This window comes from Haematobia irritans, chromosome 2 (assembly GCF_050003625.1).
Source record: "Haematobia irritans isolate KBUSLIRL chromosome 2, ASM5000362v1, whole genome shotgun sequence".
NCBI classification, from domain to species: Eukaryota; Metazoa; Arthropoda; class Insecta; order Diptera; family Muscidae; genus Haematobia; species Haematobia irritans.
Window position 1 is genome coordinate 203978036 of NC_134398.1, and position 576716 is coordinate 204554751.

The 576716-nt window shown below is 30.1% G+C and overlaps 23 protein-coding genes and 4 long non-coding RNA genes across 44 annotated transcripts in view; 16 read left to right on the top strand and 11 right to left on the bottom strand.

Annotated features, from left to right (window-relative positions):
• The first annotated feature begins 9102 nt into the window (after positions 1–9102).
• Positions 9103–16964, top strand: smo (smoothened, frizzled class receptor). Its single transcript, XM_075297270.1, has 5 exons — positions 9103–9577; positions 11836–12280; positions 12352–12833; positions 12906–13526; positions 13592–16964. Exons 1-5 carry the CDS (start codon positions 9561–9563, stop codon positions 15342–15344), a joined length of 3318 nt encoding a protein of 1105 aa, XP_075153385.1. The 5' UTR covers positions 9103–9560; the 3' UTR covers positions 15345–16964.
• A 654-nt stretch (positions 16965–17618) lies between these two features.
• On the top strand, positions 17619–389785 carry qtc (GRIP domain-containing protein quick-to-court). Of its 4 annotated transcripts, none has more exons than XM_075297274.1 (7): positions 17619–17752; positions 345832–346845; positions 374585–375054; positions 375122–376094; positions 378759–378857; positions 380478–380567; positions 389408–389785. In XM_075297274.1, exons 2-7 carry the CDS (start codon positions 345859–345861, stop codon positions 389609–389611), a joined length of 2823 nt encoding a protein of 940 aa, XP_075153389.1. In that variant the 5' UTR covers positions 17619–17752; positions 345832–345858; the 3' UTR covers positions 389612–389785. The 4 variants fall into 4 exon arrangements, with proteins under 4 accessions (XP_075153389.1, XP_075153387.1, XP_075153386.1 ...); XM_075297272.1 differs by lacking the exon at positions 17619–17752 and adding an exon at positions 319791–319937; XM_075297271.1 differs by lacking the exon at positions 17619–17752 and adding an exon at positions 335532–335721.
• On the bottom strand, positions 22796–111462 carry LOC142226966 (uncharacterized). The gene is made up of 3 exons (XR_012719777.1): positions 111326–111462; positions 23103–23329; positions 22796–23042 (listed from the first exon to the last, which is right to left on the bottom strand). It is a non-coding gene; the product is annotated as an uncharacterized LOC142226966 (long non-coding RNA).
• On the top strand, positions 31280–40902 carry LOC142226963 (uncharacterized). The gene is made up of 3 exons (XM_075297240.1): positions 31280–31554; positions 36002–36263; positions 40587–40902. The coding sequence occupies exons 1-3, from the start codon at positions 31448–31450 to the stop codon at positions 40821–40823; spliced, it is 606 nt and encodes a 201-aa protein (XP_075153355.1). The 5' UTR covers positions 31280–31447; the 3' UTR covers positions 40824–40902.
• On the top strand, positions 62999–106829 carry LOC142226965 (androgen-induced gene 1 protein-like). Of its 4 annotated transcripts, XM_075297244.1 has the most exons (5): positions 63045–63129; positions 76155–76239; positions 76878–77171; positions 106077–106297; positions 106360–106829. In XM_075297244.1, the coding sequence occupies exons 3-5, from the start codon at positions 76974–76976 to the stop codon at positions 106682–106684; spliced, it is 744 nt and encodes a 247-aa protein (XP_075153359.1). In that variant the 5' UTR covers positions 63045–63129; positions 76155–76239; positions 76878–76973; the 3' UTR covers positions 106685–106829. The 4 variants fall into 4 exon arrangements, with proteins under 4 accessions (XP_075153358.1, XP_075153359.1, XP_075153360.1 ...); XM_075297243.1 differs by lacking the exon at positions 76155–76239 and having other exon boundaries at positions 62999–63129; XM_075297245.1 differs by lacking the exons at positions 63045–63129; positions 76155–76239 and adding an exon at positions 63205–63222.
• Amnionless (amnion associated transmembrane protein) lies at positions 91755–93546 on the top strand. The gene has a single exon (XM_075297241.1). The coding sequence runs from the start codon at positions 91793–91795 to the stop codon at positions 93368–93370; it is 1578 nt and encodes a 525-aa protein (XP_075153356.1). The 5' UTR covers positions 91755–91792; the 3' UTR covers positions 93371–93546.
• On the top strand, positions 111841–112512 carry LOC142226969 (protein PET117 homolog, mitochondrial). Its single transcript, XM_075297247.1, has 2 exons — positions 111841–112055; positions 112289–112512. The coding sequence occupies exons 1-2, from the start codon at positions 111964–111966 to the stop codon at positions 112440–112442; spliced, it is 246 nt and encodes an 81-aa protein (XP_075153362.1). The 5' UTR covers positions 111841–111963; the 3' UTR covers positions 112443–112512.
• Positions 112708–113891, bottom strand: U2af38 (U2 small nuclear riboprotein auxiliary factor 38). The gene is made up of 3 exons (XM_075297246.1): positions 113651–113891; positions 113069–113578; positions 112708–113000 (listed from the first exon to the last, which is right to left on the bottom strand). The coding sequence occupies exons 1-3, from the start codon at positions 113692–113694 to the stop codon at positions 112883–112885; spliced, it is 672 nt and encodes a 223-aa protein (XP_075153361.1). The 5' UTR covers positions 113695–113891; the 3' UTR covers positions 112708–112882.
• Stip1 (Stress-induced phosphoprotein 1) lies at positions 114986–120630 on the top strand. Its single transcript, XM_075297248.1, has 5 exons — positions 114986–115141; positions 115255–115537; positions 117563–117643; positions 117722–118739; positions 120157–120630. Exons 1-5 carry the CDS (start codon positions 115133–115135, stop codon positions 120227–120229), a joined length of 1464 nt encoding a protein of 487 aa, XP_075153363.1. The 5' UTR covers positions 114986–115132; the 3' UTR covers positions 120230–120630.
• Positions 121576–129900, top strand: senju (UDP-galactose transporter senju). Its single transcript, XM_075297250.1, has 4 exons — positions 121576–122398; positions 122475–122592; positions 122659–122845; positions 126865–129900. The coding sequence occupies exons 1-4, from the start codon at positions 122314–122316 to the stop codon at positions 127636–127638; spliced, it is 1164 nt and encodes a 387-aa protein (XP_075153365.1). The 5' UTR covers positions 121576–122313; the 3' UTR covers positions 127639–129900.
• On the bottom strand, positions 132541–133009 carry LOC142226972 (uncharacterized). The gene has a single exon (XM_075297251.1). It carries the CDS (start codon positions 132923–132925, stop codon positions 132671–132673), a length of 255 nt encoding a protein of 84 aa, XP_075153366.1. The 5' UTR covers positions 132926–133009; the 3' UTR covers positions 132541–132670.
• Positions 133637–134134, bottom strand: LOC142224771 (uncharacterized). The gene is made up of 2 exons (XR_012719192.1): positions 133902–134134; positions 133637–133844 (listed from the first exon to the last, which is right to left on the bottom strand). It is a non-coding gene; the product is annotated as an uncharacterized LOC142224771 (long non-coding RNA).
• On the bottom strand, positions 136056–137877 carry eIF3h (eukaryotic translation initiation factor 3 subunit h). Its single transcript, XM_075297254.1, has 3 exons — positions 137748–137877; positions 136565–137242; positions 136056–136493 (listed from the first exon to the last, which is right to left on the bottom strand). The coding sequence occupies exons 1-3, from the start codon at positions 137826–137828 to the stop codon at positions 136233–136235; spliced, it is 1020 nt and encodes a 339-aa protein (XP_075153369.1). The 5' UTR covers positions 137829–137877; the 3' UTR covers positions 136056–136232.
• LOC142226973 (uncharacterized) lies at positions 137935–149657 on the top strand. Of its 2 annotated transcripts, XM_075297252.1 has the most exons (4): positions 143211–143552; positions 143614–143738; positions 144876–146171; positions 148898–149657. In XM_075297252.1, the coding sequence occupies exons 1-4, from the start codon at positions 143449–143451 to the stop codon at positions 149218–149220; spliced, it is 1848 nt and encodes a 615-aa protein (XP_075153367.1). In that variant the 5' UTR covers positions 143211–143448; the 3' UTR covers positions 149221–149657. The 2 variants fall into 2 exon arrangements, with proteins under 2 accessions (XP_075153368.1, XP_075153367.1); XM_075297253.1 differs by lacking the exons at positions 143211–143552; positions 143614–143738 and adding an exon at positions 137935–138064.
• On the bottom strand, positions 151077–154917 carry LOC142226976 (uncharacterized). The gene is made up of 3 exons (XM_075297258.1): positions 154784–154917; positions 154517–154723; positions 151077–151533 (listed from the first exon to the last, which is right to left on the bottom strand). Exons 1-3 carry the CDS (start codon positions 154884–154886, stop codon positions 151298–151300), a joined length of 546 nt encoding a protein of 181 aa, XP_075153373.1. The 5' UTR covers positions 154887–154917; the 3' UTR covers positions 151077–151297.
• LOC142226977 (uncharacterized) lies at positions 154979–155455 on the bottom strand. Its single transcript, XM_075297259.1, has one exon. It carries the CDS (start codon positions 155453–155455, stop codon positions 155054–155056), a length of 402 nt encoding a protein of 133 aa, XP_075153374.1. The 3' UTR covers positions 154979–155053.
• LOC142226978 (uncharacterized) lies at positions 155273–164501 on the bottom strand. Of its 2 annotated transcripts, XM_075297261.1 has the most exons (5): positions 164332–164501; positions 161380–162165; positions 155943–156046; positions 155645–155862; positions 155273–155412 (listed from the first exon to the last, which is right to left on the bottom strand). In XM_075297261.1, the coding sequence occupies exons 2-4, from the start codon at positions 161459–161461 to the stop codon at positions 155665–155667; spliced, it is 384 nt and encodes a 127-aa protein (XP_075153376.1). In that variant the 5' UTR covers positions 161462–162165; positions 164332–164501; the 3' UTR covers positions 155273–155412; positions 155645–155664. The 2 variants fall into 2 exon arrangements, with proteins under 2 accessions (XP_075153376.1, XP_075153375.1); XM_075297260.1 differs by lacking the exon at positions 155273–155412 and having other exon boundaries at positions 155583–155862; positions 164332–164498.
• On the top strand, positions 166515–172736 carry LOC142226975 (reticulocalbin-2). Of its 3 annotated transcripts, none has more exons than XM_075297255.1 (4): positions 166515–166646; positions 167141–167795; positions 167856–168003; positions 171779–172736. In XM_075297255.1, exons 2-4 carry the CDS (start codon positions 167591–167593, stop codon positions 172434–172436), a joined length of 1011 nt encoding a protein of 336 aa, XP_075153370.1. In that variant the 5' UTR covers positions 166515–166646; positions 167141–167590; the 3' UTR covers positions 172437–172736. The 3 variants fall into 3 exon arrangements, with proteins under 3 accessions (XP_075153370.1, XP_075153371.1, XP_075153372.1); XM_075297256.1 differs by having other exon boundaries at positions 166547–166646; positions 167121–167795; XM_075297257.1 differs by having other exon boundaries at positions 166557–166574.
• vkg (Collagen alpha-1(IV) chain viking) lies at positions 176929–244912 on the bottom strand. 2 transcript variants are annotated; one of them, XM_075297262.1, is made up of 10 exons: positions 244776–244912; positions 244269–244547; positions 184454–184648; positions 184322–184366; positions 182503–184262; positions 181589–182439; positions 179619–181527; positions 179440–179554; positions 177972–178195; positions 176929–177892 (listed from the first exon to the last, which is right to left on the bottom strand). In XM_075297262.1, exons 2-10 carry the CDS (start codon positions 244404–244406, stop codon positions 177541–177543), a joined length of 5589 nt encoding a protein of 1862 aa, XP_075153377.1. In that variant the 5' UTR covers positions 244407–244547; positions 244776–244912; the 3' UTR covers positions 176929–177540. The 2 variants fall into 2 exon arrangements, with proteins under 2 accessions (XP_075153377.1, XP_075153378.1); XM_075297263.1 differs by having other exon boundaries at positions 244746–244901.
• On the top strand, positions 268309–281128 carry Col4a1 (Collagen type IV alpha 1). Of its 2 annotated transcripts, none has more exons than XM_075297265.1 (9): positions 268309–268326; positions 269079–269193; positions 272502–272550; positions 274580–275524; positions 275591–276087; positions 276151–277601; positions 277658–278626; positions 278677–279824; positions 279901–281128. In XM_075297265.1, the coding sequence occupies exons 2-9, from the start codon at positions 269174–269176 to the stop codon at positions 280156–280158; spliced, it is 5337 nt and encodes a 1778-aa protein (XP_075153380.1). In that variant the 5' UTR covers positions 268309–268326; positions 269079–269173; the 3' UTR covers positions 280159–281128. The 2 variants fall into 2 exon arrangements, with proteins under 2 accessions (XP_075153380.1, XP_075153379.1); XM_075297264.1 differs by lacking the exon at positions 268309–268326 and adding an exon at positions 268513–268912.
• Positions 286187–296796, top strand: LOC142226982 (uncharacterized). The gene is made up of 2 exons (XM_075297266.1): positions 286187–287696; positions 296662–296796. The coding sequence occupies exon 1, from the start codon at positions 286742–286744 to the stop codon at positions 287675–287677; it is 936 nt and encodes a 311-aa protein (XP_075153381.1). The 5' UTR covers positions 286187–286741; the 3' UTR covers positions 287678–287696; positions 296662–296796.
• SP555 (SPRY domain-containing SOCS box protein SP555) lies at positions 297044–301797 on the top strand. Its single transcript, XM_075297267.1, has 2 exons — positions 297044–297667; positions 300299–301797. Exons 1-2 carry the CDS (start codon positions 297044–297046, stop codon positions 300548–300550), a joined length of 876 nt encoding a protein of 291 aa, XP_075153382.1. The 3' UTR covers positions 300551–301797.
• SelT (selenoprotein T) lies at positions 305553–306851 on the bottom strand. The gene is made up of 3 exons (XM_075297268.1): positions 306618–306851; positions 306226–306514; positions 305553–306151 (listed from the first exon to the last, which is right to left on the bottom strand). Exons 1-3 carry the CDS (start codon positions 306770–306772, stop codon positions 305990–305992), a joined length of 606 nt encoding a protein of 201 aa, XP_075153383.1. The 5' UTR covers positions 306773–306851; the 3' UTR covers positions 305553–305989.
• On the bottom strand, positions 309418–310714 carry Rpn11 (regulatory particle non-ATPase 11). The gene is made up of 2 exons (XM_075297269.1): positions 309806–310714; positions 309418–309739 (listed from the first exon to the last, which is right to left on the bottom strand). The coding sequence occupies exons 1-2, from the start codon at positions 310568–310570 to the stop codon at positions 309578–309580; spliced, it is 927 nt and encodes a 308-aa protein (XP_075153384.1). The 5' UTR covers positions 310571–310714; the 3' UTR covers positions 309418–309577.
• Positions 314343–314784, top strand: LOC142224781 (uncharacterized). Its single transcript, XR_012719193.1, has 2 exons — positions 314343–314513; positions 314571–314784. It is a non-coding gene; the product is annotated as an uncharacterized LOC142224781 (long non-coding RNA).
• Positions 389786–396285: 6500 nt separating the features above from the next.
• LOC142224786 (uncharacterized) lies at positions 396286–396756 on the top strand. Its single transcript, XR_012719194.1, has 2 exons — positions 396286–396485; positions 396543–396756. It is a non-coding gene; the product is annotated as an uncharacterized LOC142224786 (long non-coding RNA).
• Positions 396757–398255: 1499 nt separating this feature from the next.
• Pgant5 (polypeptide N-acetylgalactosaminyltransferase 5) overlaps positions 398256–576716 on the top strand; it is a 186222-nt gene continuing 7761 nt past the window's right edge. Inside the window, exons 1-11 of one of the 6 annotated variants that reach the window (XM_075297278.1) lie at positions 398256–398375; positions 399487–399676; positions 426171–426205; positions 462608–462631; positions 544713–546609; positions 556435–556820; positions 556895–557061; positions 561141–561262; positions 567436–567632; positions 569143–569320; positions 569577–569757. In XM_075297278.1, the coding sequence (XP_075153393.1) occupies positions 546430–546609; positions 556435–556820; positions 556895–557061; positions 561141–561262; positions 567436–567632; positions 569143–569320; positions 569577–569757 (1411 nt within the window). In that variant the 5' untranslated portion in view covers positions 398256–398375; positions 399487–399676; positions 426171–426205; positions 462608–462631; positions 544713–546429. Of the gene's footprint in view, positions 398483–399486; positions 399677–426170; positions 426206–462607; positions 462632–505656; positions 506111–511381; positions 511399–544712; positions 546610–556434; positions 556821–556894; positions 557062–561140; positions 561263–567435; positions 567633–569142; positions 569321–569576; positions 569758–574939; positions 575121–576716 lie in introns of those variants that run through there. The other 5 variants (XM_075297281.1, XM_075297276.1, XM_075297277.1 and 2 more) reach the window with 5 other exon arrangements.

Consider the following 576716-nt stretch of genomic DNA (forward strand, 5'->3'; position numbering starts at 1 on the left):
CGTATGAGACTATTTTTGTGAAATTTGTCGCATGCGATATATATTTCTTTTTGGTAAAATTTTGAAGAACTATTTTTATTAATTTTTTTGTGAAATTTGTAGCATGAGACAATTTTTTGTCAAATGTGTCGCGTGCGAAAGTTTTTGAAGAAATGTGTCACATGAGATAATTTTGTTGGTGAAATGTTGCACAATGCGAAAAATGTATGTAATTTGTCACATGGAACATTATTTAGGTGTAGAAATATTTTGGTGATGTTTGTCGGTTCCGATATAATAAATTTTGTGGCATGAAACTCCAGACCTTTTTCAAACCAAACTCATCAACTCTGTAGAAATTAAATTTTCAATCTCTAAAAAAAAAGCTTTAGCAAAAAGCTACCGGTGATGACATAATAATTCCAAAGGTTCTAATAAGAGTCTTTGTAGACTCTCTAATAAGAGTCTTTGTAGACTCCCCCATTAAGAATCTTTGTAGTCTCGCCAATAACGAGACTTTTTAGACTCCTAGGTTAGGTTAGGTTAGATTAGGTGGCAGCCCGATGTATCAGGCTCACTTAGACTATTCAGTCCATTGCGATACCACATTGTTGAACTTCTCTCTTATCACTGAGTGCTGCCCGATTCCATGTTAAGCTCAATGACAAGGGACCTCCTTTTTATAACCGAGTCCGAACGGCGTTCCACATTGCAGTGAAACCACTTCGAGAAGTTTTGAAACCCTTAGAAATGCCACCAGCATTACTGAAGTGGGTTAATCCACCGTTGAAAAACTTTTAGGTGTTCGGTCGAAGCAGAAATCGAACCCACGACCTTGTGTATGCAAGGCGGGCATGCTAACCATTGCACCACGGTGGAATGGTTAGCATATAATAAGAGACTTTCTAGACTCTTTAATATGAGTCGTTGTGGACTCTCTAATAAGAATCGTTGTTGACTCTCTAATAACGACTCTTATAGACTCTCCAATATGAATCTTTGTAGACTCTCTAATAAGATATAGACTAGCCTTGAAGTCTCGTTATGGGCCAGTCTACTAAGTCTTGTGTACTCAGCAATAATAGTCGTTGTAGACTCTCTAATAAGAGCCTTTGTAGACCGTCTAATAAGAGACTCTAATCTTTATAGGCTCTCCAATAAGGGTCTTTGTAGACTCGCCCATAACGATACTTTTTAGATTCTCCAATAAGAGTCTTTCTAGCCTCTCTAATAAGAGACTCTCTAATAAGAGTCTTTGGTAAAATTTGTCGCATGGAACTTTACGGTGAAGAAATGTTTTTGTGACAGTTTTGCTTTTGTGTCTGTTTCGGTATTAAAAATTATCGCCCAATTTCTTAACACAGATTTTTTTTGTGAAATTTATAGCATGAGATAATTCTTTGTGAAATGTGTCGCATGAGATTATTTATTGATTAAATTTTTTTCATGTGATAACTTTTTAATGAAATTTGTCGTATGGAAGGAACATTATTAAGGTGAAGAAATATTATGGTGACGTTTGTCGGTTCTGGTATAAGAAATTTTGTCACATGAGACAATTATTTTTGTGGGAAAAAATCATATGAAACTATATTATAGTATTGTTGTCAGCTCCATTATAAGAATGAGACATTCGTCGCATGCGATCATTTTTTTGGGGGAAATTTATGGCATGAGATAATCTTTTGATGAAATTTTTCGCATGGGAAATTATTTATGGCATAAGAAATTAACAATCGGTTTTCCGACACGGACTTAAGAGTTGTTTGTGAAATTTGTCGCATGCAATATATTTTTTATCGAAATTTGTCGCATGAGACATTATTTTAGTAAACACTATATTATGGTGACGTTTGTCGATTCCGATATAGAAAGACTTATTTTTTCAAGACATATTTTTCTTTATTGAGCCTTTTTGGATTACAATGTTTTGTTTTTTCGGTATAAAAAATTAAGAAAACCGGATGTTTTCCGACACATTTGTTTGTTATATTTTTCGCGTGAGATAATGTTTCCTAAAATATGTGAAATATATGAAACTTTTTGCAGGAAGCAATTATTTTGGTGAAATTTTTTCGTTAAATGTTAAATATTATAGTGTTGTGGTCGACTCCGACAATTTTTTCTCATGCGATAAATTTTCTTCTGGTGAAATTTGTCACATGCGATAATATGGTAACATTTGTTGCAAGCGATCATTTGTTGGTGACATTTGTCGCATGCGATAATTATTTGAATAACTTTAACGCATCAAAAAAAATTAGTGACATTTGTCGCATGAGACATATATGTTGTTGGAAAATTTTCTTATGTAAGAATTTAACAACCGGTTTCTCCACAAAGAGAAAAAGTCTGTTGTTAAATATTAGCATACATTAACTTTTATTGCAAAACATTTAAAATCTAAATGTAAACCGTTTTCAAAGTACTATGCTCCCCAAGGGATAGACGGAAGACCATCACCATCTCTCTGCCATTATGGTCAATTTTGCCAAAGCGCAAAGTGTCCACACAAAATGCCATTGTTGCCTTTAAAAACTTCTATATTCTAGACTGCTATTTCTGGTGTTTGGGACAAAGTTTTCCGCTCGCTTTTCATTTCATACAACTTTTTTTTTTATTTACAACTCGCTTCTATTAAATGGAACCGGCAAGTGTTGCCCCAACGCTACCCCACAACACAACCGTAGTCACACATTCCTGGACAACAACAATTATTTTGAATGGTGGACACAACTACGTGTTGGATGCTCCATTGCATATTCGTATCACTCGGTCCAAACTGTTTCAGTGGCCCAGTTTTATGGATGATGCAATTCATTTTGGACTATTTTTTGTTTGTTGGGAATAGAAGGGGGAGATGGGGTTATATAGTTTTGGCTATACTTTTAGTGACCATTAAATTTTTTGAAAAGTGTTGCAATCTGACCATACCGGATGAGAGAAAAGCGTCCATTGAATTGCGGGCGGGACGGAAGTAGTTATTAGAAAATGTTCAACAATTGCAGTTTTCAGTGGACAATCAGGGAAATGCTTCCGCGAAAAACTAACTAAAATTGTTGTACGTTCTTATGGAAAATGCTTCAAAAGCTTAGAAATTAAGTGTTGTGGACGTAGAATTTAGAGAGGCTTTTTTTGCAAAAGGTTTCACCTTTCACCATTGTTTTTAGAAAAAGGCTGGAAATTGCATTGCTAAATACTCCAATTTTTTTTATTTTCTATAGAAAATTTTGTCAAAAATTTTATTTCTATAGAAAATTTTGTCAAAATTTTATTTCTATAGAAAATTTTATCAAAATGTAACTTCTATAGAAAATTTTATCAAAATTTTATTTCTATAGAAAATTTTGTCAAAACTTTACTCCTATAGAAAATTTTGTCAAAATGTTATTTCTACAGAAAATTTTGTCAAAAATTAACTCCTATAGAAAATTTTGCCAAAATTTTATTTCTACAGAAAATTTAGTCAAACATTTTATATTTATAAGATTTTTCAAAATATTATTTCTATAGAAAATTTTATCAAAATATTATTTCTATAGAAAATTTTATCAAAATTTAACTTCTATAGAAAATTTTGTCAAAAATTTCCTCCTATAGAAAATTGTGTCAAAATTTTATTTCTATAGAAAATTTTGTCAAATTTTTATTTCAAAGAAAATTTTTTCAAAAATTTACTCCTATAGAAAATGTTGTCAAAATATTATTTCCATAGAAAAATTGTCAAAACTTTACTTCTATAGAAAATTTTGTCAAAAATTTATTTCTATAGAAGATTTTGTCAAAAATTTACTCTTATAGAAAATTTTTTCAATATTTTATTTCTATAGAAAATTTTGTCAAAATTTTTTTTATAGAAAATTTTGTCAACATTTTATTTCTATAGAAAATTTTGTCAAAATTTTATTTCTATAGAAAACTTTCTATAGAAATTTTATTTCTATAGAAAACTTTCTATAGAAATTTTATTTCTATAGAAAATTTTTTCAAAAATTTACTCCTATAGAAAATTTTATCAAAATTTAACTTCTATAGAAAATGTTATAAGATTTAACTTCTATATTGAAAATTGTCAAAACTTTACTTCTATAGAAAATTTTATCAAAACTTAACTTCTATAGAAAATTTGATCAAAATTTAACTTCTATAGAAAATTTTGTCAAAAATTTATTTCTATAGAAAATTTTGTCAAAAATTTACTCTTATAGAAAATTTTGTCAAAATTTTATTTCTATAGAAAATTTTGTCAAAATTTTATTTTTATAGAAAATTTTGTCAATATTTTATTTCTATAGAAAATTTTGTAAAAATTTTATTTCTATAGAAAATGTTGTCAAAAATTAACTCCTATAGAAAATTTTGTCAAAATTTTGTTTGTATAGAAAATCTTGTCAAAATTTTATTTCCAGAGAAAATCTTTGTCAAAATGTTACTTCTACAGAAAATGTTGTCAATATTTTATTTCTATAGAAAATTAATTAAAAAATATTATTTCTATAAAAATGCAGACTTTTGTCTATGACTGTATCATGTAATCGTCATTAGCAGAATTTAGACCATTTCCACACGTTTGTTCTAAAATGTTTATGTTTATGGTCATTGAACCATATGATAAACTATGAATGCCCCCATCGCGAAACAGATGACATGAAATACGCTCATATGCAACATCGGTTCGTTATACATTTCAACCATGAAAAGTGACCATAAAGTTGTAGCTCCAGCAAAACACAAAAAGCCCAAAGTGACCACTATACATATAATTAACCATTGTAAGTGCATGCATGTACATAATTTTTCCAATGACAATGCATTCTCCATTTATGGTCTAGTTACAAAATTTCTTTTGTTAAACTGAAAACGTGTCAATATAAAATGCAAACTACTCGCGCGGTGTGAGAAAATATGAAGATTTATAAAACCAGATGATAACCCCTATTAATCTAGGAACAAATCTGCAAACTAGGAATTGTAATCAAATCAATCAAATCGAAAATTATAGTTGTGGAACATTCGACTGTTTTAAAATTTCGAAAAAAAGCGAATTTTCGAGGTTTTTTAGTTTTGAAAAAATCGATTTTCCTTATTAAAAAATTACAGATATGTACTCTCAGAGTTGCTGTAGAAATATTTGAACCATATTCTACTTGTAATTCAATGTCGTATTTTAGCCAACATCAAATGTCGATTAGCCGATTTGAGTCGAATTTCAAAACTATTAAAACTCGTTTAGTCGAATATGAAGATTTAGGTTAGGTGGCAGCCCGATGTATCAGGCTCACTTAGACTATTCAGTCCATTGTGATACCACATTGGTGAACTTCTCTCTTATGAAGATTTTAAAAGGCCGACTTGGACAATTGACAAAAGTCAAATTTCAACTATTGTGTACCTATTACAAAAAGATTTTGACACCTACCCAATAGAAAAGCATTCCAAGCAGGGATGGAAAATGCAGTACTATAGTACTTTAGTACCTTTGTGTAGACATTTTTGAGCCGATATCAGATTTATGGTACAATAGTTTTGACAAAATATTTTAATATTTTGAGACAAACTTATTTGCTAATTATCTTTTACAAATTTAGCAAAACAGACATGTTCGCGCGAGAATAAAATTTCGATATTGTAAAAGCCATAGTCAAAAATTTCAAGAATGTTTTAGTCGAAAATGGCATGTGTTTCCATTTTACGCTTCCACACGAACACTTTCTAGATGAAAAGTTATAGCCCTGTCAGCATTTCAAAGTTCCATTTCACAGACCACAGACCCGTAAGTGACACTGCAACAATCGCCAACTGTGATAGTTTTAGTCATCATTATTCGCATGAAAGTATTTTGCCATCATTATTGTTACAAGAGCCATTTTATATTTTGTGAAACACCAAGCACAACTAGCTTCTTATAATTTATTTAAATAAAACGATAATGAAGTGCTGAAAACATGGTTATTTCGCTTAAAATTGTGAAAGGTATATTGGTGAACAATTTTTGACTTTCCAAATGCAATAAAGTGATAGTTTTTCAAATATTTTTCAAGACACGCTGCCTCCGTTGTAGAGGTGTGCGCGTGACACGAAATTCTCGTGACACGCGTGATTCACGCAAGAATCACGTGAGTCGTGAACAAAATCCAAAGCAAGTCTCGTGAATGTGCGTGAATGGGACTAAAATAATTATGTCGTGCGTGAGCGTGCGTGAAAAATAAAATCGGTTCGTGAATGTGCGTGAATAAAATTTCTGCAAAATCACGCTCACGAAAAAATCAAGATTTAATTCATATTCGTATTTTAACTGAAATTAATTTAGCTCTAGAACTATATTCTATTTTTGAAGTTTGTTACCTTTGCAGATTTCTGTTTGGAAAATGTCGTGAGGTTCGTGAATTTGTCGTGAATCACGAGAATTATCGTGAATCGTGCGTGAACGTGAGTCTTTAAAGTAGTTCGTGCGTGAGCGTGCGTGAGTACTGGTTTTCATTTCGTGAATGTGCGTGAGTGGGATTGGCTACAACGCGTATCGTGCGTGAGCGTGCGTGAATAAACATTTTGTTTCGTGAATGTGCGTGAGTGTGAGTGAAATTTCAGTCACGCGCACACCTCTACTCCGTTGGGAATAAAAGCACTAGCTGATAGACGCTACAACATGAAAATTGCAACTTGTAACTCAACATCAATCTTTTATAAATGCATAAAAATATGTTAAATGTGATATGATAGTGGTATAAAAGTTTTATTTTTGAGAATTTATAAATGTTTAATAAAATTAATAAACATCTAAACAATCGTGTTTTACTTGACCACAATGATTCTTTTACAACTATCTTAAAATGCACTTTCTCTGACTGCTTGAAGGGGCTCTTATTGGCGTCCTTCTAAATGTATCCAGAAGGGCACCTAATAATTGCACCCATGCGATACGTTTTTGTAGTAACTTGGCGTGGTACAACATCTCTAGTGACGGCGCTTTTCCGAGGAGTTTTGGATATCGTATACGACTGTTTTCGACGTAGTGGGGAATCTCAGAAGCGCCCCCAAATTCAAAAAATGTTGACAGGGAGATCGTGTATTAAAATAATGCGAACCATTAGTCACGGAGAAAATCTTACCAAAAACCACCAAAGAAAATTTTGTCAAAATATTTTTCTGTTGGAAAATTTTGTCAAAGATTTATTTTATTTTTTGTCAACATTTTATTTCTATAGAAAAATATGCCTAATTTTATTTCTATGGAATATTTTCTACAGAATATTGTTATAACAAATTTTGTCAAAATTTTATTTCTATAGAAAATTTTGTCAAAATTGTGTTTCTGTAGAAAATTTTGTCGACATTTTATTTCTATTGAAAATTTTGTCAAAATTTTATTTCTATAGAAAACTTTGTCAAAATTTTATTTCTATAAAAAATCTTGTCAAAATTTTAATTCTATAGAAAATTTTGTCAAAATTTTATTTCTTTAGAAAATTTTGTCAAAACTTTATTTCTTAAAAAAAAAATATTTTCTTTAAATTTCAGTCAAAAGAAGCTCTTGACAATAATCTTCCAATGGAATTTTTGTTGAAATTTAGTGAAAAGTACTTTACGCTCAAAAAATACTTTTTTTGTACTTTCTTAAAAATTGTTTTTTCCATCTCTGATTCCAAGGCGTCGCATAATCTTCTCTCTAAACACTCAAAGAAATTTGATGATAGGTACGGCTGAAATTTCCGCTGCAACATCAAAAGATATGCCTTTTTTAATCCCTCACGGCTTCGTTATGCAGTATTCAAAGAAAACAAGCCTATTGTAGTGAACATTTTTCTTAAGACAAAATTTAATGAACACATAAACACAAAATTCCTTTAAATTACTTGCTGACAATTTCCCTCCCTCCCATTATGACAAAGCTACTTTCCCTAGAAATGTATGGTTGGAAAATACAGACATTTTCTTACAAAGCAATAGATAGTAGCCATAATATTAAAATGTTCAATGACCTTTTACTTATATTGCCCATCTTAATAAAAGTAACCTGTGGCCTACCTGTGATTTCATATGAACATCTTACTACCTGCTTTATATATTCGAATCTTTATATTCGTATAAACGAGCGAATAAAGGAATTTCTACAGCAATGGAGGATTTATTTAAATCTCTCTCTCTCTCTGTCTCTTGTGCTCACTCCCTGTTTCAATGAAAGAGAAAACTATTTTCAGAGAGAATGATGCCACATTATTGCATATCAGGGATGGAAAATGCAGTGCTATAGTAATTTTTTCAATACTTTTTCACCCCGGTCAGTACCGTAGTACCCCCATAGACAATAGAAATACATAGATATCCCACTCTTCTCTTTAAAAAAAATGTGTCAGTTCCAAAAATTAATTTTCTGACATTTCGTTTTTTTTTTTCGTTAAGAGAGATTCTTTTGTATTCGTTGTCCATTCACAATAAATTTTTTATGAGGAGTTTTTTATTACAGAACACCCTGTTGTTTGACAAAATATTTAAATATTTTGAGAAAGTCTTTATCAACCTTATTTGCTAATATTCTTTTACAAATATGGCAAAACAGGCTGTTCATGTGGGAAGAAAATCTCGATTTTGTAAAAGACATAGTCAAAAACAGGATTTTATTGAACTTCAAGAATGTTTTAGTCGAAAAAAGATTGCGATTCTATATTATCGATTTTTTATTTCGGTAGAAAATGTTGTCAAAATTTTATTTCTATATAGAATTTTTGCAAAATTTTATTTTTATAGAAAATTTTGCAAAATTTTATTTCTATAGGAAATTTTTGCAAAATTTTATTTCTATAAAAAAAATTTTGCAACATTTTTTTTCTACAGATTTTGTTTGCAAAATTTTATTTCTATAAAAAATTTTTGCAAAATTTGATTTATATAGAAAATTTTGTCAAAATTTTATTTTCTTTAAAATTTAGTCTCTTGACAATAATTTTCCAGTGAAAATTAGTAAAAAGTACCTTTCCGCTCAAAAAATACCTTTTTTGTACTTTCTTAAAAATTGTATTTTCCATCCCTGTTCCATGCTCTTGTTATCGATAAATCTGGCAACCCTACATTCTCTCAACTCTGCCTGCTATTTGGGTGGTCTGCGGCATCTGGCTGTCATTATTTTTGTTTCATTTAAGTTGTGCACATCGTTTCTCCAGTGTTCTTTTTTTGTTTCGTTTAGTTTTTATTTAATTTAGAAAAGAAAACCCTAAAATAAATTGTTTAAATATTATTATAAAACATCTCTTAACAATATAAAAAGTGAATTTTTGGGTGTTGTCTTATAAACAAAGAGAAATTATTGTCTAGTGATTGTGCTGGTCAAGACCGTCCGTCTGTCTTCTTGGACTGTTAATCAACAATGCAAAGAATTTAAAAACATTAAAATTTTAATAATAACAACAACAGTGATAATATAAACAATTTAGCGTTGAAATTATAATAACAAAACAATTGTAAATATGCATTTAATTCAGTTTTAATTTGCCTTTTATTCGTGTGGTTTTTGTTGTTGTTCCTCGATGTGTTAGCCACTTGCAATTGAATATCACGAGCACACGAATAAAATCAAAAAAAAAAATATGAAGATTCCAAAAAAGTAAGTTCTTAAGTCTTAATTCATCCATTATAAGATAATGTGTTCAAGGAATTTGCACAATGAAAATTAGCCGCAATGGTATGGGAAATTAAGTTTTTATTATTTGTAATATGTCTAGAAATACTAAATAGTTTTGGCCAAAAGTAGTTCTATTCCTTTATAGCAGCTCATGTTTTAACTACAGTGGGTCATAGTTAGAGTCTGTAATTTTTCTGACTTCTGTGGGATTGACACATGTATTCTCCTGGCCAAGAGGCTGACGTTGCAGTTGTTCCTATATGCCGACAATATTATGACGGTTTGTGGGTCTAGAATGTCACGGAATACCATTCTGGAATACTTCTGGCCAAGATTTCCGTTTTACAATTTGTGGTACATGCAGCAATTCTTCATCGAAAATTGTCTTCATGGTGGAAGACTAAACTCTCGATGGAATTCTAATGATTATTTTGTGGTAAATTATATACAGGACCCAAGCATTATTAAGGGCAATATAAAGATTTTTTTACAGATCAGCTAGCATTAATTTAAATTAATTAATTATTATTTTTTTGAGCTCTCTCGGCAAACTGGCTGGTTAAATTATTTGAGGCTCACATGGATTTTCAGTCCATTGTGCCACCAGTTAGCTGGCAAAAACTGCACCGGGACAAACAAGGCGCTCTTAATCGTGTAACATTTTTCAACAACAACGTGACTAGGACTTCTCTATCCCCATCCGGATGACTGTTCCATAATCACGTCAGTTCGAAATTTTAAAGAGTTTATCCTAAGTTGGCTAACTATTTGGTTGCTAGAAATTCCTTTGTGGAGTTTCTAGGCACATCTTCCCACAAAAGGAACAATAAGTCGCTCTAGAAGGTGGAGTTACGTCCTCTCACTTTTCAATGTGACTAGGACTCCTTTACCTCCATCATGTATCAATCTGAACACCTTTGTCAAATGAAATTTATCTCATGTTGGCTATCTATAAGGCTGGCAGAAAATCATTTGTGGAATTTCGAGACACAACATATTCTCCTAAGAGTAACAAACAGGGTTTCGCCTATCCTCTTTTTCAACTTCAACGCGACTAGGACTGCTCTCCACCCACCATGTAACAATTTGCAGATGACTGTTCCATAATTACGTCAGATCGAAATATCAAAGACAGGAATCTGCAAATAAAGCACATTCGTAGTTGGACTCGAAGCCTAATATTATCATTCATCACCATAGCGTTTCCACATCGAAACACTCCAAAGTTTATATTGCATTCTTTAGTGAAAATATTTCGACTTCAGATGATGTCGAGATGGATCAGATCGATGATATCCCGGCTAAAATCTGCTACGACGTATTGTATGGGAAGTTATGTCTCATTTCTGAACCTAGCAATGCAAATATGATAGCTCGAAATTTGACGCATATCAAGCCTACCTACCCTACAGATCAAATCTAGAGTATTCATTATTTTTGTCGTGGCTTTCTCGGCAGACCGTTATAATTTAGTACCAGGCCATTATTTTAGCCTCACGTAGACTATTCACTTCATTGTTATACCACAAGGGGTGAACTTCGATATTATTAATGAGTGCTTTCTGATTATATGATTATCATAATGACCAACTTAGATCTGACCAGTACAGTTACCTCAAATCCTAATTGACTGGTATCATTTTCAGGTCAGGTCCATAAACCACAATATCATATTGAGGTCAGGTCGGGTCGGGTCGAAACGTAAAAGAGTTTATCTTAAGTTAACTAAATATTTGGCTGATAGAAAATCATTTGTAGAAGTTCAATGCACGATACCTTCCCCTAGGAGGAACAAAAATGCGCTCCATGATAGAGTTTCGTCCGCCCTCTTTATCAACCAACACCATCAATCTGATAATCTTCGTGTAGGGTTTCTTCTATAATTACGTCAGGTTTAAATATCAAAGAATTTGGGGCGAAAAGTATTCCCCTCAAGAAATTCTTCCTCCTCGAAGAAACATAATGTTCTGACATCATATTCGTCAACCTTTTCCCCTTTAGTCATATGTGCGGATGCCATGGTCTAGAAAGACCACAATATTACGACTGATCCTTAATACTCGTGATTTTGTATTTGGAGGCTTTTCCTTGCCAGTGCCAATACAAAAGGGCCCTCTGATAACTCCATAAGTTTTAATGTCAATAAATTTCCATGTTTGGAACTTAATTTGTAACCCTACTAACCCTAAACAAACCAACATCAAAAACTAATTTATTTTTTTTTTTGTTCGTATTTTCAGCAAACGAAAACCCCTATCATTTGCTGATATCAAGTTCGTTCTTATAACCATATACCTAATACCAGCCGATCAACATGTCAGTGCGAATATTACGATAGGCAATCATTTAATTCAGCCAGCCACCGGGGCCAATGGCTTATCCTCAAGTTTACAAACAACATTGGAACCCATAAATGGTACTAGCAATTTCCGGATCTATGGTAGTAAAAAAGGCAAAGAGGACAAACATTGGATGGATGGTCGAGGTTTGACTATGCAACATGTGAAATGTGTGCGCAAAGGAAGTTGTGAAAAATTAAATTTTTCCACATGTTTGGGAGCTAAACTTCCATACGAATACACAAGTTTAGATTTAACAATATCACACAGTCAAAAGGATATACAGGAAAGATTAAATAATAGTTTGGCCTTGAAGCATGTACCAAAATGTTGGGCGGTTATACAGGTAAGTGAGAGGAATTTAAGATTTCTTATATAAAGTTGCTAAAGAGTTTTCGTTTGTTTGTCTTTTTACAGCCATTTTTATGTGCCGTTTTGGTTCCGAAATGTGAAAAAATCAATGACGAAGATATGGTTTATTTACCTTCACTGGAAATGTGTCGTATTACCCTAGAACCATGTCGTATACTCTATAATACTTCATATTTTCCGGAATATTTGAAATGCAACGAAACCCATTTTCCTTCCAAATGTAATAACGATGTGCGTGAAATGAAATTCAATTTGACGGGTGAATGTTTGGATCCTTTGGTTCCAACCGAAACAAGTATTAGCTATCACACAGGCGTCGAAGGTTGTGGCGTAAGATGCAAAGATCCCTTATACACAGATGGCGAACACAGACAAATCCACAAATTAGTAGGATGGGGAGCTACATTATGTTTCGTATGTAATCTATTTGTGGTGGCCACTTTTATCATAGATTGGGAAAATGCTAGCAAATATCCGGCATTGATTGTTTTCTATATAAATATGTGCTTTATGATTGCTTGTTTGGGGTAAGGTTTATTTGGAGAAATGCAAGAGAATCAAAATTAAATTTACAATATTTTTTTTTCTATGGTTTACAGATGGCTGGCACAGTTTACTCCAGATTCACGCGAGGACATAGTATGCCGCAAGGATGGTACCCTTCGTCATTCCGAACCCACGGCTGGAGAAAATCTCTCTTGTGTGGTAGTCTTTGTTATTGTCTACTATTTTCTGATAGCCGCTATGGTATGGTTTGTGTTTCTCACTTATGCCTGGCATTTGAGAGCTGTAGGCAATGTCCAGGATCGCATAGATAAGAAAGGCTCCTATTTCCATTTAATAGCCTGGTCATTGCCTTTGGTTTTGACTATAACCACATTGGCTCTTAGTGAAGTTGATGGCAACAGTATTGTGGGCATTTGTTTTGTGGGTTATCGCAATCATGCCATTAGATCGGGTCTGTTATTGGGCCCCATCTTGGGTGTAATAATTGTCGGAGGCTATTTTATTATCCGAGGCATGATTATGTTATTTGGCTTGAAACATTTTGCCAATGACATAAAATCTACATCGGCCAGCAATAAAATTCATCTAATTATTGTGCGAATGGGAATATGTGCTCTATTTACGCTGTTGTTCATTTTAGTATCAATAGCCTGTCATGTTAATGAGTTTCGTCATTCACAATTGTGGGCCGAAAGTCTTAAGGATTATGTCAAGTAAGAGACCTCCCCCTCGATATTTAATATTTAGTTTAGAAAATTCTAATTCTTTCTCTTTCCAGTTGTACAATTTTCGGACGTTTCAATAATGAATATGTCCAGTGTAAAATTGCCCACAGGCCCAGTGTTTCGGTACTTCAATTACATTTACTATGTCTGTTTGGTGCCGGCATTGTCATGTCCACTTGGTGCTGGACCCCTTCTTCACTGGAGACCTGGAGACGTTATTTAAGAAAAAAGTGCGGGAAAGATGTTTCCGAGGAGGTGAAAATGCCTAAACACAAAGTAATTGCCCAGACCTGGGCAAAACGTAAAGAATTCGAAGATAAAGGGAGGCTATCCATAACCCTATGTAATACTCATACCGATCCGGTGGGTTTAAATTTTGATGTCAACGATTTGAATTCATCGGAAACAAATGATATAAGTTCGACTTGGGCCAATTATCTGCCGCAATTTGTGAAACGTAGAATGGCTTTGACAGGGGCTGCAACCGCGGTGAATAATGGAACTGGAGCCCATCGCAAAAACTCTTTAGATTCGGAAATTAGTTTTAGTGTTCGCCATGTATCTGTAGAATCTCGTCGCAATTCCGTAGATTCTCAGGTGTCGGTGAAAATCCAAGAAATGAAGACCAAAGTTGCTCGTTCAAGAGGAGGCAGGCATCATCATCACAGCAAGCATCATACATCGGGAGGAGGAAAACGTTATCAAAAGGCTAGGGACTTCTCCGGGAATATGCGTAGAAATAATGGCTCCGGTGGTGGACGGCGAGAAAGTAGTACCTCCATAGAATCCCAAATTATAGCCCTGCAAAAGACCACATATCCCAATGCAAAACATAAAGTGGGCCTTTTCGCCCAAAGCACTAAAAATCACAGCTCCAATTCAAAAAGGCGGCATGGTCATGGTACTTTGGATCCTGCTGATATTTCAGCATTTTTAGCCCAAAATGGCCAGTTGATATTGCCTTTCCTGCAAAATCAAGGTATGACTACATCTTCGGACGAAGATGAAAACTCAAAGGGTTCATTGAAAATACAAGGTTCTCGTCTTGATGTGGTTCTTAAGCAAGATTTAAGTGATGACGAGACCGAAGAAAGTGATGCTCACCATGACGGACCACAAATTGAGGAGATACATGATGACGGTGACGAAGTCCCTGGCAAACGTGATGATAGTAAAACGAAAAGACAATCAGCCTATGACGATTTACTATTTAAACAAACGCATAAATCACATGATTCCAATCATAATCACAAACAATCACGTAACTCTACACGATCCTCGAGGCAGTCACGAAAATCCCAAGCTCTGGCAACATCTCAAAATAAACGATCGTTGAAACGTAAAACGGATAGCAGCTCTCATTCGAATAGACGTAAATCTACAAATTCCAAAATATTTGAATTGGACTTTTTAAATACATCCGATTTGAATTTGCAATTAAAACGAGAATTGACCTTTGGGGGTCATGAGGACGAGGACAGTGTATCAGAGGACTCATTTTCTTCAGTCGATTTAGATTTACCTCTTAATGTGTTCCTACAAAATTCCCTCTCGGCCCAAAGTAAGACCAGTTGCGATGTTGGCATACAGGCAGATGCTTTTGATCTATCCAATCGGACCTCAGCCGATGAGGATGATTTAAAGAAATATGTACGTAAACTCAATGAAAATAATCAAAGAAGAAGTCGTTATGGTGATGATGCTGCTACCTTTGAAATGCAATCCTTGATGACCAAACATAAAGATAGTTCGTTAATAATGAGTGAATCGGAGAAATTGAAAATGCTGCTATTGCCCTCAAAGTGAGTGTAGAGTTTCTATTGTAGTTATTGTATTTAAAGAAAAATATTTTTAAAAATGGTATTAGTTAGGGTATGGTTACACTGGGCAAATATTTGACACAAACATTTTTAGCTCAATAATTGTATATATAACAACACTATAAGGTTGTTTTCGAAAGCGATATCCAGATGTTTGAAAAAATTTTAGACTTTCATTTTGGTCAAATATTTGCCTAGTATGACCATACCCTTATAGCAGTGAATGTAGCTTTTCAAAAGCTTCAAAAGTAGCTTTTCAATATGACGAGTCAAGTCGATTTATCTTGGATCAGAAAATAATTTAAATTGAAATTTTCTTTCTGATGATTGTCTTTGTATTCGGAATTGTTTGAAATTAAACTAGATGGTTTTTATATTTTTTTTAAATTAAAATTGTTAAAAAAAAAAAACAATTTAAGTCATAAATCAAAGAAAAAAACAATCGATGAGAAAAATAACGACTATTATTGGTAATTTATTATTATTTTTGTTTGACATTTTAACTTTATTTCATATTTCAAAGTTCTATTTCTTCGAAAAAAGCTACTAAAATCAATAACAAAATCGATTATGACTTGCCATTCACTACTTTGTAGCTAGAACAGCAACCATGATATAATCCAAATTTTTTTATAATCCCAGTATCGTAGGATAATTTTCGAAATACTAAAGAATTTCTGAAGAAATTCGAAATAATGTCCTTTTCCTCAATGAGGAATATTTCTATACTTAAAAAAGCCTTTAATATGCACAATTATTCTAGGTATTTTCAAAATACTTAATATAACTTACATTTTTTTTACACATAGAGTTAAGTTTTTCTTTTGTAAATAACCACCATAAAGTATATTTTTTATAACGTTTTTTACACAGTCTTCCTTATAGTCAACGAAGTTTTTATATTGACTTTTTCAATATTTATAAGAATAATTTTTATTGCATATAATTTCGAAACTGTTACCGATTTTTAGTCCCAGTTTTTTTTTCTCTCTATTAACTGACTGATTTTTATGTAATTTTAATTCTTTAATTAGTGATCCTACAGCCATGATGCTTTTGAAAATGTTTATACCTAAAAAGTATTATCTTCAATATAAGGGCCCAATTTCTGATATACGAAACGAAAGAATTTACGAAAATATTCAATTTCATTTATTTTAGATCAGTATACTGTATTGTAATGAGAATCAAAAATTCGAGTTTTTCAAAATTTAAAGTTGTTCAAATTATGATCTTATATTTGGACGTAACGTCTAAGGGGAAATGCCTTCTGTAAAAATTTGAGATTTCAAAAAGCTTAATGTCTTACAAATGAATCATTTGCTTGAATCGACTTCCCTGGGGTAAATGTATTATCTTGAACGACTCATTTTCAACAAAAATCCATTCAAATGAATGAAGAAAATTTGAATTGGATCCTATATTATAGATCATACACTGCGGACGTTGTAACGTCGGATTTATTTATTTATTTAAGCAATTCAAAGCCTTTAAAGGGCCAATTTAATAAATTACAATGTACTACTCTAACGGACATTACAATATTATATAAGCTCCGTTCAAGAACCCGATAATTTTTGATAATTATCACAAATTTTTGCTGGAAGTCGTTCGTTTACACCAAAAAGCCAGCAAACGAGAGCCGGAGAGAGACTACATTTGACCATAGACCTTATAATACATAGATGAGCCATGGGTGTCAAACTATGTTTGACAGTTCCGAAGATTAAAAATAAATCTCTTTCGTTTTCCTTTTTGTAGTTTGCCAATTTTACACAAAATTATAACGTTTATGATGCAACAGAGGATTTATAAATAAATTAACATATTAAAAGTTCATATTTGAACAAAGAATTGTAACCAAAACCGCGAAAATACGAAATTTAATTTTGAGCTACATTGCTCTTTACGAACAACACAAAAACAAATGCGCGAAAATTAATGTTTGGGTCTGACTCTTTACGAAAAAATCAAAACGAAATGTCAGAAAATTAATTTTTGGAACTGACACATTTTTTTTAAAGAGAATAGTGGATCATCTATGTATTATAAGGTCTATGCATTTGACAGCTATGAAATAGAGTAATTGCAAGTTTTTGCTAGAGATTTTCCCCCAGTAAAATCTTGCAAGCCATAGCATACGTTAGCAGCTGGTTTTTTGATAAAAAAAAAACAAATCACCAATACAATGTACATGTTCCGCAATTACAATTGGAAGTTAAAACAAGTATATACGGCCGTAAGTTCGGCCAGGCCGAATCTTATGTACCCTCCACCATGGATTGCGTAGGAACTTCTACTAAAGGCTGTCATCCACAATCGAATTACTTGGGTTGCGATAACACTTGCCGATGGCAAGGTATCGTAAAACTTTTTAACACTGTCTTCTAAATTGTAAGTTAGTCCATAAGGGGTATATATTAAACAAAAAAAAAGGCCGATTAAATACGTATATAATTCAGTTTGACAAAATTTTCTATAGAAATAAAATTTTGACAAAATTTTCTATAGAAATAAAAACTTGACAAAATTTTCTATAGAAATAAAATGTTGACAAAATTTTCTATGGAAGTAAAATGTTGACAAAATTTTCTATAGCAATAAAATTTTGACAAAATTTTCTATAAAAATAAAATGTTGACAAAATTTTCTATAGAAATAAAATGTTGACAAAATGTTCTATAGAAATAAAATGTTGACAAAATTGTCTATAGAAATAAAATGTTGACAAAATTTTCTACAGAAATAAATTTTTTACAAAATTTTCTATAGAAATAAAATTTTGACAAAATTTTCTATGGAAATAAAATGTTGACAAACATTGCTATAGAAATAAACTTTTTACAAAACTTTCTATAGAAATGAAATTTTGACAAAACTTTCTATAGTAATAAAATTTGACAATTTTTACATGGCTGTTAGAGGCCATATACTAACGAAATGTACCAAATTTCAACCGCATCGGATGACTTTTGCTCCTCCAAGTGGCTCCGGAGGTCAAATCTGGGGATCGGTTTATATGGGAGCTATATATAATTATGGACCGATATGGACCAATTTTTGCATGCTTGTTAGATACCGTATACTAACATCAGGTACCCAATTTCAAACGGATCGGATGAATTTTACCCCTCCAAGAGGCTCCGGAGGTCAAATCTGGGGATCGGTTTATATGGGAGCTATATATAATTATGGACCGATATGGACCAGTCTTTGCATGGTTGTTAGAGACCATATACTAACACCACGTACCAAATTTCAATCGGGTAGGATGAAGTTTGCTCCTCCAAGAGGCTCCGGAGGTCAAATCTGGGGATCGGTTTATATGGGAGCTATATATATTTATGGACCGATATGGACAAATTTTTGCATGGTTGTTAGAGACCGTATACTAACATCAGGTACCAAATTTCAACCGGATCGGATGAATTTTGTCCCTCCAAGAGGCTCCGGAGGTCAAATCTGGGGATCGGTTTATATGGGGGCTATATATAATTATGGACCGATATGGACCAATTTTGGCATGGTTGTTAGAGACCGTATACTTAGACCACGTACCAAATTTCAACCGGATCGGATGAATTTTGCTGCTCCGGAAGTCTCCGCAAGCCAAATTTGGGGATCGGTTTATATGGGGGCTATACGTAAACGTGGGCCGATATGGCCCATTTTCAATACCATCCGACCTACATCAATAACAACTACTTGTGCCAAGTTTCAAGTCGATAGCTAGTTTCGTTCGGAAGTTAGCGTGATTTCCACAGACGGACGGACAGCCGGACAGACGGACAGCCGGACAGACGGACGGACATGCTTAGATCGACTCAGAATTTCACCACGACCCAGAATATATATACTTTATGGGGTCTTAGAGCAATATTTCGATGTGTTACAAACGGAATGACAAAGTTAATATACCCCCATCCTATGGTGGAGGGTATAAAAAGCAGGATTTCGTTTTTTGGTTTTAATGTTTTAGAGACTAAAATTCTGAATGTGCAAATAGTTACTGAATGTCGTTCACGTACTTTTCAGCAATTTTAAGCAAAGAGAGTAAAATACACTCTTACTCTCTTGCTAGTTTTTACTGGAAAAGTACGCGAACAGACCTAATGTTATATATACATTTTTTTATTTTTTTTTTTTGCGTTTGTTAATCTTCTTGGATCCCATTGAAATTAAAATATATTTTATTTCGCGAGTCAGGAGACTACTCATTAAAATTTCCCCCCAAAGGCTACACACAAAAATTTTTTTTCTGATTCAATCACGAAATTAATTGATCCAATTATTTTTTAATTGAAATGTCCTCAATCACAGAAATAATAGTATCAATTAAAAAGTAAATAATACAATTAAAAAATTAATTGATCCAAATAAAAAATTAATTGATACTATTAAGTTTTGTGATTGATTTTTGTTTCAATTAAAAAAATTGTTAAATCCATTAATGCCCATATGCAAAACAATTTATTGACAGTTTATCGAATGAATTTGTATGGCAAAAGTAGGCTTGACGTTTTCTTTAACTTTTTTGCATATGGGGATAAATTTTGGAGTATTTTTTAAAACTCAATTAAGACTTGGAAAAAATTTTTTGATTTTTTTCTGTGTAGGGTATTGCTCACAAGGCCGGTTTTGTCACAGAAAATTTGTTTATTTCAGTGACAAAGAGAACTCAAGACGTTTTAATTTATATGGGAGTATTTATTGGAAACAAAGTGGGTTGCCTAGGCGATGTACAGTGTCTCACAAACTTAGCTAGCGATATGACTAAGCGGCGGATCATCTCCCAGTTCGGTTCGGTGACGTAGGGGTAGGCTATGTGAGGTGGTATACGAAACCGCGCCAGCTGGAGCTCGGGTCACGGCGATGCGGACGACTGGGCACACGGGGTAGTCGACCTGTCAGAAATCGAGTCGAGGTCAATTGGTCAAGCGATGTACCACAAGCGTATCAAAGTGGCAGTGCTGGCAATGTGAATCACTTGAGGCAACCCCTCTATGTCGTGTCAAGGTGGCGATTGATCACACGGAATCCCAGTCACGTCGGTGCGGAGGTTGCAGTGACTGTTAAGACGCACGGTTCCAATTCGTGTCGGGCTTGAATGTGCATGTGTCGTGTAGACACACTGTTTCCGATTTCTGTCGTATCTGAAAAAAACGGGGCTACAGTGCGTCCAATCAACGTCTTGTCCAATTGGTGGAAGTAACAGTGGTTGGCGAAGACTCACTGTATCCAGGCATTGTTGTGTCGTATCTAGCTTTTGTGTTACCAGTGGCTGGTGAAGACTCACCGTAACCAGTCACGGTCGTGTCAAGCTTTTGTGTTACCAGTGGCTGGTGGAGACTCACGGCAACTGGTCGCTCGTTCTCACAAAACTGGTTGTTTTTTTTTAGTTTTCAATAGCTATGTATTTATTTCCTCGACCTTACAATACAAAAGGTAGCTTACTTTAAAATTCCTAAAAATTCCTCTACTAGTTCCCGTATTTACAACATCTACTCAATACGACGTTCTTACCAAGCATGTCTTGGGGTTTGAAATGTTTTCCCTTTATATGCATTTGAAACCGAGCCGTTTTTCCCGTACAAAAAATCAAGTTCAAAACACAAATTTTCCTCCAAATTATGTCAATTTTATAATGTAAACGCGCGTAATTTGGAATATGCTTAGACTGAACATACTCTTTTCAAAATATATGTCACATTATTAAAATAAAATTTTAAAGAACATAGGGAAGTGAAAATAACTTAAATTTTTTTTTCCTTTGCGATTGCGGTATTTTTAAAAAATGGTGCGTATATTTGAATTTAGAGTAAATGGGAATTTCAAGTTTCCATAGCAACGGTCAAACTTAAACATCTCAACTCGGTGTGAACGGTAAAATGATTTGGAAAAACGAATAAGGAAAACGGGTCAGTGGGAACATAGCATAAATTCTAATTCAGCATTATGGGTATATTCTGCTTCTGACATTTTAAAATTTCAATAGAAAAGGGCTCCAAAAATTAGGAAAAAAAAGCAACTTCAAATTTTATGTTTGTTAAAAAACTAAATTAAAATAAATATATATAAATAATGAACTTAAAATTAAATTTATGTACAATATTTATAAGGGACTTCCTTGGTTGACCTACTTTCCCCTTTTTATAGCGTCCCTACGCATCGTCTCAGTTGCAGCAACGAAAATCCTTTTACATGCAAAAGCATTAAGTTAAATAATAAATATTATATAAAATTAAGTAAATGTTAAATTCATTAATAAATTAAAAGAAATAAATTCAAGCAAAATAAAAAGAAAATTCAAAAATTTACAATTGAACATACAAAACAAAGCAACATAGCAATATACAGCTTAGTGGGGAGCTGTATAGCGTCTTTCGTTGTCACAACGTAAACTAGCTTAAAAACTTATAGATAATTCGAATTATTAAAAATTTGAAAATAATTGCTTTCGATTATTGAAAATATGACTAAGCGTCGGGAATTTCGTTTTTTTTGATGTGTTTTAAGCATAAAATGAATTACCCGTGTACAAATTGGGCAGATCGGAAAAAATTTTATATCTGGTTTGATATTGTTAGATCTGAGCCAAGATGTTAATAGATCTGAGCCAAGATATTATCAGATCTGAGCAGATTCGAAAAATGGTTACATCTGGTCAGATCAAAGTACTATGGAATTGTATGTCTCAAAAGTGGGACATATATAATCAGATATAATTGTATATAATATACATCTAGAAAAAAATAATCTTTTAATGTACCTAGGGTACTAAAAAATGCTTAGGTTAAATTTTCCATCTTATTTTTGACGTTTTATTTCGCCCAAACGCTGCGATATAGCCCTCTCAATTTCCCCAATTGTTTGCGGGTCCCATCCTCGTAAGTTGGCAATTAGCATGGAAAAATCTGCTTAAGTATATTCACCTTTTATAGTTTCTCTTGCTTTATATCTGAGAGCTACCACAGGCTCCAACTGCCTCTGCAACCCTTGGGCTCTCGCTGGTTGCCCAGTTAAGGTTGCCTGTGTTAACACGCTTTTTTAAGCACTCCCTCATGTATTAATTTGTGCGACGATCCAAGGCCATGTCATTAATTACTTTCCAGCATAGACATCGTTGCCAAAGTAAATCACCTGCGGAAATTAAATAAATTAAAGTTTAATCTCATAAGTGAGGGTAATATTCGTACAAATTAAATCTTCTTCGTAATTAGGCCCGAACATTTGATTATCATCATTTTTGTAAGATGCCTCTCTGGCATCAATAATTAAGGTTGCCTGCGTTAACACACTTATTTTTAAGCACTCCCTCAAGCATTTAACTAGCCACATGTGTTGATTTATGCGACGATCCAAAGCCATGTCATTAATTACTTTGCGGCATAGACATCGTTGCCAATGCAAATCATCTGCGGCAATAAAATAAATTAAACTTTAATCTCACAAGTGAGGGAAATATTCGTACAAATTGGATCTTTCTCGTAATTAGGCCCGAACATTTGATTATCATCATTTTTGTAAGATGCCTCTATGGCATCAATAACATCTGAATTTTTTACTGGCTGCAATCGGCCATTCTGCATTCAATTTGGCAGCGATCGGTCAATCAGCGATTGCGATTTTTTAGATTATCCAATTCAGCCTCAGTTTCACGATTTTTTTTTATTTAATGCTGCTCCTAAAAATCGGAAATACATTTTATCCCAGAACGAATAATGATATATAAATGCATATTTACATCTTTACTGGATGAACTAAGTCTCCTTTTCAAAGAGCTTTATAGCCATTTGATAAGAGCTATATGTTTTTTTGCAATTCTTGCAAAATTTGTGATGATGCATAACATATTCTGATCCAAGATTTTGCGGCACTGAACCATCTACTACCACTAGCCTGGTCTCCATTTAGTTTTTCTTGCGACATTTCAGTTGGCGGGATCATAACATTGTTAAATAAGCTACCCATCTTGTAAAAACATAAATTTTATTGATTAACAATTATAAAAAAGATTTTAACAAAACAAAAATATTTTAGAGAAAACTATTGAAAAAAAAAAACATTTCAAACGCATTAAAATGCTATATTGTTAAGATTAAAAAACAAAGTATTTCAAGGACTAAAAATTTGTACCAGGTAGGAAAAGTCCCTAAATGAGTCATTCCAAGAGGTTGTTGAGAATCATCACTTTCGAAAACAGTTCATTTTTTCTGTAGATATCTCAACAGTTATTTTATAAAAGGTCCCAAAACTGGTATGACGTCTTTTATGAGGAAAGATAAAGCTAACTCTAGACGTATTAAATACAAAGTGGTGATAACATCATACCTTAATGGTATAAATAAGTTGAAGCATTTTATAGATCGAATTCGCTCTGGTAACGACATACTGTTGCGTATCATACAGTTTTTTTAAAGGCAGTTGTGCTTCTATGGAAGAACTCAACAATACTTTTTAAGACATAGTCAATCTGTATTAATGACATTTAAACGAATCACATTAGCGGATTTGTCTGTTGCAAAGGCAGCTATTTTGCATTTGACCCACGGCGTAACGATTCTCTGCTTCATTTTAGGGACACCACGAGTTAATCGTGATTAGCTCCGGAGTTTGTGTTTATGGCTTGAGACACGCTTATATTATCAGCAGATTTTTCCCAAATATGATTGCATTACCCTCTGCTATATGTTTTGAGAAAAAAATTTTGACAAATAGCCTTCGTTTCGTATATTAGAATTTCACCTTTATTAGCCAATGAAATATATCCCATAGCCTTTATACACAAATATCAACTTTCAATAAAAGCCTGAAGTTTCTAATAAGACTGTATTTTTCTTTATACCTATATAGAGTTTTAAAATTGTTTATATGAACCAAATTGAGATAAAACCGAATTAAATGTTCAACCCAATAATAAATTATTACTTTATATAAAATAGAATTTTACAAATAATATAATATTAAGATGATTATAATTAAATGTATTTTAAATTTAATGTATGATTTCAAATTTATAAATAAAAATACTGTCATCGTATCTCTTACAAACAATTACAGTTTGAAGATACTATAGCATGAATTATTTCTGTATTTCGAATATAAGAATTTGTATATTATATTGATGTATGTATTTACAATTAAAAATTGTATTTTTATATTGCGATGTGCCTTAAATATAAAAAAAAATATATAAAATAAACATTGCATAAAATTCATTACAATGTGGGTTTTAAGTTTAATTTTGTTTTGTTTAAGCCGGGTACAAGCTGAATTAAAAACAAGTATCTACAGTAGTAGGTTCGGCCGGGCCGAATCTTAAATACCCACCACCATGAATCAAATATAATAGTTTCCTTTGAAAATTACAGTATGCTTTCCACAGATAAATGTAAAGATCAGATTCTGATATTTAGACTAGATCAGATTCTGAATTTATAAGAACCATTTTTTGTTTGAGTTTTAGAGGAATCTTTAACATCTCTTCTAAGTGCAAGAAAATGATGAAATAACGCCTTGTTTTGAAATCTAAAATCTGTGAATTTTCATCCCAATTATTTAAATGACTACGAGAAGTAAAATCTGGAAATTTTGAATTCAGTTTCAAGCAATATCAAGTGCGCCTTCTATACCCTCAATAAGTGAAATCGGTCAATATGGAGGCCTTACCAAATGGACCGATAAAACTAAATCATATACATTTTATTATGGGTCTAAAATTCCAGTGTATTGTCAATTTGCGGCAAATCGGATAAAAACCACAAAACCTAGGTTTTTAACCTAGGAGTTAAATTCGGGAGTTCGGGGTAATGGGGGCTATACCAAAACATGGAAGGATACATACAGTATTCAGCACATTTAATTGTAGTTTAAGAATATAGACCCCAAATCGGAGGGCCGGTTATAAGGGTGCTATATCAAAAACTGTACCAATACTCGTAATATTCCGCACACCCTTTTCTGTTCCTAGAATACCTCTAGATTTCCAATTTCAGGCAAATTGGGTAAAAACTGCGGATTCTAGACGCCCCAGAAGTAAAATCGGGAGATCGGTCTATATGGGGGCTATATCAAAACACGGACACGGACAATCACCATTTTCGGCACATCTCTTTATTTTCCTACAATACCTCTAGATATCCAATTTCAGGCAAATTGGGTAAAAAGTACGGATTTCAGAAGCCCAAGAAGTAAAATCGGGAGATCGGTCTATACGGGGGCTATATCAAAAAATGGATCGGTACTCACCATTTTCGACACACGTATTTATAGTCCTAGAATACCTCTAGATTTCAAGTTTCAAGCAATTGGATAAAAACTACGGATTCTAGAAGCTTAAGACGTAAAATCAGGAGATCGGTTTATATGGGGGCTATATCAAAACATGGTCCGATAATCACCATTTTCGGCATATCTTTTTATTTTCACAGAATACCTCTAGATTTTAAATTGGATTAAAACTACGGATTCTAGAAGCCCAAGAAGTAAAATCGGGAGATCGGTCTATATGGGGGCTATATCAAAACATGGACCGATACACCTCTTTAAGGTCCTAGAATACCTCTAGATTTCCTATTTTAGGCAAATCGGGTAGAAAATACACTTTCTAGAAGCAAAATCGGAAAATCGGTCCATATGGGGGCTATACCAAAGCATGGACCGATAGGCACCATTTTCGGTATACCTTTTGATGGTCCTAAAGTACCTCTAGATTTCCAATTTCAGGTAAATTGGATGAAACCTACTGTTTTTATAAGCCCAAGACCCCAAATCGGCAGGTCGGTTTATATGGGGACTATATTTTTTTATTAATACATTTTATTTACATACAATAGATTTTCAATGCAGATTACAAATTTTTGTGAAAAAAAATCTATATCTAGCAAAGCATATCGCATGTATGTGTATGAAAATTAATACATTTTTCTTCTTCAAATGTTAGTCTCAACTATCTTCACTCAAAGTTTCTGTACTTCAAACATATATTAATGTACTTATATAATAAAGAAAAAGAATCCGTGCCATTTAGTATATTTATTACCTTTTCCTCACTGAGTGTGTGTTCACCTATGTGAAGTGGAGAGTATTCTCTGGGAGATCAAGGTTACATATAGTACATATCCCATCCGTATTATTCTTGAAACATCTAGCTTGCAAATTTAGAAGTCCTCCTCCAGCCTTGATGATTAAACTTGTCGTATGAGTCGGAGATTCATACCAAAAACGATGAGTACTCAAGTTTGCTGCACTGAAAAAACAGTGAACCTTTTTCCATTGCAAAATGAACTAAACTGTAGTAATATTGACCATAATTTAGCCCTTAAGATTTTTTTCAACTTGTCTAGTTTATAATTTTCTTAAATTTTAGTTCATCTATAACATTGTAGTTTAGTTCATTTTTACAACACTATAAGATTTATATACCCCTACCAAGTTAAAAAGTCAGTATTATTTTGGTTTACTTGCTTATTTTGTGGGATACCCGATAATAAAAATTGGTTAACAGTCTCTTTAAAATGTCGACGACTAAACTATTTTTAAATCAATCATTCCACAGTACAGAGAAATTAAATAATTAAAGGAACAACAAACCGTTTTACTATTATGAAAATTATCATATATTAAAATTAAACTTTCTTTAAGCAAAAGTACTTTATTATAAAAACTTATGATGAAAGTTCTTAATACAATGTGTTTTCTGAATAAAAATTATGACCACGTGCAACAGAGAGTAGTTCATTTGAACTCGCTATTTGGACATTTTGACTTATCTTTTTTTCATTCATATCTTGCTGGAAAAAATGGAAACAATAATGAAAATTGTTAAAAATTAACACCATGTAAAGAAATATAATTTTAATTCTTCATTTTAGCTTGTAACTTACCATATTTGGGACATTTTATCAAATGGTGTAAGGAATCCAACTTTTCTTTGGAAAATGTATCTCATAAAATTTGTACCTGAAACAATTAGAGCAATAATGAAGTATTCTAAATAAACTCATAAAATTGTGTTGTTATCGATGTGAAAGATATAATAAAATAAATATTCTAGTTGAAAGAAAGCCAAAGTTTTAATATAAAACTTACCAATTCTCTATTAAATTGTACGCTGAGGGGAAATATAAAAAGTTGTCCAAATTTATTTGGGTTACTCTGAAATTAAATATTTATTTTTTACATTAAATAAAATTATTAAATAGGTTTTCAAAAAATCTAATGAAAAAAATAATAAAATGCATAAAAAACCAAATATTCTTGATATCCCTAGACAGTCATCATTCCTGAAAATGACGACACGTAATTTCATTTTCTATTTAAAATGCATTTTAGCCCATTGGGAAATGGTAAATTTAAGTAATACTAATTCGACCATTTCATGAATTTTTGTTTTATACTACTTAAATAAGAAAATAAATTCAAGTTTGGTTCACTTTTTCGCTCACGATGAAAATTATAGCGTCTTAAAATCAGCCGTAGTCAAAATGACGAAGGATGACGTTTTTGTACAAAAAATAAGAATGACTGTCCAGGGTTAAAAGAAAGTTAAAGAATCCTTACCAATTCACTATTAAATTACAGGCAAAGGAGTACTAAAAATTTGTCCAAATTTTTAAGGGGTTATTCTGAAATTAAATATTTGTTTTTACATTAAAAATTTTACATTGGTTTCCAAAAAATTTGATTAAAGAAATACTAAAATAAGGTATCAAAAACCCTGTAATTTTGATGATAAAAAAGTCATAAAAACGTAAATATTTTAGTTGAAAGAAAGCCAATTTTGAAAAGAAAACTTACCAATTCTCCATTTTTTATATTTGTTCAAATCCATCTGGAGTTGCTCTGAAATTAAATATTGTTTTTACAACAAAGAAAAACATTAAACTGGTTTCAAAAAAATTAATTAACAAATAATAATATACATAAAAAATATTCTTTTTAAAAGAAAGTCATATTAAAAAAATACTTACCAATTTATGAATAAACTATACGCTGAGATGTAATAAAAATTTTCCAAATTCATCTGGAATTGAATATTAATTTTTTACATTGAATAACAAAAATTTCAATACACTTTCAGTTTCAACATTTTTTCCCAAATATTCTTAGTAACTTTTTTCTAAACTACCGATCATCATTTCGCCATCGTATATATCATCGCTAAAATATTAATAACTTTCATTTAAAAGGTTTAATAAGCAAACACCAATATATGTCTCAAAAATCCAAAATATTCCATGCCTTTATATTCCCTTGTTGCATACCTGCTTAAAAGATGCAACAACCCACGCCAACGCCAACTATACAACTGAAGCATGCCAAACAAAACCAAGCAAAGCCAAAGCATTCCTACAACAACAAAAACACATGTGCCTTTATTGAAAACAACACCTCATCCAGCCAAATAAACCATCCGCGAATATCAAACACACACACACACAAACCACTAAATGAACAAAAATAAAAACAACCCCACGCTCATGTATACACAACAAAACTCAAGTAACATCATCTTTACATTAATCACATTCCACTATGCCGATAAAGATCTCTGTACTATGCATTAGTTCATCGCATCTGCTGACAATTTACTCTAAGAATAATATTCGTAAAGGCACTCCAGTTTATGAACGATGAAACGTTTAACTTAAAATTTGCAAAATTTTCATGAAATGTTATCTATCATTTTTGACGAAAATGTCTATAAATTTAATTACATGTGAACTAAAAATATTTCATTGGGTAATTTTTTACCAACAATTATTAACTATAGGAATTGTCAGTAAGAAATTGCTATCCACTTTCAAGTTCATTTTTCGTAAAAAAATATTTTCTCATACAAAAAATCTTATAGTAAATTGCACTTATTATTTAGAAAATACTTTACATCTCACAAGTAGTTTTATAGCATGACAAACGAATTTTTAACTACCAGTTAAGAAGTTTTTTAAGGAAATTTCCATCGTATTTTGTAGGCCATGAACTAAACGATTGCTACTTAGAATTTGTAAAATTTCCTTTCGAGTAGTTAATTTTCGTTGAAGATACGAAAAATTAACTAAAATTCTGGAAAATTCTTGTAATAAATTATTGTAAAAATCTTCTTAAATTTACGATACACTTTTTTTCTGTGTGTATAAATCATGAAATTGGGAATTTAATGCGTGATTGGCAAAGTCAGTTATTTCCCATTTCGATAGATGATCGAGAATCTGACGTTCATACAAACATAAAGGTGTTCCTGTATCCGAAATAGAAAGTTGTATCGAGCTGCAAATTGCCCTCCATTCACTTGTCCAAAACACATCAAGTTCAATTATCCTCTCCGCTAGTATGCGTGGCAATCTATTGGGACCAAGTCGCAGTACCTTGTTTACGTACGTAAAATGAGATTTTAGTGTTGATATGAACATAGAGCTAATTCCAGTCTCCAAGTAATATTTTGTGGAAGATGTAGAATTCTTTTTATAAAGAACCGGAAGAGTTTCTCTACATCATCGTAACGCTCATACCCCCAGACCTGAGCATATAACATAATGGATCGACAACAAGCCTCAAAAATCTTCAATTTGTTCCTAGCTGAAATTCTAGGATGGTTCATATATTTAGACCAAGTTGAATTAATGGCAATCTTCGCGGCTGAAAGTTTACTATGTAGATGTATTTTAAATGATAGGTTGAACTCCAAGGTAAGTGTAACTATTTACAACCTCTATATTCTCATTTCCATAGACCCAATTCAAGCCAGATGGGATCCTTGACCCTAAAAATATTGTCGACGGTGGAATACTCCTTCATGAATCCTGCTTCATACTCATTTAAAATTTGGTTATGGTCGATCCATTCATTTATTCTGTTCAGCAGAATATTGCAGAATATTTTGCAAATCGTATCAATCAAGGAGAGACCTCTATAATTCGTAGGTACATTTGGATCTCCCTTCTTATATAAGGGAATTAAAATAGACTCCCTGAATGACAATGGGATTTCCTCATGGAGGAAGATGTAGTTGAACATATGGGGACTATATGAAAATTTGGACCGATATAGCCCATCTTCGAACTTGACCTGTCTGCAAACAAAAGACGAATCTGTGCCAAATTTCAGGACGATAGCGCCATTATTGAAGGCTGTAGCGGGATTACAACAGATAGACAGACGGACATGCTTATATCGTCTTAGAATTTCTCCCTGATCAAGAATATATATACTTTATATAGTCGGAAATCGATATTTCGATGTGCTACAAACGTCACCATTCTATGGTGGTGGGTATAAAAATAATAACACCCCCCCCCCCAAAAAAAATAAAATAATGCCAATTTTGAGAAAATTTTACAATACTGGCAACACTGATTTCCACATTGTCAGAGAGAATAAAAAGACAAGAGGACTAAACTGTGAAGAGAAACTGCGTTAGTAGGTGGCAGTAATGAGGAAAATTTCTCTAATATCATGCAGTTTTTGTCGGTGCTTCTTCTTTCAAATATCATACAGTTTGCGTCGGCGTCACCCAGTTCAGTTCTCTGCCTGCTTTACGAAACGTAAGGAAAATAGGATTTAGAACCTACTTTGTTCTTTTATATAAATCTTTTCATTCTATTAAATTTTTTGGCAGACAATTTGAAATTATAACTGCCGATGCCTTTATAAAGAATTTATCAAAACAGCGCTTCGACCGCAACGTCGGCAATACCAAAGCTGCAGGCATTGTGCGACATCTATACGGTTGACATTTGTTGTATTTGTAGAAGAGTGCTTTTCGTTCTCTTGTCTTTTTATTCTCTCTGACATTGTTACTAAAACATCCGTCCGAACGTTCCATAAAACACACAGCGTTATCGGTGAATCCCACATTTATAACAAAAGTATTTCGTTGTATTTAGTTTATGTACATGTGAATGCAATATATTCACTTTGTATTTTAATGTTGAATCAGTAGATATTGACAAGACCTGCAGTAAACGTGATCAGCGGATAACTTTACAACTGAAAAGTTGAATTGTGATTTTACTTTTTATAAATATAGAAGTTCTTTTTATTGATTTAATAAAATTAAAATTCAAATAAATACCGTAATCAGCAAATATGAAACCATTAATACGAATTATTTTGTGTCTAACCGTATGTCTAATAGCGACGGCCCATGAGAAAATTGAAGAAAACGAGCAGATAGAAGTTCACATTGTATATTGGTAAGTAAAGAACACACACATATATAACGTATATAATATGTAATTGATAACTACAATTTGTATATGAAATTCACAATCATGCCAATTTATTGTAATGATCGAACATACTTTAAATAAAAATATAAAGATATACATATCTGACTTAAGTCAGTACTTGAGCAATTTTCAGTAAGGGCCACTGCTCATTTGGCCTACATCCGTTTTTATATAAATCATAAAATTATATAAACTGTTCACTCTGCTTTGTTCACTATTGCATATAGACCGGTATGCACCTCTTGCGAAAAATCCTTCCTTCTCATAAGAAATGCATTGCCATTTATGCTAACGAAATTTTCGATACCGGCAATAATTTTTGTGGAATTTTGTGCACTTTATAATGGTAAAATTTTGTTGAGCCTCGAAATTAAAACACTATATAATTCAGTATACATTAAAATCTGAACTCATACGATAAATATGTATTAGAAGTATAGGCAAATTGGAGTAATTTTTGCAAGTTTTCGACATAGCAGTGGCGATTTTATAAGGAAAACGTGGTTAGTTTGACATTTTTGCCCAAATCGGAAAAACATATTTCAACCAAAAATTTGACATACATTTTAATTCCACTCTCTGTGCAAAATTTCATGTAAATTGGATTACAACCTCTGTGGTCATATGACGGAAAATTTCGCGAAAGATATACATGTGGGAGCTATATCGAAATCTGGACCCATTTCAAGCAAAATAGACATGCATATCCAGAACCTTAATTCTACTCCCTGTGCAATGTTTCAAGTAAATCGGAGTACAACTTTGGCCTCTGTGGTCATATTAATGAAAATCGGGCGAATGATATATATGGGAGCTATATCTAAATCTAAATCGATATCAATGAAATTTACCATACTTCACTACACTACTAATTATACTCCCAGTGCAAAATTTCAAGCAAATTAGGCTAAAACTCTGGCTTCTGGGGCCATATAAGTCCATATCGGACGAAAGATATATATGGGTGCTATATCAAAATCTGAACCGATTTCAACTAAATTTGGTACACTTGACTGTAGTACTAATTGTTCTTCTTGTGCAAAATTTCAAGCAAATTAGGGTCAAACTCTGGCTTCTGGGGTCATATAAGTGCATATCGGACGAAAGAATTATGGCTGCTATATCTAAATCTGAACCGATTTCAACCAAATTCGGCACACTTTACCACACTATCAATTGAACTCCTTGCTCAAAATTTAAATCAAATCTGGGCCATATTAGTTGATGTCGGCCGAAAGATATATATGGGAGCTATATCTAAATCTGAACCGATTTAAACTAAAATTGGAATGCGCATCCAGAACGTTAATTCTACTCCCTGTACAAAATTTAAAGCAAGTCAGGTTAAAACTCTGGCTTCTGGGGTCATAAAAGCGCATATCGGGCGAAAGATATATATGGGAGCTATATCTAAAACTGAACCGATTTTAACCAAATTCGGCACACTTTGCCACACTATAAATTGAACTCCTTGCGCAAATTTTTCAGCAAATCAGGTTGAAATTCTGGCCCATATTAGTAGTTATAGGCCGAAAGATATATATGGGAGCTATATCTAAATCTGAGCGGATTTCAAAATCAATAGGTTTCTATTCTGACCCAAACCAGAAACTTGTGCCAAATTTGAAGTCGATTGGAGTAAAATTGCGACCTAGACTTTGATCACAAAAATGAGTTCACAGCCAGACGGACATGGACAGATCGACTCAGTAACCCATCCTCAACATTATTGCCAAAGACACGATGTGCCTATCTCGTCTCCTTCTGGGTGTTGCAAACATATTCACTAACTTATAATACCCTGTTCCACAGTGTGGCGCATTCCTAAAGATTCAGTCTATTGCTATGGTTAATATACTGAATCTTTAGAATACGGGTACTGAGGACATACGAAACGGTTGAGACTAGACGGGAGGGGTGGGATATAGGACACGGGGATTTTCCTTCAATAGTCTGATTCCGGACTGCGAGGTAGGGCCACTGTTCGGGATGTTGGTATAGTGGTCTAGGAACACAGTTTGTGTTCCGATACTAAGCAGAAGAAAATGGACCATTAGGAGATGTAATAGGAGTTATTATTTTAGACTTCTATATTAGGCTTCCATTAATATCCGCATATAGATGTAGGGGACGAGGCTGGGGTTTAATTACTGTGACTGGTAGAGTAGGTATAGGACTTTAGGACGGGGATAGGGATGCCAGATTTTGAAGAGGCATAAAGAGCACATTCAGTTGATAAAACGAGCACACTTTTTCAAATAAAATAAAAACATTTAATTCCATAATAATTCATTTAAACATAAAAAGGTTCATAACATATACATACATAAAATAAACCACTTTCAACTCAAGCTAATTTTCTTACAATACTTTGTAAGTTCGGTGTTTTTGTGAAAAATGTTATTGAAAGAAGTTTGTTTACATTTAGAACAGAGTACAAAGTGAAGAAGCAACATCGGCTCTGATATATAAGGTAAAACACTATTTAATTAGAAAACAACGGTGTAGGAAAATCTAGTAGTGTGACATTTACGTATGTTCAGTTTACTTTTACCATTTATTGAATCGCGATGGAGTAATATTTGTTGTGATGCATAAAAAGAGTACTTAACTAAGTTGTTTTAAGAGCACGTTTTGTAAAAAAGAGCACATGTGCTCTTTAAAAGAGCACGTCTGGCATCCCTAGACGGAGAGGGTGTCTGAAGCGGATTAGATGGGTGGGCAAATATCTGACATTTATTACGGACGTGGGAATCGGGGGATTCCACAACTTAGTTTTGTTGTGTTTGAGTCCAATGTCTAGGTTATAGTTATATCGGTTGGAGGAGTCTAAGGATTCCCCAGAATGGTTGTGTTGAGTCTTTGGAGTCCAAAATCTGTATTATTTATTCACATTTTATTTGGTATTTGGTATTTGTATTATATTTTATACTTTTATTATATTATAATATTGGGTATTTATAGGTATTGTAATAGGTACGCATTAAATATTATTTTATTAGTTGGGGGTAGTAAGCCTACTTATGAGACCCGTTGGCGTGGGTCGAAAACGTTATAGGCAAGCCAAATATGGCCTAAACGGCAAAGTGAGGATAGATATAGGAGTTTTTCCTCCTCATATATGAGGACAATATACTTTTATTAGGGTAGGAGTGTTGGATAAGGTCATAGGGTATTATGTATATATTTACAAATTTATTTGTATCATATTTATTTATTTTTTATCTATTTATTATTTGATATTTCATACTGGACATGATACGGTGACTGGGATGTAGGGCCTCCCATTATAGAAAGGAACACCATTTATTCGTAGTTCATTAGCAATTGTAGAGTTTTCTTGTTGATCAATTTTTTTATTAAGTTCTTGTATAGCAATGGTCACTTCATCAGGTTTATTTATTTGAGTAATTTGTGATTTTAAATCCAAAACTTCATTCTCAAGATTTATAATTTTGTCAGCTAGTGTTTCTAGTTTAGTAACACGTTCATTAAGAGTCAATATTTGATTTTGAAAGTCATTGAATTTCTTATCAATTACACTTATAAGGTGGGTTTCACTCTCTTTAATTGAGTTGGTGATTTTAGAGTCTATCTCATTTAACATACGAGTTTCACTCGCCCTCATTGATACAGTAAGCAATTCGTGTTGTTTTTCAAAACGTTTATCGATGAGCATAACGATGCGTTGAGGAGATTCATAATCGGAGAGTCTAGGGGTCTTGCTTAGCCTCTCGGAGAATGATGTTTGTAGAATTTCCCTCATTCGTTTAGGCGCATTGGGAGGAACAACATTCACACTGTGAATGTCTACAAAACTATCATCATGCATTGTTGTTGTATTATGCTCTGTAGAGTTGGAGAGCGTATTTGTGCTTCTTAAGCTTTGTTTGTTTATTTGATTCGTGTGTTTTTGGCGCCAAAGAGAAGCCATCACTCTCACTGTGATTGTTGTGTGTGTGATTGAGATAATTTTCTTCCATTGTGGCTGTATTTAACTCCATCAAACTGTGAGCGAATTCGTATAGTGCTTGTTCTTGATATATTTAGTTTGTTTTGATTATATATTTATTTTGTTTATTGAATTCGATGGGATTTCAACAGTTTATCTATAGTTTGTTATGTTTATATAAACTTATATATTGTTTGACAAATGTAAACAAGTATGTAGTTCAAAGATAAAACAGTTGTTATAAATTTAAATATGAAAAAACGACTTGGAACACTTATTTTTGATTTTTCTCTGGAGCTGCACAAAAACACGTCTACTCTCTTTTGCTCTGTTAAGAAGATTTATGATATAAAGAAATCTAAATGAGGTATTTCTCAAACACAGAAAAATATTTAAGACAACAATAATACCCCTTAATAATACTAAATTCCCTATACCCAATTCTTTTACTATTTTCAGTGAACATAGTTACAAGGAGAAGTTTGACACATATGCTAATTTGTTATCGAAAACACATGACAATGTAAGAGTGAGTGGCAGCTTCTACAAACCATCTATAAAGCACATGATCAAAGCCATAACCTTTACGATCGGCGGCTTTGTTTTAAGCGGTCTAATAATGTTTCCCCCATCATGGTTTCCTAAAATAGGAGGAATAATTAAGAGATTCATAATAGGTTTATTTGGTTTCTTAATTGTTGTTCCGTCTTGTTTTCGTGAAGTAAGTATTACCAATGCGCTAAGAATACTCAATTTTAAGCCATTAACATGTCACGCAAAATCCGCATTTACTATACCATCCGACATATATTAATAACAACTACTCGTACCAAGTTTCAAGTCATTAGCTTGTTTCGTTCGAAAGTTAGCGTTACTTCAACAGACGGACAAAGCTAGATCGACTAAGAATTTAACCACGATCCAGAATGTACCAGGCATACCGGTATGAAGTGATCGTCAAGATACAAATGTCTCGATAGGGAACGACCCTATTTGTTTCCTATGCCATCTATGCCCACCAAAAAAATCTGGAAGTAGATCTAAAGGCACAACTCTAAAAACACTTCCAAAAATGTACTCCCACCCAAAGAAAAGTGGACTTCTAAAATCAAGTTTCCAATTCTTATTTTTAGCCTGAATTCGCACTTAAGTACGACTTGAATCAAGTAAACTTTTCTCTATTAATTTTTTGAGTGCCCAAAGATGTTCTTTATTTTAACTACCCAGGAAGTTCTTCTTAATTAAACTTCTTTTTAAATCGTTTTGTTTCAAATGGGTTAGAAACAGTGTAAGAATTAATAATATGGTATAAATTATTTAGATTTTTTTTTTCGAAAAAATACAATTGAGAATTTTTTAAAATATTTGGTCAAACGTTTCAGACAACCGATAGATGACATTAAAAATAATAAAAAAAATTATAAAAATTATTTATTTGGCAAAATTTTACAAATTTTTTTAATTCACACCCAAAACACTGAAATCAAATCACACCTTAAGAAGTGATGCAAATTCAGTGCAACGGCATGTTAATTTCATCGCTTCTGCCCCAATTTTATACCACTTCCGGATCCAAAATGAACATTTTTCACTACTTTATGGCGAGGCTTTTTTTAATGGGAAGTCATTGAACAGACAACATCATCTTTTTTCATCGTGTTAAAAATGTCGAATTTTGTAACAGAAAGTGATGATTTGAGGACAGCATTAATTTTTTTTGTTTTCATTTGAAGAAACTTGCTGTGGAGTCTCATCGAATGCTTGTCGAGACATATGGTGATACTCTATCAGAAGCAACTTGCAAAAGTTGGTTTCAACGGTTCAGAAATAACGAAAAAGTTTGAAGACGCCTAATTGGATGGAGAGATAACACTTTCAGTCAAAAGCAAATGATGCACAACAAACAATTTCTGACCGTTGAAAAGCTATGGGAAAGATCCAAAACGTATGGAAAATGGATACCACATTAAATAAAATGCTAATTTCATACCGGTATACCTCGTATCAATAGAACCGGTGTTACCAATAGAATGCCTCAAAACGTCTATTAAAATTTTTGTGATATAAACCAGAGAACTGCAACCGGTGACTTTTTTTCGCATTGCAATCTTACCCACAAAAATTCGGTGTCAGTGACTAAGACACCACTTACCGTGTGATCTCCTACATTCATACAAATGTAAGCAAAAACAAGTAAGGAAAGTCTAAAGTCGGGCGGGGCCGACTATATTATACCCTGCACCACTTTATAGATCTAAATTTTCGATACCATATCACATCCGTCAAATATGTTGGGGGCTATATATAAAGGTTTGTCCCAAATACATACATTTAAATATCACTCGATCTGGACAGAATTTGATAGACTTCTACAAAATCTAAAGACTCAAAATTTAAGTCGGCTAATGCACTAGGGTGGAACACAATGTTAGTGAAAAAATATGGGAAACATTTAAATCTGAAGCAATTTTATGGAAACTTCGCAAAAGTTTATTTATGATTTATCGCTCGATATATATGTATTACAAGTTTAGGAAAATTAGAATCATTTTTACAACTTTTCGACTAAGTAGTGGCGATTTTACAAAGAAAATGTTACCAACATTGACTATTTTTGTCGAAATCATAAAAACATATATATGGAAGCTATATCTAAATCTGAACCGATTTCAACCAAATTTGGCACGCATAGCTACAATGCTAATTCTACTCCCTGTGCAAAATTTCAACTAAATCGGATTCAAAAACTGGCCTCTGTGGTCATATGAGTGTAAATGGGGCGAAAGCTATATATGGGAGATATATCTAAATCGGAACCGATTTCAACCAAATTTGGCACACATAGCTACAATGCTAATTCTACTCCCTGTGCAAAATTTGAACTAAATCGGATTTAAAAACTGGCCTCTGTGGTCATATGAGTGTAAATCGGGCGAAAGCTATATATGGGAGATATATCTAAATCGGAACCGATTTCAACCAAATTTGGCACGCATAGCTACAATGCTAATTCTACTCCCTGTGCAAAATTTCAACTAAATCGGAGCAAAAAATTGGCCTCTGTGGTCATATGAGTGTAAATCGGGCGAAAGCTATATATGGGAGATACATCTAAATCCGAACCGATTTCAACCAAATTTGGCACGCATAGCTACAATGCTAATTCTACTCCCTGTGCAAAATTTCAACTAAATCTGAGCAAAAAATTGGCCTCTGTGGTCATATGAGTGTAAATCGGGCGAAAGCTATATATGGGAGATATATCTAAATCTGAACCGATTTCAACCAAATTTGGCACGCATAGCTACAATGCTAATTCTGCTCCCTGTGCAAAATTTCAACTAAATCGGAGTAAAAAATTGGCTTCTGTGGTCATATGAGTGTAAATCGGGCGAATGCTATATATGGGAGCTATATCTAAATCTGAACCGATTTCAACCAAATTTGACACGCATATCTACAATGCTAATTCTACTCTCTGTGCAAAATTTCAACCAAATTGGGGTAAAACTCTGGCTTCTGGGACCGTATTAGTCCATATCGGGCGAAAGATATATATGGGAGCTATATCTAAATCTGAATCGATTTCAATAAAATTTGGCACACTTGACTATAGTACTAATTGTTCTTCTTGTGCAAAATTTTAAGCAAATTAGGGTAAAACTCTGGCTTCTGGGGCCATATAAGTCCATATCGGGCGAAATATATATATGGGAGCTATATCTAAATCTGAACCGATTTCTTCCAAAATCAATAGGGATCTATTCTGAGCCAAAACACATACTTGTGCCAAATTTGAAGTCGATTGGACTAAAACTGCGACCTAGACTTTGATTACAAAAATGTGTTCACGGACAGACGGACATGGCTATATCGACTCAGGAGCCCACCCTGAGCATTTTTGCCAAAGACACCATGTGTCTATCTCGTCTCCTTCTGGGTGTTGCAAACATATTCACTAACTTATAATACCCTGTTCCACAGTGTGGAGCAGGGTATAAAAACACCAGTATATTATCATGTTCGTTTGCAGTGCTTTGCGATGTTAAACCAGTCGGCATAGTAGCAATGATCGGTAAACAAAAAACGAGTGTGGTGGAGAATACGTACACTGAAGTAGTTATGAGGTAACCAATTTGAGTAATTGTTTTATTACGTTGTTTGAGAGACCAACACTCATACTAACAACCACCGACAGTGGTCGGTTGCGTTGGATATTGGTGGTGGAAATTCATTTTACCAATTAGTGTTTTAAGATTGTAAATATTGGTGTTTACTAAATACACTGGTCGGTTGCGGTAGATCGCAGCCGTTTTCTGATATGAACCTAATATGACACCGCGGCATGACATTCTAACTACTTCCTGAGATGTTATTTTTTATTATGAATAAAAAAATAAAGAACGCTTGTTCAAATATCATCAGCGGCAAGTTTTTTATTAAATATTTTTCTAAAAAATTATTTTTTTTTATGTTATACATCGTTTTTATTATGTTTTTACTTTTTGCATATATTTTTCTATAAATATATTTTTTCCATTAAAATATACAAAAAAAATTATCGTAATTTCCAAAACCTTCCCAAAAAAACGACAAACGGCACAGGTTCGAATACCAGCGGGGATGAATTTTTTATATTTTTATTTTATTTTATTTTTACTTTTTATTGTTTTTCCATTCTTTTTTGCGAAATTCAAAAATTCATTTGTCAAAAACTTAAATTTTCACTTAAAATAGCCTAACTCTCCTAACTTTGTAAGACTTGTCCAAAAGGACTGCATCAGAAATAGAAAAAAAACTCAATAGGGGATCCCGGAATGCGCTTTAAAAGAAATGTTTGTGGAACAACTTCCAATTTTTTTTTAATGGGTCATTAAAAAGGTTTAGACGATCAATTTAAGATGTCCCCTAGAACAAAAAAAAAAAATAGCGAGGATTCCTAGTATAGATTAAATGTCACAAAAGCTCAATATGGCTCTGGCCTAAAATACATTTGTTTATTTCGACTATATTTATATTTTACATATATATTTATATATTACAGAACATTAAAATAAGTGCATTTGAAGTCTACGTAAATGATGTTTTGAAGTGGTCTACTCTTGAGAAGAAATATGTGCCGAATATTGATGACATTCACAAAATGGTTGATCCAAACTACATAAAAGAAATTACTACCGATGACCGAGGTCCTGCAGTTTTTATATTTGTAGTAATTATAATCATTACATTACTACTATCTACAGATTCCAAGCGTCCAAGGCGTCCAAGGCGTTATTGAATCGACTGGTTAATAATGTTGAAAATGTTATCCAGAATTTTTGTATTTTATTATTAATAAACAAAAATAACACTCATAACTTATATTGTAATTTTCAGACTATTTTCTATGACTCTATATTTAAATTAAGAAAATTTGTTTTATTTCATTTCTCATTCACACTTACAATTTAACAAAGTACACCCAAAAAAAGTGCCCTCAAAAATAAAAGAAAAACTTTCATCTGTTTAGTTTAGTCATTTTGTTTCCATTAAGTTTAATTTTTGTATAAAAAAATAAATTTACTTGATTCAGTAAGAATTTCCTAAATTGAAAGTAGTTAGAAATTGTTTTTTAACTAGAATAAAATATGAAATTTAATAAAAAAAAACTGATTTCTTCTCGGGTACTAAGAATTTACAACGAATAAGTAAGTTCTCATACACTGATGTAAAGTATCAATAAAAATAAACAAAAACCTAACTTTCCTCAAATTTAGTAAAATTGTTTTTATGAGACGAAATATCTATAGAAAGAAAAATAAATAGAGGACGACATCGTTAGTGAGGTCACTTTCACGGATGCCACATTGGTAGAATTCTACCAAAAATGATAGAAAAAAAATTTGGACAAAATCTTGTAAAGAAATAAAATTCTGACAAAATTTTCGATAGAAATAAAATTTTGACAAAAATTTCTGTAGAAATAAAGTTTTGACAAATTTTTTTATTGAAATAAAATGTTGACAAAATTTTCTATAGAAATAAAATATTGATTAAATTTTTTATAGAAATAAAATTTTGACACAATTTTTCTTAGAAGTAAAATTTTCACAAAGTTTTCTATAAACAAAGAAAATTTTGACAAAATTTTCTATAGAAGTAAAATTTTGACAAAATTTTCTATAGAAATAAAATTTTGACAACATTTTCTATTGAAATAAAATTCACGATGCCAAAATTGGTAGAATTCTCCATAATTCTTCCAGTTTTCCTCAAATTTAGTAAAATTGTTTTTATGAGACGAAATATCTATAGAAAGAAAAATAAGTAGACGACGACATCGTTAGTGCGGTCACTTTCAGAATGCCACAATTGGCAGAATTCTACCAAAAATGGTAGAAAAAATTTGGACAAAACCTTTTAAAGAAATAAAATTCTGACACAATTTTCTATAGAAATAAAATTTTTACAAAATTGTCTATAGAAATAAAATTTTGACAAAATTTTCTATAGAAATAAAATTTTTACAAAATTTTCCGTAGAAATAAAATTTTTACAAAATAATAAAAAAATAAATAAAATAAAAAATAAAAATTTCTATAGAAATAAAATTTTCTATAGAAATTAAATTTTGACAAAATTTTCTATAGAAATAAAATTTTGACAAAATTTTCTATAGAAATAAAATTTTGACAAAATTTTTTAACGAAATAAAATTTTGACAAAATTTTCTATAGAAATAAAATATTGATTAAATTTTTTATAGAAATAAAATTTTGACAAAATTTTCCTTAGAAATAATTTTGACGAAGTTTTCTATAGACAAAGAAAATTTTGACAAAATTTTCTGTAGAAATAAAATTTTAACAAAATTTTCTATAGAAATAAAATTTTTACAAAATTTTCTATAGAAATAAAATTTGAACAAAATTTTCCGTAGGTATAAAATTTGTACAAAATTTTCTATAGAAATAAAATTTTCTATAGAAGTTAAATTTTGAAAAAATTTTCTATAGAAATAAAATTTTGACAAAATTTTCTATAGAAATAAAATTTTGACAAAATTTTCTATAGAAATAAAATTTTGACAAAATTTTCTATAGAAATAAAATTTTGACAAAATTTTCTATAGAAATAAAATTTTAACAAAATTTTCTGTAGAAATAACATTTTTACAAAATAATAAAAAGTAAATAAAATAAAAAATAAAAATTTCTATAGAAATAAAATTTTCTATAGAAATTAAATTTTGACAAAATCTTTTAAAGAAATAAAATTTTGACAAAATTTTCTGTAGAAATAAAATTTTGACAAAGTTTTCTATAGAAATAAAATTTTTACAAAGTTTTCTATAGAAATAAAATTTTTACAAAATAATAAAAAAAATAAATAACATAAAAAATAAAAATTTCTATAGAAATAAAATTTTCTATAGAAATAAAATATTGATTAAATTTTTTATAGAAATAAAATTTTGACAAAATTTTCCTTAGAAGTAAAATTTTGACGAAGTTTTCTATAGACAAAGAAAATTTTGACAAAATTTTCTGTAGAAATAAAATTTTGACAAAATGTTCTATAGAAATAAAATTTTTACAAAATTTTCTATAGAAATAAAATTTTAACAAAATTTTCCGTAGATATAAAATTTGTACAAAATTTTCTATAGAAATGAAATTTTCTATAGAAGTTAAATTTTGAAAAAAATTTCTATGGAAATAAAATTTTGATAAAATTTTCTATAGAAATTAAATTTTGACAAAATTTTCTATAGAAATAAAATGTTGACAAAATCTTTTAAAGAAATAAAATTTTGACAAAATTTTCTATAGAAATAAAATATTGATTAAATTTTTTATAGAAATAAAATTTTGACAAAATTTTCCTTAGAAGTAAAATTTTGACAAAGTTTTCTATAGACAAAGAAAATTTTGACAAAATTTACTATAGAAATAAAATGTTAATAAAATTTTGACAAAATTTTCTATAGAAATAAAATTTTTACAAAAATTTCTATAGAAATAACATTTTGACAAAATTTTCTATAGAAATAGAAGTTTGACAAAAATTTCTATTGAAATAAAATTTACACAAAATTTTCTATTGAAATAAAATTTGGACAAAATTTTCTATAAAAATAAAATTTTTACAAAATTTTCTATAGAAGTAAAAATTTTTATAGAAATAAAATTTTCTATAGAAGTTAAATTTTGACAAAATTTTCTATAGGAATAAAATTTAAAAAAAATTTCTGTAGAAATAAAATTTTGACAAAATTTTCTATAGAAATAAAATTTTGACAAAATTTTCTATAGAAATAAAATTTTGCGTAGAAATAAAATTTTTACAAAATAATAAAAAATAAATAAAATAAAAAATAAAAATTTCTATAGAAATAAAGTTTTGACAAAATTTTCTATAGAAATAAAATTTTTACAAAGAAATAAAATTTTAACAACATTTTCTATAGAAATAAAATATTGATTAAATTTTTTATACAAATAAAATTTTGACAAAATTTTCCTTAGAAGTAAAATTTTGACAAAGTTTTCTATAGACAAAGAAAATTTTGACAAAATCTTCTGTACAAATAAAATTTTCACAAAATTTTCTATAGAAATAACATTTTAACAAAATTTTCTGTAGAAATAAAATTTTGACAAAATTTTCTATAGAAATAACATTTTACAAAATTTTCTATAGAAATAAAATTTTTACAAAATTTTCTATAGAAATAAAAATTTCTATAGAAATACAATTTTCTATAGAAATAAAATTTTGACAAAATTTTCTATAGGAATAAAATTTAAAAAAATTTTCTATAGAAATTAAATTTGGACTAAATTTTCTTTAGCAGTAAAATTTTAACAAAATTTTCTATAGAAATAAAATTTAAAAATTTTTTCTATAAAAATAAAAATTTGACTAAAATTTCTATAAAGTCAATATATAAATAAATTTTAATTTTTGGTATAGGCCATACTATCAAAGTCTACCTTTTTCTGCATTTTGTAGAAGTCAATATATTTAAAAATTTTAATGGTTTTTATGTCACACTATCAAAAGTCTCCTTTTTTCTGCCTTTTGTAAAAGTGGTAACTTCTTTAAACTAAAAATATTTAAAACTTCGACACATTTAAGGGATTATTTATAAACTCAAATAAATTGTCATTATTAGGAGTATTCAAAACATATTCAAAAAACTTCTAAACTAAAATAATAAAACATTTCTTTTGAAGAAACAAACACTGCAAAATAATATTTTTTTATTTGGTATATATTTTTTTGGTAATTGTGTTTTTTTTGCAAATTTTGGTAAATCATTTTTGGCTCGAGTGGTTACCGTGGTCAGTTTACGTTGAGTGTAAGCTATCTCGCTTTTTTTTAGTACTTTGAACAGCCTGAAAATATGCATTACATTTTTGTGTTGTTCTTGGCGAAGATTTTCTTCATGTTTGAAATAATACCATATTGCCGTTAACAATGTACATGTTGTAGAGGTGTGCGCGTGACACGAAATTCTCGTTACACGCGTGAGCAAAATCCAAAGCAACTCTCGTGAATATGCGTGAATGGGACAAAAATAAATATGTCGTGCGTGAGAAATAAAATCGGTTGGTGAATGTGAGTGAATAAAATTCCTGCAAAATCACGCTCACGAAAATAATCAAGATTTAATTCACACTCGTATAATAACTGAAATTAATTTAGCTCTCGAACTGTATTCTATTTTTGAATTTTGTTACCTTTGCTGATTTCCTTTGGAAAATATCGTGAGTCTCGTGAATTTGTCGTGAATCACGTCAATTGTCGTGAAACGTACGTGAACGTGAGTCTTTAAAAATAGTTCGTGCGTGAGTACTGGTTTTCATTTCGTGAATGTGCGTGAGTGGGATTGACTACCACACGTATCGTGCGTGAGTGTGCGTGAATAAAAAGTTTTCCTTCGTGAATGTGCGTGAGTGTGAGTGAAATTTCAGTCACGCGCACACCCCTAACATAACCTAAAAATTTTATAATTTGTTTTTCGTTAGACCCTAAAGTACAAAAATATAACAGCAGACATCTACTGCTGGTTTTAGAAGACTTTTTTCTATGAGTGTACACTTAAAAGAGTGAACAATTTCACTAAAGTCATTTTAATTTTATTTTAGTTTATGGAATTATTATGTTTGGAGAAAGTTTTCTTTACTCTGTCTATATTATGCGTACGTTAGTTAAATGAACTAAAAAACGGGGACCGTATGAAAACACGGACCTTTATAGCCCATATGACGGCAGACAAAAGTGTCTATGAAAAATTTCAGTACGATAGGTTCATTATTGAAGTGATTATAACAGATAGAGTGACCGACAAAGGGACACATCGTCGAAGACTTTCTCCCTGATCAAGAATTTATATACTTTCTATAGTCGGAAATCGATATTTCGATATATTACAAAGAGAATGACAAGCTTATACCCCCATCACCATTCTATGGTGGTGAGAGTAAAAACTAAAAAAAGTTTTATTTTATATTTTTAAACAATACTAGCACAATTTTATTGTCTATTGTAATCACGCTACAGCCAGGGCTGCCAATTTTGCCGATTTATTGGCATTTTGACAATTTTTTACTCAAAAAATAGCAAATGCCGATTTTTCGATTTTTGCCCCAAAAATGACGAGATTAGCTCGGTTAAAAAATTTGGACTAGAAGCGGTTCGTTTACACAATTAGAGCCAGCAAAAGAGAGAATTCATTTGACAATATTCAGATAGAGAAATTGATTATATAGAAATAGATTATTTATTAGATTTTTTGTTTAATTATACAATATTCGTTTCTATTCAAGTAGTTCTCCTATTACAGCACCACTCGTCATATTTTGATCCATTGTAATCGGCGATAGAAATCAATATTTTCGAGATTTGGTTGCCTGAGACAATAAGTGGATATTTTGCAAGCTTTGGTGTATCTACGAATAAGTCATTACATATTAGGTGATTATATGCTTTAAATGCACTACTTATTTTATGGCCGAAAGTATGCCTGGGGAGAAGAACTTTCCTCCTAGGACATGCGTATGTAAATGTAATCCGAAGCGATGCCAATTAATAAGTGGTTATTCATTTTTAAATAGGCTTACCTACAAGATTACCGGGTAATGAGATTTTTTCCTGGGCTATACCTCATTTTACATCTACAGTGTTAGTATGACGGTTGCCACTCTTGCCAAAAATAATCGAACAAAATTTGAAGAAATTTTTATCAAAAATCTACTAAATTACACAAATATCTTTAAGTTGTTGATCAAATGGTCAGTATATACCAAAATTTTGTTTCATTCGAAAGAAATGTTTTATATGGAATTTATAGAAAATTTTATTTCTACAGAAAAAGTTGTCAAAAGTTTATTTCTACAGAAAATTTTGTCAAAATTGTATTTGTATAGAAAATTTTGTCAAAATTTTATTTCTATAGAAAATTTTGTCAAAATTTTATTTTTATGGAAATTTTTGTCAAAATTTCATTTCTATAGAAAATTTTGTGACAATTTTATTTCTATAGAAAAATTTGTCAAATCTTTATTTCTATAGAAAATTTTGACAAATCTTTAGTTCTATAGAAAATTTTGTCAAAATTTTATTTCTATAGAAAATTTTGTCAAAATTGTATTTGTATAGAAAATTTTGTCAAAATTTTATTTCTATAGAAAATTTTGTCAAAATTTTATTTCTATAGAAAATTTTGTCAAAATTTTATTTCTACAGAAAATTTTGTCAAAATTTTATTTCTATAGAAAATCTTGTCAAAATTTTATTTCTGTAGAAAAAATTTGTCAAAATTTTATTTCTACAGAAAATTTTGTCAAAATTTTATTTCTATAGAAAATTTTGTCAAAATTTAGTCAAAGCTTTATTTCTATAGAAAATTTTGTCAAAATTTTATTTCTATAGAAAATTTTGTCAAAATTGTATTTGTATAGAAAATTTTGTCAAAATTTTACTTCTATAGAAAAGTTTATTTCTATAGAAAATTTTATTTCTATAGAAAATTTTGTCAACATTTTATTTCTATAGAAAAAGTTGTCAAAATTTTATTTCTATAGAAAATTTTGTCAAAATTGTATTTGTATAGAAAATTTTGTCAAAATTTTATTTCTATAAAAAAATTTGTCAAAATTTTATTTGTATAGAAAATTTTGTCAAAATTTTATTTGTATAGAAAATTTTGTCAAAATTTTATTTGTATAGAAAATTTTGTCAAAATTTTATTTGTATAGAACATTTTGTCAAAATTTTATTTGTATAGAAAATTTTGTCAAATCTTTATTTCTATAGAAAATTTTGACAAATCTGTATTTCTATAGAAAATTTTGTTAAAATTGTATTTCTAAAGAAAATTTTGTCAAAATTTTATTTCTATAGAAAATTTTGTCAAAATTTTATTTGTATAGAAAATTTTGTCAAAATTTTATTTCTATAGAAAATTTTGTCAAAATTTTATTTCTATAGAAAATTTTGTCAAAATTTTTTTTGTATAGAAAATTTTGTCAAATTTTTTTTTTGTATAGAAAATTTTGTCAAAATTTTATTTCTATAGAAAATTTTGTCAAAATTTTATTTCTATAGAAAATTTTGTCAAAATTTTATTTCTATAGAAAATTTTGTCAAAATTTTATTTGTATAGAGAATTTTGTCAAAATTTTATTTCTATTTTGTCAAAATTTTATTTCTATAAAAAGTTTTGTCAAAATTTTATTTCTATAGAAAATTTGGTCAAAATTTATTTCTATAGAAAATATTGTCAAAATTTTATTTCTATAGAAAATTTTGTCAAAATTTTATTTTTGACAAACTTTTGACAAATCTTTATTTCTATAGAAAATTTTGTCAAAATTGTATTTCTATAGAAAATTTTGTCAAAATTGTATTTCTATAGAAAATTTTGTCAAAATTTTATTTCTATAGAAAATTTTGTCAAAATTTTATTTCTATAGAAAATTTTGTCAAAATTTTATTTCTATGGAAAATTTTGTCAAAATTGTATTTGTATAGAAAATTTCGACAAAATTTTATTTCTATAGAAAATTTTATTTCTATAGAAAATTTTGTCAAATCTTTATTTCTATAGAAAATTTTGTCAAATCTTTATTTCTATAGAAAATTTTGACAAATCTTTATTTCTATAAAAAATTGTGTCAACATTTTATTTCTATAGAAAACTTTGTCAAGCCTTTTTTGTACATTTTTATTTCTATAGAATATTCTTGCAAACATTTATTTCTATAGAACATTTTTGGCAATTATTTTCTATAGTAAATTTTTGCAAAAATGTATTTCTAGGAACATTTTTGCAAAATTGTATTTCTAAGAAAATTTTGCAACATTTTATTTTTAATAAAATTTTTGCAAATTTTCAAATTTTGGAAAATCGGGCAACACATATGTAAATATTAAAGATCTTTATTTTAATTTTTAAATAAAAAACTTAATGAAGTAAAACTATATATTAAAAAAATATTTTTATATTATTTTTGGAATTGCATAGCATAGCATTGCATAAAAAGGTTTTTTTTTTTTTTTATTTTTATACAAGACTGAATTCATTATGATTTTGTTGTTGAAATGCATAGTTGTGTTAATTTTCTGTTCTTTATATGAAATAACTATTTTTGTTTTTAACCAAAAATTTAGTTTGGTTTTAATATTATTAACATTACAGATTTTTTGACGATTTTTAAAATGGAAGTGACGATTTTTTCGGAAAAAAGTCACGATTACTCTTGAAATTTTATTGGCAGCTACAGCTTTCAATAATGGAGATATCGTCCTGCAATTTGGCCCAGATTCGTTTTTTGTTTGTACACCCAGAAAAAAAGTGACCCCTCCTTTAAGTTAAAATGAACTCATTGTGAAGAAAGTTGAACTTCATATAGAGCCAAAGACATTTTTATTTTCCGGCTCCGTTCCGGCTGAAATTTGGTACATGGTGTAAGTATATGGTCTCTAATGACCATGCAAAAATTGGTCCACATCGGTGCATTATTATATATAGCCCCCATATAAACCGATCACCAAATTTGACCTCCGGAGCCTCTTGGAAGACCAAAATGCATCTGATTCAGTTGAAATTTGGTACGTGTTGTTAATATATGGCCTCAAACATCCATGCAAAAATTGGACGAAATCAGTCCATAATTATATATAGCCCCCATATAAACCGATCCCCAGATTTGACCTCCGGTGCCTTTTGGAGAAGCAAAATTCAACCGATTCGGTTGAAATTTGGTACGTGGTGGTAGTATATGATATTTAACAACCATGCCAAAAGTGGTCCATATAAGTCCATAATCATATATAGCCCCCATATAAACCGATGCCGAGATTTGGCTTTGGAGCCTCTTGGTACATTGTGCTAGTATATGGCCGTTAACAACCATGCCTAACTAGGTTCATATCGGTCTATAGTTATATATAGCCCACAGATAAATCGATCCCCATATTTCAATTCTGGCTCCCTACGTACCGTGCAAAAGTCCATATCGATTCGTAATTATTTGTAGACTTACCTACACATACCTTTTTTGTCTAATATATACAACGTATGGACTAACTCACAATTTAGAATACGATTTAAGATATCACAACCCAAGTAATTCGATTCTGGATGACAGTTTTTCGTAGAAGTTTCTACGCTATCCATGGTGGAGGGTACATAAGATTCGGCCTGGACGAACTTACGGCCATATATACTTGTTATTTGGTAAAGCCTCCATATATACCACATATTTCACTTCTTGAGTGTATAGAAGGCGCACTGATCATGAAAATAGCTTGAAACTGAAAGTAAAATTTCCAGATTTTCCTTCTCGTCAAAAAATTTTAGAATTCAAATCAAGGCGTTATTTCATAATTTTCTTTCACACTTACAAGATATGTTTATGATTCCTCTAAACCTCGACCAAAAATGGTTCTTATAAATCCAGTATCCAATCTAGTCTTCATAGTTAGAATCTTTAAATTTCTCTTCGGGAGAATATCTGTCATCAAACCCGCTAAAATTCCCAAAGGAAACTATTATATTTGATTAATGGTGGTGGGTATTAAATATTCGGCCGGGCCGAACTTACTGCTGTATATACTTCTTTTAATTTCCCATATATTTTGTATGTCCTCACTGTTTTTTATGCCCTTGAAAATTATGATAAAAATAAACAATCTTGGAAAAGCGCCGTAACCAAATGATGTCTATATATTATAAAACATAAAAACATTGTTGGATGTACATTATAAGTAATGATTTGAGAAGCACAGCTTTTGGTTACCCAAAATTTTGCTACCCATTTAGCTTAAAAAGATATTCCCCTTATAGTAACAAATCTTCCAATAACATTACCAAATAATATTAAAATAACAAGACAGTCTGTCACACAACCTATAAAATTTCCCTGCTCTCAATTATCATCATCATTATCAGGCACAAAGTGTGATTGGAGGGGGCATCACTATTAAATTCAATTAAAACAAAGTAGTTACTGTACGCACAGACACTCACTCTTACACACATAACATACAATACAAAAATCTCTTCAAAATAATTTAAGGACATGTGTTTATGTTATTAAAAAAAAGTAGTATGTATATCATAATTGCTTTCAAGTGGAAATAAAAAATCCATCAAAGTTATAAATCGGCCGGTCTGGGAAAATGGGGAATTTTTTTGTGTCACCTTTATAACAGGTCTTCTATTGTTATGACTGTCTAATTCTACCTTTCCAATAAGCAACACATGGAATACGCAATACACTCTCACGAAAAAAGAGAATTTTACAGCAGAGGCGGATAGAGAGAGAGAGTAGTTAAATAACCGTTATTCAAACACAGATCCACATACAGGTTGGGGAAAACCTCCCACTTCAACCCTCTCCAAAAAGTGAAATGATATGAGTTAAAATAAAATAATGCGAGTAAATCGTCAAGAGAATGCCATGCGCATTTGTTCGTCATCGTTAGTCTCATGGAACTCATATTTGGTTAAATTCCCAACGTCTGACATCCCCATTTGTTTACCTCTTAGTACAATGATGGTTGAGCTATATTTAAATACGCATATGTAACTATGCTTGTTTGCCTGTGGCTGTATATGGACTGTGATTAAATATATGACAAAAATTTCAAAATATTTTCGTATGCAGAATATGCTTGGTGGTTAATCGGAGATTGTGCATATAGAAAAATAATCGTAACGAATGAAATATTGATATGCAATTAATATAATATAAACACAAACCAGAGTTCTCCGTGTTTAAAGCCCAGTATGTAGCAGGAATGGAAACTACAATTTTTACAAAAACTATTTTTTTGGCGAAAAAGTACTTTTATTAAATTCAAAAAAAAATTCCAATGGAAGATTATTGTCAAGATCTCAGATTCAGTCTAACGAATTTCAAAAGAACATAAAATTTTGTTTGTCAACTCCTCACTGATCATGAAAATTGCTTGAAACTCAATGTAAAATTTCCAGATTTTACTTCTCGGGTGAAAATCATACAGATTTAAGATTTCAAATCAAGACGTTATTTTATAATTTTCTTGCACACTTACAAGATATGTTAATGATTCCTCTAAAACTCAAACAAATATGGTTCTTATAAATCCAGAATTTGATATAGTTTTCATAGGTAATATCTTTAAATTTTTCTTCGGGAAGTGTACTGGTTGCACTGCTCTGCTTGATCTGTCCTCAAACCCAGAGTCAATTTTGCTCGACTCCGGCTCCGACTCCGACTCCAGCATTTCTTATTAGCCTCGACTCCGACTGCGGAGTCGACTCCAGGTGGTGTACCTAAATCTCATTTTAACAGTATTCCAATTGTAACTTTAAGGTGTAGTGTTCCAAAAATAGACCGATATTAGTATTCTATTTTGCCATACGTGTTTATATGTCCAAAAACTCTAATTTTAGTTTTTGATACGACTCGACGACAAATCTCAGCATTTTAGGGTGTAAAGAACTCTACATTTTAATTTCAGGCCAATAAATTAAAATACGACACAAGACTATATAGAGACCACATCAAAATATGGGTAGATAACAACAATCTCCAGAATATGTATTTATAAAAACCAAAAATTTAAAAAAATAATTAGGCTTCCAGAAGTTTTAGAAGTAAAATCCTGCACGCTCACAAAAAATCGCTTCTGTAACATATACTCCCAAACATATTTTGCTTCAAGCATATATATTTTTGGGAATTGCCCAAACATTTATATGTTTGATCTCTTCCAATATATAATATGTTTGAAAGCATATTGGTCTAAACAATATATGTTTGGGTAGTCTAAGTTCCAAACATTTTGTATTTTTGCATCCAAATTCAATAATGTTGTCTTCCAAAAAACAATATGTTATTATGTGAACATATAATATGTTTGGAAGCATTTTGCACCCAAAAATATTATATGCTTAAAAAATTCTCCCAAACAATATTGTGCTCAAAATTTTATTTATTTATTTATATATTTACAATCATAATGAATTATGAAAATAAACAGGTAATATAGGTGCTAACAACATAGGTTTTCGACCTGAATGCTCAAAATTTTGTTTCTGCCTAATTGTATATTCCCCCACATCTTTCTCACTTCCACGACATTTTTTAGTTCTTAGCACCTTTTTATGTAATACAAACATTGTAGAAGAAATTATTCAATTTTTTTATTTTAATTTTACCTTTTGCCGGACGGGGATTCGAACAGCGGACCACACAGTTTGTAAGGATCAAAGAAGTAGCTGATCAATTGCCCAAGGAAAAATAAAATGTTAATTTTGTAATAACAAGCAACAACCACCAACTTAATTCAATATCGCTCCCTGTTAAATAGCGCTCCAAGCTACTAAACACATATATGTTTATAGGCTATTTCTAAATTAATATATGTTTGCATCCAAGCATATTATATTTACAAACATTTTATGTCCCAAACATAATATGTTCTAACATATTAACATATATGTCCCAAACATGTTATGTTAGTTTATGAACATTATATGCTTGCACTCAAAAATATTGTGTTTAAAAATTTGTGTTCCAAACATATAATGTTTATAGCCAAACATATGAAAAACAGTCTTTTTCATCCGTGTGGTATTAATCTGTATAGACATTTTATAAAAAATAAATCTATATAAAAAATAAAAATACAAAAATCAAAATGTCGAGCTAATCAGATAGAAAGTTTAGATGTTAAAAAATGTAATGTGTTGGATATATAAAACAAACATAAACTGCCATAAATTAGGACGGGCGGAATTTTAAAGAACCACTACCATACAACATATGACAGGAATAGCTGGACAGTTACGAATATTGTTTCTATAGAAGTAAAATGGTGAAACTTGGATTTATAAAGGTTATGGACATTATAGGACATTAATTTACTGTAAAGAATTTCGAGTGGCTTTGATGAAACAAATTTTCTCTCAAGAGACCGCCTCAGATGGTACGTTGGCAGAGATTTAATTAAAAATTACAGCTTCCAAGGACATCGGGTGTATATGGAGATTTCTCCATATACAAAATCTGGAAATTTCCGCATTTATTTATGGATCTCAAATAACTCAAAATTTCTGACAAATCTTATGAAAATTGTAGACTGGAAAAAATATCTTAAAACAAATCGGAGATGGGTTTATATGTAGGTGCTATATCATAAAATTGTCCGGTATGACAATCTTGTGATACTTTTGTTTCGCCGGAGTTGGAGTCGAGCGAAATTTGTACGACTCCGGCTCCGAATCCAGCAAAATCTTTAGACTCCGACTCCGACTCCACAGCCCTGCTCAAACCCCCCTGAAATTTCAAAGGAAACCCTAATATTTGATTCATGGTGATGGGTATTTAAGATTCGGCCCGGCCGAACTTACTGCTGTATATACTTGTTTACTTTATATCCGCTTACAAAGACTACCGTAGTATTGTAATCATGGTTGCCACAATTGTACTTAATATATTTTCTGTAGATAAATAAAAATAAAAATTTGACAAAATTTTCAATAGAAATAAAATTTTGACAAAATTTTCTATAGAAATAAAATTTTGACAAAATTTTCTACAGAAATAAAATTTTGACAAAATTTTCTATAGAAATAAAATTTTGACAAAATTTTACTAAAGAAATACAATTTTGACAAAATTTTCTATAGAAATAAAATTTTGACAAAATTTTCTATATAAATAAAATTTTGACAAAATTTTCTATAGAAATAAAATTGTGACAAAATTTTCTATAGAAATAAAATATTGACAAAATTTTCTATAGAAATAAAATTTTGACAAAATTTTCTATAAAAATAAAATTTTGACAAAATTTTCTATAGAAATAAAATTTTGACAAAATTTTCTATAGAAATAAAAAAATTTCTATTGAAGTACAATTTTGACAAAATCTTCTATATAAATAAACTTTTGACAAAATTTTCTATAGAAATAAATTTTTTGCATAGTTGTTAGAGACCATATACTAACACCATGTACCAAATTTCAGCCGGATCGGATGAAATTTGCTTCTCTTAGGGGGCTATATCGATGCCCTCATTCCAGAGTACGCCAAGTCGACCTAGCATGTTTTGTCAGAGTTCGCTGTTTTTTATTCGAATTGATGTGAATTGCATCCGGGGGAATCTCTCTTATAGGGGTTTTGAGAAATTTCAAAAAACAAAACTTTGAACTTGATTCATGCAAAAATCCCTATAGACATCGATATATAATTATGGTCCATATATGGACCAATTTTTGCATGGTTGTTATAGACCATATTCTAACACCATGTACCAAATTTCAGCCATATCGGAATAAAATATGCTTGTCTTAGAGGCTCCGCAAGCCAAATCTTGGGGTCCTTATATATGGGGCTATACATAAAAGTGGTCCAATATGGCCTATTTGCAATACCATCCGACCTACATCACCGTGCCGAGATCGACTCAGAATTTCACCACGATCCAGAATATATATACTTTATGGGGTCTTAGAGCAATATTTCGATGTGTTACAAACGGAATGACTAAGTTAATATACCCCCATCCTATGGTGGAGGGTATAATAAGTAAAGTTGATTTAAAAATTAAATGTTTTCTTCCGGCATTTTAATTGACTTTTATTGAAAAACTCAATTAATTTTTTAATTGAGGCAATTAATTTTTTATGGTATTATTGTTTATTTATTTATAATTATTTTTCTTTTAAATGAAATAATTTTCTTGTAATCAACAATTGTTGTTATTTGTAAATATTCTTAATAGACTCTAGTTTTTATTTTGATTAAAAACTTAATTGTATGAGTAAATGTTCTGAAGTTTTCAACTTCATTAAAATTTTAATTAGAAATATTTTGGAAATAGTTTTTTCTTTCTGTATATTAATCTGTTTGGACACTCGGTATCCCAAATGTTGATCTTTGTTTTTTGCATGTACTTTGCTATTTGCGCCTTCTTATCAACACATCTAAATGTTGATTTGAAATATGATATCTTATATGTCTTATCTCAACGTTTTGCCATATTTCTTTCATTTTAACATAGAACTTTGTGGTACATGTATATTTGGAAATAGCTGGAAAAAGAAAACAAAATAACGATAGATTTTAAAACTTTCCAATGAAGGCGTTTGGTCTTTAGAGGAGATCCGACTTTAAAATAGGTATCTTTACATAACAGAAAATTCTAGTGAACTGAGGTCAATTTGTCTTCACATATTGAGAACGAAATCTTCAATAGTGTTGAAGTCGTCCTTAAAACCGAAGACTTTTTCGAACTTGGCATTCAAAAATAGAGGGTGTCTTTCAAGACTTTATTTTAAAGAGGTGTCGTGTGTCAATATTTTGACCCATTAGTGATAATTTTTAATCGTATATCAGATTAAATGTTTTTGATTTGATTGCCACCATGGATTTAGATTTCGTTGAATTTCAACACTGTTACAAAAATATGTTTTTCATATGTTCCGATATAAACAAAATGTGTTTCGAGCACAATTTTTAAACACAATATATTTAAGTGCCAACATGTAATCTTCCTAAACTAACACTAAATGTTTGGACACATATGTTAATATGTTAAAATATATTATGTTTGGGGCATGAATGTTTCATAAAAATAATATGTGTGAATGTAAACATATATAAATTTACAAATTTCGAGTAAATATATATAAAGGGTGATTCTTTTGAGGTTAGGATTTTCATGCATTAGTATTTGACAGATCACGTGGGATTTCAGACATGGTGTCAAAGAGAAAGATGCTCAGTATGCTTTGACATTTCATCATGAATAGACTTACTAACGAGCAACGCTTGCAAATCATTGAATTTTATTACCAAAATCAGTGGCAGAAAATCCGCTTTTTTATCGACAAATTTTGTTCAGCGATGAGGCTCATTTCTGGTTGAATGGCTACGTAAATAAGCAAAATTGCCGCATTTGGAGTGAAGAGCAACCAGAAGCCGTTCAAGAACTGCCCATGCATCCCGAAAAATGCACTGTTTGGTGTGGTTTGTACGCTGGTGGAATCATTGGACCGTATTTTTTCAAAGATGCTGTTGGACGCAACGTTACGGTGAATGGCGATCGCTATCGTTCGATGCTAACAAACTTTTTGTTGCCAAAAATGGAAGAACTGAACTTGGTTGACATGTGGTTTCAACAAGATGGCGCTACATGCCACACAGCTCGCGATTCTATGGCCATTTTGAGGGAAAACTTCGGAGAACAATTCAACTTAGAAAATGGACCGGTAAGTTGGCCACCAAGATCATGCGATTTGACGCCTTTAGACTATTTTTTGTGGGGCTACGTCAAGTCTAAAGTCTACAGAAATAAGCCAGCAACTATTCCAGCTTTGGAAGACAACATTTACGAAGAAATTCGGGCTATTCCGGCCGAAATGCTCGAAAAAGTTGCCCAAAATTGGACTTTCCGAATGGACCACCTAAGACGCAGCCGCGGTCAACATTTAAATGAAATTATCTTCAAAAAGTAAATGTCATGGACCAATCTAACGTTTCAAATAAAGAACCGATGAGATTTTGCAAATTTTATGCGTTTTTTTTTAAAAAAAAGTTATCAAGCTCTTAACAAATCACCCTTTATGTTTACAATATCTGTGAAACGGTTGTATGTTGTTTCGGAAAACTGCTTTGATATGCCAAAATTTTGATATGGTTAAGTCTAAATATTATTTAATTTGAATATTAGAATTAGTATTCGGAGTAAAGAAAATAGACATTCGGAACCAAGAGCATAGAGATTTGAAAAAAACAGCATGTGTTTTCGCCTTGAGAGGAGAATTTTATGTATGTGTGGACAAGTGTTTTGTTTATCATTTTGGCATTATGGACACACATTTTTTAACGGCCTTAAAGGCAAAATTAAAATTAAGTACAAAACACGATAAGTTTTAAAGGCATTTAAAATGGTGTTAAATGCTAGTAAAAAGCGGTTCACGCTTAAATAAATTTATGTGTACATTATAAAATTATTTATGAATGTTTATACTCATCTTTTGTTAGAGTTTTTGATTTTCTTCCAAAATTTCAAACTTTTATACCAAAAACAGTTTTTTGTTATAAAATTGTTATTTTTGCAATAAAAAATGATATTTTATTCAAAAGCCATTTCGTTTATATCAAGCACTGTTTCTGACTGTAAATCTTTAATAACCCATATTTCGAAGTTTCATTATAAAAATTTAATATAGTATAAATGTCTAAATTACAAAAAAACAAATTGGTTCGGTCGGAGCAGGAATTGAACCCACGACCCTTTGCATGCAAGACAGACATGCTAACCACTGCTCCACGTGGCCAACAAATGTAGGTTTCTTTTAAATAATGTTATGTTTGCAAAATATGCTATATAAATGTAACATAACATATAATATGTTCACATAAAACAAACATATTAATGTTTTGGCAGTATCCAATAATATATGTGCTTCCTGCAAAATATGTTTGGAACATATGTTAGAGAAGCGATTTTTTTTTTTAGGGTGAAGTATTTGAGATATAACTCTGCTACAGCGTCACCGTTAAAAATTTCTAAAAAAGTGCCAATCGCAACAAAAAAAAAAAAAACAAAACAAAACAAGTGGCTTAGCTAAAAATTGCAAAATATTATTATTATAAAAATTCTAAAATTCTTCTCATGCTTTAGGATTAAAAAAAATACTTTGAAATCAAATGTTATAAGAATCCTGTTTATATTTTTTAAATTTATTGAGTTTTTTACTTCTTATATTTTTACTTCCTATATGACGTTTACAACTGTAGAAAACCCCGAAAAATTGCTATTCGGACCATCTATGCACCCTCAAAATAATCGCTTCTGTAACATATACCCCAAACACATTTTGCTTCAAGCATATATATTTTCAGGATTGGTTCGAACAAAATATTGTTAGTCGTGTTCAAACATATTATGTTTCACCTTAGGCATATATTGGTAGAAAAAAATATTTTAATGAAATTTTCTTTGTGTATATATATTTTTAAGGCGCCAATTCGTTACTTCAATACTCTCTAGGTCTCTCTTTCTAAATACATATATGTTTATAAGTTAATCCTAAATTAATATACGTTTGCATCCAAACATATTATATTTACAATCATTTTATGTCCCAAACATAATATGTTCTAACATATTAACATATATGTCCCAAACATGATATGCTAGTTTATGAACATAGTATGCTTGCACTTGTGATTAAGACACACATCATATCAGCAAACTTACGTCATTTGGGATAAATAGGTATCAAAAATCTTTCAGTATTCGTGAATGCAATTAAACGGTGGCACATTATGAAGAAAATGTATCACCGCTAGAAAAAATTGCAACAAAGGTGTCAAAACTGGAACATAACCTAACGGGTTTAAAAGCCCGGTATATATAACTCTAGCGAAAATTCCATTGCCCATAAAAAATGCATAGGCATTTTTGAAGGACGATGTTATCGATAGTTTATATTTTCTCCCATAAGAAGCATAAAAACAAAACTGCAACCTAAACTTTGATCACAAAAATGTGTTCACAGACAGACGGACATGGCAACATCGTCTCAGGGACCCACCCTGAGCATTTTTGTCAAAGACACCATGTGTCTATCTCGTCTCCTTCTGGGTGTTGCAGGGTACTCGCACAGAAAAAAACATGTTTGGACATGGTTGCCGCATCCATTTAATGCTTATCTATAGCATGTAATTGTCGCGAAAAACATGTATTTTGTCTTTGTAAAAATAATTTTCGAGCGGAGAAAAGTATATTTTGGCAATAAGCATTTAAATGGTTCTCAAATGCGGCAAACATGTTCTATTATTTAAATGATAGAATTTGAGACCATGTACCTGACCATTCAATTTTTTTAATTTTTTGCAGGGAAAAAATGTATTTTTATAGCTTACGTATAGACATGTCTAACAGGTTGGCTGTTAAGTCCCCGGTCTGACACATAGATGGCATCGCTAGTATTAAATGCATATTAGGTTAGGTTAGGTGGCAGCCCGATGTATCGGGCTCACTTAGACTATTCAATCCATTGTGATAACACATTTGTGAACTTCTCTCTTATCACTGAGTGCTGCCTGATTCCATGTTAAGCTCAATGACAAGAGACCTCCGCTAAGAGAAGTTTTGAAACCCTCAGAAATGTCACCAGCATTACTGAAGTGGGATAATCCACCGCTTTGGTGTTCGGTCGAAGCAGGAATCGAACCCACGACCTTGTGTATGCAAGGCGGGCATGCTAACCATTGCACCACGGTGGCTCCCATTAAATGCATATTATTTTTATATAGTACCAACCTTCAAATGATTCGTGTCAAAATTTAACGTCTGTAAGTCAATTAGTTTGTGAGATAGAGCGTTGCTTCACAACTTTTGTTATTGTGAAAAAAATGAAAAAAAAAGAAATTTCGTGTTTTGATAAAATACTGTTTTCTGAAGGGAAAAAAATACGGTGGAAGCAAAAACTTGGCTTGATAATGAGTTTCCGGAACGAATGAGTGCCCCCGGGGAAATCAACAATAATTGATTGCACGGAGGACGGTGAACGCAGTGGACGCCCGAAAGAGGTGGTTACCGACGAAAACATCAAGAAAATCCACAAAATGATTTTGAATGACCATAAAATGAAATTGATCGAGATAGCAGAGGCCTTAAAGATATCAAAGGAACGTGTTGGTCATATCATTCATCAATATTTAGATATGCGGAAGCTCTGTGCAAAATGGTTACCGCGCGAGCTCACATTTGACCAAAAACAACAACGTGTTGATGATTCTGAGCGGTGTTTGGAGCTGTTAACTCATAATACACCCGAGTTTTTCCGTCAATATGTGACAATGGATGAAACATGGCTCCATCACTACACTCCTGAGTCCAATCGACAGTCGGCTGAGTGGACAGCGACCGGTGAACCGTCTCCAAAGCGTGGAAAGACTCAAAAGTCCGCTGGCAAAGTAATGGCCTCTGTTTTTTGGGATGCGCATGGAATAATTTTTATCGATTATCTTAAGAAGGGAAAAACCATCAACAGTGACTATTATATGGCGTTATTGGAGCGTTTGAAGGTCGAAATCGCGGCAAAACGGCCCCATATGAAGAAGAAAAAAGTGTTGTTCCACTAAGAGGAGAAATTCATGAATTGAGCTTCGAATTGCTTCCCCACCCACCGTATTCTCCAGATCTGGCCCCCAGCGACTTTTTCTTGTTCTCAGACCTCAAAAGGATGCTCGCAGGGAAAAAAATTTGGCTGCAATGAAGAGGTGATCGCCGAAACTGCGGCCTATTTTGAGGCAAAACCGAAGGAGTACTACCAAAATGGTATCAAAAAATTGGAAGGTCGTTATAATCGTTGTATCGCGCTTGAAGGGAACTATGTTGAATAATAAAAACGAATTTTGACAAAAAAATGTGTTTTTTTTTGTTACACGGATGAAAAAGACTGTTTTTCATATGTTTGGCTATAAACATTATATGTTTGGAACACAAATTTTTAAACACAATATTTTTGAGTGCAAGCATATAATGTTCATAAACTAGCATAACATGTTTGGGACATATATGTTAATATGTTAGAACATATTATGTTTGGGACATAAAATGTTTGTAAATATAATATGCTTGGATGCAAACATATATTAATTTAGAAATAGCCTATAAACATATATGTGTTTAGTAGCTTGGAGCGCTATTTAACAGGGAGCGATATTGAATTAAGTTGGTGGTTGTTGCTTGTTATTACAAAATTAACATTTTATTTTTCCTTGGGCAATTGATCAGCTACTTCTTTGATCCTTACAAACTGTGTGGTCCGCTGTTCGAATCCCCGTCCGGCAAAAGGTAAAATTAAAATAAAAAAAATCATAAAATTGAATAATTTCTTCTACAATGTTTGTATTACAGAAAAAGGTGCTAAGAACTAAAAAATCTCGTGGAAGTGAGAAAGATGTGGGGGAATATACAATTAGGCAGAAACAAAATTTTGAGCATTCAGGTCGAAAACCTATGTTGTTATATATATAGCACCTGTTTATTTTCGTAATTCATTATGATTGTAAATATATAAATAAATAAATAAAATTTTGAGCACAATATTGTTTGGGAGAATTTTTTTTAAGCATATAATATTTTTGGGTGCAAAATGCTTCCAAACATATTATATGTTCACATAATAACATATTGTTTTTTGGAAGACAACATTATTGAATTTGGATGCAAAAATACAAAATGTTTGGAACTTAGACTACCCAAACATATATTGTTTAGACCAATATGCTTTCAAACATGTTATATATTGGAAGAGATCAAACATATAAATGTTTGGGCAATACCCAAAAATATATATGCTTGAAGCAAAATATGTTTGGGAGTATATGTTACAGAAGCGATTTTTTATGAGCGTGTAGACCGGGGACTTATCAGCCAAACTGTTACTACGTTTTACAACAGTAGAAACCCAAAAAAATTGCTCCTCGGACCATCTCTGCTTGTAATAAAAAGTTTAAAATTTTACTACCAGGTAATGGAGATTGTTTGGAGAATTTCATACTTATTCTGTCCAATTTCCCCACATGGGGACACCGTTTTTCTAAAAAGTGAATATTTTTATTAACTCGTTACAGAGTTAATAAAACCCCCATAAAATTAATATTATTTCTGGGAGTTTCATTTTGGGCATTAATGGGCATTAATTGTCTAAAATTTCGTTTCTCAAAAAAGAAAATTCTTCCTTCAGTATTCTTATGTATTTTCTGCCCATATTATTATAAAAATTCTTCAAACCACTGTCCACAACTACTGCATATATCATTGCGTGCTCATTGATGATTCGGCTTTGTCTCTGATTCTGTCGTTTTTTCGACATTGTGTACTCTATACTCAGTGAGCGCATGCAGTGAGTAAAAGAAGCAAAACAACTGTTGGGAGAAGCTTTCAAAATTCCAACATAGACGACAGAAGCCCCAGTAGTAGTAATTCAAAGTTAAGAACGTCCATACGTTCTCCAGCATTGTGGGAAACGGATAAAAATTCCCAAATATAAAAACCACCGTCAATTCAGAAAGTAACAAACAAAAGAACATGAAATCTTATCAAAATAAATCCAATCCGAATATATAATGAAAATCATCAAATATTAACAAGTGTGAAAGGAAAAGTAACAACAAAAGGAATAAATAATATAGGACAACAGAGCTTCCATAGAAAACGGGGATTTCGTATTATGTCTGCAATTAAAGTGAAATGAAAAACAAAGACACAAAACGCAAATTCGAAAACAAAAGAATATCCTTTAACAGTGTTGAATATCACCGACGAGAATGTTTTCTTATGCCATATGTTAGAGATGAATGAACAAAAAGACTGTGCCCTCAATAGTGTGTTGTTCGGGGTCGGGCTTTTATTCAAGGGTCATATCTTATAGTGACTCAATTCATTTCTTGTTCTCTCCTCTGCACCTTCTTAAACAGTGACAAATATTGATTTCTGTTTTCTCACAATCTTACCCATATTTGCGTGTTAAGCTTTAAATCGCAATTTGTATTTAAGCAAATCTTTATGTATTCAACTTTTTTTTTGGTGATGAGTATTTTTTTTTTTTTTTTTGTAAATACCGAAAAAAAGCTAAAAAGATGCAAATTAATTTGTGAATAGACAAACATTTTATGGTTGACTTGAATCAAAAACATTCCTTTCATGCGATAGATGTCAAACATTGGAGGCCTTGAAAGGGATATTCTCAAATGATATGAAGTATGGACAATATCCTGGACAAACATTAGTACTTTGTAACTTAAACTCTATGTTCGAAATTAATTTATTCTTTGAATATATAACTCTATATCTAGCATAGATTGTGTAATGTACTCGAAGAGAGACATAAATAAATCTTTACCCAATAAAATATCTAGTTCTTCACGCCGTAGATATCTTGCAGTTTAATGGAGCGTGCTAAGATTATAATTGTGAAACATATATACAGCCACGTAGAAAAAATAGCGGTTTTATTTTAATAATATTCGAATTTTAGGTTACGTTAATATTCGAATTCACTGATCTTGTTCAAAGATTTTGTACTAACAGAGTTCTGGTAATGTACAATCAAATCCCATTAATAAGCTGTAGTATGTACACGGACGAAAAAGACTGTCTTTCATATGTTTGGGTGTAAAAATTATATCTTTGGAACCCAAAATTTTTAACATAATATTTTTAAGTGCAAGCATATAATGTTCATAAACTAGCATAACATGTTTGGGACATATATGTTAATATGTTAGAACACATTATGTTTGGGACATAAAATGTTTGTAAATATAATATGCTTATATGCAAACATATATTAATTTGGAAATATCCTATAAACATATATGTGTTTAGAAAGAGTGACCTAGAGAGTATGCTGGAAGTAAAATAATGGAAGGAACCAATTAGGGCCTTAAAAATATATCCACACAACGAAAATTTCATTAACATTTATTGCTACCAGTGATATGTACCATAATATGTTTGAACAATACAAACAACATTTTGTTTGGACCAATCCTGAAAATATATATGCTTGAAGCAAAATGTGTTTGGGGAATATGTTACAGAAGCGATTTTTTTTTTTTTGAGGGTGTAGTATGTAGTGACCAAAATCGGTCTCGTAAAGCCTAAGCCTATACTTGAAGCTTTTTTATCTATAAGACCGGTATCAGGGTTTCCATTTTGGTCCGATCGGACCAAAACTGGTCCAAAAAAGTATTACTTTTTAAATTTTGGTCCATTTTCGTCACATCGGTAATTTTTTCAAAATTTTCTATAGAAATAAAATGTTGACAAAATTTTCTATAGAAATAAAATTTTAACAAAATTTTCTACAGAAATAAAATTTTAACAAAATTTTCCATAGAAATAAAATTTTGACAAAATTTTCCGTAGAAATAAAATTTTGACAAAATTCTCTATAGAAATAAAATTTTGACACAATTTTCCGTAGAAATAAAATTTTGACAAAATTTTCTATAGAAATAAATTGTTGACAAAATTTTGTATAGAATTAAAATTTTGACAAAATTTTCTATAGAAATAAAATTTTGATAAAATTTTCTATTAAAATAACATTTTGACAAAATTTTCTATATCATTTTTACAAAATTTTCTACAGAAATAAAATTAAAAAAAATTGTCTATAGAAATAAAATGTTTACAACATTTTCTGTAGAAATAAAATTTTCTATAGAAATAACATTTTCACAAAAGTTTCTATAGAAATAAAATTTTCACAAAATTTTCTATAGAAATAAAATTTTGACAAAATTTTCTATAGAAATAAAATTTTGACAAAACTTTCTATAGAAATAAAAATTTAAAAATTTAGAAATAAAAGTTTGACAAATTTTCTATAGAAATAAAATTTTGACAACAATTTCTATTCAAATATATATAAATAAAAACTTTGAATAGAAATAAAAATTTGACAAAAGTTTCCATCGACATAGAATTTTGGAAAAAAGTTACATTTTTTCATTGATATTATTTATTAATATCATTTAAAATTAATTTAATCTTGGAAAAATGTTGGTTCAAAATAAAAATTCATTGTGGCAAAGTATGCACCTCTAACGGAAATTTCGATACCTATAAGAAATGCATTGCTACATATTTGCTAACGAAAATTCCGTGAGATATTATCATCGATTGTTGAACATACATTTTGCTCCCATAAGAAAAACGTGGCAAAACTATGTTATTGGTGCATACTACGCTTTAATCCAAAGTTGCTATATTTCAGTTAATTTAAATATTATTTCTTAAAAAAAAAATATTTCAAGGAAAATTTGATTTACTTCAAAGACATACGACTTTGACAATGGGACGCAAACATCGAAGATTCGTGTCCTAAATTTAAAGAAAAACATTTTTCAAGAAAAAATTATGAGTATTTTTGATGCAATTTCTATAATAAATTATTTGAATTAATTAATTTTTTTCTGTGTATGCACTTTTTATGGGCGCCAGAAATTTCCCTAAAGCTCCATATCTGTTCCATGTCAATAACGTGGTTTTGCCAAGGATTTGTTATGGGAAAACAGGTCAGTGATCGATAACACCGTTTTAAAGGAATGACAATGCATTTCTTAAGAGTAACAGAAATTTAAGTTAAGGCCGGTACAGAAATTTCGTTTGCGTGCCAATAACACAGTTTTGTAATATATTTTGTAAAAAAATCGATAATAACGTCTCATGGAATTTTCGTTAGCAACTATATAGGAAAGCATTTCTTATGAGTAGTGGAAGTTTCGACTGGAGGTACATACCGGACTTAACAAAATGTCTGTTACTCATAATACATGTATTGTAATTTCGTTAGAGCGGTATTATCGATCACTTACATATTTTCGATAATTTCCGTTCAGGTTATAACAAATAATTACCAACAAAAGTTTTTATATTATTCTCTTTTTTTTATTTTTTCTATACCGGGTTTTAGTACTAAAAGTTCGTTGTACGAGGTTTTTGTCATTGGCATTGCTGGATTGCATTCAATTGCAGACTTATTACAATTGTTTCATTTTATAGAACTGAGATAAGAATCATTATCATCATCATCATCATTAAATTCATTAGGTATTTGTTTTTGCTATTTTTTTAAGATACTCATACTAGGTATCAACCAACGAGTACATTGGTATGTCCTATTGTCTTATTTTATTACGATGTTTAGCGATGAATATGATGACAAGAGTTAAGCAAAATATCAACAAATCCACCCACACAAACACACACAAGAGCACACATACTGAACCACATGAACCACTGATTAATGCCGGCTTGAAAATAACAAAATAAAATATAAATGTAGGCATGCCAAAAGACAAATATCGGAATATGGGAAATTCCATCAGAAGTTTGCTATCCGTAAAAAATAGATGACTATTTTTATTATAGATATTTTTGTGAGTATTTTTAAATACGTCTTTACACTGCATTATCGGCTTACAAAACTAATTTCATTCCATATACATATGAGAGATATAAAATCAAACCAAAAGGGATGAATTTATGTTTTTTTTGTAATGCGTTGTTTACACACTGCAAAAAACGGTTTCAAAAATTTTGCTTTTACATTAATTATTTTCGTATTGAATTCGAGCCATAGAAGAGAAATTTAATTAATGATACAATAAATATGCAACTCATTTTTTAATTCAGAGTTTGCATTCTTTATACTAATGGCCAGTTTCTCAATGTGGTGTTATTTATGGTGTCGATAAAACATCTATTCCCATACAAAAATTGTACTAACCGGTGGTCTATCCTCCGGTTAAGTATTAATCGGAAGAAGAGAAACTGGGCACAAACTAAAACTAACTAAAATCTTAATTTATTGGTTTATAAATTTTTAGTCAATTACAAATGTTATGTGGCAAATGTTACCTGTAACCTTTCGGCTTACGCCAATATTTTTTTCAGTGTAGCTTTTACTATATTAAAAATTGGCGCTTGCCACTGTTATCAATAGTTTAATTTGTATACCCTTCACCACTACTGTGGTACAGGGTATAATAAGTTTGTGCATTTGTATGTAACGCCAAGAAGGAAAAGTCTGAGACCCATCGTTTAGTATACCGATCACATTGGGAAAATATTTGACAGAATTCGAAAAAGAATCCGTCGCCACAGCCAAACCAGCAAACATTTTGAGCTCATATTGGATATGTACTATCATGGTACGGGTATTTTCAAAAAAGCGTATCCAGGCATTTGGAAAACGGTTCTGTAAAAATGTTTGACACTCATTTTGGTCAAATATTTGCCTAGTGTGACCATAGCCTTAGAATTAAATGCTGAGTCGATTTAGCGATGTCCGTCTGTCTGTCTGTCCGTCCGTGTGTCTGTATATGTAATTTTGTGTGCAAAGTACAACTCGCAGTTTATGTCCGATCGTCCTTAAATTTGGCACAGAGCTTTATATTGGTTCAAAGACCATCGCTATTGATCGGTTCAGATTTAGATATAGCTGCCATATATAGTTATCACCGATCTGGTCATAATTGACGTATTTATTAACGTATTTTCTCAAAAATTCGGGCAGCCAAATATTTTGGGGCTTTCGTAAGATATGCAAAATACCAGCCAAATCGGTTCAGATTTAGATATAGCTCCCATATATATCTTTCGTCCGATTTGAACTTATATGACCAAAAAAGCCAGAGTTTTGTCCTGATTTGCTTCAAATTTTGCATAAGAAGTTCGTTTAACAGTATTGTTAATTGTGCTAAATTTGGTTGAAATCGGTTCAGATTTAGATATAGCTCCCATATATATCTTTCGTCCGATTCCGACTAATATGGCCTCAAAAGCCAGAGTTTTATCCTGATTTGCTTCAAATTTTGCACAACGAGTACGTTTAATAGTATCGTTAAGCGTGCCAAATTTGGTTCAAATCGGTTCAGATTTTGATATAGCTCCCATATATATTTTCGTCCGATTTGCACTTATATATTATGGCTTCAAAAGCCAGAGTTTTGCCCTGAGTTGCTTCAAATTTTGCATAAGGAGTACGTTTAATAGTATCGTTAAGTGTGCCAAATTTGGTTGAAATCGGTTCAGATTTAGATATATATATATCTTTCGCCCGATTTACACCCATATGACCACGGAGGCCAAAAAGGTTTTTCCCATTTACGTTTTTTGCTGAGATAGCAGGATTATTATTCTAACTGCATGCATGTCAAATTTGGTCAAAATCGGTTCATATTTAGATATAGCTCCCATATATATGTACGCCAGAGTAGGGGAAGTATGGTAGAATGTTTCATATTTTAGACCCATTTTCAGTGGGAGTTTAATCCAATTGACTCGATAGTTTCCACAGAGAATACATTTAATATACACGCAAAGAAAAAAACGTTTGGGAAACGTGTACCGAAAACGTTTTTCTTTTGTTAGAGTTTTATGAATTGCTTCGAAAATTTTAAACTTTTATCACCAAAAAAATTCGTTTGTTACAAAATTTTTATTTTTCAATAAAAAATGTTATTTTTGAAACAACAACACAGTCCATTTCGTTTATATCAAACACTGTTCTTTTCTGAGTTTAGGTCTTTAATAAGACACATTTTACAGTTCAAAATTTAATATACTACAATGTAATATTGAACATTTTTTCGGAATATTCCGAACATATCTGGAATATATGTAAAAAAAAAACTTTGATCGGAGCAGGGATCGAACCCACGACCCTTGGCATACAAGTCGGACGTAGCAACCACTGCTCCACGGTGCCAAACTAAACGTTTGTTTCTGTTAAATAAACTTTGTTCATTCGGTTCGTGGGCGCCGCAAGCTATGCTATATAAATATAACTTAAATGGATATTTATCTATTGATGACCATAACAGGTACATAGCTCAGTGGTTAGTGTGTTGGCTTACAAAGTGCATGGTCCGCGGTTCAATTCTCCGTCCAGGCGAAAGGTAAAAAAATTTTAAAAATTTATAAAATCGTATAATTTCTTCTACATTGTTGGTATTACAGGAAAAGGTGTTAAGAACTAAAAACCTCGTGGATGTGAGAAAGATGTGAGGGAAAATGCAATTAGCAAGAAAACAATTTTTTTTTGAGTTTGTCTTTATGAAATTGTTTTTACATCCTGGAAAAGAATAAACGTTTATCACAAAAAGTATATACTTTTCTTCCAAATACACTTCCTTACAGCGAAAAGCAAATGAGAAACGAACTTTGTTTGTCTAAAATTTCGTTTGGGAGGAAAGAATTATTTTTTTGCGTGTACTATTTTAGTGTGTCATCTTGATCTAATATGGCCAAAATACCCACATTTTACACAAAATTCTGTGATAATTTCCCCATATTCTACACACTGTAATGCCAAACTTTCCACAGAATTTTAAATAAAGCTCCGACTTGTGGAAATATCGTCCGAATTGGCCAAATAATATATCACAACCCACATATCTTGGCGATATTTAACCAATATCCTTGTAAAATCGCCACTTTTGAGTAGCAAAAATTGCAAATATTACTCAAATTGTCCTATATCTTGAATACATATGTATCGCACGATAAATCATAAATGCTCTCTTGTACAATTGCATCAAAATTGCTCCAGCTTTATATTTCCCATATTTTTTTACTAACATTGTGTTTCATCCCAGGGTGTTGGCCGATTTAATTCTAGCGATTTTGTAGAAGTACAAACAATTTTCTCCAAATCGTTTCAGATATAAATATTTGTTTATGGGAATATAAACCTTGATATGGGAGTTATTATTTGAAGGATTTGGGATGGTAACACAAATTTTGGTCTACATAATGGTGAAGGGTATAATATTGTCGGTCCCGCCCGACTTTAGACTTTACTTACTTGTCTTTTCATAAAAAAAGTATGGTAAATCTATTTTATTGGTATACAAATACAATTTTACCACAGAGATGAAAAAAGTCATGATATTAACATTGATGTACGCAATTTTGTGTTTTAGGATTTTTCAAAAAGTTCCTACAATACGTTTATTAACATTAACTTCTCCACCTGTATTTTTTCCTGAAACGAAGGGTGATATATTATTTTACATTTACAATCATATGACTTCATATAAACATATTGCATGTATATTTAAACCAAAGCGAATCAGTGTTCCAATTAAAATCTTTGCATTTTTAAATAAACAAACAACTATTCTCATTTAATAATCATATACCGCGCGCTTCGCTAGAAATATTCCATATTTTCTACTGCAAACAAAAATTCTATGCAAAACTTTTGATTATGGGGATTCTAAATCAAAACAAAAAAAAGTTAAATAGATCCCATGACATGATGCACTACATCGATTTTATTGAAAAAAAAATGTAAACAATTTGGATTATATAAATGGGCCGATATTTACTTGGCAGAAGATAGAAACGATTCAACCAAAACTTCAATTTAAATTTGCACAATAATTTCATAACTGAAAATATGAGTAAATTATGTGTCATATGATCGTATAGATAAAATCATTTCTACTTAATATTGTAACTTCCAAATACCATGGTGGTACGGTATTTTCGACCGTGTTCCACATTGCAGTGAAACCACTTAGAGAAGCTTTGAAACACTCAGATATGTTACCAGCATTACTGAGGTGGGATAATCCACCGCTGAAAAACTTTTTGGTATTCGGTCGAAGCAGGAATCGAACCCAATCGATAACATCGTTTAATGCAAAATTTGCCTTCAAATTTGTTTATATATTTCATAAGAACTTCCTTTTTGGGTTTTATAGATAAATTCGACAGATATTTTTTTTCCAACAGAAAGGGAAAAATTAATTAAAGAACTGATAGAGCTCTTTATCACTGATTTTAGAGACCTTCACAATTTTTTATACCCTCCACCATAGGATGGGGGTATATTAACTTTGTCATTCCATTTGTAACACATCGAAATATTGCTCTAAGACCCCATAAAGTATATATATATTCTGGGTCGTGGTGAAATTCTGAGTCGATCTGAGCATGTCCGTCCGTCCGTCCGTCTGTTGAAATCACGCTAACTTCCGAACGAAACAAGCTATCGACTTGAAACTTGGCACAAGTAGTTGTTATTGATGTAGATCGGATGGCAAATGGGCCATATCGGTCCACTTTTACGTATAGCCCCCATATAAACGGACCCCAAATTTGGCAGCAGACCCTCTAAGAGAAGCAAATTTCATCCGATCCGGCTGAAATTTGGTACATGGTCTTTGTATATGGTCCTTAACAACCATCCAAAAATTGGTCCACATCGGTGCATAATTATATATAGCCCCCATATGAACCGATCACCAGATTTGACCTCCGGAGCCTCTTGGAAGATCAAAATCCATCTGATTCAGTTGATATTTGGTACGTGCTGTTAATACATGACCTCAAACACCCATGCAAAAATTGGTCGAAATCGGTCCATAATTATATATAGTAGCCCCCATATAAACCGATCCCCAGACTTGACCTCCGGAGCTCCTTGGAAGAGCAAAATTCATCCGATTCGGTTAAAATTTGGTACGTGATGTTAGTATATGGCATCCAACAACCATGCAGGAATTGGTTCATGTCAGTCCATAATTATATATAGCCCCCATATAAACCGATCCCCAGATTTGACCTCCGGTACCTTTTGGAGAAGCAAAACTCATCCGATCTGGGTGAAAATTGGTACGTGGTGGTAGTATATGATATTTAACAACCATGCCAAAAGAGGTCCATATCAGTCCATAATCATATATAGCCCCCATATAAACCCATCCCGAGATTTGGTTTTGGAGCCTCTTGGAGGAGCAAATTTCGTCCGAGTCAGTTGAAATTTGGTACATTGGGCTAGTATATGGCCGTTAACAACCATGCCTAACTAGTTCCATATCGGTCTATAGTTATATATAGCCCTCAGATAAATCGATCCCCAATTACACAAAAATTGGTCCATATTAGAGGTGTGCACGTGAGTAATAGTTTACTCACGCACACTAACGACTGAAAAATCATACTCACGCACGATATTTTTTGGTAGGACTCACATTCACGCACACTCACGAAAAGAAAATTTGTACTCACGCACACTCACGCACGAAAACGTCGTGACTCATGAAAAATACCGTGACTCACGAATGATATCGTGACTCACGAATAATTTTATGATTAATTTACCTTACCGAAGTGTCTGAAAACATGAGCATTATTATGTTATTAATGTTATTATTATGTTACCTACGAAAGCTCAAGCTTCGGAAGCAGCCGAAAGCATTCATAAAAAATTTAATTTCAATACTATTTTTGACCATCAAAAAAGTAACGGTCGTTACTTTATAAATGTGCTGTTTTCATATTTCGGAAACAAATATCATGTTTTGTAAAATTTTGCACAGGATATGTCAAGTAAAAAATCTGATTAAATTCTGTGTAATGTTTTCTTTCAGTAATAGGTTTGTTTTCAAATCAAAGAAAATTATTTATCAAAAAAAAAATCTTTTAAAAAGTAACGGTCGTTACAATATAAAAACTTAAACGATTTTTGTGTTTGAATTCATTTATTGTGGGTAAAAAAAAAAACATAAACGAAAAGCTATATTCTATTGCATAATTCTTGCATACTTTTATTCGATATGAGAACAGTAAACATCATTACAATCTAAGCGTTTTAGGGTGTTGATTTTTAAAGTTGATATGCCTTTTAAGGGGTCATAAACTTTGGAATTACCCATAAGCGACCCCCATATTTCAATTCTGGCTCCCTACGTACCGTGCAAAAATCCAAATCGATTCGTAATTATTTGTAGACTTACCTACACATACCTTTTTTGTCTAATATGTACCTCGTATGGACTAACTCACAATTTAGAAAACGATTTAAGATACCACAACCCAAGTAATTCGATTGTGGTTGACAGTCTTTAGTACAAGTTTCTATGCAATCCATGGTAGAGGGTACATAAGATTCGGCCGTATATACTTGTTAAAATATTGTTAAAGCCCGGTACACGCAGAGAAGAAACATGATTGTCACAATCATATTCGAAGAGCAAAATAATATGATAGGAGCTATTTTTGCGGCGACCATGTAACATTTTAACCTGCAACCATGTTGGCTCAGTTAACATGGTTCTAAGAAAAATATAATTGTCCTCATCTAAAATGTTATTATATTGATAAAAAGAATTTTGTTTGAATGAAAAGACAATGGTCACAATTTAAAATGTTATGGTATTCATTAAAAATGTTTTTCTCCTAGTTAAAAGAACATGGTCACAACCTAAAATGTTTTGATCTTTATGAAAAAACTTTTTTCATCGTCGAAAAAAGGACGCCACTTGAGAAAAGAAAACACAAAACTAATTTTTTTTGTTTGTTTTTATTTATTTATAAACTAATTCATTGTTTATTTGTATTTATAATGCCGTTCAAGCAAACATCATATATTTTTACACACTCTATTTTATTTCAATTTCAACAATTAGTAATTATTCCATATTTACATCGTGCCCATCAAATGTACAAACGCAAACATCATGTAACTGCAAATAAAAATAAATGATACCATATAGCAAAATGCAGAACAAAAAACAGGTACATTTTTTCAATTACACTTTCCTTTTTTTGTGGTCACATAAAACCACGTGCCACTTAAATAAATTAACACAAAACACAAAAAATCCGTATTCTTCGTCCATTCCAAGAAACAATCAACACACGACTGATGCGCAAAATGAAAATCGTGTGTACCTGGTTAATGTTTTTATAAAATTCTTTTCGCTGCAAAAAAGTTAAAAAATTAAATGGTCACGAAAAAATGTAAATGGTCTTTATGGCCATGTAATGGTTCTAGACATGTCTATACTCAACCTATAAAAATACTTTTTTCCCTGTAAAAAAGTAAAAAAATGGAATGGTCAGGAACATGATTTTCCCGACCATTTAATGGTTTCAAATTCTATCATTTAAATGATAAAACATGTTTGCGGTATTTGAGAACCATTCAAATGCTTATTGCCACCATACATTTTTCTCCGCTCGAAAACTATTTTTACAAAGACAAAATACATGGTTTTCGCGGCAATTACAGTACGGTAAGTAAGCATTAAATGGATGCGGCAACCATGTCCAAACACGGTTTTTCTGTGCGTGTATACAGATCTTTCGAAAATTCCTATTATATACCGATAATGCAGTTTTGAGGAGTATTTCTTACAGTACGGTCACACTAGGCAAATATTTGACAAAAATCGAAAAAGAATTCGTCGCCACAGTCAAACGCAAACGTTTTTAGCTCATATTGGATATATTACATCTCAATAGGAGTATTTTCCATAAACGGTATACAGATATTTCGAAAGTGCTCCTGGAAAAAAGTTTGCCACTCATTTTGGGCAAATATTTGCCTAGTGTGACCATACCCCTATGGGAACAAAATATAAACAATAGTTAACAAGTCCTCCCGGAGTTTTCCATAGCAAAAATACCAATGAATTTCTTATGGTAGAGAAAACTTCATTAGAGATGCATACCGACCTTAAGTAGAGACGAATAAAAATCAGATCAGATTCTAAATATATATATTTTTTTTGTTTTCAAAAAATATTACAACCCTCCTTAATATGAATATCACTACAATTTTTTGTCAAACTCCGCTGATTAAAACATCCAATTTTAATATCAGATACCGTCTAGAGAGAAATTCGTATACATGCCGATAAAAACATGTTTGTATGTAAGGACGATAAGAACGACCTCTACAGAAAATTTCATTTGTATGTTGCAGTTTTACCATGCATTAATTATAGGAATCGATAATGGCAATTTCCGATCAAAGGCAAATATAGCAATACGTTTCTTAATGTGACAATATAAACAGTCGATAACAACATTCCACTAAATACAAATGATTTCTTTATGGGTTAATTTCTGATTAAAATCATCAATATAGGACGGTACATACGAGTACCTCCAGCGGTACTTTTGTGTGGCGATAAAAGAGCTTAGTCTTTTATATTTTCCATAGGAACAAAATAATAAAAACCGATAATAACTACACGCGGAAGTTATTATCGAAGATGGTTAATAATCTGGACGAAATACTCCCAATATGCGTACTCATTTTGCAACCATCACCATAGTTCTCATATCGAAAAAAAATTTTAAAAATTTTAAAATTTTCCATAGGAACAAAATAATAAAAACCGATAATAACTACACGCGGAAGTTATTATCGAAGATGGTTAATAATCTGGGCGAAATACTCCCAATATGCGTACTCATTTTGCAACCATCACCATAGTTCTCATATCGAAAAACAATTTTAAAAATTGTATCTTAAGGTGATAGATGTAATAATAGTTTAAAAGTATTTGGTAGTATTTTACCAAATATGCATGTGATTTACGCAAGCATGTAAAGCATTACAGAAATATTCGGAGAAACTAGAAATTCGTTTAAATTTCATTACCAGTTATCTCATGCAAGGATAAAAGGAACAAAATCGTTAACAACGTATCGGAGAATTTATATTAGCAAAAATAGTCATACATTTTTGAATGTGAAAATTTCGTTTGGCATGAATAACAGGCTCTATAGGTGAAGTTTTTCCATGTGAATATAACAAGAAGTCGGTAACAACGTATCATGACTGTTTGTAATCGAAACAAACGTGGTGAGTAGTTTTTTCATACTAAGATTCCAAATGAATACTAATTACTTTATTGACTAAAACTTATATCTAGAATATTGAAAATCTTAACCTACTCTATAACAAGATAACAACAATCTGTTATCATTCTTCTAGCTCTCTTCATAAACACACATATGCCGCTGCGTTTCATTAGGATCATCTTATGAAAAAAGATCATAAAACACAACACACGCAAGGCACTGATAATAGACCACCCTAAGACAACTAGATGCACTTAACATACGTTATCCCATGTGGATAATGGCTAAAGTGCCCTTCATATCATTGTAGGGACATATTTTATTATCAGGAATATGGATAATGGCTAAAGTGCCCTTCATATCATTGTAGGGACATATTTTATTATCAGGAATATTAGCGATAGTGATATTCCATGTTCAAAGCATATTTGTTTTGAACATGACATTTATTTTAGCAAAAGTCATACATTTTTTATTGCAAAAAATTCGTTAGATACGAATAACAGGCTCTCAAGATAAAATTTTTCCATTTGGAGATAAAATGAAAACGTCGGTAACAACGTATCATGGCATTTACATACAATAAGATTTACTTTTAAGTAAAATCAAAAATTTGATAATTTTCAATATATCTTGCAGAACCAAAACTATTAATAACTCATTGACTTAAAAAAAAAAAACTCCAAAGTACAATATATAAACCAAGTAGAAGACATAAAAGAAAACAGCTGCAAAATGACAAAAGTTGAACTTTATAAATCACGGATATTTGTTACAATTATCCATTTGCTGGCATTGGGTCAATTTGTCTACGCTTTATATTTTCACAAATTCGAAACGCAACGTAGTTATAAAACAAAACCAACGGAAGTACGAAAAATGGTACCAGATACAATGGAAAAGAAGCTACAATACTTAACATACTGGAATTTGGTAAGTTAATTAATTGTAAATATATAGAAATTTTGTGTTATTATTATTAATTAATAGTGTTCATTAACTTTAATCGTAGCATTAAAAGAGAGAATAAATGTCAAAAATCCTTCCGGAGTACAAAATTTTGGAAAAAAAAGTACGGTAACGAAAAAATAATATTAAGATATAAAAGCATCAATCGATTTTTTTGCAAACATACACTGAAAAAAGCACTAATGATTTTGGTATCGATTCCGAGCCAAATTCATGGTCGACTTGAAGAGAACTTATGCTATGTTTCAAGTTAAAAATGGCTTTAAAATTAATTGCTGAAAAAATCTCCTATTAATGAACGCCTTTTCGCTTTGTTGACAAGATACAAAAAGTAAACTAATTTAAAGATGATTTCATTAATTTTGAAGAATTTTTCTGAATTATTAAAGCCTAGTAGACCTTGGTCACACAAAATTTTCTTTCGTGTTAAGATCACGGTTGCCCATTTGGTAGAATTCTACAAAAACTGGTAGATTTTTTACTGTTTGGTAGTTTGGTAGAATTTTTGATGTTTGGGTAAATTGTACAAACCATTTGCTTTCCAACTTAAATTTTCTAGAGAAATAAAATTTTGAGAAAATTTTCTATAAAAATAAAATTTTGAGAAATTTTTCTATAGAAATAAAATTTTGAGAAATATTTTTATAGAAATAAAATATTGACAAAATATTCTATAAAAATAAAATTTTAACAAAATTTTCTATAAAAATAAAATTTTGACAAAATTTTCTATAGAAATACAATTTTGACAAAATTTTCTATAAAAATAAAATTTAGAGAAAATTTTCTATAGAAACAAAAATTTTGTGAAAATTTTCTATAGAAATAAAATTTTCAGAAATATTCTATGGAAATAAAATATTGAGAAGTTTTCCATAGAAATAAAACTTGGAGAAATTTTTCTATAGAAATAAAACTTGGAGAAATTTTTCTATAGAAATAAAATTTTGAGAAACTTTTCTATAGAAATAAAACTTGGAGAAGTTTTTCCATAGAAATAAAATTTTGAGAAAATTTTCTATAGAAATAAAATTTTGAAAAAATTTTCTATAGAAAGAAAAATTTTAAATTTGACAATATATTCTATAGAAATAAAATTTTCTATAGAAATAAAATTTTGAGAAAATTTTCTGTAGAAATAAAAATTTGACAATATATTCTATAGAAATAAAATTTAGCCAAAATATTCCATTGAAATAAAATTTTCAATAGAAATAAAATTAAGTTGAAATCAAAAAAACAAAAACAATGATTAAAGGAAAAAAAACCAACAGTAACAAAACAAAACGAATGAAAAAAAGAGGAAGCACGCTTAAAATAAACCCAGCCAACTGCACTCAAATCGATGATTTGACGGTGGCAAAGAAAAAGAGATATGTTGGTACGAATTTATTTCGGCATAAGCCGGCTATCGTTTAAACTTTTTTCGGAAAGTTCAAGTGTGGTTTCCTTTTGGGTTTAATTAACTGCCTGAATTTCTGATAATTAGTTTGCTGCAAGTAGAGGATGCTGATGAGGAATGTGGTAATTCCGAAACGTGTGCCCATCCAACCATCTTGCAGTCTATAGGGATTTGCCCAAATAAATTTAACAAACATTCTTTTCCTCTTGTTGTTATGCTACACCTGTAGTTTAGTCAATGCATGGTTTTAAGCTGAAATCAAAAAAACAACAACAATGATTAACGGAAAAAAACCAACAACAACAAAACAAAACGAATGAAGAAATAAAATTTTGAAAAAATTTTCTATAGAAGTAAAATTTTGAGAAAATTTTCTATAGAAATAAAATTTTGAGAACATTTTCCATAAATATAAAATTTTGAGAAAAATCTCTATAGAAATAAAATTTCGTAAAAGCTTCATTTTCGACTGAAAGTTTTAATACAGTGCCCTATTTTTATTTGTCACCTTTCAGCTTCATTTTCGACAGAAAGTTTTAAAAATAACAGCCTCCTATTTTTTTTATTTTGTCACCTTTTATAATTTAGTATATATTTAAGAAATTTTATCATCATACAATTAACCTTCGCTTATGCTATGTGGGAAAATATTCTTCGAAAAAATCCATTAATAATGTTTCCTTAATTAAATCAACGAATTTAATAACAAATTTATGATACTATTTTCATATTTATTATTTATTTCGTATTTATTTCGTATTAATTTCGCCTTTTTCCTCGCTTATTTTTGGTTCTGACATATGCAGGTCATTGCTTCTCGTTTTTTTTTTTTCTTGGAGCATTTATGGTATTCTCTTCAATTAATTAACCAATATTTATTGGTTTATGTGTGCAGCTTTTTTATACCCACCACCATAAAATGGTGACGGGGGTATAATAAGTTTGTCATTCCGTTTGTAACACATCGAAATATCGATTTCCGACTATATAAAGTATATATATTCTTGATCAGGGAGAATTTCTAAGACGATATAAGCATGTCCGTCTGTCCGTCTGTCTGTCTGTCTGTCTGTCTGTCTGTCTGTCTGTCTGCCTGTCTGTCTGTTGTAATCACGCTACAGCGTTCAATAATGGCGCTATCGCCCCGAAATTTGGCACAGATTCGTTTTTTGTTTGCAGGCAGGTCAAGTTCAAAGATGGGCTATATCGGTGCAAGTTTTGATATAGTCCCCATATAAACCGACCTCCCTATTTGGGGTCTTGAGCCTATAAAAACCGTAGTTTTTATCAGATTTGCCTGAAATTGGAAATCTAAAGGTATTTTGGAATCATAAAGAGGTGTGTCGAAAATGGTCCGTGTCGGTCCATGTTTTGGTATAGCCCCCATATAGACCGATCTCCCGATGTTGCTTCTTGGGCGTCTAGAAACTATATTTACCATCCGATTTCCCTGAAATTGGAAATCTAGAGGTATTTTGAAACCATAAAGAGGTGTGTCGAAAATGGTTCGTATCGGTCCATGTTTTGGTATAGCCCCCATATAGACCGATCTCCCGATTTTGCTTCTTGGGCGTCTAGAAACTATATTTACCATCCGAGTTGCCTGAAATTGGAAATCTAGAGGTATTGTGGGACTATAAAGAGGTGTGTCGAAAATGGTTCGTATCGGTCCATGTTTTGGTATAGCCCCCATATAGACCGATCTCCCGATTTTGTTTCTTACGCGTCTAGAAACAGTATTTTCTATCCGATTTGTCTGAAATTGGAAATTTTTGGTATAGCCCCCATATAGACCGATCTCCCGATTTTGCTTCTTGGGCGTCTAGAAACTATATTTACCATCCGATTTCCCTGAAATTGGAAATCTAGAGGTATTTTGAAACCATAAAGAGGTGTGTCGAAAATGGTCCGTATCGGTTCATGTTTTGGTATAGCCCCCCTATAGACCGATCTCCCGATTTTGCTTCTAGGTCTTCTAGGAACTATATTTACCATCCGATTTGCCTGAAGTTGGAAATCTAGAGGTATTTGAGGACCATAAAAAGGTGTGTCGAAAATGGTGCCCATCGGTCCATGTTTTGGTATAGCCCCCATATAGACCGATCTCCCGATTTTGCTTCTTGGGCTTCTAGAAACTATATTTTCTATCCGATTTTCCTGAAATTGAAAATCTAGAGTTCTTTTGGGACCATAAAAAGGTGTGTCGAAAATGGTGCCCATCGGTCCATGTTTTGGTATAGCCCCCATATAGACCGATCTCCCGATTTTGCTTCTTGGGCTTCTAAAAACTATATTTACCATCCGATTTGCCTGAAATTCTAGAGCTTCTATAAACTTTATTTATTACCCGATTTGCCTGAAATTCGAAATCGAGATGTATTTTTAGACCACTAATAAGTGTGCCGAAATTGAGGTATATCGAGGTCCATTTTTTGGTATAACCCCCATATAGACTGATCTCTCGATTTTTACTTCTTGGGCGTCTAGAGACTATATTTTTTAGCCGATTTGTTTGAAATTGAAAATCTGTAGGTATTTTAAGATCACACATATGTGAGTAGCAAATGATGCCTATCGGTCCATGTTTTGGTATAGCCCCAATATAGATCGATCTCCCGGCTTTATTTCTTGGGCTTCTAGAATCTGTAGTTTTTATACGATTTGCTGGAAATTAGTAATCTATAATGAAATTTTAGACAAACGAAATGTCCTTTTCGTATAAAGTATTTTCGTTTATTAAACGATTGTCTCAAAAATTTGTGTCAAAAAAAAAAAAAAACTTTGCTTGTCTAAAATTACGTTTCTCAAAAAAGAAAACACTTCTTTCATGGTCATGAAAATTGCTTGAAACTAAAAGTAGAATTTTCCATATTTAACTCATCGTATTTGTTTAAATAATGGCGGAAAAAATACACGATATGTTTATAATTCTCTAAAACTCAAACAAAATTGGTTTTCATAAATCCAGAATCTGATCTGGTCTTCATAGGTAGAATCTTTAAAGTTTGTCTTCGGGAACTGACTTGCTTGGGAGAAGATTTCTCATCAAACCCCCTACAATTCTATATATTATCAAGTAACGTACTACGACGAAGAGTTTTCAAAGTAAACTATTATATTTGATTCATGGTGGTGGGTATTTAAGATTCGGCCCGGCCGAATTTACTGCTTTATATACTTGTTTTTTTGTCATAAAGAGTACACAGCCAGATTGAAGACATGTTGTTCGCAAGTAATGAACAATAAAATTGTATTGTATAAATATTTGTTTATAAACAAACACATTCGATTGGGAGATGGGTGTGTGTGTGTGAGTACTAGCGAATATGAATGTCACAAATGAATGCAAAATCGAAGAAAATCAATTTCCATTATTTTGAAAAACAGAAAATATAAAAATAAGCTATACTTTCAGATTTAGAAAGAGGAATTTAAAAAAAGCTAAACTCCCTATTTGACTTGTTCAGAAGTTACACTCAAAATACCTTGAACAAAATTTTGGTTAATTTTTAGAAAATTCAGATTCAGATTCAGACATTACAAACGAAGATGCCACGCCTATTTCATAAAAAATAAGTACATATTTTTCAACAAATTCAAGAAAATTTATTAGACCTAATTTTTTTCACTTGTTAATGAAAATTTCCAATTTTGAAGGAAGGAAATTTGAGTTCAAAATTTTCTAACATGTTTTTAGTACCATATGAAATTCATGATGGACGCATTACTATTACTATAACATTAACTATTTTATAGGAGACGCGAATTTAATAAATCTTTCTTCATTTGTGTATAATTTTCCCTATTTTTATACCCTCAACCGTAGGATGGGGGGTATATTAACTTTGTCATTCCGTTTGTAACACATCGGAATATTGCTCTAAGACCCCATAAAGTATATACAAATATCTGGGTCGTGGTGAAATTCTGAGTCGATCTAAGCATGTCCGTCCGTCCGTCTGTTGAAATCCCGCTAACTTCCGAAAGAAACAAGCTATCGACTTGAAACTTGGAACAAGTAGTTGTAATTGATGTAGGTCGGATAGTATTGCAAATGGGCCATATCGGACCACTTTTACGTATAGCCCCCATATAAGCCGACGCTCAGATTTGGCTTGCGGAGCCTCTTTGAGGAGCAAGATTCATCCGATCCGGTTTAAATTTGGTATATAGTGTTAGTATGTGGTCTCTCACAACCATGCAAAAATTGGTCCATATCGGTCCATAATTATATAGAGCCCCCATATAAACCGATCCCCCTATTTGGTTTGCGGAGCCTCGTGGAGGAGCAAAATTCATCCGATTCGGTTGAAATGTGGTACGTGGTGTTAGTATATGGTCTCTAACAACCATGCAAAAATTGGTCCATATCGGTCCATAATTGTATATAGCCCCCATATAAACCGATCTCCAGATTTGAACTCCGGAGCCTCTTGGGAGAGCAAAATTCATCCAATCCGATTAAAATTTGGTACGAGGTTTTATTATGTCGTATCTAACAACCATGCAAAAATTAGTCCATATCGGTCCATAATTATATATAGCCCCCATATAAACCGATCTCCAGATTTTAACTCCGGAGCCTCTTGGAAGAGCAAACTTCATCCGATCCGGTTGAATTTTAGTACGTCGTGTAGTATATGGTTTCTAATAACCATGCAAAAATTGGTCCATATCGGTCCATAATTATATATAGCCCCCATATAAACCAATTCCCAGATTTGACCTCCGGAGAATCATGGAGGAGCAAAATTCACCCGATCCGGTATATGGTCTCTAACAACCATGCAAAAATTGGTCCATATCGGTCCATAATTATATATAGCCGATCCCCAATCACACAAAAATTGATCCATATCGGTTCATAATCATGGTTGCCATTCGAGCCAAAAATAATCTACCAAAATTTTATGGCTCTATCTACCAAAATTGTATCTGTTGGTTAAGCTACTCCTGTAGTTTAGCCAACGCAATGGTTTTTAAGCTGAGATCAAATCAACAAATATGATTGAAGTACAAACCAACAATAACAAAAAACAACATTTTATTTATATAGAAAATTTTGTCAAAATTTTATTTCTATAGACAATTTTTTCAAGATTTTATTTCTATAGAAAATTTTGTCAAAATTTTATTCCTATAGAAAATTTTGTCAAAATTTTATTTCTATAGAAAAATTTGTCAAAATTTTATTTCTATCGAAAAATTTGTCAAAATTTCATTTAACTAACGTACATATATATATATATATATATATATATATATATATATATATATATATATATATATATATATATATATATATATATATATATATATATATATATATATATATATATATATATATATATATATATATATATATATATATATATATATATATATATATATATATATATATATATATATATATATATATATATATATATATATATATATATATATATATATATATATATATATATATATATATATATATATATATATATATATATATATATATATATATATATATATATATATTTTTTTTTTGATATTCCGACTTATTCCCTCACATAAGTGTGATTTCCGAGTTGATCGGTTTTTCTTTCTGGGACATGTGGAAAACCAATTTGTTTGAAATTCCATTTTTTAACAACGTATCTACAAATTATCCTTAATTTAATATAATTAAATCCAAGTACTCGTCCATAAAGTTTGTCATTCTAATAAATTAGAAAAATCTCTAGAAAATTTTGAGCTCCCCCAGAGAATCCTGTTAATAAGACATAATGAATAAGTACAACATAAATGTATGTCTATTGTTATAGAAAAAAAATTAATCATAAAGTGTCTACAATTTGTTTAGTCCCTATTTAACAACAATAGATAATTTTAACTACAATGAATAGCGTGTATTCGTGTCTATTTTAGACTGAAAAGGGGTGGGTATACGCATGACTGCTTGGAAAAAAAACACACCCACTAGTAAGTGATGAATTTGTAACACAAGCTACTTGTACTCAAGAGGTTATGGAATGGTTATATTAGGGTGTGTCGTAGTACATTCAAAAATATTTTATAAAATACTGGATTGTTTAAATAAATGTGTGTGTGTGTTTTTTTAATTATAAAATTAATTAATTCAATAAAATGTTTATCAATACTAAACAGCAGTTAGAGATTATTTTTTTTAATGAATCAATTTTTTTAATTTTTAATTAAAAAATTATTTCAAACAATCAATTTTTTAATTAAACTAAAAGCTCTATATTAAGAGAGTAATTGAAAATCGTTACGTTTTAAAACAAAAAACAAGTAAGGAAAGTCTAAAGTCGGGCGGGGCCGACTATATTATTCCCTGCATCACTTTGTAGATCTAAATTTTCGATACCATATCACATCCGTCAAATGTGTTGGGGGCTATTTAAATATCACTCGATCTGGACAGAATTTGATAGACTTCTACAAAATCTATAGACTCCAAATTTAAGTTGGCTAATGCACTAGGGTGGAACACAATTTTTGTAAAAAAAATATGGGAAACATTTAAATCTGAAGCAATTTTAAGGAAACTTCGAAAAAGTTTATTTATGATTTATCGCTCGATATATATGTATTAGAAGTTTAGGAAAATTAGAGTCATTTTTACAACTTTTCGACTAAGCGGTGGCGATTTTACAAGGAAACTGTTGGTATTTTTACCATTTTTGTCGAAATCAGAAAAACATATAAATGGGAGCTATATCTAAATCTGAACCGATTTCAACCAAATTTGACACGCATAGCTACAATGCTAATTCTACTCCCTGTGCAAAATTTCAACAAAATCGGAGTTAAAAATTGGCCCCTGAGTGTAAATCGGGCGAAAGCTATATATGGGAGGTATATCTAAATCTGAACCGATTTCAACCAAATTTGACACGCATAGCTACAATGCTAATTCTACTCCCTGTGCAAAATTTCAACAAAATCGGAGTTAAAAATTGGCCCCTGAGTGTAAATCGGGCGAAAGCTATATATGGGAGGTATATCTAAATCTGAACCGATTTCAACCAAATTTGGCACGCATAGCTACAATGCTAATTCTACTCCCTGTACAAAATTTCAACTAAATCGGAGAAAAAATTGGCCTCTGTGGTCATATGAGTGTAAATCGGTCCAAAGCTATATATGGGAGCTATATCTAAATCTGAACCGATTTCAACCAAATTTGGCACGCATAGCTACAATGCTAATTCTACTCCTTGTACAAAATTTCAACTAAATCGGAGCAAAAATTGGCCTCTGTGGTCATATGAGTGTAAATCGGGCCAAAGATATGTATGGGACCTATATCTAAATCTGAACCGATTTCAATAAAATTTGTCACGCATAGCTACAATGCTAATACTACTCCCTGTGCAAAATTTCAACTAAATCGGAGTAAAAGATTGGCCACTGTGGTCACATGAGTGTAAATCGGGCCAAAGATATATATGGCAGCTATATCTAAATCTGAACCGATTTCAATCAAATTTTGCACACTTGACTACACTACTAATTATACTCCTAGTGCAAAATTTCAACCAAATTCGGCCACAAATCTGGCTTCTGGGGCCATATAAGTCCATATCGGGCGAAATATATATATGGGAGCTATATCTAAATCTGAACCGATTTCAATAAAATTTGGCACACTTGACTACACTACTAATTGTACTCCTAGTGCAAAATTTCAACCAAATTGGGGTAAAACTCTGGCTTCTAGGACCATATTAGTCCATATCGGGCGAAAGATATATATGGAAGCTATATCTAAATCTGAATCGATTTCAACCAAATTTGGCACGCATAGCTACAATGCTAAATCTACTCCCTGTGCAAAATTTCAACCAAATTGGGCCAAAACTCTGGCTTTTAGGACCATATTAGTCCATATCGGGCGAAAGATATATATGGGAGCTATATCTAAATCTGAGCCGATTTCAATCAAATTTTGCACACTTGACTACACTACTAATTATACTCCTAGTGCAAAATTTCAACCAAATTGGGGTAAAACTCTGGCTTCTAGGACCATATTAGTCCATATCGGGCGAAAGATATATATGGAAGCTATATCTAAATCTGAATCGATTTCAACCAAATTTGGCACGCATAGCTACAATGCTAAATCTACTCCCTGTGCAAAATTTCAACTAAATTGGTCAAAAACTCTGGCTTTTAGGACCATATTAGTCCATATCGGGCGAAAGATATATATGGGAGCTATATCTAAATCTGAACCGATTTCAATCAAATTTTGCACACTTGACTATACTACTAATTGTACTCCTAGTGCAAAATTTCACCAAATTCGGCCAAAAATCTGCCTTCTGGGTTCATATTAGTGCATATCGGGCGAAAGATATATATGGGAGCTATATCTAAATCTGAACCGATTTCTTCCAAAATCAATAGGGTTCTATTCTGACCCAAATTAGGAACATGTGCCAAATTTGAAGGCGATTGGACTTAAATAGCGACCTAGACTTTGATCACAAAAATGTGTTCACAGACAGACGGACGGACAGACGTATATCGACTCGTATATCGACTCAGGGACCCACCCTGAGCATTATTGCCAAAGACACAATGTGTCTATCTCGTCTCCTTCTGGGTGTTACAAACATATGCACTAACTTATAATACCCTGTTCCACAGTGTGGCGCAGGGTACAATTAATTGAGTTTTGCAATCAACTTCTATTAAATTTTTAATTGAATCAATTAAAAAAATTAATTGAAATTTGCTAATGGAATCAATCAATTTTTTAATCAAGTATTTTTTTAATGCCTAGTTAAAATTGTGATTGATTGAATCAGATTTTTTTTTTTTGTGTAACCATACTTAAATGAATATGACCCAAAAGACACTCTATTACATTCTTTGTGATAGTTTAGTTCAATGTCAACCAATGACAATATTTTCTTTACCTTTACAGCACTTACAACATCGACACGCAAATAGGCCCTCTAACATATTGATTTTGGGTTATTGTAAACAGATGTCTGACAATTATTTTGTTGTCAATCAAATATAAGGTCTATTGTATTTATACAAATCACTTGTTCTTATTGAAATAGTGTTAATATTCGTAGAAAAGGAAATAAAATGTATACACCCATAGAAAAATGTCAGTATTGGCTGTTATATTTTTGTAATTTGAGAATTAATGAATAACAAACACTTCGTACATATTTTAGGTTCTAAAATGTTATGCCAAGTATTTAAAATAACTAAAAATAGTTTTTTTTCTAATATCCCTTAAAGTTCCTAAATGCCAACCATATATATTTTGTTTGCAGTTATGCCTTAATTGGGAAAGTATTCCAATTTTTAGCAAATTCGATACACAGTCTTAATAATTGCTTTCATTGATCCAGCAAACCTAGATTAACCTGTTTGTTTATTTCAACTCAACAATGTTTCCTATTTCAGCAAACAGTGACTGCTTTAATTCTTTAGCAGACTCTCTGCTGTTTTGGTAGATTTTTCTGGTGTGTCTACTAACAAATTTCTTTGGGTGTAAAATAAAACATTCGTACACTAGGACTTAATAAATCGACCATAATCGGAAAGTTGACATACCGGTTTTTGGATTTTTCTCATAAATCCCTATGAATCAATTTCGATACTGCCGAATAAAATGAAGCAAATGGCGATTTATTTTTCAACATAATATTCTTCTTTCAACCATCAGGGGATTATGGTAGACATGCCTTCAGCTGCTAGACTGAGGCGTTATCATGGTGAAAAAGCCCAATTATCTTTTTGAAAAAGAAATGTTCAACATTTTCAATAGCCGAATTCGTCAACAGTGAGCAAACATGGCACTCATTGCGAAGATTCTAACGTCATCTTTCAAAATATCTGCCGCCTCAGCTACTTCAGCCACCTTCAATGGGCGGGCTATTAATATGTAGGATTATTGTCACTTCATTGTCCGTAGTGTCCGTTTTGACGTTACCTTAACGAGATTCATCAAATAACGACAATGTTGAAACTCTTTAAACCAATTTTTTTCGTATCGTACAAGGTGTTATATTAACCGATATTTTTAGGCTCAATTGGATTATTAAGTCGACTGTAATATCACAAGTGGTGAATTTCTCTATTACCAATGAGTGCTACCAGATTCTATAGCTCATTGAAAAAGGGAGCTCCTTTTTATAGCCGAGTACGAATGGCGTTTCACGTTAAGCTAATACTACGTTCGAACTAGGCACGAAATTTAAGTAGATTTAGGCAAATATCAGCTCAATCGTAGAGGATTTTAACTAAATCTCTTACAAAATCCTATGCTGCCTTGTCCAACTGTGGTTTTAGTACTAAAAATGCGCTTTTTGCAACCCTACCAATTTTCATTGTACATGAACCAGGGTTGATAAAATTGACACTTTTGTCCTTTTTTGATACATTTCGACTGCCAAAAGCACCGTGGCACCACCGCGAGTCATTTGGTACTCTTTCATCACAATTACTCTATACAGAGCTATTCTGCCCTAAATATGGACGTTTCTCAGATATCAACTCAACTCTAAAAATTATAAAAAGTGGACATTGAAAAATAAATAAACATATTTCCAAGTGAGGATATTTTAGTTTTTATTGAAAGATCTCAACATTTATCACATTCGTTTTTTAGATTTTGCAAAGAGGTACTTCTTCATAAATTTTCTATTTAAATATACTTTTGAAAAAATTTTCTATAGAAATAAAATGTTGACCAAATTTCCTATAGAAATAAAATTTTGACAAAATTTTCTATAGAAAAAAAACTTCACAAAATTTCCTATAGAAATAAAATGTTGACAAAATTTTCTATAGAAATAAAATTTTGACAAAATTCTATAGAAATACAATTTTGACAATATTTTCTTAGAAATAAAATGTTGACAAAATTTTCTATAAAAATAAAATTTTGACAAAATTTTCTTAGAAATAACGCTTTGACAAAATTTTCTATAGAAATAAAATTTTGACAAAATTTTCTATAGAAATAAAATTTTGACAACATTTTCTATAGAAATAAAATTTTACCAAAATTTTCTATAGAAATAATATTTTGACAAATTTTCTATAGATATAAAATTTTGACAAAATTTCCTATAGAAGTAAACTTTTGAAAAAATTTTCTATAGAAATAAATTTTGACGAAATTTTCTATGAAAATAAAATGTTGACAAACTTTTCTATGAAAATACACTTTTGACAAAATTTTCTATAGATATAAAATTTGGACAAAGTTTTCAATAAAAATAGAATTTTGACGAAATTCTCTATGAAAATAAAATTTTGACAAAATTTTTTATAGAAATAAAATTTTGACAAAATTTTCTATAAAAATAAAATTTTTACAAAATTGTCTATAGAAATAAAATTTTTACAAAATTTTCTATAGAAATACAATTTCGACAACCAACTGGTTAAGCTACACTTGTAGATTAGTCAATGCATGGTTTTAAGCTTAGATTAGAAATAAAATTTTGACAAAATTTCCTATAGAAATGAAATTTTGACAAAATTTCCTATAGAAGTAAAATTTTGAAAAAAATTTCTATATAAATAAAATTTGACAAAATTTTCAATAAAAATAAAATTTTGGCAAAGTTTTCAATAAAAATACAATTTGACGAAATTTTCTATGAAAATAAAATTTTGACAAAATTTTCTTGGAAATAAAATTTTGACAACATTTTCTATGAAAATAAAATTTTGACAAAATTTTCTATGAAAATAAAATTTTGACAAAATTTTCTATGAAAATAAAATTTTGACAAAATTTTCTATAGAAATGAAATTTGGACAACATTTTCCATAGAAGTAAAATTTTTACAAAATTTTCTATAGATATAAAATTTTGACAAAATTTTCTATAGAAATAAAAGTTGACAAAATTTTCAATAAAAATAAAATGTTGACAAAGTTTTCAATAAAAATAGAATTTTGACGAAATTGTCTATGAAAATAAAATTTTGACAAAATTTTCTTAGAAATAAAATTTTGACAAAATTTGCTATAGAAATAAATTTTTGACATTTTCTATAGAAAAAATTTTGACAAAATTTCCTATAGAAATAAAATACGTTTTTTTTGAAAAACTAAAAACAAATTGTCCAAATAAAATTTGAAAAAAATTTCAATAAAAATAAAATTTGGACAAAGTTTTCAATAAAAATAGAATTTTGACGAAATTTGCTATGAAAATAAAATTTTGACAAAAATATTTATAGAAATAAAATTTTGACAAAATTTTCTATAAAAATAAAATTTTTACAAAATTTTCCATAGAAATAAAATTTTGACAAAATTTTCTATAGAAATAAAATTTTTACATTTTATATAGAAAAAATGTTGACAAAATTCCCTATAGAAATAAGATTTTTTTTTTTATGAAAAACTAAAAACAAATTGTCCAAATCGGTCTAGATTTAAATATACGTATACTGTAACAACACTGAGTTTTAGAATGAAACTTAGTACTAAGCACAGCTGATAAAGTTGATACTTTTGTACTATTTTTGGTACTTTTGGTTCCCATACGACACTCTTGGTACTTGTTTAACCTTTTTGTTTAATCTTTTAACTAAAGTATCAACACACGTCCGTACAAGTCAAATTCGGAGCTGAGGAGGAGGAGAAAAGAGGATTTTGGGCGAAATCCTCCTAGAATATTGGCATTGCTTTCACAAAGATGATAAAGTACTTTTTGGCTGAGAAAAGAAAAATTTTTTTAAGGCTGATTTAGTACCAATTCAACTACGCAATTTATCATCACTGTATGGAATACTCCGAAATGTGACCACCATACTGAGAGGAGATAAACCAAGTGAAAAAGCAAACAGATTTATTTATTTTTATTTTTTTTTTTTAATTTTTAATGACATTTAATTATATAGAAACTATTATAGTTTTAATTTAAACTGAATTTTCTAAGACTTGTGCAAACGAATTTCAATTATATGGTAAAAAATTGGACGGATTGCTATATTTTTGAGACGAATTCCAATTTTGTTCGCTGGGTTGTCATAACATTGCTACACCATTGATAATTTAATATACAAGATAGCCAATAGATACGCCCCTCAATTGAAAGAACATCCACTATGATTTTCCCATCCCAAAAGTGGTCATACGATTCAGTTTAGTTTTTGCAACTGTTGAGATTGAAACATGCAATATGCGTGGACAACATCTCGTAGGAATATTTTTCTGGCTTTATTTACACCAATACCATAAGGTCACCAATGCAACGAAATGGTTGATTGAAAATCCAGGATTTGATGATCCTGCCGCATGGATTGATGATTATCTTCCATGTGCAAGGGAAAAGGTTATATTCCCTGAAACCTATAATGGATTATTACCCCTACCTTCAACAGTTGATGTAGGAGGATTTATATTACCCAGGGATGGGGCTATATTTTTGCAACGCGAAACCACCATAACCCTGGAAGGGAATAGTAAGAAGCGGGATTGTGACAAAGGTAAAGCCTATTTGAAAAAGCCCACTATACACAAATGGTTTGATCCCAAGACCTGGAGGTCATCCAAAGAGTTTCAGGCTAATAAAGCCATACCTGATATGGAAAGAGTACCATGCAACAATGAATCAGTGGTGATACAAAGTAAAGGTCCTTTGGCCTTCGACTTGGAAAATGTGGCCTATTTGAGAATGGGACAAATAAGTATATCTGGATCCTTGTTAGCTCGAGATTATATGAAACAATTGCTGTACAGTGACTTGGGACAATTTATGTTTAAAAATCAATATGGTGTTAACATTGAATATTATCATCATGATGTTTGTGGATGTCACAAGGATTTCAGTGGTTTGAACGAGTCCATATGCCATAATATAGCTCCGACGTGTACGAAACCCCATTGTCTGCAACCAATTAGGCCATTGGGCAGTTGTTGTGATATCTGTGGAGCTGTTATACGATTCCAAGTGGATTATTGCGAAAATGCCAGGCTTCACACTTTGAAAAATATTCTAGAAAAGGCTATCAAAGATCAAGATCTGCGTGATGATGTGGACTTTTATGTGAACTATGAAAATTCTCAAAATTACGGTAATTTTTTGCAAGCAATAGTAGTGGATCGTGATGGCTATTCGGAAAAAAGTATTCAATTTTTAAAGAAATTAAATGAGAGCATCAATTGGAGCAGTAAATTGCGTCTGGATCGTGGTAAAATATTTGCCATTGACTATGCCGGCCGACCTTATAATCCCAATGTGACTTTTGGTTCCATGATTCTTATACTTCTGTGTCTGATGTTTGTCTCAGTGGTGGCTTTGGTTATTTTTGCCCATTATAATCCCGATAATCTTTATTTGCGTCATATACCTCGTTGGGTTTACGATCCACGTCTTTGGCGTTCGCTTTTCCAGCAAAGAGACGCAGTATTTGCTCGTTTTGATAATACGAGGGCAAGTATAATTACTACAACCGATATGGGTCGAACTTCTCAATTCACCATGGACCCTTCCGATGATGGGGAAGGACGTAAACGCGCATTTGATAATCCTTTGTTTGGTGAGAAACCTTCTACTTCCAAACACGTAGCACAAGAAGAAAAATTCGAAGAAAAACCTGAAGTTTTGAAAGAAATTCCACAATTAATTATGGAAAGTGTCGATATGGTTGACAATGATACCGCCCATAAAGAGGAAGAAGAACAAGAACTTACAGAAATTCGTTTGGAGTCTTCTTCGGATGAGGATGATGATAAGCAAGAGGAAACAAAGGAATAGAGAATTAATAGCCAATGAAATCATTTCATGCTGACTAATCTTAAAATAAGCAGAGACAAATCGTTGACTTTTTTTACTTTCTTTAGCATTTCCCAAGAAAATTTTGCCAAAAAAACAATAGAAATAAACATTAATTTACATTATTATAAATAAAAATTTGTTCAAACAACAAAAAATTCTAAATTGTTGGTTTCTGTAGAAAAATTTTTCTATCAAAAATTTGGACAATTTTGTTTTAATATATATAATCGAGATAAAAATATAAAATTAAATTTTCGAAGATATTCCCTAAATAAACATTTTATAGAATAAATTCTACATGAAATAAAAAAAACAAATTGCAAAAAATTTCAATAGAAATAAAATGTTGACAAAATTATCTATAAAAATAATTTTTTGGCAACATTTTCTATAGAAGTAAATTTTGACATTTTCTTTAAAATATTTTTTTTTATAAAATTAAAAATTTTTAAATTTAAGAAAATTGAGCGAAAATTTTTATAGAATTATAACTTTGAATACTAAAATTACTAAAATGTTTTACTATAAAATTTTCTATCAAAATAAAATTTGGACAATTTTGTTTTACTATATAAAATTATCACAAAATTAAATTTTCGACGAAAATACTGAGATAAATATATTTCTAGCAAAAATTCTACATGAAATAAAAAACAAATTGCATAAAATTTCAATAAAAATAAATTTTTGACAAAATTTTTTATAAAAATAAATTTTTGGCAAAATATTTTGACAAAATTTTGTTTAAAATAGATTTTTTATAAATATTAAACATTTATTTTATAAAATTTAAAATTTTTAAATTAAAAAAAATTAGGCGAAAGTTTTTATAGGAATATAATTCTGAAAAATTTTTTAGTGAAATAAAAAAAATTGCAAAAAGTATCTATAAAAATATATATTACCGCCCTAATGCCTTAAAATATAATAAATTATATGTATCGTAGAATTTTAATTTCCGACGAACATTTTTATAGAAATATTATTTTGGCAAAATTTTCTAAATACACAAAATGTGGACAAATTTTTCTATAAAACTAAAATATTGACAAGACTTTCTTTAAATATATATTTTTGCAAAATATATTTTTATAGAAATGTATTTTGGCCAAAATTTCCATAAAAATAAAAATTTTACAGCGTGATAGAATATTCTATAAAAATTTAAAATTTTCCAAGAAAATTAATTTTGACAAAATTTTCTACAAAAAAAATATATTATCGACTTATATACGAAATTATATAGTTATTATATAAATTACATATTCAACGACAACTTTTATAGAAATATAAATCTGATACAGTGTTCTTAGAAAAATTATATATGAAATAAAAAAAATTCAAAAATTTCCATAAAAAAATTACAAACATTTTCTATAGTTTTTTAGAAAACAAAATGACAAAACTTGACATAGAAATAAGCAAATGACAAAATTTATAAAAAATATATTTTTCTTTTAGAATTAAATGCTCGACGAAAATTTGTATATAAATATAATTATAGCCAAATTCTATAAAAATTAAGTAAAACATGAAGTAAAAAAAATTAAAACATTTTCCATTAAAAACAGTGTCTAGAGAAATTTAAAAAAATTTAATTAAAAAAATATTTTGTTTTTAAATTAAATGCTCAACGAAAATTTTATATTAATATAATTTTGGCCAAATGCTACACATAAAAAAAATTTTCTGGTTCAATCACGAAATTAATTGATCCAATTAATTTTTTAATTGAAATTTCTTCAATCACAGAAATGATACTATCAATTAAAAAATTAATGGAAGGCCAATTAAAAAATTTATTTAAATTAATTTATACTATTAATTTTTGTGATTGATTTTTGTTTCAATTAAAAAAGTTGTTGAATCAATTTAATTTTTAATTGAATATTTTTTAAAACTCAATTAAAATTTTAATTGGAAAAATTTTCGTGAAATTTTTTTCTGTGTATAATAATAAGAATTCTACATGAAGTAAAAAAATTTAAAACATTTTCCATAAAAAATTATGAAAAATTATGTCTATAGAAATGAAGTAAAAAAATTTAAAACATTTTCCATAAAAAAATATGGAAAATTATGTCTATAGAAATAAAATTTTGGCAAAACTTTATAGAAAAATAAAATTTGGCAAAATTTTCCATAGAAAAACATTTTGTGAATATTTTTTTTTAATTAAATGCTCGACGAAAACTTTTATATAAATATAATGTCAAATTCTATAGAAATAAACATTCTCCATGAAGTAAAAAAATTGGAAAAATGTTCTATAAAAATATTATAAACATTTTCTATAGAAATAAAAATTTGGCAAAAATTTATAGAAAAATAAAATTCGGCAAAATTTTCCATAAAAAATTCTATAGAACTAAAAATTGTCCATGAAGTAAAAAAAGAGGAAAATTTTTTTATAAAAAAATTACAAATATTTTCTATAGATATACAATTTTGGCAAAACTTTATAGAGAAATAAAATTATATTTATTTTTTTATATTTGTATATAATTTTTTTTATTTATAATTAAATGTTCGGTAAAAATTTTATACAAATATAATTTTGGCCAAATTCTATAAAAAAATAAAAGTACTACTTGAAGTAAACAAAAATTTAATAAATTTTTATAAAATAAATTTTGATTAAATATTCTAAAAAAAATAAAAGTTTGGCCAGATTTTGTATAAAAATAAAATTTTGACAAGATTTTGTTTAAATATATATTTTTATAGAACTATTTTTTTTAAATATACATTTGTGCGAATTTTCTATTGAAAGTAAAAATCTAGATGAAATAAAGAAATTTTAAAAATACTGTAAAAGAAATTAAACAAAAAAAATATTTTATCGATCTATAGGCGAAATTAGGAAGTATGTATAATATAAACTAAATGTTCTACGAAAATCTTTGTGGAACTAATACTTTGGTAAAATTTTCTATTGAAATACAAATTCTATATGAGAAAACATAAATTGTTAAAATTGTCTTTAGAAAAAATTACAAAGATTTTCAATAAAAATAAAATGTAGGCTAGATTATCCATGGAAATAAATTTTGACAAATTTTCTTCACAAATAAAATCAGTTCATGCAAAACTTTTCTGTACAAAATTTTCAATAAAATTAAAATTTCAACAAAATGTTCTAACAAAATTTACAACATTTTCTATAGTAACAAAATTTTGTTAAGACTTTCTTTAAAAATATATTTTTTATAGAATCAAATACTTGACGAAGTTTTTATAGAAATAAAATTTGGCCAAATTTTCTATAGAAAAATAAATATAATTTTAGTTTTCTATACAGTTTTGTCAAAATTTTATTTCCATAGAAAATATGGCATTAAAGTATGCAAAAATATTCTATAAAAATAAAATAAAATAATATTTTCGCAAAATTTTCTATGGAAATAAATGTTAACAAAATTTTCTTAAAAATATATTTTTATAGAATTAAATTTTCAATGAAAAATTTTGTTGGGGAAATTTTCTATGAAAAAAAGTACACTCTGAAGTATATTGGTATACCAAAAACAACATACAATATTTTTCTATGTAAATAAATATCACAAAAATTTCTTGAAAAATTTTAATTTTGTTGATAAATAAAATTCGGCTACGTCTTGCAAGATCTAAGGATCAACACAGATATTTTCGTAAGCATCCCACAATAGGTTCATAACAACTAATTCACAGCAAAATAGGCAAATAAATCAAATGGGAATTGATAAATTTTAAACATTTTTATGGTCAACATGGCAAAAACAAAAATAATGCAAAGCACATAGACAATCGATATCCCAAATCTCAGCAGACATCTGGTATTCAAGAAGAATATTTATTTGATATTGAGTCAGCAGAAGCAATTGTTCTAAATTTACAATGTACATTTTTAGAAAATTAATTTATCGAATTCGAATTGATGAACGTTTCATAAATTTCTAATTAGTCGTAAACAAAAGGATTCTAATAAATATAAACCACAAATCTATATATACATATGGAAATGACAAAGTAAACTATTTATATCTGCCTAACGTTTTATATCCGGTGACTACACTAAAGATGTAGAAAGGAAGCGGACATATAACATGAGGCTTTTGTTGAGAAGCTTCATGATAAAAAATATAAGGAAAGCTATTTACCTATGACGCACATAAAATACCATCATTTAAATTTAAAGGGCCATTTTATTTTTATAGTCAATTTTAAAGTTGTTATTGATTTTTTCATTAAATGTATGCATGAGTGGAATAGCTAAAGAACCATCATTATTATATCATCAATTTTTGGGAATGCTAACAAGTAAACCCCGATAAGCGGAAATTTTCTCACAGCCCAATAATACATTTCTGCCATATGATAAAGGGTGATACGGTCAAAATTTGGTCAAGGGAAAACGCGTGTAAATCAGTGAAATCGTTTATTTAAAAAATCAAATTAAATTTCTTTTTCAAGTTCAATTAGTATAAAATTCAGGAAAAATATTCAGTTAGGCTTTCGCTTTTCCAAATCCGAATTGCCGGGCCTCACGCTTGACACCTGCCATCAGATTTTGTACAACCACCTTGTCCACCTTCTTCGCCGCAGAAAGCCAGTTTGCCTTGAACTGCTGCTCGTCCTTAGCAGTTTTTTTGGTCTTCTTTAGGTTCCGCTTGACAATAGCCCAGTATTTCTCAATTGGGCGGAGCTCTGGCGTGTTGGGAGGGTTCTTGTCCTTGGGAACCACCTGCACTTTGTTGGCGGCGTACCACTCCATGGCCTTTTTACCGTAATGGTAAGATGCCAAATCCGGAAGCTATGAAAATGCTGCTTTTCAAGCCACAGGTACAGATGGCTTGCCAAACCAGATATTTCTTTTCGAACTTTGACAGTTTTATGTGCTTGAAAATATCTGCTACCTTTCCCCTTCCTTTTGCAGTATAAAACTCCTGTCCCGGAAGCTGCTTGTAGTCGGCTTTGAGGTAGGTTTCGTCGTCCATTACCACGCAGTTAAACTTCGCCAGCATCGTCGTGTACAGCCTCCGGGATCGCGCTTTGGCCGTCGTATTTTGTTTATCATCGCGATTTGGAGTCACTACCTTCTTGTAAGTCGATAGTCCGGCTCGTTTTTTGGCTCGATGTACGGTTGTAGACGATACACCCAGATTATTTGCGGCATCTCGGAGAGAGAGGTTAGGGTTTCGCTGGAAACTACCGGCAACTCTCTTTGTCGTCTCAGCGGCTTCCGGTTTTCGATTTCCCCCCGATCCAGACTTCCTGGCTGTCGGCAAACGTTCCCCAAACACTTTAATTACGTTTGTAACGGTTGATTTGGCAACTTTTAGCGATTTTGCTAGCTTTGCGTGCGAGTAGCTCGGATTTTCGCGATGCGCGAGCAAAATTTTGATACGCTGCTCTTCTTGCTTGGACGGCATTTTGACAACTGAAGAGTTAATTCCAAAATCAAAATAGGAGCAACATTCTACACAAACACACCTTCTAAATGAGGGGTGTTCAGGTTTTTTAAATGCAAAATTGAAAGAAATACGTCAAGTTTATATTGACCAAATTTTGACCGTATCACCCTTTAGTTATGAAAGCCAAATCCAAACAGCCGATAATAGCGCTCACGAAATTATCGTTAGCAAATATAGCAATGTGTTCCTTGTGTGTAGAGGAAATTTTCGCTAGAGGTGCATACCGAACTAAAACAAAACAAGTATATACAGCACTAAGTTCGGCCGGGCCGAATCTTAAATACCCACCACCATGAACCAAATATTAGGGTTTCCTTTGAAATTTCGGGAGGGCTTGAGGACACTTCCCGAAGATAAATATAGAGATTTCACCTATGACGACTATATCAGATTCTGGATTTATAAGAACCATTTTTGTTTGAGTTTTAGAGGAATCATTAACATCTCTTGTAAGTGTACAAGAAAATTATAAAATAACGTCTTGATTTGAAATCTTAAATCTGTAGAAGTAAAATCTGGAAATTTTACATTGAGTTTCAAGCAACTTTCATGATCAATGCGCCTTTTACACACTCAAGAAGTGAAGTCGGTCTATATGGAGGCATTACCAAATGGACCGATAAAAACTTAATCCGATACACGTTTTTGTGAGCCTAAAATACCAGAATATTTACAATTTCAGGCAAATCAGATAAAAACTACGGTTTCTAGAAACCCAATGAGTTAAATCGGGAGATCGTTCTTATGGGGGCTATACTAAAATATGGACCGATACTCACCGTTTTCGGCACACCTCTTTATGACACGAAAATACCTCCAGAATTCCAATTTCAGGCAAATTGGATAAAAACTTCGGATTCTAGAAGCCCAAGAAGTAAAACCGGGAAATCGGTCTATATGGGGGCTATACCAAAATATGGACCGATACTCACCATTTTCGGCACACCTCTTCATGGTCCTAAAATACCTCTAGATTTCCAATTTCAGGTAAATTGGATAAAAACTACGGTTTCTATAAGCCCAATAAGTAAAATCGGGAGATAGGTCTATATGGGGGCTATACCAAAATATGGACCGATACTTACAATTTTTGGCACACGTATTTGTGGCCCTACAATACCTCTAGATTTCCAATTTCAGATAAATTTAATAAAAACTGCGGTTTCTATAAGCCCAAGAAGTAAAATCGGGAGATCGGTCTATATGGAGGCTATACCAAAACATGGACCGATACTCACCATTTTTGGCACACCTCTTTATGGTCCTAAAAATTTCAGGCAAATTGGATAAAAACTACGATTTTTATAAGCCCAAGACCCCAAATCGGGAGGTCGGTTTATATGGGGACTATATCAAAACCTGGACCGATATAGCCCATCTTCGAACTTGACCTGCCTGCAGACAAAAGACGAGTTTGTGCAAAATTTCAGCACGATTGCTTCATTATTGAAGACTGTAGCGTGATTACAATAGACAGACAGACGGACAGACGGACATCGCTATATCGTCTTAGAATCTCTCCCTGATCAAGAATATATATACTTTATATAGTCGGAAATCGATATTTCGATGTGTTACAAACGGAATGACAAACTTATTATACCCCCGTCACCATTCTATGGTGGTGGGTATAAAAATTCAAGAGGAAGGTTCAAAATTTGTCGTATACGTTCCACAACTAATTAAACTAAAAGTAAGAAGAAATTAGTGGAAGAAAATGGTAAAGCACAACCGGTTCGTAAAAATTTGCAAATTAATGTGAACGAACATGTTTATATGACCCAAGTTGTAGTTTTTTCCAACATCCTCTTCTAGAGTTTTTGCCCGAGTCACTTTTAGAGAATTTCCGTTATCATACCGATAAAACGGTTCTGCACGTATCATAAGCCCGGAATGCAGATCTAGCGATTTTTCAAAAGAAAATTTATAGACACTGTCGCTAGCGAAATTTTCTTTGCGACGATTTTATTGACCACCGGACTTAAGGGGAGAAATTTATTAAGATCGATAACACAGTTTGTTGTTCTTTTCTAAAGCCCGGTATGCAGCTCCACAGGAAATTTCGTTTGCGTGCCAATAACACAGTGATGCACAGAAAAAAATATCACCAATTTATTTCCAATTAAAAAGTTAATAGAAGTTGAAATTTTTTTCAATTAAAAAATTAATTGATACAATTAACTTTTTAATCAAGATAGAAAGATTAAGTTAATTAAGTCAATGATTGAAAATTTTAAAATTTTTAATTAAAAAATTAATTGATACAATTAACTTTTTAATCGGACAAAAGTGATGAACATTTTTTTTTTGAATTTTTTATTAAAAATTTATTTCAAACAAACAATTGTAAATCAAAGTAAAAACACTAAGCCGATTCAGAAAGCATTTGAAAATAATTACCTTTTTTAATTAAAAAATTAATTGAATTTTGAAATCAACATCAATTAAATTTTTAATTGAATCAATTAAAAAATTAATTGAAATTTGCTAATGAAATCAATTAATTTTTTAATCAAGTATTTTTTTATGCCCAATTAAAACTGTGATTGATATTATCATTTTCGTTATTGAAGATATTTCAATTAAAAAATTAATTGGATCAATTAATTTCGTTATTGAATCAGGAAAAAAAATTTGTGTGTGCCATGAATTATGAATTATGGGAGCAAAATGTAAACAATATATAACAACACCTTACGGAATTTTCGTTAGCAAATATTTAGCAATGCGTTGTTTCCGTTAGAGGTGCACGGCCAATAACATGGCCGCAAAAAGGGAGCAAAATGTAAACAAACGATAACAACGCTACTCGGAATTTTCGCTAGCAAATATAGGACGTGGGAATTTCGTAGTTGGTGTATAAAGGCCTAATGCCCGGTATGTAGATCTAGCAAAATTGTTGGTACCCATAGACATATTTAGGAAAAAAATGTATGTATATGTCGATAAAGCTGTTTATGTATTTCTTAAGTGTGGTGTGCAGTTCTTGCGAAATTTCGACTGTTCGAGAAATTTCTGCTGACACTGTATTTAAAAATACAGCAGTATTATCGACAATTTACCTATTTCTAATATTTCAATTCACGCCATGTGTATCAACCAATTTCACAACCCAGCAAAAAAGCGTGAATATGTTCTTTTTGGATCCGGAAGTGGTGCAAAATTGGCGCAGAAGCGATGAATTTAACATGGGCTTGTCATAGGACGGATGTCCACCATTTTAACAGGCGTTGTACTGAATTTGCATCACTTCTTAAGGTGTGATGCGAATCCAGTGTTTTGGATTTGAATTAAGAAATTATGTGATATTTTTACAAATAAACAAATTTAATTTTTTTATGATTTTTAATGCACTCTAACGCTTGTTTAGATCGTTTGACATCAAACATTTTCAAAAACTAGCAAGTTTTCTAGAATTCGTCATAATTTAAATAATATGTATCATTTTATTAATTCGTAATTTGTTTTTAACATATTTGAAACAAAAAATTTTAAATATCCCATTAAAAATATGAAAAAGCGAGTTACAAAAAAATTGACTCAAATGAACTTTTCAGCAAACTTTCTGCTGTTTCAGCAAATTTTTCCTACTAACAAATTTAATTTGGGTGTAAGAAATCTTACTGCCATGAACAACGACATCTTGGAAAAAAATTTGTGAGAGTAAAATCGAAATCCAATCAATTAATATTTGAAACAACAAATTTTAAACACTAAAACTTTTATGTTTGCAATAATGAAGATTTGTCATTTTTCGTCTTGTATTTTCGAAACAAAATTGTTATCAATTAAAACGAAGTGTTTATTTTTAGTTGCAAAGAATAAAGTTCCCTTTAAGGTTAAAGAAGAATTATCTCTTAATATATGTACGTATGAATGTAAGTTCTTCACATAAATGTATGTTTATTCCAGCTCCACCCTGATAAGAAACATATTGGAAAAGGTCTAATATAGCCGAAATTGTGTGTATGCTACCATGGTACATTTTGATAAAAAAAATGCTAGGTCAAAAGCATAAGGTATGGCTAGCGAAATTTTGATTAGGATTTTGTTATCGATTATTTCCTACGCACGGTAAAGCGTGCATGCGTCATGCAAAAGCAAATTTTCTGAAATTATAATCAGGATGCTGCTGACGTTTCACACATCCTGCATTATCTTTAAAATAATATAATCGAATTCATATTCAAAGCCACCATACTCATATGAAATAGAAACTAATACACGATATTTAAAAAAGTTCCATTGTTCACGTTTTCTTTTCTTTAATAATTAATTTTAAAGAAAATAAATCCCTTCCCCTTTAAGTTATAATAAAACATTCCAAAAATATTGTAATTTTATCCTGCTTTTACAAATATATGTTTTATTCTAGCAGCTAAACTCTAACGTAATACCCATCTTTCGAAACAAAGTGCTCAACAAACTACATACGCTCATGTACCTAGTTACGTATTTGAAAGATTTTCTAGGAGTCTCATGATGATCCAAATGAGAATGTCATAAAAATCCTATTTTTTTGTAATTGGTTATATTTACCTTCAACGGAAATTTCATGTGCATGACGATAATACAGTCTCGCCATGTATTTCTTGTAGAAGTACATTGTAAACAGCCGATAGTAATGGCTCACGGAATATTCCAAAAAATATCCGTACATTTCTTATAATTAAAAAAGACAAAGGGGTGATTTGTTTCTTATGTTTATCAAAAAAAATTTTGCTAACACACATTTAAGATAATGCTCATATTTGCTACCACTAAGAGTAGGGAAAAAAAACGCTAAAACACAAAAAATGTCATCAATGCCACCATTTTTTCCGCATATATTGACAACCCTCTTCTTGTCAAACTGAAAGCGCTCACTCTCTTTTTATCCCTTGTTGTTATTCTGAGCCATCTGCCAAATTGATTAGTTCAAATCCAAACATTTCATTCATACGGACGTGGACATTGTGTTCTTTTAGTGCGGATAATTTACCGAACAGATAAAATAAAAGTAAAAAAATATGGCAAAAAATAAAGGCAATTCTGCAGCGGCTACCGCATACAATGGTATCTATGGAGCATTACGTATTTTAGTGCATTTAACGGCTGCAGTTCAATTTTGGTACGCTATTTACTACGATTACAAATTTGTTCATTTTCCGGATTCTAAGCACAAAATGCACAATCCCTTTGGTGGCAAATTCAAGTTTCTGACATTCTTGGATGCGGTAAGAGTTGGCCTATAAAACATATTCCAATTCCTTAATTTATATGCATTAAATTTCTTTTATAATCCATGAACCCAAAGGGGTGAAAGTTCAACGAAAAATTTTGTGAATGTATTATTAGTTAATAATCGTAATTATTCCACTACTTAGATTTGATGACAGTTGTTTTGTGTCTAGTTTGCTTTTGTTGTTATACGGTTGTCAACCATCCCTACAGAAAATGTGAGAGTGAATGTAAAAATTAAGAGAAAGCTAGAAAATGTATACCAGGGTTGCCAATATTAATTTATAATCTATTTTATGGGTGTTTTTACGAATTTAAATTAATGTTGGGTATTAAGTTCGAGTTTAAAGGTAGGTGCTATGTTTTTTTTTTTTGAGTTGAAAATCACTACTGTCGCGATTACTTTTCCTGAAATAAGGTGAGTACTATGTTCGGTTTTCGAGTTGAAAATCACTTTATTTTCGCGATTACTTTTCCTGAAATAAAGAAAAATTTAAATTTAAAACAAACATATTCTCATAATGTGTGGCCGAAATCTAGAGGAACAATATATTTAACTCGCATCAATTGAGTTAATTTATCCGCTTTATAGTGAACTGTTTTAATAAAGTAACCGCGAAAATTTCAACTCGAATAGCGAACAGTACTGACCTTTAGCCGAAATCTAGAGGAGCAGGAAACTTCGCATCAATTGAGTTAATTTATAATCTATTTTATGGGTGTTTTTACAAATTTACAATAATGTTGGGTATTAAGTTCGAGTTTAAAGGTAGGTGCTGTTTTTTTTTTTTTTTTGAGTTGAAAATCACTATATTGTCGCGATTACTTTTACTGAAATATTCGAACTTATAAATGAAAACAAATATATTCCTATTGAACTGTTTTAATAAAGTAACCGCGAAAATTTCAACTCGAAAAGCGAACAAAGTACTGACCTTTAGCCGCTAAAGGTAAGTACTATGTTCGCTTTTCGCGTTGAAATTTTGGTGGTTACTTTATTAAAACAGTCCAATATAAAGCAGATAAATTAACTCAATTGATACGATGTTTCTTGTTTCTCTAGATTTCGACAAGACTTTACATGAATAAGATTGTTTTCATTTATAATTTCGATTATTTAAGGAAAAGTAATCGCGAAAATAAAGTGGGTTTCAACTCGAAAACCGAACATAGTACCCACCTTAACCTAAAAAGTATTGTCGAAATCTAGAGGAGCAGGAAACTGCTCATCAATTGAGTTAATTTATCTACATTACATTGAACTGTTTTAATAAAGTAACCGCGAAAAGCAAACAAAGTTCTGACCTTAAAATCAAAAATAAATCTGTAAAGTCATAACTTTCATTGGCAAATTTTATTATAACTTGGTGGGGAATGATCGAAAGCAACAATTGAAAAAGTTTATTTTCTTTAAAATTATTTATTAAGGCCCATATGAAACGAATAACCAAAATTTGTAGTATAATGGGTGGTAGTACTCAAATGAAAGGTAATTAAGAGATAATCGCAAATATGGTCAAAATAATCATTCGGCAAAAATTGTCATGGGGGATCTTGATGTGGAACCCTACAAATATACGCAATGTTGTACTTTAAGCTGAGTACTATGTTCAGTTTTCAAGCTGAAAACCAGCTTGTTTTCACGGTTACTTTTTTTTATTAATTAATTTAGAAATATAAAATTATTTGCCATCAATTCCCTGGATCTTTTCCATCCATTATTTTGCAAGACTTGATCAAAATATAATCTTCTTCCTAAATATATTTGTACTTTTAATTTAGTGTTTTGGTGAAAACCCCGAACATAGTACTCACCTTTATATAAAAAAAATAAAATTTCTTTAAAATGATGACAGAAAATTGGTACTATAACCAATTTCTGCAATGTCTATACTTCACATTAATCGCTTTAGCGTTTTATTATAAAATAATTTTTGCCCTTTGTACTATTTAAATTGTTCTTATCTACATATTAGATCACTAAAAAATTTTAATTTTTTATTTTGTTTCAGATTATCCAAGCTTTATATTATACCATTTCACTGATAAATGATTTTGTTGGGAGCAATGAAGTCTCTCCCAAAAAAATGCCAATGATACGTAAAATTAAGGACTATATGATGACTACATTTGCCTTTCCAATTGCTCTTAATGTTGGCATAACATTTTGGGGGCTATATGCTGTAGATAGGGAACTAGTATTCCCAAAAGTATTGGATGCTGTTTTCCCAACGTGAGTGTAGATACACCTATACCGTAGTAATAGAATGATTCTTAAATGTTTATCTTTTGCAGATGGTTAAATCATATTATGCACACCAATATAGTCGTTTTCATTGTCTTGGAAATGTTCATATCTTTCCGCGCCTACCCATCGCGTTTCAAAGGCATTGCAGGACTCTCCGCATTCATGTTGGCCTATTTAGTTTGGTTGCATGTCATTAAGCACTATTCCGGCGTTTGGGTATACCCAGTTTTGGAAGTTCTACAATTACCACAACGTATTTTATTCTTTGTGGGATCATTGGTCTTTACTTTAGGTCTATATATCTTTGGCGAGATATTAAACAACCTAGTATGGTCGAAAGAGCTTAAAATGGCCCAACGTAAACATAAGTAAATTACTAATATCTAAATGTTTATTTAAATTTAAACAAAACAAAAAAAAATTTCGCCTAAATGTTTTTCCCTTTTTGGATAAGTATTTCTCTTAATGGATGATAAAAAAAGTAAAAGAATTAATAAAAGAAAGAATTAAAATCAGATATATTGTTCTTATGATAATTCTAAATCAGATTTTTAAAGCTGTTTTTGTGACATATATACATCAGTACTACTACTTTACATATAAATATAAATGAATACTAAAGAAACTTAATCTAGGTAACTCAATAACCAAAAAAACAAGTAGAAATCATACTAACGACAAAAAGTACACAATTAAACCAAATATTAAAGATGTCTTTGCAAATTTGCCTTTATTTCTAGAAGGCTCTTAGATTATTGTAGATCTTCGTTTGTTTGTTTTTTGTTAATTAATTTAGAAAGCAAATAGTGTTTATGGAGAAAAATTAAAATAGTAATTAACAATTCACATTTTAAACACATTTCTCTCATATCAAATGCACTTGTAAGAAGTTTTAAAATAAACCTAAACGACAAAACATCCTCGAGAATTGTTACCAAATTCTAATAAAAAAAAATAATGAAAATATTTTTTTGGTGTTTCAATCGAATACTTAATAAAGTATTTATGTAGACAATGGAAATCTATGTAATTGCGTATAGCTACCATTTGAGGCAAAATAAAACTAGTCCGTATTAAAAGTATTTTGGGAGCCACCGTAGTGCACTGGTTAGCATACCCGCCTTGCATACAAAAGGACGTGGGTTCGATTCCTGCTTCGACCGAACACCAAAAAGTTTTTCAGCGGTGGATTATCCTACCTCGGTAATGCTGGTGAAATTTCTAAGTGGTTTCACTGCAATGTGGAACGCCGTTCGGACTCGGCTATAAAAAAGAGGTCCCTTTTCATTGAGCTTAACCACCGTGGTGCAATGGTTAGCATGCCCGCCTTGCATACACAAGGTCGTGGGTTCGATTCCTGCTACGACCGAACACCAAGAAATTTTTCAGCGGTGGATTATCCCACCTCAGTAATGCTGGTGACATTTCTGAGGGTTTCAAAGCTTCTCTAAGTGGTTTCACTGGAATGTGGAACGCCGTTCGGACTCGGCTATAAAAAGGAGGTCCCTTGTCATTGAGCTTAACATGGAATCGGGCAGCACTCAGTGATAAGAGAGAAGTTCACCACTGTGGTATCACAATGGACTGAATAGTCTAAGTGAGCCTGATACATCGGGCTGCCACATAACCTAACCTAACCTAACCATTGAGCTTAACATGGAATCGGGCAGCACTCAGTGATAAGATAGAAGTTCACCAATGTGGTATGGTATCACAATGGACTGAATAGCCTTAGTGAGCCTGATAGATCGGGCTGCCACCTAACCATTAAAAGTATTTTCAACGACAAATTTGTCATCTTTCCCAAGAATTGAAACTAACATCTTGAGTTCCGACCAAAAATAACAACTAAAGTCCGGTGCAAAATTCGTTTTTCGTATTGAAATAGTTATTTTGAAAGTAGATAATTTTAATTTAATTTTTTGTCATTCTAAAAGAAGCAAATTTGCAGACCTTAAACCAGTACTGTGGAGTCGGAGTCTGAAGATTTTTTTTGGATTCGTTGCGTTATTCATTCGATCAATGTACGCTATGCCTATAAATGAAAAGCAACTTTCAATTAAGGAGATTATTTTATGTTTCCTAGAATGTTAGACTAGCAGATGGACTGAATCGATCCATTTTAATGTGCACCATCATACTAATCTATTTGAAAGAGAGAGACCTCCCACGGCAGACAAGGGTAGTTTTGGCCCAATTAAGATCAGGCAAGTGCAGCCGCCTCAATTCATACCTATCAGTGATTGATAGCAGCGTAGCTGACGTGTGTCCCATCTGTAATTAAGGGCCACTTGACACTCGTCACCTTTTTGCTTGCCCAGCTAAGCCTACCCGTCTCACTACCAGATCACTCTGGACATACCCCATCCTTGTCGCAGAGTTCCTTGATCTGGCTACCAGCTGAACTACACAAACATAGAACAAAATGGATGAAACTACATTAAAAACTGTTACAACAACAACAACATTTGAAATATTTCGAACAATCGATTTTATTTATTTTTTTTTTTTTTAATTTTAAGACCATATACAATGGAAATTTTTAATTCTGAAGAATTAAATATTAAATTAATTAAATATTATAATTACTAATATTAAATAAAATATTAGATATATTAAAATATTAAATATTGTAAATTTGTTTTCTATAGAAAATTTTGTAAAGATTTGATTTCTATAAAAAAAATTAGTCAAATTTTTATTTCTATAGAAAATTTTATTTACTGCATAATTTTTTCAAAATTTTGTTTCTATTGATAATTTTTTCAAACATTTATTTCTATTCAACATTTTATTTCTATTGAAAATTTTGTCAAAATTTTATTTCTATAGAAAGTTTTGTCAAAATTTTATTTCTATAGAAAGTTTTGTCAAAATTTTATTTCTATAGAAAATTTTTTCAACATTTTATTTCTATAGAAAATTTTGTCAAAATTTTATTTCTATAGAAAGTTTTGTCAAAATTTTATTTCTATAGAAAATTTTGTCAAAATTTTATTTCCATAGAATATTTTGTCAAAATTTTATTTCCATAGAATATTTTGTAAAAATTTGATTTCTATAGATATTTTTTGTCAAAATGTTATTTCTATAGAAAATTTTGCAAAATTGTATTTACTATATAAAATTTTTTTCAAAAATTTATTTCTATAGAAAATGTTGTCAAAATTGTATTTCTATAGAAAATTTTGTCAAAATATTATTTCTATAGAAAATTTTGTCAAAATTTTATTTCTATAGAAAATTTTGTCAAAATTTTATTTCTATAAATATTTTTTGTCAAAATTTTATTTCTATAGATATTTTTTGTCAAAATTTTATTTCTATAGCAAATTTTGACAAAATTTTATTTCTATATTTTGGTCAAAATTTTATTTCTATAGATATTTTGGTCAAAATTTTATTTCACGCAAAGCTGGCAAAATCGCTAAAAGTTGCCAAATCAACCGTTACAAATGTAATTAAAGTGTTTGGGGAACGTTTGTCGACAGCCAGGAAGTCTGGATCGGGGGGAAATCGAAAACCGGAAGCCACTGAGACGACAAAGAGAGTTGCCGGTAGTTTCAAGCGAAACCCTAACCTCTCTCTCCGAGATGCCGCAAATAAGCTGGGTGTATCGTCTACAACCGTGCATCTAGCCAAGACTTACAAGAAGGTAGTGACTCCAAATCGCGATGATAAACAAAATACGACGGCCAAAGCGCGATCCCGGAGGCTGTACACGACGATGCTGACGAAGTTTGACTGCGTGGTAATGGACGACGAAACCTACGTCAAAACCGACTACAAGCAGCTTCCTGGACAGGAGTTTTATACGGCAAAAGGAAGGGGAAAGCTAGCAGATATTTTCAAGCACATAAAACTGTCAAAGTTCGCAAAGAAATATCTGGTGTGGCAAGCCATCTGTACCTGTGGCTTGAAAAGCAGCATTTTCATAGCTTCCGGGACTGTCAACCAAGAAATTTACGTGAAAGAGTGTTTGAATAAACGTCTGCTGCCTTTCCTGAAGAAACACGGATGTTCCGTACTGTTTTGGCCGGATTTGGCATCTTGCCATTATGGTAAAAAGGCCATGGAGTGGTACGCCGCCAACAACGTGCAGGTGGTTCCCAAGGACAAGAACCCTCCCAACACGCCAGAGCTCCGCCCAATTGAGAAATACTGGGCAATTGTCAAGCGGAACCTAAAGAAGACCAAAAAAACTGCTAAGGACGAGCAGCAGTTCAAGGCAAACTGGCTTTCTGCGGCGAAGAAGGTGGACAAGGTGGCTGTACAAAATCTTATGGCAGGTGTCAAGCGTGAGGCCCGGCAATTCGGATTTGGAAAAGCGAAAGCCTAACTGAATATTTTTCCTGAATTTTATACTAATTGAAATTGAAAAATAAATTTAATTTGATTTTTTAAATAAACGATTTCACCGATTTACACGCGTTTTCCCTTGACCAAATTTTGACCGTATCACCCTTTATTGTGAATATCGTCCTTTGGAGTTCATGTTCATCCCCCTCCGTTTTGGGAGGTTAAGATGCAAGCCTTGCATACAAAAAGGTCGTGGGTTCGATCCCTGCTTCAACCGGACTCCAAAAACTTTTTTCAGCAATAGATTATCCTGTCTCAGTAATGCTGGTGCCACTTCTTAGTTTTTCAAAGCTTCTCTAAGTAGTTTTACCGAAATATGAAACGACGTTCTCGGCTGTACAAAAGTGTTGTCTTGTAATTGAACCAAACTTAGAATAGGGCAGCACTCAGTTATAAGACAAAAGTTCTCCAATAAAATAACGGTCTGCCACTGTATCTAACATAACCTCAGTTTCTTTATAAGTGGGAAGTAAGGTCGTCGTATAAAAACTGTGATACTGTAGAGACCCTGTCGCTACGTTTTAGTGGAGTTTCTCAATAAAAATTATGAGTAACTTCGGATTAATTAAAAGGAGGATATATAACGCAAAACAGAAAACAAAAATCTCCGTTGCATTGCAATGTTTCATAAAAAATTATAGTAGCCACTCTTACCTTCCATCATTTTGGGTAAATTATTATGCCAATATTCAACGAATTAAGACCACTAAACTGTTCAACATTCACCAAAAGAGAACTTTTATTCCACACCCAAAGCTTTATTTAAAAATTTCAAATTTATTAACCATGACTGACTGAAGATTCTGTAATACGAGCAGAGTTGCCAGTGAAATTGCAAAATAAATAAGCAACTCTGGCGTGCCAACAACACAGTATTTCTTATGGGTGCGAAATGTAAGCAATCGATAATAACACCGCACGATATTTTCGCTAGAGCTTACATTAAACCCAGAACTTACTTCCTATAAAAACTTCAAAAATTTCTGCCGGTATGTAAAATTAATATAGGACACCAATTGACATTCTTATCAATCGTATGCGTATCTTATGCGGATGAAAAATGTCTTTAAAAATGTAATCTAATTCCGGTTAAAAGCAGTACTTGAAATAAAACTATTGGCAATACTGACAAAAATGTTTTCTTCGTGGGGACAAGCTCGCTCAGCTGATTTTGTTTATTTTCTTCATTCATTTTGCATAATCTCCTAACGGTGCTCTTTGATTGCTCTTCAGGTGTATGTTTAAATACTTTTCGTTTTATCCGCAATAAACTATTGAAACACTAGTACAAAATGTCCTTGTCTTCGAAACTTACATTAGCCGCTTCTTTTGTTGTGTCCGGAGCTATCATTGGCTATGTCCATTTCAAACAAACAAGTGACAGGTAGTAGTTTCATTAGGATTTCCAAGGTCTGGTTTCGACATAATAAGCAGTGATCCACGTTCATGTTTCAGCATAGAAAACAATTTTGTTACACGTTTTTTCAACGAGATTTACCAGCAATGCGTATTATCATATACGAATCTGTTTACTATCTGAAACACGTATAGCTCCATGATCTAATTCAACTACAAAGCTGTTCACCACATAGCATTCTAAAACTGTTCTTATTTCAGAGAAAAACTTCATGAAGGAGTAGTACGGGATGTGGAAAGGCAACAGCGCCGTAAAATGGAAAATACTTACGTACTTCAAAAACAAATTGACTTGACGAAACAACTTAAACAATTACAACATAGCCAGGAGGGAGAAGCCAATACGGGCCAGTGATTAGATTCATTAATTGTAAATAAAACCAAATAAACTAAATGTATTAACACCGCATCGCTTTTTTAAGATATAGCTTGTATTTATCTCAATATCCATTATTAACCTTAAATATTTTATCGCCCGTTTCATAGGGAGCTACAAAATAAAACCGGCAAGTTTTAAACAAAAAAGTGAGTGAACTAACGACATCCATTTTGGATCTAAGTCAAATAAAATCCTGCTATTTGTGCTTATGCAAATGCCAGAACAATGAAGATACCTAGTATATGGAATCTATAGGGAGCTTTATTAAGTTAAAATATTTTAAACATATAAATTGAATTTGCTTCGTGGGAAGGTTAACTTAATCTGTAGTTTTGCTATTTGCAAGGGTCTGTTATATCCAAAGAAAAGGTATAAACTCATATGAAATTTTCCAACATATTGGAATAAATTGTCAATTAATAGCGTTTACGATTATCTCCTCCACGGTCACGGCGAGGCGAACGTTCACGGGAACGTCTGCGACGTGGAGAACGTGAGCGGGAACGAGAGCGACGACGCCGAGAATACAAATATCTGTAAAAAGAAATATTTATGATTTTAATACAAAAGAATACATTTTTCATTTCTCATTGAAGTTATACCTGCGTAGATCTCTAGAAATTGGTTTCAAGTGCATGAAGTTGCAGAATCCCGAACGGGTGCATTCTCCCATCTCATATTGGCGGCAACAGGCTTCACGAAAATCAGTTACAGGTGATAATTCAGAATATACTGGACGTCCTCCAAACCAGCGATTGTTTAAATCGTTAGCAGCTTTCTCTGCATCAGCTTCTTGACGGAATTTTATGTAAACATTGCCGACTAGGTGATCTCCCAAATTATCGCAAACGTTCATTTCCTCAATTTCACCATATTTGTCTTCACATTCGACAAAAACGTCTTCAAAGAAGTTGTCGTAGTGCTCTTGCATTTCCTCATCCGATACGTTTGCAACCAAATGCGAACCATCTGCAGATTTGGCCGAATTCTGGGGATTTACATACAGGTTTTGCAGTAAAACTGTCTGCGAAAATGTTGGTTTGTTGTGTATTCTCGAGCAACGATCACCATGACGGCATGCCCCGATTTTAAAATAAAAGGAACAGTTAACTCTGAAAAAAAAGCACAAAATATCGAAATGAAAACGATCCAAAAAATCATGCTTGTCTCTTTCATTGTCTTACTTGTCTTTTTCAGTGCCAAAAATGGACGCCAAATACTCAGCCATTTTGTCTTCGTCCTGCCAGTAAGCAAGGATTAGTTATATTTACAATTCACCGCTTAACAAAAAGTATGTGATATATTTGTAAATATAATATAAATGTTGAGATTTCTCAGTTTTTTTATTTATCTTAATTCTTCAGCCGACAATAAATGTATATAAAAACGCCGCGACTCCCGATGTTTCTATGATGGAGACGTAAATACCAGTGATGAGATTTAAAAATGTCAACTTGTACCGTAATCGAAATGAAAATGTACTAAAAATGCATTGCTAGTACGAAAATGGCGCACGTAATTTCATTATCATCCGGAATTTACTGTAAACAATTTGAAGATGTATTGAAGATGAGCTATTTCAAGTCAAGTTGAATTTATGTTGAAAATTATATATACCCTCAAACTGAAAAGTTGTTGCATTTGAAAAACGCTCATCCTGTGATTATTGGGAAATGTTTTACTTCTTTTCTATATTTCCCAAACATCGAATGGAGTTACCTTATTGCTTCATTTCTTATAAGACGACTCCACTTATAAGACGACGTACCTACTTTCAAAGAGCAAGAACTGCCCCAGGTTTGGGCACTTACGGCACAAAGTGGTAGCCACATTCTAAAGAAGTAGTAAAGTCAAACTCTAAAGAAGTATGTGGGAGCCACCGTAGTGTAATGGTTAGCATGCCCGCCTTGCATACACAGGGTCGTGGGTCCAACCCTGTTTCGACACCAAAAAGTTTTTCAGCGATGGATTATCCCACCTCAGTATTGCTGATGAAATCAAATGGTTTCACTGCAATGTGGAACACCGTTCGGACTCGGATATAAAAAGAGGTTCCTTGTCATTGAGCTTAGCATAAAATCGGGCAGCATTCAATGATAAGAGAGAAGTTCACCACTGTGGTATCACAATCGACCTAACCTAACCAGGGCTCAAATGTTGTTATTACGTCTCTCTAATAGAAAGGCCAAGACATCCAAATTTGTAATAGTCATTGCATGGTATCATTGATAACGATAGCAGAAATGGGTAGATATTCCTTTTATATTTCCATAACAACATAGGATGGGGAATCAACAATAATAGGAGTTAAATACACCCATAAACTATGTATTAAAAATTATCATTTGTATCGCTTCCTAATCGCACAAAAAAGTGTACTATCGAACCTCATTGCTCATCACTGTGCAACGCCGTTGCAGTATCGATTTTGATAAAACCGTAGATTTGACATTTACGCCATAATTTCAGCATGCGTAGACGCTTATTCTCCGATTTAGGCAGATCCCCTTAAGAAACATGTATTGTAATCGTTTTTGGAAATAATCGATTATTCATAGATGTTCATCTTCGTTCTAGAGTTTTCGAATTTCATTCAATTTCAATTTCAGGAAATAATAAAGCGCTAGTTATAAAATAAATTGCACACACAAAATATATACAAAAATATGGACAAGGTAAGATATATAAATCTCTTCTGCTTGTATGGTGGAATGCAACATAGTTGGGAAAAAATGCGGTATCCTATTGTTTTGCAAACTCATGCCTCCTCATCCTTTTTTTCATGTAGGTAAATGAACTTAAAGAAAAAGGCAATAAGGCCTTAAATGCTGAGAAATTTGATGAAGCTGTTGCTGCTTATACAGAAGCAATAGGATTAGATGAGAAAAACCACGTTTTATATAGTAATCGATCGGCTGCTTACGCAAAAGCCGGCAAATTTGAGGAAGCCTTAGAGGACGCAGAAAGAACTATAAAACTAAATCCAACATGGGCAAAGGGTTATTCGAGAAAGGGAGCAGCAGCAGCCGGCTTAGGAGATTATATGAAGGCTTTCGAAGCTTATAATGAAGGTAGGTGTATTTCTCATTGCTGTGAGTCACAAGGGTCAACAAATGTGAGGCGGTGCAATATCTCAACAAGCTGAGCAAAAAAAAAAAGTTAATGAACTTTGCTGCAAAGCAGCATTGTCGTAGATGTTCGAGAAGAAACATAAACACACATAACCTAACATTATTTTGAATTATTGCGTTTTGTTGATAGCTTAAAAATGCAATAATGCAGTGGTTTTATGAATGGAAGATTGAACATGTAATGATGTTTAAAGTAAAACGAATTACATTATTTGTGTTATTGGAATGCAAGTATTCTAGAAATATTAAGTGATAAACATTAAACCCAATACAAATTATTATATAGTACATGATGTATTATTCTAGATTTACTAAGTTATATGTTGCCAATCATACATACCTTTATGCTAAACGCTAAACCTCTCTTGTCACTGAAAATACTTGTTTTGGAAACACAACAAGTCTTATGTGGCAACAAGTCTTATGGCGTTTTCATTTCTCAAAAACTATGTTGCCTTGGTGTTACACTATTTATTTTCGCCCAAATTATAGAGCCATTCCAAAGTTGTTAACTCAAAATGTGACAGGATTCAAAATCTGTCATAGTGCCCTCCATATTTTGCAATCAATTTCGAGAAAGTTACATACTTTTTCCCTATCGAAATCGCCTTTAGTTTCCAACTTTTAGTGTAACAATTATTTAGTACATTCCAATTAATAATTCAAAAGATAATAGAAATGCTTGGCACTACATTTGTGTTAACAACGTTGCGAGATCTTTGTCCAATTGTATACTTAGGTTTTGGTCTGATGTGCTTGTTTTAATAAAGAAGATTTGAAGGTCTTAGGAATATAGTCAGTATTACCACGATTTTATAAATCGTCTGTTTTTTAACTGGTCCAGCTTGTTATACATACCATCACAGTGACTCCCTAGAAGCTACTCTTCTACGATCGACATATTGACTATTATTTATGTGCTATGTGAAAATGTGATTTATTGCAATCCAAACAATCAGGTGATGCTAAGTGATTACTATCATGCTACGGCATTGCTCTTGGTAAGCAGTTTTTAACCGCAATAGATTATCCAGTTTTTGGTAATGGACTTGAGGGAACGGCAAATTGGTAGCCCTCAATTTTTATATTTGAAACAAGTTGTTTGGTCCACGAGAGAGGGTATAAATGACTAGTTTCAATGGTAAAACTGGGATATTGTTCGCATGTATGGTAAAATGCAATGATTGTCTAATTGAGGTCGAATTCGAGGACTTTGCAATAAAACAACCTACAAAGCACAAGTCCACAAAGCAATACAAAAGCTATAAATATGAATTGAGTATCCTAAATACTCAAGTAAAATGGGGACTGAACATAAGGTGGAGGCCATTGAGAACTTTTGTTGCCTCTAATGTTATTGAATGTCCAAAAATGCATAAACTTCTTACACTCATAGAAAAAGTCTGCTAAAAACAGCAGTCGATGTCTGCTGTTATATTTTTGTACTTCATGGTCTAACGAACAACAAATAAAAAAAATATATATGTTACAAGTTATTCTCCAAAGCATATTTTAAACCAAAATTAGATTTTTGTATATTCTTGCACTGTAATATACCTACAAGCTCATAAATGCAATCAGCAAACATTTTGTTTGCTGTTATGCCTAAATTTGATAAATATTCAGATTTTTGGGCCAATACAGTAGATATTCATAAAATATTGTTTTAATTATGTTACGATTGCCCGCAAGTTGACATTTTTATTTTGTTTCGGCAAAACTAATCGAAATAAAAAATAATGGAAACAACTAACAGCCTGTTTCTTGTTTCTGTATGTCGAATGAGCTCTGTCGATCGACTAAAATGGAAACAAACAGCTGAATTTATAACCAAAAAACAGCTGTTTCTATGCATTTCAGTCGATCGATTGAACTCGTTCGACATACAGAAACAGGCTGTTAATCTTCTTTTTGATAATTTGAAATATCTAAACTCAATACAAATATTTTGTGTATTTCCCATAGGTCTTAAACATGATCCACAAAATGCTGTTTTATTACAAGGCCGCCAGGAAATTACTTCAGCTGTTCTTCAACACATGCAAGGTAATGCGTATTAATATTGATTTATTCATCACACCACAACCATTTCCTAATATTTTTATTCCTTAATGGCAATTAAAGGTATGAACACACCTATGGATGTAGATCCTCCAGCTTCCAACACCTCTAAGCCAGCAGAGAAACCGAAGACAGAAGAAAAACCTAAACCAGCTGAACCCAATTTAGATGAAATGACTGAAGAAGAACGTCAAAAGTATAGAGCGAAGAAAGAAAAGGAAGCAGGCAATTTGGCCTATAAAAAGAAAGAATTTGATGAAGCTTTGAAACATTACCATGCAGCTTTAGAATTGGATCCTACAGATATAACTTTCTACAATAACATAGCAGCTGTTCATTTTGAACGAAAAGAATTCGAAGAATGCATTAAACAATGTGAAAAGGGCATTGAAGTGGGTCGAGAAAATCGAGCAGATTTCAAGTTAATTGGTAAAGCTTTTGCTCGTATTGGAAATTCATATCGCAAACTCGAGGATTACCAAAAGGCTAAAATGTATTATGAAAAAGCAATGTCCGAACATCGAACACCCGAGGTGAAAACTTCGTTGAGCGAAGTTGAGAGTAAAATTAAAGAACTTGAACGCAAAGCCTATATTGATCCTGCCAAGGCTGAGGAAGAAAAAGAAAAGGGTAATGAATTATTCAAGAAGGGTGATTATAGCACTGCCATTAAACATTACTCGGAAGCTATTAGACGTAATCCCGATGATCCAAAATTATATAGCAATCGTGCTGCATGTTATACAAAATTAGCCGCTTTTGATTTGGGCTTGCAAGATTGCGAAACATGTATAAAATTGGATGAGAAGTTCATAAAGGGCTACATTCGCAAGGGAAAAATTCTACAGGGTATGCAGAAAACTTCTAAAGCTTCATCGGCTTATCAGAAAGCCTTGGAATTGGATCCAAATAATGCTGAAGCCCTTGAAGGTTATCGTGCATGTGCTTTGAATTTACAACGTAATCCACAAGAAGTGTTAAAGAATGCCATGAATGATCCTGAAGTTCAACAGATTTTGAAAGATCCTGCAATGCGTTTGATTTTGGAACAAATGCAAAATGATCCAAATGCTGTTAAAGAGTAAGTACAAAATTGATGTTCAGTTTTTGATATAAAGACTAGTCATTGAAAGCGTAGTTAGGATAAATAGGACCACTAAATTTCATGATATTCAAAATTCGATGTTGATTTAATCAATGTAATGCGCCATGCAGACTGTAAGTTTATCCGGACGACAGTACTCGTGTCGAACATATCCCATATATTGGTCACATTATAAAGTAAGTCCGAAGGCATAATCGATACTGCTGCATGTTTATGGGATCGATAACACATTTATCGATTATTTAGTCATCAATTCGTATCGATTGGACACACTGTAAGATTCTTTACAAAGGCAGACATTCCGTCCGTAAAACTTATACTCTATAGGACGCATATGATTCTGTACAAACAAAGACATTCCGTCCAGAGAACTGCAACCGGTGGTTTTTTTCCCGTATTGCAATCTTACCCACAAAATGTCGGTGGCAGTGAGTAGGACACCAATTACCATGCGATCTTTTACATTGATACAAATGCGAGAATAAAAAAACCAATAGTATATAACAATGTTCGTATGCAGTGTCTTGCAATCTTAAACCACTCGACATCGTAACAACGCTCGGTAAACAAAAAACGAGGTTGGCAATTAAGTGTGATCGCACTCAACAACAACAATTACTAGCATTCGGCATTAGCTCACGAGAATTGAGAGAGTACCAAATAAGACAATAACAAACTGCTTAGATATGGGTAACCAATTTATGTGATTGCTTTACTACGGTGTTTTCGAGAGACCAGCCCTCATACTAACAAACACCAACAGTCGTCGGTTGCATTGGATATTGTTGGTTGAAATTTTTTTTTACCAATTGGTGTTTACTAAATACACTGGTCGGCTGCGGTAGATCGCAGACGTTCTCTGATTCCGTCCGGAAAAACTTATAGTCTGTAGGACTCAACTCACTGTTAGTGATTGAAACTTATACTCGTTTTTTTTTTTTTTTTTTTTTTTAATTTATGAGTCGATTAGTTTATTTTAGTCGCTATTTAAAGCGGACTAGTTGACATCAAAAGTCGATTTGTCAATTTCACTCGATTTTCAAAAAGCGAATAACGATATAAACGAATTAAATAAAAGATTACAAAATTTCAATTTTTCTACTATTTTTACAAAAAGTAGATTACTTTAAACAAAGTTAATAGGCTCAAGGTGATTTAGCCGATATTAAAGATTATAAAAAGTTATCAAATCCGCGTGTGTTTGTGAGGAAAAGAATCATCTCATTTACAAAAAGATGACCAGCTGCAAAGATCGAACATTCGATTCTTTCCATCAAAATTCGTTTGTTCTTTACGTTAATCTTTTTTCCATTATACAAGAAATTACTACTCCCAATTTTTTATTAGTAATGCGTTTATTGACTATAACAAATTCTATTTGTTTTACTTTCAGGCATTTACAAAATCCAGCGATAGCCGATAAAATTATGAAACTCATGGAATCAGGAATTATTCAAATTCATTAGAATCATTAAGCATGAAGCAAAGCTACAAAGAACCATACTAATAATTGCTATAAAACAACAAAATAACATCTCCATTTTCAATCATCAAAGCCAATTTATTTTCCTATGATGCAGCGGTGAAATGCTCCTGTCTTAATAATTTCTTACATTTCAAATTTGCTCAGTTTAGTTTATAGAAACAAAACAAACATAAAAGTTACCTTATTATCTTAATTTCCCAAAAAATTTGCACATTTCCCTTAAGTATTTTTTTCCATATTGTTTGATATTTTTGTTTTCTTTTTTTCGTAAACTACGTAATTCTATAGTTATTTTATAGAATTTTATTCTATGTTAAACATGTTTAGGTTTTTTCAGTTATTTAATATTTTTATTTCCAATAAAATGTAATTTCCTCGAAATTTTTTTTTGGCATTTCTTACAACAAACATACCTTTAGCTTATAAAACAAAAATACACTGGAAGCAAGTTAACCAATATTGCTTTTTGAATAAAAGAAAAGTCTACTTAATAGTATACCTATACATATTTATAAAAGAAAATCTAACAAAAGTTATTTGTTTAACTACTCAAGAAAATATAAAATATTTCGCAAAAAAATAATATGAAATAAAATCGATATAAGCAAAAATAAAAAATCAATATCCCTGAGTGTTTTATGCGGATAAAGTTTAAAATGAAAAGATATTGCGAATATGAAACCTCTAGAAAATATTATGTTCTTTGGTTCATTCGTTTATGGATAATCAAGCTATGGCTTCGTAAATGTTACTACGTCCGATTATTATTCAAAACCAAGTAGAAAACAAAATGGAATTGAAAATTGGACTATTTGATCATTTTGAATTTCCAAGTACTTGAGGTGAAAATCGAACTTTTGATTTGGCTTCCTTATCATATGGTAAATGCAACTGAAGTCCTTATATATCATTTAAAATAAACTAAAAATATTCAAATGATTTCAATTTCTAGAAGCTATAGTCAATTGTAGGCCAGAGAGAATCCAATCTCTGCGTTAACAAAAATGAACCCCGAACTATTAAACAATGCAGCACCAGTGTGAACACCTCAAATAGGCCACTCGCAGTGTCATAACCTACAGACTGTGTAGATTTGGACCCTTACCACCTAGGGTTGATCTTCACCCTCTAGTGCGCAAGACCCAGCGTTACAAAAGTTCATTGTTTTTCGTTAGATTGTCTCAAATATTCCCATTATTATTGAAAAAATATTTTACTGTTAACACTCGTTTAACTGGAATATAATTGCGAGTGTGGTACATTCGTGTAAAGTTACCATAAATAATGCTACATTGCGTAGATCTGGCATCTTCGTATTGCAACAGCTGATAGTAATTATTGAGTATGCCGTAAACGAAAAACAATAAGCTGAGAAAAAAAAAACTAACTTATTTATTTACAATAAAAATTTTCCTTATATGGGTCAAATAGACCTAGCAGACCTTTAGGAAAGATTCTTATTTGAAAATAAATTGTACGAAAACAATGACTGAATAGATGAATTGGGGTAAGAAGCATACTGTTTATGAATAAATGAATGACATCATTAATGAAAATGAGAAAGAACATCTGGGTATCAATAAAAAAAAAACAAAATCTCATCAGAAGCAATAATTAACCTTCAGTGCAACAACCCCCAATGACAGGTTGAATGTGTAGTTTTTCAACAGAGTAATAAAAAATAAAAAAAGCAAAACTTCAGCGAATAGAAGAGAAGGCAACCTAACACCATTTAACAACTAATCAAGAACACAGCTGCACAACCTTCAACGCAATAATTGTGTATAAAAATCAAACATTGAGATATCAACCACCACCACCACCATAAACATTTTGCGATAAACAAAAACATAATAATTGATAAAAATTCAACCGAAATGGAAAAGCAGTATCAGACGAAAAAGCGGAATGAAATTGTTTATTTCCCTTTTTAAACGGAAAATAAACATTTACAGAAAACTTCGAAATTAGTCAATAGTTGCCAAATTAGATCAACGTTGTAAATTAATACTAAACAAATACAATTTAAGCTGAGCCCCATATATAGAGATTTACTGTGCCAACATGGCGATAAATTGGAGAGAATTGTTCCCAACCAAAGTCACATTTCTAATATTCATTTTGTACATGTCCCTTTTCATAGGGCAGGGTGAGTGGGACAATAATATATTTATCGTATTAATGTAATAACAAATAATCATAATTGTTTCTTTAAATTTTCTTAGGAATATTTGTGACAGCTTCTCAAGACTCCAACAATTCTTATTCATATAATACTGTGACAGTGGTACTATTAACGGAAGTTCTGAAACTTATTGTTTCAGCAGTTCTTTATTTAAGAGAGTAAGTATAAAGACAAATATTGTCCCCAAATTCATAAATTAATTCATAACACTCTTTTGTCCTTAGTCACAATTTTCCTTCGTTGGTTAAGGATGTTCGTAAAGACTCTAATGTTATGATGCTTTATTTTGTTCCTGCCTTTTTGTATTGTTTATATAATAATTTGGCTTTTGTGAATTTATCAACATTTGACCCAACCACATACTATTTACTATTGCAATTACGTGTTGTCATCACGGGAGTTTTATTTCAAGTGAGTATTCCAAAAAGTGACACTGCAAATCTATAAAAAAATTTATATATACCAAGAGGCTTTTTACTGCTCTTGTTAGAACCATTCTGGAGTATGGCTCTATCGTATGGGATCCCCAGTATGATGTTTACATTGATAGGATAGAATCGGTTCAGAAGCAGTTCTTGTTGTTCGCTTTGGGACATCATTATTGGAACAGAGATTTTGTTCTTCCTCCTTACACTTCTAGATTGAGGCTCATTCATTTACCTACTCTTAGGAGCCGACGGACGATGTTGAGCTATATGATGATATATATGTTATTTAGTGGTGATATTCCAGGCTCGAAATTTATATTTTCCTTTTAGGGTATCTAGGAATTATCAGTTCGTTTCCTTTTTCCTTTAACTTAAGTATTGATGTGATGAAGTCCAGAATTTTAGCGTATTGGGATAACTAATACATTTTTCTTACATAAGCTAGTATTTAGTCTGGTAATGTAATGTAGTTGGTTACATCCCTCTGCTTCCACCCAGCCATGATCCGGATCATGGTGTGTACGCTGTCCCTACGTTATGGGGACGAGGTCCTCACGGTCGGAAGGGGCGGGAAGGTGGGCGATGGGACCGTTCGGAAGTGGCGGGAAAGTGGGCGATGGGACCGTTCGATGAAAAAAAAATATCCATATTGCTTATGAAACAATGATCCTAAATGGGTGTGGGAAGTACACTTTCTAGAAATTATCAATGGTAACGTTGTTGCAAACTTATATGGAATTGTAATGTCATATAAGGGGATGGTTTAATTGTGGAGTGCTTATGCCCATTGCAATATATTATTAGTTAAGGCTTTGCAAATTTTACCAGTAGCCTATTCTATATTACAATAACAACAGACAATCATAGTCATGGCTATCATCAAATGAACATATTCTACTCGCCTTATTGATTGGTTGTACTTTCGATAAATATGATGGCATCAATCGAAATTTTTCTTAGCAACTTTTAAATGAAAAATTGACGGTAATTTATATAGACACTATAAATATATATGCATATCACGATACTTTCTAAAAAGCTCGTGTTTATTGTATTGTGCTAAAGAACATTTTTCATTTGATACTATGTCGCGATAAAAAATACATTAGGAATACCCGTGTTATGAGTTATCAGTATTGTAAAATGCACTTGTAGTTATTGGAAGTTCAGTTCCAATTATTGTATCACTTATTAAAATCAATTTCCGGAATGGCCTTCAATACGCTTAGCGATTTTCTGAACAGCCAAATGTCACCAGTAGCTAAATCAGGCGAAGTCGCTAGGTGTGAAACGATATTAATCCATTTTCAACCAAAAACATCACGAAAACGGCATGTAATATTAATCATCCCAGAATCAAATTCTGAAGTTCAGTTCGCAATTTAGGCCCGGTCCTCCTCAAACTTGTTGTTTTGCTTGTTTTTTTAATATATATGTCATATATACGTTTTTAAATTTAGTTGGATTTATACTTAATTTAATCAAACCGAGCCCATGAGGACAATGATACACAATCGATCACAGGAGTTTTCTTAAGATCTTAAAATTAACTAATACATATTTAATATATAAATACACCTAATGATATGTAATAGATCTTTTTTTTTAATTATGATATCAAAAGCTACAACTAAACTAATGCCTAACGTACATTTTTATTAAAATCTATTCAGATTTATCTCATAATTTTTATGCCCTGCGCCACACTGTGGAACAGGGTATTATAAGTTAGTTCATACATATGTTTGCAACACGCAGAAGGAGACGAGATAGACACGTGGTGTCTTTTGCAAAAATGCTCAGGGTGGGCTCTTGAGTCGATATAGCGATGTCCGTCTGTCCGTGAACACATTTTTGTAATCAAAGTCTAGGTCGCAGTTTTAGTCCAATCGACTTCAAATTTGGCACAAGTATGTGTTTTGGCTCAGAATAGATGCCTATTGATTTTGGAAGAAATCGGTTCAGATTCAGATATAGCTCCCATATATATATTTCGCCCGACATGGTCTTATATGGCCCCAGAAGCCAGAGTTTTACCCTAATTTGCTTAACATTTTGCACAAGAAGAACAATTAGTACTATAGTCAAGTGTGCCAAATTTTATTGAAATCGGTTCAGATTTAGATATAGCTCCCATATATATCTTTCGCCCGATATGGACTAATATGGTCCTAAAAGCCAGAGTTTTGGCCAATTGGTTGAAATTTTGCACAGGGAGTAGAATTAGCATTATAGCTATGCGTGCCAAATTTGGTTGAAATCGATTCAGATTTAGATATAACTCCCATATATATCTTTCGCCAGATATGCACTTATATGGACCCAGAAGCCACAGTTTTATCCCGATTAGCTTGAAATTTTGCAAAAGGAGTACAGTTGGTAGGATAGTCATGTGTGCCAAATTTGATTGAAATCGGTTCAGATTTAGATATAGCTTCCATATATATTTTTCGCCCGATATGGACTTATATGGCCCAAGAAGCCAGAGTTTTGGCCCAATTTGGTTGAAATTTTGCCCTAGGAGTACAATTAGTAATATAGTCATGTGTGCCAAATTTGATTGAAATCGGTTCAGATTTAGATATAGCTCCCATATATATGTTTTTCGGATTTCGACAAAAATGGTCAAAATACCAACATTTTCCTTGTTAAATCTCCACTGCTTAGTCGAAAAGTTGTAAAAATGACTCTAATTTTCCTAAACTTCTAATACATATATATCGAGCGATAAATCATAAATAAACTTTTGCGAAGTTTCCTTTAATCTGCTTCAGATTTAAATGTTTCCCATATTTTTTACTAAAATTGTATTCCACCCTAGTGCATTAGCCAACTTAAATTTTGAGTCTATAGATTTTGTATCAAATTCTGTCCAAATCTAGTGATATTTAAATGTATGTATTTGGGACAAACCTTTATATATAGCACCCAACACATTTGACGGATGTGATATGGTATCGAAAATTTAGATCTACAAAGTGGTGCAGGGTATAATATAGTCGGCCCCGCCCGACTTTAGACTTTTCTTACTTGTTTTTTTTTTTGTTGTTATGATTGTGTTGAAGCCAATGTTCTTAATCAGATTCACGTTGTAATCGAAGTTTTGGTTTTTAAGGTTGCTACAATATACTTGCCGAATAGGAATAAAATCATTTCAGATTTATAATGGGTATTCGATTTATATTTTTTTCACGATATATTTATTTCATTTACCATTTTGCGAATTGTAAGAAATTTTATCCTAAACGGTTCAGATATAATTATGGGCTTTTTTTGTTACACCCAAAGAAATTTTTAGTAAACAAAGCAGAAAATCTGCGAAAACAAAAAGTTAGTTTAAAAACGTGTTTGCTGAAATAGCAAACATTGCCTGTTATTTTTAAAAACTCGATTATTCTAAACATGTCTTAGTTTAAAATATACCAATTTAACGAATTGTTGTTCGCTAGGCAATGGAGTGCAAAACTATAAAAACCGATACGGACTGCTGTTTTAATGCGCTTTACAGACTATCAGTTATTCCGGACGACAGTGCTCGTGTCGAACATATCCCATATATTCTGCACATTATAAGTTAAGTCCGAAGGCATAATCTATACTGCTGCATGTTTATGGGATCGATAACACATTTACCGATTATTTAGTCATCGCCGACAAGTCGTATAGATCCGACACACTGTAAGATTCTTTACAAACACCGACATTCCGTCCGGAATAACTGATAGTCTGCAAAGCGCATAACAGAGATTATTTCACAAGACCCCATAGGACCGTTTTCATAAAAGTTCGCATAGAGACTATAATTATTTGGCATATGTGCAAATTATGTCTGAAATTTATTCAGATGTAGGAATAGCCTTAAGCAAATTTTGACGGTTCTGAAATGGAACCACAGTATTGTCCAACAAAGTGGTGAAGGAGGGTATTTATTATATAGACTTAGACTTTACACTGACCCTATTTAAAAAAACCAAAATAATATTTTTTCTCTTTCATTTCCAGATTATATTCAAAAAGTATCTCTCTAAACGCCAATGGATGTCATTGGTCCTGCTCACAGTCGGTTGCATGTTAAAACAAATAAATTTCAGTGGTATATATAGTGAAAATGTCGCCAGTTCTGGAGTAAATAATAACCAAAATTCTGCTGTGACTGAAGGAACTACCAAAGTGGAACATCAAATGAGTAGCAAAAACATGAATGGGTTTGACTTTAGCTTAAGTGCCGTTTTGATACTAGCCCAAACAGTATTCTCTTGCTTAGCCGGAGTTTACAATGAGTATTTGCTAAAGGATAAGGGATCCGAAGTGAATATTTTCATTCAAAATGTTTTCATGTATTTAGATTCAATCGTTTGCAATGTTGTGATACTTTTGATTCAGGGCCAACTATTTTCAGCGTTTACATCCGATAGTCTTCAAGCAATATTTCGCTTTAAAGTCATTGTAGTTATTGTAAATAATGCTGCAATAGGTATAGTCACTAGTTTCTTTTTGAAATATATGAATTCAATATTGAAAACATTTGCCAGTGCATTAGAATTGTTGTTTACAGCAGTCCTATGCTATTTTCTATTCGCAATACCCATTTATGTAAACACCGCATTGTCAATAGCCGTAGTCTCTTTTGCCATATATCTCTACTCGCAAAGTCCGGTAGTGAATGTAGGAAAAGTACGACCCCTAACAAGTGTAAGTGAGACACAAATGTCTTATGATAAAAGAAGACTATTAGATGCAGACGGTGATACAGATCTAGAAATGGATATGGTGTAATAATTTAATTATCTCTAAGTAGGTGTACATATACATATATTTTAGTTTTGTTTTTGATTTTTTGTTTATGGCAAGAGTAAATTGTAATTGTTTAGTTTTTTTTAGTGTTTATGTAAAAAAAATAATGTTTTTAATTATAAGAAATATATTTTTGTTTATTGGTAATTTAAGAATTGTGCAGAATTTTTAAATCGCACAACTAAAACTTTCTTATCTTCCTCTTGACAAGCACGCATCGAAATGATAATAGATTGCATATCAATATTGATATGTTCTTAGAAAAAATATCACAAAAAAAAAAATTAATTGATTCAATTAATTTTTTAATAAATATCAAGCACACAAATTAATTGACTCAGTTAATTAGGTAATTGAATTAATTATTTTTTATTTGCCTTCCATCAATTAAAATTAAAATAAAAAATTTCATGAAAAAGAGAAAAATATTTAATAAGACAATGATAGGAATAATTGATTTAATTATTGTTTTTTTTTTTATATAAACAAAATCATTAAAAATCATAATTGAAACGTCTTTGGTGATTGATAATAGCATTTCCATGATTGAAACAATTTCAATTAAAAATTAATTGGTTCAATTGACTTGAAAGCAAAACATTATATTTGTTGTGCGTATTATTCGCAATTTCAGGTCTATAATAAATAGGCCATAGACTGCCTTTTATAAAAGGGTTAAAGCGAAATCACAGCACAAATATAGGCACTAACTCTCTATTTTAACAATCGGATATATTAAAACAAACACATTTCAAATCAATACTCTAAGAATATTGGAAAAATTTCACCGTTAAGAATATAATTCTATAATTGATTAGCCTTATCTAAAACGAGACAAACGAATTGAATGACTCCGTATATTATTATTCTTTTTTTTTATAATAAAAAATATATGGGCTTTGACAAAATTATTATTCTCACAAAAAAAAGCAAACTCAATCAGTTATTTAAGATATTATTTATTTTTGATACACCATTTCAAATGTTGGTACTAACGAAAATTTTATATCTAATTTCTAAAAAAAAAAACAAATATTATTTGGGTTCTTATCTAATAAGACGTATTATCATTTTATGAATTGAAGTGCATTAAATATAATTCTTATTCATGACTATTAATGTTTTAATTGTAGTTTTATGTTAGAATTAATGTAAATTTTTATTTGTTAACCATATAAGCTTATAGAAGCTATAGTTACTTTTAAGTTAAAAAAAAGACTTATGCATTATTATTACAGTTCCCATTACATTGTTCGTATTTGAAAAACCAAATATTAATTTTGTTTGACATTTAGCATACGGCTAACGAAATCATGTATTAATGAAAAAACAAATGATTTTTTATGCTTATCACCTGGTAGAAATGACATTAATGTAATTTTTTGCCTAACGAATAATATGAAAATATTTCTTAGTTAACTTTTCACAATCTATAGATTTTCTTATGGACTCATTTTCTGTTATAACTTAATTTGAAAGAAACTTGGATTATTCAGCATGTACAAGACATTACAACAGATTGGGTTTTTTGTTTGCTTCAGCCAACCTAAACCATTTTTAGGGAAATTCCGATCATGTATTAATGAAAAAACAAATGATTTTTTATGCTTATCACCTGGTAGAAATGACATTAATGTAATTTTTTGCCTAACGAATAATATGAAAATATTTCTTAGTTAACTTTTCACAATCTATAGATTTTCTTATGGACTCATTTTCTGTTATAAATTTGAAAGAAACTTGGATTATTCAGCATGTACAAGACATTACAACAGATTGGGTTTTTTGTTTGCTTCAGCCAACCTAAACCATTTTTAGGGAAATTCCGATGTTTGCTGTTTTAGCAATATTTAATAGTTTATCTTTTTCAGCAGATGCTTTGCTGCTTTATCAGATTTTTTTGCAGTTTCAATTGATACATTTCTTTGGTGTTGGAAAACTTGAAATTAAAATTCATCTGTTTTTTTTTAATACATCTTGAGCTTAGCCTTTAATGAAATTTGAAATAATGTGGTATTGGCCGTTTGCTAGAAAAAAATCAATAGAAAAATATTTAAGGAATTAAAATTTGTAAACATTGTTCAAGGCAATTGGATTTGGGGAATACATATATAAGGATACTGAAAAATTGTGTATTGGCTTTGAAGTGATATCTTGGCCAGCATTAATAACCAAAGTATTTGTTTTAATACATCATTTTATTATGATTTAAATTTAATAAATTGAGTATAAAAACTAGAAAAATGTGACTTTTTATTATACTATTTTCAACAGGGCTGTTGATGTTGGGATAATTAAATTAGCTGTTAATATTGTTCGATGAAAGAGAATGGAAATATTCACAAACTATTCTTCGCTAGGGGCGCTGCAAGTAGTTTTGTAAAACATGTTGGTGTTAAGCTGTATATGTCCCCATTTTCCGAAATTCGGCATCGCAAAATTTTCGTTTGGCCATAATTTAAAAACCCTAAATCTTTAAAACTGAAATCTTGATAATATAGTTCTCTTTAATGAGAAGTTCAAACTAAAATTGTATTCGAGTCCGAGGGTATCTCTATTTATTCGTAAAAAGAAAAATAAATTCTTGCGACATGGGATTCAGAATTTCGGAACATAGGAGATGATGCATATAAATAGGTGATGAGATTTCGTCATGAAGGACTAGGTTAAAGTGGCAGCCCGATTTATTTTCAGGCTCACTTGGACTATTCAGTACCAGCAAAAAAATCCAATTGGAGGAATGCAACAAGGGATTAATTGAAATTTGTAGCACTTATTCCCATTCTGCTTCTCCAATCGCTTTTTTCCATTAAAGGTGGGTATTAAGTTCGAGTTTAACCGCTAATTTTCACTAAAGTGAAAACTAAATCAGTAAAAAAAGTCATATAATTATACATATTTGTTGCAGATTTCATTATAACTTGATGGGGAATATCCCAAAGAAAATTTTCACAAAGTTTGTGTCCCTTAAAATGGATTATTAAAGAAAAGTAATCGTGAAAAAATGACGATTTTAGCGGCTAAAGGTAAGTACTACGTTCGCTTTTCGAGTTGAAATTTTCGCGGTTACTTTAATAAAACAGTTCAATATGAAGCAGATAAATTAATTCAATTGATGCGCAGTTTCTTGTTCCCCTAGATTTCGGCAAGACTTTACAGGAATATTTTGGTTTTAATTTATAATTTTGATTATTTCAGGAAAAGTAATCGCGAAAATAAAGTGATTTTCAACTCGAAAACCGAACATAGTACCCACCTTAAACTCGAACTTAATACCCACCTTAAGAGATGAGATTTCCAGGACGAATTCTTTAATATGCAAAAGCAAGTGCAATGCCAGACCTCTCAAAAGTGGCCTAATATTTTTCCTAATTTGTGAGGTGCCACCACGAAAGTTGTCCACTTTTGAAAAGTGTCCACAGAGTGTCCAAGTTGGAGAAGTTTCACTATATTTGATCACAATTCAATTTGCAATGCTCGACAAGGTACAGAAGAGTTTGTGCAAAATGTAAAGCAAAACGCTATTAAGGGCCAGCTATGGCAGAGAAGTACTTAGGTGACCCGAACCAAAAATTTAATGCTTTCACAACTGTTTTTCATATCCAACACATGCCCGGACGTCTCCTGTATCCTAGTCGGGGAAAAGCTAACATAAATAAATCGATGGATAACTTATGTATGACTTATTTCTCAGGATTTGTTATCGGCTAAAAAACGAGCTAAGACACTCAAGAATTAAGACAAGGAAAATCTATTGTTTGACCATTAATTTTGGGAACTATTCCAGACCTATACAACCGATGTTTGTTATTGATATTGAAGAGCAAAAAGTTCCGGCATATTCGATAACAAGATAACTTTCAAGAATTTAAATCTGGATATCGATTTGTATGTTGATGTGTCACATCGAATTATAGAGTTATTGGAGCCGCTTTAATGGTAACAGCAATGTAATTCCGTTAAATATTAGTTTACTGGATGTTCTTACATTTAGAGTTGCAGATAATACGCTCCTAATTGGATTTTCCTTGGGAATCAGAGTTTATAAATCTTAAGTTTATATTGACATTTCCCTGGCTTCCCATGTACATACCCTGCTAGCATTTCAAAGTTCCATTTCATCCTCATCGCTACCACAGACTCGTAAGTGACATTGCACCTATCGCCAACTGTGATAGTATTTTGTCATCATTATTCGCATGAAAGTATTTTGCCATCACCATTGTTACAAGAGCCAATTTATATTTTGTGAAACACCAAGCACAACTAGCTTCTTATAATTTATTTAAATAAAAATGATAATGAAGTGCTGAAAACATAGTTATTTCGCTTAAAATTGTGAAAGGTATATTGGTGAACAATTTTTGACTTTCCAAATGGAATAAAGTGATAGTTTTTCCTGACACGCTGCCTCCATTGGGAATAAAAGCACTGGCTGGTAGACGCTACAACATGTAAATCAACATCAATCTTTTATTAATGCATACAAATATGTTAAATGTGATGTGAAAGTTGTATAAATGTTATATTTATCAGAATTTATAAATGTTTAACAAAATTAATGAACATCTAAAAAATCGTGTTTTACTTGACCACAATGATTCTTTTACAACTATCTTAAATGCACTTTGTCTGATTGTTTGAAGGAGCACTTATTGGCGTCCTTCTAAATGTAAACAGAAGGGCACCTAATAATTGCACTCATGCGATACTTTTTTGTTGTAACTTGGCGTGGTACAACTTCTCAATAGTGAAGGCGCTTTTCCGAGGAGTTTTGGATATCGTATACGACTGTTTTCGATGTAGTGGGGGATTCTCAGAAGCGCCCCCAAATTCAAAAAATGTTGGCAGGGTATATAAGTAAATGTAATTAAATAAAAATACTTTTGCGATCTTAAAAAGTAGTTTATTTATAAAAAAAATTCAATGGTTTAACATAAATCGTTCGATGATAAGTGGAAAATACATATGTATGTATGTATGTTCATCACATCCTTGTCAATTACTCGTGAAATTATGCATTCTGATTCAACGATATTTCTGCCATCTTAGTGTAGGTAGCTTGATTAAATCTATAGCAATCCCGACATTTTTTAAGATGTTCACTCAATGTTCCAGCGGGAATGTAGTGAGTGGCGTTGTAAGGGCATTGATCTAAAGGAGGGCCTGTGTAATTTTTACGACACTTGACAATATGTGCTGGCATGCGAAACAAGACAATTCGATGTCCGCTATTGAAAGGACATATCCCATATTCTTCGTCAGACATGCTTAAATGCTTGGTCGGCGAAATAAATCTTTTGTTTTCTATAACAACCGCGTTATTTGGTTTGTCAAATTCGAAGTGTTGCCAGATTCGCGGGGTTGCTTTACTACCATAAAATGCCACAATGGGAAAAAATTTAATGTTATGCTAGAGATAGGGATCTCATACAAGGACTGATGATAAAGCTATAACTCATAAAAAATACACGGCAAAATTGCCTTATTGGAAGGCAATAGAATTTCTTTGTCGACATACCGGACTTAAGTTAAGTACTATGTGCGGTTTCCGAGGCGAAAAGTTGCTTTTCCCCATGGTTACTTTTTTGAATCAAGTTAAAAATATGAAATTGTTTGCTATAATTTCTTTACTAATTTTCCATCGTTAGAACTGAATACGGGGCATAAGCTTGTTTTCAGAGTCCTAAATTTTATTAGCAAAACGTCTTACTCATAACCCTGCCAACATTTTTTGAATTTGGGGACTCTTTTGAGAATCCCCTCTATGTCGAAAACAATCATATACGACATCAAAAACTCGTCGGAAAAGCGCCGTCACTATTGAGAAGTTGTACCACGCCAAGTTACTACAAAAATGTTTCGCATGAGTGCAATTATTAGGTGCCTTTATAGATCAATTTAGAACGACGCCAATAAGGGACCCTCCAAACAATCAGAAAAAGTGCATTTTAAGATAGTTGTAAAAGAATCATTGTGGTCGAGTAAAACACGTTTGTTTAGATATTTATTAATTTGATTAAACATTTACAAATTCTTAAAAATATAACATTTATACCACTATCACATTACATTTAACATAATTTTTGGCATTAATGATGGTGTTGAGTTACAAGTAGCGAGTTACATGTTGCTGCGTCTATCAACCAGCGTTGTTATTCCATGGAGGCAGCGTGTCTGTAAAATATCTGAAAAACAATCACTTTATTCCATTTGGAAAATCACCAAATTGTTCACCAATATACCTTTCACAATTTTAAGCGTATAATCTATGTTTTCAGAACTTTATTTTCGTTTTTATTTAATTAAAATATAACAAGCTGGTTGCGCTTGGCGTTTCACAAAAAAAAATGGCTTTTTTAACAGTAGGGATGGCAAATTACTTGCATGTACTTTTTGATGTACCTTTTCATGATGGTTGAAGTGACATTTACGAGTCTGTGGTAACGATGAGGTTGAAATGGAACTTTGAAATGCTGGCAGGGAAGTAACGGAAATAGCGATAAAAGTCCATACCGGACGTTATTAATAGGGTTTCACTAACAACTTCACACAGACTTTTACAAAGTTCATGTTTCCCAGGTGGAGGTTGTACTTTTTCTCAAGTGCTTACATTTTTTTGTCCTTTTTTTCGGAACACATATTGTTTCGGATAAGTACTTGGTGGTATTTGACAAGCAAGTGTTCTCTTCACTTCACTACTTGCGCTCTGAGAGAAAGACAGTGTATGTACTATATTCGACAGCGAATTGCATACATGTAGTGAAAAGTTATGCGATGCAGACCTCTAGTGAGTACTATGGTCGGTGTTTTCACCAAAACACTAAATTAAAAGTACAAATATATTTATGAAGACCATTTTATTTTGATCAAGTCTTTTCAAATAATGGATGGAAAAGATCCAAGGAATTGGTTGCATATAACTTAATATTCCTAAATTAATTAATAAAAAAAGTAACCGTGAAAATAAGCTGGTTTTCAGCTTGAAAACTGAACATAGTACTCAGCTTTAGCGGCTAAACTCGAACAATATCCACCTTTAGATCGAGTTTAGCCGCTAAAATCAAAAATAAATCGGTATAACATTATACCTTTTTATAGAACTTGATGGGGAAAAGCCCAAAACAACTATTCACAAAGTTTATATTTTTTATAATGCATTATTAACGAAAAGGGATCGTGAAAAATGTAAATTTTAGCGGCTAAACTCGAAGTTATCACTACTGTTTTAAGGAGATAAGACTCCTTTGGACCATTCCCTCTAAGTTATGTTACGTTTTGCATCTTGTGAAAATCTTTTATACATATTTATAGCTGGCAATAGCCCATTCACATTAGGCTCGAAATCTACTAACGGCTATTTTCATGTAGCTCCGTTAAGCTTTAGCTGTCAGTTAACAGAAAGAAAAAAAGGAAAGTTAAACTAGCAATTCATAGAATAGTCCGTTATCTACATTCATTGCGTCGATATGACCACATATCTCCTCATGTCCAGGATTTCCTGGGGTGCCCATTTTCGAGTTTTATTGACTTCAGATCACTTGTTCTTTTCCACAAAATTTTCAGTGCTCAGTCACCTCGATTTCTCGTGGACTTATTTTCATTTGGCCGATCGCGGCGAAATCAGATTGTTGTACCTCTTGCCAGAGGTCATATGGACAAGTCATTTCAGGCTAGAATCGCCAGATCTTATAACTGTCTCCCTACTAATTTAAAGGACTTCTCGATTTCTGATTCGACATATCGTAAAAGATTACTCGATCATCTTGGATCACCTGCATGAAGCTTATCCAAACTCGAGTTAGTAGTGCTGCTTTGTTGTGCTTGTTTGAGTAAATTATATTTTCTTATTTTGTCTTTTTTCAATCATAATGGGAACTAAAAATGTTTTGTCATATTTCATTTTTTTTATTTTTTTTTATCATATTATTAATTATAATTGTCATATTTCATTTTTTGTCATATTATTAATTAATCTATTTTATACCTCATATATGTAATTATACTTTTTATATACTCGCATATATTTTTACATTGTCATAACTTCAATTATACTTTAGTCACGGTTAGTAGTCCATTGTAATTTACATAAATTGGCCGCTATGTGGCTTCAAATTACATAATGAAAATAAAATAAAATAAATAAATAAAATGGAAATATCTTTTCTCCGCTTAACTTTAACTGAAAATTTTTCAATAGTTAAATTTCTAACTGGCATATGGAATATATACGCAAGGTGACAGATATGTAGATATCACGGTTTAAAAGTTCGTTAGCTAACGTAGCACTAACGGAGTTTCATGAAAATGGGGGTAAAAGGGGATTTGAAATCTAGTTAAAGTGGATTTTGGAAGTGTAATGTGTATGATGTATAAGACAACTTTTGAAAATAAAACACTTCTGTTGGTTGACACACGTTTAATATATTTGGATATATGATATTTATATATGTTGTTCCTTTTACAATGCGTTCCTCAATAAATGTCTCTTATTTAAGCCAATGCTTATTTTTCTTTTATAGATATCTTTTAAATTTTCACTTGTTATTGGGAATTGTATGCGAAATTGTTGACACTTATTTGCTGACCTCCTTTGATTCCTTAGCGTTTTGTAAAGATTGTGTAATAAAAAGTTTAGCCAATGATTGTGAACAGAATTGGGATATATGCTGAGAGTAGGTGTTAATTTGTCCCGATGTGATGGTAGCATGAAGTCTAGGTGGTACAGGCAATGACCGGAATTGTTTGAGAACCTCTTCCTCGGGTATTGGCGATTCACCTTTAGCCACGCGTATAGCATTTTCTGTGGCTTGTTTGGACAAAGCACGATGTTTTTCCTAGATTAACATTAAATTTTAATATATAACACATTTTACTAAACAAACATTATTAATAACTAGCCACTTACACCTTCTTGTTTGAAAACGGTCTGTTGGTACTTGTTGTAACGTATAGACTCTTGATACAGCTCATCCACACGTTCAATCAAGCAACGCATATGATTTTCCAAAACGGAAGCTGTACCCAAGTCCAAAAAGTTATGGCCCTGTTCTTCAGGTGTCATTTCGCACAATTCACTCATCATGATGTTGGTCAAGGGGGAATTTTTGATGACTATTGGAATTTCCACAAAGAGACTTTCATAGCCTACTTTCATGTTTCTCAATGCATCTGGAGTAAAATCACCATCCTTGTACATTTGTATGGCTTGTGGTGTAAGACGATAGGCTTTAAGACATAGAAAGCCACGTCCAGATTTTTGGGTATCATAAATAACCACAACCGACTCCTCAATACTAGTCTGGTAGTGGTATTGAGACTCTAACAAAGCCATAGACAAGAAATTACCAACATTGGAACTTTGATACCATCCAACATGGAAATGATCAACATTAACCCGTCGAAGACGGCGCATCATTGTCAACTGATACAGTTCTTCGTCCATAGTTTCGTCATCACTCTTGGGGAAGGGGAAACAGTTGGTAATTTCCAAGCATTTGTCTACCACAAGACCTAACAAGGCACCTTGTGCCAAGTCCATGTTGCTGGATTCTTCATGGCAATGCTTAACCATTTTCATGGCAGCCTGAAAAGAGAAAGATGATCAATCAAAATTTAATGGGTGTACTTTTTTATTTTGTCCGTTATAGATCGGTACTATTTTTAAACACTTGAAAGAAAGTATAATTTCCATTACCGATTTTAGCTAATTAAAATATAAATACAGTAACGGCTTTGAAACACTTTTTGACGAGTCATTTCACACATAAAATTAAATTAAAAACAAAATGTGATATTTTTATTTATTTTTTATAGTAGCGGCTAAACTTGGTCTTAATTTTCTATTTTTTTTTTAAATGGCAGAGATTAACTACCTATCCTGCCACAAATCCCTATTGCGAATTTATTTACGGTGGCAACTCTTTTCTAAAAAGTGCACAATTGTCAATTGTGAACGTGTTAAATTTTTTTGACGTTTATTAGCCATAGCCCTAGTTTTATCTGTATATTTTGTTGAGAAAGAGCAACACTTTAATTGTAATTTGATAAAAACGATGGAGGAAAACATTTAATTTTCACAATCAACTCACCAAACCGTCGCATTGCACATAATTAATGGTGCTATCCACTTCCTCAGTTTGACGAGCTCGGTTACCACGATTTGTTGCCATTTTGATAAACTTGTGAAAAGAATGATAGAGATGACAATAGCGAAAGAGAGCAAATCGATTTTCTTATCGATGGAAGCAAAATGTATGGAGTTATCGATTTACAATTTATTCCAGTATTCGGCCAAATCAAAAATATCGCTGGCCATATAGCCTTGTGCAATTTTGGTATTTGAATTACGGTTGTTTGTAATCGAAGGGAAAATGATTGAGAAGATCAAATTTAAATATTTTGTTTAGTGAGTACATACATATTTTTTTTATTTATATATAAATATATTTTTCATATTGGTTTTTAACAAGATGGTATTGTTTTTGTATATATAATTGAATTAATTTTTTTTGACAATGCCACATAATTGGTCTGAACATGACTGGTACCCAGAGATGGCCTGCCATAATCTGTAAGATATTTGACATACATTTACGACGTATTTTACCATACGTCAAAAACGTCGTAAACCTTCTGAAAACACTTAGTTTTTGGCAATATAAGAATTTATACAGTATGTACACCTGTTTTGGACCCGCTTATTTTGTACTTTTTTTTATTCACGAATGTATTTTCATAATAAAAAAGGTCTTTTCAATAAAGGAAAATGCTAACCTTGGTAAAATACTTAGTTTTTTTTCAAATTTAAGTATTTTTTTTGTACAGTATACGTTTTTTAGAAGAATTTATGTTTTACTTGATTTGAGAGCGCATTTTCCTTATAAAAAAATAGTAAAAATATGCGTACTACTGTCAGTTGGATTTCACATAACCGGATTAAATTCGGAGTTGCTAATAAATTTAAATCTGCGTGGTTGGTATTTTGCATGCCCACACGTTGTACCTAAATCCGATTTTTGCTACAACAATTTTCACAATTTCAGCAATTTGAAAATGCATTGCATTCAAACGTTTATGCCTGCAAATTGCATTTGAGTAAAAATTTCAAAAATTTTATAATAGAAAAATTCTAAAATACTTCACAATGACGTTTCCATTAAAAATTGAAATCAAATCTAAGGATCGTGTAGGTGTTTTTGACATTTACTACGTTTTATACAGTTATATGACGTTTTCGACGTTTACAACTTTTTGACAGTAGAAAACTCAAAAAAATGCTATAGGGACCATCTCTGCTGGTAACATAAATTATTCGATATAAATTATCCTATTTATTTCTTTGCTATAGAAATAAAATTTTGACAAATTTTTCTATAACATTTTGAGAAAATTTTCTCTAAAAATAACATTTTGAAAAAAATTTCTAAAGGAATAAATGGCTTAAAATATTTCAAATAAATTTATATTTAAAGAAAATTTTGTCAAATTTTTATTTCTATTGAAGAATTTGTCAAAATTGTATTCCTATGGAAAATTTTGTCAACATTTTATTTCTTTAGATTTTTTTTCAAAATTTTATTTCATATTTGTTGTAAACTAAACTACAAGAGTAGCTTAACCAACAGAAGAAAATAATGTTTGTCAAATTTATTTGGCAAAGTCCTATAGACTGCAAGATGGTTGGAATTACCACATTCCTCATCAGGAATTTTCTTTAGAAATTTTTTTCAAAATTTTATTTCTATAGAAAATTAAATACAGTGGATACTACGCTGCGACTAATATTATTGGTCTTAGTATCACCAATATTACTCTCAAAGTTTACAGATGCCATACTGCCCTAAAAAACTAATATACATATATGGAAATATTTCAGAATTTTTAAATTTATACGAATTTTCTTAGAAAATTTAAATTTTCGAACTTACATCACTTTCATTGGAAAACTCTTGGTCCGATTTGGAGATTTAGATTTGGAGATTTAGAAACTTGTTGTTTGCTGACTTTAAGAGGTTCTCAATGGACTGAATAGTCTAAGTGAGCCTGAATCTTAATCGGGCTGCCACTTTAACCTAAGAGGTTCTCTCTGGTCAGTGGCAGCATTACAAGCAGGACTATTATGCTGTCCATCGACCTCTGTCACAGAATCCACAGCTCTAATAGGTGACGATTTGCTAATAACGGCACTATTGGCCAATTTTCGATCATTCACCAATTGTGCCTCATAGGCTATGATCCGCTGATTGTGTTCATCATTCAATTTTTCCGATATTAATTGCTTTTCGAGAGTTTTCAATTGCTCATTGAGAGTTTTCAATTGGTCTCTGAGTGAGGTCATAGTTAATTTCGGTTGTCCTGCCAACAACTGTTGATTTTTATTTTTTAGCCAATTTTCCACGTACATTGCGTTGAAGAATTTTGCTAATTCCCGAAGAGCCACGAACATTGAACTCGATTATGTAGTTATTGATGTATAAACAATCGAATATTAAATTGGCTCCACGATCAGTTAGGCCACAATTTTCCATATCAATTACTAAAATCGAATTCATGATAATTAAAGAGCAATATAACTTAGTGAATTATTCTTTGTATTATCTTCAATCCATGCATCCTCCTTTAATACCTCCACTATGGGTTTAATACCATCATCACCTATCTGAGAATTCCTTGCCAGGGTGAATGATCGTAAACCTGGCTTAGTTTCTGGGTCTATATCTCGAAAACACGTTAATATTGACCAACATTTTAGGGGTTTAACCATATTGACCACAAACATGACACCCTTTGCCGTCAATCCACATTCGGACAGTTTAAAACTTTTCCACATTTTCCAAATATTTAATGGTATTACATATGGCGTCACATCCTTTTTCACCGATATTCGAACGTTGGAAACTTATGTCGTGTAGATTTTGGTTTGAAGAAAGTGCCTGCGAGATACAAAAGACTTTAAAATATATTTAATTTATTTTCTGCATGAACGTAACATGATCGATCAGACCCTAAGGCAGTTACAATTACAATACAATAGCATAACTAATAGAAACATTTAAGTATAAAAATAAAAAAAATTAGATCTAATAATAATTTTTATACACCGGTATGAAATGGTTTTACCTTGGAAATATGACCTTCAGATTAATGTCTTTTTATCCTCTTCCTTACAGGCAATATAGCTTCCTGATGTGGATTAACGGATGAATCAGCAACAGCGACAATTCTACCTGACGCTCACGAAGCAGCACGTTCAGTTTTCTTTTAATGTATAGTTTTACCACTGTTAAGAACATAAGAATAAAATATTTTGCATTTTTGTTAACATTAAATATCGTAGTCATTTATTTAACATAAAATTACAACAATTTCATGCTGAGTTCACTTTGTTATACCCTTGATCATAGGATGGGGTATATTAACTTTGTCATTTTCCACAGAAATAAAATTTTGAAAAAATTTTCTACAGAAATAAAATTTTGACAAAATTTTCTACAGAAATAAAATTTTCTATAAAAATACAATTTTGACAAAATTTTCTATAGAAATAAAATTTTAACAAAATTTTCTATAGAAACAAAATTTTCTATAGAAATAAAATTTTCTATAGAAATAAATTTCCTATAGAAATAAAATTTTGACAAATATTTCTAGAGAAATAAAATTTTGACAAAATTTTCTATAGAAACACAATTTTGACAAAATTTTCTATAGAAATTTAAATTTTGACAAAATTTTCTATAGAAATAAAATTTTGACAAAATTTTCTATAGAAATAAAATTTTGACAAAATTTTCTATCGAAACCTAAATTTTGACAACATTTTCTATAGAAATAAAATTTTGACAAACTTTTCTATAGAAACACAATTTTGACAAAATTTTCTATAGAAATAAAATTTTGACAATCTTTTCTATAGAAACACAATTTTGACAAAATTTTCTATAGAAATAAAATTTTGACAAACTTTTCTATAGAAATAAAATTTTGACAAAATTTTCTATCGAAACATAAATTTTGACAACATTTTCTATAGAAATAAAATTTTGACAAGATTTTCTATAGGAATAAAATTTTGACAAAGCTTTCTACAGAAATAAAATTTTGACAAAATTTTCTATAGAAATAAAATTTTGTTGTTTTTTATTGCAGCTTAAAACCATACATTGACTAAACTACAAGTGTAGCTTAACCAACAGAGGAAAAGAATGTTTGTCAAATTTATTTGGGCAAAGCCCTATAGACTGCAAGATGGTTGGATGGACGCACGTTTCGGAATTACCATATTCCTCATCAGCATCCTCTACTTGCAGCAAAACTATGAACTAATTTTCAGAATAAATTCAGGCAGTTTATTAAACCCAACAAAAACCACACTTGAACCCTCCGAAAAAAGGTTTTGCATTGATAAATAAATTCGAAACAAACATATCTCTTTTCCTATGCCACTGTCAAATCATCGATTTGAATTCACATGGCTGGGTTTATTTTGAGCGTGCCTCCTCTTCTTTTTCCATTAGTTTTGTTTTGAATACAACAATTTCATGCTGAGTTCACTTTGTTATACCCTTGATCATAGGATGGGGTATATTAACTTTGTCATTTTCCACAGAAATAAAATTTTGAAAAAATTTTCTACAGAAATAAAATTTTGACAAAATTTTCTACAGAAATAAAATTTTCTATAAAAATACAATTTTGACAAAATTTTCTATAGAAATAAAATTTTAACAAAATTTTCTATAGAAACAAAATTTTCTATAGAAATAAAATTTTCTATAGAAATAAATTTCCTATAGAAATAAAATTTTGACAAAATTTTGTACAGAAATACAATTTTGACAAAATTTTCTTCAGACATACAATTTTGACAAAATTTTCTATAGAAATAAAATTTTGACAAATATTTCTAGAGAAATAAAATTTTGACAAAATTTTCTATAGAAATAAAATTTGACAAAATTTTCTATAGAAATAAAATTTGACAAAATTTTCTATAGAAATAAAATTTTGACAAAATGTTGTATAGAAATAAAATTTTGACAAAAATTTCTATAGAAATAAAAATTTGACAAAATTTTCTATAGAAATAAAATTTTGACAAAATTTTCTATAGAAATAAAATTTTGACAAAATTTTCTATAGAAATAAAATTTTGACAAAATTTTCTTAGAAATAAAATTTTGACAAATATTTCTAGAGAAATAAAATTTTGACAAAATTGTCTATAGAAATAAAATTTTGACAAACTTTTCTATAGAAATAAAATTTTGACAAATTTTTCTATAGAAATAGAATTTCGACAAAATTTTCTATAGAAATAAAATTTTGCTTAGTAGTTTTTTGGTAAAATTTTCTTTAAATTTTGGTAGATTATTTTGGGCTCGAGTGGCAACGGTGGTTGCAACCCCCCTTGTGTATACGCTATACAATTGACCACAAACACCCACCACCACCAGCACCCCTTCAATCAGAACACAATGCAAGGTGCATTACAATTGAAACTACCCCTCGTTAATTCTCTCACATGCGCACACAAAGGTTTAGATTTTCAATAAAAGTCGCAAGAGTAACATCACAGCAGAACGTCTTCTAAGTTTATTCTTTTAAGTTTGCGATAAAAATAATTTTGTTTTGTTGCTGCTTTTTATTATCAACATACAAAAACGGATCCAAGGAAAAATATATATTTTTGTCATATCCATATAATCTATATATTTGCTGGTTCGTAACGTAAAAAGGAGACATTAAAAATTCTTCTAAAAAGCCGTAAATGAAAGTTAAAAGCAAATAATGTCAAATGTTGGAACATCCTCCGAAATAAATGAACGTCTTCTTTCAGCGGTTCATAGTCAAAACTATGAGGATACATTGTCCTGTCTTATGCAGGGAGCCAGGTATTTTAATATTTTTTTCTTGTTACCAAAACTGTATTGTGTTTATTGTCAACTAATGTAGGGCAACATTTGTATCGTATTCCTGTGGACGGACAGCAGTTGGCACAGCAGCCTTAATGGGCGATTCGGAGATACTTCAATTGCTCATACAATCGTGCGAGGAACCCCACATGATATTACAACCTGGTAAGATTTGGCGGGCTATTCGAAACAAAGAAATTGTGAAATGATTAATAGATAATAGATAGAGATAAGACGATGACTTTTTTATTTGATGAAATATTGATATGTACCGCTTAAAATTTAATACAAGCATATATGTATATATATATATCAACCAAAAGCGAAACTTGGACATTGGAGTCTCAACGTCAGTGACTAGCAACTACAACAACAAAATACATAGTGGGAATCCCATTTGCAGTTTACTAGAAAAAGTAACCTCCCAGAAGTAGAGACCCACGGTTGCTAAAATTTTGTCCACATTTGGGAGGTGTAACAAACGTCTCACAAAAGTTGACCACTTGTCAGAGTGTCCAAGTTTGAGAGTTTTCTCTGTATTGTTGCGCCTTGGGCCTTATCTGATAAATGTTTGTTTTTGGTTTTTATTATGCTTGATAAGAAGACGACTTTGTGGTTTGATGAATCCGTTAATAAGTGAAAGTATTGATAATTACCTCTTAAAGGTGAGTACTAAGTTCGAGTTTAACCGCTAAAATTGCCATTTTTTCACGGTTACTTTTCTTTAATAATTCACTTTAAAGAAATAAACTTTTTAAATTTTTGCTTTGGATGATTCCCCATCAGGCTATAAACAAATTTGCCCAAATCTGCTTTTATTTTTTGCGGTTAAACTCGAACTTAATACCCACCCTAATAGTCTACACAAAAAAAAAGAAACAGATTCAATCACGAAATTAATTGATTCAATTAATTTTTTAATTTAAATGTCTTCAATCGCAGAAGTGATAGTATCAATTAAAACGTTAATTGAAAGTCAATTAATTGATCCAATTAAAAAATCAATTGGTACTATTAATTTCTGTTTCAATTAAAACATTTGTTGAATAAATTGAATTTTTAATTGTTGTTGTACATAGTGCTTTTATTAAAACAAAAAAAATAAAGTAACAATTATAAACTAAAATATTTTTTGTGGTTCTTGAGTCAAATGCTAAAAACGCCAAAAAATTTAGTTTGCAAGATAATAACAATACAAGAGCTGACGGCATGCAGTTTTTTTTGCAGCGCCAGAGTGTATGCACTAATTTGAAACAACATTTAAATGCTTTACTTTTAATATTTATTTATTTTTTTTTTTAGAAAACTCAAACAGCACTGAAATCGAAATTGATACAACACCCGATGGCATGGACTGTTTAGAATGGGAGGATGAATTCAATGCTGAAGAAAATTCGGTTAATACAAATGATGAGACTATAGAGGAAATAACATCACTATATTACTACTATGCCAAAACATTCGAGAGAACAGGCGATATTGTTAGCAATTTAGAGAACTATTTTTGTGATCGCAATAAGCCCTCATCGAATAGTTCCACAACGTCCTCCATTGGTAGCAGAAATATGATAGCACAAGATCCCCATACATTGGATCATTACAATTATGCACCTTTACATTATGCTGCCGTCAGTGGAGATTGTGAATGTGCCCGTATTCTATTGGAACATGGCGCCAACTTGGACACAACAACTGCTGTGGGCTATACACCATTGCATATAGGTGCCGATAACTGTGATATAACATTGTTACTGCTTAAATGTGGTGCTAATCCCAATGCCAAAACATTCAATACGGGTGAAACGCCCCTACATTCAGCATTAAAGTATCGTAATTCGAATGTGGTCAATTTGCTTTTGCAAACCAATAAAGTCAATATAAATGAAATCGATGAGAATGACAAAACAGCTCTCATGTATGCCATAACTTATGAACAAATTGATGTGGCTCTAGAGCTGATTCGGAGGGGGGCCAAAGTTAATCTTTTGGATAAAGATGGTCGATCTGCATTGTTCTATGCTGTGGAGAAAAATAATATTCTCTTAGCATCGTGTCTGGTGGAACATGGAGCCCGACATATAACTTCGCATTATCTACTACATCGTTGCATTATATTCGATATGCAGGACATGTTGGAATTACTATTGGGCCATGATGAACATTTGAATAGTTTGAAGGTGCGAAATCCTGATGGTTATACACCAATACAATTGGCCATCATCTATAAGAAAAACGATGCTTTGGAATATATGCTGAAAAGGGATGCATCTTCACTTGATTTGGAAATGGACAATGATCTTATTTTAGCTGTACAGTATATTAATGGACTGAATGATTTTAAATCGATAGCACGAATTTTATTTTCCTTTGCCAACGGTTCGTCATTGATGTTATCCAATGTAACGACATCGTCCACGAATTGTTATGTTCCATTTTGTCATACACCATTGTCACGAGCCGTAATGCTTAATAAATTAGCCATTGCCGAATTTCTGCTAAAAGAAGGTCTGGGCATCCAAACGATATGTAAGGATCATGTTGTTAATAGTTTAAGATCTTGTGGGGCACCCGGAGTGAAAGATTTTACAAGATTATTGGGTAAGAAAAAAAATTAAAGACACAGAAACTAAAATTTATTATATTTTTATACACTTCACCATAGTTGTTATAACGCATTGAAATATTTGTCTGGGACCCCATAAAGCTCGAGGTGAAATTCTGAATCGACCTAGCAATGTCCGTCCGTCCGTCTGTTGAAATCGCGCGAACTTTGTATAATTTACAAACAAATTTTCAAATTTTCTATAGAAATAAAATTTTAACAAAACTTCTAATAGAAATAAAATTTTGACAAAATTTTCTATAGAAATAAAATTTTGACAAAATTTCCTATAGAAATAAAATTTTGACAAAAATTTCAATAGAAATAAAATTTAGACAAAATTTTCTATAGAAATAAAATTTTGACAAAATTTTCTAGAGAAATAAAATTTTGACAAAATTTTCTGTAGAAATAAAATTTTGACAAAATATTCTATAGAAATAAAATTTTGACAAAAGAAATAAAATTTTGACACAATTTTCCATAGAAATAAAATTCTGACAAAATTTTCTATAGAAATATAATTTTGACAAAATTTTCTATAGAAATATAATTTTGACAAAATTTTCCATAGAAATAAAATTTTAAGAAAATTTTCTATAGAAATAAAATTTTGACAAAATTTTCTATAGAAATAAAATTTTGACAAAAGTTTCTAAAGAAATAAAATTTTGACAAACTCTTCTATAGAAATAAAATTTTGACAAAACTTTCTATAGAAATAAAATTTAGACAAAAGTTTCTATAGAATTAAAATTTTGACAAAAGAAATACAATTTTGACAAAATTTTCTATAGAAATAAAATTTTGACATTTTTTATAAAAACAAAATTTTCAAAAGAAATAAAATTTTGACAAAATTTCCTATAGAAATAAAATTTTGACAAAATTTTCTATCGAAACCAAAGTTTTGACAAAATTTTCTATCGAAACCAAAGTTTTGACAAAATTTTCTATAGAAATGAAATTTTGACGAAATTTCCAATAGAAATAAAATTTTGACAAAATCTCCTGTAGAAATAAAATTTTGACAAAATTTCCTATAAAAATAAAAATTTGACAAATATTCCTTAGAAATAAAATTTTGACAAAATCTCCTATAGAAATAAAATTTTGACAAAATTTCCTATAGAAATAAAAATTTGACAAATATTCCTATAGAAATAAAATTTTGACAAAATTTTCTATTGAAACCAAAATTTTGACAAAATTTTCTATAGAAATAAAATTTTGACAAAATTTCCTATAGAAATAAAATTTTGACAAAATTTCCTATAGAAATAAAATTTTGACAAAATCTCCTATAGAAATAAAATTTTGACAAAATTTCCTATAGAAATAAAAATTTGACAAATATTCCTATAGAAATAAAATTTTGACAAAATTTTCTATTGAAACCAAAATTTTGACAAAATTTTCTATAGAAATAAAATTTTGACAAAATTTCCTATAGAAATAAAATTTTGACAAAATTTCCTATAGAAATAAAATTTTGACAAAATCTCCTATAGAAATAAAATTTTGACAAAATTTCCTATAGAAATAAAAATTTGACAAAATTTCCTATAGAAATAAAATTTTGACAAAATTTCCTATAGAAATAAAATTCTGACAAAATTTCCTATAGAAATAAAATTTTGACAAAATTTCCTATAGAAATAAAATTTTGACAAAATTTTCAATTGAAACCAAAATTTTGACAAAATTTTCTATAGAAATAAAATTTTGACAAAATTTCCTATAGAAATAAAATTTTGACTATATTTTCTATTGAAACCAAAATTTTGACAAAATTTTCTATAGAAATAAAATTTTGACAAAATTTCCTATAGAAATAAAATTTTGACTAAATTTTGTATAGAAATAAAATTTTGGCAAAATTTTCTATAGAAATAAAATTTCGACAAATTTTTCTATAGTAATAAAATTTTGACAAAATGTTCAATAGAAATAAAATTTAGACAAAATTTTCTATAGAAATAAAATTTTGACAAACTTTTCTATATAAACAAAATTTTGACAAAATTTTCTATAGAAATAAAATTTTGACAAAATTTTCTATAGAAATAAAATTTTGACAAAATTTTCTATAGAAATAAAATTTTGACATTTTCTATAGAAATAAAATTTTGACAAAATTTTCTATAGCAATAAAATTTTGACAAAATTATTTTTGGCTCGAGTGGCAAGCCTGTACCCAGCTTCCTGAAAGTTCAAATCTCATCCGTGATGTTTGTATATGCCCTCTAATAACCATTCAAAAATTGGTCCATATCGGTCCATAATTTAATATTGGCCCCATGTAAACCGACCTCCACATTTGAAAAGCAAATTTTATCCGATATGGTATGTGATATTAGTATATGCCCTCCAACAACCATCCAAAATTTGACCATTTCGGTGCATACCATATAAACCGATCACTCCTCTATATAAAAAGATCAAGAACTAAAAAAGAACTTGTATAGGTATTTATTTTTGCTTTTTTATCTAACATAGACTCGATATGGACTAACATAAAATTTAGAAAATAATGTTAAAAAGGTTTAATATATATTGCCATCGGCAATTGTTACCACAACCCAAGTAATTCGATTGTGTATGACCGCCTTTAGTAGAACTTTGAGCGTAATTCATGGTGGAGGCTACATAAGATTCGGCCTCGTCGAACTTTCGATCGTATTTACTTGTTAATTTTAAAATGATTCCTTTTTCCTTACAGTGTTGAATGGTTTTAAATTTCCCCATTACAAATCATCGAATAGAACTTCCAGATGGTCAGTAGAGCGTCAAAACTTCGAAGAGGAACTTAAGCAATTATCTACACAACCTTTAGATTTAAAGGCCCTAACACGTATACACTTACGCAAGCATTTAATACAGGCATTTTGCAATTCCCCAGGGGAATTCCAAAGGAAATATAGATCATCGGAACAGAAATCCACATTACAATTGTTAGTAGAACAATTAGAAATTCCAAAAAGCTTACAAAGATATCTAATAGACTTTGATGATTGTTTATCTGTGATGGCATTATATAACTAAAACAACAGCAAAATACTCCTCCCACCATCCCGGCAGCACAATGAAAATAAAACTACATTAGAAAAAAAATCGGAAGAATCGATTCTATCAGTTGAAAAAGAAAATGATAATAAAACCACTCGTGAAATTGTAGACACTGTATAATGAATGTATTTATTTACTCTCACAATTCGTACATATATACGTATTTTAACTATATAATATTTTGTTTATTTTTTTTAATGAAAAGGAAAAAAACGATTTCGATATCATTTTTATAATACTATTTTTTTTTTATAAAAACTCTCCAGGTTTTGTATTGTTATTTTACTCTTTCTATACTGATTTTTTTGTAATTAAAAATTCGGAAAAATATACAAATCTGAAAATTTAAAATTAGTGTGTTGGAATTTATTTACTTTTTAATATCGATGTGCGCATATGCATAAAAGGACAAACTAGAAAAATAAAATAGGGATAAGAATTATTTCAGGGTGGTTAAGAACACACTGAAAAATATTTGTTCTCTTCATTTATGATTCATTATAATCAAGCACAATTTTTTCTCCTATCGCCAATTCAATTAATTTTTAATTGGAATTGATCCAATTGAAAATTTAATTGAATTTATTAATTTTTGATTTAAACTCAAATGAACCAATTAAATTTTTATTGAATTCTGTTAACATTTTAGTATTAGCGTTTTTTTTGTTACGGAAATTATAGCGCCAATCTACGACCTCAATTAAAAAAATAATTGAATTTATTAAAAAAATTAAATTGATTCAATTAATTTATGAAACTGATTCTCTATTGAGCCAATTAAATTTTTATCAAAATTATTTTAATCAAACACAAAAAAACAATTGTTTTGCTTCAATCAAATCGGTCCAATTAATTTTTATTTGAAATTACTTCAGTCATGAAAATCATATCTATTAGAAAATTAATTGAATAAATTAATTTATGGAATTTATTTTAGTTGAGATTAAAAATCAAATAAATTTTTTATTGAATTCTTTTAAAATTTTAGTTAAAAAAGTATCGGAGATATATTTTTGTGCGGAAATGATAGCGTCAATCAACTAGCTCAATTTTAAAAATAATTGAATTTATTAAAAATTATATTGAAACCAGTTAGACTGATTTTTTAGTTAAAAAATCTATTGAATTAATTAAAGTTTTATGTGAATATTTTTTTAATACCTCCAATTAAGATTTTAATTTAGAAAATAGTGGTGATTTTTTTCTATGCATAATTACTTACTCGTATTACTTTTACACAAATAAATATCCCAGCTAGCATTTTTGGGTCTTTAGGAATAAGGGCACAGAGTTTTTGTCTTTAAAATATCTAAAGAGAGAAAAACATTTTTCCCTATGACGTTTATGCGGGCACCCACTAACAAATTAATTTTGGGAATGCCTTCAATTTCTAGGAATATTATTAACACAGCATGTTAATCATAATAACTAGTTAACAAACATAGAATAATAACAATTTCTTAATTTTTAATAAACCCCGAAGAAATTTGAACAATACATACGAGTAGATTTTAAATAGACCTTTTTAATGTTAAAAAGTTATAATGGGACAAATTAGATTAAAATAATTTTAGGAGACTATCTTGGGAGTTAAATTACTTGAAAGTAGTAATAGCGAATTCGTATGTTCTAAGCATGAATTAAAAAAAAATAGTTTTAGTAGATAATATGTATTCCTTATTGATGCATTACATTTAACTGAAACCGAAAACAAATAAATGTATATTTGATGTTATTTAAATTACCAATAAATAAAAGTGATATACCAATAAAAACATTAAATAACAAAATTAAACAATTGTGTATTTTTTAATGCTGCGCAATAATAGTAATTATTTTTTTAAATTGAATTTTGTTTGTTTTGTTTTTATTAATTCGGTTAGTAACCTTCACATACAAAATTGTTACTATCCCTTTCAAATGCACATAATAAATGATTACTAGTGACTGTTACACACTATTACAATTTATAAACTTGTTTTGTTTTTTTATATAAATTTAATTTGTAAATATATTGTATATATATGTATGTATGTAATAGTTTATGACCAATTTATGGTTTAAGCAAAATTTTAAAATCATCATTAGTATTCTTTGCTAAATATTCAAATGGTATTTTGTCTTTTTCATCCGCAATTTCTTTGAGTTTTGGATTTTTTTCTAAAAGAATTTTACTAACTTCCAAATGTCCCCCTATGGCAGATCGATGTAATGCCGTTTGTCCATCCTCATCTTTTTTGTCAACATTTGCATGGGCATCCAGTAAAAGTTTAACTATATTTAAATGACCTGAAAAAATATAAATAAATAGATTTTAAAATCAATAATAGGCTCTAGTAGTACATGTAAATTTATGAAGAACAAGTAAGGGCATCGGTTGTCAAAATTTTATTTCTATACAAAATTTTTTCAAAATTTCATTTCTATAGAAAATTTTGTCAAGATTTTATTTCTATAGAAAATTTTGTCAAAATTTTTTTCAATAGAAAATTGTGTCAAAATTTTATTTCAATAGAAAATTGTGTCAAAATTTTTTTTCTATAGAAAATTTTGTCAAAATTTTATTTCTATAAAAAATGTCAAAATTTTATTTCTACAGAAAATTTTGTCAAAATTTTGTTGTCATAATTTTATTGAAAATTTTGTCAAAATTTTATTTCTATAGAAAATGTTGTCATAATTTTATAGAAAATTTTGTCAAAATTTTATTTCTATAGAAAATTTTGCCAAAATTTTATTTCTATACAAAATTTTGTCAAATTTTTATTTCTATAGAAAATTTTGTCAAAATTTTATTTCTATAGAAAATGTTGTCATAATTTTATAGAAAATTTTGTCAAAATTTTATTTCTATAGAAAATTTTGTAGAAATTTTATTTCTATAGATAATTTTGTCAAAATTTAATTTCTATAGAAAATGTTGTCATAATTTTATTTATATAGAAAATGTTGTCATAATTTTATAGAAAATATTGTCAACATTTTATTCCTATAGAAAATTTTGTCAACATTTTATTTCTATGGAAAATTTCGTCAACATTTTATTTCTATAAAAAATTTTGTCATAATTTTATAGAAAATTTTATTTCTATAGAAAATTGTGTAAAAATTTCTTTTCTATAGAAAATTTTGTCAACATTTTATTTCTATAGAAAATTTTGTCAAAATTTTATTTCTATAGAAAATTTTGTCAAAATTTTATTTCTATAGAAAATTTTGTCAAAATTTTATATCTATAGAAGATTTTGTAAAAATTTTATTTCTATAGAAAATTTTGCCAAAATTTTATTTCTATACAAAATTTTGTCAAAATTTTATTTCTATAGAAAATTTTGTCAAAATTTTATTTCTATAGAAAATGTTGTCATAATTTTATAGAAAATTTTGTCAAAATTTTATTTCTATAGAAAATTTTGTAGAAATTTTATTTCTATAGATAATTTTGTCAAAATTTTATTTCTATAGAAAATGTTGTCATAATTTTATTTCTATAGAAAATGTTGTCATAATTTTATAGAAAATTTTGTCAACATTTTATTTCTATAGAAAATTATTTCTATGGAAAATTTCGTCAACGTTTTATTTCCATAGAAAATTTTATCAAAATTTCATTTCTATTGGAAATTTTTTCAAAATTTTATTTCTATAGAAACTTTTGTCAAAATTTTATTCGTTTTGTTTGTTATTGTTGGCTTCTCTTCAATCGTTATTGTTGTTTTTGATCTCAGCTTAAAGCCATGCATTGACTAAACTACAAGTGTAGCTTAACCAACAGAGGAAAAGTATGCTTGTCAAATTTATTTGGGCAAAGCCCTATAGACTGCAAGATGGTTGGATGTACAGCTGTTTCGGAATTACCACATTCCTCATCAGCATCCTCTACTTGCAGCAAAACTATCAACCAATTATCAGAATAAATTCGGGTAATTCACTCAACCCAAAGTGAAATACACTTGAACCTTCCGAAAAAGGTCGGCTACTGCCTAAACAAATTTGCAAGCATATCTCTTCTCTTTTCCTTTGCCAAACTCAAATCATCGATTTGTATTTAGTTGGCTGGGTTTGGTTTTGAGCGTGCTTCCTCTATCTTCATTCGTTTTGTTTGTTATTGTTGGCTTCTCTTCAATCGTTATTGTTGTTTTTGATCTCAGCTTAAAGCCATGCATTGACTAAACTACAAGTGTAGCTTAACCAACAGAGGAAAAGTATGCTTGTCAAATTTAACTATTAAACCCTTTTTCGGAAGGTTCAAGTGTATTTCACTTTGGGTTGAGTGAATTACCCGAATTTATTCTGATAATTGGTTGATAGTTTTGCTGCAAGTAGAGGATGCTGATGAGGAATGTGGTAATTCCGAAACAGCTGTACATCCAACCATCTTGCAGTCCATAGGGCTTTGCCCAAATAAATTTGACAAGCATACTTTTCCTCTGTTGGTTAAGCTACACTTGTAGTTTAGTCAATGCATGGCTTTAAGCTGAGATCAAAAACAACAATAAAAATTTTATTTCTATAAAAAATTTTGTCAAAATTTTATTTCTATAGAAAATTTCGTCAACATTTTATTTCTATAGAAAATTTTGTCAAAATGTTATCTCTATAGAAGATTTTGTCAAAATTGTATTTCTATAGAAAATTTTGTCAAAATTTTATTTCAATAGAAAATTTTGTCAAAATTGCATTTCAATAGAAAATTTTGTTAAAATTTTATTTCTATCGAAAATTTTTCCAAAATTTTATTACAATAGAATATTTGGTCAAAATTTTATTTCAATAGAAAATTTTGTCAAAATTTTATTTCTATTCCGTGTTGACAATACACATTTCAAATCTTTATGTCCAATTAGATCGTATTAGAATTGTTATATTTTATTGAACAAAAAGTCGGCGAATGCCGATGTCGATTCTTCAGTCTAGCTTTATTAAATATTGACCGAAATACTCAAATATGTCCACACTTTAGCTCAATTTTGTCCCAAGTAAATGACACTATATATGCACGTATATCACGACAGTGACCAATATTTAATTCAAAGTGTAGAAATGACATTCCAGGAAATCTCTCAAATTTAAAGCATTCGCTCTATATGCACCTACCTATATGACCACAGAGGCCAACATTTCACTCGAATTTTATTGAAATTGGTTCCGAATTCAGACGTAGCTCAAAATGTATACCTATCACCCAATTCTAGCAATTTGGATGTAAAAAGTCCGTGTTAATTTATAGCCCCGAGTTTAAAATGTTCCTTGCTAGTTCGGTATCACTTACCCATCATAGCAGCCCGATGTAAAGGTGTAGCACCACCTTTTGTAACTGCATTCACATCGGCTTTGCCATCATTTATAAGCAATTTACAAATTTCCTCATTACCATTACGAGCCGCATAATGTAAAGCTGTATAATCACAATTATCAAGATCCATGGTTTTGCCTTTGGCAATAAAACTACGAACTCGATCGACTTCGTTGTAAATAACTGAAAAAAGACAAAAAAAAAATAAGCAATGCAGAATTTTGTGTCCAGAACACCACATACCTGCATTCCAAATCCCCCTGTCAAATTCCATGTCCGATATTGTTTGTTGAGCAGGCTGAACTTGCTTGTGACATTTACAATGGTCTGCTTTATGACGATCCATTTTTAAAGATTTTTTATTTTCAGAAAGGAACAGTGTTAGATTAGAGAAGAAATTTAATGTGTTCTTTGTATTTTTGTGTGTGTGATTCTTCGTTTGTTTTAGTATTTTTGTCCAATGATTTTTTTACTTTGTGGGTGTGAAATGTTGATTTGTTGCCGTCAACCACTTTAAATTTCACGTTGCATGGTCCAGCAAATTTCTGCTTCACCAGAGCTGCATATAACTTTATAACCCAATTGAGCCAATGTATTCATCATATGCATTGGTGAGGTTGCTATCATAACACCATTTACCACAGGTTTAATACTATTTTCATAGCGTTTGGACAACGCCTGCAATTCGGTATCGTTCAGACCAAAAATTTGACAAGATCGATCGTGTAGAGAACCTTTAATTGTGATGTAAACATATGTACCTTCGTTATGTACTACAGGAACGGGTATAGTAACAACACTGGCGGTAGAAGCAACTGGTGTGGGTACAGGTGTGACAACAGGATTGGTAACAGATACGGATGAAGAAATTTCTGGCAATGGATTCGTGGGTATATTAGTTTGTTCAGATTCCATTTCCTTAAAAAAATAGTTTTTTTCTCGGAGCTTAAAGCCTCGTTTTATCGGTAGATTTTGTTATTATAAAATATGGAAATTTTCTAAGTAGTTTTTCAGTTTTCTTCTTTCAATAAAAAAACTTGGCTTTGGAGTCTAATATAGGAGAGTAGTAATAAAAGGGGCGGGAAATTCTACGAATCTACTAACTTGACAGTAAAATACAATTTTTACTCTGGAGAATGTACTTTCTGATAATTGCCTAAGCTGGCTGCCTCTCTACCAATATTTGATAGATTTTCTCTTACAACAGATTCAGTTTCTAAAGGTTCTGGCTCGGAAAACTCTTTGCGCATTGTCCACATATACTCGTTGTAGTCTTGTTTAACTGCGGTCGAAGAGGAGGCCACAACACGAAAACCTAAAATCTACAACACCAATCATTAAATATCATCAAATTGTTTTCAAACATTAGTAGAAAATTATACAAGAAATACAATTAAATTACCTCCAATTCAGATAATATATGGCAAGGATGTACTAAATACACAATTGTGGTCTCATCGCTATAGCCACCACAAGAGAATTTGTTCAATTGTTCAATATCTGAGGCTGCAATTGATTAAATGAAAAAAAAATCGTATTACTCTAAAGCAACAAAAGTATACGTCATCATACCAATAAATGCGTTTTTTAAGCAAAAAATGCAATATTAAATTTAATTAATTCCAAAATACTACTTATATAAAAATATTTCCAAACTTGAAATACAAACCAAATGAAAAAATTGTACTAGAGATCTTGCTTTGCGATAATTTGTAATGTTTGCTAGGCAACGTTTAATGATAAAATGCCCTTAGCCTAGCGATTGCGTGTGGAATTCCATCAGCCAAACGACGAAAAAAAAAATAAAACTCTCATTGTGTCATGCTTTTGAACAGTGGACAAAAAGAAAAAAGTACAAAGCAAAAAAAAAAAAACTTGTAATTTCGATAATCGAATATAAAATCCAAAATGTGTACTTTTTTATTCACTCTCTTCAAAAGTTGCCAAATTAGGGGATCTTACCCCAAACTGGAGATTTCACATAGTTTTAAAATTATTGAAAAAGTATAATTGTTGAAAAGTATAATTAATAAGACTGGATACAAAGGGGTTTATGAAAATAAATAACTTTTTTTTTTTTAAAGTATTCATGAAATATTTACAAATAATTCTTGTCCCACTATGCTTCGAACGAATATACTCTCTTTATATGTCTCTTCAGATACCAGTTATGTGTCATAGTAGTAAAATTCATTCACTGCTATCCAGAGGGGGAGGTAAGAGGGTATGTGCAGGGTATGTGTGGTGAAATTCGAAGTTGAGTAAATTTAAATGTGATTTTTAATAAACCACAAAGTGAAGTGAGAAAAGAACAAACACAATTAAAAACAATAAAAAAAACAATCCAATGAAAATCCAAAATGACTGTGCTCCAAGTGTTTTGATGCTCACATACATGATAAAACCAACAACAAGTATGTCATTAAACTTTTGCTACGTTTCTCCATGTTGGCTAATAAGAAATATATATTGGGTGGATGACGCGTTCTTATAAGGTATGTTTACAAAATTTGATGTAAATATTTGCAGATACGAGTTTTTCTTTGTGTATTAAAATAAAAGAGTAAAGACCTATTGTGGACAAATATTATTTTACTAAAAGAATAAAACTAAACTTTTCCAAATTTAAGCTTTCCATATAAATAAAATTTTTACAAAATTTTCTATAGATATACAATTTTGACAAAATTTTCTATAGAAATAAAATTTTGACAAAATTTTCTATAGAAATAAAATTTTGACAAAGCTTTCTATAGAAATAAAATTTTGACAAAATTTTCCATAGAAATAAAATTTTGACAAAATTTTCTATAGAAATAAAATTTTTACAAAATTTTCTATAGAAATAAAATGTTACCAAAATTTTCTATAGAAATAAAATTTTGACAAAATGTTCTATGGAAATAAAGTTTTGACAAAATTTCCTATAGAAACAAAATTTTTACAATATTTTCTATAGAAATAAAATTTTGACAAAATTTTCTATAGAAATAAAATTTTTACAATATTTTCTATAGAAATAAAATTTTGACAAAATTTTCTATAGAAATAAAATTTTGACAAAATTTTCTATAGAATTAAAATTTTGAAAAAATTTTCCACAGAAATAAAATTTTGATAAAGCTTTCTACAGAAATAAAATTTTGACAAAATTTTCTACAGAAATAAAATTTTGACAAAATTTTCTATAGAAATAAAATTTTGACAAAATTTTCTATAGAAATCAAATTTTGACAAAATTTTCTATAGAAATAAAATTTTGACAAAATTTTCTATAGAAATAAAATTTTGACACAATTTTCTATAGAAATAAAAATTTGACAAAATTTTCTATAGAAATAAAATTTTGACACAATTTTCTATAGAAATAAAAATTTGACAAAATTTTCTATAGAAATAAAATTTTGACAAAATTTTCTATAGAAATAAAATTTTGACAAAATTTTCTATAGAAATAAAATTTTGACAAAATTTTCTATAGAAATAAAATTTTGACAAAATTTTCTATAGAAATAAAATTTTGAAAAAATTTCTATAGAAATAAAATTTTGACTAAATTTTCCATAGAAATAAAAATTTGACAAAACTTTCTATAGGAATAAAATTTTGACTAAATTTTCTATAGAAATAAAAATTTGACAAAATTTTCTATAGAAATAAAATTTTGACACAATTTTCTATAGAAATAAAAATTTGACAAAGCTTTCTATAGAAATAAAATTTTGACAAAGCTTTCTATAGAAATAAAATTTTGACAAAATTTTCTATAGAAATAAAATGTTGACAAAATTTTCTATAGAAATAAAATTTTGACAAAATTTTCTATAGAAATAAAATTTTGACACAATTTTCTATAGAAATAAAATTTTGACACAATTTTCTATAGAAATAAAATTTTGACACAATTTTCTATAGAAATAAAATTTTGACACAATTTTCTATAGAAATAAAAATTTGACAAAATTTTCTATAGAAATAAAATTTTGACAAAATTTTCTATAGAAATAAATTTTTTACAAAGCTTTCTATATAAATAAAATTTTGACAAAATTTTCTATAGAAATAAAATTTGACAAAATTTGCTATAGAAATAAAATTTGACAAAATTTTCTATAGAAATAAAATTTTGACAAAATTTTCTATAAAAATAAAATTTTCTATAGAAATAAAATTTTGACAAAATTTTCCATAGAAATAAAATGTTGACAAAATTTTCTATAGAAAGAAAATTTTTACAATATTTTCTATAGAAATAAAATGTTGACAAAATTTTCTATAGAAATAAAATTTTGACAAAATTTTCTATAGAAATAAAATTTTTACAAAATTTTCTATAGAAATAAAATTTTTACAAAATTTTCTATAAAAATAAAATTTTCTATAGAAATAAAATTTTGACTAAATTTTCTATAGAAATAAAATTTTGACTAAATTTTTTATAGAAATAAAATTTTGACAAAATTTTCTATAGAAATAAAATTTTGACAAAATTTTCTATAGAAATAAAATTTTGACAAAATTTTCTATAGAAATAAAATTTTGACAAAATTTTCTATAGAAATAAAATTTTGACAAAATTTTCTATGGAAATAAAATTTTGACAAAATTTTCTATAGAAATAAAATTTTGACAAAATTTTCTATAGAAATAAAATTTTGACAAAATTTTCTATGGAAATAAAATTTTGACAAAATTTTCTATAGAAATAAAATTTTGACAAAATTTTCTATAGAAATAAAATTTTGACACAATTTTCTATAGAAATAAAATTTTGACACAATTTTCTATAGAAATAAAAATTTGACAAAATTTTCTATAGAAATAAAATTTTGACACAATTTTCTATAGAAATAAATTTTTTGCAAAGCTTTCTATATAAATAAAATTTTGACAAAATTTTCTATAGAAATAAAATTTGACAAAATTTGCTATAGAAATAAAATTTGACAAAATTTTCTATAGAAATAAAATTTTTACAAAATTTTCTATAGAAATAAAATTTTGACAAAATTTTCTATAGAAATAAAATTTTGACTAAATTTTCTATAGAAATAAAATTTTGACTATATTTTCTATAGAAATAAAATTTTGACAAAATTTTCTATAGAAATAAAATTTTGACAAAGCTTTCTATAGAAATAAAATTTTGACAAAATTTTCTATAGAAATAAAAATTTGACAAAATTTTCTATAATAATAAAATTTTTCTATAGAAATAAAATTTTGACAAAATTTTCTATAGAAATAAAATTTTGACAAAATTTTCTATAGAAATAAAATTTTGACAAAATTTTCTATAGAAATAAAATTTTGACAAAATTTTCTATAGAAATAAAATTTTGACAAAATTTTCTATAGAAATAAAATTTTGACTAAATTGTCTATAGAAATAAAATTTTGACTAAATTTTCTATAGAAACAAAATTTTGACAAAATTTTCTATAAAAATAAAATTTTCTATAGAAATAAAATTTTGACAAAGCTTTCTATAGAAATAAAATTTTGACAAAATTTTCTATAGAAATAAAATTTTGACACAATTTTCTATAGAAATAAAATTTTGACACAATTTTCTATAGAAATAAAATTTTGACAAAATTTTCTATAGAAATAAAATTTTGACAAAATTTTCTATAGAAATAAATTTTTTTGCAAAAAACAATTTTTTTGCTTGGTAGTTTTTTGGTAAAATTTTCTCCAAATTTTGGTAGATTTGTGGCTCGAATGGTAACCGTGGTTGGATTCCGTCCGGCGTGAAACAAGCGAAAATTATTTTCATTTTGTACATTTATTGCTGGTTTGTTTGGAGAGATTTTAATGGTAATGGATAAATTGGGATAGGGGTTTTGCCCCTCAAAAGTATATTAAGAGGATAAATCTCAATTCCTCCAAATTTTTATGGAATATTTTCCAAGGAGTGAGAGAGATGCGTTTCGTACGAAATTGTGGAAAAATATCAAAGAAACTTCATAAATAAATTAAAAAACAATTAAATAAAACTGCCGAGGATGCAAAAATCCTAAATTGTACAGAGTTACTAGAGTAATCATAGTATTTTTTTGACACCACTCACAGGAACCTGAAATTGTGTGGCTTTCTGAATTATTTGGTTCTTTCATTTTTCCATAATAATAGAAACTATGGATTGAAAAACTAGATAATAAAACAACTTAAATGAAGTGTATATCGAATTTCTCCATACAAACGATATGGTCGAATTAGATTTTTACCAAATTTGGGCAAATATTTGACAGAACGCGAAAAAGAATTCGTCGCTACAGTCAAACTAGCAAATAGTTTTAGCTCATATTGAATATAGGATTATTTTTCATAAACCGGTAAAAATTATTTATTTATTTTTGAAAAAAAAAAACAAAAACGTTTGATACTCTTTTTGGTCAAATATTTGTCTGGTGTGACTATGTTGACTTAGACGACTTTTTCTATATTTGATTTTTTTTGGAATTGAAAAGATCAAATGCGACTTTTTCTAAATTTGGAAAATTTGTTTTGGAAACCCCTCTCACACAATTAATTTACTTTGGTTGGTTGTCAGAATTGCAAAATTTCTTAAATAAACTTAAACAAATAATTTTTAAAAACATCTTAAAATCTACGAAAGTGTATTGAAGATTTGTGGAATGCAGCAAATGGGGTCTAGCATGTCTTATGCATGCATTTGTGATATTATTTAACGTGCGATATTTTTTGCCATAAGACTAAATAAATGTGAATGAATCACAAAAATTGCTCAAAGAAAAAAAAAAAAAAACAAAAAAAAAAATGATTTTTGAAAAAATTATAATATTACCGACTTTAATATTTTTCTATTTAATTACCTTTTAGTCCTGAAACTAGAACACGCCATGGATATCTATGACTATAAGAGGCTAAATTACCACGTATTATTATGTAGGGCATTTGTATTGATTTCGCTGGTAAAGCAACTGGGTGGGTGGTTTATACAAAACTTCCAAATCTGTAGTAAAATTAAATGGACACTAACGACGTCACTTCGTTTTCTTCTTTAATTTCAAATAAAACTAATGCTTGTTAGTTTTTGTTTATGCGATTTTTAGAGTAAATTAATTTTGGATTTTCTTTTCAAATTTAATCCCGTAGTTAGTTAAGGTTTCCTTTGGTTTTTTATGAATCTTGTAACACAAACCGTCTACATACGACTGAGTTGTTAGCCTGTCTATAAACTATTATTTGGTCAACTAGATCTTGTTTGTTTGCGTTTTTATTTTCTTTGTTGATTTTCTAAGACTGGCCACTTCACTTTGTTAGATGACCATTCGTTGTCCCCTTTTGGCTTTCGTCTAGTATAGTGTGAATCGGCTTTGTTCGTTTGCTTTCCACTGTTTGGAGTACACGCTAATTATTATTTTTACTTATATTTTGGTAATTCTGTTCTATGACAGTAACTACTAGCATTAGAGGTTTTCTTAAAGTGGGTTCTTGGTAGTTTATTTTACCGCGTAACTCGTAATGAAATATTAAATAGCCATTTATATTGATGTTAGTTTAAGCATTTGCTCACTGAGTGAAATGACTTGTATATGGGCCGGTTTGTATTTTGTTTTCTTCTTGATTTTCTGTTTTCCACTGGAGTTAGGTTTGGCCTTTTCACAACAAATTGTTGATTGAGTATAGGTAAATATAGCGCAAATAATGTACAGCAATATTGGATTAATTGACGCAATTTGCAGTTTATTAATTATATTGATGATATTTCATAGAAAAAGGATAGTCCATACATAAAGTTAATGAATTATTATGGTATTAAGTTCAACAATGCAAAAGTGATTTATAACAATAGTGGTTTAATTTGGTATATTATAATGGATATGGTAGTAACGAAATGTGACAAAAGGGAATTTTATTAAATTTAAATGGAATGATAATTTGATTTGCTTTAAAATTTGCATGTCTTCAATGTGGAAAAATACGTAAATAAAAGTGAGCTAGAAATTTATAATTTGGCTAAGTCTAAATTGGCTTAATGTCCATGTTGCATGTGTAAAGTTTTGCATGTAAAGTTTTTTAGGCCTCCGGTATTACAGGAAATGTAATAAAGACAAACACTAGATTTCTTGGTTTATTCAGAGAAAAAATTTCCAATACATACTATTTCCATACTTCCCGTTTCAACGGAACTGGACAAATAAATGACGTCCAATAAAGCTTTAAACTATGTTTTAACTATGATGAACTATGTCTATAAACACTAACGACTGTTGCCTTCGATGTAGAATCTATGACGTTTATACGAGTATTTAGTTATGTTGATGGTGTAAGTAAATATGACCTCAGCTTTTGCTGTTATTCCTTTGAAAAAATACAATCAATAAAATTATAGGATTTTCCCGTGTATCACACGATACTTCTTTGTCAAAGCAGTTAGTTTCAACCCTGTCGTATGGCCAACATCGACAAAGTGCTGGACATCACGATATCTTCTTAACCCCATATGAAAAGCTTTTAAAACAGTTATAATATTATTGCACTTCTGCTTGCCCAAGGAAAGCAACACCTCCATTGGAGTATACCTGTTTTATGAAAATTCTCCTACAATAATTACAACCGCAATTACTTATGTTGTGGCAGAGGTCATTAATAGGATCGCTGCTTGAAACTACTTAAGCTTTTGGTCACTATGTTACTAGTAATGTTATGGTGAGTACTATGTTCGGGTTTTCCACCAAACACTAAATTAAAAAGAACACAAATACACATGAAGACGATTATATTTGTATCAAGTCTTATCACATTATGGATGGAAAAGGTCCAAGACATTGTTTACGAAAATTTTATATTTCTAGATTAATTGAAAGCAAGCTGATTTTCAGTTTGAAAACTGAAAATAGTATTTACCTCATATAACTCAAATGTATCTTTATATGTAAATGCTTAAAGAAAATACGAAAATGCTATTGTCCCCTAAATGGAAGTCACTTTGCTCAAGAAGTATATATAGAGATCGATTCATAAGAGAACCACTACCACTAACCGAATTTCTAGCTGATCGGATGAAATATAAGCCTTAATGATCTTCATGAAATCAAATCTGGTATTCGGTATATAATGGACATCATATGTTATTATTCACCAATAAGGACCACTTATTCGGTCATTGCTACAATGTTAAAAATGACGCCCCCTATTCATATTTAAGCTGGAATAAATATCATAGTGGCTAGGTTAGGTGGCTATTGGACTATTTAGTCCATTGTGATACCACATTGATGAACTTCTCTCTTATCACTGAGTGCTGCCCGATTCCATGTTAAGCTCAAAGACAAGGGACCTCCTTTTTATAGCCGAGTCCGAACGGCGTTCCACATTGCAGATTTGAAACCCTCAGAAATGTCGGTGTTCGGTCGAAGCAGGAATCGAACCCACGACCTTGTGTTGGCAAGGTGGACATGCTAACCCTCATAGTGGCTCCCTATCATAGTGATACACTAGCTAATTCCAACCAACTTCAATTACCCAGGAGTATTGAGTCGAAAATGGGGCAGCTCCGAAATTCCAGTAAAAGCTACCTATGCAACAAAACACATCTAATGTTTTGGGACATATGCTAATTATGGTATAAGGGCTAATTTATGATATGACATCACTACATTCCAAAAAAATGTATTGTAGAGAACAACTTTAAATAATTCAATATTTTAGGAGTGAAATTAAAATAATAATAATTTAAAATAATAATAATAGCATAACAAGATATATGAACGAACATATGCGATGAACTTATGAGATGAGTTTATATATAAATTATTTACCTTCATACGTACAACTCACGGCAAAAATAATGTAATAGGCCCGTATGGTATAAATTTACGAGTTATTGAACTTACATTATCTACACAAAGCTGTTTTTGTTAATTATTTTTATTGCGGATATTCAATATACAATCAAAAGCGTTCATTTCAATACCACCAAGTGTAAAAGCGTTCAATCAGTTGAACAATTTTTTTGTATGAGAGGTGTGCTCCCTAAATAGAATCGTATGTGCGTTGCATAGTTGAATAAAAATCTTATAGTTCCTTTACACCACAGAATATGTGCTTGGTCAAGATTCCATAGGGGCCATCGCTTTTGCATTCAGAGTATAAAGGTTGAGTTTTGCGCTTTACAGACTATCAGTTATTCCGGACGACAGTGATCGTGTCGAACATATCCCATATATAGTGCACATTATAAGTTAAGTCCGAAGGCATAATCGATACTGCTAAATGTTTATGGGATCGATAAGACATTTACCGATTATTTAGTCATCGCCGACAAGTCGTATCGATCCGACACACTGAAAGATTCTTTACAAACACCGACATTCCGTCCGGAATAACTGATAGTCTGTAAAGCGCATTAATGCGTCCGTTGATTGAAGAGTTGAATTTTCTTTCTCTTTGAAAGCAACAGTTTTGTTAGAGTGCTTCAAACTGAAAAATATCAACCCATCCATCAACGCACGGATTAACGCCTGATATGTAACTCAACCTTAAAGCGGACCTTATGCGTCTTACAGACTATAAGTTTATCCGGACGGAGGGAGCCACCGTGGTGCAATGGTTAGCATGCCCGCCTTGCATACAGTCGTGGCTTCGATTCCTGCTTCGACCGAACACCAAAAGGTTTTTCAGCGGTGGATTATCCCACCTCAGTAATGCTGGTGACATTTCTGAGGCTTTCAAAGCTTCTCTAAGTGGCAATGTGGAACGCCGTTCGGACTCGGCTATAAAAAGGAGGTCCCTTGTCATTGAGCTTAACATAGAATCGGGCAGCACTCAATGATAAGAGAGAAGTTCACCAATGTGGTATCATAGACAATAGATTCATATAGATGTCCCACACCTCTCTTCAAAAACAAAGTGTCAGTTCCAAAAATTAATTTTCTGACATTTCGTTTTGTTTTTTTTCGTTAAGAGAGATTCTTTTGTATTCGTTGTCCATTCACAATAAATTTTTTATGAGGAGTTTTTTATTACAGAACACCCTGTTGTGTTAAAAAGAGTACCAAAAATCTCTCAATTCTCTTGATTTTCTTCGTTTATTCTTAATCTTCGGAACTGTCAAACTTAGTTTGACACCCATGGGACATCTATATGAATCTATTGTCTATGTGTGGTATCACAATGGACTGAATAGTCTAAGTGAGCCTGATACATCCAATCGATACGACAATTCGTTGATGACAAAATAATCGGTAAATGTGTTATCGATCCCATAAACATGCAGCAGTATCGATGAGGCCTTCGGACTTAACTTATATATGGCCAATATATGGGATATGTTCGACAATTTGCAAGGCGCATTATTGGTGAAATCGTTTGTTTCATAACAAATGGAAGAAAACATCAAAAATCTGCGTATAAAGGACAAAACAATGATTCTTGAAATAATCCACATATGATAAATGACAAATTTGTTTGATAAATTACAAAACACTTCTCCACTAGTTTTCAATGGAAGTGGAATTTTTTGAAGTTTTTCCACAATTCTGATTTAGATTTATATATTTCTACAAATTCAAACCAGAATTCGAATCCAGCATTAATTCCATTACAGAAATGCTTACTTTTATTATGAAAAAACTTTGTTTTTGATAATGTTGGGCGAACATCCTCTTACACCTAAAGATTTGTGCCACCCAACCAGAAAAAATCAAAGTTGTTTTGATTTTATGCCAACATTTACGCGCAATACGCGAACATGACCTTATACGAGCCATACACCTGCATTTTTTGCTTTTGTTCTTCCTTTTTAATTAAAAGGAAGGTTGTTTTTGTTGCTGCTTCTGTTAATGTTTTGCATGCTTTCATCATATTTGTTCGTACAATGTAAGGGCACGACATAACACAAAATGAATCCGCGAACCAATGTCATAGAGTTATATGCCCATGTAAGGTCCACTTTATGAATTGAATATTGTGATATGGCACCACTGATCGAATAGTTATCGATAAGTACGAATTTTTACTATCGAATGAGAGCAAACAACAACAAAACACCCCCCCAAGGATTGTGAGTTTATTTATTAAAATTATCAAATTATCACATGAAAGATAAATTCTTTGAAAAAAGAGTTAGTGATAGGTAAGATGTGTATTTAGGTGTAAAACGGAAGGTATTTTTGAGAGATAACCAGTTTGAAACAAGTTCAAAAATATCCTAAATGCTACTTATGTTGTTTTGTTTAAGTATCACTTGAATACAATGGGACATTATTTTTTTACAAATGCCAATATTAGTTTTTTTGGTTTTGTTTACATTACTCTTCAAAGAATAGATGTGCATAAAAAATAATATAGAGGCCAAAAACCTAAGGTCACAAAAGTTCATCTTGTGGCGGCATAGAATAACCTAAAGTAGATAAAGCCCCCAAGCAAACACGCGGCCATTGAAACTTGACGTGGAATATCCATCCGACAATGTAAACTATAAAATGTTAAACAAAATAAACAAAACGAGAACCCGGCATCCACAGCATACAACACAACGCACACACACATTTCTCACCACAGACATCGTCATCATCGACAAGAAGAAAATCATTTCACTAAAGTAAAGTCTTTAAATTTTCATTTCAGTCTAGCCAAACTATTCTACTGGTCAACACAAGACCCCACAAAAGCGGTTGTAAGAGAAGATTGCCCGTTTAGAAGAAGAACACAAGAACTAGAATTGCTATTGAATTGCTTGTGAACAACGACATCATATTTATTGATGACATCAAAAAGAAACGAATGAATCGAAATTGTACAACCAATAAAATATTATGAAAAGGAGCATTCGAAACAGCTGTGAGCGTGTGCCCATTAAAGACAAGAAAGTGAATTGCAAATAGGGCGAAATATATTTCAGCAATTTTAATTATAACGAATAAATAGAAAACAGATTGCCTTACTAAATGCCAAACATTATATGAAAGGAAAGAACATTTATTCAAGTGGCTGTAGAAAAATAAAACTTTGAAAACTTCTGCAATAACCATTGCTAATTGACTATAATAAATTATTACGATAAATATTTAAAAGAAAATGTCCAGATTTTTCTTAATGCTATGCTGTACAGCTTTCGTCCTTGTGGTGAGCACTATGCCAGCATATGCTGGTGTAGCTCCTCACAAACATGAAAAGCATACTAGTAAAGAAAGACTAAAAGATGGAGTATATCAGGCCCGCGACGCCCATCATCATGAAAACGGGGAACACAATGTTGAATTTGATCATGAGGCCATTATAGGTATGTAAGAAATCTTAATAAAGTCATTCGCATAAACTTATCAAAAAATTCCCTTCATAGGTAATGTCAAGGAAGCCCAGGAATTTGATACTCTTTCACCAGAAGAATCAAAAAAACGTTTGGCAATATTAATACGTTTAATGGATTTGAATAATGATCAGTACATTGATCGTCATGAGCTGAAAGCCTGGATTTTAAGGTCTTTTAAGTGAGTTGTTGTATTTGTGTTCTAATAACGTGCGCTTCTATCCATTCAGCTTGCATAGAAACATATTTCTATTCTATTTTCGATGAGATCTTTAAACAAGCGGCTTATTAACATATCCACGTATGTATGTATGTGACACATTTTTTTACCACATACATATATTACCTACTGCTGAAGCTGTTAACAATATATTTCGAATCATTTATCGGAGATGGTGGTGTATGGGACAAGAAACGAAATTAACATAAATTTTGTAATATTCCGTTTCGGTCGTGAATAAGTAGGCAGGGAGGCTGTGAAAAGGTCAAATAACTTTTAAATGTGGAAAAGTGTGCCTATTGCGTTACCTATGCTTAATATTTAATTTTTCTTTGTCCGTGCATATATTAATCGCTCTTTTGGAATTATTTTTTTTTGTATATTTGCATATACAAACAAAAAAATTATAAGCCCCTTCTGAGAATAGGATTTCATATTCATGTACCAGAAAGAAACCCATTTTTAATGTAAATTTTTCTTTATGGGAACAATTATTTTAACTTAAAAACAATTAGTAGATTGTGAAGTTAAATCTGATCAGAGACGGGCCATTTAAATTCTTCAAAATGTTCTATCCTGAAAACTTTTCTCGTTAATGGCTTTATTCAATCGAGAAAAATATAGACCCGTGATTCCATTCATGTACATCGCGCCGTGTGATCAAAGAACGTTTTTATGTTTTGAACGATGAATCACTTCTTTCGGTGTGATTATTAATTGGTTAAACAATAGACTTTTTGAAAACTAGGAAGAGTGTATTTTTTATATCTTATATAGGCGCTATAGCAAATTAATGGAACGAAAATGAAACTAGCAAACTCGGCTAACTCCGTTCAGTCGGAATCATTGGTATTCCAAGTTCCAAGACTAAAAATATCATGTAGCGAAAGTGATTGTTAGAATTTTAAAACAGTAGGCTCTCAAATTGTTCTAGCAAAAACACATGCCCTTTGCATTACGCAGAAAATGCCGTAGTGCAAACAACGAGTATGTATACAAAGGTACCGTTAGAAATTTACAGATAAACAGGTTTTGTGTTCTAAATACCTTATAAATTAATTTCGTAGATGTGAATAACGATGTGCATGTGGTTTCGATCGGACATCATGACAACACAGCAAAAACTATTTGGTGGTGTGTAGGGTGACCTATTGACATTTTAAAATCTGTTACTTTTTTGTTTATGAATATAAGTAAATAATTCAAAAGCAAAAGTTTCATATTTTGTTAAGATCTTTATAATGGGCACCATAAGGGTATACGAAGCGAAATAAAAAAATTAAAAATCAAATTTGACGTCGGAGTCAAAAATGACCAATGCACGAAATATAGCCCCTGATCAACCACGAACAACGATATGCATTTCTTTTATATCGGACTTCAAATGACGACACAGCACAATAAATTGTATTTCGGAGGGTCGTAGGGTGCACGGAAAAAAAGTTTTGGTGTTCTGAAATTGTCTTCGAATATGCTACAAAACTGGGGGGTGACCGCATCAACTTTTTTTCGTGACCCTATCTAGTGTACATCATTAATCTTAGCGGCAAGATTTGCTCGTTGACCAAGCATCTGATAATTCTCACTAATGTTTGGAAAAAATTTTTCAATAAAAGCCAATTGGAAGTCTACAAATCGGCAAAAGTCTTTGATTAGAGTAATTAATCCAGATGTCGCATCAACTGGGACTTTTCCATATCCAACAGCTAACAATTGTTTGGAATATTGTGCAGCACTTTCATATTTCTGAAGTTGAACTCTCATATTAGTGGTTAGCGATAATGTTTTTACGTTATTCCATAAAGGTGATGCCTTCAGGCAAGCATTCAATTCATCTGCAGGCGTTCCACGGGGATTTCTTATGTGCCATTGTGCACTCATCCCAAATAATGAGCTTGCATTGCATCAACAATTTTCCCATTGCACTGGATCGGAAAATATTGCATGTTGCAGTATCAATTGTGTTTAAATTAAGCATAGAATGTGCAGTACGACCGCCGTCTAAATGAGTCGCCGCTATTCCAGATGAAGCTAGTGCCAAAACTATGTCACATCTTGATCGAATAGTGACCAAAATCAATAAAATGAAAATTTTTACCTGTTCCTCCAGGTGCGTCCAGGAAGAATAGACCACCAGTATTATTGTCCACCGCTTGCATTAATGTATCGTCTACTTGTTCGTATACGATATTGCAGCTCTCGGATTAATTCTTGGTTGAATGCATCGTGCATTGATCGATTTGGCGCAATCATTTCTACTTCAAACAATCGCTTGTTTGCAATAGTCAAGCATTGCAGCTCTCGATGTAATTCTTGGTTGAATGCATCGTGCATCGATCGATTGGGCGCAATCATTTCTACTTCAAACGTAGCTTGTTTGCAATAGTTAAACATTGATCCTCAATCAGAATACTTCATTGTAAATTTCATCGGTTATTTGGATTTCAGGATTATTCGTTTGAATGCTCAAGCGATGCAAGATTTCTATAGAATATTTTATCAATTTTTTTGTCAAAGCTTTATTTCTTGGTTGAATGCATCGTGCATTGATCGATTTGGCGCAATCATTTCTACTTCAAACAATCGCTTGTTTGCAATAGTCAAGCATTGCAGCTCTCGATGTAATTCTTGGTTGAATGCATCGTGCATCGATCGATTGGGCGCAATCATTTCTACTTCAAACGTAGCTTGTTTGCAATAGTTAAACATTGATCCTCAATCAGAATCCTTCATTGTAAATTTCATCGGTTATTTGGATTTCAGGATTATTCGTTTGAATGCTCAAGCGATGCAAGATTTCTATAGAATATTTTATCAATTTTTTTGTCAAAGCTTTATTTCTATAGAAAATTTGTGAAGTACCTCTTAGATGGAGAGGAATACGTGGCGAATCTACCAAATAGTAAAAAATCTACCATATTTGGTAGAATTCTACCAACTGTGGCAACTGTGCCTATAATACCTCTAGATTTTGAATTTCAGGTTAATCGGATAAAAATTGCGGCATCTAGATACCCAAGGTTCCAAATCGAGATGATCGGTTTTTATGAGGGCTATATCAAAACAGGGTTCATATAGCCACCAATTAATTTTAATTTGTTCTATTTTTAGACAGAATCTCAGCCAAATTTCAGCACGATTGCTTCATTATTGAAGGTTGTAGCGTGATTACATGATTATATCGTCTTAGAATTTCTACCTGATCAAGAATATATATACTTTATAGCGTTGGAAATATATATTCCCTTGTTTTACAAACTTATTATACCCCCATCATCATTCTTTGGTGGTGTTTATAAAAAGGTTTTATAGCAGAGTAACTGCATTTCGGTGAAGTTATATTTTGAAAAATCTACCAAAACACCAAGAATTCTACCAATCTACCAAACAGTAAACAATCTAACAGTTTTGGTAGAATTTTACGCACTGTTGCAACTGAATATATTGACAGGACTTCTGTAATCAATGAAAAGTTCTCCCATTCCTATTTAAATTACTCTCCGAACAAATCTTAAACTAAAACATCTTAACATGCTTGTGTCAATTAGAAATGTGACTAAACCATTGTTTTTTTTTTTTTTTTTAATCTAAATCATCATCAATTCTAAATCATACACTGTAAAAAAAACTATTATTTAAAATAACCAAAATATTTTGTAATTTCTGCTAATAATATGCTTGTTTTGTCATGCTATTAAACCAATATCTATTGTCATACATTAACTACATTTATCAGAAAACTAGCCGAAGAGGAAGCAGCCGATCGTTTTGAAGAAATTGACCAGGATGGCGATGATCAAGTCACATGGAAAGAATATCTACAAGATGTTTATGCAATGGAAGATGAAAATTTCAAAAAAGAATTAATTGATTTCGATAGCTATGATGAGGAACAGAAAATGATTAAAGATGATAAGGAAATGTTCCAAGCCGCAGATTTAAATAACGATGGTATGCTGAATTCTGATGAGTTTGTTCTCTTCCAAAATCCCGAAGAACATCCACAAATGTTACCGCTGGTTTTGGAACATACAATGCGCGACAAGGATACAAATCGTGATGGTAAAATTGATTTTAAGGAATTTGTTGGCGAAACAGCCGAACATCATGACAAAGAATGGCTAATAAGTGAAAAGGAACATTTCGATAAGGACTTTGATACAAATGGCGATGGCGTATTATCGGGTAATGAAGTACTTAGCTGGGTGGTGCCAAGTAATGATGTTGTGGCCAACGATGAGGTAGATCATCTTTTTGTATCGACCGATGAAGATCATGATGATCGTTTATCGTTTTTGGAAATTCTAAATAACTATGATACATTTGTGGGTAGCGAAGCAACGGATTATGGTGATCATTTGCAAAACATCCATCATTTGGCTGATGAATTGTAAAAAATTTTATGCTCTTACCATCATGACAAAGAAAGAATATCCGAAGGAGCAGATTCTATAAATACGTATCATGTTTATTTTGATATGGAGTTTATTTTTGTGTTAAGCTTCGAATTTTCGAATTTTTTTACATACTTATTATGTCTCCCAAAAAAACGATACCTCATCTCCTATATACTTATCTATAAGTTGAATGTGCTATATTTAATTTTTTTTATTTACGATTTATTTTTATTTAATTTATATTTTATTTTACAAAATATGGAAATAAAAACACGCGTTTTTTATCATAACAAGAAATACTATATAGTTTTTATTGATGAGAAAGGAAGACATAGGAAATTTTATAAAGAATGGGGGCCTAATCCATACACCCTACGCACAAGTAATTTCTACGGCATAAAGGACCCGATCCACATGCCTCAGTTTTCCGGGTAGCGTTCTGAAAGGTCTGTATTTTATTTCACTTTATTTTTATTTATACTGCACGGAACGCTGTAATATGAAAGCCAGGCACGGGTGCCACGCGAGCCAAAAATAATCTACCAAAATTCGGAGAACATTTTACCACAAAACTACCAAGCAAAAAATCTTATTTTCCTAACGGCCATTTTCATGTAGCTCCGTTAGGCTTTAACTGTCAGTTACCAGAATGTAAATTGCAAATATCTTTTCTCCTGTTAACTTTAACTGAAAAATTTCTAGCAGTTAAGCTCCAAACTGGCATATAGAATGTATAGACAAGATGATAGATATGTCCATAGATCGGTTTAAAAATTAGTTAGCTAACGTAGCACTAACGGAGCTTCATGAAAATGGGGGTAAATTGTATTTCTATATAAAATTTTATTTCTATAGAAATAAAATTTTGAAAAAATTTTCTATAGAAATAAAATTTTGAAAAAATTTTCTATAGAAAAAAAAAATTGACAAAATTTTCTATAGAAATAAAATTTTGACAAAAATTTCTATAGAAATAAAATTTTGACAAAATTTTCTATAGAAATAAAATTTTGACAAAATTTTCTATAGAAATAAAATTTTGACAAAATTTTCTATAGAAATAAAATTTCGACAAAATTTTCTATAGAAATAAAATTTTTGTTTTAATTCTGAAACGTGCGTCCATCCAACCATCTTGCAGTCTATAGGGCTTTGCCCAAATAAATTTGATAAACATTCTTTTCCTCTGTTGGTTAAGCTACTCTTGTAGTTTAGTCCACACAATGGTTTTAAAGCTGAGATCAAAACAATAGAAATAAAATTTTGACAAAATTTTCTATAGAAATAAAATTTTGTCAAAATTTTCTATAGAAATACAATTTTGACAAAATTTTCTATAGATATAAAATATTGACAACATTTTCTATAAGAATAAAATTTTGAGAAAATTTTCTATAGAAATAAAATTTTGAGAAAATTTTCTATAGAAATAAAATTTTGACAAAAATTTTGACAAAATTTTCTATAGAAATAAAATTTTGACAAAATTTTCTATAGAAATAAAATTTTGACAAAATTTTCTACAGAAATAAAATTTTGACAATATTTTCTATAGAAATAAAATTTATACAAAATTTTCTATAGAAATGAAATTTTGACAAAATTTTCTATAGAAATGAAATGTTGACAAAATTTTCTATAGAAATAAAATTTTGACAAAATTTTCTATAGAAATAAAATTTTGACAAAATTTTCTATCGAAACCAAAATTTTTACAAAATTTTCTATAGAAATAAAATTTTGACAATATTGTCTATAGAAATAAAATTTTGACAAAATTTTCTACAGAAATAAAATTTTGATAAAATTTTCTATAAAAATAACATTTTGACAAAATTTTCTATAGAAATAAAATTTTGACATTTTCCATAGAAATAAAATTTTGACAAAATTTTCTATAGAAATAGACGTTTGAGAAAATTTTCTGTAGAAAGAAAACTTTGACAAAATTTTCTATAGAAATGAAATTTTGACAAAATTTTCTATAGAAATGAAATTTTTTATAGAAATAAAATTTTGACAACATTTTTCATAGAAATAAAATTATGACAAAATTTTCAATAGAAATAAAATTTTGATCAAATTTTCTATAGAAATAAAATTTTGATCAAATTTTCTATAGAAATAAAATTTTGATCAAATTTTCTATAGAAATAAAATTTTGACAAATTTTTTTATAAAAATTAAAATTTAACAAAATTTTCTATAGAAATAAAATTTTGACAAAATTTTCTATAGAAATAAAATTTTGACAAAATATTCTATAGAAATAAAATTTTGACAAAATTTCCTATAGAAATAAAATTTTGACAAAATTTTCTATAGAAATGAAATGTTGACAAAATTTTCTATAGAAATGAAATGTTGACAAAATTTTCTATAGAAATAAAATTTTGACAAAATTTTCTATAGAAATGAAATTTTGACAAAATATTCTATAGAAATAAAATTTTGACAATATTGTCTATAGAAATAAAATTTTGACAAAATTTTCTACAGAAATAAAATTGTGACAAATTTTTCTATAAAAATAAAATTTTGACAAAATTTTCTATAGAAATAAAATTTTGACAAAATTTTTTATAGAAATAAAATTTTGACATTTTCTATAGAAATAAAATTTTGACAAGATTTTCTATAGAAATAAAATTTTGACAACATTTTCTATAGAAATAAAATTTTGACAACATTTTCTATAGAAATAAAATTCTAACAAAATTTTCTATAGAAATAAAATTTTAACAAAATTTTCTATAGAAATAAAAATTTGAAAAAATTTTATTGAAGATAAAATTTGAACCAAATTTACTCCAGAAATAAAAGTTTGAGAAAATGTACTATATAGAAATAAAATTTTGACAAAATAATTTTTTTTCTTTGATAGTTTTCGGGTAAAATTTGCTTCAAATTTTGGTAGATTATTTTTGGCTCGAGTGGCAACCTTGTACAGGTTACATTCATGCAACTCGTTTCGTTGGTGGGCCTAGAGCTAAGCAAAAGGACAAAATTTCTATAGAAAATACAATTTTGACAAGATTTTCTATAGAAATAAAATTTTGACAACATTTTCTATAGAAATAAAATTTTGACAAAATTTTCTATAGAAATAGAAATTTGAGAAAATTTTCTATAGAAATAAAATTTTGACAAAATTTTCAATAAAAACAAATTATTGACAGCACTTTCAATAGAAATTACATTTTGACAACATTTTCTATAGAAATAACATTTTGACAAAATTTTCTATAGAAATAAAATATTGAAAAAATTTTCTATAGAAATAAAATGTTGACAAAAATTTCTATAGAATTAAATTTTGACAAAATTTTCAATAAAAACAAATTATTGACAGCACTTTCAATAGAAATTACATTTTGACAACATTTTCTATAGAAATAACATTTTGACAAAATTTTCTATAGAAATAATATATTGACAAAATTTTCTATAGAAATAAAATATTGAAAACATTTTCTATAGAAATTAAAATTTTGACAAAATTTTCTATAGAAATAAAATGTTGACAAAAATTTCTATAAAAAAAAATTTTGACCAAATTTTCTATAGAAATAAAATTTTGACAAAATTTTCTATAGAATTAAATTTTGACAAAATTTTCTATAAAGATATAATTTTAACAACATTTTCTATAGAAATTAAATTTTGACAAAATCTTCTATAGAAATAAAATTTTGACAACATTTTTTATAGAAATAAAATTGTGACCAAATTTTCTATAGAAATAAAATTTTGACAAAATTTTCTATAGAATTAAATTTTGACAAAATTTTCTATAAATATATAATTTTAACAACATTTTCTATAGAAATAAAATTTTGACAAAATCTTCTATAGAAATAAAATTTTGACAAAAATTTTTATAGAAATATAATTTTGACAAAAATTTCTATAAAGATATAATGTTAACAACATTTTCTATAGAAATAAAATGTTGACAAAATTTTCTATAGAAATAAAATTTTGACAAAATTTTCTATAGAAATAAAATTTTGACAAAATTTTCTATAGAAATAAAATTTTGACAAAATTTTCTATAGAAATAAAATTTTGACAAAATTTTCTATAGAAAAAAAATTTTGGCAAAATTTTCTATAGAAATAAGATTTTGACAAAATTTTCTACAGAAATAAAATTTTGACAAAAGTTTCTATAGAAATAAAAGTTTGAGAAAATGTACTATATAGAAATAAAATTTTGACAAAATAAATTTTTTTCTTTGATAGTTTTCGGGTAAAATTTGCTTCAAATTTTGGTAGATTATTTTTGGCTCGAGTGGCAACCTTGTGCAGGTTACATTCATGCAACTCGTTTCGTTGGCGGGCCTAGAGCTATGCAAAAGGAGATCCTATTGCTCAAATGTAGTTGTTGGTTGTTGTTTAAATCAATGTAAAAAGATTTTCACATCAAAAATATAGTCGTTTGAATTGGTAACATTTCGTGTTATCATTTATTCCCCAGAAATTAATACTTTTAAATTTTAATTGATTTATTATCATATTTATTTATTTTTAATGGGGTTGCAAAAAAATACACCGTATAAAATATTTCCAATATTTTATAACTTAAGCTATATTTAAATTTTTTGGTTTTTGTTTAACAATTTCTATAAAAGGATTACCATGTGAATTTTAGTATTTCTTATTAATATATACACACAACACAGGATTTAGAAAGATGGTGAAGACATCTCCAGGGGTAAAGGGAAGCGGCAGTGTAAATGTTTGAAAAAAAAAGAAACTCGTTGAAGGGTGTTGATAATTAGCAGGACTTTTGTTTTAAAGTTTAATTTGGGCTTTATTAATTTTAAAGCATTCGTTTATATTTTTTTATTAATTATATTAGATTATAAGTTGTAAAAAAAATAATGGCACTTTTTATTAGAAATGGCAGATTTGTTATTATATTTTTGTTCGTTAAGGAATAGTACACTGGGAAGGGGAATTTGGATTTCTTATTTTATATATCTTCGACTTAATTTGGGATATTTTTCTTGGGGGAGTTTTAATTAAAGGCTACTTAATAGTTACAGAAATTTACGAACAAATGTTTTTGTAGAGAAATTTAAAAATCTGGAAATAGCCTAGGGGGCTGTGGTATCGGCTCTTGGATAGCGACTACGATTGGGATTTACCCGACCATAACCACTATAGGGTCGTCTATTGATGCCCTGTGTACGACTGGGATATGATGAAGGAGGCTGTTGTTGATAGTTCGGTTGTTGTTGGTATGTCGGCTGTTGTTGGAATGCCGGCTGTTGTTGTTGATATGTCGACTGTTGATGATATGACGACTGTTGTTGTTGTTGATATGAAGGACGATTTTGTGGTGCTGGTATCTCAGCTTCATAGCCACGTCTAAATGCTGTCGCCGATGAATCGAATGTATGGGAACGTGTGATGAAGGAATTATTGCGGCGACGACATACAGAACATCTGTAAAATGAAACGAAATAATTTTCATATTACAATTCAGAGAATTTAGTTTTTCTATGAACTTTTCATTGAAACTCACCTGCTAATCTTGCTGGTCTGATCCTTCTTCAAAGTTTGTGATTGTGGCATTTGCCACATTTCATGTTCTTCGATTACAGCCAACCAGAATGAGGTAACTGGATCGTATAAGTTACATTTACCTTGACCATGGCATTCGATAATGGGTTGGGCTCGGAATTGTTCCAAACAGGAACCAGGTGATACAAGATTTTGGCCTAAACCACCAGTGTTATCGGTTGTTGTCTGAGAGAAAAGGGAAAGATTAGTAAGACATAATGTTTATGCTACTAAATTTTCATATTTCTGGTCAGATTCGAATGCTCAAAATGAAACAGGTTCCTAGAGTTTGTTCTTCTCATATAGTACCCAAAAGGATCATGGATCCGAGCGAACATTCCATAGCAAGAACTATTATGGACACCAGTGACTGCGCATGACTACTCTCCACACAGAAAAAACTTCCACCAAAATATTTCCAATTAAATTTTTAATTTATTTTTCGAAAATTTTAAATTAAATATTTAATTGATTCATAATTAAAACAAAAATCAATCACAGAAATTAATAGTACCAATTAATTTTTTAATTGGATTAATTAATTTTTTTAGACCATAGGCGTATCTTGAGCACGCGACAGAGCCACTTCTCACTTCATTTTGACCACACAATAAATTTTCAGTTTGCGGCACGCCATTGAGATGGACATTTCGTTATAACCCTTTTTTGGAGAGCAAAGTAAAGTCTAAAATAATCCAGTACGGAAGACCAATTGTCCTGGCATAGACTATGAATAGTGGCCAATGGTGGTCATATCGAGGACAAAACTTATACGGTATTTTGAATTGTTACATTTCGTATTAGCTACCTTGTATATATTCCAAGTAATATAAAATAAATTGGTACATCCCTGTAAACTTTATAGTGATTTCTGTTCAGAGATTGTCAAGACACTAAGCAAATGCGATCACACAATGAGTTTAACAAAATTTAAGAACAATTGGCAACACTATGTCATTTACCACTATGGAATTAGAATAGATGTTAGTAGGCAATATGCGGCTATCCGATGCGGATTATTGGATTTTGAATTTTATTTATGTCATTCGGAGATTGTCACGACATTAGGCAAATTTGATTACACAATGCTTAGTGGTGATTTAAAAAAAAAAATTACGAATAATTGGCAACACTATGTTATTTACCAACCAGCAATGAGAATATATTATAATTGGCAATATGTGGCTACAAGGAATTAGAATAGATTATAATTGGCCATACGGGGCTAGCCATTGCAGATTTTCGTGGTATAAGTTTGTTTTGCATGGGTAATTCACGCAAAACAAATATTCGCCTCCCGACAGTCGCTATGGTTGTGTACATTGAATTATATTACTTAAGAGATCACCTGAAGCATATCGCTAAAGAGACCAACCTTTGAGAGTATTCGATTGTCGAATCTACTTTTTGAATTGTTTGTTTGAACTTACCATGAAATAACTGTAACCAGTCCACATTTCCTCCCAACCACTTGGACATTCTGGTATTGTCATACTTTGACTGTGTAGAGCTATGACCCTAGTTGTAGTCTCACAAACGGCACAACTGTAAGACGGCAGAGAAATTCGATATTAAAATTCCATTCTATGCAGAAAATGTTAAGACATACCGTGAAATATATTTCTGAATAACATTGGCTTGGATTGGTATCATGGCGAAATTCATGGGTTCATCTGTTGCCAACCACATACTGTCATCGTTAGTTTGGCCATAGTTGCATACACTACCATCACAGGTCATATAGGGCATGGTGCTAAAACGTCTCATACAAGAACCGGCACGACCTAAATCTTGGGCATGAGCGCGAGCATTGCCAATACTACCAGCAAGCGAATAACCTTCCCACATGAAATTGGTATTGGGTGGACATTGGGGAGTTAGAACGGTCTGTGAGTGACGGACAAAAATGAAGCCACGACTCTTGGGTGGTGGTGGTGGAGGAGCTGGATCTCCTGTGGGACCCTTTGGACCCATTACACCGGTGTAACCAGTCAAACCGGGGGCACCGATCATGCCCATTTCACCTTTCGGTCCATCGGGGCCTGTGAGACCCATTAGACCACGTTCTCCTTGGTAACCTCTTTGACCCACGGCACCTTGGAAACCCATTTCACCTTCTGGGCCCATGTCACCCATTTGTCCCTTGAATCCATCCATGCCAGGTTCACCTCGTTCTCCCTTACGTGCCATGCGGAAGGGGAATGTTACGCCGGGTTCACCAAGAACACCTTTTAGACCATCCAAACCGTTACGGCCATCGAAGCCTGGATCACCCATCGGGCCTCGAGGACCACGTTGACCCATTGGACCTGTGCGACCAGGTCGCCCATGCATACCCATTTCACCTTTGCGACCCTCCAATCCAGGAGCACCTTGAGGACCGACATCACCATGATCACCACGTAATCCGGGGATGGCATAACCAGGTTCACCGCGCATACCTTGTGGTCCGAGATCTCCTCGTTCGCCCTTGAGTCCAGCCATACCATGTAATCCGTTGCGACCATTGGCACCAGGGTAGCCGATGTCACCGGTCATACCCTTAGGACCCATTATGCTCATGCCCATTTCTCCCTTCATGCCATCTAAGCCATATTCTCCCATATCACCGGGAGCGCCTTTAGGACCAATGCGGCCAGGACGTCCGGGCAAGCCATCATAGCCCATGTCACCTTCCTCACCGGGTTCAGCAAAGCTTGGTGTATGACCAGGAGGACCTGGGTAGCCTTTGTCACCACGTTCACCATTGATTCCAGCGTAGCCATCAGTGCCAGGCAGACCAACCAAACCAAAATCACCACGTTCGCCTTTACGTCCAGGGAAGCCAGGTGAACCATCTGGACCCATTTCACCCATTGGACCAGTTTCACCCCTAATACCAGGTTCTCCTTTGTCACCTCTTTGGGCATAGCCGACCAATAAGATACCAGGACGACCGGGAAGACCTTCGTCACCATGTTCACCTTGGGGTCCAAAAGCACCAGGTTCTCCAGCATCACCACGATCACCGGCAAGACCAACATAACCAGCGTAGCCCATTTCTCCTACTTCTCCCCGTTCACCAACAAGGCCCATGGGACCCATGGGTCCTATAGCTCCGTCGTAACCAACTTTTCCAGGAACTCCAGGATATCCGGGTCTGCCTTCATTGCCACGGTCGCCTTGCTCGCCCATTCGGCCCATTAGGCCATAATCTCCACGTATGCCCTTAAGGCCGGGGAGACCATTCATTCCATTCATGCCGGGTACTCCTGTTTCTCCTTTTCTTCCTGGCATACCATCTTGGCCATATGCTTCATCACCAGGTAGGCCTTGCATACCCTTTTCTCCAGGAAGACCGTCATAACCACGTGGGCCTAAATAGCCGGATTCTCCGCGTTCACCCTTAATGCCGCTACGGGAGGCAAAACCTTTAGCGCCCATACGTCCAGGGTAACCCATGTCACCTTGTTCTCCTTTACGACCATGCATGCCATCATTACCTCGACGACCATACGGACCAACATCACCCATTTGACCTAAAAGAAAATTGTATAAGTTTAGGAAAATGCAGCAAATTTTAGCTATGTCCACTATCACCTTTAAGGCCCATAGCACCCATGACGCCTCTGGGACCCATATCACCATGACGACCATCTTCACCCAATTCACCGCGATCACCTTGTTCGCCAGGAATACCTACCAATCCTTGCATACCCATTACACCTGGGTTGCCGGGCATGCCACGGTCGCCGTGTTCACCTCGTCTGCCAGTGGCGCCAATATCGCCTTTAGCACCTTGCACACCTTGAACACCGGGGACACCAGTTTCTCCTTTCTGACCTTTACGGCCATGTGGAGCAATGCGACCATTTCTACCAGGCTCTCCAGCAAGACCGGGATAGCCCATCAATATATCACCACGTATACCTTTAGTACCAGGTAAACCTCGGAGACCGTCGGGACCATGATCACCCGTTTCACCTTTCACTCCTTTTACTCCTGGTCTGCCTGTTGGACCAGGTCTGCCTCTGAAACCTTCATCACCTGCCATACCTTTAGGACCTGGAGGACCATCTGGGCCCATTTCACCAGCCAATATATAAGGACCAGGCTCACCACGCATACCCTTTACGCCAGCCAAACCATCAACGCCCGGAGCTCCGTCCATACCAGGGTTTCCAGCAGCGCCATGAAGACCAACCTCGCCAGCAACTCCGGGGTAACCCTTAGCACCTACAGGTCCTGATATTACTCTACCGGGCAAACCCATATCACCACGACCTCCATCAATGCCAACAGAGCCAGGCTCACCCTTTGGACCTTGTGGGCCTTGTTCACCTGGATAGCCAACATCACCACGCTCGCCTTTGTTGTCGAATACTTGTCCAGGATTGGGGGCACCCTTTTGACCCTTGACACCTTTGTCACCAAAATCACCGGGTGCACCTCTACAAAGAAATGAGCATTTATTGAATACCTCAATTATTATTAGAAAAGGGGTTTAGATATACCTGCGACCATCGTAACCTTTTTCACCAATCAAATACATTTTTGGTGTATTGTCGTCGCGTCCATTCATTCCGTCCCTGCCCGCACGTCCTGGAGCACCGTCCCTACCAGGTCTGCCAGCATCGCCATAGTCTCCACGCATACCAGTTTCTCCTCTTAAACCAGGCATGCCAGGGCGGCCATCATAGCCACGATCACCAGTTTCACCTTGAGCTCCGCGTTCACCATAATCACCCTGATCGCCGTCCTCAGGTTTACGTTGTTCACCAGTTCTTTGCACTACACCAGGGGTACCAGGAAGACCAGGACGACCAGGTTCACCGGGAATACCATCTGGACCAGATTGACCCTTGAAACCAACAAATCCAGGTTTTCCTTGAGGACCCTTAGGACCTCTCGCACCGGGTAGACCATGTAAACCTCTGGCACCATGAATGCCCGGGAAACCAGCATCACCATGTATGCCCTGACTTCCCTTTGGTCCGGCTGGGCAAATACCGCAATCATCACCACGCATACCCTTGTCACCAATCATGCCACGGTAGCCAGGGAGACCATCTGTACCAGGTTGACCACGAGGACCAGGCAGACCATCAGCTCCAGGAGGTCCTACAACATTGACACCAAGACCAGCAGCACCTTTTTCTCCAGGTAAACCAGTGTCACCACGATCGCCACGATAACCAGGAAGTCCAGGCAAACCTGGAATACCAGCATAACCCTTGGGACCATGTACACTTCTACCATCGGCACCCCTTTGACCAACTCGACCCACTGGACCGGGTGGACCAGGTGGACCCATGGGACCAGGTAGGCCCATGAGGCCGTAGTCACCTTCGTCACCTTTGATACTTGCGCCACGACGACCAGGTAGACCATCATAACCAGGATCACCAGGAGGACCAGTGTTACCGCGAGGTCCTCGACGGCCTTGTTTTCCAGGAATACCAGCTAGACCGGGAGGTCCAGGCGGACCAATATCACCTTGGGGACCGGTGGGTCCAGGCAAAGACTCGTCAAGATTGGGATCATAAATACCGGGAGGGCCAGGATAACCTTGTACACCAGGAATACCATCGTAGCCGTCATCACCAATCTCGCCCGGAAGACCATCTTGACCATCGTGACCATTGTAACCAGGAGCACCTTTTACACCTTTGGGACCGGGGAGGCCGGCATCACCAGGTTTACCAGGCTTACCACGCTCACCAACTTCACCTGTATCACCACGTGCACCAGGCAAACCATCACGACCCCTATCACCGGTTTCACCTCTACGACCGGGAATACCTTTGTCGCCCTTAAAGCCACGGTCGCCCTTGTACCCTTTTACAACATTCTGGGGTTTCCAATAACCTTCCTCGCCTTCTCCTGGTTCACCTTTTTCACCTTGAGCACCTTGTGATATTAAGATCAGGTCTGCATCCTCGGCCATTTCACCCTTATAACCTTTGGGACCCATTTCACCCTTGGCTCCATCAGCACCGGGGAATCCAGAGTCGCCTTTATAGCCTTTCATGCCGGGAAAACCGATTTGGCCATCATAACCATCAATACCGCGATCACCACGACTACCTTTGGTACCTTTCGAATTTATACCACCCTCACCAGCATCACCAGTGGGACCAGGAGGACCAGGTTTGCCAATTTCACCACGGGCACCATGACGGCCGGGTGCACCAGGAGTACCCTGTTGGCCGGGTTTACCATCGCAACCGTCAATACCACGGGGACCTTGAGGACCATCATCACCAGGAGGACCCTAAATGTTGACAAACATTGAATTAATGTATCCTTTGAAAATAGGCATTAAATACTTACACGTAGGCCAGCTGCACCAGGAAGACCAGGTTCTCCAGCATCACCCTATATGGATGAGGGATATAAAGAATTCGCATTTTTATACACCTAACTCAACTACAAGTAGTTCAGTCATAAGACAGATTTACTTACACGATGGCCCTTTTCACCTTGTTCACCATACTCACCAGGATCACCCCATTCACCAGGGCGACCTGGAGGACCAACGGGACCAAAATCACCTGGAGGTCCCTCATACCCTTGGAAACCTGGTAAACCAATAGCACCGGGACGTCCTTTCAAGCCTTTACAATCACAGACCACTCCATTACATTTCTCCTCCGGCTCCTGTAATCGGAATGGAGAAACATTCAAAATTAAGTAAAGAACCAAACATTGTGGATCGTGTAATGAATGTCATGGTGGTCATCATCATCAAATTGTTTGTGGATGTGCATTTCAATTAAAACCAATAAAACTATGTTACATTGCGAATGATGCTATGGGCTAGCATCAATGGAAACAAAACTCAACGTTAGTGGTATGGAGTATAATGTTGATCTCTGAAAGAGATTCACAGTTCACAATTGTCAATGGAATTTTTTTCTATTATTTGCAACAACCCTACACATGCAGACAAATAATTTCAGAAGTCATTGTCTACAAAACTAGCGACGTCTAGCGCCTCTTTAAATTATACAAGTTTTGCCTGCAAAATTTCCAAAGTAGAACATTTTGTCAAAATTTTCTATAGAAATACAATTTTAACAAAATTTTCTATAGAAATCAAATTTTGTCAAAATTTTCTATAGAAATCAAATTTTGACAAAATTTGATATAGATATAAAATTTTGACAAAATTTTCTATAGAAATCAAATTTTGACAAAATTTTCTATATAGAAATAAAATTTTGATAAAATTTTTAATATAGAAATACAATTTTAACAACATTTTCTATAGAAATAAAATTTTGACAACATTTTTTGTAGATATAGAGCCAAGCATAAATTCTTTAAAAGTTTTGGCCTTTCTTAAGGCATTCTTGAAGGTTTTTGGCTCCATTAACCGGTTAACAAAGCTATGATTGCTCTCCATTATCCAGGAACTTTTTACCTCCTGTAATATACATATTTCTTTGAGTGTTGGTATCTCTTGCAAGTAATAAATGCTTATTGCGTCTGCCAGTGTCCATCGCCCAGTAAGTATTTGTCTGGAGGCATTGTCGTCATATAAAATGATAAATGGATTATTGCACTTCTCTTGTGAAGTTTGTTTACGTTATCATTGCATGGGAATGGAACTCTTTTGAAATATTTTCCATTGTAAGAAATGTAAGCAAGTGTAGTTGTATATAAGACTAATATACATATGGGTAGGGAACACGTTTGTCACTCGTGCCAAAAATAATCTATCAAAATTTGAAGAAAATTTTAACAAAAATCTACCAAATTAAAAATAAATATTCGAAAGTTTTTGATAAAATTTCTGTGCTTAGTATTTGCCAAAATTTTATTTCTGTATACAATTTTCTCAAAATTTTATTTCTATAGAAAATTTTCTTAAAATTTTTCTATCGAAACTTTTCTCAACTTTTATTTCTATGAAAAATTTTATCAAAATTTTATTTCTACAGAAAATTTTGTCAAAATTTTATTTCTATAGAAAATTTTGTCAAAATTTAATTTCTATAGAAAATTTTGTAAAAATTTTATTTCCACGAAAATTTTGTCAAAATTTTATTTCTATAGAAAATTTTGTCAAAATTTTATTTCCATAGAAAATTTTGTCAAAATTTTATTTCTATAGCGAATTTTCTCAAAATTTTATTTCTATAGAGAATTTTCTCAAAATTTTATTTCTATAGAGAATTTTCTCAAATTTTTATTTCTGTAGAAAATTTAGTCAAAATTTGATGTCTATAGAAAATTTTGTAAAAATTTTATTTCTAACGAAATTTTGTCAAAATTTTATTTCTACAGAAGATTTTGTCAAAATTGTATTTCTATCGAAAATTTTGCCAAATTTTATTTCTATAGAAAATTTTGTCAAAATTTTATTTCTATAACGAATTTTCTCAAAATTTTAGTTCTATAGAGAATTTTCTCAAATTTTTATTTCTGTAGAAAATTTAGTCAAAATGTGATGTCTATAGAAAATTTTGTCAAAATTTTATTTCTACAGAAGATTTTGTCAAAATTTTATTTCTATAGAAAAGTTTGTCAAAATTTTATTTCTACAGAAAGTTTTATCAAAATTTTATTTCTATAGAAAATTTTGTCAAAATGTTATTTCTATAGAAAATTTTATCAAATTTGTATTTCTATGGAAATCGTAAGTACCTTTTAGTTGGAGAGGAGTATTATACAAAATCTACCAAAACTGCAATACTTCTACCAAACAGTAAAAAATCTACCGTAAAAAAATTATATATTTTCTATATATAAAATTTTGTCAATATTTTATTTCTAGTGAAAATTTTCTTAAAATTTTTCTATCGAAACTTTTTTCAACTTTTATTTCTATGAAAAATTTTACCAAAATTTTATTTCTACAGAAAATTTTGTCAAAATTTTATTTCTATAGAAAGTTTTGTCAAAATTTTATTTCTATAGAAAATTTTGTAAAAATTTTATTTTGTCAAAATTTTAATTCTATAGAAAATTTTGTCAAAATTTTATTTCCATAGAAAATTTTGTCAAAATTTTATTTCCATAGAAAAATTTTATTTCCATAGAAAATTTTGACAAAATTTTATTTCTATAGAAAATTTTGTCAAAATTTTATTTCTATAGCGAATTTTCTCAAAATTTTATTTCTATAGAGAATTTTCTCAAATTTTTATTTCTGTAAAAATTTAGTCAAAATTTGATGTCTATAGAAAATTTTGTAAAAATTTTAGTTCTACAGAAGATTTTGTCAAAATTTTATTTCTATAGAGAATTTTGTCAAAATTTTATTTCTATAGAGAATTTTGTCAAAATTTTATTTCTATAGAAAATTTTGTCAAAATTTTATTTCTATAGCGAATTTTCTCAAAATTTTATTTCTATAGAGAATTTTCTCAAATTTTTATTTCTGTGGAAAATTTAGTCAAAATTTGATGTCTATAGAAAATTTTGTAAAAAATTTATTTCTATAGGAAATTTTGTCAAAATTTTATTTCTACAGAAGATTTTGTCAAAATTTTATTTCTATAGAAAATTTTGTCAAAATTTTATTTCTACCGAAAATTTTGTCAAAATTTTATTTCTACCGAAAATTTTGTAAAAATTTTATTTCTATAGAAAATTTTGTCAAAATTTGTACTTCTACAGAAAATTTTGTCAAAATTTTATTTCTATAGAAAATTTTGTCAAATTTGTATTTCTATAGAAAATTTTCTCAAAACTTTATTTCTACAGAAAATTTTGTCAAAATTTGTACTTCTACAGAAAATTTTGTCAAAATTTTATTTCTATAGAAAATTTTGTCAAATTTGTATTTCTATGGAAATTATAAGTACCTTTTAGTTGGAGAGGAATATTTTGCAAAATCTACCAAAACTGCAATAATTCTACCAAACAGTAAAAAATTTCTATAGAAAATTTTGTCAAAATTTTATTTCTATTGAAAATTTTGTCAAAATTTTATTTCTATAGAAAATTTTGTCAAAATTTTATTTGCATAGAAAATTTTGTCAAAATTTTATTTCCATAGAAAATTTTGTCAAAATGTTATTTCCATATAAAGTTTTGTCAAAATTTTATTTCTATAGAAAATTTTGTCAAAATTTTATTGCTATAGAAAATTTTGTCATAATTTTATTTCTATAGCGAATTTTCTCAAAATTTTATTTCTATAGAGAATTTTCTCAAATTTTTATATCTGTAGAAAATTTAGTCAAAATTTGATGTCTATAGAAAATTTTGTAAAAATTTTATTTCTATAGGAAATTTTGTCAAAATTTTATTTCTTCAGAAGATTTTGTCAAAATTTTATTTCTATAGAAAATTTTGTCAAAATTTTATTTCTATAGAAAATTTTCTCAAAATTTTATTTCTATAGAAAATTTTGTCAAAATTTGTACTTCTACAGAAAATTTTGTCAAAATTTTATTTCTATAGAAAATTTTGTCAAAATTTGTACTTCTACAGAAAATTTTGTCAAAATTTTATTTCTATAGAAAATTTTCTCAAAATTTTATTTCTATAGAAAATTTTCTCAAAATTTTATTTCTATAGAAAATTTTGTCAAAATTTAATTTCGATAGAAAATTTTGTCAAAATTTTATTTCTATAGAAAATTTTGTCAGAATTTTTTATCTATAGCGAATTTTCTCAAAATTTTATTTCAATAGAGAATTTTCTCAAATTTTTTATTTCTGTAGAAAATTTAGTCAACATTTGATGTCATTGGAAAATTTTGTAAATATTTTATTTCTATAGGAAATTTTGTCAAAATTTTATTTTTACAAAAGATTTTGTCAAAATTTTATTTCTATAGAAAATTTTGTCAAAATTTTATTTCTACAGAGAATTTTATCAAAATTTTATTTCTATAGAAAATTTTGTCAAAATTTGTACTTCTACAGAAAATTTTGTCAAAATTTTATTTCTATAGAAAATTTTGTCAAATTTGTATCTTTATGGAAATTGTAAGTACCTTTTAGTTGGAGAGGAATATTATGCAAAATCTACCAAAACTGCAATAATTCTACCAAACAGTAAAAAATCTACCGTAGAATTGTACCAACTGTGGCAACCGTGATAGGGAACCATCATTGTGTGATTGTCTTCCTAGCACATAGTTAGTCCTGGATTTAAATTTCAAACATTTATTATAATTAACATCGATATATTGAAATCGCGATAAAAACAAAAACTAACTCTAACGTTTTCGAGATTAGTAAAATCCTTAGTCCCCATATTTTATTGTATATTTAGGGAAATTTTGAAATCGGGACAAAAGCGTAAAATTCTTAAAATGGTGATATTTTTGAGATACCCTGCCTATTTGACAACTACCATCAAGAAATCACGACAAACACACAAGCATGCTTGTGTATGCACATATACTATGCACAATCAATGCTTGGCGCCAATTTAAAATGGGAAGGCTAAACATATTTATTTCGTACATAATTGAGAATAATTACAAGAAAAATATAAACATATAAAGAGACAACAATAATTTTAGAACTTAGTGGCAAATAAATCATCTACTTAAAAAAACCCCACAATAAAAAGCAAGAGTAACGCTATCATATAATGTACAATCATTTCGTATACTAAACAAAATAATCAAATGCATTTTACATCGTGCAAAAGTTACATACAAATACACACACACACACATACAGATATCCATGGATCAGGGAATTTATATACTCACATAAATATGGAATATTTGTGTATGCCTGTGGTAGCTCACTTTTTGTTGAAATATGTGTATGTATATATATCCTCTGGAAATGCAGAATGATATGATGATATGGAAAAGCTTGAAATTTGCTCATGTTGTTTCTTTTGGTTTGATTGCTCGCTATGAAGAAGTATCTGATTGCGATAAAACAACAACAAAACGACCAGCAACAACTATAGCTAAAACGGAGTGGCAGTAACAATAGCAACTAGCAACTCACAAACGGAAATAGTGCAATTAAAGCAGAAATTTTAGTATTTGCAAAATTATGTTTTGTGTTATTCGTTTTGGTTTTTTTTTAATAGCGTATGTGTTCTCATATTTTATTTTGAATGTTTGTTTCATACTTCGATATAATTATGGTTTTTTTCTTAGGATGATTTTCGAAAAGTTAAAAATATGAAGTTTTATAGTTTGAAATTATAGAGTATAGGGATTTGATTTTGTTTGATTTGGTTTTCAGTTTTAGTTTTTTTATTTTCAAAATTCATTTATCATTAATTATACACATTCAAAGCTTTACGAAGTACATTTAACATACCTTAGTACATTGAAAACATATTTATGTGATATTAAAACACCATTTAAAACGCTATAGGTAACATTTCATCAAAATGTAAATTTTTTACGAATTAACAACTCTATGGAATTAGAGCATACACTTATTTTTTATTCAAATGAATGCAATATTTTTATTCTCAAAGAAAATAATGTTATTTGATTATTGATGTTTGGATGTTGTTGTATTCGTCTTCCATGTTTACATTAAAAATTTAGTGAGGAAAAAAGAAATGGGGTACAACAAAATTCTACATCTACCTAGCATCTGTGAAATGTTTTTCGAAACTCAATGTAAGTTAATGGAGAAAAAATTTGCAATAAATTTACACACATTTTCTGAAACTATATTTTCAACATAAATTAAAAATTGAAATTTGGGTTGTATTCCCCTAAATGGAGGATATTTTTAATGGAATGATGAAAGTGATAAAATTTTATTTTGTTAACATATCCCTTTTAAAATAAATGATATCGTGTACGTATAATTTTTAATAGAACTTCTTTCAATCACAGAAGTGGTAGTATGAATTACCTACGTCAATTAAAAAGGAATTGATCCCATTAGAAAATTATTTTTATACCCTCCACCATAGGTTGGGGGTATTTTAACTTTGTCATTCCGTTTGTAACACATCGAAATATTGCTCTAAGACCCCATAAAGTATATATATTCTGGGTCGTGCTGAAATTCTGAGTCGATCTGAGCATGTCTGTCCGTCTGCTAAAATCACGCTAACTTGCGAACGAAACAAGCTATCGACTTGAAAGTTGGCACAAGTAGTTGTTATTGATGTAGGTCTGATGGTATTGCAAATGGGCCATATCGGTCCACTTTTACGTATAGCCCCCATATAAACGGACCCCCAAATTTGGCTTGCCGATCCTCTAAGAGAGGCAAATTTAATCCGATCCGGCTGAAATTTGGTACATGGTGTAAGTATATGGTCTCTAACCACCATGCAAAAATTGGTCCACATCGGTCCAGCAAATTTCATCCGATCCGGCTGAAATTTGGTACATGGTGTTAGTATATGGTCTCTAACAACCATGCAAAAATTGGTCCACATCGGTCCATAATTATATATAGCCCCCATATAAACCGATCCCCCGATTTGGCTTGCGAGGCCTCTAAGAGAAGCAAATTTTATCCGATCCGGCTGAAATTTGGTACATGGTGTAAGTATATGGTCTCTAACAACCATGCAAAAATTGGTCCACATCGGTCCATAATTATATGCAGCCCCATATAAACCGATCCCCAGATTTGGCTTGCGGAGCCTCTAAGAGAAGAAAATTTCATCCGATCCGGCTGAAATTTGGTACATGGTGTTAGTATATGGTCTTTAACAATCATGCAAAATTTGGTCCACATCGGTGCATAATTATATATAGCCCCCATATAAACCGATCACCAGATTTGGCTTGCGGAGCCTCTAAGAGAAGAAAATTTCATCCGATCCGGCTGAAATTTGGTACATGGTGTTAGTATATGGTCTCTAATGACCATGCAAAAATTGGTCCACATCGGTCCATAATTATATATAGCCCCCACATAAACCGATACCCAGATTTGACCTCTGGAGCCCCTTGGAAGAGCAAAATTCATCCGATTCGGTTGAAATTTGGTACGTGATGTTAGTATATGGTATCCAACAATCATGCAGGAATTGGTTCATATCAGTCCATAATTATATATAACCCCCATATAAACCGATCCCCAGATTTGACTTCCGGTGCCTTTTGGAGAAGCAAAATTCATCCGATCTGGTTGAAATTTGGCACGTGGTGGTAGTATATGATATTTAACAACCATGCCAAAAGTGGTCTATATCAGTCCATAATTATATATAGCCCCCAAATAAACGGCTCCAAAACCGAGTCAGTTGAAATTTGGTACATTGTGCTAGTATATGGCCGTTAACAACCATGCCTAACTAGGTCCATATCGGTCTATAGCTATATATAGCCCTCAGATAAATCGATCCCCAATCACACAGAAATTGGTCCATATCAAGTTCATAATTGTATATAGTCCCCACATAAGCGACCCTCATATTTCAATTCTGGCTCCCTACGTACCGTGCAAAAGTCCATATCGATCCGTAATTATATGTAGACTTACCTACACATACCTTTTTTTTCTAATATATACCACGTATGGACTAACTCACAATTTAGAAAACGATTTAAGATACCACAACCCAAGTAATTCGATTGTGGATGACAGTCTTTCGTAGAAGTTTCTACGCTATCCATGGTGGAGGGTACATAAGATTCAGCCTTAGTAAAAAAAAATTAGTTGAATCAATTACATTTTAATAAAAAGTTTTTTTTTTTTTTAATTTTAAATGGAAAGGTTATGGTGATATTTAAAAAAAGATTTTTTTAATTGAAATTTCTTCCACCACCGAAATGCTAATATCAATTACCAACGTCATTTAAAGAAATAATTGATCCTATTAGAAAATTAATTTTTGTAATTGATTTTTGTTTTAACTGAATCAAATAAATTTTTAATAGAAAGATTTTTTTTCTTTAAATTTTAATTGGAAAAATTTTGGTGATATTTATATTTTTTTTAATTGAAATTTCTTCAATTGCAGATATGATAGTATCAGTTACCAACGTCAATTAAAAAAATTAACTGAACCAATTAAAAAAACTAATTAATACAATTAATTACAGAAAATTAATTTTTGTGATTGATTTTTATTTTCGTCAAAAAATTAGTTGCACAATAAATTTTTTTTCTTTAAATTTTAATTGGAAAAATTTTGGTGATATTTATATTTTTTTAATTGAAATTTCTTCAATTGCAGGTATGATAGTATCAGTCACCAACGTCAATTAAAAAATTAACTGAATCAATTAAAAAAATTAATTGATGCAATTAGTTTTACGGTTAATTTTTGTTTTAATTAAAAAATCAGTAGAATAAAATAATTTTTTAATTGTTTTTTTTTTATATCAAATTCTATTAAAATTTTAATTGGACAAACGTTGTTTTGAAGAGACTATATCCTATCCCTTACGAATATCAGGAATCACTTTTGTAATTTATTTATTTTGACTCATAAATTAAATATTTCGATATAGTTTTACGCTGCCTACTTCCAGAGTCAATATTAAAGAAATAAGTACAAGATTTCTTTGTTTGAAAATCGTTACATTAAGAACCAGAAATAGTCATATAATCTTTTTCCCATAATCCAGCTTAAAAGTAAAAAAACGGCCAAAAAGTTGTCATAAATGGCAACACTGTTAGAGACATATGATACTTTTACTTATGGGAGGAGTCAAAACGTATAAAAAAAACAATACTCCGCTTCCACACATTCTGTCAATTTTTTTCAATGTATTTATATACGACATTGCAACTGGTTTCCATAATGAAAGTCACCTTTAACTCTAGTATAATTAAATTTTGCTGATTTCAAAGAAAATTTCAAGCCTTCATTGTTTAACAAGCAATCAATATGTTAGCTTGAATAACACTAGGCGGTAAATAATCAAAAGAAATATACTGTAATACCAAAGTCAAGAAAAAAATAAAAATGTCATAAATAAAGAAAATGCTCTATTTGTATTAATTGTGGTCTTATCAATGAATGAAAATATTTTTTGCGCCCATTGTCTTTTTTTTTTGCTTATATAGCTATTAAACATTCTATAATACTCAGTAAATTTTAATTTGGTGTTTTCCCCTATACCTTACACAAGAACAGATATTTCAATTGGTTTATAGAATATGCAATTTTTTTTTAATAATTTTTAACATTTTTCTTAAACCTTATAAGATTGAAAATTTCACTATTCATGTTAACTCCAGTTAGTGTAAGTTACCATATTCCCATATTGCGAATGATTATTATTTAACTAGCTAATGTATGTGTATAACTCATACGCTCAGATGGGCAGACTTTTACTGAAGCCAGTTAGGAAGAAAAAAAAGAAAATGCAAAAGTAGTAGTTATTAAATAAATGGCAACACTGCAGCAAGTTGGGAGAGCTCTTGCCCTGCTTCAGAGAGCAAGTGCGAAAGGGCTTGTAGATAACTACATTAAAAGAATTTATAGCTGATAGAAAACCTCATCATTTATTGGCACAGATTTTCAAAATAAATATGTACTAAAGCCCGCCGAATAATATGTTGGAACATTATATGACACATATTTCAAACATGTGTTGGAAATACCATCATTATATACATACATTTGCCTGTGATTTTATGCGAACAATGATATAGTACCGATAATAAAATTTAAGAGAATTTAATTTTACGATGAAATTAAGTAAGTTTAAATGACGGCATACAATGGTTAAAGGAGAAAAAGTGAAAACACCGTATGTACCATAATCGTTGAGAGCCATCTTGATATTCTTGCTCTTCTTGTAAACAAAGGCTTATAGAAAACCACAGAAAAAAATTAGGGAGTCTTTCAGTCTTTTTTGATTGCATGTCGAAGTGGGCAAATATTCAAATTTTTGTTTTATTTTCTACACAAAAATATATGACCAAAAAGAAAAACTTATCACCAAAATATTTTTTTCTTTTTGGTCATGGTATGTTGTGTAAAAATACCTATATTCTCTTTGCTGTATCAAATTGTTAACTTATAAACAAAAAGTTGGTTTAATACGCACTGTATCTTTTATGATACAGCCACTTTTGGCAAAAGAACGCAAAAAAACATAAGAAAATGCACTATGCATATGTTCTTTTTTATCATTTTGCATTTTTTACATTTTTTTGAGGAATCGGTGTTCTTGTGCATTTAATGTTTCAATTTTCAAATAAAAAAAATATTTCCAATAATAATTGAAAAATTTATTCGAAAATAACTTATCTTTAAATTTTGACTTAAATCTAAAGAAATGTCCAACTATAATTATATCCGGAAAACTCATAAGAGATGTATAAACTCTTGTAAAATTAAGGAAAGAAAATTAAAAAAAGGAAATTAAAAAAATTAATTATAAATAAATAAACAATAACACAATAAATAATTGATTGTCTCAAATAAAAATTCAGTTTTTCGACCAAAATCAATTAAAATTTTAATTGAACCAAAATAAAAAAATTAATTTATTTTAAATAATTAATTCTTTAAAATCTTTTGTATGTCTATAATTCTGTGATTCATACTATCATTTTCGGGATTGAAACAATATCAATTAAAAACTAATTGGATCAATTAATTTCGTGATGAATCAGAAAAAAAAATTTTGTATAGAGTAGAATTGGTGTCGATCTTGTTTGCCGCTATGTGATTATAATTTGTTTGAGATTTTGTCAAGTCTTGATCCAGCAATGGTCTCAAAAAAATCATAAAAAATCTTACATCCATTACCATCACGAATAAAATTTTAATCCATCCTATTAAAAATTCAATTTCTTGATTTATATGTGATTGATTCTTGATTTGATTAAAAAACTAGTTTTAAATTTTATGTCGACTATTAAAAACCCATTTTTCGTGAGGTTCAAGTGTATCTCACTTTGGGTTTAGTGAATTATCTGAATTTATTCTGATAATAATAAAAATGAAAAATAAATATAAAATATTCGGGTTACTTTTTTTGCCATTGAGTTGTTACAAAAATCGCTAAGCTTAAAAAAAAGCTTTTCTATTAGCCATTTGTCTTTTTGATAGCATGAACGTTTACCATCCTTCATAGTTCAAGATCAAAGATTTGTCTCTTGGTTAAATTAGAAAATTGCAATCGTTTAAAACAAAATAATAGTCCAATGTAAAAACATTATCTATAATAAACAAATATAACCATAAATAATATATATAACATAATATGAGGCAATCCATATAGTCAGGGAAGTTAGCCTTGGTTGTGGATAATTTCATAAAATATCTGAAGAAATACACATTGAATTGAGATACATTGTATATTGTAATTATTATCTATGATGCGTATATATTTTTTCGTAAAAGATGGAATTATTAAGAAGTGGTATGACATTTTTTAACTACATTAATTCTTTAAGTCTTCTAAATGTCAGTATTACCTATAAATGGTCAAGGCTTCAATTCCAGTTTCTACCAAGTACCATTTCATTAGTTTATCTCTCTGTGTTTCTCAAGCTTATGTTTGTGCGAAAACATAAAATAGTTCAAAGCGAGAATACGCCCTGAACGTGGTTATGGTTCTATAATAATTTCGCAGATTTCAAATTTTGCATTAGAAATGCTTCAAATATACTCTTACGATGTTTAATTGGGGATCACATCATATGGGTGGCTACTCTAAAAACTAACCTATTCCGTATGTAGAGCAATATAACAGTAGTCACTTCCATTGAACAGCTGTTTTGATGCCATTATTCTTTGTTGTTTTTTTTGTATCTCTTCTCATCTCACAGTTGGTGCAAAATAACTGCACAAATGCAAAAAACCGAGCTTCTTACATGTGTCAGTTTTATTCTTGCCGTTTGTGTGTGTGTTGGTTTCTATGTCAAGCATATTCAAGTTGAACAACAAAACACCTTAATCATAGGCAACGCTCTTATCCATGCATTTAATTCACTCTCAGTGGCGGTAATGAAAGTGGGCGTGTGTGACATCATGCCTTGATATGTGATATATCATATTTTTCTTTTCTTGACAAGTCCAGCTAACCAAACGATGGACAAATGATTATCCATTAGATAGACAATGACCGAAGAAGACTAGTAACTAGCAAAAGTAACGGGACACGGGGACTTGTACGGCACAGATTTGTTGACAAATGTGCAATGGTCTGATTGTTGTTGGCAGCATGCAGCATGCATACACAGATCTATGCAATATAACATAGTAAAAGAGTATGTTTGTTGTTTTTGTTTTAATGAACTCAAAATATTTTGACCTTAAACTATTAAAGGCAATGATATCAAATGTCATCTCAAATAGAACTAAATGTTCGGAGCAAACATACAAATACACGATTGATGTGTAGTGTGTGTGTGCATCTATCCATAGCAAAAGTATAATGCAACTTCCATAAATAATCGCGTGCATACAATCATACATATATATGCATGTGCATATATAATGACACTTAAATTCACCATATGAAATAAAGATGGTGAACTTAAGCGGGGGAGGGTGGTGGTGTATAAAAACAAAGCAATTCAACATTCACACATATTCGCGTGTATACAATTAAAGATGTTACCATACATTAGTGATACTTAGATTTATCTGTCATTCAAGAGAAGAGAAAGACGGCCAACTAAAAGGGTGTTGAGCCTAAAGAGTGAGATAGTGGAAAGAAACTGCTTGTTCAGATATAGGAAAAAAAAGTAACAGTTGTAAAACTATTTAAAGTATAGCACTGACATACATTTTATTTAATTCTTGTTTTTATTTTTTGTCTCGCATCATAAATCTTTGTGGCCTACATACATATATACAAACATATGTGCATATGTGGCAAAGATGTCCATACAATATGCATTGTACATCACTTTTGAAGTGCAAAATACTCAGATTTCATGTCTGTTCCTTTATTTAAAAAGAACACCACAAATGCGCAAACGTAAACAAACATTTTCTGAAAAGAATGCCAACAATGTTGTTGTCTCTAACGTTATGTGTATGCATATGCACATCAATGAAAATATGAGAAGGAGATGCTTCTATAGTTTTTTAGCCATGAAAACCATGTGCTTTTGACAAAAGAAATGACATCATGTATGTCTGTAATCACATACGAACATGCAGTCACTATGGTTTATGGATGAAATGCAGGAAGTTGATGATTGATATGTATTCTAATAATATGCGAAATGAAGTGCATTTTAATATACGTTAAAATTAAATAGCCACATTTATGAACAATTAATGCATAGTTCTAAATTTAGATTTTTTGTTGAATATTTAATTTATGACATGCATTTTTATCTTACATCATATGCTGTTGATGGTTAATTAACAAATTGACAAACTTTTACATATGTAAAAAGGATTTATTATATAATATTAGCAAGAAATACAATAATTAAATATATTATTTCTAAATAATGTATTTAATTATTGTATTTCAATAATTAAAAATATTATTTCTAAAGTTTTATGTTATCAAGGTTATTTTTGCACACATGATTATTTATTACTAAATTTAAAAAAAAAAATATCTCAAATATTTTTTGCAATGTCTTAGTACCGCTATATCAATTGATTTGTTTCTATATTTCATTAATCAATATCGCCAATCTTGGGGGAAAATTTACTTCCTGTACCGCATTGTAGTGTTTTTGATTTTTTTTTTCATAATTTATAAATCATCTGACATATTGTCAGTAAGCATAAAATCATATACCATGCCGCCAAAGCCACATTCTAGTCAGATAAAAGAACCAAACCTATGCATATGCCTACGCAAATGAATGAATGAACAGATAACCTCTTTGTCACCGAAAACCCAGAGAAAAGCAAAAAAAAAAAACGTCGACCACACATATAATAGGGCAATAATAAAAAAAACAAGTCTCCCCCAGCGACACAAGATGCAAGTTCATGTATCAACAGCATCATAATCATCATCGTCATTCCAAGCGTCATCAAAAGCTACAGAAGCTTCAGCCGTATCAATGAAAAAAAGATTCCTTGTCAATACATCTGTGCTGTTTAGGGAATTGGCGCCAATTCTATTTTTTTAAACTCAGCTAAAAATTATAGCAATTAACAACAAAGCAATTTCATGGAAAATTGATTATTTGATATATATGAAACGAAATGAAATAAAAAAATTATCAATATTATAAAAATAAGTAAATAAGAATGCATTGTTGTTTTTTGGCTGAGCTTAGTTATAGCCTTGGATTGCTTGACATCCGGAGAAGATTTTATTTTCATTTGTTATGACCGAATGGCCATAAGAAAAAGAGCTGGAGTGATAACAACAAATGGCATTTGGAGTATTATCACATGTGATTTTTTTTTATTTAAAGAAAAAATATATTATATTTTAAAAAGAATATTTTGTAGGCATTCCAAATTTGGTTTCAACATATATTATAATTAAAACAAGTATATACAGCAGTAAGTTCGGCCGGGCCGAATCTTAAATACCCACCACCATGAACCAAATATTAGGGTTTCCTTTGAATTTTCAGGAGGGCTTGACGACTTGAGGACACAACCCGAAGATAAATTTAAAGATTTCACCTATGAGGACTATATCAGATTCTGGATTTATAAGAACCATTTTTGTTTGAGGTTTAGAGGAATCATTAACATCTCTTGTAAGTGTGCAAGAAAATTATAAAATAACGTCTTGATTTGAAATCTTAAATCTGTAGAAGTAAAATCTGGAAATTTTACATTGAGTTTCAAACAATTTTCATGATCAGTGCGCCTTCTACACCCTCAAGAAGTGAAGTCGGTCTATATGGAGGCATTACCAAATGGACCGATAAAAACTTAATCCGATACACGTTTTTGTGAGCCTAAAATACCAGAATATTTACAATTTCAGGCATATCAGATAAAAACTACGGTTTCTAAAAACCCAAGGAGTTAAATCGGGAGATCGTTCTTATGGGGGCTATACTAAAATATGGACCGATACGCACCATTTTCGGCACACCTCTTTGTGACCCGAAAATACCTCTAGATTTCCAATTTCAGGCAAATAGGATAAAAACTTCGGATTCTAGAAGCCCAAGAAGTAAATTGGGAAATCGGTCTATATGGGGGCTATACCAAAATATGGATCGATACTCACCATTTTCGGCACACCTCTTTATGGTCCTAAAATACCTCTAGATTTCCAATTTCAGACAAATTGGATAAAAACTACGGTTTCCCAAGACCCCAAATCGGGAGATCGGTCTATATGGGGGCTATCCCAAAATATGGACCGATACTCACAATTTCTGGCACACGTATTTGTGGTCCTACAATACCTCTAGATTTCCAATTTCAGGTAAATTGAATAAAAACTGCGGTTTCTATAAGCCCAAGAAGTAAAATCGGGAGATCGGTCTATATGGGGGCTATACCAAAATATGGACCGATACTCACAATTTTTGGCACACATATTTGTGGTCCTACAATACCTCTAGATTTCCAATTTCAGATAAATTGAATAAATACTGCGGTTTCTATAAGCCCAAGAAGTAAAATCGGGAGATCGGTCTATATGGGGGCTATACCAAAATATGGACCGATACTCACAATTTTTGGCACACGTATTTGTGGTCCTACAATACCTCTAGATTTCCAATTTCAGGTAAATTGAATAAAAACTTCGTTTTCTATAAGCCCAAGAAGTAAAATCGGGAGATCGGTCTATATGGGGGCTATACCAAAATATGGACCGATACTCACAATTTTTGGCACACGTATTTGTGGTCCTACAATACCTCTAGATTTCAAATTTCAGGTAAATTGAATAAAAACTGCGGTTTCTATAAGCCCAAGAAGTAAAATCGGGAGATCGGTCTATATGGGGGCTATACCAAAACGTGGACCGATACTCACCATTTTTGGCACATCTCTTTATGGTCATAAAATACCTCCAGATTTCAAATTTCAGGCAAATTGGATAAAAACTACGATTTCTATAAGCCCAAGACCCCAAATCGGGAGGTCGGTTTATATGGGGACTATATCAAAACCTGGACCGATATAGCCCATCTTCGAACTTGACCTGCCTGCAGACAAAAGACGAGCTTGTGCAAAATTTCAGCACGATTGCTTCATTATTGAAGTCTGTAGCGTGATTACAACAGACAGACAGACAGACGGACAGACGGACAGACGGACATCGTTATATCGTCTTAGAATTTCTCCCTGATCAAGAATATATATACTTTATATAGTCGGAAATCGATATTTCGATGCGTTACAAACGGAATGACAAACTTATTATACCCCCGTCACCATTCTATGGTGGTGGGTATAAAAAATTAAATTATGGAGAATTTGAAATGTTTTTTTCCTATTTGGTTTTATTTTGATACTGGGAAAATATTTTTTCCCTAAATAGAATTAAAATTTTTAAAACATGCACTACTGCCCGAAAAAATCAAAAAAGAAAAACGTACACAGAAAAAAAGTGAATCCTATAGATAAAGATTTGTTGACCTTTTTGGAGTACGTTAGATAGATTAACTAAAAAAGGGGGAACATTGTACACAAATGAAGTATAACGATTTATTAAATAGTTCAGAAATTCTTAAAACTTTCAAATTGTTAACTTCGTATGGCGTTTTGTACTTTCGAAATGTTTTCGAAAAATATCTAATTTTTTTGCGATATCGACTTTTGTAATACAGTTTACTTAAAATATTCTACAATTAACCAACATTTTCTAAAATTAACCTTCCTGGTTAGTTAATTGTTTTTTTAGTTTACGTTTCGAAAATAAGGCGTAATTAAAAATAGAATTAAAATTGTTAAAACATGCGCTACTGCCCGAAAAAATCAAAAAAGAGAAGCGTACACAGAAAAAAAAGTGAATCCTATAGGGCATTAAAGCCAATTTAACTCTATTTTAGTTCATGGAATTATTATGTACTCATATTGATAAAGATTTGTTGACCTTTTTGGAGTACGTTAGATAGATTAACTAAAAAAAGGGGGAACATTGTACACAAATGAAGTATAACGATTTATTAAATAGTTCAGAAATTCTTAAAATTTTCAAATTGTTAACTTCGTATGGCGTTTTGTACTTTCGAAATTTTTTCGAAAAATATCTAATTTTTTTGCGATATCGACTTTTGTAATACAGTTTACTTAAAATATTCTACAATTAACCAACATTTTCTAAAATTAACCTTCCTGGTTAGTTAATTGTTTTTAGTTTACGTTTCGAAAATAAGGCGTAATTAGTGGGTGAAAAGAGAGTGTTAATAAACTCTCGAGCAATATTTCAGCATAGACACTAGACAGATAGACGAGCTTCTTCTCTCCGCGAAAAAAATGTGCCAGTTCCAAAAATTAATTTTCCTAATTTACCAAAAAATTATTCAATTAATAATATTTCACATTTATAAAAAAAAATATTTTTTGGGTATATTTTGGCATCTACCATTTGTACTATTTTTCCATTTTTATACTTTTAATGAAATTCTGTAGTATGAGAGAGGATTTTTGAAAGTAAAGCTATAAACCACTATTGATATTATTAAGATCTCTGAATTTGTTTACCGTTATTTAACTAGGTGAGGAGAACGAGTGGTAGTAACTCACACCCTCTTTACACAGTTGTGACAAAGAACCGTTAATTAAGGATTTGTTTGTCATATACATACATTGAAAAAAAGCATACCCGGTTCCAAAGATTTTGTCTTTACTTTAAAAAATTTGGTATTGATTCCGAGCCAAAGAAGCGGAGAATACAAGTAAGGATACTTTTAAGACACAATTCTCTTTTAAAATCTGGTTTTGTGTACTTGCTTCTAGGAAGCAAATTTTAATTTTTTGCTTTTTCAGCTTTTTTCTTCATATGCTATCAAAGTCCTTTAAAAGCGAGTTAACGGCAACTTTATTTTCCAAATTAAGACTCGACTTCTAGTAGAAATTATGCTGTGTTTCAAGTAAAAAAGTCTTTAAAATAAAGTGTTGAAAAACATGTCCTACATTTGAACGATTTTTTGCTTTGTAGACAAGATGCAAAAAGACAACAAATTTAAAGACAATTTCATTGAATTTAAAGATTTTTTCTAAATTATTAAAGTCAAGTTGACCTCAGCCCAAACATTTTTTCTTTCATGTTATGATATCCATTTTTAAATCAAATCACTTAATTATAAGGACAATACGACTTCATTGAAAAGTTTATCGACCTTTGGTCAAGGAAAAAAACTTTATACTAGAGAAATGCGTCTTCTATGCTAAGCTAAATTTGCATTCGTATTTTAAAGACATGAAATCTTTGAACTCACGACAATATTTTTTTCAGTGTATGTATGTAAAATGGTTGTTTGGTGTTTATTTTGGAAAAAAAGAAAGATTAAACAAATGGAGGAATCAAAACCTTACTTTCCATTAAAAGAGTAAGGGTTTAAAAATGTGTATGAAGTAACAATAAAAACATCAAACACCTTAATTTGATTATCGGTGAGTGAAAACACACATACACTCTACACAGTGTTGCCAATGTATAATAAAAGCAGTTAGGCATGTTTTAGTTTTACTAGTTTAAAGCCTTGACAGACATATAATAAAAAGTAAAGCTGTTTATATAATCACATAAAGTCAGTAACATTTTTAATAAATCAATTATTTACATTAATTAATATTTCCTAATAATATTTTTAGCAAAACCTTCTTATTCCTAATATCATTATCCCCCATTTTCATGAAGCTCCGTTAGTGCTACGTTAGCTAACGAACTTTTAAACCATACTATGGACATTTTTGTCAACTTTCCTATATATTCCATATGTTAGTTAGGAACTTAACTGCTGAAAATTTTTCTGTTAAATTTATCGGGAGATAAGATATTTGCAATTTACTTTCTGTTAACTGGCAGTTAAAACCTAACGGAGCTACATGAAAATGGCCGTATATTGAATAAATTAAAAAGAAACAAAAGGAGCTAGTGATAGAATGTGGAAAAAATATTTAAAGGTATAAAAATATTATGCGTTTTTTAATCTTTAATTAAATGAACTTAAAACTAATAAACGTTTTTTTTTAATTATTAAAAGTTTTTGGATTTTAAATATTTAAATTTTGAAAAAAGAGGTTTTGTTTGTTATTTTTGTGTTACTTCAAAGACTTTGTCCACATCTGCCTTTGCCAAAATTGTGTTGTAAAAGCATATTAATATTTAGAAAACAAAATCTGGGAAAATTTTAAATTGCTCTCCTATTTTATGTACTTTGATTACTGCTACCTCAGCAAACTTTAAGTCTCAACCCAAAACCAAAAAATTATGTAAATTGATCCAAAATTTTTAAAACAACACTCCCGAAAATCCCCATGAAATACTTATGGGAACCTTTTTCTTTATCATCTGCTAACATTTTGCTTAGAAAAGCATTTTTAAATTTATTATACTCTATATTTTTACGTTATTCTATAATGTGCTCAAAAAAAAAAACAAGGGGGAACTAAAACGTATGTATGAATATATTTCCTTGAACTTGACACCTGTAATATGCATTGAAAGTAATTGTCTTTTGTTGGTATTTGTTTATATTTTTGCTGCATTCTATTGTTCTATATGGCCAATTTAGGGATACCAGAAAAAAAAAAAAAAAAAAAAACAACAATAAATATATCCATAGTTTAGCTATTTGCGCGTCTGCCTCAATTGGCAATAAATCCACATTTTGCACAAAATCCACAGGTTTCACATTTGAATACTGAGCACCAAATGTTATTTTATGCCATCCCCACCACTATATGTCATACACTCGACGAAGTATCATAATAGGAGGGAAAAAAATACGTCAAAGACGGACGACAGGCACAGTCTGTGTAGTTGATTTCAATCTGCAAGATCAGCAAAAAACCCACCATACTGCATTTTCAAAGGGATACAGTTTCAGAAACCAGAAGAATATAAATATGTATCCACGACCATATGGGATATGTAGAAATTGGGTAGGCTCAAGATATACGTATGGAAGCAGTCTGGCTCTTCAATACTTTCTAACACACACGGGTAACTGAAACGATATATTGCCTACTTCACATTTGTAAATCTGTCAAATGACAAAATGCCAGCTAAATGATGTTTGTTTTGTTGACAGATTATTATAGTGTTTACAAGCCATGAAAAGCCAAAAACCAAAGGGTTCGGGCGTTATAGTGTAATTGCAATTAAAATTAAGAAATTGCAATAAATTTGGCTCGTGGCTTTGGTTTTAATAAAATTATGAAAAAAAAAATAGATAACATATTCTATATAAAAAATTAAGACGTATATTCGAATGTTTAAGAAATTTTTCTATAGAAAAAATAACCACATTTTTAAAGAAAAAATTGCCATGGACCTATATGTGAAGAAATTTCAGAACCTCAAACTTCATAACACCATCACACTTCCCGTTATCATATATGCATACAAAATACTATCCTGTTAATGTTATGGCTTAACTCATTCTCTTCTCCCTATAAATGATCTCCCTAAGACTCTCAAACTGTTTTCTTCATGTCAGCATAACAAAACCCAAGCATAAAAACTCACAAACATAACATACACATAACATATACATAACATACTCTGATAATAAAATTATGAAAAAAATAGATAACATATTCTATATAATAAATTACAACGTATATTCGAATGTTTAAGAAATTTTTCTATAGAAACAATAACCACATTTTTTAAAGAAAAAATTGCCATGAACCTTTATGTGAAGGAATTTCAGAACCTAAAACTTCATAACACCATCACACTTCCCGTTATCACATATGCATACAAAATACAATCCTGTTAATGTTATAGCTTAACTCATTCTCTTCTCCCTATAAATGATCTCCCTAAGACTCCCAAACTGTTTTCTTCATGCCATCATAACAAAAGCCAAGCATAAAAACTCACACACATAACATAAACCGAAAAAAAGTAAACTGTTTTATAGGAAGAATGAAGTACCTCGTGCGAAAATTGAACTAAATTTTACTCCACATATTGAGATTTCCACAAAGCGTAGTTAAAACCAGGAAAATTTAATGCCCTTTTGTACTTTTTAACTGTAGTTCACTAAATTACATCCTCTCATAGAAGAAAAAAATAACTAAAAGTAAAGAAGAAAATCGCACCTTTTTAACCATATAGTAGTTCATTCTTACTATTTTTGGGAATCGTACGAACATTTTCTTTTGAAATTTTTTTCTGTGTACCAAACAACAGCTACTCAAAATAGCACAACAACGATAATGTTTTGTTTTAAATGCAATTTTCTACGCTAAAACTTGATCATTTGGAAAAAAGTAAGTAATTGGCCATATCTACACACAGAAAAAAATGTAAAGTGTTTTATAGGAAGAATGAACTACCTCGTGCAAAAATTGAACTAAATTGTACGTTGTTTAAACCAGGAAAATTTACCACCCTGCTGTACTTTTTAACTGATATTCACGAAATAACTCCCTCTCATAGAAAAAAAAATGAACTAAAAATATAGAAAAAAATATTGGTGCCAAATCATGACCATTTTAACCATACAGAAGTTCATTCTTACTATTTTCGGGGATTCGTACGTAAATTTTCTTCAGGTTTTGTTCATATAGAACTTATGTGCGCGGTCATTGAACTTAATACCCACGTTTAGTTCATAAAATATTTGAGACATAAAAAAATATAAAATTTCATTGAGCTGTGGAAAATTTCGAAAAAAAAAATTAAATTTAAACACAAACAAATATTTTTTTTTTCTATAAAAAAAATTAAATTTAGCGTTATCTTAACTGTGGACATTTTCTCTCGTTTGGTACCATTTTTACCCCGCAAAATTCCTTCATAAAGAACATTATTAAAAAATGAGGTACAAACTTCGATAGAATTTCCGAAATTTTTATAAAAATTTTGAGACATACTTAACAAATGGAAAATTTCATTGGGCTGTGGAAAATTTCGAAAAAATAATAAAATTTAAATACAAACAAATAATTTTTTTGGTATAAAAATAAATTAAATTTAGCTTTATCTTAACTGTGGACATTTTATTCCATTTGGTACCAATTTTACAATATTTAAAATGTGGTACATAGTATTTCGACGAAATGGGACAATGAAATTTTCTTCAATAGTTTTGTCGAAGAAAATTGGCAAATGCAATTCTTTATAAAAACAAATATATTATATTTTCTATATAAAAATTGTTTTTATTATAAAAAGTCGAAATCCCAAAATATAAGTAAAATGTTTAATTGTAAAAATTTGCAACATTATTATACCCACCACCATAGAATGGTGACGGGGGTATAATAAGTTTGTCATTCCGTTTGTAACGCATCGAAATATCGATTTCCGACTATATAAAGTATATATATTCTTGATCAGGGAGAAATTCTAAGACGATATAACGATGTCCGTCTATCTGTCTGTCTGTCTGTCTGTCTGTTGTAATCACGCTACAGACTTCAATAATGAAGCAATCGTGCTGAAATTTTGCACAAGCTCGTCTTTTGTCTGCAGGCAGGTCAAGTTCGAAGATGGGCTATATCGGTCCAGGTTTTGATATAGTCCCCATATAAACCGACCTCCCGATTTGGGGTCTTGGGCTTATAGAAATCGTAGTTTTTATCCAATTTGCCTGAAATTTGAAATCTAGAGGTATTGTAGGACCACAAATACGTGTGCCAAAAATTGTGAGTATCGGTCCATATTTTGGTATAGCCCCCATATAGACCGATCTCCCGATTTTACTTCTTAGGCTTATAGAAAACGAAGTTTTTATTCAATTTACCTGAAATTGGAAATCTAGAGGTATTGTAGGACCACAAATACGTGTGCCAAAAATTGTGAGTATCGGTCCATATTTTGGTATAGCCCCCATATAGACCGATCTCCCGATTTTACTTCTTGGGCTTATAGAAACCGCAGTTTTTATTCAATTTATCTGAAATTGGAAATCTAGAGGTATTGTAGGACCACAAATATGTGTGCCAAAAATTGTGAGTATCGGTCCATATTTTGGTATAGCCCCCATATAGACCGATCTCCCGATTTTACTTCTTGGGCTTATAGAAACCGCAGTTTTTATTCAATTTACCTGAAATTGGAAATCTAGAGGTATTGTAGGACCACAAATACGTGTGCCAGAAATTGTGAGTATCGGTCCATATTTTGGGATAGCCCCCATATAGACCGATCTCCCGATTTGGGGTCTTGGGAAACCGTAGTTTTTATCCAATTTGTCTGAAATTGGAAATCTAGAGGTATTTTAGGACCATAAAGAGGTGTGCCGAAAATGGTGAGTATCGATCCATATTTTGGTATAGCCCCCATATAGACCGATTTCCCAATTTACTTCTTGGGCTTCTAGAATCCGAAGTTTTTATCCTATTTGCCTGAAATTGGAAATCTAGAGGTATTTTCGGGTCACAAAGAGGTGTGCCGAAAATGGTGCGTATCGGTCCATATTTTAGTATAGCCCCCATAAGAACGATCTCCCGATTTAACTCCTTGGGTTTTTAGAAACCGTAGTTTTTATCTGATATGCCTGAAATTGTAAATATTCTGGTATTTTAGGCTCACAAAAACGTGTATCGGATTAAGTTTTTATCGGTCCATTTGGTAATGCCTCCATATAGACCGACTTCACTTCTTGAGGGTGTAGAAGGCGCACTGATCATGAAAATTGTTTGAAACTCAATGTAAAATTTCCAGATTTTACTTCTACAGATTTAAGATTTCAAATCAAGACGTTATTTTATAATTTTCTTGCACACTTACAAGAGATGTTAATGATTCCTCTAAACCTCAAACAAAAATGGTTCTTATAAATCCAGAATCTGATATAGTCCTCATAGGTGAAATCTTTAAATTTATCTTCGGGTTGTGTCCTCAAGTCCTCAAGCCCTCCTGAAAATTCAAAGGAAACCCTAATATTTGGTTCATGGTGGTGGGTATTTAAGATTCGGCCCGGCCGAACTTACTGCTGTATATACTTGTTTTTAATTTTGTTTAATATTCCATCACACAAAGCTCCTCATTCATATCTCAAGGGTGGTAGTAATGCATCGCTTAATGATGGGTATTCCATTATTAAACACTTTCTTGTTTGCGAAACAAGTCCGTGGAGTAAAAATAATTGCTCAAGTAAATAAACGAATGCAAAAAAAAAATCCTAAATGACAGCATAGTGGAGGAAAAGATAATAAACAGCTTTACAAGCAATTACAAATTGATTATTTTTACAACTTAAAAAAATAAAGAAAACAAAGAAATATGAAACAAGAACAAAAAACAGCGAAAAGAGTAGCTGCCGCTAACGTCAATAAAATGCGGAAATCACTTCTTTACTTTAGAAGCTCCATCTTCTTCAGCCTGAAGTATTTAGATATCTAGTTAGGCATGAATGAATACCATAAAGGGTGCTAAGGGAGTAAAGCAGCACTGAAAGAAGGTCTGCGAAATTTGTCTTTAGTTGCGGGAGAATAGAGAGTATAAATAAACGATCGATTTATGAAATGAATGAACTTTTCTCGCATCGCCGATATTGTTGATGGTAGTGTGGCTAGCTGGCTGGTAATGCTGATGGTCGTTTAGATAAACGATTTTGTGGGTGGCATGCTTTTTTGCAATAAAAAAATTAGATATTTTACACAAAGGGGGGAAAACAATACCTTGCGTTATTTTGTAGGGGGGGGGGGATTTGCAAGTAGTAAAGAATTTAATAAATATATTAATATTTAATAATAAATCATAACACCTCAAATACTCTCTACATATTGTTGCCAATATGTAGTAAAAACTGTTAATTAAGGTACATATTTTATAATAGATGGCATGATTTTTACAATAAATAAAAGATAAATATTTTACAAATGGGGAAATACATTATAAAGGTGAAATAAATTAAAAATTATCTTAACTTGTTTACAGTTGTTAGGATAATGAGAGTATATGGCAACGCAAATTCTCTCTAGCGTTACCAATATATACTAAAAGCTGTTAAGGTTTTGCTTTACATGCATGTGACCAGCGTTACCGTTATATACATTACACGTCTTAACATGTTTACAGTTATTAGGACATGACAATTCAAACACTCTCTACATAGTATTGCCAATATATAGTAAAAACTGTTAATTACGGCTTTGCGTTAATTACATTTGACAATATTTTACAATAGGTTGTATGATATTTGCAATAAATAGAAGATAAATAATTCACAAATAGGGCAAACAATATATTACGCTCTTTTAAAGAGGGGAATAAATACAAGATGTAATAAATATGCTAAGAAATTATATATTATAACAACTCATAACATGTTCGCAGTTATTAGGATATTGAGGGTAAATAACAATGCAAATATTCACTACATAGTGTCGCCAACAATAGTTTTATCTCCACTTCATAGAAAATAAATACTTGAAATTAAAAAAAATTCGGGGGAGAACCCACTTTATCTACTACTGGTAATTTTCCTTTGCATACACAGAAAAACATTTCTCCAAAATATTTCCAATTACAATTTTAATTTAACTTTTAAAAATATTCTATTAAAAATGTAATTGATTCAACAAAAATTTTAATTAAAACAAAAACCAATCACAAGAATTAATAATATCAATTAATTTTTTAATTGGATCAATTAATTTTTTAATTGACTTTGATGATTGATACTCTCACTTCTGTGATTGAAGACATTTGAATTAAAAATTGATTGGATCAATTAATTTCGTGATTGAATCTAAAATTATTTTTTGTATGTATCTATGTAACGCTATGGTATGGTGGCTGCTTGTTAACGCTATGGTATGAGAAGTAAAAAGACCTCAAAATGATAGTATTGGACGTAGAAGTTCAATGTTATATTAAATGTGGGTACTATGTACGGTTGCCACAGTTGGCAGAATTCTACCAGAAATGGTAGATTTTTTACTGTTTTGTGGTAGATTGGTAGAATTCTTCATGTTTTGGTAGATGTTGCATAATATTCCTCTCGAACTAAGAGGTATAAAATTTTCTATAGAAATAAAATTTTAACAAAATTTTCTATAGAAATAAAATTTTGACAAAAGTTTCTATAGAAATAAAATATTGACAAAATTTTCTATAGAAATTTTAACAAAATTTTCTATAGAAATAAAATTTTGACAAAGTTTTCTATAAAAATAAAATTTTGATAACATTTTCTATAGAAATAAAATTTTGACAAAATTTTCTATAAAAATAAAATTTTAACAACATTTTCTATAGATATAAAATTTTCACAAAATTGTCTATAGAAATAAAATTTTGACAAAATTGTCTATAGAAATAAAATTTTCACAAAATTTTCTATAGAAATAAAATTTTGACAAAATTTTCTATAGAAATAAAATTTTGACAAAATTGTCTATAGAAATAAAACGTTGACAAAATTTTCTATAGAAATAAAATTTTAAGAAAATTTTCTATATTCAAATCGATGATTTGATGGTGGCAAAGGAAAAGAGAGATGTTTGTACGAATTTATTTCGGCAAAAGCCGGCTATCAATATAAAACCTTTCAAGTGTGGTTTATTGTTGGGTTTAATGAACTGCCTGAATTTATTCTGATAATTGGTTGATAGTTTTGCTGCAAGTAGAGGATGCCGATGAGGAATGTGGTAATTCCGAAACGTGCGTCCATCCAACCATCTTGCAGTCTATAGGGCTTTGCCCAAATAAATTTGACAAACATTCTTTTCCTCTGTTGGTTAAGTTACACTTGTAGTTTAGTCAATGTATGGTTTTAAGCTGAAATCCAAAAAACAACAACAATGATTAAAGAACAAAAACCAACAATAACAAAACAAAACGAATGAAAGAAATAAATTTTTGACAACATTTTCTATAGAAATAAAATTTTGACAAAATTTATATAGAAATAAAATGTTGACAAAATTTTCTATAGAAATAAAATGTTGACAAAATTTTCTATAGAAATAAAATTTTGACAAAGTTTTCTATAGAAATAAAATTTTTACAAAATTTTCTATAGAAATAACATTTTGACAAAATTTTAAATAGAAATAAAATTTTGACAAAATTTTCTATAGAAATAAAATTTTAACAAAATTTTCTATAGAAATAAAATTTTGACAAAATTTTCTATAAAAATAAAATTTTGACAAAATTTTCTATAATATAACATTTTGACAAAATTTTCTATAATATAACATTTTGACGAAATTTTCTATAGAAATAAAATTTTGACAAAATTTTCTATAAAAATAAAGTTTTGAAAAAATTTTCTATAAAAATAAAATTTTGACAAAATTTCCTATAAAAATACAATTTTGCCAAAAATGTTTCTATAAAAAGAAAGTTTTTACAAAAGTTTCCGTAAAAATAAATTTTTGACAAAATTTTCTATAAAAATAAAATTTTGACAAAAATTGCTATAAAAATAAAATGTTGACAAAATTTCATTTTTATATGAAATTTTGTAACAAAACTTTCTATAGAAATAAAATTTTAACAAAATTTTCTATAGAAATAAAGTTTTGGCAAAATTTTCTATAGAAATGAAGTTTTGACAAAAAATGCTATAAAAATAAAATTTTGAAAAAATTTCCTATAAAAATAAAATGTTAACAAAATTTTCTATAGAAATAAAATGTTAACAAAATTTTCCATAGAAATAAAATTTTGACAAAATTTTCTATAGAACTAAAATTTTGACAAAAATTGCTTTAAAAATAAAATTTTGACAAAGTTTTCTATAAAAATAAAATTTTGACAAAATGTTCTATAATATAAAATTTTGACAAAATTTTCTATAAAAATAAAATTTTGACAAAGTTTTCTATAAAAATAAAATTTTGACAACATTTTCTATAGAAATTAAATTTTGACAAAATTTTCTATAAAAATAAAATTTTGACAACATTTTCTATAGAAATAAAATTTTCACAAAATTGTCTATAGAAATAAAATTTTGACAAAATTGTCTATAGAAATAAAATTTTCACAAAATTTTCTATAGAAATAAAATTTTGACAAAATTTTCTATAGAAATAAAATTTTGACAAAATTGTCTATAGAAATAAAACGTTGACAAAATTTTCTATAGAAATAAAATTTTAAGAAAATTTTCTATATTCAAATCGATGATTTGATGGTGGCAAAGGAAAAGAGAGATGTTTGTACGAATTTATTTCGGCAAAAGCCGGCTATCAATATAAAACCTTTCAAGTGTGGTTTATTGTTGGGTTTAATGAACTGCCTGAATTTATTCTGATAATTGGTTGATAGTTTTGCTGCAAGTAGAGGATGCTGATGAGGAATGTGGTAATTCCGAAACGTGCGTCCATCCAACCATCTTGCAGTCTATAGGGCTTTGCCCAAATAAATTTGACAAACATTCTTTTCCTCTGTTGGTTAAGTTACACTTGTAGTTTAGTCAATGTATGGTTTTAAGCTGAAATCAAAAAAACAACAACAATGATTAAAGAACAAAAACCAACAATAACAAAACAAAACGAATGAAAGAAATAAATTTTTGACAACATTTTCTATAGAAATAAAATTTTGACAACATTTATATAGAAATAAAATGTTGACAAAATTTTCTATAGAAATAAAATGTTGACAAAATTTTCTATAGAAATAAAATTTTGACAAAGTTTTCTATAGAAATAAAATTTTGACAAAAAAATTCTATAAAAATAAAATTTTTACAAAATTTTCTATAGAAATAACATTTTGACAAAATTTTAAATAGAAATAAAATTTTGACAAAATTTTCTATAGAAATAAAATTTAACAAAATTTTCTATAGAAATAAAATTGTGACAAAATTTTCTATAGAAATAAAGTTTTGAAAAAATTTTCTATAAAAATAAAATTTTGACAAAATTTTCTATAATATAACATTTTGACAAAATTTTCTATAATATAACATTTTGACAAAATTTTCTATAGAAATAAAATGTTGACAAAATTTTCTATAGAAATAAAATGTTGACGAAATTTTCTATAGAAATAAAATTTTGACAAAATTTTCTATAAAAATAAAGTTTTGAAAAAATTTTCTATAAAAATAAAATTTTGACAAAATTTCCTATAAAAATACAATTTTGCCAAAAATGTTTCTATAAAAAGAAAGTTTTTACAAAAGTTTCCGTAAAAATAAATTTTTGACAAAATTTTCTATAAAAATAAAATTTTGACAAAAATTGCTATAAAAATAAAATGTTGACAAAATTTCATTTTTATATGAAATTTTGTAACAAAACTTTCTATAGAAATAAAATTTTTCTATAGAATAAAATTTTCTATAGAAATAAAGTTTTGGCAAAATTTTCTATAGAAATGAAGTTTTGACAAAAAATGCTATAAAAATAAAATTTTGAAAAAATTTCCTATAAAAATAAAATGTTAACAAAATTTTCTATAGAAATAAAATGTTAACAAAATTTTCTATAGAAATAAAATTTTGACAAAATTTTCTATAGAACTAAAATTTTGACAAAAATTGCTTTAAAAATAAAATTTTGACAAAGTTTTCTATAAAAATAAAATTTTGACAAAATTTTCTATAAAAATAAAATTTTGACAAAATTTTCTATAGAAATAAAATTTTGACGAAATTTTCTATAGAAATAAAATTTTGACAAAATTTTCTATAAAAATAAAGTTTTGAAAAAATTTACTATAAAAATAAAATTTTGACAAAAATGTTTCTATAAAAAGAAAGTTTTTACAAAAGTTTCCGTAAAAATAAAATTTTGACAAAATTTTCTATAAAAATAAAATTTTGACAAAATTTTCTATAAAAATACAATTTTGACAAAAATTGCTATAAAAATAAAATGTTGACAAAATTTCATATAAAAATTAAATTTTGACAAAAAAAAATCTATAAAAATAAAATTTTGACAAAATTTTCTATAGAAATAAAATTTTGACAAAATTTTCTATAGAAATAAAATTGTGACAAAATTTTCTATAGAAATAAAATTTTGACGAAATTTTCTGTAAAAATAAAATTGTAACAACATTTTCTATAAATATATATACAAATAGTAGTTAATTAGGTTTTTTTTTGATATCCATATTGTGATGTGCTTTCATACAAACATCTTCCACGTTATTTAATTCCATGGCATTTACTCGTAAGTAATTCAAATAATTGTTTAATCTCAGATGGCTAAAATGCATGGAATTTTTATGGAGAATTTATTTAATTGTTATGTTAATTATGATGATTTAGATTAGAAGGCAGACAAATATTTTAACACAAAATCTCTTTTGTTTGGAATGTCTGCTAAAGTTCTGAATATTTCATACGAAATTGTATCAGCATATTCAATTCAACTAATATTTCTCACAAAATATTGGACTATTAAATTTAATATGGTAATTATTTATGCACAAAATTGATCAAACTAACATAAAGCAAATCATTTCACCTATTAACATTAACACCCTCAAAATATCAATCTTAATTAAAAACATCATCACGATCCGCTACAGCTTTACAACTTTAATCAATGAATGAAGAAGCAGTGAACTCATTCAATGGATGATGTATCTCTCGTCTGTCGATAATAATAAATAAGAATTTTCAAATGAAATGAACTAGATCATTTTACCAATCAAACAAGTATTTTGATTGAGTTAAAAGAAAATATCTATCATTGAAAAGTAACACGAAGTCTGTATGTCTGTCTATCTGGTTTTGCCTTTGCACGAAACCATCATTCCAGTGAATAGTGCATCGTTTCAAATTGTAATGGCCCATTGCAGATTTTCTCCCATGCAAAAGAAAAAATAAACGCAAAACGTTCAAGAATCTAAAGCAAAGAAAACCGATCTTGTAACATGACATCATTTTTGTGATTTTTGAATTTTTCATCACGATGTGTTTTTCTTTGGAGTATATTAGTTTATTTTTTTTTTGGTTTTCATTTTATTCAAACAGATGTTGCACGGATGATGTGTTCCAGAAAAACTAAAGCAAATAGAAAATAAAATTTGCAATGATTGCACGGATGTTCTAAATGGGATAGTGACAGCAAGATCGAATATTTTAATCTAATCGATCTTGATGATTAAAAAAAAATTATGAATATTCTGTTTCATTGACACTTTGTTTGGGGAACAATTAGACATTTTTCGGTATTTATTTCAGTATTTAATTTAAATTATTTTATTTTTTGGCAAATGTTAATTGCCACTTAGCCTCTACAAATCAAAATTTGGCGCTGAGACATATTAAATAAAAATAATAAATAAATAAAATGTATAAGTTGGGATCATTTCAATATTTTAAGGTACTGCTTTTACACATATGCTTTTATTTAGGACGACGCCTACACTATGTAATATTTAAACCAGTAAGGAAAGTCTAAAGTCGGTCGGGGCCGACTATATTATACCCTGCACCACTTTGTAGATCTAAATTTTCGATACCATATCACATCCGTCAAATGTGTTGGGGGCTATATATAAAGGTTTGTCCCAAATACATACATTTAAATATCACTCGATCTGGAAGAATTTGATAGACTTCTACAAAATCTATAGACTCAAAATTTAAGTCGGCTAATGCACTAGGGTGAAACACAGTGTTAGTAAAAAAATATGGGAAACGTTTAAATCTGAAGCAATTTTAAGGAAACTTCGAAAAAGTTTATTTATGATTTATCGCTCGATATATATGTATTAGAAGTTTAGGAAAATTAGAGTCATTTTTACAACTTTTCGACTAAGCAGTGACGATTTTACAAGGAAAATGTTGATATTTTGACCGTTTTTGTCGAAATCAGAAATACATATATATGGGAGCTATATCTAAATTTGAACCGATTTCAACCAAATTGGGCACGCATAGCTACAATGCTAATTCTGTGCAAAATTTCAACTAAATCGGAGTTAAAAATTGGCCTCTGTGGTCATATGAGTGTAAATCGGGCGAAAGCTATATATGGGAGCTATATCTAAATCTGAACCGATTTTGCTGATATTTTGCAAGTTTTTCGAGACTCATAAAATATTCGGATGTACGGAATTTGAGGAAGAATACACGCCAATTATGACCAGATCGGTGAAAAATATATATGGCAGCTATATCTAAATCTGAACCGATTTTTTCGAAAATCAATAGGGATCGTCTTCGAGCCGAAACAGGACCCTATACCAAATTTTAGGACAATCGGACTCAAACTGCGAGCTGTACTTTGCACACAAAAATACATCAACAGACAGACAGACGGACAGACAGACAGACAGACAGACGGACATCGCTAAATCGACTCAGAATTTAATTCTAAGCCGATCCGTATACTAAAAGGTTGGTCTATGATTACTCCTTCTTGGCGTTACATACAAATGCACAAACTTATTATACCCTGTACCACAGTAGTGGTGAAGGGTATAAAAATAAATATATGTGTTTGCTAATTTTATCGTCGATTATAATCACAAATCTAACCGAAACTAAAATCACCAGATGTTGCTCCAAAATTATGGTTGCTCTGTTTAGATCATTCACAATTCAACAGAAACAGAACTAAATTGAAACAATATCCAAACAATTGTTAAATCGGTTCACCATACACCATGGAATACAAGAATATTTCTTTAACCTCAAAGATAAACAAAAATTCAAAGAAATAAAAAAAAATGCCAATGTATACAAAAAACCAAAAAAAAAAAATGCCAGACAAACCACCGAACTTAATTAAAGAAAACAATTTGAAAAGAAAACACAAAAGACAATTCTGGTGTTTTTAGAAGCAGGAGAGCAAAGAGAAAATAATGTAATCGATAAATATTTCTAAAATTAAATTAAAATAACAAAATTAAATAATTAAACTAAAAATAAAAATTATTTAAAATATTTTTTTTTTTTAAATTCCATAATTTCATTGAACTTATTGGAAGTTTATATTTCAGAAGTGTGTGTGTGGTAGAAGTGTGACACTAAAATAAATATTTTCTCAATTTACAATAACAAAATAATGTGAATATTTTAATTGGAAATAAATATTATATAAAATACTACAATTAAAGGATTCCATTCGACTGCATTTATTTTATGCTAATTGATCTGGTAATTCACAATAATCTATTATTGCTTGATTTAAGAATTGTTAGGTCCTCCCATGGACCCCAAAAAATGTATAGACGTCTCAAGTCAAATCACAATGATTTTGCTTGTTTGCAGTGTGCACTCATTATACTTACAGCCACTAACGTTTTCGTTCGACTGAAATGCCAAAATCAGCTGATTTTCCTCCATAAAGTAAGCTGTTTTGGGCATCCCAGTCGAACGAAAGCATTCTTTTCGCATATGAAAAATTGGCTGTTTGTTTCTTTTAGGAAAAGAAAAATTTTCGGAGTTATATTGTATTTGTAATTCACAATAACAAACTATTGTGAATTAAATCAAGACAAAGTTTACAATGCACCAACAAAAATTTTGCAGAAACTGTGATTTGTACCATTTAAATCTTAGTAAATATAAAAAATTTGGTCTTATTATCCTTTATTTTCGGGAAGGTGTTTTAGAGCAAGGAAAACTTCTGAATCGAACTACAGTTTTCTAAGCTGTTCAGCATATTATATTCCTATGTTAATTGGGAACCTCAGTAATAAATAGATTGAACTTAATAAACGAACTTGTCTGCAATTTACCCTTCTTTTAATAAATAGTTAAATAGAAAATGCTGAAATTTTATATCGCCATCTAGTGGTGTAGATAAAAAAAATGAAATTTATTCTAATTCACAATAGATAAAAAAAATGAAATTTATTCTAATTCACAATACCGAAATATTTTATTTTAGAAGAACGAAAATAGCCGTACGAATCAGCAAATTTCTATTAAAAAAGGAATTATTTTAGGAATTGTGAAGAAGAGAAAATTAATTAAAGACAGATTAAATATTAATATTTTACAGAAAAAGCACCCCCTATGGTATGCCAACAAGCAACAACGCTAATAATTGTCTTAAGGCGTCTATACATTTCCCAGTCTATGGTTCACCCAAATGTTACCAATAAATGTTCGTTTCAAATAACTGCTTAAAAGGTTTAGTAGTGATATTAGATTTAAAATGTCTATATTCAAAATGATTACAAATTCAAGGTCATTTATGTTCAATAAATTCCAATTCTTCATTGGCTACCAGGAATTTTTATTATATTAATTTACCAATACCTTGACCAGATTTAATTATGATAGAAACAACAACACATTGTGACATATTCTGACCCTCTTGTCTTATTAAAAAGCTCACTTAGCAACTATGTTGCAAAAAGTACATATGTATATATTATCTATAAAAAAAAAAACAAATATTTACATTATCAGTAAGCTCCAATTTGATAGTATTAAAACTATGTTATATTTTTCTTTCGCAAATGCAAAGTCATCTTCTTCATGTAATGATTTCTATCGTCTATAGGTTGCTTACCCCAATGGACAATGAAAAATGTCAAACACTTTAGAGCAATTAATAATAATCTATGGCAAAATAAAAAATTGAAACTATTAAAATGAAATGAAAAAATACAAAAACAATGCATGTGTTATTTTGAATTGTTTCGTTTTTTTACACTGAAAGGGTTATAAGAAAAAATTGAAACAATTGCAAAAATTTTGATGTTAATGAAAATGGATTTAGTTAACCGAGATTTATTTCGCTTTATAGAAATGATCTCATTTTGACATTGTATTTCGATTTTTTTGGGTTTATTTAAACGTTGGCCTAATGATGAATAACAAATTTGGTCATTTTCACCAGAAACCATTGTAGTTTGTTCTCGAAAACTCTGTGAAAAATAAATTCGTACGGTTCCGAATATAGGAACATGGAGGATTAACTGCAATTTAATTTTTGTTCAAATTTTTTAATTGAAATAAAAATCAATCACAAAAATTAATAGCATCGATAAATTTTTTAATTGGATCAATTAATTATTTAATTGACTTTTGATTGATTTTTTAATTGATACTATCATTTGTGATTGAAAACATTTCAATTAAAAATTAATTGGGTCAATTAATTTCGTGATTGAAAAAAAAATATTTGTTATTATATTTATAATTCACAATAATAATATATACTAAGTGTACCAAATGCTTATTGAGCAAAAAATGTTCTGCCCAACACATAAATGCAGTTTCTGACTATTCGATTTCTTCACAGTTACAAAATAAATTATTCAGTTTTTCTGTATTATAAAATGTGTATTCTTGACCAATAATACATTTGAGTTCTCAACTATGAATCCATTAGACTACTATGAGAAATATGCACCGATGTAGGGAGAGCGGTTTCAATCAAAGAAGTGCAACAGAAAAAATGTTTACCCTTTCGTAACCAAACGATAATATCGAAAAAGAAGAAGAAGATGAACAATAACAAAAACATCCTATTCACAAATGCATTACAATCGAGGAATATTTTTGCTTACACCACATACATACCACCCATTAGCATTATTGGTCAGCATGCACGTATGTCTCAACAAATTGAAGAACACACAGAGAGGAGGTAAGAGATGAGCGATGGAGAATACAAAGAACAATAGAAGAGTACTTGAGAAAGTAATTTGTATTTTCGATTAAGATAAAGTAGCAAACGAAGAACATTTTAACTTCGAAAGACTTCTTTTCTTAGAATAGCTAATGGTGTGTTCTGTATGTATGGTACACCCACATACCCATACTCACATACCTAAAAGCAAAATACTATAATTCTTCATTCGTATTAACCATACACAACTAACGGTAATCATGCTCTTGTTTTCCAGCAAGTAGATCAGCACGCATTCAACACTTGTTGCCTTAAAGAGTTTTTGTTGTTGTAGTACATTGGATTCTACATCCTCATTGAATTATCAATTGTAATTGAATTGTATGCGCTTTCAACTTTAAGAGAGACCCTTATAGAATGTTACCAAGAGACAATACTCGTCATAAATAAGAGATATTTTATTAAATAGAATTGGGAGAGTAATTTGTTTAATTATATCTCTTACGACTTTAAATAAATGCTCTTAAACTGATATTTTATGTCGGAATTTTAGCACCTTTTTGAAATCGTGGGAAAATTTAGATTTTTTCATTTTGAATAATTTTTTCAATTTGATAAAAAATAAATAAAAAAAAAAATAAAATTATAGTAATATTGAAAAAAAAGGGTTGCCAAACAAAGGAGTTTCAAATTCAAATTGGGTATCTTTTTATAAAAGATTTTTTTTTGAACTGAAGTCAATTTGTCCTATCTTCAATATTATTGAAATCGTGCACAAAAGTGGCCAGTAACCGAATTTGTTTTTTTTTACCATTACAAATTGACCAACTTCTGAACGAACGAAGTTTTCGCGTTCACTTGCCAAAGTGGTCAGCTGGAAATGTACAATTTCACATTGGGGATATTTTTTCGTGAATGGGGACGAAATTTCTGAGTTGGGGACTTGGGAATTTCCATAAATTTGGGGATGTTTTTCAAGGAATTGTTTAAATCTTTTTGAAAAACATTTTATTGCATAGACAATTTTGCCAAAATTTTATCTCTATAGATTTTTTTCAAAATTTTATTTCTTTGTAGAGTTTGTAAGGCTTGAGATCATGTTGTAATAAATCAAAATAAAATCTTAGTTTTTATAGAGTTTTAATTTTTATTCTTCCAATATTTCGAAGACCATCGTCGTCCGTCTTCAGGAAAATTAAATTTTAAACCGGAGATCGTATTATGTCTTGCTGGCGTTTTGGGTTAACACTTATATCTATAGAAAATTTTATTTCTATATAGAAAAATTTGTCAAAATTGTATTTCTATAGAAAATTTTGTCAAAATTTTATTTCTATATAGAAAATTTTGTCAAAATTTTATGTCTATATAGAAAATTTTGTCAAAATTTTATTTTTATAGAAAATTTTGTCAAATTTTATTTCTATATAAAAAACTTTGTCAAATTTGGCAAATTTTTATTTTTATATAAAATTTTCTCAAAATTTTTTTCTATAAAAATTTTGTCAAATTTTATTTCTATAAAAATTTTGTCAAATTTTATTTCTATATCAAAAATTTTCTCAAAATTTTATTTCTATAGAAAATTTTCTCAACATTTTATTTCTATATAAAATTTTGTCAAAATTGTATTTTTATACAGAAAATTGTGTCTAAATTTTATTTCTATAGAAAATTTTGTCAAAATTTTATTTTTTTAGAAACTTTTGTCAAATTTTTATTTATATATGGAACATTTTGTAACAATTTTATTTCTATGTATGAAATTTTCTCAAGTTTTTAAATAGAACATTTTGTAAAAATTTTATTTCATAGAAATTTGTTTCAAAATTTTTTTTAAATTTTATTTCTACAGAAAATTTTCTCAAAATTTTATTTCTATAGAAAATTTTGTCAAAATTGTATTTGTATACAGAAAATTGTGTCTAAATTTTATTTCTATAGAAAATTTTGTCAAAATTTTATTTCTATAGAAAATTTTGTCAAAATTTTATTTCTATAGAAAATTTTGTCAAAATTTTATTTCTATATAGAAAATTTTGTCAAAATTTTATTTCTATATAGAAAATTTTGTCAAAATTTTATTTTTATAGAAAATTTTGTCAAATTTTATTTCTATATAAAAAACTTTGTCAAATTTTTATTTCTATGAAAAGTTTTCTGAAGTTTTTATTTCTATAGAAAATTTTGTCAAAGTTTTATTTCTATAAGAAATTTTGTCAAAATTTTATTCCTATAGAAAATTTTGTCAAAATTTTATTCCTATAGATATTTTTATCAAAATTTTATTTCTATAGAAATTTTTTTCAAAATTTTATTTCTATAGAAAATTTTCTCAATATTTTATTTCTATAGAAAATTTTGTCAAAATTGTATTTGTATACAGAAAATTGTGTCTAAATTTTATTTCTATAGAAAATTTTGTCAAAATTTTATTTTTTAGAAACTTTTGTCAAATTTTTATTTATATATAGAACATTTTGTAACAATTTTATTTCTATGTATGAAATTTTCTCAAGTTTTTAAATAGAACATTTTGTAAAAATTTTACTTCATAGAAATTTGTCTCAAAATTTTTTTCAAAATTTTATTTCTACAGAAAATTTTCTCAAAATTTTATTTCTATGGAAAATTTTGTCAAAATTGTATTTGTATACAGAAAATTGTGTCTAAATTTTATTTCTATAGAAAATTTTGTCAAAATTTTATTTCTATAGAAAATTTTGTCAAAATTTTATTTCTATAGAAAATTTTGTCAAAATTTTATTTCTATAGAAAATTTTGTCAAAATTTTATTTCTATAGAAAATTTTGTCAAAATTTTATTTTTATAGAAAATTTTGTCAAATTTTTATTTTTACATAAAATTTTCTCTAAATTTTTTTTTTCAATAAAAATTTTGTCAAATTTTATTTCTATATAAAAAACTTTGTCAAATTTTTATTTCTATGAAAAGTTTTCTGAAGTTTTTATTTCTATAGAAAATTTTGTCAAATTTTTATTTCTATAAAAAATTTTGTCAAAATTTTATTCCTATAGAAAATTTTGTCAAAATTGTATTCCTATAGATATTTTTTGTCAAAGTTTTATTTCTATAGAAATTTTTTTCAAAATTTTATTTCTATAGAAAATTTTCTCAAAATTTTATTTCTATAGAAAATTTTCTCAATATTTTATTTCTATAGAAAATTTTGTCAAAATTGTATTTTTATACAGAAAATTGTGTCTAAATTTTATTTCTATAGAAAATTTTGTCAAAATTTTATTTTTTAGAAACTTTTGTCAAATTTTTATTTTATATAGAACATTTTGTAACAATTTTATTTCTATGTATGAAATTTTCTCAAGTTTTTAAATAGAACATTTTGTAAAAAATTTATTTCATAGAAATTTTTCTCAAAATTTTATTACTATAGAAATTTTTTTCAAAATTTTATTTCTACAGAAAAATTTCTCACATTTTTATTTCTATATAGAAAACTTTGTCAGATATTTATTTCTATAGAAAAATCCACCTCTTTGCAAAATCTACCAAAACATCAAAAATTCTACCAATCTACCAAATAATAAAAATCTACCATTTTTGCTAGAATTCTACCAACTTTGGCAATGAGTCTACCACCCAATTTTACTACTTCAATATTTAGAAGTAAATTTTCGTTCAAACAAAACAAGGTGACCGAATTCCCATTTTCACATCTCCAGCATTTGGAAGACGATCACCAGTCCCAACACCAATGTTGTTCGAAATCTTGATCTTATTGCAGCAAGCTGCAATTTGATTGGATTTGCCAAAATTTTAATTTTTAAATTATTACTGATTTTCTACAGCCTTTTGCTTTACTTTTATTTATTTATTTATTTATTTTTTTAATTATCAAATATGTATTGAGGATTTTTGTGGGGAATTTAAGTTAAAATTTGGGATTTTTGGGTATGAAAACATAATTTGGGGCCGAGAGCCAAAAAAATATTGGCAACACTGGGCACCAGTTATAGTGTAGGCCACTGCCCGCTTTAAAGATAATTCCCAATTTTCACCCCTCACCCTGTTATATATTAACCATTTTTTGAGAGGCATATACTATCCTTAAAATCCTTTCAATTTTTCGGAAATTGGCAACACTACTTGAATGTTAAAAATTTACCATTCTTTTCACCATCAATCTAATTTGCTTAAAATTATTTTTAACATTGTTTTCGTGATTCAATGAATATGTCTGACTTCAATTATTTGGGTGTAAGGAAATTTGATCCTTTTTTTTGTCGAAATACGAAGAATACACTTAAAGTGTAAGCTGTTGGTTATTGTGGTTGCTCTTTGCACTCGACATACGCATAGGGGGCCGCAATGTCATTGCTTGGCACTTTGGCACTTCCATGTACATAAATTTATGTGATCTGATCTCAAAGACGTTATTTAACCACAAAAAGAAAAGTATTAGCTGTAGATGTAAGACTAACGGCATAAAAAATCAGAGACAAAAAATAATTGGCAACAGTGACAACTTCACATACACCAATAACAATCTTTGTTATCAAAAAGAAAAAACAATCTCTCCTCTCTCACTCTTTCTCTCTATCAACTCTTTGAATTGATTCATTCATATTTCTCATACAATATTCCATTGTATTGACTTTATTTTAATGAATACATCTTTTGAACTTTGTTTTAATTGACAATGTTGTTGATTAAATATTTTTTTTTTGCTTTATAAATCATTCATAAAATTCATAAGGAAAAACTAGTATATAGATTTTGATAGCCTCTTTCGCATGGATTGATAACATTTGTGCCTGATTCTGGCTAGATGATGAGCACATTTTTAAAAATAAAATTCTAATGGAATTATATATATTATTCCGACAAAGTCAGATTATCATAATCAGCATATTTATGTCAATTTTATACACTGAGAGAAATCCAACAAGTCTTTATTGCCATAGATAGAGCTCATTCCACATACAAAAAGAGGCTGTTAAATTATTCCTACACTCAAAAAAAAAAGTTTACTTGGATTCAAAGATTTTGACCTTTCCTTAAGGATTTTGCACTGAAAAAACAGTGAACCCACCAGGAAGAAAAATTTTGGTTAATTTTAGAAAATTTTGACTATTTTTAGAAAATTTTAACTAAACAGTATAACAAACGCTGGCATCACGCCGATGTCATAAATATAAGTAAATATTTTTCGACAAATTCAAGAAAATTTATTAGACATAATTAAGTTTTTTCACTTGTTAAAGAAAATTTTGTAGTTTGAAGGAAAAAATTGGAGTTCAAAATTGCAAGAATGTCTTTAGTGACATACGAAGTTCATGATGAACGCATTTGTATTAAAATTTACAAATTTAAAGAAATATTGAACTATTTTGTAGAAGACACGAATTTAGTTAATCTTTATCCTTCATTTGTGTATATTTTTTTCCTCGGTTTTAGTTAATTTAACTAACGTACACAAAAAATTATTAAAGTAGAGGAAACTTTCTCCAAACATAATAATTCCATGAACTAAAATAAAGTTAAATTGGATTTAGTGAAATAAAGAGTTCACTTTTTTTTGAGTGTGGTATTGATTCCGAGCCAAAGATGTGGCTTCTTTAAAATAAAGACATTTTTTAGCGGCCTATCTGGCTTTAAATCTAGGGTCAATCAAATTAAAATTAAGATACAGATCTCATTTATAGAATTTTCATTCTCTTTTCGCGGTATATTAATAAAGCTATTCACGTAAAAAAATGCAGTTTAAAAATCCAAATTATAACGGATACTTCAAAGTAAAAAATGTTTACTTAATTCCAAAAAAACTTTAAACCAAAGACGCTAAATCCTCTAAATAAGTCTTAGTCTATATTTGAAGCATTTTTATCTTAAATCTAAAGATTCAATATTTCAGTTAATTTAAGTACGATTTCTTTAAATAAAAAATGTGTTTTCTACTTTAAGGAAAATTTGCCTTGGTTCAAAGACATGCGATATAGCTCAGATTTAGATATAGCTCCTATATATACAGTGGCGAGCACATGTGGATACATAATTGTCAATTTCAACTTGAAAAGGCTGTAAGCTCTATAAAAATAACCAAAATGCTAACTTTCCTTATTTAGTATCTTAATTAGCACAAAACTTAAATTAAAAAAAATCAATACAATAACATCAGTTTGAAGAATAATGCAAAATAATGAAAAAAATCAATGTATTCACTTTTGCACGTTTTAATTTTTCTACTCTGGTAACACTGGGAAATGAGTCAAAAGCATGTGAATTATTTACCGTTATTTGAGTTGTTGTGCGATCAACAAAACAGATAAGTTTTTGCCAAAGTCTGACAGTTTTAGTGCACACTTGTTGATTTTTTCCCCAAAAATATACAAATAGTGAAGAATGCGAAAAATATCGGTTGCCACGGAAATTAAAATTATCGAAATGACAAAAATTAATGAGTCAGCGCGGAAAATGGCAAGAACTTTAGGTATTTGCCACCGGGTGATACTTCAAGTGCGAAAAAGACGAAATGTTCACTCGCTTGATGTAAAAACATCGCGAGCAACTTTACTTACGGAGAGAGATGTAGGAGCCATGGACCGTTTATTGACTAATAAACAGGCAAAGACACTAAAGCAGGTTGCTGCCGCCAGTGTTGCCAGTATTTTTCATCATATTTCTCCAAATTATGATGTTTTCGTCCCCAAAAATCCCCAATTTAAATTTAAATTCCTCACAAAAATCCCCAATACATTTTTGACATTAAAACAAAAAATTAAGCAAAAGGCTCTGTTGTAGAAAAACAGTAAGCAGCAATAAGATCAAGATTTCAAACCACAACACCAAGAGACTGGTGATCGTCTACCAAATGTTGGAGATATAGAAAAAAATTGACAAAATGTTCTACATAGAAATAAAATTTTGACAAAATGTTCTATATAGAAAAACACTTTTGACAAAATTTTCTATATAGAAATAAAATTTTGACAACATTTTCTATATAGGAAGAATTGTTTTACAAAGTTTTCTATAGACATGCAATTTAGACAACATTTTCTATAGAAATAAAATTTTGGTAAAATTTTCTATAGAAATACAATTTTGACAAAATTTTCTATAGAAATAAAATTTTGGCAAAATTTTCTATAGAAATAAAATTTTTACAAAATTTTCTGTATAAAAATAAAATTTTGACAAAATTTTCTTTAGAAATAAAATTTTGACAAAATTTTCTGTATAGAAATAAAATTTTGACAAAATTTTATGTAGAAATAAAATTTTGACTAAATTTTCTATATAGAAATAAAATTTAGACAAAATATGTAGAAATAAAATTCTAAACAAAATTTCTATAGAAATAAAATTGTCTAAAAAAATAAAATTTTGACAAAATTTTCTGTAGAAATAGAATTTTGAAAAAGAAAAGAAACAAGTATATACGGCTGTAAGTTCGGCCAGGCCGAATCTTATGTACCCTCCACCATGGATTGCGTAGAAACTCCTACGAAAGACTGTCATCCACAATCGAATTACTTGGGTTGTAGTATCTTAAAACTTCTTAACATCGTTTTCTAAATTGTGAGTTAGTCCATACGTGGTATATATATTAGACAAACAAGTTATGTATAGGTAAGTCTACAAATAATTACGAATCGACATGGAAATTGAAATCGCTCATATGAACTTGATATGGACCAATTTTTGTGTGATTGGGGTTCGATTTATCTGAGGGGTATATATAACTATAGACCGATATGGACCTAGTTAGGCATGGTTGTCAACGGCGATATACTAGCACAATGTACCAAATTTCAACTCGTATGAAATTTGCTCCTCCAAGATGCTCCAAAACCAAATCTCGGGATCGATTTATATGGGGGCTATATATGATTATGGACTGATATGGAATACTTTTGGCATGGTTGTTAAAAATCATATACTACCACCACGTACCGAATTTCAACCAGATCGGATGAATTTTGCTTCTTCAAAAGACACAGGAGGTCAAATCTGGGGTTCGGTTTAGATGGAGGCTATATATAATTATGGACTAATATGAACCAATTCCTGCATGGTTGGTGGATACCATATACTATATCACGTACCAAACCAGACCGATTTAGACCATTTTTTGCATGGGTGTTTGAGGCCATATATTAACACCACGTACCAAATATCAACTGAATCAGATGCATTTCGGTCTTCCAAGAGGCTCCGGAGGTCAAATCTGCTGATCGGTTTATATGGGGGCTATATATAAATATGGACCGATGTGGACAAATTTTTGCATGGTCATTAGAGACCATATACTAACACAATGTACCAAATTTCAGCTGGATCGGATGAAATTTACTTCTCTTAGAGGCTCCGCAAGCCAAATCGGGGGATCGGTTTATATGGGGGCTATATATAATTATGGACCGATGTGGACCAATTTTTGCATGGTCATTAGAGACCATATACTAACACCATGTACCAAATTTCAGCCGGATCGGATGAAATTTACTTCTCTTAGAGCAATCGCAAGCCAAATTTGGGGGTCCGTTTATATGGGCGCTATACGTAAAAGTGGACCGATATGGCCCATTTGCAATACCATCCGACCTACATCAATAACAACTACTTGTGCCAAGTTTAAAGTCGATAGCTTATTTCGTTCGGAAGTTAGCGTGATTTCAACAGACGGACGGACGGACATGCTCAGATCGACTCAGAATTTCACCATGACCCAGAATATATATACTTTATGGGGTCTTAGAGCAATATTTCGATGTGTTACAAACGGAATGACAAAGTTAATATACCCCCATCCTATGGCGGAGGATATAAAAATCCTCCGCCCATCCTATGGCGGAGGATATAAAAATCCTCAAATTTATGGAAATTCCCCACCAAATCCCCAAATCAGAAATTTCGTCCCCATTCACGAAAAGATATCCCCAATTTGGGGGGAAATCCCCAATACTGGCAACACTGGCTGCCGCAATAAATAAACCCGTAAGTGAGTGGACAGCACGAAGAGCGCTTAGAGGAATTGGTCTGACATCGGCTATTAAGCAAAAAAAAAAACACAAAAAAGCGTTTTCGGACCAAAATGTAAAGGCTCGTCTTTAAATGCACCCAGAGAAGGAATATGATCACCTCAAACATGTTTTAAGAGCAAAATGTTATTTTTGGGTGGTGACCATGTAACATGGTTTTCGCAACCATGTTATTTTCTCGGAAATCATGTATCTGATCTCGGCAAGCAGGTTATATTTGACGAGAAAATAACATTTTAGTGACAAACATGTTACATGGTCACCATACAAAAATAACATTTTGCTCTTGAAACATGTTTGATGTGATCATATTCCTTCTCTGCGTGTGTGATCATATCCTAATTTTAATTTTATTTATCTTAAAAAAGGTGCATCTTTGGCTCGGAATCAATACCAAAATCCTTAAGGGAAGGTCAAAATCTTTGGATCCAAGTAAACTGTTTTGAGTACACCAATAAAGAACACTTGCCCACACATATTTGATTTGAGGAACATTGATATGATGAAAAAAAATTAAATAAAGGAAATCATTGTTGATATACTACAGCTTAAGCATTTATTAATTTCTTTGTTTTTGCAATAAATTTGCTAATCATTTTAACTAACTCACAACATAGTTTCATTGTAAATCTTTAGCATTTGTTTTAACAATAAAACTACAATGGAATTGGGATTTGAATTACCAGAACGGAACTTTAATTTATCAATAATGAACGGAAACACGTGCCAATTTCAGTACCAGTGGTTTTTTTTTTTTGTCAAACAATAAATAATTGAAGGCTATTTTAATACTAAAATATACAAATACTGCGATATTAATAAAACTATTGCCTACTTTTAAGCGATTATCGGAAGTGTGTCTGTGTGTGTGTGTGTGTCAACATAACAACAAGGGTATGTAACAACAAACATTATCGCTATTAGCATGCGAGACTGAAATGGATTTGAAATGAATTTAAGCCGCATAACAGGAAATCAAATTACTTTTGAAATTAATATATAGAGTCGACAAGAAAAAGAGTGTAACAATTTTAAGTCAATTTGTTTTTTTTTTTTTTAATGAATTCACACCAATTCATATATAAAGCAAAATATTCTATTTGTATACATACATATTTTTTTCCATAGGTTATCTATTAATTAGACAATTTTTCGGTTTTTTTTTCATCAATTAATATTAACAAATATATAAAGCTTAATAGTCTATTTATATATATTTGTTTTTAATTTCCATAGGTTATCTTCTAATTAGACCTATTTAATCCATTAGCAATATTAACCTAATATGTTATGGGTTTTATTTTTCTCTTTGCTGAAAATTAAAAGCAAATTCCTAAAAATTATGCTACGATATATGATTAGTTTCAATTGCCATTGAGTTTTAAGAATAATTTAAAATAATATAAAATAAATTCAATTATTTTTAAAAATTGCTTTGGTAAACATATAATTGAGTGTCTTTCGGGTCAAGGTCATTTCAGTACACTTAAAAAAAGTGAACCTTTAAAGGCGTTAAAGCCAGTTTAACTCTGTTTTAGTTCATGAAATTACAATGTTTTGAGAAAGTTCCCTTGACTTTAATAATTTTTTGCGTACGTTAGTTAAACAGAAGAAAAATTATACATAAATGAAACATAAAAATTTACTAAATTCGAATTTCAGAATTTTCTAAAATTTGTAAATTTTACCACAAATATGCCCATTGTGATCTTCGTATGCCGCTAAAAACATTTTTACAATTTTGAAGTCCAATTTTTTTTCTTCAAACTACAAAATTTTCTTTACCAAATGAAAAAAAAATACAATTATATCTTAAACATTTCTCGCACTTATCGAAACATTTTTACTTATTTTTTCATATCGTCGTTTACTTAAAATTCCTAAATTTTTTTTCGGCTATCAATAAGTAGTTTTTTTTGTATTACAAACTGTAATGAAATGAAATAAAACAAGTATATACGACCGTAAGTTCAACCAGGCCGAATCTTATGTATTTACCCTCCACACAGAGAATACAGATTGGTTGTGATAACCGAATTTATTGCCAACCTCCTTTTGGCAGTTGCAGCTACTATCAGTTGGCAGTTGTGTCACCTGAATGATTCGGTCGACACAACTAATACCATATATGGTGTTGGTTGGGTCTGCCGACGATATTAGTTGTGACTACCTTCATCATTCGGTTGTGTTGCCCAACCTAAATAATACTCATGACCGCATTAAAAATATATTTAAAAATCAATTACTAAACAGTTAAATATTATATTTTATTTTATTTACATATAGGTATAGTGGTACAAATAAATCTTAATACGCTAAGTGTAGTAGATAATTTTTTTTCTCTAAAATCTCTATTTATTGCATGAAAATGTATGCACACCCAGAGTATAAATATGATCACCTGTATCATTGTTGCTCAACCCTGTTATTTTCTCGGTCATTATGAACCTGATTTCGACAGCTGGCGAGGAAGCAACGTTTTTGCGGCGCAAATGTTCAATTTTGCTCGTTCAAAAATTAAATTTTGTTCTAGGAGAGTCATTTTTCTTCCCTGCATGCAAAAAGGCCGTTTCAGCGAGTTCGTTCATTTAATCGTAAAAAACTCAATTTGCATATTAATAGATCCAAATCACTCATTGGATGAAATAACCAGAACGTACCCGCAATCTCCAGCAACTTCAAGAGATTTAATGTAAAGCAATGGGGAGGCTCATTTTCTATTTATTTGGTCAATGCATAATAATATTCCCATCTTTGTATATGACTTCTCAAACGTATAGGAATATATTTAACCAATCTTTGAAATTTGTTGTCCAATATTCCTGTTTATCACTCTGCATCCAGAGCAAATGTCGGTTCTTCATTAGTATATCTTGCGGTCCAGTTTTAAAGACAAATATAATTAAGCGGGCTTGAGCTTTTCATATTTATAGTGTTAGAATTGAAATTTGAAAAATTAATTTTGTTTCGGCTATAAATTAGTAATGACAACAATGACATTTGAACAATAATTCAATTTACATTCGGCTGTGTATATCGAATCTAAGAGGGGTTTTAGACGATGCAATTGGTTGCGTGCAATTTTTTGTATTCTCTTTTAAAGTTGCTTCTTAAAAACTTCAGCATTTATACGTTGAAATTTTTCATGCAATCGCTTGAAATTTCAAGTTTCAGAAATGTCAAAAAATTGCAAGAGGAACGGAAAACATGAAATTTTTTCTACCCCCTTTGCTTCTCTACCCCGTTTGCCTACAAACAAGAATTGCGTGCAATTATTGCATCGTCTAAAACCCTTCTAAGTTGTGATTATTAACTGTTAGTTACTAATCTGATTTCAAGTAGGTCGTATTGACTGATATTCTGAAAATTTTTTTTTTAAATAGAGACACTTGGTTACTACAACTATTTATCATGCATCACAAATGAAAATCCATTCCAATTATCACCAAGTGGTAGAAATGACGAAAAAATGTTTGGAAAAAATGAATGTAAATTGACCCAACTATCATTGAGCTCTAAATGTGGAATTTTCATTATAACGATCAATTTCCAACCAATCTATTCTCTGTGTGCACCATGGATTGCTTAGAAACTTTTACGAATGACTGTCATCCACAATCGAATTACTCGGATTGTGGTAATACTCACCGATGACCAGGTATCTTAAAACTTCTTAACACCGTCTTCTCAATTATAAGTTAGTCCAATATGAGCATGGTTGTCAGAGACCTCATATTAACACCACGTACAAAATTTCAACCGGATGGTATGAATTTTTCTCCTCCAAGAGGTTCCGGAGGCCAAATGTAGGGATCGGTTTATGTATAGGCTATATTTTATTATGAACCGATATGGACTAATTTTTGCATGGTTGTTAGTATCCATATACTTACACAAAATACAAAATTTCAACTGAATCGGATGAATTTTGCTCCTCCAAAAGGCTCCGGGATCGGTTTATATGGGGGCTATATATTATTATAGACAGATATGGATCGAGTTTGGCATGTTTATTGGAGACTATATACTAACACCATGTACCAAATTTCAACCGGATCGGATAAATTTTGCTGCTTCTAGAGGCTCCGAAGGTCAAATCTGGTGATCAGTTTATATATGGGCTATATATAATTATGGACCGATATGGACCAATTTTTGCATGGTTGTTAGAGACCATATACAAACACCACATAGCAAATTTTGGATAAATTTTGCTCCTCCAAGAGACTGCGGAGGTCAAATCTGGGGATCGGTTGATATGGGGGCTATATATAATTATGGACCGATATGGACCAATTTTTGCATGGTTGTTAGAGATCATATGCTGACACCATGTACCAAATTTCAACCGGATCGAATGAATTTTGCTCCTCCAAGAGTCTCCGCAAGCGAAATATGGGGGTCGGTTTATATGGGGTCTATACGTAAAAGTGGTCCGATATGGCCCATTTGCAATACCATCCGACCTACATCAATAACAACTACTTGTGCCAAGTTTCAAGTCGATAGCTTGTTTCGATCTGAAGTTAGCGTGATTTCAACAGACGGACGGACATGCTTAGATCGACTCAGAATTTCACCACGACCCAGAATATATATACTAGAGGTGTGCACTTGAGTAATATTTTGCTCACGCTCACTCACACTCACGACGGAAAAATCTTATTCACGCACACTCACACACGATATTTTTTGGTAGGACTCACGCACGCTCACGAAAAGAAAATTTGTACTCACGCACGAAAATCTTTTAAATGTCGGGACTCACGAAAAATATCGTGACTCACGAAAAATATTGTGGCTCACGAAAAACCTCGTGACTTACGAATAATTTTATGAGTAATTTACCTACAGAACCTGACTGAAAATATGAGTATGATTAAAATCGAGAGCGTTATAAAACTCTTAACACTTAGGATATCACAAAAATTATAAATGAATTCAACTCCTAAGCATTTTATATTCGTAAGCGGGATTATTTTCGTGAGCGTGTTTTTCCGAAATTCGTTACTCACGCATGCTCACGAAGATATTATTTTCGTGAATCACGCTCACGCACGACATTTGGTTGGTTAATCACGCTCACTCAAGCCGTTTCCCTCAGCATGATTCACGACTCACGCGTGAGTCACGAACATTTTCGTCATGAAATTTTAATTAAGAGAAAGTTTATAATCTTTGCTTCAAAAATTTTTTTCATTAAATTTAGGACACACATTTTGAAAATTTGCGTCCCTTCGTTAAAGTTGCATGTCTTTAAAATAAGGCAAATTTTCCTTAAATTAAGGAAACACATTTTTGATTTAAAGAAATCGTCCTTAAATTAACTGAAATATTGAATCTTTACATTTAAGATAAAAACGCTTTAAATATAGGCTAAGACTTATTTTGAGGATTTAGCATCTTTGGTTTTTTTTGGAATTGAGAACATATTTTTTTCTTACGAAGTATCCGTCAAAATTTGGATTTTTCGCACTCGCATTTATTAATATACCGGAAAAATAGAATGAAAATTCCATAAATGAAATCTGTATCCTAATTTTAATTTTATAGATCCTAGATTTAAAGCCAGATAGGTCGCAAAAAAATTTCCCTATTTTAAAGAACCCGCATCTTTGGCTCGGAATCAATACCAAAATCCTTAAAGGAAGGTCAAAATCTTTGGATCCAAGTAAACTTTTTTTTGAGTGTATTCATTGGTTCATTCATTTTTTAGCTCAAATCCATAGAAAAAACCAACTATAATATTAGTTGGAAGTTTTTAAAATTAAGTATTAAGTATTAATCATATAAAGGTAAAATAATTATAAACAAATTATAAGATAATAACTAATCGATTGCCTCAATTAATTGAGTTATGCGAGCAAACTTAATTCATTTTTTTTTTTAAATTTAACCAATAAAAAATTAATTTTTATTTCTAATTAATTCTGCGATCGATACTATCATTTTCATGACTGATAAATTAAAAAATTAAATTCGTTATTGAATCGGAAAAAAAAATGATTCTGTGTTCTATATATTCAGAACATTGAATATTGACTTAATAGCAAAGACAACATATTTTTTGAGTGTCATTATTTTATTTTACCTTGGTTCCAACTCCATTTCATATCAACATTATATTACAATTTTCTGGAAATTTAATATGCCTATATGATGACATATGCCTATTCCAAGTTCTCAACCGGCCACTAGACATTCATGATTGTCACATCTATATTTTCTTCGTAAAGCAAAAAAATAATAATAAATCTACTTCCCATTTTTGCAAGTAAACCACTTTAGCACTTCTCCTTTGTGGCTTTACTATCATAAGGGAGTCTCGAGCTTAAACGAGACCGGGTGACTGATTGTAATGGATTCACAGCAACAAAAAAATAAGTAAGATAGTAATGCATACTGTAACGCATACTGATTGTACTGAAGACTTCTTGTGTTTTCATACAATTACATTGCATGCATGTCCGGAGTCTGCATGTTTTGTTTTCATTTGACCTAATTTTAAATGTTGTTGTTTTTTTGTTTTCTTTCATAAATTTATGCGTTTGTTTTGTTTTTAATGCCTGCTCATATATTTATTTAAAATTTATGTTATTCTTTTATCTCTGTTTTTTTCTTGAATAAGAAAACCCTATGCATATCTTAAAGGAATATATACATATGAATCTTCTTAGATTATTATTATATATAATGTTTTTAATTATGACTGCCTGCAATAAGAGAATAATGGAGCATTTACTTTTAAGAGAAAGTTTTATTTGGCATTTCGTAGAGTAGAAATTTTGAAAGAGAACTTTTGAGTTTTATATTGTTCTCTTGATGTATGAAATGAATACGTATAGTAAGATAGGCATTTTGTTCTCTTCATTTGAAGAGCGTAACGGTGTTAAACATATGCATAAGATAGTTGGATCTTTTATCAAATCTTGTGTACTCTTTACACAAAAACTAACAACCACTTTGTCAATATTCAAAGTTGATGAATATGGAGTCTATGTTTGATGTTTGGAATGGATTCAAAATGGCATACAAATCAATAAAATTAGAATGAAAAGAGTGTTCATCATTAACCAAATATTTAATAAATTTAGTAATATTAGTGAAAAAGAGCAATCTAAAAGAAAAAAAAAAAAAAACTAATGCCGATTTCAGTAATAACACAAGAGAACAATGGTTCTGTTGATTAAGAACTGAATGTTGTTTCTAAGGTTATTTGGGACGCTGAAGAAAACTAACTTATTACATACAAACATTTACACATTAGAAAATGTATTTTTTTTGTGGAAATCGCGATTTATATCATTTCAGTAAGTCGTGAACAAAATCAAAAGTTGTTATTCGAAATATATTTACCCAGCAAACAAATTTGGAAGTTCTTCTAAAGGCACAACTTTAAAAGCACTTCCAAAAAATGTCCTCCCAAAGAAGTTCTTTATTTTACCTCCACACACGCACAGAAAAGACATGTTTGAACATGGTTGCCGCATCCATTTGATGCTTATCTAGAGTAGGTAATTGTGGCGAAAACCATGTATTTTGTCTTTGTAAAAATAATTTTCGAGCGGAGAAAAATATATGTTGGCAATAAGCATTTGAATGGTTCTCAAATGCCGCAAACATGTTCTATTATTTAAATGATAGAATTTGAGACCATTATATGGTCAGGAAAATCATGTACCTTACCATTCATTTTTTTTTTACTTTTTTGCAGAGAAAAAAGTATTTTTATAGTTTACGTATAGACATGTCTACAACCATTACATGGCCATAAAGACCATGTACATTGTTTTAAATTTTTAAATTTTTTTGCAGCGAAAAGAATTTTATAAAAACATTAAGCAGGTACACACGATTTTCATTTTGCGCGTCAGTCGTTGATTGTTTCTTGGAATGGACGGAGAATACGGAATTACTGTGTTTTGTGTTAATTTATTTATTCAGAAGTGGCATGTGGTTTTATGTGAACACAAAAAAGGAAAGTGTACTTGAAAAAACTATACCTGAATAAATACAAATAAACAAAGAATTAGTTTATAAATAAATAAAAATAAATAAAGTCAATTTTGTGTTCTCTTTTCTCAAGTGGAGTCTTTTTCGACGACGAAAAAAGTTTTTTCATAAAGATTAAAACATTTTAGGTTGTGAGCATCTTATTTTAACTGGAAGAAAAACATTTTTGGAATAATACCATAACATTTTAGACCGTTACCATTGTCTTTTAATGAAAACAAAATTCTTTTTATCAATATTATAACATTTTGGATGAGGGCAATTTTATTTTTTTTAGAACCATGTTCACTGAGCCAACAGGTTGCAGGTGAAAATGTTACATGGACGCCGCAAAAATAGCTCCTATCATATTATTTTGCTCTTCGAATATGATTGTGACAATCATGTTTCTTCTCTGCGTGCAGGAAGTTCTTTTAATTAAATTTTTTATAACTTGCTTTTTTCATATTTTTAATGGAAAATTTAAAATTTTTTGTTTCAAAATAGATTAAGAATTAATAAAATGGTAAATATTATTTTAATTTTTCTGAAAAAAAAACGAAATCCATTCTAGAAAAATTGCGAAATGCCAAACGTTCCACAAAAGCGTAAGAATGCATTAAAACTCATAATTTTTTTTTAATTATTTATTTGTCAAAATATCACAAAATTTCTTAATTCACATCCAAAACACTGAATTCGCATCACACCATAAAAAGTGATGCAAATCCAGTGCAACGGTTGTTAAAATGGTGGACATCCGTCCTATGACAAGCCCATGTTACATTCATCTGCGCCAATTTTGCACCACTTCCGGATCCATATAGAACATTTTCACTACTTTTTTGGCGAGGCTTTTTTTGCTGGGTAACTAAGTATTTCTAGACCAAAACTGTGATGTTTGTTCCATCCTTATTTTTTAGGAATTTTTAAAGAAAAACTTGAACGATATCTCCAAAACTACTTGGAAAATTGAAAAACAATGTAAGGACTACTTAAAGGGAATATGGTTTGGGTGTTACGGATTTTTTTCAAATTTAATATGGTAAACCTTTTTCAGGTTATTCTAATATCGGAAGTGCATTAATTTTGAACATAACGGTATATCTCGAAAGGTCGAGCTGACTTGGATTCATAGACCTCAAATTAATAAAAATTTGCTATAAGTTTCAAATCAACACAAAAAAATTTCAATTTTGTTCCCTTGTGTAATATATTATGGCCTTTTTTGTGTAGACAGTTTTACATTGAGTTTAATACTAGCTAAGGGCGTCTCAACCGTCTCAAAAAGCTAAGCTTTACAAAAACATATATTAATGAATCAAAATCCTTTTGGAAATACGTTATTTTTGCAGACGAGAACAAATTCAATCTTTCTGGATGTGATGGAGAAACCTCAATGCAGAGCTTGAAGAATCAAAAACACAGTTGCTACGGTAAACATGGTGGAAGTGATCTAATGGTTTGGCGATGTATGACATCTTCATCTCAATTTGTTCATATCTTATTTTATAAAGTGTTTAATATACCTAGACTAAAAAAAAACAAAAGTTTACTTGGCTCCAAAGGCTTTCACCTCCCTTAAGGATTTTGATATTGGTTCCGAGCCAAAGATGCAGCTTTAAAAAAAAAAAAAAATAAAGACATTTCTTAGCAAGCTCTTCAGCTTTAAATGTAGGATGTATAAATTTAAAATTATACCACTGATCACATTTATGATCTTTTGCGATAATTTAACAAAGACATTCGCGTATAAATAAATGTCAGTTTAAAAATCCAAATTGAAAATTAAAAATGTTTTCTTAATTTCCAAAAAAAAAAAAACAAGTAAGGAAAGTCTAAAGTCGGGCGGGGCCGACTATATTATACCCTGCACCATTTTGTAGATCTAAATTTTCGATATCATATCACATCCGTCAAATGTGTTGAGGGCTATTTCAACCAAATTTGGCACGCATAGCTACAATGCTAATTCTACTCCCTGTGCAAAATTTCAATTAAATCGGAGTAAAAGATTGGCCAGTGTGGTCATATGAGTGTAAATCGGGCGAACGATTTATATGGGAGCTATATCTAAATCTGAATCAATTTCAATAAAATTTGGCACACTTGACTACACTACTAATTGTACTCCTAGTGCAAAATTTCAACCAAATTGGGGTAAAACTCTGGCTTCTGGGACCGTATTAGTTCATATCGGGCGATAGATATATATGGGAGCTATATCTAAATCTGAACCGATTTCAATAAAATTTGGCACACTTGACTATAGTACTAATTGTTCTTCTTGTGCAAAATTCTAAGTAAATTAGGGTAAATCTCTGGCTTCTGGGGCCATATAAGTCCATATCGGGCGAAATATATATATGGGAGCTATATCTAAATCTGAACCGATTTCTTCCAAAATCAATAGGGATCTATTCTGAGCCAAAACACATACTTGTGCCAAATTTGAAGTCGATTGGACTAAAACTGCGACCTAGACTTTGATTACAAAAATGTGTTCACGGACAGACGGACATCGCTTTATCGACTCAAGAGCCCACCCTGAGCATTTTTGCCAAAGACACCATGTGTCTATCTCGTCTCCTTCTGGGTGTTCCAAACATATGCACTAACTTATAGTACCCTGGCGCAGGGTATAAAAACTTGAAACCATAGATGCAAAATCCTCGAACTAAGTATTAGCCTATATTTGAAGCGTTTTTATCTTTAATCCAAAAATTCAAAATCTCAGTTAATTGAGAGATAATTTCTTTAAATCATAAATGTTTTTCTTTACTTTAAAGAAAATGTTTCCTTAGTTCGAAGGCATATGACATTAACGAACGGAAGCAAATTTCAATGAGTTAGGACACGAATTTCATGAAAATAAATTTTAAACCAAAGATTATGAGTTTTCTTTTGAATAAATTTCTTTATTTAAAGCAATTTGTCCTCAATATTGCGTAAATTACGTCTCTTAAAATTTAGGCTACATTATAGTCATTCAAATAGGTGATTTTTTTCTTTAAGTACACGCTTAAAATGTTATTTTTTTATTGTAGACCACAGTGCGTATAATTGATATTAATTAGCGAATTTCTTTAATAAAACCCATATATCTGAAATAATTTATAAGCTACTTTTAAGAATCACATTATTTAGGTTTAAAAACGAAATTTATAATGTTATTTTAATTCTAATTCTGTTTAAGTGTAATAAATTAATAACGAAATAAAAAAAATTCTTCGTTCAAAAGTCGTCAAGCGGGAGTAAAAGATTAACATTGATATGTCAGAATCTATTTTATTTTTTAGCATATTAAGTAAGTACATTTCAATCTCGTTACTACGATTATTTATGGCTTTGCATTATTTTTATGTAGCCATTATACTAAAACAATCAAAATTTTATATTGATTGTAATATGTACATATGTATACATTATTTTAAATTTAGAATATAATTATATTTCTACTATCATTTTTTTAACCGGATGTATACTTAATTATTATTTTATTATGATCCATGGACGTATAATTGATATTAATTATTTAGCGTATTTTAAGATTACTTCATATCCATTGATCGTTAATATCTTGTAGGTCTTGTTATACAGATATATAAAAAAAATCTTTTGTGAATCATTTTCTAATGATTTACTATACCTATACTTTGCATAACTATATTTTTTCTATTGTGGAGCATAGTGCGTATGATTTATATTTATAATGAGTATTGAAATTAAAACCTATATACCATCTATAGTTTTTAAGCGATTTTCAAGAATCAAAGTAAAACAGGTTATAATTCAAACCCACTCATTTATTATTTGAATTTAATATTATATAATAAAATTATATTTCAATTATACATTCTTGTAAACCGAGCGTATAATTATTAATGAGTCTTTATTGAACCATGTACGTATAATTGATATTAATTATTTTATCTTTATTTAATATTCATTTTCACACTGAAAAAACAGTTAACCCACCAGGAAGAAAAATTTCGGTTAATTGTAGAAAATTTTGAATATTTGTAGAAGATTTTAACTAAACAGTATTACAAACGTTGGCACCACGCCTATGTCATAAAAATAAGTAAATATTTTACGACAAATGCAAGAAAATTTATTAGAAATAACTAAGTTTTTTCACTTGTTAAAGAAAATTTGATAGTTTGAAGGAAAAACTTGGAGTTAAAAATTGCTAGAATGTCTTTAGTGACATACGAAGTTCATGATGGACGCATTTTTCGTAAAATTTACAAATTTTAAGAAATTCTAAACTATTTTGTTGAAGACACGAATTTAGTTAATCTTTATGCTTCATTTGAGTATATTTTTTTTTCCTTTAATTAATTTAACGAACGTACACGAAAAATTATTAGAGTTAAGAAAATTTTCTCCAAACATAATAATTCCATGAACTAAAATTTAAGTTAAATTGGCTTTAGTGAAATAGAGAGTTCACTTTTTTTGAGTACATTGCCCGTTTATGCCTTGTTGTGCACGAGACACTGGTGCGTATGATTTATATTAATTATTGAGTATTGCTATTAAGACTTGTATAACATCTCCCAATTTTAAGCGATTTTCATGAATCAAACTAAACTCGTTTGAGAACAAACTACGATACTAAAAAAAAACGATAATAAAAATCTAAAAAAAAATCTACCTAATAATAATATTATATGATAACTTAATTATTTTGCATAATATTATAAATTTTCAATAATATTCTCTACATGTATATAATTAGATTTAATCAGATCTTACTAATTTTTTTTGTTTTGATTTACTCAAGTCAAGTCATATCAAAATTTTACTTGAATGATATTAGTAAATGAGTTTTTCTCTATTGAAATCTCCATATCCCATATACTTTGTAGCAATTTTTACCATAGGATATAAAATTGATATTATATTATATACGATTTGCATAAAACAGAAATAATTTTTAATAATTTATATTTTTATTGGCGGCTTTTATCGTATACTTTTGCATAACAAATCTATGTTTCATAATAAATGAATTTTCATTTCAAGCTTGATGTTTTTTGTGTTTTTATTTATCCGAATATTTCGCAATTTCCTACTTCTGAAAATATATAAAAGCAAAAGACCTCGAGCTTGATCTAATCATCATTTATTATTATAAATAAAATGATCGAAGAAAATCCAATTAAACTATGAATAAATCTATGTTTTTTTTTTCTTTTGCAGACCACAGTGCGTATAATTGATATTAATTATTATGTAATTCTTTTAAAACCTTAATAATATCTATACTATTTAAGCAGTTTTTCCAAAATATATTGATTTTCCATTACAAGAAAATAGTCTATATATTACATACAAAATTTTTCCAATTAAATTCTTAATTGAGTTTTAAAAAATATGCAACTAAAAATTTAATTGATTCAAAAAATTTTTTAATTGAAACAAAAATTAATCACTAAAATTAATAATATCAATTAGTGTTTTAATTGGATCAATTAATTTTTTAATTGATACTATCATTTCTGTGATCGAATACATTCAAATTAAAAAATTAATTGGATCAATAAATTTCGTGACTGAATCTGAAAAAAAAAATAAAAAAAAAGAAAATCCAATTAAACTATGAATAAATCTATGTTTTTTTCTTTTGCAGACCACAGTGCGTATAATTGATATTAATTATTATGTAATTCTTTTAAAACCTTAAGAATATCTATAATATTTAAGCAATTTTTCCAAAATATATTGATTTTCCATTACAAGAAAATAGTCTATATATTATATACAAAATTTTTCCAATTAAATTCTTAATTGAGTTTTAAAAAATATGCAATTAAAAATGTAATTGATTCAAAAAATTTTTTAATTGAAACAAAAATTAATAATATCAATTAATGTTTTAATTGGATCAATTAATTTTTTAATTGATAGTATCATTACTGTGTTTTCAATACATTCAAATTAAAAAATTAATTAGATCAATAAATTTCGTGACTGAATCTGAAAAAAAAAATTTTTTTGTGTCTTCTGTTAAAAGTAGAAATATATAAAAAAAATTTTTTTCAAGCTCCTATTTTATGATGACAATATAAAAAAACAACATATCACATTTTCAAAGATTATTTGGTATATTTGAGTATTTCCAATACATATTAGTTATGGATTCTATTGTAATTAACTTAAGATATGATCTTTGTTTTAGTAAAGGTAAAATTTAAAAATATTATTCTTTATAAAAAAAAATGTTTAATAAGCAACAATTGAATTATTTTATTTATTTGATGATAAAACTTATGATAACCTAAACCAATAAATTTAATGTCAATGGTTAATATCACTATTAACCCTTTGACAAGGGATGTCCACTACAAAGGACATTTGAAAATGACCCTTAAATTTGAGAATGACACTAAAATGCATCCTTATAAAATGTTTTAACTATCAAGGAAATATATGCAAATTTTGGACCATTTTTTAATTGCCAATCATACAAAAACTATAGCTGATATTATTTCAATATTTTTTTTTGTATATTTTTCACATTTCAATAGATGTTATAGGCTAAATAGCGTTTATTATTATATTATTATTGTTTCAGAACAAACTCATAATTGAGGTAGGCCCTTAAGTAAAAAACAAGAAAACGTCATGCCCAAATGCTCTTCTAATACGAGCAATTACAATTACAACAATGCTAAGAAGAATTAAAGTTTTTATCGTTCGGCTGAATTCGGTAACGAAAGGGTTAAAAAGAACCATTAGATTAAATCAATAATTTAAATCCATTGATAAGGTTTCACATATCCCTATGGCTTTCTAATGCACTTTTTTTTATATTTCACAAATGCACTTTTCCACAAACAAATCAACAGAATGGCAATGTAGTTACTCCAACAGTTACTTACCTTTGCATCGGCTACAAATTGGCCAATTAATGTGGCAATACAAACAATCAACACCACTGATCTCAGCAGTTGATTATGCCGCTTGGGGGCGACATTTCCACCCAAGAGACCAAAAAGGTCTCTGGGCAACGGCAGCATCTTGGTTGTTGGTACGTATCGAAACGCGTATCCGTTTATTATATATTTTTGGTTTTAAAGAATTTTAAGTTTTTCTTTCTCTTAAATGAGAAGTGAACATCAGATTTTTAAAGGTAGAAGGAAACTACCGTTCCGTTAACACTACAAAAACAAAACAGAAAATAGATAAAAACCGTTACTTTTTTCTAATTTTGAAAACGAAATGACAACAAAGTTCACAGTTTTTCCAAAAAATGAATCAATCAATATAACTGCTAAGAATTTTCTTCTTTTTTTCTTCGCAACATAGCCTGAGGGGAAAAATGCAAGTAACAGAAACAAAAAACTCGTAAAACTAACACAACTCGACGTTAAGCACTTGTAACATACACTGATTATGGGTCTTTTTTCTTTTCTGTCAGCAGTTCGACTAAAGTATGGAAATATTGAGGAATACGACAGAAAAAATACGATCGTCGTATACTCTCCCTACATGGAGATCGACAAACGTTCGAAGTGTTACTAAACATGCGGCCAGCAAAAGATTTTTCATGCTGCTCACCAGCAAGTCAACTGCCAATGTGCACTAATACACACGCATCGGTTAGCAGTGCGCATACATTCACGTGCCCCCAGACACGATCAAACAAAACGACGAAATGCATAAAAAACGAGTGCACTTATACTCTCTCGCTCAGGCTAATTACTAATACATAGGCATTAAAATGGCTGATAATGCTCGCTCATTGTGTGCAAGTATGGGTGCAGGGTTTTATTGTATGGCACAGCTTATTTCTTGTGATAGCCCCGTTCTGAACATTTTTTTTTTCGTATTGAATCCTCTGTTGTGATTTGTATGCTTGGTGTTTTTTTTTTTTTTTTTAGAACTGATATTTTATTTTAGGCTATGATGAAGTCACTGAGTGGATGTGAGGATCTAGATTTTAAGCTTAATGAAGCACACACACTCGTACACACCATACAAACTGAAAATGAAAAATGGCTTGTAATATTATGTTGAAAAAAAAACACACACAATAATTTTTAGCAAAAATATATTCCTTTGGCAAATGGTATTCTTTAAAATTTTAAAGACGTTAAGACATATAAGCGAAATTCTTATCAGTGTTACCAGATACTTTTCTTAAAATATCAATTAAAAATAGACTATTTTCTAGACATATTTTACCAATTAATATTAGACTATAAAATTAGAAAAATTTTTGAGAGGTAGACACGAAAGCAAAGTCTGCTAAAACTGCAAAATGTATGCCATGTTTTAAGCTCGATTTTTGAGAGGAATATAGAAAAAACTATTTTTGGTTTTTAAATATGCTTTGGATAATATTTTTACAATTTGTTGGTCGCTGGACTCGAAAAATTCAAAAATATAACAGCAGAAAACGACTTTTTCTATGAGAGAAAAAACACAAAAAAATCTATACAATTTTTAAATGATGGCACACTGAAAAAACAGTGACCCACTAGGAAAAAAATTTAGATAAGTTTAGAAAATTTTAACTAAACAGTATGACAAACGTCGACATCACGCCGATATCACAAAAATAAGTAAATATTTTTCGGCAAATTAAAAAAAAAAAATATTAGGCATAATTAATTTGTTTCACTTGTTAAAGAAAATTTTGTAGTTTTAAGGAAAAAATTGTAGTTCAAAAATGCAAGAATATCTTTAGGGCCATACGAAGTTCAAGATGGATGCATTTGTAGTAAAATTTACAAATTCAAAGAAATAATGAATTATTTGGTGAGAAGTACGAATTTAGTAAATTATACCCTGCGCCACACTGTTGAACAGGGTGTTATAAGTTAATACATACACGCAAAGAAAAAAAACGTTTGGAAAACGTGTACCGAAAACGTTTTTCTTTTGTTAGAGTTTTTTGAATTGCTTCGAAAATTTTAAACTTTTATCACCAAAAAAATTCGTTTGTTACAAAGTTTTTATTTTTTCAATAAAAAAAGTTATTTTTGAACAACAGAGTCCATTTCGTATATATCAAACACTCTTCTTTTCTGACTTTTGGTCTTTAATAAAACACATTTTACAGTTCAAAATTTAATATAGTACAATGTAATATTGAACATTTTTTTTCGGAATCTACCGAACATATGTAGAATGTATGTAAAAAAAAAACTTTGGTCGAAGCAGGGATCGAACCCACGACCCTTGGCATGAGAGTCAGACGTAGCAACCACTACTCCACGGTGCCAAACTAAATGTTTGTTTCTGTTAAATAAACTTTGTTTATTCGGTTCGTGGGCGCCGCAAGCTATGCTATATAAATATAACTTATATGGATATTTATCTCTTGATGACCATAACAGGTACATAGCTCAGTGGTTAGTGTGTTGGCTTACAAAGTGCATGGTCCGCGGTTCGATTCTCCGTCCAGGCGAAAGGTAAAAAAATTTTAAAAATTTATAAAATCGTATAATTTCTTCTACATTGTTTGTATTACAGAAAAAGGTGCTAAGAACTAAAAATCTTCGTGGAAGTGAGAAAGATGTGAGGGAAAATGCAATTAGCCAGAAAAAAAATTTTTTTTTGAGTTAGTCTTTATGAAATTGTTTTTACATCCTGGAAAAGAATAAACGTTTATCACAAAAAGTATATACTTTTCTTCCAAATACACTTCCTTACAGCGAAAAGCAAATGAGAAACGAACTTTGTTTGTCTAAAATTTCGTTTGGGAGGAAAGAATTATTTTTTTGTGTGTATGTTTGCAACATCCAGAAGGAAATGAGATAGACATATGGTATCTTTGGGAATATTGCCCAGGGCTGGTCCCTGAGTCGATCTAGCCATGTCCGTCTGTCTGTGAACATATTTTTGTAATCAAAGTCTAGGTCGCAATTTGAGTCCAATCGACTTCAAATTTGGCACAAGTATGTATTTTGGATCAGAATAGAACCCTATTGATTTTGGAAGAAATCGGTTCAGTTTTAGATATATCTCCCATATAACAGGTTGGCTGATAAGTCCCCGGTCTAACAAAGAAAAACACATTTTTTTTGTCAAAATTCGTTTTTATTATTCAACATAATTCCCTTCAAGAGCGATACAACGATTATAACGACCTTCCAATTTGTTGATACCATTTTGGTAGTACTCCTTCGGCTTTGCCTCAAAATAGGCCTCAGTTTCGGCGATCACCTCTTCATTGCAGCCAAATTTTTTCCCTGCGAGCATCCTTTTGAGGTTTGAGAACAAGAAAAAGTCGCTGGGGGCCAGATCTGGAGAATACGGTGGGTGGGGAGCAATTCGAAGCCCAATTCATGAATTTTTGCCATCGTTTTCAATGACTTGTTGCACGGTGCGTTGTCTTGGTGGAACAACACTTTTTTCTTCTTCATATGGGGCCGTTTTGCCGACCTTCAAACACTCCAATAACGCCATATAATAGTCACTGTTGATGGTTTTTCCCTTCTCAAGATAATCGATAAAAATTATTCCATGCGCATCCCAATACTTTGCCAGCGGACTTTTGAGTCTTTCCACGTTTCGGATACGGTTCACCGGTCGTTGTCCACTCAGCCGACTGTCGATTGGAGTGTAGTGATGGAGCTATGTTTCATCCATTGTCACATATCGACGGAAAAATTCGGGTGTATTACGAGTTAACAGCTGCAAACACCGCTAAGAATCATTAACACGTTGTTGTTTTTGGTCAAATGTGAGCTCGCGCGGCACCCATTTTGCACAGAGCTTCCGCATATCCAAATATTGATGAATGATATGACCAACACGTTCCTTTGATATCTTTAAGGCCTCTGCTATCTCGATCAACTTCATTTTACGAAATTATATCCCCAAAAAATCCCCAACTGAAATATTTTTCCCCAAGAAAAAATCCCCAAAGGAAAATTCATATAATCGATGTGTGTTTTGCAATAAAAATTGCGGAGTTTTTTTCAGAAAGTTCGAGCCAAAAATAATCTACCTAAAATTGGAGACTTCTATAGAAAATTTAAATTTAGCAAATGTTGTCAATTTTTTTTTCTATAGAAAATTATATCAAAATATTGTTTTTATGGAATATTTTTTAACAACTTATTTCTATAGCAAATTTTGTCAAAGTTTTATTTCTATAGGTGAGTACTGTGTTAGGTTTTTCACCAAAACACTAAATTAAAAGTAGAAATATATTTATGAAGACGATTATATTTTGAGGGAGTCTTGCCAAATAATGGATGGAAAAGTTCCAAGGAATTGATTGCAAATAATTTTATATTTCTAAATTAATTAATTAAAAAAAAACAACCGGGAAAACAACCTGGTTTTCAGCTTGAAAAGTGAACATAGTACTCAGCTTATGGCAGCAAATGTTGTCCAAATTACATTTCTATAAAAAAATTTTATCATAATTTTATTTCTATATTCTTCTCAAAATTTTATTCGTTTAAAAAATTTTGTCAACATTTTATTTCTATAAAACATTTTGTCAAAATTTTACTTCTATAGAAAATTGTGTCAAAATTTTATTTCTACAGCAAATATTGCCAAAATTTAATATTTATAGAAAATTTTAAAAAATTTTATTTTTATAGCAAATGTTATCAAAATTTTGTTTCTATAGAAAATTTTGTCAAAATTTTAATTCTATAGAATGTTTGTGAATTACCACTTAGTTGGAGAGGAATATTTTGCAAAATCTACCAAAGCCCATAAACGTTATTGTACTTCGGTTTTAAACTTTCTATGACAAATTTAATACTGTGATTGAAAGTGGAAATCGCCCCAGAAAAATCCCCAAATCACGATGTTATCCCCAGCCAAATCCCCAGATCCCCTAAGTGAAAAAATATCCCCAACCACGAGAATAAATCTGTGCAGGCATACTGAAATTCTTGCCGGACATTATAGAGAGATGGATCATATGGCCACGGAGCATGTTTATCATCACAAACCGGCCCACATTATGCCAAGTATGGAGTAGTGGGAAGACAGGTGAATACCCTTCGGATCCCTGAACATGTATGGGAAGGTATCAAAGATGGAAGAAGGAACGGGCAGCGGTATTTATTGCAGTGAATTGGGAATGGGGGAGTCTTACACGCTGGATAGTGATTGCAGTATTTTTCAGGCTGAGATTTCTGCGATCATAAAGGCTGCTAATGAGGCCGTTATTCAGAAGCGATATCAGCTCCTTTGTCGGCAGTCAAGCAGCTATAAAAGCATTATGCAGTGCTGATATAAGGTCTAAAGTAGTCAGCCGCTGTCGTAGAGAACTCAAGGTTCTCACTGAACAGCATAATATAACTCTTTACTGAGTACCTGGACACTGTGGGATAATAGGAAAGGAGGAAGCGGATGTGCTGGCTAAGGAGGGCGCTCGTGGAACGAATAATGTTCTAGCGGACATTTTTCCTTCACTATCTTCTTATCATTACAGAATAGATGTCAAAAATGATGGCGAAGACGCTGAGTCTCTTCGCACGGTTGCGAGCAAACCAAGTTGATGTGGGACGAAAAGAAACTGCGAAATTTTAATGTCGATGAACACAGAGGAATTGCGGCTATTGGTTAGCATCATAACACGACATAACACGCTTGGGAAACACATGGTAGGAATAGGCCTTAAAGATGATGATATCTGTAGATGGTGCCTGGACCCGGAAGTTACGGAAGCCACCGTGGTGCAATGGTTAGCATGCCCGCCTTGCATACACAAGGTCGTGGGTTCGATTCCTGCTACGACCGAACACCAAAAAGTTTTTCAGCGGTGGATTATCCCACCTCAGTAATGCTGGTGACATTTCTGAGGGTTTCAAAGCTTCTCTAAGTGGTTTCACTGCAATGTGGAACGCCGTTCGGACTCGGCTATAAAAAGGAGGTCCCTTGTCATTGAGCTTAACATGGAATCGGGCAGCACTCAGTGATAAGAGAGAAGTTCACCACTGTGGTATCACAATGGACTGAATAGTCTAAGTGAGCCTGACACATCGGGCTGCCACATAACCTAACCTAACCTAACCTACGGAAGACTCGTACCACTTCCTGTGCCAGTGTCCAGCATTATCCTTTAGAAGAAACAAGATAGTGGGCTTATTTTTCTTTCAGGCTCTCACTGATCTGCGAGAGTGCAGCTTAAGGAACATACTTACCTTCATCGGGGCCTCTGGTTGGTTCTTCTAAGATTTCTTTTAATGAAAACGGACAGCTAGAAGTTCTGGGACTATTCCAAAGGAGACCGCATCGGAAGGAAGAAAATGGAAAGATCGCATCGAGGAATCACAATGGACCAATGGATGTTGGTCTAAGTGGACATCAATTCAACACAAAATTGATGTCATCCTCCACAACCTAACCTTTGTTTGGGGAATTTTAGAGGAATCAAAAACATCTTGTGTAAACGTGCAAGAAAATGAAGTAACGACTTGAGTTGAAATCTAATTTCTGGGCCTAAAATACCTCTATATTTCCAAATTCAGGCCAATAGAATTTCTCGATGCCCAAGAGGTCAAATTGGTTGACCGGTCTGTATGGAGGATATACCAAACCATGAACCGATACACACCATATTCCTCGCAGCTATTTATGGCCCTAAAATACCTCCAGATTTCCGATTCCATGTAAATCAAAAAAAAAAAAACTAATTTTTTCTAGAAACCCAAGACCTCAAATCGGCGGTCGGTTTATATGGGTGCTATACCAAAACATGACCGATACACACCATACACCCCAGTATACTTCCGAGTTTCGACCGAACATCCCAAACGAAACGAATTAGAACTTTGCCTTGATGTGAGGATGTGAAGATTTCGAAAAAAATTGAAACATAAATGGTTTCATCACCACCACCATCATCATCTACATGTTTGTTTCTTAGCTGGAGGTTCCATCTGCGACGAGTCGCCCAGAAACAAAGAATCTTCAGTAACGACAATAGCTTATTGGGCTTTATCAGCAGCTTTGACGAAAGCTTAGCTAGGCGAACTAGAAGAGTGCCTAGTACATGATGAATGATTTTGAATGAATCCATCCTATCAACACAATGGGATGATGGCTGGATGGAAAAAAGTAAAGACTAACATCCATAAACATATGCACACTCACACGCATTCATTGGTAGGGACAAATCTTATTAATATTAGGTTCACAAGATTAGCTGAAGGTTCTTTTGGAAAATATTTCATATTCGTTGCTGTTCTTCGTTTTTTTCTGTTGCTGATGTTTTTAATGTTGTAGCTTGATACATACATTTATTTTTTGTTATAATAAATATTAAAAAAACACAGATTCATAATAAAAAAATCTCATATAAATATAATTACGAGTACAACTGATAAGAGGAATATTGTTGCGTATTTCCGTTTAATTAATTCCATATACCCAGTTTATAGTAGTTGTCGCTGGAGATTTTTATTAAACTGTTCCTTTGGTCTATGCGTGAAATGATTATGATGTGTGAAAAGTCATTGAAAAAAACGAAAATAAGATCATTCACCAGATTGGTAGTGATGCCTAAGGTTGACTAAGGCTGATGATCGCTGGTTCAATTTGGGTCAATTTTGAAATGTCCCATTTAGTTTGTCCGGTGGCCCTGTAACTCTTCCGATGTTAAACCTTGATGTCACTTTGTCTTGTGTTGTATTGGTTTTTAACCCAGATTTCTAGTTTCCCTTACTCGCATGGATGATGAACTTCTTATCAATCGTTTGTGTTTTTTTTTCTGTCACGATTTTGAAAGCATTTCGTAATGTTTCTTTGGTTTGAAATTCTCAGAAATGATAAGTAAATTAAAATACATACATATATAACTAATTGAAATTTTATTGAAACCGGAACTGTTGTTATAATGGAAATGGGGCCTTTCGAATGCATAAATAGATTTTAATGTTTGTCTTCCAAAGGTGAAATAAAAAAAAGAAAATATTAGTATTGGGCATAAAATAAGAAAGAAATGCATGCTATAGCTTGTAGCCAGATCGAGGAACTGTGCGATTAAGCTAGGATGCATCAACAGTGATCTGGTGGTGATTCGCTTAGGTTTCGATGCGTAAACGAAAAGGTAACGCGTGCCATGTGGCCCTTGATAACATATTGGACAACGCTAGCTACGCTGTTATCAATCTCTGATACTTAGGAATTGAGGATGTTTCTATTGCCTGATCTTACTGGGGCCAAACCGTAGTCTGTCGTGGGAGGTCTCATTCCTCCGGTTTTAGGACTCGGAGAACAGGATTGCCCTTTTAGTTTCTTACCGCTTCAACTACAGCATTCTTATGAATCCTGTTTAGAACGGTCTGTTAGCTTCCGTGACAGAGACTCTAATTTGTAACGTAGAATCTCGCGGTGGAGGAGGTAAAGATCGTGATTGTCTATTCACAAGATGGGAATTTTGATCAGAACCCAACAATATGTAATTGTGTCTTCGTACGGGGAGGAACTTAAAGATAATCCAGGGTCACTGCGCGTCACCTGTCAGAGGTGTCTACATGAGTGCTGATCGGTCAATTGCCAAGAAGGTTTCTTTGTCAGCATCCCAAGTGCTGCCGACAAGCGAGTTTAGGACCTTAGGTTAGGTTAGGTTATGTGGCAGCCCTATGTATCAGGCTCACTTAGACTATTCAGTCCATTGTGATACCACAGTGGTGAACTTCTCTCTTATCGCTGAGTGCTGCCCGATTCCATGTTAAGCTCAATGACCTCCTTTTTACAGCCGAGTCCGAACGGCGTTCCACATTCCAGTGAAACCACTTAGAGAAGATTTGAAACCCTCAGACATGTCACCAGCATTACTGAGGTGGGATAATCCACCGCTGAAAAACTTTTTGGTGTTCGGTCGTAGCAGGAATCGAACCCACGACCTTGTGTATGCAAGGCGGGCATGCTAACCATTGCACTACGGTGGCTCCCTGTTTAGGACCTTGTTTCCATCGTGGAGCTATAGAATGTGATTCCTAGAATCTAGGGGTAGACTATTGTCGAAATGGTCACCGATTATAACATTCAACTGCCTACGTACTTCTGTTGTTCATGTAGTGAATAGTGTGGCTAAGGATTTGGTAATGAATATTCTCAAATATTTATTTATGCTGCAATGGCATTCAAAGCTATTGTGCTAAGAACATCACCGAATCCATGTTGGTGGTTGGCAGCAGGAAATTTCTCCACAAGGTTGGGCAGCAGTAATGTATCAAGTGTATCAAGCTACTGACGAGGGAAATGGAGATCGGTCTGTACGATTCACCCTTGCTCGAGCCTTTGCTTGTCTTCAGTAGTGGAATTACCCTGCCTATTTTCCACACATCGGTTATAATGAGTGATTCTAAGGAGTCTGGTTATGTACTCAACTCGCAGTATTCGCAGGTGTTTCAACATCACATGGAAATTCTGTCGGGATCCAGCGTCTTGGGTGGTTTTGCGCCGTTGATTACATTGGTATATTCGGATAAGGAAAAGTATGCTAAGTCGCTCGGAGACCACGAATGCGAGGACAGACTCTCCTTTTCTCTCTATGCCACTCTCGGGATGCTCAACAAACTATAGGTTAAAAAACTTCCGGTATCTCTGCGGGTTAGTAAGCGTCACATCGCCTAAGATGACTGAGGTCCCTCATACCTTGTGGAGGAGTTCGAGGGGGCTCTTACTGTTGAAGACAACTCACTTGTGCCTATGCCTGGCAGTGGGACGGGAGCTCACTGAAGCGGCTAGTAGTGTATTCTATGAAATCATCCCAGTTGGCTTTCTTGTGGTTGATATATGTTCGGAGGTTATGAAATTACAGTGTCGCGCATTATCCAAAATTATGGGGAGATGATCTGGTTCCAGTGAATGGCTCTCCTTTTCGCTCTAACTCTCGGGATCACTGTCACTTCGCCAAAGGTGACCATCATTCCTTATAGTGGGGTTCGAGAGAGCCGTCATTGTTGACCTGTGCCCATGTTACATTGATTCAGGTACACGAACCATAGGTTCCGCCTGTACTCGTCAACTATCTTACTTACCTGCAGATATCACAATGCTAGGGAGGTGCCTGAAGTGTCTTGGCTGCTGGCGAGAGAAGCGAATGACGATTAACTCTGTGGCCCCAGTATTTGTCTGGCTTCGGTAGTGGAATCATCCTATCCATTTTCCAGGCATCGGGTATGATAAGTGATTCCAAGGAGGAGTCTGGTTAAGTACTCATCTCGCAGTATTCGCAGATGCCGTCGAAGCCTGTGTCTTGGATGAGTTTTAGCTGTTTAGGGCATTGGGAAATGACACTACTCATCGCTCTATCACTCTCGGGGTGCTCAACAAACGAACGGTTAAAAATCATGCGCATCTCTTCGAATCATTCACTGTCATGTCGCCAAAGATGACCGACATCCCATCATCCCTGGAATCCGCTTACTTATGTCTAGATTCAGTTCTGTTATCAAGGATAAACAGGGTTAGCACGATGGCGCTCTTCTGCGCGTCCCGTTTCTTTTGCTGGGAAGTTGCACCTTACCAGGGCAATTTGACCTATGTTGATGATGTCCCGGAGCACTCTTTGGGAAACATGAATGTGGATGGGGAGGAAGCCCACTGATGTCAGTGTATTCACTGAAGTCATTCCAGTTGGCTTTCGTTTGGTTGATAAACGTATGACGTTCAGAATTTATGAAATCGGAGGGTCGCTCATTATTGAGAATTATGGGGAGATGGTTCGATCCCAGTGAAATAAGAGGTTGGCAGAAATAACAGGTTATCAGATCCGGTGACGCTGAAGATATGTTTGCAGCAATCACACATAATTCTCATGGGAGCTGCGTTCACCGTACAGATTTATTTTATCAGGTCCGGTGACGCTGAAGATATGTTTGCAGCAATCACACATAATTCTCATGGGAGCTTCGTTCACCGTACAGAATGTTGAGTCACCAATCTGCTCTGCCCAAGCTATGCATCTCCGATCATAACCCAAGAGGAAATGCCAAACTTCATGGGCATTTAAGTCTCCTAGCACCAATCGGTTATACCCATGCAACCTTAAATGTGGACTATAGCCTGTAGCACAGCTACCGACCGGCGGGATATACATATCTCTACCTCGGCAGCCCTTGGACGGACCCCTACCTCCATATATTCCATGTAGCCATCTGTAATGTGTGGCATAAGGTAGATAGCTTTATATTGCACGGAACTGTCCAATGACGCAAGCTAATGGGGGCATTCATCTTCATCTAGTGGATCGCTTCGAATTTGATTCTCTTCCGCTTCCAACAATCTACAACCTCACAAATCTTACCTCGGAGCCCGCTGCAAAAAAATTGGAAATATTATGCACTTTCCGGTACTGGCAATATTCAGTGTCAGATGTTGCGGCGGAGAGTATGGCTGTGAGGGAGATGTCGGCACAGTATTTTGTCGCGTACTCAGTATGAGTATACTGCCGCAGCGATTTTAGGCCGGAATGGTCGCGGAAGTACACCTACTCCAACCACCGGTTATTCCTCAGCGATCCTGAATGTTGGTAAATTTGGTTGCGGTAAATTGGTCAGTACCATGGCCGGGGGTTTTGCTCCCTCCCGGCTCGGACCAAACGCAGGCTCGTGTGGATGCATACACTGATGTGACAACCGCTGGCCAAGGAGTTGAACCCATCGAAAACTATAATGGGAGCAATCGTGGTGTAATGGTAGCGCTTAAAAAAATACATACGGGAAAAAGTATAGAAACTGGCAAAAAGTTAACCAAAATAGGTTTCTGACGCTGGACTGGTATACAAAAGTCCATTTTGTGTTGAACTTCTTTCAAAGAATACTGGTGGGTTCTGTTTTTAACTCAACGTTTAATTGTGATGTATCGATCTTCTCTAATGTCAAAAAATAATAATAAGAGCCTGCTTTTAACCCAAAACATATCCCTCTAAAAAATTTTACAGCATTCCTTGCGATTGCGAAGAAACATTTATTTACTAATGCTGAAAATTGTGCCATTATCTTCAAAGGAACCGGAAAGACGCCATCATTTTTGGATCCAAATGGAAGAGTAAAAACAAAAAACATCGTAGAACTTGAGAATAATTCAGAGATTAGTTCTAATCTTTTATTCGAGTTTGCTTCCAACAACCTTGCAATACAGTCAAAAATAAATTTATGACCACACATACCAGAAGCATGTCGAGAGGTTATCATCAATTCAAGGCAACGGTTATTAAATTAATCTCTTTTTTTAATTTTAAAAAATACTGGCGTGCATAAATCGCTGGATTAGAACTATGTTCGCGTATATGTATGTCTACGTAAATGTATTTAATATGTATTTAAAAAAAATATATGGCAATGTATGAAGATGATAGCAAAAAAAAGTAAATAAAAATAAATGCTACATTCGTTAATTTCCTTTTTTTGTGCTCATATCATTTGGAAAAATCTAAAAATTATTTAGTATCTTTATCTTGGCCTTGTTAAGATCATCCATTCATTTGAAAGCTCTTCGGAAATATCAAAATAAACAAAGGAACATCCTATTTCTCCTATTTAATTTTTGTGTTTTATTCATCTTAGGACTCGCCAAGGATATTTGACCAATAGCATTTAAGGAAGCTATTAATATTAGTTCGTTTGCGTTTTTTTTCTACAAATTTATTATATGCAACAAAATATTAAATATACCATAATTAGTATTTATTATTTTTAATTATTTTACACTCGATTGTTTGCCTTGACTCATAACAAAATGGCATACAAGTTGTGTTGGTTAATTGTATTAGACAGAGATGTCCAAACGTTGGAACAAAAAGTAACAACATATATGTAAACAAATAGTTTGGAACAAGGATTTCAAGGAGATAACATTATTGTATTCTTCTAGTATTGAGTAGTCAAGCCATGAGGGACTAAGATTAAAACACAGAACTACCCAGCAAAAAAATTTGGAAGTTGTTCAAAAGGCACCACTTTAAAAGCACTTCCAGAAGATGCACTCCCAATGATGCTCTTTATGTTAACTAGGCAGGAAGTTATTTTCAATTTTCAATTTTTTATAACTTGGTTTTTTCATACTTTTAATTGGTAATTTTAACTTTTTTGCTTCAGACAGTATAAAAACAGAATAAGAATTCATAAAATGTTAAAAAATTGTTAAATTTTGTCGAAAAAAATGCTAAATCCAATCTGAAAAACTTGTGCATTTTTGAAAATATTTGAGATCAAACGTTTCCGACAAGCGTTAGAATCCATTAAAAAATATAAAAAAATTATAAAAATTATTTATTTGACAAAATATCACAGAAGGCTGTTGAAATAGAGGACTTCCGTCCTATGACAAGCCCATGTTAAATTCATCGCTTCTGCGTCAACTTTGCACTACTTCCGGATCCAAAAATAACATTTTCATTACTTTTTTGGCTGACCCTTTTTTTGGTGGGTAGTTATTCAGAAAAACTCCGTAAATGTGCAACCCTCACATCAGCTCAGAAAACGGGTGGATTTTATTTACTGCACATCATAAATATTAACATCATTTATTATTTTAATATATCATTCAGTGGCAAATCACCAGACCTGCGGAATGTAACGTACGACGAGATAGAAACACGAAAGAGGCGCAAAGCAAAATGCGCCAGACGATGATACTAACGAAAACCTGGCGCATGGTCTACAGTTAACCATGCAAAACACGGAGTTGTTGCTATTGACAAGGCGACAATACAAACAATATTTTGTTTGGACCAATCCTCAAAAATATATATGCTTGAAGCAAAATGTGTTTGGGGTATATGTTACAGAAGCGATTTTTTTGAGGGTAAAGGAACTAACAGGTTGGCTGATAAGTCCCCTGTCTGACACATAGATGACGTCGCTAGTATTAAATGCATATTATTTTTATGTAGTACCAACCTTCAAATGATTCGTGTCAAAATTTGACGTCTGTAAGTCAATTAGTTTGTGAGATAGAGCGTCTTTTGTGAAGCAACTTTTGTTATTGTGAAAAAAATGAAAAAAGGAATTTCGTGTTTTGATAAAATACTGTTTTCTGAAGGGAAAAAATACGGTAGAAGCAAAAACTTGGCTTGATAATGAGTTTCCGGACTCTACCCCAGGGAAATCAACAATAATTGATAGGTATGCAAAATTCAAGCGTGGTGAAATGAGCACGGAGGACGGTGAACGCAGGGGACGCCCGAAAGAGGTGGTTACCGACGAAAACATCCTAGCGATAATGTTAATTCACTACGTAGTCTGACCCATGTAGATAGTACTTTCTCCATAAATCCCATCGAAAGTGATTGTTTAATAGAAGTTATAAATTCTTTGAAAACGAATAAAAGCCCTGGTCATGACAATATATCGCCAAAGTTTATTAAAAGGTGTAGTAATGCGATTGTACCCCATTTGGTAAAAATTTTTAATGAAATGGTTAGCACATCCATGTATCCAGATATCTTAAAGATGCATCGAATTGTACCTATACCAAAGGCAGTAGATACGAGTTCCGTTAGAAACTACAGACCTGTAGCAGTTTTATCTACATTAGATAAAGTGTATGAGAAAATTATTTACGATATTTTATTTTCGTACTGTATGGAAAACCGTTTATTGTATGATTATCAATACGGATTTAGACGCGGATGTGGAACTGAGGAGGCAGTACTTAGTGTCATGAAATATATATGTAGTGGTTTGGATAATGGTTTCAACGGAGTTGCGGGAATATTTTTCGATTTTTCTAAAGCGTTCGATCTGGTAGATCATCAGTTATTGCTTGAAAAAATGTGTTATTACGGAATTCAAGGGAAGGAGTTGCTTTTATTTAAGAGTTATTTATCACATAGAAAGCAGTATGTCGATGTCGACGGATCGCGGAGTTTTATAGGTTCAGTTATTCACGGAGTTCCACAGGGAAGTTGTTTAGGACCTTTACTATTTTTGATATATATTAATGACTTAAAAAATCTTCAACTCAGTGGTAAACTTATTCTGTACGCTGATGATGTATGTTTATTTTATCCGTATAATTTTGATATTTCATTAAAGACAGCTATAGAGAGAGATTCGGCGTTGCTTTTCGAATTCGCAAGACTGAACAGGCTTATTTTGAATCCAGAGAAGACGAGGCTGATAAGATTTCGGCCTAATCCTTCAGTCAATAATGAGTTTAGTGTGCGTATTAACGGAGAACTGATTCGGGAGACTAATTCTGTGAAATATCTAGGTGTTATTTTACAAAGTAATCTGAGGTGGGATTCGCATATTGAGGCTTTAAAGATGAGGATTGCACCCGCCATTGGAATTTTGTACAAGATAAAGAACAAATTTTTTTAAAATTTAATTTTAATACAATCACATCTGAATTATATAGTTACAGCTTATGCTTATAATAAAACTAACAGTATATTGAAATCACTACAATCCATGCAAAACAAAGCGTTACGAATTGTATATAATTTGCCATCGAACTACTCCAGTTTGAAATTATTTAAAGATGTTGCAAAAACTACCTTGCCAATCAATGGGTTATATAAATACAATATCCTTAAATATGTTTTTAGATCCATTTTTTAAAATCGGTTACCACACAACGCATTTTTCTCAGAACCAAACGATATTCAATACAAGGAATGGAATAAATTTGCGAGTACCAAGATGTCGTCTGGAAAAGACAAAACAACGTATAGATTACATTGGCGGGATAACCTATAATAGGTTACCCGTAGAACTAAAGGCATGTTTTCCAATATCGAGATTTAAAATGCTATGTAAAAGATATATTTTTAATAACTATGAATCGCTTCTGCTCTAATAATTAATTTTTATTTTTCTGCACTAGTTTTACCTATAGTATTCACTATATTATTATTATACTTTGAATTTGGTTAGCAATATTAATTGTTAGCATCTCTTATACATACATATATAGTTTTTGTTTTTTTTTTTTTATCTGAACATTATGAAATAATTTTTGCCAATTTGTCCCAATAATGCCTTTTGGCGCGGGACCATATATATAAGGAATTATTAATTAAATTGTTCAATAAAATCACATAAAAAAAAAAATCAACAAAATGATTTTGAATGACCGTAAAATGAAGTTGATCGAGATAGCAGAGGCCTTAAAGATATCAAAGGAACGTGTTGGTCATATCATTCATCAATATTTGGATATGCGGAAGCTCTGTACAAAATGGGTGCCGCGCGAGCTCACATTTGATCAAAAACAACAACGTGTTGATGATTCTGAGCGGGGTTTGCAGCTGTTAACTCGTAATACACGCGAGTTTTTCCGTCGATATGTGACAATGGATGAAACATGGCTCCATCACTACACTCCTGAGTCCAATCGACAGTCAGCTGAGTGGACAGCGACCGGTGAACCGTATCCGAAGCGTGGAAAGACTCAAAAATCCGCTGGCAAAGTAATGGCCTCTGGTTTTTGGGATGCGCATGGAATAATTTTTATCGATTATCTTGAGAAGGGAAAAACCATCAACAGTGACTATTATATGGCGTTATTGGAGCGTTTGAAGGTCGAAATCGCGGCAAAACGTCCCCATATAAAGAAGAAACAAGTATATACGACCGTAAGTTCGGCCAGGCCGAATCTTATGTACCCTCCATCATGGATTGCGTAGAAACTTCTACGAAAGACTGTCATCCACAATGGAATTACTTGGATTGTCTTATCTTAAAACCTCTTAACAACGATTTCTAAATTGTGAGTTAGTCCATACGTCGATTTATCTGAGGGCTATATATAACTATAGACCGATATGGACCTAGTTAGACACGGTTGTTAACGGTCATATACTAGCACAATGTACCAAATTTCAACTGACTCGGACGAAATTTGCTCCTCCGAGTGGCTCCAAAACCAAATCTCGGGATCGGTTTATATGGGGGCTATATATGATTACGGACTGATATGGACCACTTTTGGCATGGTTGTTAAATATCATATAATGCCACCACGTACCAAATTTAAACCAGATCGGATGAATTTTGCTTCTCCAAAAGGCAACGGAGGTCAAATCTGGGGATCGGTTTATATGGAGGCTATATATAATTATGGACTGATATGAACCAATTCCTGCATGGTTGTTGGATACCATATACTAACATCACGTACCAAATTTCAACAGAATCGGTTGAATTTTTGCTCTTCCAAGGGGCTCCGGAGGCCAAATGGGTATCGGTTTATATGGGGGCTATATATAATTATGGCCCGATTGCAACCAATTTTTGCATGGGAGTTTGAGGCCATATATTAACACCACGTACCAAATTTCAACTGAATCAGATGAATTTTGGTCTTCCAAGAGGCTCCGGAGGTCAAATCTGGTGTTCGGTTTATATGGGGGCTATATACAATTATGGACCGATGTGGACCAATTTTCAACAGACGGACAGAATTTCACCACGACCCAGAATATATATACTTTATGGGGTCTTAGAGCAATATTTCGATGTGTTACAAACGGAATGACAAAGTTAATATACCACCCATCCTATGGTGGAGGGTATAAAAAGTGTTGTTCCACCAAGACAACGCACCGTGCCACAAGTCATTGAGAACGATGGCAAAAATTCATAAATTAGGCTTCGAATTGCTTCCCCGCCCACCGTATTCTCCAGATCTGGCCCCAGCGACTTTTTCTTGTTCTCAGACCTCAAAAGGATGCTCGCAGGGAAAAAATTTGGCTGCAATGATACCAAAATGGTATCAAAAAATTGGAAGGTCGTTAAATTCGTTGTATCGCTCTTGAAGGGAACTATGTTGAATAATAAAAACGAATTTTGACAAAAAAAAATGTGTTTTTCTTTGTTAGACCGGGGACTTATCAGCCAACCTGTTATGTACACCCAGAGAAGGAATAGGGTCACCTCAAACATGTTTCAAGAGCACCATGTTACTTTTTCACGGTGACCATGTGACATTTTGGTGGCAAAAATATTATTTTCTCGTCACACATAACATGCTTTCCGAAATCAGATATTTTATTTCCGAGAAAATAACATGGTTTCGACAAGCATGTTACATGTTTTCCATGAAAAAGTAACATTATGCCCTTGAAACATGATTGGTGTGATCATATTCCTTCTCTACGTGTATATATATAAAATATTAAGTAATATTTTACACAGTCGTTGCCAAAGGAAAACTCCTTTTCCCACATCTAGAAGATTTGCAACAAATGAAGATGATATAAAATGTTAGACCTAGTTACGTTAAAATTTTGAGCTTATAAATTTACATATAACCATCCCATACTGGGGATGTGAGGAGTATAAATCATGACTCAAGCTCATAATAAACCTTATCAAATACAACTACAAACAAAAAATTGCAGGATATTGCATTGCAGATATCAACATAAATACTGGGGCATTATGAACCAAAGTTTGAACATCTTGGGAAATCAGTTCCATTGCTTGCAATCATATTTAAGCTATGAACATGTACATACATAAAAATGTAACCAGGCATATGAATACATACATACATACATACATTCGTATAAGTGTGAACTAGTATTAAGATTAATATAAATTCATTCTAAATTTTGTTGTGATAACAAAATAAATTACGACAGGCAATGTGACTTTAGTCTCAAAAGCCTTATGAAATTCACAACAACAACAGCAACAACATCTTAGTATTTAGAAACTATGTTCTCAATTATTTTGTTGTAGTGTGCGATCAGCAACAGCTCAGCTTGAAAGATAATCATGATTTTAAAGCACACATTTTTTAAATACAATGTAATGTAGATTATAATACAATAAGGGTAGCGAAAATGGCAAACAAAATCAAAAAATCAGGCATGTAAATGTAGACGAAATTTAAAAAAAAAATATTATTTATATAGTAAAATTATGTATAAAATATATACAATTTAATATATTTACAAATGGAATTTTGTGTCTGTAGTAAAAATATTTTTGTCAAATGCTCCCAAAAAAGTGAGCCCACGTTTTTGATACCATCTGCAATCCCTCAAATTGGATGCCATATATTAGGACTAAATTTTTTAAATTTTAAATTTTGTCAAAATTTTATTTCATAGAAAATTTGGTTAACATTTTATTTCTATAGAAAATTTTGTCAAAATTTTATTTTTTTTAGAAAATTTGGTAAATAATTTATTTCGATAGAAAATTTTGCCAAAATTTTATTTCTACGGCAAATTTTGTCAAAATTTTATTTCTATAAAAAATTTTGTCAAAATTTTATTTCTAAAGAAAAATTTGCCACAATTTCATTTCTATAAAAAAATGAGTCAACATTTTATTTCTATAAAAAATTTTGTCAAAATTTTATTTCTAAAGAAAAAATTTGCCAAAATTTCATTTCTGTAAAAATTTTTATCAAATCTTATTTCTATAGAATATTTTATCAAAATTTCATTTTTAAAGAAAATTTTGCTAAAATTTAATTTTTTAAGCAAATATATTTCTATGCAAAATTTTGTCAACATTTTATTTCTATAGAAAATTTGGTTAAAATTTTATTTCTATAGAAAATTTTGTAAAAAATTTTTTTCTATATAAAGTTTGGTCAACATTTTATTTTGTCAAAATTTTTATTTCTACACTGACAAAAAATATTTATGTGATATTAAAGATTACGCAACCTAAATTTTAGCATGCGAAATTTACAAAATATTAAGGACAAATTTTTTTAAAATAATGAAATTTTAATTAAAATATAGTTTATCTTTGCTTCAAAATTTTTTTCATTAAATTTAGGACACAAATTTTGTAAATTTGCGTCCCTCCGTTAAAATCGCAGGTCTTTGAACTAAGGTTAATTTTCCTTAAAGTAAGGTTAGTAAGGTCACTTAGACTATTCAGTCCATTGTGATACCACATTAACTAAAAGTACCTATTGCATATGGGCACTTCTAGTTTTAACCGCTGAACCTTCTTGATTATTTTCTTCTGTTGAACCAACCAGATTGTTCCAAAAACATTAGCAGACTGCTTAAGTTAACGTTTTCCAGGTCCGCCAGTAATCTGAAGCTATATGCCCCTAAAATTTGCTTACGCCTTACACAAAATGCAGGACACTCACACAAGAGGTGTTTTATTGATTCCTTTTCCTCCGCATCATAACAGCTCATACAATAGTTATTATACTTCGCACCAATAGTTTTTGCAAAATCGCCTATCAGGCATCGACCCGTTATAGCAGATATCAGGAGTGATATCTGTCGTCTCGAGAACACTAGCATATCTAGTGTGCGGTTTAAGTTTAAATGGGGCCATATTTGCTTGATGTCGTTACAACCCTTGCAATTCTCCCATCGAACATTTGCCATCATGACAGCCTTCTCACGCAGTAAGAGCTTGCAGTAAAGGAACACATTTTTGATTTAAAGAAATTGTCCTTAAATTAACTGAAATGTGATTTAAGATAAAAACGCTTCAAATATAGGTTCACCAATGTGGTATCACAATGGACAAATAGTCTAAGTGAGCCTGATATATCGGGCTGCCACCTAACCTAAACCTAATATAGGCTACGACTTATTTAGAGGATTTAGCGTCTTTGGTTTAAAGTTTTTTTGGAATTAAATAAACCTTTTTTTACTTTGAAGTATCCGTTATAATTTGGATTTTTGTACGTGAGTACATTTATTAATCAACCGCGAAAAGAGAATGAAATTTTTATAAATGAGATCTATATCCTAGTTTTTATTTTATTGGTCCTAGATTTAAAGCTAAAAATTTCTTTATTTTAAACAAGCCGCATCTTTGGCTGGGAATCAATACCAAAATCCTTAAGGGTAGGTCAAAATCTTTAGATCCAAGTAATTTTTTTTAGTGAATGAAAAATTTTGTCAAAATTTTATTTCTATAGAAAATTTTGTCAAAATTTCAGTTCTATAGAATATATTGTCAAAATTTTATTTCTAAAGCAAAAATTTTCCGAAATTTTATTTCTTAAGCAAAAATTTTCCAAAATTTTATTTCTTAAGCAAAAATTTTCCAAAATTTTATTTCTAAAGAAAAATTTTTATTTCTATAGAAAATGTTTCCAAAAATTTCATTTCTGTAGAAAAGTTTGTAAAAATTTTATTTTTAAAGAAAATTTTGTCAAAATTATGTCTATAGAAAATTTTGTCAAAATTTTATTTCTATAGAAAATTTTGTCAAAATTTTATTTCTATAGAAAATTTTGTCCAAATTTTATTTCTATACAAAATTTTTTCAAAATTTTATTTCTAAGGAAAATGTTTCCAAAATTTTAATTCTAAAGTAAATTTTTCCAAAATTTTAATTCTATAGACAATTTGGTCAACATTTTATTTCTATAGAAAGGTTAGAAAATTTATTTCTATAGAAAGTTTTGCCAAAATTTTATTTCTTTAGAACATTTTACCAAAATTTTATTTCTTTAGAAAATATTGTCAAAATAATATTTCTAAAGAAAAATTTTCCCAAATTTTATTTCTAAAAAACATTTTTCGAATTTTCTTCCGGTGGAATATTTTTCCAAAATTTTAGTTCTATAGAAATTTTTGTCAAAATTTTTTTTTTTATGTAAAATTTTGTCAAAATTACTATAGAAAATTTTATCAAAATTTATTTCTATAGAAAATTTGGTCAAAATTTTATTTCTATAGAAAATTTTGTCAAAATTTAATTTCTATGAAAATGTTTCCGAAGTTTTATTTCCAAAGAAAATTTTTCGAAAATATTAATGCTATAGAAATTTTTTCCCAAATTTTATTCTCATAGAAAATTTTTCCAATTTTTTTTATGGAAAAATTTTCCAAAATTTTATTTCTGTAGAAAAAAATTCTAAACTTTTATTTATATCTTAATCTGAACCGATTTCAATTTGGCACACTTTACGGCACTATCCTTGTGCGAAATTTAAAGCCTTCTGGGCCATATAAGTGCACATCAGACGAAAGATATATATGGGAGCTATATCAACATATGAACCGATTTATTCCAAAATCAATAGGGTTCTTTTCTCACCCAGAACAAATACGTGTGCTAAATTTGAAGTCGATTGGACTAAAACTCTTATCTAGATCCATCACAAAAATATGTTCACATACAGAAGGACATGGCTAGATCGACTCAGAGGCCGGCTCTGAGAATTGTTACCAAAGATTCCATGTGTCCATCTCGCCTCTTTGTGGTTGTGGAACTAACTTATAATACCCTGTCCTACAGCGTGGCGCAGGGTACAATGAAGAAACAACAAATAATATATATATATATATATATATATATATATATATATATATATATATATATATATATATATATATATATATATATATATATATATATATATATATATATATATATATATATATATATATATATATATATATATATATATATATATATATATATATATATATATATATATATATATATATATATATATATATATATATATATATATATATATATATATATATATATATATATATATATATATATATATATATATATATATATATATATATATATATATTTTTTTTTTTTTCTTGTTTGTAAATTTGAACTTAATGCTGGCAAATGGAACTAAAAAAGTTTTCTTTTGATCCAAAAAAATTGATTTTGGTTTTAATTCCGTTCTAAAGATGCGGCTAGAATAAAGTCATATTTAGGAAGTTATATCGCTTTAAATCTAGTATCTATAATTTTTTTTTCTATTTTTGTGAGATATTAATAAATCTAGTAAAAAAAACTTCCTAATGTCGCAAAAATCACCACCAAAGATGCACAATCCTCAAAATAAGTTTTAAACAGTATGTTATTTCAAAGATTCAATATATTATTAATTTACGACTGTTTCCTTAAAACAAAAATGTTTCTCGTTATTGTAATGAAAATTTGCCTTAATTCAAGGATTCGTTTCCTAATGTAATGGAAAGAAGTTTTAAAGCAATTACTATTATTATTATGGATTTTCTTATAATTAAAATTTCTTTATTTTGAAGAATATTTGCTCTTAATATTGTAAAAAATTGAATGTCCTTAATCTTTCAAGTAAACTAAACAGTCAACATTTAATATAAATTAAAACTCCCATATTTTTGATGGGCAATAAATATATTTTTCTCAATTGTGAAAGGGTGTATTGAAGTCGTTATAATCGTATTATATTTTTTTGTAAGTGCTAAATGCTAACTTTTGTTTATCTTAACGGGTTTCCTTTTTTATATAAAAAAATATATATTTTTAAAATTCCTTTTTTTTTAATTTGCAACTGTATATGTAAGTGTGTCGCACTCAAGTTTTCCTAATCAAATTTCATGAGAATCTAAAAACGCCAATAAGTAATGTAAGAAGCCGAAGGCTAACATATCAAAAAAATCTAAACCTTAAGGGGGGAAAAATGAACAAATATGAATATTTCACAAATCACAAAAAGAAACTTTAAAGTCAAAAAGTTATCATTAAAAAAATGTTAATACGAAAATATACAGACTGTTTTAAACAACACCAATAGCGTATAATCAATGAAAACTATATGTGGCAGAACTACAAACGCACACACACACTCATATACACTCAAGCATAAACCCTATACGAATATGACACGGATATTTGGATACTCGCGAGTATGTGTCTGGAAAATTTGTGATAGATGTCGTCTCACTTATAGTGTTAAGCAAACACTGTACGTGTGATTTCATGTATACACAAAGGAGTACCAATACATTCACACACACATCAATGAGAGCATTATTGATATGAATTCATTCATTGAATCTTTGGTATAAGCTTCGTTTCGTTCGTTCGTTGTCGTTTCATCGTACGGCCATAGTCTCTCTACACACACACACATGGAAATGCTTCTCATTAAAACAATCATCGGCTAAGTTTGTTTATGCTATGATCGTTCATTTCTATACTCAAACGCTCTTTTCGTGTGATTTCATTGTGTATATGTGTCTACGGGGCACAAGTGTGAGATGATGCTTTACTGTTGCCTGCAATTTATACTATAATTAGTCGTGTTCTGCCTTCGCAAGTAAGTAGTAGGTTCATTTCAGAACGTTTACTTAACGCCAGAATAAGGCAAAAAAAAAAAAAACTACAAAGTAAAAAACGAAATGAATCTAAACTAAAACACAACGAAGTATATTATTAAGAACGATTTCGAAAATTGCCTGCGGTTCGTTGTGTGCATATTCTCCGAGTCCAGTAATCAGTACGCTCCAGTCGATCCATAAAGTTAGATCGACACGCTTTTTTCTCGAATTAAAAAAAAAAAACTTTTTTTTTACTGTCAAACCGAAAAACAATCCAAACCCTAACACTCCACATCTGTCTGGTGAAAGAACAGCTAGGCCGATCATCGATCACCAATATCAATGGGACAGATGGATGTGGTTCGACTTTAACGATTTTAACCGCAGAGGAGCTATAAAAAAGAAAAGAAAAGTTCAAATGTTTTTGTAGTTTTTTCTTTTTCAAATCCATTTGTTGTTGTTGTTGTTGCTGCTCCATGATTTCTCAAAACTAGTTTAAGGAAAAAACTCTTTTTTTTTGTAATAAGAAAATTGCTAATGAGCAGAAAATAACTCTCTACCAACTGATAACTTCATCCAACTAAAGTAATTAAAATGACTGTGGTGATGGTGGTGTTTTGAAAAAGAAAATGTGTTTTATATTTTTTTTTTACGGAATCAATAAATAAAAGTGTTAAAAACTAAATAAAACAATTAACAATAAAATAAATTCTGTGCATGCATTAAAAAAATATTTATCTCTTTTGCCTAGGAGGTTTTCGCGAAATTCTATTTTGTTTACTTTTTCCTAACTCCGTGGTGGATCGTTAAGGAAACGGAAATATACGCATACAAAATTGGGGTACAATGGAGCCCCTGTGGAAGCGGTAAGTTTTTGTGTCTTTTAGAAAATCATAAGAATTTTAATAAGAGATTAAATGATTAAATATTAAATAATTAAAAAACAAAAATAAAAATTAACTAATTGTAATTAATTAAGTATTAAATTATTCTAAAAAGATCTAAACATTAACTATTTTGAAATTTTGAACGGAAGTGTAAAACCCGTTATTCACCCCTTTTATCTATAATCGTATTTGCAAATAATTGATTTATTGTTTGCTATAAAAACCTTTTAATTTATAAAAATATTTTTAGAAATTTTTACTTTTCATATAGGTAGTCCAAAAAATGATGCCAAAAATTTGTTTAAAAAAATTTTGGTCACTAATAGTTTCTGTACAGATTTTTTTAAGGACATGACATTTTGGCATTTTAGAAATTTATTTCAAAATTTCATTGCGGGGTAAACATGTTGTACAGCTTTTTGCAAATAGACCTACAAAAATAAAAAGCTTCCAATTTTGGAAAATTAAATTGATGAACTAAAAGCTTTACCGATTATTCCCTTAGGCTTAGTATACAAATGTTATGGTGAGTTTTGCACAATTAATTTTAATTGCACAATTAATTTGAAACTATTCAAAGGAAAATATCATAATTTTTTTGTCAATTAAAATGGAAATGTAAATAAAAAATCTATTGAAATAATAAATCAATTAAACTTTTAAACAGAACAATTAAGAGTTTAATTGACGTCAGATTTCCATCCTTTCCGTGATTGAAGCAATTTTTAATTTTAGCTTTTAATTGCACCGCTTAATTTCGTGGTTGAAGCCAAAAATATTTTTATTTTGTCTTAAAAATATTATTATTTGGTATTTTTCAACGTGATAATATGACCTTATAAACTCTGTGATTAGAGTTCACCTTAAATTTTTGGCAACGTTAATAATTTTTAGGAAATTTTAATTTGTTGGTAAATAAGTTCTTCACTTCTTGCAAAGTGAAATATTCCAATCTCCGTCCCAATCATTTTTAGGAAATTTTAATTTGTTGCTAAATAAGTTCTTCACTTCTTGCGAAGTGAAATATTCCAATCTCCGTCCCAATCACCCTTAGCAGATATGATTTCCGTTATTAATTAAAAATTCACTAACTGAAAATATCAGCGTGGTCACGATATATTTTTCAATGGAAACTATAGTCAAAAATATTCCGCAAAATAGTTCAAAAATATGACATGCAAATTCATCCATCAAAACCTAGGTTACTAACGTTACCTAAAACATATTTGCTATACCCCCAGCAATATTACATTGAAAAAAAGGGGTTTTTTTCGGAGGAACTAAATTTTACACAAGCGAAGTTTTCTTTTGATGCTATAAAAGTTTCTTTATAAAGGAACACAAAAAATATTGGAAACAACCGTTGCAACTTTTTCCATAAAATCGCGTTTTTTTGCTCTTAAAGGTGAGTATTAAGTTCGAGTTTAGCCGCTAAAGTAAAAACTAAATCAGTAAAAAAAGGCATAAAATTAAGCATATTTGTTGCAAATTTTACAATATAACTTGATGGGTAATAACCCAAAGCAAATTTTCACCTTTAAGGTGAGTATTAAGTTCGAGTTCAGCCGTTAAAATCGTCATTTTTTCACGATTACTTTTCTTTAATAATCCATTTTAAGGAATACAAACTTTGTGAAAATTTGCTTTGGGATATTCCCCATCAAGTTATAATGAAATCTGCAACAAATATGTACAATTTTATGACTTGTTTTACTGATTTAGTTTTCATTGTAGTGAAAATTAGCGGCTAAACTCAAATTTAATACTCACCTTAAAGGCGAATTTCGCTTTTCAAATTTTTCGTTCTGGAGGAAAATATTTGGTCTTTGGGTGTATACGTCTTTTATCTCCAAAGTTATTTGGTAATGATAATTTTCGGTCGAACCAATCAATGGTGGTTCCATGGTATAAAAATTGCGCCCCAGCAAAATGAGCCCTAAAATTCCATATGAAACAGGACCACAAATGTGAGGCGACGCTTCATAATGAATATGCGCCCCCACAAAATTCAACTTCTGCCGAAAAATTAATCATTTTACTTTTCAAATATTTTTTGGTAATTTCCACTATTTTATTTGTCCACTGTAAAATTCAGATAATTGAAATTTATTGCGAAGACTATGTAACACAAAAAAAACTTCTTGTGAAGTGAAAATTAAGTCCATCTCTAGGAGAGTATTTTGTGGATGTAAATTTAAATTAATGACTTAGGAAAAATTTTAGTTTTTGTTTGGTACTCATTGACAAGAAAAAAGTTTTTTATTTGATGTATTTTTTTTTATAAAAATTTTATAAATAAGCTACCAAAAGGTTTAGATTTTAAACGTTCCTTGCCAAACATTTTTATACCCACCACCATAGGATGGGGGGTATATTAACTTTGTCATTCCGTTTGTAACACATCGAAATATTGCTCTAAGACCCCATAAAGTTTGATTACTCGTTTATGATCATTCGTTTACGTTATTGCAACCAATTCATGCAGTATAGATGGGCGAAATGTAGCGCTGTTTTCCTTCATACCAATAACAATATTGCTCACATCTGAGCAATATTTCTATTAAAATGAGCAATTATATCAGCGCTATATAGAATCTGCTCTAAATCGGGACATCGCCACTGCCTACTTTATTGTATACCAAAAAGCGCAACTAAATTTTATTGCTGAAATATTTTTTGCTGGGTGGTAAAAGGTAATTTGGAATACCCAAGCGCTTCACGAATGGGGTTAACCACAATTTAAAATTCTTTATTCTATTTCGACTTCAATCATAAAAATTACTTTCATAAGATCTTCAACGAGTACCAATTTTATCTTCTCCAGTTTTAAAGAGATCTAGGATAATTTCCATAATATTGAAATATTATTTTAGATTTATTAAATTTATGTTGGCAAATGATAGTCACATCACAACTGAAAAGTTTATACACCTCTGGTCAAAGAAAATCACTTCCAAAAATAAAAAAAGAAACTTGACTTCTAATTATGCATTTTTATTATTTTTACTTCTGCCTTTTTCAAATCCAAATTTTTGAAAAAAAAACTTGTAAAATAAGCTAATTTGCTGGGAAAGTGTTTTTTCTAACATTGTGCAAAATTCCCCTAAACTTGCCTCCCTTAAAATCCTAATTCTCTTTGATTGTATTCCCTGGTATTTAAGAGCACAAACTCATTAAAATTTGAGTAACTTTATATCTCCCTCTTAAATTTAAATTGTTAATCTCTTTCTGAAATAAATTCTCTTAAAATTTGACAAAGCTAAATTTCTCTTTTTATTCTCTTTCAGGCTACTATTCGCCGCTGTATTTGCTGGAGCATTTCTAGGCATAAATGCTGTAAGTACGACAAAAAGATTCTCTTTCAAAATTTGTTTTTGTTTTTCTATTTATTTAAATGTAATCATAGGAAATGAAAGAAAGAACGAATTACATAAATGATGAAAGACGTGCTATTTGATAAGGAACATTCAATTGCATACAATTATGAATATAAACAATAAGAGGGTGAAATGTAATATGTAACTAGATGGGGTGAGGGCATGGGGGACTTGTGTTTTGGGTCAAAGAGGGCATATAAAGTTACCCGAGTAAAAATTGAGAGATCTAATTTGATACGATTAGATATTAGAAGATCCAAAAAATGGTAAGATCTAATCATATCTAATTACTATGGAATTAGATCTGATCAAATCTCAATATTGGTCTAGATCTAATGTCTTAGATATAATCATATCTATCCTTACATATAGTTGGATCTTATGTTAGATCTCGTCACATATGGAATTATATATAATTATATCTTAGTCTGTCTCATCATATCTGGGTAAATCTACTTAGATCTAAAGAGGCCAATTTTGAGATCTAATCATGTCTAATTAGATCCACCAATTTTTACACGGGTACATTTGGTCTTTACTAAAATCGGATATAGTTTTTATAAAATACACTCTAAAAAAAGATTACCCGGATTCAAAGACTTAAGTTATAAATAATTAAAATTACCTACAGAATGGATGGAATAACTTACACAGAAAAAAATATTTACGTGATATTAAAGATTACGCAACCTAAATTTTAGGATGCGTAATTTACAAAATATTAAAGACAAATTTCTTTAAAATAACGAAATTTTATTGAAAATAAAGTTTATAATTTGTACTTCAAATTTTTTTTATTCAATTTTGGACACAAATTTTGGAAATTTGCGTCCCTCCCTGAAAGAATGAGAGGAAAATCTTACACTGACAAAAATATTTACGAGATATTAAAGATTACGTAACCTACATTTTAGGATGCGTAATTTACAAAATATTAAGGACAAATTTCTTTAAAATAACGAAATTTTAATTAAAATTTATCTTTTATATAATCTTTATAATCTTTATTTTTATAATCTTTACTTCAATTTTTTTGAAGTAAAGTAGTATGCCTATGAATTAAGGCAAATTTTTCTTAATGTAAAGAAACGCATTTTTGATTTAAAGAAATCGTCCTTAAATTGACTGAAATATTAAATCTTTAGATTTAGATTTAAGATAAAAATGCTTCAAAAATAGACTATGACTTATTTGAGGAGTTAGCATCTTTAGTTTAAAGTTTTTTTTTTGGAATTAAGAAAACATGTTTTGCTTTAAAATATCCGTAATAATTTGGATTTTTAAGCGGGCATTTGTTTGTACGTGAATAGCTTTATTAATATACCACGGAAAGAGAATTAAAATTCGATAAATAAATTTTAATTTTATTGATCCTAGATTTAAAGCCAAATATTTTAAAGAAGCCGGATCTCCGGCTCGGAATCAATACCAAAATCCTTAAGGGAATATCAAAATCTTTGGATCATAATGAACTTTTTTATTATTGTGCATTTTTCCCTCAGCTTGGGTCTTTTTCCATGGATGGGGACGAAATTTTTGAGTTGGGGATTTGATGGGGACTTTCTATAAATTTGGGGTTTTCTACATTAATGAAAATGGTTTTGTTTTGTGTTTCGAAATCAAGAGCTTATTGAATTTTATATATTTTTTTCTTTTAAATTATTACTGATTTTCCACAGCTAAGCTCATCTTTTTAACTTTTTTCATAAAAAAAAATTATTAACAATTACTTTGGGGATTTTTTGTGAGGAATTTTTGTTTAAATTGGGGATTTTTGGGGACGCTCCAAATCGTTACCATAGCAATCACGCTGCAGTTTACCCTTACTATTTTTGAGATGTGTCCGAAAATTTTCTTTTCTTATCATTTAGCATGGAGTTTATGTGTTCATAAAATTTTTAAGACATACTTGGAATAAAGAAAATTTCATTAGGCTGGAGAATTTTTCTTAAATCTCATCATTTTCTTTTTATATTTTTCACTTACAGCAATTTTGGAAAACTGCCGACACTGGAGCGATTTATAATACTGCCAAACATTATCGACCGGAACTTGAGACTCCCCGACAGCCCATTGATGATAGCTATTCCGTAATTGACAGTGCCGGAAATGCTGCGCCACCAAGAAATTGTACAAGCGGTACCGTTGGCTGCATACCAAAATGTTTTGCCGAAAAGGGTAATCGGGGTCTTCAGGGTCCCATCGGTAGTCCCGGTCCCAAGGGTTTACCCGGTTATCCCGGTACTGAAGGTCCACCCGGTGATAAAGGCCAAAAAGGTGATCCCGGTCCAATGGGTCCACGTGGTTTGAAAGGTGAACGTGGTAGTGCTGGTATTCCTGGCATGTCTGGTGTACCCGGTATTCAAGGTATTGCTGGTAATGCTGGTGCTCCTGGTATTCCTGGTAAAGATGGTTGTGACGGTGAGAAAGGTTTACCTGGTGTTTCGGGTCTAAGTGGTATGACTGGTCCCCGTGGTTATCCTGGCCAACCCGGTGCCAAAGGTGAGAAAGGTGAACCGGCTAAAGAGAATGGTGATTATGCTAAGGGTGAAAAGGGTGAACCTGGTTTTGCTGGACGCTCTGGTAATCCCGGTCCCGAAGGTCCTCAAGGTCCCAAAGGTGATCGTGGTGATACTGGTCCATATGGTGCTCCTGGTCAACGTGGTGAACGTGGTATTAAGGGTGAAAAAGGTGCTCCTTGTTTCGCACGGCCTCAACCTGGACGTAAAGGTGAAAAGGGTGAGAAAGGTGAGCCCGCAGGTGCACCTAAACCTTTTACTGGCACTTCAATTGTTATGGGTGAAAAGGGCGAGATGGGACAAAAAGGTGATACTGGCGTTCCTGGTGATAAGGGTGGTGTTGGTGAACAAGGTGAACCCGGTCGTGAAGGAATGAAAGGTGAAAAGGGTCTACCCGGTGGTCCCGGTGATAGAGTAAGTTTTGAAGTCTTGTTATTACCAAATTCGCACAGGCTTATCTCTCGATTTATTTGCACCTAGGGTCGTCAAGGTGCTTATGGTCCTCCTGGCCCTGCAGGTCAAAAAGGTGATCGTGGTGATACTGGTTTGAATGGTTTACCTGGTAAGCCCGGTCAAAAGGGTGAACCTGGTCGTCCCGGCAAACCTGGTGAGCGTGGTCTTCTTGGTCCCCCTGGTCCTCCTGGTGGTGGTGCTGGACAGCCTGGTGCTCCTGGTCCCAAGGGTCCTCGTGGTTACACTGGTGCCCCCGGTCCTAAAGGCTTAGATGGTTTCGATGGTCCTCCCGGACCCCAAGGTTTACCTGGTGCCAAGGGTGGTCCAGGTGTTCCCGGTAGCATTGGTGTGGAAGGTCCTCCCGGCGAAAAAGGTGAAAAGGGTAATGCAGGTCGTCCCGGTCCAATGGGACCCCAAGGTCCTATTGGTCATACTGGTCCTCCAGGTCCTGAAGGTCAAAAGGGTGAAGCCGGTCTCCCTGGTTATGGCGAACGAGGCATGAAAGGTGATGACGGTCTTCCAGGGTAAGAATTAATTCGAGTAATTCGTAAGGAGTTGTTATTACTTTTATCGATTTCAATCGGCAGCGCTGCTGGTCTGAAAGGCGCTAAAGGTGAACGTGGTTTTCCTGGTAATGCTGGTGCTCCTGGTGATTCGAAATTGGGTCGTCCTGGTACTCCTGGTCGTGCCGGTGCTCCTGGTCAAAAGGGTGATCAAGGTCGTCCCGGTATGCCTGGACAAAAGGGTGACATGGGTCCTAAAGGTGATGCTGGTGGCAAATGCTCGAACTGTGCCCCTGGCCAAAAGGGTGACAAAGGTGATCGTGGTGCTGATGGTGTTCCCGGCAGAGATGGTGCTCGCGGCCCACCCGGCGAACGTGGCTACCCTGGTGAACGTGGTTCTGATGGTATTCCCGGACCTCCAGGCCCACCTGGTGATAAGGGTAGAGATGGAAATCCTGGCGCTCCTGGTCCTTACGGTATTCCAGGTAAAGACGCCTTCATAGATATGAACCAAATTGCAGTGGAAAAAGGTGCCAAGGGTGAGCGTGGTTATCCTGGTGCAGCTGGTCTTAAGGGTGAACGTGGTGAGCCTGGTACCCCCGGACTTAATGGACAAAAAGGTGAAATCGGTCTCAAGGGTGATAAAGGTTTCCCTGGACCTCCTGGTAGCGATGGTCTTCCCGGAAATCCCGGCAGAGATGGTCATGATGGTATTCCCGGTCGTAGCATTAAAGGTGAACCTGGTCTTTCTGGTCGTGATGGTGAAAAAGGTGATAAGGGCGCTGCTGGTCCTCCCGGCTCCACTGGTGAACCTGGTACTTGTGATGTTGACTTCCTTAAAGTACCCGCAAAGGGCAACAAAGGTGACCGCGGTCTTCCAGGCAATCCTGGAGCTATGGGACCCACAGGCTACAAAGGCGATCAAGGTCGTCCAGGATTAAAGGGAGAACCTGGTCCACAAGGTCCTCCCGGGCCCACTGGTCCTCGCGGCATGACAGGTCCCCGTGGTGATCCCGGTCCACAAGGTCCAATGGGTGCTCCTGGTAATCCTGGTAGAGATGGTTTGCGAGGCCCACCCGGCAGAAATGGTGTTCCCGGACTAAAGGGTGATCAAGGTATTGCTAGACCTGGTCCTCCAGGTAGTATTGGTCGCCCCGGTATGCCTGGCGAGAAAGGTGAACGCGGTCTTACTGGTCCACTTGGTCCTCCTGGCATGGATGGTGGTCCTGGCTATCCCGGTGACAAAGGTGATGCTGGCTATCCCGGTGCTCCTGGTCTTCCTGGTTTGGATGGTATGAAGGGTGACATGGGACCATTGGGTCCCCAAGGTCCTCCCGGTCCCCCTGGAAAACCTGGTGTTGATGGTGTGCAAGGTCGTGATGGAGCTAAGGGCGAACCTGGTTATCCCGGTTTGGTTGGTATGCCTGGTATGAAGGGTGAACGTGGTGCCCCTGGTGTTGATGGTAGTAAAGGTTTTACTGGTCTCACTGGACCACCTGGCAAACGTGGTCCTCCCGGCCCTGCTGGAATTCCCGGTAAGTATCTCTTAATTAGCACATTGTCAGTCGCAATAACATTAACATTACCATAGGTGCAAAGGGTGATCGCGGAGAGCGTGGCTTAACTGGAAAGGATGGTTTACCTGGTCCACGGGGTCCTGCTGGTCCTCCTGGTTTGATGGGCATGAAAGGTGATATGGGTCCTGTTGGTCCTCCTGGAGCTGATGGTATTCCTGGTATCGATGGCATGAAAGGTGATCGTGGTTTACCTGGTCTTGATGGCCCACGTGGTGAGCCTGGTGATGCTTCCGAAAAGGGTCAAAAGGGTGAGCCCGGAGCCCCTGGTTTGCGTGGTGAAAATGGTATGCCTGGCGCTCCCGGTATGCAAGGCGAGAAAGGTGTTGCTGGTATTGCGTTGCATGGACGTCCTGGAGCTCCTGGCGAGAAAGGTGATCGCGGTCGAGATGGTGCTAATGGTTTGGATGGAATACCCGGTGAAAAGGGCGATCAAGGTATGCCCGGTATGACCGGACCTAAAGGTACTAAGGGCGAATCTGGTCTTCCTGGTGCCCCTGGTCTTCCTGGTATGGATGGTAAGCCTGGTCAAATGGGTGCTCCCGGTCCTATGGGTCATACTGGTATGAAGGGCGACAAGGGTGACCGTGGATTCCCCGGAGTCAATGGAGCTAAGGGTGACAAGGGTGAACGTGGTATGCCCGGTTTCAATGGTGCTCCTGGTCCTAAAGGTGATCGTGGTCTAACTGGTCCTGCTGGTCTTAATGCCGTTCCCATAACAATCAAGGGCGAACGTGGTGAAATGGGTGAAGCTGGTCTCATTGGTTTACCTGGTCCCATGGGTCTTAAGGGTAACCAAGGCGCTCCTGGTTTCAGCGGACCAAAGGGTGATCGGGGATTAACTGGACCTCCTGGTGCTCCTGGGTTGAATGGTATGCCTGGTATGAAGGGTGACATGGGTCCAATGGGTGATGTTGGAGCCCCTGGTTTAACAATCAAGGGAGAGAAAGGTCTTCCTGGTCGCACTGGCAAAAATGGACGCGAAGGTATGTTATAGAGTAAATATTACAAAATCCAACTGATTTTATATTCTCAGGCGCTCCTGGTGCTCCTGGCCAAAAGGGTGAAAAGGGTCTTAGCGGATTACCTGGTACTCCTGGTCAAATGGGTGCTCCCGGTCCTATTGGTCCCCAAGGACCTAAGGGTGATCGCGGTCTCACTGGTGCCCCTGGCAGAGATGGTGCCAATGGAATGCCTGGTGTTCAAGGTATTAAGGGTGATATGGGCTATCCTGGACCCAAGGGTGAAATGGGTCTTCCTGGTAACCAAGGCCACAAAGGTGATAAGGGTGAAATGGGCATGGTTGGTGCACCTGGTATGCCAGGTCTAATGGGACTTAAGGGTGACCGTGGCATGGATGGTATGGAAGGTTTGCCAGGCCCAGTTGGTGCTCCAGGCGAGAAAGGTTTCCAAGGTACTCCTGGACGTAATGGACGTGATGGCGCTCCCGGCATGAAAGGTGACAAAGGTGAACCTGGTATGATTCCTCCCCCAGGCCCCAAGGGAGAACCTGGCTATCCTGGCAGAGACGGTGAAAAGGGAGATCGTGGTGCACCTGGTCCTCGTGGTATGGTCGGTCTGCAAGGTGAACGCGGTGAGAAGGGTGAAATGGGTCTTATGGGCTTAACTGGGGCCGTTGGCCGTCCCGGTTCCAAAGGCGATCAAGGTCCACCCGGTGTTATTGGCCGTGAAGGTGCTCCTGGTCCCATGGGTCCAAAGGGTGATGCCGGTCTTGCTTGCACACACGCCCAAGATTATCTTACCGGTATCCTATTGGTCAGACACAGTCAAACATCTACTGTACCACGTTGCGAACCCGGACATGTCGAATTATGGACTGGCTATTCCTTGTTGTATGTCGATGGTAATGATTATGCTCACAATCAAGATTTGGGCTCACCTGGTTCCTGTGTACGTCGTTTCTCCACCTTGCCAATGATGTCATGTGGCGCCAACAATATCTGCAATTATGCCTCCAGAAATGACAAATCCTTCTGGTTGACCACCAATGTCCAGCCCATGCCGATGTCGCCAGTGCCAGCTCAAGATGTTAGTGCACACATTTCACGTTGTGTTGTTTGTGAGGCTCCATCAAATGTTATTGCTGTACACAGTCAATCTTTGGAAATACCAAATTGTCCCAATGGTTGGGAAGGTTTATGGATAGGTTACAGTTTCATGATGGTAAGTTTTACAAAATATCCCGAGAAGTGGGCTTTAATATGGAACTGACGTTTTTTCATTTCTTATTCGCAAACAGCACACTGCCGCAGGCAATGGAGGTGGTGGACAAGATTTGTCCTCTACTGGCTCTTGTCTGGAAGATTTCCGCCCCATACCATTTATTGAGTGTAACGGTGGTAAGGGCCACTGTTTCTTCTATGACACAATAAACAGTTTCTGGATGGTAACCTTAGATGAATACCAACAATTCCAGAGACCCGATATGGTAACTCTAAAGGCGGGTCGCTTGCAAGAAAGAGTCTCGAGATGTCAAGTTTGTATTAAGAACTCATAAGAGGATGCTCAACAAATATGAATCCCATATCCCCTCCGCCTGACTTTTATACTCTATAGAAGCTTTTTGCAAATTACAAAATTCCCCTCCTAACCCAATCCCAGTTTTATTCCCATTCCCTAAGCTAATCCTCAAAACTCGCTCAAGTGCCATTTTGTTTGTTTTTTTATACTTTTATTTTAATTCTCTGTTCTTTAATCGAAACCAATTCCTTAATTCAAAACAATATATGTCAAAAATTTTAAACATTTTATTCATATAAACCTAAGTAAAGGAATACCAAAAAAGAAATGAAACAACGATCCTTTAGATTGTTGTCCTTATCTGGTTGTCCTACCATTGGCCTGCCTCCGCCTCTCACCCAGTGCACAAAACAACACGAATTCAAAAGAAAAGCCAAAACAGCAAAGATTTTATCCAACAACAAACCACAATACAAACACACCTACAACATTCTAATCTGCCATTTAAACGAATTTATAAAATTCTCCTTTTTTTAATACGTTTTTTTAAAATAAATTTTATGTTTAGTCTCTTAAACTTAAGTAACAAAATGATGATAAATATACACTAAATAATTAAACACAAATAACTATAAAACAAAGAAATAAGAAAAATATAAACAATTACTATATGTGTATGTTAAAAAACGACTCCAATAAAAAAACAAAAATAATAATAAAATTTTATTAAATGCATACGATTTGTTAGAAAACAACACAATCAAGAAATTAAGCCAAAAATTCAATTTGTTTAAAAAAAAGAAAATCCAACGAGCCCAAAAACAAAACCCAATTTCCAAAGATGAGATTTACAACGATACTAAAGTGTGTAATATGATGCAATCCTTGTTTTTTGATTTAAAAAAACTGCCATACTAATTTTAATTTATTATGCATAAGGCCATTATGTATAAAATTGTATAAAATTACACAAATAAACAAAAACAAAATTATGTTACAAAAAAGAAGTGTATACCTTTTATTCGCATTTTCATAAAAAAACCCCAACTGTGAGCTTAACATAGAGCGTATTTTAAGTTTTCGGCAAAATGGCGAACGTTGAATTTGGAAAATATAGCATAGTATTTAGATAAACGTAACAGAAGCAAGTTCCGCAAGTTCGGTCAGGCCGGATCTTATGGATCGTTTTATATAGTGTAGTCTCTAAATTATTATTAATCGATATGGACCAATTCCGCAAGGTAATTAGAGGGCCAAATTTCAAATTGAATTTTTTAGTGTACCTCATCTTGGACGAACGTTTTCCGATATACATGTTGCATGTTCCCCATATATTAGCTAGGGAAATAGTTTGTAATTTCTCTCTCAAAACGAACGAAATTGTTGACAAACAAATTTCGTTTCTCATTCACTTTTCACTCTAAGGAAGTTAATTGTACGGAATTTGAGGAAGATCGGTTGATATACACGCCAATTATGACCAGATCGGTGAAAAATATATATGGCGGCTATATCTAAATCTGAACCGATTTTTTCCAAAATCAATAGGGATCGTCTTTGAGCCGAAGCAGGACCCTATACCAAATTTTAGGACAATCGGACTAAAACTGCGAGCTGTACTTTGCACACAAAAATACATCAACAGACAGACAGACAGACGGACATCGCTATATCGACTCAGAATTTAATTCTAAGCCGATCCGTATACTAAAAGGTTGGTCTATGATTACTCCTTCTTGGCGTTACATACAAATGCACAAACTTATACCCTTATACCCTGTACCACAGTAGTGGAGAAGGGTATAATGAACTACTGTATGGTTAAAATGGTCATGATTTGGCGCCAATGATTTTCTTCTTTACTTTTAGTTAATTTTTTCTACTATGAGAAGATGTAATTCCGTGAACTGCAGTTAAAAAGTACAACAGGGCATTACAATTTCCTGGTTTAACAACGCTTTGTGGAAATCTCAAAATGTAGAGTAAAATTTAATTCAATCTTCGTGCGTGGTAGTTCATTCTTCCTATAAAACAGTTCATTTTTTTCGGTATAGAACCTTTTCCTGTTATACAAACAATGAAGAAGAAATAATTTGAATTTATAATTTTTCTTTAATTTTACTTTTCGCCTGGATGGAGAATCGAATCGCATTTCAATAGAAAATTTTGTCAAAATTTTATTTGTATAGAAATTATATCAAATTTTTATTTCTATAGAAAGATTTTATCAAAATTTTATTGCTAATGAAAATTTTATTTCTATTTTTCTTTAATTTTACTTTTCGCCTGGATGGAGAATCGAATCGCATTTCAATAGAAAATTTTGTCAAAATTTTATTTCTATAGAAATTATATCAAATTTTTATTTCTATAGAAAGATTTTATCAAAATTTTATTGCTAATGAAAATTTTATCAAAATTTTATTTCTATAGAAAATTTTATCAAAATTCCATTTCTAAAGAAAATTTTGTCAAAATTTTATTTCTATAGAAAATTTTGTCAAAATTTTATTTCTATAGAAAACTTTGTCAATATTTTATTTCTATAAAAAAGTTTGTCAGAATTTTATTTCTTTCGAAAAGTTTGTCAAAATTTTACTTCTATAGAAAATGTTGTCAAAATTGTCTATTTCTATAGAAAATTTTTATCGAAATTGTATTTTTATAGAAAATTTTATAAAAAATTATTTTTATAGAAAATTTTGTCAAAATTTCATTTCTATAGAAAATAATGTCAAAATTTTATTTCTATAGAATATGTTGTTAAAACTTTCTATTTCTATAGAAAATGTTGTCAAAACTTTCTATTTCTATCGAAAAATGTCAAAATTTTATTTCTTTAGAAAATTTTGTCAAAATTTTATTTCTCTAGAAAATTTTGTCAAAAATTTATTTCTATAGAAAATTTTGTCAAAATTTTATTTCTATAGAAAATTTTATCAAAATTTTATTTTTATAGAAAGTTTTGTCAAATTTTTTTTGTCAAAACTTTCTATTTCTATAGAAAAATGTTATCAAAATTTTATTTCTTTAGAAAATTTTGTCAAAATTTTATTTCTATAGAAAATTTTGTCAAAATTTTATTTCTATAGAAAATTTTGTCAAAAATTGTATTTCTAAAGAAAATTTTGTCAAAATTTTATTTCTATAGAAAATTTTGTCAACATTTTATTTGTATAGAAATTATGTCAAAGTTTTATTTCTATCGAAAAATTTTATCAAAATTTTATTTTTATAGAAAGTTTTGTCAAATTTTTTTTGTCAAAACTTTCTATTTCTATAGAAAAATGTTATCAAAATTTTATTTCTTTAGAAAATTTTGTCAAAATTTTATTTCTATAGAAAATTTTGTCAAAATTTTATTTCTATAGAAAATTTTGTCAAAAATTAAGTCTATAGAAAATTTTGTCAAAATTTTATTTGTATAGAAATTATGTCAAAATTTTATTTCTATCGAAAAATTTTATTTCTATAGAAAATTTTATCAAAATTTCATTTCTAAAGAAAATTTTGTCAAAATTTTATTTCTATAGAAAATTTTGTAAATTTTTTTCCTATAGAAAATTTTGTCAAGATTTTATTTCTATAGAAAATTTTATCGAAATTGTATTTTTATAGAAAATTTTATCGAAATTGTATTTCTATAGAAAATTTTATCGATATTGTATTTCTATAGAAAATTTTGTCAAAATTTTATTTCTATAGAAAATTTTGTCAAAATTTTATTTCTATAGAAAATTTTGTCAAAATTTTATTTCTATAGAAAATTTTGTTAAAAGTTTTTTCCTATAGAAAATTTTGTCAAGATTTTATTTCTATAGAAAATTTTATCGAAATTGTATTTTTATAGAAAATTTTATCGAAATTGTATTTCTATAGAAAATTTTATCGATATTGTATTTCTATAGAAAATTTTGTCAAAATTTTATTTCTATAGAAAATTTTGTCAAAATTTTATTTCTATAGAAAATTTTGTAAATTTTTTTTTATAGAAAATTTTGCCAAAATTTTATTTCTATAGAAAATTATGTCCAAATTTTATTTCTATAGAAAATGTTGTCAAAACTTTCTATTTCTATAGAAAATGTTGTCAAAACTTTCTATTTCTATCGAAAAATGTCAAAATTTTATTTCTTTAGAAAATTTTGTCAAAATTTTATTTCTCTAGAAAATTTTGTCAAAAATTTATTTCTATAGAAAATTTTGTCAAATTTTTTTTCTGTAGAAAGTTTTTTTCAAATTTTATTTCTATAGAAAATTTTGTCAAAACTTTCTATTTCTATAGAAAATTTTGTCAAAACTTTCTATTTCTATAGAAAAATGTTGTCAAAACTTTCTATTTCTATAGAAAAATGTTGTCAAAATTTTATTTCTTTAGAAAATTTGTCAAAATTTTATTTCTTTAGAAAATTTTGTCATAATTTTATTTCTAGAGAATATTTTGTCAAAATTTTATTTCTATAGAAAATTTTGTCAAAATTTTAGTTCTATAGAAAAATTTTATTTCTATAGAAAATTTTTTCAAAATTTTATTTCTATAGAAAATTTTTTCAAAATTTTATTTCTATAGAAAATTTTGTAAAATTTTTTTTCATAGAAAATTTTGTCAAGATTTTTTTCTGTAGAAAATTTTATCGAAATTGTATTTCTATAGAAAATTTTGTAAAAATTTATTTTTATAGAAAATTTTGTAAAAATTTATTTTTATAGAAAATTTTGTCAAAATTTTATTTCTATAGAAAATTTTGTCAAAATTTTATTTCTATAGAAAATTTTGTCAAAATTTTATTTCTAGAGAAAATTTTGTCAAAAATTTGTTTCTTTAGAAAATTTTGTCAAAATTTTATTTCTATAGAAAATTTTGTCAAGAATTTATTTCTATAGAAAATTTTGCCAAAATTTTATTTGTATTTGTCAATATTTTATTTCTTTAGAAAATTTTGTCAAAATTTTAATTCTATAGAAAATTTTGTCAAAATTTTATATCTATAGAAAATTTTGTTAAAATTATATATAGGCAATTTTGTAAAAATGGAATCTATGACGGCTCTATATAAAATAAAAAATAGCAATTATAAAAAATAGGTATTTATATATCTCGCAAACTACTGTCACTTATGATATCGTCAAGGGATGGTATCCCCTTTGTAATGAAAGCTATTTTCTCGCGAGATATTCTCGTTTTGCTTACAAACGAAAGTTTACAACAACCCCAATTTCGATTTGTTTGGCTAAGGGGTTCTCTTGATGTCGAAGCGCGAAACCCCCGATGAAAAGAAAAGCCGGTAGTAATGTTTTCAAATACAACACAACAAACGATAATAAATATGTATATATGGAAGACAGAGAGATAGAGAGAACGAGAAATTAGACGATGTAAACAGAACGGGGGGTGAAAATTGAGAATATAAGAACACGCCACAACACAGAGGCCAAACAACCGAACCTGACGATAACAGAGAGCACACAGCGATATGACAAAAAGATTCGTCGATTACACATGGAACGTGTGTGGTGTAATGATGACAATAATAAGGGTAGTTAGATATGCGAGCGAATGAACGACGCACAATGGGGTGAATTCTTCAAGGAGTAAAAGAAATGGAATTATAAAATACATTTTTGGGCTTCACAGTAACTGATTAATAAAGGATAAATTTTTAACTATTATTTTTATTTTTTTTTTTTTTGAAACACTGATTTCAACAGCTGTGGCACGTTGTAAATGTTTGCCGAAAAAACAACATTTTTGCAACAAAAAATCTCCATGTTCATTGTCCAAAAATAACATTTTACTCATGCAACATATTTGGTGTGATCATATTCCTTCTCTGCATGTACATATCACCCATCCTGTATATATGCCTGCAAAGATTGCCATACCACTTCTTCCCACTTGGTGAAGTACGACTCTGATAAGCTCCTCAACCCTCTAGATAAACAAAAAATCATTAAGTACATTTATTTACATATATTCCCCAACCATCCCATTGTGCATGGCAAAAGGAGTCCATACATATGGTAAACCAGCCACAGAAATCAGTCTCAGTCAGTTTGTACATGGAAGTGAAGGAACAAACAACCCAGCAAGTGGTGTGTGCAGTGCAACAAAATAGGTGTTTGCCCTTCAACGTGTGCCACACAATAGCTCACAAATCCAATTGGAATAGAGAAAGACGGACGTGTGAATAAAAATTTCGGTTTAAATCTGGTGAAAAAAAAACGAGGAAACTAAAAATTTTATTCATCATTTATTTAGTTTTATTTATAAAATAAAATTAAGGGCGAATAAGTAAATGAAATTTACAAAAGAAATTGTGTCTCGTTATCTTGGAAAAAACATAAAATATAAAATCTTAAGAGGAGACAAATAATCCCATGAAATAGAAAAAACTAAAAACGAAGCACAAACACCAACAATCCACCCCTAAACAAAAAAAAAACACAACATTAATAGCGAGAAGAAAGGCCACAAAAACGCACCCCATACCATCAACGACGCCTACTACTAAAGCACTCCACATCCCTGGGCTCCTTTTGGACAAATTCACTTCACTTCGCTGTCATTCCTATCGGTGTCTATGGATCTATGAACCCTAGTGAACATTTTTTTTATCTGAATGATTATCGTGCTGTTGTTATTCTTTAAATCAATCTGCCTATATTGTCAACGTCTGGTATTGCATATACATGACCGATGGATAAATCCGAAAAACGTACGTCTCCTGAAAGAAGCCGCCGAAGCCAAAGGTGCTAAATTCCATATAGACGACTATCGTCAATCTAAGAAATCCAAAAGGAGACGCTGTACCACGACCACCACCACTTCGCCATTTGCCAACACCTACGCAAGCGAAGACACCACATCATCATCATCATTACCAGCATCGGCGGCAGCCTCATCCTTGCTTAGTTCATTGGGCAACAAAGCCGAGTCCTGCCGTTTCTGTGCCAATACACCACAAGGCTATTGTCGTCATCATTTCCATTTGCAGGAATTGCAAGTGCACAAACAACAGCAATCGACTTGGTGTCCCTTGGGCGGGGGGTTTTTGAGTCGTAATGCAGAATACAAGCAATTGCGTAAAATTAAACGGGAACTAAAGCGAACATTAAAGCAACGTAGCCTTAAAAACGGCAACTGCAGTGGGGTGGCCTATCAGGCAACTCAACAACCACCACTACCGCCGCCACCAACATTATATGAAGAAGTGAATGGTATTCCCTCGCCCTCTTCGAATCCATCATCATCATCATTATATTATCCAGATTCTGGTTATCAAACTATATCCTTGACAAATACAAGTAATCTCTCGCAATTGGCGGAATCAGAGCCATCGGATTATTCGCAAATATCATCGCAAGAGTTTTTGGACTTGCCTACACCAAATTCTGTGGTAGAGACTACCTACAGTTTTGAGACCTGTTGTGAAACACCACGTTCAGAATCACCTGTATTGGCTAGAATTACATCGCACCAGAGTTTTGCTTCATGTGTTAGCAGTAGTAGCAGTTCGTTCACCTCATCAGCTCAATTATCGACATCTCATCTATAGACAATTTTTATTTGTTTAGGTAAGTGATAAATGATAAATCCAAATTATTGCCAATACAATTTTTTTTATTAATTTAATTTATGTCGAATTTTTTTCACCGACTATTTTCATATCTTTAGCTATTTAATTACTACTATGGCACGGAACCTTTCCAGATGTTGTTGCATTTTTGTTACTTCCGTTATGGTGATTGGCAACGCTATCGAGTATCATTATAATGATTAGTGATGTTATAAAGGGTGATACGGTCAAAATTTGGTCAAGGGAAAACGCGTGTAAATCGGTGAAATCGTTTATTTAAAAAATCAAATTATATTTCTTTTTCAAGTTCAATTAGTATAAAATTCAGGAAAAATATTCAGTTAGGCTTTTGCTTTTCCAAATCCAAATTGCCGGGCCTCACGCTTGACACCTGCCATCAGATTTTGTACAGCCACCTTGCCCACCACCTTCGCCGCAGAAAGCCAGTTTGCCTTGAACTGCTGCTCGTCCTTAGCAGTTTTTTTTTTTTGTCTTCTTTAGGTTCCGCTTGACAATAGCCCAGTATTTCTCAATTGGGCGGAGCTCTGGCGTGTTGGAAGGGTTCTTGTCCTTGGGAACCACCTGCACGTTGTTGGCGGCGTACCACTCCATGGCCTTTTTACCGTAATGGCAAGATGCCAAATCCGGCCAAAACAGTACGGAACAACCGTGTTTCTTCAGGAAAGGCAGCAGACGTTTATTCAAACACTCTTTCACGTAAATTTCTTGGCTGACAGTCCCGGAAGCTATGAAAATGCTGCTTTTCAAGCCACAGGTACAGATGGCTTGCCAAACCAGATATTTCTTTGCGAACTTTGACAGTTTTATGAGCTTGAAAATATCTGCTACCTTTCCCCTTCCCTTTGCCGTATAAAACTCCTGTCCCGGAAGCTGCTTGTAGTCGGCTTTGACGTAGGTTTCGTCGTCCATTACCACGCAGTCAAACTTCGTCAGCATCGTCGTGTACAGCCTCCGGGATCGCGCTTTGGCCGTCGTATTTTGTTTATCATAGCGATTTGGAGTCACTACCTTCTTGTAAGTCGATAGTCCGGCTCGGTTTTTGGCTCGATGCACGGTTGTAGACGATACACCCAGCTTATTTGCGGCATCTCGGAGAGAGAGGTTAGGGTTTCGCTTGAAACTACCGGCAACTCTCTTTGTCGTCTCAGCGGCTTCCGGTTTTCGATTTCCCCCCGATCCAGACTTCCTGGCTGTCGACAAACGTTCCCCAAACACTTTAGTTACATTTGTAACGGTTGATTTGGCAACTTTTAGCGATTTTGCCAGCTTTGCGTGCGAGTAGCTCGGATTTTCGCGATGCGCGAGCAAAATTTTGATACGCTACTCTTCTTGCTTGGACGGCATTTTGACAACTGAAGAGCGAATTCCAAAATCAAAATAGGAGCAACATTCTACACACGCACACCTTCAAAATGAGGGGTGTTCAGGTTTTTTAAATGCAAAATTGAAAGAAATATGTCAGGGTTATATTGACGAAATTTTGACCGTATCACCCTTTACACAAACTTTGAGGGGTTTGAGATCGTTAATAATATTATTTTTAGTTTGACAGATAGTAACCTGTAGTTTGGTTAGGTTAGGTTTAAATGGTAGCCCGCTTATACCGATCGAACACCAAAACGTTGTTCAGTGGTGGACTGTTGTCAAAATTTTATTGCTCTAGAAAAGTTTGTCAAAATATTATTTCTATAGAAAATTTTTATTTCTACAGATAAATTTCACAAAATGTTATTTCTATATGAGTAGAAAATTTTGTCAACATTTTATTTCTATAAAAAATTTTGTCAAAATTTTATTTCTAAAGGGTGGTTAAAATTTCAAGGCCGATGTTGATTTTGAATAAAACACAAACTATTTAGGAAATTATTGTATTTTTATTTTATTATGATATATTGCTATTACTCAATTATGCATGGAACAAAATATCGGCAAAATGGGTGCCGCGACCTCGGTGGCACACCTCCACCCGATGGTCCAAATGACACTGAGGCATAATAGAGGTTCTATGCCGTTAATGTGCCGAATTATCTCACCCTTTAGCTCTTGAATTGTTGCTGGCTTATTCTTTCAAATAACCCCAAAAAAAGTCCAAAGGTGTCAAATCACATGATCTTGGCGGCCAATTGACATTGCCATTAAGTGAGATAACACGGCATTTGAATTTGTTTCGCAAAAGAGCCATTGTTTCGTTAGCTGTGTGGCAAGTGGCACCGTCCTGCTGAAACCACATATCGTCCACATCCATATCTTCCAATTCGGGCCATAAAAAGTTCGTTATCATCTCACGATAGCGAACACCATTCACAGTAACTGCATGACCGGCCTCATTTTGGAAAAAAATACGGCCCGATGATGCCGCCAGCCCATAAACCGCACCAAACAGTCACTCTTTGTGGGTGCATTGGTTTTTCGACAATCACTCTTGGATTCTTATTCGCCCAAATGCGGCAATTCTGTTTATTGACGAATCCACTGAGGTGAAAGTGTGCCTCATCACTGAATATGATTTTCTTCGAAAATTGATCATCCACTGTTGCCATTTCTTGGAACCATCTAACACGTTGTTGGATTGTGATCTCTCCATGGTTCAAATTCAATAAGTCTGAAATAGAGAAATGTCAAATAAAATTCGGAAAAAACTTGGCGTTTGGCTGGGGTTCACATTCAACATCGGCCCTTACAATTTAACCACCCTTTATAAAAAATTTTTTCAAAATTTTATTTCCATAGAAAATGTTGTCAAAATGTTTATTTCTGTAGAAAGTTTTATCAAAATTTTTATTTCTATTGTAAATTTTGTCACAATTTTATTTCCATAGAAAATGTTGTCAAAATGTTTATTTCTATAAAAAAAATTTATCAAAATTTTTATTTCTATAGTAAACTTTGCCAAATTTTTATTTCTATTGTAAATTTTGTCAAAGTTTTATTTTCATAGAAAATTTTATTTATTTCAATAGAAAATTTATGAAGAAGTACCTCTTTGCAAAATGTACCAAAATCAAGAATTTTCCATCTACAAAACAATAAAAATGTATCATTTTTTGTAAAATTCTACCAACTGTGGCAAACGGCTCAGGGGCCGGCTCTAAACATTATTGCTAAAGACTCCATGCGTATATTTCGTATATCTTGTATGCACTTTTAAATTGCGTCTGAAAATGTTCAACTTTTATCGTTGAGAATTTGTAAAAAGTTCCACAAAAAGTGGCATTTGCAATAAAAGATACCACCATTCATTTTGAAAAAATTACTACAAAAAGTGGGCAACTATTTTGATAAAGCAAACAATACATAGTAAATGATTTTCATTGGCTTTTATAAAACAAATTGTGAAATCACTGTTTTTTAAATTAAATTTAAAATATCCAAACAACCATTTTAACTCGAATTCATTGAAAGTCATCATTTGTAGTTGACAGTTCAAAGGAATAACATGATTGTACTATTACCAGTGTTGCTCTTGTCCCCAAACTGGAACCAGAGAGAATAAAAACACAAGAGGACGAAAATTTCTCTTCTACAAAAACAACAAATTTTAAGCGTATAGATGTCGCACTATGCCTGCAGCGTGGTATTGCCGACGTTGCGGTAGAAGCGCTGTTTTGATAAATTGTTTATAAAGGCATCGGCAGTTATAATTTCAAATTGTCTGCCAAAAAAATTAATAGAATGAAAAGAAATTAGGTTCTAAATCCTATATTCCTTACATTTCGTAAAGCCGGCAGAAACTGAACTGGGTGACGCCGACGCAAACTGTATGATATTTGAGAGAAGCGCCGACAAAAACTGCATGATATTGGAGAAAATTTCATCATGACTGCCACCTACTGACACAGTTTCGCTTCACAGTTTCATCCTCTTGTCTTTTTATTCTCTCTGGTGGAACTACTGCCAGTATTGCCGGTATGTTTCTGGCTCTTGTCCCCAAACTGGAAGGTTTTAGTCCCCAAAAATCCCCAATTTAAATTAAGACAACAAAGTTCCTTAATAAAATTGTCTTTTTCTGTTGTAGAAATTAAAAGAAAATTTTTTGTCATGGTAACTTTCGAGTTGCAATAAAATCAATATTACGAAACACAAAACCAACAAACCGTTGATCGACTTCCATATGATCGACAAATGAAAATAGAAGTTTAAAATTCGGAACTAATAACATGGAGTGATTGATCAATATGAATATGTCCCTTCTTCATTATTTCTATATTTATGGGTTATATTGTTCGAATCATTAATGAACACTGACGATAGGTTTTCACAATAGTAGAACAGTTTATTAGCCAATCTAAATAAAATCCTAAATGCTCCATTTGCACCTTATGGAATAAAGAGGAGCACAGTTTTCTCTTTTAAATATGTATTGACGATTCGCTGTGCTTCTTTTGTAATAATGTAAAATAAATATTATATAAAAATTGAAATATTAATAGCATAAGCTCTATTATTTGTTAAGGTACCCCCATCACAGCCGTTATCTTGACACGAGTTGACATCAAAAGGAAAGGAATTAAAAAGTGGCACTAAAAAATGGCACAAAAATTTAAAAAGTATAGCATTTAGTGGCACAAAAATATCAACACTTGAAAAAAGTGGCACAACGGTAACACAATATCAATATGAAAAAAGTACACATGAAATTTTCAACACTGGTGAGATGAGTTTAGGTTAGATTGAAAAGAGGATTCAGGTTAATCTGTTCAATATTCGGTTTTTGCGAGTGCTCTAACTCGTTCTTTTCATCGAATCACTTTCTTAATCTGGGAGATCTGTATGTTTAATCAATTCCTCAATTGATTTCCAGTATGGACCAGGCGTTTACACCACCACATAGGGTCTGGTCCAAGGTTTCCTCATCTTAACAACACGGCTTGTATACTCGCAAAAAAATCAGTGTCTACGAGAAGAAACAAACCAATGTTAGGTGAGGTGTAGTGACATGTATTTTGGTACAACGTGTGGTGATCATCTCTTATCAATGAATGCTGCATTATCCTATGATTAGCTCAATGACATGAGATCTTCCTTTTATAGCCGAGTCCGTACCACGGTTGCCACAGTTGGTAGAATTCTACCAAAAATGGTAGATTTTTTACTGTTTGGTAAACTGCTAGAATTCTGAAATTTTAGTAGACTTTGCAAAACATTCCTCTCCAACTAAGATGTACTACAATTTTTATAGAAATACAATTTTGATTAGACAAAATTTACAATAGAATTAAAAATTTTGACAAATTTTTCTACATATATCAAAATGTTGACAAAATTTTCTATGGAAATAAACATTTTGATAAAATTTTCTATGGAAATAGAATTTTGACAACAATTTTTATAGAAATAAAATTATGACAAAATTTTCTATAGAAATAAAATTTTGACAAAATTTTCTATAGTAATAAAATTTTAACAAAATTTTCTATAGAAATAAAATTTTGAAAAACTTTCTATAGAAATAAAATTTTAACAAAATTTTCTATAGAAATAAAATTTTGACAAAATTTTGTATAGAAATAAAATTTTGACAAAATTTTCTATAGAAATAAAATTTTGACAAAATTGTTTATAGAAATAAAAGTTTACAAAATTTTCTATTAAATAAAATTTTGACACAATTTTCTATATAAATAAAATTTTGACAAAATTTTCTATAGAAATAAAATTTTGACAAAATTTTCTATAGAAATAAAATTTTGAAAAAATTTTCTATAGAAATAAAATTTTGACAAAATTTTCTATAGTAATGCAATTTTAACAAAATTTTCTATATAAATAAAATTTAGACAAAATTTTCTATTGTAATAAAATTTTAACAAAATTTTCTATTGTAATAAAATTTTAACAAAATTTTCTACAGAAATAAAATTTTAACAAAATTTTCTATAGAAATAAAATTTTGACAAAATTTTCTATAGAAATAAAATTTTGACAAAATTTTCTAAAGAAATAAAATATTTCCAAAATTTTCTATAGAAATAAAATTTTCTATATAAATAAAATTTTGACAAAATTTTCTATAGTAGAAAATTTTGACAAAATTTTCTATAGTAGTAAAATTTTAACAAAATTTTCATTAGAAATAAAATTGTGACAAAATTGTCTATAGAAATAAAATTTTGACAAAATTTTCTATAGAAATAAAATTTTAACAAAATTTTCTATAGAAATAAAATTTTGACAAAATTTTCTATAGAAATAAAATTTTGACAAAATTTTCTATAGAAATAAAATTTTGACAAAATTTTCTATAGAAATAAAATTTTGACAAAATTTTCTATAGAAATAAAATTTTGACAAAATTTTCTATAGAAATAAAATTTTGACAAAATTCTCTATAGAAATAAAATTTTGACAAAATTGTTTATAGAAATAAAAGTTTACAAAATGTTCTATATAAATAAAATTTTGACAAAATTTTCTATGGAAAAAAAAATTTCTATAGAAAAAAAATGTTTGATAACATTTTCTATAGAAATAAAATTTTGACGAAATTTTCTATAGAAATAAAATATTGACAAAATTTTCAAAAGAAATAAAATTATGAAAAACTGTCTATAGAAATAAAATTTTGACAAAATTCTCTATAGAAATAACATTTTGACAAAATTGTTTATAGAAATAAAAGTTTACAAAATTTTCTATATAAACAAATTTTGACAAAATTTTCTATATAACTAAAATTTTGACAAAATTTTCTATAGTAATAAAATTTTTATCAAAATTTTCTATAGAAATAAAATTTTGACAAAATTGTCTATAGAAATAAAATTTTGACAAAATTTTCTATAGAAATAAAATTTTGACAAAATTGTTTATAGAAATAAAATTTTGACAAAATTTTCTATAGAAATAAAATGTTGACAAAATTTTCTATAGAAATAAAATTTTGATAACATTTTCTATAGAAATAAAATTTTGACAAAATTTTCTATAGAAATAAAATTTTGACAAAATTTTCAATAGAAATAAAATTTTGACAAAATTTTGTATAGAAATAAAATTTTGACAAAATGTTCAATAGAAATAAAATTTTGAAAACTTTCTATAGAAATAAAATTTTGACAAAATTCTCTATAGAAATAAAATTTTGACAAAATTGTTTATAGAAATAAAAGTTTACAAAATTTTCTATATAAATAAAATTTAGAAAAACTTTCTATAAAAATAAAATTTTGAGAAAATTTTCTATAGAAATAAAATTTTGACAAAATTGTTTATAGAAATAAAAGTTTACAAAATTTTGTATAAAATAAAATTTTAACAAAATTTTCTATACAATTAAAATTTTAACAAAATTTTTATAGAAATAAAATTTTGACAAAATTTTCTATAGAAATAAAATTTCTGATTATTAATTTTGTTCGGCTTGAGGTCATAGAAACAATCGATTATTGATTTGTTTTAATATTTATTTCCAATATTTCGGTTAGTGCCACTAACCATCTTCTGGGAATTTTGACAAAATTTTCAATAGAAATAAAATTTTGAAAAACTTTCTATAGAAATAAAATTTTGACAAAATTCTCTATAGAAATAAAATTTTGACAAAATTGTTTATAGAAAAAAAGTTTACAAAATTGTCTATAAAAATACAATTTTGACAAAATTTTCTATATGAATAAAATTTTGACAAAATTTTCTATATAAATAAAATTTTGACAAAATTTTCTATAGTAATAAAATTTTGACAAAATTTTCTATTGTAATAAAATTTTAACAAAATTTTCTATAGAAATAAAATTTTAACAAAATTTTCTATAGAAATAAAATTTTGACAAAATTGTCATTAGAAATAAAATTTTGACAAAATTTTCTATAGAAATAAAATTTTAACAAAATTTTCTATAGAAATAAAATTTTGACAAAATTTTCTATAGAAATAAAATTTTGACAACATTTTCTATAGAAATGAAATTTTGACAAAATGTTCTATAGTAATAAAATTTTGCAAAATAAGATTCTTTTTAGAAAATCTGAAAAAAATGTCCAAATCGGTCTAGATTTAATTATAGGTTTACTTTTACAATAGTCTTTAAATTTTATATTGTGTAATTTTAGCATCTTTTGGCTTCGAAAGTACATTTTTAGTACTTTTTCGTCAATATCATTTATCATCCCTGTACTATATTCTAATATACTACTAGAAACATAAGTTCTGTACCCTAATTATACAGCAAGGTGTCTCCCAACGTTCCCTGTATATAAAGTATAAGCATACTTAAAAATGTCATAAAAGCGTCATCAATAGGGAAAGGCTTCTACTCACACTAAATTGTAATTGTAATGTCATAAATCACAGAAAGGATAGTATCAGTCATCAAAGTCAATTAAAAAATTAATTGATGCAACTAATTGTTGTGAGTTTTTTTATTAAATTTTTAATGGAATATATTTTTTTTTAATTTAATTAAAATATTAATTAAAATTTTAATTGAAAAAAAATTGGTGAAATTTTTTCTGTGCTCTCACTTCCCACTATTAAAATATTATTTTTCCCATTGTAAACATATGTATGTTCCGATATTCGGAATCGCAAAATTTTGGTTTGGCGATATTTTCTTAGCCCTAAAACATACAAATTGATATTTTGGAAACATAGTTCTCTTTGATGGGAAGTTTAAATACAAAATAGATTTAAGTCCGATAGTATCACAATTTTTTTTTAAGAAAACTAAATTTTTGCGATTTGATATTTCGAATATTGGAACATGGGGGATAATGATTATTGTGACCCTTATTATTATAAAACAAAACTCAAACATAAATTTAACAAAGAGGGTTCTCCTCTGCCTTCCATGACTTCCTCTTTCTGTCGATCTTCTTTGTTGGCTGCTATATAGTAAAAAGTAGGTTAACTATTTTTAACATGTTTTAATGGAAAAAATCATTTTTGGCAAAATACCAGAATTGCATGGGCCTACTAACATTCATTTTATTTTACATTCCAGATTGGCCAACAACAACAAATGCCCCAGCAAGAGTAGAACAACACATTCATTGCTGACACACACACACACAACACACAGGGGTAGAAAGTGTCCTAATTGATACTTACAAGTAAAGAAGGACACTCCAAATCCTTTAGTCCATAAAACAAAAGGCAAAAAAGCGACAGCAGTCTTACAAACACAAGAATATACGCAAAACAATTGATCGAATCGGAAATTTTGAAATGGAGGAAACAATTAAGCAAAGAGCTACAAAATCATAGACAACAAACCATTCTTGAAGCACTTCTCACAATACCATCCAACAGCACATCCATCCATCCATATAACTCAAGTAGCACCTTACGCCAGCAATAGCAAATAAATAAAAAAAAAACACACAATGACATCAAGTGATAGTAGTGGAACAGGAGGAGGTGATCCAAGTACAATTACCTCTCCCAATACTTCTCCACGTCAGAGAAGACGTTCGGTGCGAACAAACAATAGTTCCATCTCAAATGCCAACAAACGTTTGGGTAACAGTAAAAAAGTCACAATACCTCTTGAGAATGGTTGTGAAGACAATTGGACCTGGAGTCGACGACATCGTTCCAAAGAGACTGTCCTTAGTGGTCCGAACGAAAGAACCGTACATTTCCACCCGAATTGGAGTAAAGGCACTGCCGGTGTTTTGGGCAAGAGAGCACTGAATAATGGTCGTTTCTATTGGGAACTGCATGTTTCACAAAGAATATTTGGAACAAGCATTATGTTTGGCATTGGTACACGAAAAGCTCGACTTCATGCGAATTCTTTTCGCAATATGTTGGGTGAAAATGAACATGGTTGGGGTTTATCCCACAAGGGTGTTCTTTGGCACAAAGGTATTGCTCTGATATACACGGAACGTTTTAAAGAGAATCAAGCCACAGTTGTGGGTATACTTTTTGATGGTATCGAAGGTACTCTGACCTACTATAAAGATGGAAAATGTCTTGGGGTGGCTTTTCGAGGATTGGATAAGGTAAGGACCTATATAGGTTCTCAAGAAAATATCATAGATGTTACAATTTTATTTATACGGAAAATTCCGTCAAAATTTTATTTCTATAGAAAATTTTTCTTCAATTTTATTTCTATAGAAAATTTTGCCAAATTTTTATTTCTACCAAAAATTTTGCCAAAATTTCATTTCTTTAGAAAATTATTGCAAAATTTTATTTCTTCAGAAAAATTTGTCAAAATTTTGTTTCTATAGAAAATTTTTGCTAAATTTTATTTCTTTAGAATTTTTTTTTCAAATCTTTATTTCTATGAAAAATTTTAGCAACATTTTATTTTTACACAGAAAAAAACATAGTTTTTGCCTTCAATCACGTAATTTGAAATTAAAATGTCTTCAATCACCGAAATGATATTATCAATCACCAAAATCAATTAAACAATTAATTGGATCAAATGAAAAAATTAATTGATACAATTAATTTTTGTGATTGATTTTTGTTCCAACCAAAAAAACTTTAATCATTTAATATTTAATCATTTAAATTTTTAATTTAAGTTTCTTAAGATTCAAATAAAATTTTAATTGTAAAAATTTTGGTGATACTTTTTTCTATGTATGCAAAATTTTATTTCTTTAAAAATATTTGACAAAATTATTTCTATAGAAATTTTAGAAAAATTTTATTCTATAGAAAATTTTATTTCTATAGAAAATTTTACGAAAATTTCATGTATTTTTTTTTTGCAAAATTGCATTTCTATATATAAAAATTTTATTTCTTTAATTTTTTTAAATTTATTCCTATAAAAAATTTTAGCTAAATTGTATTGTAAAGTGTAAATTTTGACAAATTTTTCTATAGAAATTTTTTGCAAAATTTTTCAATTCAATTTTTTTAAATTTTTCAAAATTGTTCCAAAAATTTTATATCTATAGAAAATTTTGTAAAAAAATTATTCCTTTAGAAAGTTTTGTCAAAATTTTCTTCCTACAAAACATTTACGACAAAATTTTATAGAAAATTATGTCAAAATTTCATTTCTATAAAAAATGTTGTCAAATTTCTATTTCTAAAGAAATATTTCTCCACATTTTTTTTCTATAGAATATTTCCTCCAAATTTTTTTCTATATAAATTTTTCTGCAAATTTTATGTGTATAGAAAATTGTCTCCAAATTTTATTTCTATAAAAAATTTTGTCAAAATTTTATTTCTATAGAAAATATTTTTAAAATTGTATTTCTGTAGAAAATGTGTTCAAAATTTTATTTCTATAGAAATTTTTGTAAAATTGTATTTCTGTATAAAATGTGGTCAAAATGTTATTTCTATAGAAAATTTTTGTAAAATTGTATTCCTATAGAAAGTTTAACTAAAATTTAATTCTGTAGAAAATTTGGTAAAATTGTTATTTCTATAGAAATTTTTGCAAAATTCTATTTCTATGCAAAATTCTATTTCCTATAGAAATTTTTGCCAAAATTTTGTCAACATTTTATTTCTATAGACATTTTTGTCAAAATTTTATTTCTGTAGAACATTTTTGCTAAATTTTATTTCTAAGAAAATTGTTTCAAAATTTTGTTTCTAAAGAGAATTTTTGCTAAATTTTATTTCTATAGAAAATTTTTGCTAAATGTTTATTTCTATAGAAAATTTGTACTGTTATAGCAATTTTTTCCTATAGAAATTTTTGTCAAATTGTTTTCAACATTTTATTTCTATAGACATTTTTTGTCAAAATTTTGTTTAGGCAGTAGCCGACTATCAAACCCTTTTTCGGGAGGTTCAAGTGTAGTTCACGTTGGGTTGAGTGAATTACCCGAATTTATTCTGATAATTGGTTGATAGTTTTGCTGCAAGTAGAGGATGCTGATGAGGAATGTGGTAATTCCGAAACAGCTGTACATCCAACCATCTTGCAGTCTATAGGGCTTTGCCCAAATAAATTTGACAAGCATACTTTTCCTCTGTTGGTTAAGCTACACTTGTAGTTTAGTCAATGCATGGCTTTAAGCTGAGATCAAAAAAACAACAATAACGATTGAAGAGAAGCCAACAATAACAAACAAAACGAATGGAAAATTTTATTTCTATAGAAAATTTTTGCGAAGTGTTATTTCTATAGAAAGTATTTGCAAATTTTTATTTCTATAAAAAACATTTGCAATAATTTACTTTTATTGGAAAGTTTTTGAAAATGTTTACTTCTATAGAAAATTTTAGCAAAATATCATTTCTATGGAATTTTTTTTGCAAAATTCTTTTTCCTATTAAATTTTTTGCCAAAATTTTGTCAACATTTTATTTCTTAGAAATTTTTGTCAAATTTTTATATCTATAGAATGTTTTTGCAAAAGTTTAATTCTATAGAAAATTTTATTTCTGTATATAAGTTTTGATTTTTTTTATGCACATTTTTTTTTAATTTTATCTCTTCAGAAAATGTTTATAAAATTTTATTTCTATAGAATTTTTTTGCAAAATTTTATTTCTATAGAAAATTTTGTCAAATTTTATTATTATTCCTTTAGAATATTTTGTCCAATTTGTATTTTTATAGAAAATTTTGTCAAATTTTTATTCCTATAGAAAATAAAAACCGCTAAAAACTATATAATTAAAATTAATATTTTCCTATTTTTCAGATCAAGGAACCCCTCTTCCCGATTGTATGCTCTACAGCTGCTAAGACAGAAATGACACTAAAAAGTACACGCAGCGATATAGGCCATTTGCAAGATCGTTGTCGAGCCGAGGTTATGAAGCATATAAAATCTCGACATGATTTATTGAAATTAAAGTTACCATCGATTATAACCAACTATTTAAGTGAAGCCATAAATGAGAATGTGCCACTGCGGCAAGTGGATAACTATGATATGCTATTTGATTTCTAGATGGATTCTTCTCACCGAAACTAATTAGAAATTGGCGAATCCATGAGATATACAAAAACTATAGAGCTAATTTGTTAAGTAGGTATTAAACTGTTTAGTGTAGGTTTATATTTAGATAGCAGCAGATTAATGGAAAGAAATGTATGTATTATACGAAACTGCAAAATTTCCATTAGAACCGTGAAGCTTTCAGTGCCATACTAAACTTACAAGAAACCTAGAACAGAAACCAAAATAAAAGGAAAAACTATTTTCATACTGTTCCATAAGCATACCTTGGCTTAGAGGCAATGTTCAATGTAGCGCATAATCCGGTGTAAAAATATTTTGGTTTTATTCTCAAGTTCTGAGAAAAACAAAATTTTTTCAATCACGTTTTTTTATATCTCATCGATTGATTTAATTAAAAATCTAATCAATTCAATTAAGAAATCAATTAAATCAATGAAATATCAGTTGGATTCATTATTATTTGGAATGGAATAAATTGCAAATATATAAATAGTTAAATGTATTATAGACTATTAATGATTTAATTGATTTAATTAATATTTGAATTGAGTTTAATTAAATAATTTATTGAAATAATCAAGAGTTAACTGATTTAATTTAGATTTGTATCAAATAAAAATGAATCACAATTTGTAAACATTTTAATTAATGGGCATAAAAAAGTTAATTTTATTTCTATAGAAAATTTTGTCAAAATTGTATTTCTATAGAAAATAAATTAATTGAGAAACGTGATTGAACCTAAAACCTATTATATTTTAACAAAATATGTATATTTTAATTTTAAGAAACGAGTAATCTAGTCATGAACTAAACAAAAAAACACCTAGTCAAATATTTTATTTTATCCCCACTAAAACAAAAAGACAGGCCAAGTTGGTGCAATATTGTGATATAAGTTTTATGTTAGTTTTTTTTTATGGTCTTTTGTTTTGCATCGTTTTTTAATTACAAATTTTATTCAAATTCAAAATTCCTTTCACCTCTTTTCAAAGGACTATGGAATTCAAATAAAAAGATTACTAGTCATTTTAGAGTCATCTTATAATATTTATATAAATATCTAAATTTTAAGTAGATCAATAACCACCACCAATCCAACTAACTTATACATATTATGTACACTAATAATCTTTATGTTTTAAACGAGAAACTTGAATTGAAAACGTATTTACCCTTCAAAGAGAAATTGTGTATTCAACATTTTATGTATTGTATTAACGAAATATAGTTGTTAATAAAATAAAAACTTTTATTGATGTAAAAAAAAGAAAAATAGTTTCTTTAATGAGAAAAGCATTATCAACCTATCGATTTTATTTAATGTTTCCACACTCAAAAAACAAAAATGAAACAATAAAAGGTAGGTTAGGTTTAGGTGCCAACCATGGTTGCCACTCGTACCAAAAATAATCTACCAAAATTTGATGAAACATTTACAAAAAATCTACCAAACTAAAAAAAAACAAAATTTTATTTCTATATAAATTTTTTGCAAAATTTTATTTTTATAGAAAATTTAGTCAAAATTTTATTTCTATAGAAAATTTTGTCAAAATTTTTTTCTATATAGAAAATGTTGTCAAAATTTTATTTCTATAGAAAATTTTGTCAAAATGTTATTTCTATAGAAAATATTGTCAAAATTTTATTTCTATAGAAAATTTTGTCAAAATTTTATTTCTGTAGAAAATTTTGTCAAAATTTTATTTCTATAGAAAATTTGTCAAAATTTTATTTCTATAGAAAATTTTGGCAAAAAATTTTGTCAAAATTTTATTTCTATAGAAAATTTTGTCAAAATTTTATTTCTATAGAAAATTTTGTCAAGATTTTATTTCTATAGAAAATTTAGTCAAAATTTTATTTCTATAGAAAATTTTGTCTAAATTTTATTTCTATAGAAAATTTTGTCAAAATTTTATTTCCATAGAAAATTTTTTGCAAAATTTTATTTCTATAGAAAACTTTGTCAACATTTTATTTTTATAGAAAATTTTGACAAAATTTTATTTCTATAGAAAATTTTGTCAAAATTGTATTTCTATATAAAATTTTGTCAAAATTTTATTTCTATATAAAATTTTGTCAAAATTTTATTTCCATAGAAAATTTTGTCAAAATTTTATTTCCCTAGAAAATTTTGTCAAATTTTATTTCTATAGAAAATTTTATCAAAATTTTATTTCCATATAAAATTTTGTCAAAATTTTATTTCTATAGAAAGTTTTGTCAAAATATTATTTCTATTTATTTCTATTGAAAATTTTGTCAAAACTTTATTTCTATAGAAAATTTTGTCAACATTTTATTTCTATAGGAAATTTTTTATATCTGTGAATCTAGAAATTATAGAAAACTGGAATTAACCGGTGATATTGTATACAAGCCACCAAAACCTGGAAAATCACAGCAGGCTCAGCAGGCACTTCGAACTAAATAAAAAGTTTATATATCGCACTATAAATCCTAACGTTGCCAAACATTATAGATGTCATAAAAACTGCGTACGATCCAACACCACGGCAAAAAAAGTAAGATGGAGTTGCAGCACACGCACAAACGTTGTATTCTCTAACGAGGAAATTTCCCAAATGAGCGTTCGTACTCTACGAACGGTCACCCCAAACAATTTCTCCATTTCAAATGATGGATTGGAAAACTACTCCCGTCGATGACTGTTCTCCAATCATTTTCATCATGTCTTTCGTCATTTTGGTGTTTTGCAATTAATGGCACTCAATCATTTAGGTCGAATATTCCAGAATAACTTGTTTCAGATTTTGTTTCGCACGTCATTTTGCGCACACATTGGCTATCCAATTCGCCAGATGCCAAACCAATAGAACCATTTTATAGAACAAGGTAAGGATTAAAAATATGTCAACGGGAGCCGATATCGAGTTTTTTTGATCGAAAATTTACATTTAGTTTTAGTTTGAATTGTTGCTAATTAGAAATAAATTTACATATAATGAATATTTTTTGAATATTTAGGACTTGAGTTCGGGAACGAGCATCCTAGCTTGGAAAAGAACCGTATAAAAAGTGCACAGGTAAGAGCGATATCCGTACCATACCATGACAACATAACGCTTCTGGAAGAACAGTGAATGATGAAAGCTTCCACTGGCCAAAAAGTTTAAGAAGACAGACAATTGTAATATCGATAGGATTGACATTGCCATGCCACCAAAAATTATATTCCTCCAAGTAGGTTAGGGTAGGTGGCAGCCCTATGTATCAGGCTCACTTAGACTATTCAGTCCATTGTGATACCACATTGGTGAACTTCTCTCTTATCACTGAGTGCTGCCCGATTCCATGTTTAGCTCAATGACAAGGGACCTCCTTTTTATAGCCGAGTCCGAACGGGGTTCCACATTGCAGTGAAACCACTTAGAGAAGCTTTGAAACCCTCAGAAATGTCACCAGCATTACTGAGGTGGGATAATCCACCGCTGAAAAACTTTTTGGTGTTCGGTCGAAGCAGGAATCGAACCCACGACCTTGTGTATGCAAGGTGGGCATGCTAACCCTTCCTCCAAGTAAATTGAACGGCTCCTTCGTCAGCCGAAATCGTCCATCAGCCCATAAACTTACCCCAATAACAATGAGTACTTTTATCCCCTATTTGTCGCCGTATTATTTCATATTTGTCTCATCCTCCATTTCGGAAGGAATCCGGTGGAATATAAAAAGAGATATGGATCCATAAGATATAATCCAATACTATTCACTTTTTACTTAGAAATATTCAAAAACATGTGTTTTTTTCTACACTCTATTTTCTGCCGCTAACTTAATTTTGTCATTTCATTTTGTTCTGCTTCGTTTTTTTTTTGCTGTTGGCAATTCTAGAGAATTGCCAAATTTCGATCGAATGCCGTTATCCAAACTTTTAATAGTATCGACATTTTTTCGATATTAAAAAAATTAAAAAAAAAATATTTTGAAGTGGTTGAACAAATTTTTGTGGTTAGTATACATTTTTTTATTCGAAAGATATGTTTTATATTTAATTTATTATATTTTATGGCAATAGAATATTTTGTCAAAATTTTATTCCTATGGATGTTTTTTTTGCAAAAATTTATTTCTACAAAAAATTTACAAAATTCTATTTCTAAAAAAACAATGTGCAAAATTCTATTTTTATTGAAAATTTTGGCAAAACTATATTTCTACAGAATATTTTCGCAAAATTTTATTTCTATATATAATTTTGTTAATATTTTATGGCTATAGAATATTTTTCAAAATTTTATTTCTATAGAAAATTTTTACACAATTTAATCTCTATAGAAAATTTTTACACTATTTTATTTCTAAAAAAATGCAAAATTCTATTTCTAAATAAAATTTTGCAAAATTCTATTTCTATTGAAAATTTTGGCAAAATCTTATTTATTTATTTATTTTTCTATATATTTAATTCAAAGCCAAGGGCCAATTTAACAACGAAAAAAAGTTGCAAATTCTATTTCTATTGAAATTTTGTCAAAATTTTATTTCTATAAAAAATAATTTCTATAGAAAATTTTTGCACAATTTTATTTCTATAGATTTGTTTTTTGCAAAATTTTATTTCTAAGAAAAATTTGCAAAATTCTATTTCTAAAAAAAAAAATACAAAATTCTATTTCAAAAAAAAAAATTGCTAAATTTTATTTCTATTAAAAATTTTATTCTATTTTGGCAAAATTTTATATCTATAGAATATTTTGGCAAAATTTTATTTCTATAGAATATTTGGCAAAAATTTATTTCTATAGAAAAGTTCTGCAAAAATTTAAGTACCTCTTAATTGGAATATTTTGCAAAACCCACCGAAACATCAAGAATTCTGCCAATCTACCATATTTGGTAGAATTGTACTAACTATGGCAACCGTATTATGAATTCTATATCGAATGCCGTGATTAGATTTTAATAAATGGAACACTACTACTTGCGCCAATACCCATAAGTTAAATAAACACGTCATTGCTTTAATTCATTTGATACTAAATTGTTAACACATTTTTATTGAGAAACATACATCAAATGAGGATAAAATTAAATCGTTTTGCTTATGTTAACCATTATCTATTATACAAGAGTCATTTGCTGATTGAATATCTAATAATATTAACAAAGAAAAGGAACAAAGTCTATTACGGTGGTAGGATAGGGTAAAGATAAAACTCAAAACCTATTTCAATTCTTAATCATAAGGGTCATCAGAGGGGAAATACATCAAACCTTTGAAAATAAAATCCTAAAAAATCTCTTATGAATATAGATTATAGTGTCCGTTCATACAAGTGCGTTCTTTGGAAACCAATGCTTTAAATAATCAAAGATATGTTTCGAACACTATAACAACTAACCGAAGTACAAAACTAAGAGGAATTCACAACTTCAGGAGTACTATGTCAATGATGATTATTTAACAAAGTCAGGATTCTCTTGTATTTTGTCACCGAATTGCAGTTGATTGTCGATAATTTGAAATAGTTCCTGAGGGGCAGGAATGCGTCCTGTTTGTAATTTAGACCACACCGGTACATCGTTAAGTATGATTTCAAAGGCACCAGATGACACCAGCTGTATTCGGTCAACGATAAAAATAAAGATAAATGTTATCGTTATGCAGATAAGAAAAGCGTGTGGGTACTCACCTGACCCTCCAGCATATTGCCAACAAAGAATATCATCATACATGCATATAATTTATTATCCAGCAAATGGAGCCACCAACTTGGTGTTGCCTGCCCAAAGGCTCCAAATATATCAAACGACGAAACAATCACTACTATCAACAAGATTTTAACGGCAAATATTAGCTTTGAGAAATACATATTCATGCCGGGAGGATCGTAATTTCCACCGGTTACAGTAATTTGTGGATATTTCTCAGCTAATATGTTTACATAGTCCTCAAAAGCTTTGCGGTAACCACAACTGTAGCTGAAATACCATAAAATAATAAAATAATTATCGCGGTCATAGGGCTCAATTTATATGCAGCAGGGGTGGTGATTGTGCAAAATGCAAGAATATGTCTACGTACCAGTAGAAAAATGTCATTGTGGGACCTCCGACATTAGAGCCAAATTTCGTTGCGGGAATTTCTTTTTCAGCATGAACATTATTACTAATTACGATGAAGACTATACATATACAAAAGGCCAATGATATATTACGATGTCCACCAAGTAGTCCCATATTGCTTTTTTAATTAAATGCTTTTTTTAGGTTGTTACTTTGGAACCCTTTATCAATTTTTTTTTGCTTAATCAATGTTGACAAATGTCAGATGAAACATAGTGGTTGGAATTTTTCGGCCAAACCTAAATAAAGGCGTCGAACGTATAACGTATACTTGTTATAATAATAGGCCGTTCATAAAGGGCGGTTTATTTGACAACAGAAACTTAAATGCACAGTGAAGTTCGCGGTTCACAGAGAAAATCATCAATTTGATCCGGGGTTTTTCATTTTTTAAGAAATGGAAATTAGTGCAAACACGCTTTGGATCGCTCCGTCCATAACACAGTCAGGTTTACATAGAAAATCCGTATTTTCAATCATGTTTTGGACACATAGGTGGTGTGATAAGTACTTATCCTCAACGAGTCATGCAAAAGTATTGCAAGAGCAATTTACTATTGCATAGATCATATTCTTGCGTTTGCGGAAGTGCGAAATCAAGGATGTTTTTATGTGCGTACTCTTCTCCTGAACTGGTAAAATATAGTGAGAATTGCTGAGTCAAGTGTATCGAGGTTTAAGATGTCCACTAATAGAATTCTTTGAGTATAGTAAGAGCATAAATTACTGGTAAAAAGTTCATTAGAAAACATATTTTAGAGTATTTCAAAGTAAATAGTGAATTGTGCGACATTTTAAATTCCTCATTTCCCGAATTGAATGATGAGATACACAATTACAAATAGGGGATAAGAGTAATCCATTGTTGGTTGATTTGGAGTAAGTGCGTTGGTTCAAAATGTTGTGCTCTCATTGCACCTTTCTCCAGGTTCAAATGACAACTTCGGCTGAGGAAAGAAGCGTTCAAGCGAGAAACACGTTTTTCTGGTGACATATCAATTCCATTGTTATTACAATTGTCTGCCACCTTAATCCTTTTGACCAGTGGAAGCTATCTATATTCCCTAGCCTTACATGGTGATGGTTAATTGATTAAAAAATCTCTTGGATGTCATTCTTGACTGTGCACAATTTTTATATGGTTCTCTGTTAAGCTGGGATGCTCGCTCACGGACTAGACTATGACTACAAAGAGTCACAATTAGAAGGTTTGACTGCCAATAGTCAGGGGTGGGTTTGTCCTCCTACAACTTCCACAATTATGGTTTAAGAAAACGGACAAAAGCCGTTTTTGAAATGACAATTTTTTTATGAAAATTGAACGCATTTTAAATAATATCCAAATTGGCCATTTGAAATTCTGATAAAGGGTGATTTGTTAAGAGCTTGATAACTTTTTTTTTTTTTAAAAAAACGCATAAAATTTGCAAAATCTCATCGGTTCTTTATTTGAAACGTTAGATTGGTCCATGACATTTACTTTTTGAAGATAATTTCATTTAAATGTTGACCGCGGCTGCGTCTTAGGTGGTCCATTCGGAAAGTCCAATTTTGGGCAACTTTTTCGAGCATTTCGGCCGGAATAGCCCGAATTTCTTCGGAAATGTTGTCTTCCAAAGCTGGAATAGTTGCTGGCTTATTTCTGTAGACTTTAGACTTGACGTAGCCCCACAAAAAATAGTCTAAAGGCGTCAAATCGCATGATCTTGGTGGCCAACTTACCGGTCCATTTCTTGAGATGAATAGTTTTCCCTCAAAATGGCCATAGAATCGCGAGCTGTGTGGCATGTAGCGCCATCTTGTTGAAACCACATGTCAACCAAGTTCAGTTCTTCCATTTTTGGCAACAAAAAGTTTGTTAGCATCGAACGATAGCGATCGCCATTCACCGTAACGTTGCGTCCAACAGCATCTTTGAAAAAATACGGTCCAATGATTCCACCAGCGTACAAACCACACCAAACAGTGCATTTTTCGGGATGCATGGGCAGTTCTTGAACGGCTTCTGGTTGCTCTTCACTCCAAATGCGGCAATTTTGCTTATTTACGTAGCCATTCAACCAGAAATGAGCCTCATCGCTGAACAAAATTTGTCGATAAAAAAGCGGATTTTCTGCCAACTTTTCTAGGGCCCATTCACTGAAAATTCGACGTTGTGGCTCGTTAGTAAGTCTATTCGTGATGAAATGTCAAAGCATACTGAGCATCTTTCTCTTTGACACCATGTCTGAAATCCCACGTGATCTGTCAAATACTAATGCATGAAAATCCTAACCTCAAAAGAATCACCCTTTACTATCACTACTTGTGATTAAATATTTGTATTTCCTATTCAAAATGTTCAATGCAAAAAATTTCCTCTTGTTAAAAGGTAAAAAAAAAAAACGATTTCAATAACAAATCTGGCATTACTCTTTCCACCACATCAGTCTCAAATCACCGGACTATTATTAACGCTTTGTATACACTAACATCTATCCCCCGTGTTCTCCTTTGGAAATTTGGGAAATATTCCTAAAATCTCGTAAATTTCTTGCTTTTCAGTATTGGGAGTCAAACCTTCTAATTATGACTTTGTTGTCGGAATTAAATTGATATACCTCTCTATTGCTAATTTGTCCCTGGTGCATTTTAGAGATCTCTTTAGAAATGTCCAATATATGGAAATAATTTGGAATAAAAATTTAATTGTTCAGATTGCCATTCGAAACGGAACATTGTATTTACACCACGTAAATATCCGCTTTAGCTTCAAAATGTAGTGTTTTTAAAAAATCATTTATTTGTTAAATAATGGTTGACCAATTTCTGTGTATTTGTTTTTTAATGTTATTGATGAATGCTAACACTAGAGAATATTACAAAAGCCATGAAGACTTTGCCTTCGTAAAATAAATGCTATGCGTATGATAATAACATTCATTTGAAAACAATCGTATCCAACATAGCACCCAAACATTGGACAATATTATTTTGCATGACTTTGTCCACTTTCTCTTCCAAATGACGTTTGGGATCTTGCTTGCCAACATTTTTGATGGCCAATTGTTCGGGGGTCATTTTCTCTTCATCTTCCAGAGACTAAAAAGAAGTAACATTGTGTTAAATGCTGTCCATAGACTCAAAAAGAAATCTGTTCCATCTTACCTTGTTATAATTCTTGGCTAATTCTAACATTTCTTGTACTGTGCTCTCATTGATAGAACTGTGCTCATTGTAATCCTCCAGTGTAAGACCATCTTTCCACGATTTCTTGTGCAAATTTAATAACATTTTCTGTTCCAATTCATTTTTACGATAGTTGATACTTATCGAATAGTAGTGACGATTAAGACCATGAATCAAGGCCTGTACTGAGGGTTTTTGTAAATGACCCAAATTTGAGGTTGTTTGTCGGGGCTCCTGGCCCAAAACCAACATATTTGGATTGATAAGACGGAAGGCATCAATAACTACTTTACCCTTAACAGATTGAATGGGATCCACGACAACTGCTACAGCTCTTTCCGATAAGGCTTCAAATGATTGTTGGGTGTTTATATCTACACCAGATAACCAACAACCAAAACCAGGATGCGAGTGATACCATCCTACAACCATTTCGGGTCGCCCCGTCTGTTTCAGCATATCCAACATTTTTGCTTGGAACACTGGATCAACAGCTTCAACGGAGACGCCGGTACCAGTCTGGGGCATGGCAAAGACATCAATTACTTGCACTGTGTAGTCATCCACAAACTCGCCCAACATTAGACCCATAACTTCCATAGGTACACCAGCACGACCATGTTTAAGCATTTTTAAAAGAGCCAAAGATGAAATGTAAACCTGTTCGGCTGTATCAACTACAGGGGCATCTGTTGGAGGAGCGGCTTGTGGCATAGCACCACCCAAACGTAATAAACGATCCATATTTATGTGATTATGAAGTACTTAATTTTAATAATATTTTGCTTATATGGGCAATAAAACCTTCTTTTACTGCTATGAATATTTCAAAGATAAAATATTCTCCTCCTTTGTATTCGGAAACACAACACAGCAGAAATTTTATGTTATTTGACAGTCGTTGGCTTTTGCAAATGTGCAAGTAATCAACGCGACAGATGACAGCCTAGACATATACAGATAACAACCTAAATAATGACGCTGTTTAAGACGTACCGGCGTTATAGACGGTATCAGTTTCACCGCATTTTTGAGCCAGGGCGGAATAATATTTGGCACATCTGGTTAAAGGGCGGTATGCATATCCGCTACCCGTAAGAAATGCATTGCTATATTTGCTAACGAAAAGGCCGTGAGGGGTTATTATCGACTGTTCACGTTTTGGTGCCATAAGAAATACATGGCAAAACTGAGATGCATACTGTGATTTTTATATGAAACTACCGAAAAGTAGAGAAAAACTGAATATTAAAGGATATTATACATGAAGACAATTGCTGATGACGCGTTATTATCGATTTTTTATATTGCTCATAAAATTTCAAGGGCCGATGTTGATTTTGAATAAAACACAAACTATTTAGGAAATTATTGTAATTTTATTTTATTATGATATATTGGTATTACTCAATTATCCCTTTCCGACCGTGTACGCACAATTGTGCGGGTAAGTTTAAGTCTCTATAATTTCTTTAATATATGACGTACTGCGATAAGAGCGGCAAAAAATAATTGTGTATGCTCTCTCTTTGTCTAAGAATGTGAAGAACTGTTATAAATATTTGTGTTTCATATTAATTTTGTAGTTTCAGCAGTGTACTTTGCGCATTTGTGAAAATTAGTGGAAGAGGTAAGTTTGCAAATAAATTAAAATTATTTAAATTGTGGAATATTTCATCAAACAAGTGTTTTCGATAAGAAAACATATTAAATATTGTATGTAAACAGTAACTTCGTGATTATTTTGTGTTTTTTGATATTTTTACGTCCGGACTTTTATCGGAATTTACCGGACTGCAACAATTACGCGTATCCCGAAAAAACAGGATACAGGATCAAACTGAACAAACTTAATAATTTAAAATGTTCTATGTACACATAAATAACAGAATTCAAAAATTTAGGAAAATCTATCACGTGGATCGGCTATAGGTCGGAAAGGGTTATGTATGGAACAAAATATCGGCCAAATGGGTGCCGCGACCTCGGTGGCACACCTTTATCCGATGGTCCAAATTTTCGATGACGCTGAGGCATAATGGAAGTTCTATGCCGTTAATGTGCCGAATTATCTCATCCTTTAGCTCTTGAATTGTTGCTGGGTTATCGACGTACACCTTTTCTTTCAAATAACCCCAAAGAAAAAAGTCAAACGGTGTCAAATCACATGATCTTGGCGGCCAATTGACATCGCCATTACGTGAGATAACACGGCCATAGAATTTGTTGCGCAAAAGAGCCATTGTTTCGTTAGCTGTGTGGCAAGTGGCACCGTCCTGCTGAAACAAAATATCGTCCACATCCATATCTTCCAATTCGAGCCATAAAAAGTTCGTTATCATCTCACGATAGCGAACACCATTCACAGTAACTGCTGACCGGCCTCATTTTGGAAAGAATACGGCCCGATGATGCCGCCAGCCCATAAACCGCCCTAAACAGTCACTCTTTGTGGGTGCATTGGTTTTTCGACAATCACTCTTGGATTCTCATACGCCCAAATGCGGCAATTCTGTTTATTGACGAATCCACTGAGGTGAAAATGTGCCTCATCACTGAAGATGATTTTCTTCGAAAATTAATTATCCATTGTTGCCATTTCTTGGAACCATTTAACACATTGTTTGATTGTGTATCTCTCCATGCACGGATGAAAAAGACTGTTTTTCATATGTTTGGCTATAAACATTATATGTTTGGAACACAAATTTTTAAACACAATATTTTTGAGTGCAAGCATATAATGTTCATAAACTAGCATAACATGTTTGGGACATATTTGTTAATATGTTAGAACATATTATGTTTGGGACATAAAATGTTTGTAAATGTAATATGCTTGGATGCAAACATATATTAATTTAGAAATAGCCTATAAACATATATGTGTTTAGTAGCTTGGAGCGCTATTTAACAGGGAGCGATATTGAATTAAGTTGGTGGTTGTTGCTTTTTATTACAAAATTAACATTTTATTTTTCCTTGGGCAATTGATCAGCTACTTCTTTGATCCTTACAAACTGTGTGGTCCGCTGTTCGAATCCCCGTCCGGCAAAAGGTACAATTAAAATAAAAAAATCATAAAATGGAATAATTTCTTCTACAATGTTTGTATTACAGAAAAAGGTGCTAAGAACTAAAAAATCTCGTGGAAGTGAGAAAGATGTGGGGGAATATACAATTAGGCAGAAACAAAATTTTGAGCATTCAGGTCGAAAACCTATGTTGTTAGCACCTATATTACCTGTTTATTTTCATAATTCATTATGATTGTAAATATATAAATAAATAAATAAAATTTTGAGCACAATATTGTTTGGGAGAATTTTTTTTAAGCATATAATATTTTTGGGTGCAAAATGCTTCCAAACATATTATATGTTCACATAATAACATATTGTTTTTTGGAAGACAACATTATTGAATTTGGATGCAAAAATACAAAATGTTTGGAACTTAGACTAACCAAACATATATTGTTTAGACTAATATGCTTTCAAACATATTATATATTGGAAGAGATCAAACATATAAATGTTTGGACAATACCCAAAAATATATATGCTTGAAGCAAAATATGTTTGGGAGTATATGTTACAGAAGCGATTTTTTGTGAGCGTGTGGTTCAAATAATAGAAATAGAGAAATGTCAAATAAAATTCGGAAAAAACTAGGCGTTTAGGTGTGGTTCACATTCAACATCGGCCCTTACAATTTAACCACCCTTTATAACACACATATGGCAAAACTGTTTTATTGTAAGCCAAATTTTATAAAGTAGTGGTTTTCTTGCCAACTTGCCTCAAAATGTCTCAAAGTCACTGGGGCTCAAAAATTGTATTGTTAAGTTTTTAATTGTAAATTTAAATAAATAAAAAAAAATAAAAACAAACAAATCTGTTATTAATAAAAAATGATACTCTGTTCCTGTAAATAGTACGAAAATTCATTCGATTTTTTTTGAATGACGGCATTAACGATTGTATCTATATACAAAAATAAAAAAATGAGTCGATAACAGCATCACTATTCGCACTATACTTTTATTCGTTTATCCGGATGACAGTGCTCGTGTCGAACATATCCCATATATTGGCCACATTATAAGTTAAGACCGAAGGCATAATCGATACTGCTGCATGTTCATGGGCTCGATAACACATTTACCGATTATTTAGTCATCGCGGACAATTCGTATCGATTTGCCACGCTGTAAAATTCTTTACAAACACAGACATTCCGTCCGAAAAAAAACTTATACTCTGGACGACGCATAAAGTGCATCATTCAACGTATCCAACCCCTAAGCCCGGTATGCAGCTCTTATAAAATTCCTTTTGCATGCTAATAAGTTTTTACCGAGTATTTCTAAAGCGCGGTATGCACATTTAACGGATATTTCATTTGCGTGACCATAACACGTATTTATAATGGGTCGATAACAACTACCCTGCCAGCATTTCAAAGTTCCATTTCAACCTCATCGTTACCACAGACTCGTAAATGTCACTTCAACCATCATGAAAAGGTACATCAAAAAGTACATGCAAGTAATTTGCCATCCCTACTGTTAAAAAAGCCATTTTTTTTGTGAAACGCCAAGCGCAACCAGCTTGTTATATTTTAATTAAATAAAAACGAAAATAAAGTTCTGAAAACATAGATTATACGCTTAAAATTGTGAAAGGTATATTGGTGAACAATTTGGTGATTTTCCAAATGGAATAAAGTGATTGTTTTTCAGATATTTTACAGACACGCTGCCTCCATGGAATAAAAACACTGGTTGATAGACGCAGCAACATGTAACTCGCTACTTGTAACTCAACATCATCATTAATGCCAAAAATTATGTTAAATGTAATGTGATAGTAGTATAAATGTTATATTTTTAAGAATTTGTAAATGTTTAATCAAATTAATAAATATCTAAACAAACGTGTTTTACTCGACCACAATGATTCTTTTACAACTATCTTAAAATGCACTTTTTCTGATTGTTTGGAGGGTCCCTTATTGGCGTCGTTCTAAATTGATCTATAAAGGCACCTAATAATTGCACTCATGCGAAACATTTTTGTAGTAACTTGGCGTGGTACAACTTCTCAATAGTGACGGCGCTTTTCCGACGAGTTTTTGATGTCGTATATGATTGTTTTCGACGTAGTGGGGATTCTCAAAAGAGTCCCCAAATTCAAAAAATGTTGGCAGGGTATACACGGAATTTTCGTTAGATTTATATACCGATCTTTATGAAGAAAATGAAAACTATCGATAACTTCTTTCTAACGAAAATTTCGCTATGGACAGAGCAATTTATTTCAGAGCTTCACACCAGGTAAGATTTATCTCCCATAAAGTAATATAATCGGTAGAACCGTCTAATATCACATTAATTAGTTTCAGTATCGATTATGTCGCCGAATATAAATTATGATGCGACCAACATGTGGGATTTTACTTTACATGGGTAGAACAAAATGTTTAGATGTGTGCGCTTCTTAAGTTTCAAATTTAAATTTGATAAGGACTTCATGCCAATATCAGAGTTTTTCGATGTTCCTTTCGGGAAGAAATGCAAGCAATTCATTAGGAATCCTTTCGAAAGGTTTGACAGCAAAACAAACCCATATATTTTTTGTGGATAGCAAAGTATATTTAGGAAGGTAGTTTCAAGCTATCAGATGATTACAATTTTTTCATTTGAGCAGAACTTTGATTGTCGGTATCTGTTTAATGGCATAGGCGTAGCTAAAGGTGTTTTATGGGTTTTTCATCTCCCCCTACCAAATACCATTCAGTATTTCTTCAAATCATGATTATATATCATTGAATTAAATATTATGGTTTCTTCCCATCTATAAGAATTTATTTTTTCTCTTTTTGAGGTATCTTCACAATGAGCACACATCGTAGCTTTTACCCCCTACGAAAATGTTGCTAGCTACGCCAATGTTTTATATTGTGACAAATAAAAATTCAAAATAAAATTATTTTATACCAAAAATTTTGAATTTTCAATTTGCTTTAAATTTATGACAGAAAAGTATCGAAATAAATTATCCTCATAATTGATGGTAAGAATTACTTCAATTATTCTTGTAGACCGTATAATATTTCGAAGCATACATCGATCATTTCCAGATTTTCTCTATTTTAAATTTCCAACTTGTTGAACATATTGTTCAACAAGTGAGAAATTTAATTCAATTTGACTGACAATCAAAGTTTCAATATGGCGACTGACATTTTTGTTTTTGTAATACTAAAACTACCTTACTAACCCCCATTTTCATGAAACTCCGTTAGTGCTCCGTTAGTTAACGAACTTTTAAACCGTACCATGGATATATCTGTCATCTTGCGTATATATTCCACATGCCAGTTAGAAATTTAACTGCTGAAAATTTTTCAGTTAAAGTTTACCGGAGAGAAGATATTTGCAATTTAATTTCTATTAACTGGCAGTTAAAGCCTAACGGAGCTACAAGAAAATGGCCGTAAATCTGCCTTGGTGGATAGCTGAAAATTTGTTAAAGGTGCATATAGAACTTTGGTTACGACAGTGTTATCGACTGTTTACATAATCTTCTCTAAAATAAATTGACACGCAAACGTTAGTCGCATACCCGGCTTTAATTTGGCTTACATGGCGGTAAAACAGTTTAGTTTTAATAATTATCCAAGTTAAAATAATATTGGAAAATTTATTTACTTATTCGTAAATGAAAAATCCCTCAAAATTATCAATCTTGGGCTAAGTATTATTGGGTTGTGGTTAGCTGCTGTTACCAAGGCGTAACGTTTTTTTTTGTCTTTCGAATATAAACAAATTTTAACAAGACGATTTATGTGATTTTAATATTCGTTGTTGTTGGATGTAGATGTGGAAATAGTGAAGGGAAATTATTTAAAATTTTGAAAAATGATATTCTTGAGAAAATGGTAGATAACATAACGGATGTATTATATGTATGAATTAAAGTGTCATTATTACATTTATAGGAGAGGAATAAATGTGTATGTTTCCCCAAAAAATGATTTCCGATAAAATTTTTAATTGCTTGATTTTAGACTATGCATAATTATATTGCGTCTTACAGACTATAAGTTTTTCTGGACGGAATGCCTGTGTTTGTAAAGGATCTTACAGTGTGTCCAAACGATACGACATTTCGTTGATGACTAAATAATCGGTAAATGTGTTATGGATCCCATAAACATGCAACAGTATCGATTATGCCTTCGGACTTAATTTATAATGTGGCCCATATATGGGATATGTTCGACACGACCACTGTCGTCCGGATAAACTTATAGTCTGCAAGGCGCATAAAACAACACAAACACAGCAGAGTACCTCGAATAAAGCTAAGAGTTTTCCGTCTTATGATTATTTGTGTATTGATATATATCTAAAATTGGTTTTGTTTACTTATAAACAATAATGTAGCTTTTTTGATTTTTTTACAAATATCCTCTTTTAAAAATCTTTAATGGTTGATGGTAACCTAAAGACGATTAATACCCACATCCATGAACCAAATATTAGGGTTTCCTTTGAAATTTCAGGAGGACTTGAGGATTTGAGGACACTTCCCGAAGATAATTTTAAAGATTTCACCTATGAGGACTATATCAGATTCTGGATTTATAAGAACCATTTTTGTTTGAGTTTTAGAGGAATCATTAACATCTCTTGTAAGTGTGCAAGAAAATTATAAAAAAAAAAATTGATTTGAAATCTTAAATCTGTAGAAGTAGAATCTGGAAATTTTACATTGAGTTTCAAGCAATTTTCATGATCAGTGCGCCTTCTACACCCTCAAGAAGTGAAGTCGGTCTATATGGAGGCATTACCAAATGGACCGATAAAAACTTAATCCGATACACATTTTTGTGAGCCTAAAATACCAGAATATTTACAATTTCGGGCAAATCAGATAAAAACTACGGTTTCTAGAAACCCAAGGAGTTAAATCGGGAGATCATTCTTATGGGGGCTATACTAAAATATGGACCGATACTCACCGTTTTCGGCACACCTTTTTATGACCCGAAAATACCTCTAGATTTCCAATTTCAGGCAAATAGGATAAAAACTTCGGATTCTAGAAGACAAGAAGTAAAATCGGGAAATCGGTCTATATGGGGGCTATACCAAAATATGGACCGATACTCACCATTTTCGGCGCATCTCTTTATGGTCCTAAAATACCTCTAGATTTCAAATTTCAGGCAAATTGGATAAAAACTTCGAATTCTATAAGCCCAAGACCCCAAATCGGGAGGTCGGTTTATATGGGGACTATATCAAAACCTGGACCGATAAAGCCCATCTTCGAACTTGACCTGCCTGCAGACAAAAGACGAGTTTGTACAAAATTTTAGCACGATTGCTTCATTATTGAAGACTGTAGCGTGATTACAACAGACAGACAGACAGACGGACATCGTTATATCGTCTTAGAATTTCTCCCTGATCAAGGATATATATACTTTATATAGTCGGAAATCGATATTTCGATGTGTTACAAACGGAATGACCATTCTATGGTGAGTATAAAAATATATCCATTTTTTTGAATTATTGTTTTATTTGAAGTTTAAAAAATTTTTTTAAAAATTCAATTTTAAATTAAAGGTGAGTATTAAGTTCGAGTTTAGCCGCTAAAAACGTCATTTTTTCACGATTACTTTTCTTTAATAATCCATTTTAAGGAATACAAACTTTGTGAAAATTTGCTTTGGGCTTTTCCCCATCAAGGTATAATAAAATTTGCAACAAATATGTATAATTTCATGCATTTTTCTTACTGATTTATTTTTCACTTTAGCGATTTTAGCGGCTAAACTCGAACTTAATACTCACCTTAAAACAAAAGTTAATTATATCAATAAATTTTTTTATTTCATAAATTGCTATTTTTTATTGAAATTGGTGATTGATAATATCAATTCTATGATTGAAGAAATTTCAATTAAAAATTTATTGGTTCAATTAATTTCGTGATTGAAAACAAAAAAAAAATTATATCTGTGTACATTCTATTTTCTTCTTTAAGTGAAGTATATCGACCGGGCCAATGAATAATGTCTTTTTGTTTCTTCTGGTTGTTTTCTTTTGATGGAAATAGTTTAAAAATGAAAAAAAAAACAAAAACAATTTTGTTACTATCACATTGCATTTTCCTAAAGTAGCTACTACTTCAACTGTGTGAGATTTTAGCCACATTTTCCTCAAGTACTGCCCCAACAATCCACTAGAATTACACATAAAACATGCAATGAAGAACCATCATTACCATCATCCATGGAGACAGTCTTTGAATGGACGGATGGACGGACAAAATGCCTCTTCGTCATGAACCAGGCAGACAGACAGACATAGTGCTCATTAAAGCCGCACTCTTAGTTCAACTCTAAACTTTGTTATTGTTTTAATGGTTTATAATATTTTTATTACGGTTAAATTTTTTGCTTTGTATTTTCCATTCCACTGGTAGTAGAAAATGGTGGAGGGAGGTACAGAGGGGTTGGCGGCATTTATTTGGATACTTTGTTTGCTGTTGTTGCTCTGGTTGCGTTTATTTTCCTTTACTCAACACTACCATTCATTACTATTTTATTGTTTCAGTCTTATTGTAGCTTTGGTGTTATTGTTGTTGTTTTTAGTATTTGGCGGTTAAAACGCTCAAATGCTAAAAGCGACTGGGGCAAAGATTCAGTTGCATTTTGTTTGTTGTTGAAGTTGTGTGCTGTTTTGCTCTTTATATATTTTGGGGCATTATTAACATTGTCAGCATCATTGTTGAGAAAAATTTTGAGCTCATTTCAAAACCAACAAAAAACTATAACATCGAGTGGAAACACGCCATTTAATTTGATCGACTTGAAAGTTCTTTTATTAAACAGTTTTGGAAAAAAAATCAAACAAGAATTGGCATTTTTTAAATATACACAGTAGATTGTGTAAAAAAATATTTAAAAATTCTTTATTTAAATATAATATTTTGTTATGTTTTGCATAAAAGATAATTGGTGAATAAATTAATTAATTTAAGAAACATTCTGTTATAGAATAGCAGATCATTTGTTTCAAAATTGAAAGGTGAGCTTAATACGAGTAAAATTTTCAAATATATCATAGTTTGTTGAAGGAAAACCGCTGTGCTGTTTCTTCTAAAGCCCGATATGCATCTCCAACAAAAATTTCGTTTACGTGCCAATAACTTAATGCTTCTTATGGGAGTAAAATAAAAACAATCGATAATAGCGTAACAAAAATATATGTATTTCTTATGGATGGCAGAAATTTTCTTAGAGGTGCATATCGGTGCATTAGGAAATAACAAATAAAATTCTCTTTGCATGCCAATAAGGCAGTTTTGTGATGTATGTCTTATGTGCTTTACAGACTATCAGTTATTCCGGACGACAGTGCTCGTGTCGAACATATCCCATATATTGTGCACATTATAAGTTAAGTCCGAGGGCATAATCGATACTGCTGCATGTTTATGGGATCGATAACACATTTACCGATTATTTAGTCATCGCCGACAAGTCGTATCGATACGACACACTGTAAGATTCTTTACAAACACCGACATTCCGTCCGGAAAAACTGATAGTCTGTAAAACGCATTATGCACGCAGAGAAGGAATATGATCACCTCAAACATGTTTCAAGAGTAAAATGTTATTTTTGGTCGGTGAACAGGGAACATTTATGTCGCAATCATATTCTTTTCTCGGAAAACATATACGTGATTGCCGAAATCAGGTACATAATTTTCGAGAACATATCATGGTTGCGACAAACATGTTACATGTTCCCCGCCCAAAAATAACATTTTGCTCTTAAAACATGTTTGAGGTGATCATGTTCCTTCTCTGGATGTGGGTGTAAATGTCAAGGGATGCCGGACTATAAGAAATAAATAAATAAATAAAAACTGTGTTATCGACATGTCATTTCTGCTACTCCTAAAAATGATTTGCTATATTTGCTAACGAAATTTGCGAGGCGATTGATTAATATTTTGGTCCCTGGAAGGTATATTAACTGAGTTATTAGCACGCAAACGTAATTACTTTAAAGCCCGATATGCAACAGAGAACGTAAACCGGTATCCATTTATATCTACCCAAAATACGTAGCGGGTATGTGTTCCGATGTGCATGCTACTCATATAAAGCATAGATTATATATTGCATAGATGATCCGTTTCTCTCCGCGAAAAAAATATGTAAGCTTCAAATATTAAGTTTTTAACATTTCGTATTGATTTTTTCAAAAAAAAAAAATCAGTTCCAGACAGTAATTTGCTTTTGTATCGTTCGTAAAGAATAAATCCACACAAAATTGAATTTTGTACTTTAGCGGTTTTGATCGCAAATTTTGAACTAAAGGGTGATTTGTTAAGAGCTTGATAACTTTTTTTTTAAAAAAAACGCATAAAATTTGCAAAATCTCATCGGTTCTTTATTTGAAACGTTAGATTGGTCCATGACATTTACTTTTTGAAGATAATTTCATTTAAATGTTGACCGCGGCTGCGTCTTAGGTGGTCCATTCGGAAAGTCCAATTTTGGGCAACTTTTTCGAGCATTTCGGCCGGAATAGCCCGAATTTCTTCGGAAATGTTGTCTTCCAAAGCTGGAATAGTTGCTGGCTTATTTCTGTAGACTTTAGACTTGACGTAGCCCCACAAAAAATAGTCTAAAGGCGTCAAATCGCATGATCTTGGTGGCCAACTTACCGGTCCATTTCTTGAGATGAATTGTTCTCCGAAGTTTTCCCTCAAAATGGCCATAGAATCGCGAGCTGTGTGGCATGTAGCGCCATCTTGTTGAAACCACATGTCAACCAAGTTCAGTTCTTCCATTTTTGGCAACAAAAAGTTTGTTAGCATCGAACGATAGCGATCGCCATTCACCGTAACGTTGCGTCCAACAGCATCTTTGAAAAAATACGGTCCAATGATTCCACCAGCGTACAAACCACACCAAACAGTGCATTTTTCGGGATGCATGGGCAGTTCTTGAACGGCTTCTGGTTGCTCTTCACTCCAAATGCGGCAATTTTGCTTATTTACGTAGCCATTCAACCAGAAATGAGCCTCATCGCTGAACAAAATTTGTCGATAAAAAAGCGGATTTTCTGCCAACTTTTCTAGGGCCCATTCACTGAAAATTCGACGTTGTGGCTCGTTAGTAAGTCTATTCATGATGAAATGTCAAAGCATACTGAGCATCTTTCTCTTTGACACCATGTCTGAAATCCCACGTGATCTGTCAAATACTAATGCATGAAAATCCTAACCTCAAAAGAATCACCCTTTATCTATTTAATTTATAATCTATAATTACATTCAAAATATATCCGAATATGAGTAAGTAAATTTCGTTTGTCTGCCGACAATACAGTTCTGTTATATCTGTCTTGTGGAAGCAAAATATAAAACATCAATAGTTTCATACCCCCAAGAAATACTATTTTAGCTACTGAAAAGTCTATGAGGGATTGTTTTTATTTTGCTCCCATAAGAAATACATGTCAGCACTGTGTTATTGGCGTACAATAGGAATGTATGTTTTTTCAGAGTAAATGTCTACTTTCGTTCTAAAGAATAAATGTCTAGAGAAAAAGTCTATGTATTTCCATTTCGATAAAATTGCGCCGGATTTATAGGAGAATGTGCAAAAAAAAAAATATAATATTGTCACAACGAAAATTTCGGTACGAAAAAGCTTTTCCAAAAAAAAGAGATCACTTCAATAGGCATTGACCTTAAAAACGTAAATTATATATTTACTTCATTGTTTGCTGAAAAAAAATCAAATATTTTCTTATATATTGAGCTGAAAAAAGTGGGCGAAAGTGAATAAGAAAAAAATTGCAGAATATATGCAATAATTCATAAATTTTATTTTTATACTTGACCTATTTTTTGTTGCAGATAAAAGTTTACAATCAATAGCAATAGTTTTCAAGAGATATACTGGTATAAATATTAGGCAGGTGCAGATTAATTGTACACTTCATTATGTTATGCATTACGTAGTGTGAAACTAACTGCCTGTTCGTGGAATTTTCGTTCGCCTCGAGACGAACGATTCGTCAAAAATCACATATTGATATCTCGAAAACCAGAGTCTGTGAAATGCTAATTGTTTCGGTGTTCGATAGTAAATCATAAATAATGAGTTCATGATCAAATTCAGGATTTCTAAAAAAATATATCAAATGTTATTTTAGTTTCAATCTAGACAAACGATTCGTCTCGAGTCGATTTTGTGTTTCATGAACAGGCAGTAAATCCGCTTGAGTGCCGATAATACCGTTTAAAATATGTTAACTAGGTTCTTTAGGTACATTTAGAAACAAGTATATATAGCAGTTAGTTCGGCCGGGCCGAATTTTAAATACCCACCACCATGAATCAAATATAATAGTTTACTTTGAAAAACTCTTCGACGTAGCAGGTTAATTGATAATATATAGAATTTAAGGGGGTTTGATGACAAATATTCTCCCAAGCAAATCAGTTCATCCAGTATGCTTCCCGAAGATAAATTTAAAGATTCTATCTATGAAGACTAGATCAGATTCTGGATTTATAAGAACCAATTTTGTTTGAGTTGTAGAGAAATCATAAACATATCGTGCAAATGATGAAATAAAACCTTGATTTGAAATCTCAAATCTGTAGATTTTTATCGCCATTATTTAAATGATTACGAGTAGTAAAATCTGGAAATTGTACTTTCGGTTTCAAGCAATTTTCATAAGCAGTGCGCCTGTTATACACTGAAAGAAGAGTTTTCTGAGGAAGGAAATTTTAGACAAGCAAAGTTTCCTTTTGACACAAATTTTAGAGATTATCGTTGAATCGCTTATCAAACATTCGGATTAATTTGCCCAGCAAAAAAAGCGTCGCCAAAAAAGTAATGAACATGTTCTCTTTGGATCCGGAAGTGGACGCAGAAGCGATGAATTTAACTTGGGATTGTCATAGGACGGAAGTCCTCCATTTCAACAGCCGTTGCACTGAATTTGCATCACTTCTTTAGGTGTGATCCGAATTCAATGTTTTAGATGTAAACTAAAAAATTCTGTGATATTTTCTCAAATAAAAAATTTTTATAATTTTTTATAATTTTTAATGGATTCTAACGCTTGTCGGAAACGTTTGACATCAAATATTTTCAAAAATTCACAGATTGGATTTAGCATTTTTTTTTCGACAAAATTTAAATGATTTGTAAAATTTTATGAATTCTTTAACTGTTTTTAACCAAGTTGAAACAAAAAAGTTAAGATTACCCATTAATAGTATAAAAAAAACCTAGTTATAAACAATTGAATTAAAAGAACTTCCTGGGTAGTTAAAATAAAGCACATCATTGGGAGTGCATCTTCTGGAAGTGCTTTTAATGTTGTGCCTCTGGAAAAACTTCCAAATTTTTCTGCTGGGTACTTTATACAAAAGGTGAAATTCGTTTTTCTATAATTTCATTCCGGGGGAAAATATGTTTTCTCTGGGTGTACCCTCAAGAAGAGAAATGAGTCTATATCGATGTCTTACCAAATGGACCGATAAAAATAAATGCGATACAGATTTTTAGGGTCTACAATGCCAGTATATTTACATTTTCGAGCAAATCGAATAAAAACTACGTTTTCTAGAAGCCCAAGGAGTTAAATCGGAAGATCGGTCTATGTGGAGGCTATACCAAAACAGGGGTCGACACACACCATATTCAGCTGACCTTTTTGTGGTCAGCTGGTTTCTAGAAGTCCTAGAAATAAATTCGGGAGGTAAGTCTATATTGGAGCTATACTAAAACATGGACCAATACTCACCATTTTCGACACACCTCCTAATGGTCCTCAAATACATCTAGAATTCCAATTTCAGACAAATTGGGTCTCAAATTCTTGAAGCTCAAGAAGTATAGTCGGGAGATCGGTCTATATGGGGGCTACACCAAAACATCGACCGATACATCCCATTTGCGACACACCAATTTATGGTCTAAAATACCTCTAGATTTTCAATTTCTGGCAAATCGGATAGTAAATACAGTTTGTAGAAGCCCAAGAAGTAAAATCGGGAGATCGGTCTATATGGGGGCTATACCAAAACATGGACTGATAGGCCCCATTTTCGGCATACGATGATCCCAGCAAAAAAAGCGTCGCCAAAAAAATTATGAAAATGTTCTTTTTGGATCCGGAAGTGGTGCAAAATTGACGCAGAAGCGATGAATTTAACATGGGTTTGTCAACAGCCGTTGCACTGAATTTGCATCACTCTGGATGTAAATTAAAAAATTCTGTGATATTTTGTCAAATAAATAATTTTTATAATTTTTTATAATTTCCAATGGATTCTAACGCTTGTCGGAAACGTTTGACCTCCAATATTTTCAAAAATTCACAATTTTTTCAGATTGGATTTAGCATTTTTTTCGAAAAAATTTAAATGATTTGAATGATTTTTTTCGAAAAAATTTAAATTACCCATTAAAAGTATGAAAAAACCAAGTTATAAAAAATTGAATTGAAAGAACTTCCAGGGTAGTTAAAATAAAGCACATCATTGGGAGTACATCTTCTGGAAGTACTTTTAAAGTTGTGCCTTTAGAAGAACTTCCAAATGTTTTGCTGGGTATTCATATAATTTTTCAAACCATTCCATTTTTGAGAGCTAAATTTTCGTTGTGTCTATGCTATCGATAACAATGCTTTAGGCAAGAATTACATACCAGAATCTATATTTGAAAGCCTCGGCTTTGCAAGGCCTTTATTTATGAACATTTATGGAGCATGTCTAAAATCTCTTCATAATACTGCATTATTATCATGGTTTACATTCATTGCTTCATTTAAGTTTTACTCTTACTTTTCACATTATTATGCAAAATTATTTTTCTTTTGTTAGATGGTAGAAAACAAATTTATGAGCGTTGCATGACTTGCAAAATAATTAAAAATTCAAATTCAACAAAATAGTGAAGAAAATTTCATCCATTCCTATACATTTAAAACTATTCCCAAAATTTTCTCAGAAAAAAGAATCGTACACGGAGAAAATATCACCTTTAAAAAATAACAGGTTGGCTGATAAGTCCGCGGTCTAACAAAGAAAAACACAGTTTTTTTGTCAAAATTCGTTTTTATTATTCAACATAGTTCCCTTCAAGAGCGATACAACGATTATAACAACCTTCCAATTTTTTTTATACCATTTTGGTAGTACTCCTTCGGTTTTGCCTCAAAATAGGCCTCAGTTTCGGCGATCACCTCTTCATTGCAGCCAAATTTTTTCCCTGCGAGCATACTTTTGAGGTCTGAGAACAAGAAAAAGTCGCTGGGGGCCAGATCTGGAGAATACGGTGGGTGGGGAAGCAATTCGAACCCCAATTCATGAATTTTTGCCATCGTTCTCAACGACTTGTGGCATGGTGCGTTGTCTTGGTGGAACAACACTTTTCTCTTCTTCATATGGGGCCGTTTTGCCGCGATTTCGACCTTCAAACGCTCCAATAACGCCATATAATAGTCACTGTTGATGGTTTTTCCCTTCTCAAGATAATCGATAAAAATTATTCCATGCGCATCCCAAAAAACAGGGGCCATTACTTTGCCAGCGGACTTTTGAGTCTTTCCACGCTTCGGGGACGGTTCACCGGTCGCTGTCCACTCAGCCGACTGTCGATTGGACTCAGTAGTGATGGACCCATGTTTCATCCATTGTCACATATCGACGGAAAAACTCGGGTGTATTACGAGTTAACAGCTGCAAACATCGCTCAGAATCATCAACACGTTGTTGTTTTTGGCGGCACCCATTTTGAACAGAGCTTCCGCATATCCAAATATTGATAAATTATATGACCAACACGTTCCTTTGATATCTTTAAGGCCTCTGCTATCTCGATCAACTTCATTTTAGGTCATTCAAAATCATTTTGTGGATTTTTTTTATGTTTTCGTCGGTAACCACCTCTTTCGGGCGTCCACTGCATTTACCGTCCTCCGTGCTCATTTCACCACGCTTGAATTTTGCATACCAATCAATTATTGTTGATTTCCCTGGGGCAGAGTCCGGAAACTCATTATCAAGCCAAGTTTTTGCTTCCACCGTATTTTTTCCCTTCAGAAAACAGTATTTTATCAAAACACGAAAATCCTTTTTTTCCATTTTTTTTCACAATAACAAAAGTTGCTTCAGAAAAGACGCTCTATCTCACAAACTAATTGACTTACAGACGTCAAATTGTGACACGAATCATTTGAAGGTTGGTACTATATAAAAATAATATGCATTTAATACTAGCGACGTATCTATGTGTCAGACCGGGGACTTATCAGCCAACCTGTTATATATTCAATTAAACATGCCATTAATTTTTTCGGCTTGTGTGTGCCCAACAATCTGGTCTATAAATAGAACTGCTTGACTGTATGCGTTGTTTGTGCTATAAAGTTGGTAGTGTGTTGATAACAATAAAAGCTAAATAGACCAGTGGATTGCATATAGACAATATGGTCCGGGGTACGATTCCCCATCTAGACTTAAGGTAAAATTTGAAAATTTTATAAAATAAAATATTTTCTTCTGCATTCTTAATCAAGTGGAAATGAGAAAGATTTTGAAGGACAATGTAATTAGACAGAAAATAAAGAAAAATAGTTAGTGTACATTAAATTGTAAAAAATTAACTTTTGTAGTGTAAAATTTCGTTTTTGTGCACCGAACCGAAATTTGGTTTAAATTTAAAGTTTTTTCGTCTTTTTCACATTTTTGAAAATTATTTTAAAAAAGTTTTAAAATAATTATTTTGAAACTAACTTCATGTTTTGTTCTCTGTATACTGATGCACAATTGTTTTGATTGCATAAACAAAACTTGATGTTATAAATAAAAAAGCTGTATTAATTTTTTTTTCTGCCATAATTTTGCCAATGTCTCTGGGGCCATACAGTCTGAACCAACTCCCACACCTAGAAATTTCTCTGGTTTACATTTCACTTTGATGTTGTTTGTCATTGTTTATAAGGGAGTTGCTGTTTATAACTAAACTCCCAATATATTTGATAGTATACGATACGTGAAGTGAGTGAGTGGGTCATATGCAAATATTATTTCGTTTACAAATATAGGATTAAAGATTTAATGATGAGAGTTTGCCAAGACAAAAAAACGGGGTATGCCGCATACTCATCGCATATTCATAAGAAAATTGCCAAAGTGAGATTATCTATTTATTTTTTTTTGTCCTGTGAATGTTGCAAAACAAAAGCATTTTGCAGTGTATCATTAAAAGTCGCCATGGAGCATTTTGTCTTTCACATTTATGTGGCACTTTGGAGTTTCTTTTTGTGTTTTTGTGGTTGTCTTGTGCTGTCTGTCTTTTCACATCATTAAGGGCGTCAGTAATTGCGAATAGATTGTTTTTCTATCATTATGGTCATAATGACAAATTATTTGAAATGTGAAATAAAAAAAAAAGTATAACGAAGTGAATGACTTGAAATGATTTATATTTCGAGTGTAGTCCCTATTATTAAAGTTCGGCATGCAGCTCTAGCGAAAATTACTGTTGTATGCTAATAAGATAGTTTTGTTATGTATTTTTTATGGGAGAAAATGTAAACAGTCGAATATGTAACGAATATTTATGGGTAGCGGCAGAACGTCGATAATACCATGTTTACAAGTGTATCTTATGGGAGAAAATGTAAACAATCAATAATATCGTCTCAAGGAACATTTCGTGGCACTACGGTGGCAATGGTTAGCATGACTGCCTAACATACAACGGGTAATGGGTTCAATCCCAGTTTCGACCAAACACCAACTTGTTTTCAGGGCTTAATAACCCCCTCTCTGTAATGGTGGTGTCATTTCTGAGTGTTTCAAAGCTCTAAACGATTTCACCGCAATATGAAACGCCGTGCGGATTCGGTCATAAAGAGTACATATGCATTTCCTATATGCAGTGACATTTTAATATAAAGGGTGATTCTTTTGAGGTTAGGATTTTCATGCATTAGTATTTGACAGATCACGTGGGATTTCAGACATGGTGTCAAAGAGAAAGATGCTCAGTATGCTTTGACATTTCATCATGAATAGCCGAACGATCTGCCACAACGTCGAATTTTCAGTGAATGGGCCCTAGAAAAATTGGCAGAAAATCCGCTTTTTTATCGACAAATTTTGTTCAGCGATGAGGCTCATTTCTGGTTGAATGGCTACGTAAATAAGCAAAATTGCCGCATTTGGAGTGAAGAGCAACCAGAAGCCGTTCAAGAACTGCCCATGCATCCCGAAAAATGCACTGTTTGGTGTGGTTTGTACGCTGGTGGAATCATTGGACCGTATTTTTTCAAAGATGCTGTTGGACGCAACGTTACGGTGAATGGCGATCGCTATCGTTCGATGCTAACAAACTTTTTGTTGCCAAAAATGGAAGAACTGAACTTGGTTGACATGTGGTTTCAACAAGATGGCGCTACATGCCACACAGCTCGCGATTCTATGGCCATTTTGAGGGAAAACTTCGGAGAACAATTCATCTCAAGAAATGGACCGGTAAGTTGGCCACCAAGATCATGCGATTTGACGCCTTTAGACTATTTTTTGTGGGGCTACGTCAAGTCTAAAGTCTACAGAAATAAGCCAGCGACTATTCCAGCTTTGGAAGACAACATTTCCGAAGAAATTCGGGCTATTCCGGCCGAAATGCTCGAAAAAGTTGCCCAAAATTGGACTTTCCGAATGGACCACCTAAGACGCAGCCGCGGTCAACATTTAAATGAAATTATCTTCAAAAAGTAAATGTCATGGACCAATCTAACGTTTCAAATAAAGAACCGATGAGATTTTGCAAATTTTATGCGTTTTTTTTAAAAAAAAAGTTATCAAGCTCTTAACAAATCACCCTTTACAATGTGTGCTCAATGTGAAGATACCTCAAAAAGAGAAAAAAAATAAATTCTTGTAGATGGGAATAAACCAGAAAATTTAACTCAATGATATATAATCATAGTTTGAAGATTTGGTAGGGGGAGATTACAAACCCATAAAACCCCTTTAGATATGTCTATGCCATTAAACAAATACCGACAATCAAAGTGTAAATAATCACCTTATAGCAAGAAACTACCTTCCTAAATATGCCTTGGTGTTTGATATAAAATCCTAAAAAACTCGTCCTTTTAAAGCCCGGTATGTAGTTCTAACAAAACTTTGTGGTACATGCTAATAATACGGTTTGGCATTGTATTTCTTATGGGAGCAAAACAGGTTTGTTAACTTAGTCCGATCGGACAAAATAGGTCTAAAAAATTAGTAATTTTTATATTTGGTTCGATGGTCGAACCAAATGGAATTTGGTTGATTTTGCTTAATTTTCGTCAAATCGGTAATTTTTCTATAGACATACATTTTAACAAAAATTTTCTATAGACAACAATTTTGACAAAATTTCCTGTAGAAATAAAATCTTGACAAACATTTCTATAGAAATAAAATTTTAAAAAAATTTTCTATGGAATAAAATTTTGCCAAAATTTTATACAGAAATAAACTTTACAAAAAAATGTATAGGAAGAACATTTTTTTATAAATTTCTATAGGAATAAAATTTTGACAAAATTTTCTATAGAAATAAAATGTTGACAAAATTTTCTATAGAAATACAATTTGGACAAAATTTTCTATATAAATAAAATGTTAACAAAATATTCTACAGAAATAAAATGTTGACAAAATATTCTATAGAAATAAAATTTTGATAAAATTTTCTATAGAAATAAATTTTGACAAAATTTTCTATAGAAATACTATTTTGACCAAATTTTCTATAGAAATAAAATTTTGATAAAATTTTCTATTAAAATAAAATGTTGACAAAAATTTCTATAAAAATAAAATTTTGACAAAATTTTCTATAGAAATAAAGTTTTGAAAAAATTTTCTATAGAAATAAAATTTTGAGAAAATTTTCTATAGAAATAAATTTTGAGAAAATTTTCTATAGAAATACAATTTTGACAAAATTTTCTACAGAAATAAAATGTAGACAAAATTTTCTATAGAAATAAAATTTTGAGAAAATTTTCTATAGAAATAAAATTTTGAGAAAATTTTCTGTAGAAATAAAATGTTGACAAATTTTTCTATAGAAGTAAAATTGTGATAAAATTTTCAATAGAAATAAAATTTTGACAAAATTGTCTATAGAAATAAAATTTTGATAAAATTTTCTATTAAAATAAAATGTTGACAAAAATTTCTATAAAAATAAAATTTTGATAAAATTTTCTATTAAAGTAAAATGTTGACAAAAATTTCTATAAAAATAAAATTTTGACAAAATTTTCTACAGAAATAAAATTTTTCAAAATTTTCTTCAGGAATAAAATTTTGACAAAATTTTCTATAGAAATAAAATTTTGAGAAAATTTTCTATAGAAATAAAATTTTGAGAAAATTTTCTGTAGAATTAAAATGTTTACAAATTTTTCTATAGAAGTAAAATTGTGATAAAATTTTCAATAGAAATAAAATTTTGACAAAATTTTCTATAGAAATAAAATTTTGATAAAATTTTCTATTAAAATAAAATGTTGACAAAAATTTCTATTAAAATAACATTTTGAGAAAATTTTCTATAGAAATAAAATTTTGATAGAATTTTCTATTAAAATAAAATTTTGGCAAAATTTTCTATAGAAATAAAATTTTGATAAAATAGAAATAAAGAAATAAATAAAATTTTGAAAAAAAAAAATTCTATAGAAATAAAATTGTGATAAAATTTTCAATAGAAATAATATGTTGACAAAATTTTCTATAGAAATAAAATTTTGATAAAATTTTCTATTAAAGTAAAATGTTGAAAAAAATTTCTATAAAAATAAAATTTTGACAAAATTTTCTACAGAAATAAAATTTTTCAAAATTTTCTTCAGGAATAAAATTTTGACAAAATTTTCTATAGAAATAAAATTTTGAGAAAATTTTCTATAGAAATAAAATTTTGAGAAAATTTTCTGTAGAATTAAAATGTTTACAAATTTTTCTATAGAAGTAAAATTGTGATAAAATTTTCAATAGAAATAAAATTTTGACAAAATTTTCTATAGAAATAAAATTTTGATAAAATTTTCTATTAAAATAAAATGTTGACAAAAATTTCTATAAAAATAACATTTTGAGAAAATTTTCTATAGAAATAAAATTTTAATAGAATTTTCTATTAAAATAAAATTTTGGCAAAATTTTCTATAGAAATAAAATTTTGATAAGATAGAAATACACCTCACGAAATTTTCGGTAGCAAAAATACCAATGCATTTTTTATGGGGAGTGGAAATTTCGTTAGAAGTCTATACCGGCCTTAAAAGCATAGTATGAACGACACATTAGTCGACTAAATTGCACATTACGGAGATTAAAAAAATATGTCATGGGGTCAAAAATGTTGCCATATGCGACTAAAGTCGTACAACGGTAACACTGTAGCCCGCCATTATAGTTATATTAAATGCAACTAATTTTTGGTTCATTATTCTATTTCAGTTTATTTTCAAAGAATATTTTTTTACTCATTCGCTTTTCTAGATAATTAAGATCTATATAAAGTATAACTTACATAAGAATCGTGACATTGTATAATTGCTGACAAGAAACAAAAAAAATCATCATCTGTTTTTTTTATTAAAACGAATTCCGTATACTCTACATTGAATTTGAATGTGCAAAAAAAAAAATTATGAATATAGAAACAAATTTGTGACAATTTTTTTATAAACATAAAATAATAACAAGATGCATATCTGAATATAAAGGGTGATTTGTTAAGAGCTTGATAACTTTTTTAAAAAAAAAAACGCATAAAATTTGCAAAATCTCATCGGTTCTTTATTTGAAACGTTAGATTGGTCCATGACATTTACTTTTTGAAGATAATTTAATTTAAATGTTGACCGCGGCTGCGTCTTAGGTGGTCCATTCGGAAAGTCCAATTTTGGGCAACTTTTTCGAGCATTTCGGCCGGAATAGCCCGAATTTCTTCGGAAATGTTGTCTTCCAAAGCTGGAATAGTTGCTGGCTTATTTCTGTAGACTTTAGACTTGACGTAGCCCCACAAAAAATAGTCTAAAGGCGTCAAATCGCATGATCTTGGTGGCCAACTTACCGGTCCATTTCTTGAGATGAATTGTTCTCCGAAGTTTTCCCTCAAAATGGCCATAGAATCGCGAGCTGTGTGGCATGTAGCGCCATCTTGTTGAAACCACATGTCAACCAAGTTCAGTTCTTCCATTTTTGGCAACAAAAAGTTTGTTAGCATCGAACGATAGCGATCGCCATTCACCGTAACGTTGCGTCCAACAGCATCTTTGAAAAAATACGGTCCAATGATTCCACCAGCGTACAAACCACACCAAACAGTGCATTTTTCGGGATGCATGGGCAGTTCTTGAACGGCTTCTGGTTGCTCTTCACTCCAAATGCGGCAATGTTGCTTATTTACGTAGCCATTCAACCAGAAATGAGCCTCATCGCTGAACAAAATTTGTCGATAAAAAAGCGGACTTTCTGCCACTGATTTTGGTAATAAAATTCAATGATTTGCAAGCGTTGCTCGTTAGTAAGTCTATTCATGATGAATTGTCAAAGCATACTGAGCATCTTTCTCTTTGACACCATGTCTGAAATCCCACGTGATCTGTCAAATACTAATGCATGAAAATCCTAACCTCAAAAGAATCACCCTTTATATAAAAAAAGGAGCAATGAAGGCTCTAACCTTTTCGTGTTGTTTTTGGAAAGAAATACTATAAAATTATAGAGTAAAGTAAAATTGATATAAAAAATAAAATTCACCTATTGTATTCCATAATTTTAGATATCTGTCTTATATTAAAGTATGGCATTTTACTGAAACAATTAGACAATTAAAGTTAAACAAACTCATTTCGTACATTTGTTATATTTTCTCTCAAAAGACGCGTATTCTCTTTTTTAAGCCCTTATCTGTATCACATGTGGTGACACAAAGCAAAATTTTCAAGTGTTGTTCTTTTAAGAGTTGTTGTTAATTGTGCTGATAAAGCAAATATGTTTTCCCATTTGCTGTTGATTGGATGGCATTGTTTGGTGTATTGCAACACCTTTGCACTGCTGCTGCTGCTTTATACATTCTGAACAAAATTCAGTCAGAGAAATAAAGGCCTCGAAAACGCGAAATATTACACTGTACATCAGAAAAAAAGTAATACGGTTGGTTGCCATTTTGGTCCGATCGGACCAAAATTGGTCCAAAAAATATTAATTCTTAAATTTGGTCCGATGGTCGCACCAAAATTGGTACAAAAAAATATCAATTTTTAAATTTGGTCCAATGGTCGGACCAAATGGAATTTGGTTGATTTTGGTCCATTGTCGTCAAATCGGTAATTCTTTCAAATTTTTTTATAGAAATGAAATATAGACAAAATTTTCTGTAAAAATAAAATTTTGGCTAAATTTTCTATAAAAATGAAAATTTGACAGAATTTCCTAAAGAAATGAAATTTGGGAAAATTTTTGTACAGAAATGAAAGCTTGACAAAATTTTCTATAGAAATTAAATTCTGACAAAAATTTCTATAGAATTGAAATTTTAGCTAAATTTTCTATTGAAATGAAATTTTGACAGAATTTCCTAAAGAAATGAAATTTTGACAAAATTTTCCTATAGAAACGAAATTTTGTCAAAATTTTCTATAGAAATAACATTTTCACAAAATATTCTATAGAAATAAAATTTTTACAAAATTTTCTGTAGAAATAAAATTTTCTACAGAAATAAAATTTTGACGACATTTTCTATAGATGTAAAATTGTGACAAAATATTCTATTTAAAATTTTCACAAAATTTCTATAGAAATAAAGTTTTGACAACATTTTCTGTAGAAATAAATATAAATACAAATTTTGAATAGAAATAAAATTTTGACAAAATTTTCTATAGAAGTAAAATTTTGGAAAAATTTTAACTTTTAAATTATATTATTTTATGGTTCCCATATTTGTTTTGAAAAAGGGTTTCATTTGGTATGAAAAGTTTTCATTTGAAATTTAAATGCTATAACTCCGTATGCACCTCAATAACATGCCGATGAAACAGTTTTGTATTGTATTTTTAAAAGGCCTTGACACTTTAACAATCGATAACACATTTATCGATATTTTACTAACCTCCGACAATTCTTAGCGTTCGGTCATACTTTAAAGGTTGAGTTACATACCATGCGTCCGTTGATTGAAGAGTTGAATTTTCTCTTTGAAATCAACCATTCCATCAACGCACGGATTAATGCATGATATGTAACTCAAACTTAAGATTCTTTACAAACACAGACATTCCGTCCGGATAAACTTGTAGTATGGACGGCGCATAAGGAATTCATGTTAAAACAGTGTTATCGGCGCGAAAAATAAATATTTACTAGAGGTGTCTGTCGGACATAAGCGGAAATTGTGATTTTTAACAAAAAATTTCATTTTTCAAATTTAGCATATCAACACTTGTAGACTAGTGTAATTAGTTATATTTTTGTTTGGTTGATTTTCCATATGAAATTTAATACACGATCGAAGAGACTAGACGAGGCCGCGGGAATCAGTCAATAACGTTAACTTAATTGTAACGTATCTGTCGTCGCTTTTATTTCTAATACGAGAATTGTGCTAAAAAGAAAACTGAAGTAGAAAACTGGAGTTTTTTTATAACAACTTTTATTTCGGTCTGACTTTGCGTTTTTCGATGATAGTTTTGCTTGATATTTAATATCCATTACACCACATACAACATGGATAAAGTGAGAAAAATATAAAAAAATATGAATATTGCAAAGCCAAACAAAAAAAAAATAATATATTATATTTATATATCTGTAATAAAGTGTGTGAAAAAGTTGGCAATTTGAGACTGTGACACACAAAAATACTGTGTTTTTTTTTGCTCTATGTTAAATATTTATATATAAAAGATATTTGACATTGAGATAATTTTTTGTTTATAGATAATATGATAACGGATTTAATCGCTTTAATAATTGTTGTTTTATGGAAAAATATATATATACATTAAAGATTGTATAAAGCAAATTAATATGTGAAGTTTGTTGCAAATATATTCGAATAGACACGGAGTATTAATCTATATAAAAATCAAATTTTTATTATTGGAACGGTTTCACCTCAATCATATAGAATTCACATTGCAACCATGGTTGCCACAGTTGGTAGAATTCTACCAAAAATGGTAGATTTTTTTCTGTTTGGAAAATTGGTAGAATTATTGATTTGTGGTACACTTTGCAAAATATTTCTCTCCAACTAGGAGGTACTTCATAAATTTTCTATTGAAATAAACTTTTGACAATAATTTCTATAGAAATAACATTTTGACAAAATTCCATAGAAATAAAATGTTGACAACATTTTCTATAGATATAAATTTTTGACAAAATTTTCTACACAAATAAAACTTTGACAAAAATTTCTATAGAATTAAAATTTTGACAAAATTTTCTACAGAATTACAATTTCAACAAAATTTTCTATATAATTACATTTTTAACTAAATTTTCTATAGAAATAAAATTTTGAAAAAAAAAATTCTATAGAAATAAAATTTTGACAAAATTTCGATAGAAATAAAATTATAACAAAATTTTTGATAGAATTAAAATTTTGACAATATCTTCTATAGAATTAAAATTTAAAAAAAATCTATAGAATTAAATTTTTGCAAAATTTTATATTGAAATAAATTTTTGACCAAATTTTCCATAGAAATAAATTTTTGACCAAATTTTCCATAGAAATAAAATATTGACCAAATTTTCCATAGAAATAAAATTTTGACAAAGTTTTCTGTAGAAATAAATTGTTGACAAATTTTTGTATAGAATTAAAATTTTGACAAAACTTCGTACAGAATTAAAATTTTGACAAAATTTTGTATAGAATTAAAATTTTGACACTATTTTCTATAGAAATAAAATTTTGACAAAATTTTCTATATAAATAAAATTTTCACAAAATTTTCTATAGAAGTAAAATTTTGACAAAATTTTCTATAGAATGAAAATTTAGACAAAAATTTCAATAGAAATAAATTTTTAACAAAGTTTTCTATAGAAATAAAATGTTGACAAAATTTTTATAGAAATACAATTTTGACAAAATTTTTACAAATTTTTCTATAGAAATAAAATTTTGACAAAATGTTCTATAGAAATAAGATTTTGACAAATTTTTCTATAGAATTAAAATTTTGGCAAAAAATTTGACAAAATTTTCTGAAGAAATAAAATATTGACGAAATTGCCTACAGAAATAAATTTTGACAAATTTTTTGTAGGAATAAAATAAATGCCCAAATAAATTTGACAAACATTCTTTTCCTCTGTTGGTTAAGCTACAATTGTAGTTTAGTCAATGTATGGTTTTAAGCTGAAATAAAAAACAACAACAATGCTTAAAGAACAAAACCAACAATAACAAAACAAAACAAAACAAAAGGAATAACATTTTGACAAAATTTTTGACAAAATTTTTAAAATTTTGACAAACATTTCTATAGAAATAAAATTTTGACAAAATTTTTTGTAGAAATAAATTTTTGACAACATTTTTTATAGAAATAAATCTTTGACAAAATTTTTTCATGGAAATAAAATTTTCCATAGAAATAATGTTGACAACATTTTTAATAGAATTAAACTTTTGACAACATTTTTAATAGAATTACAATTTTGACAAAATTTTCTATAGAAATAAAATTTTGACAAAATTTTCTATATAAATAAAATTTTCACAAAATTTTCTATAGAAGTAAAATTTTGACAAAATTTTCTATAGAATGAAAATTTAAAAAAATTTTTATAGAAATAAATTTTTAACAAAGTTTTCTATAGAAATAAAATGTTGACAAAATTTTTATAGAAATACAATTTTGACAAAATTTTTAAATTTTTTTCTATAGAAATAAAATTTTGACAAAATGTTCTATAGAAATAAGGTTTTGACAAATTTTTCTATACAATTAAAATTTTGGCAAAAAAATTGACAAAATTTTCTGAAGAAATAAAATATTGACATAATTTTCTATAGAATTAAAATTTTGACAAAATTGCCTACAGAAATAAATTTTGACAAAATTTTCTGTAGGAATAACATTTTGACAAAATTTTTGACAAAATTTTTAAAGTTTTGACAAACATTTCTATAGAAATAAAATTTTGACAAAATTTTTTGTAGAAATAAATTTTTGACAAAAATTTTTATAGAAATAAATCTTTGACAAAATTTTTCATGGAAATAAAATTTTCCATAGAAATAATGTTGAAAACGTTTTTAATAAAATTAAAATTTTGACAACATTTTTAATAGAATTACAATTTTGACAAAATTTTCTATAGAAATAAAATTTTGACAAAATTTTCTATAGAAATAAAATTTCGATAGAATTGAAATTTTGATAATATCTTCTATAGAACTAAAATTAAAAAAATCTATAGAATTAAATTTTTGCAAAATTTTCTATAGAAATAAAATTTTGACAAAATTTTCTATAGAAATAAAATTTTGACAAAATTTTCTATAGAAATAAAATTTTGACAAAATTGTCTATATAAGTAAAATGTTCACAAAATTTTCTATAGAATGAAAATTGAGACAAAATTTTCAATAGAAATAAAATTTTCACAAAGTTATAAAATGTTGACAAAATTTTTACAAATTTTTCTATAGAAATAAAATTTTGACAAAATTTTCTATGGAAATAAAGTTTTGACAAACTTTTCTTAGGAAATAAGATTTTGACAAATTTTTCTTTAGAATTAAAATTTTGGCCAAAAATTTCATAAAATTTTCTGAAGAAATAAAATATTGACATAAGTTTCTATTGAATTAAAATTTTGACAAAATTGCCTACAGAAATAAATGTTGACAAAATTTTCTGTAGAAATAAAATTTTGACAAAATTTTCTGTAGAAATAAAATTTTGACAAAATTTTCTGTAGAAATAATTTTTTTAAATTTTGACAAAATTGCCTACAGTAATAAATTTTGACAAAATTTTCTGTAGAAATAAATTTTTGACAAAATTTTTTATAGAAATAAATTTTTGGACAAAATTTTTCATGAAAATAAAATTTTCCATAGAAATAAAATGTTGACAAAATTTTTAATAGAATAATAATAGAAAAAATCCTGAAAATATATCTGCTTGAAACAGAATGTGTGTGGGAGAATATGCTACAGATGTGAGTTTTTAGGGTGTACATAAGATTACGTTTGGCCGAACTTTTGACCGTATTTACTTCTATAGATTATTCAGAACTGTCTCTATTCTACATTTATGGTATAAAACCACTGTGAATTGTTTCAAATGTTTATACAATTGTTTTGTGATATTTAACTTGTGTTACCACCATGAAACCATAAACCAAAATTATAATCGTTTTGACCTCAAAACGAAATATCCATTATAGAATCGACACGAAAACGACATGCGTGAAGATTTAGTTATTCGGTCAATAGTTTTAGAGAACAACAATTAACAAAATCATAAATTAGGTTTAAAACAAATTTCCGAAATAACTGATCATTTGTAACATAAATAGTACAACAAATGTATATTTATGCGGTATTTCATGACAAATCGGGCTACCAATTTTTCTATTAATGGTTAACATTAATTGGTACGTACGTTTTGAGACAATTTCAACTGGACAGCATAAAAATTTACACCCCAAAAGGTAATTAACCGATTGTAAATGTTTGCAAAATTTAAATTTACGCCCAAGATATGAAAGTTTATATTTTTTTCTATATTGCAACATAGTTGAAGGCAGTGCCCTTGGTTTGACAACTGCATTTGATTTGGAAAGACAAATGTCAAAATTAAAAATGTCAACTTTTAATTAAAAAAGCCGTTTCTTAGAAATGACAGTCAAATCAACATTTAAACAAAGGAAATTTAAAAAATAAATATCCATAACAGAGAGACAACACGAAAAATTGACAGTGTTAAAAGTAAAGCAAAAAACAAACATTTTAAATTAAATGTAAATGCTCAATTTGAAAAACTAAAAACAAACAGTTTCACTTTTTCACTTGAAATTAAATGTTGTATTCGCTTTTTAACAAGCATCATCATCATCCTCTTCTTATTATTTTTGTTTTCTCATTTTCCAGCTTCTATCATAAATAATGAAAATTAAAAAAAAGGAAAACAAATGTTAAACACCAAAACATTGTTGCTCAGCCATTTACTTGAGTGCATGAAATAGTTTGAACGTCAATTGCTTTGTGCGGTCAATAGACAATAGGCATGTGGTAGAAATGTTGTTGGAAATCTAACATTTTGCTATGAAATTAGTATGTGCGTTTATTATAAATAATTATAATAAATTAATTTAATAATTTGCTCCGCGTAATGAAAGATTAGATAGAGTTCAAAATAATTAAAATTAGCAGAGAGATTGAAAAGAGAGAGTGCGAGAGAGAAAAAATTTAGATACATTGGCAAAACTATGTCATTTACCATTAAGGAATTAGAATTGATTTTATTTCCGGATTAGTGTTCACACACTAATACTACATTCACACTAAGCTCGAAATGTCGCTTTTGTATGGAAAGGTGATTTGCAAACACAATTGCCACCAAAAATAGTAGATTTTCTTATTGTTTGGTAGATTGGTAGAACTCTTGATGTTTTGGTAGATTTTGCAAAATATTCTTCTCCTACTAAGAGGTACTTTACAAAGTTTTATAGAAATAAAATTTTGACAAAATTTTCTATAGAAATAAAATTTTGAAAAAAAAAATCTATGGAAATAACATTTTTGACAAAATTTTCTATAGAAATAAAATTTTGAAAAATTTTCAATGGAAATAAAATTTTGAAAAAATTTTCAATGGAAATAAAATTTTGACAAAATATTCTATAGCAATAAAATGTTGACAAAAATTTCTATACCAATAAAATTTTGACAACATTTTCTATAGAAATAAAATTTTGACAAATTTTTCTATGGAAATAAAATTATGACAAAATTTTTATAGAAATAAAATTTTGACAAAATATTCTATAGCAATAAAATGTTGACAAAAATTTCTATAGCAATAAAATGTTGACAAAAATTTCTATAGCAATAAAATTTTGACAAAATTTTCTATAGAAATAAAATTTTGACAACATTTTTTATAGAAAAAAAAATTATAAAAATAAAATTTTGAAAAATTTTCTAAAATAATAAAATGTTGACAAAATTTTCTATAGAAATAAAATGTTGACAACATTTTTATAGAAATAAACTTTTGACAAAATATTCTATAGCAATAAAATTTTGACAAATTTTTCTATAGAAATAAAATCTTCGTTTTGTTTGTTATTGTTGGTTTCTCTTTAATCATTATTATTGTTTTTGATCTCAGCTTAAAACCATGCATTGACTAAACTACAAGTGTAGTTTAACCAACAGAGGAAAAGTATGCTTGTCAAATTTATTTGGGCAAAGCCCTATAGACTGCAAGATGGTTGGATGTACAGCTGTTTCGGAATTACCACATTCCTCATCAGCATCCTCTATTTGCAGCAAAACTATCAACCAATTATCAGAATAAATTCGGGTAATTCACTCAACCCAAAGTGGCCTACACTTGAACCTTCCGAAAAAAGGTTTGATAGCACTAGGTCACAAATAACAAAATTTTCTCTGTTATTTGTTTCTAGCATACTTTTCCCCATTGATTTTGACCTACTAAACACGAAAATGAGTTTTAAAAATTTTTCTGTCGATTGGTTTTCGAGATAAAAATTTGTGAACTTTTTTTTTTAAATTTTTGGAGGTACACTTACAATTTTGAGCATATCTTTCGTCTTCTTTGACCTACCCAGCAAAAAAAGCGTCGCCAAAAAAGTAATGAAAATGTTCTTTTTGGATCCGGAAGTGGTGCAAAATTGACGCAGAAGCGATGAATTTAACATGGGCTTGTCATAGGACGGAAGTCCTCCATTTCAACAGCCGTTGCACTGAATTTGCATCATTTCTTTAGGTGTGATCCGAATTCAATGTTTTGGATGTGAATTAAAAAAATTTGTGATATTTTGTCAAATAAATAATTATAATAAATTTTTATAATTTTTACTGGATTCTAACGCTTGTTGGAAATGTTTGACCTCAAATATTTTCAAAAATTCAAATTTTTTTCAGATTGGATTTAGCATTTTTTTCGAAAAAATTTAAATGACTTGTACCATTTATGAATTCTTACTCTGTTTTTAACCTATTTGAAACAAAAAAAGTTAAAATTACCCATTAAAAGTATGAAAAAACCAAGTTATAAAGAATTAAATTAAAAGAACTTCCTGGATAGTTAAAATAAAGAACATCATTGGGAGTGCATCTTCTGGAAGTGCTTTTAAAGTTGTGCCTTTGGAAGAACTTCCAAATTTTTTTGCTCGGTATTTGATCCTACTACTACTCAAATTACAATTAAAAAAACCAAAATGGCCACGTAAAAAAACCAAAATGGCTGTTAGCATCGTGTTTTATATTTTATATGAATTTTTATATGGTTTTTTTCTGCCACATTTTTACTAAAAAAAAACGCCGTTTTTTAAGCTTTTTAAGCCGCCAACATCAAAACTACTTACCCGATTTGAAAATTTTCTGAGAATGAGTTGTAGACGGCTCAATTTTCTTTAATTTGAGTAGTAGTAGGATCAAATAGGTCAGAAGACGAAATATATGCTCAAAATTGTAAGTGTACCTCCAAAATTAAAACAAAAAAAAGTTCAAAAATTTGTATCTCGAAAACCAATCGATAGAAAAATTGTTAAAACTCATTTTCGTGTTTAGTAGGTCAAAATCAATGAGAAAAATTATGCTAGAACCAAATAACAAAACGACTGTTGGCTAGTGTAGTCGGCTACTGCCCAAACAAATTTGCAAGCATATCTCTTTTCCTTTGCCAAACTCAAGCTACACTTGTAGTTTAGTCAATGCATGGTTTTAAGCTGAGATAAAAAATAACAAGAAATAAAATCTTGACAAATTTTTCTATAGAAATAAAATTTTGACAAAATTTTCTATAGAAATAAAATTTTGACAACATTTTCTATAGAAAAAAATTGAAAAAATTTTCTATAGAAATAAAATTTTGACAAAATTTTCTATAAATTTCAAAATTTCCTATAGAAATTTCCTATAGAAATAAAATTTTGACAAATTTTTTATAAAAATAAAATGTTGACAAATTATCTATAGAAATAACATTTTGACAAAATTTTCTATAAAAATACAATTTTGACAAACTTTTCTATACAGCGAAAAAATAGTGAACCCACCAGAAAGAAAAATTTTGGTTAATTTCAGAAAATTTTGACTATTTTTAGAAAATTTTTCGACAAATTTATGAAAAATTTTTAGACATAATTAATTTTTTTCACTTGTTAAATAAAATTTTGTAGTTTGAAGGAAAAATATGCTTCATTTGTGTATAATTGTTTCCCGTTTTTTAGATCATTTATCTAACGTACTCAAAAAATGATTTGAGTAAAGGAAACTTTCTCCAAACATAATAATTCCATGAACTAAAATAAAGATAAATTGGCTTTAGTGAAATACAGAGTTCATTTTTTTTTTTTGAGTGTAGAAATAAAATTTTCTATAGAAATAAAACATTTACAAAATTTTCTATAGAAATAAACTTTTGACAAAATTTTCTATAGAAATTTTGCAAAATTTTCGTGACAAATAACATGTTGGCTGATAAGTCCCCGGTCTGACACATAGATGGCGTCGCTGGTATTAAATGTATATTTTTTTATATAGTACCAACCTTCAACTAATTCGTGTCAAAATTTGACGTCTGTAAGTCAATTAGTTTGTGAGATAGAGCGTCTTTTGTGAAGCAGCTTTTGTTATTGTGAAAAAAAAAAAATGAAAAAAAGGAATTTCGTGTTTTGATAAAATACTGTTTTCTGAAGGGAAAAAAATACGGTGGAAGCAAAAACTTGGCTTGATAATGAGTTTCCGAACTCTGTCCCAGGGAAATAAACAATAATTGATTAGTATGCAAAATTCAAGCGTGGTGAAATGAATACGGAGGACGGTGAAAGCAGTGGATGCCCGAAAGAGGTGGTTACCGACGAAAACATCAAAAAAAAAGCCACAAAATGATTTTGAATGACCGTAATATGGAGTTGATCGAGATAGCAGAGGCCTTAAAGATATCAAAGGAACATGTTGGTCATATCATTCATCAATATTTGGATATGCGGAAGCTCTGTGCAAAATGGGTGCCGCGCGTGCTCACAACAACGTGTTGATGATTCTGAGCGGTATTTGCAGCTGTTAACTCGTAAGATACCCGAGTTTTTCCGTCGATATGTGACAATGGATGAAACATGGCTCCATCACTACAATCCTGAGTCCAATCGACAGTCGGATGAGTGGACAACGACCGGTGTACCGTCTCCGAAGCGTGGAAAGACTCAAAAGTCCGCTGGTAAAGTAATGGCCTCTGTTTTTGGGATGCGCATGGAATAATTTTTATCGATTATCTTGAGAAGGGAAATACCACCAACAGTGACTATTATATGGCGTTATTGGAGCGTTTGAAGGTCGAAATCGCGGCAAAACGGCCCCATATGAAGAAGAAAAAAGTGTTGTTCCACCAAGACAACGCACCGTGCCACAAGTCATTGAGAACGATGGCAAAATTCTTGAATTGGGCTTCGAATTGCTTCCCCACCCATCGTATTCTCCAGATCTGGCCCCCAGCGACTATTTCTTGTTCTCAGACTTCAAAAGGATGCTCGCAGGGAAAAAATTTGGCTGCAATGAAGAGGTGATCGCCGAAACTGAGGCCTATTTTGAGGCAAAACTGAAGGAGTACTACCAAAATGGTATCAAAAAATTGGAAGGTCGTTATAATCGTTGTATCGCTCTTGAAGAGAACTATGTTGAATAATAAAAACGAATTTTGACAAAAAAATGTGTTTTTCTTTGTTAGACCGGGGACCTGTTAAAGTTTTACAAAAATTTTTTATAGAAATAAAATTTTGCAACAATTTTCTATTTTAAAATTGTTATTGCACAATTTTAAAATATTGCTATAAAAGTACAACTTGCTATACAAGTAATCTCTACACCGAAAAAAAGTAAACTATTTTATAGGAAGAATAAACTAACTCGTGCGAAAATTGAACTAGCGTTGTTAAAACCAGAAAAAAAATACTGCCTTGTTGTAATTTTTAACTGCAGTTCACGAAAGGTGTAAACCTGTCATATATTAGAAGAAAACATGAACTAAAAGTAAAGAAGAAAATCATTGGAGCCAAATCATTACCATTTTAACCACACATTAGTTCATTCTTTGGGAATCGTACAAAAGTTTTCTTTTGCTCTAGTTCATATTGAACTTATGTATACGGTCATTGAACTTTATACTCATGTTTAGTTCATAAAATGTTTGAAACATATTTAAAAAAGTAAGATTTCATTAAGCTGCGGAAAATTTCGAAAAAATTTAACTACCAACAAATATTTGTTTTGCAATAAAAATAAGTTAAATTTAGCGTTAGTTTAACTACGGATTTTTTTTTTTCTGTGTATAGAAATACATTTTTATTTATATTTGATTTTAGTGAAAAAATAAAAATATAGTCCAAAAGCGATGATAATACTGGAGTTTATTGGATAAACTGTTTCTAATTCTAAAGAAATTATTTAATATTCCTTTGTATATTTTGTCAAAAATAATATTTCGAAAATAGAGGTTTGGGCCAAAGTGTTTTTATAGTAAAACTTTTAGTTTAGCCTAAACACGCAATAGTTTATATTCCATTCTTTCGTTATCCCAATAAGTAATGACCCTTATTTTTCTTTTACTATTTCATTTCCAGTTTCGAAATATTGAGGATTGATTCAATATGATGTCATCATCATATCCAACATCATATCCACAAATAGACCATCGAAGTTTATACAAAAGGACCCAGCTGGAAACGGATTCTGCCTCCAATGGCGGCAGTAACCAGAAGATAATAATTGCAGATATTTTTAGTCCAATTACCGATTATGCATATGGTGACAAAGGCAAGCACCTACAACAATATCGCCAAGTTTGTGGGAGCACCGAAGGAGTAATATATGAAAATTTCAATACTACTACAGTCAAACAAAATTCAAAGACAACTGTAGACAAAACCAAAAGCATTGCACGTCGTCCATCATCATCATCGTCATTGTTGGTGGGTGCACTGACAACAACTAAAACTAAAATACCATATCCATTGGCAACCATTTGGAACAAGAAAACTTCGTTTCACTCCAAAGGTAAAAACTGTTGTTCCACTGTAGCTAAGAGCCACGGCTCATTGCTCATGCGCAATTCCACTAAATCCCATTTAACGCCGCTCAATATGAAACCAATGGCAAATGAAACTGCATCGAGGGTGGAATGCACCCATTTGGACTCCCACGATAACACAACAACACTAGACTCGAACAAAACCGGTGGTACTAGTCATCGTTTCTATTCAGCGCGCAGAAAGTTGGCTTTAATCACACAAAAACCTTCGGGGGATTCCTTACTGCAGCGTTCATTATCCTTGCGTAAAAATTTTAAATATTCCACAAAAACGGATTCTTCAATAGAAAATCAAGTGGCTGCATCATCATGTTCTGGAGCGGTATCATCTTCAACAGAGGCTACTGCAAATGTCAAAGCAACAGTAACATTGAAACATGATGTGGAGGGGTCACAACTGGAACAGGATACTCAAAAGACCACTAAGTCAAAGGACAATTATCAAGGTGATGGTTTGGATGCAAAGTGTTTGAATAAAACTATGGAAAAACAACAATCGCCGGATGCCATGGTCAATGGTAAACTTACAAGAGATTGTCACAAAATGGTAAGCTTTTACAAAATGGAAATTTAAAATTTGGAAGTTATATAAAAAACCTTTTGGAGTTTTTTTTGTCCTGCTATTGATTTTTTTTTCATGAAAATTTTGTGTGTCTTATGTTTTTGGTGTTGTTTTTTAAGGACGAACCAACTCCATAATTTTCAAAGAGATAATGATCATTATCGAGTGAAAATATAATCATAGTATATGTTTGTTCCAATTTCACTGGAGGAACTTCCTCATACAACGACGTTACATCCCCCCAAAACGAACAAGGGTTGTATATTCCGCTTTTGTTTTTGTCAATTGTTTCGTGGCTTCTAGTTTTCAGTGTGCTTGTTCGAATGGATGGGTAGTGAGTGTTGTCGAAGTAGTGGTGGTTGTGGAGTATTACACTGTGAAAAAATACAAACACACAAAGTAGTCGATACACAACAAAATCGTCTATCGATACAAAATTTTACAAACATTTTCTATAGAAATAAAATTTTCAGCAAATATTCGTTAAAAATTTTCAAAAAAGTTTCTTTAGAAATACATGTTTGCAAAAATTTTCTATAGAAATAAAAGTTTGAAAAAAAATTTTTAAAGAAATAAAATTTTGACAAAATTTTCTAAAGAAATAAAATTTTGACAAAATTTTCTAAAGAAATAAAATTTTGGCAAAATTTTCTAAAGAGATAAAATTTTGACAGAATTTTCTAAAGAAATAAAATTTTTACAAAATTTTCTAAAGCAATAAAATTTTGACAAATTTTTCTAAAGAAATAAAATTTTGACAAAATTTTCCGTAGAAATAAAATTTTGACAAAATTTTCTAAAGAGATAAAATTTTGACAAAATTTTCTAAAGAAATAAAATTTTGACAAAATTTTCTAAAGAAATAAAATTTTTACAAAATTTTCTAAAGAAATAAAATTTTGACAAAATTTTTTAAAGAAATAAAATTTTGACAAAATTTTCTAAAGAAATAAAATTTTGACAAATTTTTCTAAAGAAATAAAATTTTGACAAATTTTTCTAAAGAAATAAAATTTTGACAAAATTTTCTAAAGAAATAAAATTTTTACAAAATTTTCTAAAGCAATAAAATTTTGACAAAATTTTCTAAAGAAATAAAATTTTGACAAAATTTTCTATAGAAATAAAATTTTTATAAAATTTTCTAAAGAAATAAAATTTTGACAAAATTTTCTATAAAAATAAAATTTTTATAAAATTTTCTAAAGAAATACAATTTTGACAAAATTTTCTAAAGAAATAAAATTTTGACAAAATTTTCTAAAGAAATAAAATTTTGACAAAATTTTCTAAAGAAATAAAATTTTTACAAAATTTTCTATAGAAATAAAATTTTACAAAATGTTCTATAGAAATAAAATTTTGACAAAATTTTCTAAAGAAATACAATTTTGACAAAATTTTCTAAAGAAATAAAATTTTGACAAAATTTTCTAAAGAAACAAAATTTTTACCAAATTTTCTATACAAATAAAATTTTGCAAACATTTTCTAAAATAAAAATTTTCAAACATTTGCTAAGCAATAAAATTTCTATAGGAATAACATGTTGCAAAAATTTTAAGGACAAATTTCTTTAAAATAATGACAATTTAATTAAATTAAAGTTTACAATCTTTGCTTTAAAATTTTTTTTCATTAAATTTAGGACACAAATTTTGTTAATTTTCGTCCCTCCGTTAAAGTCGCATGTCTTTGAACAAAGGCTAATTTTCCTTAAAATAAAGAAACACATTTTTGATTTAAAGTAATTGTCCTTAAATTAACTGAAATATTGAAACTTTAGATTTAAAATAAAAACGCTTCAAATATAGGCTAAGACTTATTTTAGGGATTTAGCGTCTTTGGCTTAAAGTTTTTTTTTTTGGAAATAAGAAAACATTTTTTACTTTGAACTATCCGTTATAATTTGGATTTTTAAACTGGCATTTGTTTGTACGTGAGTACCTTTATTAATAAACCGCGAAAAGGGAATGAAAAATTGAGAAATGAGATCTGTATCTTAATTTTAATTTTATTGGTCCTAGATTTAAAGCCAGATAGGTCGCTAAACAATAACGAAATAAAAATTTCGTTATTTTAAAGAAGCCGCATCTTTGGCTCGGAATCAATACCAAAATCCTTAAGGGAAGGTCAAAACCTTTGGATCCAAGTAAACTTTTTTTTTTGAGTGTAGAAATAAAATTTTACAAAATGTTTCTATAGGAATAAAATTTTACAAAAGTTTCTTTAGGAATAAAATGTTGCAAAAATTGTATATAGAAAAACATTGCACATTTTTTCTATATAAATAAAATTTGCAAAAAAAATTCTTATTTTGTAAAAATTTTCTATAGAAATAAAATTTTGCAAACATTTTCTGTAGAAATATAAATTTGAAAAAAAAAAATAAAATAATTCTATAGAAATGAAAATTTTTTAATAGGAATAAAATTTTTCTAATTTTCAAAATTTTCTATAGAATAACATTTTTACAAAATATTTTAAAGAATAAAATTTTGGAAAATTGCAAACATTTTGTATAGATATAACATTTTTCAAAAATTTTCTATAGAAATAAAATTTTACAAAATTTTTCTATACACACAAAAAAATTTCACGAAAAATTTTCCAATTAAAATTTTAATTGAGTTTTAAAAAATATTCAATTAAAAATTTAATTGATTCAACAAATTTTTTAATTGAAACAAAAATCAATCACAAAAATAATAGTATCAATTAATTTTTTAATTGGATCAATTAACTTTTTAATTGACCTTCGATTAATTTTTTAATTGATACTATCATTTCTGTGATTGAAGACATTTCAATTAAAAATTAATTGGATCAAATAATTTCGTGATTGAATCAGAAAAAAAAATTTTTGTGTGTAGGCATAAAATTTTACAAAATTTTTGTATTTTTGTATTGGAATAAAAATATGTAGAAAAAATTGCAAATTTTTTCAATATACACAGAAAAAAATTTTCCGTAGTTAAACTAACACTAAATTTAACTTATTTTTATTGGAAATAAATTATTTGCTAGTAGTTAAAATTTTACTACTTTTTCGAAATTTTGTAAAATTTTTACTTTTTTTAAGTATGTTATGTCTCAAAAATTTTATGAACTAAACGTGGGTATAAAGTTCAATGACCGTACACATAAATTCAATATGAACTAAAGCAAAAGAAGATTTTCGTACGATTCCCAAAAATAGTAAGAATGAAATACTGTATGGTCAAAATGGTCGTGGTTTGGCGCCAATGATTTTCTTCTTTACTTTTAGTTAATTTTTTCTGCAGTTAAAAAGTATAACAGTGCATTAAATTTTCCCTGTTTTAACAACGCTTTGTGGAAATCTCAAAATGTGGAGTAAATTTTAGTTCAATTTTCGTGCGAGGTAGTGCATTCTTCCTATAAAACAGTTTTTTATACTTTTTTTGGTGTATATAAAATTTATTATTTTGTAAAAATGTTCTATAGAAATAAATTTTATTATTTTGTAAAAATTTTCTATAGAAATAAATTTTATTATTTTGTAAAAATTTTCTATAGAAATAAAATTGTGCAAAAAATTTCTTTAAAAATAAAAAAATCTATAGAAATTAAATTTTGCAAAAAATTTTATTAGGAATAAAATTTGCAAACTTTTCTTTAAAAATAAAAAAAATTTCTTTAAAAATAAAATTTTCTGAAAATTCTTGTTAGAAAAAAAATTCCACAAAAATTTTCTATAAAAATAAACATTTCTAAACATGTTCTATTAAAATAAAATTTTGCTAAAGTTTTCTACAGAAATAAATTAAAAAAAAACTATAAAATTTTTTTTAATATATCCAGAAATAATTGTTCAAAGTGTAATAAATTAACCCAAACAACTAAGGCATTGAACGCGAAATTTCCCTGGTAATGGTTTGTAAATGCGACTGGGTTTTGGTTGAAAGGAAACTTGTTTCACGATACCCTTCTTTTTGCCAAGTTAAACAATGTATGCTTATGAATTGCAATAGTGGCCTATATTCCATACCATACTCAAAAGGAGAATATTTAAAAAGTGTACAAGAGCCATGACCATTTCAAGTGCTGTTTCTGCAATATTTACAATTTGTTCTCTTAAAAGCCATACGTACACACCCACAAGAAGAGGACATAAAGTGGTATGAAATGCATTCATTGTGTGTAAACGTACTTATGTATCCTCTACAAACTGTTAACTGTTGTATAGAGGACTACCACCCAAAAATTTAAATTGAAAAAAAGAAACTTGGAATATCAAAAAACTAACTGTGATGTAGTTTTGTATGTAGGGAATACCTCAAATGAAAAAAAACGTACGTTGGTCCTGTATGTGTATAAAGGACATTTTTGTATAAAGCTTATATGTTTTACACAATTTGCTTTTATATCGGCTTTATGAACACAAAGTAGGTTTCTATATTTTCATACAGTTAGGGTACTGCACAATTTTTTTTTAGGAACGAAATTTTCTTTTGCAAAATTTCTTTAAATAAATATAGAAAAAATGCATACAAGTGTTGCAAGGATTTTTATAGTTTCGGGTTTATTTATTCTTAAGGAAATGCTTTTTAAGAAAGGGAAATTTCGTTTGTCACAAATTTTGTTTCGGAGAAAACTCGGAGGAAATTTAAATGCTCAAATATCTAAAAAAAATATATATTTAAAATATAAACTAAAAATTATTTAACATAGATGTGATCCTCAAAAACATTAATTTGAAGTACTTCTTGAGTTTAGAAATTTGAGAGTATTTATCAATTTTTCTTGGTATAAAATACAAAAGTTTTGCTCTTTAAAAATCCATTGAACAAAAGATCTGGCTTGCAAAAGATAAAATTTTGCACAATTTTGCAAATTTTGTGTTTGTAGTGTTTCCTACCCCAAACTTATGAATTTTAGGTAAACATGTTGCAAGGGTGCTTATCATTTTACAAAACCTATTTTTCAATTTAAATATAGAATTTCTACACTCTTGTATCACCCATGATAATTTATTGTATAATCCAATATATGCAGACAATTTCTGTCAAGCCATGGAGAAACATGACTATTTTCAATACACTTAATCCATTTAATATATTATGAAATTCCGTAATATGAATATATTATATTTTATTACGACAATGCTTGACAAAAAAAATCGAAAACAAAATACGTAAACAAACACACATTCCCTATAAAATAATTGCATGTGAGAAATAGAATGCCTCTTGCGTTAATATTCATTCCGCTACAAAAACATTAGAAATCTCTTTGAATTTAACTTGATTTCTAGATTTGTCATTGAAAATGTGAGAAACTTTAAGATTTTCATAAAGTTTATATTTGAGCATTAATAACTTGCTTACATACAACGAGTTGTTATCACTGGTTATAGCAACTAGAGGTGTGCACGTGACACGAAATTTTCGTGATTCGTGCGTGAGTCGTGAGTCACGCTCATGACAACAGCGTGAGTGTGCGTGAGCGTGATTAATAAACCAAAATGCCGTGCGTGAGCGTGAGTCACGAAAATAATATCTTCGTGAGTGTGCGTGAGTAACGAATTATACCCACGAAAATATTCCTGCTCACCAACATAAAACGCTTAAGAGTTTAATTCAATTACAAGTTTAGTGACATCTGGGATGTTAAGAATTTAATAACACTCTCGATTTTAATAATGCTCATGTTTTCAGATACTTCGGTAAAGTAAATTAATCATAAAATTATTCGTGAGTCACGATATTTTTAGTGAGTCACGACATTTTTCGTGAGTCACGACATTTAAAAGATTTTCGTGCGTGAGTGTGCGTGAGTACAAATTTTCTTTTCGTGAGCGTGCGTGAACGTGAGTCCTACCAAAAAATATCGTGCGTGAGTGTGCGTGAATAAGATTTCTCTGTCGTGAGTGTGCGTGAGCGTGAGCAAAATATTACTCACGTGCACACCTCTAATAGCAACCCCAAATAAACGAAAGCGGAAATTATTTGCGAGAGTAACAGTATATGTGAGAGTAGAGAGGCAAACGGAAATGAAACCAGAGTACATGAGTGTAAGTTAAAGTGGGGGACCATGTTTGTTTCATATCTCAAAATGTTGCATTTTTGCATACACACAAACACATACATACACACTCAACAAATAATATAACACTGTAGTATGAAATAATAAGAAAGCTTTGATACTCTCTAGAAGGAAGCAGACAATTGTTTGCAGTAATCATAATCATCATCATCCTCCGCGTATGCATATTCAATTGTATAAATAATAAAAAGAAATATATAATATATACATATTGTGCAATAAGCTAACAACAAATCGTTAGAGGAGCAAACACATTGTGAGAATGTACAACAAAACCCTCCGTGATAACATAGTACAACAAAAATATTGACAGATTTTCTTTTGGGGGGCCTGCAACAACAAGAGCAAAACTTTGTTAGCAAACAACCGTATGTAGTATACCAACAACAGCAACATTAGGATTCACTCATTCACTACACATACTAGTGTAAATAGCTTAGGTACGTATGAAAACTAATAGCTACTACATTTAAACTAGCAACAATAACAACAATGCAAACTATAATAAGAATAAGATATAATACAAGCGACGAAAACTAAAAGCCAAAACTATAAGGCTTGCATGACTTTTGATTTCAGGTGCAATCTTCAGTTGTTTTTCAAAAGTTAGACAGACAAAACCTCCTCACAAGCAAAAACAGAAAAACACACCACCAATACATCTACTATAGAAAAATAATAAGAAGAAGACTAGAGAGGCTTAAGATCTAAAAATATCTCAAGTGAAAAATCATATGTAAAACTAAATATTCCCTCGATATTAACTAAAATATCCAAAGCAACCAAGTGAAGAAAATAATTTGTAAGGAAAAGTGTTTTCAAAACAATTTTCTTTTTTTTTGTTTTTTTTTTTTCTTTTAATTTTTAAGTGAAGTGTTGATATGTTTGGTCGGAAAATTACAATGTGAGGAAATCATGTAAACCATTTACAGGAATTGCCGTTTCCGAATAAATGGTAATTATTTTAATTTGTTGTTGTATTGTATTTTTAACGAATCATCGCTCTCTACTTATGTAAATCACCTGCAATTTGCTTTAATTTTTGTTAGCTATTTGATATGACCTTTTTATCCGGTCTATCTTCGAAGGTTAGTGAACTCCATAATTGACCAATTTAAGAAATGTGTCAGTATTAATGTGAGATTTGTTAGTAATTGTCGATAATAAATGTTTTGATGAGGTTTTATGCTTATATATGGACGCATTGACAACATTTAAGAATTTAAATGACTACATGTGTGTGAAATACAGTTGTGAGCAAATGAAGAGCAGTCTCTATAATTAATACAATGGAATATTATATGGTTTTGTTCTATCCCCACTTATATTAAAATCTAATATAATAACAATCCATTTTTAAATCCAAAATATTTAAAAAGACACTAAAGCAAAGCAAAAAAGTACGACTTTGAAGAGCAAAGAGGCATTCACCTTTCCTGACTGTTCGCCTTTCGTGACGTGAAATTGGGTTATATTGCGTAAAAGTTGGAATCAATAGTTTTTGATGTTAAGAAAACTGAAGAGGATTTGAATAATCAATACAGTTGCCGTAACGCCAGTGTGAATGGCCTTCTTATTTAGTTCATATTGCCTTACTATTTACGACCATTCGATGAATTTGTTGATGCCGTTTCGCCAAAAATCTCGGCCTGTCTGGTCTCGAAGAAATTGTTGAGCCAAATTTTAAGGTCCTCTTTGCCATCGAAAATCCCCTCATTAAGTTTGGAAGAGAGCGAAAAACCGAAGAATCTTTCATTCGAGCTTTTGGAATGCTGTCTTAAAAAGCAAAGAAGTGAAAAGAGTTGTGAAAAATTTTGACTTTTTCGTCATGGATATTCGATTGCTGAGTCTGAAAACTAACAATCAATTAAATTATCAAAAACAAAAATACACGTCCGAAAGTTCGGTCAGACCGACTATTATGTACCCTTCATTATAGATTTTGTATAAAGTTATACTGAAGACTGCCGCTTCGGCAAAATTCGGACGGTCTGGTCTCGAAGAAAGTTTTGAGCCAAATTTTAAGGTCCTCTTTGCCATCGATGAGAAAGCCCGTCTTGAGGTTTGGAAGAGCGCGGAATAAATGATAGGTGTAAGAAAACCGAAGAACTTCTAAAAAAGTAGTTTGGATCTCCAATTGGTGGTCCGGAAGTAGTGCAAACTTGGATCATCTCCAATGAATTTTACATGGACTTGTCATAGGACGGAAGTACTCCATTTTTGGATCCATTGCATTGCTTTAGAAGTTGTGGCTTGGAAGTTCATTTGGATGAAGATGAATTTAAAAAACTAAAAAAAAAAAACTTTTTTCCCCAATTTGACGTTTTCTTTTTATCACTATTTTTTGTTACACTTTCATTTTCTAACTATTATTTTACTAATTGAAAAACTTCTTCGCTTCCACCGGTGGTTGAACCATAACAGAACGCCTTAGCACACTCAGCCACAAGCGCCATTGAACACGATGTACCAAAATGTATATTCAAATGTTTGTGATATACTTAATATGACACCACAGCATGATATTCTAACTACTTCCTTAGATGTTCTTTATTATTATGAATGAAAAAATAAAGAACGCTTGTTTAAATCTCACCAGCGGCAATTTTGTTATTAAATATTTTTATAATAAATATATTTTTTTGTTATACATCGTTTTTATTTTGTTTTTTTTTCGGCATATATTTTAGTATAACTATATTTTATATTAATTTTTTTTTATTAAAAATCAACAAAAAATTATCGTAATTTGCAAAACCTTCTCAAAAGAAATTCCATGGAAGTGAAAAAGTCAAACGACGCAGGTTTGAATCCCAGCGGAGATGATTTTTTTTATTTTTATATTTTTTTCTTTTTTTTCTATTCTTTTTTGCGAAATTTAATTGTCAAAAACTTAAATTTTCACTTCAAACGGCTTAATTCCGTACTTTATAAGACTTGTCCAAAAGGACTGCGTCGGAAGTGGAAAAAAGAAATGTTTGTGGAACAACTTTCATTTTTTTTGCAGGGAGCTTTAACTTGTAACTTTAATGTCTTCAGTGTGTTTGATTTTTTGTTTTGATTAAAAAATTTGTTAAATGAATTAAGTTGTTAATTGAGAATTTATTATTGGATTTGAAATATTTGGAAATATATTTGGTGATATATTTTTAAAGTACGGGGGCTGGAATTATATGGGACTATATATGGACCAACTTTTGCTCGATTATAAGAGAGCATATACTGACATCACCTGGCAAATTTAAATCGGATCAAATGCATTTTGCTCTTCCCAGAGGTTCTAGAGTTCAAGGATGGGGATCGGTTTATATGAGGGCTATATATAATTATGTACCGATATGGACCAATTTGTGCATGATAGTTAGAAGGCATATATTGACATCAAATACCAAATCTCTATCGAATCGGATGAAATTTGCTCTTGCAATTGTCTCCAGAATTCAATATGGGTGTCGGTTCATATGGGGGCTATATATATAATTATGGACCGATATGAACCAATTTTTCTATGATTATTTGAAAGCATAACTGACATAAAATCGTATGAAATTCACAAATGAACAGACTCCAAAAGTTAAATCTATAGATGTTTTCATACGGGGCTATATATATATATATATATATATATATATATATATATATATATATATATATATATATATATATATATATATATATATATATATATATATATATATATATATATATATATATATATATATATATATATATATATATATATATATATATATATATATATATATATATATATATATATATATATATATATATATATATATATATATATATATATATATATATATATATATATATATATATATATATATATATATATATATATATATTTTTTTTTTTATCTTCAATTACGAAATTAATTGATCCAATTAATTTTTAATTGTCCTCAATCACAGAAATGATATTATCAATTAATAAATTTAGTGAAAGTCAATTAAAAAATTAATTGATACAATTAAAAACTTAATTGATACTATTAATTTTTGTGATTGATTTTTATATATATATATATATATATATATATATATATATATATATATATATATATATATATATATATATATTATATATATATATATATATATATATATATATATATATATATATATATATATATATATATATATATATATATAATTATGAACCTACACAGAAAAAAAAATTCACTAAAATTAAGTCTTAATTGAGTTTTAAAAATATTCAATTAAAAATTTAACTGATTCAACAAAATTTTTAATTGAAACAAAAATCAATCACAAAAATTAATAGTATCAATTAAGTTTTTAATTGTATCAATTAATTTTTTAATTGACTTTCACTAAATTTATTAATTGATAATATCATTTCTGTGATTGAGGACAATTAAAAATTAATTGGATCAATTAATTTCGTAATTGAAGACAAAAAAATATTGTTTGTGTGTATATGAACCAATTTTTGTATGGTAGTTTGAAGGTGGAATACATATTATTATATCTTAGATTTTGGATTTAAACCAATATTGATATTTAGTCCGATCTAATTCCATAGTAATTACACACACAGAAGGAATATGATCACCCCAAACACTTTTCAAGAGTAAAATTTTATTTTTGGACGGAGAACATGTTGCAAAATTTGTGTTTTCTCGCCAAACATATACATGGTTGCCGAAATCCGATACATAATTCCCGAGAAAATAACATGGTTGCAATAAACATATTATATGTTTCCGGTCCAAAAATAAAATTTTGCTCTTGAAACATGTTTGAGGTGATTATATTCCTTCTCAGATCTATCCCATAATTAGATCTGATCATATCAAATTCGATCTCTTAATTTTTACTCCGAAAACATTTTTCACCTTAAATTTTCTAAATGACTTTACATCTGCTATATTTTCATCCACAAATGTATAGAAACCGCATTGTATATTAACCACATTTCATAGTTTAATGTGAGAATATTGTAATCAGCAATATTTTCACAATTGTGGTCATGTGCTGAAAAATATATGTCACCTGTTCAATCTATAGTTGGTTAATAGGCAAAAATCAGAAGACAACGATGATGATGACGAAGTATACAGAAATGACATTTACTTGTTAAGAAAGTAAGCTAATTACTTCTTGAAACCAATATATTAAGTAAGACACAAGAACAAGACAAATATGAGGCCATCAATAAATTCCAACGTCCGTCAATTTGCTGAGGGACCCCTTGAAACAATAATTGAATAAATTCACAACAGTTAGATGTCAACTGAATTCTTCGGTTTTTTTTCGAATTTTGTGGAATGACAGGAAACCGCAATATTGTGGTTGTATCAATAATACCAGCTTGAATGCTTTATCCATAATTGTTGTGGAAAGTCTTATTTCTAGTATCTCACTTTCAATTGATTCACAACCTGTATATTGATTATTTCAGTATTGTACATACATATATTGATTTTTTTCCATTATATTAAAAATTCTAACAAAAGTAGGTTAAACTTGAATATCAATAGGTTATTAAAGTGTATCAGTAACATCGTTTAGTTATGTCCTATAGCATGTAGTTTTTCCGAATAGTGTTAGTATTCAAATCTTTAAGACACTGTGGTGCTTTTGACGACTATTTGGCAGTTCTTCATGAATGTAGTTTTTCGAACTAGTAAGTTTTCAAGAAACCTGGAACTTAACATTGGCAAAACTTACTTTACGCTTGACCGAGATTTATGGAGATCTAATAGTCTTATAAATGTGCATAAATATTTTATTAGACAGACAAAATGAAATCAAATCCTTGGACTTCGTATTCGTCGCCATGCAGTTTATGAACGCAAAGAAAAAAAAAACGTTTGGAAAACGTGTACCGAAAAGGTTTTTCTTTTGTTAGAGTTTTTCGAATTGCTTCGAAAAGTATGCACTTTTATCACCAAAATGTTTATTTTTTTAATAAATAAAGTTATTTTTGAAGCAAGAACACAGTCCATTTCGTTTATATCAAACACTGTTCTTTTCTGACTTTAGGTTTTTAATAAGACAAATTTTACATTTCATAGTAAAAATTTAATATAGTAGAATGTAATGTTGAACATTTTTTCGGAATCTTCCGACCCTTGGCATGCAAGTCGGACGTAGCAACCACTACTCCACGGTGCCCAACTAAATGTATTTTTCTGTTAAATAAACTTTGTTTAATCGACTCGTGGGCGCCGCAAGCTATGCTATATAAATATAACTTGTATGGGTAATTGTCTATTGATGACAATAACGGCTACGTAGCTCAGTGAATAGTGTGTTGGCTTACAAATTGCATGGTCCGCGGTTCGATTCTCCGTCCAGGCGAAAGGTAAAAAAATTAAAATTTATAAAATCGTATAATTTCTTCTACATTGTTTGTATTACAGAAAAAGCGCTAAGAACTAAAAAACTTCGTTGAAGTGAGAAAGATGTGAGTTAGTCTTTATGAAATTGTTTTTACATCCTGGAAAAGAATAAACGTTTATCACGAAAAGTATATACTTTTCTTCCAAATACACTTCCTTACAGCGAAAAGCAAATGAAAAACGAACTTTATTTGTCTAAAATTTCTTTTGGGAGGAAAGAATTATTTTTTTGCGTGTATATTTTTTAATTTTGTTATTTCAATGTTATAAAGCAAAAAATGTGGAAAATAACATCAAGTTTTACAATCAGTTTAAATTTGTTCGAATTGACTATCTTTGTCATGAATTATGATGGCCTTCTATGGGCCGACAATAGCTCCGTTCGAGTACCTGATAATTTTTGATAATTATTACAAATTTTTACTGGAAAAGCCAGCTAAAGAGAGCCAGGGAGAGAGGTATCGAATTTGACATTTAAGATGAAGAGAAATTTATAGTTTTTGCCAGTGTTGCCAGTATTTTTCGGGCTTCTGTCCCCAAAATAGGACGCTTTCATCCCCAATTTAATTTAAAAATTTCCACAAAAATCCCAGATAGAATTTTTTTTTTGAAAAAAAGTAAGGGAATATGATCTGCTGTAAAAAATCCGTCATAATTTAAAAATTGGAAAAATGTGCAATTTTTGTTATACCAGTTTGCAAGTTACAATAAGGTTAAGATTTCAGGAGACGGGTGCTCAAAATATTGTCTGGTACAATCCCTCATCAGAAATAATTATTGGTATAAAGAGTCATCGCATTTTAATTATATGCAAATCTTCTTCTAAATTCTCGAGACCGAGTCCTTACGAAATAATTTCACAATAGTACAAAATTTCTTAGGAAACAATGTAAATTGTAATGTAGCTCTTGGAATAGAAGTTTTTTTATATTTTGAAGATTTTCTGTACTTCTTTAAGACAATTTTTAAGCATGTAAAAGTAAAAAAAATCATATAAACCATAACACACAACCTGATTTATTATCCTGACAAGATTTCGAAAATTCCCCAAATTTATGGAAATTCCCCAACAAATCCCCAAGCCCCCAACTCCAAAGTGTTGTCCCCATCCACGAAAAATTGTCCCCGATTTGGGAAAAGTCCCCAATGTGGTTTTAATAGGTTTGAATGCTGTAAATTAGTTCATGCATTGTTAGAAAAATATGTTTTTCATATGTTCCGATATAAACAAAATGTGTTTAGGGCACTATTTTAAAACACAATATATTTAAGTGCAAACATGTAATGTTCCTAAACTAACACTAAATGTTTAGGACATCTATGTTAATATGTTAGAATATATTATGTTTGGGGCATGAATGTTTCATAAAAATTATATGTGTGACTGCAAACATATATAAATTTACAAATTTCGACTAAACATATATATGTTGTGATATTTTATTCAAAGCGACAGAGAGAGTATAGAAAAAGAAATAGAGATGGAAACCGGGAGAGTTGACAAAAGATATCAACATAACACAGCGAAAGAATCAAAAGAGAACAATTTCTGTGAAACCGCTTGTACACGCAGGGAAGAAACATGATTGTCACAATCTTATTCGAAGAGCAAAATAATATGATAGGAACTATTTTTGCGGCGACCATGTAACATTTTAACCTGCAACCATGTTGGCTCAGTGAACATGGTTCTAAGAAAAATACAATTGTCCTCATCTAAAATGTTATTATATTGATAAAAAGAATTTTGTTTCCATTAAAAGACAATGGTCACGATCTAAAATGTTATGTTATTCGTCAAAAATGTTTTTCTTCTAGTTAAAAGAACATGGTCACAACCTAAAATGTTTTGATTTTTATGAAAAAACTATTTTCGTCGTCGAAAAAAGGACGCCACTTGAGAAAAGACAACACAAAATCAATTTTATTTATTTGTTTTTATTTATTTATAAACTAATTCATTGCTTATTTCTATTTATAATGTCGAGCAAGCAAACATCACATATTTTTACACACTCTAGTTTGGTTCAATTTCAACAATAAGTAATCATTCCATATTTACTTCGTGCCCATCAAATGTACAAACGCAGACATCATGTAACTGCAAATAAAAATAAATTATACCATATATCAAAATGCAGAACAAAAACCAGGTACATTTTTTTCAACTACACTTTCCTTTTTTGTATTCACATAAAACCACGTGCCATTTGTGAATAAATAAATTAACACAAAACACAATAATTCCGTATTCTCCGTCCATTCCAAGAAACAATCAACACACGACTGACGCGCAAAATGAAAATCGTGTGTACCTGCTCAATGTTTTTATAAAATTCTTGTCGCTGCAAAAAAATTAAAAAATTAAATGGTCACGAAAACAATGTACATGGTCTTTATGGCCATGTAATGGTTGTATACATGTCTATACGTAAACTATAAAAATACTTTTTTCTCTGCAAAAAAGTAAAAAAAATGAATGGTCAGGTACATGATTTTCCTGACCATATAATGGTCTCCAATTCTATCATTTAAATGATAGAACATGTTTGCGGTATTTGATAACCATTCAAATGCTTATTGCCAACATATATTTTTCTCCGCTCGAAAATTATTTTTACAAAGACAAAATACATGGTTTTCGCGACAATTACATACTCTAAATAAGCATTAAATGGATGCGGCAACCATGTCCAAACATGTTTTTTCTGTGCGTGTATGTTGTTTCGGAAAACTGTTTTATGATATGGCCAAAAATTTAATATGCTTAAGTCTAAATATTATTTAATTTGAATAACGAGAATAGACATTCGGAACCAAGAGAATTGACATTTGAAAAAAAAAACAGCATATGTTTTCTTCTTGAGAGCAGCATTTTATGTATGTGTGGACATTTGTTTTGTTTATCATTTTGGCATTATGGGCACAATTTTTTTCTTGGTTCGTTAAAAGAAATCAGGGGTCTTCATAAAAATAACGAAAGGACACTATACTCTTTTTAGAGTTGGGACAGTAAAATGAAATAAGGAGGAAATAGTGAAAAATTACACAGTAAAATGTATAAAAACAAAGTTTAGTTCCTCTTTATTAATAAGTAGTCCACGAGGAGTTGACGGACACCTTCAAATATAAAAGCGGGCATTAAGTTCGAGTTTTGCAGCTAAAACAATTTAAAAAGTTTATTTTCTTTAAAATGAATTATTAAAGAAAAATAAAAGTCATTTTAGAGCAATGGTGTTAAATGCTAGTAAAAAACTGTTCACGCCTAAATAAATTTATATTTATATTATAAAATTATTTATGTATGTTTATACTCGACTCCACGTTCTTCTTTTGTTAGAGTTTTTGAATTCCTTCCAAATTTTAAAGTTTTGTACCAAAAACAGTTTTTTGTTACAAAATTTTTATTTTTGCAATAAAAAAATAATATTTTATCCAAAAATCAGTCAATTTCGTTTATATCAAGCACTGTTACTGACTATAAATCTTTAATAACCCACATTTCGAAGTTTCATTATAAAAATTTAATATAGTATAGATATAAATGTGTAAATTAAAAAAAGTGTTTGGTCGGAGCAGGGATTGAACCCACGACCCTTTGCATGCAAGGCAGACATGCTAACCACTGCTCCACGTGGCAAACAAATGTATGTTTCTGTTAAATAATGTTATGTTTGCATGGGCTCGTAGGCGCTGCAAACTATGCTATATAAATGTAACTTATAACGATAATTGTCTACTGGTGACTATAACAGCTACGTAGCCCAGTGGATAGTGTGTTGGCTTACAAACTGTATGGTCCTCGGTTCGATTCTCCGTGCAGGCGAAAGGTAAAATTTAAAAAAATGTATAAAAGTGAATAATTTCTTCAACATTATTTGTATTACAGAAAAAGGTGCCAACAATAAAAATATTTCGTGGAAGTAAAAATTACAAGTATGTTAGGGAATGAGCACAATCGTCTTTGGGAAAACTTCTTCCAAGCATATAATATTTTTGGGCTCAAAATGCTTACAAACATATAATATGTTCACATAAGACAAACATATTAATGTTTCGACAGTATCCAATAATATGTGTGCTTCCTGCAAAATATGTTTGGAACATATGTTAAAAAAGCGATTTCTGGAAAAGAAAAAACAGACCAAATGCAAATGCCAACGGACGTAATGCTAAGTGTCGGGAGTGGGACGCTTTTGTATTTTTTTGTACTTACCTTACTCTCCAAAATGCCAACGGATTGAGATCTGGATTTTTTATAATGGTCACTGTAGTGGCCATTGTGCGGTAGAATGAATTATTGGTTGTCAATTGCGATAATATTCGCTAGTTATATTTTGAGCCCAAGATCGATGAATACGAGCCAGGAGCAACGTAACAGCCAATGGTCGCTAAAAGGTACTTTACAAATTTTCTATAGAAATTGAATTTTGACAAAAGTTTTCTTTAGAAAAGAAAATGTTCTATAAAAATTAACAAATTTTCTATAAAAATGCAATTTTGAATAAATTTTCTATAAAGTCAATATTAAGTCAAAATCTTTAACCAAAAACGGTTAAAATGGTTAGCGCAAGCTAAACATATTTAAAACTTGGACACATTTATGATTCAAGGGATATTTAAACACCCAAATAAATTGTCGGTACTAGGAGTGATAATAAATCAACTTCTAAAAAAAATAATAAATCATTTCATTCGAAGAACAATATTTTCATAATAATCACAACAATTTTTTTATCAAAAACGGCAAAATAAAATTTTTTAATTGGTAGTTTTTTTTTGGGTTTTTTTTTCAAATTTTGGTAGATTATTTTTGGCTCGAGTGGCAACCGTGGTTGCATCCGTTCAGCTCTTGACCATCTCCTTGGCTCTTTCCAGTCTAAATTTTTTTTCTGTGCATCGGTGAGCTCTTGAACTTTTTGGAATTTCAATAGCTTTAGTCCAAGCTTATTTTTCAATATGTGTTGCATCCGTTCATGCGATATGTTCAAGTCTCGAACAAGTCTTCTACCACTGCGGCGTGGATTTCGGCCTTATCTTTTCGGATCATTACAGGTGTCCAGTTTTTGGATGCAATGCAACACTGTCAGTATCACGACAACAAGCAATGTAAATGCTGAAAGGCTTTAACAACAGGCACTTGTGGTTCCAGCTAAGTGTAAAGTAGTCGTACTATCACACGTGAATTCCATCGCGAATAACTTTATTGCAGAAAGCATTAGATTAAATTGCTTTGGTGAGCTTGTAAATAATAAAATAAACTGTCACTAGAATAAATCTGTCAGCGACAGGTCGAGCGATTGTCATACATATTAGCCTACAGTATGGCTAGCCAGACTGTACTTTACTTTTGCAATGCACTGAAAAAAATATCTTTCTTAAATATAATAAATAAAGGAAACTTTGTTTGACCAAGGTCTACTTAACTTTTTATAATTCTGAAAAATTCTTGAAAATGAAAGAAATCGTCTTTAAATTTGTTGACTTTTTGTATCTTGCCTTGAGGGTTCAAAAATAGGACATGTTTTGCAACATAGAATCAATACCAAAATCATTAGCGTAAAGATAAATTCTTTGGAAATCTTTCTAACACGAAATATGTGTCAATTTCGAGTATAGCACTGCACTCCTGTAAAGATTCCCATCAGCGTTTCATTGATTTCAATATTAAATTATCACCATTAATTATACGTTAGATTTACTACCCATTTAAATAATTCAACCCTATCAACATCCATATGATTTGGAATAATAGTTACATTGTATGAGCCGGTGCTAAAGGAAGAATATTCCAGCGGATGGTTGTATGTGGCAAAATGACACATTGTTCATATCTATCATACCTCAAGATCTGTTATTGCCGTTGTCGGTGGTCGTCGTCGTCATCACCAGCACCAAGCTAAATTTAATCACTTTCAAGGATACATTGGTATATCCGTTTGTATGTGTGTCTGAAAACTAGAGTATAAAAAGGAACACAGTCATCACTGTGGCACCACATCATCCATATGGGCTAAGGGGGTTTACTAACAAATATACCTTTTATTGGATCCTAGCCAAAAAGGTTGGCCATTTATTTTCGTTTTGTTTTTGTTACTTTTTTTTGCAAAGATTCTCTGTGAAAGTATTGCAAACAGTAGGAATAATTGTTTCTTCTTTGATTATTATTATTTTTTTACAGGCCTCTGTGCTGACTGTATATTACAATTAGTGTCAATGGTGTTTGTAGTGAATTAAATTCTTTTATTCTTATTTAGGCTATTTGAAATAAATGGATTATTGATTTTGCAATAAAAAAGTTTTTCTTTTCTACGAAATGAAATTTTAGAAAAACAGTTCTAAAATTTGTTGAATATATAATTAAACAGATATATAATTAAACAGACAGATAGTTTTTGTTTTTAACAAAATTTTCTATAGAAATACAATTTTAACAAAATTTTCTATAAAAATAAAATTTTGACAAAATTTTCTATAGAAAAAAAATTTTGACAAAATTTTCTATAGAAATAAAATTTTGACAAAATTTTCTATAACAATAAAATTTTGACAAAATTTTCTATAGATATAACATTTTGACAAAATTTTCTATAGAAATAACATTTTGACAAAATTTTCTATAGAAATAAATTTTTGACAAAATTTTATATAGAAATAAAATTTTGACAAAATTTTCCATAGAAATAAAATGTTGACAAAATTTTCTATAGAAATAAATTTTCTATTGAAATAAAATTTTGACAAAATTTTCCATAGAAATAAAATTTTGACAATATTTTCTATTGAAATAAAATTTTGACAGAATTTTCTACAGAAATTAAATTTTGATGACATTTTCTATAGAAATAAAATTTTGACAAAATTTTCTAAAGAAATAAAATTTTGACAAAATTTTCTATAGAAATAAAATTTTGACAACATTTTCTATAGAAATAAAATTTTGATAAAGTTTTCTATAGAAATAAAATTTTGACAACCTTTTCTATAGAAATAAAATTTTGACAAATTTTTCTATAGAAATAAATTTTCTATTGAAATAAAATTTTGACAAAATTTTCCATAGAAATAAAATTTTGACAAAATTTTCTATTGAAATAAAATTTTGACAAAATTTTCTACAGAAATTAAATTTTGATGACATTTTCTATAGAAATAAAATTTTGACAAAATTTTCTATAGAAATAAAATTTTGACAAAATTTTCTATAGAAATAAAATTTTGACAACATTTTCTATAGAAATAAAATTTTGACAACATTTTGTATAGAAATAAAATTTTGACAGAGTTTTCTATAGAAATAAAATTTTGAAAAAATTTTCTATAGAAATACAATTTTGACAAAATATTCTATAGAAATAAATTTTTGACAAAATTTTCTATAGAAATAAATTTTTGACAAAATTTTCCATAGATATAAAATTTTGACAAAATTTTCCATAGAAATAAAATGTCGACAAAATTTTCTATAGAAATAAAATTTTGACAAAATTTTCTATAGAAATAAATTTTTGACAAAATATTCTATAGAAATAAAATTTTGACAAAATATTCGATAGGAATAAATTTTTGACAAAATTTTCTATAGACATAAATTTTTGACAAAATTTTCTATAGAAATAAAATTTTGACAAAATTTTCTATAGAAATAAAATTTTGACAAAATTTTCTATAGAAATAAAATTTTGACAACATTTTCTATAGAAATAAAATTTTGACAACATTTTCTATAGAAATAAAATTTTGATAAAGTTTTCTATAGAAATAAAATTTTGACAAAATTTTCTATAGAAATACAATTTTGACAAAATTTTCTATTGAAATAAAATTTTGACAACATTTTCCATAGAAATTAAACTTTGACAACATTTTCTATAGAAATAAAATTTTGACAGAGTTTTCTATAGAAATAAAATTTTGACAAAATTTTCTATAGAAATACAATTTTGACAAAATATTCTATAGAAATAAAATTTTGACAAAATTTTCTATAGAAATAAATTTTTGACAAAATATTCTATAGGAATAAATTTTTGACAAAATTTTCTATAGACATAAATTTTTGACAAAATTTTCTATAGAAATAAAATTTTGACAAAATTTTCTATAGAAATAAAATTTTGACAACATTTTCTAAAGAAATAAAATTTTGACAACATTTTCTATAGAAATAAAATTTTGACAAAGTTTTCTATAGAAATAAAATTTTGACAAAATTTTCTATAGAAATACATTTTTGTCAAAATTTTCTATTGAAATAAAATTTTGACAAAATTTTCTATAGAAATTAAATTTTGACAACATTTTCTAAAGAAATAAAATTTTGACAACATTTTCTATAGAAATAAAATTTTGACAAAGTTTTCTATAGAAATAAAATTTTGACAAAATTTTCTATAGAAATACATTTTTGTCAAAATTTTCTATTGAAATAAAATTTTGACAAAATTTTCTATAGAAATTAAATTTTGACAACATTTTCTATAGAAATAAAATTTTGACAAAGTTTTCTATAGAAATAAAATTTTGACAAAATTTTCTATAGAAATACAATTTTGACAAAATTTTCTATTGAAATAAAATTGTGACAAAATTTTCTATAGAAATTTAATTTTGACAACATTTTCTATAGAAATAAAATTTTTCAAAATAAGATTTTGTTGTTAGGTATTTTTTTTTTTGTAAAATTTTATCCCAGTTTTGGTAGATTATTTTTCGCTCTAGTGGCAACCGTGCATATAATTTTTATAATTTTCACAAAACTTGATACTGATTGATTGTGGTTGGAAAGTTCAAAATTTTGGCAAATATTACAACAATTAGTAATCAATTTTTCTGATATAAATAAATATTTTTGATTAATTGGCGGCTAAATTTGAGTCGAGATGAGCCGACACACAATGATCGGCAACAGCTTAAATCGACGGCTTAAATATGAATGACGCATTATCCGATTGGTAATGAGATTAGCTAAATTTTTGCAAATTAATATTATAGCAACTCGATACTGATAGGTTGTGGGCAAAAAACGCCACAATTATTTATACATTTTTCTGATATAAATGAATATTTGCAATTAATTGGCGGCTAAATTTAAGACGAGATGAGTGGACATATTCGGCGGCAACGTCGACTGGCAAATTGTCTGCTCAGGTCATTGTAATACAATTTTCTTATACGTAATTGTTTCAGCATTATTGGAAAATAATAAACAAACACGAACGCTATTGTGGATTCGATTAGAAAAATATCACATTTGTTTGACAAAAAGGGCAAAGTAGAATAAAATCCTACATTAAACAGAAATGAAAATTGTATTGTCCCATTCAATAATGAATAATAATTAATTCCTATAAAATGTATTTCTATTTCATATAAAATTTATTTATATATTATATACATACATTGGACCTTGACATTAAATATTGTGTGTCTTTTCACGGGTATAATAATATTCAAGTGATGTATCCTGCAGAGCTTTAATATTTTCTATGTCAACCTTTATGGCTTTAGACAAATTGTGTTGGCTGGTCTATGGGGGTGTATGTGTTGAGACCTCCCATGCACGTAACACACATTTATACCATGTTGAGTATAGATACTCAAGTGACATATCCGTATTATTCCAATGCTGTGATTTTCTTTTGGATTACAACAATAAAAATCTGAGAAAAACAAAACAATGGATGGAGAGTAAGGCTCTTGGATGTACCTTAATCCATAATATTATATTAATTAATTAAAAATAAAAATAACAAAAGATATCTATCCTATTTAAAAAAGATTGATCATATAACACTAAGTTGTAATCTGAACAAAACATAAATGCGATACTGGACTTAATTCAAAATTTTATTTCTATAAAAAAAAAATTTTTTAAATTTTTATTCCCATAGAAAATTTTATCCCCATAGAAAATTTTATTTCTATAGATTTTTTTTAAATTTTATTTTTATAACAAAATTTTTTCAAAAATGTATTTCTATAGAAAATTTTGTAAATTTTTTTATACAAAATTTTTCCAAAATTTTTATTTTATTTTATAGAAAATTTTTGTCAAAATTTTATTTCTATAGAAATATTTGTTCAAAATTGTATTTCTATAGATTTTTTTCAGAATTGTATTTGTATATAATTTTTTTTCAAAAATTTATTTCTACAGAAAATTTTGTCAAAATTTTATTTCTCTAAAAAATTTATTCAAAATTTTATTTTTATAGAATTTTTTTTTCAAAATTTTATTTTTATAGAAATTTTTTTCAAAAATTTATTTCTATAGAAATTTTTTTCAAAAATTCATTTCTATAGAAAATTTTATTTCTATAAAATTTTTTGTTAAAATTTTATTTCTATAGAAAATTTTATTTTTACATAAATTTTTTCAAAATTTTATTTTTATAGATTTTTTTTTCAAAATTTTATTTCTATAGAAATTTTAATCAAAATTTTATTTCTATAGAAGATTTTGGCAAAATTTTATTTCTAAAGAAAATTTTGTTAAAATTGTATTTCTATAGAAAATTTTGTCAAAATTTTATTTCTTTCGAAAATTTTGTCAAAATTTTATTTCTATAGAAAATTTTTTGAAAAGTTTAGTAATTTAGCAAATTCTTGTCATAATTGTATTTCTATAGAAATTTTTCTCAGAATTTATTTCTATGTTATAGAAAATTTTGTCAAAATTTTATTTCTATAGAAAATTTTGTTAAAAATTTATTTCTATAGAAAATTTTGTTATAATTTTACTTCTATAAAAATGTTTATCAAAATTTTATTTCTATAAAAAGTTTTGTCAAAATTTTGTTTCTATAGAAATTTTTTTCAAAATTTTCTTTCCATAGAAAATTTTGTCAAAATTTATTTCTATGTTATAGAAAATTTTGTCAAAATTTTATTTCTATAGAAAATTTTGTTAAAAATTTATTTCTATAGAAAATTTTGTTATAATTTTACTTCTATAAAAATGTTTATCAAAATTTTATTTCTATAAAAAGTTTTGTCAAAATTTTGTTTCTATAGAAAATTTTTTTAAAATTTTCTTTCCATAGAAAATTTTGTCAAAATTTTATTTCCATAGAAAATTTTGTCAAAATGTTATTTCTATAGAAAATTTTGTCAAAATTTTATTTCTATAGAAAACTTTTTGCAAAAATTTAAAAATTTGTTAACAAAATTTTACATCCATAGAATTTTTTCTATTTAAATTTTATTTCTATAGAAAATTTTGACAACATTTTATTTCTATAGAAAATTTTTCAAAATTTTATTTCTATAGAAAATTTTGACAACATTTTATTTCTATAGAAAATATTATCAAAATTTTTTTCTATAGAAAATTTTGTAAAAATTTTATTTCTATAGAAAATTTTTTGAAAAGTTTAGTACTTTAGCAAATTTTTGTCATAATTGTATTTCTATAGAAATTTTTCTCAGAATTTTATTTCTATAGAAAATTTTGTCAAAATTTTATTTCTATAGAAAATTTTGTTATAATTTTATTTCTATAAAATTTTTATCAAAATTTTATTTCTATAGAAAGTTTTGTCAAAATTTTATTTCTATAGAAAATTTTTTCAAAATTATATTTCCATAGAAAATTTTGTCAAAATTTTATTTCCATAGCAAATTTTGTCAAAATGTTATTTATATAGAAAATTTTGTCAAAATTTTATTTCTATAGAAAACTTTTTGCAAAAATTTAAAATTTAAAAATTTATTTCAAAATTTTATTTCCATAGAATTTTTTCTTTTTAAATTGTATTTCTATAGAAAATTTTGTCAAAATTTTATTTCTATAGAAAATGTTGACATTTTATTTCTAAAGGAAATATTGTCAAAATTTTGTTTTCATAGAAAATTTTGTCATAACATCCAGAATTCTACAAATCTACCATTTTTTTTAAATTTTGTTTCTATAAAATTTTTTGTTAAAATTTTATTTCTATAGAAAATTTTATTTTTATAGAAAATTTTTTTTTCAACATTTTATTTCTATAGATTTTTTTCAAAATTTTATTTCTATAGAAATTTTAATCAAAATTTTATTTCTATGGAAGATTTTGTCAAAATTTTTTTCTAAAGATAATTTTGTCAAAATTGTGTTTCTATAGAAAATTTTGTCAAAATTTTATTTCTTTCGAATTTTTTTTGAAAAGTTTAGTAATTTAGCAAATTCTTGTCATAAGTGTATTTCTATAGAAATTTTTCTAAGAATTTATTTCTATGTTATAGAAAATTTTGTCAAAATTTTATTTCTATAGAAAATTTTGACAACGTTTATTTTCTATAGAAAATATTATCAAAATTTTTTTTCTTAGAAAATTTTGTCAAAATTTTATTTCTATAGAAAATTTTGATATTTTATTTCTAAAGGAAATATTGTCAAAATTTTGTTTTCATAGAAAATTTTGTCAGAACATCCAGAATTCTACAAATCTACAAAAAAGTAACACATCTACCATTTTTGGTAGAATCTAGCAATTGTGACAACCGTGTTCTGGATCTGGTCCAACATGGAAACCGGGAGTGAAAATAAATTAGGGCATTTGTTAAGGACACAAAGTTTCTAGAATAAAAGAAGAGTATGATGGAAAAAAGAAGTTAGAGAGCATAAACTACCGAATATTGGATAAGGCTCATGTCAGCTGACATGAGGTAGGGAAATCTGGATCCTCTTTTCAACCTAACCTAACCTCCTAATACAGTTTAGTTAAAATTTTTTAAAATTAGCCTATATTTTCCTCCGTGGTGGGTTCAATTTTTTTTTTGAGTATACACCAAACCTAAAATATATCCATAGTGCAATTCCTTGCTTCTTTAGCCCGGAATCAATACCAAAATAATTAAAGCAAACACAAAATCGTTGGATCTTCATAGTCGGCTTCGTCGAACTTTAACTCTTTTACTCTTCTCTAGTAATTGAATAAGGCTTTGAATTCAATTAAAATTTTAATGTACTTTTTAATGACTTCTAAAGCCATGATCTGAGCATAGTGTCCATTGTTTGGAAGGGGTTTTCTTTATTTTCCTATATTTTTTTATGAATTCCATCACAAATGAGGTTGTCATAAAATAATTTTCTGCTTGAATGGTCTAAATTATAATTGCAATAGAAAAACGATTTTGGTATCTTTAATCTGTTATTTCCTTAACAGAGATTTTTGGATCAAAGAGAATTACGACAGAGAACCAACACACATACAAACACAATTACCTAGAGGCCTTGTGGCCGCAAATGCGGTCAATACGGTCAAATGCTAAAAACCTAATAAAGAGAAAGGCCTTCTAAATACCAGAAGTTCGTTTCTCTTAGCCTTGCAAATGTTAGACTCAGGCAAACCCCCACACAGTGGATCACAGCTTATTAACTATGATGCATAAAACATTGCTTTTCAAAAATTAAGAAATTATTATTATTTTTTTTAATTTTATAATTTAATATATACAAACATATTAATTAAAAAATATCTAACATATTAACATTAACAAGTCTAAGGAATTTAGTGAAAAAATAATGAGAATTTATACATTTTCTCATTATGCTATGGCCCAATGATTTTGTTATCATTTTATTTTCTTTTGTTGTTTGCATTTTGCAAAAATTCCAAAAATACCTTGGATTAAAGTTAGACGATGCAACATTTTACCTTTATTTTATTTGATTCGCATTTAAGTCAAGCATGAAGTGAATGAGTGAGTGAACGAACAATCCACCGGTAAGTTGGTTAGATTGGTTGGGAAATTCCATTGTAGAAAAACAAAAAGCAAACCAAAAGGAGGTGGAAACCAAAAACTTATTTGGATGAATGATTAAACTTAGCCAGTAGAGTTATCGTAGTAAACCGCACAAAATCTATACTTTTACTAAGTTTTTGTTTTTAGACAGACAAATGAATGGAAGTTGTAACAAGTAACTAGGTATTTAGCTACCTTATGGGAGGGATGAACCAATATCTGTAGTCTTGGATATTTATGAATCAAGTACCTATGTCTGTTTCCTCGATGAATGAGGGAATGTAAATGAATGTAGAAAAAATTATTAGCAAAACCTAAGAAACATAATTAACCACAACACCAAAAACTACATCAATATGATTAGGAAACAACAATCATAAAATATGCCAAAACACCATAACACAATTGGGCTTCCTTCAAAAGCAAATGCAAAGGAAAAAGTTTTGTGGTCGATTGTAGTTTCTATTTCCACAGTGTTTCAAAAAATTGAAGACATTTAAAAAAATGTTTGCGACATATTTTATTAAAGTAAAATAAAATACGATTTTGAAAAAAAAAATTCACTTTACCATTGGCCCGGAAGAACCTTTGCCAATAATAATTCCATGAACTAAAATAGAGTTAAATTGGCTTAAATTCACATTTACGCAAGAAATATAATAAAATTTTAAAATTGTTAAGCCTAAACATTTCCTCATTGGTCAATGATTTCCCCCATTTTTCATAGTCATAAACCCAGTGGCAGGATGGAGGAAATTGTATTCCTCCTTCAAAAGCAAATGCAAAGGAAAAAGTCGATTGTAGTTTCTTTTTCCACAGTGTTTCAAAAAATTGAAGACCTTTAAAAAAATGTTAGCGACATATTTTATTAAAGTAAAATACAAATACGATTTTGAAGAAAAAAATTCACTTTACCATTGACCCGGAAGAACTTTTGCCAATAATATGAACTAAAATAGAGTTAAATTGGCTTCAATTAACATTTACGCAAGAAATATAATAAAATTTTCAAATTGTTAAGCCTAAACATTTCCTCATTGGTCAATGATTTCCCCCATTTTTCATAGTCATAAACCCAGTGGCAGGATGGAGGAAATTTTATTTATTGGTGAAGCATGGAACATTTCAATATTTCCATCCATTTAACATTGACATTTAAAGTAAATCTCTTCCATTGGCCTTGACACACTTTCTCTATGCTAATAACCACTGTGCGTGTTGGCCATTAATTTGTGTGAACATTTATATAAGTGAGCTGTGAGTTTGTGCTACCACACGCGTGCAATCCCACACTCACATGACGACAGAGAAAGGGAGAGAGAGAAATAGAGTCTCTCAAAACCGCAAGCTAACTTCACAAACAAATAACCACAAAAGAAAAGTAACATGGAAAAACTGTTAGTATTAAAACCAAAAACAACATCAACAACAACAAACTGTTCCGCCATTTAGCATGGAACCTAACTCCTATTTGCAGTTAAGACTTGGTATAGATGATATTTGCATTTTATTCATAGTTTGAACTTTCTTCTGTTACAGTCTTTAAATCAAAACGGTATTCACACATCATCGGCGGCAACAACACCGACAACGACAACTGCAACGGCGACAACAACGCCAACACAAAATCTTCATTCTTCTCATCATCAGCACTCGCGACCATTAACATTGGCTACAACAGCCTCGAATACAGCAAATGCAACGACAACGGGTGGAGGCGTAGGTACAGTGAAAACACCCAAATCGCCGAAACCATTAACAACGAGCACAGTAAGCGGAAACGGAAATAACCCGCAACAACAGCAAACACAAACGACAAGGCCTAACGGTGATACCTCGCCCAATACGAAAGTATTGGAAAGTGGCGGTTTAAAGCCTACACCGAAAACTCCTCCGGTTACACCAGATTCGCCATCAACCTATTTGGATGATGATTTAGATTCTTTGTATTCCTATACCACAACTTCGGGTCGTTCGACAATGTCTTGTGAACATCCCTATGTGGCAAGGTAAGTTTTAATAGCGTTTCCCGTCCTGGTATAGAATAATTATTGTGCTTATTTTTCTTCCTTTCAGAAATGGCACTACCTTTAGTGGCCGTAAAATGAAATATGTGGTCCATTGTTCCAATTATGCCGGTCAAGTTGGATCCGATTATCTGACACCCACACAGAGGGCCCAGCGTCAAATACGACGCCTTAAAGAGCTATTGTGTGTGGCTCGTCAAGATTTGGAACAAAAAGACTCGGAATTATTACGTTTGACACGTGAAGTTGTGGAATTACGTTTGTTTAAGGCTTCGCTCTCATCACCCGATGAACGATCGGCTTCCAGTGATGCCGTCACTGTACGTGAAGCCGTGACGTCACAAGATGTTTCGCCCATTGTCGATATGGTCGACGATGGTCAGAACAAGCAACATTCCAGTGTGAGTCCTACACGTCATATGCATGGCGGCCATCATCATCATCATGCCGCCTCAGCCTCGCCCACGGTCATGTTACATCAAGCGTCACAAAATGCACACCAGCATCATTTGAACGATATGCAAAGCTCCTTTGCCGATTCGGGTCATTTTGAGGATATGACCTCATCATCTATACATTCCAAAGATTCGTCGTATGCTGCATCATCCCACGATGCCACCCACCATCATCATCATCATCACCATGACAGCTCATGTCCTGGTGGTAGTGGCGAAAACGCTTCGGCTCTCGAGCAATATGAATTGCAACGCCAAGAATTGATACGTATGTATGAGCAACGTATTGAGGATTTGGTACGCAGTCAAGATGCTGTGGCCAGTGATATCAAGCGTTCGAACAACGATCGTATTGAGGCCTTATTGCAAAAATTGGCCGAGTGTAATACCCGCTATGCGGATATTGTTCCCGACTATGAACATGCTAAGGAACGCATACGTGAATTGGAAAAACAATTGGAGGATTTGCAACGCAAATTGTGTGAACACGAAGAGAAACAGAAGCAAATGTATTTGCATATGTACCAAAAGGGTCAGGAAGCTGAACGTATTGCTCGCGCTGATCAGGTAAAGAATTGAGAGGCAACTTTTCAAGATGTCTTTAAATTTACTGTGATATTATTTTTATGTTTTACGGTATTTTTTTTTTTTTCAAAATTTTATTTCTATAGAAAAATTTTGTCAACATTTTATTTCTATAAAAATTTTGTAAAGAATATTGTGTTTATAGAAAATTTAAAAAAAAAAAATATTTTTGTAAAAATTTTATTTCTAAAGAAAATGAAGTCAAAATTTTATTTCTATTAAAATGTAGAAAAAAAAATATTTTTATAGAAAATTTGTTCAATATTTTATTTCTATAAAAAATTTTGTCAAAATAATAGTTCTATAGAAAATTTTGACAAAATTTTATTTCTATAAAAAAAATTGTCAACATTTTATTTCTATGGAAATTCTATTCTCTAGACTTTTCAAGATGTCTTTAAATTTACTGTGATATTAATTTTTAAGTTTTACGGTAATTTTTTTTTTGTCAAAATTTTATTTCTATAGAAAAATTTGGTCAACATTTTACTTCTATAAAAATTTTGTAAAGAATATTGTGTTTATAGAAAATTTTGTAAAAAATTTATTTTTATAGAAAGTTTTGTAAAAATTTTATTTCTAAAGAAAATGTCAAAATTTTATTTCTATAAAAAATTTTGTCAAAATAATATTTCTATAGAAAATTTTGACAAAATTTTATTTCTATAAAAAATTATGTCAACATTTTATTTCTATGGAAAATTTTGTCATATTATTGTCAAAATAATATTGCTATAGAAAATTTTGACAAAATTTTATTTTTATAAAAAAAAATGTTGTCAAAATTTTATTTCTACAGAAAATTTTGTCAAAATTTTATTTCTATTAAAATGTTGTAAAAAAATTTATCTTTATAGAAAATTTTTTAAAAATTTTATTTCTATAGAAAATTTTGCAAAAAATTTTATATTTATAGAAAATTTTGTCAAAATTTTATTTCTATAGAAAATTTTGTCATATTATTGTCAAAATAATACTTCTATAGAAAATTTTGACAAAATTTTATTTTTTAAAAAAATGTCAAAATTTTATTTTTACAGAAAATTTTGTCAAAATTTTATCTCTATAGATTTTTTTTCAAAATTTTATCTATATAGAAAATTTTGTCAACATTATGTTTCTATAGAAAATATTGTCAAAATTTTATTTCTATAGAAAATTTTGTCAAGATTTTATTTCAATAGAAAATTTTGTCAACATTTTATTTCTAAAGAAAATTTTGTCAAAATTTTATTTCTATAGAAGATTTTGTCAAAATTTTATTTCAATAGAAAATGTTATTTCTATAGAAAACATTTTTTAAAATTTTATTTCTGTAGAAAATTTTCTAAAAAATTTTATTTCTATAGAAAATTCCAAAATCTACAAAAACCACAAGAATTCTACCAATTTACCAAACAGTAAACAATCTACCATTTTTGGTGGAATACGACTCGTTTTCGACGTCGTGGAGATTCTAAGAAGTGCCGCCAAATTAAAAAAAAAAATTTTACAGGTTGTCAAAATAATATTTCTTCAGAAAATTTTGACAAAATTTTATTTGTCATATGATGAGGAATGTGGTAATTCCGAAACGTGCGTCCATCCAACCATCTTACAGTCTATAGTACTTTGCCCAAATAAATTTGACAAACATTCTTTTTCTCTGTTTGTTAAGCTACTCTTGTAGTTTAATCAACGCAATGGTTTTAAAGCTGAGATCAAAACATCAAATATGATTGAAGTGCAAACCAACAATAAAAAACAAAAACGGTAAAATTTTATTTCTATAAAAAATTTTGTCAACATTTTATTTCTATAGAAAATTTTGTCAAAATGTTATATCTATAGAAAATTTTGTCAAAATTTTATTTCTATTTAATATTATTGTCAAAATAATATTTCTATAAAAAATTTTGACAATATTTTATTTTTATAAAAAATGTTGTCAAAATTTTATTTCTACAGAAAATTTTGTCAAAATGTTATCTCTATAGATTTTTTTTTTAAAATGTCAATAGAAAATTTTGTCAACATTTTATTTCTATAGAAAATTTTGTCAAAATTTTATTTCAATAGAAAATTTTTTCAAAATTTTATTTCTATAGAAAATGTTATTTCTACAGCAAACATTTTTTAAAATTTTATTTCTGTAGAAAATTTTCTAAAAAATTGTATTTCTATAGAAAATTGCAAAATCTATAAAAACCACAAGAACTCTACCAATCTACCAAACAGTAAAAAATCTACAATTTTTGGTGGAATACGACTCGTTTTCGACGTGGTGGAGATTCTAAGAAGTGTCGCCAAATTAAAAAAAAATTGCAGGTTGCCCTATCCGGAGTTCAAGATTAGAAAAAAATGAAATATTTTTGGCGAATTTCGTAAAATTGAGTCCATCATTTGTATAAAACTGGTTTTTTCTCATTTGTAGTATATGTCATTAATTAAACAAAAAATAAATGTAATTTGACTAAATTTAACTGAAATCAATTAATTTTCATGGATGAAAATAAAATTAAATCGGTTAAGGAAATTATTATAGACTTTTTCTGAGCGGAGAGTTGAGCAATTGACTTTTATGATTTAAATTATGATTAAAGAAATTTCATTAAAAATTAATTGAACTAATTAACTCAATACATTTATTAATTTTTTCTCTTTCAGGCATTAGAATTGGCACATCGAGCACCACAAAATAAAGTATCGATCAACGAGCTGCTGCATCAATTGCAATCCACACAGGATGAATTGGAGAACATACGTGTAAGATTTTTCAAAATCTTTATAATATTATTTTCGATTTTATTTTGCATATTGCATTTTGTTTGCATTGTGTCTTAAAGAAGAAAAAAATCAAAGGAAAAAAGAAAATTTCAGAAAAAAGATTCATGATCATAAAAACACATTTTGAGAAAGAAGAAAACAAAAACTAAAAACATATATCACTTGCCCTTAATACTGTATAACAGTTTTACAAATCTCTTACCAATCACTCTCCCACTCTCACTCAAATCCATACAGCAACCATATTGAATATTTGACATAATAGATTTACTCTCTTTGTCTCACTCACTTAATGTCCATCACTGTGTGTATTTACTTATATCTGTGTGTGTATGTGTTTTTGTTTGCTTTTCATGAAATCGTATAGGAATCTTACAAGTAGTTTGATGGAGATTATGTTTTTTTTGTAATAATTTTTAATGCAATTATTTCTTTATATATTTAATGTTATTTTTAAATTCATTTTTAATGCATTTCCAATTATTATCAACAAAAATTTTTTGTATTAAAATAATATTTTTATTTACTTTTCATGAGATTTAAAGTAAAACTTAATGATATTATTATTAAATAAACATTTCTTTTATACATTTCATATTCGTTTGAGTTTTTAAAAGAATCTTATTTAAGAAAAAAAAACTATTTCCTTATAGAATATATAATTTCTTTCTTTTTTTATTTATAAAGAGAAATTCAAATTGTTTAGTTTAGGGCAAAATAAATTTCTAATTTTTTTCATTTTATAAAAAATTACTGAAATTGGAATTGTTTACTCTTACATTCGGGGTTTAAAAGAATCCTATTAACGAAAAAAATTATTCCCACATAAAGAAAAAGTCTAATTTAAATTCTAATAAATAAATTATTGTTTTTTTTTTTTCATTTAATAAAAAAAAAACACTAAAGAAAAATTTGAACTGTTTACTTCTAGAGAAATCTTTCCAAAATTTCTGTAATAGAGTTTTACTTATGTGTTCTCGTTTTTCAATAATATATATTTTTTTGATATATTTTTAAATATTTTTCTTATTATTTTGGAATGTTTGAGTTGAGTAGTTAAGGGTTAGTGAATTCGTAAACTAACCACGAAAAAAAAACACAATAATATTCTTTTTATATTTTCTAACATATGTAGTTATGCAATTAACAAATTCTAAATTAAATTTAGGAGGGCATGGTTTGATTTTTCATAAAAATATTCTTCCAACAAAATCATTCAATTTTTTCTTCTTTATCAAATTGAAATTGTGCATGCATTTAAACCGACAAAAAATTGTTATAGCAAATGTAGTTGTTAGTAAAGCCTTGTATAGACCATTTCTATACTACCTTAATTTCTTTTTTATTTTCATACACAAAACTTTAGTAGTTTTTGTTTTAAATTTGTATTATTTAAACAAAAAATTAAAATTGCTGCTCCCTTTTGTGCCTTTTTGAAATATATATTTTTATGGCCCTGTTTACAAAATTTTTCTTTTCCAAATTTAGTTTTATATGTTATGTAATTTAAGAAAAAAAAAACTGATTTTTATGAAACAAAACGAAACCAACCATTGTTTAAATATTCCATCCAAAAAACTATCCCAATATTATTTATAGGCAGCAGAATGTAGAAATGAATGCGGCAGTAATCATGCTCTCCTTACTGCAAAAGAGGCTATTTCTTTATGGGTTCTCGGCGCGCGTAAGGTTTGTAAAAGTCTTTCAAAAACAAAACAAAACAAAAAATAGTTTTATTATTTATATTTTTTTAAGTTTTTCTTTTTCTATATTTGGTTTGTGTTTTTTTTTTCAAAATCATATTAAAAAAATAATTTTTTAATAAAACAAAAAAAATCTCTCTTTTGTCATATAGTTTTTCTGTTTTACTTTGAAAATTGGTTCAAGATGTGTTCTTATTCACATTTTCAGTTTAATCAATCGATACCCATTATCAATTGTATGCGGTGTTGTGATCTCATCTTTATTTTTAAAAATTCATTTCTCTAACCTCATTGAATCGATTTATGTGTATAATCATTTTTATGTAATTTGGCCATTTTTTCTAACCCTCGTTTCATTTTTACTCATTTGGATTTTTTTGTTTTTGACCGCCCATATCATATGGATTTGGTATCATTGGAAATATACATCTTTATGTAAAAGGTGTGGTGTTTTTTTTTAATATTTTATATATGAACTAACCTCTGAAGACTAACAATGGCTGGATGAAATATAAACAAAATAAAATAAGCATTTTGAGCAAAAAAAAATTAAAAATTGATTTTCATAAAAAAAAATATGCACACATAAGGAAAAAATATAGGCTGTAAAAAAATGATTGACGTTGATGAATTGACTCAAATGGACACCTCGTGGCCGTAAAAACAAATAAACGTTCAAATTTTCAAACGTCAAAAGTAAATTTTTCTAACCCAACTCTTCGTCGCCAAAAGTTAACTTTTGCATAATTTCAAAATTATAAACGTCGAGTTCTATAGTATTAAAATTTGTTACGCAATTTAATATCATTCTAACTTTTTTTCCACCTGTTCCTCGTTTTTTATTCCCTTTTATTAAGCTATGCCACAGAACAAATGGAACGAAATAGATGTTATTTTCATTTAAAACATTCGAATTTCCATTTTAGACTTAAAGTATTTGTGATTTGTAAATATAATACATTTCTATATTCTTATATTATATCGAAATTAGAGGCATACCGGTTTATGCCACTTATATTTTGATTCAGAATATTTAATACTACATAGAAAACAAATAGTTTTGTATCCAATCTCGAAATTATTTGATCATATTAATTTTTAATTGAAATTGATTTGATTTGATTGAAAATCACGAAATTAATAATATCAATCACCGGCGCGAATTTAATTGATCTAATTAAAAATTTAATTGATTCAAGTAATTTTTATGACTGAACTTTGTTTTGATTATTTTCTGAATGTATATTGAAAAATAATCTAAAAAATTGTAATGGAAAAATATTTTACTTAAAAAATCTCAACAATATTTTTGCAATTATAATTTTAATTGAATTTGAAAAAAAAAAAATAAATTACAAAATTAATCAATTAATTTTTTAATTTAAGATTGTTTTAAAATTTTTGCAGTATTTTTCCTATGAGTGTAGATATTTATATCGGAGTACAGTTTATAATTAATACTGTGTTACCTATGGCACATTCACACTGGGCAAATAGTTAATAGAAATCAAAAATAATTCATCGCCACAGCGCCAACGAACCTTTTTTATACCCTCCACCATAGGATGGGGGTATATTAACTTTGTCATTCCGTTTGTAACACATCGAAATATTGCTCTAAGACCCCATAAAGTATATATATTCTGGGTCGTGGTGAAATTCTCAATCGATCTGAGCATGTCCGTCCGTCCGTCCGTCCGTCCGTCCGTCCGTTTGTTGAAATCACGCTAACTTCCGAACGAACCAAGCTATCGACTTGAAACTTGGTACAAGTAGTTCTTATTGATGTAGGTCGGATGGCATTGCACATGGGCCATATTGGTCCACTTTTACGTATAGCCCCCATATAAACGGACCTCCAAATTTGGCTTGCGGATCCTCTAAGAAAAGCAAATTTCATCCGATACGGCTGACATTTGGTAGATGGTTTTAGTACATGGTCTCTAACAACCATGCAAAAATTGGTCCACATCGGTCCATAATTATATATAGCCCCCATATAAACCGATCCCCCGATTTCGCTTGCGGAGCCTCTAAGAGAAGCAAATTTCATCCGATCCGGCTGAAATTTGGTACATGGTGTTAGTATATGGTCTCTAACAACCATGCAAAAATTGGTCCACATCGGTCCATAATTATATATAGCCCCCATATAAACCGATCCCCGATTTGGCTTGCGAAGCCTCTAAGAGAAGCAAATTTCATCCGATCCGGATGAATTTGGTACATGGTGTTAGTATATGGTCTCTAACAACCATGCAAAAATTGGTCCCTATCGGTCCATATTTATATATAGCCCCCATACAAACCGATCACCAAATTTGACCTCCGGAGCCTCTTGGAAGACCAAAATTCATCTGATTCAGTTGAAATTTGGTACGTGGTGTTAATATATGGCCTTAAACACCCGTGCACAAATTGGTCGAAATCGGTCCATAATTGTATATAGCCTCTATATAAACCGAACCCCAGATTTGACCTCCGGAGCCCCTCGGAATAGCAAAATTCATCCGATTCGGTTGAAATTTGGTACGTGATGTTAGTATATGGTATCCAACAACCATGCAGGAATTGGTTCATATGATTCCATAATTATATATAGCCCCCATATAAACCGATCCCCAGATTTGACCTCCAGTCCCTTTTGGAGAAGCAAAATTCATCCGATCTGGTTGAAATTTGGTACGTGGTGGTAGTATATGATATTTAACAACCATGCCAAAAGTGGCCCATATCGGTCCATAATCATATATAGCCCCCATATAAACCGATCCCGAGATTTGGTTTTGGAGCTTCTTGGAGGAGCAAATTTCATCCGAGTCAGTTGAAATTTGGTACATTGTGCTAGTATATGGCCGTTAGCAACCATGTCTAACTAAGTCCATATCGGTCTATAGTTATATATAACCCGCAGATAAATGGACCCCCAATCACAAAAAATTGGTCCATATAAAGTTCATAATTGTATATAGCCTCAATATAAGCGACCCCCATATTTCAATTCTGGCTCTCTACGTATCGTACAAAAGTCCATATCGATTCGTAATTATTTGTAGACTTACCTATACATTAGAGGTGTGCACGTGACACGAAATTGTCGTGACTCACGAAAATTTTCGTGATTCGTGTGTGAGTCGTGAGTCACGCTCATGACAACAGCGTGAGTGTGCGTGAGCGTGATTAACAAACCAACATGTCGTGAGTGAGCGTGAATCACGAAAATCATATCTTCGTGAGTGTGCGTGAGTAACGAATTACACTCACGAAAATATTCCTGCTCACCAACATAAAACGCTTAAGAGTTAAATTCAATTACAATTTTAGAGACACCTGGGATGTTAAGAGTTTAATAACACTCTCGATTTTAATAATGCTCATGTTTTCAGACACTTCGGTAAGGTAAATTAATCATAAAATTATTCGTGAGTCACGATATTTTTCGTGAGTCACGATATTTTTCGTGAGTCACGGTATTTTTCAGTCACGACGTTTTCGTGCGTGAGTGTGCGTGAGTACAAATTTTCTTTTCGTGAGTGTGCGTGTGCTTGAGTATGATTTTTCAGTCGTGAGTGTGCGTGAGCGTGAGTAAACTATTACTCACGTGCACACCTCTACTATACATACCTTTTTTGTCTAATATATACCACATATGGACTAACTCACAATTTAGGAAACGATGTTAAGAAGTTTTAAGATACCACAACGCAAGTAATTCGATTGTGGATGACAGTCTTTCGCAGAAGTTTCTACGCAATCCATGGTGGAGGGTACATAAGATTCGGCCTGGCCGAACTTACGGCCGTATTTACTTGTTTTCATTTTAGATGTGTGGAAATATTTTCCAAAACTGGGAACCACTTTTTTTGAAAATGTCTCTGGAGGAAAGTTTTATATTCCTCACAGGCCTAGTGTGACTATACCTCTACTGGTCTTTTAGGCTATTCTTAATTTACTTGTGTATGTAACTGTCCTTAACTCAAAGCTCAATTCTATTTATCGTATTTCCTGTATTTACCGCATTTTAAACAATCATTAAATTCAGTGCGGTTTAAAATACTGTTTTTATGATTGTAAAAATTAATATCGGAATTTAGTTTATAGGCAATAAAGTATTACTTACTCATATTTCAGACAATTCCAAATTTATTTGTGTGTGAAACAGTCCTTAATTCAATTCCCCATTGGATCTACAGAATTTTTAAAATTATTTAATTCAATGGTATTTTTCTGTAAGTGTAGCAATTGATATCGCAATGTCTTCTATAGGCAATACAGACTACAGACTATTCAAAATTTATTTGTGTGTGCAACAGTCCCTTGCATTGATAGAATTTTTAAAAATTCTTTTACTCACTATTGTTTGCTATAAGTTTGCTGCTGTTTAGCAAACTTTTTCTATGAGTGTAAGAATTGATATCGGAATGTAGTTTATAGGCAATAATGAATTACTTATTCGTCTCTCAGACTATTCCAAATTTATTTATGTGTGCAACAGTCCTTAATTCAATACTCCTTGTATCTACAGAATTTTTAAAATTATTTAATTGACTGGTATTTTTCTATTTGATACTGTATTACTCGTCTCGTCTTTCAGACTATTTAAATAATTAATTCAAGAATTGCTAAAGCCGAAATCCATTTGTCCAAAATTTTAAAGGGTCGAACAGTCGATTTTCCATTATTGAAAAAAGTCACAAAATCAACTTGTTTTATATTTTGATTGGTTAAAAAAAATTGCGGAGGTTCTATGAGTGTAACAATTAATATCGGAATTTAGTTTATAGGCAATAAAGTATTACTTACTCATATTTCAGACTATTCCAAATATATTTGTGTGTGTAACAGTCCTTAATTCAGTTCCCCATTGGATCTGCAGAATTTTTAAAATTATTTAATTCAATGGTATTCTTCTGTAAGTGTAGCAATTGATATCGCAATGTATTCTCTAGGTAATACTGTATTGTTTAGTCGTCGTACAGACTATTCAAAATTTATTTGTGTGTGCAACAGTCTCTTGTATTGATAGAATTTTTAAAAATTCTTTTATTCACTATTGTTTGAGAAACGTTAGTTCTGTTTAGCAAACTTTTTCTATGAGTGTACGAATTGATATCGGAATGTAGTTTATAGGCAATAATGTATTACTTATTTGTTTCTCAGACTATTCCAAATTTATTTATGTGTGCAACAGTCATTAATTCGATACTCCTTGTATCTACAGAAACAATCCTTAATTCAAAACTCAATTATATAAAACCCCCCTTTTACAGAATTTCTAACAAATATTTACTTCAATGCTGTTTTAATAGTCTTTTTTCTATGACTGTAGAAATTGATACCGGATTGTAATTTACATGCAGTACCGTATTATTTACTCGTCTTTGAGACTATTCTCAATTTATTTGTGTGTGCAAAAGTCCTTAATTCAAAACTTAATTATATGAACCACAGAATTTCTAAAAATAATGTAATTCAATGCTATTTTTAACAGATTTTTTCTGTTAAGTTTATCAATTGTAATGTAGTGCATATTTAATATAGTAATATTCATCTTTTAAAAGGTCATAGTATGGACTTTTTCAAATTTTGTTTATTTAAAAAAAGATTGAAGGTTTTTGGGAGACAGAATAACTACACACAAAATTTTTTTTTCTGAATCAATCACGAAATTAATTGATCCAATTAATTTTTTAATTGAAATGTCTTCAATCGCAGAAATAATAGTATCAATTAAAAAATTAATTGGCAGTCAATTAAAAAAGTTAATTGATACAATTAAAAAATTAATTTATACTATTAATTTGTGTGATTGATTTTTATTTCAATTAAAAAATTAGTTGATTCAATTACATTTGTAATTGAATATTTTTTAAAACTCAATTAAGATTTTAAGTGGAAAAATTTTCGTGAAATTTTTTTCTGTGTAATTAAAGATTCCTATATCGATTCATTTTTCGATATCTAAATTTGACTTTTCCACAATCTAGAGGACTCCGAATTGTTTTCTGCTAGAGCACAAAATACAAAATATAATGGCAAACACCTACGGATGTTTTTATCCGACATTTTCCTCTGAGTGTAGAAATTGATATCGGAATGTAGTCCTTAGTTCAAAACTCAATTATATAAACCCCCTATTTACAGAATTTCTAACAATTATTTACTTCAATAGACAAGCTTTTTCTCTGAGTGTAGAAATTGATACCGGTATTTGATTTACAGGCACTCCTGTATTACGTTCTCGTCTTTCAGACTATTCACAATTTATTTGTGTGTGCAATAGTCCTTAATTCAAAACTCAATTATATAAAACCCCCCATTTACAGTATTTCTAACAATCATTTACTTCAAGGCTGTTTTTAATAGAAGTTTTTCTATGAGTATAGAAATTGATACCGGTATTTGATTTACATGCACTTCTGTATTACGTTCTCGTCTTTCAACCTATTCACAATTTACTTGTGTGTGCAATAGTCCTTAGTTCCAAACTCAATTATATAAAACCCCCATTTACAGAATTTCTAACAATTATTTACTTCAATGCTGTTTTTAATAGAAGTTTTTCTAAGAGTATAGAAATTGATACCGGTATTTGATTTACAGGCACTCCTGTATTACGTTCTCGTCTTTCAGACTATTCACAATTTATTTGTGTGTGCAACAGTCCTTAATTCAAAACTCAATTATATGAATCACTGCATTTACAGATTTTCCAAAAATGATTTAATTCAATGCTGTTTTTAACAGACTTTCTTATATAAGTTTATCAATTGACATCAAAATGTAATTTGTAGATAATACGGTATTATTTTCTCGTCCTTTAGATCATTTTAAATTTCCTTATTTGAAAAGGTCACAGAATCGACATTTTCAAAATTAGTTTGTTTAAAAAACAAAAAAACTTTCCTAAAATGAAATTATTAAAGCTGGTTTTAACAGACTTTCTTCTATAAGTTTATCAATTGATATCGAAATGTAGATTTTAGATAATACGATATTATTTACTCGTCTTTCAAATAATTCTAAATTTATTTGTGTGTGTACGGGTCCCTTTTTCAAAACACGATTATAGCTTTCAATTATAGCTTTTGGTTTAGGAATCGTTAAATCAAACTATATCCCGTTTTATTTTTTTTTTCTCCCCCTTTTGGAAAACCTGAAGAAGAAGAAGTTTTTTGATTTTATCAAAATATATTTTCAGATTTTCTTTCTATTGTAATATTGTATTTTAAAATATACATGGATAAATTCTTAATCTTTCTTCTCCTAAATAATATTCCTTTTGTGAAGTAATTATTATAAAACAATAAATTTTGAATTTCTTCTTTATGAATTCTATACTATTTTTGTTGTGTTAATATTCTTGAGAAAAATAAAAAGTAAATATCTACCATTCTACTGCTAGTATCTAATGTGTATAATATAATAAACTTAAATAATACACATAAATCAGCCAGAGATATAAAGGTATGTAAAAACACAAAAATACATACAAAACTATTACGACACATACTATATAATATCCTATACAGGAATGTAGTCAAGGCTGGTAAAATTTATTTTTATACCCTGCTCCACACTGTGTGTGTGGTATTATTTTTTTCTATATTTTCCTGACTACTTTCTTGGTAAACACAAAAACTAATTTTGTTTTTTTTAGGATTTTTTATTGAAAATCTATTCTATCGACTAAAATTAAGTTCTATCGATTTTTTAAAAATATATTCAAAGAGTACTTTTAAAATATTTTAATTAAATAATACTAACCAATTGTAAAGAAATTCTAGTTGTTTGTTTTTCCATAAAACAATTTCCCCAAGATGAAATTTACAAACACAAAATTAAGCATGAATTTATAAGCAGAGAAGTTAATAAATACGATAAATAATATTAGAATATTATATACCATTAATTTTTGAAATACATATATATATTTATGTTCAAATTATTTAAAAATAAAAATAAAAAAATAAAACAACAATACAAGTAATACATGTTGAGACTGTTTTTATTTTCATTTCATTCTAACCTTAATTTATTTGGTTTACGATTTAAAAAAAAATATCCTCCACGTTCCGGAAACCTAAAATATAAATTAAATTAAAATATAATATAAATTAAATATAAAAACTTAAAATTTGGTTATATTGTTCTCTTTAACTACAATTTCATTTTATTCAATTGCACTAAAGTCCGAGAAAATCTCGAATTGGCTTTCTTGGAAGAAAATTAAATTCTAGCTATACGGAATATAGGAAAAGGGGGGGATGGTATTTTTGGTTACTTTATAATCACATATTGTTTCATTTATCTCATTTTATTTTATAAATAAATACACATTTTTTCAATGTACATGTCGAAAGCTCATATTCATAGTATACCAAAAATCAATCAACAAATAGCTACTGTGAATTTAAGCTATCGATATACAAACACATTTTATAAAAAATTAATTTAATTTCATTATTGATCATTTTCATAGTAAAATTCAACTGTACATAAATCCATGAATATAAACATAATCATTATTATTCATTTCTTTTGGGTGTTAATCTATTTTGTTTTCTTTTATAAGTTTACGATTATTTTGAAATTATTTACTAAAAAAATCCCTAATTTATAAAAAATAACTTAAAAAAAATATCATATTGCTATAGATATATATTTACAAAGAAAAACCATCCTTTTTCTCCCCAATTTCTCTCTCTCTTTTTCTTCTCATACTCTCTGTATCATCCCCTTATTGGATAAAATTTAAATATTGCTACTCGTTCCTTCCACCTATAAACTCCCTGTTGATCTTCCCCCCACCCTATATACCTATAGACCATTTATCGCCGTTTATTGGAAGCTCAAAAGAATCGTACCCATGTGGATCCTGAGGTAACATTACAATTTCTCAAAAGTGCTGTCTATTACTTCCTCACCGATAAGGAGAATTCACAAGGGCATTTGCAGGCCATAGAATCCATATTGGAATTCAGTGAAGCTGAGAAACAGGTCATCAATAAAGCCCGAGCCTCAAAGTAAAACAAAAAAAAAAACAAAAATGTCGAACAGCCCGAAAGAATAGGGAAATGAGTTTATAAGCCCGTTTTTAAATCCCTATTAAATATACTTTTATAGTAAATGTTAATGATATTACGATTATTATTATACTAAAAACAAAATAAATATATATATCACTAAATTATTTTTGTTAAATAGGACTTTAATTGAATTTGAAAAATATATATTTAAATAAAAATTGATTATTTTCCATTAAAACAAAAGTCAAATTTTTAAAATTACTTCATATGATTTTAATTTTAATTTGAATTAAATATAAATAAAAAGTATATAATTTTTTTAATTGTTATATGATTTTGTAATTATTAATTGAATTTTATTTAAATGAAATTTTCTATTTATTTACATTATAATTCAATTAATTTTACAATAAACTGTAAACTAATTACAAAATTATATTTTATACGAAATTAATTAATTTAATTAAAATAGAAATCAATAAAAATTGTTATTAACTAAATTTAATTAAAATTTTAATTGTTATATGATTTTGTAATTATTAATTTAATTTTATTTAAATGAAATTTTCTATTTATTTACATTATAATTCAATTAATTTTTCTATAAACTGTAAATTATTTACAAAATTAAATTTTAAACGAAAAAATTATTTTAATTAAAATAGAAATAAATAAAAATGGTTATTAAATAAATTTAATTAAAATTTTAATTAGAAAAATGTTGAGGAAATTTTTTTTGTCAAAAATTTAGTCAAAGTTAAAAAATTCTATGAAATTAGTTCATTATTAATTGAGCAACTAAAAAATAATACTTCAATTAAAATATAAATAAATGCAACTTTTATTTTAGTTATTATTGATCAATAACTAATTAGCCAAAGTGAAAAAGTTTTTTTTTTCATTTTGTTAATTAAATTTTGAGTTGACAAAAAATGTATTTACATTTAATTAACAAAATAAATAAAAATATCACAAAAAAATCACAATAACAAAATTTCGATAACTACAATAAACAAAATAACCTTAATGTTCCGTAAATTAATGTTTTTATCAAAGCAAAAATCTATTAACAAAATTAAATTGTTTTTTTATGAATTAACTTTTAATCGACAATAATAAAAATAAATAAAAAAATAATAAATAAATATAATTTTATAAAATAATTTTTATTATTATAGATCATAAGTTAATTCATCAAAAAAATATTTAATTGTGTTAATTGATGAATTGAAATAAATTAACAGATTAAATAGTTTTGTTTTTTTATGTTGATGAACAAACTTTTGATCTACAATAATAAAAATAAAAAAAATATTTTAAGAAATAAATATATATATTTATAAAATAATATTTTTTTATTATTATAGATCATTAATTTAGTTTTTATTTGACAAACAAAAAATATTTATATTTTAATTAAATTAATGTTTTATTGTAGATCAAGAACTAATTAGCCAAAGTGAAAAATTTTTATTTTTCATTTTGTTAATTGAATTTTGAGTTGACAAAAAATGTATTTACATTTAATTAACAAAATAAATAAAAATATCACAAAAAATCACAATAACAAAATTTCGATAACTACAATAAACAAAATAACCTTAATGTTCCGTAAATTAATGTTTTTATCAAAGCAAAAATCAATTAACAAAATTAAATTGTTTTTTTTTATGAATTAACTTTTAATCGACAATAATAAAAATAAACAAAATTTTAATAAATAAATATAATTTTTTAAAATAATTTTTATTATTATAGATCATAAGTTAATTAATAAAAAAATATTTAATTGTGTTATTAATTAATTGAAATAAATTAACAAAAATTAAATAGATTTTTTTTTATTTTGATGAACTAACTTTTTGATCTACAATAATAAAAATAAAAAAAATATTTTAATAAATAAATATAATTTTATAAAATAATTTTATTTTTTTTATTATTATAGATCATAAGTTAATTCGTCAAAAGCAAAAAATATTTAATTGTGTTCATTTTGATTTTTCATTTGTTGAAACAATTCATTGTATTAAAATACAAATAATTTGTTTTCGTCAAATCAAAAATCAATTAACAAGCTTAAATAATTTTTCACTTTCACAAATACATTTTTGAGTTAAAGGTAATAAAAAAAATTATATATTTATATTTTAATTAAATCTCAAAAATTTAGTTAAAGTGAAAATTACTAAGTTAATTCAGTTAATTAGTTGAATCAAATAAATTATTAATTGAGCAATTAGAACAAAAATAATTTAATTCAAATACAAATAAATGTAATTTTTATTTTAATTATTGTAGATCAATAATTAAGAGTCAAAGTGGAGAAGTTTTTTTCATTAATTTAGTTTTGATTTGACAAACAAAAAATATTTATATTTTAATTAAATTAATGTTTTTATGGAAACAAAATTAATTAAAAAATAAAATCAATTTTTTTTCATTTTCATGAAATAACTTTTGATCTACAATAATAAAAATAAAAAAATAAACTATTTTAATAAATAAATATAATTTTATAAAATAGTTTTATTTAATTTTAATCGAAATGGAAAACAAATATTTACTAGAATTTTGTTTTATGAAAAATTTAATTGAATTAAAATAAAAATAAAAATAAATGTTTTTCGTCAAATCAAAAATCAATTAACAAAATTAAATAATTTTTTCACTTTGACTAATAAATTTTTGAGTTAAAAATAATAATAAAAAATATATATTTGCTTATATTTTATTTAAATTAATTTTTCGTCAAGTCAAAAATCAAAACAAATTTTCACTTTGACATATTAATTTTTGATCTACACAAGAAAATATATCACCAAAGGGTTTGTGATATTTTTTACCAATTTTCAAAATTTTAATTGAATTTTTAATTTTACTAATATTGAAAATTTTAATTGAATTTTAAAAATTGCTCAATTAATAATTTAATTAAGTAAAAGAAGTTGTAATTAATCAAAAATCAATTAACAAAATTAAATAATTTTTTCACTTTGACTAATAAATTTTTGAGTTAAAAATAATAAAAAAAATATATGTTTGCTTATATTTGCTTATATTTGCTTATATTTTATTTAAATTAATTTTTCGTCAAGTCAAAAATCAAAACAAATTTTCACTTTGACATATTAATTTTTGATCTACACAAAAAAATAGATCACCAAATGGTTTGTGATATTTTTTTTTACCAATTTTCAAAATTTTAATTGAATTTTTAATTTTACTAATATTGAAAATTTTAATTGAAATTTAAAAATTGCTCAATTAATAATTTAATTAAGTAAAAGAATTTGTAATTAATTTTTCACTTTGGCTTTGATTTTTGATCTACACAAAAAAAATATCACCAACATTTTTCTAATTAAAAAATTAATTTAATTTTGAAAAATTTGCAATTAAAAATTCAATTGATTCAAATAGTTTCTAAAATAAAAATCAATCACAAAAATTAATTATAAATATTTGTTTTTTTTTAATTGACGTTTTTGATTAATACTATTATTTCCGTGATGGAAGAAATTGTAATTAAAACTGAATTATATCAATTAATTTCGTGATTGAAGACAAAAAAATTAACGAACATTGATATTTTGGCGCTTGTCCCATATTCTATGAACACTTCATGGGTTTTATTAATTTTTATATGGAATATATATTTTTTAATTTAATTAAAATTCTAATTTATATTATTTTAATGTATAGGCCCTTGAATATTTTTATTAAAACTATGATGAAAATTTAAACATGTTGAAATTCTTATGGGTTTTATTTTATTTAAAATGTTATAAAAAAATGTTTAAGAAATTTAAGAAAACATACCAAAATTTCAAATATCATTAAAAGAATACACAAAAATAGACTTTGGTTAATCTTTTTTTAAGTTAGATGCCCTTAACTAAAATTATTATTTATTATATTTTTTTAATATAATAATAAATAAATGGTATCTTTAAATTTTATTTGATTTTTTTCTCTATATAAACATTTATTTTATTTCCACTATAAAGGGTATTTATATTTAAAAAATTACCATTTTCGTTTCAATATTTTTAATTTTTTATACTTTTCAATCGCTATAATATATGATTTTATTGAAATTTTAGAAAATTTCTAAAATAGTTTTTTTTTACCAACATTCATAAAGTGTATTGTACACATACATCTAATTTTTTTTATTAAATACTCTTAAGGCAAGTAAAGAAACGTTGACTAATTATTCTAAGTTAAATGCCCTTTTAATTAAAATAATTATTTATTATATTGTTTTTTAATTGGTTATATCTTTAAATTGTATGTGATTATTTCTCTAGATAAAAATTTATTTTATATTTTTTATTTCAACTAAAAAGTGTTATTATATTTGTTTAAATTTATTTCTAATTTTTTGTGTTTTTTACTCACAATATTAATATAAATTGAAATTTTAGTTTGTAAAATATTTTTTACGAGCAATGTAAAATCTTTTTTTAATTATTTTTATTTTATTATATATTATTACCATGATTTGTATTTATAATATGAATAAAAAGTATAAATTAATTTAGCTTCAAATACGTCCACAAAAAATAAAATTTTAGCAAAAATATATACAATAATATATGAAGATAAAAACCAAAAATTTTTTAGCAAAATTTACTATAATATTTTTGTTTTCAAAAAAAAAATGAACACAAAAATCGGCCTTTCATTTTAATTAGCAAGCTAGCTGACTAAAATCACGAAAGATATTTTAAAGCTAATTCTATTTTGTAAAAGAAATTGGATATACATTATGCAGCCCTCCAGCATTGGACCATTCAAAATTTGTCTTTTATTTTTTTTTTTTTTTAAGTGGAAAACTAATAACACCTGAAGCTGACATCAAAATTTTAATACAACATTGAGAAAAATGGTTTTTAATACTACAACATCGACTACCAAAAAAAATATATAATAGTTAATATTTGTAACATCAAAAAATATCACAAAAAAATCACAATAACAAAATTTCGATAACTACAATAAACAAAATAACCTTAATGTTCCGTAAAAAATATACATGTAGATGCAAAACAAACCAGAATATCAATAAACAAGATCTTTGAAAATAAATGGTATGGAGTTTTATTTGAAAATGGGTCCAAGTATATTTTGGGTGGAGTGATTTCAATGTTATCCCTGTTCCTTAACAAATTTTACATATAAATAAACTTATTGTCCTTTATTGGTTAAGATACTCTTGACATATTCTTTTAAGCTGAAATTAAAATAGTAAAGCGATTTTGTTTTTATTTTAAATCATATTTTATATGAAATACATTTGTAATGAGATATTATTTTTCTGCAAATTAACGGAATAAGTTTATATCGATTTTTACATCACGCCAAAAAGTATGCTATTATTAAATTGAATAAAGATTTGCCAATCTTTAACTTATCGAAATGTCATTTAAATATTGATATTGGCTATACTTTTTCGACGCCCGAAACTATGCCAAGCTAATGCAGCTTTGTTAATTAGTCTAGCCATGACCCTATACGAATATGTTCTATAGATGGCGCTATATCATTAACTAGTTAACGTGCAGAAGGCTCTGGAATGAATTTGTAGAGAACACTCGTGAAATTAACTTTTGTTTCATAATATACTGTCGAATTCAATATCAATCTTGGTAAGCTTTTACTTCTATATTAAACCATTAACGAAAAATGCAATTTCAAATATAGTTAGGTGGAACTAACATAGTAAATTCAATCATCTTTTAACTAACATACAGATGTCACTATATGGTTCCCCGCTTCTTCGAAAGAGACATTTACCGAAAGTGAAGGCCAGATTTTATCGAAATCCACGCCGCAGTGGTATAAAAACTCACTGATTCACTAAACAAGTTAGACCGGGAAGAGCTTTGTTTTGCAGGAAAGTGGCTAATTAACAAATTTGGTTTTCTTCGACAAACAAAATGATCGATTATACATGGTCAATTGAAAATATATACCTTCGATTGGTCAATGCCCTGCCAACATTTTTTGAATTTGGGGGCGCTTCAGAGAATCCCCACTACGTCGAAAACAGTCGTATAAGATATCCAAAACTCCTCGGAAAAGCGCCGTCACTATTGAGAAGTTGTACCACGCCAAGTTACTACAAAAAAGTATCGCATGAGTGCAATTATTGTGTGCCCTTCTGGATACATTTAAAAGGACGCCAATAAGAGCCCCTTCAAACAATCAGAAAAAGTGCGTTTTAAGATAGTTGTAAAAGAATCATTGTAGTCAAGTAAAACACGATCGTTTAGATGTTTATTAATTATATTAAACATTTATAAATTCTCATATATATAACATTTATCACATCACGTTTAACATATTTTTATGCATTAATAAAAGATTGATGTTGAGTTACAAGTTGCAAGTTACATGTTGTAGCGTCTATCAGCCAGTGCTTTTATTCCCAATGGAGGCAGCGTGTCTGGAAAAATATTTGAAAAACTATCACTTTATTCCATTTGGAAAGTCAAAATTTATTCACCAATATACCTTTCACAATTTTAAGCGGAATAACTATGTTTTCAGCACTTCATTATCGTTTTTATTTAAATAAATTATAAGAAGCTAAGAAGCTCTTGGTGTTTCACAAAATATAAAATGGCTCTTCCCTGCCAGCATTTCAAAGTCCATTTCAACCTCATCGTTACCACAGACTCGTAAATGTCACTTCAACCATCATGAAAAGGTACATCAAAAAGTACATGCAAGTAATTTGCCATCCCTACTGTTAAAAAAGCCATTTTTTGTGAAACGCCAAGCGCAACCAGCTTGTTATATTTTAATTAAATAAAAACGAAAATAAAGTTCTGAAAACATAGATTATACGCTTAAAATTGTGAAAGGTATATTGGTGAACAATTTGGTGATTTTCCAAATGGAATAAAGTGATTGTTTTTCAGATATTTTACAGACACGCTGCCTCCATGGAATAAAAACACTGGTTGATAGACGCAGCAACATGTAACTCGCTACTTGTAACTCAACATCATCATTAATGTCAAAAATTATGTTAAATGTAATGTGATAGTGGTATAAATGTTATATTTTTAAGAATTTGTAAATGTTTAATCAAATTAATTAATATCTAAACAAACGTGTTTTACTCGACCACAATGATTCTTTTACAACTATCTTAAAATGCACTTTTTCTGATTGTTTGGAGGGTCCCTTATAGGCGTCGTTCTAAATTGATCTATAAAGGCACCTGATAATTGCACTCATGCGAAACATTTTTGTAGTAACTTGGCGTGGTACAACTTCTCAATAGTGACGGCGCTTTTCCGACGAGTTTTTGATGTCGTATATGATTGTTTTCGACGTAGTGGGGATTCTCAAAAGAGTCCCCAAATTCAAAAAATGTTGGCAGGGTTGTAACAATAGTGATGGCAAAATACTATCACAGTTGGTGATTGTTGCCGTGTCACTTACGTGTCTGTGGTAGCGATGAGGATGAAATGGAACTTGGAAATGCTGCCAGGTTGAATTTCTCGCGGTTGGTAATGATACGGGCCACCGTAATGGCCAATGGTCACCTCCCACTCATATTCATAATGGGGGAAATGTCCTAATTACAGTATTGAAGCCCTGACAAACCATACTAACATATCGACCGAAGACCATCAACATTCCACTGAATTTAGCGCCATCGCACTCGGCAATCTCTGGATCGCAAACCTTTGGACTGGGCATTTTGGCTCTTAGAAATAATGACGTGGTGGGGATTTTCAGAAGTGGCGTCAAATTCAAAAAATATTAGCAGGGTAATAACAATGTTTTCAGCACGGAGTTATTGGGTTTAATCGAATAATTTATAAGAAGCTATAACAAAATATCAAAGTGGCTATTCTAACAATAGTGATGGCAAACGGCTTTCAATTTTTTTTTGGTATATTTCTAACATCGCAGCACTGCATTTCAAGTTCCATTTCAAAGTTCCATTTCTTCCTCATTGCTACCACAGACTCAAAAGTGACACTGCAACAATCGCCAACTGTGATGGGGGAAGCGTATGAAAAAGTATGAAATATACATGAAAATATTTTGCCATCACTATTGTTAAAAGAGCCATTTTATATTTTGTGATACACCAAGCGCATCTACGATCCGTGTTTGCGTTATAAACCCACATATATATAGTTTCAATAAATAAAGTATTTCTTAATTCACATTGCAAATGCCGCCATGCTATAAACGTCAGTTTTTCAACTCGAAAAATAAACATCGTACCACAAATGGAAAAAGTTTCGCTAATTTTTCGCATTTTTTGGTTTTGTATGAAGTTTCAACGCGAAAACCGAACAGTGTACCGGCCTTTAATGAAGTTAGTATTTTCCTTTTATATTTTAAAAATATGCACTTTTTCTATAATATATAACTTTATTATTTTTTTAGCATATAAAATATAACTATTTTATATGCTATATTTCTTCATAAAATTAAATTTTTTTAAATAAAAATCTCTACGAACTCACCCAATATTCCTCTGCGTAGAATTAATACGAACGCTATACGCCAATGAATATATTTAGGCTTATGCCAAAACCTGTTCTACCACTTTATGCCGCCAGCAATGTACTAACGCCGTAACACCTATGAAACTTGGTTGTGTGCTGTTTTTATTGTGTCGTCGTTGAAGTTACACGTATTGACTCGGACGCCGGAATTCGATTTGTTCCACAAAAACCGCTTGAGTTTTAAAGAAGGAAATTATCAACAATTGAGATTTTAGCAAAGTAAATTTAATATCGCTAAATAAATGTTAATAAATACGAAAACGCATGAAATGTGAAGTGACGATTGTTATTCATTCAATTAGCGCAATTAGGTTTCTCCTGTGTATGTATGTGATTCAATGGTAGTAACACATAATTTCCCCAAGTGGAAAGGGATGCAGAAAAGTCCCCACCAATAAGAAATATAAAATGTAAATTGTTGATTAAGCGTGACGTGTAATGGTAAAATTGAGATTATAATCAACACATCAGCATTGACAATCGAGAATAATTAATAAAAAAGATATTGGTGTTTGTTAAACAAATAAAAAAGTCAAAGCTTAACAATTTTGCCGATACCTGATTTTTTGGTGAAGCTAGCAGCAGCAACCACAGTGTACAGTGTAATGGTGAATTGTGATGATGGGGGAGCTGCTGCAAACCTAGTAAAACAAAACAAAAAATCGAGCTGATGTTCTTTATATAGCTGCTATTGTTTCTATTGTTGAGTTGTGTAAATTGAAAATAAAAACAACAACGTTTTAATCCAAATGCTATGTACATGAAATTCACCAAAAACCAAATAAAATAATAATTATTAAGCAAAAAAAATGTTAATTGTCAATCTTTTTCGAATGAAATCTATGTACTATATCACCTATGCTGAATGAATTGTTTAGATCTGGCCTCTGCTAACCACTGTATACATTGTTATTGTAATTGGATAAACAAGTCTGTGAATGTGTCCGGTACTTAATAACCCCAATTTAAATAAAAAAGATACACGAAAGTAATCAAATTAATGTGATTTAGTAACGCATTCCTCATGGTAATCTTGTAATTGTGACAGTTTATATCCCCCATCGGCCGGCAAGAAAATATTAATGAGAGAGAGAACAATATAAGAGATCGTATATACTCCCCCCTCGACAAACACAAAACAATTGTAATCAAAATGTCGTTATTTGCGCAATTTTTTGGAAAATCTAAAATTTTTTCCTTGGAATCCATCGAAATATTCTTCAACAATTTATATTACTTTGGTTATTCTGTCTTATCTATCATTTATTTACCTAATGTTTTCCGGTTTCGGTCGTGTCGGTTGTGATTTAAGTGTTTCGTTTTCTTTCAGGTTTTGTTAAAAAATGAATCCATAAAATACTATAATAAACTTAAAATATACATTAAAAAAACTGTATAATTTTTTATTATTGCTATTAGGCAAAGACATTGCGATCATCACCATAGAACTTATCAATATAAAAATTATTAGAGGCAGATTTACGAGTGCCATTGTTGCTGTTGCAGAATACAACACTCAGGTAAGTTAATAATATTCTATTTTTATTGCACAGTGTAGTAGTTAATATGAAAGTTAAAAGAGTTCAATTGTGAAAAAATAATAATAATAAAAATCATCAACCTTACAACTTGCAAATTTTGTTTTTTTATGAATGAGAACGACATTGTAATAATTGGGGATTTTCCAAATCTGTTAAGTAGCACTACAAGCCGCTAATAGACTGAAATTTTAAAAACATTAGCATTTTTGCGAACAAAATATTCCATTTCGTTCGATGTTTTGTGGTACATCAGCTTGTATGTTATCCACAAAGATGAAATGCGTCCAGAATAATCTAGTAGTGAGGCGAGTAGGTTTGAGTGGGCAAGCGAAAAGGTAATGCGTGTTGTGTGACCATTGATTACAGATGGGATACATGTCAGCTACGCTGTTACCAATCACTGATAAGTAGCAACTGCCCTAGGCTGCTTTTCGTTGGGCCAAAGTTTCCTTAGTCTACCGTGGGAGGTACTACTTTGACAACATAACATATAGTTGTGACTGTACACCGGGATGATCTTAGGTTAAAGTGGCAGCCCGATTAAGATTCAGGCTCACTTAGACTATTCAGTCCATTGTGATAATGATCTTGGTCTCCACTTAAAGTGATCCACGGAGACATCCTGTCTCTCTGCTTTAAGGACAGCGTTCTGGCAGGCCTCTGTGTAATTCCACTGCTTGTCTGAGGTGTCCACAGTGGCGCTGCATAGTTTACCATTGACCGACCTTGACAGAAAAAAATATCTTCCATTTTTTTATTCAAATTTGAATTGAATTAAAAAAATTCAATTAACAATTTAATTGTTTCAACAAATATTTTAATTGAAACAAAAATCAATCACAAAAATTAATAGTATCAATAAAAAATTTTAATTGACTTTGGTGAATGATACTATCATTTATTTTATTCAATAATTAATCGGATCAATTAATTTCGTGATTGAAGACAACAAATATTTTTTCCGTGTTATAAGTCAACGAGGTTTTTTTCTGCACCCCAAGTGCTACATGTAAGGGACTTGAGGACCTTGTTTCTACCGCGGAGAAATTGTAGGGGCACTTGACTTTCGTCATTGACTATGACATTCAATTGCCTGCATACCTCTGCCGTCCATGTAGTGAATAGAGTGGCTGAGGATTTTGGAGGCAGATATCCTCAAATTTCTTGCAGTGAAACAACTGCTAAGATTAGCAAGTTAGTCGTTTAATCGATCGCAAATGTCATCAACAATGGATTATGATTGTACAGTCGTCCGCAATCCCAACGCCGCCAGGAAGAGGTAGGTCTTTGCTTCTAATCCCCAAATTCCACATACGACTGGGGCCCGCACAGAGAATTCAGAATTCAAGGCCCGACCGGGAGTAACTATACTGCCAGACTGTTCGATGGTCTTGAATCATATACCTTCGATATGTCAAGCTCCACGGGAATCGTACTATGACACGGCTAGGGCTGACTGAGTCCTCCATTTATATATGCTGAACTCGCTTGCACAACTATTGTGGTGCTATGTACTTTCCGGAATCCATGTTTATGGTTGGCAGCTGGAAATCTCTCTAAAAGTCTGGGGAGGATTCGGTTTAAATTGGAGTTTTTGAGGATGAAAACTTCCTGGTTTGATGGCAAGAGATAGTAAACTACATACGATACAGCTTTTTTTATTGAAATTTACTTAAACGGATTAACAAAAAATTTTAAATCAAGGGTACACCGTGGTGCAATGGTTAGCATGCCCGCCTTGCATGCACAAGGTCGTGGGTTCGATTCCTGCTACGACCGAACACCAAAAAGTTTTTCAGCGGTGGATTATCCCACCTCAGTAATGCTGGTGACATTTCTGAGGGTTACAAAGCTTCTCTAAGTGGTTTCACTGCAATGTGGAACGCCGTTCGGACTCGGCTATAAAAAGGAGGTCCCTTGTCATTGAGCTTAACATGGAATCGGGCAGCACTCAGTGATAAGAGAGAAGTTCACCACTGTGGTATCACAATGGACTGAATAGTCTAAGTGAGCCTGATACATCGGGCTGCCACATAACCTAACCTAACCTAAGGGTACATTTTTACCATCCTCATATCAATTAACATCCTACCTTCAAGAACGATACTATGTTTGATTTTCGCCTTGAAAATTTCGTTTTACTTTTTTATAGCTTCATGTTTGGTGTAACTTCCCTACTTTCAGTCCGGTTTATTTATAGAATTGGAGTACTGCGACTAACGCACTTCCACTGTCCTGCCGAAGGCCACTAATTCAATGTGAACAATTTTGTCCCAATAGTACCCCAATGCATTTTCTTTAGATTATTTATTTTTTTTTTTTTTTCATATTATTTTTTAAATTTCTGATCACTGTGCATATTTGTTGAAATCTCTATTCTAATAATTGTATCTCTCTCACATATCTATCTACTCTTATGACCACAAAATCAGTGAATTAAATGTAATTATAACCACTTGAACCGGTTTTCACATTATCTCTTTGATCACAATTGCACATTGCCAACGGTCGCCAATGTCGTAGTTGGCTGTCATAAATCTTTTACTTACGCTCTGTATTCTCTCTCACTCTCCCTTTGGCTTTGATAAACAAAAACCCTACTTTGTGGATAGTTTTCTATTGTCGTCTTACATCTCTATGATCCCCTCTTTATATATGAAAATGGGTGTGTGTGTGAGTGTGTATATACGCCCCCTTAAAATACACTTTCTTATTTACATTCAATTCAATTGAATTTGTTGTAGGCTTTATTGTGGCAGCAACATAACAGATATGCTATGTTTTGTTTGAGAACTGCGGGTTTGCTTCAAATTTTCTAATTCTTACAACTGAAATTTGTTATTTGTGAATGTTTTCTCATTCATTTAGTCGGTCATTCGTCTTATTGTTGTTGATGTTGCCAAGCATACTGATTGTTAAGGTGTGTTGCTATTGCTTGAAGATTGACACTCATGTATCATGTCTTTGAAATGTAAAGATAAACTTTCTCATTTTCTTCGATGAGCATTACACTCAAGGAAAATTTATTCAGCCTTGTTACAGTCTTCATGAGCTGAAAAAATAGGTCCCAAATAACAAGTGGGAGATTTTCATTGACTTGTTAATCGTCACATTATAGGACTGTGTGTTTATGAATCTAAATGCACTCATATCTTATAGCTCAATACTTGTACGCGTTTTCTGGATGAGCATATTTAGGGATTTGTTGTGCTAATCATCTGCCTAATTCACTTTGTAGTCCATACAGCATACTTCTTACATTTCTCCGTCATTTATAGTTTGCAAAGCATCACTCAGATGACATTTGTTAATGAATTTTTCACGCGCTTCATATATTTGATTTGGATATATCATGTTATTTTCTAAAACTGGTTTCATCCATATAATACAAAAAAATAAAGGTTAATACACTCGAATGAATTTCAACGGATTCGTATAAATTTGAATACATTTTATTATACACAATATAATAAAAATATGCAACCGGCTTCACACAAGATTTGCATGGTTGGTTGATGACGACAGGTTTTTGGAGCAAACTTCTATTGAAGTTAGTAGGTCATTAAATTTTTTTTTAATGGCGTTACAAATATTTTTCGGTGAAAGTATTACCAATATAAAAAGGCAAGCCTTATTTTTTATATAATTTCGAGATGGGTAGGAAATAATGATTCATATGTTTTTTATCCAAAATCTTTTGTCCATGACAAGATCATGTTAGTTATTATTCAAATTATTGGGTCCAAGTCAGTCTACACCATGCTACTATGTCGGTCGCGATTGTCCATTTTCTTATATTTGCATAGAATATTGCATAGAACATTTAATTTCAAGTATTAAATTTTTTATTGGGTGTATTTCTATCAGATGTGTATTCGTTTTGTCTTCTTATCACATTTTCATACGGAATTCCCAAAGTTTATATGCGTCTTATCAAGTCTAAATTATTTGTAAGAGAGATGTTTTCCCTTCTGTTCATAGCAAGATGCTCATTTCATGTAGATTGATGTTTTCTTATCAGTTGGAAATATTTTCCACAAAGTATATAATTAATAAATATTTCAAATGTCAGAGTCAAGTTCTAACAGAAATGGGTTTCCAGGAAGCATAGTAGATGTAAAACAAAAAAAAAACTATAATCGCTACGATTTAAAATGTGACTCATGCAGTTTTTGGAGTATCTTGTTCTTTGTATTTTATATTTTATGTTATAAATAAAAGCTTCTACAAATATATTTGAATTCTTAAATCCATTTAAATCGTATAAATTGGAGAACTTAGCTAAGTATAGATAATGGCGTATTTTCTATTTTTAATGTTTCTGCAAGGGTTGCCTCTTTCGGATATTTCGGATTGGACAAACATAATGTTGAAATTGCCTACTGACAACTCTATCGTTAAACTTGACATTTATATTGCAAGATCTTCATGTGACCTATCGTGAAATTGATACACCCTTAGACATTAGTGAGGTTATCTAACCTAACTTAACCTAGACATTAGTAAGTGGGACCACCATACAATCATTATTGCATAACCGTCAAAAAAATTTGTTCGCGTTTTGTCAATCGCTCAATAACAGGCTCGTGTCGATTTGTCAAAAGAAATGTTCCAACAATACGATCGCGTCTATGTCATGGTGACAGGTGATGAATCGTGGATTCACGCGAATGAGCCCGAAATTAATAACAGTCGACTGTTATGTGTTGCAAGATGAGACAAATCCAACACAAGTTGATCGTGAACGAAGCACATCCTAGCAAATGTTTTTTTTCGGAATCGTACCACTGGAACAATGTAGAACAATAAATTCTGAGTGGTACGAAACATTTATTTACTACTTTTCTTCCAAGAAATCAGGAAAACCAACCGCCGAAGACAAATAACTCTTCACCACAAGAATGCGAGCTCTAACCCATTGGCTGAAACAACTGCCCTTTTGAGCACTCAAAACATCGAGTTGATAGGTCATCCGCCGTATATTCCTGACATGGCACCGAATTATATACTGTACGTAAAAAATAAAATAAGAGGTCAACGTTTTTGGATACCTGAAGAAGCGATTGATGCGTTCAGAATTCACGGTTTGGTGATACCTCAATCAGAGAGGAAAAAATGCTTTGACAATTGTTTTAATCGAATGCAAAAGTGTATAGATCTTAATGGGGAATATTTTCAAATAGAATAAAGCGATTATCGATTATTAATACTTATTTTTGTCCTCTAATCTCGAAGTATAAAAGGCAACCCCCGAAAAAACAGAGGTGGCTCAACAGTTGGTTGTTGAAGTGCAAATGAAGTAATTCTTGGTTTTGTACTTCAGAGGATATATTTTATCGCTATATATATATATATACAGTGAAATCTCTGAAAGTTGGAACCCACCGTCGCGTAAATTTTGTCCACTTTAGAGTGGCGTCCAGACATGAGATATTAATTTTAATGTGTTAGTATAGCAAACGTCCCCAGGCAACTCTCCATGTTTGGGAGGTGTCCGGTTTTCAGAGTGTCCGAGTTGAAGAGGTTTCACTGTATTTAACAATTAGCAGATACGACTTCATTTTTAACTGTTATAAAAAATATATAAATTTGTAATTGTTTGTAATTTTAAAAATCCAAAAAAATCACTTTGGGTTGAGTGAATTACCCGAATTTATTCTGATAATTGGTTGATAGTTTTGCTGCAAGTAGAGGATGCTGATGAGGAATGTGGTAATTCCGAAACAGCTGTACATCCAACCATCTTGCAGTCTATAGGGCTTTGCCCAAATAAATTTGACAAGCATACTTTTCCTCTGTTGGTTAAGCTACACTTGTAGTTTAGTCAATGCATGGCTTTAAGCTGAGATAAAAAAAACAATAACGATTGAAGAGAAGCCAACAATAACAAACAAAACGAAAAAATCCAAAATTTTGAATTTCATTGTAAAGAATTCAAATTTAAAAATATATAAAAAAATTATGTGCGAGTTTAGACAATTTTTTTCAGAAGTTTAAAAATATATTTTCTCTGATTTTCAGTTTTTTCTCTGTGTCATTTGTTGTCCCCATTATGTCCTCTCTTGAACAAGGTTTTATTTTCCAATTAAACATTGTTTTGTTTTTTCATTTCTATTTCAAAAATTGACTTTGTTGATTACAAATGCTTTGATGAATTTGTTTGCGGTGATGAAATGTTGCAATCTTATTTAAACTGATTGTATTTTTGAAAGCTACCTTGTCATCTCTTTGGCTTTGTTCTATAATCGTAAATCCAATATGCGCTTCTCACCCAATGACGTTTATTGAGAACATTCATCATTGTTACGTTATTTGTTCTTTACGCTTCGCTCTATGTCTTTTTGTGAGTGTGCTAGCAAAGATAATACTACATTTCTCTTCTCATAGCAGCTATAGATGTCGTAGTGGGGGTGTTTACACTAACCGATGAGATAACTGCGAAAGTTAACAGTGGGTAAATAAGACACCAGTTTACAGGAATCGGAAAAGGTTTGAAATCATTTTGATAATAATTCAACTGATATCACATCACATAACATACCATGTCAATATTTAATATTTGTGCATTATTATGTATACTAAATATGTGTTATCGCCTCCTTCTTTGAAAATGATTTAATTGTATGTGGCCACTCAACTACTTGATGAGTTTCTTTTGAGAGAAAATCACTTATTTTGACATTTAAATATCTAGGCAGTCATCATGTACTCGTATGTATATCTTATGTTTGTTTTGTGGCATGTGTTGTTTGTTTACCCTTCATCCCAGAGATCCCCCTTGAAGTAACAACAAATATGTATATTTTTTTGTGGTCTTCGTTGCATCTCAACTTGTGTGTTGAGCGGCTTTTTATGAACAACCTGTTCTTTATAATGCCTTGTCTTTGTCTCTCCACCTAGGTAACAGGTAAATTGTCTTTTGTTCTCTCACTTTGGAATGTGCCGTGCCGTAAGCCCTAGGTGTCAATTGTGTACAACGTACATATAATATGTACATAAGAAGATTGTCAAACGGGGTGGCTTGTGTGTTTTGCCCTCTCACTATTGTGAATGATTTTGTAAGAATTGTGTCTGGCAGCTATAATTAAAAAAGGTATGGCATATATAGGGTAAATGTTCCATACTCAAAGTGACAAACAATTGCAATTGATTTCTACCTTTAATATTATTATTAGATTTTTTTTATTTGGGAAGAACCAAGATCCTCCCACAGAAAATGCTGCGCCATGTATAAGGAGATTCTGGCGCCATATGATAAGAACTGGATCTGTGTAGTTAAAATAGAGAACATATTTGGGACGACATTTTGGAAGTGCTTTTAAAGTTGTGCTTTGGGAGCCACCGTGGTGCAATGGTTAGCATGCCCGCCTTGCATCCACAGTGGCGTGCACAGAAAAAAAAGCATACCCGGTTCCAAAGAGTTTGTTTTTACTTTAAAAAATTTGGTATTGATTCCGAGCCAAAGAAGCGGAGAATACAAGTAAGGATACTTTTAAGACACAATTCTCTTTTAAATTTAGGTTTTGTGTACTTGCTTCTAGGAAACAAATTTTAATTTTTCGCTTTCTCAGCTTTTTTTCTTCATATGCTATCAAAGTCCTTTAAAAACGAGTTAACGGCAACTTTATTTTCCAAATTAGGACTCGACTTCCAGTAGAAATTATACTATGTTTCAAGTAAAAAACTTCTTTAAAATAAAGTTTTGAAAAACATGTCCTATATTTGAACGATTTTTTGCTTTGTAGTCAAGATGCAAAAAGACAACTATTTAAAGACAATTTCATTAAATTTAAAGAATTTTTCTGAATTATTAAAGTCAAGTTGACCTTAGCATATAAATTTTTTCTTTCATGTTAAGATACCCATTTTTAAGTCAAATCACTTAATTATAAGGACTATATGACTTCATTGAAAAGTTTATCGACTTTTGGACAAGGAAAATAATTTTATTTTAGAGAAATGCGTCTTCTACGCTAAGCAAAATTTGTATTCGTATTTTAAAGACATGAAATCTTTGACCTCTCGACAATATTTTTTTCAGTGTGGGTTCAAACCCAGTTTCGACCATATAGTTTTTCAGCGGTGGATTATCCCACCTCAGTAATGCTGGTTGTTGTTGTTGTTGTTGTAACAGTTTATTGTGATCTCATCCATTTCATGTTATACGCTTGGTACATCAGCTTGTTGGCAGATCAAGGAACTCTGCGACTAAGATGGGGTGTGTCTAGAGTGATCTGGTGGTAAGTCGGGTTGGTTTGGCTGGGCAAGAGAAAAGATGACGCGTGTCGTGTGGCCCTTGGTTTCAAATTGGACAAACGTCAGCTACGCTGCTATCAATCACCGATAAGTAGGAATTGAGGCGGCTGCACTTGCCTGATCTTAATTGGGCCAAAACTACCCTAGTCTGCCGTGGGAGGTCTCTTTCCTCCGGTGCTATGGGCGGTGGTCGGACTCCAAGAACAGGATTAACCTTGTAGCTTCTCACCGCTTCAGCTACAGTATCCTCATGAATCCTGTTCAAACCTGCCTGGTACGCTGCTTGATCTAGAGGCTCTCTTTTATAGCGCTGGATCTCGCGCTCTAGATTATGTATATCAACCCTTACGTTCCTGGGTGGTGGTTGTGTATCCATAAGATGGTGGTTTGGATGATTACTGCGATAACAACCCAGGAGATACTGCTTTGACAACATGTAGTTGTGTCTTCGCACAGGGATGATCTTTGTCTCCACATAAAGGTGATCCAGGGGTGTGCTGCGGAGACACCCAGTCGCAGTTCTAAGAGCAGCGTTCTGGCAGGTTTGTATGTTATTCCACTGCGTATCACTGGTCTGCGGTGTCCACACTGGCGCTGCATAGTTTACCACTGACCGGCCAATTGCCTTATAAGTAGTTAGCAAGGTTTCTTTGTCCGCACCCCAAGTACTGCCGGCTAGTGACTTGAGGACCTTGTTTCTACCACGGAGCTTATTACAAATTGCAGTGGCATGGGCAGATGACCTAAAAAGGCTGTCGAATGTGACCCCAAGAATGGTCGGAATTATTACTCCATCGACTCTGATATTCAACTGCCTGCGCACTTCTGCCGTCCATGTAGTAAATAGTGTGGCTGAGGATTTGGTGGGGGATATCCTCAAGTTTCTCGCAGTGAAATAACTGGTAAGATTAGCTATGTAGACGTTCAACCGATCGCAAATGTCATCAACATTGGGCCCAGATGCCAAGATTGTACAGTCATCCGCATATGATACAATCTCGACGCCGTCAGGAGGGGGTGGAATCGAGGACATGTAGAGGTTAAACAGTGCCGGAGATATCACCCCACCTTGGGGAACTCCCTGTTTAACTCTACGCGGTCTTGACTTTCTGTCCCTGAATTCCACGTACGACTGGCGTCCACACATATAATTCAGCACCCAACGCTTCGCTCCTGCCGGTAGGGACGTATTCTCGATGTCCTCAAATAGTGTGGCATGGTTGACCGTATCGAATGCTTTCGATAGGTCAAGCGCCACGAGGACCGTCCTGTGACACGGCCTGGGCTGGTTAAGTCCCTTATTAATATGTGTCGAAATGGCATGTAAGGCTGTTGTCGTACTATGTACCTTACGGAATCCATGTTGATGGTGGGCAGCTGGAAAATTCTCCACAAGGCTGGGGAGGAGTAATGCCTCAAGTGTCTTGGCTACTGGCGAAAGAAGAGATATCGGTCTGTACGATTCACCTTTGCTTGAATCTTTGCCCGGTTTCAGTAGTGGAATCACCCTTCCCATTTTCCAGACATCGGGTATAATGTGTGATTCCAAAGACAAATTGAGGAGTCTGGTCAGGTACTCAACTCCCAGTATTCCCAGATGCTTTAGCATTAGCATTGAAATTCCGTCAGGGCCCAGCGCCTTAGATGGTTTCGCGCTGTTGATGACATTGGTAACTTCGGTTGCAGTAAATTGTGGTGTGTCATCGGCTCGGAGACCACGTACACGACGGGTGGCTCTCCTTTTCGCTCTATCACTCTCGGGATGCTCGACAAACTGTCGGTTGAAGTATTTGGCGCACCTCTTCGGATCAGTCACAGTCACGTCGCCAAATGTGACTGAAATCCCATCATCCCTTGTGGAGGGGTTCGAGAGGGCTCTAACTGTTGACCACAATTTACCAGTTCCTGTTCCTAAGTTACATTGGTTTAGGTGCTCTAACCAAGTGTTCCGCTTGTGCTCGTCGACTATCTTACTAATCTCTAGATTTAGTTCTCTGATTCTAGGATCAGCAGGGTTAGCACGACGGCGTTCATCACGCTCGTCTGCGAGTCCCGCCGCTTCGGCTGGGAAGTTGGGCCTCACCTGGGCAATTCGACCAGCGGGTATGAAGCGAGCGGCTGCTGCGTTGATGATGTCCCGGAACTCCCTCTGGGCAACATGAACATGTGAGGGGGACGGGAGCTCACTGAAGCGGCGATCGGTGTATTCTCTGAAGCCTTCCCAGTTGGCTTTCTTTTGATTAATAAACGTCCGGCGTTCAGAGGTTATGAAATCGGAGGGTCGGTTGATGGTGAGAATTATGGGGAGGTGGTCCGAACCCAATGAAATGACGGGTTGCCAGGAGACGTCATTTATCAGACCAGGCGATGCTAACGATAAATCTGGCGAACTGCTGCAGTCACCCATAATTCTCGTGGGGGCCTCTTCGTTCACCGTGCAAAATGTGGAGTCGTCTATCTGCTCTGCCAAAGCTATGCCCCTCTGGTCATTACCCAGGAGAGAATGCCAAAGTTCATGGTGGGCATTAAAATCTCCTAGAACCAATCGGTTATGCCCGCTCAACAACCACTCAATGTTTGGGCTATAACCAGGAGCACAGCTACCAACCGGCGGTATGTACACATTGTATAGCTCTATCTCGGCAGCCCCACACTTAACTGCTACCCCCATACATTCCATGTACGGGTCATTAGTGTCTAGCACAAGCGTGATAGGTCTATACTGCACGGAACGGTGTAATATGAAAGCCAGGCCACTACCTCCATTTCTTGTGCGATCCTTCCGTAGGACATTGTACCCATCACAATGTCGTAGGCTGCAGGTGGGATTCAGCTTTGTTTCCTGGATCGCCGCGACCCTTATCCTTTTCCGATTCATAAAGTCTACGATCTCACTAATCTTACCACGGAGCCCGTTGCAATTAAATTGCAAAAATGATGCACTCTCCGGAACTGGTACAACAATATTCGGTGTAAGATGCTGCGGCGGAGAATATTGTTGTGCGGGAGAAGTCGGTGGGGTCACATAATCAGATGACCCACTGCTGCTGTCATTGGCACAGCATCCTGCCACGAAGTCAGTTTGACTATACTCCCGCAGCGATGTTAGGCCGGAGCAGTTCCGGAAGTGCACCCATTCCATGCACAGGTTACACCTCACCGAAACCGAGCGATGGTGAATTCGATTTCGGCAGACGGCACAGTACCATGGTCCGGGGTTTTCCTCTATCCCGGCTCGGACCAAAAGCAGGCGGAGAAGGCTCCCCGGGATGCACCTTCTCCAACACGAAAAAACGGACGAGACAACACGTACACTGAGGTGGCAGCCGCTGGCCGATAGCTGGTATCCATCGGGTCAATCCGGTGCGTAGAACCCGCCGCCGTGGGATTGAGTAATGCTGGTGATATTTCCGAGTTTTGGAACGCCATTCGGACTCGGCTATAAAAAGAAGTTCTCTTGTCATTGAGTTTAACATAGAATCGGGCTACACTCAGTGATACGCGAGAAGTTCACCACTGTGGTATCACAATGGACTGAATAGTCTAAGTGAGCCTGAAATATCGGGCTGCCACTATACCTAACCATTAGCGTAGCTAGACAATTTTCCTAGGGGGGGCTATAGCCCCCCTAGCTAAAATTTATAGACTGAACTTATAGGTTCAATTAATGTTTTATTTCATAAAATTGAATAAAAAATTAGACATCAAAATAACTCGACAAACAATTTATAATAAAGCAACTACAAATAGTTCCACACTTTTCCCAGAAAAAAAATTGTGAGTTGTTCTAAAGAAACAACTTTAAAAGTACTTCCAAAAATGTCCTCAATTATTTTAACTACACAGGAAGTTTTTTACTTAATTTTTTTCATATTTTAATGTGTAATTTTTTGTTTTCTTTTTTTTAAAATAGTTTAAAAAAAGAGTAAGAATAAATAAATTGGTACACATTATTCAAATTTTGCCACAAAACTGCTAAATCCATTATAGAAAAATCGATAATTTTGGAAATCATTCCAGGAAAAACGTTTCAAACAAGCGTCAGACTGCATTAAAAATCATAAAAACAATATAAAAATGATTTATTTGGGAAACAAATTTTTAATTCACATTCAAAACACTGAATTCGGATCTCACCTTAAGAAGTGATGCAAATTCATTACAACGGCTGTTGAAACGGTGGACATTTGTCCTATGACAAGCTCATATTACATTCATTGCTTCTCCGTCAATTTTGCACCACTTCTAGACCCAAAAAGAACATTTTCACTACTTTTTTGGCAACGCTTTTTCGCAGCATTATTAAGATATTAATTTATGAAAGAATAGTTTTAATATCAACTACTATTTTTTTAATTAAATTGACTAAACTAAATCAATCATAAGTTCAACCACAGCTTTATTTCATAAATATCTGACTTCAAACATTGCCATCGGCAACTGCTACCACAACCCAAGTAATTCGATTGTTCATAAAAGTCTTTAGCGGAAATTTGTGCGATTGTATATACTTGTTTAATTTTCATAAAAATTAAAAAAACTATTGACATTTATTGAAAAATGGAAAATCATAAATAGAGTTTCAAATTCTGGGGGGGGCTAACATTTTTCTGGGGGGTCTAAGCCCCCTCCCCAGAGGCCTTCCTACGCTTATGTACCTAACCTAACGCAAAGTTGTGCCTTAGAAGAACTTCCAAATTATTTTGCTGGGAATGTATGCAGGTCCCACTAATGCCTAAGGTTGTTTCAATGTCACGATAGGCCACTTGACGATCTTGCAATATCAGTTGGCGCATAGCGTCAATGATTTCCGGAACAACAACTGATTTTGACGACCTTCATGAAATTTGTCTTGGAGTAAACTACGACCTCGTTTTAATTTACCATACCATCGATAAACATTGGATCTTGACGGAGATTCATCGCTAAGAGAGTTGTTACGAATTTATTCACGTCAAAAATTTTAAAAAATAATCGCACGAATTTGTTCACGATTTAATTCCATTTTTTGGGCGAGATGAATCTTTTAACCCTAGGATAGGCGATAAGCTTTCGATCACTAAGCGCTCAACGTCAAATTTGGTTAAGTTGCTGTAAACAACATAAATAGCGCTCATATCTCAAAAAGTTCTGAATATTTATAATCTCAAAAATGTCTAGCTTTACGATAGATCTGTCAGCTGGCAGATTGGAACACTAGAGTTGTCCACGAAGCCTACCTTAAGATGAACTCGTTGATCTTTTCGTGGGGTACCTAATCGATTCACCTACCGAGAACCCAAAACTCTAAATAATGACAAAATTAAATGTGCGTTATAGCATTTACCTGGGGATTTTCGCCTTTTCCAGATTCTACTATTGCTAGGGCTAAGGAGGATAAATGTATACTTTAATGTGCTATCTTACGGGTTAACATAACATGAAAATTGAGACTTAATTGAAATCATATCAAAATATTTCAGTGTCTGTGTTAATAGCACTTTGATATTGTAGCACCAACCGTTAGGTCTTTTGAGCTGAGCAATAAACATGTCATAATTGAATTTTAAACATTTGTTTTTTTTCTTGTTGTCTATTCCAAATCAGCAAATATATGTCTTCCGCCTACAGAAGTACGTGCTAAAATCAACTTCAGGTTTTACATTCTCTTTAGCTGTTTTTTGAGTTTGTCTTGTTGCACCAGTTCTTTTGTCTTTTGTTTTTTTTTTTGTTCATGAATAGTCTGTTGCGGTTTTACATCAAACTGGAAATAAATTCATTCTATTTTCCGGTTTTCAGCAAAAAAAAAAATTCTATTGAACACAACTAAAACTTCTCAACAAGCATTTCAGCAGACCAACAAACATGAATGAGACATGATATCATGTTGGAGTACGGACATTCTGGTTTCGTTATTGTTCTTGCCGTATTTTTTTTATTGCATTTTTCCACCAATGTAAATTTTTATTTTTGCTTCAACCAAAAGCTGAATTTCACCACAGACAGAGGAGTGTCATGTCATTTTGGAATGTGGTGGTGAAGGGTTACACTCTATTGGTGTCTCACTATCTAATGGCATATAAATCTGATGTGTGAGCCAAACCAATTTTTCAAATTGGAACAAAAACAAAAAAAAAAAAAACGGTCTATATGCAATTGTCATTCAAATTCGTTTGAACTATGCGGTGGGGTGGTAGATTGGTAGGCATTTGTGGATTTGTGTAACCGGAACAATTTGTCAACCATCTATCTATTCATTCATGATAGCAATACCAAAATTCATTTTGGGATATTTTAATTGAATTTTAAAAGGAAATAATTAAATTTGCATATATTGCACAGTGTGAAATATTAAAATGTGGTTATTTAAGAAAAATATATGCCCATAGGACTGAAAGGGGATGGTCAAAATCTTTTCTGCAAAGGAAACAAATGTCAATCGTATATATGTCGCACAATGACCGCAGCGTTTTGGTATTTACGGCGTAGCGGTTGAAGTGCTGTGATAAATTGGTTATAGAAGCATCGGCAATTGTAATTTCAAATTTAATAGAATGAAAATATCTATAAACATTTGTTATTACAAAGTAGGTTCTACACCCTATTTTCCTATTTTCCGTCAGAGAACAGAACTGTGTCACGGCGATGTATGATATTTGAGAGAAACGCAGACAAAAACTGCATTATATTAGAGAAATTTATTTTACCTTTCCTCATGATTGCCACATACTAACGTAGTTTCATTCCACAGTTTCGTTCTCTTGTTCTCTCTGATGTATTATTTACAATAACAAACATTTTGAACTCTTTTGCTCTCGTTAGTTATATTAAATCGCTTATGGCAATCCCTTATAAACGTAATTGCATTTGATATGTTTATGATACATTTGATAACTGTTTGTCTCTTGCTCTCAATTGTAGTTTTTTATATTACTCTCAAACACTGCAATGCTCAAGTTTATAAATTAGAAGTATCTCTCTGTCAACTTCCCATAAACAATTGTTAACTGTTTGTCTCTTGCTCTCAATTGTATGCAATCTTCAGGTTTATGGGAATGTATTACATATCTCCTGTTGCCTGTTGTATTGCAATGTAATCCGTTAGATTTTCTCAATGGTATACAAGCACCCAGCGTCATGCCCCCAAAAATGAAAAAAAAAATAATTTTTTACCATAAAACAAGAAATAATTCTAAGGCAATTTTGAAAGCATTCATGTCTACACATCTTCCCAGGTAAAAATGATAAACAGCCAGTTAGTCCTCATCTATGCTACATCAGATGATCCCCCATAGGGGATTTTATGTTAAGTCTTAATATTTTGGCATGTAAGAAGAACAAATAGAAGAAGAATAAATGTCAGGAGTTCGATATGGGACATTGCATGAAAACATTTACGACCAATAATTGGCATTATTTAAGTATTTACAATTTTTATTATTCCAAAGATGCGAAATCACAGTTTAATGAATATTTCCTTAAAACAAATCTTGCATACCTTTGTCCTTTCCAAAAAAAGCGAAGTGGGGCTAAATATAAGTCCTCTTCAAGCTAAAGACATTTTATATAAACAACTTCTATTAAAGTTAATTTAAAATTACAATAAATATTTTATATATGTAATTCACATTTAAGTTCTGTTTGAAATATAGTAAACTAGAGTAAAATATTTCATCAAACACTTCATTAACTGCCCCATATGTATGGACTACTATCTAATAGTATCCAGCCTAAGGTACTTCATCATGTTCTATGGGAGTAAGTTTTGGGTTATGTCGTATTTGTAGATATTTTTTTCAACATCTTTTCGACAATCCATGAAAACTCCTCCCGGGGTGTTTAGATATGCTCTGTTGAAGTTTCATCCTCTAGTAGTTTATGTTATCCACTACCGCTTTTACTGTTGAGAACAAGTGCAACAAGCATTGAATTGCTTTCACAGACAATCTAATGTAAGTACTGCCAAAGACAAAGAGTATTTGTGGGATTTCTGGTCTGTCATTGAATTTTTGGATATTTCAAAATTTTAGCCAGTGGATGTAATGCACTTTATATGGATATATGTGATATGTATTGCAACCAAATTAAAGTTGCTATACTTTCTAAACCGCTCATCTGAAAGCTGACAGATTTATTCCAGTGGCAGTTCATTTTATTGTTCAACATTTTATTTCTGTAGAAAATTTTGTCAAAATTTTATTTCTATAGAGAATTTTGTTAAAATTTTATTTCTATAGAAAATTTTGTCAAAATTTTATGTCTGTAGAAAATTTTGTGAAAATTTTATTGCTATAGAACTTTTGTCAAAATTTTATTCCTATAGAAAATTTTGTCAAAGTTTTATATCTATAGAAAATTTGTTAAAATTTTATTTCTATAGAAAATTTTGTCAAAATTTTATTTCTATAGAAAATTTTGTCAAAATTTTTCTATAGAAAATTTTGTCAAAATTTTTCTATAGAAAATTTTGTCAAAATTTTATTTCTATAGAAAATTTTGTCAAAATTTTATTTCTATAGAAAATTTTGTCAAAATTGTATTTCTATAGAAAATTTTTTCAAAATTTTATTTCTATAGAAAATTTTGTCAAAGTTTTATTTCTATAGAAAATTTTGTCAAAATTTTATTTCTATAGAAAATTTTGTCAAAATTTTATTTCTATAGAAAATTTTGTGAAAATTTTATTTCTATAGAAAATTTTGTCAAAATTTTATTTCTATAGAAAATTTTGTCAAAATTTTTCTATAGAAAATTTTGTCAAAATTTTTCTATAGAAAATTTTGTCAAAATTTTTCTATAGAAAATTTTGTCAAAATTTTATTTCTATAGAAAATTTTGTCAAAATTTTATTTCTATAGAAAATTTTGTCAAAATTGTATTTCTATAGAAAATTTTTTCAAAATTTTATTTCTATAGAAAATTTTGTCAAAGTTTTATTTCTATAGAAAATTTTGTCAAAATTTTATTTCTATAGAAAATTTTGTCAAAATTTTATTTCTATAGAAAATTTTGTCAAAATTTTATTTCTATAGAAAATTTTGTCAAAATTTTATTTCTATAGAAAATTTTGTCAAAATTGTATTTCTATAGAAAATTTTGTCAAAATTGTATTTCTATAGACAATTTTGTCAAAATTTTATATCTATAGAAAATTTTGGTCAAAATATTATTTCTATAGAAAATTTTGTCAAAATTTTATTTCTATAGAAAATTTTGTCAAAATTTTATTTCTATAGAAAATTCTGTCAAAATTTTATTTCTATAGAAAATTTTCTCAAAATTTTATTTCTATAGAAAATTTTGTCAAAATTTTATTTCTATAGAAAATTTTGTCAACATTTTATTTTTATAGACAAAAATTTTATTTCTATAGAAAATTTTGTCAAAATATTATTTCTATAGAATATTTTGTCAAAATTTTATTTCTATAGAAAATTTTGTCAAAATTTTATTTCTATAGAAAATTTTGTCAAAATTTTATTTCTATAGAAAATTTTGTCAAAATTTTATTTCTACAGAAAATTTTGTCAAAATTTTATTTCTATAGAAAATTTTGTCAAAATTTTATTTCTATAGAAAATTTTGTCAAATTTTATTTCTATAGAAAATTTTGTCAAAATTGTATTTCTATAGAAAATTTTGTCAAAATTGTATTTCTATAGACAATTTTGTCAAAATTTTATATCTATAGAAAATTTTGTCAAAATTTTATTTCTATAGAAAATTTTGTCAAAATTTTATTTCTATAGAAAATTTTGTAAAAATTTTATTTCTATAAAAAATTTTGTCAAAATTTTATTTCTATAGAAAATTTTGTCAAAATTTTATTTTTAAAGAAAATTTTGTCAAATTTTTATTTCTATAGAAAATTATGTGAAAATTTTATTTCTATAGAAAATTTTGTCAAAATTTTATTTCTATAGAAAATTTTGTCAAAATTTTATTTCTATAGAAAATTTTGTCAAAATTTTATTTCTATAGAAAATTTGTCAAAATTTTATTTTTAAAGAAAATGTTGTAAAAAAACTTGTGTAACACAATTCTTTGCGTGAGGTGTATTTCCTTTTGAAGATATTATTTCAACGTTCACCCTGTATTTCTTGCGGGACTTGCAAACTTTTTAAATGACCCCCTATTCTATAGAAAATTTGTTCGAAATTTTATTTCTATAGAAAATTTTGTCAAAATTGTATTACTAAAGAAATTTTTGTCAGTATTTTATTTCTATAGAAAATTTTGTCAAAATTTTATTTCTATAGAAAATTTTGTAAAAATTTTATTTCTATAAAAAATTTTGTCAAAATTTTATTTCTATAGAAAATTTTGTCAAAATTTTATTTTTAAAGAAAATTTTTGTCAAATTTTTATTTCTATAGAAAATTTTGTCAACATTTTATTTCTATAGAAGATTTTGTGAAAATTTTAGTTCTATAGAATATTTTGTCAAAATTTTATTTCTATAGAAAATTTGTTCAAAATTTTATTTCTATAGAAAATTTTGTCAAAATTTTATTTCTATAGAAAATTTTGTCAAAATTGTCAAATTCTATAGAAAATGTTGTCAAAATTTTATTTCCATAGAAAATTTTGTCAACATTTTATTTCTATAGAAGATTTTGTAAAAATTTTAGTTCTATAGAATATTTTGTCAAAATTTTATTTCTATAGAAAATTTGTTCAAAATTTTATTTCTATAGAAAATTTTGTCAAAATTTTATTTCTATAGAAAATTTGTCAAAATTTTATTTTTAAAGAAAATGTTGTAAAAAACTTGTGTAACACAATTCTTTGCGTGAGGTGTATTTCCTTTTGAAGATATCATTTCAATGTTCACCCTGTAGTTCTTGCGGGACTTGCAAACTTTTTAAATGACCCCCTATTCCTTGCGGCATCTTTTGGAAAACTTTGGCAAAAGACAAAACAATCCCCTGCCCCCCAAACATTTTGTGTAATAATTTCATCAGAATTTTCAATTCAATATTTGTAAAATTGTTGCACATTTACACGCTTTATACGAGTACGCTCTTGAGATATTCAATCAAAGGAATTTGATGGGAAAATAATACTTCCTTCTGAAAATACCAAAAAACTATGAACAAAAAACACTTGGGAAAGTTTCTATTGAACTTTTAACCAAAGAGCCAAATACCATTGGACCAAAACAAAAAAAAAAGAAACCCATGGCCTTAAACATATAATCTCTCTCTTGTTCAACTTTACAACGATAAATTTTAAGATGAACGTCGACCACTTAGCATTCTCTGCTAATGTTCTTCCTCGACGACTTTGCAGTCCTATGGGAAACGATGATGTGCCCTGTTATTCAAAGAATGATGACAATGTTGAAAAGTGTTTTTTGTTGAATATTTTCCATATGGGTCATACTTCGTTCATGGAATGATGGGTTTTGGGAAAATGTGTTATACACTTACAATATTGCTGACTCGGCAAATTTCTATTGATTTAACACGGTGAGTGAATAATATGACACAAAAAGGAGAAGTAAATATTGAAAAAAACGTTAAAAGAAGATCAACAAAGGTGTGAAAATCTTGTAAAAATCCAAAGAAGAGGCAAAGATGAACACTAAAAAAAGTTTGTAAAAAGAAATATAACACTTGTAACATCGTCTTCCCAATTCTACATTTAGTTCAATGATAAGGCATATGCTTTTTATGGTCGAGTACGAACATTACCCAGCAAACAAAGCGTAGTCCAAAAAGCAATGAATATATTACTTTTGGATCCGAAAGTGGTGCTCCAATGGCTCGAAAGCAATGAATTTTATATGGGCTGGATTGATTTCGTATTAGTTCTTCAGATGTCAAGCTATTTCAGTATTTCGAATTTAATTTTTGTTGGGTAGGTGTGAAATTATTTAGAGAAATTGTGAAACCCTCAGAAATAGATCAGAATTGCTAAAAAGAGATTAGAAAGCTTTTTGGTCTTCGTACGAAACTGGGATTTTTGACTTTTCTGTTATAACTTTTTTTGTATAACAGTTTGTAATAATACCCTGCGCTACACTGTGGATTATAAGTTAGTGCATATGTCTGCAACATTCACAAGGAGACGAAATTGACACATGGTTCCGTTGGCAATAATGCTCCGGACCGGCCCTTAAGTCGGTCTAGCCATGTAGGTCGCATAATAGAACCCCATTGATTTTGGAAGAAATTGGTTTCGATATAGATACGAGTATAGCTGCCACATATATCTTCCGCTTCATTTACATTCATATGACCAGAATAAATGTCTCCATTTGTAAAATCAGTGCCAATTTATTTGGAAACGCCTAAAGTCCTACCCCATAGCTCAGACATTGCTCTTGCTGAATATGAATTTTTCCGATCGATGATTCATGTCCTGGCTATTAAAATCCGTATGTTGTCAGAATGATGGGAATAAGTAGCGATGATCAATAGGTTAGTGTAGGCATTGTGGCAGCCCGATATTTTTAGGCTTACTTAGACTATTCAGTCCATTGTGATATCACAGTGATGTTTTCGTTCAATGACAAAGGCGTTCCAAACTGAACGGCGTTCCAAACTGCGGCGAAACCACTTAGAGAAGCTTTAAAAAACCCAAAAATGTCATCGCGTTACTGAGAGGGGATAATCCATCGTTGAAAAACATTTTGGTGTTTGGTAGAAACTGGTATTGAATTCATGTCCCTGTGTATGATAACTAACCATTGCACCATGGTAGCTCCCAGCGATGGACAATACTTCGATTGATCTGTACGTTATAATTTTGTTCCGAATAAATTTCAAACATTTGAAAAATGTTCGAATTTAAAGTTTACGCTCCAAAAAACTTTGTATAACAGTTTGTATAACAGTATAATAATCAAATTAAAATCGAAATTAAAAAAATCCCTAGTTTTATATCATTTACGATTTTCTATTAATATCATAATCACTTCAGCTAAATAGTGACCTAACCTAGATTTGATTAAACACTCACCGACGATGATTGATAAGGATAAAGACAAAATTTTATATACGTTGTATATAATTTGAATGCGAGTTCATTATAAGATTTGTGAATTCTAAATATTGATGATGGAATACAACCAAATAACTATTTTAACAAATAAAATCAGTTTTTATTCATAGCCAAATGATAATAAAATGAAAAAATCTTAGAAGTGTTGTATAACAGTTATACAAAAATGTTTGTGAGACAATCAATGCAATACCATACTTTTACAAATTTATCTGTTGCTATGAATAACAAACAATTTTATAGGTATTTATAACAATATAATTATTTTTATAACAGTATAACATTTGCTCACAAGTATAATAGTTAAATTCAAATTATTATGAACTTAAAATGTAAACAATTTTCATAGTTTTACGTCATATACTATTTCCTAATAATATTGTATATATTTATACACAAACACAACAGAAGATTCGTATAACAGTTATACAAAAAATGAACTTTATCCAATAGAATTCGTCTGCAACTATAAATAACAAATAATGCGATTATTTTTATAACAATATCACAGTATAACAGTTTTTCAAAACAGTTATAACAGTTAAAATCCAATAATAATGAAATTAAAATTTATGCAATTTTGATAGTTTTACATCATTTAAAATTGTTTGCTGATAATATTGTTTATAGCTTTAGTTTGAAACTATAAAAGAGGAAAATGGTAAATTAAACGGTCTCATTTCAAATGTTGCATTTGAAGCATTCGATCAACGAAAATTTGTAGATTTCTTACTGTTTTGATAGATTGATAGAATTGTTGATATTTTGGTAGATTTTGCAAAATATTCCTCTTCAACTAAGATGAACTTCATAAATTTTTAATAGAAATAAAACTTTCGGTTATAGCATAATTTTCGCAAAGAAAATGCACTCAATTGTTTCTACATTCACCTTCAATTATCATTTGCAAAATATTTGTAAGACAATATAATAGAAAGTTAAAAAATATATACCCATCTTAAACTTTGTTGATTAAATCAAATTAATATAGTACCTGTGTTTATGGCACACAAAGAGCTACGAAGTTTGGATAGAAGTGTGAGCGTGACACGTCCGTGAGTCGGTAAAAACATTCCAACCAAAAACACGAGAATCTCGTTCAGAAAAAATTCACGCTTAGTTTAAAATGACACTCACGGTATGGTCATGAATAAAAACAATTCAAATTGGGTCAATTGTAGATTCATGAAAACATAAAAAATTGTTTTGAATCACAAGAATTGACGTGTCACAAAAATGTTCGTGAATCGTGAGAATTGTTGCGAGTGACTAAAATTTTCGATAATTATCGTGAATGTTGTTCCTGATTGAGTGATTGTGAATAGGACATTTCATTTCGAGAATGTGCATGAAGGTGAATTCCTTCTACGTGCGTGAGCAAAAAAATGTTCCTTTGTGAGTGTGAGTGTGAGTGAAATTTCACTCACGTACCCATTCCTAGTCTAGAATTTATGTGCCTCGAAGAGTGTTAATATTCCCTAGAATACCTAAGGAGGTGTCTTTAGTGAATCCAAGCAACTATCATCACCAGGTTATCCAGGTTACTCGTCTTGGAATTTTCCCTCCCCCCCTTCTTCATATGCATCCTTTGCTATCTCTGATAGCCATTGCAGGCAGGTAGCACATAATGATACCTTTTCATTTGGTTGACTTGGAAGAAGCGTTGCCTGCATTTGAACATTTTCAAATTTATGTGCTTGGAAAACTTCATCGTCTTTATGTTGTGTTAGCCAAGAACATAGGCAATAATGATGAGGATGATGATTATGGTATGCAAGTTGTTTGCCTTAGGATTGTTTTTCTTGTTCGCCATAGATCCAGAAATAGCTATGCTGAAGCTATTTTATTCTGGATTGTTTATTCTTTTTTTGTGGAGGTTTCGTTCGTCTCCTTGATTGGGGGGCTTGGTATAATTAAAAACAGGTTAGGACCAATGATGTTTATGATGGTGCTGTTCTCTTTCTTCATCTTCTCATTCTTCGTTGTAATGTCCTGATCAGAGTTTGGTGTGCCACCATCATCATTGAGTTTAGTCGAATAGATTTTTTCTAAAGCCAACTTATAGCTATTAAAAATAGCAATGAAATCAATTTTAAGGAGATGGTTTCTTTTTTGAAAAAAAAAAACCAAAACAAAAACCCCTCATCTGTGTAGATACCTTATTACCAGAATAAGAATCATTACGAAGGGGTGGGGTTTAAGCACCGTTTTGGTATTTTTTGTTGTATGAGCTATACATCTAGGTTTTATTCCCATCGATTAACTTCTTTGAAAACATTAACGATTCATTGGAAAAAAGGATTTACAGTTCTTATCAGAATAACTTCACTATCAACGTCATTCAAACTAAATGGTAAAGCCCATTGAAACAATCCATCAACAAAACATTGGTAACAATTCCCTCCAATGAAAAGCAGCAAACAACATAGGAATTTGAAAGGTAGACATTCCGCCAGCAATGATACTTTGATTTTGTTTTCTTTTTTTCCTATCTCTCCGATGCTTTGAAAGAAACACCGACAATAGACCACATAACAATATGTCATAATTGCTTTCGTCTACGAAATCATAATGTCTATCCCATATAGACTACTCTTGTTTGCCTTGTCAAAGTCATTGTAAATAAATGTCTTGGAATGAAGGGGGTAACAGTAGTTTCAAATAATTATTGAAAATAAAATATCTGATAGAAATTTATATAAAAATATAAAATCAAAATATGAAAATGGAAATATGAATATGAATAGAACTCCCGAAAAACTAATTGACTAGGACTGCCACAAATGGTAGAATTCTATGAAATAAAATTTTGACAAAATTTTCTATGGAAATGAAAATTTGACAAAATTTTCTATAGAAATAAAATTTTGATAAAAAATTCAATAGAAATAAATATTTGATAAAATTTTCTATAGAAATAACATTTTGACATAAATTTCCATAGAAATAAAATTTTGACAGAATTTTCTATAGAAATAAACTACTGACAAAATTTTCTATAGAAATAAAATTTTGACAACACTTTCTATAGAAATAAAATGTTGACAAAATTTTCTATAGAAATAAAATATTGACAACATTTTCTATAGAAGTAAAATTTTGACAAAATTTTCTATAGAAATAAAATTTTGAAAAAAATTTTCTATAGAAATAAAATTTTGAACAAATTTTCTATAGAAATAAAATTTTGAACAAATTTTCTATAGAAATAAAATTTTGACAAAAGTTCTATAGCAATAAAATTTTCACTAAATTTTCTACAGAAATAACATTTTGACAAAATTTTCTATAGAAATAAAATTTTGACAATATTTTCTATAGAAATAAAATTTTTGTCTATAAAAATAAAATGTTGACAGAATTTTCTATAGAAATAAAATTTTGACTAAATTTTCTATAGAAATAAAATTTTGACAAAATTTTCTATAGAAATAAAATTTTGACAAAATTTTCTATAGATATAAAATTTTGACAAAATTGTCTATAGAAATAAAATGTTGACAAAATTTTCTATAGAAATACAATTTTGACAAAATTTTCTATAGAAATAAAATTTTGACAACATTTTCTATAGAAATAAAATTTTGACATAAATTTCTATAGAAATAGAATTTTGACAAAATTTTCTATAGAAATAAAATTTTCACAAACTTTTCTATAGAAATAAAATTTTGACAAACATTTCTATAGAAATTAAATTTTGACAACATTTTCTATAGAAATACAATTTTGACAAAATTTTCTATAGAAATAAAAATTTGATTAAATTTTCTATAGAAAGAAAATATCTACAAAATTTTCTATAGAACTAAAATTTTGACAAAATTTTCTATGGAAATAAAATTTTTACAAAATTTTCTATAGTAAAAAATTTTGTCAAAATTTTTTATAGTAAAAAAATTGTGACAAAATCTCTATAAAAATTAAATGTTGATAAAATTTTCTATAGAAATAAAATTTTGACAAAATTTTCTGTAGAAATAAACTATTGACAAAATTTTCTATAGAAATTTAATTTTGACAAAATTTTCTATAGTAAAAAAATTGATAAAATTGTCTATGGAGATAACATAAATAAATCAAATTTTGACAAAATTTTCTATGGAAATAAAATGTTGACAAAATTTTCTATGGAAATAAAATGTTGACAAAAATTTCTATGGAAATAAAATTTTGACAAAATTTTCTATAGAAATAAAATTTTACATAAATTTCTATAGAAATAAAATTTTGAGAAAATTAGAAATAAAATTTTCACAAACTTTTATATAGAAATAAAATTTTGACAAAATTTTCTATAGAAATAAAATTTTGACAAAATTTTCTGTGGAAATAAACTTTTGACAACATTTTCTATAGAAATAAAATTTTAACAACATTTTCTATAGAAAGAAAATATCGACAAAATTTTCTATACAAATAAAATTTTAACAACATTTTCTATAGAAAGACAATATCGACAAAATTTTCTATACAATTAAAATTTTGACAAAATTTTCTATAGAAATAAAATTTTGACAAAATTTTCTTAGAAAAAAAAATGTTGACAAAATTTTCTATAGAAATAAAATATTGACAAAATTTTCTATAGAAATAAAATTTTGACAAAATTTTCTATAGAAATAAAATTTTGACAAAATTTTCTATAGATATAAAATTTTGAGAAAATCTTCTATGGAAATAAACTATTGGCAATATTTTCAATAGTAAACAATTTTTGACAAAATTTTCTATAGTAAAAAACTTTTGACAAAATTTTCTATCGAAATAAAATTTTTACATGAATTTCTATAGGAATAAAATTTTGACAACATTTTCTATAGAAACAAAATTTTTATAAATATTTCTATAGAAATAAAATTTTGATAAAATTTTCTATGGAAATAACATTTTGACAATAATTTCTATAGAAATACAATTTTGACAAAATTTTCTATAGAAATATAATTTTGACAAAATTTTCGATAGAAATAAAATTTTGACAAAATTTTCTATACAAATAAACTATTGACAAAATTTTCTATACAAATAAACTATTGACAAAATTTTCTATAGAAATAAAATTTTGAAAAAATTGTCTATGGAAGCAAAATTTTGACAAAATCTCTATAAAAATAATTCAGTGTATAAAGGCGCTACATTTAGCAGTATATACTAATTGAAATCAAAATATATAAAGAATAAATGAGTCTTGTGGAATATTATAAAGTTTTATTTCCTTTTTGTACAGATTTTTCTACAAATATAAAAATTCAAACTCCACACGTAAGTGTACTTTTTCATTTAATTATATCGTTTCTATTTAATTATATTTGTTTGCTTTATTGTAATATTTTTCTTTAATAATAACAAAAATTTTCTATGAATACCTATTTTGTTATTTTTTTTTTACTAAATACAATTATTGTTTATATCTCTTCCTAGCTCCTTATATTTCATTTGTCTTCAGTTTGTGTTATGACAAAGTACAATAAAGGTTTTTAAGCTTTACACTTTATCATTGTACATTGTTTTTTGTCCATTGTTATATTTATTTGTAATTTGAGATAATAGCCTCCAGTAACAATTTCATCTAGATGGTCTTTGGTCAACTTCCATCTTAATTCAAGTACTAACAGTGTCTTTCCTTTTAATGACGTTTCTTTTGTTGTTGACCATATTTAAAAAGCTAAAATATAAACATTTTGCAATACCCCACACCCATTACGGCAAATGTGTGACAATAAAACTTATCAAGTATTATTTTAATTGCTTTCATTTAACAAATAAAGGAAAAATAATGCAATGACCAACAATGGTAAACACATAAATATGCTGTTTATCACGTTATGTTATTGTTGTTATTATTACTACATTTTTCATTTGTTTTACTTCCATTTAATGTTTCTGTTTGAGTTTTCTTATGCAAGAAAAGATTACTAGATTGAATATTTTTTGTAGGAAATTTAAAATCAAAATTTTATTTCTATAGAAAATTTTGTAAAAATTTTATTTCTATAGAAAATTTAGTCAAAATTTTATTTCTATAGAAATTTTTATTAAAATTTTAGTTCTATAGAAAATTTTGTCAAAATTTTATTTCTATAGAAAAATTTGTCAAAATTTTATTTCTATAGAAAAATTTGTCAAAATTATATTTCTATAGAAAACTTTGTCAAAATTTTATTTCTATTGAAAATTGTGTCAAAATTTTATTTCTATAGAAAATTGTGTCAAAATTTTATTTCTATAGAAAATGTTGTCAAAATTTTATTTCTATAGAAAATTTTGTCAAAATTTTATTTCTATGGATAATTTTATTTTTACAAAATAAAAAAATTATCAACGTTTTATTTCTATACCTTTAGAGAGACAATTTTACCATTAAAATAAAACTTTGTTGGTGAAAAATTAATCATAAAAATGCAAACATAAATATTCACTTTAGTCGCCACCCTAATAAAATATTTTATAAAAGTTTGCAAATAATACCTTGGGCGGCGAGTATAAATGTAAATTCATTCATTGAAATTTACATAGAAAAATATAAATAATATCCATACAACAACTGTATTTATTCATAAAAGCAGAGTTTCATTTCCTCTTCACGTTTTGTTATGTCGAAGGATGTAATTATTCCCAAAACAGCTGCTACTGTTATATTGTTGGCAATACAATGTTAGTTTCCAAATAATTAATTTTGCTTTCAATTAAACTATCGTGTGGACGTATGGGAGTATTGTTTTGGAAACTTTGTTTTGGATGTAGTAAATGGCTATTAGCTATTGGATACTGTAGAAATTCAATATGGCAATTTAAAATTTGATTACTGAAAATGACAAATGAAAATATACTAAATATGTGTATCTGTTTTACATATCAACAGAGGGATCTAAATTACAAAATTAAAAAATATAAAATCATTTTATGTTAGCTATAACGCCCCCTTTTTTTGGAGAATATCATTCTTTAACTATCAATATGCATGGAAATACCAGGGGTTACAACCACAGTTGCCACAGTTGGTATGGTATAATTCTACCAAAAATTTTAAATTTTTTACGGTTTGGTAGATTGGTATAATTCTTGACGTTTTTGCAAAATAATTATATTTTGCAAAATAATTCTCTTCATAAATTTTCCAATAGAAAAATAATAAATCAAGCTTGAAAAATAAATTTTCTATAAAAATAAAATTTTGACAAAATTTCCTATAAAAATTAAAATTAAAAAAAAAGATCTTATAGAAATATAATTTTTACAAAATTTTCTATAGAAATAACAGTTTGACAAAATTTTCTATAGAAATAAAATGTTGACAAAATTTTCTATTGATATACAATTTTGACTAAATTGTCGATAGAAATAAAATTTTGAAAAAAAATTTCTATAGAAATACAATTTTGACAAAATTTTCAATAGAAATAAAATTTTGACAAAATTTTCTATAGAAATAAAAATTTGACAAAATTTTCTATAGATATACAATTTTGAGAAAATTTTCTATAGAAATAAAATTTTGAGAAAATTTTCTATAGAAATAAAATTTTGAGAAAATTTTCTATAGATATACAATTTTGACAAAATTTTCTATAGAAATAAAATTTTGAAAAAAAATTTCTATAGAAATAAAATTTTGACAAAATTTTCAATAGAAATTAAATTTTGACAACATTTTCATGGAAATAAAATTTTGACAACATTTTCTATAGAAATAAAATTTTGACAACATTTTCTATAGAACTAAACTTTTAATAAAATTGTCTATAGAAATAAAATTTTGACAAAATTTTCTATAGAAGTAAAAATTTGACAAAATATTCTATAGAAATAAAATTTTGAGAAAATTTGCTATAGAAGTAAACATTTGACAAAATTCTATAGAAATAAAAATTCGACAAACTTTTCTATAGAAATAAAAATTTGACAAAAATCTTTAGAAATAAAAATTTTACAAACTTTTCTATAGAAATAAAATTTTGAGAAAATTTTCTATAGAAATAAAATTTTGAGAAAATTTTCTATAGATATACAATTTTGACAAAATTTTTTATAGAAATAAAATTTTGAAAAAAACTTTCTATAGAAATAAAATTTTGACAAAACTTTCAATAGAAATTAAATTTTGACAACATTTTCATGGAAATAAAATTTTGACAACATTTTCTATAGAAATAAAATTTTAATAAAATTGTCTATAGAAATAAAATTTTGACAAAATTTTCTATAGAAGTAAACATTTGACAAAATTCTATAGAAATAAAAATTCGACAAACTTTTCTATAGAAATAAAAATTTGACAAAATTCTTTAGAAATAAACATTTTACAAACTTTTCTATATAAATAAAATTTCGACAAAATTTTCTGTAGAAATAAAATTTTGACAAAATTTTCGATAGAAATAAAATTTTGACAAAATTTTCTATAGAAATAAAATTTTGACAAAATTTTATTTCTATAGAAATAAAATTTTGACAAAGTTTTCTATAGAAATAAAATTTTGACAAAATATTCTATAGAATAAAAAATTTGACAAAATATTGTATAGAAAAAAAAATTTGATAAAATTTTCTATAGAATTAAACATTTGGTAAAATGTTTTATAGAAATAAAATTTTGACAAAATTTTCTATAGAAATAAAATTTTGACAACATTTTCTATAGAAATAAAATTTTGACAAAATTTTCTATAGAAATAAAATTTTGACAAAATTTTCTATAGAAATAAAAATGTGACAAACTTTTCTATATAAATAAAATTTTGACAAAATTCTCTGGAGAAATAAAATTTTGACAAAAAGAAAAAAAAGACATAAAATTTTCTTTAGAAATAACATTTTTACAAAATTTTCTATACAAATAACATTTTGACAAAATTTTCTATAGAAATAGCATTTTGACAAATTCTCCTGTAGAAATAAAATTTTGACAAAATTTTCTTTAGAAATAAAATTTTGACAAAATTTTCTATGGAAATAAAATATTTGCAGAATTTTCTAAAGAAATAAAATATTGACAAAATTTTCTATAGAAATAAAATTTTACAAAATAAGCTTTTTCGTTTGGTAGTTCTTTTGTACAATTTTCTCAATATTTTGGTTGTTGGTATTAGTCCCTCACATATCCCATAAGCTATATAACCTATTTTAAATACAATTTCAGGCTCAATTGATGTCTTAAAAAATGCGTCCTTTATGTATTTTTAAATAGAAAAATTATTCTTAAACAAATTTGATTTTTTTATGAGGCTTCTTCCATACTTTTGCTCCCTATATTTCTTTCTCTTATGAAATGATGACAACAATGGTTAACAAAAATATTTGTGGGGAAATTACGAGAAAAGAAAAAAAATACCCAAACATTTCAATGCAGATTTCATATTATGCTGTCACGCAATTTCCATGAAATTCTTGGTTATTTTCGAAATGATGAAAATATGTTAAAATGTGGGAGGTCCAGGAGGTGTCTTTGCCAACACACATTTGCCCCCAATACCATCCTAAAATATTATTGTGCATTAATTTTGCGTGTGTGCTTGAAAAATTTTTGTACTTCTACAAAATCGCTAGAATTAAAAATTAAATGGGTGTTAGCCCCCTGGGATGAAACACAATGTTAGTAAAAAAATATGGAAAATATAAAGCTTGCGCAATTTTGATGCAATTGTACAAAAGAGCATTTATGATTTATCGGGCGATACATATGTATCCGAGATATAGGACAATTTGAGTAATATTTACAATTTTTGCTACTCAGCAGTGGCAATTTTACAAGTACTATATTGGTTAAATCCCGCCAAGATATGTGGTCAATTGTGGGTTGTGATATATTATTTGGCCAATTCGGGCGATATTTCCACAAGTCGGAGCTTTATTTAAAATTCTACCATTCTGTGGAAAGTTTGGCATTACAGTGTGTAGAATATGACTACGATATGGGGAAATCATGACAGAATTTTGTGTAAAATGTGGGTATTTTGGCCATACTAGATCAAGATGGCACACTTAAATAGCATATTAAATGTATTCTCTGTGGAATCTATCGAGTCAATTGGAGGAAACTCCCATTGAAAATGGGTCTAAAATATGAAACATTCTACCATATTTCCCTTACTCTGGCGTACATATATATGGGAGCTATATCTAAATATGAACCGATTTTGACCAAATTTGACATGCATAGTTAGAATATTAATCCTGCTATCTCAACAAAAAACGTAAATGGGAGAATATCGTTTAGTATACCGATCGTCTTAGAATTAAATTCTGAGTCGATTTAGCGATGTCCGTCTGTCTGTCTGTCTGACTGTCCGTCTGTCTGTCTGTTGATGTATTTTTGTGTGCAAAGTACAGCTCGCAGTTTTAGTCCGATTGTCCTAAAATTTGGTATAGGGCCCTGTTTCGGCTCAAAGACGATCCCTAGTGATTTCAGATTTAGATATAGCTGCCATATATACATTTTTCACCGATCTGGTCATAATTGGCGTGTATATCAACCGATCTTCCTCAAATTCCGTACATCCGAATATTTTATGAGTCTTGAAAAACTTGCAAAATATTAGCCAAATCGGTTCAGATTTAGATATAGCTCCCATATATATATTTTAACCGATTTACACCCATATGACCACAGAGCCCAAAGTTTACTACAGATTTTCGTTAAATTTTGCACAGAGAGTAGAATTTACATTCTCCCAAGGCTTGGTAAATTTGATTGAAATCGGTTCAGATTTAGATATAGCTGCCATATATGCTTTTCGTCCGATTTGCACTTATATGGCCTCAAAAGGCAGAGTTTTGCCCTGACTTACTTCAAATTTTGCGCAAGGATTATGTTTAATAGCATAGGTAAGTGTACCAAATTTGGTTGAAATCGGTTCAGATTTAGATATAGCTCCCATATATATCTATCGCCCGATTTGCACTTATACGGCCCCAAAAGCGAGAGTTTTGCCGTGAGTTGCTTGAAATTTTGCACAAGGGTTACGTTTAATGATACTGTTATGTGCGACAAATTTTGTTATAATCGGTTCAGATTTACATATAGCTTCCATACATATCTTTCTGCCGATCTACACTCCTATGGCCCCAGAGGCCAATCTGTTATCAGTCTATCAAATTCTGTCCAGATCGAGTGATATTTAAATGTATGTATTTGGGACAAACCTTTACATATAGCCCCCAACACATTTGACGGATGTGATATGGTATCGAAAATTTCGATCTACAAAGTGGTGCAGGGTATAATATAGTCGGCCCCGCCCGACTTTCGACTTTCCTTACTTGTTCACAATGAAATTTGTTTGGACAATTTTGTATGTTTGTTTTTCGGGCATTCTTCATTTGGGACATTTTTCAAGGAGCCCAACGGTGACACTGCTTCAAACATGATTTTTTAATTAAAAAAAAAAACAAAAACTTTCAACCAAGGAATCAAAATCCTCAAAATTATTCTAATTATTTTTTATATTGAATCAAAAGATTCAAATTTCATATCTTAAAATTTTGATTGTTTAATCTTTCACATTAATTCAATATTTTTTTCCAGTGTAGCTACTTATCTGAATTAAATGTAGGTTTTGGCCGAACATTATTGGCGACGCGTTTCCCATTGTGGCAATATTCCTCTTTGGGTTCGTCGAAAAAGCAAAACTTCCCTCGAAACTTTTGTACAAACGTAATTTTGTTTTGAACTTCCTTCTGTTGGGATTCTTACGCTTTTATTGTTTTCCATCACCCACAAATGCCGTTTCTTGATGTTTTATATTTATTTATGTGGAAAATTTGGAAAACGCCTTTGCTATATTTGTTTATGTTTTGTGTTCTCTGCAATATTCACACAGCAATGATTTAAATAATTCTCTCTCTCTCACACTCACGCACACACATTCGAACTCACGCCAGCTTAAACTTGGGCGGAAACTGAGAAATATGCGTTTGAATGTATGGGTAAATAAATTTTTATTATAAAAGTTATAAGAAATGGTAGAAAATTTCAACAATTGCAATTTCCCAAGAAATATCCACAACAAAACGGACGGGACTCCGGTCCTCAAGCATTCTTAAGGTTGGTTCCAAGAATAAAAACAAAAGAGCAGCTAACAATTGTGGTTTCTTAAAAATGTATGCGTGTGCGTGAGTAGACAGCAAACATAATTTATTATACTCTCTAGGATTTGCCTATACCAAACTCCTGCTAAACTTATAAAGGAATGTAAAGTTGTGGTTCCATGGGTTTTTGGAAAATTGTTAAATTATATTTCTCAGTGGGTTTTGCATATATTTTCACATATTAGGATATTTTTCTTTCTTATAAAAATAACGCCAACATTTGAATGCAGTGTTGCCAATTTGGTGCTTTTAGCACCAAATTTAGTGCTTTTTGATTTCTAAAAAGCACCAAATTGCCTTTTTGGTGCCTTTTCAAAAAAAGCACCAACTTGGTGCTTTCTGGCATTTTCATTTAGTGCTTTTGGTGCTTTTTTTATTTTGAACAGTATTAAGTTTAATTAATACAAAAATTTTGATTAGACTTTCAAGAGCCAAAGAAACTCAAATTTATTGCCAAATATAGAATTTGATTGTTAGGAAGTTGGTATTGATTATTTTTATACCCTTCACCACTACTGTGGTACAGGGTATAATAAGTTTGTGCATTTGTATGTAACGCCAAGAAGGAGTAATCATAGACCAACCTTTTAGTATACGGATCGGCTTAGAATTAAATTCTGAGTCGATTTAGCGATGTCCGTCTGTCTGTCTGTCCGTCTGTCCGTCCGTCTGTCTGTCCGTCTGTCTGTCCGTCTGTCTGTCCGTCTGTCTGTCTGTCTGTTGATGTATTTTTGTGTGCAAAGTACAGCTCGCAGTTTTAGTCCGATTGTCCTCAAATTTGGTATAGGGTCCTGTTTCGGTTCAAAGACGATCCCTATTGATTTTGGAAAAAATCGGTTCAGATTAAGATATAGCTGCCATATATATTTTTCACCGATCTGGTCATAATTGGCGTGTATATCAACCGATCTTCCTCAAATTCCGTACATCCGAATATTTTATGAGTCTCGAAAAACTTGCAAAATATCAGCAAAATCGGTTCAGATTTAGATATAGCTCCCATATATAGCTTTCGCCCGATTTACACTCATATGACCACAGAGGCCAATGTTTAACTCCGATTTAGTTGAAATTTTGCACAGGGAGTAGAATTAGCATTGTAGTCATGCGTGCCAAATTTGGTTGAAATCGGTTCAGATTTAGATATATCTCCCATATATACCTTTCGCCCGATTTACACTCATATGAGCACAGAGGCCAATTTTTAACTCCGATTTAGTTGAAATTTTGCACAGGGAGTAGCATTAGCATTGTTACTTTGCGTGCCAAATTTGGTTGAAATCGGTTCAGATTTGGATATATCTCCCATATATAGCTTTCGCCCGATTTACACTCATATGACCACAGAGGCCAATTTTTAACTCCGATTTAGTTGAAATTTTGCACAGGGAGTAGAACTAGCATTGTAGCTATGCGTGCCAAATTTGGTTGAAATCGGTTCAGATTTAGTTCATATATATGTGTTTCTGATTTCGACAAAAATGGTCAAAATACCAACATTTTCCTTGTAAAATCGCCACTGCCTTATCGAAAGGTTGTAAAAATGACTCTAATTTTCCTAAACTTCTAATACATATATATCGAGCGATAAATCATAAATAAACTTTTTTGAAGTTTCCTTAAAATTGCTTCAGACTTAAACGTTTCCCATATTTTTTTTACTAACATTGTGTTCCACCCTAGTGCATTAGCCGACTTAAATTTTGAGTCTATAGGTTTTGTAGAAGTCTATCAAATTCTTCCAGATCGAGTGATATTTAAATGTATGTATTTGGGACAAACCTTTATATATAGCCCCCAACACATTTGACGGATGTGATATGGTATCGAAAATTTAGATCTACAAAGTGGTGCAGGGTATAATATAGTCGGCCCCGCCCGACTTTAGACTTTCCTTACTGGTTTAATTAATATTGTTATTTAGGGTATTCTGTAGGAAAGTCGAGCGATGTGAAAATGAATTGGACGAAAGCATTAAAACTGATCAAGGTGTATACTTGAATAGCGGTTCATAATGGTGAGTACTAAGTTTGATTTTTGCCGCTGAAGTGAAAACTATATCAATAAATATGGGCATACAATTATGAATTTTTGCTGCAAATTTTATTATAACTTGATGGGGAATAACCAAAAGCAAATTTTGTATTCCTTAAAATGATTTATTAAAGAAAAGTAATTGTGAAAAGCTCGATCTAATACCCACCTTAATACGTCTTCGGAAGTTTTTTTTTTTTTTTTTTTTTTTTTTTTTTTTTTTTTTTAGTAGAGCATTTAATTTTCGATTTTGTGGTGGATGGTGGTATGTTAGAAATTATAAAATTTTTTTGGTGCTTTTTGGCCTTGGGGAGTTGGCAACACTGTTTGAATGTCTAAAAAAGTTAGATGATCTTTCTCTGGTGATTTGCAAAAAAAAAAAAAACTAGAAAAACTAACTGTTTGTAACACCAAAAAGTGTCAATGTTATTATTCACATTTCCGGTTGTAACACCGGTCATGAATGTTTTAGTGTTTTATTTAAAACATGCCAAAAATTTGTTGGTTTTTAATTTAACCACAATCTCTGTATAGATGGTTGGTTATCTGTTTTGCAGTCATATTCAATCGTATACGAGGTACCTTATGAAAAGTTGGGAAATTTTAGAAAATTTTTAAAATATGAACATTTTTGAAGCAAGATTTTAATTTAAAAACAAGTAAGGAAAGTCTAAAGTCGGAAAGGGCCGATTATATTATACCTTTCACCACTATGTATACCAAAATTTTTGATACCATCTTAACACCTTCAAATTTGTTGGGAGCTATATAAAGGTTTATATTCCCATATACAAATATTTAAATATGAAGCGATTTTGAATTTTTTTTTTTAACTTTTACAAAATCTCTAGACTCAAAATTTAAATTAATAATATATATGGGAGTTATATCTAAATCTAAACCGATTTTGATAATATTTGGCATGCCTAGCAAGAATGTTATTCCTACGCTCTGTACAAAACTTCAAGTAAATCGGAGTGAAATTTTGACCGCGGGGGCCATATAAGTGCGTATCAGACGAAGGATATATATGACAGCTAAATCTAAACCGATTCCAACTAAATTTGGCATACATAGTAAAAATGTTAATTATATTCTTTGTGCACAATTTTAAGTAAATCGGAGTGAAATGTTGACCTATGGTGGTTATATGATTATAAATCGGACGGCAGATATATATGGGAGCTATATCTAAATCTGAACCGATTTCAACCAAATATATATAATGTTAGTTCTCCTCGCTGTGCAAAATTTTACGTAATTCGGGGTAAAGCTTTAACCAAATAAGATCCCGAAGATGTTGTGGATAATTTCTCCACGAAAATAAGATAAAGGTAAATAGTTAACTTATATAATATATTAAATAAATTACGAAGCCTTTATATTGAAAAGAACAAATATATTTTTGAGTCGTGATCTATTAAAAAAAACCCAAATAAGATCACAAAAATGTTGAGGATAATGCCTCTACGGAATAACTCTTAAATAAAATAAAACACTAAAGAATAATTGTTGAAATAAATCATTAAGACATTGCATTGACAAAGTAGTAATGAAATAAACCCGCAAAAATTTAGAAAAAATAACAAAACCAATTAAAATCTATTTAGAATTAGATAAGGCCCCAAATAACATCGCAAAAAAAGTTTGTGTATAATGCCTACACGGTATAACGCCCAAATAAAATAAACCCCCAAAGAATAAATTAAAAAAATAATTAAGCCAATGTATTAGAAGGAACAAATATACTTCTTGAGGTGATATTTCACAAAGTAGCAAATTTGTAAGTTTTCATGTGATTCATTGTGACATAAAGCCCCACAATGAAAAAATAAAATAAAGACCCATTTAAACAAATAAAAAATATAGAAGTGATATAAAGCCCCAACATTAAAATTCAATAAAGCTGGAAATAAGATCCGAAAAATGTTGTGGGTAATGCCTCTATGGAATAACCCTAAAAATAAAATAATCCCCTAATGAATAAATGTAATAAATAATTAAGCTAAAGGGTTAGAAAGAAGAAATATAGAATTTGGGGTGATATTCCACGCCCAAATAAAATAAAACTCAAAGAATAAATTACATAATTAAGCCAGTGTGTTGAAACAAATATAATTCTTGAGGTGATATTTCACAAAGTAACAAAGTTTTAATTTTTCTTCTGATTCATAGTGAAATAAAGCACCACAATAAAAAAAATAAATAAGGCCCGAATTAAACAAATCAAAAATATAGAAGTGATATAAAGACCCAAAATAAGAGCCCAAACATGTTGTGGATAATGCCTCTATGGAATAACCCCAAAAATAAATTAAACCCCTAAAGAATAAATGTAATAAACATTTAAGCTAAAGTTTTGGAAAGCAGAAGATTTTGGGGTGATATTTCACAAAGTAGCAAATTTTTAAGTTTTGATTTTATTCATTGTGAAATAAAGCCCCACAATGAAAAAATAAAATAAGGCACAATTAAAAAATTTGGAAGTGATATGTTTCATTGTGAAATAAAGCCCCAAAATTAGGAAATAAAAAACAAAAATGTTGTGGATAACGCCTCTTATGGAATAACACCAAAAATGAAATAAACCCCTAAAGAATAAATGTAATGTAACAATTAAGCCAAAGTGTTGGAAGGAAGAAATATAGATGACTTACTTTTGATTTGTTTTACTTATTAGACAAAGGGCTCAAATTCAGAGCCATAATTATACCCTGCGCCACACTGTGGAACAGGGTATTATAAGTTAGTGCATATGTTTGTAACACCCAGAAGGAGACGAGATAGACACATGGTGTCTTTGGCAATAATGCTCAGGGTGGGTCCCTGAGTCGATATAACCATGTCCGTCTGTCTGTCCGTCCGTCCTTCCGTCTGTCTGTGAACACATTTTTGTGATCAAAGTCTAGGTCGCAATTTAAGTCCAATCGCTTTCAAATTTGGCACATGTTCCTAATTTGGGTCAGAATAGAACCCTATTGATTTTGGAAGAAATCGGTTCAGATTTAGATATAGCTCCCATATATATCTTTCGCCCGATATGCACTAATATGGACCCAGCAGCCAGAGTTTTATACCGATTTGCTTGAAATTTTGTACAAACATAACACTTAGTCGTATAGTCAAGTGTGCAAAATTTGATTGAAATCGTTTCAGATTTAGATATAGCTCCCATATATATCTTTCGCCCGATATGGACTTATATGGCCCCAGAAGCAAGATTTTTGGCTGAATTTGGTTGAAATTTTGCACTAGGAGTACAATTAGTAGTTTAGTCAAGTGTGAAAAATTTGATTGAAATCGGTTCAGATTTATACATAGCTCCCATATATATCTTTCGCCCGATATGGACTAATATGGTCCTAAAAGCCAGAGTTTTGGCCCAATTTGGTCGAAATTTTGCACAGGGAATATACTTAGCATTATAGCTATGCGTGCCAAATTTGGTTGAAATCGATTCAGATTTAGATATAGCTCCCATATATATCTTTCGCCCGATATGCTCTTATATGGACCCAGAAGCCAGAGTTTTATCCCGATTAGCTTGAAATTTTGCACTAGGAGTACAATTAGTAGTATAGTCATGTGTGCCAAATTTGATAGAAATCGGTTCAGATTTAGATATAGCTCCCATATATATGTTTTTCTGATTTCGACAAAAAAGGTCAAAGTACCAACATTTTCCTTGTTAAATCGCCACTGCTTAGTCGAAAAGTTGTAAAAATGACTCTAATTTTCATTTCATATATATCGATCGATAAATCATAAATAAACTTTTGCGAAGTTTCCTTAAAATTGCTTCAGATTTAAATGTTTCTCATATTTTTTTACTAAAATTGTGTTCCACCCTAATGCATTAATCAACTTAAATTTTGAGTCTATAGATTTTGTAAAAGTCTATCAAATTCTGTCCAAATCGAGTGATATTTAAATGTATGTATTTGGGACAAACCTTTATATATAGCACCCAACACATTTGACGGATGTGATATGGTATCGAAAATTTAGATCTACAAAGTGGTGCAGGGTATAATATAGTCGGCCCCGCCCGACTTTAGACTTTCCTTACTTGTTTTTACATTTAATTTTTCGGTTTGGTCTTAAACGGTTTGTATTTGGTCCTTCATCAGATTTCTCAACCGACCCTCGTTTCGTCTGCAGTATGTGTGCACATGCTTATATATGTATGTATGTATCTAAAGTCACGTTTTGTATAATATGTGTGCGTGTTTTTTTTTTTGTTTTGCTTCACTATAAGTTCCCTTTGCCCCAAGTTTAAGCCAGACCGCGACCACTCGTATAACATATTTTTCTAGTTTTTCTTTATCTCCTTTTATTTTTTGCAATCAACAGTTGTTGATCTTTTTCGTAGGGGATTATTTTTTCTTTTATTCAAAATACACACAGAATTCCCCCATGTAGTGTGGGCAAAGCTAAAAAAAAATCGAAAAGAAAAACAAACCATAAAAATCTAAAACTTTGCCAAAAACACAATCCAATTCATAAAATTCCATATCAGTTTTTAGACATAGTACATGGGTTGTATTGGAATATTCTCCTCTTGATGCCTAAACACCTACCCTGCCCTGCTCTTAACCCTGTCTATAGCAATGAATTTTTCAACACTCATTTATTTGGTTTTTATGCGATGTCGACTTTGTTTGGTTTACTTACATTTTTATGGTGAATATTTGGTTTTTGGGCCCTAGGAGGAAACACAGAAATATGATGAGGAGTTCGATGACGAGTTTATCATTTATGGTCTTTGGATCGAAACAAAATATTCCAATAAGAAGAAAAACGACAAAACCGCAAATATTTGTGGATTTTTTTTCAGTATGTTTTTATGGCCATTAGTGTTATGGATTTCTAAATATTTTGTTGTTGTTTTATTTTAAACGTAACACCAACTCGTGACGTTAACACATGAAATTCTTATGCATGAAAGATATATGACCAACCCCAGAAGCCCATAAAAGAGAATAAACCATTTGGTCTATGCAAATCGATCGGAAATAATCGTAAATAGTTGAATGGCAAATATAGCGAATATGGTGTTGCGGTCAAATAATTTACAAGTGTTATAGATTAGGGATAAAAAAAATCGAAAATCGATTTTTCGGTAATCGACTTTTTGTAAAATTTGACTTGTATAGTTTTTTTTTGGAAATTGTATCAAAACTACTTGTGATATTGACCAAAATTTACTTTGAAAAAGTCGAAAAGTCAGCTCTCATGTAATTTACATCTTTTTTATCCTAACATCCTATAAAAAAATTCAAATTTCTAATATATATTCAAATATTTAATTTAACTCTCAATCTCAATTCCATTCCATTATTGAAAGTATTGTCCGTTCAACTAGCCACACTAAATCACTGGAGATTTTGCTTGAACATACGTGCTGGTAATTTGCCATAAACGATACGTTTTTGGTTGATTTCCTGCGAGTAAACTCAATATCCCATGTCCATTTATGTTTTCGTTGTAATTTATTTGCATCTTATTTGCATATAGAATATAAATCTAGCAACTATCAAACTGGCTAAAAGCAATTTTCCCCACAAATATTCACAAAAATCTAACAGAAACAGTTATGACATTCCTGTGTTTTTTCATTTGATTTCTCCTTTACTCTCTCTCTCTATCCCATCACCTCTCTTTTGGTGCGAAAGACCATTTTGAATATTTACAATTTTACTACACCATATTCACACCGCTACAACAGCTGCATGTATGCATGTTCTTCTCTTGTTTATATCTCCAAGGCAAAATGCATTTATATGCAAACTACTCAATTTAATTTACAGTAAAATTATACAGGAGTATAGTTGAACACCACAACAGAGATCACGTAGTTACAATTCTCGCTCTTTGGGATGAGCAAAAAAAAAAATATTGCATTAAAATATGACATGTGGAAACTTGCATACTTTTATGCAGATTTTTTCATGTTATCAAATATTAACACACTCTGGGACAACAAAGAGTGAATGTTGTCTCTAAAGGACTTGGATCAGGGATGACATTGGTGACTACACATAAACATTATGTTAAACAAAGGAAGTGACTTAATGCAGTATTTTATAATAAACACTGAAGAAAAAACGGAACAGAAAATGTTCATACAATTTTTTATAGAATATTGATTTTTTATAAAAAATTCTCTATATAGACAGAAAATTCTGAGAACATTTTCTTATAGACAGAAAATTTTGAGAAAATTTGTTATAGAATAAAAATTTCGATGAAATTTCCTATAAACAGAAAATGATGAGAAAAATTTCTAAAGACAGAAAAAGTTTTCTATACACGGAAAATGTTGAAAAACTTTCCTGAAAAATTTTCTCAATTTTTTTTTTGAATTTGTGTTACCATTCCATCACGATTTTGGATCTATTAGTGCAGACATAAAACTTTGATAAAATTTTCTATAGACAGAAAATTTTCTATAGGCAGAAAATTTCAGTAAAAATATAGACAGGAAATTTAAAAAAATAAATTTTGATTATATTTTCTATAAATTTAAAAAAAAAGTTCTATAGACAGAAAATTTTTAGAAAATTTTCTATAGACACAAAATTTAAAAAAAGGATAGACAGAAAATTTTGAAAACATTTTTTATAGACAAAAAATTTTAATTAAAGTTTCTAAGACTGAAAATTTTGAAAAAAATGGGATAGACAAAAAATTTTTAAACAATTTTGTATAGACAGAAATTTTTGAGAAGATTTCCTAAGACCGAAAATTTTGAGAAAATTTTCTAATGACAAAAATTTTTCTACGTTTTTTGGGACTTCAAAGGTATTTTATTGATTGACTATCTGCAAAAGGGTAAAACAATAAATTCAGAGTACTATTGCAACCTTTTGGATCAATAAAATGTACAAATTCGAGAAAAACGTTTCTATGTACACAAAATTTAAAAAAAAGGATAGACAGAAAATTTTGAAAACATTTTTTATTGACAAAAATTTTTGATTAAAGTTTCTATAGACTGAAAATTTTGATAAAAATGGGATAGACAAAAAATTTTGAAACAATTTTGTATAGACAGAAATTTTTGAGAAAATTTCCTAAGACAGAAAATTTTGAGAAATTTTTCTAATGACAAAATTTTTCTACGTTTTTTGGGACTTCAAAGGTATTTTATTGATTGACTATCTGCAAAAGGGTAAAACAATAAATTCAGAAACTATTGCAACCTTTTGGATCAATTAAATGTACAAATTCGAGAAAAACGTCCTGGCTTACAAATTTTTTTTTTTTCATCAAGACGCACCAGCGCACAAGAGTTTTTTTTTTTTAACAATGGCTAAAATCAACGATTTAAATTACGAGTTGCTTGACCACCCACCTTATTCTCCTGATTTAGCTCCCAGTGACTTTTACTTGCTCCCAAATCTAAAAAAATCCTTGCTGGCAAGCGCTTTACCTCAAATGAAGATGCAATACAGTTGTAAACCACTATTTTGATGACCTTGAGGAAAACTATTTTAATCAAGGGATAGAATTGCTAGAAAAGCGTTGGATTAAGTGTATTGTAGTTTCAGGAGATTATATTGAAAAATAAAAATATTTTTGAAAAACTAACTATTCTCTTTCATTGATGGGCTAAGAAGTTATTTTTTTATTTATTTATTTATTCATTATTAAGTTACAATTGAAATTGATAACTTAAATGGCTTAATGGCTATGACAACTAAGGTCTTAAGCTCAGGCTAAGAAGTTTCCGAACCGAAGTTTCGTATAGACAGACATTTTTGAGAACATTTTCTACACACAAAAAAATTTCACGAAAATTTTTCCAATTAAAATTTTAATTGAGTTTTAAAAAATATTCAATTAAAAATTTAATTGATTCAACACATTTTTTAATTGAAACAAAAATCAATCACAAAAATAATAGTATCAATTAATTTTTTAATTGGATCAATAAACTTTTTAATTGACCTTCAATAAATTTTTTAATTGATACTATCATTTCTGTGATTGAAGACATTTCAATTAAAAATTAATTGGATCAATTAATTTCGTGATTGAATCAGGAAAAATTTGTTTGTGTGTATAGACAGAAAATTTTGAGAAAATTTTCTATAGACAGAAAATTTTGAGAAAATTTTCTATAGACAGTAAATTTCGAGAAAATTTTCTATAGAAAGAAAAATTTCTATAGACAGAAAATTTTGAGAAAATTTTGATAAAACTTGCTATAGACAGAAAATTTTCTATAGACAGAAAAATTTTGATAAAATTTTTGATAGACAAAAAATTTTGTTAAAATTTTCGATAGACAGAAATTGTTGTTAAACTTTTTTCTATACACAAAAACTTTCGGGAAAATTTTCTATAGACAGAAAATTTTCTATGGACAGAAATTTTTGAGAATATTTTTTATAGGAAGAAAATTGTCTATAGAAAGAAGAAAGAACATTTTCTATAGAAATTTTGAGAAAATTTTGATAAAACTTGCAATAGGCAGAAAATTTTCTATAGACAGAAAAATTTTGATAAAATTTTCGATAGACAAAAAATTTTGTTAAAATTTTCGATAGACAGAAATTTTTGTTAAACTTTTTTCTATAGACAAAAAATTTTGGGAAAATTTTCTATAGACAGAAATTCTTGAGAATATTTTTTATAGAAAGAACATTTTCTATAGACAGAAAATTTTGATAAAAATTGCTATAGACAGAAAATTTTGATAAAATTTTCGATAGACAAAAATTTTTGTTAAAATTTTCGATAGACAGAAAATTTTCTAGTTTAACAATTTTTTCTATAGACAAAAAATTTCGGGAAAATTTTCTATAGACAGAAAATTTTCTATGGACAGAAATTTTTGAGAATATTTTTTATAGAAAGAAAATTTTCTATAGTAAAATAAATTTTGATAAAATTTTCTATAGCAAGAATTTTTTTTCTATAGGCAGAAAATTTTAGAAATAGAAACTTTCTATAGACAAAAAATTTCAGCAAATTTTCTATGCCGACAATTTTGATAAAATTTTCTTTAGACCGAAAATTTTGATAAAATTTTCTTTAGACCGAAAATTTTGATAAAATTTTCTTTAGACCGAAAATTTTGGTAAACTTTTCTTTAGACCGAACATTTTGATAATATTTTCTTTAGACCGAACATTTTGATATACATTTTGACAGGATATTTTGATAAAATATTCCATAGACAAAAAATTTTGATAAAATTTTCGATAGACAGAAAATTTTGTTGAAATTTTCGATAGACAGAAAATTTTTAGGAAAATTTTCTATAGACAGAAAATTTTCTAGAAACAAAATTTTTAGAAAATTTTCGTTAGACCGAAAATTTTTAGAAAATTTTCTATAGACAGAAAATTTTGAAAACAATTTCTATAGACAAAAAAATTTGAGAAATTTTTTTATAGACAGAAAATTTTCTATTAACAGAAAATTTTTAGGATAAATTCTCACTGATCTAAAGTTTTTTTCCTTATCCAAAAGTCGGAAAATTTTTCAATGAAGTCGTTTTGTCCTTATAATTAAGTGATTTGACTTAAAAATGGGTATCATAACCTGAAAGATTTTTTTTTTTTTGGGGTAAGGTCAACTTGACTTTAGTAATTCAGAAAAATTCTTTAAAATTGTCTTTAAATTTGATGTCTTTTTGCATCTTGACTACAAAGCAAAAAATCGTTCAAAAATGGCACTTTATTTTAAAGACGTTTTTTACTTGAAACATAGCATAATTTCTACTGGAAGTCGAGTCTGAATTTGGAAAATAAAGTTGTCGTTAGCTCGTTTTTAAAGAACTTTGATATCATATTAAAACAAAAAGCTGAAAAAACGAAAAATTTAAATTTGCTTCCTAAAAGCAAGTACACAAAACCCAAATTTAAAAGAGAATTGTGTCTTAAAAGTATCCTTACTTGAATTCTCCGCTTCTTTGGCTCGGAATGAATACCAAAATTGTTAATGTAAAGACAAAATCTTTGGAACCGGTCACGCTTTTTTTTTCAGTCTATAAGCAGACAATTTTGTTTTAAATTTTCTATAAACAGAAAAATGTTGATAAAAGTTTCTATAGACAGAACATTTTAGAGAATTTTTCATAGACAAAAAAATTTTCTATGAAATTATTAATCAAAATAGTCAAAATTTTTTGATCAAATTTTCTATAGATAGACACTTTTGGTACACTCAAAAAAAAATCAACTCTCTATTTGACTAAAGCCAATTTAACTTTATTTTAGTTCATGGAATTATTATATATGGAGAAAGTTTCCTTTACTCTAATACATTTTTGCCTACGCTAGTTAAATGGACTAAAAAACGGGAAGAAATTATACACAAATGAAGAAAAAAGTTTTACTAAATTCGTGCTTCTCACGAAATAGTTCATTATTTCTTTAAATTTGTATATTTTATTACAAATGTGCCCATCATGAACTTCGTATGTCACTAAATACATTCTTGCAATTTTGAACTCCAAGTTTTTCTTTCAAAGTACAAAATTTTCTTTAAAAAGTGAAAATAATTAATTATGTCTAATAAATTTTCTTGAATTTGTCGAAAAATATTTACTTATTTTTGTGATATCGGCGCGATGTCAGCGTTTGTAATACTGTTTAGTTAAAATTTTCTAAAAATATTAAAAAATTTATAAAAATAACTATATGTTTTCTTCCTGGTGGGTTCACTGTTTTTTCAGTATAATGTTTTGTATAGAGAAAAAAAAATGTTTTTTTTTTTAGAAATTTTACTGTTCATAAAACAAATTTTGTCTATAGAATTTTGATAGTATATCAATTTAACACGAGTGGCTAGAATTTAACTTATTACTTCTATCCAAATTAGTAGTTTAACAAACAAATTGTCTGAATATTGCTTTCCACTTTTGCATCTAACTAACCACTCCTTTGTGGCGTTGTCAATCGCACACAGAAAATCTCGATGCTGTTTCACTGATTCGGCGAAAAAAAGTGTTGATGTTAAAAGCAATTTATGTTAAAATGATTATCATTTCAGTTCGTTCGTTCAGTCCCTGGACTGAATGGTTGGTTTGAATTCGATGGCATTTGTTCAAGCTCTCCTGGGTTATTATGATTTGATAACACTGTTCCTGATGATGGTTTAAAAAGTGCACCATGCATTTGGTTCTGTTTGGATGTGGCTGGAGGATTGGATGATGAGCTGAATGTTCCATATGTCCTGATTTGTCTTACCGCTAGTATATGAAGGATAAAGAGAACAGATTCAATGCCGCAAGGACTTAAAACATGGATGAAAACAAATGTACTATATGAACATATATTTTGTTGTTTTTTTTTTTTTTTGCAACGAAACCCATACACACGACGCGGTTTTACGCTGTAGCTAATGATGATATGGGATCGCGAGGAGGTTATATTGCTCCTGGTTATATGTCGTCAAACAAGGAGCTTTGTGTAGCTATTCCTCACTGCTCGTATTGTATGGTTGGCTTTCAAATATAACTAGACTACTCCCACCATTTAAGCCACCTTTTCTATGTGGGGTGACATAAACAAGTATATACGGCCGTAAGTTCGGCCAGGCCGAATCTTATGTACCCTCCACCATGGATTGCATAGAAACTTGTACTAAAGACTGTCATCCACAATCGAATTACTAGGGTTGTGGTATCTTAAAACTTCTTAATATCATTTTCTAAATTGTGAGTTAGTCCATACGTGGTAGAGAGCCAGAATTGAAATATGGGGGTCGCTTATATGGGGGCTATATACAATTATGAACTTGATATGGACCAATTTTTGTGTGATTGGGGATCGATTTATCTGAGAGCTATATATAACTATAGACCGATATGGACCTAGTTAGGCATGGTTGTTAACGGTCATATACCAACACAATGTACCAAATTTTAACTGACTTGGATGAAATTTGCTTCTCCAAGAGGCTCCAAAACCAAATCTCGGGATCGGTTTATATGGGGGCCAGATATGATTATTGACTGATATTGACCACTTTTGGCATGGTTGTTAAATAGCATATACTACACCCACGTACCATATTTCAACCAGATCGGATAAATTTTGCTTCTCCAAAAGGCATCGGAGGTCAAATCTGGGGATCGGTTTATATAATTATGGACTGATATGAACCAATTCCTGCATGGTTGTTGGATACCATGTACTAACATCACGTACCAAATTTCAACCGAAACGGATGAATTTTGCTTTTCCAAGAGGCTCCGGAGTTCAAGTCTGGTGATCGGCTTATATAGAGCCCATATATAATTATGGACCGATTTCGACCAATTTTTTCATGGGTATTTGAGGTCATATATTAACACCACATACCAAATTTCAACCATATCGGATGAATTTTGCTTCTCCAAAAGGCACCGGAAGTCAAATCTGGGGATCGGTTTATATGGGGGCTATATATAATTATGGACTGATATGAACCAATTCCTGCATGGTTGTTGGATACCATATACTAACACCACGTGCCAAATTTCAACCGAATCGGATGAATTTTGCTCTTCCAAGGGGCTCCGGAGTTCAAGTCTGGTGATCGGCTTATATAGAGCCCATATATAATTATGGACCGATGTGGACCAATTTTTGCATGGTCATTAGAGACCATATACTAACACCATGTACCAAATTTCAACTGAATCAGATGAATTTTGGTCTTCCAAGAGGCTCCGGAGGTCAAATCTGGTGATCGGTTTATATGGGGGCTACATATAATTATGGACCGTTGTGGACCAATTTTTGAATGGTCATTAGAGACCATATAATAACACCATGTACCAAATTTCAGCTGGATCGGATGAAATTTGCTTCTCTTAGAGGCTCCGCAAGACAAATCGGGGGACCGGTTTATATGGGGGCTATATATATATAATTATGGACCGATGTGGACCAATTTTTGCATGGTCATAAGAGACCATATACTAACAACATGTACCAAATTTCAGCCGGATCGGATGAAATTTGCTTCTCTTAGAGGCTCCGCAAGCCAAATTGGGTGACCGGTTTATATGGGGGCTATATATAATTATGAACCGATGTGGACCAATTTTTGCATGGTTGTTAGAGATCATATACTTACACCCTGTACCAAATTTCAGCTGGATCGGATGAAATTTGCTTCTCTTAGAGTTCCCGCAAGCCAAATTTGGGGGTCCGTTTATATGGAGGCTATACGTAAAATTGGACCGATGTGGCCCGACCTACATCAACAACAACTATTTGTGCCAAGTTTCAAGTCGATAGCTTGTTTCGTTCGAAAGTTAGCGTGATTTCAACAGACGGACGGACGGGCGGACGAACGGACATGCTCAGATCGACTCAGAATTTCACCACGACCCAGAATATATATCATTTATGGGGTCTTAGAGCAATTTTTCGATGTGTTACAAACGGAATGACAAAGTTAATAGACCCCCATCCTATGGTGGAGGGTATAAAAATGATGGTCTCGAATGGATCTAGATTTCTCCTGATATTATGAGCTCCTCTCGTTTTGAAGTAAGGAGTAGTAAGACAACAAGTAACTTATAAAGTCGAATATTTAATTTAATTTAAATTTAATATTAATTTAGTAAAGTTAAATATTTTTTTTTAATTTTTCTTAAATTAAACAAGAAATAAAAATTACTCAGGTTTAAAAATTTTTCTTGAATTCGACGAAAAAACAAATACTTATTTTTATAAATTCGTCGTTTATATTTTTTTTTTGTTCGATTCAGTTGATAAAAAATTAATTTTTAAAATTTTTTTCCAAAATTAAAAAAATATTCAGTTTAATAATTTTTGCTGGAATTTATCGAAAAAATTTTACTTATTTTTATAATTTCGATGTTTGTATTTTTTTTGTGCATCAATACAATGGCCACACTTGTACAACGTGTTCTAATTTCATTGTTAATTATTTAAAGTGCATTTGCTGATTTTATTGTTGCAATTTGTTTTCCCTACTGCACAGCTCATCATCATTCACGGGCATGTTACGCTAGTAAGGCAAACGTCTTCGTGCGGCATGTTAAGTCTGTTGATACTTGGAGCTTGAGAACAATTGATAAATTGTTGCGAATTTTTTTTTTACTTACCAGCAATTTGTCAATTATTTCATGCAGAAGAAATGAAATTTAATTTTTCTAAAAGCTTTTTTATTTCTTACTCTTAGGTTTTACTTGGTTGCGTGAAAAATGGGAAAAAGGCTTGGGGAAAATATTTTTACTGCAGTAAACAAACAAAAAAAACCAAATAAAGTAATGTGTAAAGGGCATAATTTGTAGTAAACAAATTTGGTCACATTAAATTTAAAAAAAAAAAAATTAAAATGAGTTTTTCTGAAAATTTATATAAACGTTTGAATATTCTAAAAATAAACTCTGTACAATTTTAGTAAGATCCAACATAAAAAAAAATAATTTGAGAAAAAAATTCTCTTTAAATTTATTCACAGTTTCTAAAAACAAAAAAAAACATATTTTCCTTCATCCATCACCTACTGAAAGTAACGAAAAAATAAACATACGTCTGTGCGATGTATCATAGTTTTTAAAAATTTCAGAAAATTTGCTATAGACAGAAAACTTTCAAAAAATTTTCTATAGACTATAGAAAAACTTAGAAAGATAATTTTTGCAAAATTTTCTATGGACAAAAAACATTGAGAACATTTTCTATAGACATACAATGTTTAGAAAATTTTCTACAGACAGACAATTTTTATTTTTTAATAAAATTTTTTATAGACAGAAAATTTTGATAATTTTTTTAAGACAGAAAATTATCTGTAATATTACAATTTTGAGAAAATTTTGTATGGACAGAAAATGTTGAGAAATCATGGTGACAATATTTGTGGATTATTTTTTTTTTAATTTTTTTACTTTCGCAGATTCTTCATACAAATCCTTATCATTTAAACACGCCTTTGGATAAACTTTTATTTATTGTGTATTAAAAATTCAGAGCGAAAAACTAAAACACGCATACGTCTCTCAGACTTAGATTAGCTTTCTAGAGTTAAAAAAAAAAACAGATTAAGGATATTTGCTCAAGGTAACATATTTTATAAAGAAATTTTCTAAAGAAATTGGTTTCGAACAAAATTTTCTATAAAGATTTGCTTCGATCATAATTTTCCTTTAAAACCAAATCCTTTAAGATTTTTTTTTAACCTTTTTTTTAATCATAGAAAAAAAAAAAAAATTCTAAGAGATACGATAGTTTCTTAGAGTATATTTTTTTTATACAAATTTGGATTTTTAAAAAATATTGGTACGAATAAAATTTTATGAATAAATTTGTCTCCAAACAAAATTCCTTATAAATGTTAGCTTCGATCAAATTTTTCTATAAAAAAAAAACCAAGAAATTTGCTCATAGTAAAATTCTTGCTTTTTCTGCGTTTTCCCGGAAATTCCTATAAAATTTAGCTTTCTCCGAAAAAACCTATAAATTTTTTTTTAAGAACCAAAAACAAAGAAAATTTTATCTAAAAATTTATCCAGAGTAAACAACAAAATACTCACAGAAAATTTTCTATATAAAAATATTTTTTTTAAGGAAAATTTTTTTCGAAACAAATTTTTATAAAAAAACCATTGCTCTGAATTTTTTTTTCCAGGCAAACTTTTACAGAAAATTGTGTCCGAAGACAAATTTTTGTTATACAAAGTTGACAAATTTTTTATTAAAATTTGCTTTAGACAAAATTAAAATTTTTTTAAACTCATTCTTTGCAATAGAAGAAAGTTTTACCAATATAGTCTACTAATTGAAATGAATAGATCGTCCAATAAAGGGAAATAATGGGGATATGGAAATCCGAAACAGCTGCTTTCCAAACCATTCCCACTTTCCAGACTGAAAAAAACCGATTAAACATTTCTATAAAAATTAAAATCTGAACTGAGAAAAAAAAATTATTCACAGAAAAATATAATCTAATAAAAAATATTAATTTTTCCATAAAAATAATATTTTTTCTTCAAATAAAGATTAGGGATTTATGAGCAGACACAGAAAAAAGTTTCACAAACATTTTTCCAATTAAAGTCTTAATTGAGTCTTAAAAAATATTTAATTAAAAATGTAATTGATTCAACAATTTTATTAATTGAGCAAAATCACAAAAATTAATGTTATCAATTAATTTTTTAATTGACTTTCAATTAATTTTGTAATTGACTTTCAATTAATTTTTTAATTGATGCTATCATTTCTGTGATTGAAGACATTTCAATTAAATGTTTTTTGTGTAATATTTTTTTTATACCCTCCACCATAGGATGGGGGGTATATTAACTTCCGTTTGTAACATATCGAAATATTGCTCTAAGACCCCATAAAGTATATATATTCTGGGTCGTGGTGAAATTCTGAGTCGATCTGAGAATGTCCGTCCGTCCGTCTGTTGAAATCACGCTAACTTCCGAACGAAACAAGCTATCGACTTGAAACTTGGCACAAGTAGTTGTTATTGATGTAGGTCGGATGGTATTGCAAATGGGCCATATCGGTCCACTTTTACGTATAGCCCCCATATAAACGGACCCAAATTTGGCTTGCAGACCCTCTAAGAGAAGCAAATATCATCCGAAATTGAAATTTGGTACATTGTGTTATTATATGGTCTCTAACACCCATGCAAAAATTGGTCCACATCGGTCCATAATTATATATAGCCCCTATATAAACCGATCCCCAGATTTGGCTTGCGGAGCCTCTAAAAGAAGAAAATTTCATCCGATCCGGCTGAAATTTGGTACATGGTGTTAGTATATGGTCTCTAACAACTATGCAAAAATTGGTCTACATCGGTCAATAATTATATATAGCCCCCATATAAACCGATCCCGCGATTTGGCTTGCGGAGCCTCTAAGAGAAGCAAATTTCATCCTATCCGGCTGAAATTTGGTACATGGTGTTAGTATATGGTCTCTAACAACCATGCAAAAATTGGTCCATATCGGTCCATAATTATATATAGCCCCTATATAAATCGATCCACAGATTTGGCTTGCGGAGCCTCTAAGAGAAGCAAATTTCATCCTATCCGGCTGAAATTTGGTACATGGTGTTAGTGTTAGTCTAATGACCATGCAAAAATTGGTCCACATCGGTGCATAATTATATATAGCTCCATAGAAACCGATCGCCAGATTTGACCTCCGGAGCCGCTTGGAAGGCCAAAATACATCGGATTCGGTTGAAATTTGGTACGTGATGTAAGTATATGATATCCAAAAACCATGCAGGAATTGGTTCATATCAGTCCATAATCATATCTGGCCCCCATATAAACCGATCCCGAGATTTGGTTTTGGAGCCTCTTGGAGGAGCAAATTTCATTCGAGTCAGTTGAAATTTGGTACATTGTGCTAGTATATGGCCGTTAACAACCATGCCTAACTAGGTCCATATCGGTCTATAGTTATATATAGCCCTCAGATAAATCGATCCCCAATCACACAAAAATTGGTCCATATCAAGTTCATAATTGTATATAGCCCCCATAAAAGCAACCCCCATATTTCAATTCTGGCTCCCTAGGTACCGTGCAAAAGTCCATATCGATTTGTAATTATTTGTAGACTTACATACCTTTTTGTCTAATATATACCACGTGTGGACGATTTAAAGATACCACAACCCAAGTAATTCGATTGTGTATAACAGTCTTTCGTAGAAGTTTCTATGCAATCCATGGTGGAGGGTACATAAGATTCGGCCTGGCCGAACTTACGGCCGTTTATACTTGTTTTAATTTGGCTCCGAAAAACATGTGGTATAATTTTTTTTTTCTACAAAAAAGCAACTATATAAAATTTATATACAAATAAACATAAAAAAACATAAAAATTTGCTTCGTTCAATTTTTTTTTTGGAAAACAAATATTTTGAGAAAAATTTCTTTGCCCAAATAAATTTGACAAACATTATTTTCCTCTGTTGGTTAAGCTACACTTGTGGTTTAGTCAATGCATGGTTTTAAGCTGAAATCAAAAACAACAATAAAAATTGATTTATGTCTAAAAATATTCTTGAATTTGTCGAAAAAAGTTTTTTTATATCGCCGTTTGTAATACAGTTTATTTAAAATTTTCTGTACTTTAACTGCATTTTCAATCATCTTGTTTTTAATGTAGAACATGTTCAACATTTCAAGGAAAGTTTTCTATAGTTTTTGTTTTATTTAAGAAATGGGTTTTCAGAGTAAATCATTTCGTCGTTTCTCTTATATATTTTCTTTTTAAAAAATTAGCTTAAGATTCGTAGGATTTTGTTTTCTTTTAATTGGTACAAAATTAAATTCCTTTCATGCTGTATGTATGCTATGAAGGACTAAACAAAAACATTTGTTGTTGTTGTTGTTGTTGTTTTTTTTTTTTTTTTGAAAGCCGGATCAAATTATGATTTTGCTGTAACACAAATTCCAAAACCATTTCGAGATACATTATAATTTTTATTTAAGTTGTTTATTTTTTTGTTTTTTTATACCATGATGATATTTCAGTTATTATCGCTGTAATTTCAAGCCTTCCCATCATGACCTCATTTTGTTTTGAGGCCATTCTCTGATGGTATTATTATTGCTCCCCCTCTCATCCCATCGTCGTTGCTAGTGTACATATACTGTTCTCTTTTGTAACGGCCCTTTTCACATTCATCCAGGCGCAGGCATTTTCTTCCTGTAAGTCCTGTAAACTCAGTTTTGTCGTAACTGAGTTACTTGTATTCTGGGATCCTTAAGTACCTACCAGCACGTTGTAATGTTGAATTATGACAACATCCTTGTCAGCATTCGTTGTGTGTGAGGTGGTGTGTGTGGGTGTTGTATGAGAAAGTTCTATACATTTGCTGGCTGTTCGTCTCGATTTGTTCTTTTCAGCTTTTCTTTCGTCTCTTCATTGTAATGTTGGTTCTTCGCAATATATTCTTACCCAGTTGTGTTTTTTTTTTACTTTCCTTTCAACCTTTCCGTTTGCAATTTCAAAAGACGAAAAAGGATACTTGAGTTACTTTTTTCGCTTTTTTTCTAGAAAACGCGTAAGAATATTATGCGAGGTCAGGCACAAAAAAATGGAGCAAAAATACGTTGAAAAAACTGAATTCATTTAAAGGGGATTTGAGAGAAAATGTAATGTCGAAAAAACGAATCGATTGAAAATCGTCTCAATTCTTCCAAAAATTTATTAATCGAGTTGTAACGAAAATTTTGATTAAAAGGGGGGAATATGTTTGAAATATTATTTGTAGTAAAAAGAAATCCATTATTATTCCAATGGATTTAGTTATTTATGTGTTGTGACATATAAGTCCAAATGGGTTCCGATAGATGGCATTTCATACTAAAAACGCGGATGACAATTTTGTGATTTGTTGATTCAATTAGAAGAGGAATTGCGTTCCATGTGGACAAATGGATTTCCTTTTACCACCATACCTCTATATTATGTAAGTATTTTTTCCGTTCCATCTCATTTTCTCTTAAACAATTGTGTTTTGTATTTTTTCGTTTTGCCCGACGCTCCATTTTCCAGCTTTCTTATGGCGAGTTCGTTTGGGATAAAAGGTGTAACTTTCTTCAAATTGATTGCAAAATATGAAGGACACTGCCACAGATTTTGGATCCTGTATGTAATGACATTATCTTTTGGGCAAACCTGCAATGAGGGAAAAACTACTGCAACACCAAGGCAACATATTTTTTGCGAAAGAAATCCCCCTGATATATATATTTTAGTTTTGTTTTTTATACCCTGCGCCACACTGTGGAACAGGGTATTATAAGTTAGTGCATATGTTTGCAACAACCAGAAGGAGACGAGATAGACACATGGTGTCATTGGCAATAATGCTCAGGGTGGGTCACTGAGTCGATCTAGCCATGTCCGTCTGTCCGTCTGTCGGGGAACACATTTTTGTGATAAAAGTCAAAGTCGCAGTTTTAGTCCAATCGACTTCAAATTTGGCACAAGTTTATGTTTTGGGTCAGAATAGAACCCTATTGTTTTTGGAAGAAATCGGTTCAGATTTAGATATAGCTCTCATATATATCTTTCGCCCGATATGGACTTATATGGCCCCAGAAGCCAGAGTTTTAACCCAATATGGTTGCAATTTTGCACTAGAAGTACAATTAGTAGTGTAGTCAAGTGTGCTAAATTTTATTGAAATCGGTTCAGATTTAGATATAGCTCCCACATATATCTTTCGCCCGATTTAGACTCATATAGCCACAGAGACCAAAGTTTTACCCCGATTTACCTGAAACTTTGCACAGGGAGTATAATTAATATTCTTACTATGCTTGCTAAATTTTGGTGTAAATCGGTTCAGATTTAGATATAGTTTCCATATATATCTTTCGCCCGATTTGGTCTCATATAGCCACAGAGACCAAAGTTTTACTTCGATTTACTTGAAACTTTGCACAGGGAGTATCATTAAGGTTCTGGATATGTATGCCAATGTAGTTTGAAATCGGTTCAGATTTAGATATAGCTCCCACATATATCTTTCGCCCGATTTAGACTCATATAGCCACAGAGACCAAAGTTTTACCCCGATTTACCTGAAACTTTGCACAGGGAGTATAATTAATATTCTTACTATGCTTGCTAGATTTTGGTGTAAATCGGTTCAGATTTAGATATAGTTTCCATATATATCTTTCGCCCGATTTGGTCTCATATAGCCACAGAGACCAAAGTTTTACTTCGATTTACTTGAAACTTTGCACAGGGAGTATCATTAAGGTTCTGGATATGTAGGCCAATGTAGTTTGAAATCGGTTCAGATTTAGATATAGTTCCCATATATATCTTTCGTCTGATTTAGACTCATATAGCCACAGAGATCAAAGTTGTTGTCCGATTTACGTGCACAGGGAGATTAATTAATACACACACAAACACACACACAAACATTTGTTTTCTGATTCAATCACAAAATTAATTGATCCAATTAATTTTTTAATTGAAATGTCTTCAATCACGAAAATGATAGTATCAATCACAATTTTAATTGGGCATCACAAAAATACTTGTTTAAAAAATAAATTGACTTCCTTAGCTAATTTCAATTAATTTTTTAATTGATTCAATTAAATTTTTAATTGATGTTGATTGCCAAATTCAATTAATTGCTTAATCACTTACTATATTCCAACAAATTTCTATAAATTTTTTTTAATCATTTTTAGTTTGATTCAAAAACTAATTGTTAAAAAAAATTAATTAAAATTTAAAAAAAATATATATATCCATATTTTTTTTAATCATTTTTAGTTTGATTCAAAAATTAATTGTTAAAACAAAAATTAATTAAAAATTAAAAAAAATATATATATCCATAATTTTTTAACTGACTTACTCTTCCGAGTTTTATTAAAAATTTAATTGTATTAGTTGATTTTTTAATTGAAAATTTAAAAAATTTCAATCGTTGACTTAATGTTTCTAGTTTGATTAAAAAGTTAATAGTATCAATTAATTGAAAAAGTTTTCAACTTCAATCAACTTTTTAATTTGGGAATATTTTGATAATATTTTTTTCACGTGTAGTAACTATGCATGTCAAATTTGGTTGAAATCGGTTCAGATTTCGATATAGCTTCCATATACAGTCGAAGTTCGGTTTAACGAACGATATATTGTCAGGCCCTTTCGTTATTTAGGAAAAATCGTTAAATCGAATGGGAATATTAAAAGTTAACTTTTATTGAGCCACCGTGGTGCAATGGTTAGCATGCCCGCCTTGCATACACAAGGTCGTGGGTTCGATTTGATATAACATATATCTAGGTTAGGTTGAAAAGAGGATCTAAGTTTCGCTGTTTCGTGAGGGTCTATATCCACCCATGTCAATATTCGCCCTGATATGTGCTCTAACTGCTTAGACGAATTCCATAATTTGGTTCTAGCCCCCGGTTTCATGCTGGGCAAGGCTTAGGTAGTGTTCATAGTAAAATCTTCCTAACACGTCCTCTGTACATGCACCCGTGTTCAGGTCATGTCCTTCGGAATGTGTCCAAGCCGTGTCCTGCAGTGTAAATTTACCTCATCAAGGACAACAGTGGCCAATCTTTTATTCCGAAATTTTGCACAGGAAGTAGATTTAACATTCCAACTGTCTGTACCAAATTTGGTTGAAATCGGTTCAGATTTAGATATAGCTCTCATATATAGCTTTCACCCGATTTACACTCATATGACCACATAGGCCATTTTTTTTACTTCGATTTAGTTGATATTTTTGCACAGGGAGTAGAATTATCATTGTAGCTATGTGTGCCAAATTTGGTTGAAATCGGTTCAGATTTAGATATAGCTCCCATATATATATGTTTTCCTGATTTCGACACAAATGGTCAAAATACCAACATTTTCCTTGTCAAATCGCCTTTGCTTAGTCGAAAAGTTGTAAAAATGACTCTAGTTTTCCTAAACTTCTAATACATATATATCGAGCGATAAATCATAAATAAACTTTTGCGAAGTTTCCTTAAAATTGTTTCAGATTTAAATGTTTCCCATATTTTTATACCCTGCGCCACACTGTGGAACAGGGAGACGAGATAGACACATGGTGTCTTTGGCAATAATGCTCGGGGTGGTTCCCTGAGTCGATATAACCATGTCCGTCTGTCCGTCCGTCCGTCTGTCTGTGAACACATTTTTGTGATCAAAGTCTAGGTCGCAGTTTAAGTCCAATAGACTTCAAATTTGACACATGTTCCTCTTTTGGGTCAGAATAGAACCCTATTGATTTTGGAAGAAATCGGTTCAGATTTAGATATAGCTCCCATATATATCTTTCGCCCGATATGCACTTATATATAAATTTTGAACTTGGAGTACAATTAGTAGTGTAGTCAAGTGTGCTAAATTTTATTGAAATCGGTTCAGATTTAGATATAGCTCCCATATATATCTTTCGCCCGATATTGACAAATATGATCCTAGAAGCCAGAGTTTTGGCCCAATTTGGTTGAAATTTTGCACTAGAAGTACAAGTAGTAGTGTAGTCATGTGTGCCAAATTTGGTTGAAATCGGTTCAGATTTAGATATAGCTCCCATATATACCTTTCGCCCGATATGGACTAATATGTTCCTAGAAGCCAGAGGTTTGGCCCAATTTGATTGAAATTTTGCACTAGGAGTACAACTAGTAGTGGAGTCAAGTGTGCCAAATTTAATTGAAATCGGTTCAGGTTTAGATATAGCTCCCATATATAGCTTTCGCCCGATTTACACTCATATGACCACAGAGGCCAATTTTTTACTGCGATTTAGTTGACATTTTGCACAGGGAGTAGAATTAGCATTGTACCTATGCGTACCAAATTTGGTTGAAATCGGTTCAGATTTAGGTATAGCTCCCATATATATGTTTTTCTGATTTCGACAAAAATGGTCAAAATACCAACATTTTCCTTGTAAAATCGCCACTGCTTAGTCGAAAAGTTGTAAAAATGACTCTAATTTTCCTAAACTTCTAATACATATATATCGAGCGATAAATCATAAATAAACTTTTGCGAAGTTTCCTTAAAATTGCTTCAGATTTACATGTTTCCCATATTGTTTTTTACTAACATTGTGTTACAACCTAGTGCATTATCTGACTTAAATTTTGAGTCTATAGATTTGGTAGAAGTCTATCAAATTCTGTCCAGACCGAGTGATATTTAAATGTATGTATTTGGGACAAACCTTTATATATAGCACCCAACGGATGTGATATGGTATCGAAAATTTAGATCTACAAAGTGGTGCAGGGTATAATATAGTCGGCCCCGCCCGACTTTAGACTTTCCCTAATTGGTTTTTACTAACATTGTATTCCAACCCAGGGCATTAGATTTTAAGTCTATAGATTTTGTAGAAGTCTAACAAATTTTGTTGAGTTCGAGTCAGATTTAAATGTATGTATAGGGGAACAAAAACCTTTATATTTATTTATTTATTTACACGGCTAATAGCAGCCGGGACATTACAAAATATAGCAATTCAATTAAATATAATTCTATATTACAATTGGGCCAGAAGGGACCCTATAGGTCAGTAAGGACCACAGCGAGTCAGAAGGGACTCCAAGTTAGTTAGTCGAGATGGGTCAGGAGGGACCCCGTTGAGCCAGTAAGGGCTCCGCGGAACTCGATAGGGTTAAACATATATCAACAAATGGGTCAGAAGGGACTCCATATAATCCGTTGAGCCAAAAAGGCTTAAAGTTCCAGAAGTCAGAGTATGGGACTCCAAGTTAGTTAGTCGAGATGGGCCAGGAGGGACCCCGTTGAGCCAGTAAGGGCTCCGCGGAACTCGATAGGGTTCAACATATATCAACAAATGGGTCAGAAGGGACTCCATATACTCCGTTGAGCCAAAAAGGCTTAAAGTTCCAGAAGTCAGAGTATGGACGCATCGTGTGTTTTAGAAATGGACCAGAAAGGACCCTCCGAGCCTTTAGGCCAGTAAGTGCCACCGTATTATAGGGACTCCCGCCGTTAGATGAATAAAGCAGGATCCAATGTATACCTGAAAATTAGAAGGCGACAACCCTTGGCTCAGCAACATTATTGTCCAACTTAAGTATAACTTCCTTTATGGCAGGAATCGACTCAGATAACGAGAACAATGTATACACCGAGTTATAGTTTCTAGAGAAAACGTTAAGCGGATTAAATAATTCATAGTTGTGTCTATTTGACGGATTTGATATGGTATCGAAAATGTGGATCTACAAAGTGGTGCATGGTATAATATACAGTGAAAGGTGGACACCTTTCAGAGGCTTCACTGTATGGAATGTTAATTCTACTTCCGGTCGCCTACATTTTGTCCACCTTTGGGAGTTGTCCAGGTTTGAGAGGTTAATTTTAATGTGTTAATATAGCAAACGTCCTCAGACAACTGTCCATGTTTGGGAGGTTTCCGGTTTTCAGAGTGTTCAAGTTTGAGAGGTTTCGCTGTAGTCGGTTCCGCCCGACTTCAGACCTTCCTTACCTGTTTTTACTAACATTGTGTTTCTCCAGGGCATTAGCCGACATAAATATAAAGTCTATAAATTTTGTAGAACTCTGACGAATTTTGTCCAGATCTGGTCAGATTTAAATATATGTATATGAGAACATAAACCTTTATAACAGGTTGGCTGATAAGTCCCCGGTCTAACAAAGAAAAACACATTTTTTTTTGTCAAAATTCGTTTTTATTATTCAACATAGTTCCCTTCAAGAGCGACACAACGATTATAACAGATTGGCTGATAAGTCCCCGGTCTAACAAAGAAAAACACATTTTTTTTGTCAAAATTCGTTTTTATTATTCAACATAGTTCCCTTCAAGAGCGATACAACGATTATAACGACCTTCCAATTTTTTGAAAGTATTTTGGTAGTACTCCTTCGGTTTCGGCGATCACCTCTTCACTGCAGCCAAATTTTTTCCCTGCGAGCATCTTTTTGAGGTCTGAGAACAAGAAAAAGTCGCTGGGGGCCAGATCTGGAGAATACGGTGAGTGGGGAAGCAATTCGAAGCCCAATTCATGAATTTTTGCCATCGTTCTCAATGACTTGTGGCACGGTGCGTTGTCTTGGTGGAACAACACTTTTTTTCTTCTTCATATGGGGCCGTTTTGCCGCGATTTCGACTTTCAAACGCTCCAATAACGCCATATAATAGTCACTGTTGATGGTTTTTCCCTTCTCAAGATAATTGATAAAAATTATTCCATGCACATCCCAAAAAAACAGAGGCCATTACTTTGCCAGCGGACTTTGAGACGGTTCACCGGTCCACTCAGACGACTGTCGATTGGACTCAGGAGTGTAGTGATGGAGCCATGTTTCATCCATTGTCACATATCGACGGAAAAACTCGGGTGTATTACGAGTTAACAGCTGCAAACACCGCTCAGAGTCATCAACACGTTGTTGATTTTGGTAAAATGTGAGCTCGCGCGGCACCCATTTTGCACAGAGTTTCCGCATATTCAAATATTGATGAATGATATGACCAACACGTTCCTTTGATATCTTTAAGGCCTCTGCTATCTCGATCAACTTCATTTTACGGTCATTCAAAATCATTTTGTGGATTTTTTTGATGTTTTCGTCGGTAACCACCTCTTTCGGGCGTCCACTGCGTTCACCGTCCTCCGTGCTCATTTCACCACGCTTGAATTTTGCATACCAATCAATTATTGTTGATTTCCCTGGGGCAGAGTTTGGAAACTCATTATTAAGCCAAGTTTTTGCTTCCACCGTATTTTTTCCCTTCAGAAAACAGTATTTTATCAAAAAACGAAATTCCTTTTTTTAAAATTTTTTCACAATGACAAAAGTTGCTTCACAAACGACGCTCTATCTCACAAACTAATTGACTTACAGATTTCAAATTTTGACACGAATCATTTGAAGGTTGGTACTATATAAAAATAATATGCATTTAATACTAGCGACGCCATCTATGTATCAGACCGGGAACTTATCAGCCCTCAGATATGCTATTGAAAATGCGGATGTACAAAATTGTGCAGGGTTTAATCGGAATATATATATTCGATTAAATATTTTTTGCCAGTTTTTGTTTTTGCAATTCTATTTTGAAATGTTTGTTTTTACCCAAAGGAGTAGGAAAGTCCACAACAGCATCTGGCTGAATGCTTAAGAAAATATTATTATTATTACTGTCACTTATGGATGTCGTCGTTTTTAAGTTAAGTTGTTTGTTTGTTACACAATAATTCTGTTATTGGTACTGTTTAAGAAACGTAATGCTTTAACATATAACGACAAACCACCAGAAGGAAGGATCTGTAAGAGAAATATTTGTTATAAATGATGACAAATGCAACAAGCAGTGTGAGATAATAAATTATTACGAAAATACCTCAAGATACCATAGCCGGAGACGTCCAATATAACGTATACTGGTACATTAGCTCTCTCTCTCTCTCTTTCTCTTACTCTCTCTGACCCCTTCAACCACATCCCAAAATGAAATATGGTACATACCTAGAGCTTCTTTAGCTTTACGAGATAATACCATCAGCATTAAGAATTCTGTTTTTCATGCTCTCAGATGCTGGTAGCTGGGCAAGAAGGAGAGAATATAAAGACGAGGTAGAGGTGGGTAGTTGGTTGCCTGGGCTGACATTGTGTGGTTGTGGTGTGGATAGCCTTACCACATTTTCTTGTGGCTGAAATCTGTTAGGAAAATTTCCTTATCAAAGGAATGTTGCGTCCGTCCTAAGGCTTTAAAAGGAGGTTAGAATTTTCGCATGTTTCCAACACAACAGGAAATGAAGAGATAACTGTTTAAATTAATGTCTCTAACAGCCAGTAAATATTTAAATAAGTTTTTGGGGCAGACAATATCTGAAAATATATGTACTGTGTGTGTGTGGGTGAGGAATGGGGTGACATACATATTTCAAATGGGGGATCATTTAGATCCCCTAAAACCGTATTTGTAATGATTTATTTTAAGCTTTTTGATGTTCAATTTCAATAAATTTTAATTTAAGTATTTTTTCTCTCGTTTCAGAGTAATTACATGGGGGCGAAAAAGGTAGGTTTACGATTTTCAATAAATAAGAGAAAATCTTTAGATTAAAAAAAATTGTATAGCGTTTCAAGTAAATTCCCCTTTTCCAGAATGAAAAAACTTTATCCTTCTTACTCGCATATTTGCCAGAACATGAAAAGCTTTTCTAGCTAAGCTCTTTTAGCTGTTTTTTCATAGAATTTAAACTTTCTTGCCTTCATGAAGAAATTAGAGAAATGAAAAAAGTTTTTAATCTTTTGAAAAAAGTTTTAAATATACCATCATAAGAAATCTCAGAATTTTATCCATATCCAACTGAATGTCACTGAATAGCCACCCTTATGGGTATTCGACATTTAATGGAACATCGCTGCCACACCGTTCTATGTACGTCGATTTAAATCAGATTTCCGTCGTTAACTTTGGCCATCGTCACATCTCAAGTCAAGCCATTATTTGCACACATCATATGATGTTACCATAAACTTGGCATTGAATGGGGGGAAAAATTGCAGGGAACGAGAGTAGCAAGTGAAACAAGTGAAACTGGTCCCAATATTGGCCAACAAACTCCTTGAAACTTGGCCAAGCAGAGCACATTTTCCACATACTTTTGTCCAGAGTTTAAAACTGTCGTGTCAATGACATTTTTTTTTGTTACTTACAAACTCACACTAAATTGCCATGGTCCAACTATGAGTAACTGGTTCATCCATGAATTCCAATATGTACTTGTTTCGGCTCGTATAGTAGCCAAGCGGTGGTCCAGATATACACTGAGATATTTTAAGGAACAATTTTGTTAGAAAATTGATTATCATTCTAAAAAAAATTTTTTTCAATATCATTAAAGTAAAAAAATAAAAAAAACTGATTTTTATTAAAAATTTAAAACAAAAGTTTTTAAATTAGTAATTAACCCTCTAATGCCCCATTTTTTTTTGCCAGCGGATTAAATATTCAATGTTAACGGCACAAAAAGGAGAAAACTAAACAAGAAAAAAATTATACGGTTAAATTCAGTATATGCTGGTAAGCCTCTTGAATAGTTTTAACTAAGTTTTCTTTTCATTTTATCCATATTTGTTGTCTTAAGGTGTGTTTTATTAAAAGCTTGCTGATTTAATGAAGCCCGCCTAAAGGCGGGATTGGGCATTAGAGGATTAAATAAAAATTTAATTACAATTTAGCTAAATATAATCGAATTTATACAAAAGTCCGATTATCATCAAATATTCTATGCAAATTCGATTAGCATCACATTTCCTATGAAAATTCCATTAACATCAACATTTCTATAAAAATTCGAATATAAAAAAATTATTCAATGAAAATTCGATATAATGAAATTTTCTACGAGAATATGATTATCATAAAATTTTTTATGAAAAGTCGATTAGCAAATTTATATAAAAAATCGCTAATCACAAAAATTTCTATGAAAATTCGATCATGACGAAATATTTCTATAAAAATTTCAATATCATTAAATTTTCTATAAAAATTTGATATACTGGAAATTCGATCATTATGACATTTTTGTATCAAAACTCGATTATCACAAAATAAGAATTCATTTAGCATTTAATATACTTAAAAAACTGGATTAGGACGAAAATCTAAAAAAAAAAATCGAATAACAAGAACATTTCTATGAAAATATGATCAAAATAAGATTTTTTTATAAAAATTCGATTATCACAACATTTTTTAAAAAAAAATCGAAGAATATTCGTTTATCATCGAATGGTTTTATGAAATCTCGATGATTAATAAACTCTGTATAAAAATTGCATTGGATTGGATAATCATCAATTGGAATTGGAAGTTCGATCGTCTTCCATTATTATATAAAAATTCGATCATTACGAAAATTTCTATAAAAATTCGATTCGATTATTATAAAATATTTTCTAAACATTCAATTATAATCAAATATCACCAAATTTTCTATGAAAATTAGATTATTAAGATTTTTTTTATATAAATTCACATATTATCAAAATTTCCATGCAAGTTCGTTTATCCCGAAGCAACGATTATCATAAAATTTTTATATAAACTTTCGATTCTAATATATATATATTTTTTTTAAAGTAGCATCAAATATAAAGGGTGATTTGTTAAGAGCTTGATAACTTTTTTTTTAAAAAAACGCATAAAATTTGCAAAATCTCATCGGTTCTTTATTTGAAACGTTAGATTGGTCCATGACATTTACTTTTTGAAGATAATTTCATTTAAATGTTGACCGCGGCTGCGTCTTAGGTGGTCCATTCGGAAAGTCCAATTTTGGGCAACTTTTTCGAGCATTTCGGCCGGAATAGCCCGAATTTCTTCGGAAATGTTGTCTTCCAAAGCTGGAATAGTTGCTGGCTTATTTCTGTAGACTTTAGACTTGACGTAGCCCCACAAAAAATAGTCTAAAGGCGTCAAATCGCATGATCTTGGTGGCCAACTTACCGGTCCATTTCTTGAGATGAATTGTTCTCCGAAGTTTTCCCTCAAAATGGCCATAGAATCGCGAGCTGTGTGGCATGTAGCGCCATCTTGTTGAAACCACATGTCAACCAAGTTCAGTTCTTCCATTTTTGGCAACAAAAAGTTTGTTAGCATCGAACGATAGCGATCGCCATTCACCGTAACGTTGCGTCCAACAGCATCTTTGAAAAAATACGGTCCAATGATTCCACCAGCGTACAAACCACACCAAACAGTGCATTTTTCGGGATGCATGGGCAGTTCTTGAACGGCTTCTGGTTGCTCTTCACTCCAAATGCGGCAATTTTGCTTATTTACGTAGCCATTCAACCAGAAATGAGCCTCATCGCTGAACAAAATTTGTCGATAAAAAAGCGGATTTTCTGCCAACTTTTCTAGGGCCCATTCACTGAAAATTCGACGTTGTGGCTCGTTAGTAAGTCTATTCATGATGAAATGTCAAAGCATACTGAGCATCTTTCTCTTTGACACCATGTCTGAAATCCCACGTGATCTGTCAAATACTAATGCATGAAAATCCTAACCTCAAAAGAATCACCCCTTACTATACCATATTTATGAAAATTCGGTTATCATGACATTTTCTTTGAAAATTTGATTAACACTAAATTTTCTATGAAAATTCGATTAACACGAAATTTTCTGGGAAAATTTGATTATTATCAAATTATTTTCTATGAAAATTCAATTATCAACAAAATTTCTAGAAAAATTCCATTATCATAAAATGTTCTATGAAAATTCGACTATAATAAATTTTTCTTTGAAAATTCGATTACAAACAAATTTTTTATGAAAATTCGAATATCATTAAAATTTCTATGAAAACCCCGATTACCACGAAAATTTTCACAATATTTCGATTATCATAAAATTTTGCTATAAACTGAAACTGAAATACATTTTTCATGAAAATTAAATTAGCATCAAATATTCTATATAATCAACATCTTTTAAGAAAACTCGATTATCACGAACATTTTTACGATATTAAAATTCGATTATCTTCAAATATTCTATGAAATTCTATGAAAATTGGACTAACACGAAGTTTGTTATGAAAATTCCATAATATCATAAAATTTTCTATAAATTTTCGATTGTCTTAAAATTATTTATAAATAAAATCTTCTATGAAAATTCAATTATCTTAAAATGTTCTATGAAAATTCGATTATCATCAAATTTTCTATGAAAATTCGATTATCGTCAAATTTTATATGAACATTCGATTAACACGAAATTTTCTTTGAAAATTCGATTACCATCAAATTTTCTATAAACATTCGATTAACACGAAATTTTGTATGAAAATTCGATTATCATCAAATATTCTATGAAAATTCAATTATCTTAAAATGTTCTATGAAAATTCAATTATCTTAAAATGTTCTATGAAAATTCGATTATCGTCAAATTTTATATGAAAATTCGATTATGGTCAAATTTTATATGAAAATTCGATTAACACGAAATTTTCTTTGAAAATTCGATTACCATCAAATTTACTATAAACATTCGATTAACACGAAATTTTGTATGAAAATTCGATTATCATCAAATATTCTATGAAAATTCGATTATCATAAAATTTTCTATGATAATTCGATTATCATAAAATTTTCTATGAAAATTCGATTATCGTCAAATTTTCTTTGAAAATTTAATTATCGTAAAATTTTCTATGAAAATTTAATTATCGTAAAATTTTCTATGAAAACTCGATTATCATCAAATTTTCTATGAAGATTCGATTATCGTCAAATTTTATATGAAAATTCGAATATCATCAAATTCGACGATATTAAAATTCGATTATCATCAAATATTCTATGAAATTCTATGAAAATTCGACTAACACGAAGTTTGCTATGAAAATTCCATAATATCATAAAATGTTCTATAAATTTTCGGTTATCATAAAATTATTTATAAATAAAATCTTCTATGAAAATTCAATTATCTTAAAATGCTCTAGGAAAATTCGAGTATCGTCAAATTTACTATAAAAATTCGATTTCGATTTTCAATGAAAATTCGAGTATCGTCAAATTTTCTATGAAAATTCGATTATCGTCAAATTTTAAATGAAAATTCGATTATCATCAAATATTCTATGAAAATTCGATTACCATACAATTTTCTATGAATATTCGATTATCATCAAATTTTCTATGAAAATTCCATTAACACGAAATTTTCTTGGAAAATTCGATTATCGTAAAATTTTCTATGAAAATTCGATTATCATCAAATTCTTGTATGAAAATTCGATTATCCTTAAAATTTCTATGAAAATTCGATTACCCTCAAATTTTCATAGAAAATTTCCACGATATTTAAATTCGATTAACATCAAAATTTCTATGAAAATTCTACGAAAATGTAATTATCATTAAATGTTCAATGAAACTTCGATTATCGCAAACATTTTTATAAACATTTATTATTATAAAAATTTCTAACAAATCGATTGTCGTCCAAATATTCATAAAATTTCTATTTTCATCAAAATATTCCGTAAAAATTGGATTACCACAAAAGTTTTTTATGAAAATTCGATTATTATTAAATTTTATATGAAAATTCGATAAAAAAAAACTATTCCTTAAAATTCGATTATCATAAAAACTATTCCATAAAATTTCGATTACGATAAAATATTCTATAAAAATTCGATTATGATCAAATGTTATATGAATAATCGAATATGATGATGAAAATTCATCATCGATGAAAATTCAATATCACAAAAATATCTAAAAAATATTCTAACGTCATAAAATGTTCTATGAAAATTCGATTATAACGAAAATGAAAATTCATTCATTCAATTCGATTATCATAAAATTTTCCATTAAAACTCGATTACCATCAAATTTTCCATGAAAACTCCATTATTTTCAAATTCTTCATGAAAATTCGATTATCATGAAATATCGATTACGATAAAATATTCTATAAAAATTCGATTATGATCAAATGTTATATGAATATTCGAATATGATGATGACAATTCATCATCGATGAAAATTTAATATCACAAAAATATCTAAAAAATATTCTAACGTCATAAAATGTTCTATGAAAATTCGATTATAACGAAAATGAAAATTCATTCATTCAATTCGATCATCATAAAATTTTCCATTAAAACTCGATTACCATCAAATTTTCCATGAAAATTCCATTATTTTCAAATTCTTCATGAAAATTCGATTATCATCAAATTTTCCATGAAAATTCAATTATCATCAAATTTTTCATTAAAATTCAATTATCATCAAATTTTTCATTGAAACTCGATTATCATCTAATTTTCCATGAAAATTCACTTATCATTACATATTTATATAAAAATTCGATTATCATCAAATTTTCTTTAAAAATTCGATTATCATCAAATTTTCTTTAAAAACTCGATTATTATGAAATTTTCTAAAAAACTGTTATTATCCAAATCTATAAAAATTCGGTTATCATCACATATTTCTATAAAACTTGGATTATCAAAATTTTCTATGAAAATTTGATTATTATCAAATTTTCGAAAAAAAATCGATTATTATAAAATTATCTAAGACATTTGGGTAATCCCTAGTATTCCATAAAGCCTCATTTGTTTACATAAAAATTCCTTATATCATTGAAGAGTTAATTTTTCTTCAGTGCTTTTAAAGTCAAATTTGGTGCTTTTCTTACTCTGGATTGTTTGATTTTTTTTTGTCTATTCTAATGACTCCAACAAGTATCTATTGATTACTGGATGTGGTTTCGCTAGATAGAGAGGTAATTCAATTGCATATTTCGGTTCGGGAAAAACAACATAGAAAAAAGGCCATTACCCACCGGTTACACAACATTTCCGCTTTTAAGTGCAGACTTAACTCGTTGATATTTTACAGTTGCATAAAATTCAAAAATATTTTTGAACGACACATAAAGGCAATATACGGCATCAATTTACCTAGAGCGTTCAGCCATTATAAAAATGGCTACGACACACTCTCATACCAACTCCAACATAAACGTAACGTCTATAAAAGCCGCAACATGTGAGACACTTAATCAAAATGTCATCAGCAGCATCATCGTCATCATCTCATCTCCAGTTGTGGTTGGATGGGCCTGACTGCTGCCTAGTTTAGTTGCAGAACATGATCCTAAAACGGTATCGACATTATCCGCAAAGCATCGCCACAGGAAAGAACCATCATCACTAACACAAATAATGTCATCTTCTCTAATATAAAAATAATACTTTGTCATACTTCCAGTCATGTTTTCTATTTTCCCTCTGTCTAACCTAAAATGGTGACTGCAAAACGTACAGAACTCATAAGAGAGTGGCGGGCAGAAGGGCCGATAAAAGGACAGACGGAAATATCATTGGATATATGTATATGCGAACTTTTAAGTATCCTACTTTTTTTGATGTCATACAAAATATATCATCAAGGGGATATAAAAGTAGAGACACAGAGAGAGAGAGATTATGAGAGTATAAGAACTATGGCGCATATTAAGTTTGTAATTTTTATTTTATAGAAAATATTGATAATAACGCAAAATTTATAGATGATTTTATTATTAAGGAATAATGTAGAAAATTTAATGGCAATTTTGTATTTGTCGAAATTTTGTAGAAATTATGATGATCGAATTTTCATAGTAAATTTTTAATAGTAATCTAATTTTCCCAGAAAATTTTATGATATTCGAATTTCCCTAGAAAATTGATGATGATCGAATTTTTCTAGAAAATTTGATGATAATCGAATTTCCATACTAAATTTAATGATAACCGAATTTCCATAGAAAAATTAATAACAATCTATATCCATAAAAAAAGTTTAATATTATAGTTAAATTCTCATTTAAAATTATTGATGGTTATCGAATTTTCACAGATAATTTTTATAGAAAATTTTTACTAATAATCAAATTTTCATAGAAGATTATCATATAAAAGGTGATTTGTTAAGAGCTTGATAACTTTTTTTAAAAAAAAAAACGCATAAAATTTGCAAAATCGGTTCTTTATTTGAAACGTTAGATTGGTCCATGACATTTACTTTTTGAAGATAATTTCATTTAAATGTTGACCGCGGCTGCGTCTTAGGTGGTCCATTCGGAAAGTCCAATTTTGGGCAACTTTTTCGAGCATTTCGGCCGGAATAGCCCGAATTTCTTCGGAAATGTTGTCTTCCAAAGCTGGAATAGTTGCTGGCTTATTTCTGTAGACTTTAGACTTGACGTAGCCCCACAAAAAATAGTCTAAAGGCGTCAAATCGCATGATCTTGGTGGCCAACTTACCGGTCCATTTCTTGAGATGAATTGTTCTCCGAAGTTTTCCCTCAAAATGGCCATAGAATCGCGAGCTGTGTGGCATGTAGCGCCATCTTGTTGAAACCACATGTCAACCAAGTTCAGTTCTTCCATTTTTGGCAACAAAAAGTTTGTTAGCATCGAACGATAGCGATCGCCATTCACCGTAACGTTGCGTCCAACAGCATCTTTGAAAAAATACGGTCCAATGATTCCACCAGCGTACAAACCACACCAAACAGTACATTTTTCGGGATGCATGGGCAGTTCTTGAACGGCTTCTGGTTGCTCTTCACTCCAAATGCGGCAATTTTGCTTATTTACGTAGCCATTCAACCAGAAATGAGCCTCATCGCTGAACAAAATTTGTCGATAAAAAAGCGGATTTTCTGCCAACTTTTCTAGGGCCCATTAACTGAAAATTCGACGTTGTGGCAGATCGTTCGGCTATTCATGATGTAATGTCAAAGCATACTGAGCATCTTTCTCTTTGACACCATGTCTGAAATCCCACGTGATCTGTCAAATACTAATGCATGAAAATCCTAACCTCAAAAGAATCACCCTTTACAATTGACGAAATTCGATTGTAATCGAAAAATTTTGATGATAATAAAATTTTCGTAGTAATAATTTCGTAATCGAATTTTTCGGAAAATTTCACGTTAATCGAATTTGTATAGCAAATTTGATAATAAGATAATCGATTTTTTTATGGAAAATTGATTGAATTTTTATAGAAAATAGGATTGTAATCATATTTTTATTGAAAATTTAATTATTATCGAATTTTTATAGAAAATTGTATTGTGATCGAACTTTTATAGAAAATCTGATTGCATGCGAATTTTTATAGGATTTTTTCACTAATACTCGAATTTTCATAGAAGATGATGGTAAATGACGAAATTTGATTGTAATCGAAAAATTTTGCTCATAATAAAACTTTCATAGTTATAATTTCGTAATCGAATTTTTAGGAAAATTTGATTATACTTTGTTGTATTTGTATAGCAAATTTAATGTTAATCGAATTTTGTTAAAAAAAAAATAATTTTAATTGTAGTTTTAAAGAAAATTTTATTATAATCGAACATTTTTTTTGCAACATTTAATTATAAACGATTTTTTATTGCAATATTTGATTGTAATTGAATTTTTGTAGGAAATTTTATCACAATCGAATTTTTATAGAAAAATTGCTTTTCTTTGATTTTTTATAGAAAATTTGATCTTAATGGAATTTTTATCGAAAATATAATTTCTATCAAATTTTTATGGAAAAATTGGTTTTCATCGACTTTTTGTAGAAAATTTTGATAGTAATCAGTTTTTTTTAGATTATTTGATGGAATTTTTATCGAAAATATAATTAGTGGAATTTTTGTCGAAAATATAATTATTATCGATTTTTTATGGAAAAATTGATTTTCATCGAATTTTGATAGTAATCGATTTTTTTACATTATTTTATCGTAATCGAAATTGTAAGAAAATTTGATTTTAATAGATTTTTTATAGAAAATTTTATAATAATCACATTTTATAGAACATATTTTTAATATGTTATTGAATTTTTATAATAAATTTTCATTATCATCATCGAATTTTTATAGAAAATTTTATTTTCATCGAATTTTTATAAAAAAAATTAATCGTTATCGATTTTATTATAATCGAATTTTTATAGAAAATTTTTATAGAAAATTTTTATAGAAAATTTTTATAGAAAATTTTTATAGAAAATTTTTATAGTCAAATGTTTATAGAACATTTGATGATATGAATATGATATTGAATTTTTGTAATAAATTTTGACTTTGATTGAATTTTTATAAAAAATTTGAAAAATATTAAATTATTATAATCAAATTTTTATAGATGATATTTTTTTACTCTTATATTTAATTTTGATAATAATCGATTTTTTTATAGGACATTGTAGTCGAATTTTTATAAACAATTTGATCATAATGAACGCTTTATCGAAAATTTTATTATAAAATAATTTTTTTTAGAAAATTAAATTTTATTCAAAGTTTTAAAGAAAATTAATTACCGTCGAATTTTTGTAGAAAATTTAATTACAAATTTCATTTTGTCGAATTTATATAAAAATTTGATTATAATCGATTTTCTATAAAAAAAATTATCGCAATCGAATTTTTATAGAAAATGGGATGATAATTGAATTGTTATAATAAATTTAGATTATAATCAAATTTTCATAAAAATTTTTGTTAAAATTTATATTTTTATAGAAAATCCTCTTTTTATAAAAAAAAATTATCGTAATCGAATTTTTATCGAAATTTTCATTATTATCGACTTATTTTAGAAAATTGGATTGTAATCTAATTTTTATAGAAAATTACTTATAGTCGAATTTTTATAGAAAATTTTATGAAAATTGAATTGTTGTAATAAATTAAAACTGGGTTATATTTATAGAAAATCCTATTGGAAAATCTGATTTTCTTTCGATAGTAATAAAATTTTTATAGAAAATTTAATTATAATCGATTTTTTTATAATAAATTAAAATTGGGTTATATTTATAGAAAATCCTATTGGAAAATCTGATTTTCTTTCGATAGTAATAAAATTTTTATAGAAAATTTAATTATAATCGATTTTTTTATAAAAAAATTTATTGCAATCTATTTTTTATAGCAAAATTTAATTGTAATCGAATTTTTCGGATAAATCGACCAATCCCAATTTCTTTTAGTACGAAATTTAATCTTTTTAAGCTGATCTTTCGGAACACGATTGAGCTTAAACAATGCGACATACCGATAAATAACGTCATATATATTGGAAATTATTAAGATCTGATGCTGCATTTAGGAATTTAAGAAAAATTTTAATATGTTTGGAATTTTCATTATGCACTATCTTATAACATTTTCCCAAAGGTAAGAAAATGTTAGCAGGAAATTTAAAATGCCACATATAATGGTTGAGCATTGCAGTAAACTTTTCGATCTTTCGAATGTAGTAACTCATTCATTCAAATGTCTGAATACTACTGCCATCTTCAAAGTTGATGACCGTTGATATTTAACCATTGAATACAATGAATCGAATAGCATTGAACAAACAAAACAAACTAACAAACTAAAAAAAAAAAACAGACAGATAACAAAAACGTGAAACTATATAGCTCTGGCGGATGTCAGGGAATGAAACATGTCTTCTTCACCTTTCTGTGGTATTGTGGTAAGTGCACGATACGTGTCTTTCGAATTCCACTTCCATCATTGATGTGGGATTTTTTCTGTGTGTTTGAACACAACACTCTAACAAAATTGTTACTTAAATAACGATTAGTTTTCAATCAAACGAAAATAACATTGATTACACAAAGAAAAGGCTTAAATCAAATCCAAGTAAAAAGAAAAGCTACATATACTACATGCAAATAACAAAAAAATAAATGAATAACACGAATCAGATGGGTAAACTGGGTTAATTTTACACAGAAAAAAGTGAACTAGGAAAACCTGAACTATATCATGCTAAAATTCTACCCTAATTCTTGTGATTTCCATTATTAAAGAAGCGAAAATGTAATAGCCTGGTAAATGGTAGTTATTTACGAAATTACATTATCTCATAAAAGAGAACACGAACTAAGAGTAAATAAAATCAAAGCATGACCATATTAACCACGCAGTAGTTCATTCTTATTATATTTTGGGGAATCGCACGAAAATGTTCTTCCTACACGATAAACTGCGGCTGTGTTTACCTTGTGGCCTTAAACAATCAAACCTTTCACAAGCCGGACGATCATCTTTAAATCGTCTATAAAAATCGATTTTAACATAATCAATTTTTCCATGAAAATTCGATTTTAATTAATTTTTCTATGAAAATTCAATTATAATAAAAATTTTCTATAAAAATTGCGATTATCATAAAATTTTCTACACTCAACAAAAAGTTTACTTAGATTCGAAGATTTTAACCTTCCCTTAAGGATTTTGGTATTGATTCCGAGGCAAAGATGCGGCTTCTTTAAAATAAAGAAATTTTTTAGCGACCTATCTGGCTTTAAATGACCAATAAAATTAAAATTAGGAAACAGATCTCATTTATCAAATTTTCATTATCTTTTCGCGGTTTATTAATAAAGGTACTCATGTACAAACAAATGCCAGTTTAAAATCCAAATTATAACGGATACTTCAAAGTAAAACCTTTTTTTTTATTTCCAAAAAAAAAAAAACTTTAAACCAAAAATGATAAATCCTCAAAATTAGTCTTAGCCTATATTTGAAGCGTTTTTATCTTAAATCTAAAGATTCAATATTTCAGTTAATTTTAGGACGATATCTTTAAATAAAAAATGTGTTTGTTTACTTTAAGGAAAATTAGCCTTAGTTCAAAGACATGAGGGAGGGACGCAAATTTACAAAATTTGTGTCTTAAATTTTATGAAAATAATTTTTGAAGCAAAGATTATAGACTTTATTTTAATTAAAATTTCATTATTTTAAAGAAATTTGTAATGTAATAATGTAATTTCGTAAATAACTACCATTTAGTTTGTAAATTTCGCATCCTAAAATTTTGGTTGCGTAATCTTTAATATCACCTAAATATTTTTTTCAGTGTATGAAAATTCGATTATAATAAAATGTTCTCTGAAAATTCGACTATTATCAAACTTTCTATGAAAATTCGATTACCATAAAATTTGTACAAAAATTCGATTATCACAAAATTTTCTATGAAAATTCTATTATCATAAAATTTTCTATAAAATTTCGATTATCATAAATTGTTATATGAAAATTCGATTCTTATAAAATTTTTATAACAAATCGATCATTATAAAATTTTCTATAAAAATTCGATTATCAAAACTTCCATAGAAATAAAATTTTCTGTAGAAATTCGATTGTTATTCAATTTTCTGTGAAAATTCGATTGTCAAATGTGCTATAAAATTCGATAATCCTCAAAATTTCTCTAAAAATTTACCACAAAATTGTCTCTAAAAATTGTCTGTAAAAATTCGATTTTGATCAAATTTTCTATAATTACCATCAAACTTTCTACGAAAAGTCGATTATCATAAAATTTTCTATGAGAATTCGATTACTATAAAATTTTCTATGGCAATTCGATTATCACAAAATTTTCTATGAAAATTCAATTATCAAACTTTCTTTAAAAATGCGTATACCATAAACTTTTCTATGAAAATTTGATTATCATAAAATTTTTTACGATTCTAATAAAATTTTCTATAAAAATTAGATTATCATACAATTTTTATGAAAATTCCGATTATCATTAAAAATTTTCTATAAAAATTCCATTATCATAAAATTTTCTATGAGAATTCGTTTACCATAAAATTTTTTATAAAAATTCCATTATTATAAAATATTCTATGAAAATTTGATTCTCATAAAATTTTCTATATTTCGATTTCTATAAAAAAATGCAATTTTCTATGAAAAGTTTATATATAAAATATTATTATATTTTGTATACGCAAATCATAAAACTTTCTATAAAGTTTCGATTATTATAAATTTTTTATACAAAATTCGATTACCATAATTTTTTAATGCATTGATTTGTTTATGGGAGCCACCGTGGTGCAATGGTTAGCATGCCCGCCTTGCATACACAAGGTCGTGGGTTCGATTCCTGCTTCGACCGAACACCAAAAAGTTTTTCCACCTCAGTAATGTTGGTGACATTTCTGAGGGTTTCAAAGCTTCTCTAAGTGGTTTCACTGCAATGTGGAACGCCGTTCGGACTCGGCTATAAAAAGGAGGTCCATTGTCATTGAGCTTAACATCGAATCGGGCAGCACTCAGTGACAAGAGAGAAGTTCACCAATGTGGTATCACAATGGACTGAATAGTCTAAGTGAGCCTGATACATCGGGCTGCCACCTAACCTAACCTAACCTTTGTTTATAAAAAATACGATTCTATGAAAATTCGTCGATTAGTATAAAATTTTTTTACAAAATTTGTATAATTAAATTTTCTATAAATATTTGTCGATTAGTATAAACGTTTCATTAAACTTTCTATTAAAATTCGAATGATATTAAATTTCCCATAATAACATCGATTAACACAAAATTTTGCTATAAAAATTGTATCATCACCAAAGTTTCTATAAAAATTTGATTATCATAAAATTTTTCTGTTGAAATTCGATTACCACAAAAGTTTCTCTAAAAATGTTTAGAAAAAATTCGTTTGTCATCTTTCTATGAAAATTCGATTATCATACATTTTTTATAAAATATTCGATTACCATAAAATTTTCTCTAAAAAAATCGATTATCTTAAATTCTTCTGTAAAATTTCATAAAATTTTCTATAAAAAAATCGATAATCATAAAACTTTCTATAAAAACTCGATTATCATAAAATTTTCTAAAAAGATGTTTGGGACATATATGTTTATATGTTAGAACATATTATGTTTGGGACATAAAATGTTTGTAAATATGATATGCTTTGAAGCAAACATATATTAATTTAGAAATAGCCTATAAACACTATATGTTTAGAAAGTTTCATTAAAAATCAGCCAACGAAAAATTTTCATTAATATAACGAAACATTTTCATTAATACAATAAAAATATTCGTTAATAGTACGTAACGTTACGTTGATTGGCAAAAATTCGTTATATTAACGAAAAAATTCGTTGTATTAACGAATTTGTTTCATTGGCTGACTTTTAACGACACATTTCGTTAATATAACGAAACTTTCTATTAGTGTAGAGAGTATGCTGCAAGTAAAATAATGGAAGTAACCAATTGGCGCCTTAAAAATATATCCATACAAAGAAAATTTCATTAAATTTTTTTTCTACCAGTGCATGTCCTAAGGTGAAACATAATATGTTTGAACAATACAAACAATATTTTGTTTGGACCAATCCTGAAAATATATATGCTTGAAGCAAAATGTGTTTGGGGTATATGTTACAGATGCGATTTTTTTGAGGGTGTAGGGATAGATATAGTTATATCTAAAACATTATATCTAGACCAATATTGAGATCTGATCAGATATATATCCATAGTATTTTGATATGACTGGATCTTACCATTATTTGGATCTACTCATATCTAATTGTATCAAATTAGATCTCTCAATTTTTACTCGGGTTATCATAAATTTTTGTATGACAATTCGATTATCATGAAATTTTCTATGAAAATGCGTCTATTTGAAAATGTTCTACTTTTCCCCTCAGTGTTCGCTAATTGGTTATTCTATGGAAAAAATGTACCCTAATTAAGGCACTGGTTTGTTGGATCATGCACATAGACCACCAGAAAAAATTAAAATTAAAAATAAAAGCAAAAACAAATAAACCGTATATATTTTATTCGCTGTCAATCTACCGTCATTACGCATCCATATAATATTTTAGGGTATTCAAGCGTAGTTAATTATATTAAAATTCACATCATGCTTTTAGTTTCATTTCATTCTTTATTGTCGAGCGGATTTATATACCTCAACGCCCCAATTACCATCTTCCTTTTTATGGAGTGCAAAAAAATTCTACTTTTTATGCCAAAAATTCGAAAAAAGTTAAAAATATATTGGCAGCGTTGTTGCTATAAACCATGGTAACTTCATTAAAAATTATTCTAAAGAGTTGTTACGATTTTAGTCGTTTTTCTTTTATTGAAGGTAATAAGCAAAATCTGGCGCTGGTCCCTTTACTTACTTTGTCTTTGTTTTTTTTTTTCAAATGTGACAAGTACGTGTGTCGTCAATTCTGACATAGAATGATGTGTTAATTAATGTTAATAAAACTGACAGTAATTGCCGTTTGTATAAAGACCGAAAGGTGTTGATTGAAAGGCTTCTTCGGATAGCGGTGGTGCGTAAAAAAATTATTTCGGAAATGTTTGAAAATCGTTGGCAAATGGAATATGTAACAAAGTTCATAAAAGATAAGAAGGGAGTTTGATTTAGTATTGAATTTGTATAGAACATTTGTTGATAAACGATTTTTTTTATAGGAAATTTGGTAATTATCGAATTTTTTATAGAAAATTTGATGATAATCGAATTTTCGTAGCAAATTTGATGTTAATCGAATTTTTTATAGAAAATTTGATGTTCATCGAATTTTCATAGAAATTTGATGATAATCGAATTTTCATAGAAAATTTAATGATAATCGAATTTTTATAGAAAATTTTGCGATACTCGAATTTTTGTAGAAAATTTTATGGTAATCGAATTTTCATAGTAAGTTTGATGATAATGATAGAAGTTTTATAGAAAATTTTACGAGCATTGAATTTTCATAAAAAATTTAGTGATAATGGAATTTTCATAGAAAATTTGACGATAATCGATAATTTTATAGAAAATTTGTTTATAATCGAGTTTTCATAGAAAATTTGATGATAATCGAATTTTCATAGAATTTTCACTGAAAATTTTATGATAATCGAATTTTCATAGAAAGTTTGATGATAATCGAATCTTCATAGAAACTTTGATGATAATCGAATTTTCATAGAAAAGTTGATGATAATCGAATTTTCATAGAAAATTTTATATTGACCGAATTTTCATAGAAAATTTTATGGTAATTGAATGTTCATAGAAAATTTTGTAAATACCGAATTTTTTATAGAAATTTTGATGATATTCGAATTTACGTAGCAAATTTGATGTTAATCGAATTTTTATAGAAAATTTGATGTTAATCGAATTTTCATAGAAAATTTGATGATAATCGAATTTTCATAGAAAATTTTATATTGACCGAATTTTCATAGACAATTTTATGGTAATCGAATATTCATAGAAAATTTTGCGATAATCGTATTTTTGTTGAAAATTTTATTGTAATCGAATTTTCATAGTAAGTTTGATGATGATCGAATTTTCATAGAACATTTTATAATGATAGAATTTTTATAGAAAATTTTACGAGCATCGAATTTTCATAGAAAATTTAGCAATAATGGAATTTTCATAGAAAATTTGATGATAATCGAATTTTCATAGATAATTTGATGATAATGGAATTTTCATAGAAAATTTGATGATAATCGAATTTTCATAGAAAATTTGATGATAATCGAATTTTCGTAGAAAATTTTATATTGACCGAATTTTCATAGAAAATTTTATGGTAATCGAATATTCATAGGAAATTTTGTAATTACCGAATTTTTTATAGAAATTTTGATGATATTCGAATTTACGTAGCAAATTTGATGTTAATCGAATTTTTATAGAAAATTTGATGTTAATCGAATTTTCATAGAAAATTTGATGATAATCGAATTTTCATAGAAAATTTTATATTGACCGAATTTTCATAGAAAATTTTATGGTAATCGAATTTTCATAGAAAATTTTGCAATAATCGAATTTTTGTAGAAAATTTTATGGTAATCGAATTTTCATACAAAATTTTATGACAACTAAAATTTTTATGGTAATCTAATTTTTATAGAACCGAATTTTCATAGAAAATTTAGTGATAATGAAATTTTCATAGAATATTTGATGACAATCGAATTTTAATATAAAATTTGATGATAATCGAGTTTTCATAGAAAATTTGATGATAATCGAATTTTCATAGAAAATTTTATGATAATCGAATTTTCATAGAAAAATTTATGTTAATCGAATTTTCATAGAAAATTTAATGTTCATCGAATTTTCATAGAAAATTTGATGATAATCGAATTTTCATAGACAATTTGATGTTCATCGAATTTTCATTGAAAATTTTATGATAATCGAATTTTCATAGAAAGTTTGATGATAATCGAATTTTCATAGAAAATTTTATGACAACAAAAATTTTTATGGTAATCTAATTTTTATAGAACCGAATTTTCATAGAAAATTTAGTGATAATGAAATTTTCATAGAAACTTTGATGATAATCGAATCTTCATAGAAACTTTGATGATAATCGAATTTTCATAAAAAATTTGATGACAATCAAATTTTCATAGAAAATTTAATGATAATCGAATTTTCATAGAAAATTTTATGGTAATCGAATTTTCATAGCAAATTTTGCGATAATCGATTTTTTGTAGAAAATTTTATGGTAATCGAATTTTCATAGTAAGTTTGATGATGATCGAATTTTCATAGAAAATTTTATAATGATAGAATTTTTATAGAACATATAACGAGCATCGAATTCTCATAGAAAATTTGATGATAATCGAATTTTCATAGAAAATTTGATGATAAACGAGTTTTCATAGAAAATTTTATATTGATCGAATTTTCATAGAAAATTTTATATTGATCGAATTTTCATAGAAAATCTTATGGTAATCGAATTTTCATAGAAAATTTTGCGATAATCGAATTTTTTAGAACATTTTATGGAAATCGAATTTTTATAGAAAGTTTGATTATAATCGAATTTTCATAAAAAATTTTATGACAACTAAAATTTTTATGGTAATCTAATTTTTATAGAATCGAATTTTCATAAAATATTTAATGATAATCGAATTTTCATAGAAAATTTGATGATAATCGAATTTTCATAGAAAATTTAGTGATAATAGAATTTTCATAAAAAATTTGATGGTAATCGAATTTTCATAGAAAATTTGATGATAATCGAATTTTCATAGAAGATTTAATCATAATCGAATTATATATAAAAATTTGATGTAAATCGCATGTTTAGAAACAATATCTGATAATCGAATTTTCATCGAAAATTTGATGTTCATCGAATTTTCATCGAAAATTTGATGGTAGTCGATGAATTTTCATAGAAAATTTGATGAATTTTCATAGAAAATTTGATGAATTTTCATAGAAAATTTGATGATAATTGAATTTTCATAGAAAATTTGTTGATAATCGAATTTTCATTGAAAATTTGATGATAATCGCAATTTTCATAAAAAATTGGATGTTCATCGAATTTTCATAGACAATTTGATGAAAATCGAATTTTCATAGAAAATTTGATGTTCATCGAATTTTCTATAAAAATTTGATGTAAATCGCATTTTTAGAGAAAATTTTGTTATAACCGAATTTTCATCGAAAATTTGATGATAATCGAATTTTCATAGAAAATTTGATCATAATCGAATTTTCATAGAAAATTTTATCATAATCGAATTTTCATAGAATATTTTATGATAAAAACAATTTTCATAGAAAATGTGATGATAATGGAATTTTTATGGAAAATTTGATGTTCATCGTATTTTCATAGAAAATTTTATGATAATCACAGTTTTCATAGAAAATTAGATGATAATCGATTTTTTCTAGGAAATCTGATGATAATCGATTTTTTTCGATTTTTTTTATAAAAATAAATACACTGGAAGAAATAGCTTCGTAATATTTGCGAAATATGTCATTAAAATTGAACCAACGAAACAATTTCCCAAACACCATGAAAATGGTCGTTGTTGTAATAAATTCTCTACTTAAAAACGATGGTAATCGATTGATTTAATGAACAGTAAGTTGTCGAATTAATGTGAGGTTATTATTTACACTTCTTTGACGGGGAGCCACCGTGGTGCAACGGTTAGCATGCCCGCCTTGCATACACAAGGTCGTGGGTTCGATTCCTGCTTCGACCGACCACCAAAAAGTTTTTCAGCGGTGGATTATCCCACCTCAGTAATACTGGTGACATTTCTGAGGGTTTCAAAATTTCTCTAAGTGGTTTCACTGCAATGTGGAACGCCGTTCGGTCTCGGCTATAAAAAGGAGATCCCTTGTCATTGAGCTTAACATGGAATCGGGCAGCACTCAGTGATAAGAGAGAAGTTCACCAATGTGGTATCACAATGGACTGAATAGTCTAAGTGAGCCTGATAAATCGGGCTGCCACCTATCCTAACCTCCTAACCTACACTTTTTTGACAACCCCTATATGCTAGTTTTATTCTTTTTTTTTATAACATTTTTAGTAACATCGCTTCTCTTTTTTATCTTTGTTTTCAATTTTATTTTGTTCACTGATTAACTTGTCAACTCTTTAATTAGTATAGCCCAGTAAATATTTACGTCGTCAATTAGCATTTTAAATAAATTAAATTATTTTGCTGACAGTGTTTGAATCGTTCAACATGGGCATAGTATATAAAGAGATGAGTTGTTACGATATATCATGAAACTCTTTAGCCAATGATGAACTTTGCCAGAGATTATTTAGTCAAAATGATGCTGACGCATAGTTGCGAACAAAAACAAAAAAGAAAAACAAATGCATTTTAATTAATTATACAAAATCTTTAAAAAAAATCGTTTTAATAGTGTGAAAATAAATATATTTTTTTATTTTATGTTTCCTTTAGCTAATTTGCATTTTCTTTAATTGAAATTGTTTGCCTGAGTGATCAGCATGTATAACTGGAATTCGCGTGAATTTTTTGTTTCCAATTTAAAAGCAATTCATTTAAGATCACATTACCATAAATAACATTTAAATGACCTAATGTGAGAAAAATCGTTGAATACTATATTGCGATTTCTTGAAGAATGTATTCATCAAAAAAAAAAGTAAACAAAAAATTAGATGAGAATCGTGCTTAATTTATTTTGTTCACTAAAATAACGAAAATTGACATAAAATCTTATGATAATTTTGGGAGGATGTTTACCAAAGCCACCCAGCAAAAAACTTGGAAGTTCTTCAAAAGGCACAACTTTAAAAGCACTTCCAGAAGATGCACTCCCAATGATGTTCTTTATTTTAACTACCCAGGAAGTTCTTTTAATTCAATTTTTTTAACTTGGTTTTTTCATACTTTTAATGGGCAATTTTAACTTTTTTGCTTCAAATAGGTTAAAAACAGAGTAAGAATTCATAAAATGATACAAATCATTTAAATTTTGTCGAAAAAATGCTAAATCCAATATGAAAAAAATGTGAATTTTTGAAAATATTTGAGGTCAAACGTTTCCGACAAGCGTTAGAATCCATTAAAAATTATAAAAAATTATAAAAAATTATAAAAATTATTTATTTGACAAAATATCACAGAATTTTTATGCCCTCCATCATAGGATGGGGGTATATTAACTTTGTCATTCCGTTTGTAACACATCGAAATATTGCTCTAAGACCCCATAAAGTATATATATTCTGGGTCGTGGTGAAATTCTGAGTCGATCTAAGCATGTCCGTCCGCCCGTCCGTCTGTTGAAATCACGCTAACTTCCGACGAAACAAGCTATCGACTTGAAACTTGGCACAAGTAGTTGTTATCGATGTAGGTCGGATGGTATTGAAAATGGGCCATATCGGTCCACTTTTACGTATAGCTCCCATATAAAGGGACCCTCAGATTTGGCTTGTGGAGCCTCTAACAGAAGCATATTTCATCCGATCCGGCTGAAATTTGGTACATGGTGTTGGTATATGGTCTCTAACAACCATGCCAAAATTGGTCCATATCGGTCCATAATTATACATAGCCCCCATATAAACCGATCCCCAGATTTGGCTTGTGGAGCCTCTAAGAGAAGTATATTTAATCCGATCCGGCTGAAATTTGGTACATGGTGTTAGTATATGGTCTCTAACATTCATGCAAAAATTGGTCGACATTGGTCCATAATTATATATAGCCCCCCTATAAACCGATCCCCAGATTTGGCTTGCGGAGCCTCAAAGAGAAGCAAATTTCATCCGATCCGGCTGAAATTTGGTACATGATGTTGGTATATGGTCTCTAACAACCATGCAAAAATTGGTTCACATCGGTCCATAATTATATATAGCCCCCATATAAACCGATCCCCAGATTTGGTTTGTGGAGCCTCTAAGAGAAGCATATTTCATCCGATCCGACTGAAATTTGGTACATGGTGTTGGTATATGGTCTCTAACAATCGTGCAAAAATTGGTCCACATCGGTCCATAATTATATATAGCCCCCATATAAACCGATTTCCAGATTTGGCTTGCGAAGCCTCAAAGATAAGCAAATTGCATCCGATCCGTCTGAAATTTGGTACATGGTATTGGTATATGGTCTCTAGCAACCGTGCAAAAATTGGTCCACATCGGTCCATACTTAATATAGCGCACATATAAACCGATCCCCAGATTTGGGTTGCGGAGCCTCTAAGAGAAGCAAATTTCATCCGATCCGGCTGAAATTTGGTACATGGTATTGGTATATGGTCTCTAGCAACCGTGCAAAAATTGGTCCATATCGGTCCATAATTATATATAGCCCCCATATAAAACGTCCTTCAGATTTGACCTCCGGAGCCTCTTGGAGGAGCAAAATTCATCCGATCCGGTTCAAATTAGGTTGCCACTAGAGCCAAAAATAATCTACCAAAATTTTATTTCTATAGAAAATTTTGTCAAAATTTTATTTCTAGAGAAAATTTTGTTAAAATTTTATTCGGTTCATAATAAAATTTTCATCATTGTCAAAATTTTATTTCTATAGAAAATTTTGTTCAAATTTTATTCGGTTCATAATCATGGTTGCCACTCGAGCCAAAAATAATCTACCAAGATTTTATTTCTATAGAAAATTTTGTTAAAATTTTATTTCTGTAGACATTTTTGTCAAAATTTTCTTTCTATAGAAAATTTTGTGAAAATTTTTATTTCTATAGAAAATTTTATTTCTATAGAAAATTTTGTTAAAATTTTATTTCTGTAGAAAATTTTGTCAAAATGTTATGTCTACTTTGTCAAACTGAATTATATACGTATTGGATCGATCTTTTTTGATTTAATATATACCACGTATGGACTTACATACAATTTAGAAGATGGTGTTAGGTGGTTTTAAGATACCTTGCCATCGGCAAGCGTTACCGCAACTTAAGTAATTCGATTGTGGGTGGCAGTGTTTAGAAGAAGTTTCTACGCAATCCATGATGGAGGGTACACAAGCTTCGGCCTGGCCGAACTTACGGCCGTATATACTTGTTTATTTTACATCCAAAACATTGAATTCGGATCACACCTAAAGAAGTGATGCAAATTCCGTGCAACGGCTGATGAAATGGAGGACTTCCGTCCTATGACAAGCCCATGTTAAATTCATCGCTTCTGCATCAATTTTTCACCACTTCCGGATCCAAAAAGAACATTTTTGGTGACGCTTTTTTTTGCTGGGCATGTATAGTATATTTTGCTTTTATACACTGAAGGAAAAGTTTTCTTTTCAGAGGAACGAAATTTTAGACAAAGTTTTCTTTTGATGCTAATAAATTTTCTTTATAGATAAATAAAACAGATTAGAGACATACATTTGATCCTTTGTCATAAATACGGCTTCATTTGCTCTTAAAGAAAATACTTTACATTAAAGGAAAATTTTGTTTATCTAAATTTTCGTTCCGGAGGAAAGTATTTTTTTCTTTGGGTGTATTCTGCTTTATTTATGGCAAATATGTACCCGATTTTTCTGGTATAAAATGAAATGGTATCAATTAAATTGCTTCTGTAAATTATGGCGCCCATACGTACGTTTATGTTACCTCCTAAACTAATAAACCTACTCTCACGTCGATTTGCCATAAATTTCATCAATAACTGTCAAATCAAACCATGTCATTGACCTAACAAAGCCTGTTGAGTGACAAATTATGGCAAAAACAAATCACTTGTTTGCCCGAAATCAATTTCTTTCTTAGACTTTGTCCATCGAAAAGATACATGGTGGTAATATAAATTAAAAATAAATTTTATAAGATTTTTTATTACATACTATCAGTCGGAATGTATGTGGGTTTAATGGCCTACATGGAAAATTTAAGAGGATGCCAACAAAATGGCATATCTTTCATCCTTTTCAATGAGTGGAACTCAATACATCTCGTTAGGCAATTGTATAGAAAAAACAATATATTTATATTATAATTATACGAAATAAATGCCAAAAAAAAAACTTATTTTTAACTTCTTTAATTATCAAATTACTCCAGTGTCTGCGGTTGTGGCATTCGTATGATACGATTTTTTTTTTGCCTTGTGTAAGTGGTCTGTTTGCATTCAAGTTCATGTGGCTATTTGTAGTTGCTTCACTCACTATCAAGGACAATTAATGATAATGATGGACATATTGGTAGGTCCACCACATTTCCAACGTAAGATATAAAATTTCCATTAAAATCACGAATATCCAGTTGAATACTATGGACCACTTATAACCAAGTTTGTTTATCAATTTCAAAAACACTGTTGTACAAAAAGATATTTTTCACAAATAAGTTATAGAAAATTTTCTCCAAATTTTCTGTCTATAAAAAATTTTCTCAAAATTTCCTGTCTTTAGATTTTTTTTTTTAAATTTTATGAATATAAATTTTGTAAAATTTTCTAGCTATAGCAAATTTTCTGTCTATATGAAATATTCTCACAATTTTTTGTCTATAGAAAATTTTCTCAACATTTTTTAGTCTATAGAAAATGTTCTGAAATTTTTCTGTGTATAGACAAATTTCTCAAAATTTTCTGTCTATAGACAATTTTCTCAACATTTTTTTTTTGTTTCTAGAAATTTTGTCAAACTTGTCTGCCTAAGCAAATTTTCACCGTCTTCTCCTCTTTATAGAAAATTTCTCAAAATTTTGTCTATAAAATATTTTCTCAAGATTTTCTGTCTATAGAAAATTTTCCCAAAATTTTGTGTCTGTAAAAAATTCTGTCAAAATGTTCTGTTTGTCAAATTTTCTGTCTGTAAAACATTTTCTGACAATTTTCTCTCTATAGAAAATTGTCTCACATTTTTCTGTCTATTGGAAATTTTCTTAAAATTGTCTTCTCTCTATACAAAATTGTATGTCTATAAAACATTTTCCCAATTTTTTCTGTATATAGAAAATTTTCCCAATATCTTCTGCCAAAGAAATCTCTAGCTAAAAAAAATCTATTAAATTTTTTTTTTTGCAAAATTTCGGTCTAAAAATTTTCTCAAAATTTTCTGTCCTCGAAAATTTGCCCAAAATTTTTCCTGTTCACAATTTTTTCTATTTTTTTACATCGAATTTTTTTGACATTTTTTAAAACAATTTTTTTTTCAAAATTTTCTGTCTTTAGAATATTTTTTTTAAATTTTATGAAAATGTTCTACATTTTTCTGTCTATTGGAAATTTTCTTAAAATTGTCTTCTCTCTATACAAAATTGTATGTCTATAAAACATTTTCCCAATTTTTTCTGTATATAGAAAATTTTCCCAATATCTTCTGCCAAAGAAATTTTTTATAAAATGTATTTAGACATATTTCTAAAACTTCTCTAGCTAAAAAAAAATCTATTAAATTTTTTTTGCAAAATTTCGGTCTAAAAATTTTCTCAAAATTTTCTGTCCTCGAAAAATTGCCCAAAATTTTCCTGTTCACAAAATTTTCTATTTTTTTTACATCGAATTTTTTTGAAATTTGCAAATTTTTTTTTTTCAAAATTTTTTGCCTGTAGAACATTATCCATAGAAATTTTTTCAAAATTTCCTGTCTATAGGAAATTGTTTCAAAATTTTTTGTCCATAAAAAATTTACTCTATAGAATATTTTCTGTCTAAAGACAATTTTCTCAAAATATTCTGTCCATAGAAAATTTGCTGTATTGAAATTTTTCTCAAAACTTACTGTCTATAAAAAAAAGTTTTTGTATATAGGAAATGTTATGTTTATAGATTATTTTCAAAATTGACCGTCTATAGAAAATTTTCCCATAATTTTCTTTTTGTCTATAGAGATATTTCTCAAATTTTTCGGTCAATACCAACTTTTTTAAAAGTTTTTTTGTCAATAGAACATTTTATCAAAATTTTTTGTCTATGGATATTTCTCAAATTGTTCGGCCAATAGAAAATTTTCTCAAAATTGTTTGTTTATATGTTAGAACATTTTCTCACATATTTTGTCTATAGAAAAATTTCTCAAATTTTTTTTCAAAATTTTCTGTCTATAGAAAATTTTTTCAAAATTATATGTCTGTAGAAAATGGTTTCAAAATGTTCTGTCTGTAGAAAATTTTGTCAAAAGGTTCTGTCAATAAAAAATTTTCTCACAATTTTGTGTCTATAGAAAATTTTCTCAAAATTTTCTGTCTATAGAAATGTTTCTCAAAAATTTCTGTCTATAGAAAATTATCTCAAAATTTTCTGTGTATAGAACATTTTGTTAAAATGTTCTGTCTATAGAAAATAATCTCTCTACACCCTCAAAAAAATCGCTTCTGTAACATATACCCTAAACACATTTTGCTTCAAGCATATATATTTTCAGGATTTGTCCAAGCAAAATATTGTTTGTATTGTTTAAACATATTATGTTTCACCTTAGGCATACACTGGTAGAACAAAATTTTAATGAAATTTTCTATATTTTTAAGGCGCCAATTGGTTACATCAATTCTTTTACTTGCAGTTTACTTTCTAGGTCTCTCTATCTAAACACATATATGTTTATAGGTTATTTCTAAATTAATATATGTTTGAATCCAAGCATATTATATTTACAAACATTTTATGTCCCAAACATAATATGTTCTAACATATTAACATATATGTCCCAAACATGTTATACTAGTTTATGAACATTGTATGCTTGCACTTAAAAATATTGTGTTAAAAAATTTGGGTTCCAAACAAATAATTTTTACACCCAAACATATGTCCCAAACATAATATGTTCTAACATATTAACATATATGTCCCAAACATGTTATACTAGTTTATGAACATTGTATGATTGCACTTAAAAATATTGTGTTAAAAAATTTGGGTTCCAAACAAATAATTTTTACACCCAAACATATGAAAAACAGTCTTTTTCGTCCGTGAATAGAAAATTTTAAGTATATAACATTTTTGTAGCATAGTGCTATTGTCATTACTTAGCGGTACATAATGAATATTGCTGCCGCAGCAATTGTTTTAGTTTTGGTTTTTTAATTTTTTTTTGCGGAATTTTAGCCAACGAATACTCGTACGTTCAATGACAATACAATTTGCGATTTATGTCAATGATGTTTATTCCAAGACTTTGGTTTCATTGCGAATGACATCTCTGGCAGCATAACTTCAGTAACATAATGATGGAATGGACTTCATTGATGGTATCGAATGTTACGTTGAAGTTTGAATCAAGTTTTTCTACTAGTCATTGTAGTCATCAAACAGATGATTTGTATTGTAGGTATATGTGAGACTCTTGATGCTGATTGTGTTGACCTTATAAATAAGTGATTATAGTTACAAATTCGTATGTATTTGGTATCTTCAAAGGGTATAGAATTTTAAAGGTGAGACCAATAAGCACTTAGTCTAGAGCATTCTTTTATAATATAAGCTGCTCCAGCGGAGGAAATTAAAATTATAGTAGTAAGGAAAGGTTGAAAACGAGGTTCTAAAGGTGGCACGGTTGCCAATAATGTACCACAATTTTATGAAAATTTTGCCACAAAACTACCAAATTTAAAAAGATATTTTTTGAAGTTTTTGATCAAATTTTTGTGGTTAGCTATTGCTCCTCCTACTAGCGATAATTTTTTGGATGCATAAATAACCCTTGAATTGTAAATGTGTCAAATTTTAAATGTTTTCACGATTTTAGCTTGCAATTTTAGCAAAATGTTATTTCTATAGAAAATTTTGTGAACATTTTTTTTCTATAGAAAATTTTGTCAAAATTTTATTTCTAAAGAAAATTTTCTTATTTCTATAGAAAATGCTGTCAAAATTTTATTTCTGTAGAAAATTTTGTCAAAATTTTATTTCTATATAAAATTTTGTCAAAATTTTATTTCTATAAAAAATTTTGTCAAAATTTTATTTCTATAGAAAATTTTGTCAAAATTTTATTTCTATAGAAAATTTTATCAAAATTCTATTTCGAAAATGTTGTAAAAATTTTATTTCTATAGACATTTTTAGCAATATTTTATTTTTATAGATATTGTTGTAAAAATTTTATTTCTATAGACATTTTTATCAAAATTTTATTTCTATAGAAAATTTTGTCAAATTTTATTACTATAGAAAACTTTGTCAAAATTTTATTTCTAAAGAAAATTTTCTTATTTCTATAGAAAATTTTGTCAAAATTTTATTTCTATAGAAAATTTTGTCAAAATTTTATTTCTATAGAAAATTTTATCAACATTTTATTTCTATAGAAAATTTTGTCAAAATTTTATTTCTATAGAAAATTTTATCAAAATTTTATTTCTATAGAAAATTTTGTTAAAATTTTATTTCTATAAAAAATTTTGTCAAAATTTTATTTCTATAGAAAATTTTGTCAAAATTTTATTTCTATAGAAAATTTTTGTCAGAATTTTAGTTCTATAGAAAATTTTGTCAAAATTTTATTTCTATAGAAAATTTTGTCAAAATTTTATTTCTATAGAAAATTTTGTCAAAATTTTATTGCTATAGAAATTTTTGTCAAAATTTTATTTCTATAGAAAATTTTGTCAAAATTTTATTTATTTTTAGCCAAAATTTTATTTCTATAGAAAATTTTGTCAAAATTGTATTTCTATAGAAAAATTTGTCAAAATTGTATTTCTATAGAAAATTTTGTCAAAATTGTATTTCTATAGAAAATTTTGTCAAAATTGTATTTCTATAGAAAATTTTGTCAAAATTGTATTTCAATAGAAAATTTTGTCAAGATTTTATTTCTATACAAAATTTTGTCAAGTTTTTATTTCTATAGGAAATTTTTTCAAAATTTTATTTCTATAGAAAATTTTGACAAAATTTTATTTCTATAGAAAATTTTGTCAAAATTTTATTTCTATAGAAAATTTTGTCAACGAATTAGCTCTTTGTAATGCTGCACGCACAGAAAAACCATGTTTGGACATGGTTGCCGCATCCATTTAATGCTTATCTAGAGCATGTAATTGCCGCGAAAACCATGTATTTTGTCTTTGTAAAAATAGTTTTCGAGCGGAGAAAAATGTATGGTGGCAATAAGCATTTGAATGGTTCTCAAATACCGCAAACATGTTCTACCATTTAAATGATAGAATTTGAGACCATTAAATGGTCGGGAAAATCATGTACCTGACCATTCAATTTTTTTACTTTTTTACAGGGAAAAAAGTATTTTTATAGGTTAAGTATAGACATGTCTAGAACCGTTACATGGCCATAAAGACCATTTACATTTTTTTCGTGACCATTTAATTTTTTAACTTTTTTGCAGCGAAAAGAATTTTATAAAAACATTGAGCAGGTACACATGATTTTCATTTTGCGCGTCAGTCGTGTGTTGATTGTTTCTTGGAATGGACGGAGAATAGGGATTTACTGTGTTTTGTGTTAATTTATTTATTCAGAAGTGGCACGTGGTTTTATGTGAAGACAAAAAAGGAAAGTGTAAATGAAAAAATGTACCTGTTTTTTGTTCTGCATTTTGCTATATGGTATCATTTATTTGTGTTTGCAGTTACATGATGTCTGCGTTTGTACATTTGATGGGCACGATGTAAATATGGAATAATTACTTATTGTTGAAATTGAAAAAAAAAGAATGTGTAAAAATATATGATGTTTGCTTGAACAGCATTATAAATACAAATAAACAATGAATTAGTTTATAAATAAATAAAAACAAACAAATAAATGTAATTTTGTGTTTTCTTTTCTCAAGTGGCGCCCTTTTTTCAACGATGAAAAAAAGTTTTTTCATAAAGATCAAAACATTTTAGGTTGTGACCATGTTCTTTTAACTAGGAGAAAAACATTTTTAATGAATACCATAACATTTTATAACGTGACCATTGTCTTTTCATTCAAACAAAATTCTTTTTATCAATATAATAACATTTTAGGTGAGGACAATTATATTTTTCTTAGAACCATGTTCACTGATCCAACATGGTTGCAGGTTAAAATGTTACATGGTCGCCGCAAAAACAACTCCTATCATATTATTTTGCTCTTCCAATATGATTGTGACAATCATGTTTCTTCTCTGCGTGTGTAGAAAAGACCTTTCCTTAAATGACATATCCTTACATGAGTAATCGAGATTTCCGTTTAATAGTGATTACTTACCATTTTTATATTAGGTTATTTCAAATATTAATTTCAAATCAAAATTTTCTAAGATCTTTATTACTAAAAGTTTATTTTCTCTCTGAAAAAAAATCTATTTTCTCAGTGCATTCGAAAAATGCTTTAGCAATAATTTTCTCTATACATGTGTTGTATTCCTTAATTTATGAAGCATTTTACAATTGTGTCCTGTAAAGTATTAACACTTAACACTCTCATCCTTTTTAACAGCGAATTTCATTCTCCTTCTGTTGCAAACTTGCATGTATGTATGTAGGCAGGCAGACATACATGTTCGTTTTATTTGCTTGTCGTTTCATTATTTACACACTTGTGACTTTATCTCTTAAGCTGCAACAATCATGTCTCTGCTGCTGTTTCATAGTGTTATTGCATTGAATATTATATTCTTGTGTATCATTTATATGTTTTTTCTGTTTCGTTGCAAATTAGTATCAGAAGTAAAACGGATATAAGGTTGTTAAAAAAACAACAACAACTTGGGAGGCGTAATAATGTAGGTAAACAATGATTAATCGATTTTTATATATGTGCGTAAAAATAACTTACGAAATAATATCATTAGCAGAATTCTGTTAATTAGTTAACATAGCTACATAAGGGTATTAGCAGAGAATTGTTTTTGTTTTCTCCAAAACTGCTCCACAAACCATACAAACATATATTTCATCTCTATACAGAGAGAGACAGAGTGAGTGAGAGATAATTGTCCTATCGACTACAATGATCGACTACATTCTCTCCAGATAAACTTAAACCAGCAAAAACTGTCATTACCAAGTAATTTTGGTGGTAACTTTTTTAATAATAAGTGAAAACTTATTATTAAATTGGAAAAGTCGTAGGCATGACCTACGAGGGTTGAATTTTATATTTCGGGATTCAAAAAACAAAGAGTAATATCATTAAAAGCTTCGGGTTTTATTCAAGATCTGATAAATAGTTTTTTTAAGTCAGGTTTTCTCGGGTTTAAAAAACCGGACTAATTTCCAAAACCAATGGATGGTGATTCTTAAAACGAATACAAAGCATCCCAAAATCCATAAACCAGCGTAATTTGGGAAGGAAAATATAAATTTATTGTCATTAAAATCAACATACAAAATAAATTCATTATTTTATTAAAAGTTGTTTTGAAAATGTTTTTATGCAGCCTTGAAAACACCGGTTCTAGCGGTCCGCCGGAAAAGGAATTTTCAACAAACCCGACAATAGGCGTAGAAAGATAAACTAACTGTTAACTGACAGAGCTTTGTCTTTGCATCTATTATGTTTTAAAATTAATAAAATCCCAAACCTTTTATTTTCAATGCAATGTGTCCAGATTAACAAAAATCATTAGTTGTGTTACGTTTTTTTTCGTACAGAGTACTCTGTACATCCTTTTATTAAATCTCTAGTTTTTGTCTCTGTAGTTCAGTCATTATTCAATAAACCATTTATTAAAATCAATATTGAAATACACATTTCCATTTCAATTTGCATTTTCTGTGCTTTATCATTTGTCTGCCATATTGAAGAGGAAGGACAATGCCAGAAAAAAATGTGTGCTATGGTTTGTGTAAATTTTGATTACTGCTTCTTTTTGGTGCTTGCTTTTTCGAGACCAGAGAGGAGAATACTCTGATGTTTAATGTAAATAATTGTCTTTGAGGAAAAAAATGTCATTGTCCGTTATGCAGACAATATACGGTCAACAGACATATGGGATTTTGCAATTCATGGTGTTGAGGACAAACCGAATATTTGGGATGAATGCACACAAAAACATAGTACCCTGTTTTTAAAAGCAAAAATCTAAATGTTTTAAATTCGATTGACGCAACTCGTTTTTACTAGGTTGTTTTCTGCAAACGATTTTTGGTTGTCACTACAAAATGCGTATATATCTGTAGCAATAGGCAAGATCGGCTAACTCAACTTATTAAACGGCTCGACCAAATTTTTTTTTTTTTATATTCAGAGACCTTTATGGTTTTAGTTAACGATTTTGTCATACTCATATCCATAATCTTCCCTGCGAGTGGACACTGGCAAAGAATCCCTTCGATATAGCTCCCTTTCCTTTCCACAATACTCCTATATTCACAAAAGATAAAAACCAAAATTCGAAATTTCGACTGCAGTAAATCACCCCTCGTTGAAATTTCAACTCAGAATCACCTCCTGAGCACGGTTGCCAGTCGGGTCAAAAAAAATCTATCAAAATTCTTGAGAAAATTTTAACAAAAAAATCTAATTTTGCAAAATTTTATTTTTTGTAAAAAGTTTTATTTCTATAAAAAATGTTGTCAAAATTTTATTTCAATAGACAATTTTCTCAAAATTTTATTTCTATAAAAATTTTGTCAAAATTTTATTTCAATAGACAATTTTCTCCAAATTTGTCTATAAAAAATTTTGTCAAAATTTTGCATTTCTATAATAAATTTTGTCAGAATTTTATTTCAATAGAACATTTTGTCAAAATTTTATTTCTATAGAAAATTTAATCAAAATTTTATTTCTAACAGGTTGGCTGATAAGTTCCCGGTCTAACAAAGAAAACACATTTTTTTGTCAAAATTCGTTTTTATTATTCAACATAGTTCCCCCTTCAAGAGCGATACACCGATTATAACGGCCTTCCAATTTGTTGATACCATTTTGGTAGTACTTCTTCGGTTTTGCCTCAAAATAGGCCAAATTTTTTCCCTGCGAGCATCCTTTTGAGGTCAAGAAAAAGTCGCTGTGGGCCAGATCTGGAGAATACGGTGGGTGGGGAAGCAATTCGAAGCCCAATTCATGAATTTTTGCCATCGTTCTCAATGACTTGTGGCACGGTGCGTTGTGTTGGTGGAACAACACTTTTTTCGTCTTCATATGGGGCCGTTTTGCCGCGATTTCGACCTTCAAACGCTCCAATAACGACATATAAGAGTGATGGTTTTTCCCTTTTCAAGATAATCGATAAAAATTATTCCATGCGCACCCCAAAAAACAGAGGCCATTACTTTGCCAGCGGACTTTTGAGTCTTTCCACGCTTCGGAGACGGTTCACCGGTCGCTGTCCACTCAGCGGCCTGTCGATTGGACTCAGGAGTGTAGTGATGGGGGCATGTTTCATCCATTGTCACATATCGACGGAAAAACTCGGGTGTATTACGAGTTAACAGCTGCAAACACCGCTCAGAATCATCAACACGTTGTTGTTTTTGGTCAAATGTGAGCTCGCGCGGCACCCATTTTGCACAGAGCTTCCGCATATCCAAATATTGATGAATGATATGACCAACACGTTCCTTTGATATCTTTAAGGCCTCTGCTATCTCGATGAACTTCATTTTACGGTCATTCAAAATCATTTTGTGGATTTTTTTGATGTTTTCGTCGGTAACCACCTCTTTCGGGCGTCCACTGTATTCACCGTCCTCCGTGCTCATTTCACCACGCTTGAATTTTGCATAACAATCAATTATTGTTGATTTCCCTGGGGCAGAGTCCGGAAACTCATTATCAAGCCAAGTTTTTGCTTCCACCGTATTTTTTCCCTTCAGAAAACAGTATTTTATCAAAACACGAAATTCCTTTTTTTCAATTTTTTTTTTCACAATAACAAAAGTTGCTTTACAAAAGACGCTCTCTCTCTCACAAACTAATTGACATACAGACGTCAAATTTTAACACGAATCATTTGAAGGTTGGTAATATATAAAAATAATATGCATTTAATACTAGCGACGCCATCTATGTGCCAGACCGGGGACTTATCAGCCAACCTGTTTTAGACAATTTTATCAAAATTTTATTTCAATAGACAATTTTCTCAAAATTTTATTTCTATAGAAAATGTTGTTAACATTTTATTTCTATAATAAATTTTGTTAAAATTTTATTTCTATAGAAAATTTTATTTCTATAATAAATTTTGTCAAAATTTTATTTCTATAGAAAATTTAATCAAAATTTTATTTCTATAGAAAATTTTGTCAAAATCTTATTTCTATAGAAAATTTTGTCCAAATTTTACATCTATAGAAAATTTTTTAAAAATTTTATTTCTAAAGAAAATTTTCTCAAAATTTTATTTCTCTAGAAAATTTTGTCAGAATTTTATTTCAATAGACAATTTTCTCAAAATTTTATTTCTATAGAAAATTTTGTCAAAATTTTATTTCTATAGAAAATTTTATTTCTATCATAAATTTTGTCAAAATTTTATTTCTATAGAAAATTTTTTCACAATTTCATTTCTGTAATAAATTTTGTCAGAATTTTATTTCAATAGAACATTTTGTCAAAATTTTATTTCAATTGACAATTTTCTCAAAATTTTATTTCTATAGAAAATTTTGTTAACATTTTATTTCTATAATAAATTTTGTTAAAATTTCTATAGAAAATTTTATTTCTATAATAAATTTTGTCAAAATTTTATTTCTATAATAAATTTTGTCAAAATTTTATTTCTATAGAAAATTTTGTCAAAATCTTATTTCTATAATAAATTTTGTCAAAATCTTATTTCTATAGAAAATTTTGTCCAAATTTTACATCATTAGAAAATTTTCTCAAAATTTTATTTCTCTAGAAAATTTTGTCAGAATTTTATTTCAATAGAAAAAATTTTGTCAAAATTTTATTTCTATAGAAAATTTTGTCAAAATCTTATTTCCATAGAAAATTTTATTTCTATAATAAATTTTGTCAAAATTTTATTTCTATAGAAAATTTTGTCAGAATTTTATTTCAATAGAAAAAATTTTGTCAAAATTTTATTTCTATAGAAAATTTTGTCAAAATCTTATTTCTATAGAAAATTTTGTCCAAATTTTACATCTTTAGAAAATTTTCTCAAAATTTTATTTCTCTAGAAAATTTTGTCAGAATTTTATTTCTCTAGAAAATTTTGTCAGAATTTTATTTCTATAGGAAATTTTCTCAACATTTTATTTCTAAAGAAAATGTTCTCACATTTTTATTTCTAAAGAAAATTCTCTCAAAATTTTATTTCTATAGGAAAATTTGTCAACATTTTATTTCTATAGAAAATTTTGTCAAAATTTTATTTCTATGGGGAATTTTATCAAAATTTTATTTCTATAACCTAACTATATATGTGTATGGCCCGATTTCGACAAATGGGGTCACACTGCGCTTCTTTACAAACCGATCGTCGTAAAATTCGGCACAAAGTAATCTTATTCATGTTCCTTTAAGTTTGCACAATTTAATCGAAATCGGTCCAGATTTAGATATATCTCCTGTATCGATATCCTCATTCCAGAGTACGCTAAGTCGACTTAGCATTCGTTGTTTTTTTTTGGATTGATGTGAGTTGCATCCTGTCAAAAGTTCGAATTTGTTGGACACTTCTTTGTTCGGTTTAAAGTGGTCTAAGTCATTTTTAGTCATCCCAGCAAAAAAAGCGTCGCCAAAAAAGTAATGAAAATGTTCTTTTTGGATCCGGAAGTGGTGCAAAATTGACGCAGAAGCGATGAATGTAACATGGGCTTGTCATAGGACGGAAGTCCTCCATTTCAACAGCCGTTGCACTGAATTTGCATCACATCTTTAGGTGTGATCCGAATTCAATGTTTTGGATGTAAATTAAAAAATCTGTGATATATTGTCAAATAAATAATTTTTATAATTTTTTATAATTTTTAATGTCGGAAACGTTTGACCTCAAATATTTTCAAAAATTCACAATTTTTTCAGAATGGATGTAGCATTTTTTTCGACAAAATTTAAATGATTTGTACCATTTTATGAATTCTTACTCTGTTTTTAACCTATTTGAAACAAAACAGTCAAAATTACCCATGCAAAGTATAAAAAAACCATGTTATAAAAAATTGAAATAAAAGAACTTCCTGGGTAGTTAAAATAAAGAACATCATGGGGAGTGCATCTTCTGGAAGTGCTTTTAAAGTTGTGCCTTTGGAAGAACTTCCAAATTTTTTTGCTGGGATGTTATATTAACACTATTTTGAATTCGTACATACTAGAAAAAATCTACAATAAACATGATTTTAAAACCGAAAAAAAGTGAATTTATATCTTATACGGTTTTTGAGAAATTCCAAACAAAAAACTTTGAACTTGTTTCCTGTAAAATTCACTTTTTTGGAGACATCGATATAGGTATCGCCCGATTTTGCCAAAATTACCCATAAAACTCTTATTTATCAACCGATCTTACTCAAAGTTGGCTTACTCGAATCTTCTATAGTACTGACTATACGTGCATAAAATCATCCAAATATGTTCAGATTTAGATATAGCTCCTATATATAGGTATTGCCCGATTTTGACAAATAAATCTCTTATTAATCAAGCGATCTTACTCAAAGTTGGCTTACACGAATCTTCTATAGTACTGACTATATGTGCAACAAATTATCCAAATCGGTTCAGATTTAGATATAGCTGGCATATATATGTATCGCCTGATTTTGCTAAATTTGGCCATAAAACTCTTATTTATAAACCGATCTTTTTCAAAGTTGACTTACTCGAATCTTCTATGGTACTGACTATATTTGCAAAAAAATCATCCAAATTGGTTCAGATTTAGATATAGCTGCCATATATATGTATCTCCCGATTTTCACAAATTTGGTCATAAAACTCTTATTTGTAAACCGATCTTTCTCAAAGTTGGCTTACACGTATCTTCTATAGTACTGACTATATGTGCAAAAAATTATCCCAATCTTTTCAGATTTAAATATAGCTCCCATATATATGTATCGCCCGATTTTCCAAAATTTGGTCATAATAGCCTTATATATAAACCGATCTTACTCAAAATTAGCACAAGGTAACCGTCTGTGGTATCAACTAATTGTGCAAAATATCATCCAAATCGGTTCAGATTTAGATATAGCTCCCATATAAAGGGTGATTTGTTAAGAGCTTGATAACTTTTTTTTTTAAAAAAAACGCATAAAATTTGCAAAATCTCATCGGTTCTTTATTTGAAACGTTAGATTGGTCCATGACATTTACTTTTTGAAGATAATTTCATTTAAATGTTGACCGCGGCTGCGTCTTAGGTGGTCCATTCGGAAAGTCCAATTTTGGGCAACTTTTTCGAGCATTTCGGCCGGAATAGCCCGAATTTCTTCGGAAATGTTGTCTTCCAAAGCTGGAATAGTTGCTGGCTTATTTCTGTAGACTTTAGACTTGACGTAGCCCCACAAAAAATAGTCTAAAGGCGTCAAATCGTTCTCCGAAGTTTTCCCTCAAAATGGCCATAGAATCGCGAGCTGTGTGGCATGTAGCGCCATCTTGTTGAAACCACATGTCAACCAAGTTCAGTTCTTCCATTTTTGGCAACAAAAAGTTTGTTAGCATCGAACGATAGCGATCGCCATTCACCGTAACGTTGCGTCCAACAGCATCTTTGAAAAAATACGGTCCAATGATTCCACCAGCGTACAAACCACACCAAACAGTGCATTTTTCGGGATGCATGGGCAGTTCTTGAACGGCTTCTGGTTGCTCTTCACTCCAAATGCGGCAATTTTGCTTATTTACGTAGCCATTCAACCAGAAAAGAGCCTCATCGCTGAACAAAATTTGTCGATAAAAAAGCGGATTTTCTGCCAACTTTTCTAGGGCCCATTCACTGAAAATTCGACGTTGTGGCTCGTTAGTAAGTCTATTCATGATGAAATGTCAAAGCATACTGAGCATCTTTCTCTTTGACACCATGGTTTTTGTTTCAATTAAAAATTTTGTTGAATAAATTAAATTTTTAATTGAATATTTTTTTAAAACTCAAGATTTTAATTGAAAAAATTTTCGTAATTTTTTTTTCTGTGTGTAGCTACAATTTTGTTTGCTATAGCTATTTTTTACTACTTTTTTTAGTTGTATGTTTTTATTAAGCCGATAGCCTTTGTAGCTAGAGCTTTAATATTTATTATAGTTTTTAGAATTATAATAAATAATAAATAAATAATGTTTTATAATTCTCTACCTCCTATTTCCTCCTCATTTTGGTCCAACTTCAAACATTTTGGGACAATTATTAGCTTTAATACCTCCAATTACAATTTTGTTTCGGCCGGACCTATAGCATTTTCTACGTTTACCGAACACTACTAAGTTCTGCCAACCATGACATCAGTTTTTATTCGCAATTTGGTCCTTTGCTTTAGTCCTTTATCCTTTTTAACTCCTGTCCTTGTATCCGTTTTGTTGCCGCTTTTTCGTGTTTTTTTTTTTGCTGTTGTTGAACTCTCTTACGCTTGAGTTCGAATCGTTTAATTGAATTTAATGGTATCATATCCTTTAATTTCGAAATAACTTTTGTTGTCTGCCTGCCATCAGTAGTAGTCCAGCCGAAAAGTGCAATCCTCAGTTGTCACTCGAAACACGTCGGTATCCATTTGCAAACAGAATACACAACGAGAGATGTACATTGAATACTCAGTATGAAAGGTACATGAAAAGTGCTAACTAGTAAAAAAGTTAAGAAATTATTAATAAAGATTTGTACAACGACAATTACATGGACTTTTCCCTCCTACCTTTGGTTTATTCTGTTGTATTTGTTAAATATTTAAATATTTTATAACCATGTTACTCTATTGTCTGAGTTTATACAATGTAAATAATTAAGGTATTTTTGTGTATTTACGGAAAACAATATTCAAATTAAATATGAATACTCGAAGTTCCAAACAAAATTTTGGTGATTAGTATGAAAAAAATTAAATCTTCGAAAGAAATGTTTTATTATTTTATTTTAGGATTAGATCTCTCCTATTAGCGAAAATTTATTGGGTATATCCTTGAATTGCAAATGTTAAATTTATAACGATTTTAGCTTACACCAACAACGAAAAGTTAGTACTTCTACAAAAATGGAGAACTTACAATGGATTTTGATACTATGATCTAACACGAAAATTAAAATTTTTAAAAATATTGAATTTATAGAAAATGTTCTCAAAAATTTTATTTCTATACATTTTATTTTATTTCTATGAATTGCAAATGTGTCGAATTTTTTAACGATTCATAACGATTTTAGCTTACACCAACAACGAAAAGTTTGTACTTCTACAAAAAGGGAGAACTTACTTACAATGGATTTTTATACTATGATCTAACACGAAAATTAAAATTTTTAAAAATATTGAATTTATACAATTTTTTTTCAAAATTTTATTACTACACATAATTTTATCAAAATTTTTTTTCTATAGAAAATTTTGTCAAAATTTTATTTCTATAGAAAATTTTGTCAACATTTTATTTCTATAGAAAATTTTGTCAGAATTTTATTTCTATAGAAATTGTTTTCAATTTTACTTCTATAAAAAATTTTGTTCAAATTTTTACTTCAATAGGAAATTGTATCAAATTTTGTACTTCTATAAAATATTTTGACCAAAATTTACATCAATAGAAAATTTTCTTAAAATTTAATTTCTATAGAAAATTTTCTCAACATTTTATTTCTATAGAAAATTTGGTCAAAATTTTATTTTTATAGGAAATTTTAGTTCTATAGAAAATTTTGTAAAAAATTTATTTCTATAGAAAATTTTGTAAAAACTTTATTTCTATAGAAAATTTTGTAAAAATTTTATTTCTATAGAAAATTTTGTAAAAATTTTATTTCTATAGCAAATTTTCTCACAATTTTATTTCTATAGAAAATTTTCTCAAAATTTTATTTCTATAGAAAATTTTCTCAAAATTTTATTTCAAAAGATAATTTAGTCAAAATTTTATTTCTATAGAAAATTTTGTAAAAATTTTATTTCTATACAAAATTTTATTTCTATAGAAAATTTTGTAAAAAATTTATTTCTATTTTTCTCAAAATGTTATTTCTATAGAAAATTTTCTCAAGATGGTATTTCTATAGAAAATTTTCTCAAAATTTTATTTCTATAGAAAATTTTGTCAAAATTTTATTTCTATAGAAAATTTTCTCACAATTTTATTTCAAAAGATAATTTAGTCAAAATTTTATTTCTATAGAAAATTTTGTAAAAAATTTATTTCTATAGATAATTTTGTAAAAATTTTATTTCTATAGAAAATTTTCGCAACATTTTATTTCTATAGAATATTTTGTCAAAATTTTATATCTGTAGAAAATTTTGTCAAAATTTTATTTCTATAGAAAATTTTGTCAAAATTTTATTTCTATAGAAAATTTTCTCAAAATTTTATTTCTATAGAAAATTTTGTCAAAATTTTATTTCTATAGAATATTTTCTCAAAATTTTATTTCTGTAGAAATTTTTCTCAAAATTTTATTTCTGTAGAAAATGTTCGTTTACTTTTATAAAAAAATTTGTTGAAATTTCTACTTCTATCAAATATTTAATCCAAATTTTACATCTATTGAAAATTTTCTCAAATTCTCAAAATTTTATTAAATATTTTGTAAAAAAATTATTTCTATAGACAATTTTGTAAAAATTTTATTTCTATAGCAAATTTTCTCAAAATTTTATTTCTATAGAAAATTTTGACTAAAATTTTATTTCAAGAGATAATTTAGTCAACATTTTATTTCTATAGAAAATTTTCTCAAAATTTTATTTCTAAACCTAATTTAGTCAAAATTTTATTTCTATAGAAAGTTTTGTAAAAACTTTATTTCTATAGAAAATTTTGTAAAAACTTTATTTCTATAGAAAATTTTGTAAAAATTTTATTTCTATAGAAAATTTTGTAAAAATTTTATTTCTATAGAAAATTTTGTAAAAATTTTATTTCTATAGCAAATTTTCCCAAAATTTTATATCTATAGAAAATTTTCTCAAATTTGTATTTCTATAGAAAATTTTTTCAAAATTTTATTTCAATAGATAATTTAGCCAAAATTTTATTTTTATAGAATATTTTGTCAAAATTTTATTTCTATAGAAACTTTTGTCAACATTTTGTTTCTATAGAAAATATTGTCAACATTTTATTTCTATAAAAAATTTTGTCAACATTTTATTTCTATAGAAAATTTTGTCAACATTTTATTTCTATAGAAAATTTTGTCAAAATTTTATTTCTATAGAAAATTTTGTCAAAATTTTATTTTTTTTAGAAAATTTTCTCAAAATTTTATTTCTGTAGAAAATTTTCTCAAAATTTTATTTCTATAGAAAATTTTCTCAAAATTGTATTGCTATAAAAAATTTTCCCTAAATATTATTTCTATAGAAAATTTTCTCTAAATTTTATTTGTATAAAAAATTTTCTCAAAATTTTATTTCTGTAGAAAATTTTCTCAAAATTTTATTTCCTTAGAAAATTTTACCAAAATTTAACTTTAGAACATTTTGTCAAAATTTGAAAATTTTGTCAAAATTTTATTTCTGTAGAAAATGTTCTCAAAATTTTATTTCTATAAAAAATTTTATCATAATTTTTACTTCTATAAAAAATTTTGTTGAAATTTCTACTTCTATCAAATATTTAATCCAAATTTTACATCTATAGAAAATTTTCTCAAATTCTCAAATTTTTATTTCCCTAGAAATTTTTTATTTCTATATAATTTGTTTTTTTCAAAATGTTGTTGCTATAGAAAATTTAAGTACCTCTTAGTTAGTAATATTTTGCAAAATCTACCAAAACATCAGGAATTCTACCGTTGCCCTTGGTATCCGTTCGTTTGTCTGTCCGTGTATTTGTTGTTTACAATATTCTTGTGAAAACTATTAACCGCTATTGATGAAATTTTGTACATGGTGTTTGTTTGGCACTAGGAATTTGGTAATAGGATCAAATTTAGATATATCCCCTATATACAACTAAAGAAAAAAAATAAAAATACTCCGGAACGAAACTTTAGACAAATGAAATACGCATTTCTTCTAAAGTATTTTCTTTATGAGCAACTAAACCAGAATTTATTACAAGCGATGTAACGGTTATCTGTAATCTTTTTTATTTCCTTTTAAAAAGGGTTTGTTTGCTTCAAAAGAAAAATTCGCTTGTCTAAAATTTCGTTCCACAGAAAAGAAAACTCTTCTTTCAGTGTATGAATCTTCCGACATCAACAAATGTGGTCATATTGTGCTTATTTATTAACCGATCTACTTCAAATTTGACACTGTTCACTGTATAGACTAAATATAATTTTTCATATCTTCTTACTCAATTACCCAACCACACGTACTTCCTTGTCATAATAACAACTGAAATTTGTTCTATGTGGCACTTCCATTAACCAAAATCTATTTCTGCATCGATACAATCTACAATTTTCCAATGAAATTGGATTTTTTAGTACATGGTTTGTTTCAATTCCATATTCTGCAATTCAAAAAAAAAACGATGTTGACATTTCTTCACAAACATAATGTTCAGTTCTATTCTTGTTGTTGTGTTTTTTTTCCTAAACAACATTAGTTAGTTATGTTCTTTAACAGGGAAGAGCATAACATAAAAATTAATGTCAATGTTTTGCCGCTGCTGTCAACAGAACAGAAAATCATTCCTACAGACACACACACACAGTATCAAGAGAAATACACTCAACTCAACAGCCTTGAATCATCGACATTGTTGTTGGCAATTGCAACAGCAATCACTACTCCAAATTGCTGGAGTACCACAAAGTGAATTTCTTATCAGTGAAAGTGTCACCAATGAAAAGACGACGACGACACCACCACCATATCATAAAGAGAAGCAAATGCCAAAGTAGTTCATATTGAAAAATGTTTTTAGTGGGGAGAAGAAAAAATCCAAACTATATATAAAATACATTTCACTTAATACACCCAGAGAAAAAAATTGAGTATGGTGTAGATGTTTTGGAGAGTGGAAAATTAATAACAAATGCAAATTTTTTCTTGACAAAAATTAAGCGGCCTACCACCACTACCACTTTTAAATTGGATGTTATTATTATAAAATTACGCGTATAGATCCCAAATCTTCGATTTATTATTTATTTACAAATTATTTTTTTCTGTGTATAATGCCGGCCACATGACACTGCTTTTTCCCTCTTTACTGTGCTATCATCATCATACAAAAAAAAAACGCTCTTTATTCACTTCCCTTCTTTGGCCCGCGGGCATTCATACTCCATCAGCAAACCATTGAGGTGCGGTGAATGATTAGAAGAATATCAATTTTTTCTGGTTTTTTATTTTGCCAGTTGGTTTCCAACATTTGTTAAATGTTGACGCGTTGCTATCATCACTTGCCGCCGTTATTATTGTCGTCGTAGTTGAGCTAATAACTTACGCGAATATTTTTTTTTATCAAGTGTAAATATGTGATTGTTAAATATTTTAACGAGCATTTAGAAATGAGTAGCGTTTAATACTCTATTATTTCCTATGCAATGTCAGCTATGAAACTTGAAACAATCCAACTGTATTAAATGAATAAAATAGAAAGAGAGTAGCTAACAAAAGTAAAGAAAATTAAAAAAAAAAATAAAAAAGTTTTAACATGTGTTGTGGATTTAAACAGCTTAAGTAGTCATTCAAAAATCCATTAGCAAACATTTTATAAAGAAAACAAACAAAAAAAAAACTACTTCAAGAGGTAGTATAAAACACTTGGTAGCATATCGTTTTAAAAAATTAAAGTATTCCTTATACGTTCATTGTAAATGCATATAGACCTAACTACCTATGGTAAGTTTAATTATGATATTTATTTGGATAAGTTTTTTAAATATTCCAGGGCATTCAATGTCACAGGAAATGAGCATTGAATATTCCAACTTGGAAATTTTAGACAAAAATTGACTTTATGTTGAATACAGATTTCTTTGTAATACGAGAGTTGCCTTATAGATTTCAGAATTGGGCTGCATTGGAATTCGAGTGTTGCCAACTGACAGTTATATCGTAAAGCTTGACATTTTTGAGGTTGTACGTAGTCAGAATGTTGTGACATACCAGTGATATTTGTGTTATTTACAGCAATTTAAAAAATTCTTCTCAAAAATAAAATTTTCTGTAGAAATAACGATTTGCCAAAATTTTCTACAGAAATAAAATTTTGACAAAATTTTCCATAGAGATAAAATTTTGACAAAATTTTCTATAGAAATACAATTTTGACAAAATTTTTTATAGAAATACAATTTGAACAAAATTTTCTTTGAAACTAAAATTTTGCCCAAAATTTTCAATAGAAATAAAATTTTGACAAAATGTTCTATAGAAATAAAATTTTGACAAAGATTTGTATAAAAAATAAAATTTTTACAAAATTTTCTATTGGAATAAAATTTTGACAAAATTTTCTATAGAAATAAAATTTTCTAAAGAAATAAAATTTTGACAAAATTTTCTATAGAAATACATTTTTGGCAAAATGTTCTATAGAAATAAAATTTTGACAAAATTTTCTATAGAGCCACCGTGGTGCAATGGTTAGCATGCCCGCCTTGTACACAAGGTTGTGGGTTCGATTCCTGCTTCGACCGAACACCAAAAAGTTTTTCAGCGGTGGATTATCCCACCTCAGTAATGCTGGTGACATTTCTGAGGGTTTCAAAGCTTCTCTAAGTGGTTTCACTGCAATGTGGAACGCCGTTCGGACTCGGCTATAAAAAGGAGGTCCCTTGTCATTGAGCTTAACATGGAATCGGGCAGCACTCAGTGATAAGAGAGAAGTTCACCAATGTGGTATCACAATGGACTGAATAGTCTAAGTGTGCTTGATACATCGGCACACTTAGACTATTCTATAGAAATAAAATTTTAACAAAATTTTCTATAGATATAAAATTTTGACAAAATTTTCTATAGAAATAAATGTTTGACAAAATTTCCTATTGAAATAAAATTTTGACAAAATTTTCTATAGAAATAAAATTTTGACAAAATTTTCTATAGAAATAAAATTTGGACAAAATTTTCTATAGAAATAAAATTTTGACAAAATTTTCTATAGAAATAAAATTTTGACAAAATTTTCTATAGAAATAAAATTTTGACAAAATTTTCTATAGAAATAAAATTTTGACAAAATTTTCTATAGAAATAAAAATTTGACAAAATGTTCTATAGAAATAAAATTTTGACAAAGCTTTCTATTGGAATAAAATTTTGACAAAATTTTCTATAGAAATAAAATTCTGACAAAATTTTCTATTGAAATAAAATGTTGACAAAATTTTCTATAGAAATATAATTTTCAAAAAATTTTCTTTGAAACTAAACTTTTGACAAAACTTTCTATAGAAATAAAATTTTGACAAAAATTTCTATAGAAATAAAATTCTGACAAAATTTTCTATAGAAATAAAATTTTGACAAAATTTTTTATAGAAATACAATTTTAACAAAATTTTCTTTGAAACTAAAATTTTGACCAACATTTTGAACGAAAAGATCGACAAAATTTTCTAAAGAAATAAAATGTTGACAAAATTTTCTATAGAAATATAATTTTCAAAAATTTTTCTTTGAAACTAAACTTTTGACAAATATTTCAATAGAAATAAAATTTTGACAAAGATTTGTATAAAAAATAAAATTTTGACAAAATTTTATATAGAAATAAATTTTAACAAAATTTTCTATAGAAATAAAATTTTGACAAAATTTACTATAGAAATAAAATTTTTACAAAATTTTCTATAGAAATAAAATTTTGGCGAAATGTTCGATAAAAATTATATTTTGACAAAATTTTTATAGAAACACAATTTTGACAAAATTTTCTATAGAAATAAAATTTTTTATAGAAAGACAATTTTGACAAAATTTTCTATAGAAATAAAATATTGACAAAATTTTTTATAGAAATACAATTTTGAGAAAATGTTCTATAGAACTAAAATTTTGATAAAATTTTCGCGAATATCTTAAGGCTTTTCATGGCCAAAGAAAAATGATAGTAGTTCATTTTCGTGAACGTTTCCGTTTCATTTTGTTACCGTCCGCTCACGATTTTCATTTCTCGAGCACTTGGAAAACGATCACCGGTCTCCTTGTGTTTCGAAGTATGACAAAAAAATATATATTTTTTTTTAAATTTTTAAATTATTCTTGATTATTTACAGCAGAGCCTTTTTTTAATTTTTTCGCAAATACTTGTCAAACCTTTATAGGGGATTTTTATGAGGATTTTTAATTTAAATATTCGATTTATGGGGACGAATACGTCCTAATTGGAGGACAAGAGCCAGAAATATACTTGCAACACTGATTTTATCCTACACATCAATTCTACGCTTCTTTGGTTTGGAATCAATGAGAAAATATTTAGAACCAAGTGCAGGTTTTTACTTTATTTTCATTGCCACTTTCTGGTTTTTAATACCATTTGGTCCAAATAAAATACATTGCCATATTCCTTTTCACGCCTTAGAACCTAGTACTTTGAAATTTTTGTTGTTGTTTTATTTATTCAAAACCATAAACCATATACACGCACTTGTCCTTTGCCGAGAAAAAAACATACGCCAAAAACCTTATATAACGGATATAAACGGATTTTACCATTTTACGACTTTTGCCTATTCAAGTTATCTTTTGAAGAACATCTGTTGCTCTTTACAAACTGTTTGTCTATGGGGTTTTTTTTTTTTTGTTTTATTAACCTCCCCATTAACTTTTGTTAGCTTTTCCGCCCAGTATTAGATTTAATTTGTCAAATGAAATTAATGTGAAAGAAAGTAATTTAATTACTGAGAGAATATCTCAACATTTGTTGTCCAATCGTCCATCTCCGCCCCCCAACCTAATGGATCATATATCATTATGCAGGCCTGTTTGCAAATACCCATATGTTCGACCATCCATTCATACCCCCTCCCCCTACTCCTTGGTATATTTGTTTTTAGTATTTTTCTATGGATATCTTACATATCTATTGTCATTTTTTTGTTCACTACTGAAATGCCATCAATAGAGAGTTTAATTAGTTTTAGTTTAGGTTGCTATATTGTGAGTGTTGTTTTTTAATGCTATAAGTAGTTGTTGTAAATTCCTTCCTGTTTATTTTAGGCATTAATACCAGTAAGAGCATATATGAGTGATGGGTGCTGTTTATGTGGGTGTTAGTAGTATTAGTGTATGGGGAGAATGCATTGTTATTGTTGGATCTATTAGCTTTATTGCAGAGTAAGAGTGGTAATGTGTGTAGGTGTAAAAGAGACTAAATCAATTATGGTCAATATGTTAACATTGTTTGTGAGATATTGTAAATCGATATACAGTAGAGAGAACTTGTGAGAGGACAAAAAGACTATTCTCCATATCGAATGGAAATGAGAAATTGTGGAGAACTTTATATTATTTTAAATTTTCATTTTTGCCATTCATGCAAAATATTTAACTTGTTATATCTAATATGATATTATCGAAAAACACAAATGACTTAATCCACTTAGATAATTTATCGACAATATTTATTTCTCTATTATGTAGGAGGGTACTTTAGTTTATCTTTCAATAGAATCTAACTATATCGATATCAATCATGGAACATAGGAACAAAATACATTCTACGAAAGATTTATTGGATTTTTACCATCGCAGTGTATGTAAAGGCATTGTCTTATTTAGACTAAATTTACTATGAGAAACATTTTTTGCTGGTTTCATAAATTAATTACACTAATCGTGTACGGGAGAGGAGAATAAATAATGAAGTTTAAACTTTGGAAATTTAACGCAAAATATTATGGCCTCGTTCTAATTTATTTTGCAGTTTGTTTATACATTTATATAAATTAAATATTTAAACAGTTGTTAAGCGGTCTATATTAACTTGAAACGAATACTATAGACGGGTTAAATGAAAAAAAACTGTTATATAAAATTATTATTTAGTTTTTCCTATACGTCACAAAAACTTCACCAAGGCAAATATTAAAAAAAATATATATAAATTTATAAAGGGTGATTTGTTAAGAGCTTGATAACTTTTTTTTTTTTTTTAACGCATAAAATTTGCAAAATCTCATCGGTTCTTTATTTGAAACGTTAGATTGGTCCATGACATTTACTTTATGAAGATAATTTCATTTAAATGTTGACCGCGGCTGCGTCTTAGGTGGTCCATTCGGAAAGTCCAATTTTGGACAACTTTTTCGAGCATTTCGGCCGGAATAGCCCGAATTTCTTCGGAAATGTTGTCTTCCAAAGCTGGAATAGTTGCTGGCTTATTTCTGTAGACTTTAGACTTGACGTAGCCCCACAAAAAATAGTCTAAAGGCGTCAAATCGCATGATCTTGGTGGCCAACTTACCGGTCCATTTCTTGAGATGAATTGTTCTCCGAAGTTTTCCCTCAAAATGGCCATAGAATCGCGAGCTGTGTGGCATGTAGCGCCATCTTGTTGAAACCACATGTCAACCAAGTTCAGTTCTTCCATTTTTGGCAACAAAAAGTTTGTTAGCATCGAACGATAGCGATCGCCATTCACCGTAACGTTGCGTCCAACAGCATCTTTGAAAAAATACGGTCCAATGATTCCACCAGCGTACAAACCACACCAAACAGTGCATTTTTCGGGATGCATGGGCAGTTCTTGAACGGCTTCTGGTTGATCTTCACTCCAAATGCGGCAATTTTGCTTATTTACGTAGCCATTCAACCAGAAATGAGCCTCATCGCTGAACAAAATTTGTCGATAAAAAAGCGGATTTTCTGCCAACTTTTCTAGGGCCCATTCACTGAAAATTCGACGTTGTGGCAGATCGTAAGTCTATTCATGATGAAATGTCAAAGCATACTGAGCATCTTTCTCTTTGACACCATGTCTGAAATCCCACGTGATCTGTCAAATACTAATGCATGAAAATCCTAACCTCAAAAGAATCACCCTTTACAACTTAAATATTTTTCTTAAATTTTTCTACTAGTGTAAATTTAATTTTATCGGAGCATATTTTCACAATTTTTATAATTAAATAACAATAGTTTTTTCTTTTCATTACAGGTAAATAATTAAACTTGACGTAAGTATTTATGACCCACGTGCTTATATTCTTTATAAGCTTAAAATTGAGTTCACGTAAAAAAAATAAATATAAAAATTTTTTTGTTTTTTTTTTTTTTTAATTTTATATCTATATACGATTTTGTCAAAATTTTATTTCTATAAAAAATTTTGACAAAATGTAATTTTTGCAGCAAATTTACCAAATTATTCGTCTACACAGAAAAAAATATCCCCAAAATATTTGCAATTAAAAAGTTAATTGAAGCTGAAAACTTTTTCGATGCTAACAAGTATATACAGTTCGGCTGGGTCGAATCTTAAATACCCACCACCATGAATCAAATGTTATAGTTTCCTTAGAAAATTTCAGGGGGGAGTATCTGATGAAAGATATTCTCTCAAGCAGACCAGTACTAGATCAGATTCTGGATTTATAGGAATCATTTTTGTTTGAGTCTTAGAGGAATCATAAATATCTCGTATAAGTCTGCAAGAAAATTTTGAAATAACGCCTTGATTTGAAATCTTAAATCTGTAGATTTTTATCCCCATTATTTAAATGATTGCGAAAAGTAAAATCTGGAAATTTTACATTCAGTTTCAAGCAATTTTCATGATCATTGCGCCTTCCATACCCTCAAAACTAGGGTTTCTAAAATCCCAAAAATTAAAATCGACTATCGGTCTATATGAGGGCTATAGTAAAACATGGACCCATACTCAGTATTTACGACGCACTTCTTTATGGTCCTAAAATACCTCTAGATTTCTCATTTCAGACGAATTGGATAAAAACTATGGATTCTAGAAGTCCAAGAAGTAAAATCAGGATATCGGTCTATATGGGGGCTCTATCAAAGCACGGACCCTTACACACCATTTTTGACACAAGTCTTTCTGGTCCCACAATACCTCCAGACTTCCAATTTCAGGCAAATTGGATAAAAACTATGAATTCTAGAAGCCCAAGAAGTAAAATCGGGAGATTGGTCTATATGGGGGCTCTATCAAAACATGGACAGATACTCACCATTTTCGACACACCTCTTTATGGTCCTAATGGGTCCTATGGGAGCCACCGTGGTGCTATGGTTAGCATGCCCGCCTTGCACACACAAGGTCGTGGGTTCGATTCCTGCTTCGACCGAACACCAAAAAGTTTTTCAGCGGTGGATTATCCCACCTCAGTAATGCTGGCGACATTTCTGAGTGTTTCAAAGCTTCTCTAAGTGGTTTCACTGCAATGTGGAACGCCGTTCGGACTCGGCTATAATAAGGTGGTCCCTTGTCATTCAGCTTAACATGGAATCGAGCAGCACTCAGTGATAAGAGAGAAGTTCATCACTTTGGTATCACAATGGACTGAATAGTCTATGTGAGCCTGATTCAAGGGAGCTGCCTAACCTATCCTATGGTCCTAAAATACATCTAGATTTCCAATTTCAGGCAAATTGGATAAATATTATGGATTCTAGAAGCCATGGACCTACACTCACAGTTTTTGCAACATCTTTTTATGGTCCTAAACTACCTCTAGATTTCCAATTTCAGGCAAATTTAAAAAAAACTACGGTTTCTATAAGGCCAAGACCCAAATTGGGAGGTCGGTTTTTTTATGGGGACTATATCAAAACCTGGATCGATATAGTTCGAGCTTGATCTGCCTGCAGACAAAATATGAGTTTGTGCAAAATTTCAGCGAGTTTGCTTCATTATTGAAGACTATAGCGTCATTACAACAAACAGACAGACGGACATGCTTATATCGTCTTAGAATTTCTCCCTGATCAAGAATATATATACTTAAGATAGTCTGAAATTTACATTTCGATGTGTTACAAATGGAATGACAAACTTATTATACCCCCATCACCATTCTATGGTGGTTGGTATAAAAATAATTGATACAATTAATTTTTTAATCAAACTAAAAACATTAAGTCAATTAGGTCAATGATTGATTTTTTTTAATTTTTAATTAAAAACGTAATTGATACAAATATTTTTTTAGTCAAACGAAAAACATTAAGTCAATTAGGTCAATGATTGAAATTTTTAATTAAAAATGAGTGAACATTTTCGAGGTTTTTATTAATTATTATTCCAATTAAAAATTTGATAAAAAAATTTAATCGATGTCGATCGGAAACCTCAAGTAATTAATTAACTGATTTAATTAAAAACTTTACCTAAATAATTAATTTAATATATTAAAGAACTGCTTGAGTTTTCCAATCGACATCAATTAAATTTTTGATTGAATCAATTAAAAAAATTATTGAAAATTTCCATTTAAATTTAATTTTTTAATCTAATATTTTTTATGCCCAATTAAATTGCTATGTGATTGATGCTATAATTTTCATGATTGATATTTCAATTAAAAAATTATTTGGATCAATTAATTTCGTGATTGAATCAGAAACATTTTCATTTTGCTCTTGAAACATTTTTGGGGTGATCATATTCCTTCTCTGGGTGTGTACGATTGAAATGATGCGAGGAACCTCTTTTGTACCTATTCTTAGTTGAAGCGTGCTGGGTGCGATGGTGCTGAGTTCCGTTGAAATGTCCATGGTCTGCGGTTCAGCAATATAATGGACTCTGCTCTCTCTGTATGTAGAAAAATATATCAAAATGTCTAACAGGTTGGCTGATAAGTCCCCGGTCTAACAAAGAAAAACACATTTTTTGTTCCCTTCAAGAGCGATACAACGATTATAACGACCTTCCAATTTTTTGATACCATTTTGGTAGTACTCCTTCGGTTTTGCCTCAAAATAGGCCTCAGTTTCCGCGATCACCTCTTCATTGCAGTCAAATTTTTTCCCTGCGAGCATCCTTTTGAGGTCTGAGAACAAGAAAAAGTCGCTGGGCCCAAATCTGGAGAATACGGTGGGTGGGGAAGCAATTCGAAGCCAAATTCATGAATTTTTGCCATCGTTCTCAATGACTTGTGGCACGGTGCGTTGTCTTGGTGGAACAACACTTTTTATACCCTTCACCACTACTGTGGTACAGGGTATAATAAGTTTGTGCATTTGTATGTAACGCCAAGAAGGAGTAATCATAGACCAACCTTTTAGTATACGGATCGGCTTAGAATTAAATTCTGAGTCGATTTAGCGATGTCCGTCTGTCTGTCTGTCTGTCTGTCTGTCTGTCTGTCTGTCTGTCTGTCTGTCTGTCTGTCTGTCTGTCTGTCTGTCTGTCCGTCTGTCTGTCTGTTGATGTATTTTTGTGTGCAAAGTACAGCTCGCAGTTTTAGTCCGATTGTCCTAAAATTTGGTATAGGGTTCTGTTTCGGCTCAAAGACGATCCCTATTGATTTTGGAAAAAATCGGTTCAGATTTAGATATAGCTGCCATATATATTTTTCACCGATCTGGTCATAATTGGCGTGTATATCAACCGATCTTCCTCAAATTCCGTACATCCGAATATTTTATGAGTCTCGAAAAACTTGCAAAATATCAGCAAAATCGGTTCAGATTTAGATATAGCTCCCATATATAGCTTTCGCCCGATTTACACTCATTTGCCCACAGAGGCCAATTTTTTGCTCCGATTTAGTTGAAATTTTGCATAGGGAGTAGAATTAGCGTTGTAACTATGCGTGCCAAATTTGCTTAAAATCGGTTCAGATTTGGATATATCTCCCATATAAAGCTTTCGCCCGATTTACAATCATATGACCACAGAGGCCAATTTTTAACTCCGATTTAGTTGAAATTTTGCACAGGGAGTAGAATTAGCATTGTTGCTATGCGTGCCAAATTTGGTTGAAATCGGTTCAGATTTAGATATAGCTCCCATATATATGTTTTTCTGATTTCGACAAAAATGGTAAAAATACCAACATTTTCCTTGTAAAATCGCCACTGCTTAGTCGAAAAGTTGTAAAAATGACTCTAATTTTCCTAAACTTCTAATACATATATATCGAGCCATAAATCATAAATAAACTTTTGCGAAGTTTCCTTAAAATTGCTTCAGATTTAAACGTTTCCCATATTTTTTTACTAACATTGTGTTCCACCCTAGTGCATTAGCCGACTTAAATTTTGAGTCTATAGATTTTGTAGAAGTCTATCAAATTCTTCCAGATCGAGTGATATTTAAATGTATGTATTTGGGACAAACCTTTATATATAGCCCCAAACACATTTGACGGATGTGATATGGTATCTAAAATTTAGATCTACAAAGTGGTGCAGGGTATAATTTAGTCGGCCCCGCCCGACTTTAGACTTTCCCTACTGGTTTCTTCTTCATATGGGGCCGTTTTGCCGCGATTTCGACCTTCAAACGATCCAATAACGCCATATAATAATCACTGTTGATGGGTTTTCCCTTCTCAAGATAATCGATAAAAATTATTCCATGCGCATCCCAAAAAACAGAGGCCATTACTTTGCCAGCGGAGTTTTGAGTCTTTCCATGCTTCGGAGACGGTTCACCGGTCGCTGTCCACTCAGCAGACTGTCGATTGGACTCAGGAGTGTAGTGATGGAGCCATGTTTCATCCATTGTCACATATCGACGGAAAAACTCGGGTGTATTACGAATTAATAGCTGCAAACACCGCTCAGAATCATCAACACGTTGTTTTTGGTAAAATGTGAGCTCGCGCGGCAACCATTTTGCACAGAGCTTCCGCATATCCAAATATTGATGAATGATATGACCAACACGTTCCTTTGACACCTTTAAGGCCTCTGCTATCTCGATCAACTTCATTTTACGGTCATTCAAAATCATTTTGTGGATTTTTTTGATGTTTTCGTCGGTAACCACCTCTTTCGGGCGTCCACTGCGTTCACCGTCCTCTGTGCTCATTTCACCATGCTTGAATTTTGCATACCAATCAATTATTGTTGATTTCCCTGGGGCACAATCCGGAAATTCATTATCAAGCCAAGTTTTTGCTTCCACCGTATTTTTTCCCTTCAGAAAATAGTATTTTATCAAAACACGAAATTCCTTTTTTTCCATTTTTTTCACAATAACAAAAGTTGCTTCACAAAAGACGCTCTATCTCACAAACTAATTGACTTACAGACGTCAAATTTTTACACGAATCATTTGAAGGTTGGTACTATATAAAAATAATATGCATTTAATACTAGCGACGCCATCTATGTGTCAGACCGGGGACTTATCAACCAACCTGTTATTGTTGATTTCCCTGGGGCAGAGTCCGGAAACTCATTATCAAGCCAAGTTTTTGCTTCCACCGTATTTTTTCCCTTCAGATAACAGTATTTGATCAAAACACAAAATTTCTTTTTTTCCATTTTTTTCACAATACCAAAAGTTGCTTCACAAAAGACGCTCTATCTCACAAACTAATTGACTTACAGACGTCAAATTTTTACACGAATCATTTCAAGAACTGTTCTTAAAATTGTCTGCCTGTAGAATTTTTTTTTAGATTTTTTATTTCTGTTTTTTTTTTTTTTAATTTTTTAAAATTTTTTAATTGAAACAAAAATCAGTCACAAAATTGAATAGTATCACTTAATTTTTCAATTGATACTATCATTTCTGTAATTGAAGACATTTCAATTAAAAAATTAATTGGGACAATTAATTTCGTGATTGAATTAGAAAAAAAATTGTGTGTGGGATGCAAATGTTTTTCCAAGTTTACACTTCATCCGAATCACAAATTGGGGATGCAAATTACCTTTTTCAAAAGTAGTTTTCTTAAGAAATCGAGTTTCGACGAGCACAAAAAAACACATTTTTTGTTTTAATGAAATTGAAATCTCAGTACTTTAATGACTTTTTTTTTTGAGGTAATAAACATCATTGAATCACATAAATATCAAAAAAAAGACATGAAATAACTTTTAAACAATTTATGTTTGTCAAAACATAGCAATCGAGATACCTTAAGTGTTCCACTTCACTTCTACTGCTATTACCATGGCATTGATCTACTTCGCCGACGTGGTCTTTTGTTTCTACTCTATTCCATTACTCCACCTATTGATATTGTTGTTCAATTTTGTCTTGTTTTTTTTTTTTGTTTTCTTGACATTATTTTTTTTATTAATTTCCCAATAAATTGTTGTACAGCTTTTTATCATTTTTTTGTTGTATTTTTTTTTTCTTTTGATATCTCTATGGAAAAAATATGTTAAATTTACTTTTTAAGCTACACAATTTTTGTTGACATTTTCTACCGTCTACTCTCTGTGTTATCTGAATTCTGTTCGTTTTTGTTTTTTTACTTCCTTCAAGTCAGATATTCCATGGCATTGGATGTTTTCACTATGTTCCTCCCCTCGACACAATTGCCAAAACTACTAGAACATGAAAAACTCATTTCTCAAATAGTTTCTGCCACCAAAATTGGGAATGAAAAGCAGCACAGCGATAATAAATAACAAATATTGGCGCACCAAAAAAAGTTTTTTTTTTTTAACAATCACTTCTGTTTAATTGATAGTTTGTAACAATTTTACATTTAAATTTTATTTAAAAATGCTAGATAATTAATTTGACATGTGTCCTTTATCGAATTGTAATTTAAATAATACCAAATTGTAGACACCATAGGGATACAAACGTCAAAAACTACTTTTTGACTAAACTACATGTTGGAGCCACCGTGGTGCAATGGTTAGCATGACCGCCATGCATACACAAGGTCGTGGGTTCGTTTCCTGCTTCGACCGAACACCAAAAAGTTTTTCAGCGGTGGAGTATCCCACCTCAGTAATGCTGGTGACATTTCAGAGGATTTCAAAGCTTCTCTAAGTGCTTTCACTGCAATGTGGAACGCCGTTCGGACTCGGCTATAAAAATTGTCATTGAGCTTAACATGGAATCGGGAAGCACTCAGTGATAATAGAGAAGTTCACCAATGTGGTATCACAATCGACTGAATAGTCTAAGTGAGCCTGATACATCGGACTACCACCTAAAATTTTCTATAGAAATAAAATTTTGACAAAATTTTCTATAGAAATATAATTTTCAAAAAATTTTCTATAGAGATATAATTTTCAAAAAATTTTCTATAGAAATAAAATTTTGACAAAATTTTCTATAGATATATAATTTTTAAAAAATTTTCTATAGAAATATAATTTTCAAAACAAAAAAAATCGATAGAAATAAAATTTTGACAAAATTTTCTAAGTAAATAAAATTTTTGACAAAATTTTCTATAGAAATAAAATTTTGACAAAATTTTCTATAGAAATAAAATTTTTAACAAAATTTTCTATAGAAATAAAATTTTGACAAAATTTTCTATAGAAATAAAATTTTGGCAAAAATTTTATTTCTATAGAAATAAAATTTCGACAAAATTTTCTATAAAAATAAAATTTTGACAAAATTTTCTATAGAAATAAAATTTTGGCAAAAATTTTATTTCTGTAGAAATAAAATTTCGACAACATTTTCTATAGAAATAAAATTCTGACAAAATTTTATATAGAAATAAAATTTTGACAAAATTTTCTATAGAAATAAAATTTTGACAAAATTTTCTATAGATATATAATTTTCAAAAAAACTTCTATAGAAATATTATCTTCAAAAAAAATCTATAGAAATAAAATTTTGACAAAATTTTCTATAGAAATAAACTTTTGACAAAATTTTCTATACAAATAAAATTTTGACAACACTTTCTATAGGAATAAAATTTTAACAAAATTTTCTATAGAAATAAAATTTTTGACAAAATTTTCTATAGAAATAAAATTTTGACAAAATTTTCTATAGACATAAAATTTTGACAAATTTTTCTGTAAAACTAAAATTTTGACAAAATTTTCTATAGAAATAAAATTTTGAAAAAATTTTCTATAGAAATAACATTTTGACAAAATTTTCTATAAAAATAAAATTTTGACAAAATTTTCTATAGAAATAAAATTTTTCTATAGAAATAAAACTTTGACAAAATTTTCTGCAGGAATAAAATCTTTACCAAATTTTCTGTAGAAATAAAATTTTGACAAAGTTTTCTATAGAAATAAAATTTTGACAAAATTTTCTATAGAAATAAAATTTTGAGAAGATTTTGTATAGAAATAAAATTTTTCTATAGAAATAAAATTTTGACCAAATTTTCTGTAGAAATAAAATTTTGACAAAATTTTCTATAGAAATAAAATTTTGAAAAAAATTTCTATAGAAATAAAATTTTGACAACATTTCTATAGAAATAAAATATTGAGAAAACCATCTAAAGAGGATAAATATTTGTTTGGTCGTTGTTCCCCCCAAAATTTTTTTAGTTAATTAAAATTTGCAATTTCAATTTGCTTTCAATTTTACCAATTTTCTAAAATGCTTATTTCAAATGTACAATATTTGTAATTTTTTAAAATCGTTTTATTTAAATGTGTTAGTAATTGTTTATGTATCTTTTGCAAAAGATAAACTTTCGTTTATGAAAAGCACAATACTCAGAATATCTGAATAACAAAACTGACGACTTTAAGATAGAAATAATATCTATTACCTCTATTATTGTGTCTAGTTTTGTCATGTTTTTTTTTCGCATAGATAATACTTAGGTTTTTATTTCCTCCTTCCACAAGAAAAAATTGAAACTTGTTTATCCATAATCATGAGTAATTAATCATATCTTGGTTATAATTAATTTCTACGTAAGATATCATAATAGAGTGCGACGTCATTTAAAGCCAACGAGAGTTATTGCGATGGAACTGTTTTGGTTTAAAATTTATACACGCAAAAAAAAATAATTCTTTCCTTCCAATCGAAATTTTAGACAAAGTTCGTTTCTCATTTGCTTTTTGTTGAAACGAAGCGTATTTGGAAGAAACGTATATACTTTTTGTGATAAACGTTTATTCTTTTCCAGGATGTAAAAACAATTTCATAAACTCAAAAAATTTTTTTTCTAGCTAATTGCATTTTCCCTCACATCTTTCTCACTTCCACGAAGTTTTTTAGTTCTTAGCAACTTTTTCTGTAATACAAACAATGTAGAAGAAATTATACGATTTTATAATTTTTTTAATCTTTTTTACCTTTCGCCTGGACGGAGAATCGAACCGCGGACCATGCAATTTGTAAGCCAACACACTATCCACTGAGCTATGAGTTATTGTCGTCAATAGACAATTACACATATAAGTTATATTTATATAGCATAACTTGCGGCGCCCACGAGCCGATTAAACAAAGTTTATTTAACAGAAAAATACATTTAGTTGGGCACCGTGGAGCAGTGGTTGCTACGTCCCACTTGCATGCCAAGGGTCTTGGGTTCGATCCCTGCTTCGACCAAAGTTTTTTTTTTTACATATATTCCAGATATAGTCGGAAGATTCCGAAAAAATGTTCAACACTACATTCTACTACATTAAATTTTTACTATGAACTTTAAAATGTGTCTTATTAAAGACCTAAAGTCAGAAAAGAACAGTGTTTGAGATAAACGAAATGGACTGTGGTTTTGGTTCACAAATCCCTTTTTTTTATTGAAAAAATAAAAATTTTGTAACAAACGAATTTTTTTGGTGATAAAATTGTATACTTTTCGAAGCAATTCAAAAAACTCTAACAAAAGAAAAACGTTTTCGGTACACGTTTTCCAAACGTTTTTTTTTCTATGCGTGTACAGAAATAAAATTTTGACAAAATTTTCTATAGCTATAAAATTTTGACAACATTTTCTATAAAAATAAAATGTTGACCAAATTTTCTACAGAATTAAAAATTTAAAAAAAAAAATTCTACAGAAATAAAATTATGACAAAATTTTCTATAGAAATAAAAGTTTGACAAAATTTTCGATAGAAATAAAAGTTTTGAAAAAAATTTTTATAGAAATAAAATTTTGACAAAATTTTCTATACAAATAAAATTTTGACAAAATTTTCTATAGAAATAAAATGTTGACAAAATTTTCTGTAGCAATAAAATTTTGACAAAATTTTCTCTAAAAATGAAATTTTGACAAAATTTTCTATAGAAATAAAATTTTGACAAAATGTTCTATAGAAATAAAATTTTGACAACATTTTCTATAGAAATAAAATTTTGACAAACTTTTTTGTGTGTACGACTCGTGATCGTCCTCTGCTATGCTCTTCGTATTCTTATGGAAATAAAATTTTGAAAATTTTTCTATAGAAATAATGTTTTGAAAAAATTGTCTATAGAAATAAAATTTTAACAAAATTTTCTATTGAAATAAAATTTTGACAGAATTTTCTATGGAAATAAAATTTTGACAAAATATTCTATAGAAATAAAATTTTGACAAAATTTTCTATAGAAATAAAATTTGACAAAATTTTCTATAGAAATAAAATTTTGACAAAATTTTCTATAGAAATAAAATTTTGACAAAATTTTCTATAGAAATAAAATTTTGACAAAATTTTTGTGTGCATGACTCGTGATCGTCCTCTGCTATGTTCTTCATATTCTTATAGAAATAAAGTTTTGAAAAAATTGTCTATAGAAAGAAAACTTTCTATAGAAATACAATTTTGACAAAATTTTCTATAGAAATAAATAAATATAGAATCTATCGAAATAAAAAAAAATAAAAATTTTTTATAGAAATAAAATGTTGACAAAATTTTCTATAGAAATAAAATTTTGAAAAAAATTTCTATAGAAATAAAATTTTGACAAAACTTCTATGGAAATAAAATTTTGACAAAATTTTTCTATAGAAATAAAATTTTGACAAAACTTCTGTGGAAATAAAATTTTGACAAAATTTTCTATAGAAATATATATATATTTTTTTTCTATGGAAATAAAATTTTGACAAAATTTTCTATAGAAATAAAATTTTGACAAAATTTTCTATGGAAATAAAATTTTGACAAAATATTCTATAGAAATAAAATTTTGACAAAATTTTCTATAGAAATAAAATTTTGACAAAATTTTCTACAGAAATAAAATTTTGACAACACTTTTGTGTGCACGACTCGTGATCGTCTTCTGCTATGTTTGTCGTATTCGGCTATTCGTTCATATATTCTTATATACTCCCAAATCTTGGTTTCATCATGGTCATCGATTTGTATAGCAGTTTATCAAACTTAGAACTCCATTGCGAAGGGACTATATAAAAAACACATTCATTCAATTGAATGTTGTCATCCTGATATTTTAATTCATTGGCAAATGACCTTATGGGATTGCATTGCAACTACATTCCAAAATGGTTGAATGGACCATTGTAATATCATCAATACCACACCAAAATTGCTACTAGTTTTGTGTTTTTTACTCAACAATAAAAATGGACTGATGTTCAAATTAAAATTGCCAACTATCCACACTGTACTAAACTCTAGCAGTCCACCCCGTTTTACACAAATACACAGCAAAAAAGAAGACATTGTAAAAATTGTAGCTTTCGGAATAATTTAGAGGTCTAAAACATTGCTCTTACTCTAGGAAACATGAAAAACAGAACAGAGAATTCTAATGCTTAAAATGGACATGCACTTCAAAATAGTCAACTAAACAATTTTTCTGTATTAGCTTCAGCAAAAAACAAAAAAAAAATCCAGCCCCATATGGCCATTGGTTGCTCAATTGCTTTGGCCTTAAACTGGACAAAACTGAATGGTAACAACAGCAGCAGCAACATTGACAAGTCAATGCAGTGTATTTGCAGCTCCCTAGCAATTACTTGAAAAATATCCCCTATCTGCACTTAACATATTGGCCGGTATTAAAAAGAAAATCCCTAAAGTCACAAATGACAACAACTTCAGCTAACACTGAAACCAACAGAGGAGACAACGATATGATGACTGAATCTATGGTAATACTAAAAGTCTCGAGTTGTTGACTGTTTAAATTGAGTAGCCGGTATTAACAGCTGTTGTGCAGCAATAGTAGTGAAAGATGTACCCGAAATGGCATTGACAAGCAAACAATGTAAACGATATCCTAGGAAGTCGTAATTGGTTGGAAAGAGTTTGACTTTCTCTTAAAGATTTTGGCTTCTTTAAAATAAAAAAAAAAAACAATATATATATATATGTATATATATATATATATATATATATATATATATATATATATATATATATATATATATATATATATATATATATATATATATATATATATATATATATATATATATATATATATATATATATATATATATATATATATATATATATATATATATATATATATATATATATATATATATATATATATATATATATATATATATATATATATATATATATATATATATATATATATATATATATGTATGTATATATATATATATATATATATATATATATATATATATATATATATATATATATATATATATATATATATATATATATATATATATATATATATATATATATATATATATATATATATATATATATATATATATATATATATATATATATATATATATATATATATATATATATATATATATATATATATATATATATATATATATATATATATATATATATATATATATATATATATATATATATATATATATTGTAGAAATAACGTAACATTATGTACTAGGACAATAGATGCAATATGAGATTAAGGTCATCTACGGATAGAATCCATAGGACTTTAAATATTAAAAGTGGACTTGGATTCAAAGATTTTGACCTTCTCTTTAAAATAAAAATATTTTATGAAAACAACAACGAAACATTTTGACAAATATATCCTAAGGCAATAGATGCAATATAACATTAAGCTCATATAATAATGGAACGCAGTAGATTCAAATATCACAAGTACACTTGGATCCAAAAAAATCAATATGATTTTTTTTTTTGTGGTCCTACGAAATATTCCTCACTTTCTTTGCTGGGTTATATTGTTTGCTGCAACACAAACAATAGCACAAAAAGTGCACTGGTCATTGGCTATATTGGCCATGAATGAATGCATGACTGGTCTAACAGACCAGAAGATAGACAAATGTTTCCATGGTTTTTGGTCATTTTTTTGAAGCAAACGAAATAGCCAAAGTTTTGCCGGTCGTTTGTGTTTTGCTTGTCTGCATACCACTGACCGGCAATTCTCAAACACATTGGTCCATGGCGTGGTTACTGTTGCGCCAGTATTGTTGTCCATCGCTTATCCTTGTATTCACATCACGATTCCTATTTCAACAGCTACTATCAGCATTCTACCATGAACCCCAACAAAGTGACGGTATATGTTAACTGGTAACAAGGTTCTGGCGAGGAGGAATTTTTCTAACGCGCACCACCTCACAAAAACAAAATCTTTTTGAAAAATCTTTAGAATGATCGGGGACAGCATAATAGCGTTTCCATTGTTTTTAGGGCGAATGTCAGCGAGTTCGATTTTTTCAATATCGGTGGGTGTGTGTGAGACAATTTGGCAACTTTTTTAATTTTCGGCTCATTCCTTATATGGAACATTCCATCATATATCATATACTATATCTGATTTTCAGGCATAAAGTCCATAGAAAAACTGGGATTTATAATGATATACCTTTGCTCTATATGATTTTAATCTTATGGATCGCCTAATGCCATATTGCATCTATTGCCTTAGCCCTGGACAATTAAAGTACGTAATTTTAACAAAATTTTCTAAAGAAATAAAATTTTAAGAAAATTTTCTTTATAAATAGAATTTTTTTCTATATTAATAAAATTTTGACAAAATTTTCTATAAAAATAAAATTTTGACAAAATTTTCTATAAAAATAAAATTTTTACAAAATTTTCTATAGAAGTAAAATTTTGACAAAATTTTCTATAGAAATAAAATTTTGACAAAATTTTCTATAGAAATAAAATTTTGACAAAGTTTTCTATAGAAATAAAATTTTGACAAAATTTTCTATAGAAATAAAATTTTGACAAAATTTTCTATAGAAATAACATTTTGACAAAGTTTTCTATAGGAATAAAATTGTGAAAAAATGTTCTATAGAAATAAAATTTTGTCAAAGTTTTCTATAGAAACAAAATTTTCCGAAAATTTTCTATAGAAATGAAATTTTGGCAAAATTTTTCTATAGAATTAAAATGTTGATAAAATTTTACTATAGAAATAAAATTTTGATAAATTGTCAAAAGAAATAAAATTTTGACAAATTTTTTTATAGTAGTAAATTTTTGAAAAAAAATTTCTAGAGAAATAAAATTTTGAAAAAAAAATTCTAGAGAAATAAAATATTGACATAATTTTCTATAGAAATAAAATTTTGACAAAATTTTCTATAGAAATAACATTTTGACGAAATTTTCTATAGAAATAAAATTTTAACAAAATTTTCTATAGAAATAAAATTTTACAAAATTTTGTACAGAAATAAAATTTTGACAAAATTGTCTATAGAAATAAGTAATAAAGTGATTTTTTTGTTCTATAATCCCGAAGTATAAGAAACAACCTTCGTTCAAAACAGAAAGCTCACATGTTTTGCGAGAAACATATATGGCACTTTCTCATATATAGAGTGTATTCTCATATATGCCAACCGCTATTCCCAGTGTTGCCAACTCCCCAAGGCCAAAAAGCACCAAAAATATATTATAAATTCTAACATACCACCTTCCACCACAAAATCGAAAATTAAATGTTCTACTAAAAAAAAACTTCCGAAGATGTACCTATTATAGAACTTTTGTGAATTGAATTTTAAGAAGTTAAGGTGGGTATTAAGATCGAGTTTAGCTGCTAAAATAGTCATTTTTTTGACAATTACAATTTCTTTAATAATTAATTTTAAGGAATACAAACTCTGTGAAAATTTGCTTTTGGCTATTCCCCATCAAGTTATAATAAAATTTGCAGCAAATATGCATAATTTTATGCCTTTTTTACTGATATAGTTTTCACTTTAGCGGCAAAACTCGAACTTAGTACTCACCATTATGAACCGCTATTCAAGTATACACTTTGTTCAGTTTTAATGCTTTCGTCCAATTCATTTTGATCAGTGATGTTTTTCAACTTTCAAAATATTAATATATGGAAGGAGTCTATATTAATATATGGAAGGAGACTTATTTCAGTTGTGCGTGCTTTTGTGAATTTAATACAAACGTTTTTAATAACATCTTTACCAAATTCGAAAATTCGAAAATTCGACACTCATCGCTCAACTGTCCTATAGAATACCCTAAATATCAATATTAATTAAAAATAATCAATACCAACTTCAAAACAAACAAATTCTATATTTGGCAATAAATTTGAGTTTCTTCGGCTCTTGAAAGTCTAATCAAAATTTTTGTATCAATTAAACTTAATACTGTTCAAAATAAAAAAAGCACCAAAAGCACTAAATGAAAATGCCAGAAAGCACCAAGTTGGTGCTTTTTTTGAAAAGGCACCAAAAAGGCAATTTGGTGCTTTTTAGAAATCAAAAAGCACTAAATTTGGTGCTAAAAGCACCAAATTGGCAACACTGGCTATTCCTAAATTTGACCATTGAAAAGAGAGAGAGAGAGATCAATGTTTGTGTGCATCGAGATTCAACAAGCATCATGCGTTGTTCACATTTTGTCTGTTTACGAAACCTAAAAATGCCTTCAAACTTTAATCTGCTATTGGCATCACAAATGCAGTTATTGTTTTAGCCAAATATTTCAACGGTCATACACATACATACCCACACATAAATAGCCACACTAGTAAATGGAAGCTTAGAAATGTAATGCCTTCAGAGAAATGTCTATGCGTTATAGTATGCACTTTGATCTACGCCTTTGTGGGGGGTATTAGTACAGCATGGTATGAGAAACCCAACTAGCCACACACACAAAAACAAAAACAAACCAATGGCAAAACAAAATGTTCATGTTCATGGCTATTTTGTAGGATTAAAAACCAAACCGAATGACAGGCAAACGAGGAACAGCAGAAGCGGCAACAGTAACAGAAGCTTAATGCTGCCCAACACAATTGGTGTTGGGACTTTGGTTGATGGTTGTTTGTAAAACAGAAATTGTATATGAATGGAGAGAAAAGAGTTGGAGAAGAAATATAAAAGGGGCTTTGGTAATTTCATGACTTTTACTAGGGGGTTTGTTGTTTTTTGTTTTGTTTCTTGTATCGGCATTTTTGGTGGGTTTAAAATAAATGACATTTAACAGTTTCCTTACTTTTTTGTACAACGAATAGTTGTATAAGCTCTCACAGAGTGTAAACAGCAAACGAGAGAGAGAGGGAATATCATAAGTGTAAATAAATGTGAGTCATGGAGAATTGTATACATTTGCTTGCTCCCCATATTTGCACACAATGTACACACTTGAATATTGCCCCCATAAGGGTATTAGCGCGCACACACACACAACTCTTTCCCATGTTTTCCCATAAATACCACTTGCACATGGCCGGCCGACCAAACAAATTTAACAACATTAATTTTACCGGCAAAATGTTTGACGTTGCTGTTGATGTTGTTAATGCCATTGTTGTTATTGTCCATCGTTGTTGTTGTTCGTGTTTTGTTGCCGCTTATGGTTGATGCGGTGATACTTAGTGAGAATGTGTGAGTTCGTGTTTGTGGGCTAAACATCCGCACAAAACATTTTCCTCGCACAAAGGCAAACACTCACTCACTGTGTATAAGGTGGATATACCCCCTTTGACCACCATACAATATGCACACACAATTTCAACTCAGATTACATGCAATATAAAATTTGGGGTGGAGGATGTGTGTTTACTGACCATTCCCCCACTGTGGTTTTGAAAATGATTTTTATGTGCGGCAAAGTTGTAGACATTTTACCCCCTGATAAAAATGAAAAATTGTGAAATGACGTGGAATCTTTACACAAGCACTGAGCCACTTTAGAATGTTATTACTTTGGTAATAATAAAATAAGTGAAAATTATTATTAATTAATTATTGGAAAAAAAATATTGCTGATAACTTGTAATTTACCCATAGACACTCATATATCTAAAAGTCCGTCTAGTTAGGATGCGACTGGGTAAAATTTAACGTAATAAATTTTATAGTAATTTGCTCTAAAAAAGGGGACACCAGTTTAACTTTACTTTAGTTCGGGGAATTTTTTTTTCTATTTTTGTTTTAAATACAAATTTCCATAATGTTTTAAACAGTTTTAAACAAAACAGTTCAGGATTTCCTAAACTTTTAACAAACTGCGTTTACCTTGAACTTCTTACAGACATTTTTCCCGTAAAAATAAAAAAAATTGTAGATTTAAGTGAATGGTGTCTAAAAGTTGTTCTTTTATTTTTAATGTGGTATTCCATTCCAATAAAAAAAAAAACTAGTATATACGGTCGTAAGTTCGGCCAGGCCGAATCTTAAATACCCACCACCATGAACCAAATATTAGGATTTCCTTTGAAATTTCAGGGCAGTTCAACCAATACACTTCCCGGAGATAAATTTAAAGATTTTACCTATGAAGACTATATCAGATTCTGGATTTGTAAGAATCATTTTTGTTTGAGTTTTGGAGGAATCATTAACATCTCTTGTAAGTGTGCAAGAAAATTATAAAATAACGTTTTGATTTGAAATCTTAAATCTGTAGATTTTTACCCGAGAAGTAAAATCTGGAAATTTTACATTGAGTTTCAAGCAATTTTCATGATCGGCGCGCCTCCTATACCCTCAAGAAGTGAAATTTCAGGCAAATCGGATAAAAACTACGGTTTCTAGAAACCCAAGGAGTTAAATCGGGAAATCGTTCTTATGGGGGCTATACTAAAACACTGACCGATACTCACCATTTTCGGTGTAACTCTTTATGATCCAAAAATAATTCTAGATTTCGAATTTCATACAAATTGGATAAAAACTACGATTTTTGTAATTCCAAGAAATAAAATCCGGAGATCGGTCATTATTGGGGATATACCAAAACATGAACCAATACACGACCTTTTCGTCACACCTCTATATTGTCACAAAATACCTCCAGATTTCCAATTTCAGGCAAATTGGATAAAAACTTCGGATTCTAGAAGCCCAAGAAGTAAAATCGGGAAATCGGTCTATATGGGGGCTATACCAAAACATGGACCGATACTCACCATTTTCGGCACGCCTATTTATGGTCCTAAAATACCTCTAGATTTCCAATTTCAGGCAAATTGGATAAAAACTACAGTTTCTATAAGCCCAAGACCCCAAATCGGGAAGTCGGTTTATATGGGGACCATACCAAAACATTGGCCGATGCTCACCATTTTTGGCACACCTCTTTATGGTTCTAAAATACCTCTAGATTTTCAAATTCTGGTAAATTGAATAACAACTGCGGATTCTAGAAGTCCAAGAAGTAAACTCGGGAGATCGATCTATATGGGGGCTATACCAAAACATGGACCCATACTCACCATTTTTGGCACACCTCTTTATGGTCATAAAATACCTCTAGATTTCAAATTTCAGGAAAATTGGATAAAAACTACGATTTCTATAAGCCCAAGACCCCAAATCGGGAGGTCGGTTTATATGGGAATTATATCAAAACCTGGACCGATATAGCCCATCTTCGAACTTGACCTGCCTGCAGACAAAAGACGAGCTTGTGCAAAATTTCAGCATGATTGCTTCATTATTGAAGACTGCACCCATAGAAGGAATATGATCACCTCAAACATCTTTAAAGAGCAAAATATTATTTTTGGATGGTGACCATGTAACATGTTTGTCGCAAAAAATTTGTTTTCTCGGCAAACATAACATGCTTTCTGAAAACAGATACATAATTTTCGAGAAAATAACATGGTTGCAGCGAACATGTTATATGGTCACCACCCAAAAATAACATTTTGCTCTTGAAACATGTTTGAGGTGATCATATTCCTTCTCTGGATGTGTAGCGTGATTACAACAGACAGACAGACAGACGGACATGGTTATATCGTCTTAGAATTTCTCCCTGATCATGAATATATATACTTTATATAGTCGGAAATCGATATTTCGATGTGTTACAAACGGAATGACAAACTTATAATACCCCCGTCACCATTCTATGGTGGTTGGTATAAAAACGTTTTTATGAAATAAGTGGTCTATGGGTGGTATAAGTATTATTAATTATTAGTCCAGGGGGTAGTATGATTAATATAAATCTTCTTGACTTTCGTACCATATGTAGTCAAGGGTGCCACTCGATGCAAAAAAATTTACCAAAATTGGGTGAAGATTTTACCAAAAAATGACCAAACCAATGTTTTGTCAACATTTCATTTCTATAGAAAATTTTGTCAAAATTTTATTTGTATAAAAATTTTTATCAAAATTTATTTTTCTATAGAAAATTTTCTCATATTTTTTTCTATAGAAAACTTTGGCAAAATTTTATTTCTATAGAAAATTTTGTCAAAATTTTATTTCTATAGAAAATTATATCAAAATTTTATTTTTCTATAAAATTATGTCGAAATTTGGTCAAAATTTTATTTCTATAGAAAATTTTGTCAAGATGTAATAAAAATTAAACATTATGTAAAAAATACTACACACAAAAAAATATCAATTAATTTGATTGTCAATACAATTAAAATTATGTTTAAATTTGAGCTAACAACGTAATTTGTAAACACAATTACGATTTTAGTCACTTTAGCAACCAATTTTGTTATATCAACAAACATTTGGTTATATCAACAAAAATTTTGTTGAACTTAAAAATTTTCTGTAACAACAATTTATTGTTAGCTAAAAAATTATAATATTATTTTCTGTGTACAAACTATTGCCTATAACTTTTTAAATCACTGTGCCAATTTTTGTTTTGTATGGACCTTTCATCTCTGTGACATGACAAGCAACTCAGTTATACATGTCTTATCATCTGGCATGCACTCCATACACACACACCACACATTAGTTTCCCCTTTTGTTGTGGTGGTAATGCTATTGGATATTAGAATAATTTTAAGGAAGATTGTGGCAATGAAATTGTCACACAGATTTTACTCTACCATCGCCTGGTTATACACTTCTAGATAGCATTAGAGCATTTTATTGAAAAATCCTTGAGCGAAAAGGATGCAAGGATAATTGTTTGCTGGCAATGTGTGTATGAATATGTGTGCATATGATTTCCTTGAGGACATCAATAAAGTGAAAAGTTTTGGCAATTCCATTAAGACAAGTATACATTCAATTTAATTTGCAAATAATTTATTTGCCACATAATAACATAGTAAAGATAGATATTCAGAAATAAATGCACTTTCAAATTGATGATTCTAATCAAATGAATGAATGAATGAATGAAAAGAAATAGAATTTCTTGGCAAAAGGTAAGCAAAAATCCGTTTATAGCCAATAGCAGTACCAAGAAATTGGATAGGTTATCCATAGAAAGTAATTGAATGAATGAGAATTTGTTTGTCCATTCAGCCAATTTGTTTTTCTCTATTAAATTAAATTTGTTAGAAAATTCAAAATTATTTTTCCAAATTGCCCAAAAAAAAAACGAGAAGAAGAAAAAGACGTGTATATGTAATTGCTGACTATGCTTTTTATGCTTCATCTTCCAATGCTGGTAAATTGCCAATATCTATAGCAATTATCCAATTATGATAGTTTGTATCAATGATAAGGGATTTGTAAAGTAATAGATTATTTACATAATCAAGTTGATTGAATAGTTGTCAGAAATAAGCTGTGGTCTTTAAATCTGGAATTCTGGGAATTTCCAAAAACAATAAAAAAAATATTATTAACTGGATTACTACTTTTATAAAATGTACTAATATTTATTTCTATATGTATATTAAAGCAAAACTTATTGTTATAATTTTTAAATCGTTTGTTATATCACACTGAGAGTTAGAGTAGGTTATGGAAGGCTGTCTATATAATATTTAACTTTGATTTTGAAATACGTATTTAGGTATACCATTATTTTACGTATACTTTTTAAAATAATTGAATTACTTATACCACCTATAGTACATCAAGAACATTAAAATGCATCATACCATATCCTAATCTAAAATTAATATTACTTATACCACCCATGGTCACTAATCTCTTTTTGGAATTCAAATGAATAGACTTTAGGAAGAATGAAAATATTCAAATATAAACATATTTTAATAGCATTAGTCAGTTTTATAAAACAAAACTGTTTTATATTTCAAGCAAATATGTAATGCATACTAAACGTGGTTGCCACTCGAGCCAAAAATAATCTACCAAAAATTTGGAGAAAATATTACCAAAAACTACTAAGCAAAAAATCGTATTTTGTCAAAATTTTATTTCTATAGAAAATTTTGTCCAAATTTTATTTCCAAAGACAATTTTCTCAAAATTTTAGTTCTATAAAGAATTTTATTAAAATTTTATTTCTATAGAAAATGTTGTCCAAATTTTATTTCTATAGAAAATTTTGTCAAAATTTTATTTCTATAGAAAATTTTGTCAAAATTTTATTTCTATAAAAAATGTTGTCAAAATTTCATTTGTATACAATATTTTGTCAAAGTTTTATTTCTATATAGTATTTGTCAAAATTTTATTTCTATAGAAAATTTTGTCAAAATTTTATTTCTGTAGAAAATTTTGTCAAAATTTTATTTCTATAGAAAATTTTGTCAAAATTTTATTTCTATAAAAAATTTTGTCAACATTTTATTTCCAAAGACAATTTTCTCAAAATTTTATTTCCACAGAAAATTTCATTTGTATAGAAAATTTTGTCAAAATTTTATTTCTATAGAAAATTTTGTCAAAATTTTATTTCTATAGAACATTTTGTCAAAATTTTATTTCTATAGAAAATTTTGTCAACATTTTATTTCCAAAGACAATTTTCTCAAAATTTTATTTCCACAGACAATTTTATTTCTCTAGAAAATTTTGTCAAAATTTTATTTCTATACAAAATTTTTGTCAACATTTTATTTCTATAGAATATTTTATCAAAATTTTATTTCTATAGAAAATTTTATCAAAATTTTATTTCTATAGAAAATTTTTGTCAAAATTTTATTTCTATTTTTATTTTATTTCTATAGAAAATTTTATCAGCATTTTATTTCTATAGAAAATTTTTGCCACAATTTTATTTCTATAGAAAATTTTGTCAAAATTTTATTTCTATAGAAAATTTTTATTTCTATAGAAAATTTTTATTTCTTAGAAAATTTTCTCAAAATTTAATTTCTATAGAATATTTTATCAAAATTTTATTTCTATAGAAAATTTTGTCAATGACCAAACTTAAGACAAGACTTTCATCGCATAAATCAGACCTTAAAGCTGTAGACAAATCAGTAGAGCAAAAAACAGCACTTGCAGCTCACTGTGCAACAACAGGACACAAGCCCAACTTCACAGACGTCGAGATACTTGCTCAAGAGAATAATCATAGGCGTAGATACACTCTTGAGATGCTTAATATAATAGATCTCTCTCCTGACAAGAGAATGAATTTCAAAAAAGACACGGAAGAATGCGCGAGAATGTATCGACACATCATAAACAAGCATCGACACAAACGAAGCTTGTACGGTGTGGAAGTGTACGGTGGCTTGCAGAACGAACAGCATCACACGAACTCACGTTAGTTATTTTCAATATATTATATCTAAAATAATATTGTGATTTGTGAACATTAAAAGTAATTTAATTTTTGTAATTTATGTAGATACAAAATCCCAGAAGATGGTTAGTGGCACTAACCGAAATATTGGAAATAAATATTAAAACAAATCAATAATCGATTGTTTCTATTAGAAGTGTGCGCGTGACACGAAGTTTTCGTGACACGCGTGAGTCACGTGATTCGTGAATGAAATTTTGACCAAATCACGTGAATGGGACTGAACAAAAATGTGTCGTGCGTGAACATCAAATTCTGTTCGTGAATGTGCGTGAGTAAATTTTTTTCAAAATCACGCTCACGACAAAATTCACGTTCACGAAAAAATTCACATTCACCAAAAATTCACGCTCACGACAAAATTCACGCTCACGAAGAAATTCACGTTCACGAAGAAATTCACATTCACGAAAACTTCACACTCACGATGACATTCACGTTCACGAAAAAATTCACGTTCACGAAAAATTCACTCTCACGAGAAAATTCACGTTCACGAAAAATTCACTCTCACGAGAAAATTCACGTTCACGAAGAAACTCACATTCACGAAAAATTCACGCTCACGATGAAATTCACGTTCACGAAAAAATTCACATTCACGAATTAATTCAGCCTCACGATAAATGACACGTTCACGAACCTATTTACGCTCACGACAAATTTTATATTTACAAAAATGTCTTGCTCACGATAAAAAGTATGTATTGAAAATTGTATTGGACTACATACTAGATTTTATTAAAAACAACATTTTCATTATTCATGTTTCGCAGCTAAAATTTATTTTTTAATAATTAGCTTTAAAAAGTAAGATTTACTCAAGTATATTTTACTAAAATTTTTAAACATGTACATAGTTTCATGGGGTTAAATTTTAAATCCTATGAACATAGTGTACTCAAAGAACTATTTGAAATATATGACGCATATTAAGCAAAATGTCCAGTATCGATACTGCTTTCATTTTTATATCGAAAAATTCTGAATAATGTGTTGGGGTATAACTGACGTCGTCATTCCGGTTGTAACACATTGAAATACTGCTCTCATACAGAATAATATTCTGGGTCGTGGTGAAACTCGATCTAGCGATGCCGGTCGGTTTCTTCGATGAAATAATTCATGGTAACTTTACAAGAGTTTACACTTTCTTATGTGCTTTCTGATTATATTATAGTTGGATTTTTTCTTTACACGAAAAAATATCAGTAAAATATTTCCAATTGAAAAGTTGATTGGAATTGAAAACGTAATCAATTAATTAATTAACTTATAAAATTAACTTGTTAATCAAAATAAATAATAAAGCCAACTAAGATAATGATTGAACATTTTTACATTTTTAAATTGAAAACATACTTCCAAATATAAAATTAAAAATTTTCGGAAATAATTGGTTTCATTGGTTCATTAAATTTTGGCTTAGATCTGAAAAAATAATTCTATATAGTACAATTATAATATATGTAATTATAATATAATAAAAAATAAAATAAGTAAACAATAACACTATAAATCATTGATTGCCTCAATTAAAAATTAATTAAGTTTTTCGGACAAAATCAATTCAAATTTTAATTGAGTTTATATTTTGATTTGATTAAAATGTTAATTGTATCTGTTAATTTTTTAATTGAGTACGTTTTCAACTTCAGATTTTTAATTAGAAATATTTTGGCGAATTTGTGTGGGTAGCTCATTTGTATCACAAGCGAGAGTGAGTAAGTTTTTAAGTTTTGTAAGTATAATAGTCGTGAACGAGCGTGAGTTGATTTTACATCGTGAGCGTGCGTGAATAGGTTTTATGAATCGTGAATGTGCGTGAGTTGCATTTTACATCGTGAGCGTGCGTGAATAGTTTTTATGAATCGTGGGTATGCGTGAGTAAGTTTCGTATGTCGTGAACGTGCGTGATTTGCATTTTACATCGTGAGCGTGCGTGAATAGTTTTTTTATGAATCGTGTGTGTGTGGAAGTACGTTTCATTGTTCGTGAACGTGCGTGAGTAGTTTTTTTCGAATCGTAAGTGTGCGTGAATAAGTTTGTTGTTCGTGAACGTGCGTGAGTAGTTTTTTCGAATCGTGAGTGTGCGTGAATAAGTTTGTTGTTCGTGAGTTGATATTTCCCGTCGTGAGCGTGCGGTAGTCACTATTCTGCAATCGTGAGTGTTTATCTTTGCAGGTTTTTGGTTCGTGAACGTGCGTGAGCGTGAATCAATAAAAACCTTCGTGCGTGAATGTTACGAATTCATTCGTGAGCGTGCGTGAGTGTGAGCAATTTAAAAACGGGCGTGCGTGATCGTGCGTGAATATTACGAATTCATTCGTGAGCGTGCGTGAGTGTGAGCAATTAAAAAACGGGCGTGCGTGATCGTGCGTGAGCGTGAGCAATTCTAAAAAATGCGTGCGTGATCGTGCGTGAATGACATTTTGAATTTGTGAGCGTGCGTGAAAAATCCCTCACGCGCACACCTCTAGTTTCTATGACCTCAAGCCGAACAAAATTAATAATCAGAATAAAAATTTTATTTCTATAGAAAATTTTGTCAAAATTTTATTTCTATAGAAAACTTTGTCAAAACTTTATTTCTATAGAAAATTTTTGTCAAAATTTTATTTCTATAGAAAATTTTATCAAAATTTTATTTCTATAGAAAATTTTGTCAACATTTTATTTCTTTAGAAAATTTTATCAAAATTTTATTTCTATAGAAAATTTTGTCAAAATTTTATTTCTATAGAAAATTTGTATTTCTTGGAAAATTTTGTCAAAATTTTATTTCTATAGAAAATTTTGTCAAAATTTTATTTCTATAGAAAATTTTGTCAAAATTTTATTTCCAAAGACAATTTTCTCAAAATTTTATTTCCAAAGAAAATTTTTTCGAAATTTTATTTCCAAGACAATTTTCTCAAAATTTTATTTCTACAGAAAATTTTGTCAAAATTTTATTTCTATAGAAAATTTTGTCAAAATTTTATTTCTATAAAAAATTTTGTTAAAATTTCATTTGTATAGAACATTTTGTCCAAATTTTATTTCTATAGAAAATTTTGTCAAAATTTTATTTCTATAGAACATTTTGTCAAAATTTTATTTCTATAGAAAATTTTGTCAACATTTTATTTCCAAAGGCAATTTTCTCAAAATTTTATTTCCAAAGACAATTTTCTCAAAATTTTATTTCCACAGAAAATTTTATTTCTATAGAAAATTTTGTCAAAATCTTATTTCTATAGAAAATTTTTATTTGTTAGAAAATTTTGTCAAAATTTTATTTCTATAGAATATTTTATCAAAATTTTATTTCTATAGAAAATTTTGTCAAAATTTTATTTCTATAGAATATTTTTGTCAACATTTTATTTCTATAGAAAATTTTATCAAAATTTTATTTCTATCGAAAATTTTTGTCAAAATTTTATTTCTATTTTTATTTTATTTCTATAGAAAATTTTTGGCAAATTTTATTTCTATAGAAAATTTTGTCAAAATTTTATTTCTATAGAAAATTTTTATTTCTATAGAAAATTTTTATTTCTTAGAAAATTTTGTCAAAATTTTATTTCTATAGAATATTTTATCAAAATTTTATTTCTATAGAAAATTTTGTCAAAATTTTATTTCTGTAGAAAATTTTTGTCAACATTTTATTTCTATTAAAAATTTTATCAAAATTTTATTTCTATAGAAAATTTTTGTCAAAATATTATTTCTATTTTTATTTTATTTCTATAGAAAATTTTATCAAAATTTTATTTCTATAGAAAATTGTTGGCAAATTTTATTTCTATAGAAAATTTTGTCAAAATTTTATTTCTATAGAAAATTTTTATTTCTTAGAAAATTTTGTCAAAATTTTATTTCTATTGAATATTTTATCAAAATTTTATTTCTATAGAAAATTTTGTCAAAATTTTATTTCTATAGAAAATTTTGTCAAAATTTTATTTCTATAGAAAACTTTGTCAAAACTTTATTTCTATAGAAAATTTTTGTCAAAATTTTATTTCTATAGAAAGTTTTTATTTCTTAGAAAATTTTGTCAAAATTTTATTTCTATAAAATATTTCATAAAAATTTTATTTCTGTAGAAAATTTTGTCAAAATTTTATTTCTATAGAAAATTTTATCAAAATTTTATTTCCATAAAAAATTTTGTCAAAATTTTATTTCTATAGAAAATTTTGTCAAAATTTTATTTCTATAGAAAATTTTGTCAAAATTTTATTTCTATAAAAAATTTTGTCAAAATTTTATTTCTATAGAAAATTTTGTCAAAATTTTATTTCCATAAAAAATTTTGTCAAAATTTTATTTCTATAGAAAATTTTGTCAAAATTTTATTTCTATAGAAAATTTTGTCAAAATTTTATTTCCATTAAAAATTTTGTCACAATTTCATTTGTATGCAAAATTTTGTCCAAATCTTATTTCAATAGAAAAATTTGTCCAAATTTTATTTCTATAGAAAATGTTGTCAAAATTTTATTTCTGTAGAAAATTTTGTCAAAATTTTATTTCTATAGAAAATTTTGTCTAAATTTTATTTTTATAGAAAATTTTGTCAAAATTTTATTTCTATAGAAAATTTTGTCAACATTTTATTTATATAGAAAATTTTATCAAAATTTTATTTCTATAGGAAATTTTGTCAAAATTTTATTTCTATAGAAAATTTTTCTAAACTTTTATTTCTATAGGAAATTTTGTCAAAGTTTTATTTCTATAGAAAATTATTTGAAATTTTCAAATCAATTAATTTTTTAAACATGTGATTTAAATATAGAAAAAAAAATCCCTCATTTCCCCCACTATGATATAACCAAAACCATATATATTCTCTAATCTTGATTTTATTATGTAAACTATATAATATTCTCATTTATTCGTTATAGGTTTTTGCAATTTTAATTTAATTGTTAATTTACTGGCGCATTCTCATAGCCTATTAAATCAGTATACAAAACCACAATAATTGCTATCTATGATAGGCCATTATATCTCAATTACCACCCTGTTTGTTTTTAGTTAGGCCAAATGAAATATCACTCCATAAATATTTAAAACCTCATTTTCATAGTTTTACACAAAAAAAAAAACAAACTGACTAAAAATAAATATAATAATACCAACCAACATCCATATTTGCATAACATGACAAATTAAATTTTATGTGATATTAAAAACGCATTTACCTCCCCCACGCTGCCCCCCTATGTTGTTAGAGGGTCAATCAAGTCAAACTACCTCTAACGACCCCGGCATAGCATAGCAAATGGTCAATGAAAATAACAAGAAAATTGCACACATGGTTTGCTTTGATAAACAAATCATTAGCCACAACAATTGTTAAAACATCATTGTTAGTTCTTGCTATCGTTCTTGTTGTTGTTGTTGTTGTTGTTGTTTCTGGAAATCCATTGGTGCGCTACTGTGTCATGAATGTCCATTCTTTTGTTTGAATCTGACCACATACAGAAATATTTTAATTTTTATTTACTTACCAAACAACAGCAACGACAATAAATTTCAAACAAACTGAAAATGATTAATGAAAAATAATTTTACAATCGGCTGAACGAATGCCTCCATACATTTGCTGTTGTTGGATGGAGATTGTGAAAAATGGGTAACTAGGTAACCGTTTACTATCACCACCACCAAGTAACACAAAATTTTATTATGATTTTTTTAAACTTAATGATGATAATGAAAATCATCTACCATGACGAGAAAACAAAATTTATGCAATAATATTTTGTTTATGTGTATTTTTGTTTGTGTTTATTTATATATATTTAAGGAAGATAAATTGGCCACAATTGAATTGTCTTACCATGAATGATATTTTGTAATTAAAACTATTAATTAATTGCTAATACGATTATTCGGAATTATTACTACACACAGAAAATATCGTTTAGGTATATGTTGAAATACTAACACAAAAAAATGAAAGTTTTTCCATCAACATCCAGTTTTTCCACTTTCGATTAATTTCTTTTAGACTACACACAAACATTTTTTTCTGGTTCAATCACAAAATTAATTGATGTAATTAATTTTTTTAATTTAAATGTCTTCAATCACAGAAATGATAGTATCAATTAAAAATTAATTGAAAGCCAATTAAAAAGTTAATTGATACTACTAATTTTTATGATTGATCTTTGTTTCAATTAAAAAATTTGTTTAATCAATTAAATGTTTAATTGGATATTTTTTAAAACTGAATTAAGACTTTAATTGGAAATTTTTTTGTGCATTTTTTTTCTGTGTAGGAACTTAGGAAATTCGCTGTTTGGCTGTTTTAAGTGAAAATTTTAATTTTGCTCAATTAAATGTCACAAAATAAAAATTGAAAACAAATAATTCAGGAACAAAATCATGAGAATAAAAATAAAAATTTCATCTTAGTGGGGTTGGCCTTCTCACTTCCATCGAAGACAAATGTATTTATACAAAAAATATATAAAAATAAATTAATAAAAGCAACAACAGCAAAAAAAAAATAAAAACTACCCAGCAAAGCAATTTGGAAGTTGTTCTAAAGGTACAACTTTAAAGCACTTCCATTGAAGTCTTCCTAAAGATTTTTTTATACCCTCCACCATAGGATTAACTTTGTCATTCAGTTTGTAACACATCGAATTATTGCTCTTAGACCCCATAAAGTATATATATTCTGGGTCGCGGTAAAATTCTGAGTCGATCTAAGCATGTCCGTCCGTCCGTCTGTTGAAATCACGCTAACTTCCGAACGAAACAAGCTATCGACTTGAAACTTGACACAAGTAGTTGTTGTTGATGTAGGTCGGATGGTATTGCAAATGTGCCATATCGGTCCACTTTTACGTATAGCCCCCATATAAACGGACCCCCAGATTTGACTTGCGGATCCTGTAAGAGAAGCAAATTTCATCCGATCCGGCTGAAATTTGGTACATGGTGTTGGTATATGGTCTCTAATAACCATACCAAAATTGATCCACATCGGTCCATAATTATATATAGCCCCCATGTAAATCGATCCCTAGATTTGGCTTCCGGAGCTTCTAAGAGAAGCAAATTTCATCTGATCCGGCTGAAATTTGGTACATGGTGTTAGCATATGATCTCTAAAAACCATGCAAAAATTGGTCTACATCGGTCCATAATTATATAAAGCCCCCATATAAACCGATTCCCAGATTTGACCTCCGGAGCATCTAAGAGAAGCAAATTTCATCCGATCCGGCTGAAATTTGGCACAGGGTGTAAATATATGGTCTCCAACAACTATGCACAAATTGATCGACATCGGTCCATAATTATATATAGCCTCCATATAAACCGATCCCCCCTTTTGGTTTGCGGAGCCTCTAAGAGAAGCAAATTGCATCCGATGAAAATTTGGTACATGGTGTTAGTACATAGTCTCTAATAACCATGCAAAAATTAGTCCACATCGGTCCATAATTATATATAGCCCCATATAAACCGACCCCTAGATTTGACCTCCGAAGCCTGTTGGAAGACCAAAATTCATCTGATTCAGTTGGTACGTGGTGTTAATATATGGCCTCAAACACCCATGCAAAAATTGGTCGAAATCGGTCCATAATTATATATAGCCCCCATATAAACCGATCCCCAGATTTGACCTCCGGAGCCTCTTGGAAGAGCAAAATTCATCCGATTCGGTTGAAATTTGGTACATGATGTTAGTATATGGTATCCAACAACCATGCAGGAATTGGTTCATATCAGTCCATAATTATATAAACCGATCCCCAGATTTGACCTCCGGTTCCTTTTGGAGAAGCAAAATGCATCCGATATGGTTGAAATTTGGTACGTGATGTTAGTATATTATATATAATATATAATAATAATAATATATATATTATTAACAACCATGCCAAAAGTGGTCCATATCAGTCCATAATCATATCTGGCCCCCATATAAACCGATCACGAGATTTGGTTTTGGAGCCTCTTGGAGGAGCAAATTTCATCCGAGTCAGTTGAAATTTGGTACATTGTGCTAGTATATGGCCGTTAACAACCATGCCTAACTAGGTCCATATCGGTCTATAGTTATATATAGCCCTCAGATAAATCGATCCCCAATCACACAAAAATTGGTCCATATCAAGTTCATAATTGTATATATCCCCCATATAAGCGATCTTCATATTTCAATTCTAGCTCTCTACGTACCGTGCAAAAGTCCATATCGACTCGTAATTATTTGTAGACTTACCTATACATACCTTTTTTGTCTAATATATACCACGTATGGACTAACACACAATTAAAAAGCGATATTAACAAGTTTTAAGATACCTTGCCATCGGTAAGTATTACCACAACCCAAGTAATTCGATTGTGGATGACAGTCTTTCGTAGAAGTTTCTACGCAATCCATGGTGGAGGGTACATAAGATTCGGCCTGGCCGAACTTACGGCCGTATATACTTGTTTTAATTTAACTATACAGGATGCTCTTTTAATTAAATTTGTTATATCTCGCTTTTTTTTCATATTGTTAATGGGTAATATGGGCTTTTTGTTGGAAGTGGGTTAAAAACAGAGTAGGAATTAATCAAAGGTACAAATTAGTTAAATTTTGTGGAAAAAATGCATTCTAGGAATGTTGAGAATTTTTGAAAATATTTGAGGTCAAACGTTTCAGGCAAGTGTTAGAATGCATTAAGAAAAATATTTATTTTTCTTAATGCACACCATGCGGATCACACCTCGAGTAGTGATGCAAACTCAGTCTTGTGACAAGTCCATGTTAAATTGATAAATGAATTTAATTTTTTCGAGTGAAATCCCTTGTTCTATACAATACTTCTAGAATGCGTTCCCCCGTCAATTTGCTGCGCCATACTATCACATAGACCGAAGATTTCATCAGTTGTCGGATATCGCCTTTCCTCACCAGTTTCAGATTGACTTATCCACTATGAGAGAGGAAATTTGATCCGCTATTTGCCCCAAGGTCTCCTCTCAAGCCTCTGACGCAAGTCTCAACATGAGGAAGTCCCCTTTCTATAGAAATGTTGACAACATTTTTTATAGAAATAACATTTTGACAAAATTTTCTATAACATACAAATAACATTTTGATAAAATTTTCTGTGGAAATAAAATATTGACAAAATTTTCTATAGAAATAAAATTTTCTATAGAAATAAAATTTTGACAAAATTTTCTATAGAAATTAAATTTAGACAAAATTTTCTAAAAAAAATTAAATTTTGACAAACTTTTCTATAGAAATAAAATTTTGACAAAATTTTTTATAGAAATAAAATATTGACAAAATTTTCTATAGAAATAAAATTTTTACATAATTTTCTATAGAAATAAAATTTGGACAACATTTCCTATACAAATAAAATTTTGACTAAATTTTTTATAGAAATAAAATTTTGACTAAATTTTCTATTGAAATAAAATGTTGACAAAATTTTCTATAGAAATAAAATTTTTACATAATTTTCTATAGAAATAAAATTTTGACAATATTTTCTATAAAAATAAAATTTTGACAAAATTTTCTATACAAATAACATTTTGATAAAATTTTGGCAAAATTTTCTATAGAAATAACATTTTGATAAAATTTTCTGTAGAAAAAAAATTTTCACAAAATTTTCTATAGAAATAAAATTTTGACGAAATTTTCTATGGAAATAAAATGTTGACAAAATTTTCTATAGAAATAAAATTTTGACAAAATTTTCTATAGAAATAAAATTTTGACAAAATTTTCTATAGAAATAAATTTTTTACAAAATTTTCTATAGAAATAAAATTTTGACAAAGTTTTCTATAGGAATAAAATTGTGAAAAAATTTTCTATAGAAATAAAATTTTTTCAAAGTTTTCTATAGAAATAAAATTTTGTCAAAGTTTTGTATAGAAATAAAATTTTGACAAAATTTTCTATAGAAATAAAATTTTGACAAAATTTTATATAGAAATAAAATTTTGACAACATTTTATATAGAAATAAAATAAGGTTTTTTTGTATGGTAATTTTTTGGTAACATTTTTTCCAAATGTTGGTAGATTATTTATGGCTCGAGTGACAACCATGGTTACGAGTCGAATATTATATTTGTGAGCAATTTTCTCCTTTTTACCATAATGTTTTCAGTGGTTACACCGCCTAAAAGTATTCAAAGAATTTTTTCTTTATTTATTAAACAGAGTCTGAATATTACATCTCATGGAGTGATTACCAATGAAATGGAAATAAAATGATTGTTAGATAGGTTGGGATCTAAATTGAAAAAAAGCTTATTACTGAATTCAATAATAAACACTGACATGAATGTGTTTAATTGTTACTTTTTTTTCTATATGAAAATGTGTACGACTCTTTGTGCCACTTTTTTACAATGAGTGTGCCACTTTTTTTTAGAAATTCTCAACGGTAACCCTGGTGCCTATTTGCTCCATTGATTTATCGAAAAAATTGTATACAATGTAAATCTAATTTTGAAATTTTCACATCTCTATTAAAGTTATAATGTTAATAGTTTTTTGTCGCAATATATCTTGAATACACACAGTAGAAAAACAAAATCTCACAATCATACTATAGACAATATTTTAAAATTATGTTTTGATTCATTTTTGTATGTTTTCATCTTCTTCTTTTTTATTCATAATTTGTTAAACACTTCTTATGGGCTATTCATCATTTATGTTTTTTCTTCTCATATCTTTACAGTTTTGCTGTTGTGCATGAATAAATTTCAAGGTCTAACAACTCTATTGTCGACGAGTGAAATCCCATGAATATTGTATGCTACTTGTCCAACGGAGAAGCAGGCAGAGTTTTAGACCATTACGTGGAGTTATGGCAGCATAGATAGCTTCTCTGGTGACTTTAGTAGAAAAGCTAGAAAAAAATTATGATCTAAAAAAAAAAACACGCTGGATGTATATAAAAGAATTGCATAAAATTTGCATAAAGCTTTAAGGGTTTACGAAGAGGAGAAATCCAATTGACTTCATACCAAGAGAGTGCAAAAAAAAAGAGAAAGAGTTGTGAAAGGAAATCCATTCTCTATCCAATCCAAAAATACTGCCTTGGCCATAAATTGGGTTGTTTTTTAATTTTTTCTTCTTTGCCTTTACTCTTCGCCTATTTTTCACCCATTGACCGAGAGACGAATGGCCATTAGAGGAGTATGAGGTCAAGCCATGGCAGCAATATCAAAGAGCCCAGGAAAACTAAGTGAAAATATTTTTTCCCTGCAGTTAAACAGCTAAACATAAAAGACCAATAAAAGCAAGACAATTCTATTAAAGTGGAAAATAACAAACGACACTAAAACGACTCTCGGAAGGGGAAAAAGTAAAAAAACAGCAATAAAGGGAAAACCCCTTGATGTGAATTAAGAGCTAAGCGGATGGATACAATTCGTCATCTACAATACCATCAATGCTTCATTTATTTTGTAATCACCTTTATGTTAAATGCCTCAACACACTTCTAGGAAACCAAGTAAAAACCCCGGAGACAAGGGGATCTTCTAGGAACCGTTATAGAGCTTAGCCTAATTAAGCATTGCATTTATTTATATAAATGAGTTGGTTCAGTATAATGCCAATACAATATAGTCATCGTCGCCGTTGTCATCTTCATTGTCTTCAACAGCAACAGCAGCACAAGCAGCAAAAAGAGACTGGCCTGATAGCAGCAACATCATTAGCAAATTTCAAAATAGTCACATGATAAAGTTAACCCATCTCACTTTGCACCACCGCCCAAGTAACATACATACACACAAAAGCATTTAAATATTAAAGGAATTTCAAGGGAGAGAGACGGAAATTACCAGAAATTAAAAGACTTAGATAGAAAACTTTCTCACTCTCACTATACACACACACATACTCAAGTAAATTCTCCCTCCTGCTCACTCTCAAATCTTCGTTGTTAGAAACTAATTTTTTTAATCGTCGTCCTATCAATTTACCATTGGCTGTACCATTCATCGAGTGTTATTCAATTCAATTTAGTTTTTGTTGTTGCTGTTGCTTTAATTTGCCATTGATTTTGAATCCTGTCCATAACAAGCAACGTCCTTCGGTTATCACAGCAATACAAAACTTCGTCCCTCTCTGAAAAATCCTCATTTTTAAGTGGACTTTTTGTTGTTGTCAATCATTAGCATTATCAGTTGTCAATCAGCATTAATTACAAAAGGCATAGACAAGTACCCCAAACACACAGCGAGAGAGAGAGAGAGAGAGGCGGAGAACGTAACATTTGTTGTCATCTCATCCTATCCTAGAAGTATTATAAGTGAATGTGTAAAAGTGTGGTGATTGTTGTTAAATAGAAAATTGTAGCCACATTTACCACTCATTAGCACGACAAGTACAGCAAGTAACAAGCAACATAACTTCCAACAAACTAAGCACCAACAACTACAACAATGTCTTCATTAAGTTTAACACGTAAACTACGTGGTCGCATGCGTTCCAATACCTGCCGTATAGTTCTCTTGACATCACTTGTCTGGGTCATTGTTGACTTTGTTCTGATTGCCCACTATTCAGATTGTATAAGCCGGGATGGATGGCGTTGCAAGCGTAGCGGTGAATATGATGTTGAGGTAAGTAATGAAATTATAGGGCATGTTTTTGTATTTTTTTTTTTTTTTTTTGTTAATTGATTTCAAAAGAAATTTATAAAAAAGGAAATATCCTTCTTTTTTTGATCAATTTTCTAAAATTTGTGAATTGACAAATCGCCTTAATATTAATGGGTATCAATCTCCTTAATTTCATAATTTGATAAAGTTTTTAAATTTTATTTTCGAGACTAAGTCAAACAGATAGACGGTACAAGTCTTCAGATTGCAGACCACAAGGCCTTCTTATGGTTTTTTTAATACAGTGCCATACATAAGTATTGGTACAGCAACCTAAACCTCATAGTAGTCGGGGTAAATGTGTCAACCAGAAATATTGATTTTAAGCCCCATAAAATATATATCGATCGCCTCAGAACCAACTCCTGAGTCGTTTTAGACCTTGGTGTCCGTCCGCCTGACCATGTATTTGTTGTTCGCAGTATTATGGTCACTATTATTAACCGATGATTTTAATTAGAACTACTACAAATTGATGTTGGTAATAGCAATTTAAATTAAAAATTAATTGTATTAATTAATTTTGGGATTGAAACCAAAATATATTTTTCTCTGTTCTTATGTGTACGGGGGTACCCGATAAGTACCCACCCTACAAAAGAACTTTTCTCGTTTTGGTAAAACTGGGAATTTATTTTATATACCGTAAAAATCGATCTCCGTACACCCAGAAAAGGAATATGATCACCCCAAAAATGTTTCAAGAACATAATATTACTTTTTTACGGTTGCTCAATATATGAGGAGGAGAGAACATGTTCAAACCACCATGAAAGGCATGCATGCTAACCATAAGACCACGGTGACTTCTATATTCGGAGTGTGAGCTTATTTTTCCGAAATTTAATACTCATGAACAGATTATTTTCGTGACTCACGATCAAATTTCGTTTCCTGCCATGATTTGGATGATGGCGGCAGATGCAATTGAAGAGATACAACATCCAATTATGTTTTCACGTCGGGAAGATTTTGGTCTCCCCATAAAGATGATTCATGGGAGTAGTGCGGAGAATATAGTAGATGTAGCTGCAGTTTGTTTACCAATTTGGGCGTGGCGTGGCAAGAGGAGAGAGCCGCTGATTTACATGGGCGAGAGAGCAATTTTTTCTTGGTCATGACGGGCCACGTTTTCACTTCGGCATCGAATTGGTCCAAAAATACGGAGTAGTAGTATCCATGTGATCATTTTACCCTGTTCATGGTAGTCTATGTGGATTAAAATATAATAAAACAGGCGGCAATGGATTTTCCAAGCAATTGGACCGTCTTTGCCTTTTAACACCATAGAGCCCACTGTTTTGAGTGTTCCTGAGTACTGAATAGTGTCTCCATGTCTCGTTCACACAGAAATTCCACCGAATTGCGCTCAAACTCTATTATGAAATAATTTCACGATTGTGCTTGTTTTTCGAAATAAGCAAACTCGGCACCCACCGAGCTTACAAAGATTTGATGCCCGAAATTTTGTGTGCACATTAGCGGTGTCGAGTCGTACTTTTAACCATTGACCGACTTTCAGATTTCATTCAGAGATAGCTACGCAAGGAATAACAATTGCTGCTTCAGTGAGATAGGTTAGGTAGACTGATGTATCAGGCTCACTAGACTATTCAGTCCATTGTGTTACCACAGCGATGAACTTCTCTCTTATCACCGAGTGCTGCCAGATTCCATGTTAAGCTCAATGACAAGGTACCTCCTTTTTATAGCCGAGTCCGAACGGCGTTCCACATTGCAGTGAAACCACTTAGAGATGCTTTGAAGCACTCAGAAGTGTCACCAGCATTACTGAGGTGGGATAAACCACCGCCGACCTGCAAGGCGAGCATGCTAACCATTGCACCACGGTGGCTTCCAATGAGTTAGCACTCCCTCGAAAAGGTTCAAGATTCCTAAGTTAAAGCAAAATCCCCTTAATATGAATGTAGGCTCACATCACTCACTCGTCATACTAATTATGTTGATCATAGAATCACGAAACCACAGCTAAAAAGGGGTTGCTGAGCATTTTGTTCGCAAAGTGCATTTTACCATTTTTGTCACATTTATTGCCTTTCTTGCCGTATCATCCATTGCCAAGCTTTAAATGAATGAAATAATCATTATTCAAATTTGATTTCCCAAAATTACCCTGGGTTTTTATTACAATCGTCTCATAAATCAAAACAATTCCCAAGGTTTTTTTTATTTCAACCTTTTGCTCCGCTTCTAGTAAATGGAATTCTTGAGAAATTAGAGCGCTTGCTAGATTTCGGTTTTATTTACAAACTAATTGCATTTCAAACGAAATGGATTTCATTCTAAATTACACCATTGTTGTAGGTCATATTCATACGAAGAGAAACTCATCACACCATTGACACCACAATATTTCCAGCACCATACGACCATAGCTCACCGCAATATTGCAGCCTTAGTGTCAGCAGAAATTTTCTTCCTTGGTTTTTGTCGAATATCAGTTGGGTCTGTTGACTGTTGATTACATTCATTTGTCTGTCCTTTGCTTAGTGTGTAAACTCCATTCATGCCATCGCCACCATCACCATCCCTGGCTTTTGGCCAAATTAGACATGCGGAAAGAAGATGCATGCATGTTGCCCACATTCGTTTCTAGGTTGTTATTGTTGTGGTATAGCGGTTGTTGGTTTTCAAGACCTACAATGATGATGTTGATAGACAGAATTAGAGAAGTAGCAAAGCGAATTGACGAACTTGCAAATAGAATTTAAAATATCTTCAAGCCAACTATGTCAAATCTTCTGTATAATGAAAGAGAAAGAGCATGCGATAAAATCGTCTCACATGTCAGTGGGGATAAAGAAACAAAATTCTGTTTCTAGAAAGTTCACCACAGTGGTGAAATTCCCTCTTATCACTGAAACATGACTTTTCGCTCCATGTTTCAAGAGCAAAATTTTATTTTTGGACGGATTTTGCAATACCATTTTATTCATATTTCATTAAAAACTTTCAATTATACAACAACTTTTCATTAAATTTTAACCTCCCTGTGATAACTTTATACCCAATATTTTTTCAAAGCAAAAAATCTAGACATTTTTAGTAACATCAATAGCTGGCAGGGCGACACAATTCTCCATACGAGGTGATATTTCATTTATTCCTATACAGAAGCATGTCATTTTCATACTACGATGGTTGTTCGGCCGACAGCATGGCCACGTAAACCAAGTCATGTTATTGTGGCGTACTTCTTCGCCACAGCATTTGCACTCCTCCTCGAAAACATTATTCAGCTTCACACTCTTGGATGCTTCTGAGGCCCACATCCATTACCAGCTTATATGTCCATATATTTATACCGATACACACACGCACACATACATGGACTTCAAGTTCAACTTTGTTTATTCGAAGAGATTTATGGTAAAATTAATTATTTTTGTTTTACACTGTCTGTTCAGGCGACAGCAACAGACAATAAGGCAGCATCCCCCATACTTCATACTTAGCTAACTTTTCGAAATATGGGTATAGAATGGAGTCGAGTCTGTATATTGTTGTTGTTGTTCCCTAAGAAGACAACACGGATTTTTATGTTTATGCAAAGTTTTAGCAATATCCCCTCATGTATATAGCTGGTATGATAGAGATGCCAATAAAGGGACTTTAAAGTGTAAAATAAAAGAAATAAACAAATATTTTAATGAACCAAATTTTGAGAAATTTTCTACAGAAATAAAATTTTGATAAAATTTTCTATAGATAAAAATTTTGAGAAAATTTTCTATAGATAAAAATTTTGAGAAAATTTTCTATAGAAATAAAATTTGGAGAAAATTTTCTATAGAAATAAAATTTGGAGAAAATTTTCTATAGAAATCAAATTTTGACTAAATTTTCTATAGAAATAAAATTTTGACTAAATTTTCTATACAAATAAAATTTTGACAAAATTTTCTACAGAAATAAAATATTGACAAATTTTCTATAGAAATCAAATTTTGAGAAAATTTTCTATAGAAATAAAATTTTGATAAAATTTTCTACAGAAATAAAATTTTGACAAATTTCCTATAGAAACAAAATTTTGAGAAAATTTTCTATAGAAATAAAATTTTGACAAAATTTTCTATAGAAATAAAATTTTGAGAAAATTTTCTATAGAAATAAAATTTTGACAACATTTTCTATAGAAATAAAATTTTGCGAAAATTTTCTATAGAAATAAAATTTTGCGAAAATTTTCTGTAGAAATAAAATTTTGACAAAATTTTCTATAGACATAAAATTTTGACGAAATTTTCTATAGAAATAAAATTTTGACAAAATTTTCTATAGAACTAAAATTTTGACAAAATTTTCTATAGAAATAAAATGTTGGCAAAATTTTCTATTGAAATAAAATTTTGACTAAATTTTCTATTGAAATAAAATTTTGACTAAATTTTCTATAGAAATAAAATTTTGACTAAATTTTCTATAGAAATAAAATTTTGACTAAATTTTCTATAGAAATAAAATTTTGACAAAATTTTCTACAGAAATAAACTTTTGACAAAATTTTCTATAGAAATAAAATTTTGACAAAATTTTCTATAGAAATAAAATTTTGACAAAATTTTCTATAGAAATAAAATTTTGACAAAATTTTGTATAGAAATAAAAATTTGCCTAATTTTTCTATAGAAAAAAAAATTGGAAAAATTTTGTATAGGAATAAAAATTTGCCTAATTTTTCTATAGAAGTAAAATTTTGACCAAATTTTCTATAGAAGTAAAATTTTGACCAAATTTTCTATAGAAATAAAATTTTGACCAAATTTTCTATAGAAATAAAATTTTGACAAAATTTTCTATAGAAATAAAATTATGAGAAATTTTTTTATAAATAAAATGTTGAGAAAATTTTCTATAGAAATAAAATTGTGACAAAATTTTCTATAGAAATAAAACTTTGACTAAATTTTCTATACAAATTAAATTTTGACAAAATTTTCTATAGAAATAAAATTTTGACAAAATTTTCTATAGAAATAACATTTTGACAATATTTTCTATAGAAATAAAATTTTGAGAAATTTTTTATATAAATATTTTGAGAAATTTTTTATATAAATAAAATTTTGCGAAAATTTTCTATAGAAATAAAATTTTGCGAAAATTTTCTGTAGAAATAAAATTTTGACAAAATTTTCTATAGAAATAAAATTTTGACGAAATTTTCTATAGAAATAAAATTTTGACAAAATTTTCTATAGAAATAAAATTTTGACAAAATTTTCTATAGAAATAAAATGTTGGCAAAATTTTCTATTGAAATAAAATTTTGACTAAATTTTCTATAGAAATAAAATTTTGACTAAATTTTCTATAGAAATTAAATTTTGACTAAATTTTCTATAGAAATAAAATTTTGACTAAATTTTCTATAGAAATAAAATTTTGACAAAATTTTCTATAGAAATAAAATTTTGACAAAATTTTCTATAGAAGTAAAATTTTGACAAAATTTTCTATAGAAATAAAATTTTGACAAAATTTTGTATAGAAATAAAAATTTGCCTAATTTTTCTATAGAAAAAAAATTTGGAAAAATTTTGTATAGGAATAAAAATTTGCCTAATTTTTCTATAGAAGTAAAATTTTGACCAAATTTTCTATAGAAGTAAAATTTTGACAAAATTTTCTATAGAAATAAAATTTTGACCAAATTTTCTATAGAAATAAAATTTTGACAAAATTTTCTATAGAAATAAAATTATGAGAAATTTTTTTATAAATAAAATGTTGAGAAAATTTTCTATAGAAATAAAATTGTGACAAAATTTTCTATAGAAATAAAACTTTGACTAAATTTTCTATACAAATTAAATTTTGACAAAATTTTCTATAGAAATAAAATTTTGACAAAATTTTCTATAGAAATAACATTTTGACAATATTTTCTATAGAAATAAAATTTTGAGAAATTTTTTATATAAATATTTTGAGAAATTTTTTATATAAACAAAATGTTGAGAAAATTTTCTAAGAAATAAAATTTTGACAAAATTTTCTATAGAAATAAAATTTTGACAAAATTTTCTATAGAAATAAAATTTTGACAAAATTTTCTATAGAAATAAAATTTTGACAAAATTTTCTATAGAAATAAAATTTTGACAAAATTTTCTATAGAAATAATATTTTGACAAAATTTTCTATAGTAATAAAATTTTGAGAAAATTTTCTATAGAAATAAAATTATGACAAAATTTTCTATAGAAATAAAATTTTGACAAATTTCCTATAGAAATAAAATTTTGACAAAATTTTCTATAGAAATAAAATTTTGACAAAATTTTCTACAGAAATTAAAGTTTGACGGAATTTTCTATAGAAGTAAAATTTTGACAAAATTTTCTACAGAAATAAAATTTTGACAAAATTTTCTATAGAAATAAATTTTTGACTAAATTTTCTATACAAATAAAATTTTGACAAGATTTTCTATAGAAATAAAATTTTGACAAATTTCCTATAGAAATAAAATTTTGACAAAAATTTCTGTGGAAATAAAATGTTGGCAAAATTTTCTATAGAAATAAAATTTTGACAAAATTTTCTATAGAAATAAAATCTTGACAAAATTTTCTATAGAAATAAAATCTTGACAAAATTTTCTATAGAAATAATATTTTTACAAAATTTTCTATAAAAATAATATTTTGACAAAATTTTCTATAGTAATAAAATTTTGAGAAAATTTTCTATAGAAATAACATTTAAAAAAAAAAAAATTTATAGAAATAAAATGTTGGCAAAATTTTCTATTGAAATAAAATTTTGACAAAATTTTCTATAGAAATAAAAGTTTGACTAAATTTTCTATAAAAATAAACTTTTGACAAAATTTGTAGTCAATATTTTCCTTTTTTGGACTATTTATGACCAAGTGTCATCGGAATTTCGAACGGATTTTTTGTCGACTTTTTAAACAGTGTTTTGTTGACAAATCTATTGAAGGAGTAATAACTTTTTGTACAAATTAGCTTCTACTGGAGTGTTTCCTTTTTCCTAAGATTTTCTTTAAGCTTTAGACCACCATTTATTTAAGTAATTTAATTGAGTTCTTATTTGACACAGAACGATCGAATAAAAATTCAAACCCCAAATTGATCGAATATTTGGTATATGTCTGATATGCCATACCTACATCTACATCCAGACTATGTGTTTATAATGTACCACGTTTTGCTAATATATGACTCCTTAAATAAATATATATCATATGTACATACATATGTGTATGTATATAAATAAATTAATAATGTTATACGCTTCTGTTGCTGCTAGTTCAGTTCACGTAGTATATTCTTCCCCATGTTGGCTATCCTCTTGTGTTTTTATATCTAAATACCCAGTAAACATAGTACACTAATTAAAATACACAGAAAATCGAAACATGATTTTTTATGCTTCAGGTTTTTTATGGTCTTTATGTAGCATTTTCCCTTTTCATTTTGGGAATTAATTATCCAGGCCATTATTTTCAATTGCTTTTAAAGAGAAGATGATGATATGTTGGCGCTGGTTTGTTGTTATTTATTTGCATACGTAGAAGGAGGGAATACTGCTTTAAATTCAAGGTCAAAGTCCCCCATTGTAGTCGCGCGATAACCCGTCGTACAACAAGTTCCCCCGTATCAGTGATTAATATGCGACGTCTGGTTGTCTGGCAGTTTAATGATACCGTTGGCTACCAAAATATCAATATTCTATGTTGCGTGAAGATTTTGAAATTGAAAGTGAAGATTTGATATGGAGTTTCGGCTTTCCTTAAATAACCGTTTCATAGATTTTTTTTAAAGAATTTGTATGCTAATTTAAATATTTCAAAAAAATGTACAAAATCTTCTATAGAAATAAAATTTTGACAAAATTTTCTATAGAAATAAAATTTTGACAACATTTTCTATAGAAATAAAATTTTGACAAAATTTTCTAGAAATAAAATTTTGACAACATTTTCTATAGAAATAAAATTTTAACAACATTTTCTATAGAAATAAAATTTTGACAAAATTTTCTATAGAAATAAAATTTTGACAAAATTTTCTATAGAAATAAAATTTTGATAAAATTTTCTATTGAAATAAAATGTTGAAAAAAATTTCTATAGAAATAAAATTTTGACAAAATTTTCTATAGAAATAAAATTTTGACAAAATTTTCTATAGAAATACAATTTTGACAAACTTTTCTATAGAAATAAATTTTTGAGAAAATTTTCTATAGAAATAAAATTTTTACAAAATTGTCTATAGAAAATAAATTTTTACAAAATTTTCTATAGAAATAAATTTTTTACAAAATTTTCTATAGAAATAAAATTTTTACAAAATTTTCTATAGAAATAAAATTTTTACAAAATTTTCTATAGAAATAAAATTTTTACAAATTTTTCTATAGAAATAAAATTTAGACAAAGTTTTCTATAGAAATACAATTTTGACAAAATTTTCTAAAGAAATAAAATTTTGACAAAATTTTCTATAGAAATAAAATGTTGACAAAATTTTTTATAGAAATAAAATTTTGACAAAATTTTCTATAGAAATAAAATTTTGACAAAATTATGAATAGAAGTGAATGTTTGGCAAACTTTGTTATAGAAATAAAATTTTGACAATCTTTTCTTTAGGATTAAAATTTTGACAAACTTTTCTATAAAGAAAATTGAAAAAATTTTCTATAGAAATAAAATTTTGACAAAATTGTCTGTAGAAATAAAATTTTGGCAAAATTTTCTATTGAAATACAATTTTTACAAATTTTTCTATAGAAATAAAATTTAGACAAAGTTTTCTATAGAAATACAATTTTGACAAAATTTTCTAAAGAAATAAAATTTTGACAAAATTTTCTATAGAAATAAAATGTTGACAAAATTTTTTATAGAAATAAAATTTTGAGAAAATTTTCTATAGAAATAAAATTTTGACAAAATTATGAATAGAAGTGAATGTTTGGCAAACTTTGTTATAGAAATAAAATTTTGACAATCTTTTCTTTAGGATTAAAATTTTGACAAACTTTTCTATAAAAAAATTGAAAAAATTTTCTATAGAAATAAAATTTTGACAAAATTGTCTGTAGAAATAAAATTTTGGCAAAATTTTCTATTGAAATAAAATTTTGACAAAATTCTGTATAGAAGTAAAATGTTGACAAAATTTTCTATAGAAGTAAAATTTTGACAAAATTTGTATAGAAATAAAATTTTGACAATATTTTCCATAGAAATAATATCTTGACAAAATTTTCTATAGAAATAAAATTTTGAGAAAATTTTCTATAGAAATAAAATTTTGTCAAAAGTTTCCATAGAAATAAAATTTGGATAAAATTTTCTATAGAAATAAACTTTTGACAAAATTCCCTATAGATATAAAATTTTAACAAAATTTTCTATAGAAATAAAATTTTGACAAAATATGAATAGAAATTAAAGTTTGGCAAACTTTTTTTATATAAATAAAATTTTGACAACATTTTCGATAGAAATAAAATTTTGCGTGTAGTTAAAAAAATGTGTACAAGTGACGCAGAAACGTACGCAGTAATTCAGTTCTGTTAATTTTTTTCGGAATAAATTCTCAAATATTTAAAAAAAAAATCCCGCATTTTTAATTTGCCCTCCCAAAAACTACTCAAAAAAAATAACTTTTTAATTAAAAATGAATTTTAAAAAATCATCCTTTTGACCTCACCGTATATGTTTTCAAACTTATTTCAAACTTTCCTCGATTAACGAAACCACTGTTCTATTCTTTTCAGTTACCTGTTGCCGAAAAACGCATCGATGAGGATATGGTTGGTGACAATGAAATCGACACCGAAAAGAACATTGACAATGATATTGGTGGCGGTGGTGGATCTGTGGGTAGTAAAGGTGGTGGTGATTCATTTGTTGGAGAAATTGGCCATGGCTTTGTAAGCGGTGGCATATCAGCAACATATCGTAGTACCATACTACGCAAATGGTATTCAGCGCCAACAGTTAAGGAACAAAAGGGAAAACCAGGCGAGATGGGTAAACCTGTGAAAATACCTCCTGAAATGAAAGAATTGACCAAGGAGAAATTCAAAGAAAATCAATTTAATTTGGTTGCAAGTGATATGATTTCATTAAATCGTTCCCTTACCGATGTTCGACATGAAAAGTAAGTGGCCATGCAAGGTCTTTGTTTTATTTAAATAGAAAGATAATATTTATATTGCTTTTATGTTCTTGTAGTTGTAAAAAGAAACACTATCCCTCCAAACTGCCAACCACTTCTATTGTCATTGTTTTCCACAATGAGGCATGGACGACATTATTACGTACGGTGTGGAGTGTGATTAATCGGTCACCTAGAGCTCTATTGAAGGAAATCATTTTAGTCGATGATGCAAGTGAAAGAGGTTTGTAAATTCTTTCATGATGTCACAGGAAATTAATTTTTTGTTTGTTTTGTATACATGTTAAAAGATGATTTTTTTATAAATTTAGGATATTGTTACTCTTTCTATATGAGTGTCACTTTTGACTAGTGTATGAACAGTGATACTTTTTGTGCCACTTTTTAGAAATTCTCAAGGATAACGGTGGCTGTTCGTAGTCCAATTTTATCGTAGCGCGATTTTTCAACCATTGCGTTATAATGGTGAAAGATGAGCTATGAACATGGGCCTCATGATAATAATTAGCCCCAATTTCATTTTATTTTGTTAAAATATTATTTATATTTCTTTTTTTTTCACAATTTTATTTTGATAAATTTTTGTCAAAATTTTATTTTTATAGGAAATTTTATTAAAATTTTACTTTTATAGAAAATTTTGTCAAAATTATATTTCTATAGAAAATTTTATCAAAATTTTATTTCTTTAGAAAACTTCTGTCAAAATTTTATTTCTATAGAAAATTTTCTCAAAATTTTATTTCTATAAAAATTTAGTCAAAATTTTATTTCTATAGAAAATTTTCTGAAAATTTTATTACTAAGAAAATTTTTGTCAAAATTTTATTTCTATAGAAAATGTTGTCAAAATTTTATTTTTATAGAAATTTTATTAAAATTTTATTTTTATAGAAAATCTTGTGAAATTATATTTCTATAGAAAATTTTATCAAAATTTTATTTCTTTAGAAAATTTTTGTCAAAATTTTATTTCTATAGAAAATTTTCTCAAAATTTTATTTCTATAGAAAATTTTTGTCAAAATTTTATTTCTTTAGAAAATTTTAATTTTTGTCAAAAATTTAAATTTTAATTTTTGTCAAAATTTTATTTCTATAGAAAATTTTCTCAAAATTTTATTTCTATAGAAAATTTTCTCAAAATTTTATTTCTATAGAAAATTTTTGTCAAAATTTTATTTCTATAGAATATTTTGTCAAAATTTTATTTCTATAGAAACTTTTGTCAAAATTTTATTTCTATAGAAAATGTTGTAAAAATTTTATTTCTATAGAAAATTTTGTAAAAATTGTGTCAACATTTTATTTTGATAGAATATTTTGTCAAAATTATATTTCTATACAAAATTTTTTCAAAATTTTATCTCTATAGAAAATTTTCTCAAAATTTTGTCAAAATTATATTTCTATACAAAATTTTGTCCAAATTTTATTACTACAGAAATTTTTCTCAAAATTATATGTCTATAGAAAATTTTATTACTTAGAAAATTCTTGTCAAAATTTTATTTCTATAGAAAATTTTGTCAAAATTTAATTTTTGTAGGAAATGTTATAAAAATTTAATTTTTATAGAAAATTTTATCGACGATTTATTTCTATAGAAATTTTTGTCAAAATTTTATTTCTATAGAAAATTTTGTCAACATTTTATTTTTATAGGAAATTTTATGAAAATTTTATTTTTATAGAAAATTTTATCAACGTTTTATTTCTATAGAAAATTTTATTTCTTTAGAAAGTTTTTGTCAAAATTTTATTTCCATAGAAAATTTTCTCAAAATTTTATTTCTATAGAAATTTTTCTCAAAATTATATGTCTATAGAAAATTTTCTGAAAATTTTGTTACTATAGAAAATTTTTGTCAAAATTTTATTTCAATAGAAAATTTTGTCAAAATTTTATTTTTATAGAAAATTTTATCAACGTTTTATTTCTATAGAAAATTTTATCAAAATTTTATTTCTTTAGAAAATTTTTGTCAAAATTTTATTTCTACAGAAAATTTTCTCAAAATTTTATTTCTAAAGAAAATTTTTTGTCAAAATCTTATTTCTTTAGAAATTTTTGTCAAAATTTTATTTCTATAGAAAATTTTTGTCAAAATCTTATTTCTTTAGAAAATTTTGTCAAAATTTTATTTCTATAGAAAATTTTGTAAAAATTGTGTCAACATTTTATTTTGATAGAATATTTTGTCAAAATTATATTTCTATACAAAATTTTTTCAAAATTTTATCTCTATAGAAAATTTTCTCAAAATTTTGTCAAAATTATATTTCTATACAAAATTTTGTCCAAATTTTATTACTGCAGAAATTTTTCTCAAAATTATATGTCTATAGAAAATTTTATTACTTAGAAAATTTTTGTCAAAATTTTATTTCTATAGAAAATTTTGTCAAATTTTAATTTTTGTAGGAAATGTTATAAAAATTTAATTTTTATAGAAAATTTTATCAACGATTTATTTCTATAGAAATTTTTGTCAAAATTTTATTTCTATAGAAAATTTTGTCAACATTTTATTTTTATAGGAAATTTTATGAAAATTTTATTTTTATAGAACATTTTATTTCTATAGAAAATTTTATTTCTTTAGAAAGTTTTTGTCAAAATTTTATTTCCATAGAAAATTTTCTCAAAATTTTATTTCTATAGAAATTTTTCTCAAATTATATGTCTATAGAAAATTTTCTGAAAATTTTGTTACTATAGAAAATTTTTGTCAAAATTTTATTTCAATAGAAAATTTTATCAAAATTTTATTTTTATAGAAAATTTTATCAACGTTTTATTTCTATAGAAAATTCTATCAAAATTTTATTTCTTTAGAAAATTTTTGTCAACATTTTATTTCTACAGAAAATTTTCTCAAAATTTTATTTCTATAGAAAATTTTTGTCAAAATCTTATTTCTTTAGAAAATTTTGTCAAAATTTTATTTCTATAGAAATTTTTCTCAAAATTTTATTTTGATAGAAAATTTTGTCAAAATTATATTTCTATAGAACATTTTGTCAAAATTTTATTTCTGTAGAAATTTTTCTCAAAATTATATGTATAGAAAATTTTCTGAAAATTTTGTTACTATAAAAAATTTTTGTCAAAATTTTATTTCAATATAATAGAATTTTATTTCAATAGAAAATTTTGTCAAAATTTTATTGTTATAGGAAATTTTATAAAAATTTTATTTTTAAAGAAAATTTTATGAACGTTTTATTTCTATAGAAAATTTTATCAAAATTTAACTTCTTTAGAAAATTTTTGTCAAAATCTTATTTCTTTAGAAAATTTTTGTCAAAATTTTATTTCTATAGAAAATTTCTCAAAATGTTATTTCTATAGAAAATTTTTGCAAAATCTTATTTCTTTAGAAAATTTTGTCAACATTTCTCAAAATTTTATTTCTATAGAAAATTTTGTTAAAATTTTATTTCTATAGAAAATTTTGTTAAAATTTTATTTCTATAGATTTTTTTTTTAATTTTATTTCTATAGAAATTTTTTCTCAAAATGTTATTTCGATAGAAAATTTTCTCAAAATTTTATTTCTCTAGAAAATTTTCTCAAAATTATATTTCTATAGAAAATTTGTGAAGTACCTCTTAGTAGTAGAAATATTTTGCAAAGATGACTAACGCGATTCCCATTGGATTCGTACTGAGTAACACTTTTTAATTCTTTTCTTAATGCTTCATATTTTTCCATCAGCTACGAGTCCATTTTCGCACGGTCTTTTAAATCAAAACTTAAAATGAGCGCTAATTTTAGTTTGGGCCAGTTAATTTTATTTTTTAAGCGTCAGTTAAATTTTATTGGGGCTCATGTTCTTTACGAAGCGTCGTCCCACATTTGTGGTGCTGTTTCATTTTGGATTTGAGGTTCATTTTCATGAGGCCTATTTTCATAACGCATATTTCCCATTTTCATACCGCCGGTGAAAGAACGTTTATGTTTATTTTGACAAGGTACAACGAAGTTGTCCCAAATTCGACATAGTATTGTTCAGTAAAAGTTTTATCATCCTCTAAGTAGTTGTTATTGAATCTTAGAATGCGAACCTCTTCGATGATCCTTCGCCGATTTGCTCTGGAAGGACAAATCGATTTATTAAAAAAAAGAAGAAGAAAAAAACTTCTGATGTACTTCTTGGAATGTCATTGATGTATATTTTTGAAATTTTTGTAACCCTTGGTTTTTGTATATTTTAGGTCATAACAAATATTCTCGTGATTGCATTTCATTTATATCTTTTTTATTTCCTTTCATGTTATGCGAACTACATCCTTACAGATTATCTGGGCAAAAAATTGGAAGACTACGTTGCTACATTACCTGTGCATACATTTGTGTTGCGTACTCAAAAACGTTCCGGTTTAATACGAGCCCGTTTATTGGGTGCTGAACATGTGACGGTATGTTAAAAATAAAATTAAATAATTTTTATATACATTTTTTTGTATAATTTTATTTTTATGATTAGTCTTTATTACCTTTATTTTTGCTATATAAAGATTGTTTCGTAAGATATGGTGATGTTATGGCAAAATCATGAACATACCATAAGATTTTTATTATTATGAAGTATGCATGGACGATTTTAGAATTATAATTTTAGTGTATATTAAGACGCAGTTCTTTTTTATTGGCCATTATAGTTTGGTCCAAGCAGAATAAAATATGCAATTTTTCTGAGAATTTTAGTACTTCACAATTTGATGATTGATGTTGATTGAGTGTATATTCTTATTAAGTTTTTTTTTTTATCCCATGTCTATACTGGTTATCTATAGACTTAGAAAATTTAACTTAGGTGCATTAATTACAATACGTCCGACAGAAAATGTTAAGAGTTGATGAGTATAGTGCTGCTCATAATTACAAATAGCGAATATCTCAATCAATTTTTGCAGTGTGGGATTTCAGACTATTGTGCATAACCGATCTAACCTTATATCAATCTAACCCAATTTAAAAAACAAATCAATTGTACGATAATAGGAAACTTAGTTGAAGCAATTACAAGTAGAACAGAATTCTAATTTACGCGTTATCTTTTAAAAATTCCTACTCAGAAAAACGGTTTTACTAATAAAATAGCAATTTCGAAACTATTCTAGATAATAAAAGCTATTAGCATTATTTCAAAATTAACTTTAACTAGAACAGCAGTAGTTTTTTTAATATGAGCCCCACATTACAAACACTTAATTTTTATTGCCACCTGTGAAGTACGAACTTAGTGCCGGTAATTTTAATGGCCTGTTCCTGTATATCGAACGAAAGCTTTCTTTCGTATTCCAAACGAAAGAAAATTGATTTTTGTTCTTTTATTTCGAAAGGCAAGTCACTTGATATTTTGTTGTCGAGTAATAAACGAACATATACAATAAGTGTCAAGAAAAAAGTAAAAGCATTGTTAACATTTGAATGAATTCTCAGACCAAAAATTTAAAAATACTCATTTTTAATAATCAATGTAGTCTCATACAAACGAATCGAACTTTCAAAAATAGAAAAACCCAAATTCATTCGAATTCGAGTGACTGCCTTTCTTTCGAACTGGTTTTCGTTCGATATACAGGAAACCCAAATTCATTCGAATTCGAGTGACTGCCTTTCTTTCGAACTGGTTTTCGTTCGATATACAGGAACAGGGCATAAAATAACATTTAAAACTAATTCGATAAATTTCTAATTAATCTTATGTTCGAAAAAAGTATCAACATAAAAGCTGAAAATTCGCGTATTCGGGCGCAATGGATTTACGTATCGAATTAACATAAAGATTGTTCTCAAAACGGCAATATGCTTCCTCGAAGGGCAGATCTACTGAGACGGGTTTGTACAACTGTGTTGTTTACAGCAACACAAAAACATCCATCTCAAGCAAAAAGTGGAATTAAATCGTGAACATTTGCGTACGACTTTTTTTTTACAACTTTCGACGTGGAAAAAAGCGCCATCAAAGACCAAGGACCAGTATTTATCGACGCTATGGTGAATTCAACCAAGGTCGTGGATCACTCCAAGATCATTTCATGATCCAAAATCAGTAGGCAGCCAACTGATATTGTCATGTCGTCATGTGACCTATCGTGCGATTGAGACAACCTTAGGCATTAGTGGGACCAGAATGCATTCAATATTGCATGAACATTGGGCACATAAAACAATTTTTATACCCATAGGATGGGGGTATATTAACTTTGTCATTCCGTTTGTAACACATCGAAATATTGCTCTAAGACCCCATAAAGTATATATATTCTGGGTCGTGGTTAAATTCTGAGTCGATCTGAGCATGTCCGTCCGACCGTCTGTTGAAATCACGCTAACTTCCGAACGAAACAAGCTATCGACTTTAAACTTGGCACAAGTAGTTGTTATTGATGTAGGTCGGATGGTATTGCAAATGGGCCATATCGGTCCACTTACGTATAGCCCCCATATAAACAGACCCCCAAATTTGGCTTGCGGGGAGTCTAAGAGAAGCAAATTTCATCCGATCCAGCTGAAATGTGGTACATGGTGACAGCATATGATTTCTAACAACCATGCAAAAATTTGTCCATATCGGCCCATAAATATATATAGCCCCCATATAAACCGATCCCCCGATTTGGCTTGAGGAGTCTCTAAGAGAAGCAAATTTCATCCGATCCGGTTGAAATTTGCTACATGGTGCTAGTATATGGTCTCTAATGACCATGTCAAAATTGGTCCACATCGGTCCATAATTATATATAGCCCCCATATAAACTGATCACCAGATTTGACCTCTGGAGCCTCTTGGAAGACCAAAATTAATCTGATTCAGTTGAAATTTGGTACGTGGTGTTAATATATGGTCTCAAACACCCATGCAAAAATTGGTCGAAATCGGTCCATAATTATATATAGCCCCCATATAAACCGATCCCCAGATTTGACCTCCGGAGCCCCTTGGAAGAGCAAAATTCATCCGATTTGGTTGAAATTTGGTACGTGATGTTAGTATATGGTATCCAACAACCATGCTAGAATTGGTTCATATCATTCCATAATTATATATAGCCCCCATATAAACCGATCCCCAGATTTGACCTCCGATGCCTTTTGGAGAAGCAAAATTCATCCGATCTTGTTAAAATTTGGTACGTGATGGTAGAAAATGATATTTAACAGCCATGCCAAAAGTGGTCCATATCAGTCCATAATCATATATAGCCCCATATAAACCGATCCCGAGATTTTGTTTTGGAGCCTCTTGGAGGAGCAAATTTCATCCGAGTCAGTTGAAATTTGGTACATTGTGCTAGTATATGGCCGTTAACAACCATACCTAACTAAAGGGTGATACGGTCAAAATTTGGTCAAAGGAAAACGCGTGTAAATCGGTGAAATCGTTTATTTAAAAAATCAAATTAAATTTCTTTTTCAAGTTCAATTAGTATAAAATTCAGGAAAAATATTCAGTTAGGCTTTCGCTTTTCCAAATCAGAATTGCCGGGCCTCACGCTTGACACCTGCCATCAGATTTTGTACAGCCACCTTGCCCACCTTCTTCGCCGCAGAAAGCCAGTTTGCCTTGAACTGCTGCTCGTCCTTAGCAGTTTTTTTGGTCTTCTTTAGGTTCCGCTTGACAATAGCCCAGTATTTCTCAATTGGGCGCAGCTCTGGCATGTTGGGAGGATTCTTGTCCTTGGGAACCACCTGCACGTTGTTGGCGGCGTACCACTCCATGGCCTTTTTACCGAATGGCAAGATGCCAAATCCGGCCAAAACAGTACGGAACAACCGTGTTTCTTCAGGAAAGGCAGCAGACGTTTATTCAAACACTCTTTCACGTAAATTTCGTGGTTGACAGTCCCGGAAGCTATGAAAATGCTGCTTTTCAAGCCACAGGTACAGATGGCTTGCCAAACCAAATATTTCTTTGCGAACTTTGACAGTTTTATGTGCTTGAAAATATCTGCTACCTTTCCCCTTCCTTTTGCCGTATAAAACTCCTGTCCCGGAAGCTGCTTGTAGTCGGCTTTGACGAAAGTTTCGTCGTCCATTACCACGCAGTCAAACTTCGTCAGCATCGTCGTGTACAGCCTCCGGGATGGCGCTTTGGCCGCCGTATTTTGTTTATCATCGCGATTTGGAGTCACTACCTTCTTGTAAGTCGATAGTCCGGTTCGTTTTTTGGCTCGATGCACGGTTGTAGACGATACACCCAGCTTATTTGCGGCATCTCGGAGAGAGAGGTTAGGGTTTCGATTGAAACTACCGGCAACTCTCTTTGTCGTCTCAGCGGCTTCCGGTTTTCGATTTCCCCCCGATCCAGACTTCCTGGCTGTCGACAAACGTTCCCCAAACACTTTAATTACATTTGTAACGGTTGATTTGGCAACTTTTAGCGATTTTTCCAGCTTTGCGTGCGAGTAGCTCGGATTTTCGCGATGCGCGAGCAAAATTTTGATACGCTGCTCTTCTTGCTTGGACGGCATTTTGACAACTGACGAGTGAATTCCAAAATCAAAATAGGAGCAACATTCTACACACACACACCTTCAAAATGAGGGGTGTTCAGGTTTTTTAAATGCAAAATTGAAAGAAATACGTCAAGTTTATATTGACCAAATTTTGACCGTATCACCCTTTAGGTCCATATCGGTCTATAGTTATATATAGCCCTCAGATAAATCGATCCCCAATCACACAAAAATTGGTCCATATCAAGTTCATAATTGTATATAGCCCCCATATAAAATTCGCTCACATTTTTTAGCTGATTTAGTCTCCCGAGTTTGATTAAAAAGTTAATTGTACCAATTAATTTTTTAATTAAAAATTTAAAAATGTTCAATTAGTGACTTAATGCTTCTAAATCGATTAAAAAGTTAATTGTATCAATCAATTTATTAATTTAAAAAAATTCAACTTCAATCGACTTTTTAATTGGAAATAGTTTGGTGATATTTTTTTTTTCTGTGGACCGTTAAAAAAATTGTTTGCGTTGGATCCCACACAATTTGTCAATCGCTCACAAAAAGGCTCGTGTCGATTGGTCGAAAGAAATGCTCCAAAAATACGATCGAGGTGCTTCGAAACACATCTAGGACATCGTGACAGGTTATGAATGGTGAATTGACGCGTATGAGCCCGAAAGTAAACAATAGTCGACGGTATGGGAGCTTCAAGATGAGCCAAATCCAACAAAATTTCCTCGCGCACAAAGCACTTCCAAACAAACGATCGGCTGTCTTTTTTCTAGTGGTACTCAAGAACAGTAAATTCCGAGTGCTACAAAATCATTTATTTGCCAGTTTGTCTTCTAAGAAATCAGGAAAACCAACAGTCGAAAAGGAATCACTCTTCAACCAGACATTGCCACGCAAAACATCGATTTGATGGGTCATCTTTTTATCCCCGTACGTAAAAAATAAAATAAGAGGTCAACGATTTTGGACACCTGAAATAATGTTTGGGAGATGCCTCAATCAGAGTGGCAAAATTGCTTTGACAATTGGATAGATGTTAATGGAGATTTTCTTGTTTTAAACCATAAAGGGATTTTCGATGATTAATATTTGATTTTGTTCTCTAATCCCAAAATTTAGAAGTCAACTCTCGTAATAATATAACTAACATCGAGTCCATCAAATGGAGTTATTGGAACAAAAGAAAACAGATTCTCTTAATTCCTCTTTGGATCCTGAGCCGTTAGATAGTGCGACCAAATAGTCTGTTGCATAAACGGCAGTAAGACTATAGGCGGAATATGAATGAGTACATGCACGGTCAGAACAAGAGTACATGCACAGTGCGGTAAAATACACAAATTCCCCATAGTGAAGCAATTTCTGTTACCTTCTAACACGACATTTGGTTTAGCTCTCCGATGGCTCAGCCTAAAGGGTAAAACACAAAAAAGGATTGAAACAAAAAAAAAAAAAAGAATACAAACGTCACACATCCCACTCGCGAACTTGGGCCTTTCAGCTAGATTCTCTCAAATGACTGAAATGTAATATTCCTAGAAATGTTGGAATAAATATATACTCAGCCATTTAACCTCGTATCAAATACTTAGATTCTGTATTTCTAAACTTGAAAACAACCATAGACTGCCGCAAATCTCTCAAGGAGATGGCGGAGAATTTTTACATTCATCTAAAATGGAAATCTGGCCATAGACACATAACATCGTGTAACAGTTTGCAACCTAGCATTTCTCAGACAAAGGAATTGAACCGAAATCTATTAAGATCTAAATAAAGAGCTGCAGGGGATACCATCAAACTATAGATATTCCAAAAAAAAATTGGAGATGATATATATCTCTCCTCCTTTTAGAAACAAAAAAGGCAAACCTTAAAGTATTAAAGTATTTTTATTAAAACCCAAAATAAGCATCAAGTATTCTTATACTTGTATTGTTTTTTTTTTTAGTATAATTCACTTATTTATTTAATTTACATATTTCTACAACCACATTTTACTCTTTTTTGAAATGCGTATGAATTTAATTTGATTTTTCTTTTTGCTCATTTCTTTTTTGTTTCATGTGGCTTTGGTGGCGATGGTGTGTATGGGAATTGATGTTGTATTACTAAAGGGTGAAGTTATCACATTCCTCGATGCACATTGTGAATGTACAGAAGGTTGGCTGGAGCCATTGTTGGCACGTATCGTGCAAAATCGTCGTACGGTTGTATGTCCCATAATTGATGTCATATCAGATGAAACATTTGAATATATAACAGCCTCGGATTCAACATGGGGTGGTTTCAATTGGAAACTAAACTTTAGATGGTAAGAATTTAAAAAAAAATGGAATACCAGTATCATTAAATATACAAAAAAAACCAAGCCCAACTTTGAATGAGCCTTTATACAAGAGTGGCCCGATAAGTACTTAGAGATTTATTTATCATCAAAGCCTCTATTTAACTCGATAAAATTGCCATAGTTGGTACATTTCTACCAAAAATGGTAGATTGATAGTATTCTTGATGTGTTGGTAGATTTGGCCAAATATTCCTCTCCAACTAGGAGGTACTTCACAAATTTTCTATAGAAATAAAATTTTGAGAAAAATTTCTATAGGAATAAAACTTTGACAAAATTTTCTTTAGAAATACAATTTTGAGAAAATTTTCTATAGAAATAAAATTTTGAGAAAATTTTTTATAGAAATAAAATTTTGAGAAAAAATTCTATAGAAATAAAATTTTGACAAAATTTTCTGTAGAAATAAAATTTTGACAAAATTTTCTATAGAAATAAAATTTTGACAAAATTTTCTATAGAAATAAAATTTTGACAAAATTTTCTATAGAAATAAAATTTTGACAAAATTTTCTATAGAAATAAAATTTTGACAAAATTTTCTATAGAAATAAAATTTTGACAAAATTTTCTATAGAAATAAAATTTTGACAAAATTTTCTATAGAAATAAAATTTTGACAAAATTTTTTATAGAAATAAAATTTTGACAAAATTTTCTATAGAAATAAAATTTTGACAAAATTTTCTACAGGAATAAAATTTTGACAAAATTTTCTATAGAAATCAAATTTTGAGAAAATTTTCTACAGAAATAAAATTTTGACAAAATTTTCTATAAAAATAAAATTTTGACAAAATTTTCTATAGAAATAAAATTTTGAGAAAATTTTCTACATAAATAAAATTTTGACAAAATTTTCTATAAAAATAAAATTTTGACAAAATTTTCTATAGAAATAAAATTTTGACAAAATTTTCTATAGAAATAACATTTTCTACAGAAATAAAATTTTGACAAAATTTTCTACAGAAATAAAAATTTGACAACATTTTCTATAGAAATCAAATTTTGACAAAATTTTCTATAGAAATAAAATTTTGACAAAATTTTCTATAGAAATAAAATTTTGACAAAATTTTCTATAGAAATAAAATTTTGACAAAATTTTCTATAGAAATAAAATTTTGACAACATTTTCTATAGAAATAAAGAAATAAATAGAAATAAGAAAATAAAATAAAATTTTGAGAAAATTTCTGTAGAAATAAAATTTTGACAAAATTTTCTATAGAAATAAAATGTTCAAAACTTTATTAAATTTAGAAATAAACTTTTGACAAACTTCATATTATGTCTTTCAGAACGTTCGGCCGTATTTATTTGTTCTTTATAATTTTTACTGTTCTTTTATACACCAAGTACTCATCGGGCCACCCTAGAAATTATGACTCCGTAATATTCCCAATGCTCTATGATTATATAGATTTTTGTTAAACATGTGTATATTTCCTCTTTACATTCATATAAATAGGTATCGTGTTCCTCAGAGAGAAATGGAAAGACGCAATAATGACCGAACAGCTCCATTGCGTACTCCCACCATGGCCGGTGGTCTTTTCTCAATAGATAAAGATTACTTCTATGAAATTGGTTCCTATGATGAAGGCATGGATATTTGGGGTGGTGAAAATCTTGAAATGTCATTCAGAGTAAGTTGTAAAGAAATACAAATACAAGGATTCTACACAATCCTTGTTAAAACCAAAAGAGTGTCTTTGTTTTTTTACAAAAATTATTTTTTTATTTTATTTTTTCAAAGTCCTGTTTTTTTTTTCATTATATAGCTTTATCGATAGTTTATATTTTTTTTTGTTTAATTTAATTTTAATCATATAATTTTCTTACGTTTTGTATTATTGAAATCTTCTTCTTTCTAAACACAAAAAAAAACGAAATTATCTTTAGATTTGGCAATGTGGCGGCATTTTAGAAATTATACCATGTTCCCATGTGGGTCATGTATTCCGTGATAAATCGCCATATACATTCCCCGGTGGCGTAGCAAAAATCGTTCTGCATAATGCGGCGCGTGTTGCCGAAGTTTGGCTGGATGAATGGCGAGATTTTTATTATGCCATGAGCACAGGTTCGATGTTTACTATTGAAATTGAGAAATACATACATACCGTATATAGTATAACATTATATTTGTTTTCAAAATTTCAAATTGTTTTCGCAAAAATAACCCCAAGCAAATAATAAAAATTTAAAAGATTTAGTTTCAAGCTTTTTTTTTTTTGAATAATTTTCAATAATTTATTTTATTACCACTAAAACCAAAATTATATACTTGACTAACAATCATTAAACAAAGAAAACCAATGAGAAATATTTTTGAAACGATTTTGAAAAATGTCGATCTCAGTCTTTTCGAAATATAGCGTAAGTTTCCTCCAATCCCAGTTGCCAAGTAGATCCTTGCGTAGTATGATGTGTCCTTTTAAATGACTAGCTTGTGATGCTTTGTAGAGGAGATTTGATGAATGACTGATTTTTTACGTCTGATTCGACTTTCGATATTTAAGTTAAAAGTCGATTTTTGCCAACATTAAAAGTCCAATTAACCGATTTTGTTTAGCACTTTGATTTCACTACCTTTAGTAATGCTTTTTAGATCTAGCCTAGTGTTTTGGCTAATCTAGAGAACTTTAGATCATTAACGACGTCGTAGATGACAGAGAATGAAGCAGCCGAGTTGTGCCGCCGATTTTAGCCACTACAACAACTCCGATGTCGACGACTTCGGGCCTACTGTCCCCATTCGATCCTACTGTTCCCCCACAGAGTCCTTTGGGCTTTCTGTTCCACCAGAGACAGAGACCTTCGGGCCTATTGTTCCACCACAGAGACTTTAAGGCCTTCTGTTCCACTACAGAGACCTTCAGGCCTTCTGTTCCGCCTACTATTCCCCCATATAGACTTTCGGGCCTACAGTTCGCTCGAAGACTAGCTAGTAGGGTAGTCGTCAGTAATACTAAAACCGACCGTAACCGATTACCGACCCCAGACGACTATCGCGCCACTACCGATACCGAAGATGTTACCACACCACTTCTACGAACTGTAGCTCGAAGACTAGCTAGTAGAGTAGTTTGCATGGTAGTCGTCAGTAATACTAAAACCGACCTAACCGATTACCAACCCCAGACGACTATCGCGCCACTGCCGATACCGAAACTGTTACCACACCACTTCTACAATAATCAACTATAGCCACACTGGCAACAGTCTGAAAACCGAAGATCTCATCAGCAGTTCCCAATCACCTACAAATCGATGAATACAAAATCATCGACGAACCGATGTTCTCCTCCACTACAGATTATAAATGAACCGAACTACAAATCAACTACCGAATTTTCTATAGAAATAAAATTTTGACAAAATTTCTTAGCAATAAAAATTTGACAAAATTTCTTAGCAATACAAATTTGACAAAATTTTCTATAGTAATAAAATTTTGACAAAATTTTCTATAGTAATAAAATGTTGACAAAATTTTCTATAGAAATAAAATTTTGACAAAATTTTCTATAGAAATAAATTGTTTACAAAATTTTCTATAGAAATAAAATGTTGACAAAACTTTCTATAGAAATAAAATTTTGACAAAATTTTCTATAAAAATAAAATTTTGACAAAATTTTCTATAAAAATAAAATTTTGACAAAATTTTCTATAAAAATAAAATTTTGACAAAATTTTCTATAGATATAAAATTTTTGACAAAATTTTCTATAGATATAAAATGTTGACAAAATTTCCTATAGAAAAAAATTTTAAACAAATTTCGTATAGAAATAAAATGTTGACAAAATTTCCTATAGAAATAAATCTGTGGCAAAATTTTCCCTAGAAATAAAATTTTGACAAAATTTCCTATAGAAATAAAATTTTGACAAAATTTTCTATAGAAATAAAATATTGACAAAATTTCCTATAGAAATAAAATGTTGACAAAATTTCCTATAGAAATAAAATTGTGACAAAATTTCCTATCGAAATAAAATTTTGACCACATTTCCTATAGACATAAAATTTTGGCAAAATTTCCAATAGAAATAAAATGTTGACAAAATTTGCTATTGAAATAAAATGTTGACAAAATTTCCTATAGAAATACAATTTTGACAACATTTTCTATAGAAATAAAATTTTGATAAAATTTTCTATAGAAATAAAATTTTGATAAAATTTTCTATAGAAATAAAATTTTAACAAAATTTTCTATAGAAATAAAATTTTGACAAAATTTTCTATAGAAATAAAATTTTGATAAAATTTTCTATAGAAATAAGATTTTGACAACATTTTCTATAGAAATAAAATTTTAACAAAATGTTCTATAGAAATAAAATTTTGACAAAATTTTCTATAGAAATAACATTTTGACAAAATTTTCTATAGAAATAAAATTTTGACAAAATTTTCTATAGAAATAAAATTTTGACAAAATTTTCTATAGAAATAAAATTTTGACAAAATTTCCTATCGAAATAAAATTTTGACAAAATTTCCTATCGAAATAAAATGTTGACAAAATTTCCTATAGAAATAAAATTTTGACAAAATTTCCTATCGAAATAAAATTTTGACAAAATTTCCTATCGAAATAAAATGTTGACAAAATTTTCTATAGAAATAAAATTTTGACTAAATTTTCTATAGAAATAAAATTTTGACAAAATTTCCTATCGAAATAAAATTTTGGCAAAATTTTCTATAGAAATAAAATTTTGATAAAATTTTCTATAGAAATAAGATTTTGACAGCATTTTCTATAGAAATAAAATTTTAACAAAATGTTCTATAGAAATAAAATTTTGACTAAATTTTCTATAGAAATAACATTTTGACAACATTTTCTATAGAAATAAAATTTTGACAAAATTTTCTATAGAAATAAAATTTTGACAAAATTTTCTATAGAAATAAAATTTGGACAAAATTTCCTATCGAAATAAAATTTTGACAAAATTTCCTATCGAAATAAAATGTTGACAAAATTTCCTATAGAAATAAAATTTTGACTAAATTTTCTATTACTTTTTTTGCGAAACGAAAACGTCCTAAGTAAGCCTGAAATATCGGGCTGCCACTATACCTAACCTTCCCCTGAAATGTTTATTGTTGTAATACTATAGCCAGTGAGAGGACTTTTAAGAACATGAAGTACTTAGAGATTCACCGCTTATCTTCGGTTATCTTTAATTGTCGCCCCCGCACTGACATTTAAATAAATTAAATCGTTTCTCAAATATTTCTCATTATATTTACCTAACACTATCATGCTTTTATTTCAATACATATACATATTAAAAATTAAAAAAAAAAAAACAACAATATAAACACATACATAATTATTTTGTTTGCATTTATTCAAAATTGTGTTTAATGAAGATATTATTATGTTTTGTTTTTATTATCTTTACAAATGCAAAATCTATAAAATTCAATTTAACATATTTGCGCAAAATAATGCACATTTTCACCAGCAATTTGTATGTAAGAAAAACAAATTTTGTTTTCTTGTAAAGGCGATTTTTTATTTTCATAAATGTCTATCACCATGGGATGATTTTTTTTTTAATCAATGTTTCTAACTCGAAATAAATGTTGAATTTTGTGCTCATATATAGTTTTTCTTTTACGAAAGTTTTTTTTTCCGTTGGATTTCAACAAACTCACCACCACGAATTCCACCATTGCAGACTGTTGATTTGGAACGTTGAAATGTTGTGTGTGTGTGTGTGTGTATGTGTGACAATAATGATGGCCAGCTATCCATCAAACCACCGATATGTTTTGAGAAATTTTATGGGAAATACGAATAAGAAATCCCATCCAAAATTTCCACTAACCACAAATCTAGTGAAAAACACACATTGCTAATGTTTTATTTCATATTGGTTGTATAGTATTCGTATAGATATAATTTTTTTTGTATCTAATCTTGAGTTTGAATGTTTTTTTTATTATTAAGTTTATTGTTTTAATTTATTTATCGTTTGTTCTCAATACTTATTGTTTTATTTATCACATTTGCTAATATCGTTTGATTAATTGCTACAGAGACTAGGCAATTTTGTCACTAATTCAGATATTAAATGAAATTTGTATTACATATTATATTCTTTACTACAATTATAATTAACATTTCCATTAGGAATAATTAATATTTAAATTCCAAAATTAAATTAATATGTCTACGGATTTCGCTATAAAATGGTTTTTGGAAGATCTTGAGTGGTATTTTGGTATAAAGATGAAAACTAAAATGAAAATTGTCTCAAAAAATATTAATTTCTTATGAATTATTTTTAATATTATTGTTATTTAACAGAATATTTTCTTGAATTTGTTAATTTTAAATTGTAACTTTTTACAAAAGCACAAAATATAGGTTGTAAAAATTTAAAATTAGGATATACTATCACCCCAAGTTTCAAAATTCGAAATCGCAAGAATTTATTTTTCTTGTAACGAGAAAATAGAGATCCTCTCGGACTCCTAAAAATTTAGAATTAGGATATACTATCACCCCAAGTTTCAAAATTCGAAATCGCAAGAATTTATTTTTCTTGTAACGAAAAAATAGAGATCCTCTCGGACTCCAATACAATTTTAATTTGAACTTCCCATTAAAGAGAAATATATTATTAAGATTTCAGTTTAAAAGTTTCTGGGTTAAGAAATTATGGCCAAACGAAAATTTTGCGACTTGCGATTCCGAAATTCGGAGCATGGAGGTATATAAGCTATTCAAATAAAAATAAATACCAGTTTAACAATTCAACTAATAACAGATATTTTATATTTAAAAAAAAAATAATGTTTTCCTAATCAAAAAAAAAAAAAATTATTTATTTTTATATATTTTTAAAGTGTAAAGTGATTCTTGGTATACTGAATATTTCTATCAAAATGCCACTCAAAGATAAAGAAAATGGTTTATTTTTCTCATAATCGAAAAAAAAAACTGAAATTCTTATTTTTTAACAATAATATTAACCATATCGATATATAAATAGGAATATTTTATTTTAAATCAAAATTTTCTCATAATTTGTTTTTTATTTTTATTTTCTTTCTTCTATCCTCATTATAAACCATTTATGATCAAAAAAATATATATAACAATAATGCCACTAAATCGCATTGTGGGGCTTTTTTGTGCTAAAATAAATCGAAAAAAAATCAAACAAACGCTAACAAATGATAACACTTGCATTTTAACCCATACCCATAAATACGTGCATACAAAATAGGTTTGGATGTGTGGCGGTATTTTAGAAATAGCACCATGTTCACGTGTTGGCCATGTATTTCGTAAATCGACTCCGTATACTTTTCCTGGCGGTACAACAGAAATCGTTAATCATAATAATGCTCGTCTGGTTGAGGTTTGGCTGGACGATTGGAAAGAGTTTTACTACAGTTTTTATCCAGGTTATAATAAAAAACATTCTCCTTCAAATCCTTTTAAATACCTGTCTCTCATAAGAAAATATTATATGATGAGTACACAGAAAAAAAATAAACAAAAATTAAAGTCTCTTTTCCCATTGATAATTTTCTTCAATAGATTGAAGTCTAACATGCTTAGTGTTCGACATACCTGTTTTTTTAATCTTAAAGAAAAAATTTTAATGGAAAGAGGGAACTTTATAACAAATATCCTTTTGAAAGAATATACAGTGAAACCTCTTACAAGTGAACACTCAGGGTCGCTTAAACTTTGGCCACATTTGGGAGTTGGCCACTTATGAGAGATTAACTTCAATGTGATAATATAGCAAATGTCTCACCAAAGTTGCACACTTTTGAGAGGTTGCCAGTTTCCAGAGTGTCTCAACTTGGGAGGTTTCACTGTATTTTATTTTTTTGTGTATTCCAAATCATTAAATTATACATACATGCATTTATATCACTAGACCCGATAAATCTCCACATTCTTGCGGCAGTTTGGTTGACCTAAATTAAGCAAATTTTTTGAAGATCTTTCTTAACCCATCCATTCATGTAGAGACAAAACTAAATTTCATTTTTGTAATTTTGATTAGAAATACATTTCGTTCACCCAACCCCTTTTCCAATTTTTGTCTTTTTGGTCTGCTCTGTATTATATTGTTACAAGAAAAAAAAACGTACTTTCATTTTTTTTACTCTTTACCAATTATCCTGTCCTTTTTAATTTTTTTTAATTAAATTAAGTTTTAATTTTATTGGTGTTGGTTTAACAAAATCTATGTACTATACATTAAGTTATCGTATTTGTATTGATTTATATTAAATTCATTTGCTGTTATACAAAAATATACTAAATGAAGCAGTTTCTTCAATTTAAAATTAATTGGATCAATTAATTTCCTGATTGAATTGAAACATTTTGTTTTTCATTTTTCATGTTGGCCTGATACCGAAACAGGCAATTCACGTCCAAATGCATTATATTTTACAATTATTAATTGAGCTTTATGGACAAATTTAGATTAAGGAACTTGATTAATAGAATCATTGAAAAGAAAACGCCAGATACAAATCCATACACGCCTAGACTGTACATGTTTCGGTTCGGGCGAATGAACCTTTCCACAGCCTTTAGTATAGATCTGGCTGGGATATATAACTCAATTTTGGGCCCTTTATGCTAACTCCTTATGGAGAAAACATCTAGGAACTTGCATTACTGCACTAACAAAACGAAATAAAAATAAGATTAAGGGACTTGATGTACAGTGGGAGTAAAGATGATTCATCTAGGAAAATTCCTAGATGTTTTCTTCATAAGGAGTTAGCATAAAGGGCTCAAAATTGAGTTATCTATCCCAGCCAGATCTATACTAAAGGTTGTGGAAAGGTTCATTCGCCCGAACCGAAACATGTACAGTCTAGGCGTGTATAGATTTGAATCTGGCGTTTTCTTTTCAATGACTCTATTAATAAAGTTCCTTAATCTAAATTAGTCCATGAAGCTCGATTAATAATTGTAAAATTTTGTTTTTCTATGTAAGTTGACTTGTGACAAAGCTTATCAAGTTTTTC

What these genes read in the sequence shown, in the direction of transcription:
- LOC142226972 (XM_075297251.1), bottom strand. Translation starts at nt 132,925, where the DNA reads ATGTCTGACGAAGAATATGGGATATGTCCTTTCAATAGCGGACATCGA.
- eIF3h (XM_075297254.1), bottom strand. Translation starts at nt 137,828, where the DNA reads ATGGCAACAAATCGTGGTAACCGAGCTCGTCAAACTGAGGAAGTGGAT. An exon ending in ATGTGCAATGCGACGGTTTG is followed by an intron (nt 137,243 to 137,747) that starts GTGAGTTGATTG and finishes TTCTCTTTTCAG; the next exon opens with GCTGCCATGAAAATGGTTAA. An exon ending in CCGTTTTCAAACAAGAAGGT is followed by an intron (nt 136,494 to 136,564) that starts GTAAGTGGCTAG and finishes ATGTTAATCTAG; the next exon opens with GAAAAACATCGTGCTTTGTC.
- LOC142226969 (XM_075297247.1), top strand. Translation starts at nt 111,964, where the DNA reads ATGTCCTTGTCTTCGAAACTTACATTAGCCGCTTCTTTTGTTGTGTCC. An exon ending in TTCAAACAAACAAGTGACAG is followed by an intron (nt 112,056 to 112,288) that starts GTAGTAGTTTCA and finishes TTCTTATTTCAG; the next exon opens with AGAAAAACTTCATGAAGGAG.
- LOC142226973 (XM_075297252.1), top strand. Translation starts at nt 143,449, where the DNA reads ATGTCAAATGTTGGAACATCCTCCGAAATAAATGAACGTCTTCTTTCA. An exon ending in TGTCTTATGCAGGGAGCCAG is followed by an intron (nt 143,553 to 143,613) that starts GTATTTTAATAT and finishes CAACTAATGTAG; the next exon opens with GGCAACATTTGTATCGTATT. An exon ending in CCACATGATATTACAACCTG is followed by an intron (nt 143,739 to 144,875) that starts GTAAGATTTGGC and finishes TTTTTTTTTTAG; the next exon opens with AAAACTCAAACAGCACTGAA.
- LOC142226975 (XM_075297255.1), top strand. Translation starts at nt 167,591, where the DNA reads ATGTCCAGATTTTTCTTAATGCTATGCTGTACAGCTTTCGTCCTTGTG. An exon ending in TGATCATGAGGCCATTATAG is followed by an intron (nt 167,796 to 167,855) that starts GTATGTAAGAAA and finishes TTCCCTTCATAG; the next exon opens with GTAATGTCAAGGAAGCCCAG. An exon ending in TGGATTTTAAGGTCTTTTAA is followed by an intron (nt 168,004 to 171,778) that starts GTGAGTTGTTGT and finishes TACATTTATCAG; the next exon opens with AAAACTAGCCGAAGAGGAAG.
- qtc (XM_075297274.1), top strand. Translation starts at nt 345,859, where the DNA reads ATGATGTCATCATCATATCCAACATCATATCCACAAATAGACCATCGA. An exon ending in GAACATCCCTATGTGGCAAG is followed by an intron (nt 375,055 to 375,121) that starts GTAAGTTTTAAT and finishes TCTTCCTTTCAG; the next exon opens with AAATGGCACTACCTTTAGTG. An exon ending in GTATTGCTCGCGCTGATCAG is followed by an intron (nt 376,095 to 378,758) that starts GTAAAGAATTGA and finishes TTTCTCTTTCAG; the next exon opens with GCATTAGAATTGGCACATCG.
- Stip1 (XM_075297248.1), top strand. An exon ending in TTTCGAAGCTTATAATGAAG is followed by an intron (nt 115,538 to 117,562) that starts GTAGGTGTATTT and finishes TATTTCCCATAG; the next exon opens with GTCTTAAACATGATCCACAA. An exon ending in TGTTCTTCAACACATGCAAG is followed by an intron (nt 117,644 to 117,721) that starts GTAATGCGTATT and finishes TGGCAATTAAAG; the next exon opens with GTATGAACACACCTATGGAT.
- U2af38 (XM_075297246.1), bottom strand. Translation starts at nt 113,694, where the DNA reads ATGGCTGAGTATTTGGCGTCCATTTTTGGCACTGAAAAAGACAA. An exon ending in TTTGGCACTGAAAAAGACAA is followed by an intron (nt 113,579 to 113,650) that starts GTAAGACAATGA and finishes CTTTTTTTTCAG; the next exon opens with AGTTAACTGTTCCTTTTATT. An exon ending in ATTTCTAGAGATCTACGCAG is followed by an intron (nt 113,001 to 113,068) that starts GTATAACTTCAA and finishes TTCTTTTTACAG; the next exon opens with ATATTTGTATTCTCGGCGTC.
- LOC142226982 (XM_075297266.1), top strand. Translation starts at nt 286,742, where the DNA reads ATGATTATCGTGCTGTTGTTATTCTTTAAATCAATCTGCCTATATTGT.
- vkg (XM_075297262.1), bottom strand. Translation starts at nt 244,406, where the DNA reads ATGCTGCCGTTGCCCAGAGACCTTTTTGGTCTCTTGGGTGGAAATGTC. An exon ending in AATTTGTAGCCGATGCAAAG is followed by an intron (nt 184,649 to 244,268) that starts GTAAGTAACTGT and finishes TTCCGATTACAG; the next exon opens with GAGCCGGAGGAGAAATGTAA. An exon ending in GGGTGCTATGGGCCTTAAAG is followed by an intron (nt 181,528 to 181,588) that starts GTGATAGTGGAC and finishes ATTTTCTTTTAG; the next exon opens with GTCAAATGGGTGATGTTGGT.
- SelT (XM_075297268.1), bottom strand. Translation starts at nt 306,772, where the DNA reads ATGGGACTACTTGGTGGACATCGTAATATATCATTGGCCTTTTGTATA. An exon ending in ACAATGACATTTTTCTACTG is followed by an intron (nt 306,515 to 306,617) that starts GTACGTAGACAT and finishes ATGGTATTTCAG; the next exon opens with CTACAGTTGTGGTTACCGCA. An exon ending in GCAATATGCTGGAGGGTCAG is followed by an intron (nt 306,152 to 306,225) that starts GTGAGTACCCAC and finishes GACCGAATACAG; the next exon opens with CTGGTGTCATCTGGTGCCTT.
- LOC142226976 (XM_075297258.1), bottom strand. Translation starts at nt 154,886, where the DNA reads ATGGATCGTCATAAAGCAGACCATTGTAAATGTCACAAGCAAGTTCAG. An exon ending in CAGGGGGATTTGGAATGCAG is followed by an intron (nt 154,724 to 154,783) that starts GTATGTGGTGTT and finishes GTCTTTTTTCAG; the next exon opens with TTATTTACAACGAAGTCGAT. An exon ending in ACATCGGGCTGCTATGATGG is followed by an intron (nt 151,534 to 154,516) that starts GTAAGTGATACC and finishes ATATTTTTTCAG; the next exon opens with GTCATTTAAATATAGTTAAA.
- LOC142226977 (XM_075297259.1), bottom strand. Translation starts at nt 155,455, where the DNA reads ATGGAATCTGAACAAACTAATATACCCACGAATCCATTGCCAGAAATT.
- SP555 (XM_075297267.1), top strand. Translation starts at nt 297,044, where the DNA reads ATGACATCAAGTGATAGTAGTGGAACAGGAGGAGGTGATCCAAGTACA. An exon ending in CTTTTCGAGGATTGGATAAG is followed by an intron (nt 297,668 to 300,298) that starts GTAAGGACCTAT and finishes CCTATTTTTCAG; the next exon opens with ATCAAGGAACCCCTCTTCCC.
- smo (XM_075297270.1), top strand. An exon ending in AATGTTGGGCGGTTATACAG is followed by an intron (nt 12,281 to 12,351) that starts GTAAGTGAGAGG and finishes GTCTTTTTACAG; the next exon opens with CCATTTTTATGTGCCGTTTT. An exon ending in AGTCTTAAGGATTATGTCAA is followed by an intron (nt 13,527 to 13,591) that starts GTAAGAGACCTC and finishes TTCTCTTTCCAG; the next exon opens with TTGTACAATTTTCGGACGTT.
- LOC142226978 (XM_075297261.1), bottom strand. Translation starts at nt 161,461, where the DNA reads ATGCCCTACATAATAATACGTGGTAATTTAGCCTCTTATAGTCATAGA. An exon ending in TCTAGTTTCAGGACTAAAAG is followed by an intron (nt 156,047 to 161,379) that starts GTAATTAAATAG and finishes AATCAATTGCAG; the next exon opens with CCTCAGATATTGAACAATTG. An exon ending in ATATATTATCTGAATTGGAG is followed by an intron (nt 155,863 to 155,942) that starts GTAATTTAATTG and finishes TTGGTGTTGTAG; the next exon opens with ATTTTAGGTTTTCGTGTTGT.
- Rpn11 (XM_075297269.1), bottom strand. Translation starts at nt 310,570, where the DNA reads ATGGATCGTTTATTACGTTTGGGTGGTGCTATGCCACAAGCCGCTCCT. An exon ending in TAGCCAAGAATTATAACAAG is followed by an intron (nt 309,740 to 309,805) that starts GTAAGATGGAAC and finishes ACTTCTTTTTAG; the next exon opens with TCTCTGGAAGATGAAGAGAA.
- Amnionless (XM_075297241.1), top strand. Translation starts at nt 91,793, where the DNA reads ATGCGTGGACAACATCTCGTAGGAATATTTTTCTGGCTTTATTTACAC.
- Col4a1 (XM_075297265.1), top strand. Translation starts at nt 269,174, where the DNA reads ATGGAGCCCCTGTGGAAGCG. An exon ending in CATTTCTAGGCATAAATGCT is followed by an intron (nt 272,551 to 274,579) that starts GTAAGTACGACA and finishes TTTCACTTACAG; the next exon opens with CAATTTTGGAAAACTGCCGA. An exon ending in CCGGTGGTCCCGGTGATAGA is followed by an intron (nt 275,525 to 275,590) that starts GTAAGTTTTGAA and finishes ATTTGCACCTAG; the next exon opens with GGTCGTCAAGGTGCTTATGG.
- LOC142226965 (XM_075297242.1), top strand. Translation starts at nt 103,854, where the DNA reads ATGGCAAAAAATAAAGGCAATTCTGCAGCGGCTACCGCATACAATGGT. An exon ending in TTCTGACATTCTTGGATGCG is followed by an intron (nt 104,061 to 106,076) that starts GTAAGAGTTGGC and finishes ATTTTGTTTCAG; the next exon opens with ATTATCCAAGCTTTATATTA. An exon ending in TTGGATGCTGTTTTCCCAAC is followed by an intron (nt 106,298 to 106,359) that starts GTGAGTGTAGAT and finishes TATCTTTTGCAG; the next exon opens with ATGGTTAAATCATATTATGC.
- senju (XM_075297250.1), top strand. Translation starts at nt 122,314, where the DNA reads ATGGCGATAAATTGGAGAGAATTGTTCCCAACCAAAGTCACATTTCTA. An exon ending in GTCCCTTTTCATAGGGCAGG is followed by an intron (nt 122,399 to 122,474) that starts GTGAGTGGGACA and finishes AAATTTTCTTAG; the next exon opens with GAATATTTGTGACAGCTTCT. An exon ending in GCAGTTCTTTATTTAAGAGA is followed by an intron (nt 122,593 to 122,658) that starts GTAAGTATAAAG and finishes TTTTGTCCTTAG; the next exon opens with TCACAATTTTCCTTCGTTGG.
- LOC142226963 (XM_075297240.1), top strand. Translation starts at nt 31,448, where the DNA reads ATGAAACCATTAATACGAATTATTTTGTGTCTAACCGTATGTCTAATA. An exon ending in GAAGTTCACATTGTATATTG is followed by an intron (nt 31,555 to 36,001) that starts GTAAGTAAAGAA and finishes TACTATTTTCAG; the next exon opens with TGAACATAGTTACAAGGAGA. An exon ending in TTCCGTCTTGTTTTCGTGAA is followed by an intron (nt 36,264 to 40,586) that starts GTAAGTATTACC and finishes TATATATTACAG; the next exon opens with AACATTAAAATAAGTGCATT.